General features: G+C 36.2%; 8 protein-coding genes and 1 long non-coding RNA gene across 27 annotated transcripts; 2 read left to right on the top strand and 7 right to left on the bottom strand.

Annotated features, from left to right (window-relative positions):
* Window positions 1–127,855: 127,855 nt before the first annotated feature.
* Window positions 127,856–257,445, bottom strand: LOC126759941 (mucin-5AC). Of its 6 annotated transcripts, none has more exons than XM_050475181.1 (8): window positions 257,355–257,445; window positions 256,318–256,757; window positions 142,455–142,584; window positions 138,287–138,401; window positions 136,545–136,705; window positions 136,181–136,320; window positions 133,252–134,560; window positions 127,856–132,009 (listed from the first exon to the last, which is right to left on the bottom strand). In XM_050475181.1, the coding sequence occupies exons 2-8, from the start codon at window positions 256,405–256,407 to the stop codon at window positions 130,628–130,630; spliced, it is 3,327 nt and encodes a 1,108-aa protein (XP_050331138.1). In that variant the 5' UTR covers window positions 256,408–256,757; window positions 257,355–257,445; the 3' UTR covers window positions 127,856–130,627. The 6 variants fall into 6 exon arrangements, with proteins under 6 accessions (XP_050331138.1, XP_050331134.1, XP_050331132.1 ...); XM_050475177.1 differs by having other exon boundaries at window positions 257,267–257,439; XM_050475175.1 differs by having other exon boundaries at window positions 257,279–257,439.
* On the top strand, window positions 138,313–410,738 carry LOC126759943 (monocarboxylate transporter 5). 12 transcript variants are annotated; one of them, XM_050475192.1, is made up of 15 exons: window positions 138,313–138,403; window positions 181,334–181,384; window positions 232,554–233,003; window positions 276,607–277,175; window positions 290,347–290,999; window positions 368,581–368,681; window positions 391,112–391,731; window positions 398,567–398,686; window positions 398,766–399,325; window positions 399,523–399,597; window positions 400,014–400,190; window positions 400,254–400,367; window positions 409,118–409,448; window positions 409,508–409,708; window positions 409,790–410,738. In XM_050475192.1, the coding sequence occupies exons 7-15, from the start codon at window positions 391,590–391,592 to the stop codon at window positions 409,948–409,950; spliced, it is 1,881 nt and encodes a 626-aa protein (XP_050331149.1). In that variant the 5' UTR covers window positions 138,313–138,403; window positions 181,334–181,384; window positions 232,554–233,003; window positions 276,607–277,175; window positions 290,347–290,999; window positions 368,581–368,681; window positions 391,112–391,589; the 3' UTR covers window positions 409,951–410,738. The 12 variants fall into 12 exon arrangements, with proteins under 12 accessions (XP_050331149.1, XP_050331139.1, XP_050331150.1 ...); XM_050475182.1 differs by having other exon boundaries at window positions 399,523–399,681; XM_050475193.1 differs by lacking the exon at window positions 399,523–399,597.
* On the bottom strand, window positions 296,423–297,183 carry LOC126759945 (uncharacterized). The gene is made up of 2 exons (XM_050475194.1): window positions 297,030–297,183; window positions 296,423–296,872 (listed from the first exon to the last, which is right to left on the bottom strand). The coding sequence occupies exons 1-2, from the start codon at window positions 297,135–297,137 to the stop codon at window positions 296,552–296,554; spliced, it is 429 nt and encodes a 142-aa protein (XP_050331151.1). The 5' UTR covers window positions 297,138–297,183; the 3' UTR covers window positions 296,423–296,551.
* Window positions 298,630–299,407, bottom strand: LOC126759946 (uncharacterized). Its single transcript, XM_050475196.1, has 2 exons — window positions 299,257–299,407; window positions 298,630–299,099 (listed from the first exon to the last, which is right to left on the bottom strand). Exons 1-2 carry the CDS (start codon window positions 299,362–299,364, stop codon window positions 298,824–298,826), a joined length of 384 nt encoding a protein of 127 aa, XP_050331153.1. The 5' UTR covers window positions 299,365–299,407; the 3' UTR covers window positions 298,630–298,823.
* LOC126759947 (fatty acyl-CoA reductase wat) lies at window positions 404,020–406,987 on the bottom strand. Its single transcript, XM_050475197.1, has 10 exons — window positions 406,936–406,987; window positions 406,709–406,836; window positions 406,339–406,644; window positions 406,191–406,279; window positions 406,015–406,124; window positions 405,360–405,564; window positions 405,125–405,299; window positions 404,873–405,063; window positions 404,580–404,729; window positions 404,020–404,515 (listed from the first exon to the last, which is right to left on the bottom strand). Exons 1-10 carry the CDS (start codon window positions 406,985–406,987, stop codon window positions 404,410–404,412), a joined length of 1,512 nt encoding a protein of 503 aa, XP_050331154.1. The 3' UTR covers window positions 404,020–404,409.
* An 11,191-nt stretch (window positions 410,739–421,929) lies between the features above and the next one.
* On the bottom strand, window positions 421,930–447,413 carry LOC126758133 (SET domain-containing protein SmydA-8). 2 transcript variants are annotated; one of them, XM_050472204.1, is made up of 2 exons: window positions 446,295–447,413; window positions 421,930–422,867 (listed from the first exon to the last, which is right to left on the bottom strand). In XM_050472204.1, the coding sequence occupies exons 1-2, from the start codon at window positions 447,156–447,158 to the stop codon at window positions 422,433–422,435; spliced, it is 1,299 nt and encodes a 432-aa protein (XP_050328161.1). In that variant the 5' UTR covers window positions 447,159–447,413; the 3' UTR covers window positions 421,930–422,432. The 2 variants fall into 2 exon arrangements, with proteins under 2 accessions (XP_050328161.1, XP_050328160.1); XM_050472203.1 differs by lacking the exon at window positions 446,295–447,413 and adding an exon at window positions 432,837–434,361.
* LOC126758135 (uncharacterized) lies at window positions 434,887–467,098 on the top strand. The gene is made up of 2 exons (XR_007666824.1): window positions 434,887–435,029; window positions 466,624–467,098. It is a non-coding gene; the product is annotated as an uncharacterized LOC126758135 (long non-coding RNA).
* On the bottom strand, window positions 462,580–471,907 carry LOC126758134 (SET domain-containing protein SmydA-8). Its single transcript, XM_050472205.1, has 2 exons — window positions 470,728–471,907; window positions 462,580–463,455 (listed from the first exon to the last, which is right to left on the bottom strand). The coding sequence occupies exons 1-2, from the start codon at window positions 471,577–471,579 to the stop codon at window positions 463,009–463,011; spliced, it is 1,299 nt and encodes a 432-aa protein (XP_050328162.1). The 5' UTR covers window positions 471,580–471,907; the 3' UTR covers window positions 462,580–463,008.
* A 25,816-nt stretch (window positions 471,908–497,723) lies between these two features.
* On the bottom strand, window positions 497,724–501,584 carry LOC126758519 (ubiquitin carboxyl-terminal hydrolase MINDY-3 homolog). 2 transcript variants are annotated; one of them, XM_050472808.1, is made up of 8 exons: window positions 501,384–501,584; window positions 500,817–500,963; window positions 500,584–500,717; window positions 500,132–500,524; window positions 499,773–500,064; window positions 499,552–499,711; window positions 499,313–499,472; window positions 497,724–499,222 (listed from the first exon to the last, which is right to left on the bottom strand). In XM_050472808.1, the coding sequence occupies exons 1-8, from the start codon at window positions 501,421–501,423 to the stop codon at window positions 499,076–499,078; spliced, it is 1,473 nt and encodes a 490-aa protein (XP_050328765.1). In that variant the 5' UTR covers window positions 501,424–501,584; the 3' UTR covers window positions 497,724–499,075. The 2 variants fall into 2 exon arrangements, with proteins under 2 accessions (XP_050328765.1, XP_050328767.1); XM_050472810.1 differs by lacking the exon at window positions 501,384–501,584 and adding an exon at window positions 501,021–501,294.
* Between the last annotated feature and the right edge of the window lie 75,132 nt (window positions 501,585–576,716).

The following is a 576,716-nucleotide window of genomic DNA, read 5'->3' as shown; positions in this document are numbered from 1 at the left end:
GTACAAGAAAGAAACATCTCAACGACGAATTTTCCACATTTGCGAGTTCATGGCTAAAACACCTCGGACTTCATAACTTAAGCAATCCTGCTGAGTTGACGGGAACGGAAATTAAGTGCAGATTTTTAATTGGTTCAAGGCGCTTTTTCGACACTTAAAATCTTATTATGGCAAGTACTAGAAATAATAATTCAAGTTCCATCCCCTCTACTTATTAGGAATGTCACCGTTGAGCTCGCTAAGTGTGCCCTCAAAGCCAGTCCAGATGTGTGTGTCCTCATTAGAATATCAAGCTATTTCATCATCCGACTCGTTTGGGTTCTAAGTCATAGCGGAATCGCTGGTGAAAGAAAAGCCAATGAGCTAGCCAGGAAGTCACTCTTGGCCTGCTCACATCAGAATGAAACGAATAGGATTTCCATTGGCATCTTGCGTTTTAGCACTGTACTAATAATATATAACTCGCATGCGTTTAGTAAGCAATGATTGACCATCCGCGTAAGTATGTATGCAGGATAATTTTGGCCCAGAGTTGAACGGAGGGGATTTGCTGAAATACTTGCGCCTAGTAAAGTTCATCTTGCCGCAGTCGTAGAGGTTTTTCTTGGACATTGTCCAATAGGCTTTCGTGCTCAAAGTTTTCATAGTTGTATAAAGGAGGAAGAGGTGGAAACATCCAGGTTCCCTTGCCCAGCCTTTACAATATTGCGGCTGAAACTTCTCAGTAGTCTTGCTTTCGGCGGACTAGGAGACAGTTATAATCGAAACTAACATTAGTCGTCTCAACAAATTTGTGATAGGCTCAAAGCGTTTATCGTTTTGTGAGGGTCCTTATTGTTGAAATTTTATTCATTATTTTGTTTTCTGTTTAAGTTGACTATTTCCGACACCACGAAAAAGTTACTCCACTTCTCTTTGTAGCTTTAAGATTTACGAATCATTCCATTGAGGAGAAATGAAATATGCATATCATAAATTTCGTTAAAACAATTGCTCAGCATTCCACACACAGATTCAAAAAGCCAATTCACACGAATTCGCTTATAAATGCTTTAGTAAGAAAGGTCGTCCATTGTTGTTCTTACTATATTGTTGTTTTTACGCGCATTCAATTACTTTGCGTTGCGCGTTGACTTGATACCGTTATAAATACATATATACCAAATTATATTGGAAAAATATCGGGCTCCGTATGCCTATAAGGAACAATCGAAAAATGCCCATGAATAATAAAATATGGTGGAAGAAAACAAAATAAAAACAAGAAAACTGTTCTTTCCTTTGTTCTTCTTCTGGGAATAATATTCCGAAATACCCAATTCTTTCTGTTATTTATGTATACGTCGACAGTTATTGCTCCTCAATGTCCTCTGAAGCGTTCCAGTACCGGCACATGTATGCATATGGGTGTGAACTTCTTCACTGCTACTGAAATATTTAAATGTTTGCTCTTGTTTATCCTTATTGTTTTTATTATTTTACAATTTCGTTGGACAATTTTCATTTTCTTTCGCGCGTGCGGCAAGCGCGTAAATGTGTCGATAGTAACTGTAAAGTGGCAGTAGTATTAACAGCTTTGCGAAGATGCGACTCACAAGAGCTGGGTGAAATGCCGTTTTTTGGGCGGAAATAAACGAGAAAATAGAAGTGAACAGTGCTGATATTGTATTCTGTTTGTTTCACAATTTTATATGCATTTTTGTTCTGAAATCTTCTTGAATTAATAATAAGTGTGTTTGCTTATCAATGGTTTCAAACATAAAAAATTGATTAAAAACGGTAACCTTGCTTTGGAAAATCGCCAAAACGTTTCATTCACTCTATAATCTACAATATGTAATCTGTAATCTAGTATCTATAATATATAACCTATAACCTATAATTTATAATCAATAATCTATTATCTACAATCTATACTCTATAATCTATAATCTATGATCTATAATCTATAATCAATAATATATAACCTATAACCTATAATCTGTAATCTAGTATCTATAACATATAATCCATAATCTATAATCTATAAGCAGTAGTATATAATCTGTAATCTATTATATCTATAATCTATAATCTGTAATCTATAATCTATAATTTATAATCTATAATCTATGATCTATAATCTATAATCTATAATCTATAATCTATAATCTATAATCTATAATCTATAATCTATAATCTATAATCTATAATCTATAATCTACAATCCGTTATCCTTGAATATGTAACTTGCCATTTATATGTATCTTGCTGGCCTAACTTTTTTCGCTTTGGTGCAATCGCCATTTTTCGTTTGCAATTTTTTCCGGTGATTTCTGTTTTTGTTGCCTTTATGTTCGTTGCTATTGTTTTCCGAAAAATTCGCTCTTCTGTCATTATTTTGCCAACCCTTTATTGCCCATGTCTGCCCAATATATTAAATAGTCCCACCAATTGTGTACGCTACACACCCATACATGCATGTACATGTGTATGGCAGCAATTTACTCCTACGCCATAGCAGTGTGTCGAACACGCCTTTCTCGCGAAACTGTAAATTTAATTTTTTGCGCTCACAACATGACCGCTTTACTGCACACAAAGTAAATATACACCCCCAGTTCCTTTGGGTATGCTTATTTTTATATTTTTGTTGATTTTTCTTTGGTATTTCTGTTTATTGCCACTACATGCACATATTTTAAAATAAATTTATAGCCAATCGACAGGCAATTAAAGTGTCGTATATCCATATATATCTACATATATTTATATTCGTAGCCTACCATTATAAAATATATTTTGTGTAATAAAAAGTTAGCTTGAAAAGACTTTGCACCAGTGGTCAAGTGGCTCCTCAGTCGGATTTGTAGTTAATCTAAATTATAAAGTCTATAATCTTTCTGATCAATTGAATATTATTTTACCGAGACGTGACGTGATTCAAAAGGCTACAATTAAGAGTATACTCAGTGGTTTCCTAAGATTTACTTAAACGCATCTTTATTATTAACAGAAGTTTTATAGGGCGTTTGACATTATCACTTGCTACAGAACTTCCGCCTGTGGTTTTATCATCAGTGTACAAGTAATTTGGAAGTAATAAATCAAAAATCACATTTTAAGTGGCTATTTAGCGAAACCAAGAAAATCAGGTGCTTTAAAAAATATATAAAAGGTGCTCTTATAGTGTATTTTACTCTTATTTCAGATTAAATATTATATGATATTAAAACAGGGTCTCGGAAAGTAACGTTTCAAATGTTGACCAACTGATCAATCGTCGTCAATTTGTTAGCATACATCTTTACCTTGACAAATTACCCAAAAAAAATTGTCAAACCAGTTATGACTACTAAATCACTAGACAAGAAACATGTCCTTTTTCATGGGATCCAATGTGAATGAAGGTTCAATTGTTCTTTTTTACTTTAGATTGTAGCGTTGCTTTAGCTAGCAGTTCCCAAGTTTCAAGTTTCGTGAAGATATTTTGTCAAATAAGTGACTTTTCCATACAGGGAGCAGCTATATGCTATAGTGGTCCGATCTGAACAATTTCTTCGAAGGTTGTACTATTTCTTTTGACAGAAATCTATTGCAAATTTTGATTGAAGTTCCTTCATCATTTAAAAGTGCTGCCTATATAGTGATCCGATATGGCGGTTCCGTAAAATGAACAGATCTTTGGTGAGAAACGGACGTGTGACCGATATCTCAAAAACTGTGAGAACAGTTCTCGTATGTATAGACGGTCAGATAGACGGACATGGCTAAACTGACTCAGTTCGTCTCGCTGATCATTTATATGAATATATATTTTAAAGAGTCTCCCGATATTTTCTTTTGAGTATTACAAATATCGTGGCAAATTTAATATACCCAGTTAGGGTATATATATTGTCACCGGTAAGTAAAATCCGGATCAGTCAGGTATTTGCTTTGAATGTCAGGAGACCTCAAGCGTCTCATTATACTTCGTCTTTGGTATTTTATATAACAGTTTAGGTCGTGTACTGTCTCTCATTGGTGATCAAAATTGGTTCTCCAGATCTTGAGATTTAACATCATTAGATTTCTGTAAAATTTCGACAAACGTGTGTATATGCATATAAAGCCTTGAAGGCATTTTGCCCCGATATGTTTTCCCATAAATAACCCTAACCTTGTACTTCATGATTCAATAAAAAAATTATTATCGAAAGAGTAGAAACTATGTTTTCTATTTGATTCCAAACTTGTGTTAATTTTGGGACACTCTTAGTACAGGTATACATTGTAACAAAAATGGACCCGGAAATTGCAATTAAATTCCCCGGGTAAACGATATTTAAAAAAATGTATTTTTCTAAGTTTGTAGGACTGTCCTCAATTACTATGCCGAAAATTAGCGCGATATGTGAACCAGTTTGTTTACAGCAGCGGCTTAAGTCGGTATACCTCAGTAGTGCGTTGTGACTTTTTGCAAGGGTAAAAATATCGAACAAAGAATTTGTCTGAAAATTTGTATTTCCAACCAAATTTTGTGTGCGGAATCGATGCCAATGTTGGAAAAGGCTTACGGTGATTCAGTTTTATCAAACCCACAAGCCTAAATGTGGTACAAAGCCTTCAAAGAAGATGGAGAGATCGTCGAAGACATGACTCGTTCTGAACGACTTTCGACCTCTTCAACTGACGACAATATTTAGAAAGTGAAGGATATGGCGCTTGAAAATCGTCAGACAAGTGTTAGAGAGATGGCAAGAAAGCTCGACATCTCTCCCGAGTCCGTTCGAATGATTTTGGTAGACAGTTTGGGATCTTGCTCGACTCGTCCCGATAAATCTGAATCTGGCGGGGATTACTTTGAAGGCGAGAAAATAAATATTGATGAATAATTAGATATTTTGTGTTTTATTTACAATTTCCGTGTACTTTTTTGTCTCAATGTATATCATTCCTACCTACAAGTATAACAAAAATCTATTCATTCGTTTCTTCCATCAAGATTCTTAAACAATTTTTAAAAAATGTTGAGGCCCTGGAAAGATTCAAAATATAATAAAATTTCATTTTCTGAAATCAATGTGTTTTCTTTCTGTCTTTTCATCGTCCACTATATTTCCACTAGCCATCCAGTTCACATGCACAATTTAACTGGTATCAACATATATCGCAGATTTCCCACCCGAGGCGGCTCTTTTTTATGTTTCTTTTATCTCGGTTAGTTGCGTTTGCTTATTGGCAAATCCAGTTGGTCGCATTAGCGGTAATAAAAATGTAGGCTTTGCCACTAGAGATAAGCGCAGTAATTTATCAGCCAGCCGCATGAGCTTAGCTATGCTTCTCTCTGGTATTTTATATGTTTCTTTTTTTATTTGCTCGTACGCTTCCATTTTGCTGGCTTTATTCCCAAGTCACTCTTAGCCTTTTGGTCTCCATTTTAAAACCATTGCAACCCAAGTACGCGTGGTTTGTTTTTACTTATAGTATTTTTTTATTGTTGTTAGTGGCCCTTTATTTATTTTGTTGTTACATTGGTATAGCTCGATTATTTACATGCACTGAATATTAGGGTGTGACATTTCTTATAATAGAGAGCAGTGCCCCGTTTTTTGTCCTATTTACGAATTAATCCACATATTAGCCTAATATTAATATAATACTCTAAAATAGAATAAGCTAACGAGATTCAAAAGGAGTTCTGGGTTCTAGAAAAAGTGGGTGTGGTTGGTTCGATTTCGGTGAAAAAAGGATACACTGAGAATTTTTTTGAACCAATTCTAGTTTAATGAGAGCAAATAGTAATAGTAATAGTATAATAGTAATAGTGGCTGTGACCCATTTTTGGCTGTGTAAACTGACGTTGAGCAACACCAAAAGCTCCGTCAGGATCGGGAAGCATCTCTCCGAGCCGTTCGATACCAAACGAGGTTTCAGACGAGGCGACTTCTTATCGTGTGACTTCTTCAATCTGCTGCTGGAGAAAATAATTCGAGCCGCAGAACTTAATCGAATAGGTACAATCTTTTATAAGAGTGTACAGCTGCCTGGCATATGCCGATTATATTGATATCACCAACCACCACCAACAATGTCAGCCTGGAAATCCAACGCAGGATAACTCTTGCCAACAGGTGTTACTTCGGACTGAGTAGGCAATTAAGAAGCAAAGTCCTCTCTCGACAAACAAAAACCAAACTCTATAAGTCACTCATAATCCCGTCCTGCTATATGGTGCAGAGGCTTGGGCGATGACAGCAACCGATGAGTCGACGTTACGAGTTTTCGAGAGAAAAATTCTGCGAAAGATTTATGGTCCTTTGCGCATTGGCCACGGCGAATATCGCATTCGATGGAACGATGAGCTGTACGAGATATACGACGACATTGACATAGTTCAGTGAATTAAAAGACAGCGGCTACGCTGGCTAGGTCATTTCGTCCGAATGGATGAAAACCCTCCAGCTCTGAAAGTATTCGACGCAGTACCCGCCGGGAGAAGCAGAGGAAGAAGAATACCTCCACTCCTTTGAAAGGACCAAGTAGAGAAGGACCCGGCTTCGCTTGGAATATCCAATTGGTGGCACGTAGCGAAAAGAAGAAACGACTGGCGCGCTGTTGTTAACTCGGCTATAATCGCGTAAGCGGTGACTACGCCAGTAAAGAAGAATTAGGCTGATATTAATATAATACTCTAAAATAAAATAAGCTAACGAGATTCAAAAGGAGTTCTGGGTTCTAGGAAAAGTTGGTACGGTTGGTTCGATTTCGGTGAAAAAAGAACATACTGAAAATTTTCTGAACCAAATCTTTTGAATTATTTTTGAACAAATCTACATGTTAGGAAAGCAAGAAGTCTGGTTATCCCGCTAGGTATGCTAAGTATAATCCAGTATCAGTCTATATATAATTAGTTTAGGTATTGGAATGAAACCGTTAGGTGTACAAAATTCTACTCTCTGTAACTCTGTCCAACATTATCCGAAAGTAAAATATATGAGAACATTTCTCACCACCCTAATGTATATTCATATGCAAAGTGCACTTACACCTCCTTATATTGTCTTCTGCTTGCAACTGCTTACTCCACATGCAAGCAAGTACGAGGATATACATACATACCTACACACATATATACATACATACATACGTACCTACATATGTATATATACATGTGTATACATATATGTATGTATTTTCATTTGAATTTCAACCATTTATCTGTCGCTTGGCTTGTCGGTTGTGTGACTTTCACTCACTAAGCTTTTAAGTGCGAAATCCCTTTTATGTGATTTGTTGTGGCGGCTTTGAGTGTGGCATTCTTTTATCCCCAGCACTTATTACGTCTTCTAAGCATTTCGTATCCATTGCTTCGCCTCTCTGCTGCTTCTTCCCTCCCACCGCAGCACAAAGAATACTTTTTTATTTGTCTTTGACATTGAGTAGCTGATGGCTCATTTGAGTGGATTTCTTTTATATCGAAGAGTAAAAAAAATGTGATAAAATATATTTTTGTCTCTGTGTCTCGCTTTCGTCTTCGGCGTGATTTTATCGCATACAAATGAACATTTTGGAATTTACCACTTAGACTCTGCGGTTTTTGGGCAACTATTGTGGCTCACTTTGACATCACTTCGCCACTGTCATCTCGCTGGAATACTCTTCTGCTAGTTAAGCGAGGTTAAGCGTAGTATAATGTGGGTTATTGGAGTGAGACGGCTGTCATTGGTGTAAACTGGCATTCGGTCGGTATGTAACGGTCTGCCATGCGCTCAAAGTTTGCATTCACTTGATGCTGCGGCTACTCTGTGTCATTAAATACTAAATAATTGTAGTGAGATTGATGGTAATTTTGTAAGTATTTTCAATAAAAATGTTTATTTTTAAACAGTTTTGAAAATAGGGTTCAAAATTTTTAGATAACAGCGTAAATTTGACTTGAATATCTCATAAAACGTAGGCATGATTATTACTATTAATATTCTTTTCTGCTTTAACCATGAAAATCCGAAGGTATCCTTTTAGATATAAAAATATATACAAAAGTGACCCAGATAGATAAAAAACAAAGATTTTTTCGTGTCTTAATGCAAATCTCTATAATACCGAGACAGTACAAGCAAGACAATGCTTAATCCAATTTTCTATACACTTGTCATACGGCTGGCACGGCTTTCAGTGCCTTCAGCGAACGTTGGATGTGCTTGATGAATGGTTTTTTTGGTACCAATCTAGCATTGACACACTTCATACCGAAGACTTTAACCAAAATGTGTTTTGTGTCGATCCATAAGAGCTGTTGAGATCCTCTGTTATCTTTGCGATGCCAACATGACAAGTTTCCAGCACTACTTTTTCAACTTCGCTGACTTCACGACAATCACTGAATGCTTTGTATATCTTAAATGCTTATGTTCGATATAAAGTAGACTTTTCAAAACTCTACTACAAAGATTTCGTACCCGTCATTCTATTGGAGACCCAAAATTTCGATTTCCGGAACACATACATAGATCCAACTTCAAACGAACATAAAGAAGGTGTACCATTCTAGGAAAACAAGGTATTGATTCGGCTTACGCGCGTAGTTTACGCGATTATAGCCGAGTTAACAACAGCGCGCCAGTCGTTTCTTCTTTTCGCTACGTGGCGCCAATTGGATATTCCAAGCGAAGCCAGGTCGTTTGCCATGGTCGCCATCAAAAGGGGGGTCTCTTATCCGAGGCTGTTGTTGGTTTTTCATTGGAGTGTTTTTTTACGTGGCGGGTCCCAAACCCAGCGCACAACCCTATGCAGGGGATGTTTCGCCTTCTCACTTTAGCTCGCCTTCAAACGGATATTCTTAGGCTACCCAGAGGATACTTGGTCAAAGACCGGAAGTAGTGAACTGCTTGAGCCATGTGTAAAAGAATCGTTTCTGGCCACTCCAAAGTGAATGGCGATCAGAGAACTTTTCTCACTTGCGTGAACTTCTACACATGACTCCATCCTCCAGTGCTTTAAAGATGCATTTCATCGAAGTGAGACTTGAAAGGCATAATTTCTTAAATCTCTTCAATAGTTTCAAATATATATATGTATGTCTATAATGCATATAATCTATAATCAATAATGTAAAACCTAAAATCTATTAACTATAATCTATAATCTATACTTTATAATCTATAATAATATAAGAAAGAGTAATATCCAAAAACTCACAGACTTATAGAACCGCCCTCACAATGTCATTTAATAAATGAGCAGCCTTTGCATGAATCTAAATGAAAATTTGCTATGAAAAAAGAGGTCCCTCTTGCTGGCAACAAAAGCAGCAAGCATTTCAAATGTCTACTAGAATTATGCAAAGTGGTTGGTGAGTGACTGCTAGTGATGCCACTTAGCTAATTGTTGTTGCAAATGTCACAAAACACAACACTGACGATGATGAGTAACCCAACCCCAAACACACATACAATCCATATGTACATATGAAAGGGTATGTGAGCAGTAGTTGCAACCACAACAATTAGGCAGACAACGCGGCGTGTCACATTGCAATATTCGGCGGGCGCGCAGACAGCATTGTTCTTCAAGTAGGAGGCAGTGTGTGGATAAATGAGTGCCGACAAGTGCACGAGTGCATGTGAGTGCATTGAATAGTCGGATGCGCTTCTAAGCCTTTTTGTCTGCTAATTCTTGTTTGGTGTTTAGTGAACACGAGCCCTTATGCAGATAATGCAACGGTTGCATAAACACGCGCAAACACACACACACACATAGTATATACATATATATGTAGATAGAGTCGTGTTTGAGCCACTTCAGGTCACATTGTTCGACGTGGCCTCGAAATTGGCAGCGCGTTGAATTGTCAAATGCGAAATTTGGTGAATTTGCGCAGTCATTGGTGTGCACATCCCGCGTCAGCATGCATGCACATCCGTTTCCTTATTTAACATGTATATGTGTTTGTATGCGTAGCAGCATCCGTATCCGCTTCCGTTGTTTGTATTCCGTTGCCGCTTCCATATCCGTTTGAATGTCCATTGATGTTGCGCTTGTTGGCTTGGAGTGTTTATAGATAGTTGCTGTTGTTGTTGCTCATTGCATTTCACTTCTGTTTTGATACCCCTTTTGTGTTGTTTTGCAATATTTTTATTACTTTTGTTTCGTTTACCTTTGTTGTAGCAAATTTGATGAGTTGTTGGTGTATCTGTGCGCACCAACTAGGCACGTTTTGTTGTTATTATTGCTGTTATGGCTACATTGCATTAAACTCGCTTATTGTTGTTGTTTTTGTTGTTGTGTTTACACACTGTTTGCGGAGCTAAATGCTTTAATAGCTGCTGTGGATTTGCACTCATTAAGTGTTCTGCATGCAAATGCACCACAACAAAACAGCAAAAGCAAACAAGCAACAGAACACACGAGCGATGCATTAACAGTAACTGCAGTAACATGAGCAACAATTGTAGAGAGTAGTCGTTACATTAGCGTCAGTTTGCACAACTGCACTAAGAAAAGTTTTAGTTAGGACGGTCGTATATATTTGAACCCAACGCTCATATGAACGGTTTTTCAGGAGTAAAAAAATCGTTGAATGAATAGTCAGTAAACCAGAAGAACGGTTATAGAGAGTCTGTGGGACGAATGGCCGATTTCACCAATATTTATCACTCGACTAGGAGATAGATTTGTAGGCAGGGCGAAGTCGTTGGTGAAGATATGCAGTGGACCCGTTCTCACGACAGCCCGGTCTGCGTAAACGGGAAACGACTGTCAAGTCATCAGAATTCTGCCACTAAAGCAATAACAACAGGTGCAGTTACCCTTTTTCTCGTAGAGCTCGAAGCTAAACAGGAGGGTAGGGGCTGGATTCTTCGGTTGGGAGGTCTCCATAAACTCCAGCTTCGTGCTATCATGCCACTGTAGCGTCTTTCAAGCGGAAGTGGCTGCCATCAAGGTAGTAGTAGATGTATTGCGCTCATGGCTAGTCAAGGAGTTCATGACACGACAGCATCAAGCTTTTTCTGTATTAGACTTGCAAAGCCGATGAGCTCGCTATGGAACCTTGAGACCTCCCATGAGCTGCGAAAGCGCTGCTGAATAACGAGAACTTTTGCGACTATGAGAAAATTCTCGCCAAATTTAGCAAAGTTTATCGCGTCGCAGTTGTAGATTTTTTGTCTGGAAACTGCCCAATAGGCTTTCACGCGGTCCTGCTAAATATTGTCCGGCACACCTTCGGCCAATCTAACAATTGGCTAGATTTGACATTAAGCGACATAATAAATTTGTGGTAAGCTCAAGACGCTTCGTTGAACTGTGAGTATCTAGTGATCAATTTTTATGAGTTTTAGAGAGAGAATAACGTTCATAGCTGTATTTGTTAGACCTATGATTACATTACTATGCGAGAATCAACCCTACGATCCAACCAACCTCACACAGAAAAACGTTTGGTTAGTACAACTTTCGGGAATAGGGAATCGAGTTCGCCTTCTCCTGACATTACGCTTTCACTGCCAGTCAGCGGGCTAGAGAAGTATTCCCTCCATAAGTTTAGTATGCTCTGGGCATCATTTACTAGATCACTTCTGGGGGTTCTACAAAAGTGTGCTCCGGTCTTGAAACCTTCTGTTAGTCGCCGCATCTTTTCGTAGAATTTTCGAGCAATACCCTTGTCGGCCAGTTTGTCAAGCCCTGCATACTCACGCATTTCGGCCTCTCTCTTTTTTGGTCTGCAAATGCGTCTCGCTTCCCACTTCAACTCTCGGTATCTAACCCATTCCGCACGTGTTGTGGTCGATTGAAACGTTGCGAGGTAGGCAGTCTGTTTTCTCTCCGCTGCGACACGGCACTCCTCATCGTACCAGCTGTTTTTTGCTTTTTCCGTAAACCAATAGTTGCGGTTGCAGCTGTACGTAAGGAGTTTGAAATGCCGCCCCACAGTTCCCCTATACCGAGTTGTTGACGAGTGCTCTCAGAGAGCAGGAGTGCAAGTCGAGTAGAAAATCGTTCGACTGTCTGTTGTGATTGCAGCTTCTCGACTTCGACGTTCGTTTTTTGCTGCACAGAGGCGGGTGCGAATCTTGGCTGCAACAAGGTAGTGGTCCGAGTCGATGCTACATGATCGATCTGGTTGGTGGTACTACAGATAACCATATATCGGGCCCCGGCGAAGTCGATGAGCCTCGATCCATTTGGGGATGTTTCGTCGTGGAGGCTGAATTTACCGACCGTAGTGCCAAAGATACCTTCTTTGCCCACCCTGGCGTTAAAGTCGCCAAGCACGATTTTGATATCGTCGCGGGGGCAGCTCTCATAGGTGCGTTTCAAGCGCTCATAGAAGGCATTTTTGGTCACAACGTCCTACTCTTCCACCTTCTCTCTGGCGTGGGCGCAAATCAGCGATATATTGAAGAACCTCGATTTGATGCGGATTGTGCTAGACGTTCATCCACCGGGGGGAATGCCAGGACTCGACAACGGAGTCCCTCTCCCACCAGGAATCCAAACAGAATTTGCGCTTTTTATATGGTCACTGTTGTAAATGTCATAAGGACCTACTCATTTCAGCCCTTGTCCTGTCCATCGCACTTCTTGGACGAAAGTAATGTCAACCTTTATTTTTACGAGGATATCAACCTGCTGGGCAGTGGCACCTTTCCAATTAAGGGACCGGACATTCCAGGTGTATGCCCTTAAATCATTATCCTTAATGTGTTGGCCATGGTCGTCATCAAAAGGGGTTTCTCCTCCGAGGCTCTTTTTTAGTTTTAATTGGTAGTGTTTTTTACATGGCGGGTCCCAAGCCCAGCGCACAACCCTGGAGAAGATGGTTTGCCTTCTCACTTTAGCTCACCTTCAAATGGATGCACTTTGGCTACACAGAGAATACTTGGTCTAACACCGGAAATCGTACTGCTTGAGACATATGTAAAACAATCGTTTCTGGCCATTGTCAAGTGAATGGCAATCAGAGAATTTTCCTCACTTGTGTGAACTTCTACACATGACTCCATCCTCTACTCTTTAAATATTTAACCATTACTCTATTTTCAAAAGGCGTTTTATTATTTGTTCAAAGCCGCTTAGAACAAGGTGTCCGGTTTTAATAATTACGTATAAAATGTAATGAGACGAGCTAAAATGTTCCATGGGTACAATATCTTATCTCTGCGTACATTTTGAAGAATCCAAAGCAAATGAAATGTGTTACAAACTGCAGTTACAGTATGAGCTTTGGTGAGCCGGATGCAAGTGCCTCAAGACTGAAGCAAATTCACAGCGGCGTTTGAGGTTCGACCGCTGTCTCTGCGTGTTTGCGAGTCGTCACTGGTCATCCACAAGTATTATGTGTGGCATGTAAATGAGTATGCAAAGCAGTTTGTGGCAAGCCGTTTCACTCCCCCTCAACAATGTAATTAAACTATGCTTTGTGTTGAGGGGCCCGAGACGACCAGCTCTAAATGCGCCTTTCGTGCCAAGTATACTCTCGTTGTCTATTTGTTTCTTTGCTTTGCTTCTGTGTGACGCCACAAATGTCTCTCCGAACGTAAATTACAGTAAACAACAACAATGTTGGCATTATTTAGTGTTGTTGCCATTACTTAGTGTTGTTGAGGGCGGTAATTTGGTTGTGGTCATGATTGCACTTGATGACACTGGGCGACCCCAGCTGTTGCCTGTAGTACATGGCCGTACATGGCGTATGAGTAACAATTAAAAGTTGTGCCACACATATGGGGCAACAATTTATGCACTTGCAGCACTCATATTCGGTTTTAATTTAAGACACTTGGCTACTTAATTGTAATAAATAGCTTTTCACTTAGTCTTTTCTACTGCTGTGCAACAGCTGGCAGCCACATTATTCTTGTATTCTACAAATCGGCGTTTATTTCACCGTTTATTAAGGCTATAAAGTTTTGTTCTTGTGAATTTCATAAACTTTTTTGAGCAATTTTTTTATTTCACCATGTACCTGTAGGCTATAAGTTTTTTATGTGCAGGTGACTGCCTGTAGCTTACAAAGCAACCGGAAGCAGTCATTAAAACGGTAACAAAAGTTCATTCAAACTTATTTGGTATGTGTGTGTCTACCTAAACAATTACACATTCCGATGTACTCAAGGTAGGTTAAATAAGTCAGCTGTGTTTGGTATAAAGATATATCCAACTTAGTGTCCTTAAGTATTTGCGACCAAATTTAAAATACGTCGGTATAAAATTGGTTAAATTGTGACCCATTTCGTGCAGTTTTTCTCCATTACCAAAATCTAGGTTTTTTGAGCACTGTGTTTGTAGATTGTAGTGTTGTCTTGGACAATAATCCATATCAAATTTTGTGAAGATACCATGTCGATTGCCAGTAATGAGTGGCTTTAGGGAAAAAATAACGTGTGCAACTTTGTTTACATATAAGGGGGTCAATGACCCCTTTTTTTACTTTCAGCAAAACCAATATCCTTTGTTCACATTTAGCCATGACAACAAGCTTTGTTTATTTATAGCCAAGTCAACAATCTCTAGGTCAAAGATATTTCGCATGGTCAATGACCCCTTTTTTATATTTTATGTGGTTAATGACCAATTTGTTTACCTTTAGCCAAGTCGACAACCTTTGTTTACATTTAGCCAAGACAACAAACGTAGTCTACTTTACGTAAATAATTTTCTGTACATTTTATATGGTTAAATTTGCCATTCAGGCTGATCGATCAGTATATATCTATAACCGCGTTAGCGTTGTCTACGCCAAAGTAAGAAAAAATCCTATATTTATTAAGGTCTCAATCTTCGTTCTGGGTCCTACAAACTACCCGGCAAACTTAATATACCCCGATCAGTAAACAAGCGATATCTAAGGTCACACTGTCTTATCGGTTTGCCCTCGTTCGCTTCATTTATTGCTTGTTCTTGTAGTCCAACACATGTTGCAATAAAATTGTACTTAACAGTTGCAAAAAGCAATCGACGACAAACGGGCAAAAGTTTATTTTGTAGCAGCAGATGCTTTGTTGCTCAAAATAAAAGTTTGCTAAATGTGTGCGGTGCATGTGTGTGACTTGGTAGAATTATTGGTGGTAACAACAGTAAAGTACGTACGTCAGGCAGTGAAGCCAGTTGAGGCGCAACAGTTGTTTCAAAGCGCCTAATTTCTGTAGTATTTCAGCTTTTTTTGTTTTCTCGATAAATTAAATATGAATCCAACTTACTATCGTTTATTAGTAATCTCTTAATTAAATTTCAGGCAAATGTTAGACAGTCAAATCAGAAATCTTTAAATTAGTAAAGAGTTTGAGAGGAATCACTAATATGAAAATGTGCTTTGTACGCATTATAAGCTTATGGTTGGTTAAAGGTCTACACTTCCACCACTCAGTAAAAAGCAAAATGATAAAATAATGATAAAATAATGATAGTATTTTATAATTCTTCACCTATGATTTCATATATAGGTGATTATTATGTGCTCTAGGGCCAACAGAGAAGTCAATAAGTTTAACTACGAGTAAAGAATGTAGTGCCAGCTTTTTTTCGCTGGCGTCTCTACCTGGTCTATATCAGATCTCAATGAAATGATTTGTACTCGAAATTCAACTTCCTCTGTAACTTATTGCCTGTCATTGAGTCTTTCGGGCACCAAAATTAAATAAATTTTACTCAAATTTCTTTGCACATTATCGCAACAATTGAAGGCTCCAACTATTCGAAATGTGATGTGCTTTAAATTTTAGCCTTTAAGCATCCGATAAATGTTGAATAGCTCAGGATAAGACAACAAGATTGTGGGGAAGCATCCTAAAATAGTGTGATTTTATTGTACATTTCAATGGGCTTCGTTGGAGCTGTCATTTTTCAAGAGCAAGAAATGAACACCATTTTCTATGAGATGAAGAAACCATGCTATTATGAAATCAGACGAAGCTGTAGGAGTCGTCCTGCAGTGACCTCAAATTAGACTCTGCCTTTGTTGTTGTCGTTTGGAATTTTATGCCATCAAAACTGAACCAGACTAGTCTATTTGAACTCAAAAGACCTGAATCTTCTATAAAACCATCGGGTGATACGGATCGCAAATGAGATGCTTCACAAGCAGGTTGCGACTCTGCATTCGTTAAACGCATTACTATTGGTAACGAGACGTGGGTTAATGAAATAATAAATCTGACGTCAAAACTGCCCGGCAACTGCTGCTCCAAAAATTAGCCGTAATCCAAAAAACCAAATTCCAGCTTATAGATTTAAAATTTGTATGAAAATATGTGAAAAAACTTTTTTTTTGTTTGTCAGCATGGGTAAAATTTTAATCTTTATGTAAAATGTAAATTCATTATTCTTCCAAATCCAAATCCGCTTTCGTATTTCACACATTTCCAATGTTTTTGCAGTTTTCGAAACAAACGGAATTTTCTTTTTCCGGTAAAGTCTTCAAGATGCTCTTATAGTCGGGAAATGATCGGAATCAAGTTATTGTATTGAAACTTTTTTATTTGTGAAGCAGTTAGCGGGTTTTCTTGTTGTTTGTTTATTTATATATTTTTTAATTTTATTAATTATAAAGTATTAATTATAAATTTAAAAATTTTAATAACAACTTTTTATATTTTTTCTTATTTATTTCAGTTTATGAAGGCTTTACCTGCGATATTCTATGGTAAGTGCTGTACATATGTACATATATTCGTAAAATTTTTGAATGAAATATTTTTTTATGAATGATTTGAAATATATTTTTGTATATACTACTGTGATCATATTGAAAGGGAAATTTTTCATTTATACTTCGCGTGTTTTTCGAATCGGTAAATTTTTTTTCTGTAAATTGGTAGTACTGTAGTACGTAAGATTTTTCAAAGTGCTATGATGACTGAAAAATTCGTTAGCATAAGTGTATTGCAGCGGGAGGGTATTACTTTGAAGAAGATGAAATCGACAAAGTTCATCTTTCAATGATCACAGTAGTATAATGACTTTCCATACCACTTAGCACTGGCAAAAGTGCGCCATTTCCGTTTTGTTCACAGTTGCTTGGCTTAACTACAAATGTATACAATTAATTTGATGTTGTGAAATTTACTATTATAAATAGAAATGAGTTAGATTAGTTCATAAAATATATATATAAATATTCAAAATCTATGTTGTCCTCTTCAAAGTAATCCCCCTTGGTCCTAATAAACTTGTGCAAACGTTTTTTTCCAATCCTCGAAACAGTTGTCTTCCGGAATAGCCTTCAGTGCGCGTAGTGATTCACGTTTAATGTCTTCAATTGACTCAAAACGGTTTCCTCAGAGCGGTCGTTTGAGTTTGCTCGCACGGAGCTAATTTAGACGAATACGGTGTTCGCGGCACGATATTGGTTTAAAATTTGGCGAAAAACTCAAGAATTAATATACTTGCATTGAGACAATGCGTTATCGTGATGTAAAATCAAAGAGTTGTTAGCCCATAATTTCTGTCTCGTTTTACGAATAGCTTCGCGTAAACGACGTATAACACTCAAATTGTATTCCTTGTTGACAGTTTGGCTGGTCTGAAGGAATTCGATAATCGACCAACATAACTTTGATTTTTGACGTGGTTTTTTCGTTTTCGGCTCATTTTTGCCACGATATTCGGCCGATTGATCGTATGTTTCTGGGTCGTAAGCATAGATCCAAGACTCATCGCCAGTAATAATACGTTTCATGATTCGTGTTTTGACTTTTCTTAGGCCCAAATAATCTTTCAATATGGTTTTCACTGATCCTTCCGATATTTCAACGATGCCAGTAAGATCTTTAATTATTATTCTTAGATTCTCAAGCACCAATTCCTTGATTTTATTGACGTGTTGATCATCAGTTTATGTTGATAACCGTCATGGACGTAGTTCGCCGTCAACTCGTTCTCGATCCTCTTTGAATAATTTTTAGTAATCATAAACACTTGCTAGCGACAAACAATTATCACCGAAGCCCTTTTTAAGCATTCTGAATGCTTCAGAATCAGACATTTGCTTTCGCATATAAACTTTAATGGAACTTCTTTGCTGAATATTTTTTCTCATCGTAAAAACCGTCGAATGCACGTTATGTACTTCAGAAAGACAAACGTAAACTAAACACTAATAATTATTTTGATGTGACATTTGGCACAGATGTCACTAACGGCCATACCAATCTAGAAAAAAATATTTCGACGAATGGGTTTTGTTGGAAATTTAAGCTAAAAAGTCTTACTATTTTTGCCCACAGTAGTATAGCTCTATATATAACTATTATTTGCTTGTCAAAATTTCAAAGACTTTTCCCGCACCCGAACTGCTTTATATTGAATTATCATTGGACGAGATGCTACGATAACAGAATGCATGAATCATGTGGAGGTTGAGATCACGTTGACTAAGCGGCGGAAATAAGAATCACACACAACAACAACGAGCGCGTGAACAGGAAGCCAAAAACAGCAACAGTAGCAAAATTTACAGCAAACTGTAAGCAAAATTTTATCCCTAGGGATAATCACATGTGCGGCACAGCGCTCTACGCACACGCACACAAGCATCCGCTTAGAGTGGCACCAGGGCGTATGAGTAATGACTCAGCGCAGAGCGTGTGCTGGAGCACAGCGCAAAGCAGGAAGCTCGTTGTAGGTGTGTTAGTGCAGCCAGGAAGACGTTGAGAAATGACAACGCATGGGGGTTACGTAATAAACTACGTGATCGCACGCAAAGCGAGTGCGTGTAGTTGACGAGTTAAAAGGCAGCGTCGGTTGCGCGCAGTTTCCGGCTTAGGTAGCGACTGACGGCGATGTTATATACATATATCTTTTATATTGCGGTAGCTTTGAAAAGTCGGAAAGACTTTAAATTACGAGGGTGACGCAGTTAGTAGACTGTGTGCGCCTTCTTTGTTGTGGCGCTGAATTTACTTTGCATTGCATGTCGCCATATTGCTATTAATGGCGTGACGTTGGCATGTACTGCAGCATGGCAACAACAAAAAATAAAAAACAACATGCGACTTCAATTTTACAAACCCCTTTCCTCAACTGATGTGCAAATATCATTATTGCAAGGTTAACTGCTTCGCCTATTTGCTTGGCATGTCACAACAGGTGCCCACAATATACATCAAATATATACCTACATGTACCAATATGACTAAGGGCATTTCCAGATAAAAGTTGTTACTTGAAAATTGTTAGATCAAAATACTTATTTTTGATGATATGAGTAATTATATTTTTCAAAACCAATGAGTTGAGTCAGTCTAACAATTGACTGCCTTTTTTTCATATGTCTTTCTTTTTGAAGAAAAAATCCGAATTTCACACTCAGCCATGAGTATTTCTTGGTGATGCTGCCTTTAGAATAGATAAAATTTGCCTGTAAATTCATAGACTATTTGAGAGGTTTTTAAAAAGTGATTTTGAACGTATTTTATTCTACTTCAAAATGTCATTTTTAATGATCAGAGTGTTCCATCGTTGGCAACATACTTCGAAGACTTGTGTACATACAGTCCAAACGAAACAATTACGGAACGTGTACGACGGCCGTGTGATAAGTACGAACTTTCCTTGTGTTTGTTGACATGCGATGTTTGCTGCACAGAGGCGGGTGCGTATTTTCGCTGCAACAAGATAATGGTCCGAGTCAATGCTAGGACCTCAGAGCGTACACATGTCAAAAACACTAGAGACGTGTCTTCCGTCTATCATAACATGATCAATCTGGTTGGTGGCTTTTCGATCCAGAGAGAGCCAATCTAGAATTTTCATATGCTGGAATCTAGTACTACAGATAACCATGTTTCGGGTCCAGGTGAAGTCGATCAGCCTCAACTCATAAATGATAAAAGATACTTTATAAGCCCACTCTGGCGTTGAAGTCGCCAAGCACGATTTTAACATCGTGGCGGGAGCTATGAACGCTGCTCTCCAAGGTCTCATAAAATACACCTTTGGCCACATCGTTCTTCTCTTCCGTCGGGGTGTTGGAGCAAATCAGCGATATGTTGAAGAACTTCGCTTTGATGAGGATTGTGGCTAGACGTTCATCTATCAGGGTGAATGCCAGTGCTCGGCGATGGAGTCTCTCCCACATCACGCATCCCACACCCAATTTACGTTCCTTTATATGGTCACTGGAGTAAATGGATGTTTTTTGGCTACCTAGAGAATTAGTCTACAACTGGAAGTCGTGAGCTGCTTGAGCCATATACAGTTTATAATGGATCCTGGGCACTTCCAAGTGAATAGCACTTAAAGAACTATCCTCACTTGTCCTTAAAACGGCTAGCCGGAGTATAGCGGGATAAAAGTCCATGAACTCGAATTTGTAGAGCACCGATTGTAGATGCACGAGATATGTAGCTGAGGTCATAGGCAGCATAAAATGACAATGACATGAGAAAGTTCACCCATAGTCTAGTGACTGTCACACTAGTGACGAAGGAACCAAGGAGGACGCATGCCTCGGTCATCATACAAGGAGCGTTCCGAAGTAAACAGGACTTTTTGAATCTAGCGCCGCCTGGTGGTGCCATCTATATGTCCACTGGTGCGTTATAATCTGCTGTCTTCGTCGATTATTCAGTGTGACTTTATGATATTTGGATTGGAAGTGCGTTTTAAGTGTCAGTATGTTTGTGTTATCGGTGCGAAAATGAGTTTCGAAAAAAGAGCCAACACTAAATTTTGTTTTAAAATTGGTAAAACTTTTACCGAAACGTTTCAATTGATGAAACAAGTTTACGGCGATGATTGCTTACCGCGTAGCAGAATGCACGAGTGGTTTCAATGTTTTCAAAGTGTTCGTGAGGACATAAATGCCGATCAACATGTGGGCCAATCAAAATTCGTGATCACCGGAAATTCCATCGAAACTGTGCGTGAATTCATCAAAAATCAGCCGAAATCATCATTGAAATTCATGGAAATGGAATTGAACATCTCCAAAATATCGATTTATCGCATTTTGACCGAACATTTGGGCTTACGAAAGGGGTGTGATTGAAATTGACTAACGACCAAAAATTGCTCAGAATCTAACATTCGAAGGTGTCCTTCCGGTGACCGATTATTTGACCAAAAATCTCATTTTAACCATTAACCACTCCTCGTATTCACCTGGTATGGCACCGTGCGACTTCTTCCTTTTCGAAAAAATGCATTTGAACATGAAAGGAAAGCGTTCGACAAGCAGAAGGACATTATTTTGAATAAATTAAATGGATTTTGCGTTCGTTCCGTTTACTTTGGAAAGCACCTTGTATAATCCAGATTTGATTTCGTGTGAATTTCTTTTGTCGTATGTCACTGGGTCATATGTGGTTATGTTTAGCAATATATCGTAATTTTTTCAAAATTTTCGTTTTTATTTTGTATGCTAAGTACTTAGTTTGCTGCCTTCAATATCTTCTTGTGATATATTGTTAATCACATAGTTCAATCAAAAATAAATCAGTGAGAACCACATCATGTTTTCTTAGCTTTCATATGTAGAAGTAAAGTGTGGTCCGATGTGGGATTCATAACTTCAAGGCCTTTGGCAAAAATGTTATTTATTTAAACTATACTTAATTTCCTTTGACTCAAAACTCAGTCTTGGAAAATAGTTAAAATGTTTGCCCTAGCTTTTAACTCGTGAAGACTTTTTATACCTTGAACAGGGTATATTGAGTTTGTCACGAAGTTTGTAACACTCAGAAGGAAGCGTCGGAGACCCTATAAAGTATATATATAAATGATCAGTATGTCGAGCTGAGTCGATTTAGCCATGTCCGCCTGTCTGTCCGTCTGTCCGTCTGTCTGTCTGTATATATACGAACTAGTCCCTCAGTTTTTAAGATATCGTTTTGAAATTTTGCCAACGTCATTTTCTCTTCAAGAAGCTGCTTATTTGTCGGAATGGCCGATAACGAACCACTATAACATATAGCTGCCATACAAACTGAACGATCGGAATCAAATGCTTGTATGGAAAACTTTCACATTTGACAAGATATATTCACGAAATTTAGAACAGATTATTTTCTAAGGCAACAATGTAATCTCCGAAGAATTTGTTCAGATCGGTTAACTATAGCATATAGCTGCCATACAAACTGAACGATCGGAATCAAATGCTTGTATAGAAAACTTTCACATTTGACAATGTATCTTTACAAAAATTTGCACAGATTATTTTCTAAGATAATAATATAATCTACGAAGTTTGGTGAAGATATCGCGTCAAATGAAAAAGTTTTTCAGACAAGGACTTAATTCCAAATGATCAGTTTGTATGGGAACTATATGCTCTATTACTACGACATATGAGCAGTCTCTTAGGAATAAAAGAACATGTGCAAAATTTCAGATAGACATCTGTAAAATTGAAGGACTAGTTCGCGTTGCGACAGAGACGGACGTGGCTAAGTCGACTCAGCTCAACATGCTAAACATTTATACGAGTATATACTTACATTTTATAGGGTCTTCGACGCATTCTTCTGGGCAAACTTAATACACCCTGTTTAAGGTATAATAACAAAAATAGTTGCGCATAGCGCTGGAAATACCCCGCACCTTCAATAATTCGTTGTCGTCAGGTAAATTGAGTTGCAAACTGAAACAAATGTGACGTTTCGTGGCAGCGTATTAGTTAAGTCCCAACACTGCTTTTGTTGTAATGTTAACCCCGCGACGCACTCGCCTGCCAGATTGTGTTGCGGAGTAACATGAAAAGGGTTCCAAGATCTATTCTGAGTTGACAAGCGCGCACACGGCAAATATGTTCCTCCCAGCGTAATTCCGTTTGTACTTACCCAAGTCTTTTCGACTCAACCACATGCACCCACGCGCAAATATGACTTAAGTTTGCATTTACATGAATGTGCGCGTATAGCTGCCATTCCCGCCACGAGTTTCTGCGCCTGCGAGCGTTTTTAATATGAATTAGGTGGAATCGCATTGAGGTTGCATCAGCGCTCACAGGCATACACACACATACACACTTGCTGGTATACAGTCGTTTGTTATTCTCTTTTTCCGCGTGCATCTGCCGTTATTTGCATGCACAAGTGCGTGTTTGCGCAAATTTAAATGAGTGACGAGTGTACGTGTCGGCGCAGCTGTTGCTTCTGCTTCTGCTGTAACTTCGACTGGCGTCGTAACTCGCTGGCAACGCAGCGTTGCAGCTGCGTCTGTGTTGACTTTGCGCCATTGATGATTGTTAATTATTGCCAACGCTGTTGGTGCAGCGTGCGACTGTTGTAAATCGTGTGGTTCCGCTTGCAAATGGGAGGAAGTGTGGAAACTCTCACGCCCCCTAACACAGATGCACATTAATTTCAAAAGTACATGACTATATATATTACTAGTACTGCATACAATATACATATATCACTTCGCTGAAGGAATCTTCTGCTCCCATATCGTATCTGAAACTTGAAAGTTCATTGTGCTTATCTCTTAAACTATCAATGGTCTCTCTTTGTATGTTGTCGAATTCGAATATTCATATATTAAATTTATTTTATTTAATATTAAGAGTTGAATCACATAGTTAGATTTTCTAAAAAAAGGCGACAATAATTATTTCCACAGTATGACTTCTGATCGGCTTCTGGTTTGCAGTTGGCATAAGCTGTAAGATAACTCATCAGCGCAAAGGTGTTTAAAAACTGTAAGGATGTGGTGTGGAAACAAGCTAAGAAGATATAGTTTAGTTGCTGTATGAAGAAGAATTTAAAAGTTTTGAAGTAGAGGAAAGAGCTTTAATGAGATATGAAGAAGAATTTAAAAGTTTTGAAGTAGAGGAGAGAGCTTTAATGAGATAAATTTTGAATTTTGTAGAGCGTGAAGTTGAAATTATGAGAAATGGTTTTTTGGTTGAATATAATGGGTGATCCATTTTAAGGTTCTTTTCAAAGAAAAAACAGAGAAACTTCAAATTTAGTGGGGAATGTTTATTCGAAAAAAATGTCTTCCTTAGCATTTATTTTTTGAGGGTTATCTTTTTCAAATGTTAGCTGAGGCTACGTCTCAAATCCATCCGCTGAATCCAATTTTCGAGCACTCGTTCGAGCATTTCGACTGGTAACTGGCGAAAAACAAGTGTGATGTTTTGCTCCAAGCCCTGAATCGAAGAGATTGTCCGCATAGACTTTAGACTTTACATATCCCCACAGGAAAAAGTCTAACAGTGTGATATCACACGATCTTGGTGGCCAATCGACCGGCCCAAAATACAAAATTTTTGCTCATTGAAGTGTTCTCTCAATAAATTCATTGATTGCTGCGATGTGTGGAAAGTGGCACCGTCTTGTTGAAACCAAATGCCGCCGAGATCACGAGCTTTAATTTCAGGCTTCAGGTTATCATGGCGCGATAATGATTGCCATTGACTGTTACGTTCTCATAGGCATCATTTTCGAAGAAATAAGAACCGATGATTCCACCGGCCCACAAACTACACCAAACCGTTGTTTTTTCTTGATGAAATGTCAGCTCTTGAATCTCTTCAGGTTACTCTTTGTCCCAAATGTGGCAATTTTGCTTGTTATACCCTGAACAGGGTATATAAAGTTTGTGGCGAAGTTTGTAATACCTAGAAGGAAGCGTCGGAGCGCCTATAAAGTGAAAATATAAATGATCAGTATGTTGAGCTGAGTTGATTTAGCCATGTCCGTCTGTCTGTATATATACGGACTAGTCCCTCAGTTTTTAAGATATCGATTTGAAATTTTGCAAACGTCATTTTCTCGTCAAGAAGCTGCTCATTTGTCGGAACTGCCGATATCGGACCACTATAATATATAGCTGCCATACAAACTGAACGATCGGAATCAAATGCTTGCATGAGAAACTTCTTCATTTGACGATATATCTTCAGGAAATTTGGTATGAGTTATTGTTCATAGAAATTTTGTAATATCGGAAGAAATTGTTCAGATCGGCTCACCATAGCATATAGCTTCCATACAAACTGGACACATAGTTACTAAAGAAATGCACCTGTGAAGGGTATATTAGCTCCGGTGCAGCCGAAGTTAACGTTTTTTCTTGTTTACATTCTCATTGAACCAGAAATGAGCCTAATCGTTGAACGAAATTTGGTTAAAGGTATTTTATCACACTTTCAATTTAACATCTCGACGTAAAATGCTCCAAATCGTTCCATACGTTAGTCGGACTTGCTGCGAACGGCGCCCAATCGACTCTCGCTTGCAACGCAGCGTGTACACTCTCACTCTACTTTCTTCACTGCGTGCTGGATAATGAATGCTGGGTCTCAAGATGGGTGATGGTGTTGCGATTAGTAGGCTCAGTAGGCCGATTATGTTGACCATAAATTGAGGCGAAGCGCGCGAAACACATTCTTTACAGAACGTGAATTTTCGTAATGAAGTTGAACGATTTGTAAACGTTGTTCGGTGTAAGTCTTTCCAAGGTGAAATGCCAAACAATACTGAATAAAAATAACTTGACAGCTTGACACGACTCACGTGCGATCTGTCAACAGAAGGCTATTGAAAAAAGTATCTTTACTTGGATCATTAGTTATATCATGCCATCAGTGATATATAACAGAGAGAGAAAGCGAGGGAAGTGAAAAGGTGTGGACCAAGTCAACAGAATAGAACACTGGAGAGTCCAAGCTCAGCATTGGCTGAAATCAGTCCAAGGCAACCATCATTGTCTGGAAGTTTCCTACAGATATTCAAGTATACAGAAGAAGACTGAGTATTTTTTAAAGTAGCTCGACTTACTTAAAGTCTTTATATAAGAGGAGTTCGGTTTACCACGAAGCAGATATAGAAACAGAGAAGCCGAGTCATAAAACCATAATCTAATCGAGCTTTGCAGTATACCCTATAGACGTTAGCCACGTACTTGGTCAGTATCATTGGTCAGAAAACATGCATTTTCGAAAGCTTCACTTGACTACTATTTTAAGTTGTCGCCAGTAAAAAATGGTTGGCAGCGCTGTAGCCGAAAATATTTCCCAATCATTCCAGAGGGAAAAAACATTGGTTTTTTAAGAAGTTGGAGTTAGCCAGAAGTAAGGCCTTTAGCTTTTACCATAAATTTTTGCTCATTGGTCTTAATTGTACGTAAAGAATTACTATCTGCACTCTCAGGAACTCTTTGACTAAAGATATATTGGATAAAGCGGGGGTAATCTAGCCTTAAACCTTTCTTGTGAAGGGAAATCGTATATGTTTCAATAATGCGCCAGCTGAGGTTCGGGTTTTCGGTTTCTCTTCGAAGTGATATTTACAAATTCTTGCAGCTGCCGCAAGCTGGCAAGTGAAACCACTGAGCTATAAGCTCTTTAACGCATACTTTATGACGCATTAATAATTTTGCATCAATTTACATAGCGAAAGTCGTAAATGCAGCTTAAAATTTAAATAAATAATTTATGGGCATATATGAGAAATATGTACATATATACGTCTAGCTATTTCTGTTTGTATTCTTAAGTGCACCTGCTGTCATTTGCTTTTTCCCTTTTCCTTTTCGCTTTACCTTTTCGCTTTCCGCCACTGACACTTGACATTTGCACCGTTACACGCTTAAAGCCTATTAAAATATTAAACTCCAATGAAATTAGCACCAGACTTTGGTACAAACGAGTATAACGGCACATTTTCTACCAGCAAATGTATGCCTGTGTAGGTGTGCATGTGTGTGTTTGTGTTCAACGTGTAGTCTCAGATGAAATGGTACTCAAGCTGCCTTATTTATGTGCATAAGCAAAGGAGTAAACATCGCTGTCTGCAGACGAGTTGGGGAGAGTGCGGAGAAAAGCGAAAAAGGAAGCAGCAGCGAAAAATGATGAAACTGCAAACAGACCTGGTACATTCCGGCTTGACAAACGGTAAATCGGAAGCGGAAAACTGTCATGCTTGTGTATGTGTGGTTGAGTTTGAGTGTGTGTGTGTGTTTGTACAGCAAATATAAATACAAACAGAGGGTAGAAATATAAACAGGGAAAACGAATACAAATACATTAGTAAATACAAATATGCAAGTACGGATATTCGAAATTAAGGGCATACCTAGGCACATTTACAAATTTCTAAGCATACATATATATGTATGTGTGTTCAGTTAAAGTAGTGCCTGTAGAGTTAGACATGCAATGCTAGTGAGTAGCTGCTGAACAGCTGAAACTGTGTATGTAAGATTTCTATACATAAGGCTACATAAGGCTTCCTGCTTGTTTAGTGACGGTAAAGTGCCTGAGTGGCTTAATATTGAGATGTCGTCCGATGTGGAGCAAATGCTTGTGCATGTGCACAAACACTCATAAAGAAGGGTAAAATTAGATTGACAAGTATGTTGTGTCTTGTTCGGAAGTAAATACACTCACATGTGTACGCATATGTCAGTGGAGTTGTAGTTGAGATGAGAAGTAATACAGAACTTCTGGAGAAAAGATGGTTCTAAAAGGTTTATATTAAAACTACTTTAATTAAAGTGATATAATTTTTTTGTTAAATTTGTAATTAAATAATTAGAATTTTGGCCTGAAAGCACTGATACCTTATGCTATGATTTCATATCAGGTTACTTGTATCATAACGTCACCGAAACATGTACCGTCGCGTCGGTCTTTTGCCTGCCGTCATACCTGGAAGGAGACATGGGTAGGAAAGCTGAAGGTGCGCCCTTTTTTCACCAATGGGTCAAGACTTGGGGGAAGATTGGTCATTTTTCAAATCGAGATTTCAGCCATCAAAGTAGCAGTTGATCTACTGATCCGGAGCGTTCAAGATTCGAGGCTAAAGAATGCTTTACCTCACTAAAAACGACATCGGGTTACTTTTCAATAAGACTAGTTTGGTCGTAGCGAAATCGCAGGAATATTCAAAGCCTATGAGTTGGAAAGGAAGCCTTAGACTTGTTGTCGTTAGAGTTGGAAAATTTGGAGACTCGCTGTACGCTTGCGAACTACTATGGGACAGCTGGCCTTGGCAGGAACTTGAAGAGCGCTGGGCCACTATCGGTGCCTTTGGGTCCGAGAGATGCTTCTGAGTCAAAGGCAATCGCAAAAGTATCAGCGTGCTGTTGTTCTCGCGAATATTTTGTTAAATTTTTGACGTAGCTTAACTCAGTAACAGTGCATTGATTTACTTAATCTTATTTTTGGTCATGAATGTCCATCAAAGACCAGTATTTATCAATGACGAATTTCGTGCCAGTCGTTCAAAATCAGTGGTTGTTACGTGAACTATTGATGCTGAGCGCAAACTGATATTTCAAGATCGTCATGTGATCTATCGTCAGATAGAGACAACTGTAGGCATTAGTGGAATCTGCATGCATTATATTCGTTCTTGTTGGATTCCTCACAATTTGTCAATCGCTGAATAAAGGCCCGACCCGATTGGTCGAGAGAAATGTTAAAACATACGATGGTGAGGTGCTTCGTCTATGACATTGCGAAAGATAATGATTCGTGGATTTGGTTTTTTTTTTGGCAAGTGAGGGGGTGAAAAATGCCCACCGCATCGTCAGTACAGGTCACCAAAAATCCCTCTTTAAGCAACCGTCGCCAACCCTGGAACCACATCTGCGGTTTGGTGCACTCTGACCACTACCTTACGCCGGTTTTCCTTTTTAAGCACATCTGCCCAGATCTCAGCTCCGTATAATAGGACGCTGATTGTCGGCTATTAGTCTGTTATGTTGGGAGGTGATCTTCATTGCCTTTTCTGCGGTATGCGGGATTTGTATTCAGAAGGTTAGTCTAAGGTCCAGCCTTACGCCTAGGTAGTTTACTGCTTTTTGTGTCCTAAGAATATCCGTCGTCGTGAGCATACTTATTTCGAGGGGTAGGTGCTTATTTGTTAGCTGGAGGGAGCTGGAGGTTGTGTGATTCGAGCCAATTCAACCGCCGAAGACCAGCTCTCACTCATCGACTGAAAAAACGGCATTTTGGAGTCCGCAGAACATCGATTTGAGGAGAAATCCACCATAAAGTCTTAACTTGGCACCGAATGACTTATTTTTATTCCAGTACGTAGAAAATAAACAGTGAGGTCAACGGTTTCGACACCTGAAAATGCCGTTGATGCGTTCAGAACGTATGTTTTAGAGATACCACAATCAGAGTGTTGAAAGTACTTCGAGAATTGAAAATCATTAAAGCGGGTTTCGGTGATTAATGTTTGTTTTTGTTCTCTAATCTCGAAATATAATAGGCAACCTACATATGAGTGAGTCAAAAACTTTAGCTCTCAATTGTAATTGGGCTATTTCGAAAAAACGAAACTCTACGATCCCAGTTTAGAGCCACACAACTTGATGGAGGCGTTTTATCTAAATCGAACTAAACTTGTCATCGGTATTACATTTCAATTTTGCTCCGCACTTTCATTAGATTTAAAAACTTATTTAAATTCCAACACTTTCGGTTTTGGCTTCTATTCTATTATAAGGAATTCTATATTCCACACCAACACAGTGTATGCCCAAACTGCACAACTAACTAACCTATTACGACCTGAATTCCAAAATAAAACATTTTTTTATTTGTCGAGTTCCGACTTAACCTAAATGTTATATGTCTACTTCCATGTATATATGTACTATACGAGTATATACGAGTATATATAAACAAGTTTCCGGGTGCCCATATGTTTGCCCATTACGATGAAGGGTTCTTTAGAGCTGCCAAAACACAAGTCCACTTGAACGTCGACATTTAGTAGAACGAAATTAAAAACTATGCTATTTGGCACGAGCACACGAGCCTTGCTGGACTACATACACACAACAACAATAATAAATTTAGAACTTTGTCATGGTTTGGTTGTAATTGGAACAAAGTCTGATGACCAAAAGCCGACATGGAAAAGCTGCCAACTTGCATTTGTAGAGCTTTTTTTGTTTTGGAGTTTTTGAGAACAACAACAACAAATAGCAACCAAAGAGTCTTCTCTGCAAACCTGCGCTTTGTTTTTGGTGTTGTTTGGGGTTTCTTTTTTGTTTTTGCTTGTGAAGCATTTCGGGTTTCTTTTTTTGTTTTTTTTTGTTTGTGAGGCATACACCTTCTATGTGGCTATTCGTGTTCGGAAGCTTACATACAAACATTAACGACAATAAAGGGCGACGAAATACACTAGCAATGTGCCACTAATCAAGGGAGAAGTGCTGGCAGAACTGACACTGAGCGTGATGGAGTGCCTCAAGTCGTTGCGCAAATGTATGATTAAGCATGTCTGTATATGTGTATGGGTATTAGGGTGGTCAACAATTTGTTTCAATATATACAATATAACACGAATATATTTCCGTCTTTTCGTCAATTCATGGATTTCATTCCGAAAGAAGTAACCAAGTCAATTTTTGATAACCCCTGCGGTGTGAAACATATTCCATTTAGAGCATTCTGCATCGAACCGGACAAATGATAGTCAGAAGTGGCAAGATCTGAACTTTAAGGAGCGTGAATATAATAGTTTTGTTCTTCCATCGACTGCGGTATTCACCGTTGCCAATGCGCGAAGAACCATAAATCTTCTGCAGAACCTTACTTTCGAAAAATCGTAACGCCGACTCATCAGATGCTGTAATCGACCATTATGTACCATATAGCAGGACGGTGATGTTGAGTGATTCGTAGAATTGCCTACTTAGTCCGAAGTAGCACCTCTTGGTAAGAGTTGTTCTGAGTTTAATTTCTAGGCTGACGTTGTTGGTGGTGTTAATGCTGATTCCAAGATAGACGAAATTATCTACGACTTCGAAGATAGGACTGTCGGTTGTTGAGGATGTCAATATCATCGGTGTATGCCAGCATGTGAAGATTGTACCTTCTCTATTTAGGTCTGCAGCTCGAATTATTTTCTGCAGCAAGAAGAAGAAGTCACACGATAGAGAGTCTCCTTTTCTAAAACTTGGCTTTGTATGGAACGGTTCGGATAGGTCTTTCCCAAACCTGACGGAGATTTTGGTTTTCAGACATAGTGGGATAGGTGCCGTACCTTTTTATGTTGTCGAAGACGGCTTTCAAATCGACGAAGAGGTGAGGTATGTCGATCTACCTTTCACGATTGTAGATTTTCCAGATCTAAAGTCACACTGATAAGGTCCAATTAGTTTGCTGACGGCAGGCTTTAATCCTTCACATAGTACGCTCAGTAAGCGATGTTCAGGAGACTTAACCCGCGGTAGTTGGCACAGATTGTGGGGTTCCCATTTTGTGTATTGGGCAGAGCTCAATTAAATTCCAATCGTCGGGTATGCTTTTGTCCGACCATATTCGACAAAAATGCTGATGCATGCTCCTTATCAGTTCTTCACCGCCGCATTAGAGCTCGGCTGGCAATCCATCGAACGACACCGCTTTGTTGTTCTTCAAGCGGGTAATTGCTATTCGAACTTCTTCAATGTGGGGGAAATGAATTGTCTGCTCCGCCGTCATCAGAAGTTGGAAGTTCTTAATTCAACATGCCCTTCTGATCCCACCTTAATACCTCAGCGTCATTTATATTTGCTATCAACCAAATCAACAGGTTGATTAGCCAGATTTCATCGGTTTTCATCGGCAGTCACAAGCTGATTTCGTTTTGTAGCGTTCAAGCAGCATATTTTGAATCGTCTTTCAAAGTCTATTGGCTTCATTTCATATAAGACCCACTTTTTTCGCTTTTGAATGTTGCGGCTGCTTTTAAACGATTTCAATTGGCTGCTTCTTTGACTCCCAAAAGTTATGCGATTTTTTTTTGTAGTTTGAAACAATTTTCAACGATTAAAACTGCCAGTTCTTCATTTTAAAATTTTTTGGCCGTCTTCCAAGCTAAAAACAGCACCTTTATATGGTGGGAACCGCTTTAGACATGTTCGTTCAGTTAGTGTATGCACCACTTCCACATCTTTGGTTTGCACGGAAGTGAGAAAATTCGATGATTCTTGAGATAAATTGAGAGACGTTTTTTTCGAAATAAATTACACTTCTGATAAGGAACACCCTAGTGTATGCAAATGAAGGCGTGAGCTCGCAAATATGAAGCCTACCTACATGCAAGTGCTTGTCCATGTGCTATACATATGGATGCAACAACACGTAATTCTCGCAACCTTCGGCATGGTGAGTTGTTCAGTGGACGGGGGTGCGCAGTGTTGTTAACGAGAATATAACGCGCTGCCAGCAGTCACTGGCATACCAAATTGGCTAACGGATCTCAACAGGCTGAAAGTAGTAAACTTGCCACGCAAGGAAGCCGTAGATGGACCAAGTGTCCGAAAAACCAACGGGGATTGCAGACATCCAACAGCCGCATTCATTTGTCGCTGTTGCTGTCGTACATGTTGGCGGCTTCTTCGCTATTTGGCAGTGAATTTAAATTGGCAATAAGTCGGCGTGCTGTACACAACCAGAGAGTGTAGCAACATTTTTTGCCTTCCCTCATTGTTGGCGCACTTAATTGAGGGTATACGCTATAGTGGTTGGCAGATCGGGCCGAAAACAAATTTTTGTTGCAAAAAAAGAAGAGCTCCCAAAGCTTAAGAAGCAAATGTGCGGTTGGGGAAGGACTCAACCATCTATATTACCTTCCTGCATTAAGCTTTTACGCCTTTTTTGGGGTTTCTTTGCGCCAGTTCTTCGTGTGCATGAGAAATTGCATTGCAACACGAGTCGACGCTGAGCAACAGCAACAGCTGCGTGGCATTACGCGCCAAATTAATGTGGCAATACGTTGGCATGAAGCCTCTTTGCTGGCAGACGAAATGCCTGGCTAGCTGTCAGCCGCTTATAGCGCCATTTTCGTAACGTTCCGCAGCACAGCCATTTCAGCGCTGCTTTGGACTTGGAAAATGCTCTTGGCAGCCGCCTTATACGTCAGATGCCAGCTAATGTGATGTGTCTTGTGCCCGGGTGCAGTGAAGTATTGCATAATTTCATTGGCGTTGTTGGCGTTGAAGCGCGGCATTCTATGCTTACGCTTATTCGCAATTGATGGCTTAATTGGGTTGCTGGAATGTACGTTCGCAAGCTGAGAAATGGAGCGCTAGATGCTTTAAAGCTTGTTTTCATAATTCTCTAGATAAAGTGAGATGAAGTTTGTGCTTACTTTAATCATTTTTCTAAATTGTGTTTTAAATTTTAAAGTTGCCAGATTCTGTTTAGAGATAACTGTTTTCCAAAAATAGGTACTATATATGGAAGTTAGAGTACTTCAATAGAGTAGAAAGTCAATCAGAAGAATACAACCATTAGATTAGCTATTTTGAGCCAAGGGGAAAGTAACCGAACCAATTTTATTTATCTGATACTCAGTAAGATACCTCAAATATTGACCGATTTTATTGGTAAAAGTCCGATTGAGGGTCGAATATCCGCTCTGTCAATATTTCTTCTTCTTCTTTACTGGCGTAGAAACCGCTTACTGAGTTAACAACAGCGCACCAGTCGTTTGTTCTTTTCGCAAGGTGGAGCCAATTGGAAATTCCAAGCGAAGCCAGCTCCTTCTCTACTTGGTTCTTTCAACGGAGTGGAGGCCTTCCTCTTCCTCTGCTTCCCCCGGCGGGTACTGTGTCGAATACTTTCATAGATTTGGACGACATGACCTAGCCAGCGTAGCCGCTGTCTTTTAATTCACTGAACTATTTCAATGTCGTCGTATATCTCATACAGCTCTTCGTTCCATCGTATGCGATATTCGCCGTGGCCAACTGCGCAAAGGACCATAAATCTTTCGCAGAATCTTTCTCTCGAGTCGTCGACTCATCAGTATTGTCATCGTCCACATGACTTATAGAGTGTTTGTTCGTCGAGAGAGGACTTTACTTCTCAATTGCCTACTCAGTCTGAAGTAGCACCTGTTGGCAAAAGTTACTCTGCGTTGTATTTCGAGTCTGACGTTGCTGTTGCTGTTAGTGCTGGTTCCAAGATATACGAAGTTATCTACGACTTCAAAGTTGTGAACGTCAACAGTGACGTGGGAGTCTAGTCGCAAGTGCGACGACTCTTTGCTTTATGGCAGAAGATATTTCGTTTTGCACGTAGAGTAATTTGCTTCGCTTCCTTATCCATTCTGGAAAAAGCAGAATAGCAGAATTCTGGAAAAAATAATAGTGTAAAGCAGCAGCTGTACACTATGATGGGAGCTGTCAAACATTATAGTCATTTTTTTGCTAGGTAAGCAAAATTTAATTTTTACAGGAGCTTTATTTTCATTTCCGCCAGCTCGATGAAATGTCTGAAGATATGTGATCCCAAGTCTTGATCTCCCAAATGCGGGACAGTTAAGAAGGAAGTGTTGAGTTCTTTCCTCCTCATCTTCTACCATACAGTATCTGCAGATGGCGCCTGGTAAGATTCTCAGCCTTACAGCATGGACGCCAATAGGGCATTGGGCTATTAAAAGCTCTACAACTAGGAAGAGGTTAGCCTTACTGAGGGTAAAGAGATCACTAGATCTCTTCGCATAGATCTAGGGTCAAAAGCCTTTTGCGACCCGCGATACCCAGCTTTATTGAAGTAGAACACAAGAGGATATGGGAGCACCGACCTACCACTTTACTGATAACGGCGGTTCCTTGCTAGGTCATTAGCTTTACAATTTTTTAGGATTCCGTTGTGGCCTGGCACTCATACCAGTCTTATCACAAAATCACTCTATTCTATTGATAGCGATATTAGGCAGCCCGGAATGCACTGTTAATGTGTTCAAGGCTAGTATCGCCGCCCTGTTTTCTGGGTGGCTGCACTCCGGAGCAGTAAATCTACTGCTGCCTTAATGATTGCAACCTCGGCTTAGAAAACACTCTGAAGCTGGAGTTGATAGAGAGCTCATGATTGTAAACCCCTCCATTAACCTTCCCCCCAAGCTTTGATCCAACAGTAAAGAAACTCACTGCCCCTCTTCTCCAACTCCCACGCCGGTATTTAGGCAGAAACGGTTTTGCCAGAGTTCGGTTTGGCGACTCCATGATCCAAGTGATCCGGTATAAAGTCAAAGTGTGTGAGGATTTCCGAGTGTTCAGACACGTGTTCTTTTAAGAACCGTTTTAGGAATTTGGCATAGTTGGAATGTTCTAATTTAGGTCAAATAAGCATCGTTTTGATCGGTGGCACTTTTTGTCATTTTGAAGGTTTATAATCCCACTCTCATGGAAACCCTAGGGACGATAAAAAATTGAGAGAGTCGATTTTCTTAAGCTTCTTTTGGGACGTAGTTTTCACAAGCAACATCCCTCGCCATATAGAGGAACAGAAGGTGCTAGTTCGGGACTAAGCGGTGAATACGTAAGAACCTTTCAACTAGGCTCCCGGAGTTCTGGCGAGCCACTATCGACATATGTGGATATAATATCTCTTTTATTAGCCAAAGTGTGCCGCTTCTGGGGGATTTCTTCCTTTAAAGGAAGAACATGAACTATCAACATCTAGGCCGTTGATAGCTCAAATTAAACGCCTGGCTGTAGGGGAGCAATTTATAACATACTCCCTGTAAATCTCAAAAAAATATATCATAACCTTCCTGACCGTCAATGTCTGCTTGAACCTTCCCGGCAATCGCATGATGTTGTCGTAAATTTTCCACTTTTCATCACCAGTATCCATTCGCTTCAGAAATTGATCGATTTTGATTTTGTTCTCGATCCAAGAGAACTTCTTACAATATTTCATATTCAGCACTATTTAAACAGTACCATATGGTATTTTTTTTCAGAGGTTAATTTTTAGGTGATCGAGACACTGCTAATATGAAGATCACTCAAGACAATTTTCCTTGTTTTATCGATATTTTCAATACTCTATGCAGCCGAAAATATAAAATATTAAAATAATGGGTTTTTTTATAATATACCTAATAATAAACACTATATTTACTTCGATTTTCTGTAGATGATACAAGTAACCCTTAATTGAACAAAACTATTCTTCGCTGTGTAACATGCTGCAATAGTTTTCCAATACTTCACGGCTGCAGTTAGCGATTAATTCTCATAACAATTGTACGTTAGAGAATAAAAGCTATGCTGAGTAAATAATGGCAATACAAGAGAATTTGACCCTGCCAAAAGTGGCCATTTAGTCACAAATTCCCAAGCATATGAATTACAAAAACATACTGGAATGTTTTTCCTTTTACTAACATATATACATATATTTACATATATTTTTGTGCAACTCGAAGGCTTATTGAGCAGTCTGCTTGTTCAACACATTGTAGAACACGGAAACCAGCGGCGTTGAGCACAATTGCTCAACAATGGCAAATATTTGTGGCGCCACAAAGTGACACAAAATGTTGCAACGTACACCCAGCAAGCCAGCTGTCAACAGCATTCTAGAAACGCTATCGACATCAACAAATCCGCAAGCAAATAAAATAAGTCGGCAGATTGCTGGCACCCCGTGGCGGATATTCGCTGGCGAATAGTGTTTGTCTACTCGTTTGCGGCCTTTCCAGTTTCTATGTTTACTGGTTTTATATCCTGTCATTGCTTTGCCGCCACTAAAGCTCATAGATTGCTAAATTGCACTCTTTGGGCAATTTTTAGGCTTACCACAACGTATGTTTTCGGTAACCGTTACTCAATGACAAGGAGGGTATTTGTTTTAACTGTTTGTTTACACAATCATTACTTCCTAAGATATACGTTTCCGATGTATATCAGTATGAAAAACTAATCTTCCCACTGGGTTTTCACTGTGAGGTTTAAGATTTGTAAATGAATCCATCTTATTAAGGTCAAAATCTCTTACAACAGTACCGATGGTTTATAGGAACTGGCTCTAGTATTTAAATATTGGCTTCGGTATTTTCCTTATTTTTTCACGGTCCAAGTACAAGTAACTGGTCCTATTTTGTCAAAATATGCTGCATTTTCCGTTCGCTCTCTTGTTTCTTTAAGTTACCCTCTCTGTGTTTTATGATTGCCCTTCTATATAGTTCTATATTTTGTAAAGAAATCCTGATTCAGGCCACAATAATAAATGGTCGAAAGTTTGCGATATAAAGTCAGAGTAGGTGGCGAACTGGGCGAAGGATCACGGTCTCTTCGAAGAAAACAGAACTCTGTCTTTTTAGAAGAATTATACAATTTTCGCAAACTTATCTAAATTATTAAAATTCAGTTTTTAAAGTCGAAATTGTTGGCATATAAGAAGACTTCATGTGAGCTGCTGCTCCAACCACCGAGTCCGTTTACCATCCAGTGGATAGCCAAGTGGTAATTAAGGCTAACCGTTGCTTCGACACTAAGTCAGTGAGACTAGGTTATACAAGGAAACAATGACTAGACTCTCAGTGGGGAAAACGGTAAAAATAATTTGTGTATCCAGCCATATAGGATTAGAAGGAAACGAAAAGACAGATGAGTTTGCTCGCCCGGGGTCAGCCAGGAACACCTCAGGTTTTGAAACAGTAGCAATACAGGGTATACTATAAAGGTAATTTGGAATGATGTTAATTGTAGATAGGCACACATGTTTCTACTTTTGGACGAACTAAGTAAAATTGTAGCGGTTATCACAGTGCACCTACCTCTAAGACCCCATCTCCAGATACTCGTTAAAGTGGAATCGGTTGAATGCAGAGCATGCGCGGTGGACGAAGAGACACTGGAACATTATCTTTGCGAATGCTCAGCCTTCGGCGGCTGAGACGGCGTATCTTCCACGGCTCACTATAACGAACTGATGAAATTCACTGAAATGCTGGTTACTGGTTTATTGGTCACCACTTGGCAGCTCAATTTCCCGTACCTCCCTTAAGAAGTCTATCATCTACAGTCCCGTTTTGCTCCTTTGGATCGTTCCTATAACGAAACTCTGAACATTTGCCACGGCAGTAACTCAAAAAGGAAATTTTCTTTGAATTCAATGCAAACTTACAATGTTGTTGTAATTTCGGCCCCAATTTCTTTACAACATATTTTTTATAGTTTCTTTTTCCACAATTACTTTTGTTGTTGTTGTCAATTATTTCCAACTGGTGACAGTTGTCCTTTGAGACCCAGTTCGAACAGCCAACTTTGCTGGCAGGAAATGCTGGAGGACACATTTGTCGCTACTATCCCCCACACCGCTCAACATTTGGCCTACTTGCTGTGCCACTTGCACTGTGACATTCCACTAAAATTATACTTTCTTTTACCACTGCGCTCTCACAACTTTTCCTCTATATGCTCCCGTTTACTTTTCTGCTTTAACTTCACTTGTCTAAGTCGGCTTGCTTTGGCGCATCGATATTTTGGCGCTTGGTTGTTATTAAAGTAGTCGCCATCGTTGGTTGTTATTGTTGTTGTCTTTCACTGTTGTCTTTGCTAAAGCTTTCGTGTAAATATTGCATACCACATTGCAATACCCTTGACTAAGCACTATGGAGGGGGCTATTGTAATCGGATAGGGCTGTGGTGAATATAAGTATAACAACAACAATAAAAGCACAACATTTATGACAGCAGCAATAAGAATAAGAGTAGAAGCACAACTGAAAGTGTTAGCTATGCAACTAAACATAATATTGGTTTTAACAACAACAACAATAACGATAACAACAGCAACCACTCGACGACTGACTGAAGTTCTGTCTAAAGCGTGAAAAGTGTTGGCAGCCGCCGCAGAAAACAATGTCGGAATCTTTTATTGCGGTTGCACAGTTCGGTTAGTTGAGCGGTTATGTCAACTATGGGGAATAAATGCAAAAGCAACAGCAACAGCAATGGCAAAACTCTTTGCAACAACAGCAAATAACTGTAGTTGTCTTAACGTTAGCAACTTTGCTTTCGGTGACAACAACCATAATAACAAAACCAATAACAATTCGAATCCCAATTGTCCGCAGTTTGCGCTTCACAACAGATTTCAGTCGGCAAAGTTTCTCTTCTGTTTTCGTTTCTCGATTTGTATTGTTCTCCATTTTGGTCTTTTGGAATTTGGTTTGTTTTATTGTTTCTATTTTAATCCTAGTTTCGTAAAACTTTGTTCTGTGATTTTAATAGAATTATTTTTCTTAGTTTCAAAATCTTCCTTCGACAAAGCTTTTGTAGTGGAAGTTAATCGAATAAAATCAGACAGGGTTGTATTTGTGGCATAAACTAATGTAATTAGTGAGTTAAGTACAGCTTGGCAAATCTCTTTTGTTTGAAGAGTAGAGAGAAATATATAAAAGGTGGTCGAAAAATTAATATTCTGTTCTATGCTTGAACAAAACTAAAGTTTTTCGTCCCACTCTTTAGGGAGCAAACCAATGATAGGTTTTTTTTTCTAAAATAAATAATAATTTATTAGGTTGTAACAGTTTCTTTCCATTTCCAAAATTTGTAAGAAGCATTGAAAAATTATTAGAAAAATTTAACTGAGATTTTAAAATATTCGAATTTTATTCTGATATATTTCTTGATGTCTCTGAACTATTTTCCGTACTTTGAACTTTACGACACTTATTTTTTAACCACGGCTCAGAGAAGTATGTTAGGTATAACACATGGTTCCATAACTTCGGCCTCTATTAGATATATGTGTGTTTGGCTAACTTATTCTGCTCGAAAGTTTATATGTGAGGTGGTCCAACAAATATTTATCCTCATCATCCGATATGGTAAAAAAATTTAGTATTGGGGACATTGTCGAAGATGGCTCCTGTCGAAATTTCAGCCGAATCGGACTCGCTGCTTTGTTTCACTTTTAAAGAGGGCTTGGATAATACTTCTATTGGGATCTTCAAAAACTATTAATTAAGATTCGGCGTGGGTGAGTCCCACTTAAGTGCTTTAAAAAGGGTTACAATGGATAATGAATGAAAAAAAGCCCTTGAGAGATAGCTGACATCGTCACATACTGTATGAAATATACATGCGTTTACTCAATCCGGGCAGCAAGTGCAACCACGAGACCAGTAGTACTAGTATTTCGAAGCATGGATCCAGTGACACACATCAGAAACCAAAGAAGAGTCTAAACTGAACATATCACGAACCAGCTCCGAAGAAGGCAAGGCTTATCCTATTTGTCGGAAATATAATGATTACCGTTTTCTATCTCGACAAGGATAAAACGGTTACGAGTTTTTAATCGGGTTCGGCTTGAAAAATTGAGACCATTAGACGCAGAAAAAACGGTCTCATTTGGCGAAGAAAAAAGGGATAATCCATTTAATCAACTCACCGGCTTAAATTTCGGTGTCTCTACGGTCAACATGGTCGCATTAGAATAAAAACTCTTCTATCCACTGTATTCTTTGGATATGGCGCAGTGCCTTCTGCGCTGATCTCCAGGACACGGATTAAAGAAGTTGGATTGAGTACTTAGTACTTATCAGCTCTTGTAGTTTGAAAGTGAATAAATTTGAGTTATAACTTCGGGTAATTACTCATAAGCTTATTTATGAGAATCTCAATGTTTTTTTTTTGAAATTTGTTTCAAAATCCTTATGTTCATCTACATCTAAGTCGACGAATAAGCTTTTGTAAAAATACAATTAGAATTTCATTATTTGGGCAATTATAATATTTTCTTTACTACAGGATGAAGAATATTCTGTACTTCATTATATGACTTGTGAGGGGTAGGTTAGGTTATGAGGTCGATCCTAATATGGCTCCCATTTGAACAGCTTAGAGCGTCAGTCCGCTGAGTTATCAAAAACTCATATCTAGTAGATCAAAAAACCCCTACAAATCGACAAAGCGCTTTGAGTATCTTATAAATTTGCCAGTTTCGGTTAAGAAGGTAAGACGTCCGAGATGTTTCAATCACAGTCTGGCAATAGCTGGACAATAGAGAAGAAAGTGAAAAGGATTTTGTTATCTCACTCTCTTCCATACAACTTTGACAACTCCAGCCCGTCAAGACTTTTAGCCTTAGCTTTACGGCATGATTGGCTATTGTAAAAACCTCTTTAGAAACTCCTGCGTTCTGCTCTAGGCCAACAGAATATTGCAGTCGCACATGAACGGGTCGTCGACCAGCGTCTGCTAAGCGTACACGATGTCCATTGATCCAGTGCTAAAACGCAAGATGCCAATGGATATCGAATGCAGTCTCATTCCACCCAACCAACCCAAGGCAACCAAAGAGGTCCGATGTTGATGTGATTTGGTACTATTTCTAGTGACGACAGACAGTCTTTGAGTGCAGAAGCCTCCCTGAAAGAGTCTGCACTACGTAGTAGTACGTCTACCGACACTTTAATAGCCATTTTGATAAAGCGATTGTATCGAACTGCGAACATTTATGCTAATCCATGCATAAATAGTACAAACACGTTGGCATCGCAATAAATAATTATTTATGACCAGTCTATAAATAATTACAGCAATCTTTGCCTCCAGCTTGCCAAAATTTACTTCACTCACTTCATTACCAAAGTAAGTTCCACATGCCAATTACTGTCTTATGTAATTGTAGCATAGCTCAGCTTACGTTAGTCTATGAGTGCTCCATATTTTGTCGCATTCAATATACTAATTTCTAGTTGTGTGTGGGTTTTCTTATTTACTTTGCTCTTCTGCAGCCTTTGGCCATTCTCTAGCATCGCCCCTACAGGTTATTATTTTGTTAATACTTGTTTAATATATGGCACAGTCATTTGTTTCTTCGAGAAATGTTCGACCAAAATATCATGCGAATATTTAATCGAATATACTTGTGTATTTATGATTTCATTAATTTGCTGGTGTACATTTCTGTATTTCATAGAAGTGAGTAGTTCAGCCATCAGCAATGACATTTATTGTGGACCCAGTTATACAAAGTACAAATTCCATAACAAATTAAGTACTGGAAATATTTATTCGGTTGATTATTTGGTGCGGAGATTATTTGCTTTTAATTTGCAAATACATTAGGAGTGTACTTCAAGAACCAGAGTAGTAGGGCGGAAGAACTTATTTTCGCAACTTCTACTAAAAAAACAATCACATAGTCACAACCCAAGCCATTGATGAAGTCCGATATGATGCTAGGTACTAGAGAGGCGAGGTGATCCCTATTCGAAAACATGGATCCGAAGGCCTTAATCCTGCATCTGCAGACAACTGTGCATTCTCTTTCTGGGGTTTTCGGCTCTATGTCGCAGAACCGGCAGTTTGCACAAGAGGCCAGGCCGATGTTGTGTAAATGCTTCCTGAGGTTGCAGTGGCCGGGTGAAAAATGCGACAAGTAAACGGATTTTATTTCTCGGGATTACTATTTTAATCCTGCTAAGGTTGTAAGCACCTGGCATGGCTCATGTCTTGAAGTTGTTGTCAATGTCTCTGACTGCCTGCTCTTTCCTAATTACGGAGCAGCGCCTTTATGGTATGCGAACCACTCGCAATGGACGGTTCCGGTCATACCATTCTTGAGGAAGTTGTAGAGCGGGTGAGCTCGAAAGCCAGTATATTTTCGGCTATACCCTTGTGACCAGGCACTCAAATAGGTTGTACTTGGTTACGATCAGGCTGTTGAGCTTTACAACACATTCCTGCACTAATAGTGATTAATTTCATTAGCGGAGATCGCTTTAAGTGCCGCTTGACTATCACTGAGTACGGCAATACTACTAGATGGTGCTTCCTTTGAGCAGTACGTCCAGCGTGTAATCATTCCATTCCTCCTTACTGCTGAGGGTAACTTTAAATTTCCTAGCAGATTTTTTGGTAATAGTGTCCTTTGTGGGGTTGTGTTAATCGGGTAACGGCTTCGAGTCCCGCAATTTCGTTTGCTAACGGACGCGGATTTGCCACCTTTACGACTCTTCGATGAAGAGGAGGCACTACTTCCCCTAACTCTATTTCGTGCTAGTTTTTCGGAAGTTTTTCCTTACTTTACTTAACCCCCCCTCTCCTTTTTTACTAGAACCTTCGGCAAACGATTCCCTTGAGTCTGAGCAGCTGCGCCAGCTGGGGGAAGTTTTGGGGCTCGCCGCAGTCGATCTCGAATGCTAAGCGTCGCTGCAAGAGGGCATGTCAACGTCGTTGTTCCTGGCATGCTCCTCAAATAGCGCTCGCTCTTCTGAACAAAGGGCATCCAGGAAGCTCAACTTTCATTTCGTTACTTCCCAATCCGGCTTGGTGTTGGGAAACCTCCGTTGGAATGTAACCGAAATTACCTCCTAGCTGCGAATCATTCAGGGAGCACGGGAGTCGCATAAAACCTTAGACTAGGAGGGGCAGCACTTGGCCGCTCATCACTTATAGGTATATCACATATAAAAAGGTCGAATAAAACCATCTTTACACCTTATATATCTATACATACATATGTACGTTATCTTAATGAAAATCAGATAGAATTTTTCTATGATAATTGGCTGTTCTTATGCTGAAAATTTTTTCAACTAATACTTCTCATAGCCGCCATATACCTAATATAAGGATTTTCAGAGTTCAGGTACAGTGTATGTATATCTTCTATATTACCCTCCAATGAGTGAGATATCTTAATGAAACTTAGAAAGCAGTGTTTTTGGTAATGACATGTCACAATGCCGAAAATGCTCTCAAAGCAGTGTTACAGCATAATTTTTGGATTGGGTAGAATGCGCCTAAAATGCAATTGACAATTATGTCTACATCCATATTTCCCCACCGTACTTAAGTAAATTGCTCATCTAATGGTTATAACTGCTTAGAGCCTCTGTTGCACATAAGTATGTATAAAATGCATCCCGATGCGTCTCCCTTCTCATATACGAATACATAAAGGATTATAAAATAATCTCAAACGCTTCAACTATGTTGTACCACTTGTGCGAAACACTCTCAGGAACTCGTCCAGTTACCGCTGAGGCATTTGAGTGGCATCTTTGCTGCTTCAGTGCTGTTGCTGGCTGTATTTGTAGTAGCGGTAGACAAGGCATACGAGTTGCATACTCTTGGGTAAACATATTTCACTAATTGTAACTGTCTACACACGCACACACATATTTAGAGTTGTTTGCCTGCATTCGAGCAGAAAATTGTAGCAGTTAATTAACACTACATTGCTGAGCTGTTGGTCGAGCATGGGATGGGTGGGATTAACTCGAGCGTGTGACTTCTGGCCTGCGTTGGTCTACCGAAATCGTAATTGTTGTCATACTCGAGTGGCTGTTTGTGAGTGTGTGTGTGTGTGTGTGTGTGTAAATTAGAAAGCGATAAGCTTGAGCTGGCTTAGAACTTGCTATGTGTGTGTTCGAGCAGAGATATGCTCATTAACTTGTACGCAGATATCTAATCAGCATATTTCTTCGGCAATATCAAAGACTCTTTAACGTAATGGACATAAATTGGTGGTATAACTACTACAATTTCATTTTGGTAAATGATACTGAGTTAATACCGTTAACAGGGTATATTAAGCTTGCCACGAAAGTTATGACAACCTTAAGGAAACTTCGGAGACTCTAACAGTGTATGGTATATACAAATTATCAGTGTATATATCTACATTAAGTTTCTCGAGATATCGTTCTGAAATTTTGCGCAGTTGCTAATTTATCGGAACCGCCGATGTCAGCCCACTTTAGCATATAGCTGCCATACAAACTGTTCCATCAAAATCAAGTCCTTGTGTGGAATACTTTTTCATTTGACAAGATATCTTCACAACATGTGGTATCAATTATTGTCCAAGACAGTGCTACAATCTCTGAACACATTGTTCAGATCGGTTTACTATAGCATATATGTAGCTGCCATACAAATTGATCGTTCAAAATCAAGTCCTTGTATGGAAAACTTTTTTATTTGCCGAAATATCTTTACGAAATTTGGTACGAATTTTTGCCTAAGACAATGCTACAATCTCTGAAGAAACTGTTTAGAACAGTCCATTATATCCTATAGCTGCCATACAAACTGACCCATCAAAATTAAGTCCTTGTATGGGAAACTTTTTCATTTGAGAAGATATCCTCACAATATTTGGTCTGAATTATTATCTAAGCTAGTGCTACATTCTCTGAACAAATTGTTCAGATCGAACTACCAGATCATATAGCTGACATACAAACTGCTTCATAAAAATCAAGTCCTTGTATGGAAAACTTTTTCATTTGACAAGATATCCTCACAACATTTGGTATGAATTATTGTCTAAGACAATGCTACAATTTCTGAACAGTTTGTTCAGATCGGGCCACTATATCATATAGCTGCCATACAAACTGATCGATTAAAGTCAAGTCCCTATATGAAAAACTTTTTTAGTATTCCAGATATCTTCTGAAATTTCACACAGATTATTGCTAAAGAAAAAAACTATAAATTCCGATGAAATTGTTCAGATCGGTTCACTTTAGCATAAAGCTACCATACAAACTGATCAATAAAAGTCATGTTAAAGATCTTTTTATACCTTTCATGCTATAAGAAATACACGTGTGAACGGTATTTATAGCTTCGCTACTGCTGAAGTTAACCGTTTCTCTTGTTAGCTAGCAATTTATTTATATACTAGCATATATACTCACTTATCTAAGGGCAGTTGTTGCTTGGGCGACCCCAAGTCCCAGCGTTGCAAGTAAATTGCGACTAATTATGATGCCTGCAGTGCTGAGACATACATAGTTACGAGTACACACACACACACACATCTACGATGATATACACATGTCCTCCAGGCTACTTACGACCGCATTCGCACTACCACTACCACACACATACATCTGTGTAAATAACTTTGCTTGTGTCTGTGTTGGTGCACTGCAGTGGTGCTCAATTTAAATTTCAATTACCAAGGTAATACCCAGGGAATGCAATCATAGTCAGACTTGCCTTATTTAAACACGTCCACATATACACACTTGCCCAGCTATGTGTAAGGCATTTGCTTGCACTTGTAGCTAACTGCAGGTAGACACTCACTTATATGTGTGCGTGTATTTGCCCGCTGGTGTCCTTTTGATTAAGATTTAGTGTTGGTTGTTGGGTTAATATGTGGTGGCTATCTTTAGCACCTCCATTGCAAACTTCTATTAGCATTTGCTAGCCGGTCTTGTGTGCGTCTGCATAAATTTATCTCGTCCTTGCCAGCGTTGTCTTGTTAAGGGTATTAGACAGTTGTTGCATGGTGGTCAGCGCGCTCATATGAAAATGTAAAATCTGGCTCAAAATAGCACTGCAACTACAGTAAGTAATTAAAGCAAGTTTATTGTAAACCCACAGCTGATAATGTATGCTGCTTACTTAAAGTAATTTGTAGTTTTTTTTGTGTGAGACATAAATGCCATTGATCTGAAGCTAAAAGGATTTGTTAAAATTTAAATTTATTAAATTCTCAACTTTCCTGAAGTCAAAGGCTTACTGGCGGATAGAAATAGAAATCACTGGATCCTGTATTTTTCAAATACCCTTTTGATCCCCTAAATGTTTGATTTGACTTTTGGATAAGTCTGTTGCTTTTTCTTATATTAGAATCTCTTATTACAAACATTTACGTTTCAGATTCTCGTATCTCCGTTTTACAGTTAGTCGAAGATCATATTATTCGTGCAATGAAAGTCGTCCTTCTTGCCTGCCTTGCCATAAAAATGCCAAAACATCCTATCTTGACTAGAGATCCGTAAAGAGGAGTCCATAAATTAATAACTATAAAGTCGTTTATGAGTATTTAAGGGGTTGCATGTGTTTCCTCGGGTAAAAGACAGCCTTTTTTCACAACTTAATTCTCATATAAAAAATGAAATATTAATTAATAATAATCGTTCAGTTTGCTTGGCAGCTATATGCTATAGTAAGCCGATCTGAACAATTTCTACGGAGATTACATTGTTGCCCTAGAAAATAATCTTTGCCAACTTTTGTGAAGATACATTGTCAAATGCAAAAGTTTTCCATACAAGAGCTTCATTCCGATCGTTCAGTTTGTATGGCAGCTATATGTTATAGTGGTCCGATATCGGCAGTTCCGACAAATGAGCAGCTTCTTGAAGGGAAAATGACGTTGGCAAAATTTCAAAACGATATCTTAAAAACTGAGGGACTAGTTCGTATATACAGACAGACGGACATGGCTAAATCGACTCAGCTCAACATACTGATCATTTATATATACATATACTTCATAGGGTCTCCGACGCTTCCTTCTGGGTGTTACAAACTTCGTGACAAACTTAATGTGTCCTGTTCAGGTTATAAAAATATTTTAAACTCGGCCATTGCGACGCCATTTCCGAGTCACCCCTCGGAAAAAAGATGCGCCCGCTTTGGCAGGATAGCTTCTTACAGGATCATCTAAAGTGAAAAAATACGTGCTTTAGTTAAAACCTTAATTTAGATTAGAACTTGGACGATGGAAAAAAATTTGCAAATTGGATTTTTGGCAGACATTTTAACAAAAAAAATAAAAATTTCGCTACATTTTTTTAAATAGCTGTAAACGAAAAAAAAACGCTTCGACCAAGTCCTTAAGACCTGTGTAAAATTTCTTGAAGATCGATTAAGTAGTTCTCAAGAAATCTTACCAACCGACTTCAAAAACACAGTTTCGAGAAAAACTTATGCTTCGAGACGGCGCACTTAGCCTAGCTAACTTCGAGCGCACAAGTTCTCAAGGCTGTATCTCCGAAACTATTATTGGATCAACTTGAAATTCAGGACAGTATTCTAGAGGTGCTGTAGAATTTAATACGACAATAAGAAAATTCGACTTTTTGAAACCCGTAAACCCATGTAACCCCTTATAAATTCTCAGTCATGCGTCTTTTTCCTATATTAAAGATTGAGTCCGAATAAGTGCAATGTTGTAAATAATTCTCTCTCTTCTTTCTTATACTGCTTTGTCATTGCTTTAGTTGTAGAGGCGGAAGACATTTCAAATAATTTTAAGAATAGCTTCTTGCCTAGATAAAATCGGAGTTCATAAGTGTCCGTATCAGAAGAGTGACAAAAATATTAAGCAGCATATCGCACCCTACATTGTGGGGTGGTTTTCTTTTGTGGTGTCCTTGTAGTGTAGTTGTTACAACTTTTGTTGTACTAATACATGACTTTGAATCGCCAGGAATTGGTTTTATATTGGATGCAGTTATAGGAGTCTACCTTTTGCATCAAAATTGGTGTCTGGCAGAGGTTCAGAGGAGGGATGAACATTTAAATAAAGGATCGTAGGTTCCAAGATCCTCATTATTAGCGAGCTATATATGTTATCACAAAATCTGTTAGCTTTATTAATAAGTATGATTTAAAAGATCTCACAAAGGAATAGCATAGGTCGTAGGGTTGATTCTATCAATGGATCTCAGTTGAACAGCTGTGAACGTTGGTCTTTTGTGTTATCCAAAAACATCCTACAATAAAATGGAATTTGTTGTGGCGTTTAATATCAAACTCAGTCGTTTTACTAAATTCGCTGAATGTGAGAGATGCAAGTTTCATATTTCCGTCTCAGTCTGGCAAAAGCCGGTCAATAACCTTCCTCCGCCTGTGGAGAACAGTTCGCTCGGATGCTCCAAGTGCTTTCTCATCTCAGTTTGTCATCGCCGAAAATGCAGGGTGAAAAGCGTTTTGATTGCTGTTGTTGCTGTAGCGATTATCTAAACCCTGTTTGGGGGAGAGTAATATGTTAGCTGTCATCGAAATCACTTAACGTAAGCCCTGGGAACGAACTGTTTCGACGTGCTTGTATCACAGGGAAAGAGGTGGTAAGTGAGTCGGTTTTATTCGACATGCAGGACTTAGATTTTGTATGTTAGGGTCTATTTTGGATAAGTAAGTGTTTAATCTGCTACAGTACCTAGAACGAAGATGCGCTAGTGTCGAGCTCTTGTTCTGTGATGGCTGGTGTTTGGACTACAAGTACGCCATTCACTAGGAGGAATGCATGTGTTGAGATCCACTTAAAATACCGAAGTTAAAAATGCTGACCCATCAAAATACCCACAAAATCCATTGAAGAATTAAAATACCGATAAACCAAAATGCCGACATGTCAAAAATATTTTATGCTGTCCCTCACTATGAACAACAAAAGTGGGCGAGCTCCCTTTTCTACCGAAGAACAGAAAGAGAATTCTACTGGTTAAAGGCTATGAGCCGGAGATCCATTTTGATCGATTTCCGACAGTTTCGACAACAAAATTTCAGATCGATATCTCGAAAACTAAGGGACTATTTTCTTTATTGTGGGGTATACGCGAACTAGTCCCTTATTTTCCGAGGTCTGAAATTTTATTGTCGAAATCGTCGAAAATCGATCCAAACGGATCTCCACGATTAAAGGAAGGAGAAAATGTTTGTTATTTCTTTATTTAAATTTGTATTTACTAAAATGTTTATTTTTATACCCCAAATATCTTTCGTTAAATAAATATTTAAAAAAATAAATAACTAAAAATTTTCTGCTTCTCCTGATTAGAATACATCCATTAAATTAATTTAATTAAATATGATGAGAAGCAATGAAAACAAACGAAAAGTGACAGTCTAAACTACAGACACATAAAGTAATCACATATATACCACACACACACACTTACATATTTATGGTGTTTTTAATGCCCGCCACATAGTTGCAGGCATCACGTGCTAAATAATGCCCAAGGATCCCTATCACGAACTTCAGAGCATCGATGTGGGCACGAAAAACGGGTAAAGCAGAGCCCACATCTTCCCTAAGTATCCACTAGTACCAGCTAGATGCTTCACTGCACACTTCAAAAATTTCTTGCTAAATTGTAGAGCTGCTTGTATGACTACAATGTGGCACAAGGCGTGTGGCAAGCATAAACATTCGTATGCTCATAGCCGTTATGCAGCTAAATGGTTGAGAGGCGAAAATTGCCAAACACAGTAGTGTAGTGTTGCCTTTGTTGCCACCAAAGTGCCAGCACCAAGTATGCTCTGCAATCACTATTGTTGTTGCTGCGCCGCTGCTGCAACTCTTGTTAATGACGTCATTGACGAAATTAAAAAGCTATCGACAGCTCCTATTGTGCTGCACTGCCAAATGCCGGTACGCACACACACACACACACACATACTCTCATACAAACTGAATGCGATGATAGCCCATCATGTGGAGTGCACTGTTGCAACACAATGGATGTGGCACGCTGCAGCATCGTGGCTGCTCAAGACAGGGTACGCGCTTGTGCCAGCATCTGCAATCGCCAAAGTTCGGCAACAGCTGTTTGCCGCTGCACACCGACGTGTCTACTGTCGTACTTGCAGGCGTTCAAAGGCAGGCACTTGCCGATTCAAAGTGTGAAGAGCGCACTTGAGCATTTTGAAAGGCACGCTTGGTGCGAGCCCCGTTATTTGCGCTTCACGAGTGTTGCATAACCGAAGTGATAGAGGAGGTGCTAAATGTTGAGGAGATAATAAAGTTATTAAAGTAATAACGCGGCTCTTGTGCGAAAATTAAATTGTCGGGAAATATTAATTTCTTTTTTTTTATACTTTTGCAACACCGCGGAGTATTATAGTTTTGTTCACATAACGGTTGTACGTATCACAAAAACTAAGCGAGATCCATATACATATACGAGGTGTGTTCAAAAAGTATCGCGAATTTTGCGTTTTTTCAAAAATTATTTATTTATTCATGAATATCTATTTTGCCCCTTCAAAGTAATCCCCATGAGATATTATACACTTTTGCCAACGGTTTTTCCAATCTTCGAAGCACTTCAAAAAATCATTTTTTTTATCTTCTTCAGCTCCTCCTTCGATGCCATCTTTATCTCGTCAAGAGAAGCGTAACGTCGTCCTATCATGGGTCTCTTCAGTTTAGGGAACAAGAAAAGGTCACAGGGGGCCAGATCTGGGGAAAACGGTGGCTGCGGCATCATTAGTGTGTGTTTGGCCAAAAAGTCGCGCACAAGCAACGATGTGTGAGCAGGGGCGTTATCGTGGTGCAAAAGTCAATTTTTGTTCTTCCACAAATCCGGGCGTTTCTGGCGGATTGCTTCGCGCAAATTGCGCATGACTTGCAGGTCGATATGTTTAGGTCCTCAGCAACTTCTCTAACGGTGATTCGACGATTGGTCAATACCATTTTCTCCACTTCATTAATTTTTTCGTCTGTTGTTGAAGTGCTCGGGCGTCCGGCACGCTCTTCGTCGTTCACATCTTCTCGGCCTTCTGAGAACATTTTGTACCACCGATAAACGTTGCTTCGGTCCAAGGTAGCTTCTCCGTATGCCACAGTCAACATTCGGAATGCATCCGCGCACTTAATTTCGTTTTTGACATAATATTTGATACAGGTTCTTTGATCCATTTTTTTAAATAGGTAAAAATCGAAGACGATCCAAAACACGTGCAAGCAAAGCAGCTGTCAACAATTAAATGAACATTCAAAATGGCCGAGCTTGTCGGCATAAGTGAGAGACATGAGTACCAACATAACGCCACGAAAAATTCGAAATTCGAATATACGTAACCCGCGAAAATTCTAAATTCGCGATACTTTTTGAACACACCTCGTATGGGGTATGTATACTATATATAAATGTCCGTCCGTCCGTGCAAGCTGTAACTTGGGTAAAAATTAATATATCTTGATACACGTGTTCCTTGGCAAAAAGGAAGGCGTAGTTTGTAGGTCGGCGTAATCGGGTCACTCCCATAAAAAGCCATTGAAGAATGCCTATAATGTGCCATAACTAAGCACAATATAATATGTAGTACTATTTGGCACAGAGGTTTGCAGTAAAAAGTGGGACCTGTGCGCTGAAAATTTTGAAAAAGTGGGCATGGCCCCGACTTTTAATAGGTTTAATGTACATTTATCCTTGGCTACTACAATTCGCTTAGGACAGTTCTTATAAGAACTATTATCGACAGTGTGAAAATGGATGAAATCGGGTGATAATCCCGCTCATTCCTCATATAACGGTACTGTTGAAAAGTACTTAAAGCGCGATAAATCATTAACTGAATATGTCAGAGACACTTAGTTTTACCCCCGAGATGGTATGATGAGTCCTTTAGTGCACTCGGAGTCAAAATTGGACGAGTGGCGTGGCACTGACTACTTTTAGGTGACAACATATGTATATGTCGAGACCAGCTTAACCGATTTCAATTAAGTTCGGTATATATGACATTTACTGACATTCCGATGTTACGGTGTGAAAATTTGTGAAATTGGACTTCAACTACTCCCACTACCCACACAATTTAAATTCCATCAGACTCTTTCCTTTCCAGTGCAAAAATCAAGAAGCAATTATTAGATATAATGGGATCAAAATTTGCGCGAATAATGCCTTTGAACCATAAATTGTCCAAATCGAACAAAACTGTTCAAGCCCCAAGGTATCGTATATTTGGACCACAGTAACTATAGTTGACTTTTTACGACAAATATTATGCAATGTGTGAGATATATAATTGAAATTCAGAGATCATCTTTTCCTGACAATGATATGTCAATGTGTCGAAAATGGGTTCAATCGGGTCAATACTTAGCTCCCATATACCTAATATAAAGATTTTTGAACTTCCAGGTGATTTATAACGTATATAACAGCCAACATCTAAGTTATCTCAATGAAAATAAAATAGTGTGTTTTAATGATAACGGTGTGTCCTTGTGTCTAAAAAGAATAAATTTGGCCGAAAACTTGACTTAGTCCCATATAACAAACATATACTATACGGGTGACTTTATCCATATGATTGGCGTTGGTATGTGGGGTACCCTAATGAACCTCAGGGAATATTTTATTGATATCTGGCATTCATAATATGTTGTACTGGCAAAAATAGACAAACTCGGGTCGATACTACCCCCCATTCTGTGAAGAGGATTTTTAGATTTTAATAGAGCCCCATCTGTAGGATGGTGGAATATAATTTTTCTTAAAGTTGTCTCTTTTTAGGTATTTATGTATTATATGGTATAATCGATTTCAATCAAAGTTCACGTTCGAAGTCACCAGTGCCATCTAAGGACTGTTTTGTTGTTGCTTCAAATGCATACGTCGAGATTAATACTTTGGATGTGGCAACTTTCTTCAAAACCTGGGGAGAATGTATCTTGTTTGGAAAACGTAACCAATAAATATGGAATCGATTTTGAGATTTCCGGTTTTTAACTTTAAGTATTTGTAATATGCCCTCATTGGGATGTTTGAGAAACTCTGAGTGGAATTTAGTTTTAGACACGATGTTTATGTTATATGTTTTATGTTTTGATGTCTAAATTGTGAACAGTTAAGCAAAATTTTTCACTCAAGCGGTTTAAATTTATTGTAAGCTGGACTTGTATTTTGGACAATAAATACTAAAAATGTATATTAAAAATTAGTTAGAATTAACTTTAATAAAACCTTGACATGGATATACCTAATGAGCGAGTTCACGTAGAGACCCTTTGGGACTAAGGTATGTGAATTCTGGTAGAAGGCAGATATTATTTCCAATGATCAGCTACGATTCTCCGTAGTATATAATTTGCACGCTGGTTTAAATAGCGAGTCTTATTAAACCGAAAGTATTCTAACGGCTTAAAATTTTAACAAGTTTGGGTTACCGTTGGAACGATAGTAATAGCAGAGCGAGTATCTAGATGTTACCGCCGAGAAAATAATAGATTGGGACTTCTATTTGAACAAAAGAACAGTCATCCAAAGCAAAAGATTAAACTCCAATATGTCAAACTGCACAAAAAAAGTTGTTCTTCAAACAATAGCAGCCTCGAGAGAACTTCAAAGCAAATATTTTAGGAATTCTACATAACAATAAGCAAAAAATATGCCATCTTGAAGAACATACGGATATTTATCAATCGGACAAACGTGCATAAAACTTTTATTTACATTTATGGAATGAGTGACCCTTTTGTTTACCTTTAGCTAAGACAACAACCTCTGTTTAGGTCTATGGTTCTTTTCTTAACATTTGAGAAAATAATAATTCCTTTTTTTACATTTGATGGGGTCAATGACCCTTTTGTTTACATTTTAAGACGTCAATACCCCTTTGCTCACATTTTAGCGGGTAATGACACTTTTGTTTACCTTTAGCCAAGTCAACAGCCATTGATTACATTTAACCAAGACAACAACCTTTGTTTAGAATTAGATTCACTTTGTCAAGCTGATCATTTACATATATGTTTTATATTAATTTCTCTTCTAGGCAAACTTAAAACACCCTTTTCAAGGTATACAAATAAACGAGATTCAGAAGAAAAGAGGTTAGTTTCCGAACCACGAGAAACTCAGGTTGACCTTGTATTTTTTCAGATACGAATAAAATTTTGAACTTATTTAAATGAGCACAGAAAGCTGAAGAATTCCAGCCCTTCATTATTCCACTCTATTATATTTGGTATACACAATTTCCTATTCATTTCAACTTTATAAATAATGAAACTCACTTTTCTTGTCAACTCATTTCGCAACAAGATTCTTAATATCATTCAATTATTCACCTTTGTTGCGAACACTTTAATGACCCATCCCGCCAATACGGCAAATCTGGTGCGAGCAGATGCTTTGTACTCTATAAATTATTCATTTCATCCTGAATGACAGTAATGAATTTGCGCTGACATTCATTTGTTGAAAGATGTCTCCAGTGGCACAAATTCGTGCCAACTCCTTCGGCTGCGCTGCTGTTGCTGCTCAAAATGTACACTACAAAATCGACAATGTAATCGCTGTACCTTATATAGATGTGGGTATGTGTGTGTATTTGTGCGGTGCCACACAATGACTGGTGAATGAGAAAATTGCAAAAGAGAACTGCATTGGATAATGAACGAAAGAATGGACAGCAGCCGTTGTTCTTGTATCAGCGGTGGTTGCTGCTGCTGTTGAGGAGGCGTTGGCGGTGGCGACAGTGGCGACGACGACTAAGCGGCGGTTGGCAGTCGATTGTCGATTGCCGGTCACCGGTTGGTGTTTTTTGGTTTTGGCGAGTTGCGAGGCAGCAAAGCTGAAGACGGGTGTTAAATCTATGCCGAGAATCGCGGTCGTTGGAGGAAGTGCCCTCCCAAGAGGGCTCTAGCGTAGTTAGAGCGCTGAGTTGGCAACGCCAAAAAGAAAATGTGTACATTTTTCCTATTCTGATGGCAACGCGGTGTAGTGGTGGATGGCGCAGCGGAAAAGGGGTGCGGTGTGTGGGTGGAAATTAATTGAAAACTTGTGTCTGCATTGGAAAACTTGCGCTTTGCGCCATTCATTGCAACATTTAAATGCAAATGAAGCAAACCGTTAGCAAAACCTGGCGGCGGGGAGGTGGTGGAAGTGTTGCTGAGGCTGCAGTGTCGGTCTGCTTGATTAATATGAAGTTTCTGTTGCTGTTGTCGATGACAATCTATGAGAGTAGAAATGGTGATAATGTCGCACATCATAGTTGTATGACTGTTTGTGTGTGTGTGTGTGTATGTGTGTTGTATTAAATAGATACATTTTAAGTGAGTTGACAAGTTTGCAATGCGACACAAGAGACACAATTACCAATGTAAGCGCAATTGTGGCTTAATTATCACAAGAGAATTAAGTAAATGAATAGCAATTTGCTTAGAACAGTTGCAGGAATGCATGAAATAAATGCCAAGGGAGGATTTGAGATAACAAGTAGTAATGAATGCACTTATGGGAACCACAGGACGAAAAAATAAAATTTTTTCATTCAAAATGGGTCACGGGAGACAAGTTTCTCTTCTGAGAGCTTGGATTATAGTCCAAACAATTAAAGAAGGGTTAAGCTCGGATCCAACCGAGCATTTTATACTCTTGCAACTTACCATACCTTAAAGTGCAAACCGTCAACCAGAGGATCGGAATCCAAGTAATTATATATCTTATTCTTCTTGCGCGCCAGTCGTTCTTCCTATTCGCTGCTTGGCGCAATTGGTGATTCCAAGCGAAGTCAGGTCCTTCTTCACCTGGTCTTCCCAACGGTCTTCCTCTTCCTCTACTTCCCTCGACGAGTTCTGCGTCGAACGCTCTCAGAGCTGGAGTGTTTCCGTCCATTCGGACAACATGACCAAGTCAGCGTAGCCGCTGTCTTTTAATTCGTTCAACTATGTCAATATCGTTGTATAGTATATCTCATACAGCTCATCGTTCCATCGAGTGAGATTTTTGCCGTGGCCAATGTGCAAAGGACTATAAATCGTCCGAGAACTCGTAACGTCGACTCATCAGATGTTGTCATCGTCCATGCCTCTGCACCATAATGCCTGCTTCCTTATACTGTATGTAGCCGCCAGTCTTTGGAGCTCTGCCCTTGGTCCCTCGCAATGGTGTGGCATATAGCAGGATTCAAGGAGTAAAGACTCATCTTTGGTACCCTTCACTACTACACCCGTCAGGTCATTTGTGGAAAGACTGTAGTCAATATGGAAATATAGACATTTCTTCACCAATATCGCTGTTTTTACCATATTAATTACGCTCGGGGTGTATCTTGTGACTTTTGCCCAGCGACCACGTTACCCGTTGTAATCCATGATGTTATGGATGGAGTACTCTCTGCTCTTGGTTTTGGACCATCCGAATGCTTACTAGATTCTTTCTCCATCTCCATTTTCTAAAGGACAGCGAAGTCACGATGATCTCTCCCATGCCGAGATCCTTTTCCATTTCACTCTTCTCCAACATATTTTTTGTTACCGTCCATGGGGTGGCGCTTCTTAAGACGAATGAATACGCTTCCAACGCCCCACGCTATCTTCCCGAAGCTCGCGTACAGAATATCCTGTGCCGCCTTATTGATCTGGAGGATGTAGCGTTGGCCTCCAACCCCCAGTTGCTAGTCGGCACGTCCGGATTATCGTTTTAGTAGCCGCAGAGCTGGTTCCGGATCCATCAATCGAGGTATGGTAAACTTCGCTTGGGTACCAATGGAATATTTCTGCGGTCCACCACCTCCAGTTTCTCTTCTTTTCACTGGTTTGGAAATGTTCTGGCCACTTCCTTTACCAATGTTGGCATTGGATCGTCGTTCCATTCAAGATTTTGACTCCGCTAAGCCATCCTGCTCCATCAAATGACGGCATGGGTGCGCTTGGTTCGGCGTCCATTCTCGAAAAGAGAGCTTTCAAAAGTTTCATTTCCACTATTACCGTTACTGTGACATTTGTTCCAGCGGGTTACTGCGATTTATTTTTTTCATACCCATATTCGAGCTTTGTTCTTTGATTTGTTACTAACCCAGTGTTGGTAAGGTAATGTGATTCACGGCCCTTTTAAAGGATATCGCCATGGCAAGTAATCGAGGTTTTTGGGTGTTGCGCTTTTTTTTATGTACATAAAATCTCAGGATTTTGCGTTTCAGTGGAGTCATTGCTTGATCTTCCGATCGTTTAAGTATGTAGAGTTTTTCATGATCTGCTTAGTTCTATGGCCTTCCTAATAAAATAATCTCAGGTTTAAAGCTATGGACTTGGAATAACCGTCACTCAAACATAGTCGTAGTCCTCATAATTGATAATTCTTAAGAGATAACAAACATATTTGAGTGGTACTAGTGCTGTTTATCAATAGCCTTGATTTCTTCATTAACCCATATTCTACCAATAATCATTAGTCTACCCGTTTAGCCAATATTGTATGTAGTAATTGACACTCAAATATTTAGTGAATACTTTCTCAAAATTTGCTCCAAATTTAATAAATGTATATATTCAATAAAATTTATAAAGCTTGCTCATATTCAAACCAACCCACACAATACACACCTTTGCTTCGCAACAACTTAACTGTAAAGCTTCGTCGGTCACGTGTGCACACGCCTTTCCAAACACGCGCTCGTGAAATTGTCGCAGCGCTGCATAAACACCTTGACTGTAATGGAGCGCAAATAGTGCAACAGTCAGCTGCACAGCCTTTAGTTGCTGCCAAACACGTGACCTGCGTTAAATATACCACGCAGAGCGCGCCTTTTCAGGTAATTTGTGAGGTGAATTTAATAATAATGTGGGCACGTGATCGCAACAAGGCAAAGCGCTAAAGTGCATGCGGCGTTGACAGCGCTATAGTTCACTTTGTGGCAGTACAGTTATGTTAGTAGCAACAGCTGTACTGTCAAATGACCACATAAAAAATATAACCGCACACACATACTAGTTTGCAGTTGCCAACGGGAGTAATTAAGCAACTGTGTGCTATTAATGCAGGTATAAAATATAGCAGGGTTGCCAAAGTTTTGCTGAATGAGTGCTTAGTATATTTTATATTGAGAGTAACTGTTGCTTAATAATCTTTACTTATGAATCTTTGGAAACCTGTTGATTTCAGTTCATGAGTTTCGATGCAAAGCCTGTTAAAAGCTGGTTTAGAGATAGAATTGGATGTGTGGTCTTGACGATTAGTAATTTGATCACAGAATATTCTGTTTAGGATTTTTCTATTTTTGCTTTTATAGGACCCTTATCCATATATAATAGTCACTAAAGTCCCGTTTCCTCTAAACAATGTGACTATTAATCGCGTATAAATGGAGGGACCTAGGTATGGTTCACTAAAATTTAAAATTTCGGGAAGGCGCGAGAGCAGGGAAGCTCATTGGAACCATTGATTGTCCATGTGGTGTTAATGTTTATTACCACGCCTCCACTATATTGACTATAAAAATTATGTATAAGATAATTTCGCTTAGAATCTGATCACCATATTCTCCGCTACTAAGCAACAATCTTTATGCTGGCCTAATCATATTATATAGTTAAAATCAAGATTTTCAGCATTTCTTGCTTCGAATGGCATCTCAAATTTCAGACTTTATTAGAATTATAGAAAAATATTTTCTCGAATATTTCGGCGAGCGCTCCACTTATTGGCATTCCTCAACGCACAACAACAGCTCCCAAAGGCGGCCAGGGGGAAGCCAATAAACTTATATAAACCCTCTGATGTGTATGTCATCTTCAAATGCCGTGCATGCAGCTTTTATGTCTTCATTTAATTTAATTTAATTTTGATGCTCTGTAGTTCCCAAAACGTGTCGTTTTGCGTGCGCCATGGCGTATGCGTATTACATATTAATTAATTACGTCGAATGAACAGACACGCGAATGTTCGCGCCAAAAGCGCACTTTAAGACTCGTCACACCGATAGGCTTCGGCGGCTTTGTTTTTTCCCCACGTGTGTGGGTGTGTGTGTGTGTGTGTGAGTGACGGCTCATGCCGTCGTCAGGCAGTCAGTCACACTTGAGTGAGGTTCATTTGCTTCATGCTTGAATTTAATTAACGTCTCGTTAAAGTGAATATGGTTGCCGTGCATATCTCCTCGATAGACATTAATTGTGAGTGTATGCTGGTGTGTGTGCAGTGTGTATGTATTTATATATGTGTATGAGAACAAACGTGATGTTGCGAGCGGCAATAATTTTATGAGCATTCCATCAGACGCGCTAAAGTCTGCATGGGAAGGTAAATCGCTGGCGTAATAAGCTTTCTGGCTTCGCCAGTGCTTTCGAAAATATAATGGCATTTTATTTGATGAATTTTGATTAAATGTGAATTGGTTAGTGATTTTATGGCGCTATGAAAATATTTTACTAAATCCAGCTATTATTTTATATGGCGTAAGCAGCAACATTCTTGTGATATTATTAGAGACGTAGGAATATCTTTATCTAAATAATGTTTAACTATATTTATGACTTTTAGATATTAAATATAGACTTCATTATAAATGGTAACGAGAATTATTCAATATGGAAAAATTTAAGTTTAAAAATTAGATTTTTAAAGCATATACATCAGGGAAACCAATTTTGTGTACATGACAGTAAATTTCGTACAAAACTGTGAGTTTTCCGTTTTATAATAAGTTCATTTAATGAGTTATATGTAAAATCCATAACAAAAAACTGCATTAAAATATTTTTAATTCAACCGTTAATATCTTTTAAACAGTTAGATTGACGAAAAAATCGTAAGATACTCTTTTGTAGAGCGTTCAATTTCCAACAAAACCTTTCAAACGAGATATTCACCCTAATATGCATCGATCTTTCTTGGGTTTCTGAAGCAGTTCCAAACATTTAAGTGACATTTAAAGACAACTGAAGGAGGGCTGAAGGGAAAATGAGAGACTTTAAGAGTTTTGGGTTTTAGTTATTTGGAAATGAATGACAAAATCACATCATTACTTTTAAGTGGAGAGTTTAAAAAAATAGATTTTTTTGGGTATATCGAATTTGATTTAAACTCAGAATAATACATAATAATTCAATAAATATCCTAATAAAATAGTTACAAATTGAAAAAAAGGTATTTGTGCCCAAAAATATACTTTTTGCTTATAAAATTTTAATTTACATTTCGCGCGAATGCCCATTATTCGAAATATTTCTTTTCTAGGTATCTAACGACTGTCAGTGTTTAGTTTACCCTTGTCTTTCTGAAGTACATAAAGTGTTTTAGGCAACTTTTACGATGAGTGAAATTATTCGACAAAGAATTTCTATTAAATTTCGTATGCGGAATTTCTGAATGTTTCAGAATGTTGGAAAAGACCTTCGGTGTTAATGGTTTGTCGCGAGCAAGTGTTTTTGTCTGGCATAAATTTTTCGAAGAGTGTCTAGAATGTGTTGATTAGTGCAAATCATTTTGAAAGATCATTCAGGTCTAAGAAAAGTAAAAGTACAATTTTTTCCAAAATTACTAAATTTTTTTGCAAAACAGCGTTGCATTAATGTCTGTGAAACAATGCTTTTGAATTAACAGAGTGGCATGAATCGTTTTATTTGCGGCGATGAGTCTTGGATTTATTTTATATAAATTTTTTCCCAAGAAAAAAAATTTTGAGTAGAATGACCCATGTGTATATTGAATTCAATTTTGTAAGCTTTATGTGTATTTAAAATTTTAATTAAATTTTTTTCTATAATTTTAGCATCAACAATTTTGAAATTTCCTTATCATTGGAACTTTTATGGTAAGTGCATTCGTTTCGTAATTTTAGTACATACATATTTTTCTTAAGTCTGATTTTTTGTGGTACCTTGCTACTAGAGTTTGTTTTATTTGATATTCATTTATGATTCCTTTAAAGCGATTTAAAAAATGACCCTGAAAGTTTCATGGATGTTATGAAAAGCATAGTTTTTGCAGAAAGCGATCAATGCTAACCAAAGCGCATTTTTTTCATTATTAATGTTTGCATAAAACTAAAATGAATGCATTGTCTGTTTCATTAAAGATATGAAATAAAAAAATCGATAGTTTTAAGATTTTTGGTAGTCATTAATGGTTTAATTTTTTCTTACGCAATTTCTAAAATGGGACAGCCTCATTGATGTCCGTGAACCGTTCATTTCAAGTTGATCATATCTTTCGAGAGCTTCAAAACTCTCTGATCTCTTTCATTGACTATCTATTTTGGACCTATTTTTATGAATTGGTATCTAAAGTATAACCGCTCAAGCGCTGTCTAGGCCAGTAAAGAAGAAGAAGATCTATGGTATGTTAAGGCAATTATGTTTTGAAAGTCAGAATGTCATACGGTTGATAAACGGGAACGGGTATAGATCTGTCATACTTTGTGAAAACAACATGACGACATTCACAGAACAACGATAGATTGAAATCCGCAAGCAAGTCGAAGACTGGGCTGATTAGTCAACACGTGGAGGCGGGAAGTCGAATCAGAAGCGCAGATAAGTGGTCATTGTTGTATAGAAATCAAATTTCTAGCGTTAAATGAATGAAATTATCATTTGGGCTTGATTGGGCTTTATCAGCAGGGCCATGTGTGCAGCTTTCTCAAGCTTAAAAAAAGAAGCGAAGCAAATAGATCTGATGTTGAACGAGCACAAGACAAAGTAAGTCGATGCCCGGTTGTAGTGCTAACCTGCTGAAGATGAATACATAAGTGTATACTGTAAATTGGAGAAGGGAATATATACTCGTCTGTAGGGACAAAATTTTTAACGAACATAACAAGATAATAAGTAAAGGATGATCCAAGTAGAGGTACTTTTTTCAATAGCCGTATCAAGTTGATATGACAATTGCGCACTTCTCTCAACTTATGGTCAATATTCCCGGTACGCAGTGAAAAAATATAGCAATCGTAGCTGAGAGCGTACACGAAGACCGTGGAGAGTCTACTCGGTGCCATTCGCAACAACTCTGATGGAAAGACTTGGCGCATTCTACGTCGAGATCATAAATTGAAAGCGTACAAAATGCAGCTTGTGCAAGAACTGAAGCCGTTCGACCTTCTCAAGCGAAGTTGTTCACTCAATGGGCTCTTAAAAAGTTTCAAGGGGATCCGACGTTTTTTTTATCCAAATCAAAGGCTCAAAGGATATGTAAGCAAGCAAAATTGGCACATTTGGGACCAAGAGCAACCTGAAGAGATTCAAGAGCTGTCATTTCATCCAGAAAAAAACAACTATTTAGGATGGTTTGTGAGCCAGTGGGATCAACGGTCAAAGGCGACTGCTATCGCGCCATGATAACCGACTGTTTGATGCTTGAAATTGAAGCTTGCGATCTCGGCGACATTCGGTTTTAACAAGACTTCCCAGATATCGAAAATTGGGATGAGATGTAGCCACGAATGTTATTTTTAGAAGCATTTTCCCGACTTTCTTCCCAAAAAGAGTATTAAAAGCCAATTCAAATTTGACCTTCTACTAAACTGACACACTGAAATTATGAATTAACGAAATGCAAATGAAATATAAATGCTTGAAATCCATTATGGCGTGTCACTCAAATGCTGAAAACTTTTAAATCGAAATTCGCGCAGAGAAAATTAAGTTGTTGTCACAGGTGAAGATAAAAAAGTGAATTGAAATCTGAGGGATAAAAAAAACAGGAAACAGCATCACGGCAAACAATTTTCATGCGCCAGCGCGCACATGAGTTTCTCACAAATGCACGCCTCAACAGACCCAGCGCCACCACACCCACTGCACCGTCAACGCTTAAGTAGAGCGCACTCAAAATGCCAACGCCGCGGCTGTTAGTTGGCGTGTCTGCAGTTGAAATGAAATCGGCGCTGATGATTAGTATGCAAAACACATACATATATACATATAAACATATACATATGTATATACAGATATACACACATATTCATACATATATACATACATATATCACAAATATCATTTAAAAACTTGCTACGCTTCTCTTTCCAACAGCTTGAGAGCTGCCAGCAAACATACTTTATTTATTTACTTTTTTCCACTCCTTAGCGCTAGTATTGTAGTGCTTTAGCCGAACTAAGAGCAATGAAAAAATTTGAGGAAATTCACTGCTTTGCATTTCTTTTTAATTTCTGATGCTTTCGAAGCGTAACGGAAAAGCGCTAACGAATGCTTATTAATTAAATTTCAAAACCCAACCGAAATGGACGTGTGAAAAGGGAAACTGCAAAGGAAGCAAGCAAAGACCAAAAGAAAAGAAAAAAGAAATTTAAAAAAAAATCTACAAACTGAACTTCGAGTTCTACGAAAAGTGGCACACCAAAGCTAATGCTGCTTCCTCAAGTGCGCTAACTGCCCGGTTGCGCCAAGAGCCTTTCCCACTCATAAGCACAACCGAATCTCGGCGAGCGGATGCTAAGCACGCGCCAGAGCAGCACAAATAAAACCCAAATGGCAAACGGCAACAAATTAAAAGCAAAAAATAAATTCGAAATTAAAAAAAAAAAGATTTGAAAAGTGCTTCCAGCACTCAACGAGCGTTTCCTTAGATTTGGAAATTCCCAACAAATAACCTGCAAACATTTTTCTCACCTGCGAGAGTTGTATATTCGTTTTTACCTTCTTTTTATGTTTTTTTTTTTCCATTTTGTGAGCCAACCATCATTTAGGTATTCAAATAATTAGTGATTTTTAGTTTTTTTTTGTTACCACTTTTATAACAGAACGAGGGTGGTTTGAGAAGTCAGCAGTCTGAAAAGAGTTTTCTAGTGTTGTCAGCGCTAATTTTGAAGTGCGAGCTAAGTGGGTAAGGAACATATATAGATAGAAAATAATTCAAGTTTTGCACTGCGACGGAATTCGTTTCGGGGAGGTTGATCATATCTCTAAACCTTGCTAAGTTGTAACCTGCTGTTGCCTGCTGCTAGTGTCGTTCTCTCCCCACTCTATCATCCGTGCGGAGCAACTCCTTTGTGGTGGATCAATTGGAAGCCGCCATAGAGAGGGAGTAGTTCGTCGGCCACCTCATTGCCGGCTACCCATTTATTCCCAGGCACACAAATTAGGTGTACACGGTTGCAAACTAATGACGGTTCAGCTAAGCTATACACATCTGCATTAATAAGATTTGACTTTCATAGTTGCAGGCGTAAAGAAGACTACGTTGCCTTCGATGCTCAAGATCCATTAGTGGCAATAGGCCTTATGATCATGGTATGCAGCCACTTAATGATACCTGACTTCACTCCAGGATTTAATAGCTAGGCGTCTGTATATCATGAGTTCTTTGGTGGCTCTGAACAGTGTTAATTCCATTCCACTAGCCTATTCCACAATGAAGTTTAGTCTAATGTGAGACCGAGGAATTTGACCTCTTTAGACACTTCCAACTCCCTACTACTAAATATTAGCGGCCTCAAGCCCGGAAGAGATCTTCGCTTTGTAAAAGGGACGAGAGTTGTTTTTGACTGGTTCATATTTAACCCTACTGTATTGCATAATCCCTTTGCTGGACTTAAGTTCCTTTGGACTATGTCGCAGAGAGTACATAGGACATAGATTTACTATTATGTATATACAATATATATACTTGTACATATATTCAAGACCAGACTCATCAGATGTTATCATCGTCCATGCCCCTGTATCATATAGCAGGGCGGGAATGTTGAGTGACTTATAGAGTTTGATCTTTGTTCGTCGAGAGTGAACTTTATTTCTCAATTGTCTACTCAGTCCGGAGTAGCACCTGTTGGCAAGCGTTACTCTGTGTTGGATTTCGAGACTGACGTTGTTGTTGGTGTTACTGCTGGTTCCAAAATAGACGAAATTATCTCTGACTTCGAAGTTATTACTGTCATCATATTTTGATTAGAATATTTGCATATTTCTAAAAATCATCTACTCATCAGACCATCCTCGTCACATTGTCTCCCTCGTGGTTTGCATGAATTGAGCTCCTTAATTAGTTTCTTAATTGGTTTTCAACATTTGGCTTGGTGAATATGGCGAAAATCAATTGAAATCGTTTAATTGGTGAAGCGAAAAAAATGTGTCTTCAATTTTAATTAATTTTCATGCAAATTTCGAGGGGGTACGTGTAAGCGATTGTGAATTAATCACTGCCAGTGAATATTCGCAATATCGGGAAGCTTTAGTGAAGTGGAGAGAAGGAAATATTTTTAAATTTTGAGTATGTATTTGTGATGGGGATGTGTGTATGATAATTTAGTTAGTGGAAGGCTGAAAGACATATATTACACGTGATCCGAATTATGTGATTTTACCCTATTTATGCGTTTCAATATGCTTTAAGCCTATGTACTGATTGTTTTAGCTATTTATCAGTATTTATAATCTTTAATTTTTGCCCTATTTGGTTATATAATTCCATTATTATCCTGTACATTAGTTGAAGTCGGCCATTTAGCTCCCGAGTTTGTGGGTTCAATGGATGTTTTTGCTTCTTTCAGAATTCCTCTGCTAGTGTATCATAGAACATAACCATGGTTGTCGGAATCTGACAAAAACATCAAGAGGGGCTTGAATTTTTCAAATGGCAGGTTTCTTTCAGAAATGTGATGAAACTGAAAATGTCCTACAATGTACACAAAAATGTGTTGCCAGGTTGTTATTACTTTATTCAATATGATATATGCTGCTCCAGAGTGTTCAATCTCTGAAAAAAGTCTAGCTGGTCGGTCTGACTTCGTTGACAGAGGTTAAGGAGATTTTGATGCTCGCAAAAGGATCTATTTTCACCAATATATTTTTTAAGCATATCAAAGATCCACATTTGAGCAATATATTGCGAATTTTTCCATAGAAAATTGTTGTAAATTCATCGGTTACTAGATGAGTATTGGTCGTGATTTTGAAAGGATTTGAATAAATTTTTTCCATCAATCACGATCGAATCATTCAGTTTAGAAGAACTTTGAAAAATATTGATAATCGTGACCACCGACTTTGAAAGCATTGTTTCGAGAAAGCACTATCAAAATATTTAAGTAGCCGACTGGTCTAGCCCGACGTACCGCTCTCCCAAAGGTTCTATATCCTACACTTTGATTATACCCAGAACAGGGTATATTAAGTTTGTCACGAAGCTTGTAACACCCAGAAGGAAGCGTCGGAGACCCTATAAAGTATATATGTATATAAATGATCAGTATGTTGAGCTGAGCCATGTCCGTCTGTCTGTCTTTCCGTCCGTATATATACGAACTAGTCCCTCAGTTTATAAGATATCGTTTTGAAATTTTCTCTTCAAGAAGCTGCTCATTTGTCGGAACTGAACGATCGATATATGGACAACTTTCACATTTGACGTGGTATCTTCGCGAAAACATATATTTTCTAAAGGAAAAATATATAAATTGAATCGGATCGGAAACAAGTTCTTGTATGGAACAAGGGTTTGTATGGAAAACTTTCACATTTGACGTGGATCTTCACGAAATTTGACATGGATTACTGCTAAAGGTAATAATATAATCTCCGAAAAAATTGTTCAGATCGGATTACTATAGCGTATAGCTTCCATACAAACTGAACACATAGTTACTAAAAGAAATGCACATGTGAAGGGTATATTAGCTTCGGTGCAGCCGAAGTTAACATTTTTTCTTGTTGAAAACTAAGTTTGGTGAATGTGTTATCTCTCGAAATGGCCCAGTCAAGTAGCCGTTTCGGTTCTGCGATTTGACGCCGTTAGGCTATTTCTTGTAAGGCTCCGTCAAGTCTATGGTCTATGCCAACAATCAAGCGACGATTGATGAACTTCGTACGAATATCGAACGTAAAATTGCAGCAGAATCGGCCGATTTATGTTTGAAAATCGTCGAAAATAGGGTTCAGCATTTAGACTTGTGCAAGCGTGCAAGAATTTCATTGATATCCCAAACCATTTTTATTTTATTTAAAAATATACTTATTTTTTATTGAAAAACCCGTTATGTATATATAACCCTATATCTCGCTTAGTTTTAGATGATACGTACAAACGTCAGGTGAATAAAACTATTATACTCTGATTATACAGCTTGCAAGAGTATAAAATAGCAAATTTTTGGTTGTTCAAAATCCACGTAACCCCTTAAAATGGATATATCCGATAGATTCTGCATACTATGAATCAATTTTTTTCAAATTGCTGTATTCCTCCTGAAAGGTTCCTTGGTTTCACCCAAGAAATTCTATTCAAGTAAGACAGAAAAGTCCTTCGCTTTTCAGTTTCCCATTTTCACTTTATTCTTGGAAGAAAATTTCCAATCTCTTTATGTTCGTCTCTTTTATTTGCAGGAAATTGAATTTTCTTCAAAAATGGCCTCCTTAAAGTTTTTCGTAAGCCTCGTCGGTTAAAATTTATTAAAAGTCACAAACATTTGTTTATATGCTTTAAAATAATAAAAATTTAATCTAATTCAAGTTCGACTAATATTTTCAGCATTTCTTTCACTCAGCTTGAAAGGGTTGAGAGTATAAATGCTCTTCTACTTCAGGACTGTGCTCTTTATTCAAAGTTCCTTCATTTCTTTTTAAAATTCGGAAAGCTCTCTTCTATTTACTTTTCATAGCTGTGCCTTACCCAACCAATTTAATATATTTTAATACAATATATGTACAATATTTACCTTCACATTGCAAGCGAGCAAAAATATTTCGAACCCGTTTTTAATTTCCAATCTCCGTTCACTATAATTTGCATATTATTTTTCAAGTGATTTCCTGTTTAAGCAGCCATTCATGTGAAATTTCATATCTAAATACAGACATGCGTATAAATATACATATGCATTTGCATACTAAATATGTATGTGCTTTAGTAAATTCTATGTTATTTACATATCCTTGCACGCCCCCATTTTTAGTGAATTCTGACTTTTTAATAATATTCCGCTCGAATTTGTCAACAAAGCCAATAGAAAATTCCGACATTTCATCACCGCCACCGCTGTTGAAAATCAAATTTCAATAATTCATGTGCCACAGTGAAGCAGCAAGAGATATTGCCGCACGCCGCACCCAACGGGGCGTATGAGTGATGTGCGAGTGTGCAATAAAGATTGCCAACAAAAATCAAAGCAAACAAAATGAATGTATAAATAAGTGAATGGGTGGTGTACCAACAACCAGCAGAGTGGCTTACATACCAACAGTTGACACAAAAACCGAGGCGGCAAACGCAGCAGCCGATGATGCAACGCAATGAATGTTTGATCGCTTGAATGAGGCAACAATTGAATAAATTACAATTGCAAAGCAATAAAAATGGCAACAACTGAAATTGCAATTGCAATGTAAGTAAAAACATACAATACACAGTATTTGCCAAAACCAATAAGCTCGATTATAAATCAATGACATTTTGTGTTGACAGCAGTCAAGATATTTAACTTTTTGACAGATATAAATTGTACATATGTTATGTAGGATCATGATAAAATAATTCAAAAATAAAGTAAAAAAGAAAAGTTGTTAATTTTAGCTGCATCGATGCTGTAATGCCCTTGTGATATTTCGCCAAATAAAAGAAAAAAGAATTTCCATACAAGATCTTAATTTTGATTGTTCATTTTCTATTGCAGCTACATGCTATAGTTGTCCGATATCGGCGTTTCCCACAAATCGATACCTTTAAGGAAGGGCTAAGTTCGGGTGTCACCGAACATTTTATACTCTCGCATGATATTATCACTTTATTCGAGATTTCATAATACGTCATTTACATATTTTTCAAATACCGTATTTTTGTAAAGTTTTATTCCGCTATCATCATTGGTTCCTAATGTATATACTCGTATTATACAGAAAAGGCATCAGATGGAATTCAAAATAGCGTTATATTGGAAGAAGGCGTGGTTATGAACCGATTTCACCCATATTTTGTACATATCATCAGGGTGTTAAGAAAATATTACATACCGAATTTCATTGAAATCGGTATAGTAGTTCCTGAGATATGGTTTTTGGTCCATAAGTGGGCGAGGCCACGCCCGTTTTCAATTTTTAAAAAAAGCCTGGGTGCAGCTTCCTTCTGCAATTTCTTCCGTAAAATTTAGTGTTTCTGACGTTTTTTGTTAATCGGTTAACGCACTTTTAGTGATTTTCAACATAAAGGTGGGCGTGGTTATTATCGGATTTCTTCCATTTTTGAAATATGAAAATGCCTGAAGGAAATGACTCATAGATATAGCTATAGTACGAGATATGTACAAAAAACTTAGTAGGGGGCGGGGCCACGCCCACTTTTCAAAAAAAATTACGTCCAAATATGCCCCTCCCTAATGTGATTCTTTGTGCCAAATTTCACTTTAATATCTTTATTTATGGTATAGTTATGACACTTAATATCCGCCATTTTGTTATAGGCCGATATATATCTTATGGAGCCAAGAAATACGTGTATCAAGTTTCATCATGATATCTCAATTTTTACTCAAGTTACAGCTTGCACGGGCGGACGGACGGACAGACGGACGGACGGACGGACGAACAGACAGACATCCGGATTTCAACTCTACTCGTCACCCTGATCCCTTTGGTATATATAACCCTATATCTGACTCTTTTAGTTTTAGGACTTACAAACAACCGTTATGTGAACAAAACTATAATACTCTCCTTAGCAACATTGTTGCGAGAGTATAAAAACTGAGAGAAAATCTCGCGTGCATATAAATAGGCAGATGTGGCCAGATAAGCTCAGCTCGTCGTGCTGATCATTTATATATATATTTTCTGGGGTCTCTCTTTCTAATTTAAAGTTTCCTTCCGGGTGTTACAAAATTCGCGGTAAACTTTATATATTCTGTTCAGGGTACAATTATCATTCTGACGGGGAGATGAATAATTTCGGAGTATGAATATTGCATTAGTGCGTTGAGAGTCCATAATTGTTTTGCAACTGATAACATTTTTAAAGTCCTTCTCAAATTATAATGAAGAAATATTGTCGGTATATGAAGATTCGGGTCTTACAATTCCTTTTTCTTGAAATAGGCCTAAATTTTCCACGATTTTGTTCTTCTAACGTAAATTTCGCGGATTTTGTGCCTCTGAACTCGAGCCTCTGACATTGTAAGAATATCTTGAGAATATAGATTTCTTACTTTCTTCAATACATTCTATGAAATAAGCGAAATCCGATCTTTGGAAACAATTCGACTATTTTCTACCCATCATTATAATTTTTAGAAACTTAAATATTCTCATACTTATTCTTATCAATACTTCTTTTATTATATTACCGAATGGGTTATAAATTCATACAGTTTTTTCTTAACAACTAACTTCAGCGCCATCTCATGTGTCTAAAACAAACTTGAAATTTACAAAAAAAATTTGTTTAGTCATATATGGGGTACAAACACATAAACATATACATTTTTAGCCAGACTATATTATCAGATAATGTATGCGTTGTCAGTTACCCCGATAGACTTAATTGTTTAGACCTAAATTGATTAGCTTAGATAAAGTCTTTTCCTTGCGTCTTGCTCCTTGACCTGAAAAAGAAAAATTTATTATTGTGAAACTAAGGTACTGCAGTGGATCCAAAGACTTATGGGCAACGATCGATATCCTATAGTCTGGACCATTTAGGATGATTAGTCCTTACTAATACCGAGTTTAAAACATGCACTTTCCATTCTTTTATATGGAAAAGTACTGAGTTTCGAAAGATATGAACTTAAAAGCAACTATATCACTAAAGGGACCATATAAAGACATGTCAGACCAATGTCAAGTTTAAGTAATTAGGAGGTTTGAAGAATGATCAACGAATGAAAAGCGTCTGGAGGTAGGAAAGGGTTTGATTGTATAAATTTGGAAAGGGGAATGGTCCGCCTCTAGGTGAAATCCTATACCTCAGGAGCTAATTGACAAATTCCAAACAAATTTGTTGTGTGAAGTTATCCAAATATTTCTGTTATACATAGTGATAAAAATCGAATTACAACCATGCCTACTTCCTATATAACAAACATTTAAACTTGACCTAACTCTTTTCTTTCTAATATAGAAATCAAAAATCAATGAAGTTATCAAAATAAAACTTTGCAAAAATAGTGCTCTTAAGACATTTCATCCAACGTACAAAAATTGTGAAAATCAGACTTTAGCTTTATAATGACCGAGACCCAAAAAATGTGAGCCCCAGTGCATATAGCTAATTTTTTTTTACCGAACATAAAGGTTTATCGGTGAAGTCTAGTATGGAAATTCGGAGAGAATATTTTTAAGGTGATATCGAACTCTTGTGACAAAAATGGGTAAAATCGTGTCAGTACTTCCCTTAGCCCTTACCTAATATAAATATGTATTTTCGAACTTGGTGCTTACTTCTTGGTCAGTACGTAAAATATCTCTTTTGAATAGCAGTGCTCATGGCTGAAATGAATGAATTTAGGGCAAGGGAAGTCCCTCATTTTAAATAAAGTTTCACCAGCATCTGAATGTATTTCCTCAGCTTTGACCTTTGTAAGTTCTTCTTTACTGTCGTAGACGATGCTTACGCGGTTATAGCCGAGTTCACAACAGCTAGCCAGTCGTTAAGACGTTAATTTAAGATAAAAATTGCAGTCAGGTCCTTCTGCCCTGATATCTCCAACGGAATGGAGATCTTGCTTTTCCTCTTCTTCCACCAGCGCAAAACCTTTTTCCAGAATACTCCTAAGGCCGACTCATCAGATGATGTCACAGGACCTGAATGATGAAGGGTATAAAAGGGTATATACATGCTTCTGAGCAAGCAGTTGCACTCGTGGGGCTATACCCAATTCCTGCGTCCTCACCTCACACTCTGGAAGTGTGACTAACCCTTGTGTTAGATGCGGTAGCCAACCGGCATGGAGCCTGGGGTCAAGGCTAAAAGAGAAGGAGCTTCAGTGGAGTCGCTCCAAAATATTCAGTTTATGTGTTCCTTGAAGCCTAATCGCTACCTCTGTTCACCAAAGATGCGGCTGCAAACGGGCGTCGGTCTTGAAACAAGCGGCGTTTCGTACCCGGCACGTAGAAACCACTCCCAAAGAAAAATAATCTTTGTAAGTGGCGAGAGTATGTATATAATGTTCGTAACCGAATTTGTTCAAAATTATCTCAAATTTAAAAATCAAAATTTAGATTTTTCGTTTCCTTCTGAAAAATTTTAAATTAATGAAATAAAAGTCGAAATTATTACCGAAAATGTTATTTGTTCGATCATTACTTAAAAAGAACATCGAAAAATGTCATGAGAAATTTGTGTCTTGATCGGCCAAGCCATTTCGGAGAAATTTCTGAATCAGCGTTCAAAATTTTTGGGGCCGATATATCTGAAATGATTGGCCGGATCAACTTTAAATTTTCGAACAAATATTCTTAAATATATGTTCCTTCGTTATATATGCAAAACATCGACAGTTCGCAATTCACATGTGTATGTAACCCTTTAAGACTAATATTTTCTCACAATTTCTCTTCAGTGAGATCCATTTAAACATTGCTTTGGTAATATTATGAGCTCTTTGAAAAGGCGGCTGATGTGTTAATATTTATGGCATTAAAATTATCGGTGGTATGCACTAACACTATGAGAAAATATGTGCCAATTTCAGTGACCCCTTAACCTATGATATATATAAGTACGCAAATTGTACAAGCAATCTGTAAAACTGATTTAGTTTAGTATAAATTTTTATAATCCAGTGCCTCACTTAGCTCAAAATATTAAAAAAGTTTTGCGTATTCAGCCTAAAAAAGATAAGAACGAAAAATTGCACTAATTTTTAAGTTGTGCCATCAGTTTTTATTGACCTGCGGTTATTTGGCTGGACTTTAATACAGCATGTATAGATTACAAACATTTACTGCCGTCCCCATTAGCCTTCAACCACTTTGGAAATGATTCTGCGAACAAATTGTTTTAATTTCTTACAACAGCTGCCACTTGGCTTGGTGAAGCCAGCAATTTTGTCTAAAGTGCCTACATCCGCTGGCGCCACACGACAAGCTTTATAAATGTACCAGTCTACAGGGGGCAACGGCAGCATTAATAGGGAGGTATTTTCATTCGTCTCGACAGCGTCAAAGTAGCAGCTATGACTTTGTCACGGAGACGCTTCCTACCACAAAAGCTTTGGTGTAATGTCGCTGGAATAAGGCCAAAGGGCTATCAGAATTTTGTTGTTTTTTTCACTTTCTCCTCGCTGTCGTTAAGTGTTTTCTAACCACATTTCAAAAGCAGGCAGAAATTTACCTCAAACTTCTTGTGCATTTTCCACTCTGCTTCACCCCCTCCCTTTTCCACGCAAATCAGCCATTGACACTCTTTCGTTTCGTTTACATAGCACGAAGTCGTCGTCTCCTACGTACAGTGTTTGTCATGCTGTTTGTAGCTGCCGCTTTGTCGCTATGCTCTGCATTGCCGGCGGCATGTCACTAAGCAAGTGTAAGCCAAAGCAGCGAAATCAACGGTAGCAAGACGCTGGATCTACACAGCGTCTCTAGTATTTATCGCTCGTCATGTGTCAATGGTATGACTTTAGCTTGGAAGCGCATTTATACGTGTTCGGGAGGGAAAGCTTATGTAAGACCAGTCAAGTGTATTACAACGAATACGAATGATGCCACTTAGAATGTCGTTTGTTTTCTGAAAAAAGAATATTACGAGTCCTAAAGCCACTGACCTCGTCAACGTCGAGTGCTTACAAAAAAATGACGATATATAGTCTACTTTTTCGGGTCATTGGTGCCAAAAGTCCGGATACTCTTATGATCGATGTCTATTTTTACTTAATTATCATATGTCATATGTACCAGTGAAAAGAAGTATCTTTTTGATGGAATCTAAGTTCTCAAAGCTCACTGAAGATTTTAGAGAAATCTCAAATTGAATAGAGGAAATGCGATCGAGATGGAAAATTGAGTGTGGTATTTTGTTTTTGTTCACCCCTGGATCTAGCCGGGAAAAAAATGCATTGCTGCGAAGTTTGCTATCAGACCCCGGGAAGTCGGACACATTTAGGATGTGTCTGAGTTTGCTGACAGTGAGCTCAAAGCTAGCAAAGAAGTGTGTGACCTCCTTGTGAGATCCATGTTTAAATTGTCTGGGTACCTGGCCTCTGCGGAATCGTCGCAAATTGAAAGCGCACCCTAACACAAATTCCATTAGGATGGGAACGAGCAGGAGTTCCGAGCTCAGTAAGTGTTGGTCAGCAACCAAGACTTGTGGGATTGCTCAGAGTGGAACGTACAAAGTTCATGGATTTATTAGCTCTTAGCAAGGTTCACATGAGAGAAGGTCTTCCTCTGCTTTCCCCGGCAGGTAATGCGTCGAACACTCTCAGAACTCGAGTGTTGTCATCCATTCGGATGGCATGACCTAGCCAAAGTAGCCACTGTCTCTTAATTCACTGAATTGTTATTTTGCGTTGGATTTCGAGGCTGACGTTAATTTTGGTGTTAATGTTGGTTCCGAGATAGACGAAATTATGTACGACTTCGAAGTTATGACTGTCAACAGTGACGTGGGAGCTATGTCGCGAGGGCGACGACTATTTGTTTGATGACAGGAGATATTTCGTCTTGCTCTCGTTCACTACCAGACCCATTTGCTTCGTTTCAGTTGTGTTCTCTTGGAAAAAACTGTAGCTTCTCTAATTAGATTTTCAGCTGGAGTTATTTTGTTATATGCGATGTTGAGGAGGCTTATCCCACGGTAGTTGGCGCAGATTGTAGGGTCTCCCATTTTGTGGATTGGGCCGAGCACACTTAAATTCCAAACGTCGGCATGTTTTCGTCCGAACATGCTCCTTATCAGTTCTTCGCCGCCGATTTGAATAGCTTGGTTGGCGATCCATCGGCCGCCGCCGCTTTAGTATTCTTCAGAAGGTTAATGGCTATTCGAATTTCTTCATGGTCGGTGAAATGGAACGTCGGGATTAAGAATTTGGGTTACCATCTCCTGGTGTTGAGCTTTCACTGTTATTTAGCAGGCTGGACAAGTGTTTCCTCCATAATTTCAGTATGCTCTGGGCATCAGTCACTAGATCCCCTCTATGGTTTCTATAAGAAAATCCATTATTAACGGGAAATGAATTTCTTTTTTCATAAAAAGTTTCCGATTATTCAAAGATGGATAAATAATCCTGATCGATATGATCTGAAATCTAGTATAGTATAACAAAGAGAAATATTTGGAACAGAGTTGCTAACTCTATATTGGTTCTGGCATTTGTAGCTTTATAGAAGCGCTTACTTCTTGCAATAATGTGTATTGTATCTGGTCCATACGACCATTCATGCTTCCTCTACTACAGCTTACATCCGTTCTTTAGAGGCCTACGTTTACACAATTACAGAAAGCAGGCTTGGACCCACACAAATATAGGTTGGAAGATAATTAACAACCTTAAGGACTGAGTCAAGACTATATTCCTGGATCTATTTTATTTCATCTTCTTCAGTATCAACCACTTTTGTTTTGATGCTCGTGCCACCTTTCTATTCTCTTATAATATCCACAATTTCTTATGCGACGAAGTGTGCTTACCAAAGTTCTCAACCGTTCCATTGTATCATTCATTCCTAGTACCACTGAGAAGTTTTCGTACCACTTGCGTTTATTTTTCGCAGAATCTGCTCTTCGATCTTCAGAAATCATCAGTAAATGCTGAAAGTAGTTTAATCACTTCCTTCACCATCCCACACAAATATAGGTTGCTCTGCTTATGCATCACTCACCTTAGTTGTACTTCACTAATACTGTCCGATCTGGCAACCTCAATCAGTGTCATTTATAGCTGCTGGCGTCGCAGTAACACCCTAACTAGAAGTTATAAGCCTATTGCACAGCTATTTCAAGCGCGAAACCGCCAACAACAACAGTAACAACCACAATTTTACTACCATCAGCATTAATGGCAGACTGTTGCATGGCAGCGGCGGGCGCCGGAGATGAGCAAAGTGTGCGCATAAATAAAAATTTTGCGACATGAAATGTGAATGCTGACTTTTAACCAGGTCGGCCGTCAACAAAACGCCAGCGGGTCAGCTGGAGCCTCTACACGTACACGCACACAGACACTTGCTTGTTGTGGCAACAGGACTGTTAAATTGTAAAACATTTCCGAGATATTTTGTTGAATTGTAGCTGTTGTTGTTGTTGTTTTCTCGATGTTGTTGTATTTAGTATGCCATCATTGCCGTTGTTAACGCGCTGTATTTACATGCCGCCGCGGTAACAAGCACCGTTTGTCGTTGTGCGCGGCATAATTGAGTGCCTCAGGTCATCAACGAGCGGCTGAAATGTTGTTACAACAACACAGAATACAACAAAAACACTAATAACACCAACTACATGCATACCAAGGCCTATAAAAAGAGAGTGGTGTAAGCTTGCCGCCAGAAAACATCAAATTTTATTTACATAACGGCCGTTAGTGCGGAAGTGTGGGCTTACACGGCGCGGCGCTTGTGTGTGTGAGAGGTATGGCAGTTGGTGTTGGTGGCGCAGCGAAAGTAATGCTTGCTATTTGATATTTGAGTGGGTGCGCAGGCGTAACTGCATTGTTGTAATTTGCCGTAATATAAGCTAAACACACTTCAGGCCATTATCCCATCCTGGCACACCTTTGCCTTCCGCTCCGAAATTATAGTCGACAAGCACTCAAAGCCTTTTGCGCCTATTTGGTCCGCAAAACAGGTAATAGTGGCTGCTAGACAAAAGAAAAATCAGAAAGCATTTCGTTGTTACGCCACCCAGTTGGCTCACGGGCATTTGCACAGGATTTTGCGTTTGGTATTATTTGTGTAGAAGCCAGCAGGCATTTCAACCCGTTCCCATCGGTTTACTTCGTATTTTTCACGCGGCTTGGTAACTTAATTAAGCAGCACTGATGCATGAAAAGAATCCGCCACGAAAATTGCCAATCACATATTTTAAAGGCGCAAAAAAGCACAATAATTAATATCGAAAGGGATAAGTTACAGTGGTCAGTTTTTCGGTTCATGGTTTTGAAAGGTATTAAAAACCAGAAGAGCATGATGCTCTTCCCAAAGTGATCAGGGTGACGAGTAGAGTTGAAATCCGGATGTCTGTCTGTCCGTCCGTCCGTCTGTCCGTCCGTCCGTGCAAGCTGTAACTTGAGTAAAAATTGAGATATCATGATGAAACTTGGTACACGTATTTCTTGGCTCCATAGGAAAGTTAATTTCGAAGATGGGCAAAATCGACCTACTGCCACGCCCACAAAATGGCGAAAATCGAAAACATATAAAGTGTCATAACTAAGCCATAAATAAAGATATTAAAGTGAAATTTGGCAGAAAGGATCGCATTAGGGAGGGGCATATTTGGACGCAATGTTTTTGGAAAAGTGGGTGTGGCCCCGCCCCCTACTAAGTTTTTTGTACATATCTCGGAAACTACTATAGCTATGTCAACCAAACTCTATAGAGTCGTTTCCTTCAGGTATTTCCATATACAGTTCAAAACTGGAAGAAATCGGATAATAACCACGCCCACCTCCCAAACAAAGTTTATATTGAAAATCACTAAAAGTGCGTTAACCGACTAACAAAAAACGTCAGAAACACTAAATTTTACGGAAGAAATGGCAGAAGGAAGCTGCACCCAGACTTTTTTTTTAAATTGAAAATGGGCGTGGCGTCGCCCACTTATGGACCAAAAACCATATCTCAGGAACTAGACACATAAAAAAGCTTCCTAACTGTCAATTCTGGCTTACTTACAGCGTTTGTCCAGAAAGTAATAGGACTGATTTTCTTCCGTCGGGACTGTAATTCGGAGCGTGCACGCATCGACTGGATTCGGTAGAAGGCGTTTCTAGCTAACGAACGAGCGGCTGGTCAGTTGTCTCCGAGCACCTGGAGAGTCAGGACAAACACTTTCTCGCGACGTGTTTCCGTGAGTGGTGCAAGCCGAAAATACAGCGTTCGTTAGAGCAGAGGTACGCGAATAAATTCTGTGTGAAACTCTGTAAATCTGCGACAGAGACGTTTGATATGATCAAGCAGGCTTACCCAGATGTTGCTTTAGCAAGAAGTGGTGTGTTTCGATGGCACCAGGCCTTTTTGGCACACGCCGGCGTCTCCTTGCCCCAAAAATGGAGGAGTGAGCAAATCTAAAGTGAAAACGATGCTCATTACCTTTTATGACATCAAAGTCCACCATGAATTTGTTCCTCCTGAACAAACCGTCAACGACAAGTTTTACGTGGAAGTCCTCAAGAGACTCAAACGAAGGGTAAATTGGGTCCGACAAGACATCGAAGCGTTTGGAAGTTGCACCACTACAGCGCCTCGACTCACATCGCTTATCTTGTGAACAGCTGCCTAACCAAGGCCGGCAGTCCAACACTTTCGCAGACGCCCTGCACCTCTGCTCTCAAGGTTACTCCGGAGAATGCCTTTCCTGACGCCTTCAATGCTTAGAATTCGCGATCGATTTTATTGCGATTTTTGGGATGGATGAGCATTTTTTAGGCATAAGCCTTTGCTTTAAATCGGTGCGCAGAACTCAATTCCCACCGCAACCACCGTATCGCCATACTTAGCGACAGTCAAACGGTAATAAAGGCGAGCTCAGCATATGAGGTTAAGTACCGATTCCGCCTCCTTGTCGCACTCTATACAGGGCATTGCACGCTCCGGAAGCATATGGGTATAGCCTCCTGTGCAAACTGCCGGTTTTGCGACATAGAACAGGAAACTCCAGAACACTTGGTTCTGGACTGCTCAGCAATTTGCAGAAGCAGGCTAAAGGCCTTAGGTTCCATCTACGTGGACAGGGATCACATCACCACAGTCCCGCCCAGCAGGGTCATGAAATTGTTCAGGATGCTGGACCTTTGTGCCCATATATGATATAGGGAGGGCAAAGTAGGGTCGCAGTGCAAAACCTCAATCTACTATCTATCTATCTATGCTTAAAAGATATTACAGTGGTTTGGCAGTCTAAAACAATTGTGAATTGAGAGCATCCGACAGAGAACTTTCCTTCCATCTCCCACTTGCGCTTTGATCCAAATTTCACTGAGCCTCTTTTCCAGTGATTCCGCCTCATGCACATATCAACCGGAGGTATACACGCGCAGAAAATGTCAATTGGCAAGTTATCAGGAAATCAGTCGAAGTAAGGGACTATTCCGGAATACTCTCCAGGGAATCTTATGTGACAGTAAGTGCCATCGTTGGTGTTGTTGCTGATTAAAGAGTGTGTCTTCTCCGAGCCCAATATACGAAATAGAGCAGTATTGAACACGGTTTCTTTGAGCAGAAGAACAACTTTTGGTGTCAGATCCCACCGCTTCCAATAGCTACTCTACAACATAAAAGCAACAAGTCATGAAAACAATAAAAAAAGAGAAAAATATTGAGAATCATTATATAACTTCCAAATATAAAAAACTTTCAGAAAAAGGTCTGTGATATGAATGGTGTTGCCAACTTATTCAAAATTTAGTTATGCGGGAGAATCACTAGAAAATGGTGGTCTTTTTGGAATCATCTAATTTAATATTTTAACACAATATTTTAATTTTTTGTTCCACCATAAGGCAAATCCACATACAATACACGAAATGCTCCAGGCACTTCAGCCAACAAGTTGGTGTAGGCATAAGCGAGGTCAGCGAAAATCTGTCGAATGTACTAAAATGTGAAAACTCGGCTAGATTGCAGTAATTTATTTGCAGTCAGTTAATTATGTTGTTTCGTTTATTGCTATTTTGTATTTTGAAATAGGTATTCCCAACTACTGAGCTAACTAAATACTTCTGCTAACTAACTCGTCTGCCCAATATCATTGTGTGTGGCACGAATACAGCATTATTCCCCACTTAATTATCGCATACATATTTTTGTTGTTTTTGCTGGTACCATAACGGCAAATTGCCAACGAAATTTTTGCAGTCAAGCCCATCTTAAAATCATACAATTTTCCGCTTGGATTACCTTGTGAGCATTTCATTTCGTACCCAGTTTTCGAGCACTATGCCACTCTTAATTAATTCCGGCTTAATTTGTTAATGGCGGAATTTATGAATGCCATTTGATATTCGACGAGGTAAATTCCGTTTTTAGGTCAGCAATAAATTGTCATTTACCTTAGTAAAATAACAGTTAGTGTAGCAACTGTGTTAAGAGGGAACTGTATATACTGTATTTACAATTTTAAAGTCGAAAGATTCACGCGAACGGCGCATACCACTCAAAGAGTATTCCTTGTTGACCGTTTGGCTGGTCGGAAGGGATTCGGAGTGCAACACACCTCGAAAAACGAAGAAAACTGTCGACATAACCTTGATTTTTGACCTGTTTTGACGTTTTTTTTTCTTCTTCGGCTCTCTTTTGGCACGATATTCGCTCGATTGATCGGTTGTTTCGGGGTCGTAAGCATAGATCCAAGGCTCATCGCCAGTAATAATACGTTTCATGACATCCTGGTGGTCAGAAAGCATTGTTTACTGACGTTAACGGCGGCGCTGTTTTTAGAAAAAAATTAGTGATTTTGGAACCAATCGTGCTTTTACAATTCTTTCATTCAAAATGGTTTTCACTGATATTCTAATGATGCCAGTAAGATCTCTGACTGTTAATCCTTGATTCTCGTCATCAACACGTTCTCGACACTCTTTGAATAATTATTTAACAATAACAATGATTATTTTGATATGACATTTGCGGCAGAAGTCATTGGCAGTCATATCAAACCAGAAAAAAAAATCAACGAATGGCTTTTCGGCGGGTAATTGAAATTTAGTCTTACTATATTTTGCACACAGTAGTATATAATCGTAAATGATCAGTAAGACGAGCTGTCAATTTAGCCATGTCCGTCTCTCGGTATACATATATACGAACAGGTATCTCAGTTTCTGAGACATCGATCTGCATATTTCTGCGCATTTCCTTCTCTTGTTCCGACCTCAATTGGATATAGCTGCCATAAAAACTGGCCTTTTGAGTGGCTTAGAGCTTCATTGCATTTGGTGATAATCCGCATAATCTGAGTCCTCTCTTCAACGCATTAGGATTTCAGTAATAATATTCTTTTAAATGTTTGCTTTTGTTTGTCTTAGTAAAACATGCAATTGGTACCTTTTTTGTCGGTTGTGTGGTGTATTGATACTCTCTTGAAAACAATGTTTTGTTTTGTCATGCCTACAGTGGACATTCTACATAGTCTGAACGCAAGAATACTTTTCATTTCGAATCTATGGAGGAATGATAACGTTTATGAAATGAATGTATAAATAATTTAAGAACCGTAAGAGGGTCTTGGTGGTTCGGTAGAGTATCAGACAAACCGTTATCGATGATTAGGTAAATATAGTTGAAACTTAGGTACCCCAATTTATTTATTGATTCCGGGGATAAGAATTCTTTCTTCGATGTATTTTTGGGAAATATTTTGTTTTCCTTTACATTTGAAGAGAAATGCAATATGTTTTATGCTTCAAATGACTTTTGCAGTTCTGTTGCTGTTTAAATTTTATTAAAAGTGAACTCCAATTCTTCATATCATTAAACATTTATTTTAACAAATCTGCCTTGATAGCATAAGTTCTTCCTTCGACATGTTATACCAAATTAATCAGTCGTTTTTTCTTTTTGCAATTTGGCGCTAATTTGGGATACAAAGCGCAGTCATGTCCTTCTCCACCTGATCTCTTCAACGGAGTGGAGGTCTCGCTCTTTCTCCGCTTCCCCCGGGTACTGCGTCGAATACTTTCCTCCCGTTGGAGGGTTTTCATCCCTTCGGACGACATGATCTAGCCAGCGTGGCTGCTGTCTTCTAATTTGCTATGCTACTGTCGTCGGATAACTCATTTCATCTCATCAGATGTTGTCAACATCCAAACGTCTGTGCCATATAGCAGGATGGGGATGATGAGTGAATTGTAGAATTGCAACAGTCACGAGGGATCCAAGTCGTCCTTCCCCATGCTGACGAAGGTTTTGGTATTGCTCAACGTTACACAGCTGGGATATCAAATTCATAAAGTCAGTTTTGCTTTTCATTGGTAGGGTTTTTACGTGGCAGGTCCCAAACCAGCGTACAACCGTGGCAGCGATGGTTCGCTCTCTTTTTTGGCTCGCCTTCAACCGTTTATATGTATGCTTTTTGGCTGTCACAGGATACTTGAACTAAATAACTCTGAATAACTTTTTCACAAAAACATTCCTTTAAGGTTATACGCAGTTAAGGTTATGTATTCGTACAGTACACCATGTCGTATGAGCAATATAGTATGAATAAATCACTTGTGTGCTCAGTACATTTGATGTACAAGTTTGACTGTACGTAACTTTTAAAGGAAATTTCCTTCTTAAAACTTCAAGCTTTACTTAATCACTGCAAAATTTTAAAAAATCCCATACTAATTATATGGGAAAAGTACAATGATTTAGACTTGTTTTAAATTGAAAATAAGAATCCTTTTATGAGGCAAAAACTGAAAATTAGCCGGAGGTTGCAAAATAAAAATCAACTAGAAATAACCGACACATACATTTAATAATATATTACCGGTAATGCCAACTCTAGTCTAAATAAAAACTGAATTTCACACCTTTGACATTTAACGCAATTAAAAATGAATTACAGCTTAATGTTAAATAGAGCGAAATAAGTGCGGCATGTGGTCACATGAGTAAATAACGGAACTTTTATTTTTTTTATTTGTTGTGAACATGTAGCTACATGAAATATTTAAATATTTATACAATTCAGTAAACGAGTTCGTTTCGGTTACTGGTGAAAGATTTAGAAGGTTGAAGGTTCAATAGAACCTTATATGCGATGTTGACGAGTATTATTCCACGGTAATTGGCGCTGATTGTAGGTCTCCCTTTTTGTGAATTGGGCAGAGCACACTTAATCTCCAATCGTCAGGCATGCTTTCGTCCGACCATATTCTAAAAAGAAGCTGATGGTGCATACCTTATCATTTCTTTGCGCCATATTTGAATAGCTCGGCTGACAATCCATCGGCCTCCGTCGCTTTATTGTTCTTCAGGAGGGATATTGCTATTCGAGCTTCTTCATGCTCAGGCAATAAAACGTCTGCTCCATCTTCATCAATTGGGGAATCGGGTTTATCATCTTCTGGTGTTATGCTGTCACTGATATTCAGCTAGAAGACTGAAGAAGTGTTCACTTCATTATTTTGGAATGCTCTGAGCATCGGTTACTAGATCACCTTAGGGAGCTCTACAAGCATATGCTACGGTCTTGAAACCTTCCGTTGGTTGCCGCATTTCTTCGAATCCTTTTCCAGACTTTTCCCTGTCGGCCAGCTATTTGTACTCACCCATTTCATCCTCTCTTTTCTCTCTTCTACACTCGGTATCTATCCCACCCCACACTTGTTGTGATCGATTGTGACGTTGCGTGGTAGGCAACTGCGCCCATTGCGACACGGCACTCATCGTACCAGCTGTTCTTTTGCATTTTCCGAAAACCGATGGTTTTATTTACAGCTGCCCACAAGGAGCTTGAAATGACGTTTCAAAGTTCCCTTATACCGAGTTGTTGATGAGTGCTCTCAGAGAACAGGACTGCCAGTCCAAGTTGATGTTAGGATTTCGGGGCGCACACACGTCTAAACACTGGAGACGTGTCTTCCGTCTATCACAACATGATCGGTGTGGTTTGTGGCTTTTCGATCCGGAGGAAGCCAGGTAGCATGATGAATTTTCTAGTGCTGGAATCTAGTATCGCAGATAACCATATTTAAAGCCCTGACGAAGTCATCAACCTCAATCCATTTGGGGCTGTTTCCTCATGGAGGCTGAATTTACCGACCGTTTTGCCAAGCCCCAAGCACAATTTTGAGGTCAGCTTACATAGGTGCGCGCTAAGCGTTTATCAAAGATAGGGTTACAATGTCCTTCACCTCCGTCGGACCGTGGACGCAATTCAGCAATATGTTGAAGAACTTCGCTTTGATGCGAATAGTGGCTAGACCCCAAGGGATGAATGACAGTAGTCAGCGACGGAGTCTCTCGCCCACCACGAATCCCACACCAAATTTGTGAGATTGTGATATAGTCTAATAAAAAATTATAAGTGAAGGTTTTTCTTGGCGTGACGCAAATTTATATCAATATTACTTACACAGACTTACTTAAAAGTATTTAACGAATGCTTGACAGATTTTTTTGTTGTGGTTTCGAATACCATAGCTTCACCAAATAGTGGAAGTCCCACACCTTTAGTTCGGAAATAGCGGTTGAACAGCGAGAGTGGTATTTGTTGCCCAAACTCTGCATTAAGGGTCACCAGGAAGAATAATAGGATTACATTAGTCTTCAGGGACTTAAAAATATCACAAAGTATTAGTTTTTCGAACATATTCGTTATTACTCTCAACAGCAATTCATAGTTCCCTTTACAATTGAAGCAAGCGCGCCTCATTGATTTTTTGTCCTTCGATACCCAAACTTGACTTTTTGACCTCACAAATCTTTCATAAAATGCATTTTATTTCATAATAAATCCTAATTGACTTTTTAGCATTAAAATTCTCAACCACTTAACCGCTTTTCTAGTTGACATGCAAACACACATACTCTGACACATTTGAGTTAAATTATATATTTCTACAATCGCCGCTTGCAAATACGAGAATAAGTGTATAAATGTATATATACATATATGAAATGTTATCAGCGTATTTCATCACGTATGTACATACATATATGTATGCAGTATATATATGTATTGTGCTCGCTCAACCATTTGCTCTATGGCAACTATGTAGCATTAATTATGCGCATTTGTTTGCACAGCTGAGCAATTTTTATGCCATTTAATCACTTTAGTCGTGCGGTCAAAGAGGCGAACAAATGCGAACACTAACACATGTCTACACATATATGTAAATGCGCATGTTCTAGAATGTATTCGCTTGTGTGTGTGTGTTGTGGCGAATAGTAATTTTCCCCATAAGCCTCGTTGCTTACATCTCAGCCCAACTAAGCCGCTGGGCAAACTCGCGCTCATTAGTGTGGTTGCCTGTATTTAAATAAACTAAATGAATGTGCTGGGAAATTTTCGAAATTGCCTTTACACACTTTTACATGCTGTCATGTGTGTGCATGTGTTATTCGAGCGGCCTTTTATTTGTTCTCTTTCGCTGCAATTTTTATTTATTGCACCCGACGGCTTCAGCGCTTGCCCGCGCGTCCTTTGCCACATATAATTGTGGCATTCTAATGGGTCTTATGGCAGCTTTTGGTGTGTTATTTTGTTTAATTTAGTGTCGGCTCCAATGAACATAAAATAATCGGATATTATAGTGCTGTGTATGTAGTAAAGTGTTTGCAATTAATGTGTATGCAAGCTAAATTGCTTTTGATATTCAATGAATTGAATGTTACTCATACGCCGTGTAAACGACAACTTTTGCAGGATAACGGAAATAATTAGGCTTTTAATTATTTCAATAAAGGTAGTCGAGTGACATTGCCATAAGGAAAATGTAGTTTTAAGGAAAAAGGTATTTATGCGTATGTGTGCGTATATTGTAAAGGTACTTAATTCTTTATAAGGTAATTTGTGTAAATGTATTATGGCTCACTGGATATTTTTTTATGTTTACGCGGATGCAGTTAAAGAACTAAAAATTTTGGATATTGTCTAAAAGCTTTATTTTGAATTATAAAATGAAATTTTAAAAATTTCCGGAAAAGGGAAATTTTTTAATATCATGGGTTTTGCTATATTCTTATGAAATATTTATTGTATTTATTGTTGAATGTAGTAACGTGGAATAAAGAATTCCTGTTAGGGGTATTTTTTTATGAAAGCATATAGTTTTTAAATATATTATGTATTCATTGTATATAATATTCATGTATGTATGTATGTCACTATATACACTCGCTAATTTAAAATAATTTTTTTTATTTCCCAAAAATTTCTCTCCAAAGGAAATTTGTTTAATATATTGGTATTTATTATATTTTTCTCCGAAATTTTCTTTGTGTTTAATACTGAATGAAGCTATGTAATATGAGAATTCCTGTTAGGGAAATTTTTAGCAAAGGTATGTAATTTTATACACATCTGTGTACACATCTGTGTATAAAATACCTATTAATTTCAAATATTTTTGAATTCTCAAAAATTTCCCTTAAAATTTCCTTTTAGGGAAATTTTAAAAAAAATTATATTTCTAGCATGTTAATATTAACCTCAGTTTTCTGGCTAACTACAATGAAATATTTTTTTTAAGCTTAGACAAATTACAAGAAAAACTAAAATATGAACTTAAGGGAAATTTTGTGTAAAAGTAACATTTAGTGACTTTATTTTTTCATACAGTTACAGTTAGGAATAGTGATAGAAACTTTTTTGGCGATTCATTAATTTTTGAAATACATACATATGTATGTATGTACATACTACTTGCAAAAAACACATATTCATATTGAAAATCGAGTCAAATGTAATAAAAATCTTTATTTATTTAACTTTTTAAATGTTATGCAAAGCAAATAGTTACCGGGAAATAGTTATGTATATATGTACATATAAATTTACTATTAAAGGGTTTTTGCGTGATAGATTTTCACATAAGAAAATGGTTTCGATTAGAGTTATTATTTTATCAAAAAATATTTTATTTTCAATGCAGTTAAATATTTTCTTAAAAATATATGGTACATACATACATACATATGTACATATTAAAAAAATACTATATATGTATGTTTGTATGTACGTATATATTTTTAATTTTCTAAATTACTATTAGTTATTTTTATTTTTTAGTTAATTTTATTTTTTTTAAACTTCCCTGAAGGGAAATTTTTTAAATACACGTCCCCTGTATATATTATTTAAATAATTATTTTTATAATATATGCTACACATATTTTAAATTTCCCAAAAAATTTCCCTGTCAGCATTTTTCCAAAATACTATTAGCTCTATTTAATTATATATATGTGACGATAAAATATTGATTAAATATAATAATTAATGATTTTGTAAATTTCCCTGAAGGGAAATTTTTAAATGTATGCCCTCTGAATATACGTATTACCTAAATAATTATTTTCATAATAGCTGCCGCCATTGAGCTTGTGCTCTTTAACATTTATAAAGTTGTAAAACCGAACAACAAACAGAACGAGGATTTCCATTTTAAGTTTTAATCTTATTGCTCACAAAATGTATTTAAAATAATAACCTCAAAACACAAATTGAATTACAAAAATATTGATTTTATTATTTGATTGCGTGCATCTTCATTCAACCATTAATTTAATTGTAGACACTAACATCATAAAAATCCATCTGCCTCGCATCACTAATCCTTTAAAGGAATTAAGGAATTACTCGATTTAGAATGTGGCATGTGTACACGTACCAAACATTACATACACCAGCACATCCACTTTTGAATATAAAAACGCGGAATATTTTGATAAAAACTATTTTGGAAAAAAATAAAAATTAAAACCCAAACATTTTTAGATTTTACGTTTTCCGATTTTATTCCGCAAGTATTTTTATGATTGTTATTTTTTATGGTCAGCAGTTAAAATAATACTCAATATGCATGCACTAATTCTATTAGCTCAGTATGATTTTGATCAGGGAATTTGTGTGGGATAATAAATTTTGAAATTTTAAAGTTTAGAAATACTAATGGTAAAGTTTCAACTATTTGAATTTGTAAAAAAATTAAAAGAAAGGTAATTGAATAAGATGAAAAAATGTGGATACATTACATATACTGGGCAGTTGAAAAAGTCTTTTCGTATTTTGTCGATAGATGTCATTGCAGTCGTGCATTTCTTGTGCTACCGTGATTGGTATTGGATGTGGCATTCCATATAGTGTTGTAAAGGTGTGATTTCAAACTTTATTTAATAAAAAAAAATTAATTTCGTGGAAATTGAAAGTGACAGCTGTTTAAAAAAGAGTTAAAATAATGAAAAAATTCGCCATATTTAGAAATTTTATTATAAAAAAGGGAAAAACGCCACGCAAGCCACCTATGAAATTTGTGAAGTTTACGGAGACGATGCTGTACCAGTTCGTATAGCACAGCAATAGTTCGCTCGCTTCCGTTCTGAATATTTAGATGTGAAGGTGCTTTGGTCGACCTATCGATGAAAAATTCGATGAAATTATGGAAGAGATTGACTAGGACCGTCACATAAGTAGCCATGACATCGCTAAGGAACTTAACATTCATCATCAAAAGGTTTTGAACCGTTTATATATGGCTGGTTACAAAAAGAAGCTCGATGTTTGAATTGTCTGTGAAAAATTTAACGAACCGAATTAACATCTGCGATTCTTCGCTGAAACGAAATAAAATCGAACCAATCCTGAAGCGAATGGTAGCAGGAAACGAATAGTGGATAAAATACGACAATATCCGTAATGTGCGAAAAAAAGTCCAAGCGTGGTGAAGCTCAACAAATGTTCGCAAAGCCAGGATTGACGCCTCGAAAGGTTATGCTGAGTGTTGGGTGGGATTGGAAAGGAATCATCCACGATAAGCTGATCCAGCCTAGTCGAACGATTTATTCTACATTTTACTGTCAACAACTGATGAGATTGAAGCAAGTAATCGGAAAAAAGACCAGAACTGATCAACAGAAAGACCCTCCGTCAGGACAACGCTAGACCACACACATTTTTGAGGACTCGGCAAAAACTGGGAGAGTTTGGCTGGGAAATTTTGATGCATCGACCATATAGCCCTGACCTTGCACTATCGGACTAGCATTTGCTTCGGTCAATGCAGAACTCCTAAAGTTGGCTTCAAGAGAAGCCTGTGAAAATTACTTGTCGCAGTTTTTCGCCAAGAAACCAGAAAAGTTTTACACTGTTGGAATAATGTCAATGGCGGAAAAATGGCAAAAAATGGGCGACCAAAATGGTGAATATTTGATTCACTAAAGTTCATTATGACGAAAACACTCCAGCTCTGAAAGTATTCGACGCTGTACCCGCCGGGGGAAAGAGGAAGAGAAAAGTTTTCCACTCCGTTGGAAGGAATGTGGAGAAGGACCTGGCTACGCTTGGAAAAATTGCGCCACGTAGCAAAAGGAGAAACGACTGGCGCGCTGTTGTTAACTCGGCTATAATCGCGTAAGCGGTGTCTACGCCAATTAAAGTTCATTATAAATATAAAAAAATTTTCAACTTTGATTAGAAATACGAAAAGACTTTTTCGACCACCCAATATAAAATCAAATGACTAAAATACATATGATATTAGAACTACTCCCGACAACTGATGCTCCTGAAAAATTTCAATAGACAGCAGAGTTGTAATATTTAATTTATTTCATCAATTTAATTGTATTGATATTTTGAATAAGTGGCAACCCTTCTTAAAAATGAATTTAGATGTAAGCCTACGTTAACCTATAATATTGATATTCTTTTGGTAAAAATTAAAAATTTATCGTATTAATTTATTGGATCGAAAGCGTTGAACAGGTGGCAGCTCTGTTTCAAAATATTATTAGTGGCAATCATTTTTTTAATCTTTACAATTTTTTATCCATTGCTTACTGTGTTTTCATTTTACAACTTTTTAAAATACAAATTTCAAACAGGTGGCATGCACTAGTTCTTAAAATATTACAGAGAGTCTTTTATATTTGATTTGTTAAATTTGAAAAAATACAAAACGTTTGGTTTAAAAGTAAATTTAGTAATTAATATTGCCTTCTTTATTTTGAATTACTGCACGAAGACGTTTTGGCATGCCTCGAAGCAAATTTTCTAATATTTACGTTGGAATAATGTCAAATTGACGCTTCGTCTCTAAGGAAAATTATTCTAAGTTTGTACGGCTGCTTTTTATTATTTTGGAATCAAAAATTAACCACAAATGCTGAATTGGATTTAAATGCGGTGACTGAGTTGGCGAGGCCAGTTTTTCGATTAAACCTTCTTCGAAAAAGCGAGTAGCCAGGCGAAATGTGCATTGGGGGTCGTTATCTTATTGGAAGATAAACGACCCCAAGTTCACTTTTTCGCATTTATTTTCAAATTTTCGCTAAGAATGTCAACATCTGAAGCAGCCGTCATTCGTCCATCGATTTTAACTACACTACCTATACCAAATTTTGAGAAACAACCCCAAACCATGAGAGAACATTCTCCATGCTTCATTGATGATTGTATGCACTGTGGTTTTAAGCGATCAGAAGGTTTACACTACACTCGCTTACGAGTTTTTTAACTCCTTAGCTCGAATTTGAATTCATCGGACCAAATTACTTTATCCCAAAATGTGGTTGGCATATTGTTTTGCAAACTCTGGTCCTTTTTGCCTACTCGAATGGAAAACATAGGTCGTTTTTTTGCGACACAGTTTTTAAAACCAGATGTTCGTAGTTTCCTTTGCATTGTACTAATGGAAACATCCAAACCAAACCTTTCGGTCAACTCCCGCGATAAAATTTCAGAGTTTTCAGGAGCTTTTCTTCGTACAAGTTGCTCAGTGTGTATATAAATTTTGAACTTTGGACCTCCACCGTATTGAGTCTTGCATGTCTTCCTTCTCTTGAAGTATTCGCAAATCTTTCTTGGGTCTCCGATGGAAATGGAATATTTTTCATATATTTATACCCTGAACAGGGTATATTAAGTTTGTCACGATGTTTGTAACACCCAGAAAGAAGCGTCGGAGACCCTATAAAGTATATATATAAATGATCAGTATGTTGAGCTGAGTCGATTTAACCATGTCCGTCTGTGTGTCTGTCCGTCCGTCCGGACCGATATCGGACCACTATAACATATAGCTGCCATATAAACTGAACGATCGGAATCAAGTTCTTGTATGGAAAACTTTCACATTTGACAATGTATTTTCACCAAATTTGGTATAGATTATTTTCTAAGGCATCCATGTAATCTCGGATTACTATACCATATAGCTTCCATACAAACTGAACACATAGTTACTAAAAGAAATGCACCTGTGAAGGGTATATTAGCTTCGGTGCCGCCGAAGTTAACGTTTTTTCTTGTTTTTGATACGTTTCACCGCTCTTCCCATCTTCCACAATTAAGATCCGATTTTCTTGAGTTTTTCGTATTTTTTATTAAGAAACAGAACAAAAAACCTTTTATCATAGCAGAAATTCCCTTAATAAATGCAAATTTATTAAATCTGTAGGAAGTAAATGAATGATCTGAGGTTGCCAGTTATATTACATTTATGCTTTCATTTGATGCCTTGTGTATATTGCGAGTAATCAAATCGTCTTTATTGACTAAGAACATAACATAAATCAATTTGTATGTATGTCAAAAAAGTAAATTGAAAACTACTTATTTCTTTACTCTGATTCCATATACATTTCGCAAATATTGCAACTCAAGCACTTGGTTAAAGAAATTTATCATCTGGCCACTTATGTTAACTACATGAAAGCTTTAAAATGTCAATTTTTATACTGTTCAAACATTCAGCAATTTCGAATGTCTTTCTTACTACATCTTCTTCTACTTCCGTCCCACCTACTTCTTAAGCCACTTCTAATCATTGCTTTTCAGCGGATGTCAGTTTGATTTATTTGCACTGTGATAGTTCCGCAATTTATTTGATTTGCCATCTTCAGCTGATCTACTACACATTCACTTCATTTCCGAGCTAAAGTCTCTATGTAAGTTTCTTTGAAATCAACCACATCCTTTTCTTTATTGGCTAGCCATCGTACGATGCTGATTTTTATCATTGCGTAGCAAAGTGAGCGGGAAGGAAGTGTAGTGGATGTTCAACGAGTATTAAATGTATGCCGTTATAGCGGTGTGTGTATGTGTAAGTGTATAAAGGTAAAGGATTGAGTCAGCTCAGCTAAGAAGCCCTTAGCTGTTGACGAGTTTCTCTATGTGGCTTCTTTCACTTTAAAAAGTAAGTGAAGAAACGCAGTGAAGAAATCAGAGTTGAATGTGCTGGATAACGTTTTCTAGGAAAATGCCATGCGGGAGAAACAAGTTTTTCTAATGAAGTTTAGTTTTTTTATTTTAATTAAATTAAGTAAAGGCTTACTTATTTAATTAATTCATTAATGTTAAAGTCTGGCCTTAAAAGTCCATGCAATTCTTATTCCTAGTTTTAAGGACTAAGACTAGTGAGGAATATTTTGTAGGTTTTCCACAATACCCTACTTTTTACAAGAGTTTTTGGAAATTTTGAAGCATTGACCTTTTTCAGAAATATTTCCACGCAGCGGCAATTTCAGTTTGAGGAACAAGAAAAAATCACACGGAATCAAATCTGGTGACTACGGTGGTTGACCGACGGTATTCATTGCGTTTTTGGCTTTAAATTCGGTCACAATCGTGATTCGATGCGATGGTGCATTTTCATCGGGTAAAATCCATTAATTGTTTTTCCACATTTTTTTTTCGGTTTCGGCTCGTTTTAGTCCCTCCATTCCGAAGATTGTTGACTTGTTTGCATTTCAAAGCAATAAACCCATGTTTTATCGCAGTTTTAATGCCCTCCATGAATGTGAGATCCGAGCTCGCACAATCAAGCATGTGCAAAGAGACCTCTTTACTATATACATTTTCAAGCACTATATTCCTCACTTTTTTAATATTTTCATCAGTTGAAGAGGTGGATGGTCGTCCGGAATGGGGCATGTCCTCAACGATGTCTCGACCGTCTTTGAAGGCTTTGTACCACTCGTAGGCTGGTGTTTTTGATAAAACTGATCCAACATTCGCAAGACGAAATTTAGTTACAAATACCAATGCGATAAATTCTTTGTTCGATATTTTTATCCCTTGTAAAAATCGGAACGCACTACTGAGGTGTACCGACTTAAGCAACTGCCGTAAGCAAACTGGTTGACAGATCGCGTTCATATTTGGTATAATAATTAAGAACAGTCCTACCAACGTAGCAAAATGCAGTTTTTTGAAATATCATATACACGGGAAATGTAATTACAAATTCCGAGTGCTTTTTTGTTCCAATGTTTTTTTGAGCTGTGAATCTTTCCTAAAATAATAGTTATAATACTAGTTTAAGATATTGATTTTCGACTTACATTTTCCATTTGTTGTGGATAACCATTTATTCCATAGTGTCATCTATGTGTATATATTTTGTTTTCTCATTGCGGCCATGTGGAACATAGGGTCTACTTGCTACACTTCAAGCAAGTTGACTCCAATTCATGGATGCTTGGTTGGTCTATTCAGCATTATTAACCCGTTAGACCGAAAGAGTAACTTTTCGCTTATGTACCTTGAGAATATGTCTCAGAGCCATGCTTTCAGGAAATTCTCAACCACTAAAAAAATTATCTGATTATTGATCTGACCTGAAATGGATCTGATTTGCCTATCCTGAATGTAGTGTAATATAATAATAATTACCTTAACAGGTGCATTATTTATAGTATAAAAATTAAAAAAAGATCTTTTTCTTGATCTTGAACGATCAGTTAGAATGTCAGTTATAAGCAATAGTAGTCCGATATTGGCTGATCACTTTCATATATTGTATAATACTACTGTGAGCAAAAAATAGTAAGACTTTTTAACTTAAATTTAGCACGAAAACCCACTCGTCAAAATATTTTTTTTTTTTAGGTTGTTATGACTATTAGTGTTTAGTATACGCTTGTCTTTCTGAAGCACATGAAGTGCATTCGGCGATTTCGATGAGTGAAATTTCTCAACAACGAAGTTCCATTAAATTTTGTGTTCGGAAACAAATTTCTGATGCCGAAATATTTAGAATGTTGGAAAAGGCCTTCGGTGATAATTATTTGTCGCGAGTAAGTGTTTTTGATTGGTATAAATTATTCAAAGATGATCGAGAACGCGTTGACGACGAAGCAAGTCCAGGATGTGATGGCCATCAGCATCAACTGAAGATCGACATGTCGATAAAATAAAGCAATTAGTGCTTGGGGATCGACGATTAACAGTCAGAGATCTTACTGACAACGCTGGAATATCGGAAGGATCAGTGAAAACCATTTTTAAAGATCATTTGGGCCTAGAAAAGTGAAAGCTGTGATTGGTTCTAAAATCACTCAACTTTTTCAAAAAACAGCATCACGTTAACGTCTGTGTTACAATGTTTTCCGACTACCAGGATGTCATGAAACGTATTATTAGTAGCAATGAGTCTTGGATTTATGAATACGATACGTGAACGGACGATCAATCGGTCGAATATCGTGAAGAAGGTGAGCCGAAGATAAAAAAAATGACGTCAAAGCAGGTTAAAAAACAAGCTTATGTTGACAGTGTTTTTCGATTATCGATTTGTGGTGCACTCCGAATTTCTTCTGACCTACCAAACTGTAATAGTATTCATTATTTGAGTGTAATGCGATGTTTTCGCAAGCTATTCGTAAAAATAGGTCGGTGTTATGGACCGACAACTCTCGGTTTTTTCCAACACTATAACAGCTTCGCATACTGAATTGATTCTTCGTGAGTTTTTCGTCAAATTTTCAACCAATCTCGTGCCATAACCACCCTATTTGCCTGATTTAGCTCAGTGTGACTTCTGCGCTATTCAGCAAAACTCAAACGACTGCTCCGGGGAAACCAAATTGAAGACATTAAACGTGAATCGCTACGCGCATTGAAATTTATTTCGGAAATTTACTTTAACAACTGTTTCGAGGATTGGCAAAAACGTGGACACAAATATATTGTGACCAAGGAGGATTACTCTGAGGGGAATGACATAGTTTTGAAAAAATAAATTAAGAATTTTAAACCTATAAACAAAGTCTTACTATTGTTTGCTCATACCATAGTAGTGTAAACTTTATAGGGTCTCCGACTTTTCCGTGTGGGTGTTTCAAATTTCATGACAAATGTGATGTACCCTTTTAAAGGTATATTGCTTAAGTATATTTTTTTCTTCTTGATTCCTACTTTTCCCAAAATACAAGATAAATGGAAATATCTCGAACGCTTACTGTACGTATACTAGGATTGATATTTTAAGAGAGCTATTTCAAAATCCTCCGAGTATGTATCCTTACTACACTACAAAGCGCAAAACCGATTCCGATGGTGCGTTGGAAAAAATTAAGCTATTTATGAACTTCCACTAAGAAACCATGGAAATAAAGGAAGCTGTAATGTACACTTAAAGTTAAGGAATGACAGCGTGAAGGAATGCAAGTAATGGAACAGTTAACACAAAACACACACATACACAATCAGAAAACCCCATTTAAGCAGTGAGCGAGCGAAAGTGCGCGATTAAGCAAAGAGTCGGGAAGTTTTGTGGGAGTAAGACATTCATTTTTATTCGCTCACACATTCAGCGCTTGAAGTGGTAAAAGTAAACGTGCGTCAGGCAGGGCGATTGACGAAAGGTGGTGTGTAATAAAAATGTAAGACCCTGGTGCTTGATTCTTGTTGCCTCAGTGTTGTCTCAGCAGCACAACAACTTCCGTTTATTGTCAGCCGGTAATAGTTTTAGTGAAATTGTGCGTTGTTTTGCAATAAATTCGCTCGCTTGAAGGTATGCCATAGTGGAAAAGGGGTCTTAGTAGGTGTATGCTAGTATATACTCGTACATGTAAATACCGTACAGTATCAACAGCTCTATCAACACTGTTAGAAACACCGTTAGAAGTACTGACACCCGCGGCATTGGCGTTTCACGGCGAAAGTGTGAACTGTGACGCCTTGCGCCAAGCAATGCCACCCTTTTCACTTGCAACCGTGTGATTTTGTATGGCTGTGTGTGTGTGTGTGTGTAAGTGACACTTACAGTTACAATTATATGCTTACGTGTGTGCGTTACAAACATTAAACGGAAATGGAAACTAAAGCAATTGTCAAGTGCGCGTTGAAGCGCGTCAAAAATGCTGGCAGTAAGTGTTGCTGCTGCGGTGTCATTGTCTCCAGCATTCGCGACAACACGTAGAATACATTTCACTCGCGTTGGCGCCCGGTTTGTGTATTTGTGTGGGTTATAGCGGCTGTGCGTGTACTAAAAGAGTGTGCGAAATAGTATTTATCGCAAATAAAATGATGGGCTGTAGGAAAATGGTTCAGTTATGTTTACAGAAGTTAAATAAATTTTGGAGAATCTTCACTAGACGTGGTTGACTGGAGGCAATTCTACACCTAAATATCCAAGAATATCTAGTTGATGCTTTCTTAAAATCCAAAGCTGTTTATCTTTGGTACATACGTTTTGTCTCTTATAACTTAATTATTTTGGTTAACCTTAGGATGGAGGGAAGCTTCGGCTTCGGTTCTTCTAAGTAAATACATATTGTCAGATGCAATAAATACGATGAATAATGATTTTTTGTTATAATTTCTTATGGATCCTTCGGACTATAAAACTATTTTCAAAGAATTCCACTAAAATGTTTTGAAGACCGAAGAGATTATCTTAGTTTACATATCACTCGGCACCATGATTACTTTTCGCTACCTTTCTCACCTTTGAATCTTTTTGCTTATTCAACTTACTTAATATCCATAAAACACAGTATTTAGAGCCCTTTAACGCAGTCTTCTGACAGCAAAGCTTTTTGGATCCATGGTCCTTTTTCACATGTACCTAATGACCCTTCAAGTGTGATTGGCAAATGCTAGTGTTGTCGTATCTTTTGCTCAGAGTTACGTCATAATAAATCTTTTAAGTACTTCACACCCTGTAAAGTTAGTTCTTCCCAAGTCGTGCAACATTACTAAATGGGATGGTAATTGTAGAAGGTTCAACGCCTACTTTTTGTCTGTCACGTTTTTAACGGACGAAGCCTTAAATAGCACACATTTCACACTTTCAGACATACAGGTGATCTGATGGCAATAGAAGTAAAAAACCTTCACGGATTGATGGTACAGTCAAAGCGGTTCTCCGAAACATGAGATGTAACTACAGAAGTTTCTATGGATTTCCCAAACGACTATCTTTATCACTGAAAGTGAAATACTCATATTAGAAATCACCTATAGAACCCAACCTTACCTCAAGTACATTGTTTTGAACCCTTTACGAACGATATCCGATTGAATCGACAGAAGCTAAAGACATCCCATCAATCCCCATAAAGCTCATTTGTCATAAGTTTTTGAACGGAAGTTTTTATCGGGAAATCTGAAAAGAAATATGCGTTTTCGCTTAAAGAGATAAGAACGGTCTTTGATTGCATTAAATATGATAATATTAATGGAAACCCGTAGATTTTCTATCGAAAGGCGTTCCCGAATTGCGGTCCATACTTCTGAACGAGGTGAAAGATATTATGAATTTGTTCGAAGAACATGGTTATATTCATAATCTTAAATATGGAGATTAAGTTTAGAAGGGTTAAGGCGAGACCTTACCGAGCGATTTCTTTAATCTAATCCTTGATAAGATAGTCCGTGCTGCAGACTTTAAGCGTACTGACACTACATTTTTCAAGAGTCAGCAATTATTTGTCTACGCTGACGATATCTATTAGGTCGGCCGCAACAACCGGGCCATGAGTACACTATTACAGGACGAAGTACTTTCTTCCATCAGACAAAGAATCCGAACACTGTTGACAATTTAGGCATATTAAAAGACTTCCTCTATCTGAAGTACAGCATAAATACTAACAGAGAGATCAGTCCCGAAATCAATCGGAGAATTACATGCTAGGAAGATATTGCAACATTTTCTTGACGATGACGTACAGCGATGACCAAAGCGCTCGAGAGAAAAGTTCTACCAAGGATTTCATGGAATGATGAGTTGTAGGAGCTCTTAGGCAAAATGGACATAGTGTAACGTATAAAACTACGCTGGCTTATCGCACGAATGGAAGAAAATGGACCAGCTTGCCAAAATGTACGATTAGGTGCGTCCCCGGTGACCAAAGAAGAGGACAACCCAAACTCCGATGGAAAAAGCAAGGTGGTACAGACTAGGCGCAACCTGAAATATCTAAATATTGTCGTCGTTCGCAATGAAGAAACGACTGGCAAAGGCTTATCAAAGCGGACACACTCGATTGCAGAGCCTGCCTGATGATGGCGAAGGTTAAATAAGATATCAATAGGGAAAGAAGTCACTTGCTAACAGTTGATGATAACGTATATTTTGTTTCGAATCGGCTATGTTCACTTGTGCTAAGCGTTTCCAATAGGATGTGTAGTTGAAAGCAACTTCATAAGCTCAGTCTTGCATATGTGTGGCATTCCAAGTAGTTGAACACAAGAGCGTACTTCATGTTCGCCAACAGTAGTAGGGTTGTCGTAGTGAAGGACAAAATAGTAAGACGAAGAGCGGATATAAGCAAAGAAAACAGAGTATTGTGAAAGTCAGGCTGTAATGCAAGTCGCGTGTTTACATCGCCCTGTCTTCGCATATTTGTGGTTGTGGTTTAAGTAGGCCAAGCGTTGAGCGCGTTCGGCGTTTGATGCCTCTAAGCTAGCCAACATAAAGGCTAAGACCGCGCGTGAGGCTGCAATCAAAAGCAAGGTATGCGAGTATTTAGTAACTGAGAATAGCTTTTCGTCTTTAATTTCCGTTTGCGTTTTAATAGCTGAAAGCTAGAAGAACACAGAAAATACCAAGAATTGTTTGCGACACTTTCGAGGTGACATTTGTCGTTAAAATGTGTGAGGGAGTCAATGTGTCTGCAAGTATACTTTGTGACGGCGGCACGTCCAAAGCGTAGCTACGTGGTTATTAGCAACCAACGCCGTTGCATATAAGAGAGAGAAAATTTAATCAAGACATTATTTACTAGGAAAAAGTTAGGTATGAAGAGGAATCATATGTTTTTACATACTACTAAGCAATGCAGGGTTAAGCTGTCAAAAAGTTTGTTTCTGCTTCATTGGTCACATTTGAGTGATTTGGATTATCCGGGTTTATATAAACTCATAAAGTCCTTGAATGAGTCAACTGCATAATTTCAGAGTTGCCCATATATCATCTGATTTCGAAGCAGAGATCATTGATCTGACTCTAAATAATATACTGAGTTGGATAGGAAACGGGCCCAGTACAGGGTTTGTACACAAAGTAATAGGACTGAGCCGATTAAAAAAAAATGATTCAACCAATCGTTGCAATATTTTAAAAACTTTCAAAATAGGCTCCTTCTGTGTCGATTGAAGCCACGGAAGACATTCTCGGGAAAAGCCTTGAGAACCGAGGTGCATGCTGCTTGGATTCCCTTTGTCGTCTCAAAATGTTTGCCTTTCATCGGCCTTTTCAGGCAAGGAACCAAAAAAAAGTCCGGGGGCCACGTCTGGGCTGTAGAGCGGCTACGGAAGCGTTGGGACGCTTGTCTTGCTTAGATAGCTGTTCACAAAAAGCGGTGTGAGCCAGGCGTTGCCGTGTTATGGTGTAACTTCCAACAGGCTGCGATGTCTTGTTTGACTCGATTGACCCTTCGGTTGAGTCTCTTGAGGACTTCCACGTAAAACTTGGCGTTGACGGTTTGTCCAGGAGGAAAAAATTCATGGTGGACGATGCCGTTGATATCAAAATCCTTGCACCACTCACAGAAACCCTTCAAATGTTGTGAAAATGTTTGTCCTGACTCTTCAGGTGCTCGAAGACAACTGACCCGCCGCTCGTTTGTTAGCTAGGAACGGCTTCTATCGAATCCAGTCGGTGCGCGCACGCTTTGAAGTGCAGTCGCGGCAGAAGAAAATCAGTCCAATTACTTTACGGCCAAATCCTGTAGATGGCGTGTATTCTAAAGATGCAAAATAGCTTAACATATAGTTCCAGCTGAAGTTTTTGAAAAAATTCGTGGTTCGAATGGATCCCAACTTGCAGAAAGTTGAAACATTGTGAAAATATTTGCTACTTCGATTGCATCCCTAACAACTTCGACCGACTACACTGCAGAACCTTCTGCTTATGATTTTTTCGCTGTGAGAAATATGTGGAAGGAGCGAAGCCGCTGAAGAAGAGGTACAGTGAGTTCTGAGGAGAACACTTCGCCGGTATGTTTGAAAGCTCTTAATTAACCCTAGCTTCAGACTATCAGACACACAGTGTCTTTTTAGCGGAGATGGCTGCCATCAAGGTTGTCGAAGATGCACTTCTCCGAGTGAAGCTTTCATCACAGAGATGTACTTTCTTTCCGATAGTAAGGCAGAGCAATGTTAACCTTGAGCTTGCCGATAGTGCGCTCAAGATTAGTCAATGAGTATTTAATCTCTTTATCGGTAGTATAAAGCTGCTTTGATATCCCAGTTTTTTCGAGTATCTGGTCACAGCAAACTCGCCAGAAGCTATGATATGCCAATGAGCTCTCTAGACCCATTCTAGGCTCTCAACCCATTTTCATCTCATAGAAACGGGTCCGTACTTCGTTGTCCTCTTGTGCTCTAGCGCAATAACTAGAACTTTTGCGGCAGCGAGATCCGTTTGAACCGGGTTCCAGTCTGAAGAGCTGCTCTGAACCACTCGCTTTTAAAAAGTTCATCTCGCCGCAATTGTAGGTATTCTGGAGGATCACTCGGGGTCGGAGTAATAATTTGGTGGATGCATGGTGGAAGACAAGGTGGAATCATCTAAGTAATTCTTCTTAATAAGCAGTTTTTGCCCGACTGAGGTTAAAATACCGCGGTAGGCCCGTCTTCGGTGAACCTACTGCAGTGGTTGGGATTAATATTAGCCTGAAAAAATTTGGGGTAAGCTTAGAACGCTTCATCTACCTTTGAGGGTTTGGTGATCCACATTTACAAGTTTTAGGTATCGACCTAACATACATATATTCTCACATATTATATTTTAGCTTTTTTATTTTTACAACCTGGCAATTCGCTTGTGCATTCACTATGTACTTAGCTCAAGCATGCCTTAAAAATTAAAAAAAAGAAAAATTAAGTACAACTTTTCTCTAATTTCAATTTAAATTTTTACTTGAATTTCTTTCTAGATCTCCCCGAGTTAACTTTCCAAATACAAAAGTGATTTAGGCAATAAACTAAGCGGTTACCTTTACGTTAAATAAATAATAAAAACCTCATTTTGAATTTTTAAGTCAATTACGACTTCACCATGAATAAATCGCGCTAATTTATTGTTTTTGTTTTTTCGCAAATCTCCTCAAGCCAGCGGGTATTTATAAAATTCTCATTTATGTTTAATTGCAAAAACAAAAAAAAATCTCATTATCTGGTTTACGTTTTATGCACATAAATTTTCGTAAGTAATTGAAGCGAGCGCACTCCACAGGCGAGTAATTAAAGATTAAAAGGATTTTATGACACTTAAAATTATCGTACATAAAGTATGGCCAAAATAAAAAGCTTTTAATGTCTATGCATTACCCTCTCTTAGCGGAAATTTGAGAGCGCTTAATGCCGTTAATGTGCGCAGCAAGCGATACACATACATGAATACAAGCAATCATATATGGAATATGGGTATAGAGCAGTTCGTAACTGAGGGACTTCAACATATAAGCGAGGCATTTGTTTGGGTATTTGTATGTTGTTGTTTGTGCAAGCTTAAAATGTTTCACCGAAACCCTAAAATTAACAATAAATTACAAGAATTAAGAAAATACAATATTTAAACATTAAACTTCAGTATAAACAACAGTTAAATAGAAGAAGAGAGGAGAGGAGTTAGATAGGAGAGCAAAATACAGTGTCGATGAAAAGTAAGTAGCCAAGTACGGGTATACTGTAGGGTCAACAGGTACACACTATTTTAATTGTATCTGTCTATTAATGTTGGAAAAGCTTTTGAAATTTAATTTAAATATTATATTTACAATATATACTAACATTTTTCTCGAAAACTCAGAAGATCATAGAAACATAAGGTAGTATAACCGCCAATTTGTTCCGTAGTGCTAGTTATTTATATTATATTACCTCAATATGTTTCAAATGGCATATCCTTTAAAGGGTGATCCATTTCGAGATACATTTCAAGAAAACACACAGACTCTTCAAATTTAATTGGGAATGTTTATTATCAATAGATCGCATTTATTTTTTGAAGATTATCTCTTTCCATTGAGTCCAATTTTGACTCGATGACTCGTTCGAACATTTCGACTGGTAACTGGCGAATGACACTTTTGCTCCAAAGCCTGAATCGAAGCAGGATTGACCGCATGGACTTTGGGCTTGACATATTCCCACAGAAAAAAATCCACGGTGTGATATCACACGAGGGCACAAAAGACCCTAGGTCGCGGTGCAATCCTCATTTATTTATCTATATCACACGATCTTGGTGGCCAAAACGACCCCCCCAAAACTTGAAATAATCTGCTCACCTAAGTGTTCTCTCAAAAAATCCGATGAAACCAATTGTCGCTGAGATCACGAGCTTCAATTTCAGGTATCAAATAGTCACTTATCATGGCGCGATAACGGTTTCCATAAATATCAGATTGTTTACATACCCATTGAACCACAAACGGGCCTTATCGCTGAACAAAATTTAGCTCGAAAACGTCGGATCTTCTTGGAACTTTTCAAGAACCAACAGAGCGAAATGATGTCGCTTGGGAAGGACGAGTGACTTTAGTTTTTGCACATGCTATATTTTGTATGTTTTCAATTTAAGATCTTGACGGAAAATGCGCTAAGCCGTTCCATACGTCAGTCTGAGTTGGTGCGAACGCCGCCGAATCGAATCTCCACGGTCTTCGTGTACACTCTCAGCTACGGCTACTATATTTTCTTCACTGCGTGCTAGACGTAGTATATTTTGCCGAATATTATCCAATAATAAATGATCGGTCTTAAGATGGGTGATGGTGTTACCAATATTACACTCAGTAGGACGATTATGTTGGTTTGTAAAAATGAGAACACTCACGCGGGATCTGTGAAAAAAAGCTTATTGACAAAAGTATCTCTACTTGGATCGCCCGTTTTTATTTAAATTATTGTCCCTCTGAAGCTGTAATATTTTCACATCTATATGAGGGCATTTCATCTCAAAAAACTGCGTCGGCTTGGAGGCCAAGAAGGAATCAAGGCAATGTTTGATAGTCTGTTCTGATATTATCCGTATTCTAGTGAGACCGTTCTGCATCTATCGGTACTAATGGTAGTCCAAACGTGTAAGATCTGGACTATAATGCTGGTCCAGCAACATGAGGTCGAGTGTAGTCATGATGGAAATTATTGCCACGCGTCTACTCGCAAATTTTGGGTGCTTTCCGGCAATTGCTTGCATCACTTTGTTCAGCTGTTCTCAGTAATATTCTCCATTCATGGTTTCACTCGGCCTTAGAATCGTTATACCTCACATCCTTCTAGAGCCTTTAGCCTTTAATTGCTCTACTACCACTTTCTTGCATCTCTGCGAGTATAATGCCCCACTTTTGTGCGCCACTGTCTATGTTGAATTCAATTAAGTACAATCAAACGGCAGATCAAATTACATGCCAGCAAAGCTATCAAATGGTTTCCGTTTCCGTGTAAATGATACGAGTATAGTGGTTGCCATTTATACACACATGCATATGTACATCTATGTTTAGTATCTAATAACCCAGTTTGTATATATGTTGATATATCTATTTGAACCGCCATTTAGCGAATATCTAAGCTAAAACGTCATTTGAGGTATTTTTATAGCTCCTAAGTCACTGGCTTGCAAACGCATATGAACGCGAAGGACACGTATACTACTTTACTTACATTGACTTAAATTTAGTGAAGCGACGTTTAATGCCTTTCAAGGCGACCTCATATGATTATCTTCGCTTCAGTTCACACTTACTTATCGCGCAACTATGATTTGAGCAGATATTTTTCTGGTATATTTTATCGCACATGCCATGAATATGTAGATATTCTTTATGTTGTGAAAACACATAAGTCCAAATATAAGGTTGGCTAAAAATTTTGATTCTGGATCAATCGGTTTCGCACATTTACTCTAATGAATAATGCCTGTTCTCAGAGTTCCTGCGCACTGTTGCTGTGAAGCAGAGTATCAAAGAAGACTTTCCACCTTCGCGCTCAACAATTGGATCTTGGTTCATCTACTTTATGGAATATTTTGCGGAATGAACTTGGTTTTCGTCATGAAGTGAAACCGAATAACAATCAAGTGCTTCGCAACTTCGGTAAATGGGCCCAAAACGAGATGGTCACTTATCGCGATTGTCACAAGAAAATCTTGTTTAGCGATGAAGTTCACTTTTCGATCAATGATGGCCTTGAAAGAAAACGTTCGGCGCGTTTTTGCTGGCATGCGGTGTCTATTGTTGAAAATTTCCCTTCAAGGGTGGAATTTATTCGAGCCAGCTGCGCCTGTTAATTGCCCAAAATCATTTTTAAGACATAATGACAGACCCTTAACTTTATAATGAAGCTAAATTCTTCGTCATAACATTAAATTATATGCATTTTATTTCTTCTTCAAAACCATGTGTCTGAAAAAACACCCTTTACATTGTATGTCTAGGATTATATTTATCTAGACTTCGCATATTAGTTAAATATTTTTCTTTTGCTCACACATATCTAGTTATTTACTTTCCTTAAGCGATAGGATTTACTGCTCGGACTATTTTTGTGTCTGCTTTCGTTTTCTTTTTTTGTTTGCTCAACTAGACATTAGTTTTATTGACAGTCTTACTTTGTTATTGGCCATCTTATTTGATTATTTCTGTAGACATTTGAAGCACATGTGGATAAATAAAATGTGTCATTAATTTTTGTTCACGGTCCGCCAGCAGACACATGTTTTGTTTAGGCTATTCTTGGAAATAGGTATTACTACTGCAAGAATGTGTGGGATATGTGCAAAATCTGAGGGCATTTCTCTTGTACTTTTGTATCAGTTTTCCTTCATATCTTCAATTATCTGCAACAATAAAGTGTACTCAACATAAATGTCAAATACATTTGTTTACCTTACAGGCTATTTTTGGAGCAAGCCCTACTAGAGCTTTGAAAAAACTCTATAAGAATTGGGTTTGTAAGTAAACGCATTCTTTTTTATAATTTGAAGTTCATTTAAGAATAATAATATAAATAAAAAATTGTGAATTCTACTTCAAATGGACGGAGTTCATGCAGACGGTCAAGAATGAATCAAGTCAATTTTAGATACCCTGTTCTGTACTATGAAGCCGAGTGTTGTCAGGATGGAAAATTATGATCTTGCGTCTAGTCACGAATTTCGGGCATGTTTTCTCATCCGCTCGCTTTAATTTGATGGGTTCAGGAGCGTTCTCAATTAATAGTTTCACCTGGTTTTTGAAGCACATCACCATGGCAGCATGCCCTTCTGATCCTATCAAATACAGAGCATTACCTTGGCGTCATGGATATGAAGGTTTTCAGTTAATTTGACTGGTTGTTCAGGTTTTTTATTATATTTTTTGGTATTCTAGTCTAGAGATATGATTTATTAACATCCCAAAAATTCTGGAAAAAAATGAGAACTTCAAATATTAGCAGCTAAAAAGGTGGTTTCCCAAAAATTGGCATGTAACCGTACCCATGATTGCAAGCCTCCTAGCAATCAGAAACCAAAAAAGAAAAAAATATTATTCAAATAATATCGTAATGTTTGGAAAAGTTAAATCCCTTGTAATGTTAAATTTGATTAATTTTTAAAATAGGCACTAGGTTGGTAAAGGTGCGATTTACATCAAGGAATTATTTTGTTTTTCTTTCTTGAAAAGAATAAGAAAATAATTTACCTTCTCTCTCTGCTCCAAAAATATAAAAACTAAATACCGTCAAGTCTCTAGTAAAAATCAAAGCGATGTTTACGAGTACATACATACATAATAAAAACGATTTTTATACATTTTTTGCCATTGCTTAATGAATTTCGGATCCCTTTCCACTTGCCTTACTTCCATACTCACCTGTCAACATAATTTCAAATTAATTGTCAACGTTTATCAATAATTTAACGGCATTTTGAATGACACCGTTGGGAAATGTACACAGGTATTACGCAATTGTATTAGATGGCCAGCGTTGATTGGAAAATTGCATATTTACAAACGCAATCAGAGCAAATATTTGCGGTGACCAAAACATTGATTATGTGTTTGCCACTAAAGTTGCTGACATTAAATAGGTTATGTTTGTGCAACTGTATATTCGCGTGAAAACAATGCGATTCGAATGCTGATATTTTTAAAAATAATGCGAATAGCTCGTATGTATAAATTTGAACAATTTAATTTTATTGGTTGTTATTTTGTGATATTTATCGGAATTGTCAATTTGTTGATTGTATTGTGTCATCATTATTTTATGTGCTATAGAAGAGAGAAATTACAGCATGATATCCATTATTAATTTTACTGTGTGATTAACAATGTTAACACGTGTTAAATTTTATGTATTTTGGTTTCTTAAATATTTTTTCTTTTGTGCATTTATTTATAATTAAATTATTTTGTCATATTTAAAGAAAGTCATAACACTGTGGAACATTTTTGGGATTATTGTCTGGGGGTGAGAAATTCCAAGTCAGGGTGATGGTACTACTAGGTCAGTATAGTAAAACCCTCAAAGGGTTTAGCGTTCGTATGTGTCAGTTTTTTTTATGACCTTTTAAATTTTTTTCTTATCTTGATGTTTTTTCGCTTAGTTGTAACATTTTGGCAAAAACGTAGTTTAACATAACTCGATATGTCTCAACACATAAAAAAGGGGAAATTTCAGTACTGATTTTGTTCAAACATACGAGATGTACTTCAACCAAAATGTTATAGTGAACGAAAATTGGGTACCAAATATAGTATGTAAAAGCTAATACAACCGTCTAATGGATTGGAAAAATAGAAGACGTGAAAGTATGCCATTCGTTATCCCAATGACTTGGACTAATCCTGGCGAAGGTCACAATCCATTGAATTGCTATGCATGTCCGAATAAAGGAGCCGCATAAAGGATATAATTTAAAAGATCATAAAAAAAACTGACACATACGAACGCCAAACCCTTTGAGGGTTTTACTATACTGACCTAGTACCATCACCCTGACTTGGAATTTCTCACCCCCCAGATTAGCTGTTGTACTGTGTAATATCGGTTACTACTTCAGCTTTGTACTATTTGTTGTGAACGAGCATTAATTTTTTTCTATCTTTTATCTTTTCTTGGTTGACATAGGATCTGTTAAACACATTCGTTAACCAATTTTTTTATTGGGATGAAAATAACAAATTTTGGTAAATTTTTGTACCGAAAAGTGATGATTTGCGAAAAGCATTAATTTTTTGTTTCCGTTTGAAGAAAAGTTCTGCGGGTTGCATATAATGTTTGACGAGGCCTATGGAGATCATACTCTATCAGAAGCAATATGCAAAATCTGGTTCAACGGTTCTGAGATAATGATGTGAGAGACCACAAAAAAGGTTTGAAGACGCTGAACTGCAAGCAATAATGGATGAAGATGATGCTTGGAAGCAAAAGCAAATGGCAGCCTTGTTAAACAATTTAATATCGCTTGAGAGCTTTGGTAAAGATCCAAAAGTGTGGAAAATGGATGCCACATGAATTGAATGAAAGACAAAAGGGAAACCAAAATAAACACTTATGAAATTTTGCTATAAAGCCACGAAAGAAAATGAGTTCTGCATCGAACTGTCCTTGATGACGAAAAATGGATTTATTTTAAGATTACTAAAGGGAGAAAATAATGGTTTCATCCGGGACAATCATCAGCAATGATTGCAAAAACAGATTGATGGGGTAAGAAGATAATGCTTTGCGTTTAGTATGGTCAGAAGGATGTGGTATCTCATGTGCTTCTAAAACCTGGTGAAGTTGTTAATATTAATCGGTACAGATAGAAAATGATCAATCCAAACAATGCTTTGGTCGAAAATGCGATCAGCATGGACCCGAAGACATGGCAAAGTAATTTTGTTACTCAGCAATGCACCTACAAACAAAGCAAAAACGGTTCAGGATATCACCACTTGACTGGGAGCTGCTACCCCACCCTCCGTATGCACCAGACTTGGCTTCTTCCTACCTACCATTTGTTTTCATCAATGGGATACGCATTGGCTGGGCAGCACTTCGATTCCTACCTGGTCTGATTGGTTTGCTGCAAAAGACGAACATTTCTATTGGCATAGTGTCCACAAATTGGCACAGAGGTGATCAAAGTATGTAAGAAGCAATGGTCAATACCTAAAATACATTTTTTTAAACGCTCATTTAATACCAGTGCACCATTTATAAAATGACTAACATCAAAGAAGTTAAAGAAACCGTGCTTGAATCGCTAAGCACATTTTTTTAATGTTTTGGATATTAGGCGTGTCACATTCTAGCGAGCTTTTTGGGGCAAAAAGGAAACGACAGTTATCGCACAGCTACTGTATACGTCAGATAATCGTCTTTCCAGCTTTTTTGTATTCAAAAATGAAAAATGTACTTCGGGGAATGCGGCGCCATTGACTCAATTGAAATATTACGATTGTCGACAAACATTTGGCGACGTAAACAAATAGTTATCAAACACACATTAATTGTAGTGTATGTGGATAAAATTTCAGAGGAACATGTACCAATTTAAGAAAATTGTTTTTTTTTTCGATTTGGGTAGCATGCGCAGTTGATGTTGATCAGTCCGAGTTAAATTTGATTTTGAGTATATATTGCTCTTATCTAGTGAAACTTTAATTATAATAGTTTACAGGAATTTTGCGATTGTGATGTTAGAGGCTGTTTTTTTTTTACAAATTTTGGGTTGCTAAAACCAAAAATGATCGTAAAAATTTCCTAACACGTATAATTTTTTGTGTTGTTGTCAAGGGGTTTAGGGGTCACACCTAGATTTACTAAAATTACAAAAAAAGCTGTTGGTGATAGAAAATTTTGAACTCAAATTCGTAATCAAGATCAATACCCCACAGACCTCTTGGCATATCAGTCACAAATTTTTCCTTCAGATTTCTTTAGTAGTGTTATGTTAATAACCCCTCATTAGTTTGAAAGCCTAAGGCCACAACTTAAGAAAAGCTCTAAAAATAAATTGGAGCTTATAATAAAAAGGTTTTAGAGGATATTTTGACCCCTGAGTCTTTTAATGGGCATACTTAGTTATTATGATCCAAATATTTAATTCAAACATGAACTAAGTCAGCTTGTGTGTATAGATTTAAGAAATAGTTCAATTTCAGCACCAATACTTGGTCTGAACTTAAGAATTATTTTAATAAAAAAAATTGCAACAATACATTTCGTAAAGTTTATTTGCAATTATTTCAAAATCGGTTGAATATTTTTCTTTACAATAATGCATAATAACAAAGTATAAAAAATCGGCTTAATGGTATTTTGTTATATTCGTCACTAGATTTCCTTTTGCCTGCTCTTTTTATCCATCATATCTTATATTAACAGCAATTGTAACATATCCCAAAAATAACTCTTTTACTACAATTACATTTATTACTCCTAATAACACGATTTGTCGATTGAGAAAAATGCAATTATTTACAACGCAAATAAAATTAACTCACTCTTTTACACCAACACTTCAATTGCAATATAAAAGCCTTTAATCTTCTTTCATTTTCATTTTCTCTTTCAGCTCTCTGGCGCAACAACATAACACAGAGCAATATTTGTTTGTTTGCTTTTGCATTTGCGGGAATGCAGTTAGAGAGTCGCTCTTTAATCGCATGGCATCGTACATTTTCGCACACTCATAGCAGTGCAGTCAGCAGCGATGAGAAAAAAACATGAAAATACATGCGTGGTTTCTGTGCAGGTGATCATGTGTTGTTCGTGAAAATTTAGAAAAGTGTAGAAAATAAGTGCTAAATCAAATAATTATTGGTGAAATTTCATTTTTTGTGTAAATAGTAAAAGTGAAATAAAAGAAAAATATATCCAATAATGTAAGTGCCGTGAGTTAAGCTCAATGCAAGTGAAGAAAAGTGTATTATAATGCAAAGGTGTCTTGCTTTAAGGCGAAGCAATAAAAATGTTCAAAAGTGTTTCAGTTTTATAAAAGTTAGTTGTTTAATAAAAATATATGCCTTTGTGTAGGCATAATCAAAAAAGTGTTCAGTGAAGTGTTAAAAAAGTGATAAAAATGTGTTTAAATAAAATTTATACTCGTGTTTTATAATCATGTCGTTCGTAAATGATATTCGCGGCGCGTCGGTTGAGTGCAGGAATCTCTTTACAACAAAAATTAAAAAGCAGTTCGCTGTTTGGTTAAATGAAACAACACAAAGTAGCGATTAATATTCATAACGAAGATCCACATTCTCGATTTTAAAGGTAAGTCAGTTTTAAATTTTTATTTATTGCATTGCTAATTTAAGACAAAAAGCAAATGTAATTAGGACAGATTTTAAAAATAATTGAAAGTACAATTGAAATACACTGAAGAAATACTATTTTTAATACAAAATATTTTAATATTGAGCAATATTATTTATTTAACAAAACTTAATTTTTTTGCTATTTTTATTTGCTGTTTTTCTGACCTCAATTTTTTTTTAAAGTGATAAAGTATCAAAAGCACATTTTTGTTGCCAAACATTTCTTCACTAATTAGTTACATGACGAAACTATGGAGCCAATTCCAACCCACGTTTATCTAACCTTGTTTTGTCTTTTATCTTTACAAATTGTGGTATTACCTTAATTTTGGCACCTCACGAACTTGGTACTTCTATGTGCTAAGACGTGGTTACAGTGAGATCCAAGTATGTTAACAGTTTTATATTTTGAACAGAGTGTATTAAGTTGGCTACGAAGTTTGTACCACTCAAAACAAAACACCAGAGACCTTATAAAGTCCATATGTAGGTATATAGTACATATGTATATTAATGATCAAAGCGACGTGTTGAGTCAATTTAGCCATGTCCGTCTATATATAATATATATGAACTAATCTTCTGTTTTTGAGATACCGATCTGAAATTATCGGACTCTTATAAGGTAAATTGGAAATGATAGTTCGGAAATATAAAACATATGACAGGGGAAGTATTAGTGATGAAGGTATATATGCTTTATTTGTCGAAAGCGTTTCCGAAATGCTTGCATTAAAGTTTCTGTAAAACTACCGTTAGCTTTGCATGATTTTTTTAAGTGAGATCTCTAACATGATTAAATTTTCTATTATTCGAAAGGTACTCGGAAACTTTTGAAGTAATATTTTACAGCAGTTTGAGATAATCTATTTCTAATTCATGGAAAAACTCTTTGCATATTGCTAAGAACCATGGCATTACACTATATATTAAGAGTGGGAAACACGTTTCATTGAAGCAAAAAGATAACATATTGGTAGATTAGAACCCTCCGAACATAGAAAATATTACAATTAGTATAAATTGTAAAGTGAGAAAACGAGCTCTTATTTTAGCTTCATTTTAGTGTAGACTGCATGTTTATATTAACACAGAAATCTTGTAAACTCAATAGTTCCTTAACTAAGCCAAAAAAAGCTTAAACAAAACGCCGCAAACCTCTTTCAAAAAAATGTCAAATGCAATGTACAATTTTGCAATCTCACTTTCACTGCAGACCACAGCTTGTCGTGTTCTTTTCGGTTAGCCGAGCTAACAACAACAACAATTGCCCAGCAAACTTTCATTAAAACAATGTATTGGAGCTTTTGTTGTGGCCAAGTGCCACAATTACAGCAACTAAGTTTCCAAACTACGCACGAGTATCAACAAAACCTCGACTCTGTGTTGCCCCCAGAAAGTCGGGCAGATACAATCACAAGTGTTGTACGCAACAGCTGCCCTTCGGGGCATGTACGTACTCATTGTAGCTGTGACTTAATGAAGCTGCTTAGTTTGCCCAGCTTTAGCGGAGCTCATGCCAGTGAGAGCCTACAACTATGACATTATTTCAACTCGGCTGATATGTAGTTGTTGTCGCTGCCAGCTGTTGTTGCGGAGTTTCTAACAGCTAACGGAAATGTAGCGGTTGATAGTGACTAGCTAGCCGTCGGTTTCCTTACTGGCTTTGCTGCACTCGTTGTACTTGTTGTTCTTGTCGTGGTTTTGTTGCATTTTTGCCTATCGGCGTTGTGAGCTGCGGTTATTTCATTTGACGTTGATAACGCCGGTAGCTTCGTATGACAGCAGCGTAGCGCTGTTGTGTAAGCGTCCTGAGTCGCGACAGATGACTAAGTTCGTAGGATGTGCGCCTTTCATCGGGGCTTGGTAAATGTTATTTAAGCACACATGTATTTAGCTGTTTCAGTTGTTGTATGGCACTCGTCCTTTACTGTGTCAGTGGTAAGTTTGAATGATTGCGTTGATTTTAATATTGTTGTTTATTTTAAAGTACTAGGAATCTTGGAATTTTATTGGTTTTATGGACGGCAGTCTGTGTTGGTTGTAAGACAGTATAGTTTTACTTAAAACGTGCTAATATTACTAATATTGCTAGACCTATTTTCCAGAAAGTGATAATTTTAATTTCATTCTCTCTCAACTCGGTATTAAAATCTGACTATAAGACCTGAGCTTTAATGATTACTTCTTCGATAAATTTATAGAGTGGTTGATCCGTATAACAAAGTGATTCTAATGGATCTCTTGCAATTTTATGGGACCTTTCAATGACTTGAGATGTAAATTGCTTATTCCTCAAACGGTATCGTTTCTGCTATTTTTTCCTTCAAACGTTCCTAGAATGTCATGAAAAATTAGCTATTTTTTGCTTATATAGGAAATCGACAGAAATCATTCCAAGCTTCTCAGAATATAGTTCTGTTCTGTCTAACGGTCGCGGTTCTCTAGGCCGTGGGTCATCACGTCACGTGTAGCCCACTCAGGTGATTGATTGAGCTTCGGACTGAGTTTATGGATTGTTGCTTTATTCGTTGCTGTTGCTCTTTTTTGTCGAACACTTACGAATGCTTGCTTTTTCATCAACTCATCAAACACTTCTACTCCTTTATAGTGGTATTAATTAATTGAAAAAAAGCTTGCTTGCCCTTGACTAAATATTATAATTCACTTTTGCCAGATATTTTACTTCCCCAGGCTAGCCAATACAGAAGAGTACTATTTCCATGACTGCCCTTCAGTCTGATCTTCCAAGCATGGAGGAAAGATCATTGTTTAAGTGGCTTGTCACGTTTCAAGTATTAAAAGATACTTTTCGGGAAAGATTCACGTTTAGCTGTATTTCCATGGGATTAGCTGTAACGCTTACCCAATTCATCCGACAAAGTGTTGCACCTCATTTCTGTGTGGTCTGACATGGAAGTATTATTGATCTGGACTATCACGGACTAATTAATCAATTGAGAAATATCAGCTGCAATAGTTCTTGAATATTTTTTTTGAATACTAAATGTTGGCCATGGCTACGTCTCAGATGGTCCATCCGTTGAGTCCAATTATCAATGGCTCGTTCTAGCATTTCGACTGGTAACTGGCGAATGACACGCGTAATGTTTTGCTCCGAGACCTGAATAGAAGCGGGATTGTCCGCATAGACTTTAGACTTTACACTTTTACGCAGAAAAAAGTCTAACGGTGTGATATCACACGATCTTGGTGGCTAATCCATAAACACAAAACGTGAAATAATATATCCACTGATTAATCCGATGAGTGAGAAGTGGCGCCGTCTTGTTGAAACCAAATGTCGCCGAGATCACGAGCTTCAATTTCAGGCGTCAAATAATTTGGCATCATTTTTTAAGAAATATGGACCGATGATTCCACGGGCCCACAGACCACATCAAATCGACATTCGATTCGATTTAGTCGTGTCCGTCTGTTTGTATATATACGAACTAGTCCCTCAGTTTTTAAGATATCGTTTTGAAACTTTGCAAACGTCATTTTCTCTTCAAGTAGCTGCTTATTTGTCGGAACTGATATCGAACCACTATAACATTAACTGCCATACAAACTGAATGATCGGAATCAAGTTCTTGTGTGGAAAACTTTCACAATTGAGAATGTATCTTCACAAAAGTTGGCACCGAAAAAATTGTTCAGATCGGATTACTGTGGCATATAGCTTCCATACAAACTGAACACATAATTACTAAAGGAAATGCACCTGTTAAGGGTATATTAGCTTCGGAGCAGCCGAAGTTAACTTTTTTTCTTGTTTTCTGGATAAAATGGCAGATCTTGAATCTCTTCGTCCCAAATGCGGAAGTTTCGCTTGTTTATAAGCCCATTGAGCCAGAAATGGGCCTTATCGCTGAACAAAATTTGGCTCGAAAATGTCGGATCTTCTTGGAACTTTTCAAGATCCCATAGAGCGAAGCAATGATGCTTGGGAAGGTTGAGCGGCTTCAGTTCTTGCACTAAAAGATCTCGACGTAAAATGCGCCTAGTCGTTCCATACGTCGGTCCGAGTTATTTCCTCACTGCGTGCTGGACGTGGTCTATTCGTTCGAATATTATCCATTAATGAATGCTGGGTCTCAAGGTAGGTGATGATGTTGCGAAGAGTATGCTCAGTAGGCCGATTATGTTGATTATACGAGAACGTGAATTTTCGTAATAAAGTTGAACGATTTGTAAGCATTGTTCAGGCATAAGTCTTTTCAGGATATGACGACTCACGCGTGATCGCGAGTCTATTGAAAACTTTACCTGACCCTTTGACCTTTACTTGGATCACCCGTTATTTTGTTTTGAAAGACTCTAATAAATCGATTTTGGGTCATTCATAAACATTTAGTTTTAAGGTTCCAGTGTCAAGATTAGTTCCTCCAGAGGAAACAGTTCATACAATAATTTTATTAGGTAAGAATTATATTCCTCAAATTTGTGTTAAATTATCCACACATGTTTCCAACCCCGCAGCCAATAAAATGTACCAACATTTTACTATCCTCGAAACAAAGAAGGAGAGGAGGAGGCAGCATTCGAGGTTCCACATGCCTGAAATTTAAATGCAGAAAAAGTAGCGTTTCACACGCAATTACACTAAGAAGGCGATATTGCAACAAAAACAACAAGAGTAACAGCGCCACATATGTTAAGTTAGATAGATGAGTTGCTACAAATCTCAATGGGTTGACACGCGCTTTCTTGGCTGTTTACACACATGCAAACACAGCAAGTACTTTTAATGCTGGCAACCAACATTGTGCCTTTTTACAAGCACATCCTTGAAACAATTTGCTCGAAAGCGTGTGAGTAAGCGCCGAATGTGGTTTTGACAATTCCATGATTGCACAGTGGGATTTACCGCGACAAATTTAATTTCCATGTCGCACAGGCGCACACACAAACACATGTGCGCATCAAAACTGCCAGCATACGCATTTCGTAATTTACGGCTTTTCGAGGGAGGCTGAGGGTGGTGGGTGTGGGGAATGCGGAGCACAAAACGCAACACAGCAAAACTTAGTGAATCCTGACGCGCTGATGAGGAGCGAGCGAGTGGCAAAAGCGCCGACAAAGGAAATGGCAAAAACATGAAAGCGAAAGTGCAATAATGAACCTGAATGGCGGTTGGCAGACAAGCAAGCAAACAAACAGGCAAAAAAACACAAACAAACAATGCTGGAGATATTAAAAGGATTGCGGTCTTCGACTTTAATTATGCGGGTGTGAAAAGCGTGCGCCTTTATATGAATCCCCTCGGTTGATTACCAGCATGCCGAGTATGGCATCTAGTGCGTGCGTAAATTTCATTAACGTTTGTGGTTGAACACAGCGTGGCTGCTGAGAATGTGTGTGTGTGTATGACAGTCGGTGAGGCAGCCGTAATAACAGCGAAATTAAAGCAGTTAAGCGCAAACTTCTATTGTGTAACAGCGCTCTGCTTATAAATCGTAACAGTTAAAGGGATTTGGCGGCGATTTAAGTGCCGAAAGAGGATAAGCTCGGCGCATTCAAAGCCAAACAATCAATGGGCCTGCGAGCGCGTTGAAAGTAATTACTTTTTGTAACCTTTGGAAGCCACGCGCTCAACGCTGACTCTTCTCACTCTCCGTCTCATTTTAATATCTGCTGGCTTGCGGTCTTTGCATAGAAGCCAAAGCCAACAAATCACGCAGTTAGTGAAGTCCACCGGGTTGGTAACGACTATTGTTGGGAAAGTAGAGTCCAAAAATAAGCATGTACAAGAAAAAATGTTAACGTCGAAGACAGAATTCCTTCCATATAAGGACTTTATTTTGATCGTTGAGTTTGTTTGACAGCTATATGTTATATTAGCAGCTTCTGAAGAGAAAACGTGTGTAAAATTTCAGATCATAAAATTTCCGTCGATATCTTAAATTGAAAGCATACAAAATACAGCTTGTGCAAGAATGGAAGACCTACCCAGGAGATACCTCTTTGCTCTATGAGATCTTGAAAGGTTCCCAGAATATTCTATGTTTTCGACACACATTTTTTATAGTAATGAGGTCCTTTTCTAACTCAAGGGGTATGTAAATTTTGCCGCTTAAGACGAATAGCTACTTGAAGAGATCATCCAGAAAAAACAACGTTTCGGTGTAGGTTGTGGGCCTGTGGAATTATAGGTGAGAACGTTTGGCTATTTTGTGCCTGAAATTGAAGCTCGTGATCTCAGTGACATTTGGTAGATATATTAAGAGAACACTTCGATGAGCAGATAATTCAGGTTTTGGGCTGGTTGATTGGCCACCAAGATCGTGTGATATCACACCGTTAGACTTTATCTGTGAGAAAATGTAAAGTCTAAAGTCTTTGCGGACAATTCCGAAATGCCATAAAATTTGATCAAATTTGACCTGGACTGGTCAATTTAAGCTACCCGCGAAAACAGATTGATCCTTTTTTCAAAATTGGAAAACCCCTTTTTTATATTCCTGTGAAGTTTTGTCTCCATATTTCAATTAGTGTGGGTTTGTTTTTTGTTTCCGGTAGAATCACAGCTACGTTGGTCCATTTGAACAAATCTAGCTACTAGCGCTCCAAAAATGAGCCGAAACCAAGCATGTCGGTTTCGTGGTTGAAACAAAAGAAAAGTAGATTTATAAAATGTGTTTTATGGGTCCGGGTCAAATTTGATCTGTTGGTATTTTATATTAAAATTTTAAAATTACTATCCCAAAATTTTGAAAAAATGTGTGTGGTTTCGTTCTTCAAGAGATCTAATGTACGTATATCCCAAACACTCAATTTAAAATAGGCAAATTCGCTTAGAACAAATCCTTTAAGCACCCTTACTGACACTGTAAAAATTGATGAAATCGGTCAATAAGCGATACATATAAGTTTTGTTAAAAAATGTTAAAAGCGCGATAAATCAATAAATAAATACGATACAGGCACAAAGTTTAACACCCAAGATGTTTAGGGAAGGTTTTATTTGACCCAAGATCAAAATTGGAGAATGGGGGTGACACCACCCTCATATAGGTGAAATCACGTATCTGCTCGAGTGATTTCAACCAAATTTAGTACTATAATATTCTTCTGGAGCTCATACACTACAATGCGAAAACGTGCGCAATCCAACTACAAGCTAGACCTACTTGCCACATAACACAATTTTAAATTCAATTTGATTCGTTTGATTTCCTTTTATATAAGTAATTAATATAACGCAATAGAACTTTGCATGAATAGCGCCTTCAAAGTATTCCACGCTATGACCAAAAGTTACCGAATATGTGAAGCACAGTTCCTATAGTTGACTGTTTACCGCAAATATTGGTCAATGAGTGAGATATAAAATGCAGGGAGAATATACAAGTAGTACGTCTGTGTATCAAAAATGGGTTGAATCCGGTTAATATTTCCTTTAGCTCCCATATACAAGGTACGTTCCAAAGTAAACAGGATCATCTATATGTCGACTGGTGGGTTGTGAGAATTTCATGACATTTCATCGATCGGAAGTGAAGTTATTGCGTTTTAAGTGTCAGTATGTTTGTGTTATCGGTGTGAAAATGAGCTTCGAACAAAGAGCCAAAATTAAATTTTGTTTTAAAAGTGGTAAAACTTTTACCGAAACGTTTCAATTGATGAAAAAAGTTTATGGCGAAGATTGCCTATCCAGTGGCAGAGTGTACGAGTGGTTTCAACGTTTCCAAAGTAGTGGTGAGGACATAAATGACGATCAACATGCGGGCCAATCAAAATTCGTGATCACCGGAAATTCCATCGAAACTGTGCGTGAATTCATCAAAAATCAGCCGAAATCATCATTGAAATTCATGGAAATGGAATTAAACATCTCCAAAACATCGATTTATCGCATTTTGACCGCATATTTGGGCTTACGAAAGGTGTGTGCACGGTTTTTTCAGCACAAATTGACAGACGACCAAAAATTGCTGAGAATCCAACATTCGAGGTGTCCTTCCGGTGACCGATTATTTGACAAAAATCACATTTTAACCATTAACCACTCCTATTCACCTAATTTGGCACCGTGTGACTACTTCCTTTTCGGAAAAATGCATTTGCCTATGAAGGGAAAGCGTTATGCAGGCGTAGAGGCCATTCAAAAGGCTTGCACCGGCATACTGGCGACCATACCGGCCAACGAGCTAAAACACTCGTTCGACATGCTTTTGGACCATGCAAACAGCTGTGTTGAAGCAGAAGGAGACTATTTTGAATAAAATAAATTGATTTTTTCCGAAAAAACCATTTGTTCTGTGTTTTTTTAAGTCCTCTTTACTTCGGAACGCACCTTGTATTATAAAAATTTTCGAACTACCTGGTGACTTGACGCCACATATTTCCGCCAATATCTGAGCTAGCTCAATGAAAATGAGAGAGCGTGGATTGCTAATAACAGTGAAACTTTGCACCTAAAATGGATGACATTGAGTGTATACTTCAGATAATATCAGGATTTTCTAACAAGTACCTGTCTTTACTCTATACATATGATTACGGGTACGTAAATAAATTAGTAGTATGCGGTATATAAGTTGAATGTAGTATTGGCAAAAAAAAAAAAAAAACGAGTTAATACTACCCCAACTCCCATACTCTACTTATAATAATTTTCGCTATTCTAACAAGTTTTATGTCCAATATGTCAGTCAGAGGGTATTATTTATATATAAAATTGTTTAAAAACATGTTCTCAAGAACACCTGAGCAATGTTAAAATCAATGCAATTCGCACGTCTCTTTCTCAACCCTCAATATATCCCATAAAATGATTTCCGTCTTTCCACCTGTAGTTTAAGCGTTAATGTTGGTCAATATGTAAACGCAATTAAATAGAAAAGCTTTCTTAAAATTTGTGTAGCTTAGCGCTGAATTAGAATGGAATAGGTCAATACCTTCTTACCACTATAATTTTTGCTGATGCGAACTAAAATATAGGGATAAAACTAAGTCTAAGCTTATGGCCTTTAATATAAGTCAAGATGATACCAAATATGATCTTAATTTATTCCCGATTTCTTCGAATAAGGAACGCTAAATTCTTTGGAAACATTTTTTAATATAAAGTTTTGCGAGCATCTGAAGGAATTTCCCGCGCTTTGATTCTTACTAATTGAAAGAGTATAAAATGTTCGTTTAAACTCGAATTTAGGCGATGCGACCACCCTGAAACTGAAATTTCTGATTACATATGATTCTTTCAGTATTTTCAATTCCATTAAGTATAGTCCTTAAGCAACGTTTTCGTTGAAATATGAAAAATATAGCAAACATAGTTCTGTTTTTATACCTTCATATACTTGTATGTACATATGTACATATGTATGTATGTATGTATGTTATCTATCTACCGTACAAATGTCATTACTCATACGCTCCGTAATACCAGAAGAATAATTATAAATTTCCGATAACTGTGTCCATTTGTAAATGCATTTAATATTTGCTTGTTGCCGAAAAAAGGATTAACCTACGGCATAAAAACATATTATGCAATTAAATCGTAATGAATATCGAAATATATGCGCTTCTTTTGAATAATGTCAACTGCATGGCATTGCCTGAATGGATTATGAGTATGTATGTATTAGTAATATTTACAGTAAAAGCTGTTTTAAGTTTCCAGAGTTAATTTAAAGTGAATTAAGAATTTTTTCGCAAACACACACAGGATAAATTAAAAATCATTGATACATGATAGATGATAGATTTTTACCTTCATGTGTTTGAAGCTGTTTACAATTTAATACAAAGTTTTTTTTGTTGTTTTTCCCCATTTTGTTGTGTTTGCAATTTTTCCTGTTCGCAAAATTTCCACGCTTCCTTTTTGCCCTTTGTTATCGCATAAAATACGTGTAAATAACCAATGCGGTGAATTATTACCCAGCTTAATGCCAATTATGAGTATAGCAAATTAATTGGACTTAGAGAATTTATGGTTGCATGTCTTTCAAGTGACAGGACCATTGATATTGTAGCAATTGAATTTCATTGTATGAATTATGACTCTAAGTACAAATTTATGGAGGATTGTATACAGGCTTACGATAAGGGTTTTTGCTGACAAAAAAGAAAGCTTTGTCGTGCAGTTTTTTTGCAAAAAAATAATCTTATTTGATAATTGATTAAAGTGGTTGATTTTGTTTTTGAAGGACAAGTAAAAGATTTTTAACATCTCGTTCTTAGTTTAGATCACTTAACTATTAAGTAGGCAACTAAATTCCCGCTTTTTGTCAATAGATGGCTTCAGCAGTTAGTGGTGATCGATTTTGATATATCCAAAACGTGATAAACCTAACCGAGACATTTGAAAATGTAACTTCGTGTCCACTTTCTTAAATTTATTTATGTGTCATATACTTTTGGTTGTGCAAATATATCCAATTTTTTGCCAAATAATCATCGTTTGCGGGAACTGTCGATTTTTATTCTAAGTATGGATCAAAGAAATGGATGGCTGAAGCTCATCGAGAACTCCAAGTAAAACAATGAATGAATGGTGATTGGTTTCGTTGCTTCAGATGATTTCAATATTAATGACCATTCGCGTGAAGGGAGGTCAAAAACTCTCGAAGACGGTCGCCATGTCAGACGCAAGAAGAGCTTACTTTATCATTATAAGTCATCCGCCATGCCATTTTAAAGCTACTACATGTGCTGGGATTGATTCAGAAACAAAGAACTTGTGTTACTTATGAACTCAATCCCAGGAGAGGCACGAAAAAGTGCTCGGGCTCACATTGCCAAATCCGTAAAAGCCTGGCTGGGAACGCTTAAATAAGAGGTGCTACTCCTCCCGCTATATTTTACAGATATTGCACCGTCCGTTTATTATTTGTTCCGTTCGATGGCACATGGCCTGGCTCAGAAGTACTTCAGTACTTCCACACACAAGACGATATCGAAAAATGGTTTGTGTCTTGGATAGCATCTCAGTTTACTCTAATCATTCCCTTACAATGAAAAAGCATTTTCATTTAAAAAACAGCGAACAATTAGTTGCGTACCTAATAGTGAAAACCTCAAGACATGTACAAAACCAAAAAGCTAGTGGAATCTATCCCAAATCGTTTGAAGTCTATTATTCGTCAAAAAGGATATCCAACAAAATATTAGTAATAAGTTTAAAAGCACTTTATTTAATAGTTGCTGTAATGGACCATTTTCACTGTGACATGAATTTTTCTCCCATTTTGTTAAATTCTTATTTTTATGAAAAATGTAATTGAATTAAAAAATGTTTTGTTATATTTATAATTGGAATAAATTGAACTTATCAAATTCACCAAAATTTTTTGTATTTATAATGATTTTTCAGATTTGCTTGCAGTTAAAAGCACTTGTTTACATGTGGACCATTTTCACTCTGAGCCACTGTATTCCAACAACTTGCTGGGCACTACTGAGGTTATGTCAAATCTATCCACAAAAATGGATCCGAGGTCATTGAACCAGTGTCTTCAAATTGCTGTGTAATCTAGAATCAGGTGTACTGGATTTTCCGGCTGCTTGTCGCATAACCAGCAGTTTGAAAAAGAAGCCATGCCCATGTTGAACAGGTTTTTCTTGAGCCTGCAGTACCCACAGTAGAGACCGACAAAGGGACGGAAGTTGTCTTGGGAAGGTTGATCATGTCTTTGAACCAAAATGTCCATACATTCTTACTGATAGCGTATTTTGTTTTGTGTTGCCTGCACGGACTCAGATTTATAGACGAACAAGATCATCATAGAAAGTATTTTGCCTTAACCGGAAATTTGACCACGATTTTATTTATAAATATTTTTACCCAGATTGGTACAACTTTTTATAATGTTCGTGTATTTAATGATAAAAAGCATTTTTTGAAGATTCTGATGCCTTAGAAAACTTACCTCATGCTGTTGTCGAACATTATAATGACGATAATGTAAACGAGTTTTAGTTAGACTAAAAAAATATTTATTATTAACAATTAATGTGTTATTAATAATTATTTATTTTTATTATTGCGAAAAAATAGAAATACCCATATTAATAAACTCATGTCTATAAGAAAGTTCAAGCAGTAATTATACTGAAAAAGCTCGTACACTCTGTTAAAAATGTTATCAAAGCATAAAAATATAATTATTGCGGCTTTGCTTTCCAACAAGCGTGGAAAAGTTAAAAAAAATGACGTGTTCCACTTCACTACGTTTCCCTTGTTATTTACGCCACAGCAAACCTTAAGTACTCGCTATGTTTTTCTGGTGCTCATTATTATGCTGATTTCTCTGTTATAAATTTTTTGCTGTTGCTTGTCAAATTATTACAACCTTTTTTTGTTTCGAGTTCAATCGTTGTTTATTTATAACTAAAGCGCTTGACAATTACTGTTTGTTTGCTTTGCAGTTATTTTCCCCCCTTTACTTTCCGCTTGTCTGATTTGCTCTCTCTCTGTTTTTATGACGCTTTTTGTGTTGTTTTTGGGTCATCAGTGACCCTTTGTGCGCATATTTAATGCAATTTCAATACAAATTTCAATTCAATTTCAATTATTGACCGAACGACAGTAAACACGAAGCATCTACAGACACATACATACATACACAGAGGGTGCGGTGCAGTCAGACTGTTCTATTAAAGTAATTGAATTGTAAAGTCAATGTTGGGTGAATGACGGCAGGGTTGTAAGGGTATATGTGTGTGGGCGTATTTGCAGCAATGTTTGGAGGTGTTTGTTGGATAACACTGCTGCATCCGTTGGCAGGCGCTTATTTAAGGCGTGGTTGGGTCTGCTGCAACTTGCAGAGTTGTGTTATAATTGATGGGCTGGTTAAATAATTGGGTTTTGTTATTGTTATTAATGTGAATGATTACAAAAGCACAATCAGTATTAGTCACTAATTACCATCGTAATAACGCTGCGTTTATAACAAGCAGTATATTCCTCTTTGGATTAAGTGCTATAATACTGTTGGTATATGTATTTTACCGTTTTGGTAGGTAATGTTGAGCTTTGACTGTAGTGAATGTAAATGAATGATATTCTAACTTATAAACCCTCTCTTATTTATTTTATAGCTGCTCAGTATTTATAATTTATATAGTCCTATTCATAACAAGGTCCCATTGGTCACAGTATGATATATGTATATACTTGTATAGAGAAAGTCATATTCAATAATTTGAAGATGATTTGCAACTAATCTGCAGACATCTTGTGGACCTAAGCAACCCAAAAATTCCTTAAAGTTTTTCTTTCCACAAAACTAAAAGTATATGCCTTTAAGGTTTGTTGAGAGAATCTTGATAAAACATGGAACAAGTGCTCGATAAATAACGCTCGAATTTAACAGATGGGATGAAAAGTTCATAGCTTAATATTTAGATGGCACCATTAATAGTAAATCCATATGAGAAATATCATTTTGAGTCAAGCAAATTATGTTAGTTTACAAAAAAATGCATCAAAAGAAATTTCATGTGTCAATAAAGCATTGTGTATGGGGGAAAAATATTGCTAAAGCTAAGGTTTGGCTTGATGAACATTATTTCAACTTTGTTCCAGGGAAATCAGCTGTTGGAAAGAGGTTTGCTAAGTTTAAACGAGGCGAAATGAGTAACTAGAACGGTGTAGGCAGTGGAAGCTTTAAAGAGGATGTTACCGATAACAACATAAAAAAAGTTCGCAAAATAATATCGGTTGAGCGTAAAGTAAAGCTTTATAAAAGAGCTGAGACTCTAAAAATATAAAAGGAACGTGTTGGATTATTGTGAATAAATGTTTGGGTATAAGAAAGTTATTTTATACCTTGTAGCAGCAGTGGTAGAGGTAGCAATATTAAATTGACTTCGAAATTCGTAAAATCCTGAAGAAAAAGTTGGAGATTCTTTAAAATACACGCTTAAATGACTAGAGTGACGGGTTGACTAGATTTAGCCATTTCCCTCTGTCTCACCGTTCGTCTGCGGAACTTGCTCAATTTTTGAGATATCGATCTGCAATTTTGCACACGTCCTTCACGCGCAAAAAAGTTACTTATTAGTTGAAGTCGTCGACATAGAGCTACTATAGCATATATCTGCAGACCAAACTAATCCATCAAAATCAAGGATTTCTTTGGAAAAATTGTTTATTGGATGAAAAATGTAACTTAAAATTTGGAATATATGTATGTATATGTATATTAAATAGTAAGACTTTGTTCATAATTTTAAAATTCTTTATTTATTTTTCAAAATCTATGTCGTCACCCTCAAAGAAATCCCATTTGGCCTCAATACAGTTGTGCCAACGTTTTTTCCAATCCCCGAAATTGATGTTAAAGGCCATTTCCGGAATAGCCTTCAATGTGCGTAGTTATTCACTTTTAAGGTCTTTAACTGACTCAAAACGGTTTCTCCGGAGAGTTTGAGTTTGCTGAATAGTCAGAAGAGACACGAAGCTAAATAAGGCGAAAACAGTGGATGCGGCTCGATATTGGTTGAAAATTTGGCGAAAAATCCGCCAAGAATCAATGCAGTATGCGATGGTGTGTCATCATGAGCCAAAAACGAAAAGTTGTCGACTCATATTTCCGTCCTCCTTTTACGAATAGCTTCACGCAAACATCGAAGAACAATCAAAAAGTATTGTTTGTTGACAGTTTAGCTGGGCAGAAGGAATTCAGAGTGCACCACACCTCGATTATCGAAGAAAACTGTTTGAGTTTTGACTGCTTTGACGTGGTTATTTCGTCTTCGGCTCACCTTTGCCACGATATTCGGCCAATGATCGTTTTTTCGGGTCGCAAGTATAGCTTCAAGGGTCATCGCTAGTAATAATACATTTCTTGACATCCTGATAGTCGGAAAGCATTGTTGCACAGACGTTAATGCCACGCTTTTTTTTCGAAAAAAAAAAATTGAGTGATTTTGGAACTAATCGAGCTTTTACTTTTTTTAGGCCTAAATGTTCTTTGAAAATGGTTTTCACTGATCCTTCCGATATTCCACTGATGCCAGTAAGATCTGTGACTGTTAGTCGTTCATTATTTAGCCCCAATTCCTTTATTTTATGGAAGTGTTGATCATCAGCTGATGGCCATCCTGGACGTGGTTCGTCATCAACGCGTTCTCGACCCTCTTTGAATAATTTTTACTAATAAAAAACACTTGCTCGCGACAAACAATTATCACTGAAGATTTCGACACCAGAAATTTGGTTCCACACTCACAATTTAAAGAAACTTTTTTGTTGAATAATTTCAGTCATCATAAAAATCGCCTAATGTACCTCAGAAAGGCAAGCGTATACTAAACACAAATGATTATTTTGATGTGACATTTGGCGTAGATGTCACTGAAAGTTATACCAACTTTGAAAAAAAAAGGGTTTTAAATTAAATTTTAAATTAAAATTTAAATTAGAAGTCCTACTATTTTTTGCCCACAGCAGGTAGTATATATGTATGTATAGTTATTAAAAAATGCATTCCACTAGATTTTATGATACTCATTGATATAATACTCATTGAAATACTTACTATTTTAATAGCACTCTCTGCAAATCTGATTTACACCTTCGTCAGCTTATTTATCAATTAACTTAAATAAATAAAACGATTTTCTAGATTTTTTTAAATTTTATTCTTTCTTTAATTTTTATTAAATTCCGTTTAATTATACTGTATAATTCTTTTTGTTCATTATTTGTAATACCAATTCACAAATACTATTGTTTTTCATTATCATGGGTCTGGTTGTTTTTGTTTTTTTTTTTGTTTACACAACAAATATTCATTAGTGTAAACTTTCATTATTATGTTTTTGTTACTTTTTCTGTTTTTTAATTTTAATTATTGTTGACGGCAATCGCTTTAATTCCGCCTCAACAATAATTGCGGCGCAGACAAATAATTAAATATGTTGGAAATAATCTGTTGCAAATGCACCCACCTCCCTGTCTCCACATTATTATGCACACTTGCACATCGTGTGCTTTTTAAGTATGTGTGTATGTGTTTTGCTTGGTGCTTCTACAGCGCCCGCCAGCTTTTAGCAACCTATTAAGCTTTCTATTATGCTCGCTTTTAAATTTTTTGCTTACCTACACACACACACACACTGCATAAGTGCTCTCAAGCACACTCACAAACTCGTACATATGCGACTCGCTTACACAATGTTGGCTTAATAACTGTTCATAATCATTTATTATTAATTAGTTAATTTTTATTTTTTAAAAATATTGTTTTGTTGTTGTAATTATTACCAGACTCGAAATGGTTCAAATGCGTTTTTGTGTGCCTGTGTGTTCGCCCGCTTTTTTATTGTTTTTTTTTTGTTTTTGTTTTTTTTTTTTACCGCTAAACACAAAAACCATTTAAATGCACGCATAAACGCACTGTTTTTCTTGTTGTTTTGTTTGGTTTAATCAATTTAAAAACGACTTAATATTAATTTTTGGTTTTAATTGTACATAATGAGTAATAAAATTTGTTTCTGTTTTGGTTTTTCCTCTTTTCCGTCTCACATGCATGTTTTTATGCGTGTCTGTGTGTGTGTTTTCGTTTTTCTTGTAATTTTTGTTGTTTTTTGTTTATTTGTGCGCTTTTAGTTTTGCGCAAAACTTTGTTTGCTAACTTTTTTATTTGATTATTTAATACTTTTGTTGTTGTTGTTGTTTGTTTGTTTTTTTGTGTATTAATATTCAAACATTCATTACTTGCTTTTGTTGTTATTCGAAAATTAAAATTTCATTATTTCCAACTGTAAAATATTTAATTGCAATTAGAAATGCTCAGTAAACATACTGTTATATAATATTTGTATATAGCTAGATTGTTTGCCAATGCCAATTACGCCAAGTAATCTGCTTGTGTAATTTATTAATACCTTAAATATTTTAAATATTATATGTGCTTTGTGGTCACAGTTGTCATATGCAAAGCTTGACTTTTGTAATTGTCAAACATGTATGTAATTATTGGCGTAATGTTCCCTACAACGGTATTAATAATGTTTTGTAATTGACTCAAAACCACAAAATCCTTCTGATATACATACATACATTACAAAACTATATGTCATCCACGATGTGCATTACACCTTCCCTATCTGCTTTAGGAAGACAATTAAGAGAGGCTCGAAGAATATGCTGAAATTCGTATCCCATTAACATCCATTGAGAAGGTTTGATCAATGGTAACTCGAAAAAAGAGCAATAATGCTATATTTAACACACACGGAGGCTTGTCTGGTAAATGAAAAGCATCGGGCAGCGCTATATTTTCAAGAACAAGCAACGATTATCGTGCAAAAGGTTATTGAACTTGTAGGTTGTACTCCTTATTGAACGTTGGATCTAGAGACAAGAATTTATGATTCATCATGCCATTAAAGTCTAAAAATATCCGTTATTTCTTTGCTTCGAATGAACGGATATATTTGAACCGACTATAATCAAATGCTTTTTAATTCAGCTGACCTAAAACAATTAATTTTATGCACCAAGCTCTAAGTTTCATAACTAATAAATTTGTTGAAAATATCATCTAGATCCTTGTTCCAATAGTGAGAATTAGCTCCTGTTGTTGAAGCGGCAGAACTCTACTGAGTTGACAGTCCTTGGTCGGATAAAAATCCGGGTCCGTTCCGGTTACATGGATTCAACTGTTAAGAGAACGGGATTGATTCCAAAAACGATCTCTAATAGTCTGGTTTTCTGTCTCTGAATTTGTTAAATCTAATGTTCTAAGCCCGATTTTTCTAGATTTTCAATTGCCAAAGGTTTCTCGTCTTAAAACACTCTTCCTTCTAATGGCTGTTAAGTCTTGTCAAGTTCTTGACATCTTTGTCGACAATCCATAGTCTAGTCCTCTGAAAAATCGTTGATTTTAAAACTATGAACATCATCAGTAAATACTTCAACCATGATATCCAATTTAGAATCAGAAAGATTGCAAGAGGTTTTTCTTGAGGTTAAATATTACTTTATAAAGCCACGAAAATGTCTAACGAATGTCGCTTAATGTCGCGATTCTTTATAACTACTGGCTCATGGTGAAAACTTTTTATTAATGTACTAACGGGAGTTTTTTCAGACATGTGATGTTCAGTTAGGCAATACTTTTTACAAAGTTTGTCTTTTTGACTGCTGTTACTTTTGATTTACCATATATTTACTCCGTTTTATAATTTCATAAAAAACAGACTTAAGTGCTTTGAAAGAACGTTTGCAATCGTGCAAATTTATTACGAAAATAATCGTTCGGTTCTCGCGACGCATCGTATATCAATATTCGGTCTAACTTATTGCTCATCAGAGTCGGTAATTCAAACAACCATGGATCGGTTTCACATCACATTTAACCTAGTGCAAATCAGTCCGACCATTGTGGAACCATTTTGGTTTGCGGACTTACAAAACTCAACTCGTTCAAAATTGAAACCAAACGACCATCAAATCACTGTTTGGTGTGTTCTAGTGGCATATCTCCTCAAAAATCAAGCCGGCCATAATGTTACAGTCAATGAGGAACGCCATAGCCTACAGTCAACGAAACAGGCAACTTTTGTTGAGGCGTGAACTCCAATATCGTGCGATTTAACACCATAGGATCGCCGCTTGTGAGTTTTGTGAAGCTGCTTGTCTCTGCAGACAAGCTTGAGAAGATTGATGTTTTACAATATAATATTGGGTAGTCGAAAAAGTCTTTTCGCAATATTACTGACATAAGGTACCAGTTGCTGCAATAATTGATTGACATTTTCGCCTTAAGGGTGTAATTTATTTGAGCCAGCTGTGGTAGTAAATTGTCCGAAATCATTTTTAGAATGTAATGGCACATCCTTATCTTTACAATTAAGCTAAATTCGTGGCCATAATGCTAAATTATTTGTGTTTAATTTCTTCTTGAAAACCACGTATCTAAACAAAACACCTTTTAGCTTTGGAATCTGAATTTTAGCGATCAACGTAAAAGACGTTCTCTATATTGTAGCGATGAAAAGAGGACCGGGGCCTCACAAGATTTAGCGAACTGTCGTCAAATGACGAAATGAATGTTCATTATGGGAGAGTCGGCAAATCGAAAACCAATACTTAAGATTGGAATAGGGTCAAGGCTAATTGAGAGTAAATTAGCACAGGTAAAAATCTATACCGATTTTACCAACACATTTCAAATTATTAGTTTACATTTGGATAAAAAGCATAGAACTGTTAGTAAAAATAGTTTCAAAATATCAAAAAAAGTAAGATAGTGCCAGGCTTAGTTCATAATCCACTGATCTGTATTTATCTAATGCTTGTCATAACTGCCTATTGAGTAAGAGACGCTGAGATTTCTAGTCATTAAAATAGAAAATTACGGTATCCCTATAGTAGACTTAACCCTTCCTAGTTGCTAAGTGAAAACGCGCTCATGTTTTAAGATCATTTGGGCAAAACATCAAAAAACGTAGGTTAAAGGTTTGTGACCCACAAATTCCTGCCAAGTATATTCTCGGTTTTGTAGATTACATGGAAGAAAGAAGCTCATTGAACTGCTTATGATTTGTACCTCACAGAGTTCTAAGCTCCTGTTAAAGAAAACTTCGACTCAAGCTCAGTGCCGATTAATATACGTACTACAAGCTAGGCTTATCTATAGCTTACCCAGTAGATTACCTGGCGTGGCGTTGGCATGAAAAGTTAGTTATCTGTAGAACGAACTATGAAACGCTTTAACTTTCTCGGCTTATATAGTAAATCTATATTAATAATAAAACATTAAAAATGTATAACATCATATCCATGGCTTTGGTGTTGGCTTATTTGTATGTAAATTTATTTTTTTTATTTTGTTTTTTTCTGTATTTCTGTGAATGTGTAGTAGTTTGTGTAAACCTATGCAATGATATTCAACTATTTTGGCCTTCATCGAAATCTACATACATCAATGTAAACCTTCTGCTTATACCCTGCTCACCCTTGATATTTATGCATTTTAATGACCTTAATATTAAACACGAGCACAACTCTCGGGTCACCGAACGTACCTTTGACCTTTAAGAGTTCTGTTGTGACCAATTTATATCTCCTAAACCATTTTCTTATCTCCCAAATTGACATGCTATAATTTTTTCCCTTTTTTGTTATGCTTTAGCTGCTTACTTTTTTACTTAAATCCGAGTTGTTAAGCTGCGTGACGTTTGCAACAATTATTATCTGCCTCTACTTTTCTTTATGTTTTCTCAGCCTAAGCTATGCTATTCCTCGCAATCAACTATTACATCCGCCTTAGACCGCGTTCGACTTTTTTTTAAATCTTAACTACAAACTTAGCGCTGCTTTATAAGTAAATATATTAATATATTTTACTTGCTTTTGTTTTTGTTTTGCCTCACATGTGAGAGAACTCAACCCTTCAACCTTCTTACCTCGTACCTGTGCTACCTCATATGACCATCCCGCTCTCAGCACTCGCTCACTCACCGCACATAGTCCGCTTAACCTAGTATCTTCTTGAAATAGCTGACAGTTTCCGGTTTGGTCAGCACGCGATGGCGATTGGGCTTGTAGGGCGGCGTCTCGGTCTCCTCCTTCATGAAGTTGCGCGTCGGTGCCGGTGGCTCAATGGTGTGTGCAGCATGATGCTTCGTGTGCTTGCCCTTGTGTGTCTGTGTCTTCTCGAAGCGCGGCTGGCAAGTGCGATGTACACGCGTCAGCTTCTTGCCGGCGGTGGCATCTTCGGTTGTGGAGCTCGCATCCAAGGTGTCGGCGGTTGTCGCGTCTAAATCTGTATCACTGCTGCATGCAGTTGTTATTGTAATTGTGTGTGTTGACGGTGTGACGGTTGCTGCGGAAGCGAAAGCGGAAGCTGCGGAGGAAGCAATTGGAGCGTTGGTAGCGGCATCAGCTGTGGCCAAGATTGATTGTGATGAAGGACGTACATTCTCGGCATTGTCATTGTTTTGCAGTATGACTTCGGCTATTGTTGTTGCTGTTGTTGTTTTGGTTGGCTCTTGCTGCGGTGGCTTTTGTGTTGCGGTTGAGTGTTGTATTGTGTGCAACTTATCCGTCTGCGCCGTTGTTGGCTTACTTGTTGTAGTAGTAGTAGTTGTTGTTGTTGTGGTTGCTAGCAGATCTTCTGTTCCGGCATTAGTTGTCTGCACGGACATTTCTTTTGTTTGTGGGCCCCGCTTTACTGGCTTCTCAATTTCATGTCTTGAAGCGTTGTCATCAGCTTTCGTATTTGTTGTTGTTGTTGCTGATGCTTTGACAGTTGTTATTGTTTCGGCTGTTGCTGTTGCATGCTGCTTGTTAACATTGGTAGCCAGTGTTGTTATTGGCGCTGTTGTAGTTGTTGTTGTTTCCTCTGCTTTTGTTACGGTTGTTGTTCGCTCTACAACAACTTCTTTGGCATTTTCAATTTTCTCCGTAATTTCGTCTTCTTCGCTGGCAGCTTGCGCTTGTCGCTTCATATTATTCGGCTTGTCATTGCCTTGCTGCTGTTGTTGTTGTTGTTTTTGTTGCTGTTGGTGCTGATTTGTCTTTGCCGCACTCGTGCTGTCAATTATCTTAGCGGTTAGCTGAGCTGGCGTCTGCTGGTCTTGTTGTTGCTGTTGCTGCACCAGTACTGTGGATTTATCGATCGTCTCGCTTGTCAATCCATCAATGTTGGTGGTTGTCTCGGATGCTGCTGGTGCTGTTACTGGAGTTTTTGTTGTTGCCGCTTTTATTGCTGCCATTGTGGCGGTCACCGTTATTGTGGTCATCGTCTCAACGTCAGTTTCAGCACTTTTCTCGGCCATTGTGTGACTGTGTGTTGTTGCTGTGGGCGTGTAGTTGCTTGTGCTGCTGGAGTGAACTGTACCCTCAATCGGTTTACCTTGAGTATAACAGATGAACACAAAAGGATGATGGTTAAATTAATTCAGTTGGATGTAATGAATTTAATTTGACCCCAAAGGCCCAGCACTCGAACGAAGGGAAAAACTTATACTCAACTCGTTCCCAATCTGATATAGGAGAAACAACACTATGTTTGTCTTGCGAGCTCACCGCCTATGCAGTTTCTAGCGATTATGCTGTAAATAGGCTCCCAGAAGACCAAAGGCCATTCGCAAGTAAAGTTCATATTATCTTTAAAATGTCGACCTAAAAGACAGAGACTAGCAATATGAATTCCTTCTCTGCCCATATACCGGCGAGGGAGTCGTGGATGGGAAGAAGCCGATAGAGGAAAGGGGCTGTTAGCTTCGGATGGGTCAAAACTTTGGGAGGGAAGGTTGGTGGAGGCGTTTACTCTCAGATGCTCTCTATCAACCCCAGCTTCAGACTTCCCGATAATTACAATTTTTTTAAGCCGAGGTTGCAGCCATTGAGATAGCAGTAGATCTACTGCTCCGGAGTGCGGCCTCCTTCAGAGAAGTAACCATTCGCTCATATAACAGCGCGGCGATACTAGCCTTGAACTCATTAACTATGGGTTGGTCAAAGAGTGCATAACATCACTATCAATAGCCTCGTCTTTGTATTAAGACTATTATAGCTACCAGCCCATAGCGGAATCTCTGAAAATTGCAAAGCTGATGAGCTAGCAAGGAAAGTCACCTTAAAACCACTATTGGTAGAAAGGGAGCGGGTCGGTGCTTGCATATCCTGTTGTGTTTTACTACTAGATAGCAGGGCTTCGCCGAAATCATGGCATGCGCTGTCGCAAAAGGTTTTTGAAAGAATGATATCTTTGCTCTCAGTAAGGAGCTTCTCCCTAGTTGAGCGGCTTAAGGTTGGAGACAGTAAGAATTTTACCCGACGCCATCGGTAGAAGCTGTATGGAAGAAGATGAGATAACACTTCCTTCAAGACTGTCCCTCATTTGGGAGATCAAGACCTGAAACACTTGGGAGCGCATACCTGTAGACATCCCACCGAACTGGCGGGAATGGAAATTAAACGCCTGTGCAAATTTGTAGTTGCCAATGTATAAGATGGAACACAGGAGTTCTTCTCTTCCATGGCTTCACAAAGGACTACATATAGCAGTCCTCGTCCGATCTTTGGTGTACCATTTAACCTAACCTAATCTAATATGAATTCAAGCCTTTCTTCCTACTGCTTTCAAACTCACCTGAAGTCACGTGCATATCTCCACGTCCATCATGAACAGCGGATCCCGCAATCGAACTTGCGCCGTGATGTTCGTGTTCATTGTGTTTCAGCGGGGGTACATAATGCGACTTCACCAATAACATTGGCGGTATAAAATGCGAATTGTCGGCCAACTCCTTCACATGGGGGTGTGGTAACTCGTCGAGTTTACCATTGGCGTGCTGCTGTTGTGGATGCATGGGATGACCGATATTCGAAAGTGATTCAGTATCTTCGACATCAATGGATTTAGGTGCCGCATGTGTTGTTACCGAGCTGCTGGACGATGTGGAGGAAGAGTGAGTAAGAGTCTCGGGCTCGATTGTATGCGCAGATGTGGCACTGGAAGCATGTAGAGTGGTAGCTGCGGCAGGTTCTTGGGTCGTTTCTGTTGTCGAAATTTTCACTTCTGTGGCGGTTGTGGATGAAGCAAAGTCTGGAGCTGTAGTACTGCTAGCCGCACTTGTTGACGGTGCTGCTGTTGTAGAGGTTGTTGGGGTGGTAATGGTTGTTGTAGTCGTTGTTATGGGGGCCAATGTAGTACTACTTGAAGTAGTGGTAGTTGGCGCTGATGTCGTTTCGATGGTTGGCATTCTCTCAGCCATGTTTGCTGGTTTTTCTCTGCTTATCATCTCCTCCGAAGACTTCTCGGTTATGGGTGTCATTGTTCGCAAATCCTGTGGTAACACCTTCTTTTTGTGTGGCAGCGGTTCCATTATTTCGTTCGAAACTTCATCATCTTCAGGTCCCATATGCTCCAACATTTCAGGTTCGCCGCTTTGTTGTGGCTGATCGCCCATCATCATATCTTCCAGTGCCAACAACTGTTGTTGCTTCTTTGGTTTTGGTGTTGGTGGTGGCAACTGAATGCTGCTCTCATCATACTTCTGTGCACGAATCTTCTTTTGATAATCCCCACCATTTGTTATGATCACTTTCTTTGCGGCTTTCTTCACTGGTTTGGGTATCTCACCGGGTATGTGATAAATGCTCATTGGCACTGCCGCCTCATCGGCCTGCATCAGATCGTCAACATTGAATTGTTCGATCAGACGCTGTACGGTATTCTTTTCCGTTGGCACTTGTTCAGAGATGTCGCTGCTGCTGGCAGAGCCGTAAGATGTTTCTCCAAGCGGTAGGAGTTCAATATCATTATTCTCGTTGTTGTCTGTGCGTATACTGTTGATTATTTGCAGCGATTTGAAGTGAGAATTGGTTATGTCATTGATGCGTTGCGCTTCGAGACGCTCTCGTGGACAGATTAGTTCGCGTAGTGCACGATCGCGGTCCTGTGGAAGAAGGTAAAAGCAAGAGAAATGTTGCGGTTAGCATTGCTCTCACGAAAATAAATTTGTGGTAAGGGTTATTATTAGTTTGTGTAAGTTTGTAACCTTGTCACGAGTGGGTTCAGGGTAGCAATACCGAGCTCTTTCAAAAACTCTCCCAGAAACTTGTAAATAATTGTTGTTGTTAGAAAGTGTATAAATTCCTTAGATACGCAAGCTGAGTCTAAAAATTGGTATTTAAATTGGTTTAAAACATATTTAGGCGTTTGACAGGCTTTTCAAACGAAATCAAAGGGCAGTATTCGCAGTCATAAATTTCGGGGCTATATCCACTGGTGCTACATAAAACAAGACATTCAGCGCCTTTGTTGGTGTGGTGTGGACAGGCCGTTGAACAATTTTTTCTTCAACCAAACAAAATTTCAAATACAAAAACAACTTTGTTTTGTACTTACTGAAGCCGTACCGAAGCCTTTCTTGTCCGCTCCTTGATATCGGGTTTCCACGTAAGCTTTCTTACCAGGTTGAACCCTAGGCACTTAACTGTGCCAGAAGGCCGAAGATGCGTTCTTCCCGTCGATGGTGGATACTTCCTTGTTAGTAAAACCAGTTCGGTTTGGTTATCTAGGACTTATGGAGAGGCCGTTAACAGTCACCTTGTGTCCTACGATACAAAGGTACCCTTGAGTTAACTCATACACGGTATTCGGAAAATTGTACTTAATCATGAAAGTTACAACATCCTGCTCCATTATCCAGGAGCCGACTTCATCAAGCTTTTGCAAAAAATCATTGATAGTCATGAGCCAGAGAAGTAGCGAGAGAACACTTCCTTGTGGGGTGCTCCTACTCAAATTCCGTTTTGCCTGCGCGCTACCCCACTCCGACACGATGGTTCGATCTCAGAGAAGTTCGAAGATGAGATGCTTAAGGTTCGATTCAATTAGGCAACGATCGAGGATAGTTTTTTTTCTCTTCCAGATTTCTCGGGAATGTTAGCAGAACTGAATTGGGGAAGGTTTTGTGCTGGTTTATAAAGGACTTATCCAGTTTTGGCTTAGTCGTTTTAAGGCCTTGGTGATTGGCTGAAAAATCAGTGTTGTTTTATAGAACTTCAACTTTTCGACACAATTTTTGTAGAGTTATTAGTATATTGCTTTAATATTGGTATAAGTCTTGACAATATCTTTCCAGCGAAGACTCATTTGAGCTCTGGGGACCGGAAAACTTCCAAAACTCGAACAATTCGGATGCAGAAGTTGTAGTATTTGCTTGTTCTTTTCAGCTTGCCGGGTATTCATGCCTTTAGAAATGTGTTTTCAGAGGTCTCAGGAAAACTTAGGACAAATTTATACTTAGAAATGAGATCCGAAAGGTCTCAGGAAAGGTTACGTCCAATTTATATAGACATCAACAAGTATAATTTCATTTCTTCCAAGAAATATTACACTTCTGTCAACGCAGTTCTAGTCGTGGGACTAAAAAGCTGTCCTAACTGTCTTTATTTCAGAAGCAAATAGCAAATTTTAAGAAAATTTTTGAGTATTGTGGTTTTTGAATATGGGATTATATGGGCCTATTTAATTATTTAAATACTTCCAACGCAGCTCTCATCTCACTTACCTGTTTCCCCTTGCATGACTGCTTCAGCAGACCTTCCTCGGCGCAGTTACGTATCAGCTCAATGCTTGCAGTGTCAGCCATATACTGCATGGTGAGATTCGGCATATCCTTGAGTATGCAAGAATCGGCCCAAGAAGGCACTGAAGTCGCATAAAACAAAAACGAAGAAATGGAGAAAATAGGCATATAATAAATTAAGAGAGATTTATATTTTCACTGTAAACATTAATTACTCAGAAATCAAAGACTGCAGCATACCAGTAGTTCACTAACGCAAACTCAACATTATGTCGTCGATTTTAAGTTTACAACGCCACAAAAAACACCAAAAAACATCACTCAACACGGCATAACATTTACTTACCCGGCATTTCGCAGAGAAACGATGCGGTCTCGGGTCCGCCGCAACGCAACGCATGCCAGCGATAATCGCGTATGGGATCGATAACGGCGCATAGTGGTGCATCCATTAGTGGCAGCGATTCAGCCCAGTAGCCAGTGTCGGTGACCAGTGGACGGGAATTGCTAAATGTAAAGAGAACGTATATTTAAACGCGGTGGGTGTAGGTGGGGGAAAAGCGAGAAAGATGTAAAGTTCATCAGCAAAAACTGCAAATAAACCGTTGTAACTAGGTGCTACGCCGCTACATGAAAGTATGTGCGGCAAGTATGCGCGTTGCTATTAGAAAACACATAAATTGCGGTCTACTTTTAGGCGGACAGCGTATTGTATGAAATCTCATTGCAATGGCGGCGCTTAGAAGCTGCAATGCTTTTAGGCGTTTCAGCGTATTTCACTCGTAAGCCTTAATGGCTGGGGCATGACCTGGTAAACACGTAACGCACACAAACACACACGTGCACCGTGCCGAATGCATTTGTGTGATTTCAATGCGCTTTTAAACGATGGTTGGCACGTGTTTGTGTATTTGGGTTAGCGCTTCATTCACCGTTAGAAGATGAATGGCGGCGGCACTTGCCTGAGTGCTTGGCTTGTTTGGCTTGCTTTATTTCTATTTTTGGTGTCTGCTGTCTATTTGCTTTAAATGCAGTTGATAAATGGAACTTGGAAAGTAGGTAACCCAAAGGTTGCAAGCGAAAATAATTAAAAACATCAATTAAACTGAATTGATTGGTTGGAAATGAAAATTGAAAATGCAATTGAAGCTGATAAATGGCAACTTTAAATTGTGATTAATGATTAAATTAAATTTAAGTCAGTTTATGGAGAATTTTTTCAACCTAAAGAGTCGATTTCGCCAAGTCCGTGTTACCGTGGGTCTGTCTGTCAGCATGTAGGCGAAGTGTTTGTAGATATCGCAATGAAATTTTATACTTTTCTGTCCAAGAAGCAGCTCGGAACCGGCGATATCGGATCGGTATGTAGCTGCAATACAAAACTGAGCGATCAGACTCAAGTCCTCGTATGATAAACTCTTTGTTTGAAACGGCATTGTCATGAATTGTCCTAGGCAATTCTTTGGCCGGGTTAGATATAAACGATCCTAAGGTTTTAATAATTTGAACGGAGAGATGTGGAAATGCTTGTGTAAGTTCACACTGGAATACAAAGAGGCTATTTATGATAAGCGAGTATGGGACCAATATTTTCAAAGCGAATAAGACATTTCTATGGTTGTTCTTCTCCAGAAATCCCTGATAGGCTCAAGAGCCATACTCATTCATATCGGGACATCAGTACCTTCCAAGCTTCTTTGGCGAAGCTACTTTTCGAGAAAAAAAGCCTCTATAGATGGCATGAATTTGAGCATGGAAATCTCACAGGCACCCGTCTGTGATCTATCTTATGATGCACTGTCCGTTTGGGCAGCTCGAACCCCTCTGTAAATGTTGTGCGTATGCGGACGTCCTTCTCATTACGGTTGAAGGTCAAAATCGGTCATACTTAAAGCGGGCGGGAAAACAATTTTTGAGAGATTATAAATAATTGGGTTTTAGGTTTGCTGGTTGACATATCGACGGACAAAAAGTTGACAATTATAGTAAATTTGTTTTATAAGACACAATCTTTTTTGTACAAATTCATTTCAATAAATAATTTATTTTATAGCACATTTGTTTTGTATATATATTTTCAGTACTTACGACCACATAAAACGGTCCGAACTTTGCGGTCTCATTAAACCAATCCAAACAATGTCATTCACATCAAGCTCACGGAGTAGATCTCTGGTTGCATCAAATTGGAAGCTGTTGTCGACTGTAAGTAAAATTAAATTTTTTTAGTTATGCTTGAGAAATGGTTTATTATACATACAAAGGAGTAAAATATGTACGAAAGTGCCAACTTAATACTTTAAAGTTTTGTACGGCAATGAATTATTTTGCTAAAAAAGTGTTTGTACGTCATTTCGAATAAGTAAACAGTTTTTGAAGGGAGGAAACATAGTACTTTCTGTGGAATAAATACGCGAAAATGCTATAAAGAGGGAAACAATTGATGAAAATGACAGAGTAATGGGATTCTAAATTTTAGCTTTAGATAATAGTTCTTAGCATATCGTCATTAGCTAACATTCCTTCTTCCTTCCAATTTAATAGCTTACAATTATTTTAACTATTTTATTTTTTTTAGTTTTAATTTAAAACTGTCACGAGTTCTGCCCAAGAAAATAACGTTTTAATCGATATCGTGTTCGATAGATCGACAATCGAGTCGTTTAGAATAATGTTAATTCGCTGAACTATGTCAATGTCGTCGTATATCTTATACAGCTCATCGTTCCATCGACTGCTGCATTTTCCGTTGCCAATGCGTAAACGACCATAAATCTTCCCCAGAATCCAGCTGTTGTCATCGTCCAAGCCACTGCACCATACAGCAGGACGGAAATTACGTATATGTATGAGTGACTTATAGACTTTGGTTTTGGTTCGTCGAGAGAGAACTTTACTTCTCAATTGCCTACTCAGTCCGATGTAACACTTGTTGACAAGAATTATTCTGCGTTGGATTTCCAAGCTGACGCTGCTGTTGGTATTAATGCTGGTTCCGAGATAGATGATATCGTCTACGACTGCGATTTACGACTGTCAACAGTGACGTGGGAGCCTAGTCGCGAATGCGACGACTGTTTGTTTGATGACTGGAGATATTTCGTCTTGCCCTTGGACAAAGCAGAACTAACGACGCGTTTGTTGAGGCCAATGATATCAATATCACCGCACGCCAGCTGCTGTACATTCTTATAAAAGAACTCAACTCTGCGGCTCGAATAATTTTCTCCAGCAGTAGATTGAAGAAGTTACATGATAAGTAGTCACTTTGTCTGAAACCTCATTTGGTATCGAACGTTTTGGAAAGGTCCTTCCAGATCCTGAAGAGCTTTTGGTCAATTGGTAATCAATGTCAGTTTTCACAGCCGTATTAGTTTTGCGGCGATACAAAATTCAGACATCGCGGCATAAAGGCAGTTCTTTTTCGTGCCGTCAAAAAACGATGGTGTGAGTTGATATTCGTTTTCTCGCGTCTTTTTATTTGATGATTTTCTGGTCATTTTCCATTCCTAATCCCACACTTATACGGTTCAATCAGTTTGTTGACGGTGGGCTTTAATCTTTCACACAATATTATCGACAGAACCTTATATGCGGTACTATGGAGGCTTACGGTATTTGGCGCAGATTGTGCGGTCTCCCTTTTTGTGGATTGGGTAGAACACACTTAAATTCCATTCGTCGGGCATGCTTTTATCCGGCCATGTATTTATATATAATACTGTTATGCTTAACATAAATACATAAAATCTAAATACTCAAAGCCTTGTTTGGATGATATGTTCGCGGTATTTGACTATAAACCAAAGTAGTTTCTACTCGCACATGGCTTTAGACCCGTTGGTTACAAGCTTTTCATTCCCACCTTCATCATTTATATTTTTTTCTCAAAGTTAATTTGTCGCCGAGTCCTTCATGCCACTTTCAGCTTATTGTCGTTTACTATTATCTCTTCTTTGCCGTCGACAAAGTGTCAGTGCCACTGCCACAACCTTAACACCGCAGCAAAAAGGGAAAAGAAATGTAAAGGAGGGAACAGTTCCAACGAAATGAATTGTTCCTAATATAATAACATTGAAATTTCTTCATTAAAATATTGCTCCTGTGTCACTTGGTGCCAAGTCTAGTTTATAGGTGAATCCCCAGGATCTCAACCAAGTTAATTAAGCTTCTGGCGCGTTATTTTCGATGTGCACTATTGAACATAATTCCTGCCTAGCATACATTTTTAATGCGTGCTCAGCAAATCTTATTTTTCCTAAATCTTATCTTTATAACGACATTTGCATGAGCCGATCGCATCCTTTGGAAAACAAGGTATTTACTTTTGTATATGATACTGTTCTGTTCTTAATTGGCGTAGACACCGCTTACGCGATTATAGCCGACACTGTTCTGTTAGCTCAGGAAAATTCAACATGGTGATTAATGAAAAAGAGATAAATGTCGTAACTGATCCATTTCAGTACTTCCGTGGACGAAGAAAGGATCATGATGAAATCTTCATTTGATTGAAACGAAGTTATTAGTGAAGAACTGATCGAAGCATATGAAGAAATAAGATATTTCGTTGGTGACCAGGGACATACGAACTATCGCCTTTGGATTATTTTTAGTGATACTAAAAAAAAGGAAAGAACACGGAACACGTTTTATTATTTTTTCTGTTGTTTAATTGAAATGGATTTATTTTAGAGTTATGAAGGTTCTAAAATAAACTCAGACAAACAGATTAAAAGAAACCATTATCTGGAGAAATGAATTTTACCGCAAGTCTCGTGGTGCTATGCACAAACATCCTCTAGCTTAATACAAAAACAAACAGCAACAAAGGTACAAAAATCACTTGACTGCTATCACTTTGCGCGACCTTTGCTGAAATATTCAAATTATCGGAAGTCGCCGACACAACTTTCTCCCAGTTTTCCATGGACATTTTTTTCGCCGCTTTGTGTCCTTTATCAACGCTGCTGACACAGGCAAGCGCTGCCGGTTAGGAAGCTGTCACTATGCATTATTGCAGTTTCGCGAGCACATTGGAAATTTGGGCGTATGCTAGTGATAGGTCGAACGCTTTGTCGCTTTGTCGGCGCTTGATGGCGTTTTGGCTGGTAAAAATTGCAAACAAAAATTGATAAAAATAGAGTGAAAGCGGCAAGTGACTAAAGCAACGCGGGAACGCTGCCTCAGCCTGTTCAGTGGGGTTTTGAACAATTTTTCACCAAAATATGCCGCGTGCATACATTAGTGGTACGTTGTTGTTGTTGGCGCGTTTTTTTTCTCATTATTTTGGCGCTGCGTTCAGCGAAGTGGAAAGCGCTCCTTTGCCTGCGGCCAACTGACGCGCACTCTCGGAGGTCAACAGGGCGTATGAATTCTAAATATAAACGAGCATTTTTTTCCGGCCACTCTTACAAGTGTCGATAGTCATTTCCATGCATGTGTTGGCGCGTGAGTGTGTGTGAGTATGTGTGCTGGTATGCATATATGTATGTGTGATTGTTTGCTTATATGCTTGGAGAGCTGTTGCGAGTAGTGGTTACAAGCGCTTGTCCTGGCAAATACTTTCCTGTGCATTCATGTGTGTGTTTGTGTGTTCGTATGTGTGTGTTTGTGTATAAATTTGCATTCGTGCGCGCCTAGAGTGCCTGTCCGTTTGCGCATTTTGTGTCGAGCATTTGCATATCTTGTTTATTTATTTTGCCAAAGCACACAGCCACCAGCTGCCGGGCATTTATTCACCGCATTTCCTGTCCTTCGTATTTGCATTGCCCTCGTTTTGTTATTGTCATTTTGGTTTTGACAATTTTCCACGTTTTTTATTTGCACTTTTTTTTGCGCTTTCGCCGCGAGCATATTTGCATTTTTCATTTTTGTGTCACCACCTGCCGACTCGCCAATGTTTGCTTTTGACAATTCTATTTTCCTCTCACTTTTTTTCGTTTAAAAATTTGCCGTTTTTTCACTTTTCATGCGGTTTGTGCGTTTCAGCGTCTGCAAGTGATTTTCTTTTCGTTTGTCTCTTCTTATCAGCTGCTGCTTTGCTTTTGAGTTCAGTGCGTTTAAGTTTGACGGTCACATGCACTCCTTGGCTTTTTGAGTGGGGTCAAACTGTATTTAAGTGCTTCGCTAAGAAGTTCTGACTTGTTGTAGATTTTTAGAGAAAGCGCTGATTTTTTATTCGGTTTTCCCTTTTGTATTTTGTGTAAGTTGAAATTGTTCAACTGTATTTCTATTTATTTAAGTGTTTACTTACCGGTGACCAGATTGGCGTGATGAAATTGGCAAACAGCATCAGCCTCAAACCAAGATATTCGATCGCGGAAGAAGCGATAGAAGACGTTGAGTCCCTCCTGCGGCATGGTCCAAGTGTTGCTGACATTGACCTACAACAAAGCAAAGAAATTTTCTCTTTCAAAATCTAAAGTTATTGCTTGAGATTTTCTGAAGATTTTTTTAAGTTAGTCAATAAAGATATCCCTTAGTAGGTTTCTTAGGTTTGCTGTCAAAATTCCAAAAATATAGAATTTAATTATAAATTCCTTCTGGCGCTTTGCTTACATCTATGTAGTAACCCAATTTTCAAAAAAAAAAAAAACTTCCACCAGCATATTTTTTATATGATTAAAGGGCATAAAAACATATTTTCCTTCATTTGGAGCGATCAGTTTGAATTGCCACTATATGAGTTATATTTCGATCTGAAAACATATATTCGGGGGCGATGTCTCACAATTACCATATTATGTCGAATGTTTATGCTAAATTTCGTGAAGTTACCTTGGCAAATAAAAAAATTTCCCATACAAGCACTTGATTTTGAGATCGAGTTCTGATAAATGATCAGCTTCTTGATAAGGAAAAGATGTGTGCGAAATTTCTAGTCTAAAGCTCAAAAACTGAAGAATTACTTCACGTATTTACTAAAGGATAGACGGAGCATGGCTAATGCGGATCAGTTCATCACGCTGATAATTTATATATACATATATATCTTCTATAAATTTGGAAATTTTATATATCACAGTTCGAATGATCCGATTTAAGTCAAATATGCACCATTTTGTTCAATAATTTCTTGTCATATTGAAGTAAAATTTATAACTTTATTCTCTTTGAAACCAAAAGCCCTCGTCTTAATTAGCAAAAAGCAAGCATAGTCGATTTTCATAAGCTTCTCTTGAGACGAAATCAACAGAAAACAGCCCATAGAGCTTCTGGCTAGTCGCTATCAATGCGTATGGCCGGACGTTGTGTAACAATTCCTATCCTACTGGCCAAAACTGACCGCTTCTCTTGAGACGAATCGCTTCTAAGCTATTGCTTCCTACAGACGATCTATTTGTTGAAAGCACAGGGCCGGATTAAGAGTTCGACTGTAAGGTAACAGCTCATAGTACGAGTAGATGATTTTCTACCCAATTCAACCAAACACATGGCAACATCTTCTTTCAATTTCACATTGGTTACCATTTGCGCCAGCTCTCCGTTTTACCTAAGTGACTAAATATTCAACACTAGTAGCAGGACGGGAATAATGAGTGACTTATAGAGTTTAGTCTTTGTACTTCGAGAAGACTTTATTTCTCAATTGCTTACTCAGTCCAAAGTAGCACCTGTTAGCAAGAGATATTCTGCACAGCATTTCGAGGCTGACATTGTTGGTGGTGTTAATGCTGGTAGACGAAATTATCAACGACTTCGAAGTTATGACTGTTCAGAGTGCAGTGGGAGCCAAGTAGCGAGTGCGACGACTGTTTGTTTGATGACAGGAAATATTTCGTCTTGCCCTCGTTCACTACCAAACTCAGTTACTAGAACGGCCGCTCCATTGTCATCGATTGGGGAATCGGGTTCACCATCTCCAGGTGTAGCAGGTTGAAGAAGTATTCTCTCCATAATTTTAGTATGCTCTGGGCATCAGTCACTAGATCACCAATGGGGTTCTACAAGAGTATGCTCCGGTCTTGAAGCCTTCTGTTAGTCGCCGCATCTTAACGTACAATTTTCGAGCATTACCCCTGTCGGTCAGCTTGTCAGTCTCTTCGTACTCACACATTTCGGCCTCTCCTTTTTTTGTCTGCAAATGCGTCTCGCTTCCCTCTTCAACTCTCGGTATCGTACCAGTCATTCGTGCCGTCGCACGGTTCCCTTACACTGAGTTGCTGTCGATTGCTCTCAGAGAGCAGGTATGTAAGTCGAGTAGATGGCAGCTTCTAGACGTCGAACTTTTCTTGTGTTCGTTGACGTACGTATTTTGCTGCACAGAGGCGGGTGCGTATCTTTTTTGCAACAAGTTAGTGGTCCTAGCCAATATTAGGACCTCGGAGAGTACGCACGTCTAAAACAATGGAGGGATTTTTCACATCATGATCGATTTGTTTGGTGGCTTTTCGATGCGGAGACAGCCAGGTAGCTTGATGGATTTTCCTATGCTGGAATCTAGTACTACATATAACCAAATATCCCACTGTAAAATGATCCCGAATATTTTTGGATTATAGTACAGAAGTAGATGGCGCTACCAGGGGGCGTTAGATTCAAAAAGTCCTGTTTACTTTGTTTTAGCTCCTCCACAATTTCTGCTAGTTTTATTACCGATGCTTTTCAAAAGGCTTGAGTTTACTTGAGTAAAATTAACTGAAGCCTTTCAAAAGTATTTTCTGGAAGGGTAGACGGAGATGTTAACTGTTTTTACTTTATCAATACCAGACTAGTATCAAGTCATTATGGAAACTTGTTATATACACATAAATTTCGAATTCGAATAGCAGTTGTTTTGTGCATATGTCAAGTAGATAGGTTTATCTTTAATTTGTTCATTAACAATTTTAATGCACGAAAGTAATAAATTTCGAATACATTTCTAAAAAAATATGAATAAGTAAGAAGCAAGCGGTGGAATGGAACTTCTGAATGCGGGCAAGAAACGGAAAATTCGAACTTTTTACAAAACAGTCATTACATAAATAATAAATTTTTTTATTGCAAAGTTAATTGGGGCAATTAAAATTGTAATAAAAAAACTCGTAATAAACTTCTTTACTTCTGAGGTTTAATAAACTTGCTTAAACGAGCGGCTATGTACGAGAGGGTGGAAAGCACACAACACTCAACACAAACAACTTGCTGAACTCGTTTGCCTTTGGCAATCATTATTTAACCCTTTGCTATTGTACTTATGTTTACATTATTATACTTAATTCCATACAATCGCCGCATTTGCCTACAATTCTTCGTAATTATTTTTGTTTTTATGATTTTTTGTGCTCTTAATTTCAAAGCATGCTTTTAAAAATTTTTTTTTTTTTGGCTTTATAGTAAAAGAAAAATTGAGAAAAAGGGAAAAGGTAAAAATGAAAAGGAAAAACAAAATTAATTGTTGTATAAACAAAGCGAAAAGGAAACCAACAAGCGAAGATGTTGTTGTTGTTGCGCTTAATTGTGAAAGTATGAAGTACATATGAAAGTCCCAAAGAAAAATTACTGTAAAATGCTTATTTCTAGAACTTTGGGTTACAAATAATTTAGAATAAGAAAGTGAATCAAAAAGAAGCAGAAACGAGAATCAGAAAAAATAAATAAATAGAAAATAAGTACGTTCAAATAAAAATATTAATTGTGACTCAAGAAATTATAAGCGGCAACGCGCACAATTTCCTATGCAATGACATAAGCCTAAGAACCGCGCAATTCTCCAACTTGACTAACTTTCAAACTTTTTCTCTGCTTGTTATTCTGTCTCATTATCTTTGCATCGTACTTCGCCCAACTTCTCCATTCTATGCAAGCGGTTTACCCAAGCCTTCTTCACTTAATTCCGCATTGTTTGTGCTGCGCTTCTTTTTTTCTGAAGATGATAATTAGGCAAATACGATTGCTTCAACTCCCTGCAATTGCGGCGGCGGTTGCTGTCGATGCTGCAGCAACTTATTGTTTTTGTTGTTTCTTTTCGCTCAGTCAATTATCTTGTTGGCCGTGTTGTTGTCTTAATTAAAATTATCAAAAGACTTGATTAACAGGAAATGAAAGCTAGCATATGTATGTGAAGACGGAAAATAAAGGAAATCTTAAGAAGGAGGGTTATAATGTCTAGATACACACTTAGAGCTGTCTAGTATAGATACCAATACGATAAGTGGTTGTGAGATTTTTTCGTTGCGCACAACTTTTGAGATAATAATGAAAACTGGTAGGAATGTTAACAGGTTTTTAGGGTTTATGGGAATTTAAGAGAATAAAATTAATGGAAATTAAGTAATGAGGGTTGAAGAAGGGAGAAAAAAGAACAATATTTGAAAACTTTTTCACGTTCGTGAGAAATTTTTTTCTGGAGTTACCATCTGAATATGAATATTATTTTTGAACACTACTGTCATCAACTATTTTATACTTTTGAATTTTATAACATCCAGGAAACGTCAAAGACCCTATAAAGTTTCTATATAAATGTAGGTTGCCTTTTATATTTCGGAATTAGAGAACAAAGACAAAATTTAATCATCAAATATCACCTTCGTGTTTTTAAAAAATGTTTTCCAATAAACTCTATACAGTTTTGCATGCGTTTGAATCAATTGTCGAAAGATTTTTGTCACTTTGATTGAGTTATCCCCAAAACATGCCTTTTGAACGCATCAACTTCCTATTCAGATGTCGTTGACCTCTTAGTTTAATTTATTCGTGTGGGAATAAAAAAAAGTCGTTCGATGCCATGTCAGGACGGTGCTTTACTCATGAAATCGATATTTTAAGTGCTCAAAAATGCAGTTGATTCAGGCGATGTATGTGAGCTCGCTTTGTCATGGTTGTTGCTAAGGAGAGTATTATAGTTTTGTTCACATAACGGTTGTTTGTAAGTCTTAAAACTGAAAGAGTCAGATATAGGGTTATATATACCAAAGTGATCGGGGTGACGAGTAGAGTCGAAATCCGGATGTCTGTCTGTCCGTCCGTCCGTCTGTCCGTCCGTGCAAGCTGTAATTTGAGTAAAAATTGAGATATCATGATGAAACTTGGTACACGTATTCCTTGGTTCCATAAGAAGGTTAAGTTCGAAGATGGGCAAAATCGGCCCACTGCCACGCCCACAAAATGGCGGAAACCGAAAACCTATAAAGTGTCATAACTAAGCCATAAATAAAGATATGAAAGTGAAATTTGGCACAAAAGATCGCATTAAAGAGGGGCATATTTGGACGTAATTTTTTTGGAAAAGTGGGCGTGGTCCCGCCCCCTACTAAGTTTTGTACTTATCTCGGAAACTACTATAGCTATGTCAACCAAAGTCTACAGAGTCGTTTTCTTCAGGTATTTCCATATACAGTTCAAAAATGGATAATAACCACGCCCACCTCCCATACAAAGGTTATGTTCAAAATCACTAAAAGTGCGTTAACCGACTAACAAAAAACGTCAGAAACACTAAATTTTACGGAAGAAATTGCAGAAGGAAGCTGCACCCAGGCTTTTTTTAAAAATTTTTTTATGGGTGAAATCGGTTCACAATCGCGCCTTCTTCCAATATAACGCTATTTTGAATTCCATCTGATGCCTTTTCTGTATAATACGAGTATATACATTAGGAACCAATGATGATAGCGGAATAAAACTTTACACAAATACGGTATTTGAAAAATATGTAAATGACGGATAATGAAATCTCGATTATCACTTTACCATGCGAGAGTATAAAATGTTCGGTGACACCCGAACTTAGCCCTTCCTTACTTGTTCTGATTTCTTTAAAGACAAGTAAATGATTGTATATCACTCAGAATTTATTGTCCTGTACTGCTGTAGTGGTTGGTATAGTTGCGACATCATCAATATTTCTAAAAAAAAAAGCCAACCATTTGCTTCGAATTGCTCGTGCGCGAACCAATTTTATTTGACTCGGCTCATCTTGAAAATATTCTAACGCTGTTATACTTTCGATCCATACGCGTAAATCCACGATTTATCACCTGTCATGTCAATTGACACCAGCTTTTATTTTGAGCGATTGACAAATTGTATGAGATCCCACGAGAAAAAATTTTTCATCAATGAAATATTCATTTTTTTACTGGTAGCAAAAATGAATAGCGCGAAAATGTTCCAATTGTTTTGCCCGAGATGAATATTTTAAGTTACTATAAACAAGCGCTCGTACAACGATCAAAAATTAAAATTTTCAGCGCGACGACAAGCTATACGCGTGTATCTGTTCGTCTGCCTGTACAAGCGCTAGTAAGTCCCTAAGATTTTGAGATATCGATTTAAAATTTTGCGCAAGCTATTTTCTTCTCATGAAGCTGCCCATTTGTTGAATATAGCTCCCATACAAATATCAAAATCAAATTCATCTATGGAAATCCGTTTTTTTATATATATCTAAAATCCAAAGATATGCGGCAATCTTCTTGAAAACCAAGATAAGGCCTATGAAGAGTGTTATAGTGTCGGTGTAGCCGTGGTTAACGCGTTTTCTGGTTTTATAACGAAGTTATTAAATCATGTTTATTTATCAGTTGGTATTCTATGCCTAAGAGTTCCAAAATTATCTTCAATGTTGTTGGATTATCAAGCATCGGTTCTTTATAACAGTTTGGTTGAGTTCACATACTCAAAGCTGATTGTATGTAAGCCACGCAACTACTTGTTACCTTCTTAGGGATAATATGATAATAAGCGGTACGGTAACGTGCTGCAACAACGGTCTTCTAATCCAAGATTTTACCCTCCTAAATGCAAATCAAAACCTTTAGCAGTGCTTCGGAATATTATCGTTTGGAAAGACCAATGAAAATGGCAACATATGATTGAATGAAATATATACTAAATAATTTTAAACTTTTTATCATTATGAACTAAATAGAAAATCCTCGTAATAATATACTTTTCTCTAATTTAATGTAACTTTTAGTCAGAGTAAATTTATATGACTCCCAATTAATCCAATTGTAGAAAAACTTGTTATAAATCTTGGCTAGAATGGCCTTCAGTGAATTTGGCTAATTTTTGAAGCGCAATTCCATAGATTGCTGGCAGATTCAACGTCATAATCGTAAGTGCATGCCCCGTCACCAGTAGTGATGCGTTTGATAAATATAAGGTCCTCAGCTACGATTTTCAGTATCTCTTTTGGGATCTCTACTCAAGTTTTTGGAAAGATTCCAGTATGTTGGTGCGAGTATAGTATTGACACGCTTCGTACTCAATATGACCCAAAATATGTTGAGGCGATCCAAAAAAGATGTTGAGATACTCTGCTATATCATTGGTGCCAACAAGATAACTTTCAATGGATTTTTCTTTGATTCGAATAATTATATAAGCAAATACTTAACCTTACGGCCTATTGGGGATTCTAACTATAAATTTTCTTAGCTTAACTTTTTTGTACAAACTCTTCGAAAATTTTGAACGATAACATTTATCTGTATTAAACAAGAAATAATTATACACCAACAGCTTTAGTACTTGATATTATGATGGCATTTTATGCATACATAAGCTATAAAGCAAAATACTCAAATATGTGCCACATAAGCAAGTATGGTAACTTAAGACCCCAGAACTTTTTGTCTATAAGCGAGCTAGACAGAGAAGAATAGCAATCATTCTAGTTTCACAAAGTTAGGTCAGAGACAGAGCATAGAAAAGCTATAGGTTCAGTGTACATATTTTTTGAAACAAAAGACTAAAAGTCTATCTATCTTTATCGTGGTATGAGTTGGTCTAACTCAAGGCTCTATCTTGTATTGTATACAGTTTATTGCTTCAAAATTTTTTCTTACGATGGTCGGCAATATATCCCAATAAAATTTATTTTTGAGAATATAAATTTAACTTGGCAGTTTGTTGGCTGTTTTGAAATACTATAAACACGGTCTATTTCTAACTCTAATTGTTATTTGCCATCGCGTATAAAATACCAGTTGCTTCCATGAAAAAACGATTATCCACTGACTAGTTCCTTTTGTGCTTCATACTAGTTTTAAAGTAAATTAGTTTGTAACTAGTTGCTTTTACTAAAAGGCCATTCATGCTTCAGCGCCTCACACATACATATAGGTATATGTATACTATATATGTAGCATATGCTCAGGCGCTCACATTATTTGCACACAATACCAGGAATATGAAATCGAAATTGTATTGCTCAGTGGAGTGCACATTTGCTCTTTGTAAAATCTTTTTCATTTCATATTTTTTCTTTGCTTTGCTATTTGCTTTTCGTATGAGAAGAAGATATTTCGGATAAGTGGCGCTTCAAACATGCTTGAAAATGCACGTAATACAAGTACATTGTTAGCATAAAGATCGTATGTATATATAGTGTTACAGTGTTTGTTTGCAAGTATGTGTTGGGTTCACAGGTAAGTGCGCACATAACCTCTCAGCCAGCGTTTGTGTTACTCCGTCCCTCGTTGGCCTTTGATGTTTACAATTCCCTTAATTGAATTTTAAATACACAAATGCTTTCGCTTATTCGCAACTGTCGAAGATTTTTGCATTGAATGGTTGTGCATACATACTTTTATACATTTTACATGTGCGGATATGAGTGCATATAGACATGCGTTTACCGTATTGTGAAAAATAAAATCCGCTCTATTTCGGAAGGAATTTTCATCAAGTGATTTTATTATCGCTTACATCGCGGATTGCAGCTTAAATCTATATTTTTATACCCTGCACAGGGTATATTAAGTTGGCTAAGAAGTTGGTAACATCTTGAAAGAAACGTCGGGAATCCTATAAAATATATAAGTTAGCACCCCACACATTTAAAAAGTATCATATGATGCATTAATATCATATGATACAAAGCAATATAATACGACAAATAAAGAAGCATTGCTCCCAAAAAAAGGAGCATAGCTCCCGAAAAACATTTTTTTTATAAAAACTACGTAAATGTTTTTTAACTTATGTGTAGATGTTCAACATGACGAGCTGAGTCGATTTAGTCATGTCTATTTGTCGATTTCCCTTTTTATATACACTAACAAGTCCCTTAGTTTTTGAGATATCGATCTGAAATTTTGCACACTTCCTTTTCTTCCCAAGAAGCTGCTTATTTGTTGGGATGTCCAATATCGTATTACTATTCCATATAGCCGCCGTACAAACGGGATTATCGGAATCAAGTGCTTGTATAAAAAACTCTTGTTTTTGACGAGGTATATTCAAGAATTTTTGTATGGGTTATTGTCGAAATTAATGCTGCAATTTCGTAGAAATTGTCAAAATCAAATTCGTGAAGGTGTTATAGCTTCTGCGCAAACGAAGTTAACATTTTCTCTTGATTTTTAGAAAATTTACAAACTAGCTAACTGATCCACTTGGTTTCTTATGCTCTGCACAATACTGTATCTGTATATTGTTCTACAAATTCAATTTCTCATTCTCACCGCTTTTCTTGGGTTTCTTTTCTTGTTTTGCGCAGATTGTATTGAATTAATTGAAATTAAATATTTATAAAAAAATCCGACGAATTCATTGGAGAAAGTAAAGAGAGATCTACACTTTGTTTTCTTAACTGTGAGATTGTCGTACATACTCGCATGTATGCTCATTTGTATACTCGTGTAAGTGAGTTTGCTTTGTTAACGAGGAAATATTACAGTTGGTTTCTTGTTCACCATTGCTTGGTAAATTGAAGCGAATTGGGAATAAATATTTTCTATCCCACTTAATGCAAGAAACAAATGTAAAATATATATAATTTTATAGATTTTTAATAAGACAGAAGGTAAATTTATCACCAAAGGTTACTTTGATTCGTTAGTATTAAATCTAAAACCGCTGAGTGCGAAGAACATTCGAGTTTTTTTTAACAAAATCTTGAAAAATCAAAAAAACTAACAATAGAGCTGCAAATAACTAGCTTATTGCAGTCAAAATCTCCGCATAAAATGAAGGCAAGGAAAAGAAGATTTATAAAAAATTTAGTATGGAAAAAATACAAAAGAGCGTAAAAGAAAATTTGAAGCAAAAGATAGAGAAATTAGCTTATGGCAACCAACGCGAAAACAAGTGTAAAGAAATGCTATCAAACAGCTATATCGTCTACTATTGATTAATTGAAAGGGATAAAACAGAAAATGAACTTCAGATAAGAAAATAAAAAAATAATTGCTTGAAAAACGTAAAAAGCTTGAAATCGAACACAAAAAGGCAAACTGAGCACTTAGTGAAAGGAAAACATGTTTTTAAAGTAAAACAAATCCATGATTAATTACTGAAAATATGCTTCTCTTAGTAAAAATGATTGCATTGAAAAACGCAGGAGGAAGTAGATAACGAGGAGCTTGAGAGAATTTTTACTTTCTTTAAGAAGATTGCCAAAATCAAAATTAAACGAAAAAAAAAACATTAATTTCGGTGGCAGGTGTTTGATTTTGTTTGTTCGGTATATACAGCAGTTGACAGCTAATTAGAAACGCTACTTAGTTTGAAGTAAATGATGTTATTTTCTAATAAATCACTTATTTTTACCGTTTTTTCACTCATTTTATAGAAACTTACGTTAAATTTAAACTCTAATAGTAAAAATTTGAATTAAAAATCTTTTGTTTTGAAGATTTTAATAAAAATCTGTAGAATCAACGATTTCAGTGTGACAGTTAATTAGAAACGAAAATATTTTATGAGCAAAAACTACTGTTATTAAAACAAATTGCTTGCTTTCACTTCGTATTTTGTTACTTAACCCTTCTAGTTTAATACTGCTTCACATCGATTGCGAATTGACGTTATAAGACTCTAACAGCGTACCACTAGTGTTGTTTGCCATGCCGTCCTAATTTAATCACAAAGGACATCCATATTTGTGATATTTTTAGTAACTACAGCTTTTTTGACATCAACAGAGATGTTTTCTCTTCAGGCCACTCCAAAACATTCATGGAATTTTTAACAAAAAACTTTTGTGTTGACTTTGCCATGTGATTTGAATTGCTATTTTGTTGGAATTTCCATATAACAGGCAAATTCTTCCTTAGTTCATCAATCGTATGACCTACAACCTTCCAGGGAAAAATTTTACACACCATGATTGATCCTACACCTACGAATTTTAGTCAGAAGTGTGTTCTTGCGTGCTGTTCTGCCGTGAAGTCAAAATACGACCAAACACCGGGAAATTACTTCACTGAATAGTTGGCCATTATATTCATGCTGAATTTCACGTAGAATGTTAGTGGAACTCTATTTTTAGGTCTCTTCGGGAGATAGCGTTGATTTCGGGGTATATTTCTGTTGCAGTTTTTCTGATTTTTTCTTTGCGTGCAATATTAAAAATAGTTTTAAAATTCTGTATATGCTTAAGGACATTCAAAACAATTTTTTTGGAGCATTTGACCTTATTCGAAATTTCTTTACACAACTTTCCAGACCGACGAAGGTCAAAAATGTAGCTTCGAAGGGTAGGTGTACAGCTGCAGCGTTTCCTCATTAAAAAACTTCAATAATACTTTTTAAGCCACAATTTTGAAACACACTCTTACCAGAAATCAATAATATTAATAACAAAAATTAATACCTTAAGAATTTTTAATTCTTTAAATAACTGTTTCTAATTACTTGTCGCACTTAATGCACCTTCTATATCGTAACGCTTTTATTATTTGGGAAAAAATTAAAAGAACTTTAACTTCACAACTACAAAACAGAGTGAATTTAGTAGTAAATAGAGTAACACGAACAATGCAAGAGTTTTAGGAATATAAATAACGGTATATTAAATTTTTTTATCATAATACTCATCAGACACCTACAATAAAGTGAGCGTTTCTTATTAGCTGTCAACGGCTATACTATATGACAGAAATATGGTAAAGGTCCAATGTGGAAAAAATTCTTCAAATATTATAGCGTTGCAGTGGAAAATAATCCTTGCAAAACTTGATGTAAATGTCCCTTTAAAAGAAAAAGTTTTCCAAGCACTTGACTTTGATCGCTCGGTTTGTATGGCAGCTATATTGGATAGTAGTCCGATCTGGAAAGTTTCTTCCGATATTAAAGCGTTGTAATGAAAAATAACCCATGCAAGTTTTCGTGAAAATAGTCCCCTTAAATGAAAAAAATTTCATCGCTCAGTTTGTATGGCAGATCAAAACCTTCAAAAAAAAATTGTCGAGCAGCAAAATTAAAGTATAGTTACTTTAATCATCCCCTCCTTTCCATGTCAAACTAAAATTCTGAGCAATTTCAGCGTTTCCTAATTCATATACATATAACAGCAAGGAGAGTCTATCGCACACCGGGGCGTATGAGTGATCTGCACTTATTGCTTGCCGTCAGGTAAATACACATCATAAAATCTGTGCTATCACGCAAAGCGTCTATTTGTCTACAACTGCTTCACAAGCAAGCACTCGCAAGTCGGTAGCGCCATACGACAATTTTATTTGCTTGCACCATTCATGTCAATAGATTCGCACAAATGTTACTCATACGCACTGCACACTCATATTTCCTCAGTTATGAGCTTGGTGCCGCGCAGTAGAGCTAAAAGTAGTATACGTAAACGCACAATAGGTGGTAACATGGCATTTAACAATGAAAAAGGATGCTGAAAATAGTAATAACAGCAGCAAGTAAAACAAATAGTGCTTCATGTAGCCGTGACAATCAAGTATTAAAATGCGAAATAAACGCATAACAATTCTGCCAACAACTATGGCGCTGCTGTGACTGATGTGCATAAATGTGTGCTGACAAGGAGAACGCGGCATTGAACAAGCACATGTGTGTATAGAAAAAGGAGCGTATAGCACAGAGCTAAGTGGTAAATAGGATAAAAGACAGGATGCATAACGCCAGGGCATGCAATAAAGCAAAGCAATGTGCAGGGTGTAAAGACACGCTGTGTAGGAGGAAAAAGTAGAGGACGGTAAAAAAATACTGCCAAACGCATGCTGTTGACTGCGACACGCTTCGTCGCATGCCAAACGGGAGAAAATAAATTTGCATGTTGACGAGATGAATGGCAAGCAATATTTGAATGTCAAACTAAGGATATGCGCCACTGACAACTAGTCAAACTATGGAGGTGGAGTGGGGCACAAAACAAAAAAGAACAGAAAAACAAAAAAATATGTAAAGAAAAGCTCCGTTAGTTGAAGTGGAAAAGTGATAAGATAGGTGTCTGAAGTAATGCACCAAAGGCAGAATAGGAGAAGATACAGAGTGACTCAAAGCGGTACGGAAGGGAATATGAATGAAGAAAAAGGGGAAAAAATGTTAACTTCGGCTTATGTATAATGCCCTTCACAAATAAAAACAGTTTCCATACAAAAACTTGATTTTGATCGTTCTACGAGTATTTTTATGATAGTTATGTATAATAAAAAACCGATCTGAAAAATTTGTGCGGAGACTGTAGGGCTGACTGTGGTAATACTTTTTACTAAATTTCGTGAAGATATCTCGTCAACTGAAAAAGTTTTCCATACAAAGACTGGACTTGAATCGTTCACTTTGTACGGCAGCTAGGGGCTATAGTTAACCGATCTAAAAAATTCCTTCGGAGATGGTAGCGCTGCTTTAGATAATAACTCATGTGAAATTTCGTGAAGATATCTTGTCAACTGAAAGAGTTTTTCATGCCAGAACTTAATTTTGATCATTCAGTTTGTATGACAGCTATAGACTGCAGTAATCCGATAAAGGTGGTTCTAAGAAATAAGTAGCTCCTTGGTAAGAAAGCCGTGAGTACAAAATTTCAGAGCGATATCTTAAAAATTGAGGGACTGAGGGTGTTACAAACTTCGTGGCAAACATAACATACTTCGTTCAGGGTATGCAAAAAACAAAAACAACTAAAAATTAACATAACTAAAACAAAGTGGTAGAAATTGCAAAAGTTGCCAGCATAAAAACATCAAAGTGCTGGAAAATGCAAAAATAAGCTTGATAAGTCGCATGCTCTTGCGGAAGCGTTGAGCGACAACAAGCAAGACGCCAAAGTGAAATGCGCGCAAACAGACAGCGTGTAGTTAACGCCAACCTAGCGCAACTACTTCCAACAGAACAGACAGAGTGCTCCTCCTCGCCTTCCTTCACGCGAGCTCCCTCACTCGCTGTGACAGCAAAGGAAATGCACAGAAGCATATTTATGCGCTCGAATGCCGTGTGCGTCGGCAGAGTGTGAGTTAGTGAGCGCAGCAGAAGCAGCAGCAGCAGCAGCAGTGCAGAAGTGTCGGCAAAGCGAATTATTTGCTGTGTGGAAAAAGGTGGAAATAAATATAATAAAACGCTGAACATTTTTCATGCTGCTGCGAATGAATTGTCTGCGCTTAAAATATGCAACTGCAATTTTCTGTTTAAACAGCGCATAAAAGCCAAGCGAGGGCGCCCAACATAAATAATTACAGTGAAACGTACAAAAAAAATACAGAAATACTTATAGAGGAAGCACGGAGTCGTCATGATAAACGGTCGTTTGGCGGGGCGGAAAGTTTTCTATGATGGTAATTTTTAATTTTCTGTTTAATTAAGGTGAATGTTGAAATGACTTATTTGCAAGAGTTGGAAATGTTAAATAGTGCGGGTGTATGGAGAGATGATTGTGGCGGTTTATGATGCTGATTTGAAAAGTTTAGAGTGAGACTCTAAAAGAGATATGTTTAATGTCAGCCAATGTTAATTAATATTAGGTTTAGCGTATTCCCATCAACCTGATTGAGTGCTATCGGCAACTTTATATAGTTTTAGGAATGTTTTTCGAAATTATTTTAATATTTACATTTTATCGTTCTAAAAGCCATACTTGTAATCTTCATTCTAATTCTCCTAACTTTTTGTGTGGTGAAAGTTATTATTCCGTAAGATATCACATTACTCTTGCCGTAGTTTTTTTTTTGAAATCTTGATAGAAGGTTGAAGGTATCTTTAGAGACTAATAGAGGTACATATAATGGAGTATAAGGTATTTTCGTACCAAAAAAAAAAGAAAAAAACTCATAGCAGCAACTTTTTACGTTTTACGTCATCTTTATCAAGATTCTTCGTATATTATTGTATAAAACTGGTGCTCAAAAATGAATGTAGAAAACTTAAGATATGTATGTCTAAAAATTAGGATTAAGAAATTAATAAACCTGCAAGGATATTTTTGTTAAGCCCAGTCTTAATGAATTAAGAAGTTTGACTCAACTTTATGAAAAAGTCAACAATTTTAATGCAAATAGCTTTTTGTGGGCTAAAAATACTCAATCACGCCGATATTAGGGAACTTTGTGCAAAACTTTCGAGACTAAAAATCTTTTTGACCACGTGCGGAGGATAAAAATGAGTACTGAAAAAGAGCGCCGCTTTTGGAATGACTGATTGATCGAACCTATGTAAGTCTCCGTATAGTCTTGCAGTATTCTTTTCATAATTTAACGCAACATTAAATAACATATCTTAACTAAAATTTAACTTAATTGCAACTTAACATAAATTACCATAACATAACCTAACATAACATAACTTAACTTAACCTAATATAACATAACTTAACTTAACATAACGTAACTTAACTTAACTTAACATAACTTAACATAACATAACATAACATAACATAGCATAACATAACATAACATAAAACTACATAAAATGGTATAATGTAAGAAAGCATAACGTAACATAAAATAACATAACGTAACGTAAGTAAACTTAAAATGACATAACATAACATAAAATTACAAAGAATGCTATAACGTCAGATAACTTTACGTAATGTAACATAGCACAACTTAACACAACATAAAAAATTCCATCATTATAAAAGATAATATCCTACGAATATTTCTTTTTTGTGATTTTGGCGTAAAAAAATCTTTTTTTTTTTTTTGTTTTACTGCGCCAATAACATACATACATACATGTAGTAGTTATTTCTTTCAGATACATATGAAATTTTAAAATTGATCCCACAGAAAGTTGGTAGATTAAAAGGTTTTAACCACATTTCATATGTGTGCTTCTATAAAAGCCATTATCGTAGACTTTTGCCAATTTTCTACATTTTGTAATGCTCTTTTAAAAAGGCGATTACGCATGTATGTACTGTATATTCCAGTTGCAGTCATTAGGGATAGGCTATTATAATTTATTTTTCAAGTTTAGTTGCTGCAAATAAACATAAAAGTACATATATTTCCATTTAAATTTTTAATGAAGGCAAATATGCTAACAAGAATTAGAAGCTCAGTAATCCATGTACACACACAAACACAGACAAATTGAAATGCACAAATAACGTGTCTGCTGCGAAGGCATATAAAATGGACGCCTATCAACCGCACTCGAAGCATATTTGAATGTGAACATATGCACACTTAAAAACACATATACATAGGTACATATATGGAGGTTTGTTTGTGAACGCATAAACACTTTTGCACGTTTCAGGCCGATAGGGCATCACATGTGTGTATATATGTAAGTGTACGTGTGAGCCGCTTTTGTTAATGGAGTTTGTATTTCCATATGGATGCGTCGCTGCGCCATGAAAAAATGCAAAACAAAATCACAAAAAAAAACTCAGACGAAGTACAAATATAAGGCCTGCCTAGGTTAAATTCACGCATACATGTTTGTTTGTGTGTGTGTATTGTTAACATTGCGTATTTACGGGCTGCAGGCGCAAGTAAAAAATTTCTATAAAATTTATACACTTGTGTGTGTGTTTGTGTATGACTAACATAACAAATAATTTTGTAACAGTACTTCTGGCAGTTGAATTTGTTTGCTTACGCGAGCGTTTGTGTCTGCGTATGCCTATGTGTGTGTGCATTTAAATATGTGAGCGTTTTGGTACATTTTAAAGAGTGCTTAGGCACAATATAATAATCCATAAAAAGCAGACGTGGGATAAAAAGGACATTGTACTCGTGGCAGACAGGCCTAAGTACATACATGAATATGGAACTCACTTAAAAGCGCAGAAACATGTGAGTTTACATATGTATGTTTGTGTATATATACATATGTTTGCACTCGTGATCTGTAGGAAAAGCGCAATAATAACAAATTTGAAATAAAATCGTACAATTTGAATGTATTGGAGTATAATATACATATGTATAATAAAAAACGGTAGCTAAAAGCAACGTCTATATTGCAGCACTGCATAAAATAATATATAACAGCATATTGTGGCACAGGGTAATATAACATTAATTAACTTACCTTATCATAACTTAACTTAACTCAACATAACATAACTTAACCTCACTTAATTTAAAATAAACTCACTTAAGTTAACTTGACTTAATACATCTTAACTTGGCTTAACATAACATAGCTGAACTTAACCTGACTTAACTTAACTTAACTTTAAACTTAATTTAAGTTAACTTTACATAACATAACTTAACTGAACTTAACTTGACTTAACATAACATATCATAACTTAACTCAACTTAACTTAACTTAACTTAACTTAACTTACCTTAACTTAACTTAACTTAACTTAACTTAACTTAACTTAACTTAACTTAACTTAACATAAATTAACTCAACTCATCTAAACTTATTTAACTTTATTTAACTGAACATGACTTGAGATTACTTAATCCTGTACTCGGCAACACCTTATATATTTCAACATTTCGATCAGAAAACCTCAAGTAAATACATTTCCTTCAGGGTATTGCTTTTTGCTTTTTCATATTCTAAAATATACACTAATAACAAACAAGTATGTGTGTAGGCATATGTATAAACACATTAGTCAGTACTTAAGCGTCTGCGTTGAATAGCAAATTTGCTGTTCACATGTACACTAACAAATAAAATTTCTGTAGCTTGAGAACAAATTACTAACAAAGCTTGTATATACATATGTATGCTTGTAGTTATGTGAATAAAAATTTTTTCAGTAGTGTTTGTGGTAGGTGCTATTTATTTATTAAGAAAATGAGGTTTCAGGAGAGCGTTGTTCATTGCTGCGGTTGGGCAACGCACATGACCGTCATCATTTTGCCATTAGTGGACAAGAAAGCAGTTTATATATTGTATTTGTATACTTATTGTAAGCAGTTATAATTGAAGTTTTTTTCAGCATATGAATAATGCAGGGTGTCCTTTTGGGTAAAATATATTTTTCATGATAAAGAAAAATGCTGATTGAAGTTAAATTGATTTAAATTTTTTTGAAAAAATTAAGAAAAATCAAGAAAATTTCATATAAGTTTTTTCATATTTAACTGAAAAATCTATCATTATTTCAACTTTTAGGAAGTGTTTTATTCAGGACCAAGTGACATTACTCATACGCAGAGTTGGTTCTTTGCAAATATATGCATTAGTCTTAATAATCATCTCCTTGCTTTCATGTTTGCTTTTTAAAAAGCACAAATTTGTATTTAAAAATATTTTCGTTTTTTATCTAAACAAGTACCGTTAGACCTGTTGTTGTAGCTTTTAGATATGTTTGCCTAAATGAAAAGTGTTGATGTGCAGAAAAACTAAAAAATTATGATTGCTTTGATATGTTAAAAATGAAATAAATCAACAAATAGTACAAATGCACATTTCAAAATCAAAAAGGTTGTTTGCCTGCAGCATATTATGCGGTCAAGTTGTCAGTGGCAGGTTTGTTGTCTATTAAATGTAAAACATGACAGAGGTTAAATGAAAGTTAAGTGCTTTAGATAAAAAGATTTTTTCGCATGTCACTTTTGAGTAGATATACACATCTATGTATGCAGTTTTCCACAGTAAACTAGCTAGTTAGAAAATGGACGCAAATCGATCAAAGATTACTGAAAATACTTGTTATTAGTAATAGATATTCTAATTTTATTCCATAATTCTTATGAAATAACCAAGGTTAGGTTAAGTTAGGTTAAATGGCGTTGACCAGTTTTTGTTTCTTTTCGATACCAGATGATGTTCAGTAATATTATCAAATAATGCCAAATTTTTATTTTATTTTTTTTTTATAATTTTTAAGCTTAAGTTTAACTACAGTCATTTAAACTATATTAATAGTTTTTGTATTTAATTTTTTTTCTATTTCCAATATTTCTTTTCAATTTCGCAATTTAATACATTTGTGCTTGCTAGTTGATCGCTTACAACACACTTTTGCTATTTTCTGTATATCAACGTGCAAATTTAAAACTTAAAATCGTTAGTAATTCCATTTGCATACATCTAAAAGCATATATTTCATTTAATTTGCACATTTATTAAATTTTTTCTCAACTTGTTAACAGAGAACTGTCACTTAGCCTTGGCAAATACATATCACTAAGTGCTATCACTCATACGCAGCGTTGACCCTTTTCGAAGTGCTCTCAGTTATTCACTTTGTACCATATGCATACATTTACGTTTATATTTGTGTACAACGCTATTTAGCACTTAGTAAGTTATCCTAAGTGCATATACATATGTATATATGTATGTATTTGCGAGTGCCTGCACCTGTGTTAGTATGCGTCGTCATTATACTTAGTGCTTTTGTACTAGCGAGCGTTAGTGCTAGAGTGCTCAAATAGTTCCTCAAACAATCGAAAGTTTAATGAATAGACGTTGTTTATATGTGTTTGTGTGTGTGATGGCATTTATCAATTAAGCACTAAAGCTTCGAAATACTTGTGTATGGAGCTTGGGTTTAGGTAGTGCAAAAATTCAGACTTGATTAAAAATTTATCATTTTTGTGAAAAATAAATTATAAATTTTTAATCAAGTCTGAAATTTAAAAATTTATAATATATTTTTCTTTAAAATTATTAATTTTTAATCAAATCTGAATTTTATTATGTAAATTACATATTACATACAACATAACATAACAGAACGTAACTAATATAGGCAAGCATAACTTAACTTAACTTATCATTTTAAAAAAGATTATAACATAACACAGCTTTACATAATGCAATATATCGTAACGTAAGTAAAAGCATAACTTAACATAACATAGCATATCATTAAATAACTCAACTTAATTTAACTTAACCGTAGCATAACGTAAGTTAACTTAACCTGTTGTCTTATGGATTCAATTAGGTTATTCAGAAAGAGGGAAATTCCGAAAAACAAAATTTTATTTTTATTTTAATTTCTTATATTTATTCTTCTTTAATTGTTTTTAAAAACTTTAGTCTTTGATTTTATGTTATTAATAGTGTGCTCGCAAACTAATAGTGGAGATTAAATCATAGTACAATTCTAAATTGTTTAAAGGCTTCTAATGGCCACCAAGATGTGGTCAAAAACATGCTCTGAAGGTCTGATAATTTTAAAATCAAATCTAAAACCGGTTATGTGTTATCTTTTATGATGGTTTCTAGTGTCATAAGTATTTCTGAAACAGCAACCTTGTAACAGGATTTGCAAAGATCAAGCTAAAACGAGGTGCAAGCTTTGAAGCCTGCAGCTGATGGCTACTCTCCAAAAATGAGCTCGTTTTTGTTGTCCAAGGGTACTAGGTAGGACAGTAGCTTTTCTAATGACCAGAATTTCCTTATTCCATATATAAAGAATTTGCATAGAACAAGATCCATGTTATTCGCCTAGTGTTTTTTTCCTTAAAGAGTTTATCTTAGGTTCAAACACTAGAAACATGATATAGTGAAAGATCTTTTATAATAGTCTTTTTAATATTGTTTGAGGACATATCGCTGCTTCAGCTTGTAAGCCCCATCGATTGTTGCTTTTTGTGCAGCCAATGCGTAGAAACACATATACAAGAAAACAAATGTGTGTTATGAACCTTTACATACAGTGTATAAATATCTGCAGTATTTTACGAATAATTTTTCAAAAACCAAATACTATTTTATTTTCTGCATAATCGACAAGTTTTGTGAATCTTTCAAAAAACTCTTCTGTAGTGACTTCAATGTCATGATGAGTGCGCAGCACGCCAGACCAATCAATCTATCTTGAAGCAAGTTACCCAGCGACGTTTTCATGCGGCGAAGTGTCGAAAAAGAGCGTTCAGAGCTCGCATTCGTCACAGGAAGTGTGCCGAATATGCAAAGAAATGCAGTTCTTTAAGGTATCCAATGCAGTAGTCGGTAACTTGTTGCCTTTTGACTTTTGCTTCAGCACTGCCAGTGATCAAGTTCACCTTTGAGCTTCAATCTTCACATGACGATGTCATTAAGCAGAAAGCCTTTGCATTTATTTACCAAGCAGTCAAAATGATTTTGAAAATATTTGGTTTTCAGAGGGCATACTTTTTCTAGAAACAGAAAACTTAGTTGAAATCCATCCAGTACTTCTTTAGAAAAGCGAGTGTTCAAATTTTCGCCGATTGTATCCATCAGAGGAATGTACACTGAGTCCCTGTGGTATTTTTCGTAAGTTCTTATGCAGAAATTTTCACATTTTGTTTGTCTGCCGTAAACTCTTGGTTTTTATTTGTCAACTTTCAATGCTGCCGCCATTTTTTCATGTCTATGGATAAAATAAAGGCATAGAAAATGTTCCTCAGCTTGCTGTCTTCGATTTCGAAACGTTACAAGCAGCGTATCTATCATATTTGATGCCTTTGCCAGTTCGATCGATTCTTTCTAAAGCATCACGCTGTTTGAATGAGTTAGAGATGGTATATCACTTAGGCAAAAAATTTCAATTACAAATTGAAATTTGCTCACGACTGCGATGAGTATAGTGGGTGTATTTTGTCCATTTTTTCCTCCTTCTGAACCCATCACTGACATAAGTATATGTAGTAATATGATGTAGCAAATCGTAAGCAATAAATAACTTTATTTCGATTTTTTTGATGATACGTAGTTTTGCATTTCAGGTGACGTTATATAAATCAGCGTAAAGCTGAGTTGATTCAGCTATGTCCGTTGGTGTCCAGTTTCTCAATTTTTGAGGTATCGATCTGAAATTTTGCACATGTTCTTCTCTTCCCATGTAGGCCGAAATAGGCTCTAGCTGCCATGTAAATTGATCATCCAAAATCAAGTTCTTGTAAGGGAAAACTATTTATATCTATTTGGTATAGATTATATTCCAGAGTTAATTTGGAGTCATTGAATATGTTGTTCAGATCGGACTACTATAGCATACAGCTGTCATAAAAATTAAACGATCATAATCAATATGAAGTTTTTCATAGCAAATATTGTTTTCGTACTAAATAACTATGTAAGTTATTGGGCTAGAAAATTATTTTTAAACATAACAATGTAAGAAAGAACTAGCAAAATGTTTCCTTTCGTATCTGGACAATTGGGCGGTTACGTTTTCAGTTTAGATTACGCGTACATGGAGTTTCTATAAGAAATGCACCTGTGGGCGTTAATAGAGTTTGGATGCGGCTGAAGTAAATGTCATTTGTACCTTTTTCATATTTTTTACAATTTTGCGCTACCTCTTGGGCTTACTTTTGTAGCAGTCCTCTTTTCTAAACAACTAAAGTACATATAATAAATATTTATTTAAGATTTAATATTATTTGCAACGTTTACTGTAGTAGTCGCAGGATTTGAATAAAATCCTGATATGTCGTTCTTTCACATATTAACGACACTACTGAGCCCCATTCATCAGCTTAGTGAATTCAAACTAAGTGCCTGCTCACGTTAAACTACTGGCTATAATTTGGGTCAGTTTTCATATTTTAATTTATTTACCTTAACTGCTACATACTACTAGCTTGTGGCTACTTTTCTCTTGTTTAGAAAATTCTACTTCATGTATATTGAAAAGACTTTAAATGCATATATGTAGTAGTAAACTTATATATTCTGCACAAATATGTGTCTTTAATGTACTTCCTTCAAGTAATTTTGCAAGTTGTACATGACGTATGAGTAACATTTGTAGCCGTCATACTTTACTCTTAAAATTGCCATAACTTTGCATACGTAGAATATTTCCGACGTTAACGCATATAGTCTTAAGTTGCAGAAAATTTCTACAGAGCATATTTGTTGGCTGTTTTAGAGACTTGAGAAATTAAAGATGAGTATTGTTAGTGCATCATAAGTTTCCACTTGCATAAGACTATATGCAAACAAGCTGAACATGTATGTGTGCATTATAAGTATATAAGAGCTATACAAGTATATGTGTTTACTAAAACATTTCAAAATAAAATATTATGCATAACTTTTCTGACAGCTATCCGGCGCATAAATATGTGTTTGTATGCTTGTAGTGGTGTGTAAGTGTGAAGTAAGTTGCCATAAGCTGATGATGAATAACTAAAAGCTGCATAGCTACTGAGTAGGAAGCATATAAAATAAAGATGACAAGCGAATTATGATGAAGCTTATTATGCTGTTTAATAATGACGGCTTTGCTGCGTTGCTGCTACATTTAGCCATGCTTATACCCAGCTGCAAGGATTATTTCTAACTTGCAATATGTATAATTTATGTGGGTTTGATATACATATGTATGTAGGTATGTGTGTGTGAGTGGGAATGCTGATGATTTTATGCAGATTATGACATACTTAATGATTATGTCTTTAGCTAAATTGATGCGTTCACATAAGATTACCGTTGAAGTTTAACATGCGGCAGCTGCTGCCTCTGCCGCTGCCGCTGCTGCTGCTGTTGACTTATCGGAAAGTGTTTTGCATGCACAACTGCACACAACAACAACATCAACGAAAACAATTTCTGTATATATGCACTTGAGCGAGTGCTGGCTCTTGTTATTTGCATACACTCACACCCACATACACATATACACAAATGCACAACGCCGTCAGGTGTGTTAGTGCGTGGAATGAGAAAAGTTTTTTGATAGTTTGTAAAACTTGAAGTAATCCGAGAAGTGGAAATCAGAGGCAAAAAACTTGTTGTTAGCAATTGAAAGGTATAAGTGAGCGCTCAGGTGTGTTTGGCTGTGTGCGTTCGTTTGTTTGCGTTTGTGTTGGTGTGTTTGTGCGTGTTGGCAAACCAAGGGTATTATCTTTGCTTAAGATGGAAAGTTAAATTGTTTGAATGCACAGAGCTATTAATTGAGTGAGTTGCGAGCAAGTGCACAATGGTGGGAGTGAGCAAAAGAGAGCAGGTGTGTGTGAGTGCAAAGTGTAAAAGGGGCGTTGTAAAATATCGCAAGTTTTTCGTAATAGCATGGAATTGAGATATGAAATGATAGTTATGTTAAAAGTTTGAAGTAGATTTGTCGAAAGTTGAAAAACGTTTTTATATTTGATTTATTGAGTGCTGCTCGTAAGCTTATGAGCTGGTGTTTGTTTGAGTTTTTACTTCTTCATTTCATTTTGGCTGGGAATAATTTTCAACAGTTTTGCTAGAAATATATTTTATTTTTAAATTTGTTCTGCTATTGTATGTAAGAAGGAAATGCACGAATAAAAAATATATTTTTTTTCTCACAGATGTAGCAGAAATTTTGTGGCTAGCAAATATTTGGAGACAAGTAAAATAATAGGATTTTAAATTTTTATGTCTCTTGTGCTGAACAGTTAAATTCAATCGATATACAAACTGCAAATTTGTAAAATGAAATATTAATTTGTTTGTTTAGTTCAGAAAAATTGGTGTTAAGGAAGACATTTTATGTTAATTTGTTTGTATAGTGAAAAACACTTTTTTGTTAGGGAAGAAAGTATGGCTGTATTCCATTTTATGCGACATTTTGTTAATTGTTGATATAAAGATATAAAAGAACAAGAAAACACGTTAACTTCGGCTGCACGAAGCTAATATACCCTTCACATGTACATTTCTTTTAGTAACTATGTGTTCAGTTTGTATAGAAGCTATACGCTATAGTATTCCGATCTGAACAATTTTTTAGGAGATTATATTATTACCTTTAGCAGTAATCCATGTAAAATTTCGTGAAGATACCACGTCAAATGCGAAAATTTTCAATACAAGCCCTTGATTCCGATCGCACGGTTTGTAAGGCAGCTATATGCTATAGTGAGCCGATATGAACAATTTCTACCGCTATTACATCATTTCTATGAATAATAACTCATATAAAATTTCGTAAAGATATATCGTCAAATGAGGAAGTTTTCCATACAAGCCCTTGATTCCGCTCATTCAGTTTGTATGGCACCTATATGATATAGTATGCCGATCTGAACAAATTCTTCGGAGATTACATTGTTGCCTTAGAAAATAGTCTATACCAAATTTCGTGAATATATCTTGCCAAATGCGGAAGTTTTTCTTTCAAGCCCTTGATTCCAATCGTTCAGATTGTATGGCAGCTATATGTTATAGTGAGCCGATCTGAACAATTTCTACCGATATTACATTACTTCTATGAACAATAACTCATACCAAATTTCGTGAAAAACTGAGAGACTTCGTATATATACAGACAGACGGACAGTCGGACATGGCTAAATCGACTCAGCTCAACATATTGATCATTTATATATATACTTTATAGGGTCTCCGATGCTTCCTTCTGGGTGTTACAAACTTCGTCACAAACTTAATATACCCTGTTCAGGGTATAAAAATTCATTATTGCAGTAATAAGAAGACTTGATTTTGTTTTAGAATAGGCAGATAATATTAAGATGTAGTCGGAAATTGTAAATAAAATTGAAAATATGTAATTATTCAATTTCGACGGATGTTCTCACCCGAAAACCCCAACACGGCCAATTATAACTCCTTATTGACCGGAACAAATTCATGATATACCAAACCATGAAAATCGAATTAATAAGAAGAATGTCACATACTGAATTTAGTCGAAATCGGTCGGTTGGGTCTCGAGATTTGGGATTTTACTAAAAAGTGGGCGAAGCCGCGCCCATTATTAAATTTTACTGCGGCTCCAATAAAGCGTCTGTGATGTTATGAGTTATCGTACTTTTAGTAGTTTTCAACGGCACCGTTATATGAGGAGTGGACGGGCTTATCTTTCGATTTCATCCATTTACTTTGTCGGTAGGAATGCTTAAGTGATTTATTCTGAGCGAATTCGGGTGTTGTGGCATAAGTGGTTTAGGTTTAATGCCGTTTAGAGAGCAGGCGCTTTTCTTTTAATTTTTAGCTCACCAAGTTATAGTTATTTTGCCTAATGGGGCTTTGTGGACCAAGAAGTGATCCGATTATGCCCATCTACGAACTCGTCTTTAAATTTTTGCCAGCGACACATGTACAAATCTAAATTTTTACTCAAGTTACTGCTTGCTCGTAATGCTGATAAATTTTATATCTAACCCTATATTTTCGATTTGTTTTATGTGATACAAATAACCGTTAAGTGCACAAAACTGTTATAATCTGCAGCAATGTGTTGCAAGAGTAAAAAAAAGTAAAAAGAAATGTAGCGAATTTGATTTTTGATAAGAATTTCAATATTATACATCGAGTATTAAGAGAGATAAGATATATTTTTATTTGAAGGCTCTGAGTACGGATATACCGTTAATATATAATAAGGACGTGCTTTCTTGGACATATCCCAATATATGACAAACCACCGGAAAACAGGCATTCCGTTGTAGTTCTGAGTTCGTTGGACTCATAATTTTAAAAAAAGGGGCCTTGGAAGGATTTTTCAAAATTCGACTTATTTTCGGAGATACAGCCGATTTTGTGACGTGGCGTCCGTGTCCACTAGAATTGTCTCCTAAACTTTAAACGCGTTTTCCTCGAAACTACTTTTTTGAGGTGGTTGACATGATATCTCAAGTTCTACTGAACCGATTCCTTTGAAATTTGGTATATATTTTCTTTATACAATGCTCTATCGTGTCTGCCTTGGATTTCCAAAAATTTTAATTTGAAGTATTTTTAAAAAATTCGAAAAGGTCGAAAAAATCGGGTCAAAAAAATTGTTTTTTTTCAAGCCGACGCCATTTTGTATTTTTTTTGTTGTTTTTGAAAATGGTTAACCCGATAACGATATCCATACTAATGAAGAATCTTCTTGTTTTTAGTGTTTTAGTTCTTTACAAGGGTTGAAATCACGTCAACCAGGACGCACCGTTTTTTTTTTGAAGCCCCCACTTCACCGGCCCGTATCTCGACGAATTTTGGTTTTTTTTCTTGCAATTTTTTTTTATATTATTAAAATGTCAATAAAAAACATATAAAAAAATGGATGGTAAAAATGTTTTTCATTTTTTTTTATCTTAGTTTAAAAAATGCCTAAAATTCATACGTCTAGACCAGAATACCCCCTTAAAAGGTTAGCCGATAAGCTCTGAAATTATATTTATTGATTTTTTAGAATTTTTAATTTCCATAAGGTAAGTTTATAGGAAAGTTAGTGTGCTTCATAAATCCACGATCTTAACCTAAATGGTTAAGAAATTATTGTACTTTAGATTCTTTGAATCATAAAGATTGTTTACATAGATCTTATTTATTTTAAAAACTTTGAATGCTTATCGACGCTTTTAGAACAAAATATTTTAAAAATGCTGCACGACAGAGATATTTCTTCCCGCAGCCATAGGTTCATTTTAACCTTTAAATAAGTTATTTTTGTTGGAGAACCTTAATAAACATATCTGCTTAGAATAATCTGTTGTCAAACGGACAGCTTACAATATCAAATTGTTATTATTATTAAAGAAGGTATTCGCTCAATTATTCTGACTAAGAAATTGCTCTATAAAAAAATATTTCATATTTCATATCAAAGAGTATAAGGCAACCAGCCAAAATTTTATATGGAAAATAGCTAACAGTACTTTATGAATTGATAGCCGAATTATGTAATTTATCAAATTAAATAAGCACGGCAAGTTTATGTCGAACTTTTTCCATTAATTTCCCTGAACACGGAACTGCAGCTAGCACGACAGACAAACATATACGAGTATACATATGTATTAATTTCCGTATCTTGGTAACCTTCGCTGCTGGACGAAGCTGCCGAAAAGCTTAATAAATAACAATTAAAGAAAGTATGTCAGCCCACATTTAACGCCACCGCTAATTTCTCAAAGCAAGATAACAGTATATAAAGGTGCATACATACATATATACGCACATAATTGAGTAAGAAATAAGTTGCTTGCGAAATGTGTAAGGAAGTGAATTGTTAGCCACTTTCGTTGTTGATTTCGTTAATTCTTTGCATTACCTTACTACTTACTTCCGTTATGCTGGAACAAGAGTCTCTCTCTCGCTCTCTTTGCACTTTTCGCTGCTCTTACATGAATGAATTAGCAATGACAGCAACAAGGGCAACTAGTGCTATGACTAAAAAAAAAAAAAAAACAACAACAACAACACCTTGAAACTGTTGAGTATGCATATGTAACAAACAAGCCGAATAAAACGCTTGTTCTAGCAAAAAAGGAAGTACTAAATTTGCGCCGTCCAGCAGCGCAAAGCGCCGAGGACTTTGTTGATCAGCGCCGGAAAGTGAGCGCATACTTTTCGTGCGCTCATTGTTATTCTTGTTGTCTTGGTCTCTATATAGTCCAATTATTGTTGTTGTTGTTGCTTTTACTTTTTTTCGGCCAGCTTTTGCGGTTTTCCACGCCTATTGGCGGTGTCGCCTCCCAGCTTTGCCTCTGTGCTGCTTGTTTGCCTCTCAGCACTCATAAATCACCAGCTTTAATAGTCTCAACAAACTTATAAATATAATAAAAAAAAAAATACATAATTCGAGCATAAAGCCAACGGCTAACGGTAGGCGCATTGTTTGTTTAGCTGTGCGTCTGTGTTGTTATTGTCTGCGGCGGAATTATTATAAGCTTTTAATATGACGTGTAAATACTTATGCAAGGTTGCGAATATGCGTGTCTGTGTGTACAGTGGAAACTGGATAAAGGTGCTTGGAGAGTTGCTGTTCAATGCTTTGTAATGCTGAAAGCAATTAAAGCGATATTCTGGTCTAGAAATTTGAAAAATTCGGGCTTAGATCAAAGTTTCTTAACTTAACTTTCAAAAATATGTCCTTAAACTGATTTTGAAGATTCGAATTAATTTTGAAAATACAGCGGTTTTTGTGACATGACGCAGCGTGGTATTCTATTGGAATTTTTCCTCAAATTTTTCTACTACTTTTTAACTACTTTTTTGAAGGGGTTGACCTGACCTGATATCTAGAGTTCTAATCAACCTTTAAATTTCGATAAAAATGCTACATATTTCTCTAATGCATCGAATTATCGAAAAATCAAATTTATGAACATTTTTTTAAAATTCGAAAACGTCGAAAAAATGGGACCAAACTTTCTTGCATTTTCATTATGGATTATTTTCTCTATAGCTTCTTTCACCTCTACCCAAAGATTTTCAATTGGATTAAGGTCCGGTGACTGAGCCGGCTAACACATAACCTGAACTTCATTTAGAGCAAACCAATTCTTTGCCAAACCTGCTGGTAAGCTTGGGGTCGTTATCTTGTTGATAGACCCACTCCAACGGCATTTTCCATTCAGCGTGTGGTCGACTCCATTATTTCAACATACAATTTATCATCCATGTTCTTTTTAATCCAAAATAACGGACCTGTACGATAATAAGAAGCACCCCATACATTGAATTTGGCACCTCCATGTTTTACCGTCCGTGAAATATATTTAGGATCAATTGAAGCGTTGACTGGCCTCCGTTCACACTGTCGGCGTCTTCGGGAACCAAATAAAACAGTTTTTGTTTTGTCAAGACACAATATGTTGCGCCATTTGTCGACTGAACTCATGTATGCACATGCCGGAGTTTAAGTCTTTTCTTTTCTTGGGCTCCTGTCATAGAGTTTAGCTGTTATCAACTTTTTTTTTTATTGTTAAAGCAGTGACACTAAGATTTAATTCATCTTTTCTAGGGCCAAAGCCACAACTTTTCTCAATTGTGTCGGCGAAAAAGCTTCTTGTCGTCCCCTTGCCTCGGGGTTTCCATTTTTTGCATTCGCAATCTTTTGACAGAACATCCGGACAAGTCTTTTTTATTTTTAAATGTGTAAGATTTTTCTACCGTCAACATTTCCGTTTTTCTTTAGAATAATGTTTGGCCCGGCCCATTTTTGCAAAAGAATTATGTTTTAAAATTTAAAGAGCTATGTATTCACTAAAGGCCTGTTGTATCAATTAACATTAGTTAAAATTTAAATTTTTCAATCAAATTCTTTGAAATAATATGTCTGTTTCGTTTGCCCTGCTATTATAAAGCAAAGCAAAAAAGCAGCTACATAGCAAAAAAATAACGGGATTCTAAGAATATGATAACTGTATCAAAAATCAATTTATGCCCTGAGTGGCAATATATAGGCCTATATTGCGGCATAACAACATTTTTTATGTGTGAAAATAACAGATATTATTATGAAAACAGTTGTGTATTCCCCATTTAAAAAGTTCTTACAACATTCCTTGCGATGATTTTGTTAAAACAAATTCCAGAAACCTCCGTTTTAGGTATTCTTCTAGAAGTTATTCTTACATGAGTCTTTTGAAGTGACTATCTTCTTTGACTTTGATTGCTACCAGTTTGTGTGATGAGCATGAAAACTTGCAATCCCATAGGAAAACTAAAAGTTCGTATTAAATTTAAGTTTATGTTTAAGTTTCAGTTTTTAGGTGAGACTTCGAAACAACAGTTTTTTAAATTTTTAAAAATGTTGAGTAAAATTTCTATCGCATATTTTCAAAGTATTCTGGCATCTATCATGTCTATGGTACTGTGAGTTTGACTTCATTTGTGCCAAATATTACTTAATCGTACTTACTGCATATTAACCAGAAGGGGTTTGGATATGTGAACATATAACTTACCTGAAAGAGAAATCGAAATACGAATTTAGTACGAAATATTTTTTACAAATTAATATACATGGAAAATACAACAAATTATTCAGTAAAAAGTTATAAAGAAGATATTTTTATATGATGAATTATAACTTATATTTTAGATACTACTTCTTATGTGTCTCTCATTATACATACATTCATATCTATCCCTATTTTTCTTTTTTTAAAGAATAATAAAAATATTTTTTTGAAAAAAAAAATTCAGCTTTATCGGGACGAGTCGAGCCAGAACGCGTTTCCTACCCAGAATATCCATTAAACTCATTTCAACGTACTCGCGAGAGATGTCGAGCTCTTTTGCCAAATAATTTTTTTTTCATCATTACTCATCATTTACTCGGGGAATTCAATTAACATTTTCGTGAGTTTTTGTCACAATATATGTATATATAGCATATTTTGCATTATGTTCTTAATATCTGGATTACTCTGTACTTGTAGAAATTTGTAAAACGTATTACCTTTTGTGCTTCTGACCGTTATGCAGAATTTTCGCGAGTGTTAAAGAACTCAATGAAGGCAGCATGTGGCTTCAATTTTTAATTTAATTATGCGGCCATGTGTCTGCCGCTCATAATAAACAGTTATATTAACCTCTAAATATTTATGCGTTTTTCACTGAAATTTTATCCATTTTGCTACGAAATTTTTAATAAATTATTTTAATATATCTATAGGGCAGCTTATAAGGTTTTTATATGAAATTAAAAATATTAGTTAGACCCTAAGAACTTCAGTAAAAAGGCATGTTTTGTATAAATGCCTGTTGAATCAGTTTAAATTAGTTGAATTACCAAAATAAAATTGAAGCGATTTAGTGAGTGTATATTACTCTGGGTTCTCCTCTAGACGTGAATGGAGAAGAGGTTTAGTAGGGCAGGAGGATACTGTCTCTATCTATATCCACCGGTCCAAAATGAACTGCGGAGTAGGGGGGGCGGACCGTCTAACCAACTCAAAAAGCATCTTTCAAATGGAGATAAGTACAGAGAAGTCTTGTAAAGTTCTATTGAATAACTACCTAGGATGCAGAAAGCAACTATATACACGGATAACCAAGCCGCATTCTGGCTTTGTCGGCACCACAGATTAATTCCAGCTTGGTCAAAAATTGCTGGAAGGATGTAAGAGATCTGGCAGGCAACTGTATTTGTGTTTAATTGGGTTTCCGGTGACAAAACCTTTTTGGCAGACGAAGTGGTAAAACAAGGAGCCTTTGTAGATGTATTGAAAACGTAGTTAATACCATGCCTGCTGGTAATGATCAAGAAATAACCTTATATGCATTTTAAACAAGTTGCGCTGAATAGATGAAACACAGTAGATAAGGCTCAATTAAGACAAGACTAGACTTAAATACATTGAATTAAAATTATTGAATACAAGTTTCCAACTTATGATAATGAACTATTGAATTAATGAAGCCTTGAAACAGTAATCTAACAGTGTTATCTTACAAGAACTGTTATATATAGTGAACTGAAAGCTCTTTTTTAAGGGATTGGTCTAAAAAAATTTGTTCTTAGCTATTATTCTTACGCGCTATATGAATTGTTGCTATTTATATTGCATCGGGGAATAAAGAGTCTGGAATTTTTAGCCCTTGGTGATCACCATTTTCGGAAGTAAAGGCTACATCTCGAGTTTCGAACGGAACAATAGTGCCTTTGCTAGCTACACTTTTTCTGGATATAAGCCAAGCTTAATATATTTGCTTTATCAATATTGTTCGCACTTACAAGACGGCTGTTATTTTTGTTTTCGTATTCACTAAGTTAGAAAAGTTTACCATCACTGATGTGTTCTTTAATTTTTTCGTTTAGAATTTATTATTCCTTGTTTTTAGGTAAATACTTTATTGTAATCACAATATTAGCAGTTTCTGGAACAAACGTTTGCCGTAAGAAATTTTCTCAGAATTTCAATTTGAGCTTCCAACGAAACGCGTGAACCTAGTAAGACCAAGAAGCTCTTGTTTATCATTACTTAATGAAAGCGTCTTTAGTTTTGTTTTTGCAATATCTTAAATGAAACTGAAATATTTATTAAGTGCATCCAAGACTTCGAGTAGCTCACAGTGCTTCTTAGAATGTTACGTATACGCCATGTTGTACATTTAGCGTAACTGGAATATTACTCATACGTTCCGTTGCACCACTTAACTGGTATATTTGAAAGATAGTTTAAGTTTAAATAAACTTTTCTTACTTATAACTCAAACAATCAGAATTTTTTGTATTTTATGGGTCTTTAATGAGATGTTTTTCGAAATTTTTTGAAACCTTTCAAAAGCCTTTAAAATTTAATAAATTTAGTCCATGTATCACGTTCATCGCCTAAAAAATGTTGCTTAGATAAAAATAATGGTTCAATTGCTAGTGGTTTCATTGTCAGTTGAAGCAATTATTTTTAGTTCTGAAGACAAAAATTAAATTTTAAGACATAAAAGTCTATTTGGAGATGACTTCTGATTATTATTATTTTTTTTTGATTTATGGTAAGAAAATAATAATTTTGTCTATCTATACAGCTGTTTGTATGGCAATCGCCTCTTATTACACATTTGTATTATTTTTTACAGAAAATTATGAACGCTATCATGTATAATGACAATATTTGTCGATCTGTTACCCGATCTCAGTCAGCATATGTGAAAAGCTACTCATCGAGGCAATCTTAATTCACTGTTACCAAGGAAATAAATTCGTAATATCATATTCAAAATGTAATTTATTTACAAAGGTGGTGAAACTTCAATATTACTCGTATATCAAAAATTAATACCCTTTAAGTAATTACATAATTATGTGCTTAAAGCTTGGTTTATTTCAACCCAGTCAATGCAATCACTTGGCGATTAATGGTGGTATCAGCTTATATCCGCGTATTGTATTCAACCATTTAAGTAATTGCAAATTCGTTTGCCGCTACAACAACAAATTGAAAACATTTTTAATTGTAAAGTCTTTAGCAAATATACATATATGATTATGTAATATTGGCGGCTTGCTGTATCAACATATTTAGCAATCAATTCATGCATTTCCGTGTTTTTTCGCTTGAACAAAGGACACTTTGGTATTTTGCATGCATTGCCCAACATTTATTTCCGTGTAAAATGATAGAAAATACTCGCTTTATTTTTAATTTTCATTTTTATTCTGCTCTTCGCATTTAAATGGCAATAAATATGGAAATTACATTTATTTTAAACACAAATAACAGTATTTATTAACACGGTTAATCGCGTAAATCAGAAAATGCATTTGACTTCATGTAAATTTTTTGCCAAACTTTCCATTTGTGCTGAGTTTGCGTACACGGCAATATTTGTTTGCATTTCCATTCGTGTTTTATTTACAAAATTATTGTTATCTCATTTATAGTTTTTACCTGGAAGCAGCAGTTTGTTTGTTTTTACAAATATAGTGACTATTTGCAATGACTCTTCTCTTAAATAAATAAATAATCTGTTTTTCTGTTAATAAAATAAATGGAAAATAGTATAAATGATTCTCTGTGATATTTAAAATGAATAATTAGCAAGTAATCAGAGGAAAAAATGTATGGAAAGTTAAACACATAAAAGAGAATTGCTATAAAGCTACAAATGTAGATAAATAGTTTTGAAAGTAAAGAGTATGCATAATTTGTTATTCTTTAGCAAAATTTTGTATTTTATACAAGCCATATTTTCCTTTTATAATAACTCAAGAATATTTTGAGATTTAGTGATACTTAAAACATATATTTCGGCCATAAGAAGGTACGTTAACACCAAATTTCGTGATTACTTTTAGTGCAAAATAATAGAAAATTATAGGAAATGTGAAAAAAGGTGTGAAGCCATCTTTTCAATAGCTACACAGCTACTTTCTGTTTTTAAATAAGACAAAAATGGTTTGGGATATCAATAACATTCTTTATTCCTGGGAAAGTACATTCGATGCCATTATGTATGGAACTCGATTTCTTTTACATGACTACCATGGCACGCTTGCAGAAGTCCAGAGACTTAACCCAATTTTCGACGGTTTTCAAGCATAAATCGGCCGATTCTGCTCCAATTTCAAGATCGATTTTTGTTCGAAGTTCATCAATAGTCGCTGGCTTGATGGCATAGACCATAGACTTAACGTAGCTTCACAAGAAATAGTCTAACGGCGTTAAATCATACGAACGAGCGGCCAATTGACTGTTCCATTTCGTGAGCTAACACGTTCGCCAAACTTGGTTTTCAACAAATCGATTGTGATATTCGCTGTGTGGCTTGTGGCGCCTTCCTGTTGGAACCACATATTGTCCAAGTCCATATCATGCAATTAGGGCCAAAAATATTCGGCTATCATTGAGTGGTAGCGATTCCCATTCATGGAATACGGTCTTGATCATCATGGAAGAAGTACGGCCCAATGACACCACCGGCCTATAAATCGTACCAAACCGGGATGCAATGGTGACTCAAGGAGTACATGTGGATTGCTGCCTAACCAATAACACATATTTTGCTTATTGACGAAGCCATTCAGACAGAAATGAGCCTCATTGCTGAAGATGATTTTTCGATGAAAATCCGGATCATTTTCAAGTTGTTTCTCAGCCCAATTCACGAGTATGACAATTATGGCGATCAAGCGGCTTCAGTTTGATCTTGTAATGATGTAGGCCAAGATCTTTTAACAAAATTCGTCACAACGACGTCACAGAGTGCCCACCGCTTGAGAACGACGTGTGAGAAATTGATTTGGGTCGTCCTCATTTGATGCGCTAGCGGCAGCAATATGCTCGACACTACGAGCATTTCTTTATCTCACGGGCACGGAAAAATTTTTTGCTGTGCCTGTAGATTCAAATTTTTCCACTAGACGCTCAATTGTTGATTTGACAGGACGATTACGACGACTATAAATTGGCCACACGAATTTCGGTAGTAAATTTTAATAACTTCGATTCGTTGTTGGATCTGGTATCTTTCCATGATGAAATGACAAACTTTACTGAAGAGAAATGTCAAAAGAGCGGCAAAAATATGGCGCTGTTTGTAGTCCCTATCGGTCTACTTTTGTAGCGTCCCTACTTAAAACCGGTTACAAAATTCTACTCCATCAGATTTTTCTTTAAATAATATGTGAATTTCAATGAAAATGTCGAACGTGAACTTAACACAAAAAGGATACTTAACCTATGTAAAATGTATTCTAAATATGATCGAAATAGAATTATATGTTTTCAAATACCAGATAACGAAAATGAAAACTTAAGCCGCAAAAACTGAATTTATAACGAAAATATTCGAAAACTAGAAATGTACGTTAATGAAACTAAGTGGACATCTTTTACAGAAGATAGTGTTGCCTGGTATTAAAAATTAATAAAATCGATTCAACAATCTCACTCCAGGTATGTAAGGTTAGTTAACATTAATCTGGTAGGCCAATAGCCAAAAAAAGACCAGTTTTGGTCCTTGCGATACCAGATGGGGTTCAGTTGCTAGGTCCAAGAGGAGTTATCATCCTTTAGGATGCGTGCGCTGGATGCGAATTTTAACATGCTCTGCGGCCTCACTGTCGATATCTCCTCTAGTGTATCATACCATGAGAACCTCAAATGCTTTCAACGTAATCTTGCTAATGCGAGACAGTTGCACATGAGATACTCCATTGTTTCCCTGGTGTCCTGCTCTAGACATTTCTTACAGTCTTCTCGACATGTCAGCCATATCCTGAGGGCGTGTGGCGCTATCAGAGAGTGACTCGTTTGTATTCCGCTCATGTTCCTATAGTCTCTTCTATCGAGTGCCAATAAGAATTTAGTGTACTTCCGGTTTACCGTTTTGCATATGACTTTTGCAGTTTTGCACCCAGGTAGTTCGTTCCATCGGATTTTGATTTCTTTACTAGCTTCTGCCGAGATCGTCGTATAGACAATTAATGGATTTGCCTATGTTGATCACGCTTTCAGATGTTAGCCGTAAACCAGTCTTGGCAATCTCGTCCACTTTAACATTGCCCTCGATGCCTTTCTGGCCTGGCATCTAGTATAATTAAAGTTGCTTTCTTTTGGCAACACTTTCCGTTGTTCCCTTGATTCTCAAGACCGATATGCAATACGCGGCTACTGTCTTGATTGCTGCTTGGCTGACTAAGTAGATGTTGACTCTGGAATTGCCTACAGGTGCATTAGAGGCCAGCTACGCGGATTTCACAAAAGCAGAGACCTCAGCATGAAGTATGCTGCAGTGGTCCGGCAATTTAAAAGGTTGCCTTATGCCTAACTCTGAACAGTATATTGCCGCACCAAATCCATCGTCCATTTTCGAACCATCCACTTGGATGCTTAGAGTGTTGCGCATAGCAAACAGACCTTTACGTCAACCATCTTTTTCTATGTTTTCTTTGAATCTTTATCCCTGAATGATGAAAATTAAGTTAAGTATAAAAAACTTTTTGATTTGACAAAATATCGTTACGAAATTTTCAACAGATTATTGTTTAAGATAGTGCTACAATATCCAAATATATTGCTCAGATCGGACCACTAAAGCGTATAGATGCCATACAAACCGAGCGATCAAAATCAAGATAAACATTTTTATACCCTTCTTTGCTATAAAAAAAATGCTTCTGTGAATAATATTATAGCAAAAATACTTAAAATTTTTTTCTTGGTTTTTGTGTTTTATGATTTGTGCACTGTCTAAGTGCCTCTTAATTTATATTTATTTTGTGAAAATAAGCAAAAACTTAACTGGAGGCACACACAAAGGCATGTCTATGTAAGCAAATTAACCAACGGTAATGAGTAAATGAATATTGCAACAAAATAACTGTATTTATTGGCATTTTTAATTTATGCACAAAATATTTGTCAATCAAATATTGAATATAATTCATGCATTTTTCGCATATTCATTAACAAAGCAAAAAGTTGCGTATACGCCATGACAGCCGAATTGTGAAGTCAGCTATTATTTATTTGCTACACAAATCCGCATTACACTTAAAAGCATTTGCGCACACATTTGCATCGTAAACATAATGTACGTACAAATTTACTGCTGACGGCGCGTTAAAATTTTATTATTAAAATGTTTGCAGAGCGCAACAATTGACGCGCATTATCATTTATATAACTGTATCTGTATGGGTAGTTGTATTATGCGCACAGAAGACAGCAACGCAATATAGTGCCATGCTCTTTTGTGACTTGTGACATCGCATTTATGTTATGATTATCATAAATCACTAGACTGTGTCGCACCTTTGGCTCGTTTTCCTTTCCATTGTTAGTGCACTTCGCACTTCACTGCCTCCACAGTGAGTCAATGAATCGCGCAAAGACAGCGGCAACAACAGGAAAAGCTACAACGGCGCCGGCAAAGTGGAAAAATTGACAGGTGTGCATAAAAATCATATTAAAAAGTGTAAAATATGCAAAATACGCAAGCGCGTGGGAGCACACACACGTCTCTGCTTGAGCGGGTGTGTGGCTGTGTGTGAAATAAATTTAAATGGAAATTGAATAATAGAAAAATGTCGCGGCGTAAATTTCAATACACTTGAGCGGGTGTGTGGTTGTGTGTTGGGGGCGCGCAAAGTAATGAAATTTTTTCCGTTGCGAAATATGCGCAATAAAATGTAAAAAAGCGCACACACACGCGTGTATAAGTAATAAGTGAGCTAATGTGCCCTTGGGAAAAGTCAGGTGTTGCTAAGTGCAGATATAACGTGCATTAATTTTCTTATATTCTCAGCAGGTGTTGTGGGAATAGGCGGAGGACATGTGGAGAATGAAAGAAATTACTAAGTGAAGAATACAATAAGCGTTTTTATATAACAAATAACGATTAAATGTGCTCAGTTGTTGATTGCTTTTGTAATTTTAATATTTTGGAAGAATTATTTGTGGTTGTAAACGATATTTTTTTTTGCTTAATAAACTATTTTTGAATAGTATTATTTAGCTAAGGCAGAAAAAAATAATAAAAGGATACATTTTTGAAACGAAAAATTTATTTAATAATTTATATTTAATATAATTAATATAATTAATTTTGTAATTTTTGTTTGATATTTAATTTTTATTTCATAAAATATGTTTAATTTTTGTAAATATTTTTAATTTTTTATAAATTATAAAATTTTTAAAATTTTTTTGATATAATTTTTTTCGAAATATACATAGGTTTAAATTCTCTAAATTTTTTTGTTTTTAATTTTTTATATTAAAAAATATGTTTATTTTATTTTATAAAATATTTTTAATTTTTTTAATTATAAAACTTTTATATTTTTTAATATGTTTTTTGAAATATAAATTTAAATTTTATAAATGTTTTATGCACAAAAATTTTTTTTTGTAAAATTATTGTAATATTTAATTAAAAAACCCTTTTCAAAGATATAAACGAAACATCTAATATAATTTACTTTTTAATTTTTTTTAATTCCAGTATACTTGCTTCCTCCACACATCATATACAGTGACCATTACCCCGTATACGGTGAGTTCTGTTATTACTTTGAGTTAACTTTATATTTTTATCTTTGTTTTGAATCGTTTATTTGAATAGTTGTTAATACCTTATATTAAAAAATGTAAAAATAAAGAAAATCCATAAATGAGTTACTACGATGAAGACATTAAGGGCTAAGGTTCAAGTCCATATGAAATAATTAATATAAAAACAAAGACGAAAATACAGGGTTTGGTCACCCTAGCTCTACAGGCTGTTTCCAATAAAACCGCATGATCTTGCAGACCACGCCACAGACCCACGATGCGAGATAATGCGCTCACCAAAAGTTTCCTTCAATAAATTGATTGCTTCGCTGACTATGTGGCATAAAGCGCCGACATATTGGTACCTAAAGTCGTCCAAATCAACATGCTCTAATTCAAGTACGAAAAAAAAATTAATTATCTTTCAAGCTCTATAGTGTTCTCCACTGAATTTAACATTATGGCTGGCTTCGTTTTTAAAGAAACTTGATCTAATGATTCCCTCTGCCCGTAGAGCACATCAAACAGTGACTTTTTGAGGACTTAACGGTCTCTCAACAATGACCTTTGAATTATTATCGTATCTATTCGACCAAAAATGTACACAATTTTCTAATGAAAACCAAACCATTAATTTTTTTTGGTAATACATTTTTACTATTCGCACAAGTTGTTACAGTATGTCAGTTTAGGGCATCGCCTCATTGTGAAATTTTCGAGAGATCGATTTTTTTTGTTGCATTATCTTTTTTTTTGAATTTTTCCAGAGGCATTTAACAGAGGTTATACTATATTTACAAGTACGAAAAATATGATGTAGAAATAAAATCAAAAGTAGAAATGTTTCACTATGGCGAAAAAAATTATTTTATATTATCCATTTCATTTACATAAATATGATTACAAATATTTTTTTGCTAGAATATGCAAGCACATATTCCCAGCATATTCCATTTGTAAACCTATTTTCAATCACTCTCACCATATCACTTTTACTCTAGCGTTCAACATTTTCAATTGTCTGGCAGATAACACTCGTGGCATTGTCATAAATTGAAAATTGAAATTGTGTTCCGAGTCGCGAGCATCTCTATTCCTTACATGCATACACAGGTATATCTGCACACATACATAAACGCATAAGCCGAAATTTCACGTCTCACGAACATCAAAACAAGCGAACTTAATAAACACGAACAACAAAATTCGTTGCTACAATGCTATTTACTGTTATTGCACGTGCAGTTTCTTTGTAGCCTGTGTGACCTTGTTAAGTTTGTTTCAAGGTATTTGGCAAGGAACTGTTTTCTTGTCGCAAACGCTTCAATGGCAACAACTGGCTGACGCTGCTAGCTCTAACTTTGACATTTTAGACAGTTTTGTTGTTGTAAGTTTTTATTGTTATCGTAAATGATTTTGTGGAGGAATATTTGATGCTTATTGTAGCACTTATGTATGTGGTGGAAAGTACTAAAGTACTTAAGCATCTTAAGGTGTTATATAAGTACATATACTTGCAAGCCAGAAAAAAGCAATTTTTTTGTGAATTTTGTTTGAAGAGATATTTTATATATTAATATAAAAAAAATGTGAATTTAGTCTACATTATTATAATATTTGATTGATTTTTCCAAATTTTGAATTAGTTGGATTTCAAAGCCGATCTCCACGTGGATCTCTAAAAACAGGTGTCTGCCAGTGAGTAAGACTTTTCTGTTTAAAACAAGTCCAACAATCAAGAGAATTAGTGTTATTTTAGATGAATACAGATAATGATCGAAGTAGTTGTCAAAATCTCGATTTTTGAAAAAATAGCGTCAACCTAAATAAGTCGTATGGCTTAAAAATTAGCTAAAAAATGAAAATGATTATCAAAGTAACTATTAAAAGAGTTATACCGAACGTATGTATATGAAACTTGGATATACGTATTTCCTCAAAATAGACAAATCTCGCAAGTTGTACTTTCTTCGTAATTGTGTATATGCCGAAAGAAAAAATTCTCACCAGATGTTGAGAGTACGCAAGAAAGAATATAATACACCTAGAAGAGTTTAGGGGAATGTTCCTTTCCGATATTGAAACAAAAGATGTCCAATACGCGGAGACACTTTATATTTCATTTGTAAAAGGTGATCCATTTTCAGGTTTCTACTGAACACAGAAAACACAGAAACTTCAAACTTAATGGGGAATGTTTGTTATCATTCGAAAAAAAATTGTTTGTCAATTATTTTTTTGGAGATTATCTCTTGTTGGCTACGTCTCAGACTGTCCATACATTGAGTCCATATTTCGGTGATTCCTTCGAGCAATTCAACTAGAAACTGGCGAGTGACACGCGTGATGTTTTGTTCCAAGGCCTGAATCGTAGCGGGATAGTTGGCATAGACTATACATATTCACACAGGAAAAAGTCTAACAGTCTCATACCACACGATCTTGGTGGACAACCGACCGGCCAAAAATTTGTAAATAAATCCATTGATTAATGTGAGGTGTGGGAAGTGGCGCCGTATTGTTGACACTAAATGTCACTGAGCTTCAATTTCTGGCATCAAATAGTCGGTTGTCATGGCGCGATAATGGTCGCCATTGACGGTTACGTTCTCACCGGCATCATTTTTGAAAGAAATATGGACCGATGATTCCACCGGTGCATGAACTGTCTGCTCTTGAATCTCTTCAGGTTGCTCTTTGTCTCAAATGAGGAAATTTTGCTTGTTTACATCCCAGTTGAGCAAGAAATGGGTATCAACGGCTCGAAAACGTCGGATCTTCTCTAAACTTTATAAGAGCTCATAGAGCGAAACGATGTCAGTTGGGAAGGTCGAGGCTTTAGTTCTTACACAAGCTGCATTTTGTACGGTTTCAATTTAAGATTTCGACGTAAAATGCGCCAAGTCATTCCATACGAAGGTCTGAGTTGCTGCGAACAGCGTCGAATCGACTTTCCACACTCTTCGTGTAGACTCTCAGCTACGGCTACTACATTTTCTCGAACAAGTTTTTTCGTAAAGATTTCTAGAGTGAAGTGAGTAAGTTTTCGATTCATAATTCCAAGCGAGGTCTGAAATCTTTTATATATTCATGTACCTTCGATTGCAGCGATACTTAATAATACTTATCAAACTCGAATAAGTTATGAATATCTAATGGATAATTATGATCGATTTTTGTCGATATGTGGTATATGTTAAGAGTATTTGATCTAACTTATATGGATATATATAGCTATATATCCCTTCTAAACTCTTTTCTTACTTACTTACTTTATGTGTCAACTAAATATTTCAACTTAATACCTGATTATCTAATGACCTACGGGTATCTTTAGTTTATGTAATAATTTTATTGTTTTGTCCTTTTATAAAATAAATAAAATAAAATTTCAACTTAATACCTGATTATCTAATGACCTACGGGTATCTATTTCCTCTACTCTACACTACATTATCCAAAATATTGGGTAGTCGAAAAACTCTTTTCGTATTTCTAATCAAACTTCAAATCATATATTACACAATGTGATTGGACTGGATATATACCACTGCTACGACATCTGTTGACAAAACTCCAAAAAACTTTTTCGACTATTCAATATGTGTAAATTATAGAATTAAAGACTAAGCGTCAATCTTGTATCTTAAACCAAACACACCTTTTCGATATTGTACCAATATCAACCTTGAATGGATTACAAATATTGATAACTGGACGCTATTTAAAGTACTGCCTTCTATAGCAAATATACTATAAATGGAAAATTCTGATACTTTTTGGAGTTTTTAGAAATGTCAGTTTCTTTTAATACTGTTAATCTTCCACATGTATGTGCATATATCGCTTGTTTTGAAACAATCGCTAGTAACTACTTTGTCACTAAGAGAGAGTGTTCAAAATCAATTTAGAGTGCTTTTAAAGCCGGAAATTCATATATGATTTAACAAGGTGCCAGCAAAATGTTTCAATTTTACAAGGAAGGTTTTACGTAAAGCCGAATGCTCGACGACAACAGCAGTAACTGTGATAAAAATAAAAACAAGTGGCAATAAATTGAAAACGGAGTCGTGTTGGCTTACATTTGGGCGAAGGCATATAAGTGGAATTGTCTGTCTGCTACGATGCACATGTGAATACTTACAAATATACATAGCAACATAAATATATAGTATATACATATACTACATATTATATGCAAGTGTGTGTCGCCTGTCATTATTGGTGTTGATGCTCTCATTGTATTGCTGTATTTTATTGCTTTTCTTTTATACAAAAATGTGAAAATGTTGTTGTCGTTGTTGTTGTTGTAGTCGACATGTTTCTGGCATATGCATAAATATTGTGCACACAAACGATAAAGTTTTCACAGCAATGACAGCAACAAAAGCAACAATAGCTGCAAAATATTGGTACAGTAAACGCTAAGGGTGGCCGATTCTGTTGGCCACACGTATGTATGTGTGCGTGTGTTTCGGGTAGTCGCTTCGAGGTGATTGCGCCGCAAATTCAGCAAAGTCAAAGTGAAAAGTTTTGCTTTACTCAAAATTCAAAGTGATAAAGTTGGTGATGTATTATTGCTGTTGTTGTCGCATGTCGCATTGTACTTAGTCAGCGCTTGTTATTTTTGTTGTTGTTGCCATTACAGGGCTATTCTGGTCTCATTTAAAGTCGATTTAAATTCAAATGAATTTTTTATTTTCCCATTTTATCGAAAACAAATCAAGTTTTGAGTTTTTTTTTCTTAACTCGAAATAAAAAATTAATCGCTACTTAGAAAAGTATTATGAGGCAAAATGCCAAAAAAGTATATATTTATATGGAAAAGCGCCCGTTTTCTCAAATTAATGCGCGCGCACAGCTGCAAGAATTCTGTTTTGGCTTCGCAAAATTTTCGCCTTTTAATGAGTTGCTGTGAGTTAAGAATTTTTAGCAAAGTTAGCATAAATTATTTTTTTATTTTCTTCAAAGTTGTTTGCCAAGATTTGTGCACGGCAGCGATTTTGCCAGTGCATTGTGGTGGCGGCGCCAAGTGTGAGTGCAGCAAATTTATTTGAAATTTAAATCGCTTTTAGTACTTGCCATCACTGCGTAAGAGAAGCCGAAGTAGAGTTTACGAAAAATAATTTATGCCAAAATATTGAAAAACTTTGTGGAAAGTGAAAAAAGGTGAGTGAAAATTCAATTAGAATTCTCAAAGTTTATTACAAAGCTCTTAAAATTGCTCCAAGTTTGCTATGCGATCATAAAAATTATTAGAAAGTATTATTGAATTAACTTGTCGTGATTTAGTGCGTTATCATACCGGAGCGGTATGAGAAGTTCGGGTGTAAATATGATGTTTAATGCTTACTACTTTCTAATGTAAGGTTAAAAGCTAGGGCCACTAAACAATAAAGAGAACACACTGGTTTACTTCTGATGTCAAAAATATATATTTTATTAAAAAATACAAACAATAGCAACATTTAAATAAATTATCGCTTAACATATAAGTATTTTCAAGTTACCTGCTCTCCACTTCCCTTGATAATGTTTCTCCATTAAAAATATGCCCTGATGGATCTCCTCCCTGTCTTCGCACTCATAGCACCCAAATTTGTCTGAACGAAATCCAGATGAGTGTCCAGCATATGTATTTTTAAAGCCACATTACACCCCAAGGCCATGAGCAACAGTGCTTAGGATAATATAGTACATATCTCATATTGTTTAAGTCAAACAAATATAATAATCGCTTATATGATCCTTTGGTTCGGTCCAAATTGCAAATTGCATGTGTCTGGATTCTTGTCTAGCTCAACCTAATATCAGTCTTGCACAAGTTACATAATTTTTGTTAAAAAAAATTTTGTGTAGAACCTATTATTAATCTTGCTTCCTCACAGGTTATAAAAAATATATTTTTTTGACAAAAGAGCAGAAGCGCGTAGAGGAATGACAAGACAAAGACAGCTATTGTTAATGAGAATACTCCAACATAAACGAAAATCATGACAAAGTTCACAAAACAGTGTTTACTAGTGTAATTAGCAAATGGTTCTCGGTTCTGGAAGGTTAAAACAAAACTTGAAGCGTGTTTTTCATAAAACTACTGACGACTGTGGCTCGAAAACCGTAGAAATATTTTAGTAAAATTGATTTAGCGATTTGCTTGACACCGCCTACTTTTTGGTAAAATCACATGTCTCAGAACCTGCTTGACCGATTTCAAACATCTTCTCACATTCTTATGTCACAATGCGATATAGAACGAAATCTGACTACAAAAACGCTTATTTCCCATATAACACAATTTTAAATTCCACCTGATTCTTTCCTTTCCAGTTTACTAATCAAGAAGCAATTAATATAACGGTATAAATCTTTGCACGAATAGTGCCTTCATAGGCGTACTCTTTTTTTATAACTAAAAATTGTCTAAATCCAACAAAAACTGTCCAAGCCCCTTGGTACTGAAATATAGGTACACAAACATCGTACAATGTTTAAGATATTTCGTTGAAATTCAGAGATAATCTTTTCTTGATAATGGTATTTTTGCGTGTCGAAAATAGGTTGGATCGGATCAATACTTTCTTAAGTCCCAAAAGGTGAATTTTTAATTTATACTTCGCGTGTTTTTCGAATCAGTGAATTTTTTTTCATTAAGGTGGTAGTACTCTTAGTTTAATCTATGCTAAATTTTACGTCAAAATATTGATTAGTATTTGAGATAAGCATCGTTTTGTGAGGCTCTAAAAGTGAATTCTTCGATTTGAACTATGTCTGAATTTCTTGAACAAAGAAGTGCGATAATGTGCCTTATCATACTGCATTGGTTATTTGTGATCATTTCGCCACATTTTCAACTAATATCGTGCCGCAACCATCGCGTTCGCCTGATTTACCTCTGTGTAACTTCTGGCTATTCAGCAAATTCACTTGACCACTCCGAGGACACCGTTTTGACTCAATTGAGGACATAAAAGCTCAATCGAAGAAGGCTCTGATGGCCATCACGACGGAGGATTATCCCAAGTACTATGATGACTGGAAAATTCGTTGGTATAAGTGCACTGTAGCGGGGGGAGATTACGTGAAGGAAATGAAATAGGCAAACCTAACACACAACGATTTTCGAACTTCCAGGTGACATTATACCGCACATATCGGCCAACATGTGAGTTATCTCAATGAAAATGAGAGAGAATGTAACTATACATCTATATATACATATATATATATATATATATATAAATCTATAACTATCTATAACATCTTGGCTTTGATCCTTGCAAGTTGTCAGAGTATAAATTGTTGGTTGCACCTGAACTGAGCCCTTCTCTACTTGTTAATGTATATAATTACTCACAGAAATATTCGATTAGGTGATGTAGAAAAATTACTCACTGAATAACACAGTCGAGATAAAATTAATCTGTAACTGACCCTGGTGGCAGGCTCATTTTGGTGTTGGATACTATAAAGTCCTTCTCACAGAAAAAAGCTGAGCAAATGGCGTAATAGAAATAAAATTTAGTTCATAGAATTTTGAACATTTTTAAATTGAAGCTTCTTTTCTTTCATTTGACAATTTCTAATTTATTTCCGGCATGTCGCATTACAGCTCTCTATATTTACATACATACATATGAAAAAATTTATTTGTATGTACGCGCCATTGTACGAGAAAAACATTATAAAACATAAACATAACAAAACAGGGTTAGAATGCGACACCTAGGTTCTTTGGCATGATTGTTGATAGTTTTTTGTACTGTAAGTTTAAAAGTCCTCTTCAAATGAAAGGCAGATAAACAAAAGGAATGAAATTTCATTCGTAACTATTGGACAAAATATGTAATGGAGTCACCATAATTTCATATTACTCTTCGACGAAGTAATAAATGGTAAATTTCACTTATCCGTTATCGATTTATAACTTATTTATTTGAAATTCGTCTAAACATAATTTTATTTCCTAACTAAAGAACTTACTCTCATTGCCACAATTATTATCAGCCAGGAAAAGTGACCCAAAAAACACAAATTCAAATTGATTTCGATCGGAGTTAGAATATTCAATATCCGTCACATTTAAATACAATTTCAATTTTATCTAATTAATCTTTCATTGACGCAAGCAGAGTGGGAGAGAAAAATGAAGTGAAAGAAGATATACTTGCTTGTACACATTTAGCTGGCTCACAAGCTTATGCAAACAAGCAAGGTGCTGCGCCAGCCCATCTGTCGCTCAAAAGCCGGAAATTAATTTTACCATTTTTTTGCATGTCGGAGACGAGCGAGCTACTCACGCCACGCCAGAAAACCTGTCATTGCAAATGATGTTTTCATCTCATCACATTCCCGACAGCATACACACGCACCACAAGCATCGACGCGCAACCAACCTACCACCAGACCAAACTCAAACTGACCACTCACCAAACATGCGCGCACGTGATGCCGACACACTTTATCACTTGGGCCTCACGCCGCCGTGACTAAGGCCTCAATAATAACAATGAAGCTGCTGTTAAACATGTTGAAAATACTGATAATGGTTTTGTGGTTCGGCATTACCCGGCGTACATGCTTAAATACTTATACATAAATATATGGCGTACATGTTGTCGGCCCTTCACTTTTATGTCCAACACAGCAGCGGCAGCAGCTTATGTCTTTTTTACTCAACGCTCATGCTGTGGCGTTGTGACGTTGAAACATTATCGCCCATTCGGTTGGGGTCATCATTGATAAATAATGTCATGACATTAATTCGAGGCTTTAAGCATTAATGCGCATTAAGCGTTGTTGTAATTTGTAGTAGCGCCCTTGAAAGTATGCAATAAACTGTACACACAAAATCACATACGTGACTACGATTGTGTGAACTTGTGAAACATGTCCGGTTGGTGCGCCTAAAAGGCGGCTACGATGAGTTGCTGTTTGAATTAATTTGGTTGGCAGAGTCTGAGAAGTGACTGGAACATATCTATTTGCTAGTGTTTGTATGTAAAATTGGCTTTTCAATAAAGTTTTATTCAGCGTTAGTATATTGCTACAATATTTATCTCTGTTACGGCTCATTTCGTGTATGGTAGGTCTTCTTTTTCCAACGTCTTTATTAGACTTTTTGCCTTAAGATATATATTTGTAACTGTGTCAGACATTTTGATGCTCATCTAGTCTTATTTCATTGCCATCGTTACTCTATTTACCTAGTACTCTACTATATTTTCTTCTCGTTCTCCTGTTCTCTCTTACTGCAAATACCTTTCTACATCCTTTCAACATTAAGTTTTTTCTTTTATTTCGCCACATTCAAATTAATTGCCTACCTTGCAAATTGCTACTAATTGTTTTCGCATTTCATTCAAGTACTATAAAAGTCGCCATGGCGCCTAAAAGTGTGCTAACGTACTTTCTAAAGAATTACACAGTTTTTGTGTGTTCACCAGTCCTTCACAGCCACTTAGTTATATTGGCCTACTATATGTAGCGCAAAGCCTTAGGTAATTTAGATTTATGACAAGCAATTATTTTCTTTTCTTTCATTTCTTTTGAAACATTTTTCTTTGTTATAATTGGTTGAGTCATTTGTGGGGAATATATGACTGCTTTTGGAGAGTGAGGCACAGGATATACAACATAATCAAATAAAGAGTAATGAGTGCGAATTTCGGATGAGAATCTTGAAATAACAAACGCTTGGTGGAAGTTTCTTTAGCTTTTTGTAGTTATGTTATATATATTTATTGTATTACATAAATTTTAACACTAACGACTTCTTGTGACCATATTTCGCCAATATTTTGACTCATATTTCATACTAAATTTTTATCTGAATATGGATGTATGTATATGTAGGTTGCTTAGATAACTGTATTACTTATTCTCACGACTATTCGTGTAATTATCAAACTATGGATCTCAAAACATTTTCGTTCTCAATTCAGTACATCTAAAGGTCTGGCCTGGAACATACATAAATAATTTTTTTTTTGCAGCAGTATTCAACTGAAAATTGTATAACTTTCACACAGTCTAATGAAGAGGTTTATATGTTGTTGATTTCCTCAGATCATTCAATCTATTAAGGGAGCCTTGTAGAGCCAGTTTTTTGAATTTGGCAATCTTACAAGACTACTTGTAGAACCCTGTTGCCTAGAGCATCCACTATTTTATTAAATATGACGTTTAGTTTCGGATTTACTTTTACTGTGATTCATGGTTGCTGGACCAATTGACTTTCTCTACAATTTAATTATAAGCCTGAGTATGAAAACTTTCGACTGACTTTCTCATATTAACACTTTCGACTAGAAATATTATATCACCAATTTTGTTTAAAAAAAAGATATGATTTTAACAAAACTACCAATATTTGACGAAATGCTCAACGGTCTGTCAATTTTTTTTGGAAGCATGGACAGATCTTTATCGAAAATTTCTTTCAGAACAACGCAGCCACATATCTAAAATCTGTCATGGACGAGACACCATTTTGAAAAAAAAAAAAAAAAATGGAAAAATTTCGTTAGATATCGTTAAGGGTTCTATTGAAGTGTTGTTTCTATTACACAATATACCATGTGCTCTCTGATTGTAGGCAATGCAGCAACTGAAGACTCAAAACTAGATTACCCAATATTTTCCAAGAACTACTGCATATTTAAACAGGCAGAGTTTCCAAAAATACTTGCTCTCAAGGAACTTTCTTAACGACTAAGTTTAGAGGTGGCTGATAAAACGTATCTCTCGGCTATAGCGGTGTCTATGCCAATAAAGAAGAAGAAGATGACAAAACGTATTTCTGTCTACTACCAACCTTATTAGGAGTAATGGAAGGTCAGTATTCTGCAGTGTAAATAATAACTTCTTTACAAAATCGTCTACTTTCCTCAACATTTTTCTGAGTTTGTGTGACTAGAAACTGCACAGAGCAAAAAGTTATTTTTCTTCATCCTTCTCTTTGCATGCCACAAGTGACAGACAGACTTTTCTTATCTTGTTTTCAACTTCAGCTCTATTATGAGCTTGCCGAAGGAAAGTAAAAAGTGCACGAAATAAGCGCGAATTTTGCGAGCGAAATGCCAAGCATTATACCAGGAGGAATCTCATTAATTTCTAAATAAATACCAGTGGGTCGAAATGGTTAAGAAGAAGTGGGAAATAAGTGAATTATGGGTTTGGTAAACAGGGAGGCATATAATTTTTATACCCTGAATAGGGTTATTTTGCCATGAGGTTTGTGACACACAGCAGGAAATGTCGGCGATTCTTTAAATATACATATATTGATTGGGTAGTCGAAAAAGTCATTTCGTTTTTTTGTCAATAGATGTCATTACAGTCGTATATGTATCTCCAGTGCTACCAATCACATTGTGCATATTGTTGGAAATGAGATTTTAAGCTTCATTTACCCAAAATTTTAAATACAGGAAAGTTGAAAAAAGTTACAGTGGTTCAAAATTAATAAAAATAATGAATAAATTCGCTATATTATAAATTTTGTATAAAAAAGGGTAAAATGCCAGGCAAGCTACCAATGAAATTTGTGATGTTTGCGAAGACAATGCTGTAATAGTTCGAGTAGCACAACCATAGTATGCTCGCTTATGTTCTGGATTTTTCGATGTGAAAGATGCACCTCGCTCTGATCGATCTATCATTGAAAAAGCCGATGAAATTATGGAAAATATTGACAGAATCATCACATAAGCAGTCATGACATCGCTAAGGAACTTAACATTCATCCTCAAACAGTTTTGAAACATTCAAAAACAGCTAGCTACAAAAAGAAGCTCGATGTTTGAGTACCACATGAATTGTCTGTGAAAAATTTAATGCACCAAATTAGCATCTGCGATTCTTTGCTGAAACGAAATAAAATCGAATCACTTCTGCAGCGAATGGAAACAGGAAATGAAAAGTGGATCAAGTTCGACAATAGCTTGCGAAAAAGATCATGGTCCAAGCGTGGTGAAGGTCAACAAATGGTCGCAAAGCCAGAATTGACGCCTCGAAGGGCTTTGCTGAGTGTTTGATGGGATGGGAAAGGAATCATTCACTATAAGTTGCTCCAGCCTGGTGGAGCGATTTATTCTACGTTTTATTATCAACAACTCATGAGATTGAAGCGAATAATTGAAAAAATGGCCAGAACTGGTCAACAGAAAAAGCTTCATCTTCCATCAGGGCAACGCACACATATTTGATGACTCGGATAAAACTGAAAGAGCTTGGCTGGGAAGTTTTGATGCATCCACCATATAGCCCTGACCTTGCACGATCGGACTACCATTTGTTTCGGTCAATGCAGAACTCCCTTAATGGAGTAAAGTTGGCTTCAAGAGAACCCTGTAAAAATTACTTGTCGTGGCTTTTGGACGAAAACCAGAAAAGTTTTACACTGATGAAACAATGAAGATTTATATGCGAACTACTCGTATAGTATTTGAGTTATCGATCTGAAATTTTGCACTCGTTCTTTGTTCTCCAAGAAGCTACTGATTTGACAATCTATGAAATCTGACCACTATAGCTTAAAGCTGTCATACAGACTGATCGATAGGAGTAAAGTGCTTGAAGGAAATCGTTTTCATTTGGGGAGATATTATGATGAAACTGCCAAAGCAATTTCACCTTCATTATGCTTTACGTCAGATTGAAAACCTTCAACTTCCTAGGTCTTACAATAGATAAACCTAAGCATGAATGAGGTTGTAAATAGGCAAAAAGCGACACTAAATATCGAAGCCACCAAATGTCGTACATGAAGGCCTCCTTAAACATGACTGATTTTATATCAAACATAATGACATCAGATATCCCAAAGAAATGCAGAGGCTATCTCTTTCTGATGGTAATAAAACCTGGTGCTGAAAATATATATAATTAAAAAAAAAGATAGAGAGAGTACATACATTCCAGTCTCCGTATATCCAAAATAATGCTTAACGAATTTCCTGGAGACTGTATACCCAACTTTGTGGGTTGGTGTGAGGGATATCGTAATAAGGTTGAGTGAAACTTTTATCTCGAATAATCCATAAAAATAAAAATAAATTAAAATTTTAACCCGAACATCCCACAAAAATAAGAGCTCTATCCCACATATGGTAATCTATGCTAATTTTCGCTTTTCTCAATTTCTGAAAATTTATTTATTTTTGCTGATTTTAATTTTTCCCAATTTCTGAATATTTATTTTTTTCATTTAACCCAATTTCGCACACCGAATCCAAATTTGTTTGCTTTGCCTGCTGTCGCTGCTCCACATAGTTTTTTTCCTCATTTCTTGAGTTAAATTGTTTGCTTGGAAAAACAGCAAAAGAGCAAACTATTCGCCTAAAGTTTAGCTGGCAAGTTTCGGCAGTAAGTACTGCGGCAGCCAGCTGCAGGCAACATGTTGCAATTAAGCACGCTGCAAGTTGGCTACATAATTCTGACAACATTTGCATTAATTATCTCCAATGCAAATTGTGCTCGAATTCAATTCAAATTCAATTGCAGTGTTGTGTTCTCAAGGAAAAAAATCAGAATAAGTTTAATAAGAAGTGGCAAGATGCTTGAGGCAGCAAATCAGCTACTGGTAGTGAGCTTTGTTGCTTCCTATTGTTCTTCGACTGCCGCCTCAAATGAAAATCATTAATTTCTCAGCACTTCACTGACTATGCAGCCGAGATATATCACGACTGTTGCAAGCAAGCTGCGAATTTTCAACGTTGTTGCAACAACTGTCACCACTCATCGCAACTCTGCGCCACTCACCACTCAAATGCAATCGCAAGACAAATGCACCAATGAATTGTGAAAGCTTGAAGGAGTTAAGTTAAGTTGCGCCGCACACACTGTTGAGTGGTCGCAGTTAGTTGGCAACGCTGGACAAAAACAGATTTTAATTTTTTCCATTTGCCACTTTGGCAAGTTTGTTGAAAATTTTCCCATTTGTTTTGTCGCCAGCATCTGGAGTTGCCACCTGCAGCAGCAGCGGCAGTTGCACGCTGAAGTTTGGCGCTTTTCAGTTGCGGCTGTTGCCTTCAATTCTTGCTGCTACTCCATTTTATACGATTTCTTTTGTTGTGTTTTATTTTCCTCATATTTTTGTTTCTTGATTCGCCTGCCTGCTTGGCATTTTTTGCTACGAAAAAAGTTTGCCGCCTCGTTTGAGCAGCTACTGAAATTTTCATTTTCAATTAAGTTCGGCAAAAGTTTACGCTGCTAACACCAGGCAATCCTGCCGTCCGTCGCGATGCTGGTAGCGTTTTTGCGACTGTGCAACTGTTGCATTTGGCAGTGTGTTGTAGCGCGTGTCGGTGTGTCAAGGGTGACGCTGCAAGGAAGCAGCAATAGTTGTCGTACATATATGGGTGTCCTTCAAGCGCAGCTGCTCTTCCTGCTGTGGAGTGGCTTGGCTTATCCTTTGGCTGGCTTTCTATATTGATATTTATAAAAGCATGTACATATGTATGCGTGTGTCGGTGCTATTCAACGATGCCAGTTCCCATTACAGCCACAATGCTAGCAACGTTTCTGGGCATACGCTTTTGCCTTACTGAAACCAATTTGTTCTGTTCTGCTGTTGCATGTGCATTTAACATATACATACATATGTATATAGTAAAACTATGTTTTTGCGCATATATTTTAGTTGATAGTGGAACATTTGAGTTCATTTTAATTTTGCTTTGAATAAATTTAGTTTCTTCATACCTTGGTATTGACAAAAAACACCAAAACTAAAGAATTTTAATTGAAATAAATAAAATTAATTAAAATTCTCATCGGAAATATTTAATAAAAAATTAGAATAAAAGAAATCGCACACGTATGGCGTTCAATTTTATACCCTGAAGAGTGGTCATCGGATACCTTAACTTTAAATGCGACTTTCCCTTAACACTGTTTTCAGAGTCGATGAGGGAAACATATTCGAAACCGTTGGCTAGGGGGCGGGGCCACGCCCACTTTTCCAAAAAATTACGTCCGCTGCGATCCCTTGTGCCCACTTTTCCCGTCCAAATCCCTAATGCGATCCCTTGTGTTGACTTAACATATTCACACGACTTTATGAGATATATAGGGGTTTTCCGACGAGAGTGATATGATTTCAAAAAACAAAAAAAAGCCTAAACACACTAATTTCTATACAAAATAAATGGGAAGTCCAATCGATACACTTAAGGGGCGATACCAGTGTGACATTTTAAAAAAATCTTTTTTTTTTGCTTTTTGGTTTGTCCATATTTTCATAAATATTCTGTGAAATCGGCAAAGTCGTATCCTGAATAGTTTTTAAATGGCAGAATCCAAAGAGTGACGTAAGATCTTTTTGATTGGTTGAAAATTCTTAATTTGGCATTAAGACGACAATTTTTTACCTAAAAAACGACACTTTTTTCTGAACTACGTTATTTTGTTAATTTTTGATACTTTTCCAAAGTCGTAAGTCATTGTATAGGCAATAAATTCAACGTAATAACCTCTTTGAATTTTTTTGTTTCAGCTTTTCATTCGGCCTGAATCATGTCAGCGGTTGGGGAACTTTTTTTTTGGCACCTTCCAAGACAGCACATATGTAACTCCGATATTTTTCAATATTTTTGTAAAAAAAAATCTTAAAATATAACTAGAAATATAGTTTATTATGTCCAAAGAACTTCGAAACATTCGATCGAGTACTTTCTTTCAAAAAAATTAAGGGAAATCTGCTAATTTTTCATGGGTTACACTGGTATATCCCTTAAATTCTGAATATAATATCATTCAAATGGCTTCCACGAGTTCCTTTGCCGAAAAGAATTCGATGAACCCAATTCTCTAGTACTTTTTTCATTAAATCATGCCATATTGACTTCTAAAGCTTGAAGAGAGTCTGGTTTATTATTATAGACTAATGATTTCGAATAATCCCACAAGAAGTAGTCTAACGTGGTTAAATCTCAACTTCTTGGAGGCCATTTATTGTCATGACCAAACCAAAATCGATACCAATGTCAATTTAGGTGAATGTAATGATTGTTCATGAATAATTTGAGGATTTTCTCGCAACATAATCGATAGTTTTTTTTTTTTATTTCCAGCACCACTGAGATGAAAGATTCATCAGAGAAGATGATTTTCTTAAAAAGTAGTTATCGTTTTTGAGTTGTTCCAAGACAAAAGTAGTAATATTCACGTAAGGTGGTCCAATGATATCAGTTCTTGAGTGTCAACAATTTCTCAAAATCCGTCAGGTTGTGGTTTGAAACAGTTCGAATTCTTGAGAATGCCTTAAGAAAGTCTTGGAAACGACAAATTCCGCTTTCAGCAACACTCGCCTGATGTTTCCAAGATTAAATTGTAAACATCATGAATGCAATGAAAAAAAAAAAATTACCGATCACGACACATATTAGAAATGATCGAAATGTCTCTGAGAAATCGTATTATCCTTATTGGAAAACTCGGTATATACACAATGTTCGGTGTGTTTAACGCGGGTACCTGCTGATGACAGCCTTACTCCACGGCGATCAAGAGCACAGCGGATCAAATCAATGCGTTGATCAGCGTCCTGGAAATGCCAGGCTTTTCATTACCAATAGGCGGTGTAGAATAGACACACTAACCAATTTTTTAGGGTTCGAATCCCATTTAAAACCTCCGTCGTACTTTGGGTTCGGCACCCGGTTGCAATGCAACTCCACATTCAACTGACAAAGTGTCCCTTCATCCCGCATTCGTGTTTTAACCACAACCACCATGATGCTCCCCGAGTCTGCATGAGCAGGCTGGAACGAACTCCAAGGGCTCCTGCTCCCCATAGTACCAGAATTAAGTCTCCACTCGAACCTCGTAGCCGAAACTACTATCATACTACTTTCGACTGTCAACCAGGGGTTGGACCTCGTACGCACATTATACGCATACAATATTCACAGAAGAATCTAACCCTAATTCAAAGGTAAACGCCCTCGCCGGCTAAGCTATTCTCGCGCAAACGACACTAGATGTTCGGTAATACAACTTGTGGAAATCACACCGCTCATATCTGAACGTCCGGTAGTCCAGCTAATCCCCATACCATCCAGATCTATAATATCCGAGTACATTGCAATTATATTGCAAAAAATCATTCAGGGAACCATGCCACGCAAGCAGAAAACCTCAGACTCAGACAAAATCTTAAGTCTGGGTTACCCTCAACAAACCTAGCGTTCCGGATGTACTCTCAAGTCACTGGAACTGTGTATATGCAACAAAATTTTGATAATATATTATATTTTTAAGCCACTCTGAGGTATAAATTTTTTCATAAAAAACGACTTATTTTATAATGCCACCATTTTGTAGAAAATGATTAATTTGTCTTTCGATCGTTGCTTGTACATATTTATCTATAGATATAATATATTTATTCCGACTTTGGCTTTGAGATAAGTTTAAGTAGAAAAATCATGTTCACCGCCAGGTATACGGTAACTGTAAGGGTTTTTTAAACTCCATCCTTCGTGCTCTGAGGCCACTTACACTCGTTTATGGAGCAAGTGAATCTATCATTCCTCGCAACCTTGGAGTTTTCCATGTAAGCTAATTTTTAACTCTTCTTGAAAACACCTCACAGTTTCTCACTCAACACTTCCGAGTACTCTGAAAACCTGAAGCAAGAGTTTATGAAGTGACTGGTAATAACACTAGTCATAAATTTGGAGTTTAGCAATATTAAAAATTATTTTTAAACTCGTCTTAAACAACACAACATAATTTATCAAATACTCTCTTCAATGCTCCGAAAACCTTAAGCTTGAGTGTTGAAGCAATGGTTACCAACTTCGACTTCAATAAATAAGTCTCTAAAATATTAGCTGAAAATTTTAAAAAGATTATTTTCAATTGGAATGCAATCCACTTTCAGTACTACCCCCATTTAATCAACGTTTTTTTCGGTAACTTTTTCGACTTATTTAATTTCACCACCGTTGGTTGCTCTCCAGAGCTTATTCTTTTAAATCATTTATTTTTTTCGTCTATTTTTGCATTGTGCTATGTACCCTCATTCGATTTGTGGCGCTGCTTTTTCATTCAATTAGCTCTGGCAGTAACTTTGTCTGCTGCGCGCACGCCGTTATTCTCCTCGCAGCTGCATTGCATGTTGAACATGAATGCTGCAACATTGCCCGGTGCATGCCACTAGATACCACTTTTGCTCTAAATTCTACAGTTGGCAGCTTACATCCACACATTTTTTGCTGGAATTTATATATGTATGTGTGTGTATGTATGTGCGTAGTTGCACCATTCATAGAATTTTCTCAAGCCGATGGCGGATGTGGTATGCTGTACCCTTCTTTTTCACCATTTCGTCCTTCCTTCATTTTATATTCACTGTACTCCGACGTCCTTGCAACAAGTTTGCTGGCACACCTGGCCACTCGGCAGCCTAGCTATTGCTGTTATTGAGAAAAATAACCCATAGTTGTATTGGAATTTGAAACATGGCGGTGTAGTGGTGAGGTAGATGCACAGTGTGGTGGTGGTAATGCAGGCTGCACTTGTGGGTGGTTTTACTATATATTTGGATTTGTAGTTTCTCAATATCCTGCTAGGATCTTATTGACTTGTTGATAGTCTTATTTGTAGATTTTCAAATATTATGGGTTACGTTAGTAAAACCTTAGTAAAAATATTATATACGAGTACCTAGTAACGTCCCAAATTGGAACCAAAACTTGAACTGAACTTTTTTCTTAACTTGAAGGGTTTCATTTTCATTAAATTTTATATAAACCATTTGAGAAGTACACGCTTCATTTGTTGCACGAACAAAAAAGATAGTATACGGTTATTGGATTTCTCCTCAAATTATGCCAATGTTAAAATTCTATACAACCGTTAGCAAAGTGTTAGTATATATAGTATCTCCTCCTCTTTCTTGATCTGCCATTCAGCAATGGATGTCAGTGACGATTTTCCTACTGGGTATTTGCAAAATTGTTGATCGGTTAGTAACAAGTGCGACCAACGGTACTTGAATTTTATTGCTGCCCAGCATAGTGTGCTTCTAGGCGCATTGAGTGTTGCTCCCAATGCGCAATGGAGGGGAAATGATTAAGCAGCGAAATTTGTTAAACAGAAAAGAGATTACGAAAATTTCATATTCAAAGTAAAATGAATGCTTCGACACAATTCTGGTTATATATAAAACTCTTAAATAAATATATATATTTAATAAATAAAAACCAATACTGATTTTGTGATTTGAAAGGATTTATCATATAAAATAGATTAAATATTGGTACAATATATACCATAAAATATTTAGCACCTCAAATTCTATTGTACATTGCAAGTAATTATTGAGTATGAGCTGTGAGTAACAATTTAATACAATTTTTTTAAATTTCCTATAATAAATTCTTTTAAGCCTCACAATATAAAGCTCTGCTTCGCCTCAATGAAGGCTTGATTGTCAGGTTTTGAGTTTTCGAACAAAATGCCGAAGTCCTTATATAGAAATTACGTTAAATTTTGTGTTCAGAATGAAATTTCTGGTACCGAAACATTCAGAATGTTGGAAAGAGTCTTCGGTGATAATTGTTTGTGGCGAGCAAGTGGTTTTGTTTGGCACAAATTATTCAAAGAGGGTCGAGAACGCGTTGACGAAGTCCAGGACGGCCATCAACATCAACTGATGATCAACACGTCAATAAAATAAAGAAATTGGTGCTTGAGCTACTACGGATAACAGTCACAGATCTTACTAGCATCTTTGGAACATAAAAAGGTTCAGTAAAAACCGGCCGAATTCCCTGACAGAGGTGAGCCGAAGCCGATTAAACACATCAAACAAGTCAAAAATCAAGGCTATGTTGACAGTTTTCTTCGATTATCGAGGTGTGGTGCACTTCGAATTCCTTCCGAGCGGCCAAACTGTCAATAAGGAATACGATTTGAGTGTTATGCATCATTTATGCGCAGTCATTCGTAAAAAGTGGTCAGAATTATGGACCGATAACTCTTGGTTTTTGCTCCATGATAATGAAGCGTCGCATACTGCACTGAATCTTCGTGAGTTTTTCGTAAAATTTTTAATGAATATCGTGGCACCACCGTATTCGCCAGGCTTAGCACCCCATGCTTTTTGGCAATTCAGCAAACTCAAACGATTGCCTCGAGGAAACGTTTTTGAGTCAATTGAAGGCATTAAAAGTGAACGCTATGCGTATTGAAGACTATTCGGGAAATTCACTTTAACAACTGTTTCGAGGATTGGAATTGAGGCCAAGGAGGCTTACGTTGAGGAACACCACATAGATTTTGAAGAATAAATTAAGGATTTGAAATTATGAACAAAGTCTTACTATTTTTGCTCATAATATTATAATAATTCGAACGGACAATTACAGCTTATAGCTGCCATATAAACTGTCCGATAAAAATGTAGCCTTTGAATGCAAACTTGTTCATTTGTGGTTATTCTAGTTTAGCGTTTAACATTTTACTTGTTTTAACTTCGTTTTAGTTGTTTCGTTGGCTTAGTGGCATAACTTCAGTTTCAACCGACTCAATGGCTGGTTCATTAGCAGTTTTTGTTTTCTTGCCGGCTTGCTGCTATAGCAATTTGCATGCTATAAACCTGCTTCCGTCTCTAGTGCTTACTCGAACACATAAAAATGTTATTCGCCTATTTCTCTTTGGCACGCCTGCTCCCCTCAAGTACCATTATTACGGCTGAAATATGCCAATTCTCCACAAAGCATATTAGATAATGAATTTTACAATTTCCACAGCTACAAGAGCAAAATGAAGAACACTCATAATTTTCTCCATCTTTCCATACCTTTACGCCACTATACTTCCCTTTCATCAACCGACCTGTTAGTGAGTTAGCGCTTTTTGTAGCTTATGCAAAGTTGTTGTAGAAAGTGCTTCAATCGATGTGCCAGCCATGAATGCTGATAAGTATGCACTGGCAGTCAAACGATGATGGCAAGTGGCAGGTGAGTGTGTATGTACAACACAAACAACAACCACCAATAGAAATTCACTAAGTACTTGCCTATCGCCCACAGCATCCTCAACAGCTGCTTTGCTCCGTTACTACATAAGTTGTTTTCTGTTTTTATTTCCGCTTTTTTCCCTTCGAGTTGTGGAAACTTTTCCATCATAAATGTTGGCGTTGCTGTTGTTGTTTTGGTGTTCATCACTCGAATACGAAAACGAATATTGTTTGGTGATCAATAATGAGTGATAAGAAAAGTTTTATTAGCACGAACAGGCCGCGGTAAGGCGGGCGTGGCATAACAGCCAAACGGGCTCCAGAGCCAACGCGGTTGATCCAATCACCGTGCTTATCCGCATCCCGCAATTATAGAGAAAAGTAGTGGAAACAACAAGACAAAGTTTTGCATAAGCTTCGGTGTTGGCGGTGGAGAGGTGAAATGTTTTCTAGTAGCTGGGATTACGCGGTGTGAGATAATAATGGGGATGATGATGCCGCTGTTACGGCGAAAAAGGTGGAGCGGTTAAGTTGCGCTTATGCTTATTAGAAGTACTTCATTCCTATATAGATACATATATACATTTTCATAATTTAAGTGCTGTTGTATACAGAAAACTGAGTTGTTTGCAGCTATTAGCTTTAAAATGCGTGTTGGAAAAGTTTTGGGTAGCGACATGAATTTGCATGAAATGTAATTAACTAAAAGGTTTTTCGTGTTCAAAATATTATCATCCGCTATTCGAGAATAACTTAACATTTGACTTTTAGTGCATTTAACCCTGTTTATTTAACGTTTAATTTCCCATCTAGTCAATGGCTAAATGATTTCTAGAAAAAGAAAGAAGAAATTGCTTAACTCGCTAAGATTGGAGTAAAATTTAAAGCATTATTAATTAAATAGTTGGTAAAATTAGTTTTTTTATGTTGATTTATGATAAGTCTATAGTTGTCAATCACTTCATTGTTTTTCAAAATATTCTCAATTAAGATCTACATACTTCGGCAGGACCAATTGTCCAAGCACCTTTGCTACTCTCATTGAGGTATTTCCGAAACGCGAGTTCTGAATACATCTACCGTGTCTTTAGGATTCGAAAAACCTTGACCTCTTAGTTTATTTGTTATGTACGGTAAGAAAAGAAAGTCATTCGATGCCAAGTCGAGGCTTTATGGTAGATTTTTCATCAAAGCGATGTTTTAAGTGCTCAAAAATGCAGTTGTTTCAGTCGATATGCTAGAGCTCGTCTTCGGCGGTCCCTTTCTTGAAAGACAAGCGGCAAAAAAATAGTTGTGTATCACTCAGAATCTGTCTGCTTTGTGCTAGTGTTATGGTTTTCACATATCCAGCTTTTCCCAAAAAAAAAAAAAAAAAACACAGCAACCATTTACTTGGGAGTAGTTTCTGCGCGAACAACTTTTGTAAGTTTCATTCACTCAACTGCTGTCTACTTTTGAGTTCACCGGTAAATTCCCGAATCACTACTTGTCACAATGCCATAGACGTGTTTCGAAGCACTTCGCTATCGTAGATTTTAACATTTCTCTCGACCACTCGACACGAGACTTTTTTTGAGCCATCGAGATATTATGTGGAATCCGAACAAATATTTTCACGTTCAAGTATTCATCTAATATTGACTGTTGTCTTTATCGATAGGTCACATACCGACCTTTCAAATCTCAGTGTGTTCACAGCATCAATAGTTTACGGAGCAACAACTGAAATGAAATCTGTCTTGCAGTCATCTAAAACTTCGATTGAATTCATCTTACCATCAGTGTTCCTTGATGAAGGTCTAGCGCCTGGAGTTGAATTCAGTTCATCGATGCACTTTAGATGAGTTAACCCCCGTAAAAAGTTGTAAAAGAATCGTGTGAAAATTTTCGCGCTTTAATTCCATTTTTTGGCCAAGATGAATATTTTAAGTTACTGTAAACAACGAAAACGTTCTGAGGAGGTGTAGCGTCAAAAATATCAAAAGAAAGTGTTTCCAATTGCTGACATATAAAAGGCAGTGTACATATGCTTTGAGGTTTTAGTGAGATGAGCCCTGAGACCAATGCAAATAAGTTTATTTGCGATACGAGCTATTAGCGAAAGCCAAGGCGGAACAGTTGAAAAGGAAATACTGAAATGATTTTATCACGCTAGACCTTGTACTACTCTACCAGTACAGATCCGCAAAAGTACTGGAGTTTAACCAAAATTTGCTGAGGTCTAGCGATCAGGACAGCAAGAGACAATAAAAATTCTTCTTGCAGTCCGAAAAGAATGTCCTTTGTTAAATTAATTTGTTAATCGAATTCGATTTTTGTATATATTTCTGAAACGATTTAGCATTGCCTTTACCACAGCATGCATTTGAACTAATTTCCAAATAATTTGAACTGTTTAAGAAAACAACAAAAACGAAATCCAAGTGAAAGTGCGGAAGTTTACATGATTCTCAATTCTACAACCACCGGCACTAAAATCCCCTCACTCCGTTATGTCCTCACTGAACAACCCTGTACTTCTGATGAAGTTCTTCAATAAAAAAAAGTTTTATCTGTGCAATCTTCGAGACATCGTTAAGAACCTTCAATCAATAGTTGTGATTATTTTTATATACAAAACCATTCATTCACTTAGAAGTATTCTATACTCTCTTCTTCTTTCACCTCCTGAACGCTTCTGTAATAGTCGTTGTGTGGTGTTCCCAGTCTGTTGGTATGTCTGCCAATGAGCAGAGCAGTGCTTAGCACTTCTACTAGAGTTCTTATATAATTTTTTTTTGAGTGGCCCCTGTTCCATTTATGCCACGTCTGTCTGCTTGTTGAAATTTTTTTAATAAAATGTTAAATTTAAAATAAACTAGCTTATCCTAATTTAAAATTCATTTCTTTAAATTGCATCCTTTCTACGCTTCATATCACCCACTTTCCTTATCAATAAGTTTCGAAATTGTTGCCATTTTTTTATTCAGCCTTCAAAATATATTCATGTTATATATTTTTGGCATCGTCGTTGCCAACTTCTATGCAATTATCCTTGCCAGCTTATTTACTTTGAATTACCAAATAAATTCGAATGACTTACTCTCTGCACCAGCCAAATTGACGGACTTGCTGCTTATCTACTTATCGACGTTTTTTGTTAAGCTCCCATATTTCAACAGCACGCCAAAATTTTCCTTACACTTTCTACTTTTTGGCGAAATATCTTGTTCACATTCCACTGCACTTCCGCAGCAAATATGTGCGCCTCTCATCGCCCTCTCATTTCATACATATACACATACATATAGTATATAAAGTATTTCTAGAATGCGTTTGAAGTAACCAAAATATGGCATGACTGCTTCGAATATTCTGGTTTGTGTTTTGTGTTTGATGTGGCTTGTCAGCGGGGTGTTTATAAAGTGAAAAAAAAACAAAATTTTAAATAAAATAAGTAAGGAATTAGTTAAAAAATTATATCAGTTACTATATACAAGTCCAAGCCATCCTAAAGTCAATTTCCAAGCTGACTTTATTGGACAGGACCTTTTATATTTCGGAATTTGGCAATCCTAGTGATGCATTCAGAAAACTCACAACTCTAACGTAAAGTTTGACATTATTCAGCGCTGTTGGTAAAGGTAACTTAAAATATTCATCTCGGCCAAAAAATGGAATTAACTCGTGAACGTTTCCACGCGATAATTTTTTACAACTTTCAACGTGGATTAACTTAGTAAAAGTTTATGCATGAACTTAACTTAATTTTGGATTTTATGAAATTTTTGTTTGGAGATGATTCAGTCGAGATCGTGGATCACTGCAGGGAAAATTTCGTGAAGGTCGTTACGGATTTGTTACGGAAACTATTGATGCTGTACGCAAACTAATATTGCAAGATCGATCAAAAAATACGATAGCGGTGCTTCGAAACACCCTTGGCTAAAAGGATCTTGTGGCCGCATAGTTTCTAGACCTTGTCTCGGGCTTACGATCAGCGAGCTCAAATGTAATATTATTATAGTAATGTATATTATATTATAGGTCTATCTCAAAGAAGCGGAAATATTAATACGGAAATATTAATACAACATTCACCTTATTTCCTTGTATCCAAAACTTATTTGCGATGTCAACGTTCTATAGTAGTTATTATTGCGTTTTATTATTTTTAGATTATCACCTCAGTCAGATTGAAAAAAAAGAGTTCCTAGAGTTGATGTGAATGATACGAGTACTAAAAGTAGATGAAACATTTTTTAAGCTTGAACAACATTTTCTGAAACCAGCTCTTTCTGCATTACGGCAGTTCTGTAAGGTTAAGCCTTAAAATTCAATTATATCAAGAATGCATATTGTTCTCAGTTACTAACGTGTACCGGTTTCTTTACTTGCATGTCAAATACGATGGAGAGAAAGAGAGAGAGAGATATTTTCTTTTGTCAGTTTTAACATTTGAGTTCTAAAATCTTTTTTGAACTTAGTTAGGATTACAAAAACAAATCCTTATTTGTATCTAAGAAATCGAAAATTATTTCTAATTTATTTCTTCACTTTGATAAATTTAGTCAGTTTCCAATTTTATACCAATACATCTCCAATAAAAAACAACAACAACTTAAAAGCAATGAGAAACATGCCGTTAACAACATCAGCTTCAAATCCGCCACTTTGAGCGGCTGAAAGCATTGCTGCTTATTGCGATCTTCCAACGAAATCCAATCCATATCCAAAAACTCTAGAAAACTCTGCTTTTCCCAGTGTCTTAATAGTCCACTGGCTCGCAATTTCACGAGGAAGCTGTTAAAGCTCTCACGATAAATGGAGTTCTCCTGCAGCGGCAAAGTCATTGGGTAATTCTTAATTAAGCAAATGTCGGAGAGGCGAAATAGTGGTCGTGAGAAATATTTCTGTTGTTCCTCATATATTCGCCACATATCGGTCAACGCAAAGGCATAACGCGTGTTTAGGCTGTCTTGTAGTTTCACAAATTTTGCTATATCTTTAAAAACTACGAAGTTCTCACCATACTTTTGATAATCCGATTGTGTTGACAAAGCCAATAAATTTTGTTCATCAACGGCCATCTTTACGCCTCGTGCGATTAGATCGTCTATTGTTTCAGCTCTGGTTGCAAACGGTGGATTAATAATGAAACTTTGTAGATAACTGATGTAGACGGTAGTAAAATTTAAACCGGCAAACACGATTAAAATAATTAATGCCTTGTGGAGACGCCCAATCTGCTGCGGCCACCAAAACGACATGCCAAAAAACCCGCGCAACACTGACTCGTTAACGAAATAATCTGCAATGCATACGGGTCGCTGACCATTGCAACGTGTTGTGACTGCCCAAGTACAAGAGATGCTTACGACGCTGAGCCAAAATAATACTGCCACCGTGTTAGTGAAATTTGCCATGTAGAATGCAGCTTTCGGCAGTGGCTGTTCCAGCGGTACCATAAAACAGTAATCCGTACATTTGAAAGCAACAGAGAAACTTACATCGCGTTCCCCAATTTTGTAGGTGGTTAGTGAGCCAATATCTAGGGTATCATTTCTGAGAAAACTCCTCAAATCGTCATGTAGATAAAGTCTGTCACGCATACCGATCGGATATACAATGGTAGCATTGACTCGCTTTGCATACTCCACTAAAGTTCTGCCCAGGTAACCACTCATTTCGGATGGTGCGCCATTACTCGGTACATAACTGTACGCTTGCGGCCACAAAGCATTTTCAATGAGACGCAATGGATGCCCATACATGTTCTCCAAATGATTGATAAATATTTTTGCTCCTCTCGCCTGCAATGTACGCTTCAACACCAGTGTTGTGGGAAAGATACGCAGAACCCAGTAGCTTCTATCGATTACCGTCATTCGTGGTTGTAGCGCAATTACTCTCGTAGCTTTATGCTCGGCACACATTTGCATTATTTTCTCTACATATCCCTCACTTGCGGTGTCGTCGAACAATAGAATTAATCTTGCTTCTATATTGTTCCATAGGCGGCGCCAAAGTGTGCTCAGCAAGAGTTTATCCTGATCCAAGCGCTGATTCAGTTGCGCAATGGTTAACAGTTCGGCGTTGAATTTGGTCACATATTTCTCGATTGGTGGTGTGGTGTCGATATGCAGCAGTGGTTTATCTTGGCCTTTGCAGAGTGCGCGTATTATATCCGAAGTATCTAAAGCATCCGGTGTGCGCGTCGCAACGCCGTTATCATAACTCGTGTATATTATTGTATCCAGCCGTCTTTCAAGTGCTGCGGCAATCACAATTTGGGTCAGCTTCTTCGTGAAATCATTGTCGATTGCCGACAGTCCGACTAGGCTGAGTAGAAAAGTTTGATTGTTTAGAGTACGCATGTTCGGTTTCAGCTTTGGTTTCCGAAGTCACTTTAACCAGAATGAAAAATTTTTTCTCATTCTGCAGCTCTTTTATATTCTAGTCTTGTAATTTGTTGGTCGCACTTTGACTAGTGTCAAACCAATTAAATCAGTTAATTGGTCAGCCTTGATTTAATATTATTTTATAGCTCATAATTACAGTGTTTACACTTTATTGTTGGTGACAAGGTATGAAAGTGTAATTATCTCTTAAATCTTGTGTGCAGGTGTGTTTTATAGTTTTGAATTACAGCGGTATACTTTACTAAGCTATAAGGTCCTTGAAAAGGTTTGATGTGAGTGTCGTAAAACCTAATCGTGTAGGTTTCATGGTAATATAACATTTTCTGCCTTCCAAAAAGATCAGTAGAGTCATGTTCCATGCACGCAACCTTAAAACTAATCGGTTTAGGTCAAATATTTATGATTTGAGACCCTGTTACCTAAATATATGAAAAAAAATATAGCTGTGTCGTCTTATACTGTATTTGTTTGCTGGAGACTTAATCAAGTGCGCATTGGCCTCCTTCTCGAGCTAAAAGTCATCGGGAGCGGATTTCATATTTCCATCTATTTTGCAACAAGGTATGCAAGATCTCTTGCCACACCTTGTAGGGCTGTTGTTTGGGCATCTAAGAAAACGCAGTCTTCGGTAGGCTTTCAACTATCGAGGCAACAAAGGCTCGCCTGCGTCTCCGTTTCAGGGACAATGCGAATTTGCCCAACTGCAGCACCTGAAGTCATGCTGCAGCTCACACCGCTGCATCTAGTGATCAATCAGGTAGCAAAACATACCATGCTCATGGCAGCAGAAGGTTTTGGCAAAGTGAATATAATGTCGTTTCAACTAATGTAGACCCTAGGGGAAGTTACACCACTGGCCCTTCTTCCATGGGACGACGTTACGAAGACGGTTAACTTTAAAAAGAAGTTCTAAGTTATTCTCGCAGTAAATCGGAGCGGCTACGTCTTTATAGCCGCCAATCAGCTGGCCGACGAACTAGCCTGCTTTGCGGCAGCGTCCAGGATGAAGGAGCCAGAACCATGCATTGCGCTGAGGTCCCACACTAAAAAGGAGATGCTCTGCATGGAGAAGAGAGTGGGAAGAGAACGGCATGGGTAACAGGCAGGAATGCGCCATGCCAGGCTACTTCTAGGGCGGTTTAACTTCGAAAGGTTTAAAGAAATGATCAACCTCCCCAGAGGCAGGTTCCGTCTCCTCGTCGCGCTTTATACAGTGCACTGCAGGCTCAGAAAGCACTTGTCCAACACGGGCATAGCCTCTTGTGCAAATTGCCGGTTTTGCGACATGCAACAGGAAACTCCAGAACACCTGGTTCTCGATTACGCACCAATTTGTAGAAGCAGGCTCAACGCCCTAGGTTCCATCTACGTGGACAGGGATCACATAACCTCAGCCTGATCAGAATGCTGGACCTTTGTGACCATATTTGATATTGTAGAGGGCACAATAGACCATAGGTCTAAGTGCAAATCCTCAATTTTCTATCTATCTGTCATTTTATAGAGCGGTGTTTAAACAAGCTGGAAACAATGTCGAATAAAAGACGCCAACAATATACTTTACTTACGCGCTAAAATCTCGTACTGAATTGAGGCTTACAAAATATACTTGCATAGAACTTTATTAAAACGTAAACTTATAACAAATGTTATTCAGAAATATTATTAAATTCTCTACTTTTTAATTTTTATTTTGTATAACTTTTCCTTTAGCGAAACAAAAATATTTTGAATTTTTACCCAATAAATCTCCAGCACAAAGCAAATAATGCTCAAACTTAAGAGTGCAGCGTAAGCCATTAGTACTATGCGCAAGTCCTGCACTTTCATAGGTTGAACGGCCGGCAGCTGATTCCGATTTTCGAGCGTAATCCATTTCATAGCTAACATTTCCAGAAAGCTACGACGTCGCCAATGCGCTAAGAGCCCAGCTTCGCGTAGCCTTCTCACAAATTCATTTAAACTATCGCGATAAATTGAGTTCTTCTGTAAAGGCAAGACCATCGGGTAACCTCTACCCAAACATATATCTGAGAGTCTGAAAAGTGGTTGTAAGAAATATTTCTGTTGTTCGTTATAGACGGACCACATATCGGTAACCCCAAAGGCGTAGCGTGTGTCAAGATTACCACGATACATCAAAAACTTAGTGACGTTATCAAAAATCATAACATTTTCACCATATTTTTCTAAATCTCGTGTATGAAGAATCGAAAAGAGATTATATTTACTCACAGCCACTTTAATGCCACGATCTAATAAATCTTCGATGGTTTCGGCTTTGCTCACAATCGGTGGATTTATGCTATAGCTTTGCAAGAAGGTGGCGTAAGCTGTGCCGAAAGTGATACCCACCAAGGAGGCGCTAACATAAATGAACTTATGCAGTTTTGATGTGTGACCCGCCGTCCAGAATGGCATCCCCAGTAGACCGCGTACAACTGTTATATTACACACATAATCGGTGATTGAAGTTGCGAGTTTTGAATAAAAACGAGTCGTGATTGCCGCAATGCATGAGATCAAAGCGACGTTGGCGCAAAAGAATGCGACGAATGACTTTCTTATTATTTTAAAATAGAAAGTGTACTTTGGTAAAGGTTGTTCCACCGGTACCATAAAACAGTAATCGGTAGACTTAAACACAACTGAGAAACTTAGATGACGAAATTTTAAGCTGTAGGGTATTAAATGCCCGATATCCAGCGTGTTATTCTTGAACAAACGCACCACATCCTTAAGCAAGATATATGGCGTGTCCACAGATACCGGATACGAAATAGTGCCATTATGTCGGTTCACATACTCCACCAAAGTTTTACCAACGAAGCCACTAAGTTTGGATGGTCCGCCCTCGCGTGGTGTATATCTATAGAATTGTGGCAAAATAGCGCTTTCCAAAATACGCAATGGGCTTCCATACATATTTTTCACATGGTCGTGAAATAATTGTGTTCCGTTTGACGGAAATGTGCGCTTGACAATTTGCGGTGTGGGAAAGATATGCAGAGCCCAGTAGCTTCGCTCGATTACTGTCATTCGTGGTTGCAGCGCAATTACTCTCGTCGCTCTATACTTGGCGCACATTTGCATTATCTGCCTTACATACGCCTCACTGGCGGAGTCATCGAATAGCAGAATTAGTCGTGTTTGTGTGTTGTAGCAGAGACGTCGCCACAGTGTGACCAACAAATGTTTATCCTGATCCAATCGCTGATTGAGTTTCGCGATGGTTAACAGAGCGTTGTTGAATTTGGTTACATATATCTCGATTGGTGGCGAGGTATCGAAATGCAGTAGCGCTTTATCTTGTCGTTCGGCTAGTGATCGCAATATGTCCGAAAACGCTTGTCCATCAGCTGCACTTGGCGAAGTACTGTTGTCGTAACTGGTATAAACTATAGTGTTCACACGGCGTTCATTTGAAGTGGTGACCACGATTTCTACTACTTTCTTCATAAACTCTTTGTTAAGCGTCGACAAGCCTAATAAACTGAGTATCATAGTTTGATTATTGAGTGAGCGCATGTTTTGTATCTTCACTAGCCACTTTGAGTCAACTTTCGCAAAATGATGAAGTTGATCGTTTGTATGCCTTATTTATAAGCGCTTTCTGGCTATACATTAATCTTTTAAGTTAATTTTAATAACACACAAAATGAACTTAAAAGCGCGCTGATTTAATTTATATGACCTATTAACTATAATAGGTTAAGTGTGCTTCATGGTACTTAATTGATAGAGAACCTCGCTATCAAAGCAGATATGTGATTCCTATTCGACTGAAACATGGACAGTGGGTGTCAATGAGAATGTAGTACACATAGAGGTGCCGTCGGTCGGTGAGGCTCGACACTTATCCGAACGCCCTATATTTCAAGCGAACCGCATCTGTGAACGGATTTAAGTACTTTGTAGAACTGAAGTACATTAGCGGAGCTACTTAATTGACTTTTGGCTTTAAAACCAATTATATTAATGGAAATATCTTAATTGAGCTGCGTTGAAATATACTTCATATGGATCAGTACATTTTTAATGCATTTTGATCCGAAATGACACAAAACTACATTTTCACGTATTTTAATGCAAATCTTTATTATGGCCTTCAAAATGAGATTTTGAGCCAATACAGGAATGCCAATGCTTAATACAATTTTCCATGCACTCGTTATAATTTCGCCTACTATTTCCTTCACCAAATTTTCCTTTTTTCTATTTCGGCTCAAATATGAAGTGCCATTAACAGGATTGTTGGTTGTTTTCGATGTCATAATCATAAACACAGATCTCATCACTAGTAGGGGTGCATTTGACGATTGTAGGGTAGGGTCTTCAGCTACCTTGTCAAGCATCTCTTTTTGGCGCGATGTAGAAACTAATTAATAATATTATAATATTTTTTATAAATAATAGTTCTTTACCACATCATAAAAATCCTAAAAAACTCCTGGAAAAAGCATGTCAAAAAAAAAAGGAGTGAGCTGTACCATCTAATTGGCTGGATATCTATTCTATCAATCCAAAACAAGCTGTTAAGATACTTCAATTAAATTGTAAAGCCAGATTGGCTTTACGGAGCTCAACTATGGAGTTACTCAAGTCAAAGCTGCATTCCATGCATTCAACGCTGTCAAAAAAGGTACTTTAATTAATGATCCTTGGTACGTTAGATCTGCTGACCTATACCGTGATCAAGGTGCGAAATCAGTGGTTAATGAAATATTCAAAATTGCAAAGCCTAACGAACTAATGCTTAGACAGCATGCTAATGAAATAGCTTCCAGATTGTGGTTGCGGCAGTCCTTGACCGGATAAAAAAATCCGGGTCCGTTCCGGTTACGTAGACCCGACTGTAGTGGGAATGGAAAGCTGCCAGACTCACCGAAATTGCTGGGCATCTCCGACCTAGCAAGAGAACAGTTGCAGCAAATGTATTTCTTTAACATTTAGATTTAGAAATATTTCTCCCATCTACATGCCTTATTTAGGAGTTTTTTTTTACTCAAACAATAGCCGGGCCTTGTTGATAGTGTGAATGATTAAATTGAACTTAGTAATGTACTGATTTGATTTTTATGGCCTATAAACTCTTAATACCTTCAACCGGGTTTATGGGAGAAAGGAGAGTATTCACCATATTCATGCTGAAGTATTCACAAATTAAGGGAATAGAAATTTTTATTCTACAATAGAACTTTTTTCACATATCATAAGGGTATATCGTGGAGTGTATAAACAAATTTTTTCGGAATTTTTTGATGACATCTGTTGGAGAAATGGCTGGGTGAATGAGATGCGTTTTTTCACTGACGAACACGATTTCTCATGTTTGGATCAGTTGAACCACATTATTCTTAAGATGTACGAGAATGGTTGTAACCCTACTAGAATCATGAAAAAATGTTGGTAAATAAAAAAGTAATTAACGTTTTTTTTTTTAATTTTTCCTCATGTTTTTTTACATAAATTTTGTCATAACATTGTCAATAAATTATAAAAAATTATGAATCTACTAGGAACGATAGCCGATAGGCGTTTTGTGAACATTTAAAAAAAGAAAAATTAAGCAAATCGGTTGAGTAGTTCGACCGGGATCATGTCCGCTAGTTTAAAAAAGTGTGTGTTTGAGAAAAACGCATCACAAACGCTCTATCCAACCATATTACTTTTAACCCTGAAGTCGTGGGATGGTATACTAAAGCCGGCCCGAACAAGCCTTCAGTAAGGTTTGAAGTAATTTTAATAATAATTAGTCAGTGACAACTCAAAGGTTACTTGAGGTTCTTTGGTTTTCGCAATTTATATTTACTGTATTGTTCCCCCTTTAGAAAAAAACAGGAAAACACTGCTGAAATTTTTCGCACGTGAGATACTTGAAATATTGGTTGGCAGGAAATAACGGGTGTTGTTTTTAGACGTGTAACGTGACGAGGCAATACCTTTTTTCGGAATTGGCGTTACTTTGTTGTTTATATTCAACTTGGTTTGCAATTTAAGCCGAACGTCCATCAAGCGTGTCGCACCTTCGGTGAATGGGCCCAAAAATGATATGGCCCCGATTACGGTTTCCTCAAGAAAATTTTGTTCAACGATGATGCTCACTTTTGGCTGAATGGGTTCGTTATTAACCAAATTTATCGCACCTTGATGGACGATAATTCATAAACCATTAATGAGATGTATATTTTATCCTCAAAAGTCATTATTTGGCAGAGGAAAATATTGCTGCATTTTTTCTAGAATGAAGCAACTACCGTTAACAGGAAACGCTATGCCATAGATGCATGATGAGAATGCTTATATGGATTACGTTTGCTTTCAACCAGACACTCTATTGAAGGTCACTTTTGGTGATGGTATTATCTTTTTCTCGAAAACTCGTAACGCCGAGTCATCAGGTGTTGTCATCGTCCCTGCCTCTGCACCATACAGCAGGACCGGGATGATGAGTCACTTGTAGAATTTGGTCTTTGTTCGTCGAGAGACCTCTCTAAGTTACACTATAGCTGTATCTCGAGGCTGATGTTATTGTTGTTAATACTTGTACTGTTTCTAAGATAGACGAAATTATCTCGTGTTATATGTATTACGAAGAGTATAATGCTTTGTTTCATCAATCTCTGAGTTGAACTGAATTAGGTGAATGGTATATGACAAAAAAATGGTATCGGGCTTGAAGCGCTCAAGATATAGTAAATATTCTGCGATATAGTACTTTAAAAATCTTCAAGGTTTTATTCAAAGTTATTATCCTGCGACACCGCACAATGAAATAAAAGGAGTTAGTGTTAACAGTGGATGAATAATACCAAATTTATACGCGTTCTTATCGAAATCCTTTGAACTCGAATAGGATGAGTATAAAGAAACTGTATTTCGTAAGAGCAATCAAATAAATATAATGACTGAAATAACTTTCTAGGACCTAACTAGAATGGATACGTACTAATACCTGATATCTACAAATAATATCAATATATAATGTAGAACATTGATTCTATCTCCGAAACACGATAAAAATTACTTATAGCAATAATGACCTCAACTTCCACCTTCGAAGCATCCATTGATCATTTATGAGTTATGTGTTCCACATGTCCACCTAAAGCTTTTGTGAAAAAATCCTTCAGCAACATCAATCAAAAGAGCCAGCAGAACGCTGCTCAGGCAAATGCCTTCATTATATACACATTTTACCCCTATAATTCCCAAAGCAAGTGAGGCGAGAGCATCAAATGAATTCCATTCATGCCAAACAAGGAATGATGGTAGTCGTTGGGTTTTCAAAATGCTTGACAATTCCCAAAGCATAAATAACACTTGAATGATAATATTCAAAATTCCTATTTATCAAACGCTCTCCATTAAGCACGCCCTCTCTGTGTATTTGACGGTCGCTGAGACAAGAGCAATGGATTTTGAAATGTCGAAATGTTGTGAACAGTTAGACGCTGGGGCTCAACTGCCGGCTTTGATGGACACATATCAAGAGTTATCAAAATTGATATGGGTTTCCGTCAGTTGCATACACACACGCACGCAGAAGCTGCTGTGAGCCTTCCTCTGATGGACGAATTGGCGTTTCACTTGGGAATTTCGGCGATATTCGAGTGCACAAGTGGACCGTTATTAATGGCAGAGTATTGATGTAAAGCAGCACAAAAGGCACTGAAAAAAGTGAGGCTGAAAATGAAGCAAGACAATGAAGTCTGAGGGCGAGCACAAAGAAAAGCGGAAAAGAGTGAAATAATAGGTGTTGTGAGAATGAAGATGGCTGTGCAATATAAACAACCGTTAGCAGGATATGTACTATGCCTTGGCATAAGTGTATGTCTGTGTGGTTTGTCAAGGGAATTCGCCAACTGTGCGCCACATGTGGTCAAAATACGCAGTCAAAGAAACTTAATCGAGTACAAAGTGCTGCCAAAAACACGAAACAAATGGCACATGCCGGCACACACACACACTCACACTCACATACACGTGAACCCACACATGCAAATGCTGAAGTCGAGAATATGCGTGGTACAATTTCAAACATTTATCAATTTGACAAAGAGGAACGGGAAAGGAAGAATGATGATATAATTTTTTCCATAAAAAAGACTTCAGTCAAGTGAAAAAGACGATAGGACATGAACAAATTGGAAATCTATAGGAGTGATATTCGTTTTTTTTTTTATTGAATAATAGGTTAAATTGGCCAACACGGGTCGGCTGCTCCAACTGGTCATTTGAAAATATGTCAAACGTCAATGAAACTGGAAATGCTGTGTGTCTCTGCCAGAAGTGCGCAAAGCGTCGAAAATGGAAGAACACATCTGCGCAATGTACAGTTGAGAAAGAAAATAGATTGCACGAGGCATAAAGAGGCGAAAAATAGAAATCACAACAGACAGCTGCATTTAGGAAAAGGCTCATTGAGTCCGATAAAAACTGTTTAACTGAAACGAGAGCTCAGTTATAGTATGACTCGAGACTCTGAATTGATATATTTTCAATGCCATATCTGACATGTGAACTTTTCATATTATTTTTGTTATCTTTTTACTTTAATATATACACTTTTTAATTTTTGTTTGTGGTCACCTCATGTACTTCTACTGCGTTCAATTTGATTGACAGCTCGGATTGCGTGGCAACACCGTGGTTTATGCCACTGATACACATCATTAATCAAGCAAGGCTTTGTGCCAATGAAGATAGCATTACACATACAAACAGTATTTATAGTCTTCCATATATTTTCCTTTCCATACACACATACATATGTATGCCATTGTAATCATGCGTTAATACTCGTCCCGTCCCGGTCGGTGTTTGTGCCAATACGCCTACGGTCATGGCTATGTAATTAAATTTAATTTAATTCACTTTTATTGACCACAAGCGCCACCATATGCCATACCGCTTTGCAGTAAATTTCACACATTGACGTGTGAATCAAATGCGGGCATACCGTTATTTACAATCGCAAACTTAATTTATTGCATTTGCCGCTATGCACGCAAACGTGTGCCCAGTAGGAAAACCGAGGTGCTTTGAAAGGGCAGATATTAAAACTAAAAACAATCAATCTGCTTTCAAAATTACGAAAATTTAAACATTTTTTTTACAAATTTTATCAGTAAATAGTTTGTGGCGTAAGTTCCAGGAAAGCACTATATATTAAACGTACCATTTATGAAATGATAAAAGTGTGATAAACATTATTATATATTTCGGTATCAAAACTTTTTGAACATTATATTTTTAGGAGTTCTAAACCCTCATTAGTTTAATGACATATTTGCTTAGCCTGAAATATTGTTTGCTTATTTTGGGGGTCCAGAAAGACTTTGAAAGATTTCTGATGGACAAATTTTATAAGTTCTGAAAGTTTGAAATCTCCAAATATGTATTTAAGAACATCGAAGAATCAATTATATTTTCGCCAAAAGTTTTTAACAGCCTCATATTCTCTCGTCCGCTGCAGAGTTATACAGTTGGATTCCATACAAATTTGTATTGTATTGTATATACATATATGTATATTTTCTTGTAAGCCAGTCTCTTTTCTTTGAGTGAGGCCAAATTGTTTGTTCGATTCGTCAATTACAAAACTTTATTTAGTCTTGATAATTTTGAAACTTCAGTAGAAAAATACTCTTTCATTGACCCTTCAGATCTTTCCTCTGTATAGTATGCTGAAGGAGGCTATGGTTTACCACGAAGCAGTTAGAGTTCCAACTTTGGGTTTCTTGTAGTTAGTAGAATTTCATATTAGCGAAAAGAAATGACCGTTTAGTAAGAATTAAAAGTGGTTTCCTCAAAGCATAACCGCTTTTAAAAATCCCATAACTTGTCGTTTAAACTCGTTTTGGTCTCAATTCATTGTCTGCTCTGTAATGAGCAATATTGTGGTAGTTAATCCACAAAAGGATCCTTAGAAGTTTCTAAAAGGTTGAGCGATTTCAGCGGGTTACATGTGTTAACAGGTTTAAAAAAAGTCTTTTTATCTTATTAAATTTTACAACACCTCCAGAATAGTGCCTTCAGTTTTCAAGTTGATCCGTGTAATAGTTTCGGAGATACCAATAAAGGCTAATAGCACCGCCTTTAAACGCCTTTCTCTCGAAACTGTGTTTTCGAAGTCGGTTTGCAAGATTCATCGAGAATTGCTCTACCGATCTTCATGAAATTTTACACAGGTCTCAGAGGCTTGGACTTGAATTTCTGACTTGGACGAAAGTTTTTTTTCGATTTTCACTGAAATTTTCATTTTTTAATTAAAATTTTCTAATAAAGGGCTGTTTTTACCTGAGGAAACCCATGTAACCCCTTAATGAAAAGTTGCTCATATCGGAAATTTTTTATTCGCTAAGCAATGCCCGTCCAACAAAATATCTGAGCTATGTATATACTTAATTTCTGCTTCTACCAGGTTTCCTATAATTGCTCGTTCCAAGTAAAGGTTCATTACTCTACCTTCAATATATAAATATTTTTGATATGTATGTATATACTTGTAAGCAAAACCAGATATACATATATACATGCATGTATACATATAGTATGTATACGGATGTACTCGTATAAATATATACGCTAATAAATAAATCATCATGTTTAATCAATCGCATCCGCTTGTAAGGTCGTTTAAGATTTATTAATGATCAGCATTGTTATTTCATTACTCAACAGCACAAACTGACAGCTGAAAATCAATATTTTTATTTATTTGTATTCCTATACGGGAATTTGTGTTTTATGCCGTTATTAATATATATTTACACGGATACTTAAACACTTCTACAGCACGCTATAAACAAATAAACAGCAGGCATACACTTTACGAATGCGAAAACATGCTGAAAGGCAACAAAAGTATTGCTGCATAAATATTTGTTAATTGTTAGTCGTTTCCAGATACTTACACCTACATTTATGCTATTTCCGGCAAATTGGTGGATTTGGCAAATAAAAAGGAAGAAGCCTGCATAAATATTTAAGAAATATAAATAATAATATAATAGTGAACTACTGCAGCGTATAATTCAGATAGAGCTACAATTCCATATATATGTGCATAATAATTAATTTAATTAAACTTATAAGTGAAAAAATTTCATATGCTCTACATATAGATTAGACGAGCCCAAAAAGACATATACAGTGGTATAAGCCCAAAAAGAAATAATGATTGATATACGGGTTAAAATGAACCTATACGAGGTGTGTTCAGTAAACAACGCAAAATTTAAATATTATTATGTAGATATACATACATATCAAGTATAATAATATATAATTTTCAGTTGCTCTCATTGTTTCCTCTATATGATATTATATGAATTTTTTATTCTCGTATGCAGAAAAACAAAAACTATCCCATGATCTAGATTTTTAGCTTAGATTTAAGAGGTAACGATGAGCATTCAAAGTTTTTCATATAAATAACACGTAAAAAAGATGCTTTCTTTGAAAATGCTATGTTTTTTTTTAAACCTTTCAGGGAAAACATTTATTCTTATATATAAAATCCGTGAAAAAAGGTTAATGGTCAGAGCATATCTGTTATACAATGTGACAAAAAAGTGTCGAAACACTTTTCATAAGCACTTTTTGGGATGGCTTTCAGTGAATTTTGTTTTATCTCTTCGATCGCTTGAAAACGGGTTCTACGGAGCGGCAATTTCAGTTTCGGGAACAAGAAGAAATCACACGGATACGGTTTTTGATCTGTGGTACTCATTGCTCTTTTGGCTTTAAATTTGGTCACAATAGTGACTCGATGCGATGGTGCATTATCATCGTGTAAAATCCATGAATTCTTCTTCCACAATTCCGGCCGCTTTCGACGTATGTTCTCACTCAAACGCCTCAATACGGCCAAATATAACTCTTTTTTGACCGCTGTCCCTCCCGAAATTCATGATACATTAAACCACGAATATCGAAAAAACAATGAGCATCCCCTTAATTTTTGAGCTGCTTTGCTTGCGGTATTTTTTTGGTTTTTTTGGTACCTGTTTGCATGTCAAACTCATAAATCCATGTCTCACCGGCAGTTATAATGCTCTCCATGAATGTGGGATCGGAATTCGCACGATCAAGTGTTCAGAAAGACTTTGTTACGGTACTATTTTTGAAGAAAATTCAACTTTACTGGAACGGTTCGAAGAAGAACCCAAAATATCCACCAAAATCATTCGAACAGACTCGTGAGAGATGTCGGGCTCTCTTGCCATCTCTCTAACGCTTGCCTGATTGTTCTCAAGCACCATATCTTTCACTTTTTTAATATTTTCAGTTGAAAAGGTTGAAGGTCGTCCATAGACAGTTCTAAACCTCTGGAACGTGTTTTTAAATTAGCTTGCGCAGTTTTTCACACTTGGTAGATTAAAAGACTTGAGTGGCGAGCATAGTAGTAAGCCCGAATTCGAAAAAAATTATAATTTTTCTAAAAAATTCAAACAAATACCCTATCAAACGATTCAAATTTGTTTTTTTTTTTTGTTATTTTATCTACCAATTATTTCGAAATACCTCTGACAACAAATATAAAGTTTACTAACTACTAAAAATTCCAAAATTTTGAGGTAGGAGTTTTGGTTTGAAAAGTAGGATTTTGTTCAATTTTAAGTCGAAATCAGGTGAAAAAATTTCTATTTTTAATTAAAGAAATACAGTGTGTTTGAAACATAAGGAGGTACATCAAACTTCGTGAAAGACAAAAAATTGTACAAGATAAAAAGGAAAAAAAAAAATCAGAAATTTAGTTTTTAAATACATGTTGAGGTTGTGTCCATAAGGTGTTGAAACAAAAGTTTTTAGTTAGATAGTTGTTAATCCTTTAAATAATATAGTAAACAGTGACTAGATTGTATTAGGAAATCGGTCTTTCTATAGGCATTTATTTAATGGTTTCTATGTGGCAAGAATAAGTTATGTTTTAAGTGGGTAAACTAGCTACTGTTGATCGTGAGAAAGTTATACAATCTATGTAAGTCGTCCTTATAGGGGTCTTAACTCCGAAATTCAATTGAAAAGCCAAACAAAATAAAACAAATGATCTAATAAAGCAAAAATATTGGTGCTTCTGTTAATACTGCTATTTTTATATCCTAAATAAAGGGTAGTAAGCATCCCATGTAGTTTGTAATCTCCAGACGGAAACGTCAGATATTGTAAATAGTGTAGTATCTGAGCCCATTTAGCCATGTCCCTCTGTTTATAGGCGAACTAGTGGCTCAGTTTGTGGTTTGTGAGATACGGCTCCCAATTTTTTCTTTTCAAGATCGATCAAAATCGAGATAGAGATCTTCATAAAATATATTTTTTCTAATTAAGTGAACTGAAATCGACTTGAGGGTTGTTTGTAACAAACATCGTAGAAAACGTTTTTCTTTGGATACAAAATATTCGGAGCTACGCGTATAGTTGCTATGATATATAGTTGCTATGGAAATATACATTTGATGCCTATCAAATGTTTACCAATCTATGGTTGCGTTGGTGCAGCTGAAGTTAACATTATTTATTATTTTTCTTAATCTAACTCCACCCATTTTAAAACAAAAATGGTCTTGTCAAAAAAAGCTATATATACATATATATAAGCTATGTTAAAGTATCCTAGGTATCAGTTTTTACCAATTTATTTAATTTATCAAAGGTTTATTTAAAATTTACCCACATCTGAGAATAATTTTTACAATAAATATTATTGGCTTAGTAATGATTACTGGGTCCAAATGTTTTCAATACTAATGGAATCAATGTAAGACAAAGAAACTTTCGCTTATTCACTTTTCATTATTGTACAAGCGACCAAGTTGATTATATAGGCAACGGATATTCGATACCGTTAAATTCGAGTTACCAGTTTTTGTTAGAAGGAACAATAATTTACAAAAATAAATAAAAAAATTTCTATTTTTAGTGCCACAAATGTATATATTTTATTGCTTTCGATCGATTTTCCTCATTGCTATTATTAGATTGCTCCGCTGGCTGCATTCGTTTTGCTTGAATAGGTATTTGGTAGGAGTGAATAGATAATTTTAGTGCATACATGTGGCATTTACATAATAAATAAATATTTTCTGCCCCATCCACCATACCCACGCCTGCTCGGTTGTCTTACATGTACGGGAGTGATATGTGTTCACATGTGTGGGTGCTTGAGATGAGCAATAATGCAACAAAAGCGTCTATAGGAGTATTAATAACAATACAAATACATTAACAAATATGAGAAACAATAAGGCTGACAAAAAAGCAGCGAAAAGAGCAAAGCACACACATGAAAAGATACGCTGTTATATACATATGTACGTATATTTACACATATACTAAGGTGTCCGTTTTTGCCAAATTGATTTTTGTTTTGCACATGGCCTGTGAGCTTTGAGTTTTTGTCTTAAAATAAGTATACAGCGTTAGAAAGATATTTATTTTACATTTAAGTTTTGATTGATATGGAGTTTTTTTGATTTTTGAACTTTGAAAATGTGATCCACTAATACAGAATTTTTAACTCTACAAATAAGGTCTGAAAAATATTTTTCGTAAAAATAATCCTTTCAAAGTTATACGCAGTTAAAGTTATACCTCAAATGATCTGGTGGTACAAGTGTTTGTACATTCTGTGTTGCTCATACGACATGGTGTACTTCGAGTATATGAATGCACTATATTTGATGTATATATTTTACTGTCAATAATAAAGGAAATATTTAAAGGAATGTTTTTCTGAAAAACAATAGAGACCTGTTTTGTACAACGGAAATTTTTTATTCGAAAATCTTTTCCTTAAAGTCAAATGTTGATTTGCTCTTGGCAAAAAAAAAAAATTATTACAAAAGATCCTCAAATTCCATATAAAATAAGTGGAAAAAGTTATTTGATTGAGACACCTTTCGAATTAAAAATGAAGAGCTTGTTTAGGTTGGAACCATCTTCTTAAGGCGAAAATTGAAACTTCATGTGGCGTTTGCAAGAATAACCCCATGTGGGAAATAATGAACACCCTAATACATACATATCCATGAGATGAAGTAAAGAGAAATGCCAGCGCGTTAGTAACTGGCGCGATAAGTAAGCTTGGAGTTCGGTTACTAAGTGATGGCGTCGATAGAATGTCACACTAACTGGCTGCCATGGCGCGCCTTCAAGGCGAAAAAGCAAAAACAAAAGCAACGCGATAATAAAATAAAATAGCGCATATTTTTATACGCTGTCAATGGAAGTGAAGAGCTGGGAGACACACACAAAATGGCTCCCACTCGCCCCTATCTACAGTTGAAGGTGATACTTATGCAGCCACCCACACGCTCCCATACATATTAAGTATATACGTATATATATTGAATGCTGCTATTCCACCGACTTAAGCACGTTGTTAAGGCATTGACGTTGCGAATCGGCAAGCCCTGAGCACTTCACTGCTTGAGATATTCTATCTTATCTTACTTCTTCTTGCCTATTTTAACTCATTGCTTGCCTGCCTGCTGACTTCTCCTGCTTATTGTTGGTGACATTAAGAATGCAGGCAACAACAACAACAACGAGTACAAGAAAATCAGGCGCATAGTTACAGCACGCTTTTGTGGAAAGGAAAACAATGCAAACGACATTAAGGAAATGGAAAGTAGCGACCAAAGCATGTTGTTATTGTAATGAGCAAGGAGTTGTGGTATGGTGGGAGGGAAAAATGTAAGAAATTGTTGGCAGCAGCAGCTGCTGAGTGAATACTTGGAATTGTTGTCGAGGAAATTGTCAGTAGCTGTTTGCATAAAGGCTGCACTATAAAGCTTATAAATCTATGCTGCGGAGCCAAGCTGATAAAATGCATAATAGCTGGAAACGATAAAGAAGCCAATTGTGATGAAGAGTGATTGTGCTTGACATGCAAGTGGATGGAGAAGCAGTGTAAGTGCGCACATAAATAGTTTATATGTAAGCGAAGTGTTTAAGGCTTGAAGCTTCGCATGCTTCTTTAAATTTTAGCTATGAACAGTTTGGCGCATAAAATATCAATATTTTTTTTACTTTGGTCTATTCTGTTAGTTGGTAGCTTATCTTTGGCTGCTTATCTCACTAAAACGCCCAAAATAAATTCCATTAGTACTCAGAGGCGAATGAAAATTTATGGGAAGTCTAATTTGCCCAATAAAATTTGGGTAACAATAATTTAAAGCAGAGGTTCTTATAATTTATACACACAAGAATCTGGATATTCTTAATTTAATTAATAAACATTGTTTAATTGGATATTAATTAGTAGTTTTCTTCGATGTCAACCCCATTCTTCGTATATGTAGGGAGTTGGGTAAGTCAATCTCTCCTGCATGCTGCTGGTTCGATTACAGAGAGGGAAGATCAACCAATACTGCTATGTACCAGCTAACCTCGTAGATGCAGAGTTCGCTGCAAAGAGAGGAAGTAATGTTATGCGCCTCAGAGACAAAGAGGATGCCTTTGACAACACGGCTCACAGGAGCGTAGGAAGAGTACTGGAAACAAGAAAAAACGTTAACTTCGGTTGCACTGAAGCTAAATACCCTGCACAGGTGCATTTCTGTTAGTAACTATGTGTTCAGTTTGTATGGAAGCTATATGCTATAGTAATCCGTTCTGAACTCGTACCAAAGAGTTGCATTTGATTCCGATGGTTCGCTGCAGTCAAGAGAGGAACAATAAGTAATACCAAATTTTATGCTCCAAGCATTTCAGAGACTATATGTTATAGATAGCCGTTCCGACAAATGATGCCTTTGCAAAATTTCAAAACGATATCTTAAAAACTGAGGTACTAGTCCGTAAAAATAAAGACAGACGGACATCGCTAAATCGACTAGCAAGATCATTTATATATATACTTTATAGGGTCTCCGACGATTCCTTCTGGGTGTTAGAAACTTCGTGACAAACTTAATATACCCTGTTTAGAGTATAAAAAGGAATGTGGTAGCACCGCTGCGCAGAATAGCTGAAACTACAGTAGCGGATACCAGAAATCGTCTCGGCATTACAAGAGGCTGCCCACAGGTGGAGTGGAGTGTGGAGTGCTATGACCCCTGTAATGGGGCCTTGTCGTGGACGAACTGATTGTATTGAAAACTAACATTGGAACCCGCTGTAAAGAGTATGTTATCTTAGCTAGAAAAAAATGTGAAGACACTCTTTGCGATATCGTACTAGGGAGGCCTAGCTAAACAATGGTGCAGATTGGGCTGTACATCAACCCCGTCGGATGACCATAATCCCGTTTACGAAACGCAGATCCCTGCCTGGTCTCAGGAACCTAACCCTTGGGGGCAGAGAGATAGAGATAACTAATATGGCCAAATACCTTGGACTCACGCTGGATTCCTCTCTACCTACTAAAGCACTTATAGTGTGCAATCGGCTTGCTGATAGATCTAGGAGCTGCAAGGCAAAGATAGTCAGGTGGTTGTGGATCAAAATCTTGCTACCGATTGTCACATATGGAGTGGTGGCTTGGGCCCCGAAAGCATCGCAGACTTCGGTAAGTTTGAAGTCGTGCTGGTACTCGGTCAGGTTGTCGCACACACGCTGCTCCAAATGACAGCAGAAAGGTTTGGCAGAGGTAAGGTAATCTCTTCCCAGTGCATGAAGGACTTAAGTGGCGAAATACGACTGATTCTTCTCCCAAGGCACAGCATTACCAAATGCATAAACTTCACTAAAAAGTTCAAGGTTACCATTAGCAGTGAAGCTGAATGGAAAGATTCCGCTGTCGAGTTACTGTTTAAGGATATTGAAATCAATTGGCGGATCGGAGGAGATTGAAGCAGGAGTCTCGCAGGACCACGCACCAAACTCTAAATATATACACATATAGGAAGCAAATTCTAAGCAGAGGTTTTTGCTATAAGTTGGTGCGTAGAAATAAACCTCCAACGCAACTATCGCAATGAATGTTCTCGTATAGTTATACTCAGCGACAGTCAAGCGGCGATCAAAGCGATCTCTTCTTACGAGATCAAATCGGCAGGAGTGTATAGAATGACTGAACAGTCTATCAGATCGTAACAAAGTGCACTTTATCTGAGTAACGGTCACAAAGGTATAGCCGATAATGCACTGGCTGATGAGCTCAAGTGCTCCGCAGCGTACATATATCAACATGGTAGGACCTTAACTTTCTTTGCTGTTGGTCCACATACCATCAATGAGCGGATCCGCAAGGCTAAAGGAATGGGTAGAAAAAGGTATTGGCAACAACTTCAAGGCATGCACCATGGCAAGTTGCTTATGGGTGGTTACAACCCTAAAGAGTTAAAATATGTAATCAATCTCTCTAGGGATAGACTCAGGATACCTATCGCCTTCTTCACTGGTCATTCTAAGCTTAAGAAACATTTTTATAACATGGGCCTAGCTCCTTGTGCGAATTGCTGGTTCTGCGTCAAAACACCTGTTATTTGACTGCAGAGCATTCTGTACGCGCAGGGTAAAGGCCTTTGGATTCATGTTTCAAAAATAGAGATCACATCGTCTTAATAGCACCTTGCAGTGGAATTTAATAATATGCTGGGGCTAAGTAAGTCGTGGTGACTTAGGAGAGGGCACAATAGACGTTCGGTCGCGGTTCAATCCTCACTTATTTAGCTAAGTCAATATTGTTTGGGAAACAACGAAGAAATGTAGAAAACAAAAGAAAATTGTAACCGGCCCATGGTCGGTATACATTCATGGCCTTTAGTTTAAGTATTAACTCAAAACATATTTATATGGAAGGAAGAGGCCCTTTCATGCCCAGATGATATACTACATAGTTTAACTTAGATACCTGCGACGAGTTCTGAATAATTTTAGTGAATTATGTATGACCTAGAGTCATCTCAGAGATCCAATTGATTTATATAGGAGTTATATCCACTTGTGATTTTCGAAAAATTATTGCTTATCTGACTGTACATACATATATTTTTGAGAAATTTCCGAAAATTTGAAATTGATAGTTTCGGAAATACGAGCATATTTGTAAGCAGTTTTTAAAAAATTGTAATCGGTTCCAAAAACTTGAAACGTTTTTCTCTTAACGCTGCTTTTAGTATCAGTGAAGAAAATCTCTCCGAAACTGCTGGAACTAACGGCATGAAAATTTGACAGGGCATTTTTGGAAATATTTTTACAGTAATAATCAAAATGTAGCATAAAATAAGATTTGACTACAATTTCGATTTTTTTTAAAGCATTCTAAAGTGTAAATGGTTTCTCAAACTTGACTCTACTTTTGTCAAAAATCAGAATTTTAAATAATACTTCGAACATTAACTCTATTCACTTAATGTCATAATAAACTTTTTTAAGCTTTGAATTTGAGATTTTTTAAGCAGAAAAGTCTACCTCAACGTCTAACATTTTCTTCCGAAAGCCCTCAAGAAAATGGGCTACGGAGATCAAGTGATTTCAAAATTTTTCAAAATGATTCGTTATTTTTATTAATTTAACAAAAAAAACCTCTTTAAAAAATTACTGAAAAAACGTGTCTTTCTACATGCAAGTAGGTATAACCACTTAGTTAAATATATTTTTAATTTTTAGTATTATGTTTAAATTTTTTTTCTTGAGATTATAATTGGCTTAAAAAGGATTCAATCACCTAATTTCACATCAAACTTTTTACAAACACTAAATATACATAGTTATTTGTATTTTAGTTTCCGAAATGCGTTATTTTTCTCTATTAACACAAGTGGCATGATAGCAGCTTAAGCTCCGTTCAGACCGATAAAGCTCTGTATATGCGAACTTATGTTTGTGAGTATGATAAACGCAAACTGTATATATCTATATGCCTGTGGACCCTTATTAAGCCACTGCTCATATGTGCGAACAGGCCATGCTGTGCAAATATTTTCGCTCATTAGCTCAGTGTGGACCTTAAGGCGGGTCAAATAACACCTACCAGCACTCATACATACAGACATACAAGCATACTAGTAGAGAAAAATACAAATATCAAATATTTGTTTAGGTTCAACGAAATGAATTTAACAACGAACCCAAATTGGCGTTTGCCAAGCCTTAACGTCTCACATAAAACTACGGGAAGATGATATATTATATGCCAAAAATCTACTGCAGTCATTTTATATATATATATACATATGTACATATGCATGAGTGTCTGCGCCATGAATTTTTTCTGCTAACACATTGGGTCATTTTGTGCTATTGCCTTTATATTTTGCTCAGCCTAATTGAGCGATCCACCCTGCAGATATTGTATTATTCATTGTTGCTTTAACGCCGAAAAAATTTTTCTTTCATTACCTCGTGTTTGTTAAGCACCCTTTTGCCTTAAACGATATTTGCAAAGGATCTAACACACTTGCACATATATATGACCACCTTTAGTAAATTATATACTTACGTTACATACATATTTTTTGGCAGCTTTTATTGTTATTACGTAAACAGTCGAGGAAGCAAGAAGCGATGCTTCATTGGCGCCGGTGTTTAGTTTATAAATTCCTTTGGAGCCAAATTGGACGCTGTCTTTCTTGCTCATAAATATTCTCTTTGCTCAAGGTCTCATGTCCACAACAACGTCACTGCAGTCCTTTTATAATGAACCTAATTGCAGGTCTTGTCATTTACAAATATTTTTCGAGGAAGGGCAAACTGTTATAATCGATTGACAAGTAGTGTTGGCAAGGTATACTATACATACCTATATTCATATATTCTCTCTTTTTGGGTTTTTTTTCTTGCACTTCTCTTACACAATTTCACCACACATCTATTTTAGGCGTACCACCATTAATGTAGGTACTCCTGCCTTTGCTTTTAATGTCCTTGTTTTGCTATCAGGCCGGATATTTATTTTGGCGTTCCCTTGTTTGCTTTAGCTTCCATTTTAATCCACTTCGAGTCCAACATTGTTATTCTTTGCGGCTGTGCAAATTTGCACAAGTAATATTATTGCTTTTTATCCATATTTTTCATATTTTTCATATTTTCTTTATTGATTTTCATATTTTTTGCGTTTTTGTATTCAATTTATGGTTTTTGGCGTTTCGCTCATGCTTTTTATGCCCATATCTGTCTACTTTTTTAGGTTTCATAATTTTTGGAAAAAATCGCTGGGGTTTCGCATATTTTATTCAATTTAATGCATTGTTTACTTATCTCCATGTTGGATTCTTTGTAGCAATATTTGAAATATGTCTATGTAGAAGGCATATTTTGCTTCGTTTAAATTCCAGTTTTCGAAGAAATTTTAAGGGATCTTTAAAGCAGCTCTTTTTGTGTGTATGTAAGTACGTATATGGTTGATTAAAATTTCAGTCATTAATTGTTATCCTTGGTTTTCACAAAAAATATCTTTTTGTGACCACACTTGACTCATGATGCTCACTTCTGAGAAGGTATTTGACTTTTAGTAGCAGCTAAAAATCTTATAGAGCCAAAGCGAGCGAAAAAGCTCTGTCAAACCACGTTCATTTCATTCATTCAAGAGTACTACTTGAGGTCTAGATTAGACGTTCTTTAAAACATGGTAAACTATTTTATAAAAAAACAACTTTTTGAATAGAAGTACTCAACGAGTACAAATTCTCGTTAGTGAAAGTGAACTTTATGAGTTTCTCATAAAATTTAAGATAGCGAGTATGTTTATTTACCGCACTATTGATCGTTTTCCCAAACGGTTACAGTTGATGACAGAATGAGAAGTGGTAGTGCTCTAGTGGTTTGAACTAATTTAGTCATAAAAACTGTTCCAATATTTTTTCAATAATAATATTAAGTAATAGTAATATCTAGTTTCTTAACTAAAAATTTTATACATTTTTAAATCATATATTATCCGTGAGAATTTTCAAAAATATTTCGATATATTACACCAAACCATTATCGATAATTCAATATGGAAAACATTTTTCATTGTAAGCTTTTTTTCAATATGAACTTTCATTACCGGTATAAGTAGGAATAGCTCCTCTTTTGATATTCTATATATACATACTTCTAATACAAATGAACCTTAATAATATTCTTTAAAAGCTTAGTCTCATATATAATTAATTGAAAAATAATAGGTAACAGATCTTCGGAGCCATTACCGATTAATCAAAACAATTTGGTCATAAAAACTGTTCGCAAACGCATTCGCAGTTATCCCCTTAGAATACAGAAAATTAATGAAGAGAAATGATTATATCGCCCAGATCAATGCACAACTTATTCGAGATGATCTCTAAATGAAGACCTATTATGACCTGTAAATTAGGCTCAACACATACATATGACTGCTTCAGTGGCATGCGATTAACGGTCATGAATGTATCCTCATTGCAGTTGAATATTTCACTGTTGAAAAAGTTTGAAATAAGAAAACGAAAAAAACTACACCAAAAGCTTACAAAGAAAGCCCAACTTGATCACCATCCAGCTGCTGTAATGGTTTGGTGGCGAGTCTCCTGTAAAGTAATAACACATTTTCACTTCTGTGAAAGAGGGGTTAAGAATGAAGCAAAAGTGTGTCAGTGAGATACTTTAAAAAGCGTGGTAAAACAGTTAATTGTTACTCCCTTTCGATTGAGAGCATTGGATCTTCCAGCAGGATACTGCTACAGCATACAAGAGAATAACCACCCAACAGTGGTTTCAAAGTAATATTCCTGGTTTCATAGCTGCAGTTGATTGACCGTCTGGATTTTTATATTTGAATGCACTGGACTGAAGTTTGTGGTCATAGTGGGAAACGTGATCTGTCGAATAACCTGCAGAAACTTGAGCGGCTTCAAAAGCTCTTTCGTTCGATCAGCGTCGTCAATACCAATAGAAACTGTGCGTGATGCTGTTGGTCAAAGTTCAAATCATTTGAGGGCTTGTGGGAAGGCAAAATGTGACCACTTCGATTAAAATTTTGCACAGCGCTCATTTAAGGAGATAAATAGGTTTCATAGATTTAAAAACTGAATTTCTTTAACGTGTTATCGATTTCTAAACATCATTTTTGTTTAAATGCTCAAGCTGATACTAGTAATAGTTTTGGAGATATAATATAGTTATAACCTTGTTAAGTTGTGAACTCGAGTTCAGCTCCATAGCCACTTAACGCAATAAATTGCTTCCAAAGTCGGTTGTCAAGATTTCTCGCGAAATACTCAACAAGATCGAGTATTTCTTTATTTAATAATGAAATTTTACACAAGTCTTCGAGATATAATTTACAAGGTCTCGTACGAAGTCTTTGTATTGTTTAATTCCAACTATTAAAAAGAAATCTTGAGAAATTTTCATAAACATTTGCATTTTTCTGTAAAAATGTCTGCCAAAAATACAATTTTCACTTTTTTTTTTGTTTTTGTTCGTCCAACACGGGACGGGACGGGATCTTAATTAAAAGACGTATTTTTTCATTCTACAACGGATTATCCTGTAAGAAGTTCTGCTTCTTTTCTGAAAGCCTGCCGATTTGACGTCGTAATGGCCGAATTCGTTTGAAGATAGCATACAATTTTTGGAATAATAAATATTTTTTGTAAAATATTTGATTTTTTTGTATAAAAAAGTTATTAAAAATAGGTCGGTAGAATAAATATGCAAAATGTATTAGCCAAATGTATGAATTGAACAGATTGTCATTCAATATTCATATGCGAACATAAAAATGGCATGGTGGAGGTTATATAACTATTCAGTATATTTTCATATAATAGTGTTTTCAGATCTTGCTTGTTGATGTTGTCAAAGTACAGTAATCACGAATATTAAAAATTCAATAAATTTAACATATTTTTTCCATTTTTTTTCATTTTTTCTTTCAGCTTAAATTTAACGAAACAAAAAAAGTGTGTTGTGAATGGACTTAACCTCACCTAATAACAAAACTAAGTTGAAATATATATATACTTATATATGTGAATATGAATTTATAATGCACCGCTAAGCAAACTCAATGAAGCTAAGAAAGCAAACAATTTGATTTATGACTGCACATATTACTCATACGCACCGCCTCCTCACACAGCAGCCGCATTTAAAGAAGCGGAAAAATATATGAAATCTGTTTTCGACGACTGTCACACATAAACTACACACAACGCAGATTCAATAAGCAGAGAAGAAGTCAACAGTGAAAAACCACAATGTCTGAAAACCGCAAGAACCACAACAATTGCAACAACAACTGCAACGGCCACCAGCAATTGAATGCCAAATAGTAACCAACGGTTATTTTCAACTGCTTTTGCAAAATTTATTATGTTTACACAAGGGTAAGTCGATAAATATGTACATATTTGTGAAGCTCATAAATTTATTGTCTGTATGTTTGCATGTATGTGTGTGTGTGTGTATGGATTTGTAAGAATATTTGCGCTTAATGCGAAAGAGCAAATTGATTGCCCTGGTAGTTGTTGTGTTGTTGTTATTGTACCGTGTCATATTGACTTAAATTTATTTGTCGGGCGTAATTGTGGCTGACGGCTGGCGTAATGATCCGCAAAAATGTGTCAAAAAGTCAAATTGTCGTGAAAAGCTTTCGTTCGGAGAAATGCTTTTTGGACTGAGTGGGGTTAAGGTGGTGAAAGTAAATGTTTGTGTAGCGAAGAAGAATTTAAAATAATGAATTTTGAAATGATTTAAATTGCAGATGAAGAATTGTAATATTAATATTTATTGATGCTTTTAAATTAAATTAATGCTTTGAGTAAACCTACAGCATAGGAAGATTGGAGCTACGTAAACTTCTCTAATGTTTATGCAAAATTTGACTCAATCATTTTAGTGAACACTTATAATTGAGTAAAAGTTCTGAAATTATATATATGTGTAGATGTCACATTAATATTGAAGAAATTTTATTTTTTTATTCTTTCTACGCAAACCTTCATCTATTTGACTAAAAGTTTATCCTTACAAAAATTGATTAAGTAGTTTTGTGACTACAGGCGGCCGCACTTAGCAAACTATTAGGTTCATTGCACTCTCTCATGGTTACCAAATTATGTCTTATCTGACAACTCAGCTGTTCAATAACTCCTAATTTGAATCATTGGAAACCATGGAATACATCCCGTTTCATCCGGTTGAAGGATAGAGTGCACGCTCTGCACTCCGCTGAATCGACTTTTCCATCGATCGTCTTAAGAGTAGACGCCATGTACTCCTATAATATGACTAAGCTCCCTTTTGTGTAGAAATACAAACTTTTTGGACTATCCACCATCAACACTACCACTAAGTAACTTTGTAGTATGCCCGCCCTGCTAAGTTTCTTTAGAGAACTTCAAACAAGCCTCGCAGGAGCTGAATGAAAATTGAATAACCTCAGTGTGACTTGTGACTTTGTATTGGCGCTAGAGACAGCGTAAATTGCCATTTTGGGTGGTTACTGTGGGTAGTTACTAAAAGGTCTATGGACGTACTGGTTACGGCAGGAGCAAATTTAGCACCTACTGTTATGCTCACAATTTCTGCTTGAAAGACTGAGTTGTGGTCATTTTTTTGAAGTAAACTTCCCGTATATGGATTACTACAAAAGAAGAATGCTCCTGTTTCACAAAATTATTGTTCCAATATTCTACACTGGGGAATGAAAGCGATTCGCTTAATTCTTCTTGAGTATTCTGTTATCGGTCGCATTGCCAGCTTAACCGGAGTTCATTACAAGTTCTAGTAGGATAGAATGCCCGCAGTGACGCCTAACATAGCTTTAATGGCCTAAAATGATAAGCCGGCTGGCTACAAGCATTACCTCATCCCTCACCTGTATGTATATTGGCCAGATGTTCAGACTAACCTCTATAGCTTTTATTGAAGTAGTTTTCATTGCGTCCATAATCCCCTACAAGTATCCTCTTAGAACCCTTTTTACGGCACTTTTTCGATAATGAGATCCACCGTACTACTGTGATCAAATTGAAAGGCGTACTCGATTTCAGCCCATTGAATATTGATATTGTATTGTTTTAAATAAGGTTTTGCCAGTACCAGAAGGTATTTCCCGAATTTTGATATTTGCAACTTGCAAGAGCATAAAATGTTCAGTTACAACCAAAATTAGCCCTCCTTACTACAAATTTAATTTTCACTGCTTTGATTTGGTTTCTAATGTATATTTTGTAAAAAGTGGCAACCCTTTTGAATTTTTACTCAGTATCATACGCAACAATAACTTTCACACAATTTTTAGATACCAATCCTTTTATAATTCTTTTTGGAAATCTAGCAACACCAAAATTTTATATAGATATCTCAATATTACAACACACACACTTATAAACACCTACTTATATAGCACTTATTATTGCGAAAAATGAAAATAGCAATAATAATGTACACGAAAAACTTCACATTTTCATCAAATGAAAAATTATATTGCATTATAAAGACATAAAGGTGAAAAATCGCACCCATTATGCCCCCATTTTCACTGCTCAAATGAGCTATTAAACTCTAGCGTTCATATTTTCCTTCATTCTCTGCGCGTTCGCCATTATAAAAGTTTGAAATTCAATGCTTGTGCTCATGCATATATTTACGCCACTGAAATGCTGAATATAAATTTATGGATATTTCTAAGCAAGACAATAAAAGTCAAAGGCGCGGCAATCTTTCATCATTTTGCAATTTTATTGACGTTAAAAGTGTTGGAGAGCAATATTCCGCAATAATAAAACATAAATAAATACCAATGAAGAAATGAGGTGAAATAACGGTATATTAAAGATGGCTGTCGTTCCGAAGGTTTACTTGCGCGCTTTTGCGGTCCGAAAAATGGTTGCGTATACGCTGTGGAGTACACACAGCAACCGCGGTATGGAGACAATGCGGCGCGCTAGCAATACTAAATAAACATAAGGCAAAAATTTGCAATTTTTATGCTCAACAGATGCCAGTAATATACATTTTTCTATTTTTTAATAATTGTTTTTTATTATTTTAAATTTTTTGTTTGCTGTTTATTATATTTTAGTGAAGTAAAAAATTTATGAATTTTACATTTTCTAAAGGAAACTCTGCTTAAATTCAAAACACTTCTTCACCTTGGCAACGTCTTAGCAGCAGAAGCATAGCACAGCAAGCAGCTTGCCAGGCATCTTCACCTGTGGCGAAATTGCGGTCAGCAGGCGATAGCGAAAAGCTACAAAAGCAACAACAAAACGCTCGCCACTTGCCAGCATAGCTGCACTCGAATATTTTATTTATGAGCTCACCCACATAATTATCGGCATGATTTATAGCAGTTTCACCAAGGTTTGGTGTTTGTTGCCAACAACAACTGCAATGGAAAATGAAATTTTGTTCGCGAAGAAAAGAAAACAATAAAAGCGTATGAAAATTGTGTAATAACCAGCAGCGTTGAAAAGCGAGAGCGCAAATTTGCATGCAATTCATGAAGCTCCAGCTGACACTCACACGCACACACATACATATACATGTGTATGCCTTATATCATATATTCAAAGTCAAGCCACATTTAATGAATTATGTGACCTTTGTGGCCAAAATTTTCCACTCACTGTTTGTTGTTGTAGTTGAAATTTTCTTCGCTCATACTAGTTAAAATTTTTTGTTGCTTTCCATCTTCTACTTTTTAACACTCTACTCATACAACGGTTTTTGGCTCACAATTTTGCTCAACACTGTGTTTTATTTATTATGCAAATCTCAATGGTATCATGTCGACCACTTGCTTACAATGTCCTTTTATCGGCAATCAACTGGGGCCACCTGCACGGTGATTTATATACTCCAGTGACCGTGTTCTGCCACTTTAAATGCTACTGGTCTATAATAAATTTTGTGCTTAGTTAAGCCAAATATGTGAGTGTGTCACAACGGAAGCCGCCATTTAAGCAATGAGGAGGTGAAAAAAAAATTAATTTATGTGGCACCAAATTAGAAGCTAGTGTTAGCTAAGATGTTGACTTTAGTATGAGTGCTGTTATAACCTATTGAATCAAATCAGTTTGAGGTTAGATGGAAAGTGAAAACTTTAATGAAATTATTTACATTCTTTCCTTTTTCAATTGTTTTTATTCTAAGTTCAATAATTCTTCATTTTATCAAGAAATATATTTTTATACCCTGAACCAGGGTGTGTTAAGTTCGTCACGAAGTTTGTAACACCCAGAAGGAAGCGTCGGAGATCCTGTGAAGTATATATATAAATGATCAGTATGTTGAGCTGAGTCGATTTAGTCATGCCCGTCTGTCTGTCTGTCGGTCCGTATATATCCGTCTGTATATATGCGGAGTATGGTTTTGAAATTTTGCAAACGTCATTTTCTTTTCAAGAAGCTGCTCATTTGTCGGAACTGTCTATATCGGACCACTATAACATATAGCTGTCATACAAACTGAACGATTGGAATTAAGTTCTTGTATGGAAAGCCTTCACATTTGACAATGTATCTGCACAAAAGTTGGCACAGGTTATTTTTGAGGTCAATAATGTAATCTCCGAAGAAATTGTTCAGATCGGCTCACTATAGCATATAGTTGCCATACAAACCGAACGATTGGAAAATAGTTCTTGTTTGGAAAACTTTTGCATTTGAAAAGATATATTCACGAAATTTGGTACAGATTATTTTCTAAAGCAACAATGTAATCTCCGAAGAAATTGTTCAGATCTGTTAACTATAGCATATAGCTGCCATACAAACTGAATGATCGGAATCAAGGGCTTGTATGGAAAACTTTCGCATTTGACGTGGTATCTTCACGAAATTTGACATGGATTACTGCTTAAGGTAATAATATAATTTCCGAAAATTTTCTTCAGATCGGATTACTATAGCATATAGCTTCCATATAAACACATTCAAAATCTCTTTAGAATTATGCAGTTGCTTTTAGGTGTCTTCAAGCAAGATCTAAGAAAATTATGCATCACCATAATTTCACAAAATTGGACTCCTTTGAGCTAACACTACCATGCTAACGCTGAATCAAATTTTTCCTATTTTGTTGTAAGTATCGCCTGGGATGGTCTTCACTGACTTCAGCAAATTTTGTGTTTTTTCATTGTCAAGCAGTCCTTTTGGCGACTTCTGCTCGACATTATTTTTGCAAAATAATCAGGGCTTTTGGTACGAGTTTAACATTGGCATGCTTCATACCGAAAACATTAACCAAAACATGCTGAGGCAATCTATAGAAGATGTTGAATCCTCTGTTATCTCTATAATGAAAACATGGTAATTTTTAAGCACTATTTTATAACTTTTTTGATATTATAGAGACACCTCGCATGATGCAATTTTTACAGGACTTCACAAGCTTCACTGAGCGTTTTTTGCTACTTAAATATTCGTGTTCGTTATAAAGTAGACTTCCCAAAACACTTCTACATCGTATTTAATGATTTTATAGCTGTGATTCCAGTGAAATCACAATATTTTAAGCGCGTTTCTTATTAAATGTTGCTTCCATTTATCGCGCCCCTTCTTGTTGCATCTGCTTTTTGAATAATAAGTTAACAAGTAAGGAAGTTCGGGTATAAACGCATATTTCATAATCTTGCAACTTGTAAGGATTAAGACCGGAGTAATACTTCCGGGCACATAAGGCTTATTAGCTATGTGGTGTATAGGGAACGTTTTTAGCCTATTTTATTTATTTTAAGCACAAAGATGCACCATTATTATAAAAGCACGCTCTTTCAACTTTATCAACATATCTTACATATTGGTTGATGTATGCGTTATAACGGGTTTTCAATAAGAGCACTAAAAACTGGTTTCTCATCCAATGCGGGCCAAAATTATTCGGTTTTTATTGGGCGGTAGCGATTCCCATTTACAGTAACGCGCCGGTCTTAATTATTACGGAAGAAGTACGGCTCAATGAACCCGCCAGCCCATAAACTGCACCAAACCGCACTTTTTTCGGTATGCAATGGTGGCTCATGAAGTACGTGTGGAATGCTGCCTGACCAAGAGTGCATATTTTGCTTATTGACGAAGTCATTCAGACAGAAATGAGCCTCATCGCTGAAGATGATTTTTCGATGAAAATTCGGATAATTCTCAAGTGGTTTCTCAGCCCGATTCACGAACATACGACGATTCTGGTGGTCAAGCGGATTCAGTTCTTGCGTCGGTTTGATATTGTAGGGATGTAGGCTAACATCTTTTCAGCACAACGTCATCACAGGCCTCGTACAGTAATGGACCTATCGGTTTACTTTTTTTTTAAGCTTATTGAAAAACCCTGCCAAAATCACCCAGAAGTTCGAAAATCTTTATATTAGCTCTGTGCGGGATCAAGAAAGTAATAACCCAAGGCAAATCATTTTTGATACACCGAGATAAGTATTATCAAGAAAGAATTCTGTCTGAATTTCAATTGTATATCTTATACATTTACCGATATTTTTGGTAAGCAGTCAACTATAGATGCTTTGGTCTACATATTTGGTACCTAGGGGCTTAAAACGTTTGGTTTGGATTCCGACAATTTTTGGTCATTAAGTGGGATACTTAACGGGAATTTCTAGTGCGAAATTTTACACCGTTATATTATATGATTCTCGATTTGTTTACTGGAAAATGAAGCTGTAAAACGGAATTGAAAATTCTGTTATAAGAGGAGTAGGCGTGGTTTTATTTCGATTGCGCTAAATTTCGCACTGTAATATGGGAGTGTGAAGTTAATATTATGTCCCGAATTTGGTCTGATTTGACCTCAAAGTGGGCGATGCCACGCCCGTTATGCAATCTTGATCCTTTAAAGCCCTCTCAGACCATTAATGTTTACACAATTTAATGTCTCTGGCGTAATTAAATATTGTTTTAACGATTTTAGTGGTTTTTAATAGTCCCCTTATATGTGAAGAGTGGGTGGGGTTATCATCCGGTTTCAGTGGTTTTAACACTGTCGGCAGAAGTTGTTATAGTATTTGAGATTGGTTATTGTAGCTTTGTGGCATTTGGAGCTATGTATATAGGTTTTTGTTTAAAAAGTTTGTGTGGGCGTGGCGGTGATCCGGTTAGACTCATCCACTCATTCTTACTTTTTGGAAAGGAACACATTTATTATGTTTTACTCAGATATCTCAAATTTCAATCAAGTTACAGCTAGCATGGACGGACGGCCGGGCACAAAGACGAACAGATATGCAGTCACCCGGATTTCAACTCGTCTCGTCATCCTTATCATTTATATATATGTATCCCCATATCTATCTTGATTAGTTTTAGGTTATACATACATATAACCGTTATGTATTAACCGAGTGTATTATATTATATATATAATATTATATATATAAATACAATTTAATTCCAAAATTCTGTGTTACAATATAATATATTGAGATATTTTCATAATAATTTTAGCTCATTGAAAAAATTATTGTTTATGAAAGGAAACGTAACATCCATTTCCACCACTCATAGAATCCATAAATATTTTAATGAACTAAAATTGCACCCTCACAACTTTTATTGAATGCCTTCCCTACGAAAGCTATCGTCGTTAGCCTTGACTACCACCACCCGCTGTCGGTCATTGCTCCTTCGTCTGTATTCATTTTATCGCCTCTTTTCAGCTAATACTGACAGTAATGCGCTGAGATATTTTATGAAATATTTTATGCAACATGTCATTGCCACAAATTGCTAGTAGTCCGCTGCACGTGCGCTGTGTTAAGCCATTAAGACCACTCTTCAGCTTTCTGCGTTCTCGCGTTCGCCTGCAACGTTCCCTCTGCACACTGCACCCCACTTGCCGCACGGCATTTTGTTTCCCAACTTTCGCTGAATGCAATTTGCCAAAGTGTGTCAGTGGGCAAATACTAAGCCTTGCCAGCTACACGAAGCAACACGAGGAGACGTTGGGTGGGGGGTATTGACAATGAAGGACAACGCGCCGCAATGAGTTGGTTAAGTCGCATTTATGTGCTTGCGCTTGTTGTTGGCGGCTTCGTTACTAGGTTGTTACACATTTAGACATTTTTTATATACTTATGATTATATACATGTATATGTATGTTTATATGTAGGTATTAATGCAAATACATGTGCATGCAAAATAGCATTTCCGCTGCAAACAAAAATAACTAAAGAGCGCAGCGAGAATGAAAGAAAAGCAGAACGCGACATTGCCGTTGCTCTAATTTCGCTGAGCGCGCCGACATTTCGGAATTTCCGCACGAACGCGCTTTTGCTTGTAACAAGCGTTGGCCTTCTTACTGTAGTATGCATATATGTATATATACATATAAGTGTGTGTGTATATGTATTGTGAAAGTGTGTGTGTGGCATTTTCCTCTGCCTCTGCCTGTTGGCGCGTCGAAAAGTGCATTGTAATGCACTACACACACATTTTATGCATTATATAGGTATATATGTGAGTATTTGCCGCCACATTGTTTACCGCATTGTGAACGACATGTGGTGGCGCCGGCTGAAAGTCTCGTTACCACCAACAACTACACTCATAAAAGTACAAAATCGTGTGTATTTAAAGTTTTTTATTACTTCTACTCGCTCCTATGCGGTCGTGCAACATTTTTAACCGTTGACGCTTGTGTGGCATGTGCCACAACTCTGGTCGCCTCAGCTTGCATTTGCTTGGCAAATATTTCTTAATTTAACAAATTAGCGCCAACATGTAATTTACAGCAATTTTAGCGTTAATAATTTGCATTCATGGCGCTATTGCACGCCATCAGCTGCTTTGGACGGCTTAAGTGGCGAGGACACTGCATAAATATTTCATTTCTTTGCCTGAGTGTGTGTATGTATGTGAAAATGTACATATCTTTTGGTTTAAAACTTTTACTATGTGAAAATGGTAAAAAAAATTTAATGTGTAAGATAACTGTTGGCATTCTCTGCATACGAGGTTTTGAGCCTTACTTAGAAAAGGAGCATCTGAGGCGCTAAAGGATTTGTCGCTTCTCAAAAATGAAATGCCATCTCATGAAAAACATTAATTTGGGTTGTTGCGAGATAATAATATCTTTCACAAATACAAAATATTTCTTACAAGAGAGTTTCAGTTTGAATGGAAGCTATATGGTATACTGGTCCGATATCGGGGTTCTGAGTGGCTTCTTGGAGAGCGAAGGACGTGTGAAAAAATCTGAGGGACGAGTTCCGTATATACAGGCAGGCAGATGGACAACACCACTAAATCGAATATATATTTTATAGAGCTACCTTCAAGCTCTCAAGGTACAAATTTCATGGTATGCTTATAATGAAAGTTCTAAGCAAATATCAGTCCTATTTGGAATTAGTTGGAATTTATCTATTACACATTGTATTATACGCGAAAATTGTAAATAAAAATATTTGATTATTCATCAATATTTATTTTGTCGCCTTCAAAGTAATCCCCACCAGTGAAAGTCAACGTCTTATAAACACTTTTTGGGATTTCATTCAGCTCTTTCGGCGAACTTTGTTTTATCTCCTCGATCGACTGAAATTTCAGTTTGGGGAACAAGAAAAAATCACACGGAGCAACGGTAAAATCTGGTAAATACGGTGCTTGATCGATGGTATTCATTGCGTTTTTGGCTTTTAATTCAGTCACAATCGTGGATCGATGCAGGGATGTATTATCATTGTGTAAAATCCATGAATTGTTGTTCCACAATTCCGACCATTTTTGACGGATGTTCTCATATAAACGCCTCAATACGGCCAAATATGTAGAACTCCTTATTGATAGTCTTTTCCTTCGGAAAAAATTCATTATACATCAAACCACGAATATCGAAAATAACAATGAGTATCACCCTGATCTTTGAGCGGCCTTGGCGTGATTTTTTTCGTTCCGACTCGTTTTTACTTTCCAGTCCGATGACTGTTGACTTATTTGCATGTCAAACTCATAAACCCCTGACTCATCCGCAATTATAATGCTCTCCATGAATGTGGGATCGGAATTCGCACAATTAAGCATTTTCAAAGAGATCTGTTTAGGGTACTTTTTTTGAAAAAAAAATCAGCTTTATAGGGACGAGTCGAGCAAGAACGCGTCTCATACATAAAATATCTACTAAAATCATTCGAACTGAGTTGTGACCGATGTCGCGCTCTGTTGCCATCTCGCTAACACTTGCCTGACGACTTTCAAGCGCCATATCCTTCGAAGGTTGTCCAGAACGAGGCATGTCTTCAACGATCTGTTGACAGTCGTTGAAGGCTTTGTACTCGTAGGGTTACGTTTTTGATAAAACTGAATCACTGTAAGCCTTTTCCAATATTTGAAACGAATCCGCTTAGGAAATTTGATTAGAAATACAAAATTTTAGACAAAATTCTTTGATCGGGATTTTTATCCGTTGTAAAAATCGCAACGCACTACTGAAGTGCACTGACTTAAGCAGCTGTTGTAACCAAGCTCATCATATTTGGCATTGTAAGTAAGTTTTTTTCTGAAATATCATATACCCGAGGAATTTATTTACAATTTCAGGTTGCGTTTTTGTCACAATGTAATCTTGGGTTAATTATAATACATCTGAGTCTGCTTTAAAATAATACACAAAGATCTCTGTATTTGAACTGCCACAATTAGAAAAACCATAACTTTGAGTTTCTGTAATAGTAAAAGTGGACTAAAAACTGGTCTAAAAAATGCTTTTTTACTAGCTATCTTCGATTCGTTATTTCTCAGTAATATTTAAGAGACTGCGGATACGCCAGAAAACATGTAAGCACCGGGTTGCAACACAAGTGCTGTCCGTTTGTTTGATCATCTGGTATGGTTTGGGGTTTAACATAGGAATTGTTTAACAAGAGAGCAGTGGCATAAGAGCGAGATCTTAAATGGCGACCCTCGAATATCTGGTATACCTGATATTGTAACAATCTATGTTAGAATAGTCGATAATACATATTAGTTTATAGGGAAATTTTTCATTAAAAAACTATATTTAATAATTGAAAACTGACTTGTGAACAGCAACATCATTTACTGCTTCGGGATGGTTGAAGCCGTCGGCTCACGTTTTCAAAGCCTTTGCAAGATTGATAAAAGGTTAAACGCTTAAAGGCAGAAATTATGGAATCAAAGTTTAAGTTTTTAAAATTTTTAATTTGAGTCTAAGTTAAGCCTCAATTTTCAGTGTATTCAGCATATATAATATAATAGACTTAGACTTTACTTTAGTACAGGTAACTGAATGCTCTAGGCTTTCAAAACCTGCCTCTTTGTCATTCTGTTTAAATAGCCTTTGAAGTTGAAATCTTAGTGTTCTCGTTAACCACCACCATTAAGGGGTCAGTAGGGTAATCTGGCCGGGTTTTTGACATATTTTTTTCATAGAAATTTTTATTCTACAATAGAACTTTTTTCACATCTCATGAGGTAGTATATCGTGGAGTGTATAAACAAATCTTTTCGGAATTTATTGATGACATCTGTTGGAGAAATGGCTGGGTGAATGAGATGCGTTTTTTCACTGACGAACACGATTTATCATGTTTGGATCATTTGAATCACATTATTCTTAAAAAGTACGTGATTGGTTATCGTCCCTACTAGAATCATGAAAAAATATTGAGAAATAACAAAGTAATTAACTTTTTTTTTTAATTTTTCCTCATGTTTTTTTACATAAATTTTGTCATAACATTATCAATAAATTATAAAAAATTGTAAACCTATGGTCCCTACTAGCTAGGCGTTTTGTGAACATTAAAAAAAAAAATTAAGCAAATCGGTTGAATAGTTCGACCGGAATCATGTTAGCCAGTTTAAAAAATTGTGTTTTGAGAAAAACGCGTTTAAAGTTTGAGGTGTGCACTCCGAGCTCTCCGAACGTCGAACGGTATTATTATTTGTGTGCCTTTTTCGAAACCTTCCAATGGTAAAGTGGGTTTCTACATTAATTCTAAATGCAAAAAATTTTTTTTTTGAAAAAAGATTACCCTACTGACCACTTAATAATATCGCAAAATAGTTCAATGTTTAGTTTTGTAATAATACTAGGAACCACTGTTAAACTAACGTGACGCAGATAGCTCTTCTTTTTGTTTCTTTTGATTATTAATCTCTCATTGCTTTATCTTTAGTATCTATGTGTGTATGTGTGTAGTTCTGGTATGGTGTTAGAACTTTTTGAAAGCGTCAAAGATGCAGAGAGGCTCGTTAGTTAAAGTACTAGACTTTTCGCGACATATCCGTAGAATAAATTTCCTTTTTTAATTACTTCGCTTTACACATGGCTGTGGACGACGTATATACTGGTTGTGGCAAAGATAATTTCGTAATTTTTTTTATAAAACAACTACCTACAGTCCTATAATATATTTTATGACGGCCTTTTGACGCTTCCATACAAACTTTTCTCATTTACTATGAACTGCTTGTTCTGTGTTTTAATCTTAAGCTAGAAAAATTTAGAACTTCATAAAAAAATCTGACTATTTTAAGATAGACTTTTAAATCGATGAAAATAACATGGGCGTTAGGTGATATCTCTTTTTCAAGTTTTCTGGACTTGATGTTCTAGTTATTGCTTGTTATGTTGCTGATACCATTAACTAGAAGATTGCAGAACTTTCCAAAAATTAAGAAACTATATCCAAATCTCTAACTCGAAGATTTCTTAGATTAATAGGTCGTTAAGTAAGACCCGCCATTTTTCGTAACATTCTCACAGAAGAAATCTACTTCTGTGACTTCTTAGCTTTTTGGACGTCGAGAGGCTCTAGCTCAACCTTAGCTGCAAGGTAGGACGGACATTTTGCAAGTCGAATTACCTTGGTCAGTTTTTTTTTATGTAGTAGGAGTTTATTGCACCGAGTTCTGTGATGGTACACTATGAAGAAATCGTAAAAGGTGATTATTGGAGATCTGGAATAACTTATAAATGAAAGATTAAGGGTTAATAAATATTGAGTTAAACACTAAAAGAAAATCATTAATGAATATCTAATATAAAAACATATGTAAAATATTGTAAAATTATGAAAGAGATACTGAACTATTTGAACTAGAGTAACATGCGGGTAAATAAGCACAAAATAACTGACGATTCTGCTAATTAAACAAGTAACTAAAGTCCGGTTACTGTTTTCAAAGCAAAATATTTTCTCCGACTATTGATTACTTGCACATTTTCTGGCACAAATTTGATTTAAGTAATGAAACGACTGCAAATAAGTGACACCGTTTCCACCTGCCAATATTTGTTTGTGTTTTAGTCACCATTTTCTGACATTTCGAATAAATTAAAGCAAATTGCCCATACTAAACTCGCTGCCAATCAGTTTGAGCGAAGATTGATGACTCCATTTAACATGTTTATTTCGAGTCTCTGTTGACTACATGACAATAAATAATAATGAAAAAAACTTGAGCGGCGTCATAAAAAAGTAATCTAATGAGATTACAACACGAACATATTAAATAAGTGCAGCGATAAATAAAATTAAGTTCGCTCGGCAAACAAGCGCGGCCAACTATAACCAGGGCAACGACAGGGGAGAATAACAAATTTGTTGCCAGTATATACCTGAATACCTAGCGACCTATATACACACATAAAATCATACATTTACAGCGAAAAATATTTGTTTGCGCTGCAAAAACCACCGACAACTGTTGATGGATGAATGAAGTCGGTGTGGGTAATTCGTGGTGACACAGTTACCGCTGTAACCGATTGCGAGTACATTTGTCAAAAGTCGCCAACAACAACTATAACAAAAACAACAAGCACATTAAATAGCAATAAAAACTAACAACAACAAATATACGAATTATAAATGACAGCTGCGTTTTTGTTGTTGTTAAAGTTGAGAGTACTGTAAATAACCGGAAACAACAACAAATAAGAGAAAACTTTAACCTTGGTTACAAAGAAAATATAATGCCCTGAACAAATTAAAAAGTTTTCATACAAGAATTCCATTTTGATTGGTCGGTTTGTATGGCAGCTATATGCTATAGCGATCCGATCTGAATAATTTCTTTGTAGGTTGTGGCGTTGCTTTGAAAAATATTATGTACAAAATTTCGTGAATCCATCTCGAGAAAAAAAAAGTTTACCATACAAGAGCTTGATTTTTATCATACAGTTTGTATGGCAGCTATAGTCTATATTGATCCGATCTCAATAATTTCTTTGGAGATAATATCATTATTTTCAGCACTTTTCTATACCAAATTTCGTAAAGATATCTCGTTAAATGAAAAAGTTTTCCATACAAGCTCTTGATTCCGCTCGCCAAGTTTGTATTGCGGCTATATGCTATAATCGTCTGATATCGATGATTTCGACAAATAAACAGCTTCTTGAAAAGAAAATAATGTGTACAAAATTTCAGATCGATATCTCAAAACCTGAGAAAATTGTTTGCATATATTCAGGCGGACACACAGCGCACAGAACGGACATGGTGAAATCAACCGACATCCTCAAGCTGATTATTTAAATCCATTATTTATAGTATATCCGACGTTTTCTTCTGGATGTTACACACTTTGTGGCAAACTTAATAGATCTCGTACTGGGTATAATAAGTGAAAATTCAAAGTTTGTTTGAGCTGTATGCAGTAATATGAATTTTGGGTGATAAAACAACAAGTCAACCGAAAAAGCTGTTTCATATACATATATACAATTTACAAATATATATGAATGTATAAGATACTGAGCAACCAAGCAAACTAACTTCCCGCAGCCAACTGTTGGTGGCACTTAAGCAAATGAAATTTGAAAATAAATTGGTGAGGCGAAGGGGAGTTACTACCGCGTTGCAGCCGCAAAGGGCTCGAAAGCAACGAAATTTTGGATTTATTTCCGTAGTAAATTTTGCGAAATTATTTATTTCCCCCCCTCAAACACAGGCACACACATATAACGCTTTGCTTGTGAGTAAACAGTGTAAGCGTGTGGATTATGAGCCCCAGCACACACAGTAAGTGGCACAGCGTACTGTTTGTTTGCTTTCGACGAGTTGAGTCGCATAAACACGCGAGTTGGCTACAAGACAGGCGCTTGTTAGCCGCTTATTGTTTGTTTACTTTTGCTTTAATATTTGTTTCGCTACATTTATGTTTTATTGCTGCTTTATATGCTTGTTGGCGTGTCCTTTTTGGACCCTTTCGTTTCGTTACGCATGCAAAACACGTAATTTTCGACGTTCAAACAAATCGCCTACACGCAAAGCGGTAAAAATCTCTGCCGCCGCGGTGGGATTTCATACACACGCACATACATGTATTTATATACTCACACATACAAGCATGTGTTGCCTGCCTCCGGCATTTGTATGCGTGCTGCGTTTTCGGCGAAGAGAATGCCAACAAATGACGGCTAACCGAAAGCGTCAACTGTGATTCGCCGCTGTCCCGGCGACGGCAAACCAACGCACGTGGTATATGTCGAAGCCCCCTTCAAAATAATGACGGCGAAAGGTGAATGAAATGCGAAGCGGTTTTTTTTTGGTTGTTTTAATAACGCTAACGTTTCCGGTAGGCTTTTGTGTAGTTGTGATGGTGTTGGTGTTTTGCTTGAGTTTTCGATGTACTTTTTCAATAGTGTGTTAGTTTATGAAGTAAGTTAATAAAAATTTTACATAAAAAACTTTGGACTTCAATTGCATTTTTTATAGCATAAAAGGGTATAAAAATACCTTTATCTTAATTCAACTTGAACAACTAGTGGTATAAATTTTTTTATTCGGCTAATGTTTCTTTATCTTTGCTAATAATGTATGTCAAATTTCGTGAAGCTATTTCATAAAAAAAAATTTCCATACAAAAGCTTGAGTTTGACCAATCAGTTTGTATGGCAGCTATATGTTATATTTAACTGATCTGATTATTTTGCTTAGAGATTGTAGCGTTCCTTCGGATAATATTCTCAGCCAAATTTTATGACGATACCTTCTTCAATAAAACAGTTTTTCCATATATGGGTTTGAGTTTCATCGATCAGTTTACATGGCAGTCGTATCCTATAGTAGTCTGATAAGGGAGATTCCCACAATTTAGCAGCTTTTTTGGGAGAAAAGGTCGTGTACAAAACTTCAAAAAAACTCAAAAACTTCGCGTTTATACTGGCACCATTTATACTATATATGTATACATTTTATAGTATCTCCGACATTTCCTTCTAGGTATTCCGTATTTGATGGAAAACTGGTACAGGTTATAAATATACGTATAGAGTAAATATGATAGCCTAGACTATCGCAAGATAAAAAATAGAGAAGAGCTTAGCTTTGGCAATTAGGTTCTCCAGTGTTAATTCACAAAACGATTTTGTTGATCTTGGATTTGCTGAATTCATTTACCCCAATAGCCAACCCCCTCTATTAGCTGAGTATTATTGAAATGGGAATTTTTCTTAAAAAAACAAACAAACAAATAATGATACTCAATAAAAAGAATAATGCAACCAAATACTATGACTTTATGAAAAAGTGGCAAAACAAAATTGTAGAATTTCTCAAATCAATTGGTCTCAATCAAGCCTTTTTTCCAAGGTTTTCCAAATCATCTGTATTATATAAAATGAACTGTCGAGGAATTTTGATAATAAAATAAAATTTATGCTCAGAAATAGTTCTTGATTTGGCCACTTTTGTTACAAACAGCGCTCCTCTTTTATCAATTTAAAACCATTGGACGTTTACTGGGGTTTCTTTTATGTGTTCAAGAGTTCACTTTGATCTCTATATAATTAGTCAGCACTTTAATGCTTAAGGGGGTATTTTAGCGTAGAAATTTGAAAACTCGAATGTCATATATAAATAGCTTTGATATGCTAAAATATTGCCTTCACAATATTTTTCAAAATTCAAACTTTTCTCAAAGTTTTCAATTCCATCGGTTGGGTATTAACATCAAATTTAAACGCGCTTTTTCCCTAAGCCACTGTATTCGATGCGGTCGTTACGATATTATAATACCTAATCAGGCGTTTAACTTGATCTTTGGCATGAAAATTCTTTGTATACATATATATCTGTCTATCATACCTACATTTGTATCACCAAAAACTGAAATTTTAAATTTTTAATGTTTTCAAAAAATTTCGAGAAAGCTAAAAAATTAATATTCAAATCGATCTTTATTTTTGAAATTTCGCTATTTAATAAAGAGAAAAAGAAAACATGTCAGTTGTTTTACTCATACGATAATGATATTGAAGAATGTGTCAATGCTTTTGTTCCAATTAGCCACAAAGGTAGAAATCGTGACAGGGAGTCCGCGGCCTTCTCTTTCTACTTAAAATAAGCATAACTTTATGAATTTTTGTTTCGGTGTCTTAATTTAATTTAGCGTTCTCTTGAAATATACACAGCAAGCGATAAAAGAAAAGAAAATAGAAATATCAATTAATTTTGTATCAATTGCCGACAAACACTCGAAAATTGGGTCTCAGGACTACAAGATCCTCTTATAAAATAAAACAAGAAAAAACGTTAACTTCGACTGCACCGAAGCTAAAATACACTTCACAGGTGCATTTCTTTTAGTAACTATGTGTCCAGTTTGTATGGAAGCTATATGCTATAGTCAACCGATCTGAACAATTTCTTCGGATATTACGTTGTTGCCTTAGAAAATAATCCATACCAAATTTCGTGAATATATCTTGTCAAATGCAAAAGTTTTCCATACAAGAACTTGATTCAGATCGTTCAGTTTGTATGGCAGCTATATGCTATAGTGAGCCGATCTGAACAATTTCTTCCGATATTACATTATTTCTGTGAACAATAACCCATACCAAATTTCATGAAGATATATCGTCAAGTGAGGAAGTTTCCCATGCAATGTTATATGTTATACAGGTCCGATAGCAGTTCCGACAAATGAGCAGCGTTTTGAAGAGAAAATGACGTTTGCAAAATTTCAAAACGATATCTTAAAAACTGAGAGACTAGTTCGTATATATACAGACAGACAGACAGACAGACGGACATGGCTAAGTCGACTCAGCTCAACATACTGTTCATTTCTGGGTGTTACAAACTTCGTGACAAACTTAATATAAACTGTTCAGGGTATAAATATCTCAAATATATGTGAGGTTATCCAATTCTTGAAAAACAGTTCCCAATTATTTACATTATTCAATGTTGTATTTTCTCCAATAAATATTGTTCAGTACGCGTCATTTTTGGTATACTGGGCAAGTTAAGAATTTACTTTAAAACTCTATATAAAATGTATGTTATCATATATCATTTAAGAGCACACAACGACTTATGAATACGTTGATTGTCCATTAAGGTCCATATTTTGTTTACGGATGTTTTCTGACTCAAAAATTTTAACACTCTTAAAATTACTCAAATATTAATTTTGTAGGTGTGTGACTCTGCTAAAATTATTTTCCTTACATATAGCTAAGACACATACCATTCGCTGAGAAATATTTTATTTAGTCTTAATTGTTAAGATTGCATTCGTTTCTTATATCCTTCAAAGAATTTTTCTATTAATCATCTTTCAACCCACTGTGCTTTGACTCACAGAATCTTTCTAGTTGTCACATTCCCCTGCACCTAGCCAAGCAATTTCCTTTCAATAGCTTCAGCCAACCAACGCATAAATGCTGTTGCCTAAAGCACTAATGCTTCTTTTTGTTTGCAAAACATTCTCGCCCAAAAGCAACGCTGCTGTTGCGCTGCTTGACATTTGACAGTTTTGAGTTTAATGGCGCTTGACAGATGGTTATGACTGTGTAACTTGAACAAATCTATGTGTGAATAGGCAGCATTCAGCTACAATGTGTTCATACAATGCTTATTGAAACTTGAAAGGCATTAAAAGTGAAAGTAATGGTCGGTCAAGGTGGAGTACCGAATAGAGCTGAATCTAAACTGTTGATAAGAGGAGGAGGACGAGGCACTGTGTGGAAGCGAGAATGAATAAATGGCAATTTTATTGCAAAATAAATGAAGAATAAATTGGGGCATGTTGTTGTGACTGTATGGGAGCTTGAAAGTTAAAATGAATGAATCATTTAGCGTAACGAATGCCATTTGTAAATTGTAAAAGCGTTTACGAATTACACTTTTATAAATATTTACAGATTGTATTTCTATTTTATTGTGACTGTAAAAGGAGGAAAATATAGCAAAGTATGGGTGTTCAAGTTTTCGTGATATATAAAATAACTGTGAACAGCACTATTAATGCTCTGTGCATTGGCTATGATGGCAAATAGATCAAACCAAACGACTGACTAGCATACTAATGAGCGTTAAACAAGCCAAGGGCTGGCGCGCAGCAAAGTATGCAACGAATTCAAACATGACTGGCATATAATGACGCGACCTTTTTGTGTTTTATTTTATAAAATATATATTTATTACACATAGAATCTTAAAAATGTTTATTCTTGATAGATTTTTTAGTGACGCATATAGACTTGTAATGTGCAAATAAAATGTAGATGGGAAAAATGTAGTAGTTTTAGCAGCAATCTTCACATATCCGCTTTCACTTTGCACGCTGAGTTTGTAATGTTTTTGAACGGTAAAAAGGTATTTGAAAACGTCAACCAGGCCAGTGAACATAGAAAAGTAAATAGAGCAGACAATGAGATGACTTGCGAATAACGAACTTTGAGCACGTGACAAAAATTCCAATTTTTTTTGGGCTGCTTACAGAGGTATGAAAGTAAAGCGCAGCGTTGACGAGAGTGGAAAGGTATAATACATGTGACAGATTGAAAAAAACTGGAATGGAGAATACAGAAATTCACAGTACATTTTTGAAATTTAAAAATAGTTCTTAGAAATAGATACTGAATCATATTTGTATCAAATATTCTTACTAAGCGGATTTTTAAAGTAAAAGCGGTATATGAAATCAATGACCCAAATGATTTCTTGACTAATAAACATATTGAGTTATATTCCAAATAGAAGTCGAACCAATTTGCTATTTTCAATACTCGCTTCTAACTACTCATATTTCAAAATGTTAACTAAATTTGTTGGGTATTACATTGTTTTAATGCTTACTACTAATTCTTAACAATTTTATAGAAGATTATCGATATCTAATTATTCTTTCAACTTGAGTCAAAATTGACAAATTAACGACTCTTCGACTTTATTCAAATATAAAAAGACTATTAGATGTACTTTAAACTGCAAATTTTGAAGAAAATGTTCTCTATTATGGTAAAGACGGCAATATAAATAAATCATACGTCAGTAGCTAAATCCTAGGTTTCCATTAAGGGATTTTAAAAGTAAATTTATAGTTACTTATTTTTTTAGTTATTACCAAAAGTAAAAATCTAAACTATCCTTTTGGGTGGATGTTCAAAACTTTGTCTTAGAAAAATTATTAAATTATTATTAATTCGTCCAAACGTTGGCACATGGTAGAAATGAAAATTTGAAATGGAAGCTGAACTAAAAAGAAAAGCTATTTCTAGTTCTATTTTGGAGCAGCTCCTTTAATTCGCGTGTGATTGTGGTTTAAATAGGAATAATAACACTAACATTTTCTGATGAGTTTTACTCTAAAAATTTTTTGAAAATTTTTGTTTTTTTAAGAAAAAATTAATATAAGGACTGTACCGAAAAGAAACTGCACACTTTCAATTCAATATTTCTCACGAACTAACCGGTTGATCACATTGCGGTAAGTACCGTTAGAAAGCGTGATCAGTTCTGCTTCTATTGTTTTTTCTTTCTCCGTTATTTGTTATTTCATTTTCGCGATGGGTCGAATCAAAGAGCACGTGCGTAAGCAAATTGTGCACAATTACTGCACTGAAAAAAGCATTTCATATAGAAAGCTTGCAAAACGGTTTAAAGTCAGTGTAAATGGTGTAAAAAATATTATAATAAAGTTCAGTGAAACCTGTTCTCTTAAGGATTTATCAAAAAGTGGGCGAAAAAAAGGCCCTAGTGATCCAAATCTTGAAGCAAATGTGTTGGCCTTAATAAACGAAAATAAATCAATGTCTGTGCGCGATTTGGCGAAAAAAGCTAAAACGAGTGCTACTATGATTCAAAGAGTGAAGCAACGGAATAACTTAAAAACTTATAAAAAACAAAAGATTCCCAAAAAAAGTCAACGACAAATAAAAATAGGGAAAACAAGACTACGGAAGTTGTACGAACGTTTGCTAAAAGATTCTGTTGAGTGTGTTATAATGGACGATGAAACATACGTAAAAATGGACTCAAGAACATTACCAGGTCCCCAATTCTATACAAAACAAAAAGATGGTACTGTCGACCAGTCAGTGTCAACAATTGAAATAGAAAAATTTGGCGAGAAAATACTCATCTGGCAGGCTATTTGCTCTTGTGGCCTTAAGACCACTCCTTTTTTCACAAAGGGTACTATATCGGCCGACATTTATAAGAAGGAGTGTCTAAACTGTCGCCTAATACCATTTTATAAGAAACACATCGTGTCAACAATATTTTGGCCTGATTTAGCCACAGTGCACTATGCTCATTCTACTTTGGCTTTGTTGAAGGATAACAATGTCAATTTTGTTAAAAAAGAGGAGAACCCTCCAAACGCTCCAGAATTTCGCCCGATAGAGAAGTATTGGGCAATTGTCAAACGGAATTTGAAAAAGGATCATCGAGTTGCCGAAAACGTCAACGAATTTAATGAAGGGAATTAAACGAAAAATTCGGCAGAAATTAAGAGAATAATTTTTTTTTACTAGTTTTAATTAAAAGTGGATAAAAACTCTTCTATTTGTTATTAAAAAAAAGTTACAAGCTCAAATTAATAAAATCCGTTAAGTTACAAATAAAAAATTGTGTGCAGTTTCTTTTCGGTACAGTCCTTATTTAATACGACTTACAAAAATTCGTATTATCTTACTAAAGCTATAAAAAATAATATTGAGGTTTAGAATTTAGCGGAGATATTGGTAACGACGATAAGGTTAGAGCTTTTTCGTAAGGGTTATAAAAATAATTTTATCATTAGCCTTCCGTTGAAGCAAGATGTTAAATTCATAAAAGAAGTTCGTTTTGAACCAGTGAAATTTGGTGGATTTATTGGACTCAGTGACTTGAAAGTGGTCAATAATATTAAAAGAATTACCTTTTTCAAGCAACTGCTGTGACTTGAGTTATCATCAAAAAGGTACTAAAAAAATTTGTATACATACAATGTGAGAAAAAAGTACCCGGAAATTGAAAATAAGACGCAAATTATTTAATTATTCATCAATGTTTATTTTGCCAACACTTTTCATAAGCTCTTTTTGACATAGACTTCAACTCTTTCAACGAAATTTGTTTTATCTCTTCAGTATACTGAAAACAGGTTCCGCGGAGCGGCATTTTCAGTTTAGAAATCAAGAAAAAACGACACGGAGCCAAATCTGGTGAATACGGTGGTTGATCGATGGTAATCATTGCGTTTTAAAAGCAAAGGGACCTGATTGCAGTACTCTTTTTGAAAAGAATTCAGCTTTATCGCGACGAGTCGAGCAAGTACGCGTTGCATACCCAAAATATCAACCAAAATCATTCAAACAGGACTCGCGAGAGATGTCGGGCTCTCTTGCCATCTCTCTAACGCTTGCCTGACGATTTTAAATGGTGCTTTAATAATGCTTCACTTTTTTAATATTTTCATCAGTTGAAGAGGCCTGTCTTCAACGATCTCTCGACTGCTTTTGAAGGCTTTGTACCACTCGTAGGCTTGAGTTTTTGATAAAACTGAATCACCGTTAGCTTTTTCCAACATTTGCAATGATTTACCACACAAAAGTTTGTTAGAAATACAAAATTCGAGACAAATTCTTTGTTCGATATTTTTGCCCATCGCAAAAATCGCAACGCACTACTAATTACAAGTTCCATGTGCCTTTTTCGTACAATGTCTGAGCAACCTTTATTAATATTAAAATGTGTTTATCGAAAGTTTTAACAGCAATTTGCTTGACGATTCGAAGATGAAACCGGTACAAGTGTTATGTTCGACCTGCCTCCATCTTGTTCATTTAATTTTTAGTTTCATGACATAAACTCAAATTGCTCAACACATTTCTAGAGTGTTGTCAAATAATAAATTATGCTTTTTTGCAAACAGTTTCTTTTATGTATTTATCAGACATTGAAAATAGAGTATTTTTGCTTCTAAGATTTCCACAGAGCAGTACGGAATCAGAGCCGATCACGTGTATAACTCGAAGAGTATATAACTTTTTTCTTCAAAAATGTTTCTGTTTATTTTTCAGATATGTGGATACAATAATTTCGAAAAGTATTTGCAAGTGTTAAACAACATTATTTACACCAAAACAAAATAAACAGATTTTTTCAAAAAATAAATTTTTGAAACCTCTTAAGTCTAGATGGCTTAATAAATTTTTGTTTTAAATATTGTTTATGTTTAAAGTTTTCTTTTACGAAACTACTTCTATTAAATTTATTTATTCACTTTTGTTAAATGTATCACTCACATATCAACAAGCCCTTACAAATGCAAATCACACATCTCTTTTCGAAATAGTTATTAAACTTAATTTATTCACCCAAAATAACACAAGCGTATACGCATTAAACAACGGTAACTATTTCTCATATTCTATTTTCTAATAAAACTTTTGCTCCGAAATTTTAAAAATTGCCAAAAAATATTTGTACTCACCGCACGTGCCTCGGTACGCGTGCCAAAGTGGCTTAACCCCAAAAGGATGACTAACCAAAACTGCAACGATGCGACGCTCTGCAGTGACATTTTGTGCACTATTTTATAACGGTGACTTTGGCAGCAACAAAAACTTGTAGACAAAAAGCAAGCAAACAAGCGGCAGCTGCAATTTCACTATGACAAAGCACACAAGAAATCTGTGTTACTCTCTGTATGTATTTGTTTGTTTGTTTGTGTGTGCGACTGCGAGCTGGTAAAATATTAAAAGCACCAACACACACGCACGTTGAACTGTAAACACACACTGAATAAAATTTGGCACAAATTCAACTGGCTTCTGCTGCTAGTGTTACAATTGTTGTTGTTGTTGTTTAATAAATATAGAACGTAACACTTTGTGTTCGCACTAGTTAATGTTGTTGTTGTTTTGACTGTTGCTGTAAAAAACATGCATAAATAAATAAATAATAAACACACGTGACACACACACACACGCACACAAACAAACGCGCGCGGGCTGAGTGCGAAACGGAACTGTCTAAAGCGCTTTTCCTATTTATTTATGCATTCGTATGCGTGCATGTGTGTGTCGGCATGCAGCGCGAGCAATAAGTCAAAGTGCCTTGCACAGGAAAAACACTGCAGCGAGGACGCTTAGGCTTAACAAGCAGCGACAAACACATACACATGCATTTAAATGCAAAAAAAAAAACACTTGTGCGAAAAAGCGCCGCGGGTCTCAAGCGTTTCAGCGCGTGTTGAAGCGGAAAGTGCGCTTTTGTCGACTGACTGACCGACTGTCTGTCTGCTACACTGGTTGATTGGCTGGCTAAAGAAACGGTAAATAGCACACGGCTGTCTAAGCAATCGCAGAATGGCAGAGAGCGCCGCCGGCACACAACACAGTATTTATTCATTTATTTCTTTATTATGTCACTAGCGTTACTTTAATATTTACATTTTCGACGGCGCAAATCGCCTCCAGTACACTTGTGAAACCGTGCGCTTCAAAGCACACACATACACCCACGTACACAGAAACTCTGTCTCTGTTAGACTCAAAACGATAATCGAGTCGTTGGCTCGAATTGGCTACCGCACGCGTTCGCTGCCCGTTTGATTCTGCCGTGCCAGACATGGCGACGCTACTTTAAAAACCCAATAAGCCGCGTATCCTTTCGTACGTCGACGTTGGCGGCGAATTCGTGCCGAAAACTGTGCTTCACGGCGAATTCAGCGCACGAAGTGTGCGTCGCTCGTGCCAAGCGAGCGCTCTCAACTTCAGGCCTCTCTCAAGGCCATTCGGCTGCTGTCAACTTGACAAATTCTACTCCGCTTTTTTCATCGCACATTCCCTTGCACACTGACTTTCTTCGTTCGTGTTTTTGTGGCGCTTAGTTTTTGTGTTAATTCTTCGCGTGTTGCATATTTGTTTTTGTACGGCTTTTCGTGCTTAACTGCACTTTGTTCCTTCCTTTCTGGTTATGTGTGGGTGGGTGTGTGTGTTTCTTACATTTATTGCTTTTGGCACTCTTTATACCCTGTACAAGGTATATTAAGTTTCCGATGACGTTTGTCATACCGGTGAAAGAAAAATCGGAGATCCTAGCAAAAAACATATACATATTTAATATGTTATATTGAGTAGTCGAAAAAGTCTTTTCGTATTTCTATTCAAACTTCAACTTATTTCTTTTTTATTTATTTCTTATATTTATAATGAACGTTAATGAACCAACTATGTACCAATTTAGTCGACCACTTTCTGCCATTTTTCCACTCGACACATTATTCCATCAGTGTAAAACTTTTCTGGTTTCTCGGCGAACACCTGCGACAAGTAATTTTCACAGGCTTCTCATGAAGCCAACTTTACTCCAATAAGGGAGTGTGGCAGTGACCGAAAAAAATGGTAGTCCGGTGGTGCAAGGTCAGAGCTATATGGTGAATGCATCAAAACTTCCCAGCCAAGCTCTCCCAGTTTTTGCCGCGTCACCAAAGATGCGTGTGGTCTAGTGTTGTCCTGATGGAAGACGAAACTCTTTCTGTTGATCAGTTCTGGCCGTCTTTCCCGATTGCTTGCTTCAATCGTATCAGTTGGGGACAGTAAAATGTAAAATCAATTGTTCGACCAGGCTGCAGCAGCTCATAGTGGATGATTCCTTTCTAATCCCACCAAATACTCAGTATAACCTTTCGAGGCATCAATCCTGGCTTTGTGACCATTTGTTGAGCTTCACCACGGTTGGACCATGATCTTTTTGGCACATTATTGTCGTATTTGATCCATTTTTCGTCTCCTGTTACCACTCGCTTCAGAAATGGTTCGATTTCATTTCGTTTCAGCAAAGAATCGCAGATGTTAATTCGGTCCAAATTTTTCACAGCCAATTCATGTGGTACCCAAACATGGAGCTTCTTTTTGTAACCAGCCTTTTTTAAATGGTTCAAGATCGTTTGATGATGATTATTAAGTTCCTTAGCGATAAAACTTCACAAATTTCATTGACACAATGTGTTCGAAATACGAAAAGACTTTTTCGACTACCCAATATATCATAACTATAATCATCTTGACGAGCTGAGTCGATAAAAAGATGTCCATCTGTCTGTATAAGCTAGGCTACTAGGCTTAGTTTTCGAGGTATCGATCTGAAATTTTGCCCATGTCCCTTTTTCTCCAAGAAATTGTTGGAATCGCCGATATCTGCTCACTATAGCTTACGGCTGTCATACAAACATAACCATCGGTATCAAGTACTTGTATGGAAAGTTATTTCCAATTTACGAAATATCTTCAGAAAATTTGGCATGGATTATGGTTAAAGGCAATAGTGAAATCTCCAAAGAAACTGCTAAGATTGGATCACTATAACATACTATATAGCTGCCATACAGAATGACCGATGAAAATCAATTTCCTGTAAGAAAATTTTGTACTTGTGAAGGGTATTATAGCTTCGTTGCAATCGAAATCAGTTTTTGTTGTTATTGCTTTTGTTGTATGCTTTTCATTTGCCACTATCTTCTCAACGCTCAGCTGTTTTTCTCAATCCAAATAAGTTTTATCTGTTTTTTTAGCTTTTTGCAAATCTTTTTATTATCCTTTTCCTTTAATAACAAAAATGTGTGCGTCCACATGTTGCACTCACACACTTTTCTAATTGTAATTTCGGTTATCATGCTGGCGTTCGCTTCCACCCGCTCGCCGCTAGCAACGCATCTTTCATTTTCGTTTTTAATTTTGCTTGCTTTGACTGCCATATTGCCAGGTTGCTACGTTCTGAGCTCATATGTGCGTGCTTGTGCTCCCTTTGCCATTTATTAGTGCGAAATTTCATTTTTGCTCGGCTCATGTCAGCTGCTCGGTTTTTATACTCTTGCTGTTTCTGTTTTTGTTGCCTTCACTGGAAATGTCCTGTCAACGACAATGACACTAGCTTCGAGCTTATTTCTTTCAACACATTTCCTTTGTCACACAGACGGGACGGACAGCGGGGAAATGCCTTCAAAGCAATCTCATGAAATGCATAAGATCCCATGTATGCATATCTTAGTCAGTAAGCTAGCTGCTAAAGCCAGTGTGTTTTTGAAAAACATGTAAAATATAAATGAAGGAACACAGAGAAATGAAAGCTCATTTTGTGTTAAAGACACCTGTATTGAAACGCTTAGAGCGGAGCCTGTTAAAAAAGAAACAGATTGGTTAGAAAAGAGTTATTGAGGCAAATATTCATACTAGCCTTGGCTAATTGAGTTTAGCATAATGATTGGTTTAGTTGAGTCAAAGAAAAGGTGGACATGCTCAGTTCTTGATTGTGTTAACTTGTGATGCAATTAAAAGAGTTAGACTGGTTCATAAATTTTTCCAAAATTTTCCAAATGCGAAACTCAATGGGGGACCTTAGAATACATAATATTTTATTACATACAGACGGAATATTTCGGTATACTTTTAACTTCAGTCGATGGAGATCCATTGATACATGTATATATGTTCCACAGATTATAATAATTTATGCTGGAAGCTTAAACCAATTGAGATAGACTTAAGATCAAATCTGACCCGGACTGGTTCATTTAAAATATTTTTTTCTAACAGATTAATTAGTAAAATGTTAATGCTTGTGTGATGTTTGATCTTTTGGTGTGTGTTAAGCAGATGTTTGATAATGATGCTAAAATTTTCTCTGCAGAAATTGAATCTCAAGCGAGTCGTCATTAATTTCTGATAAAATTCAAAAAACAACACTCGAAAAGCGTCTTGAGATGGCTGATGTTCCGAACATATCGCATAGTACGACGCCACTCATATTGGCAATGTAACACTCATAGCAAGAAACCTAAGTCTTATTTTCATAAACGACGTCGAGCAGAGCTCGCAAAAGAGATGCTTGACATGATGATGAGCATACTACATGCATCTAATGCATCATTACTGGTGACAAGGGTTTATGATTACGACGACGACCATGCAACCAATCTGGCGAATGACGCTACAAAAATGAACTAATACCAAACTAGCAACCAAACAATATTCGAGATATTGTTAATATATAAATAATAAATATAACTCCGCTCACTCCCAAATATTACGGTACTGTTAAAAACTACAAAAATCAATAACTAAATACTTTAGAGACATTAAATTTTACTTCCGAGATGGTATGGGAGAGCTTTATGGGAGCCGGTGTGAAAATTGAACAATAAGAGAGGTATCGCTCATTTTTTGGTGAAACCATATACCTGACTGACCGATTTCGTCTAAACTTTGTACGTAGTATTCTTATCATATGCCTATGTCACAGTGTGAAAATGGGCAAAATATTATATATAACACATATTTAAATACCACTTGATTTTTTCATTTACCAGTAGACAAATCAAGAAGCAATTAATATCACGGGATACGATCCGAAAATATCGGATAATGTGTAAGATATTTACTTAAATTCAGACAGGATCCTTTCTGTGTTCGGGTTGAATCGGGTCGATACTACTACAACTTCCATAGACTAAGTATAATGATCTTCGTTTTTTTGTCAAATTTTATGCCAAATGTGTCGGTGTATGAGTTATAAATAGCATATGTACATACGTTTGACATCTTAATGTATGTCCCAGGCGTTAATTCTTGTAAGTTGCAGGAGTATAAAATGTTCGGTTGCACCCGAACTTAGCCCTTTCTTACTTTTTTTTTATTTATACATTCGTCTACATTATGTTGTCTTCTTCAGATTAGTCCCCATGTGATGTTATGAACTTATGCCGGAACTTCTTTCAATCTTCGCAACACTTGCCAAACTTGATAGTTTAATTTAATAGCCTTTAGCTTTTTCAGCGATATTAATCTATCTTGCATAACGACGGCCCTTTAATGTTCTGACTAAGCGAGAATATTTCGCTTAACTTTACGTATTTCGGTAATAAATTCTATTTTATTAAACGAAAAAGTTTTATGATTTCTAGTCGGCTTTTCAATAATGTTTTGATGTAATATTTCGGGTTTTTTCTTGGACATTAACAAGCTCATGGCTGAAATGTTAAATAATTTTTTTTTTTAATAAAATGCACCTGAACCAGAATTTTGCCATATATTTATGTGATTGATTACTCTTTACTGTTGCATAGAGCCTCAAAAATGTTCCGTCGTCCCAAAGCATTGAAGGATATGGTCTTTATACGAGTACCTTACCAGATGATGTTTGCAATAATTAATTCGATCGAGCCGATCTTCTTCATTCTATATTGATTTAATATTGACTTCTGTTTTCTTGCGAACTTCAGTCAAGCGGCAACCTCTTATGCCTCTAGTGCCGGTTATTCCTTTATTGCGCCTATGGCGCCTGATCAATGGCATATGATACAAAAGAATTGATTTAATGATTGGTTTTAGAATTTCCTTACTTTTATAAAGGAATGTTGAACCGAATAGTTATATTGACAACCATTTTTAACTTTGTGCAAATATTTTTGAGCAAAGAGAAACACTTTTTATGTGTTATTATTTACTGGATATCAGTTATTATTTCAGAAGATGGTTTGTATACTTATTTGTTTGCAAAGTGCAGTCAACATATGTTCACCAAACCGTTCAATATACTTGGCTTATTATTAATTTTACGATGAAATTTCAATCACATTAGACCCGAGATACTTTGAATATTTATTAAGACATTTAATGACCAATGTCAGATAGAGTTCTCTTATATCAGATTTGCAGCACATATTCACGGAAAAAGAAACCGTACACCCCTTAAGGGGTTATACCAGTGCGACGCATGAAAAATTAGGAGATTTTCGTGAATTTTTATAAGAGAAAATATCTTCAACCATATTTTAAGATTTTTATACAAAAATATAGAAAAATAACGAAGTTATGGGCTGTCTTCGGAGGTGCCAAAAAAAAAGTGCCCCAACTGCTGGCATGATTCCGGCCGAATGAGTTGCTGAAACAAACAAATTTGAAAAGTTTATTAAACTTAAAGATATTTCTTATACAATGACTTACGATCTTTAATCAATATCAATAATTAACAAAATGGCGTAGTTTTGAAAAAAAAAAAAATTGTTTTTTTAGTTAAAAAATTATCGTTGTTTTAATGCCAAATTGACAATTTTCAACCAATCAAAAAGATCGTAGGTCATTATATGGTAAATGTACTCAAAAATACTCAGTTTTAATTTGAAGTCAATCGGTCAATTTCTCATTGAGTTAGGACGCCAGCAATTTTGAAAAATGTCATTTCGAGAAAAACGCGTTTAAAGTTTCACTTATGTATATACTATATGTTTGCACCTCCGAGCGGTCGATCTTTAGAACGCTGCCATCCAACAACTATTCAAGATACGACCTTCCCGATTTCACAGATATTTATAGAAATGTAAGCTATCGAAATAGCAAATAAAAATTTTTTTTTTTTTTTTGAAAGTGTCACACTGGTATAGCCCCTTAAGTGAAGGTAATTTAATGTTACGTATACGTGGTGTATCACCATCACGTCGTACTATTAAGACGATTTTAGTGCAATTAAGTAAATACAGCTCGTAGAACAAGTGAAGGTGATGGCAAAAATAAAAACAGCATAATGTTAAAATGGAATTAAAATTTAATGGCGGTAGTTGAAAATCCATTTGAGTTTTAGCGGAAAATTTTTAATTTAGTTAGCATCAGCTTTCCTCCTTTATATTATTTATTCTTATTATATATATTATCTAGATGCTCTCTTGAATTGACTTGATTCATTATATTGAAGTATTGGTATTCTTTAAGAGAAATGTGCTTTAATTAATGTTTTGATTTATTAAAATCTACGACTTTAGAGAACTTTGAGATGCAACTTTCTCACCAGCTAAATCATTTATAAAACTGAACGCACTTTCCTGACGTCTTCTTCTTACGCGATTATAATCCAGTTTACAACAACGCGCCAAACATTTCTTCTTTTTGCTGTTTGGTGCCAATTAGCGATTTCAGTATTAGCCAGGTCCTTCTCCACCTGATCTTTCCAACGGAGTGAAGGTTTTTTATACTCTTAGAGCTTACTTTCTCCACTTACTTAAAAAAAACCTCAATCTACAACTTAATAAATTTGTATATATTCTAAACAGTTATTTTTTGTGAATGTACAGCAAGAATAGAAGTAAATTTTACTTCTATCTAAAAGGAAAGCTAATAAAGGAATTTTATGCAGTAATAGATAGTACTCAACGAGCTACTTAAACTTTTATTGGATGTATAGAATATGTTCGTGCTATCGATTGCAATCACTTTTTGGCTTCGGTGAAAGCATTACGCAAATAGCTGCATCATCTAGGTCAACCATCTATACTTATTCTAGCGCTTGTTTTTATTCTTTTTTCCATATGTTTTTTTTGTCTTTGTGTTTCGTATTTAGCTGAAAGCGTCTAACAAATGATGTGCTTAGCTCAATTTACTCAGCATTCGACGGCTGCAGCCACTTTTCGTTATTTTTCGATTTTGTTTTCTATTTTTACTGGTCCATCTTTTATTCAATGCCGCAGTTGAAATGTTTTTCTTTTTTCTTGCTGTTGTTTTCATTTTGCGCAATGAAAGTCTCAGCTATTTTGCGCTAAAACAAATGTGCCGCCATTAAACGGTACATTGCGTGTAAGCAATAAGCCACGTGGGTCATTTATCAAATGCATGTGAGTTCGCTATCTATTTCAATTCAGATTGAAATTTGAATGAGGCGATTTTTTTGATGGAAGGTAGAAGTCTGAATTGTTTATTCAAAATAATTACCTTTATTCAATGATATTGATGTCGAACAAATAAAAAGAACAGTAATAGTAAAATGAAACATAAAGTAGAATACACGAGAATTAAGTGATCGAGGAGCAGGGTATAGTTATCAGTGTCCACCAATGAGTTGTGAACTTTCAAGATAAATTATTTCACGTAGAATCTTTTTGTTCTAAACAAAGGTATATGATTTATTTAAATAATTCGCTGCTGATAACAAATAACTTTTTCACAAACTCACATACTTATCATGCTTGAAGATATTCGATGTAAAAAAATAAACAGTTCCGCTTTTAACATAAAAACTATTCTAAGTTTATTTTTTTTCACAATAATACTTTCGATTCTAAACTGGTTGTGTGGATTTGTGAACCTCAGTCAAGTTATTTTTCATTGGCCGTACGACCCTTTTACAAGAACGTATGATGCACGAGGTTTATCCAATCGAGCAAAACTGTTAGCAAAACCTTCATATTTGACCTAGGTTAGGATTAGGCTAGGTTAGGTGGCTCATCTAAAGAGATCGCGCGTGGACAGCTATATGCAGTCCTTCGTGAAGCCATAGAAAAGGAGAACTCTTGCGTTCGGTCTAATAAATTAACAAAACGCTTAGTGGCCAATACAAATTTGCACAGCCATTTAATTTCCAATCCCACCAACTCGAAGGGATGGCTGAAGCTATGGGCATCTAAGCATTTTAGCCTTAACCTCCCAAACGCGAAACAGGCAAGAAGGAATTGTTGAGATATTTTCACCTTTTCTTCATGCATACAGCTTCTGCAGATGACATCTAGTAAGATTCCCGCCTTACAGCATGGCTGCAAATAGGGCAATGGCATATTAAAACCTTGACAAATGTAGAGAGACTAGTCTAGATCTCTTGCGATCAATCTGAGACCAAAGAATTTTGAGACAGCGCATATACCGATGGTGGCTCAGAGCTGGCCAAGTTCCAGCGAAGCCCAGCTATCTAATAGTAGAACACAAGTTGATACGGGAGCATCGACCCGCTTACATTCTATTGATAGCAGTTGAAGCGTGCCTCTACTTGCTAGCTCATCAGATTTATCGTTGCCAGCGATTCCATAGTGACCCATATCAGTCCTTAACCAACTCTGAATGCATTGTTAATGAGTTCAAGACTAGCATCTCTGCTTTGCTATCTGAGTTAATGGTTACTTCTTTGAAGGAGACTACACTGCAGAGAAGTAAATCTACTGTCCCCTTAATGGCTGCAACCGTGGCTTGGAAAACCCTGCAATTGTCAGAAAGTCTGAAATTGGAGTTGATTGTAGCTGCTGGCAGTAAACCCCTCCACCAACCTACCCCACCCATCCATAAAGAAGCTCACCACCCACAACTCCTTCGCTGATGTGGGCAGAGAAGGAGCCGCCCTGAGTTCGGATTGACATGACTCCACGATCCAAGTGAACCGGTGTAAAGTCAAAGTGTATAAAGATTTCCCAGTGTTTAGGCATGTCTTCATTTTGGAACCCAGTTTCCCCTTAGTCTGGTAGCAACTTTTGCAGCCATACACCTTCCTGCGATATCCACGGTGCACCACATATGCCGATGAGTGTCGCACGTTGAATGTTCTCGACTTTCCGTGCAAATGTGGTCTTTTCTTGAAAATTCCACCACATAAATATTGCACAGAACATAATGGCTTTGACTGTGGTGTCGTAGAGCCAGAGGACTACTTTCGTTGAGAGACCCCATCTTTGCCAATGGCTTATTTACAGCAGCATAAGACAATTAATGTCTTTTTTCTCTCTCTCCGATATTTGGCTTTCAAGAAAGCTTCCTATCCATGATGAGCCCTATATATTAGGGATGAACGTAACACTAACTCATCTCCAGGCCCTTGGGATGTATCCCACTTTTATACAGTTTAGGTGTCAATAAGCTGCGTGATACCTTAATAGCTTGCGGCAGCTGCGCTGGTATGATGCTATCCGGTCCGGACGACTTGAAAGGTTTGAATGAATGGATCATCCAAGTTAAGTGCAGTTCCAGAAGGTCAACAAAGGCTGTGCAATTCTCTTGCAGCACCCGGAGAAATACCAGTTCCAATTTGCGTCCTTAACCCACGGGACTGGGTTCTTTGCTAGGCTTAACTATTAACTTAAACTATTAACATTTGCTTAAATTAGAAAATACACTTTAAAGCAGAGTTAGTTTCTTTAAGCGGAAGGTACCCTTATATACCTGTACATGTCAATGCATTGTATATTTGCCTTAATTTTATTTTAATTTGTTGTGAATACAATAGTCCATGCTACTTCTAAAAACTTAATGAGTGATTAAAAACTAGTGAAGAGAAACTGAAAACTAAGGCTCACCGGCTGAAGCTTTTATGATAATGAAACAATATTTGTGAATGTCCTTACATACATATATATACATAGAAATATGCACTCATACATATTATACATATTTATCTCCAACACTCTCCTTGCTATACATCATCTTCTTTAATTGAATGAGTCTTCCTTTTGTGTGAAATACTTTTTGCCTATTTCTTCAATTCCAAGAAAGGTTAACAGCTAAAAATAAATTTACAAGTAAGCAGGCAACTTTATTGTTGTTTGTTTCTTTTGACCAAATTAAATGTCATGATCCTTTTACGCTCCGAAACATAAAAGTTAACCACATAAATGGTCAACCCGCATTGAACTTCAAACTAATTTTGCAGTGTCACGCACCGCACACGAACACATACAAGCGCACACACACGTACACACTTACCGCTGTGATGACACGCTGTCAAACTGTAACTAAAAAGAAAAGAAACTTTCTTTCTGTAATTTCTTTATTTTCTTTAAAACAACAGTTGCGTATTTTTAGTGCCGCAGGGCAGAAATGAGGAAGGAATGTGCGTGCGAGCATGCTTTTAGAGTTGCCACTGAAATTTCTTTCCAACAAAGCAAAAACATAAAATTGCGAACATTTTGCTGGGCAGCGGAATTTAAAAAAAAAAAACAAAGCATCTACTTAGCGAAGCACATAAGCGAAAGGGAGGTTCGGAAAAATTCCTGTCCGCTTGCTGCGCGCCAAAGAGGTGATGTGCCGGCAAGCAGCCCTGTTTGTCCTATTTAGTATTGCGCAATTTGGCTAGCAATTCGAGCAGTGACCAGTTAGTGCGCACTTAGCAATTCTTTTCTCAGCGGTGCTGGAGTTGTTTGATTTTTTGTTGTTTTTTTTCATTCGACTATTCTTTGCTCACTTTGGCTTCCGCTTCACTTTTAATGTATGGCTTTTGCGCGCGCGTTGATGGCCGCTATAAAACTGTCGAAGTGCAGCAGTTTTCCCGCTGCTTTCTCTTATTTAGCGTTTGGCATTTTGTTTTGGTTTTAAAAGTTTTCATTTCCACTGATTTTTACTAGCTCTTATTGTTTCGGCTTTTATCGTTATTTTTCTATTTCACGTTGCTGTTTGCCACTTCTCTTGTTGTATTGTTGTGGGATTTGGTTTTTATTTTCGTGCTTCATATGGGAATTGAGTTCAAATGAATGGGAAGACCATAGTGGTACGCACAGGTTTATAAAGTTGTGAAGAGTATGCATCGGTGGGTATTTATTAGGGTGTCCGTTATTTTCCCAGTTCATTGTTTTTTTGCAAACGCACCTGAAATTTCAATTTTTGCTATAGAAACAAGGAATCAATATAAAAAACTCTCTATTTTTCATTTTAATCGTGATTAAACCATTTTTTGCCTATGCTTATAACATTCGACTTTTTACTGAATTTTTTTTTTTATTGAAATTGAAATGAATTTTTGATTACTCATGCCCAGCTCTTGACCGATGCTACGGCTGCTACTATGTCGGTCTCTTTCGACCAATTCAGCGATTTTATCGCAATTTTCGACGACAGGCCTTCCGGAGCGTGGCGCATCTTCGCCCACCTCTACACCAGAACGAAAACGTTGAAACCATCATTGTGCAGTGGAAATGGAAACTGTATCGGGTCCATAAACTGCACAAATTTTATTGGCGGCTTGAGATGCATTTTTGCCTTTATCGTAGTAGTACTGTAAAATATGCCGTATTTTCTCTTTATTTTGCTCCATGTTTGCGACGCTATAACTCACAAACGACTTAAAAGGAACGACAATCAATCAAACACGTGTTAGCGCGTGAATTGAGCTTTCCAAAAAGGTATAGCATGACCCGATGCGACGAATAAAACTAACACTACGCGCTTTCAGCGCCAACTAACGAAAATACCGCAAGACTTTTTTGACAACCTATTATAAACAAGCAAATCTACAACTTTGTAACAGTGATATTTTAATACAAAATTTTCTGAAATTTTTCCATAGAAGCATTACTCTAGCAATTATATGCAGTGAAAGTTATACTTGTACATCAAGTGGCCTGAGCCACGTACGTTCTGTGTTGCTTATACGACATGGAGTACCATGCATAAGTTTAACTGCGTCCTTTTAAAAAAATTTTTTATGGAAAAAATTATCCGAGCTGCAAGTTTTGCATGAGAATACAATTTTTTTTAAAGCTGTATGTTTATTTTCTTCGGAGACAATTTTTTTTTTTTTTGCAAAAGACCAAAAAATCCCATATAAAATATGTGGAAAAGTTATATGGTGTAGGCACGAGTTAAATATAAAATAAAGCGCTTGTTTACATTGAATCAATATTTAAGGCCAAAACTTTAACGTTTGCAAACAAAAATAACAAAGTTGGGAAATAACGTACACCCTAATGCATATGGCACTTCATTTGGTTGAGTATTAAAAACTTTTACTTCCTACCGAGGTAAAAACAATGGTTTGAATATTAACTTTTATTACTGTAGTTTAATGCGCTAACGTGTTATTTATTAAACGGTGAAATGCTTTATGAGATTGCAGTTATATTGATATGCCATATAAGGTTTTGGTGCGATGGTTTACGAACCGATTTATAATATGCGTTTGCTATATGAATACTAGTTTCTTTCCTTCATTATTTCTCTCAGATTAAATTAAAACTTATTTTGAACCCTTTAGTTTTAAATATTTCAAAAACGCTAGTTTTATTTTCTTTTTTTAACTTAATATTTATATTTAGCTACACGCACTGTTTTCACTTTATCTAAGGATGTGTTGAGCATATTATTTATCCAAAAGGCAGCAACGATAGTTTAACCTTCTTGTTAGATATTACATACTTTTGGGGCCAGTTTTGTTTAGTGTTGCTCAATCTATTGATAGCTTGGTCATAGGGCCACTCAAGTGTATACTACTAGCGTTTCGGTGCTACAAAAATTTTACAAACATAGTCTGTTTCATATACATACAGGTAAAGCTAAAAAAAGTGCGTTAAAAATATACACTCGTGGCCACGCAAACCTTACCACATATATTTCGTTCGTTCGTTCTCACATATTTATCGCACTATTTCGTTCGTTCGGATTTTTCTCTGTCTGTCGGTCGATAGTTAGTCTGTATATATATGAACTAGTCATTTGTCAGTTTTTGAGACAACAATGGAAAATTGTTATCGTTTTGAAATTTTGCAAACGTCATTTTCTCTTCAAGAAGCTGCTCATTTGTCGGAACTGCCGATATCGGACCTGTATAACATATAGCTGCCATACAAACTGAACGATCGGAATCAAGGGCTTGTATGGAAAACTTTTGCATTTGACAAGATATATTCACGAAATTTGAAATGGATTACTGCTTAAGATAATAACATAATCTCCGAAAAAATTGTTCAGATCGGATTACTATAGCATATAGCTTCCATACAAACTGGACACATAGTTACTAAAAGAAATGCACCTGTGAATGTTATATTAGCTTCGGTGCAGCCGAAGGTCACGTTTTTTGTTTTTAGTAAGCATAAGTAAAATAAATTATATTATATTATCTAATTATAATTATAGTTTTTAATTTATTACGTTTAATGAGTAAAACACAAATTAGCTTTTCTGTGCTTAAATAAAAGCGGCCGATTTTATTGTTTTTAAAGTGAAACCTCTACTAAACTTCATGTTTCAATTAAAAAAACAAAAATAAAATAAAATATTAATTTCAAAAATATTGTAAATGAAATTAATTAAAAAAATAAAAAATATCACTTTTTCGTCGCATGTCAGTCTCCTACGTTTCGAGCTCATATTGTAACTATTATACTATTTTTCGATTGATTTATCTATAGCTGAATGAGTTTTGTTTTTAATTTTTAATATTTTTGGTTAACAACATGCCCAAAAAAACAAAAAATTTGTTCCATCATACATTTGAAATAAAGGAAACTTGAGTGTCAAGCCGTGAGTTATTTGGATACGATAAAATACCCAAAATAAAGACTTCGAAATTTCCGTCCCAACCATGAGTATAAATACATATTAGGCAGATTGAAATGTTTTTTTGGTGTCTATTTACTACTAGGAGCAAAAAATAATAGGACTTTGTTCATAATTTAAAATTGTAAATTTTTTCTTCAACATCTATGACGTCCCTCTCAAAATAACATCCGTTGGCCCCAATATACTTGTCCCAAAGTGTTTTTCAATCCCCGAAACAACTGCTGAAGCCAATTTCCTTCAATGCGCGTAGCAATTTATGTTTAATGTCTTTAATTGACTCAAAACGGTTTCGCCAGAGCGCTCGCTTGAGTTTGCTGAATAGCCAGAAGTCACACGGAGCTTAATAAAGCGAATATAGTGGTTGCGTCACGATCAATGTAGTGTGCGACGGTGCATTATCGTGGTGCACAATCCTAGAGTTGTCGGCTCATAATTCCGAATAGCTTCTCATAATGACGCATAACGCTCAAATAGTATTCTTTGTTGACTGTTAGGTCGGTCGGAAGACATTCGGAGTGCTATTGATCGTCTGTTTCCGGATCCTAAGCTTAGATCCAAGACTCACTGCCAGTAATAATACATCTCATGCCGTCCTGGTAGTCGGAAAGCATTGTTCTGCAGACGGTAACGCTTCGCTGTTTTTCGAAAAAATTGAGTGATTTTGGAACCAATCGTGTTTTGCATTTTCTTGATTGATTTTACAAAATGGTTATCACTGATCCTTCCGATAATCCAATGATTGCAGTAAGATCTCTGACAGTTAATCGATTCTAAATCAAAAATTCCTTTACTTTATTGACGTGTTGATCATCAGTGGAGGTTGATGGCGACCTGGACGTGGTTCGTCGTCATCGCGTTCTCGATCCTCTTTGAATAATTTGTACCTATCAAAAGCATTTGCTCGCGAAAAATGATTATCACCGATGGCCTTTTCCAATATTCTGAACGTTTCGGCAGCAGAAATTTGATTCCGCACACAAAATTTAAGGGAACTTTTCTGTTGAATATTTTCAGTCATCGTAAAAATTGCCTAATGGACTTTATGTAGTTCAGAACACTAAACACTAATAATTATTTCGATTTGACATTTGGCATAGATGTCGCTGAAAGTCATACCAATCTGGAAAAAAATATTTCGGCGAATGGGTTTACACGCAAAATTAATTTCAAAAGTCTTATTATTTTGTTTCAAGAGGTTACTTCTATTTATACCATATGTTTTGTAGGCAGACCTAACATGGCTTCATACTTCCTCTCCGGAGACAAACCGCCAGTTATTCGAGTAACCTACCGCCTCGGTTCGCGGAGAGACAAAGCTATGTGTGGAGGGTCACAAAACGACGAAAAGAGTGCGAAATCTCATGTGAGTTTCGAATGGCTTTATATCCTTGGCATTCTCCGGATCTGGGCGCGAGGGACCCTTTGTTGATCCCTTTTCTAGAAATAATACTCGCTTGAAAAAACTGTAGCTAAAATGAACACGAATCCTATTATATACTTGATATTGAATTGTTGGAGAATCATTATCTTTTCACTGCTTCTGGTTGTCTAGTATTCATTTCACCTCGAATTTGATTGATAGTATCGATTTAAAAAAAAAAAAACATTTTTAATACACACAGTTTTCGTTATGAAAATTATATTAATTAACACGAACAGTAAAAATCCCCTGCGTTGCCACTTATTGTAGGAGAGTGATAGCTTATAGAGGAAAACTATAAGCAGAAAATTGAATTGAAGACTAATCGGGATAAGCATTTGCGCGTTGATATCACATGACACGTGGAACTGAGCGGTAGAAGTTAAGCTACTGATAACCACTCAGTATTATGCTAACCCGAACCAAAACAACAGCAAACCCAAGATAGGCAGATGAGAATAAAACCACCCTGCAACCTGGGCACACTACTCGGCTTACGTGCTAATGTGTCTCTCTAGTAAATAGAGGTAAAAACTTTTGCTTTGAATGTGAACTGACAGCACTTTGGTTGCCGAAATTGGCTTAAAGACGCAGCCAAAATCGCACTGTTGGATGGTCACTTTGCACAAACTGAGCGGCTTGGAAGCGCCACTCGCTGAATATCCGCTTACCCGAAGAAAGGGGCAAATGCGGATCCAAAGTGCTGCGAAACATTTGTGTCACTTTGCAATTTTACTTAGCTCACTTGTCATGGATGAGGACAAGGTGCGGACTGCACATCAACTCTAATGCATTAAGAAGTAGCCAGAGCGAAGTACAAAAACAAAGCAGAGAAACAGAAAACAAAACACAGAGTGCCCAGTAAATGAACACTATCACCGACAATGCGTAGGCAACCAAAAGTTCGTCAACACTCGTTTGTGTTCATCATCATCAGCAACAACAACAACAACAATAATGATAACAACGAAGACGAGACGTGACATGACGTGATGCTGGAAACGTCCTTCAGCTAGCAATTGGCGAAAGACGAAAATCGGAGTGCTGAGACTATGCAACGAAGTGGGGCTCCCTCCCAAACGGCAGGCAGGCGGGAAGAAAGTAACAAAAAGTATGCTCTGTGTAACAACAAGAGCCGCGCCAGTGAATGGCTACAACAACGGTGTCGGTAACATAAGTGGTATCAGCGGTATCAGTGTGCCAGTCACGTGACTCGTTACGCGCATCAAAATTCCGGCAACGCACCGCTGGCGCGCACTCCAATTACTCATACACGTACGCATTTCATACACAGACATGCATAGATCATTGTACAGTATATAGGAAATCAGGCAAATCTTTTTTCTTCCTCAAAAAGTATAGCTCAACTTTTCCCAAACCAACTAAATACTTTGGAGAATGATAATGAGGAAATGAGCAAAAGAATATTTGTACTTATTTGTGTGAGTGTGAAGTAAAACTAAGAAAGCCTTTTGTAAATAAGTATTAATTTTTTTTGAAGTAGAAGCGCTTTACCGCCAAATCTTTCTTAGATTTGTTTTCTAAGGATGCTTGAAAGTCCTCGAAGTGCTGCAATTGATTTGAGTTTTAGGTTGTTAGAAGTTTGAGTGAATATTATTTCGAATTCGCACTCAAATCGATCGGATTTCAACTGAGATCATTAATATCTTCGAATCTCTTACACTTGCCTTTGTTATATCAGCTGATAGTGTGTTAAATATGTTCAGGTCTGAGAGCAGAGAGAGTTTGTTTTTAACCGTGATTTTATTCTTGTTTTTGGGAGAGAAAGCCCTTACCGAAATTAAAAAGCCCTGAGATACTCGATGCAGTGCTAAGACTCTTCCTTCAATAGCGAATGTAAATAATTAGTTTAACAAGTTTTCACGCAGTCGTTCGTAAATTTATAATTTCTTCACGACGATGTTACCCGAAAACCAGCGATGGATAATATCCAGAAGTCTGTGTTTACATATCGCACACCTCCACGCAAAGCTGGGAAAGATAATAGGAACTGTAGGCATCTCAAAAGTCCGCGTGGGTCATGTGTATTTGGCATAAGAAAGCTGCCGATGGGTGAGTGTCGAATTTTCTTCATCCAGAATACCGGGACAACCTTAATACTACTTTAGAGCAGTGTTTGAGCCGGTCTAAGATCATACCGAATCAGTTTCAGAGTAATTTTGTGGCCGTCGATGAAAAATGGGTTCACTGGTAGATACCGAAGGACACATAACAGTTTAAACATAGACTTCATCGGGAAACCTGTTACGAAGAAGGCGCGGACTGTCATATCACCTCTAAAAGCGATAAACATTATTTTCTTAGATTCATAAGGTATGATACGAGTACCGACTAACTGGAGAGAGACAAAACGGTCACTGTGTTCCACCATGCCGGATATTGTACCGATTATACTTTGAATTGATCAAGCAATTCTTTTGTGATTAATATCTGAAGAAACCCATTGATTTTAAATCTGTGAGCTAACCCAGGGTATCCCACTGGGAATAATTTTTACTTGGAGCTATAAGTTCACAAACATTCCGGAGGCTCACATCTTCAACCTGAATGATAGGCGAGTTTTCTGTAAAGAGCTCTCCGTCAGTTTTACCTTTAGGCTACCCGACTACTGTAATGTTTTTTAAGCAGAAGGGGCTCCTATTGAATGGTACTCTTCCATGGGGGTGACCCAAGAGCAGAGCTGCAACACTAGCACTGAGCTCGCTAATTGTGCACTTAAAGCAGGTCAAGGAGTGTCTTTCCTCACTAGAAATAGGATCAAGCTACTTTACCTCGACTAGACAGATGTCCGCTCATAGTGGAATCTCTGGTAATTCTTGTCCTGCTCGGTCACATCGGAATCGAAACGAAATGGATCTCCGTTGCCATCTTGAGTTCGAGCACTGGACCAATTAACTTCAAGTGCGCTTAACCGCCACTAGTTGACTACCAGCTCTTTTTCGACTGCAAGATCCTTTTGGCCTAGAATAGAACGTAGGAGATCTACTCTACTACTTGTGCTTATCAAAGTTCATTTTGTTGCAATCTCAGGGGTTATTACTGGACATTGTCCAACAAGCATTCATATGGTAAGAATAAAAATCTTGTGAGCCGCAAGTTTTCAAAGTTGTATGGAGGAGGGTAAGATGGAAACATCCAGGCACTTTCTTGTATATTGTCCAGTCTTTGCTGGAATCATTCATCTCGTCAGTCTTACCTTCGGCGAACCAGGATCCGTTGCCAAAACTGGCGTTTGCCGTCTCAAAACATTTGTGAAAGGCTCAAAGCGATGTAGAAGCATCTTATGATCCATAATATAAGTATTTTAGTCCAAGTGAAATTCCTGTTGGGATAACCTTACGTACTCAAACCTATTCCTGTGATGATGCTAATAGTTAGCTGGTTACCACACCTTATGCTACTAAGTACTAACTATATTCTTATTGTTTCTAATTCCTAATGTTGTCAATTCGATTTTGTTGTACTTTGTCGAATATGATTCTTCGAAACACTTTTCAGCTATCCATTGTTTGCTAATATTTCTAACTGTTGCCTATATCTTTAGCAAATAGCATTAATTAGATAAGCCTATGTTTGGTCTTGAGCCAACCGGACTTGCGACATTTTCATTTCTAAAAGTAATTTTCAAATGATCTCTAACCTCGAAGATTTCTTCTTCCCCCTACTTTTCCTAATTTGAGCATATTTGATCTCTAACGTGGCCAAATCCATTACCTCCGCGCAACTACGTCACACTGACTGCAACTTACAGTACCTCTTCTTCAATCTGGTTCTCCTGTTTCTTCTCTTTCAACTGCACATTCCCTGAGCACTGTTGTCTGTCATCATTTATTTCATCCAGCTTGTGTAGGATATAAATAAGCATCTATGTTGAATTGCTCCAGCACTGAACGACTTGACAGTTACACCGAGTTTCTTAATGTCCTGCAATCAAGTTATTCCTCAGGCTGTCGCCGTGCTGTCTCTCTATCTGCCTGCCTGCCAACATGCCGTATTGTCAATGGATTTAAGGCAAGTTGCCAGTCGTCTTTGTCTCTTTGTTCGCTGAGTGATGCTCATTATTTTGTCATTGCGGCAGCATCAAAGCCAGCACTGCCAGCAAACACGTCACACGGATCCTTAGCAAAGTTGCCATTTCTCTTAATGCATTATTTCTTACACTTACCTATGCATGTATGTGTATCTGTTTATATTTGCAGCAAATTACTTTTGTATTTCTCACAATTCTTTTTTTTTTAATTTTTGCTGTTTCTTTTTGCAGGCGCCCAACTTGTCCTTGCAACATTCTGTTGTCTGTTGGTCACAAAAATGCACAACACGTTGCCAACGTGATCAGCAACTGAAATGTGTTATAGCGTGCAGTCAAGCAGTGAAGGCAATAACAACAACAACAAAAGCAGTAAGTTCAGTATGCGCTCGTACGTTCCGTCTTGGTCGGTTGGTTGGTTGGCTGATCGTTGAGATTATGTTGACACTGTACTGGCAGCAACTGTCAACTTTAATTATCGTCGCTTTTCAATTTCATCAGCAACATAAACAGCTACGGTAACAAGTCGCAAGCAACAATGGTAGCAAAATGTCTAGCCTGAAGTTAAAGACAAACAAAAAGCGCTCGCAACTCATTATGTGACCTATAGCCCGCTGTTCGGTGTAGCTTTCTGCGGTCTCTTCCTGTATTACTTGAAAGTTGCCATTAATTAGCGTTCAATTAAGTTCGTCACTGCCCACGTGAGTTCAAGGAATGTGCAGCGAATAGTTTGTGTGTGAAAGGCTTTAAAACATTTCCGCAATGATAGATAATATCTATAAGACGACCACAGTGAAATATAGGTAAGTCAAAATAACTTGTTTAACAAATTTTTTAGATATAACAACTCTTAGATAATATTACGTTCAATATAATAGATCTGGGTTGACCCACGATGGTCAAATTCGAGAATAGAGTGTTGGTAATCGCGATATTTCTGGAGAAAATTCGAAGTTCCAAACCTAAATATTTGAAGTATCGCCAAAGTAAAGCAAAAATAATATATCTCTATACAATATTGATTATCCTTCAACAACCTCGGCAACAACAATCTTTGTTTTATAGTTATAAACGGTGATCCAATTCGAGGTTCACTACTTTTTTAAAGAAAAACACAGAGACTTCAAGCCTAATGGGGAATATTTATTATAATTTCAAATAACATTCTTCGGCATTTATTTTTTTAAGATTATTTCTTTAAAATGTTGACCGCGGCTACGTCTCAGATGTTCCGTTGAGTCCAATTTTCGATGACTCATTCGAGTATTTCGACTAATAACTGGCGGATGACACGCATGATGTTTTGATTCATGCCTTGGAGTCGAGCGGAATTGTCCGCATAGACTTTAAACTTTATATATCCGCACAGAAAAAGTCTAATGTTATGATATCACACGATCTTGGTGACTAGTCGACCGGCCCAGAACGTAAAATTATCTGCTCACCGAAGTGTTCTCTCAAAAAATCCGTTTAATCAATGCGTACGATGTGTGGGAAGTGCACCGTTTTGCTGAAACCAAATGCCGTCAAGATCACGAGTTTCTATTTCAGGTATTAAATAGTCGGTTATAAACCCCTTTTAACGGTTACGTTCTCACTGGCAACATTTTTGAAGAAATATGGTCCGATGATTACAAGGCGCACAAACCACATCAAGCAGTTGTTTCTTTTTTGAATGAAATGACAGCTCTTGAATCTCTTCTCGTTGATATTCGTCCCAAATACAGAAATGTTGCTTGTTTACATACATAGCATTTGAGCCAGAAATGACCCCATCGCTGAACAAAGTTTGGGTCGAAAGCATTGGATGTTCTTGGAAATTTTTAAAATCGCTTGGGAAGGTCGAGAGAATTCAGTTTTTTCGCATGCTGTACGTGGTTTGTACAAAAAGTATAGCGAATTTTGATTTTTCGCGGGCTACTGTTATTCGATTTCCGATTGTTTTATTGCGTTTTGTTGGAAGTCATATCTCTTACTTATTCTGACCAGGTCGTCCATATTGAGTATTTAGTTAATTTTCGGAACCTGTTTGCTTTTACGCCTTTTACGCCTTGTCCGCTTTCGACCAAAAACAGTGTCACGTTGGCATTGCTCTGTAGATATTGGACTCAGTCCGCGACGACTCAGATTTGCTCCAGAGTTTCATAACTGCAGACAAATCATGGGTGTATGGCGATGACGTGGAAATCAAAGTTCAATTATCACAACGGAAGCTGCCGCATAAGCGAAAGTGAAGGTTTTGTTTGGTTGCAGGAACACCGTGAATCATGAGTTCTTGCCAAAGAGTGCTATGGTCAATAAAGAATATTACCTGCAAGTTATGCGCAATGCACACCAAGCTATCTGAAGCGCCCAAATTTGTGGGAGAACAAAAACCAACTTCTACTGCATGACAAGCGCCCTGCTCACGCCACCATATTCCCAAACCTGGCTTTTGTCACTTTTTTGTTTCAAAAACTTAAGAGGCCTATGAAAGCATGACTTAGGCCACGATTGAGGAGGTAAAAAGTGCATCGAAGGTGGAGCTAAAAAAGATCACAAAAAATTACTTTTTTTCCTCGGGGGTGATTTCTTAAGAACTCCAAATTCTACGTTACTTTTGAACAAATCTCATAATTACTGCTAAGCTATTTTAATTCGAAGTATATATTTGATGCTCCCAACACTGCTTAGGCCAAGAAATTATAGAATTTAGAATCAGCAGATTTGAAATTTTCGTTAAAAAGTTCTTTGCGGCAAATATTTTGGTTTTTGAGAAATTTCGTTAGACTAGAACTGGAAATAATGGTTGAACGTACAACTCGCCTAGGTAAAGACAATTTCTACTTACGTCTTCGTCATATCATTATATATAAAAGGTACGTGTCACGTTGTTTGTCCGCGGTGGTCTCATAAACTACTGAACTGATTTTAGTAAAATTTAGCACACTGTGTCCAGTTCGAACCAACTTAGAAGATAGGATAGTGAAAACAATTCATAAATAGAAAATAAGTGAAATATCCTATTAAACGGACATCTCCATTAACCATGCACATTGTTGATGTTTATTAAGTACAATCTATTAAGCGGACAACTCTATTTACTGAACAGAAAGGCTGGTAACCAGACAGTGACAAAATAGTCTTAAATTCGTTATTTTTTCCAATGAAAGTTATTTGTATGAACTTATTCAAAATTAAGTCTCAAGTATAATCCCTTGGATTCTTATACCGACAAAAACTTTTTCGTCTTTATTCGTAAATAAAATTTCGACATTGCTGGCCTTCTCCACGCCAATTATTAGTTCCAGAACAATTTCAACAAGGCTCTAAAACGACTGGCAGATTAATTCCATTTATCCATAATTTGGGTTCCCGGCTACAGGTATATTATCGAGAACAAAAAACCAGAGGTGTTGGCTAAGTTTGAAGCCCAACCCTAAAAAAATCATACACTGAATGCTCGGAGCCCATCTTGTATGGCTATCCGAAAAGAGCATAACGGATATAAGTAGTTGCACTGGTAACAACTGCTTCTTGGGAGAAAAAATGTGTGCAAAATTTCAGGTTGAAATCTCAAAAACTGAGGTACTAGTTCGCATACACACAGACAGGCAGACGGACCGAAATGACAAAATCGATTCAGATAGTCACGCTGATCAATAATTATCTATACATACTTTATAAGACCACCCACGTCTTCTTTCGGAATGTTACAAACTCCGGAGCAAATATTGTTCCCACTCAGAGTATAAAAATCTCAAAACGACAAAAATAAAAACTATCGAGCTAGCTATATAATACATATGTACCTATATATAATAGCTTAGAAAGGTCACAATAAAAGGTGGTGTTCTAGCATATATGTTTGTATATCACTCGAAAGAGTAAATCAAAAAAATCAATTATTGAAAGCCTGCTGAAGACTTTACTAAGCCTTTTTCCCGTCATGTTATTGATATATTCAAGGAGTACTGGATTATAAAAAACGTTAAATCTGATCTTCGTAAGCAACATTAATCCGTCTGCCATTATTGGCAGAAGATGAATATTTTATACCAGTGGTATTACAAAAAAGTACACGGAAATTTTAAATAAAACGCAAAATATTAATTTATTCATCAATATTTATTTCATCACCATCAAAGTAATCTCCACCAAATGTAATGCACCTATTTTTCCAATCACGAAATACCTTTCCTAGGCACTTTTTGGGATGTCCTTCAGCGATGATATTCACGGTGGTCATAGTTATATATGATCGCATGAATTGTTCTCCCACAATACCGGCCGCTTTCGACGGATATTTTCCCACAAACGCCTCAACGCCAAATAGAACTCTTTATTGACCGTCTGTCCTTCCGGAACAAATTCATGATGCACCACACCACGAATATCGAAAAATCGTTCGTAATACATCATTATATTCTTAAAAAGAACAATATTCGGATCAAAAAAAGGCCGCACGTTCGATGTCACTTTCAAAGCAGGGGTGTTTATTCTATGAGTTAGAATTACGAATTTAGTATACCTGAATGCGAGAACACTCTACTTTATTTCATTTCCACACAATAATTCAGAATAAGCAAGCGCCAACAGTAACCACAATCAATAGTACCACAGAACTAGAAATTAGTTTACTAGAAAAAATATAAATAAAATGTGCAAGCTAAAATTTTCACTACCCACGCCTACAATAACAACAACGGACACTATAAATTTGAAGCGACGGAAATCCGTTGAATTGCATAAATTCTGTTAGCGCAACTGTTCGGCCAATGTTATAATTCCATTGCGTACATGCCCTGTAGGAAAAAGGGTGCAAGCTATACTTACAAATTAGTCGCTCAGAATTCGAAAATATTCGACAATATCGTAGCATTTCTTTGATGGTAATAAAAAAAAATAATAATAAGCAATTTTAGATACTATATTTACTGTCTTGATTTGAGGGCTACTTTTCTAGGACAATATATATACTTCGTAGTATTTCGGTTGCCTTTTGGGCTCCAAACTACGTCTTACTAGCTTGAGCCTATGGAAAAGGTGTGTCAAAGTGTGCAATTCAACCAAAGCAGTTCCCTTCTAGTAGACTTCCCTGCAGTGCCTCGAGAAACACACATACTTGCGCACATGGCCATTAATTACGTTCATCGCTCATACAAAAAGGCGAATTATAATTTGAATGCAACATCAGGCAAAAACTAAATTCCAAATAAATTCGACTAAATTTTTCAGGAAAAATTTCCCTTATCTTCCCGGTTTCACTTTTTTGCTGTTTTTGTAGCATACTTTTAGCTGTTTCACTTATTTCCACAAGCATTTTTTGCTTGCGCTGTTTTTACCACCGCGTTGAGATAGTTTGAATGCGGCGAATGCTTGAGTGTGAGTGTGTGTGTGTGTGTTTTGGCATGTGGCTGCGGCTTGTTGCAGCTGAGTTGCGCTGCACAAAGTTTCTCAGCCAGCTAGGCCATACGCGAGGGTGGCCAATAACGAGGCAAGCGGGCGCCTGGGTGCGGTGGCTCCAGCGGAATGTAGTCACTAATTATTGTTATTATGCTTTTTCTACAAATGTAATAATAAAAATACTTCATCTTGGCCAACAAGAGGTCGGGAGGGGTAGCGAAAGTGCGGATGCTTGGTGGAGCTTTCACTAATGCGCGGCGACGTTGCAATGTTTTCTCAACAAATGTTGCCGCCGTACATCACATAGTTGCTGTTGTTGTTGCTAGTGTTGTTGCTACGTTGTGGCAAGTTGTAGCAATTTTGTTTGTCTGCGGTTATATCTTGCAGTGTCTTGTTTTCATTTTGTTGCTAAATCGCGTTCTTTTATTTCATTGTGGTTCTTAATTTTATTTTTGTTGTTGTTTTTCTGCGATTCACGCTATCGTTTTTCTTTGTGTTGGGTTGTGTTGCAGCTGCTTGCATTGCACGCTGCCACATTTCAGTGCCATCCGGCCAAGCAGTAGTTGCATATTAGGACAGTGTGTCGTGTGTTGCAAAATCGGCCATTAATGAAGCTTTGGTAAAAATAAATCTATTGTTTTTCAATTAAATGGTTTTATATATAATAGTTAGAATGCTCATATTTAGGTCAAATATACATCGTTCGGCTCAATAACTTTCAGCCTTTTAGAAAATAGTTTCATAATGATTCCTTATAGAATCCCTATTCTATACCGGCATTTTCATAAGCTTCTGTTGAGGTGAACACCAGCAACATCATTCGTAATCATTCCATCAGTAAGTTTCTATTGTTGACAGTATAGGTCTGAATTAATACTTCCTTCAAAATCCCCTCCCAAACTTACTAAACACAGAGAAGAATCTTCTGCCCGTCCTGTCCTTTAATCTCGGATTACCGTCGCTCATGCCGGACTTAGTTTTCATCTAGCAACCGCTTCGGAAAGCAATCGATTTTGTTGCGAATCAGCAGCGATTCGGAGTTAGAAAATCGGTTCATGAAGATTTTTGCGTTTATTCGTGTGGCACTCATGCATTGACTTCAATTTTATATCCAGCCTTATTTAAATGACACTAAACGATTTTTTTTCCTCGTGCTTAGTGCTTACTTCACGGTCAAACTGGATGATTTCCATTATTTGGAGCGACAATTTCTACAATTGTCTTCCAGATCGTGCTACATTTTTGACATGAAAATTACCGGAATGGATTTGGCAAAAGTAGAAATGGGCATAATCGGCTGTAACAGTATTGGAATCAAAGAAAAACTGTAAAATACGGTGAATTTTTCTTTAGCTGGTGTTCATCTTTGACGTTTTCTTAAACAATGTTGAGTCAAACTCTCTAAGAAAATCTTTAGTATGATACGCGGAACCGCAAGATATAATGTATGGTATACATATTGTATCTATGTCTATATATATTATAAGAAAGCCAAAGTATATCAGGTTTTCCTCATCTTGATCTTTCCAGAGTTAGAGATTATATCTCACTCATAAAGTTTCAGGTAGCAATAGCTTGTGCTATTATTTGAAATTATTTGATCTTGCTGTTCTCAAACAAGTTTAACACCAAACTATTCCCTTCTAATTACTCTCTGAAGTGATATGTTCTATACTAAACCCTTGTTCTAGCTTGTGATCGAAAAGTACTCAAATGAGCTATTTATAGTGTGCCACTAGTTTCTGAATTCTACCAGAGAGAATCGTATACACGCTGTAACAGAATAATATATAAATTGAGTGAAGGATGCCTTTTGAAAGGAATTTCTGTGCCATGGAGCTGCCAATATGCATTGATACCATTTATAATGGGTTAGGTACCAATATAGTGATGATACCTGATACCTAAAAATAGTTCTTAGAGCAGCCATATATCAACGAGCTACCTCGAACCCACGAAAAACCGGCTTAGGAGTTTAATTTATATATTATATATACATACATACATATGGAATCAAAGTAGCTTTAATCCCGACCTCTTAAATGTATAGCAATTTTGAGAAAAGTGTTGAAATGATGCTACTTCATCTTTCTTCTGCTGAAATCAAAATTCGAATCGAACTTCTTGCCATGACCTTTGAAAGCTTTGAAATTCTGTGGTTGCGGTTTCGTATATTACTATGTATTTGTAATCAATTTTAATTATTTTATTGAAAAAAATTCAAAAATATTGAAAAATTGTTCAAAGAAAAACCATTTTATTTACTGGGCTCATTATATGGATATTAATTTAGTTATGTAGGTGTTTATTTTCAATTCATGTAATTTTTTTTAACTAACTTTTTATAATTTTTAACCTCAATATCATTCCATTACACCTTTTGGTCCCCACTGTACGTAATGTTCTTATCCAACTTTATCAATTTGTTTGCTCGAATCACAACCGCAATGGCAAGAGGAAGCAATGCAGAAATACAAAATGCATAGCAGGTAGTCCAGTAGCGGAGTTGGGATATGCTAAATTATGACAACACAAAAAACTACTGCAAAACGTTTTTAAAAATAAAGGCGGGATTGCTATAATATACTTTAGGTATTTGGGGTGGCCTGTAGGAATATTACTATGAAGACGCAATAAGACAATAAATACTCGCTCAAAAAAAAAAAACTAAAATTTATGGAAGGATAAAACCATTCACACATATATTATATAATATAAATATTACACCATGTATGTATATATATATATATATTACAATCATGAGAAAAGTGTATATTAAATATATGTATGTGTGCTCCTAAACTAACTTCGAAACTGTTGCCATACTCCACAGATCTAGACCAAATATTTTTTTTTTCTAAACTGTTATAAGAAAGGCTTTTATATAAAATTTCCGACAGATAAAAAAAAGAGCTTGCGAAGTGTGGCAAGTTGATATAAAACTTCGCTTTGAAACACCCATACTTTATTCCTTCGCTTGTTTATATTTCGTTCGAATTTCCTGCAGGTTCTACATTTGTTCAGTCAACTTCTCCACTTTAGCATACAAAGTCATATCTACGAACATATTCACCCATAAAAAATGTTGCTCTAATTAATATTCCAATTTAAAAGTAGATTTGCACAATGCTTGCAAGACACACTGCCACAGTAAAGTTTTTGCTCGTAATGTGGTAATATCTGTTTACCTCTATGCGAGTTAAGTAAAGGGGCATGTATGTATTTGTGTGATTCTTCCCACATGCTTCTGAAGTTGGCAACACGCTGTGCGCCACTTTCGCATAATTGTTATTTTTCGTTTTTGTTAGTAAGTTGCAACAATAAAAGTAAATGAATGAGGATAGCGGAATGCTTGTCTCGGTGGGGAGGCTTAAAGTCAGAGTTACCATACTGCGAGCAGTTATGTATATACAGCGGTTTAAAAATGGGAATTTGTTTTCCCTAGTTCATTATTGCTACAATCTATCATCTCTATCATGATGAGCGTATATCAAGTTTGCCACGAAGTTTGTAACACCCTGCGGAAAACGCCGGAGACCCAGTCCGTACGCCTGTCTTTCAGTCCGTCAGTATATACCCGAACTGGTTCCTCCATTTTTGAGATATACAGATCTCTGAAATTTTGGATATGTTCTTTTCTCTCCAAGAAGTTGCTCACTTGTCGGAACCGCCGATATCGGATCTTTAAAGCATATCTTCATCTTTATTGGCATAGACACCGCACTATTAGTTTCTACATTGAATTTCGAGGCTGACGTTGTTGTTGGTGTTAATGCTGGTTCCAATATATACGAAATTGTATACGATTTAGAAGTTATGACTGTCAACAGTTACGTGAGCCAAGTCGCGAGTGCGACGAATGTTTGTTTGATGACAGGAGATATTTCGTCTTGCCCTCGTTTAGTACCAGACCCATTTGCTTCGCTTCCTTATCCAGTCTGGAGAAAGTAGAACTAACGGAGCGAATGTTAAGGTCAATGGTGTCAATATTATCAGCATACGCCAGCAGCTGTACACTCTTATAGAAGATGGTATCTTCTCTGTTTAGTTCTGCAGATCGAATTATTTTCTCCAGAAGTCATACGAAAGAGAGTCGCATTGTCTGAAACCTCGTTTGGTATTGAACGGCTCGGAGAGCACCTTCAGGATGCTGATGGAGCTTTTGTTATTGCTCAACGTCTGTTTACATAGCCGTATTAGTTTTGCGAGATACCAAATTCAGACATCGCGGCATAAAGGCAGCTCCTTTTCGTGCTGTCGAAAGCAGCTTCGAAATCGACGAAGAAGTGCTTTCGATTTTCATTTCACGAGGGTTTTCCAAGATTTGACGCATGGTGAATATCTGGTCAGTTGTTGATTTCCAGGTCTAAAGCCACACTGATAAGGTTCAATCAGCTTGTGGACGGTGGGCTTTAATCTTTCACACAATACGCTCGATAGGACCTTAAATGTAATGTTGAGGAGGCTTATCCCACGATAGTTGCCGCAGATTGAAGGGTCTCCTTTTTTATGCATTGGGCAGAGCATACTTAAATTCCAATCTTTGGGCATGCTTTCGTCCGACCACATTCTACAATGAAACTGATGTATGCTCCTTATCAGTTCTCTGTTGCCGTGTTTGAAAGCTCGGCCGGCAATCCATGGGCCTCCACAGCTTTGTGGTTCTTCAGACGGGCAATAGCATATCGCTGTCGTAATCAAATCCTTTTATGGAAAACAATTGTGTTTGATAAGACATCACATATGTTGGACGTTTTTTGTTGCTTAAGCATTGTAAATAAAATTATCTAGAAATTTTTTTAATATTTTCAGCCGCAATATTTATTTTATAGTTTTTCATTTATTTAAAATTATTGCTGTATTGCTGCCGCTGCAATCAGCTGTGGTCTATTGATTTTAATGAAATCAAATCATATGCTCACACTTTCCAATTACATCGGCTGTCGCTTGCTGTCGTTGGCTGCGCTCCGCCGTATGGCTGCGTCCATTTTGTGGTTGCCCGAACTCAACAGGGAGCTACCAGCCGCGGTGTGGCACCCAACACCGGCACCTACCCATTCATTGCCAGCCTGTCTTTATTACTTTACTATTTTCAATCGAAAGCGCGTGGCAGCTACTTGTTCGCATTTATTTTAAATTTTTTACAGCATACTTTGCGGCTGTGGTTGTCATTTGTGGTTGTATGTGGCACATACATACAAATATTTTCGACTTTTTTATTTGCTGTCGTTGCTTATTTTTCCAACACGCACTGCGAATTTTGCATTATTTTTATTCATTTCGACTTTGGTCGGCTTTACGGCTTTCGCAAATTGAGCCAGACAAGTATTTTTAATGAATTCGAAACCACAATTTTAACACAATGACAGAGATTTATGGAGTAGATTGAATTAGAGCAGCGTTTTTGGTATTCTGCATTCTAGTTTGGTTAATCTGTTAGTTTATTTTGTAAATATTTGTGTGAGAGTAAGCACAGAAAATATTTCAGCATTGAAAATATTTAAGCATAGACCATAGAGTACAGCAGTTTTGATTCCTAAAAATTTTGCTTTTGCCTTGGTATCCTGGTGGGGCACTTCATTCTAAGAACAAGGTAGGTAGGTAGGTAGTGGATATCTGACAGCACACCTAGTACTATTGGGAAAGCACCGGAACTAAATTCCCTCATTCCATTATGTTCTCTCTGAACGAACTTGTGCTCTTGACGCAGTTGACCAAAACAAAAACTTCTAAGTATTTGTGCAACCTCCTAGACTTTTTCCTGAAATTCTTGACCGTTAGCTGAGATTATCTTGCTATAAAAAATCTTGCACTCACATAGATGTATGGTGTTCCCAGTTGGCTGGCGTAGCTGCCAATTAGAAAGAGAGCTATTATAACTCCTACTAGAATTCTTTTGCCATCCTTTTTAAATATATTGACCGATCCATGAGCATCTGTATATTCAATTTCCTGATTCAAGATTGCTCTAGATCAATAAGCTTGTTCAATATAGCCTTAGGCTGGATTTTTTGAAAGCGCTCTCTATGCCAAGGAGGGCTTCTAAGATGATTTTTTTTACCTCTTCTAATTTTTCAATCTCTGGTATATAGTATATGTATATTCCTTGGACTTTCCTCTATAGCGACAGAATATAGTTCAATTGTAGCGCTCCTTTAGAATGGTGATTAACTCGACTTTTATATAGCTATGGGACTGCTGTAATTGAGGCGGGAATATGCCGTCAGATATCGGTGATTTGAAGGGTTTGAAACTACTTTTCGTCCAATATACATTGTTTTCTTTTACCATATCTAAACATGGAATCTTCCTCTACGTCCTTGTCTTGGGTGAATACATTAGTAGGCGTAAGAACTCTTCACTGAATGCGGTCCAGCTTTGGTCTGGCTGATCGGACTCTGCCATAGTCTCGGTATCAATAAAAGTGTTTTTGAAGAAATAATTTTTGATTTCCTTCACCCTTTTTTATATGATATTAGAAGAATGTAAAAACTACCACAATCCTCCTCTTGGGTAAATTTAGCTACAACTTTTGAACTGGTGCTAAAGCTGCCATCTATAGATCTCTTCGCTGAAAACTTCGCGTCAAGTCAGCGGATAACTGCTAGCCATAGCTCTGTGGCGGTTTGGAAAGCATCGAGTATATGATCTCATTTTTCAATTAAAAATAATGTTCTTAGTAAACATAAAAGATTGTTGGTGTAACGCGCAACACACTAAATATTTGTACGGGTAGCTAGAGGACGGAGTTGAAGTCGAGAATATACTGTCTTAAATTAAACTAATGACAATCTTTTAGGCTACCGGATATAGAGTATATTTTAATCATAGGTCTGCTATTAAAAAAAGCCGCGGAGCTAGCTTCTAATATGTCAGCAGGGAGTTAACAATAAGCTCTTTTCGCATATCGACCAGAAATGTTATGTCAAAACACGATGTGTACAAAATTGCGAAAGTTATGTGAAAAACAGTAGATTAGAAATGGGTAAATGATTGGAATACTCACTGGTCACAGTCTGGGATTGGCTGATAAATCGAGATGACTGCAGTATAAGTCAAGATCAAGGCACCAGCGTTGCAATGGGATATTCCTTGTGCACTGGTCCACACTAGCAAGGTGAAACTTCAAATATTTGGGTCGCCACGATATGTGATACTAGGGCAACGAAAGGTCGGTCGCAGAATCTATTGAAATTCATGTCGAGGGCCTGATCACCTGAAGGGTGAATATTTCTCGGCACTCCATCTGGCAGCGCTAAGGGCCAAAACAGGTCTGTGCGTGGCTCATTGGCCGGACCATATCAACATAGCCTAAGAGTTCTCAGAATGAAAAAACTTTATTGGACTCAAAACTAGTGATTTAATGACGACTATCTCGTTACTTTCAAGTGAGCCACCGCGAACCAGACGGCACCAGCGCAAGTCAACTTTCTTGTTGTGATCATTTTTCGAATCTTAAAAAATTCTTGTAAGTGATAATGTTCGCCAACCAACTGAAGCCTATTGATGCTGTTGGGAAACAAACGGAGCCAAATTAGCTATGGCATAAGCACCAAGCAAAACCATTTTGAAAGATCATTTAAGCCTAAGAAAAGTAAATCACTACTGGTTCCAAATTCACTCAATTTTTTCGAAATACACGACCGCGTTAACGTCTGTAAAACAATGTTGACAACTATCAGGCTGTCATGAAACATATTATTTCTGGTCATGAGTGTTGGATCTATACTTACGATCCGGAAACATGTGATCAATCGGCCGAATATCGTGGTAAAAAGTGAACCGAAGCCGAAAAACCATGTCAAAGCAGGTCAAAAACCAAGATTAAGTTGATAGTTTTCTTCGATTATCGAGTTGTGGTGCACTCCGAACTCCTTCCGACCAGCCAAACTGTCAGGAATATTATTTGAGTGTTATGCGTCGTTTGGCGAAGCCATTCGTAAATGGAGGCCGAAATCATGGGTCGGCAAATCTTGATTTTTGCACCACAATAATGCACCGTCGCATAGTGCATTAATTTTCGTGAATATTTTGCCAAAACTTTAATCAATATTGTGCTGCAAGTACATACGTATTCGCCTGGTTTAGCTCCGTGTGACTTATCGCTATTCAGCAAACTTGAACGACCACTGCGGGAAACCATTTTGAGTCAATGGAAGATATTAAATGCATTGAAGGCTATTCCGAGAATTAACTTTAACAACTGTTTCGAGGATTGAAAAACGCTGGCACAAGTGTATTCGGGCCAAAGCGGGACGACATGGATTTTGAAGAATAATTTAGTAATTTCAAAATTATGAATAAAGTCTTACCATTTTTTGCCCGTAGTAGTAAATATTTGTTTGGTATATTTTTTTTATTATCAACCGTTTCACAAAATAAGGATACCTTTAAACCGATAATTCTTAATTAGCTTTACATTTATTACTCGAAATAACACGATTTGACGCAACAATAATATTGTGACATATGTATATTTTAATACATAAATATAATTTACTCTTTATTTTTTACTTTTATATTTCAATTACAATATGAAAAACACTAACACTACATATTCTCTCATTGTTTTTCTCTTTTCTGTTTCAGCTACCTCAAATGCTACTACACACAACAGAATTGCTTTTTGTTTGCTTTTGCATTTGCGGTATTGCAGTTACAAAGTCGCTCTTTCTCTCAGAGCTCTGCGCTCAGTTCCACAACAAATAAAAATATTAAATTTCACGTGTGAATTCTGTGCAAGTGATCGCGTGTGGTTAGTGAAAATTTGGAAAAATATAAGAAATAAGTAAAAAATAAGTGCTTTGATCAAATAATTATTGCTGAAAATTTGTTTAAGTGCTAATGTAAAAGGAAAATTAAGTGTATATAATAATGTGAGTGGTGTGAGTTAAGTGGAATATAAGTGTAGCCAAATTTAATATTAGTGAAATAGTTAAAATATATAAAAATATGTATATAAGTGAAAAGCGTGTCGGTTTTATAAAGCTAATGGTGTATATGATAGAAATAAGCATTTTGTGGCAATATAAGCGATTCAATCTAGTGCGATGTCAAGGTTATAGAAAATGAGATTTAATAAAATGAATACCGGTGTTTCAAATATTCCTCTCTTATGTGCCTTCGTTTAGTGCACGATCCTTTTCTACCAAAAAATATAAAAGGAGTTGTTGACTAAAGTAGTTAACAACACAGCGCAGCGTCAAATTACGAAAATGAATGAAATCTTGCTTATTTTGAAGGTAAGTTTTTTTACAAATCATTATAAAATGCAACAATTTATTTGTTAGTTTTATACTATATATAATTTTTTTATTTGCTTAAGTTTTAAATAATTTATCACATTTAATTTACGGTTTTTTTGTGAACGAATGAGGTAAATAATCATTATTATTTTGGGGATTAATTCATCAGTACTGATCTTATGCTATACTGACTTATGCCATGAAAAGTAATTTTTTTCTACTCATGAGAATTATCTAAAATTTTATATTGATAACAAAAGAATTGTATCTGTGTCAGATTAAGTGGCTTTAGTGTACATGAAAATTCAAAATTGTATACTCTTACCACTTGCTGGTACGGAGTCTATGGCTCTATCTCCTAAACTACTAAAGCTACAATAACCACATTTGCTCAGCACAAATATTATAAGAACTCTCTGACAGTGTGAAAATGGATTAAATTGGAAGATAACTTCGCTCACTCCTCATACTTGTATAATGGCACTGCTAAAATCTACTAAAAGCTATCTTGGGATCCGACTAACCGATATCGACAAACTTTTGGACGTAGCATTCTCTTTATATTCATATATCACATTATAAAAATGGACGAAATCGGATAACAAGCACGCCTACTTCCATTATAACACAATTGATTCTTTCATTTCCTGTATACAAAACGGGAAGTAATTTAATTTAAAACGGGATAAAATTTTTCTGTAGCTGACTTTTGACCGAAAATATCGGTCAATGTGTGAGATAAACAATTGTAATTCAGACAGAATCCTTTCCTGACAATAGTTATTCTATGCATCAAAAATGCTTTGAATCGAGTCAATACGAGGGCTGCTATATCGATTTCTGGCCTAATAATGAAAATAGGAATATTTATCAACGAAATGGCTTGTTCACATACACTCGATCCTTCAAATAACCCCAAAGAAAATAGTCGGGTGCTGTCAAATCTGGCGATTGTGCTGGCCAAATAATTTCCGAATTTCTGGAAATTATTCGCCCTCCAAAAATTTGTCTTAAAAGTGCCATTGTGTCTCGGGCGGGCAGTAGACAAGAGCAGGACGTAAAAAGTTTTCTATCATAAACCGATACCGCTCTCCATTTAATTTCAATAAAAAAATTAATAAACGAAAAAGTTATTAAACTTTTACACCCCTTGGTTTCTTTTGGCCCACCCTGTATGTATTTTGTTTGAAGAAAAGTTAGTTTAAAAGTGTTGAAGAAGAAATTCAATTTAATTTTGTACAGTTTTATTGCTGAAACCTTGCACAAGGCAGCTCTTGTATAAGAGGAAGTTGTCAGATTATGTTTTCGAACTTTATTCTTTTCAATTGTGTCATTAATATAGAAGTATGACTCTCTTGACGAATTCAATTATTCGTTTATTCCAAGGAATTATTTACGTAAAAACTTTTTATAATAGAATACGAGGTTTGACAATTAAGTAATGAGACTGATTTTATTGCCGCGCTTGCGGTAAACCTGTGATATTGAAATTCCCTTTCTCGGTGGTCAAAGGAACCCATTTTGAGTCGATCACGGACATCCAGGCGGCCGTGACGAGGGTACTCGCGGACATCCCAGTTCAAATATACGGTTTTTATGTAATCAATCTCATTACTTAATTGTCATACCTCGTATATCTCTCTTTAAAAATATCCATGTAAGCCATCACAACACAATGGTTTTTGAAAGCAAAAGAATTTTGAAGAATATAAACATAAGTAAGCAACACTTGTTCGCAAGCTTTCACTAGATTCATAATATGGTAGGCAGACAAAATTTTGTGAGAAAATAATCCTTGATGAAGCTATTTTTCTGTTCACTTTCTTTATGCGTTGCTCATATAGAAGCAACAAGAAAGATAGAGATTAGTTTAGGTTAAGTCATACCGGCCAGCTATCAGCCCATATTTACCGGCCCTTAAAAATGCCACATGGAGGTTCGTGTTATTAAAGTATACCATCATCTCTTAATTTATTATCGTTTAAAAGTCTTTCTGTTCTGGGTTGGTAGCCACTCTTCACAATCTCATCAGCTATTTCAATTCCCGGAACTTCTCTATTGCCTGGAACGTAATGTGTGTACATTTGACTCCTTTCCGTTTCTTAGGACATCCTCTGATTTGACATTGGCAGATTATTGCAGTTTGTCTATCGAATATGCTCGTATTGATCTTCTTATATTGTTTTCTACATTTTTAGCTATCAAGCCACTTTCTCAACGGCGAACACTACCGCCTTCAAGAGACTGCAGTATTCCGCAAGTTTAAAGGATCACCTGGGAATCAACTTCAAGCAATAGACTTCCACTCCACTAGCCCTTTTCGATCCGTCTGAGTAGATGTTCCCAGTTGCGTTGTCGAAGCGCATGCTAATAAGTCATACACCCTCTTTAAATGTGACTTAAACCTTCTCTCCGAAATAAATCGTGAAGGTACATATACTTATGATCTATTTTATCCACTAACCTAACACAGCCAATTTTGCAGCTGCTCTTGCTGCTGAACTCACCACTGCAATGCCAATTGATTGCAGGTTGATTTAGCCTTCTAAAATTAGTGCAGTGATTCTTAACGTTTCTGTTATGCAGAGACTAAAGAGCCGCTTTATTCGCTCCAACGATTTTCTGTATAAGATTTCGCCGTATTCCTTAAGCTCTTCATATAGGCATGCTTTCGATATATGTATGAGCCAATTGAAACTTATCTCTTATGACGTATTAGCCTTAGACTTATTAGATAAGATACCAACGTTCTTGATGCCATGCCTGTAAAAATAACTGAAGACTCGTATGGCTTCGTACCATTGATTGCTCAAAATATTTTTTTCTCTGCTATGACAACGGAGGGGATGGGGATGTTCGAGTCTCAATCACTGCGGCAGTATGACAAGCCATCATATTCGACGCAAAACTGTTGCAATATACATAAGTATCAGCTGAGTATCTGCAGAAAAACAACACTGTCGCAATATTGCTGCAGTTATTTGCTTGCTCGAACATCCCTGATATGTTAAAGATCAGCATTTCGATAAATAACTTAAGATATTGAAATGTGGGTTAAAATCTACAAAGGGCCCACCTGATGTAAAATTAAAAAAAAAAAAAAAAACGATATTTTTCAAAACTCAGAACTATATTTTTCAAATTGAGAGATCAAAGAGATTGCTCGAACTCCGAGCGTAAGAGAGAGCATTATCCGCTCTGTACTGCATATAGTTCTGCATACTACTATCTACGAGTTTCTTGATTTGATCAAAAGATCGCATGTAACGTGAAAACGTTGTTGTTTATATACAATTTCATTACATACGCTTGTGGGTATTTTGTATATTTTTCATGATTTGGGCTTTGTTGATTTCATCACTCGCTTGTATTTTACTTTCGTCTATAAACATACACACATTCTCCGCCATATGACTGCCACAGGGTGGAACCGATAATTGATAAATTTTATAAAAATTTTGCTTTAAATATGAGAAAAATACATTTTGAAGATTTTAATTAAAATCAGCATTTATTTACTTATCTTGCCACCTATAACACACTTCTCCTGTGTACACTTTAAAGCCATAACTTTGCCTTTACTTGCAATTAATTCTTTACTCCCCCTTAACTCGTAATTATAACGCTTCGATGACTTGTAGCGCGCTCTTTGAGTCACACCTTCACTAAAGCGGCAAAGTCAAAGCTTGTTATCAAAGAGCAATTGCTACATGCATTTTTTTTATTGTTGTAGTCACCATTAACCTCTTTTATACAAAAAAAAATGTCAAAGCGAAATTGTGGAAAGAAAAATGCATAAATAATAGAAGTTGAAAGTGAAGTAAATACGCAAAAGTTAACTTTGACAAGAAAGAGCAAAAGAAAAACTAAACAAATTTTAATAAAATCGCAAATCAACGCGCACAGCAACAGCTTTCTTTCGCAAAGCGCAATTCACCTTCGGCACTACCTCTGCCCTCGGAGAAGCTTTTAACTTGACCAGTCAATCACTTAAGGTTCACAGCGCTCATTTATTTGCCTTCGCACTGAGTCGTTATGCAAAATACGTTTTATATTTTAACTTTTCTCCTTTCGTCCTTACCCTTTCCATTTATCGCTCGGTGCTGATCTATGAGTTGCTTTGGCTACAATGTCAAGTCAAATTAACATTGATAAGGGTCGGAAAAGTTCAGGAAGAGCAACAATCAATTTCCTCAAATTTTAAGATCTTACTTTTCATTCTTAATCTTTTTTATTATTTTCTTTTAATTTTTGTGACAATATATCTTCATTATCGTTTGCTTCTTAGTGTTTTTGACTTTTTAGGAGCACTGCATCTATTCAATGTAGCTCAAATTAATATTAAATGAAATGTAGAAGCCATATTAGACTCCTTCCACATGCGATCTTTCTGCTCTGTCTTAGACCCTCCAGCATAATTCAATATCTTGATTTCGTTTTTTAATAAAAAAACTTTCTAATGTCAGTTTTTATTATGTTTCAACAGTTGTTTTTTCGATTCGTTCTTCGTTTCTTGGATCGAAGATAAATACCACAAATATAAAACAAATATTACCAAATACAAAGAGGGTTGAATCCAGTTTTTATTAATTTCTATGAGAAAAAGATCTCTTCATAACGAATGACTGTAATTACTTCGTTTTAATTTCCGTTGTTTGAATATAAAATTTTATATACTCATATGATTATTTTGCGGTTAGCAAAGTCTCTATTAAGCTATTTTTGGTCAGACTGCAATGTTGCCATCCCTGTGTTTCCAGTTGCGATACGTCAAAAGTACAGGGTGCAGTCAACTGTCGCAGTGATTTACGCTGTCAATTCCAATGACATGAGAGTTTCATATAAGTATATCTCTTTGTTTTTGGTCTCATAATTTTTAATTCGGTTCTTCCCCGCATTTTGTATAGATAAATATATATATATATATATGTGTACATATATATGTACATATGTATGTAGTGGATCCGGCCATGCTTTGCAGTGGTATACATTTTACTATTCAATACAGTGAAAATTTTATTTACGAATAAAGGCGGAAACGTGTTTTTCGGTACAAGAATCGAAGGGATTGTACTTGAGGTTTAATTTTGAATATTCATACAAATAAATTTCCTTTGAAAAAATAACGAATTTAAGGCTAGCCTTTCTGTCCAGTTAATGGAGATGTCCGCTTAATAGCGCGTCCATTTAATAGACCTTTCACTCTATTTTTTTACTTATGAATTTTTCTTACTATCCAATATACTAAGTTGGTTCGAACTGGACACAGCGTGATAAATTTTACTAAAATCGGTTCAGTAGTTTAGGAGACCATCGCGGACAAACAATGTGACACGTAATTTTTATATATAAATGAGATAACGTATATATATATGTATTTACCCATGTATGTGCTTAAGTATGGAAATAAAACACAAAACTTGATTTATTTCTGCTTTTTATTATCGCTTCATCATAATAAATTTACTTATAATTTGGAAGAAACGATTTTCGGTTAACATCGTCAGCTGAGTGCTTTTATCTCTTATATCCATATCATATTTATTAATTTACATGTATCTTTGTTTAATGTAACGAGTTCTTTTATAAACTCGCCTATACCCTTTGTGTCCACTTTCATTTTCGGAAACAGCACCGAGAATAAATGCAAATAATATCAAAAGCAGAAAAGCACCGCCATCACCTTCCTTTTTCTCTTCACTTATTTCCTCGCTTTCAATTTCGTTGTATGTTTCCTCGACACTGTTCATATTGCAAATGGATTCCTGAGAATGTTTAGAATCATCCTGCGAAGATGGTACCTGATAGCAGTAGCTACTCGTTGTCAATATATCTTGAACCACATTTGCTTCACAGCTGTCTAGTATTATCTATTATAAAAAATGTGAATTCCTCATTAAATGCTTGCACTTTGTTTTACACAGTATATATTTTAATAAGTATAATAAAAAGATATATATATATAAATATATATACATACTTATACATATATAAATGCTCTTACTCCAATTACTTCTCCAAACTTACCTCATTGAAGCCGTTGCTTACGTAGGACTTATTTTGTGCCTCAAAACAAATTTGAGGTTCGCAGATATTAAAAATTATTGTTGAGAATATTACAATTGCGTTAGACATTCTTCGCTTTCGGCTCTTTAAGTTGAACTGATCGTTTGCACTTATAAGCTATTTGCTTGCAGTGATGAAAAGACTCAGCGTTTGCATCGTCTGCATATATGTATGTGTGTATGTATGTATTCACAAATATACTGATCTCTTTTTCTACAAACATTCATGCATAGTATTATTAATATTTAGTTAATAAAATTAGAGCGATACATCCCATTTATAATTGGGTTATGAACCTACGGGCACAATTCAAAATGTTCCCGTACCAGTAGACAAACTGGCAAGATTAGAAGACTCAAAAGTCGTCGCCAGTGTTCGTCTAAAGCATATAAATTTTGATTGCTGAAAACAAGAAATTCTTTGTCGTAGCCATTGCATCCTGAAAAAAATACTTTTAATGGGCCTGATTTATGGGCCGGCGGTGTCATTGGGGCGTACTTCTTCCGTGATGATCAAGACCGGCACGTTACTGTGAATGGGAATCGCTACCGCTCAATGATAGCATAATATTTTTTGGCCCGAATTCGGTGATATGGACTTGGACAATATATGGTTCCAACACAATGGCGCCAAAAGCCACAATGTCACAATCGGTTTATTGAAAACTCAGTTTGATGAACGTGTTATCCCACGAAATGGCCCAGTCAATTTGCCGCCTCGGTCGAGGGTTTTGACACCGTGGAATTGCAGCAGTATCGACCAATTTATTCTTGATGGCCATATAAAATAAATCGAGTTCCATACATAATGACAAAAAATATATTTTTACAGGAATAAAGAATTTCATTGTTACCCCAAACCATTTTTGTTTTATTTAAAAAAACTTTTGCAGCGATCTTATTGAAAACGCCGTTATATTCGTGAAATTTTGTTCTTAATAGTTTCATGAAAACGTTTTTGAAATGAATTGCAAGAAAACTTAACTAACCTAAACTAAATTTGTGTGGTTGTTAGAAGTTCCACACGACATTTTTCATTTTAAACATAAAAGTACAAAATATTTTAACTGAGTCTTTATTATTTGCATATCTTTTGGAAAACATAAATATTTTATAATTAGTACTAAAAAATAAATTACCTAATATTTGCCAGTCGTAAATCAATAAATTTTTTTTATTAATTTCTTTGAGAAATAAATCCCAGGAATAACGGTAACTAGTTCAGTTGAAATATTTATATATGATTATTTTGCGAATAGAAAATTCTTCATGAGCTATTTTTTGGTAATACTGCACTGTTGCCATCCAGTTGCGAAACGTCAAAACTACAGGGTTGTACCCTGCCTAACTAGCGCTCTCAATTCTAATGAAGTGAGGGTTGTGTTTGGTCTCATGCATTTTAAATTCGGTTCTTCCCCGCATTTTGTATAGATAAAGGTACCATTATACTTATATACATATGTATAAAAATATATGTATATAAGCATGTATATGTATACACATATTTATATAGGTATAATTATTTACCTACGTGTTCATACATGGAAATAAAACTCAAAACATAACTCATTTGTGCAGATTATTATCGTTTCATCACAATAAAAATGAATAAAAAATTATATGAAAAAATTTGCGGTTAAAATCGTCGACGGAGTCCTTTAATATCTTATATCCTTGCCTACACAGTTCTGCATATTTATTAATATATGTACATCTTTACTCATTGTACACCGACATAAATAGTTATTTTATAACCTCATCTATACCTACGGCGTCCGCCACTATCGGCAGCACCGATAATAACTACAACTAATATCACAGCCAGAATAAAACCGGCACCATCTCGTTTCTGTTTCTCATCAGTTTTTTCCTCGCTTTCACTATCAATGTATGTTTCTTCGACACTGTTCATATTGCAGACGGATTCCTGAGAATGTTCAGAATCACCCTGTGAAGATGATACCTCATAGAAGTATCTATTGGCTTTAAATGTGTCCTGATGCACATTTGCTTCACAGCTGTCAAGTATTATCTATTATAAAAAATGTGAAGTCCTTATTAAAATGAAATGTTTGCACTTTGTTTTACGCCTTATATACATATTTCATAATAAGTATAATAAAAAGACATATATACATACATATGTACCTATATAAATGCTCTTACTCCAAATACTTTTCCAAACCTACCTCATTGAAGCCATTGCTTATGTAGGACTTATTTTGTGCCTCAAAACAAATTTGAGGTTCACAGATATTAAAAATAATTGCTGAGAATATTGCAATTGCGTTAGACATTGTTCGCTTTCGGTTTGTTAAGTTGCACTGATCGATTGCAGTTGTAAGCCGTTTTCTTGCAGTGATGAAAACACTCAACTTTTGCATCGTTTGCATATATGTATATGTGTATGTATGTATTCACACATACTTATGCTGATCTCTTTTTCTACAAGCATGTATATACTTCATTTAATGCCCTGTGGGAAACTGGCAAGCTTAGAGAGCGATTCTAAAGCATATAATTTCTTTGGTAAAGTCCTTTGATTGGAGGTTTACAGAATAGTGGAAATTCTGTGACTCAAATATTAATAAACACTTCTAGTGATTTACTACTATGAGCGAAAAAGAGTTAGACTTTGTTCATGTTTTTCAAAATCTTAATTTATTTATCTATATACATGAAATCTATCGAAATTTGTTGAAAATTTAGCGAAAAACTCACGAAGAATCAATGCAGTATGCCACGGTGCATTATCGTGGTGCAAAAATCAAGAATTGGTGACGCATAATTCCGGCTTCTATTTACGAATAGCTTTGCGCAGACGACGCATAATACTCAAATAGTATTTCTTGACTGTTTCGGCGGTAAGAAGGAATTTGAAGTGCACCACGTCTCGATAATCGAAGAAAATTGTCAACATAACCTTGATTTTTGAACTGCTTTGACGTGGTTTTTTCGGCTTCGGCTCACCTTTGCCACGATATTCGGTCGATTGATCGTCTGTTTCCGGGTCGTAAGCATAGATTTAAGTTCCATCGCCAGCGATAATATGTTTCATGACATCCAGTACATTATTGCACAGATGTTAACGCTACGCTCTGTTTCGAAAAAAATGAGTGATTTTGGATACAATCGTGCTTTACCTTTACTTAGACCAAAACTATCTTTCAAATGTATATACATAATTTTTTATATTTTATGAATTTCCTTTATAATTGCATATTTATAGCTAACTGTGTATAATTATACATATATGAATCTTTTTAGCTAGACATACATATATTTATGAATAGTCTGGAGCAATTAGGCCACGTCAACGATTCAAACAGTAAACATTTTTTTATTTACTACATATTATATTACAAATACCCACACATGCTCACCAACATACATATACATGTATGTATATAAATATTGAAAAGTCTTCAATATTTCAATATTGAAACAACTGTCGGCACATATAACAATGCAATTTCAATAAATATGTACATAATAATGGATTACAATGTATGCATCTGTTTACAAAACAAATTTAGTTATTTTTATTTATTTGCTCAAACGTGATTTTGCTTGCCTTATTTTTCCGTTATCACCACCAGCTGCAAAGTACCCGGTTGGAAAAAGTAAGCTATCACTGCTTAGCTCACAAAAAAACAGCTCTTCTAAACGAATATCGATTTTCAGCACATTTCCCATTTTTTTTAAATTGTATACCCTTAGCATGGTATATTATGTTAATAATACCCAGAAGAAAGCGTATAAATGTATATAACTAGTCCCAGAGCTTTTGAGATATCGATCTGAATTTATACGTCTTATATTCCGCAAAAAACTACTCATTTATTGGAGTCGGTATCGGACGACTACTGCATATAGTTGCCATACAAACTGAGCGATCGGAATCAAGTGCTTGTATTGAAAACTAATTAATTTGAAAAGATACCTTCTCGGAATTAGGCATGGCTTGTTGTCTAAGATAAAGGTGCAATCTACGAAGAAATTGTTCAGATCGGATTAATATACCCAAAAAGTGGTTATTTGAAATTTTTTCACATAAATGTTGAGGCACTGATAGAAGTGTTGTAGACATTTTAATTTTTTACAACGCGTTAATGAAAGGGTTACCTACAAACTTTGCCATATAACTTTTTTCTATAATAGCCCTGACAGACGAGCAAAATTAATGCGCCTTAAGCAACGCTAATGCGCATTGAAATTTTATGGTGACAGACGGCAGATAGTGAAATTTGTTTATTTATTAAAACAAAAAGTGAAATGAAAGTGTGTGAAAAAGTGAAGAATATTGGAAAAATGAATAGCAAACTGTGCGTTGTTTATTTTCTGCCATCTAAAAATATTAAAATTTGTTTTTGTTAATATACAATATAAAAACTGTTTACCTCTGAAGCTGTAAAAACAACAAGGCGGCAGATTTAATTTGCAAAAATCTGTCATTTTTAACCAATGTTGCCTACTTAATTCAGCCAAATGCACGAAATTCTTGTGCATTACAAACTTGCATTCACATGGGTCAAATGCGCAAATAAATGTAACTTAAGCCCGCTAATGCATATTAGCGCTGTCGTCTGTCAGGGCTATAAGGCTTTTAGTTCTGCCGGAAATTGAGCTAAACAATTTTAACCCTAAAAATTCAATTATATCATTCCCTTTCCTTTTCCAACCTAAAATTATTCGTAATTTATTTTGCCCAACATTTTTTTCACTTTATCTTTCGTTTCCAATGAGTTTCAATCCATTATGAGTTTCTTTAAATTTTTACCATTGTCAGAGGCTTCTACACTGGTCTATTATAATCATTTTTTTTTGTTTTTGAGAAAGAATAATTCATACCCATTTTCCAACTGGGTGTCTATAGAATCTACATATGCATGCCGCCGCAACTGAACGTTCACTCTCTAATTTAATTTCTGAGAGTACCTCTGCAGTCAGAGAGCATAATTCAAGCAAAGCGGCGAGAAAAATTAGCGAACGATAAGCTTTTACACGTTAGGGTTACGAAAATAGAATTGCATAGAGCCAGTAAATACATACATACATATATATTTAATATTAAGTATTTTGCGAGACAAAAGAAAGAAAACTGTGGAAATGAAAAACTAATCGGTTTGAGAATTTAACCGCGAAACCAAAGAATACTGAAGGGAATGTAGAATTAATTGATGGTTAAACAAACGTTTAGTTGTTGTTATAAAGTGCACTCTGTTTGTAGTAAACTTAGAATCAAAATTTTTACTTTATAAATAAAAAATATTTTCCATTTCCAAAACTTAAATCAGCTTTCCAGATAAGATTTTTTAAAGCTGCCGCACTTAAAGATTTTTTTTTAATATCTAACACAAATGTTGCCAATGTTTGAGGCGAGCGAGAATTCACTTATTTATAATTTTGTCAGTTTTATGCTTTTCTGGTGGAATTTCAATGTATCCCAATGTCATTAAAGTCTGTGCTGAGCGCACGTTTTTAGCTCAGTTTATGAGTATTTTGCTTTTGTTTATTTTATAGCAGTTAATAACTGTAACAAATGCGCAACAGTGCTTCAAACAATTTTATGAGCGATTATGAAATTTATGTATTTTCCGCATTATTAGAACATGATTTTCATTTAATAGGTTTCTGTTGGCTTTTGCATTGGTGTGCGTTGACTTTTACTGTTGCTTTGTGCATTTTGTGGCACTTTTCGAATTCTAGAATAATTGAAAAAACTCCCTCTGAATTTCATTTTGTCTGCGTTGTTAAGAGTTTACGATTTGTCGTTAGCCAGAATGCGTTATTATCATAATTTGAAAATAATTTAGAAAATTTAGAATTTTGCTTTTCGGGAGACAAATTTGAAAATGTTTATAAAAAACTAAATTCAGTATAAAATCTCAATATATATACCGTTCATTAAAAATCTTAAACTTCTAAAGTTAATATTTTTCTGAGACATAATAATACATACCGACATTAATAACCTAACTAAACAAGTTCCCCCTAAACTAGACAACATTTTCTAAATCCAAATGCCACGAGTTAAGTGATAATAAGGGCACCAAAGAATCTAAAGATAGAGCATAAAGATGTACTTACCACTAATCCGTATACTTGGTTTTGGCCAACTTTCGGAAAAGCATCGAAACGTTTTTTTTTCCTTTTGTTTTTCTTAAATCGATACGAAAAAATCGATTTATTTTTGTTTTAAATGTTAAGTCAGTCAAACATTTTAAGGGTTTAGATGGATTTCTTCTGGCCTTTTTTTAAACAATATTTTTATCATATAAAAAATTAAATATTTTATTAGAATTTTTTTAATGTTACAAATATTCACTATTAATAAAGAAAATCAGAAATTTTTGAAAAAATATATTTTAATCTCGGAAATTGTGACGCCATTTCCGCTGATCCCACGGAAAAAAGAAACGCACGCGTTGGCAGGATAACTTCTCACAGGATCGTCTAAGGTGAAAAATATGTGTCTTAGTGAAAACCTTAACTTTGAACTTGAATGAAGGAAAAAAACAAAAAATTGTATTTTTGGCAGAAATTTTTACAAAAAACTGAAAATTTCAGTGAAAATTTCGTGACATTTTTTTCTCAAATGGTTATAACTGAGAAAAAAATCCTTCTTTCAAGTCTGTACGAATTATATCTGAAAGACCTGTGTAAAATTTCATAAAGATCGGTTGAGTAGTTCTCGGAAATCTTGCCGATCGGCTTCGAAAACACAGTTTCGAGAAACTCGCGTTTAAAGACGGCGCACTTAGCCTAGCTAGCCTCGAACGTACAAGTTCTCAAGGCTGTATCTCCGAAACTATTACTCGGATCAACTTGAAAATTTAGAAAAATATTCTACAGGTGTTATAGAATTTAATAAGATAATAAAAAAAATAAATTTTTTGAAACCCGTTTCTCTTGTTACCCCTTAAGCCAGCTTAAACCATATACATATATTACAACCTTTGAACCGTCAGAGGACTAAATGTCTTTACATAACAGAATACTCTGCTTCAAGACATGAATCTTCTCGGGCTTATCTGTGTAAATAAGCGATTTCAAATAATCTTTCAGAAAATAGTCAAGCGGCATTAAGTCATACTATCTTTGAGCCCACACCACAGGCTCATCACGCGAGATAAAGCGCTCACCAAAAATTTTGTTCAATAAATTGATAGTTTCGTTGCCTGTTAGGCATGTAACGCCATACTGTTGAAACGCAAGGTCGTCCATATCAACATCCGCCAATTTAGGCAAGGAAAAGTCATAAATTATTTGCAAGCTCTATAACGTTTCGCAACCAACATTCCAACATTATAGCCGGCTGCATTTTTGAAGAAATATGAAGTAATGATTTCCTAAGCCAAGAGAGCACACCAAATAGTGACTTTGCGAGGATGTAACGGTCACAACTTAGGGATTATCATCACTTCAAATGCGACAATTTTGTTTATTAACGTATCCACATTACCAAAATGTGAGCTTTAGCGCTGAACAAAATTTTCTTCTAAAACCGGCGTCGATGGTCGTCTCATATTGAGCGCATTCACCAAATTTGCGCCACCATTGATGGTCGCGCGGCTGCAATTTTTCTTGACTTGGATTTTGTTAGCCCTCCAACCATGATTTTTCCGCGATATTAGCTAAAGTGTCTTTGGTGCGCATTTTACAGCATCCCTAAGTACGCATTTTATTCACTAGACTAAGTTTGTTTTACTTATTTCGAAGTATTTTGACTTGCTACCAATGGACCTGGATCTGTTCAAATAATCGCTGTATTTTCTACGCATGAGCGCAGACTTTCTGTATCCTATTTCATTTCAATTACTGTCGGCATTGGACTATTTGTTTACACCCTGAAGACCACACAAAGTTTATATGAATAAATGATCAGCATGAGGATTTGAGTCGATTTAGCCATGTACGCTGTGGGGTACACTGTACGCGGACTAGCCACACAGGTTTTGAGATATCGTGTAGCTCCAAAAGTAGGTACTACTTTGTCGGAGTCGCTAATATCGCATCCATATATATAGCTTGTGGCTGCTAACACAACTGACTGAATAAAGGTTTTGTATGGAAAATTATTTTATTTGGTAATATGTCTTCAAGAAAGTTGGCATATAGTATATTACTCTCTAGATCCTCAGTATTATATTTGCTCTTGACCTATGAATGTCGCATGTTGAATTACTTTAAATTACTGTCGGTATTGTACTGGATACCAGCCTCAAGTTTCCAGCTTTGCAAGTGAGGTGGGTCTTCTTCAATGTATTAATCTAACCAGCAGCTATATAATTTATTAGGAGTATGAGAAATATCCAAAATTATAGTCTTATCTTTAAATACACAAGAGAGAGTTTTTGAAAACCATCGAATATATATAAAAAACAAACAAAAAAAATTCCAGCAGCAACCCAACTGGATATTTTTTGAAACTTAGAAGGCAATTCTCAAAGCAAAAAAAAAAACATATGAAAAAGGAGGCTGTTCTGCAAACGTCCAGAAAAATCTTCATCGCAGCGCAGACTAACGGGTATTAAAAAAACATAAATGTTTCTTTGGCGCAGCGCTTTGATTGAAAACACGTCCACTGCAGCTCTGTTCGATTGAGCACATGGACAAATGCAAACTTAGTTTCCAAGCAAAACAAAAACGCACTGTGTGCCAAAGCCTTTGAAGAAGGCATTAACAAGTTTCTCTTTCTGCCCATGCACACATACACTTGAAATAGTTTGTGCCGCGGCCCGACAGCCAGGTACGTCACGCACATTCGCGCCTCCACAGCGATAGCAACTTCATCAAAAAGTAGTTTTGCTTACTTTTCACACCAACTACAGCTTTCTGTTACCACCTGCCAACAATGATCTATTTTTAGTCCTCTCCATTTTGCCTCACTACTTGGAAACGTTTTGCTGCATCGGCTAGGGAAGGATGCCAAAGGCTGCCAGCTTTGTGAGCGACTGCTTGGATAGAATTTTAATTTTGCACGAAACGAAATCACGTGAGTTGTGGACTTTATATTCGTATATGTGTGTGTTTAGATGTAGTTGAGTGGGCGGACGTTGTTTTGAAACTCGGTGCGAAACAGCGGCTTAAGAAACGTGTCAGTGAGTTGGAAATTTCTTTTTCACGTATTTGCAAGTTTGGCTGGCAGCTTTAGTGTTAATTTCGCTTTAGTTTCTTCGTTTCTGGTTCACCCCATTTTCCTATGTCTGTTATGTGAATAGCTGAAGCTTTATTGTTCTATAGGGTTTTATATTTAAAATTAAATGAAGGCTTCAATTAATGTCTTTGATACTGACCACTTTGTCAAGGACATTTGTTAGAATCAGTCAGTATAAGGAAATAAATACAGATTATTTAGCACCGGCAGCGCATTAACTCAGTTTTTTAAAGCAAGGCTTATTCCAAATATATAATGTGAGTATATTTTTTGATTTCTTTGCATTTTTTTTTTTTGAAGACATTCGAAAGAACTGTCTAAAAATCTTTTGTTTGGGCCTTCTTGGTAATAAATTCCAACTCAGGTTTCCTAGACCCACTTGCTTTTGGAGATTTGCTTAAAATGTGCTTTGCTTGCATGGAGCCGCATTCAGTTTTCAATTTAAAGAAAAATTGATTCGAATTTGTATTCAAAATCGTTGTTTTGAAATAAATTAAATCGATTATAGCGATTTTTTAACTGTCGATGTCATTTTGGTAGTATGATTTGCCGACAAGTTTGGCGAATACCTCTTCGTGGTTGCTAAATTTATGTACTGCCAATATCTTTACGGCTTTTCGAGCCGTACATTTTTAAACCGTATAGAACCAGAATCGAAATTGACCGACCTTGTGTAAACTTTCCGTTTATGACATCTTTTCTTACTTCTGACAAAAAGATCAATCTTGGATACAGCTGTGAGGTGGTTAGAGCTGTTTAAACGGAATCCGAAGGATTATTCGAGTCGAAACCGCTTCCAAGAAGGAGAGTACTATCATATTCATAGGAATGGCTTGATATACCTACATATATTGGATATCTAGAGAGGATCAGTGGTCGAAAAGCTCCCAGTCCATCAAACCAGTTAGAATTACCTCTAAGGGCGATTTGCATTTGCATTTCAGTTGGTCGAAGCGCCATAACTTGTATTGGCTTTCATTCTGATCCAGTTCGATTGGAAGAACTGCACTTAAAGCATGAATGTTTGGCATACTCAAATGGTCATTTATTCCTTTAACTTAAGCGAAAGTTCAATTTTCCACTTCACCACAAAGTAACCAATGTCAAACGCATGTCCTTCGGTTACTCATACGCCTAGCGCAACCCTAAACAGAGTATGCAACTTTTAAGTTCACCAACAAAATATATGAAAATAAATGTAAAGCGCATTACAACGAAATGAAAACTATTACCATTTGCCACGGCCACCAAGCGTGTGTCAATGTTGCCCGCACAAACATCATCACCTACACAACAACACTACAAGTTTATCATTCGCATCTGCAGCTGAGAGACTTTAACAGCTGCTCAGCACCAGGCGCGGGGCTGTTCTCTAATGTTGCTGGTTGCTTGCTTGGCTTGTTCGCCGCTGCTGGGAATTTCCATATTTTCCACTCAAACAGCCGTTACTGTGGCAACAGTTGCATTTGCAGCTGCTGCAAGAAATTGCTTTTGAGATTTTTTGAATCATCGAAGCGTAAAGTGGCAGCTTTTTTCTACAACTTTTTCTATTTTATTCGCTTTCTCTTTTTGTTAAATTCCCTGTTTTCTTGCATATTTTCACTCTGCGCTTTTGCATACATTTTTTTCTGTTTTCAGCGATTTTCACTGTTTATCTCATCTCGCGTTCGCTTTGTTTGTTGCCGTTTCCATAGCATTCTCTTTGTTGTTCCAAGGGTGAGGGGAAATATATTGGATTCAAAAAAGTATTTTTTTTTCTTCCACTTTCTAAGCTGCATTTGAATTTGCTTTAACTCGCCCACCCAAAGTGTTGGCATTTGCATTTATTTCTTAAGGAAAATTGCTACTGATTGTTGGGGCGAGCGTTTTATAATAAGTTTTATACGGGGTGACAACAGAAAAGAAAAATATCAATAAATCGTTCACAAGTAGTTGTTTTGTCAGCTGCGGGAAAGTATTTGGAAATCTGTATTCAAAAAAAGTCCGTTTGATGTCGTTGTGATATCACGTGATCTATCAATCGACTAAAGTGATCAATTTACTCCGGCTCTGCCAATTAGATATGAATTAATATTGCTCTATGCTGATAAAGGAGCTTCTTAATATCATTAAGCAATAAAACGATCAATTATTACGGCTTGCACTCTTGCCTCACCGCAAACTTGGTCGTGGTCTTAAATACCCAACCAGAGTGCTTAGCTGGATTTAAAATTTTTATGCCTAAATAGGGTACCTATATTAAGTTTACCACGAAGTTTGTAACACCCAGAAGGAAACCTTGAGGACCCTATGAAATATATACATAAATGATCAGCGTGGGCACCTGAATCGATTTAGCCATGTCGGCCTGTCTGTCCGCGAACTACACACAGCCCTACTCCTTCAGTTTCTGAGATATCGATCTGAAAATTTTTACACATTCTTTTCACTCCAAGAAGCTGCTCATTTGTAGAAACCACCGATTTCAGATAACCATAGCATAAAGCTGCCATACAAACTGAACGATCGGAATCAAGCGATTGTATGGAAAACATTTTCCTTTGATGAGGTATCTTTACGAAGTTTGGCTGGGATTATTGTCTAAAGCAACGGTGCAATACCGAAAGAAATTGTTTAAATCGGATCACTATAGTCTATAGCTGCAATGCCATACAAATTTATCGACAAAATCAAGTTATTGTAAGGAATCTTCTGTATTTCTGAATGGCACTATAGCTTCGGTGGACCCGAAGTTAACGTGTTTTTGTTCTAATAGCACACGCCTCTTTCCGACCGTATTTCTGCAAGTTATCCCATTTAGTCACCCTTTCATTTTCAGTTATCTTAAATTGAACAATTGATAACTTTATGAAGTTGTTGACAGGCGGAATACCGGAACTTCTTGCTGGTAGAACGTGCAATTGTGGTATGAATGAGAAGTTTAAAAAGTTTAACAGTCAATGTCAGCTAGTAATAATTGTATATTTCCCAAAAAAAATATACTACAGTCTTAAAACTATTCCAGGCTTTATTCTCCACATTGCTAAGTAACTTCGGGAAAATACTATATCACAATCTATAATTTTTTTTTATTTTCGCCTTTGAAAGTTTTAGAAAAAATTCTTCGATAGTCAAAACCCACACCATCTTGAAGTCTCCAATAACATCCAAGTTTTACTACTTAAAATGAAAACAGTTAATAGCATTTTAACAGTGTTGTCTTTTTCTTTGAGATAGACGAAATGTGCCAAAAGATTAAATGGTAATTGTGTACTAAACAAACTTTTTGACTTTTTGCAGAGCAACAATATAACGGCGTCATTCCGTCATATGTCAATCATATACCAACTTTTTACAATTATTTTTTATTTTTTTTTAAACAAAATCAGAGTTCATCTTCCTTACTGAAGAAGCAAAAACAATGTTCATGCCGTTTTCATTGTTGGGATACTCGAACATCAGAGCTTAGTAAATTCCAGTAAAATTCCGCGATCCCGACAACTCTGCTTTATTTTTGATACATTCAATAGTCTCTTCTTGTAAAATCATTAAAATTTTCGGACTTAACGGGGTACTCTCGTGTGAACGCATACATTTTACCACTTTTTAGGAAATTAGTTGTTATGCGACAACAAAATTCAATCATTTTAATTTTTTAATATATTTTTATTTGTATTTTGAAATGTATTGTTTTTTACATTTTTAATATATATTTTTTTAAATCACAGTAGTCCCCAACAAAAAAAGTAGTTCACTGGTCATGGTGATAGCGGCTGTTCATGTTGTCTGAAATAATAAAATCGAATGGATTATTATTCAGTAGTTCTGCGGCTATCGTCCCTACCAAATATAATCAATTTCATTAAAAAAAGAAAATGTCGAACTTCAAAAAGAAGTCACGAAAATCTTGTTTTTTTCGTTAAAAATCGTTTAAAAAAATATGAAACTATTTTCAAAAATAAACGTTTCTGGTAGGGACGATAACTATAAATGAGTAGAAGAACATATGTAAATTTTAAAGCAATCGGATGAATATTGTTTTTTTTAGGACCATGAGAGTTTCAGAAAATGTTGATTCGAGAAAAATGCGGACTTCTCATGGCGCCTGGTAGACAGTCGCTTACGACACGTCGGCGACTATGAGCTGTAACTTATCAAATACTATGAATTTCGGTCTGAATTTTTCACAGCATGTTTTCAATAGGTTTTACTGTCAAAATATATAAAAAAAAAATCGATTTTTCGAAGTGATTACATGAGAATACCCCCTTAATAAGAGGGGATATTTTTGGTTCAGATTCTAGATTTTTCCAGATCAGCGCGTGAAGACCGACATTATAAGTGCGCGAAACTCGAAAATTGTCAATTGCTTAAGAAACAAATATTTTTGATTTGTGATCGTCTTTTCCTTTTACCTTTATGTACTATAACAAGAATATATTAAGCAAAGCCCATGCTTAAAAAAATGTTTCTTGTTGATCTGTGTTATTAAACATTATTTGGATGTAAAATAGAAACATAGAAAACTGACATTTTGAGACAAAATGGCGGCCACTTTACAAATTTTCGGAATCGCCTTTATAACATATGTATAAGTGATAAAAAAATAAAAAAAAACGATTTCAATAAAGAATTCTTTGCTTTTAGCTTTACATCAACTTCTTGAATTCTCTTGCAACATGATGCTACGTAGTAGAGTTCGTAGATAGCTTATTCGGATCAAGCACTGAATTAAGATATAGAACTATAATTTGGTACAGAGCAGCGCAGTAACAAAATACACCTGTGAGCTAAAAATGTTCAAACATTGGGCGTAACTTCACTCTCAATTAGGTTTAATGCATATATCTCTCAAACTTTTCAAGAGAAAATAACAAAAATTGCTAAAAATGTCCCTAAGAGGATTTTTCGAAATTCAAATTATTTTCCGAGTTACAGCTCATTTTGTGACTTCGACTCCGACTGCGCGCGACTAGTTCTCAAACTTTAAACTCGTTTTTCTCATAACTACTTTTCTAGAAACGATGTGCATGATATCTCAAGTTCTACTCAGCCGATTCACATGAAATTTTACACAGAGCTTTCTTATGCATTATAGTATAGCACTACGAAGAGCTTTCGAAAGAATTTTTTTTTTATTTTTAAAAAATTCCGAACCACTAAAAACAGGGAAAATACGAAACTTTTTTTCAAATCTCCACCATTTTGTAAAAATTTTTTTTTTTTCAAAAACGTTCCGTAGTGCAATAACTACACTTCTACTCTTCATGGATTTCGCATAAATTTTCATTTTAGGTCACGGAAAGAATTTATATCCTGCACACCAAGACAAGCCATTATTTCATCAGTCTTTACTTCGCCGACCTGCATTTTTTTTTTATTTAATTTTTTTTCTTATATTATTTATGTTTTGTTTTCTCAAAATATCAATAAAAAACATCTAAAAAATGAATAGTCAAAATAATTTTTAATTTTTTTTATGGCGACAAAAAAATAGCTAAAATTCGGACTTCTAAACCAGAATACCCCCCTTAATGAAACCCAGAGAACAGTTTTTTGTATGTAGCATGTTGTTACTGGCAAAAATATATAAAATCGGATCGATACTGCCCCTAACTCCTATATGTAAATAACAATGATTTTCGTTTTTCAACAAACATGTCGGTCAATATAAGAGTTATTAGAGTATAAGTGTATATAAAATTGCTTTGATTCCGATCCTCTGGTTGACGTTTTAAGCCTTAAGGTGTTTCCATGACATAATTTGGATCGGTCAATTTATATAACAGCTATAGTGGTCCGATTTCTAGGTGCTGCTTTTGACAGTAATCAATGACAAATTTCAAAATTTCTTGAAGATTGTGAAATAAAATAAGAGATAGATTTTGTTAGTTCAGTTTATATGCTAGCTATTTGTTATAGTGGTCCGATATCATTATCGGCACGATAAATGCACATACTCTTGGGGAGATAAGGACGAGTGCAAAGTCTCAGACCGACATAAATATGTGTAATGACAGAGGGACATGGCTAATTCCACTCAGTTCATCATACAGATCATTTATATATATATTTTATAGGGTCTTCGCCGTTTCCTCTTGGGTATTACAAACTTCATGACAAACTCAATATATCCTGTTCTGGCTACAATAATCGCCTTAAATATTAATAACGCCAGCTAGTTTTGAAACACTCATCTTCGGGCGGTGCTATTAGCTTAAAATGTATGTATTCTTTCAAATTTATCTTCATTTATTCATATCAAACTTCGACGTTGTTGAGCATATGAACACTTTGCATATTTACATTGGAAATAAGTGTCAGCTACGTGAAAGATTTCAAACTAAATATTCCAGCGAATTTCTACTAAATGTAGTATATTTGCTTGTGGGTGTGTGTGAGTATGAAAGACAGCTTTGTCATATTGATAAATGTCTATTTGCGTAAAGCCACAAGTATTTGAACACCGATGTGCTTGTCTACTCAATTCCATTACAGCCGAAATTGCAACCGAAGTCACAGCGGCAAACATGTCGAAAGCAAAATCGAAACCGTTTCGACGCACCAACACACAGTTACACACGCACAGTGTTAGTAATAAAACCAATTTTGCACACACACCACTACTCGGCAGGCGTGCGCTGTCAGCTGGTGGTTGGTGTGTGGGTAAGAAGATTAACTCATCGCCGCTGGCATTAGCAGCCAGGTGGCAAAGGCGGTGAGTGATGCGCATACCACTACTATGACACACACACATGCAAGCAGTTCACACCTACATAGAGGAGGGACAAACCACGAGGCATCACCGAACGCTTCAACGATTGCACAGCGGCAGTGCCAACCGCTCAGGCGTTGAAGGTGTGTGTGTGTGTTTGTGCCTGTGCTGCTTCTGTATGCATTGCTAGCAACGGAAGTTGTCAAATCTGCATTTCCGAATTGCATTTACAACTATCAAAGCGAAATGTAGGTACTATTTCACCGATAACAACAACAACAACAACCAATACCACACTCAACTGCATGCGTGTTGATCGATGATGCTGCAGCACCAGCAGAAATTCGCTTAACCCACATGCACCCACTCAAATGTGCTGACAGTTATGAGCGTGTGTGTGTGTGGAATGTATATGTATGTGTATGCATAGTGCCACATAATACATTCCGGTAATACATGGCAGAGATAATGTTGCTAAGCGTGCGTTGTGCCCTTTCGCATGAGAGGATAATAATGTGGCTTTGACTGCGACTGCAACTGTAACTGCACCGAATCTTCAAAGCAACAACAACACGAACACTTAACAGCACTTCAAATTCAGAACATACTATGTACTTAGGGTAGTGGAATCTTTAATGGCATATCTTCGCAGTTTATCTTCAAATATGATTAGCGGAATCGAAGACTTTGATTGAAGTTAGTTACAGGAATGTTTTTCATCACTCAAAAGAACATTCTTTGACATTTATTTTTTGAAGATTATCGCTTTTAAATGTTGCGACTACGTCTCAGATAGTTCATCCGTTCAGTGCAATTTTCGATGACTCGTTCGACTGGTAACTGTGAATGACACGCGTGACGTTTTGCTCCAAGACCACCGGCCCACAAACCACACGAAACCGTTGTTTTTTCTGGGTGAAATGGCAGCTCTTGAATCTCTTCAGATCATTCTTCGTCTCATATGAGGTAATTTTGATTATTTACATACCCATTGTGCCAGAAATGGTTCGAAAACGTCGGATCTTCTTGGAACTTTTCAAGAGCCCATATAGCGAAGCGAGTCGCTTAGGAAGGTCAAACGCCTTCAGTTCTTGCACAATCTGTATTTTTCTGTCTTGAACAATATAAAATGAAGTAGCCATGAATCATATAATATTTATTTTGTGGCCCTCAAAGTGCCAATTAAGTTGAAGTTAAACACTTTGAATCACCAAAAAAGTTTACCTTATAGCCATTTCCTTCCATAAATATAAGGGACAGAGAAAATATGTAAAAGTTCGATCAATTACTTCTAGATTTAAACTCCTGTATTCGATTTTATAAGTTAGCAAAGCGTCTTGTGGCCAGTACTAATTTACTCAGACGTTTAATTTCTATTCCCATCAATTTGCTGGGATAACTGAAAGTGCGAACTCGCAAGGGCGAAACAGTCAAGAAGGAAGATTTGAGATGTTTCCACTTCGCCTTCTGTCATACAGTCTCCGCAGATGGCGTCCGGAAACTTTATAGCATGAACGCCGATAAGGCAATGGCTTTTGAGAACCCCCAAAAGTAGGGAGTGGCCTAAGGAGTGCAAAAAGTTCACTGAATCTCTTACAATAGATCTTGTGGCAAAAAAATTTTGCGACAGCACATGAACCGATGGTAGCCCAGTGTTTGTCAAGCTCCTTCGAAGCCCAGTCATTCAGTAGTAGAAAACACGCGGCGAGGTTGTTGGCACCCATATTAGTCTTTTCACAGAGTGACTTGCTGCCATAGACAACGATGTCAAGCATCTCTTGACCAGCCCTGAACTCACGGTTAGTGACCTCAAGCCACTCTGTTATCAGAGAGGATATTCACTTTACTGAAGTAGGCTGCATTTCAAAGCAGTGAATCTACCGCTATCTTAATGGTAGCAACTTCGGCTGAAAAACACTACAATAGTCAGGATGTTTTAAACTGATATTTATAGTGAATTCTGTACAATGCATTGCCCCACAAACTTTGACCGATGCGAAAAAGCTTACTTCCTTTCTCTTCCAATGACTTCTATCCAGTCGCAATTTCTTTGCATTTATAATGTCATGAAAAGCCGCCATAGTTTGGTTCGACGATTCTATGATCCAAAAGAGCTGATAGAAAGTCAAAGCGTGTGGAGGTTTCCGAATGTTCAGACATGTGTTCATCAAGAAACCCAGCTTCTCTGAGTCTATGTATATGCATTCGTTGAAGCTGTCTAGCTTCCTTGCAAATGTAGTATTTTCTTGTGCCCTCCACCACACAAAGATCTCTTAAGATATAAAGAGCTTGACTATAGTGTCATAGAGGTAAATTACTATTTTCGGCGAGAGACCTCACATTTTTCCAACGCCCCTCTGCAGCAATATAAGGCCACCTTTGTCCTCTTTTGGATATTATTCTTCCATGAAAGTTTCCTCTGTAGGTCGAGCCGTGAGTTTTTCATTTTATCTACAGGTTGCAGGCGGAAGCTTCCTCTCCGCGCCAGTAGTACCTGCTATATATTGTATCTCCTTGTAAACAAACCATCTCAGTTTTATTTGGTTTAATGGTGAGGCCACCTTCGGCCACCCAATTAGTTATGACGCTGATATACCCTTCAATCCGTAAACGGTACTCAACATTTTTTATTTTACCACGTGTGTTACATTGTAGGCAATCACGTAGTCATGATCCGTAAGTTTTTTCAGCAGGTCGTTGTCGACATACATATGTACATATGTCTATAGTCGATAAGAAAGAATTTCAAATTGTGGCGTGCCTCTACTCACATTTCGTTGAGCTCATGCACTATCCATTTCGGCACGATCACTCTGTCACACAACTCCAAAACCGCCCAGAGCTTTTACAACTGCTTCCGGCAAAATTTTATTGAGAGCTTCTTCCAAATCTACGAAGGTCTTAACAGCGAACTCACATATATTATTTCCTTCAAAATGAATCTGGGAGACCAGGTTAAATATACAAAAAGACTATGCAAAGGTCCAATAAAATCCTCTCCCACAAGTTCATGTACTTTTGCTATACTAAAAAGCTCAAAAGTACTTTAGCTTTCAGTCCGAAGGTAGACTTGTAATGACGCAATGGCATATAACGGCTCCACATAGTATTACAACTACACACTCGTACATTTGAAATGTCCATTGCAACCAGTACTACACTTCGTAGTGTGTCTATAAAGACGAAGGTTAATATTTTGATTTCGAAATTTGCTTTCTCTTACATTTTTACTGTTACTGGATACGTATGTGCTCCACGAACAATCAGCCATCGGGTGCATATCAATTTCCACAACCAGCTTTACACTCAATTTAAATTTTATGAGCAATATATTTATGTGGCACCCACACCCACACACATATGTATATAGCTGTGTATATAACTTCCTTGTAGTTGCACAATTTCCACGTCGATTTTATGCATTTTTCTTATTGTAACGAAGCATTTATTGCTTTTATGCGAAAATGATTTTTATTATCAATTGATATGCTCCGAAAGCACTCAGGCAAGTCGATGTGTCGGCTGGATTATGGCGAGGTGCGACCACAAGCCGGTTTTGGCGCAAGAACGCCGTGTCACTACTTCGAAGGTGTATGTGTGAGTGTGTGTAAATGAATTTAAATGCAAATAAAAGTGTGGGCATACACTCACACATACATTTGTACATACGAATTCATATTTATTTGATTCGTTTGGTTTTCGTCCTTTTTATTGGGTTTCGTACGATTTCATCCTTTGCTTCTGGTGGCCCCAAAATTGGAAAACCCATTAATATCGAAATGTGTTCTGGTGTGAATAAAATCGGGACTTTTTTATTGCTGTCATATCTCCATGTGGGTGATTGAATTCACAGAAAGTTCAGCTGTCCAAAGGCGGCTAGTTATTGAGGCTGGGAGGTTGCGCTGGCTGTGTAAAGCTGAGGTCCTTTGACACGCGCTTATTAAATGTCGAACAACAATTTTTTTCATATTTTTAACAATTTTCGAAGTTTATTATTTCTTCAATGATACACACTCTTATAATATTTATACGCATGTGCGGAGTTCTTTACAGAAAAAGCTCAAACAAATATACTCACTCCAACCTATACATATATGTGTATGTGTGTACAACCGAAATGTTGTTGGTAAAACATACTTTTATTTGAGCGTTAAATTTTTGATGTTCCTTCAAAAAAAATGTGAGAAATAGCCTCAGATATATAAAGCACAACGTCGTAAACTTTTTTGTTGGCATTGTATGAGCTTTATTTACCGCAGCATTTTCCGAAAATAATTTCCACTAGAGATTTTATGTGGCGAATTTTCGAGTTCACTCTAACTAACATATGTATTTAACGTTGCACCAACATTTAACTTTATTTCTTAGCAATAAAGCATTTTTAGGACGATTGTTGAATGAAAAAGTTGAAATCGAGTGATGTAAGCTACTCTAAATGGTTGATGCCAATAATGGGTATCGCTACTGATAAGAAGAAATTAAACCTTATTTGTAATTAATAAGCCTTTTGCTGTCAAAAACACATTTTGTGGATATGTTGACTTATTTTGAATTGATTTTTCTTTATGTTTTTTTCTTATGTATGCAGGTTGCGTATACGCAGTGTTTTTCTTAAAATCATTTTCGAATACTTTATCGATCTAAAATAAATCGAAACACGGCATTTAACAAAGAAAAAATAATAAAACAAACCCTCGAAAATTAAGCATCATTGGTCTTGCTAGGCTCTGCGGATATAAGTTATTCATAATTTTGCATTTCGATTGTTTTAATATTGTGAGTATTTATTACACTCCAACAGTGCTAAATATTCGAAAAAGTAATGCTTTGTCTGCAGAATTTTAGGGATAAATTTGGAGATATTACTTGGCAGTTGAAAAAGTATTAAATTCGGAAGATACAAGGTGCGTTCCAAAGTAAACAGGACTTAAACAAAACCAGAATAAATGGTTTTTTCGGCAAAATCAATTTATTTTATTCAAAATAGTCTCCTTCTGCTTCAATACAGCTTTTTGCACGGTCAAAATCATGTCGAACGAGTGTTTTAGCTCGTTGGCCTGTATGGTCGCCAGTATGCCGGTGCAAGTCTTTTGAATGGCATCTACGTCTGCATAACGCTTTCCTTTCATGGGCAAATGCATTTTTCCGACAAGGAAGAAGTCGCACGGTGCAATATCAGGTGAATACGGGGAGTGGTTAATGGTTAAAATGTGATTTTTGCTCAAATAATCGGTCACAAGCGTCGATCGATGAGACGGCGCATTATCGTGCAACAAACGACAACTTTCATCTTCGTGATATTCGGGCCGAACACGTCGAATATGGCGCACCAAACGCTTCAAAACTCCAAGGTAGAGTACCGCATTAACGTTTTGGCCGGGTGGAACAAATTCTTTCTGAACAATACCCTTCGAATCATAAAAACAAATCAGCATTGTCTTCACTTTTGACTTCTCCATGCGCGATGTTTTGGGTTTCGGCCCGTCCGGTGCCTTCCATTCAGCACTCTGCCGTTTCGTTTCGGGATCATATTAGAAACACCACGTTTCGTCACCAGTCACAATATTGTAAAGGAAGTTTTTGTTTTTTTTTGACCTCTTTAATGCTGTTCTTCGAGTGTTGGATTCTGAGCAATTATTTTGTCGTCAGTCAATTTGTGCGGAACAAACCGTGCACACACCTTTCGTAAGCCCAAATGTTCGGTCAAAATGCGATAAACCGATGTTTTGGAGATGTTAAATTTCATTTCCATGAATTTCAATGATGTTTTCGGCTGACTTTTGATGAATTCACGCACAGTTTCGACGGAATTTCCGGTGATCACGAATTTTGATTGGCCCGCATATTGATCGTCATTTACGTTCTCGCGACCACTTTGAAAACGTTGAAACTACTCGTGCGCTCTGCTACGGGATAAGCAATCATCGCCATAAACTTGTTTCATCAATTGAAACGTTTCGGTAAAAGTTTTACCAATTCTAAAAGAAGATTTAATGTTGGCTCTTTGTTCGAAGCTCATTTTCGCACCGATAATACAAACATACCGACACTTAAAACGCAATAACTTCACTTCCAATCCATGAAATGTCATGAAATTCTCACTGAACAATCGATAAAGATAGCAAATTCTAACGCACCAGTCGACATATAGAAGGCGCCACAAGGGGGCGCTAGATTCAAAAAGTCCTGTTACTTTGGAACGCTCCTTGTATACTTTTACCCCACTAAGTAGTTGCCGTATGAGGCGAGCGTTAAATACAAATGTGTTGGTGTGATCATTTGTTGTGAACGAGCATATATATTTTTTCTGATTGGTTCGCATGACAACTGTTAAACATATTCAATAGACTTACAGTCATAAAATAAACAACTTCATACAAAACAAACAACTTCATATTTTGAGTTGAAAATATCAAATATTGTACCGAAAAGTGATGATCTGCTGCCATGTTAAATATTTGTTGACACTTGAAGATTATTATATTAAATATAAATTTTAAACACTATAAACCTATACATAATTTATTACAATGTATAATACTATATTGAATTCAAAAATTTCACATTACAAAACGATGTGGGCCAAGTTTTGAGAATCTTTCGAGAAGTTCTTCTGTAGTGACTTCAATGTCACGATGCGTGTGCAAGAATGCCAAGCCGATCATTCTATCTTGAAGAATGTTCGTCCTTAGCCACGTTTTTATGCGGCGAAGTATCGAAAAAGAACGTTCAGTGCTCGCATTCGTTACTGGAAGTATTCAGAATATGCAAAGAATTTATTCAAGATTTCCAATGCAGTAGTCGACAACTTGTTGTCTTTTCACTTATTCTTCTGGTCCCGATGGCACTGCCAGTGATCAAGTTCATCTTTGAGCTTCAAACGTCGCATGCCGTTGTCATTACCCAAAATGCCTTTGCATCTATCTACCATATTAAGCAGTCAAGAATTTTCATTCGTTTGGTTTTCGAAGCACATACTCTTTCTGGAAGCAGCAAACTGAGTTGAAAAGCATCCAATACTTCTCCAGAAAAACGGCCCTTAAAATCTTCGTCGATTGTATCCAACAGAAAAATGTACAGTGAGACCCTGTAGTACTTTTCGCAAGTTCTCACGCAGAAATTTTCATGTTTTGTTTGTCGGCCAAAGATTCTTGGCATTTCTTAGTCAGCTTTCAGTTTTGCGACCATTTTTTTCGTTTCTGAATAAATTGATAGAAAATGTTCCTCAGCTTTTTTTCTTCGGTTCCGGAACGTTACAAGCAGCGTATTTATTATGTTTGATGCCCCTGCCAGAACGATCGATTCTTTCTGAAGAATCGCGCTGAGTGAATGAGTTTGAAATATAAAATATTACATAGGCAAAAAATCCTAATTATGAATTCAATTTTCACACGGCTGCGATGAATATTGTCGCTATTCCCACCGTTTCCCTCTTTTTCCTGTTACTAATTTTTCTATGTTGGAAAATTTGGAGAATAAGCCGAGAATGTATCAATCGAACATATCACAGATGGAGCTGAATGCAGCATCTAATTCATCGTCGCTTCAAATTTAGCATTTTCAGTATTGAATCTGATTGAATTTATTAATATTTTAATCTGTATACCTTGCTACGCTTTCTAACTTCAGTGGTATCTTAGTATTTTCAAAAAATGGATTGATTGTGGATTATATTTCTGTTACTTTATATTTGTATATTTTTTCAGAGTAGAAAAATTACTAATCAGCCATTTAGCCCTTGGCAGGGAAATTTCCCCCATATTCCCCCTCTGAATCCCCCACTGGTTTTCATTAATAGGATACGCATTGGCTGAGCGGTACTGCGATTCCAACGCAGAAGTTGAAAATTGGGTGTCTGATTGGTTTGCTTCTAAATACGAACATTTCTGTTGGCGTTGTATCCACAAATTGGCAGAAAGGGGAGGAGGAAACTTTGAATAAATTTTATTCCAGTATTATTTACTCTCGCATTTCGAGGCCAAAATACCAATTCATTTGGTAGTGCTCTTTGTACAAAAACTGTTTACGTTCTGATACCTTTTCGATTCTATTGCGATGTTACCGGGATCACTTTCATCATAGATTCAGTAATATAAAACCACCAACACCAGTTTTCTGTTTTGTTTCCCAATTAATTAAAATTATTAGTCGAATATTATAACCCCTTAGAGGGGAATGTCTGGTCTGGAAAGTCCACTACAACTGTTTGTTTCTGTTTCCCTATTTTTGGTTTTGGTTTTGTCTGCTGAAAAATTTGCTGGGTAATACCTTGGCAATATCTAACAACTAGTACCTGTATATTATTCTTCTATTTATCTCCTTCTTTCACTCTGTGTTGTAATTGAACCATCTACAACTCACAGAAGTCAGGTAAGAACCCATCGGAAGTAAGAGATATAAGTCTCTTCATAAAAAAATACATCCTGCCTACATTCGTATCTTCTGTTAACAAGAAAGAGATAAACAAGAGACTGGAAGGAATGGTGGTTGTCAAAATGTGTTTGGGGAAGCCATAAAGATCAGTTCTCAATTGAATTTCTACATATGTATGATGTATAATATATGCCGAAAATATCTCTTAAATACTTCCGGTGCTATTTGAATTGCTGTCGTTTCACTTTCCAGCTAACGGTTGTTAATAATACACAGTACAGACATCGAACAGTGCTTCCAATATAATTGATTTTATGCTTGTGTAAATGTGTGTGGAATATGTTTGAATATTTGGGTATATGGGTGTCATGTCACCATCACCGAGGTATGTAGGCCCTTTAAAAGAAGCAATGCTAGCAACAATTGGTAGTAACAAAAACAATACAATGGAATGTTGCACCAAATATCCAAACTCTGTTGCATAAACTACTAGCTGACTGCTATAGCATTTAATAGCAATATGTGGCCACAACAACAACAATTTGCACTTAACGGCAGACAGCAGCTGTTTGGGTTTGCTCACCAGGACACGCACACACACACACATCCACCACCCAAGCCAATGTGCACTTGCAGCCACAGACAGCGCAATATCTGCTCCACAACAACAAAAACAAATCAACAACCGCAACAACACAACTGTTTAGTAAGTGTGCTACTGTTGGCTTGTATGCTTTGCCGGTAAAGCGGCCAACAACGCTGTCACCACCACCACCACCGCCGCCAGCGGCAGCATCGGCATCGACATCAGCGTCACCGTCATGTCACGTCACCGCCACGACCGCGTTGCCGCACAATTCAATTAACATTAATTATTGTGTTGATAAATAAATTAACGTTCAGCGGTCAACAGCTGATGGATAAAACAACAACAATAATAAAAGCGTATGTGTGTGTGCGTCAACAATGTGGCCTCAACCAATATGGGCGCCCAGCCCAAGTGGCAGCTGTCTGGCGCTGAGTGTTCGCATGCATGTGCGTGTGTGCGTGCGTTAATATGGGCCTTGGTTCACTGTCCTTGCGGTCAATCAGCCAGCATTGACGCCCCTTAAAATCCCGACAAAGTGAAATGTTATTCGCTTAACCGCTTTGTGTGCCGCGATGGAAGTTGCAGTGGTCGCCTGAAGTTGGCATTAATAACCTTAGTCGTCAAATAATTAAATATAGTACTTGAGTGCTATGAAAGGAATAAACGAATCTGTTATTTAAGCTTTATTTAATTAGTTTAGTTTAATTGAAAGTAGTTGAAGCCTCTGAGCCTTTAAGCAGACTCAACTTAAAGCTTTAAAAAGTATTAAAAAACTTTCACTTCACTTGCACTTAGGCTATAAAATCCTTAAAAGATTCACTAATTACAACAACTATATGTAGAACTAAACTTAAGAGCATATCGAGCCAATGGAAATCGTTTTGCTAGTTTTTTCTACCACATAAAAAATCTTCAAGTCGGATTAAGGTTACTTATAAGGGAAAAATATATTTTAAGAAGATTTTGATTGGTTAGTTTATTAGGAAATTGTAGCATTGTCCTTCAAATATTCACGCAAAATTTCAGATTTATACCTCAAAAGCTAAGGAACAAGTTAACATATATATGGATAGATGGGCGGAGATACAATGGACATGCCAAAATCAATTTAACATACTTTGTTTAAAGTTTAAAAAGCTGCACTTTATGGAGATTCAATTCGTCAATATATAAAAACAAGATATAAGATCTACGTGTATTTGATGATAGAGAGATAAAGTCAAAGGTAGTATTTAACTGGACGTTTGCATAATGCGTGACTGTTGAAGAGTTCAGAAAAATTCGAATGAATTTAGTAGCTTTTAAGGCTCCAACCGAATTTCTTTGCTGTCGAAGGAGGCTCGTATTTAAAAGTAAATTTGAGTACAAATCCAATGCAGAATCACACTTTCCAACCGGTGCTACTTTGGGCTGAATAGGCAATTTAAAAGAAAAGACCACTCTCGTCATACAAGGACCAAACTCTACATCTAATCATTTCCATCATTATCTAATGGGTCGGCATTAGGAGTGTTCGAGAGAAAGGTTTTGCGGAAGATTTATGTTCTTTTCCGCATTGGCAACGGCGATTACTGCAGTCGGTGGAACGGTAAGCTATACGAGATATGCAATGACATTGACATAGTTCAGCGAATCTAAGTCATGGTGCCCGGTTCAAAGATAACACTCCAACTTTGAAGATTTTCGATTTAGCGTAAGTGGTGTTTACGCCAGTAAAGACGAAAAAATACAAATTGTTGATCACAGGTGAGGACGAGTATGTGTATTCGGCTCCGTATTACAGTTTGAGATCGCCGAATTTATTGCTCGATATAGTGTTCATACCCTTAGTTCTTCGTTGCTAAAATATAATGAAAGCCTGTAAGAGTTCCGTGTCACTAATCTATTTTCTAACCATGGCTTTTCTGTTTATATTTAGCCAAGTCATCAACCTTTGTTTACACTTGAAATTCCGTTCAAATATGTACTCTCTAGAGATCTAATAACATAATATATCGTAAATAATGGCCGTTTACCATCGATGTCGCAACGTGTTTCAATCCAATTATATAGTTGTCATAGTTGTAGTAAATATTTGAATGAATAAATAATAAAATCTTAAATACACTTTATATTCTTTTTTGGACAAACCTCGAGTTCAATAACTTCAAACATTTTCTTCAAAAATATACAAAATATGGCTTTCGTTGTCACGGACTAATTTTAACTCTTTAACGATCACACTTTATGTAGAATCCATGCGAACTTTCGAAGTTAAAACTCAATTAATTATACAAGGTGTGTTCCAAAGTAAACAGGCCTTTTTAAATCTAGCACCCCCTGGTGGGTTAGAATCTGCTATCTTTATCGCTTGTTCAGTGAGAAGTGAAGTTATTGCGTTCTAAGTGTCAGTATGTTTATGTTTTCGGTGCGAAAATGAACTTCGAACAAGGATCCAAAAATTTTGTTTTAAAATTGGTAAAACGTTTACCGAAACGTTTCAATTGATGAAACAAGTTTATGGCGATGATTTCCTATCTCGTGCACGGCAGAGTGCACGAGTGCTTTCAACGTTTTCAAAGTGGTCATGAGGACATAAATCGATCAACATGTGGACCAATCAAAATTCATGATCACCGGAAATTCCATCGAAACTGTGTGTGAATTCATCAAAAATGAGCCGAAATCATAATTTAAATTCATGGAAATGGAATTGAAGATCTCCAAAACATCGATTTATCGCATTTTGACGGAACACTTGGGCTTACGAAAGGTGCGTGCATGGTTTGTTCCGCACAAATTGACTGACGACCAAAAATTGCACAGAATCCAATATTCGAAGGACATCATTGTGACCGATTATTTGACAAAAAATCACATTTTAACCATTAACCACTCACCGTATTCACCTGATATGGCACCATGCGACTTCTTCCTTTTCGGAAAAATGCATTTGCCGATGAAAGGAAAGCGTTATGCAGACGTAGAGGCCATTCAAACGGCTTGCACCGGCATACTGGCGACCATACCGGCCAACGAGCTAAAACACTCGTTCGACATGCTTTTGGATCATGCAAAAAGCTATATTGGAGCAGAAGAAGACTATTTTGAATGAAATAAATTGATTTTGCCTAAATAATCATTTGTTCTGTTGTTTTTTTTTAAGGTCATGTTTACTTTGGAACGCACCTTGTAATTAGAAATACCGTAATTTATACTCAGTTAATGTCATGATTTTCAAAAATTGCCTATGATGTTTCATTTAAGTTAATCATTTCACATTTCTTGTTGGGTTTGTATAGATAAACTCCTTATAGCGCCAAAGCTAAGATCTATTCGCTATTTTTTAGAAATGTCACTTCACCTTTTACATAAGAAAAGAGAGTACATATGTATATGGGAGTAAGAGAAAAGGAAGTTTTAAAAAAAGAAAGTTGAAGACAAAGCCCTCACTAAAGTTGAACGCAAAGAAGAATGCGAACAGTAAACAATAAAAGCATTGAAACTATTGAATGTTAACAATTTATTTGCGGGTCACACAATGAATTGAATTGTGTTGCAAGTGTTTGGTGCAACTTAACAAAGAGGGAGTGACACACGCACACACTGCATATTCTCATATATGTGTGACGGCAAAGTGCGCTTACTCCTGTGTGAGTAGCTGTACAAATGTATTTGTGTTGGTGATGTACAATGGCGAGCAAATATGTGCGTGCCTCATGTGGCAACCACACTGACACTTGCAGCGACAAATTGAACTTTGCGAACATCGTTGGCCACGATTGACAATTTAAAAAATCTATACACAGTTGGATAGGCGAACAGACAGACGAACATGGAAACAGACAGTTTGATTGCCGCAAAGATAGTTTTATTCGCCTGCAACACATATACATACATACATATATACAATCGTATGGCAGCCTTTTTTCATTTCAGCTTTTATATTGTTGATTGTGGCCATTGCACCATTGTCCGTGAGCAGCTAAAGCGGTCAGTCAATTTGCGGTACGCTGCTTTCTACTCCACTACTTTCATTACTAGTAGAGTAGTTTGAGTTTTTATACCCTTTCCGTAATAATAATACCTTTATATATAGTATTCATTGTTGTGTTCAAACCATTTGGTGTTTCAATGAAACTACCTTCTCCATTATGCTTCTTGAAGCTAGACATTCAAGGTTTGATACCTGATAGATTCCAAGAAATCTATATCTTTGTTGTGATAGAGCTGGGCACTCGAAGTTACCTTACTCCCTTCGATTTTGTTGCTTCGGCAAATACTGTTATGGGGCATTCCCATACGAGTTTTCCAAATGTTCCATTATGGTGGCTGTGAGTCTATCCACACTTTTCCTAGATCTATTTAATAAGTTCTTTGTTCTTTGTTGCCATATTTTGGCCATATCTATTTCGCTATCTTGCGTTTATTGTAGATTTCCACATGTTCTGAGGTATTTGTTCAAATGGCGTATTTAGCTCCATCTTGATCTTTCCTAACGTTCACGGTACTGTTGCCGCCTCAGACTTATTTGGAGAAGTTCCTTATTTCACCAAATCGTCCGCTTTTTCGTCGTCAAAATTGTTTCTAAGCTCAGGAACCCGAAATTATGAACAATTGAAGTTGTCTTAAACTCTTCCTACATTTGGTAACCCCTTTAAGTTTTTCTTTGACGATGACAAGGCTAGCAATGCCACCTAACTATCTGTGTATATAGAAGCTCTCTGTATCCTCCCTTAGTACTTCAGTAGAACTCCTCAGACCTTCCCTATCCCTAATTCTTCTGCTTGGCAGATGCAAGCTGAGTTTGGTAGACAGATAGAAAAGAGAGATATTAAGGGGAATATCAAGGGGAACCCGTCCCTACGCCGCAGTCCATTATGGACCCGTAGGTATAAATAGAGATAGAGAATACTAAACCTTACTAAAACTATTTTCCATTCATGGCTTGAGAATAGAGAATACAAAACCTTACTAAAACTATTTTCCATTCATAGCTTGAAGGTATTTTCACCTGGAAGTTACTATTGATATCCAAGCTTTGGTGGTTACAGTCTCATATATTTAAATTTTGAGGGTTTTCAGGTTATAGCTATGTTCATAACTTTTCAAGCTACAATTTCCTCCTTCTCCTTGATTCTTATAGCAGATACAAACCGAACGATCGAAATCCAGTTTTTGTGTGGAAAAATATATTATCTGTAAAGGGTATTCTAGCTTCGACGCAACTGAAGTGAATTTTTTTTCTTATTTATAGTAACGGTTAACTGAGTCGACCGATATTCCATTTGTTTAATGCATTCGACGTACGAGGGTGTATTACATATGTATGTATATATGTATGTATCTACGTTTAATATATAATAATGTGGTTGCGCTTGTGTTGGTAAGTAAGCGTGTAGGCGTGCCTTGTATCAATTGTGCGACAACTGTTGTTTTAGTTTTATTAAGCTTCTTCTCATTTTTCGTATGTTGTTGTTGTTACAGTTTTTATGTTGAATTTATTGTTGCAAGCAATGACATCCAGTGTAATTTCACTGCACGCGCTCTTAAAAACAACAAAGAGAAAAGAGATCGGTTAGTTCTGCCAACTGCTGTTAATAAGTACTTTCATAAAGGTCTTGCTATGTTAGCATGTAGGGCTGTTAACCGATAACTTTTCAGTTACATATACTTATATGCATTAGAATGTCTTAAAGGAGGCGTTGGAAAAAAGTCATCTTGTGAAATAAAAGACAGCCTAAAACACATATGTCTATACATAAAAATATAGTTGCATGTATGCACTGTGACATAAATAAAACGGTAGTTTTATAATAATAAACCCTTTCACAAGTGTCGTGCGCGCCTTTAATACATAGGCATTGGCGTGCTGCATAAACGTTTGACAGCACATTTCTCACTGCGATTGTGAGTGTGTGAATTTGTGCAACAGAATTGTTCTACGTCCAGGCCTGTGATTACTTTGAACAACTCAATTGCGGTTTTCAATTTAGGGAGTGGAGTGAGTCGCAGCAACAAAAACAAAAGCAACAATTGGACAAGCGAATATCGACAAAAACTAAATTTTAATGGTCATACTTATTATTCTTTAATGTCCATACATAATGTTGAAATTGTACTTTTTTTAAGCTTTCGTACAAAGTACATCCTTGAAGTTTCGATGTTAGCCTTCAAAACTGATATACTTCCAATTCCGATGTCAGAAGTAAGCTTATTGAACACAACATTGTTAACTACATCCACGTTTTCTCTCATTTCAACGCTAAAAAAAAGCGTTTCAGTCAAGTTTATATGACAGACGCTATAAGAGGTCAAATTCGGGCCAGGTATTTTAAATATAAAATTTTTCCTTTTTTTGAAAATCCGAATTTTCTGAGCTAAGAAAATAAAAAAATGAAAACTTTTGCAAATTTTATAAAAATACGAATATTTTGTGTTATTTGTACTCATATTTATTAAATTTTCTTAACTTACTGTTGGGATAACAACATTTTTCTTCTTAATACATCTCTATCATCCATTGGCTACATTGATAAGTTCACTGAATGTATCACAAGATCTTTTGTTCTCTTTATTGCTATTCGGATTTTGGTTTGTCGTACCTCCCAAGTTGTTAATATCTCACTCGCCGCAATCCTCAACACAATGTGTGACTCTCCGAAACCCTAGATTTTGATCTGGTGAAAGGTATTTGTTTATATATCTGCAAAATAGCATGAATGAACAAATATTTTTTCGCAGATTAGTAAAGGTGAATATTTTCATTTTTTTAGCGTGAAGAACACATGAAAAATTTAAATTGTTTAACAAAAAATTACGTAAAATATTATTATTTAAACAATTGGATCGTGAGAAAATATCTATAATGTGACACGAACTTTTTTCTTTTTTCACAAAATTTCATCGATTTGTCTCCAGTAGTTTATGAGAAAATAATTTTACAATTTTATCGTACTCTAAATTTCAATATTCAATAACTTTAACAAAAAAAAAACAAAATTTGGATGAAGTATTTATATCACAGGGTATGCGTGTGGTGCCCTTCCTTATGAACTGCTAATTTTCAAAATCGGTGATTTTGCGAACTTTCATGTACCACTTGAAGTGGTTTGACCCAACCGTCAACAAGAAGTACTCTTTGAGTGTTATGCGTCGTTCGCACGAAGGTATTTGTTAAAAGATGCCGGATTTTCGGGCCGACAACTCTTGGTTTTTGCACCACAATAATGCACCGTCGCATTTTGCATTGATTCTTCATGAGTTTTTGCTAAATTTTTAACCAATATGGTGCCGCAAACGCCATTATTTATTTTGTTTATTTAAACCATTTTGAGTCAGTTGAAGACATTAAAGGAGAATCGCTACGCGCCTTGAAGGCTATTCCTGAAATTGACTTTAAAAACTGTTTCGAGCAATGGAAAAAACTTTTGCACAAGTATATTGCGGCCAAGGGGGATTACTTTGTGGGTGACGTCATAGATTATGAAGAATAAATTAAGGAATTTTAAATTATAAATAAAGTCTTACTATTTTTTGCTCATGGTAGTAAAAATACTCATAACTTCATCAATTTTGCTAAAATCGACTTGAATTTTGAGATAAACAATTACTGCGGTAAACAGTAAATACATCTCAGCATTTCTAGTATAGGAAATACTTCAAAGTCACCTCCTACCGGCTAAAGGACAAATTATCCCGTTGTAGATTAATTCAATTAATTACAACTATTCATACAATCAGTTATGTGGACATTATCTCAGTCGAGAAATGAATAAAATGAAATAAGTTAATATTATCGCCCGTTTCTTTAGCGAGTTAATAATAAGAATAATAAATTAATAGGAAAAGAACTTTCTTGTCAGGTTCTTAACTTCCATTTTTCATGATGCCACCAGTTACCGGGCTGTCCAACTTCAATAGGCCAAGTCAAATTTATTGGAAGCAACTACTTGCCATTCGCATAGTTAATATAGTTTCCTGTTCATTTCGCTTACATATAAGTAGATGTTATTGTGATTGCTTTTCGCAAACACAGCAACAAACATACACAAAATGTTGTACGACTAAAGTTGTTCAATTTTTCCCTGGTGGCTGAGTGCCATAGCAATACGCTCACCTTTCGTCCCATTGCCGGTGATTATAGATAAACAGCGTTCATCGAGACATGTGCTCTTATGTGTGTGCGTGTGTTTATGTCTGTAGAAACTACTTTGATTTGGTGTGTTTAAGACATATATACATACATACATAGCATGTGTTGTAGAGATTACATTCGTGGGATTGCTTTCACATTCTTGATGTTTCCTGTATGTCTAAGCGCGCGTGTGTGTGTGTGTCATTTTCCAACATTGGTCGCTGATCATTTCCGACTTGTGACTTTCTTTTATCGCTTATTGACTTCTATTCCGTGTATACATATGTGTATGTGTGTGTGTAGATAGTTCCACATGTAATAGCCACTTATGTACATTTGCTTCTATGTATGTATGTATGCGTATGTGTTCTGCGTCTATCTGAACTTAACGTTGCGTTACCAATCGCTTTTCAGCCCTTTGCGTCTCCCATTTGGCTGCAGCGGCAGTGTTCGATTCACCCCGCCTGCGGCGTGATGGCAAAAGCAAAGTGCTTCGTTATGAGATTAAATCGCATTGAATCGTATCGCATCGCATCCAATCGCCTGCTATCAGGTCGAGCTAAAGTAATGTGCGACTGTCGCTCTGTAGAAGGGTGTGCGTCTTCATTTTGACTTGCTCGCTGTCGCACTATATGTATATATGTATGTATAGATATATATGTATGTATGTATTTAGGTTAGTTTGTTGTTGTTGTAAGTGTTTCACTTATTGCCTTTGCTTGCCCTCGACTACAACGTTGTTGCTGCAACATTTGAACATTTTCATTGGTTTTTTTTCATGTTTTCTGCTTTACCGTTATACTGCGACAAGCGCCACATCGTCAATGTATTCCCCCGCGGCATGCCAATACCACATATTCCATTGACAGAGCCACTCTACTTGATAGGCAACATTTTTAGTTGGTGAGTAGTTTTTATTTTGGGTTTCTCTGATGGCGAACTGATTTCAAATCGGATATTGTGTGTATATTTAATGTTGACAGTAAGTGTACTGTTTAAATCATGGAAACATGTTTTTTCTTTATCGAAAAATGTATGAAAGAAACTGCTTTTCGCGGCCGTACTCGGAGGTGTTACAGTTCTCCTGCTTTCTTGCAACCAAAAGGAAAAATCAGAGACCCAAAAAATATATACTTCAGTGTGGAGGTAAATGATAAGCTTGTTCCTCCACCCGTCCGACCGTCAGTCTCTGTACACGTAAGATATTCAATCTTACCGCATGAATTTCGATCAGATTGAGTCCAGTTAGAACGCCTACATTCATTGAGAACTAACATTTGTTGAGGGAGATGTATTCTCTTACGATTTAGCCTGCTGGTAATTGTCCAACGCGACGTCACGTCAACGCAACGAACGTCCAGTAGTGAACTACAAAAAGCCAACGGAGCTCACCCATATCGCTGTTATTGAAACTGAAGTACCTACATATATTAATAAGCACATCTGCCTTACAGTTCCCTGAAATACGGCTAAGACCAGGCACCCAAACCAGTACAATCTTAAAAAAACTCGATGCTATAGACAAGGAGTCTAGATATCCTACCACTAGTTTTGAGCACACAGTCAGCGAACACAAGGCTATAGCGCTGCCCTACTGTTAGAGTGGATAATGACCCTCCGAATAAGCCTGCGCTCCGCAGTAGTAGATCTACTGCTTTCTTTATGACAGCAACCTTCACTTGGAAGAGGTTGAAGTGGTCAGGAAGAATAAAATTGTAGCTTCTGGAAAATTTCCGACAGTCTATTCCTCCATCAATCCTCCCGTAAGCTTTAATCAACCCTCAAAAAAGTTCACCATGTGCGATGATTCCGGTGTGCCCAAGCTCACATTGATCTAAGTACCCAGATTCTCTGAGTCTGAGAGCAGCTTCCACGGTCATACTCTTTGCGACTATATTTACAGGTGCTATAAACAGCAAGACATTCAGTGCCATAGTTGGTGTGGTTGGTAGTGCACCCCAAATACTGATGAAAGCACCTCATAGAACACTCGCCAATACTTTTGCATTCTTTGCCAGCTCCGTCTACCAAACAAAACAATCCAAAGAGTACTATACAGAGTTTTTCCGGAAAGTAATAGGACTGAGTCGATTTAAGAAAAATGTATGGAACCAATTGTTAAAATTCTTTAAAAACTTTCAAAATAGGCTCCTTCTGCGTCGATGCAGCGTTGCCAGCGCGATTTCCAAGCATTGAAGGCGTTACGGAAGGCATTCTCCGGAATACCCTTGAGACCTGCTTGGATTCTCTCTGTCGTCTCAAAATGGCGTGTGCCACTCGGAAGATTACCTCTTTGTCTCGGGATCATACATCCACGACTCGTCACCTGTGATTACGTTGTTCAAAAATTAGGGGCCACTCTCACACATGTTCAAGTTTTCTTAGCACACTTCCACTTGCCGCAATTTCTGGTCTTCAGTGAGCACTTTTGGGACATCTTCACGCACACCTTGCGCATGTTCTAGTGCTCCGTCACAGTGTTATGAACCACAGATTTTGATAAATTTAACATCTGGGCAATTAAACGAATACTTACTCGACGGTATGACTATCCAGGTGCTCGGAGACAACTCGATCGTTAGCTAGGAACGTGATCCAGTCGGTGATCCGAAGTACAGTCATGGCGGAAGAAAATGAGTCCTATTACTTTCCGGACAAACCCTGTAGGCGTAACTGTGGTATCATAGAGCTAAAAAACTGTTTGCCAGTGGATCCTGCTGCTTAAGATGCGCCCAAGTGACTTAACTCATGTTAGCAGGCCGAAGACGTGTTCTTTCCATTGATGGCAGATGCCTTTTTGATATTTCGTACTTCCTCGTACATAAAATTTGTTAGGTTTTGCTAAGATTTATGGAGAGGCCGTGCTCAGTAGCCGAATCGCAGACTGAATCATTGAAAACCATGATCCAGAGAAGTGGCGAGGAAACTCTCCCTTATGATATGATCATATTCACGTTTCGTTCTTCCCGTGCTTTCCTCCATTCCGCCACGATCGTACTAACGCAAAGCAATTTGAAGATAAGATGCTTAAGGTTCGATTCAACTCCAAACTACAGGGAAGTTACATGCAGGTAATGCATATTTCTGAGCAATCTGTGTATATGCCATATAAATACATCTTTGGTATTGCTACCACTACATGCATACATCAATGCTTTAAATACAGTTGCAAGAAAATTATTTGAATTGTTGTAGCACTTAAGATCCTTGACTTTGCAGCAAGGCGACGCCAAATGGCTTGCCACTGCTTTCTGTAGCCGGCACACTGACGCCTCCAGCTGATGTCTTGACTTTCTGGCTGATGCTTGCGCTCACTAACTGTCTGGCCAAAGGTGCATGCATGTGTGTGTGTGTGCTTGTATAAAGGGCTTAAACTGTATCTATGTACAGACTTGGTTAGTTGGCTTTGGGTTTTCTTGTTCTTGTTGTTGTTGGTGGTGCTGCTGCTGCGTGTATCTTGTATCTGCAATCTGATGCTCGGTTTCGTTTTCAGTGCATTAAGCAATGCTATCCGCATGCGATACGCTTTTAACTTAATATCCTTAGTTTACACACATGTGCGCTTACAGCAAGCAATCACCCACACACACCCATGCATGCAGGCGATATTAGCCCGCAGCACACGTGGAAAAGCTGCAAGATAAAAAGCAAAGAGCTTAAAATAGACACGAACGAAGCGGGCACGAAATAACTTCATTGCGTTGGCGATGCGCGGCGGGGAAACGATGCGGGTGGGCCGGGCGAAGTAACTGTAACAAAATTAAATTTGTGCAGCTGCATATGTACGTGTGTGTTAATGTGTGTGCATGCTGGCTCTGCTTGCTGCGTTGCACTCTGTCGTCGAATGTTGATAAAGCAGTTGCAGTTGCTGTGTGCTGTGCTGTCTGTGTACATACCTACTTATATAGTATGTTCAATATATGTACATATGTATATATATTATATGCACATCTGAAAATAAATTTATATTAAAATGTTTAAAATGAGATTGCCTTTCTTGACTTTTCACTCTGCGTGCTGATGCTGATAATAACATATATAGTATGTAGTCATATGACAACTCCAATGAATTCTTCAGCAAAGGTAAATTTATTATTTCTTCATTTATTTTGAAGCCGTATATACCATTCATATGCCATTCTCAAGAGATATCGTAATTTTAATAATTTCCTAAATGTATGCTATATTATTTGACAGACTATATTTATTATATAAATTTGAGTTTATACATATAGATGTTCTTGGTTTCCGATTTCACAGTAAATAAATACAACGTATTTATGTATACCTCTTACACTTATACACTTTGAAGCTAAAAGGAAGAACTTGCTATTTTCAAGAGTTATATTTGCTAGTCGAAAAAGTATTTTCGTATTTCTAATCAAACTTAAATTATTTTTTTTTATATGTATACTAATAAATAAATAAACAAATATGTACCATTTTGGTCGATCACTTTTTGCAATTTTTCCACTGGAGACATTCTTCCATCAATGTAAATCTAAATTTCGAAATTTCCAGAACGGAAGTCTGAACCATTATTGTGCTACACGAGCTGATACAGCTTCGTGTCCGTAAACTTCACAAATTTCATTGGTGGCTTGCGTGGCATTCTTCCCTTTTTTATACAAAAATTTCCAAACATAGCGAATTTATTCATTATTTTCACTAATTTTAGAACAGCTGTAACTGTTTTCCAACTTGCTCTAATTTAATTTAATTTTTTAATTAAATGAAGCATAAAATCTCACCTTGCCAACACTATATGGTATGACACAATGTGATTTGTAGCGCTGGAGATATACGACTGCAACGACATCTATTGACAAAATGCGAAAAGACTTTTTCGACTACCCAATATTAAGAATATTTTCTTATTTTGTTTCGATACATAATGCATTTGAACAAATTATTGTTGGGCAAAAATGAAAGTTTTTTTCTTATAAAAAATCTAACGGTTTACAAAAAATTCTAACATAGTTGTTGACTTAGACTTTTTCAAATCTTTTTCAAGATCAAAGCTCAAATTTTAAACGTAAAGGGTAAGTTCTTCTTGATATCACAAAATAATGCTTCAAAATCATAACACATCTTTTTTTATGACTTTTGTTGTTTGTTTTTCCACAAAATCATAGATATTTGATTTCTCAATTCGTGTCTTTATTTATTATTTTTATACGCATTTTTGAGAACAATTTGATGATTATAAAATGCAATATAACCTGGCATACTTAAACTTTGCCTACATCTAGGATTAATGACAATTAGAAAACTACAGTTAGTCTGTTAGGATATAAGTTAATAAAATCGTATGTTATTATTTACCTCAAGAGACCTAATTCAACCGGAATTTGACAGAAAGTGTTTTATTACATATTCTGAAGAGGATATATGGTATTATGCTTGCCACGATGTTTGTGACATCCAAGGGTATCTTCCCATAAATTATATGTGTAAACGATCTGAACGAGCTGGGTTGATTAAGGCATGTATATCTGTCTATAAACGAATTAGTCCCTCAGTTTTTTAGATATGCATATGACCTGTCCTTTTGTCACCAATATAATATTATATATTGGTTTTATTTTAATTTATTTTTATTTTATTTTACTTTATTTTATTTTATTTTATTTTATTTTATATTATTTTATTTTATTTTATTTTATTTATTTTTTTTTTTTTGTTTTTAAGCAGAAAACATATTTTTAATCGAAAAATACAACAATACCTTACTATCAAAACCAAAATATCACCTTTGTATTTTTACCTCCATTTCTTTATATTTCTCTCTAATAATTCTCATCTCGATTTACTAACTATTTACATTATTGCTGGCAACAGCGACACCTTCGGTAAGCCTACTTACTGGCATCTACCTGTAAATTTAGTACAAACAACAAAATACTATCATAAGTATACAAGGTCTGTCGCAAAAGAAACAGAACTTTTTAAATAAAGACTGTTTCTGGTGGCGCCACCTATTATTGGGTATATGAAATAAAAAATTTGATCTTTGTTGACATTTCGTAAAAATTTTAAGCCAATTGGATAACTACAATCGATGTTATCGATCAAAAAGTGACAGCAGCTTTTGGTCATCGGTCGTAAAATGAAAAGAACAAATATTAAATTTTGTTTTAAACTTGGGAAAACGTTTACTGAAACATTTCTAACGATGAAAAAAGTTTATGGTGATCAGTGCCTATCCCGCAGTAATGTGCATGAGTGGTTTAAGCGATTCCAAGAAGGTCGTGAGGACCTCTGTGACAATAAGAAGTCTGAGGGTATTGTGCACCGAGAGTTCGTCCCACCTGGCCAAACGATTAATGCTGTGTTTTACCTTGGTGTTATGAAGCGTCTTTTGTCACGATTCGTCGTGCTCGACCACAATACCGTGAGGCAGGGTCCTGGCGCCTGTTGCACGATAATGCGCCGTGTCATCGGCCGACGCTTGTTACTGATTTTTTGACAAAAAACTCCATATTAACCATTAATCACTCACCCTACTGACCTGATCTGGCACCCTGTGATTTTTACCTATTTAGAAAACTTCATATGCCCATTAAAGGAAACTGGTTTCAGGGCATTTCAGCTATCCAAAAGGCGACGACCGATATTCTCAAGAGCATTCCGAAAAATGACCTTAAGCACTCATTTGAAATGCTAATTGACCGGGCTAGATGCTGTATCGAATCACAAGGAAACTAGTTTGAATAAAAAAATATAACTTTTGAAAAATATTAATTTTTTGTTGTTTTTTTTTAACAGTCCTGTTTCTTTTGCGACAGACTTTGTATGACATTTTACACTTAAATACGAAAACACATACGCAAACGAAAATGTTGAAGCTTAATACAAAACACACAAATTTGTTGTTTTTTTTATTTACATACTAAAATGTAGCGATTTGTCGTACCGTCTGTGTTAATAGTTAGTAAATGCGATAGCATTTCTTATTAATTTTTAAGCTTGCTGACGATATAAAAGACTACTAACACATACGTACTTGTTTTGCTGTAAATGTTGGCTTGAAAATATATTTTGGGTTATTTTCCTTATCTGCTTTTATTACTTTTTGCATATCTAAATATAAAAATTTTCAATTTTAATTTCTTAACTTACAAACTGCAGTGATTTTGACAGGAAATATGAAAAATTCATCCGATTAAAAATTAAATTAAATTTCACATGAAAATAAGTTTTGCTGATGCATGAGAATTCGTGTTTATAACAACAATATAAAACTTTTTTCGGGCTTTGCAAAAATAATATCAAAAGTCATTTACTATCTTTAGGTTTAATATGTAAACCTTACATATGTTACGTATACGCACCAGCGCTCAAAGTAAAAGGGAATTCATATCACCAACTTTATGTTCATTTGCTATGACAGGTTTAATCTATGAATATGCATGTGTGCATGTTTAGAAAATACAAATAAATATAAATATTAATATATATAATTCAAAGATTTATAATAATTTTGGTAAAATGATTTAGTAGTGTAACCTACTTCTCTCTTATTCATGGCAATGATTTTCTATACAAAAATATTTAACAACAAACAACAGTATCACTTAGTTCAAAAGTTATTTGGGAAAATCATCAAACACGAAACTTATACACAGTTTATCAAAAGCATTTGCGAAATGTGGCACATATGCTCCAGTGGCTTAACTGAAAGTGATTATTTCTCTATAAGTTTGCACACGCATCTACATATCTTTCTCTGCACTTAAATTCGCTTTGTTCGGTGGATTTTTAAATTTGTGGTGCTAGTGATGCTTTTATTATTCAAAGTTGTTTACCGAAGCGTATTTATGTATGTCATGGCCATTTATCATCCATCAGAACTGAATAAGCTTTTCACGAGCATTTTCATTCATCTTCTTTTACAAATTTTATTTCTGCCTTTAAAGCTAACGCATTTTGTTAAGAGAATAAATTCGTTGACTGGGTGTGAATATCTGGCAATTATATAAATAAGCTTATAGCTTATATAATCCCTTTCAAACCAAATACATCGTTCTACCTTAGAGAATCTTTTTAACAGTGGATTGGATTTATTTAAAAGAAGTAAATAAAACTGTATTACATAAAATTAAATGCAATTTTTTGACTTTGGATTTCAGCTTGAACATAAAACTTGAAGTTCAAGATATCGGAATCCTGATGTGTAATATATTAAAGTTTTATGGGGTTAATTGAAGAAATAAAGGCGCACATCCTCGCAATATGTCTATAAATATATTGACGTATTTACGAGAGAAAGATACATTGAACAAAACATTCAAGAATATAAAAGGTACTAATCTGAATAGGAAAATCAAAAATTAAAAAAATGAAATTAAAGACATGGACAAAAGTCTGGGAAATGGCTATACAGGAGACTGATAACTAACCGACCATCCGACTGATGGTTTCAAAATGGAATGCAAAGTAAGGCCGAAGTATCCTCCAATGATCCTAACATCTCTCCTTCTATCATAATGAATCAACATCATCCGAGAGGATCTACTTATTGTAGAGAAGTTCTATTGAATAACTACAGGAAGATACGAAAAGCAACCAGGCCAGATCAGCAGCAGGAAGGATTTAAGCTCCCTGATAGGAGACTTGAAAAGAATTAAGGTTCTCGGTCACAAGAACATTTTCGGCAACGTAAAGACAGACATGTTGGTAAAGTTAGCAGTTTCTTTAGACAAATCCAAGGTAGAATAAATACCATGCCCGCAGAGAACGATGAAAAGAGAGCTTTATATGCATTTTGAACAAATAGCCCAGAGCAGATGGAAATGAATATTAAACTACAAGCTAAAAATATATATGGCTCTAGTATGATAGGAATAGCACCAAGGAGTTATTAAATAGATTCAGAAATAGCATGCAAACATTTATATCTTTTGGAGAGCATGCGCTAAAAATCTGCCTGCTTTATAACAATATTTCCCGCTGCTGCAAGGAAGCGTATAAGGAAACGGTTTTCTACTTAATCTGTAAATGTTCAGCTCTATCATAAACGCGGCACAAAATACGTGGAACTCATCAGGCACCAAACCTTGAAAGGCTGTCTACAAAAACCATAACGAATAAAAATAATTTCATTAAGAGTCTCAATTGCTTTAAGCAAAGCGTGATAACAAAATTATTAAGTCATAAAACTCAACCCGATGGAACGAGTCCATGATGGCAGCCAACCTTATCTTATTTTACGTACCTGACAAAAACGATTACGAATTAAATTTGAATGAATGCTTTATCTTTAAAAGTTGTTAGACGGAAGAAGAATAAGTTTTCGTTCGATTTGGCATACGTTAAGTAGTGTAAAGGGAATTTTTATTCTCTCACAACATCTAAGTTACGATTTGTGACAACCAAAACTAAATGATACAGCTATCGGGTAGTGTTTATCAAAACGGCCAGCATAAGCAAACGATGGGCTTTTAAATTATTGATGTCTGACTCGCCATCCGAGTAAGCTTCATCTTCCGTTTTTGAAAGGTGTACATCACCTCGCCCCATAATGAGCTGTAATAGAAAATAGTCAGTTTGAAGTATAATAATTTGTTTATTATGTCCTATTCGTACAGCTTTAAAATGGGCTAAAACAAGCGCCATCCATTCCATCGAATGTTAATTTGAATCCTTTACGCTCTTTTTTATTATTAAGGCTTCATTGACCACAACTTTATTTCGTAAAACATTTTATGCAATCAGTTCACACCGTCATCTAGACTACACTTAAAATACTCACATTCACAGTTTCTGAGTTGCAGTGTTTTAAAATGTAACCATGCAGTTTAATCAGCTCTATCAATTTATTATTACTATATGTTTATCAAAACTACAGTTCTTAGGTTTGGATGAATGATTGCTGGGTGGCAAATGATCCGATCACCATGAAATATTTCTGTGCCTTCTATATACCATATAGTTCCCTATACAATATCCTACTTTCTTGATCGGATCACAAATCGAAGCGAGCAAAATTTTGTGCAAAACAATTTAAAAAAAAAAAAAACGACACCATTTTGACAAGCTTCTACTGTAGACCATCGTACTGTCAATATTTTCTATTAAAAAATATGTTTTATGGTTTCATCACCGTAGATGCTCAGTGGAGGAGCTTTTATTAGCGCAGTTGGAAATCGCGTATAACTCGAAAAACATTTAATTTGTTTTTCAGAAACTATATGCATATTATTGAATTATACAAGGTGCGTTCCAAAGAAAACTGGACTTAAAAAAAAAACAGAACAAATGGTTTTTTTGGCAAAATCAATTTATTTTATTGAAAATAGTCTCCTTCTGCTTCAACCCTGCTTTTTGCCGGTTAATGTTTAAAATGTGATTTTTTGTCAAATAATCGGTCATAATGAATCTTGGAATGTTGGACTCTGAGAAAATTTGAGTCGTCTGTCAATTTGTGCGGAACAAACCGTGCACACACCTTTCGTAAGCCCAAATGTTCGGTTAAAATGCGATAAATCGATGTTTTGGAGATGTTCAATTCCATTTCAATGAATTTCAATGATGATTTCGTCTGATTTTTGATAAATTCACTCACAGTTTCGACGGAATTTCCGGTGATCACGGATTTTGATTGGCCCACTTGTTGATCATCATTTATGTTTTCACGACCACTTTGCAAACTTTCAAACCCCTCTTGCACTCTGCTACTGGATAGCCAATCATCGCCATAAACTTGTTTCATCAATTGAAACGTTTCGGTAAAAGTTTTACCAATTTTAACACCAAATTTAATGTTGACTCCTTGTTCGAAGCTCATTTTCGCACCGATAACACAAACATACTGACACTTAAAACACAATAATTTCATTTCCAATCCATGAAATGTCATGAAATTTTCACTGGAAAATCGATAAAGAGAGCAGATTCTAACGCACCTGTCGACATACAAGTATAGATGGCACCACCACAGGGCGCTAGATTCAAAAAGTTCCGGTTTACTTTGCAAAGCACCTTGTATATAAGTAATTGAAACTGCAAATACCCCGTGTGTGTCTTAAGTAAATGTGTCTTAAGAGTAGATTCGATAGCAATTTTACACCATACTGTTAATCAATTTAACTACCTTAGCTCAACTAGTTTTTAGTTATGCTCATTCCAGCACTAGGGAAAAGGAGCTCTCCCATTTATCTAAATTTTATAGGAGACTTATTTATTTCCTTCTTCTATTGTTTTGGAAAGTACTAAGGGATGTAAAATATAGTGCCTATCTTGTCTATCTGCGTATATTAAATAAACTAAATAAACGTAAAGTAAACAGAATGTCCACAAAATTGTATCCGAAATTTAGTTTTAAATTTCCAAAATGAAACTTTTTTAAATAGTTGAAGGAAACATAAACTTGTGGTGTAACTGTATACTCTTACATAAATACGATTTCTAAAGCCTATTTCGTTGCCTTAGAAAGCAGTTTTGCGATTACTTCTTATTGTTTGTTGTTGTAGGGCTATTGCTGATAAGAAGAACCTCCTACACTTATCTAACAATTACATGCCAAGAATCACACGCCTACAAACAAAGTGGTGAGTGTAAAAGAACGTAAAGCGAAAGACGGCGAATAAATAGGCTTTTAAAAGCTGTTGACATTTAGTAAATGTTTCATACAATTGCTACTCACTTACTCGCAACAGAATGACTGTTGTATGAACACACATATAATAAGCGGAAGTAAAATATTTAAAATCAGATAAGCGGCTAAATTACCGTGAATTGCCTATCGACAATCGCGTAAGAGAGTCAGCTACTGTTGGCAATATTGCTGGCATGAATGACTCCGCCTTGAATTCAAGCGTTGAGTTGTGGGAGGCGGGTGTAGTCGTTATTGAAGCGAGTTTTTAATAGATACGATTTTCTTCTGTGTGCACTTGTAGTCTCTTTGGACAATTCTGCTATCTCCTAAAGATGTCTTTTATGTGCCTTGATTTTTATTGTTAATGACAGAGGTTTGTTGTTTGTTTTTAAATTGGTGCATGAATCTCTTGTTATCTTTGTTTGATCTCAGTGAAATTAACGGTTAGTTGAAATAATATACAATTCCAGCTTATTTAGTACTGGGCTCTGTCCTCTGTTTGTCGTTGTGAGTCCTTAACATAGCGCGGTTGCCAAGATTAATTTTGAACTAGACTGAAATTTACTAAGGCTTCTGAATTCGTGAGAATTTTTCTAAATTTAACATTTTTCAAAATATTGGCCATCTGATGCTATAATATTTTAAAATCTCTCTGACAATTTGTCGATTCCATCCCTAAAGAACTACGACGAGCCAATTTTTGATATTCTGTTGTGATGTGAATAATTTTTCAGTGTGAGCGTACTGTATACGTAGGTTGGCTTCGATATTTCGGGATTTGGCAACCAAAGTGTTGCAATCTAGCATGATGTTTGATGTTACACATACTTAGAACGTTTGACATACCGCCGCTATTTGTATTGATTACAGTAACTTGAAATATTCATCTCGAACAAAAAATGGAATCAAATCGCCAACACTTTCGCGCGTTTATTTTTCACAACTCTCGTCGCGGATTAACACATCAGTGTATTTATGAACTTAATTCAGCTATGAAATTCCAGCAAGGACAAATATTTATCGATGGTATGATGATTTCAATAGAGATAATATCGCCAGATCTTCTAGTGATCTGTCGTGAGATAGGGACAACTATAGATATTAGTGGAAGAAGTATTGAAAAATACGATAGCGGTGCTTCAAACGATCATGGACGCGTCGTGAAGATAAGATTGGTCACCTGTATAGGTGTTTCAAGATGAGCTGGATCCAACAAAAATTAGTAGCTTACGAAGCACTTCCGTGCAAATGGTTGCCTGTTTTTTTGGAACAACTTAACATATATCAACCATGCCAGTAGAGCAATGCAGAACAGTAAATTCGGAGTGATACAAAATCATTTGTTTGCCAGCTGTCTTTCAAGAAATCAGGAAACCCAACCGCCGTATAGTTCTGACGTGGTCCTACGTGAATGACTTCTTTTTATTTCCGTACGATCGATGTTAAGAATGCATGTTTTGAAGATACCTCAACCAGAGTGACAAAAGTGCAAACGTATGCAAAAGTATACGAATCGAAATATTTTTAAAAATATTAAAGAGATTTTCGTTGATTTTTTTTTTTTTTGTAACATGAGGCCGAGCCTTGCCTTGATGGAAAATTGTTCTCTTCGAAATTTCGAGCTTTTTTCGGCATTCGTTCACTTCAATTTGATGAGTTTTGGATGGTAGCGTTACCCATTATCATCAGTTACAACCTCAGGCAAAGCCGACTTCTATTTTAGTGCTTAAGTAGCATTTCTGATATTCAAAATCATCTTTCAACATTTCTTGGCTTCAATCTATATGGCTGTCCAGGTCTTCTAAGTATAGAACAAAAAGACCATCGTAAATGTACAAGGCACCTTGAGCCAGGCACTCATTTACTGAGAGGGCTAATATCTACTCCAGCCAATTTGCCGGGTTTGTAGACAGTATGATACTCTAGTGAATGCTATCGGAAGTCGCACTTCGTTGAAGTACATCTGTTGTTATCATAATTGCTGTCATTTCTGCTTTAAAAACATTACAATGGTCTGACCGTCTGAAACAATACTTCAACCTTCCCCTTTAGCTTCGACTCTCCAGCGACTCAAACAACCAATGAAGACCAAAACTTCACCTTTTCGACAGAGTGAAGCCGAGAACCCTCCAATGAGGGAAGGGATATATCCGGGGTTTTTGTAACTTCTTTCCGTCCAGCTAGCTAGCACATTGAGGTATCCTTGTGTTAGTTCGTATACGGTATCAAGCAATTTTTCTTTAGCCACGAGAGAAAATTTATCTGCAAAGGCTATCATTAGACAGTCTCGTCCTTCCAATTCTTTCAATTAATCATTTTAATTGAGGCTCAGAGTAAAACAGATAGAACTCCTCCTTGCGGTGTGCCTCTATTGATCTTTCCTAGTACCATTACAGTAACTTTCCAACGTATCTACCGAATATTGGAACAATCGAATAGTAATCAAAGGAAACAACACAAATATTTACAAACCCAGTATTAAGTATAGTATATACAAAGCTGTAAGCGACAGTCCTCTAATGAGTAATTACTGTAGTATTTTTATGCCCTCATGCGACACCTTTCACTTGTTTATGACTATTATCAATTTCCTTATTGAATTTCATTAATTTTGCCAAATTTCCTTAATGTAACGTCATTGGAAATTCACTCTTCACCAGTGGCATAAAAAACACAATCACAGCCAACAAGATAGCCGTCGTCAAGAGGCATGGAAGCACCACATAATGACTTAAGATGCTTGCAGGTATGCCTTTTTAGTTGTCTCCTTTTCAAGTGGTTTTCCTGCTTGCCGCTTGCAGCTCAACGTCTGCTCGCTTTCCTCTCACCTGCGAATTGTGCAAAAAGCTCATTGTGTGCAAGCCTAAACGGATTACATGTTCATTTCCACTGAAGGCGAAAGGCAAAGCAGACAGCTCAATATATTTCGCATTTATATGAGTGGATACTTCAAAATATTGGAACACGAATACATGCATGTATGTATAGATACGTGTGTATACGAGAGCATATCTCAGAAGAAGTACCATTTGTGGAGATCCTTATTTTTTAAGTGCTTGGCTGTTGAATATCTTACATTTTAGTGGGTGCAAAAAAGGCATTTTCAGTCAACGATTATTCAGAAAAATTATAACTATTTTCTTTGATTTCTTGGTGTTATAGTTATTACCACATTGCTATTAAAAAAATCATCTGATATAACAAAACATATATAAAAGATTTCTCTGATTTAAACTTTTAACTTGGATACATCAGCCCTTTTGGTGGCTTATTTCAGAGCCATTTAAGTCGAAAGCATCAGGTTATATGGATATATAGTATATCCATAGCACTTTGTGAAAGTACTTACTTTCTGAAGTCTCTACTGTGTGACTAAATGGTTTGATTGCATACTAGAGACTCCACTCTCTGACCCATCATGGATCTACCAAGCGCCTTTAGGCCTCTTCTTCCATTATTTCAAAACTATTTTTATTAATCCTTAACAAGATACTCAGCAGTCGGTTCGGCTTCGTTCGCAGCAACTCGGGCTGACGTATGGAACGACTTGGCACATTTTACGTCGAGATCTTAAGATCCGAAGTTTTCGAGACAAATTTTGTTTAGCAGTGAGGCTTATTGGGTATGTAAACAAGCAAAATTACTGCATTTGAGACAAAGAGCAACCTGAAGAAATTCAAGAGCTGCAATTTCCATCTATAAACAGCAACGGTTTGATATGGTTTGTGGGCCGGCGGAATCATAGGTTCAAAAATGGTGCCGACGTTATCGCGATATAACAACCGACAATCTGATGCCTGAAATTGAAGGTCGCGATCTTGGTGACATTTGATTTCAACAAGACGGCGCCACTTCCAGCATCAATCAATTGAGTTATTGAGAGAATTTTTCGGTGAGCAGGTAATTTAAAGTTTTGGGCCGTTTGATTGGCCACCAAGATTATGTGATATCACACCGTTTGACTTTTTTCTGGGAGGATATGTAAAGGCTATGCGGACAATCCCGCTTCGGTTGATGCCTTGGAGCAAAACATCAGTCGTATCATTCGCCAGTTAGCAGTTGAAATGCTCGAACGAGTCATTGAAAATCATCGGATGGACCATCTGAGACGTACCCGCGACCAACATTTGAGAGAGATAATATTCAAAAAACAAATGCCATGGAATGTTCTTTCGAATGGTATTAAACATTCCCCATTTAATTTGAAGTTTCTGTGGTTTCTTTAAAAAGTTAGGGAACCTCGAAATAGATAAACTTTTAAAAAATTTTATGTTTTGTATATGCGATTTAATGATAAAAATTGATGGTGAAGAATTAAATGCAAAAAAGTGTCCGAGATTTTGATGGAAAAACGGACTTCAACCACTCTTAGTATTCACCTAAAATAGCTCCAAGTGACTATTTGCTATTGCCAAAACTGAAAACCAATAGGAAAGCAGCAATTTAAGATGATATTCCAGCCTTTGAAGCAGCTAAACCCGAGGTACTAAACGAGGTACTAAAGGACACTTCTATAATTAATCTCCCGATGAAATAAATGCTGGTTATTAATGGTGTTTTCTGTACGACCATTACTCTTGTACAAGGTGCTTTCCAAAGTAGACAGGACTTTTGAATCTAGCGCCACTGGTGACGCCTTCTATATGTCGACTGGTGCGTTAGAATCTGCTATCTTTAACGATTATCCAGTGAGAACTTCATGACATTCCATGAAGTGAAGTTATTGCGTTTTAAGTGTCGGTAGGTTTGTGTTATCGGTGCGAAAATGAGCTTCGAACAAAGAGCCAATATTAAATTTTGTTTTAAAATTGGTAAAACTTTTACCGAAACGTTTCAATTGATGAAACAAGTTTATGGCGATGATTGGCTATCCAGTAGCAGAGTGCACGAGTAGTTTCAACGTTATCAAAGTGGTCGTGAGGACATAAATGTTCGATCAACATGTGGGCCAATCAAAATCCTTGATCACCGGAAATTCCATCGAAACTGTGTGTGAATTCATCAAAAATCAGTCGAAATCATCATTGAAATTCATGAAAATGGAATTGAACATCTCCAAAACATCGTTTTATCCCACTTTGACCGAACATTTGTGCTTACGAAAGGTGTGTGCACGGTTTGTTCCGCACACATTGACTGACGACCAAAAATTGCTCAGAATCCGCCCGTCAAAAAGCTGTGTTGAAGCAGAAGGAGATTATTTTGAATCAACTTATTTTAGAGTTTGTAGAAAAACCCATTTGTTCTGTTTTTGTTTAAAGTCCTGTTTACTGTGGAACACGCCTTGTAGTATCACTACTTTAGAATTGTGGTTCCGTAAATATCCAACTTTACCAAAAATCTACAGCCTCTATCGTTCACTTCCACAAATGTAATCTTTGTATCTAACTTTTCCATACCTGACGGATTCACTAAAAGCAGACATAAGAAAGCCTGGACTCACAGACATTACTGTCCTTACTTTATCTCTGGATTTATTTTTTCGGCAGGTTTTTGGCACATCTTATTAGTCTATAAATTATTTATATTCCTCTTGATTATAGTGATCATTTAAATGGACTATATGAAATTAAAGATGGTTCGTTAATATTCAATCTTGTATTCCAAGTCACTTCGGTACTGCGACATAAAAATTTAGTATCCATACGTTATGAGTTATCGCTGACTCTTAAAAACATCAACACCAGATGTCGCTGTAAATTAGCTTAAATGTTTATTCGTAAAAGCTTCAGGTACTCAACAATGCTTATACCCCTTAAGCTTTGCGAGCTTTTTCCGTCACTTAATGTATTTATTAACCAAAGCATCAAACTAAAAACTTTGGGAAGCTTTCATATATCAGCAGAAAAGCTCACCTTGTTACCTTCCGTATAAGTTAGTAATAATGAAGAACTTGCCACGTGCAGGTGAGTGTTTTGAATCCCAAAGGCCAATAACTTACACTTTTGAAATCAGATGCATTTCACACGCGTTGCTGGTGGCTGCCGGTGCAGTTGGCGCACGGACGCAGTGACAACTTTTCAAAGACTCACAAGTGGCAAATACATACATATAATACAGTTAACGAGCAAACAAACAAAGCCGGGATTGAAACTGATTAGCTGCAGGACACGCTATGTGAATTGAGCTCTTGATAGCTGTGATTAGTTGCTAAGCTATGGCAGCTTTGACAAATGCAAGCGTTGTTTGAAGCGGTTTGTACGTGTGTGTGTGAAGTGATGTGACAAGTGAAAGTGGAGTGGCATGAAAACAAAATCCTCAGGTGTTCACGCGTCAAAAAAACTAATATACATTTGTGTGCATTTGTAAGTGCTTGAGCTCTGATGACAGTGCTCAGCCTCAACACTCATATGTCAATCAAGGCTTGATTGATTTTGAAATCAAAGGAAAAATAATTATGGATTTCAGTTGAAGCTTAAATGTTCATATGCAATTGTGTATGCATGCATATATAACTGCACATAAAATAAGAGTTTAACAGTCAACGCTGCAAAATATTCTTGCCACAGTGCCATTAGTATCCATTTATTTCCAACGAGAAGCCATAATAAAATTCATAACCACTCGCCATGCATTAACCATAAAATATTATTAAAGAGCCAAGCTTCAAAAATATATACACAACTACATGTGTGTGTGTGTGTGGGTGATTGTGTATATGCAACAGCAACTGTATAATTGACAGCGGAATACGAAACGTGTCATTGTGCTAATTGTATTTCTTCGATTTTTGCCGGCTGCATAACGGGAAATCAATGCATCAGTCCACGTGCTGTATTCAAATATCCTAACATACATATATGTACGTGTTTGGACACGTGTTTGTGCATGTGCATGTGTGTGAACAGTGCATGCAATGCAGCAAGGATGCGGCAACTACTCGGTCATGCTCGGCGTTGTCCATGACCCTCAACGTAAGCTACACGGGCGTTTGCCGCTGTATTTGAGCTTGTAAGTGAAACGGTAACTATAACGGTAATAAGAAAGCTTATTGCGGCTGTATAAATTTCTGACAAAAACTAGTGTAACCAATGCAACCGATAGACAACTGCAATGGTGTTGGTGAAAGTATAAAAAAATTGTATGTGTTTCATTTGTTGTTGCTGGCCTGCTTTGCTACTTTTCTGCTGCTTCTTTTGTGCTTTGATTTAACTCATGTGGCAGCAACCATTGTTTTAGCTGAGGTGCGATTGTGGTTTGTTAGGTGTTAACACATATACATATGTATTTATATTGGAATAGTTGCACATCCATATGTACGTATGAGCACTCTATGACCCACTAGGATATTGGTTCAATTAACAATTGTTTAAACTTAATTTAATACCCTTAATGGGGTGAAACAAGTTTGCTAAGAAGTTTGTAACAATAAGAAGGAAATGCTGGAGAAAAATATACAACAACATATGTATATATTAACGATCAGCGTAACGAGCTCACTTTATTTAGGCCATCTGACTGTATAAAATTTTTTGAAATATCAATTATCTGAGATATATAAATATTCACCAACCATTTATTTTGCCGCCTTCCAAGTAATCCCCACCAGAAGTAATACACTTATGCCAACGATTTTTCCAGTCCTCGAAACACTTTTCATAATCACTTTTTGGGATGACCTTCAGCTCCTTTATTGAATTTTGTTTCATCTCTTCGATCGACTGAAAACTGTTTTCACGCAGCGGCAATTTTTGTTTGGGGAACAAGAAAAAATCAAACGGTGAATACAATGGTTGATCGATGGTATCAATTGCGTTTTTGGCTTTAAATTCGGTCACAATCGTGGCTTGATGCGATGGTGCATTAGCATCGTGTAAAATCCATGAATTGTTCTTCCACAATTCCGGCCGTTTTCAACGGATGTTCCCTCGCAAACGCCTTAATAGTCCAAATAGATCTCCTTATCGCCCGTCTTTCCTTCCGGAATAAATTCATAATGCACCAAACCACGAGTATCGGAAAAAACAATGAGCATCATCTTGATTTTTGAGCGGCTTTGGTGTGGTTTTTTTGGTTTTCATGTCTGATTGCAGTTATAATTCTCTCCACCAATGTCGGATCGGAATTCGGACGATCAAGTACGTCCAAAGAGACCTGTTTACGGTACTATTTTTGAAGAAATTTCAGTTTTATTGGGACAAGTCGAGCGAGAACACGTTTCACACCCAAAATATCCATCAAAATCATTCGAAGGGACTCGCGAGAGATGTCGAGCTCTGTTGCCATCTCTCTATCACTCGCCTGAGAATTTTCAAGCACCATATTCTAGACATTTTTAATGTTTTCATCAATTCATCATAACGAGGCATGTCTTCAACGACCTATCGACCTTTTTTGAAGACTTTGTACCACTCGTATGCTTGTGTTTTTGATAAAACTATATCACCCGCGAACCTTTTCCAACATTCGCAAAGATTCCGTACAGGAAATTGGGTTGGAAATACAAAATTTTTTAAAATTTTTTGTTTGGTATTTGAATTCAATGTGAAAATCGTAAGGCACTACTGAGGTGTACCGACTTAAGTAGCTGCTGTAAACAAAATGATTGACAGATAGCCCTCATATTTGGCATAGCCATTAAGGGCAGTCTTACGAACTTAGCAATCTCCCCTAAAAGAATTGTCCAACTGGTTTAAATCGCCACATTATGGAGGCCACACCACAGACCCACGATGCGAAAATTTCTTTCATTAAATTAATTATTTTGTTTTTCTATATATTTGTATCTCTTTTTAGCCAGTAAACGTCCTTGTCTGAAAATTTATTTTGCTGGGATGGCGTTGATTGCAACAAAAGTACTTTATACCATAATCATAGTTTTCAGACGAGATGTACTGGAAATCATTTCAGTTGGATAGCTTTGCCAGACGCAAATTATCAAATTTGTACAGATAAAGATATTTTGAAGACATACAGACGCTTTGACCAACATTATGCAACTTTTGCAAGTTAAAACATCCCGACAGTCATACTTTTTGCGAATCAGGAGACATAGCCGCATAGCAGCTTCAGCAAATCGCATTTTTGATTTCTGAGGGTCATTAAGAGCAATACAAAAGAGTTAAAGGAATCTCAACGGACCGGTGTTCTAAGCTGTTCTAATCTCTTCGTACGTTAGATTATTTTTAAACTTTCAATACCTAGCCTTGCCATAATGTACCATTTACAGAATTTACAATGCATACACCGTGGAAGAGACTCAAATGAAATTAATGAGCTTCTCAAAAAACTTACTGTTACTAGAATTTTTGTTTATCGCAACTTGATAGGGGCGAATAGTGGTCGTCCTCAAACCAATTCAGCTATAAAAACATTTTGTGAACGCATTGGCAGAACTCCCCTTAAAAAAAGAAAAAATATGTCAAGAAATGCAGATATAACGACCAAACCAATCTCAAAACTTATTCACGATGATCTCGACTTGAAAGTCTACATTCGATCAATTTTATTGTTATTTTCTGACAACACGCTTGAAACAAATTAGGCTTAATGCTCTGAAAAATAGGTTCTTAGACACCTCTCAGAAAGTCTCTCCAAGAATGCGGTCTTATTACACGATGGTTCCTCGTTTACAGTTTTCTATTCAATTATCAGTGAGAAAATTTCAAATGTATTAATATTTTTCCAATATGCTTTCAGTTGAATGCACAGATTTCTTACAGGGTACTGTATTGTGCACTCAAGCTCATATATTGTGCACAGTTACCTTTGCCAGAACAAGCAACACAACACTGAACTATTGCACACACCAAGCTTTTGCAGCACGTTTTCATAAAGTAGAGATGGGTGTGTGTGTGTGTGTGTGCCCGTAGAAACAATGCTGAGTATTGGCGCAATAATATATACCTGTATAAGAAAGAAAGTTCACGCGGCCATTGTCTGCATTTCAAGTAGTTCTACAAAGTTAAGTAAAATTAAGTTTAAAGGCTTTCTGTGGTGCTATGAACTATTTACTGGTTTTTTATTCTTAATAAATATTTTCTTGATTTTTTTAAGTTTACAAAAACCATATACGAAAATTAAAGAAAAAAATTTCCTCTTTTACAAGTATTTCTTCACGTAGTATAGTAGTCCATTTGGAATAGTGGCAATGAGAGCAAATACTTTTCTGATGCCCTTATGATATCAATTTGGCTTATTTTAACTAAAAATTTATATAAAATATGTTTAACTGATATTTTATTATTTGCTTCAATTTTTAAAACTTTATAAGAAGAAGCTCAATTGGAACGAGGTTGAGCTATTCAAATGCATAATATTGGCTAAAGAAGGAAAATTTTCAAATTTTGCTCCGACGGTGATAAACCGAAGAATTTTCTATAAATTTCGCATATTTGTCCATTTATTGCTATTCTAATTACAGTTAATTTAGATAAATATAACATTACCTAGTGCATGTCTCCCTTCACTCTAATAACTTATTAACAACACAAAAAAGCAGTAATTCTAAATGTAAACTGAGTAGGTAAAACCCTAATTAAGTACATAAATACCTCTCACATTTTCAAATTTTCTTCATTTTTCAACAAATATTTCCATAATCACCTCATTAACCGAGCAGATAAGTTTGTAGTTAAGACTACGAATACCCAACAGACACAAATTTCACTGCAAATTTATAGCCAACAAAATGGCTTATAATTTTACACACATACAAACAACCACTTACTACACGTGTATACTTATGTATATTGCATACTCTAGTTTCACTCATTTGAAAGTGTGTCAATGTGCCAATTTATTACTTCTCAGTTTTCAGCGTTTGCTTGTCATGCGATATTTAAATTTCGCACACATAACACAACAACACTGTGCAACAGGTGCTGCGTTCAAGGTTACAGTTATGAACAAAATTGTGTGTATGTATTTCGTATGCGTGTGCGTGTGTGTAGGTTCATTAGTGTTTGACTAGTTTGTAAGCGTTTGTTTGCGCAGTTCCGCTGCGTTGCGTTGAAATGTAATTATAACTGTTGCATACTTTTAGGCGCAAATTCAAATATGATTTTACAGCGCTTAGTTGGTGTTAGTTAGATTTGGCCTTCAAAGTAATGCCATTTATAGCAGCTTTTAACTTTTTGGTAGAAATTTTAAAGTTAATGTGTTATAATGTGAAATAAAAGAAAGAATATTGAATGAAGAAATTAATAAAAATAACTAAAGAATTAATAAGCATAAATATGAAGTGGTAGGCGGCTAATAAAAACCGATGATATAAAAGTATAAATATACTAAGTATTAGTTTTGGAAACTATTGTTTGGAATTAAAAAAATATGTAGGTTTTCATAATGTGAACTTTGGATCAAATTTAACCCGGACTAAGCCCAACTAAACAGGTGCGCAATCCGAACCGATAAACAAAAATCATAATTTAGTACTACCTTTTTCATGTTCGTGTAAAGTTTGATCTCTATATTTTAATTAAAGTGTGTCCGGCAGCTGTTTGATGCAAAAACGGGTCAAATATGATCTAGAGCGTCATAAAATTATTTCAACAGGTTTTTATATTCAGTAGACCACAAGCAGCATAGACTGCTAATTTCATATATAAATTTATAAATATAGTATAGGTTTCCGAAGCCCAAGCACTGCCACAAAGGCTATCTATATTATGGTTGTCTTCATTTGAGGAGTAACAAAAACTGCTGCGGAAAGTAATAAAGTCATCAGAGAGCTCTTTAGAGTCAATGTCAGTATCAGCATTGTATAAAGATGCCTGAAAAAACGGGCTCAAGACTAGAGCGGTGGTAAAAACCCCGTTCCTAAGTTATTAGAGCTTAGAGTTCGCCAAAAATATGAATAATTCACTACGGATTATTGGATAAGAGTTATTTTTTCCGATGAAACCAAAACTAATTGAATAGCATCATGTGGGCACGCAAGTACATGAGTTGGCTAACAGGTTGGTGGTGTACAGGATCCCAGCATATACTAAAAGATGAAATTTGGGGGTGGATTACTGATGACTTGGAGTTGTTTTCACAGAAATTAGCTGAATGTACTACGACGGATCGATGGTATAATGCGTATAACAGATTATATTGGTATTTTGGAGGACTCATATCTTCCATGTCAGGATATATTCGGACTCGAACATGGACATGGAGATATTTTCATGCAGGATAGCGATCCGAAACATACCGCAAAAATTACCAAATCATCGTTTGTGGATAATGGAGTCAAACTCTTCGACGGGCCACACTTTTTGGCAAAATTCGTTTTTTTTTTCAACATAGTTTCTTTCAAGGGTGATAAATTGATTACAGGTTCCTTCCAACTCCAACCGTTACTTCAAAATAGACCTCAGTTTGGGCGATCACTCTTCATTCGATGAAAACTTCTTCCCAGCGAGTATTCTTTTAGGTGTGAGAACAGAAAATAGTCCCTGAGTACCAGATCTGGTGAATGCGAGGCATGCGAAAGCAATTCGAAGCCCATTTCATTGCTTTTTGCTACCGTTTGCACTGAGTTGTGACACAGTGCACTGTCTTGAGTAAAACAGCACCCAATTTTTCTTTAAATGCGGCCATTTATCAACGATTTCGTCCTTCAAGCGGTCCATTAATGCTATGTAATAGTTTCTGTTGATGGTCCTTCATTTTTCAAGATAGTCAATAAAAAGTATTCCATGCGCATTCCAAAACACAGACGCCTTAACCTTGCCAGTCGACTGTTGGGTTTTCCAAGGTTTGGAGCGGGTAAATCGGGTGCAGTCCACTCGGCCTTTTGACTTCGGAGTGATATCATGGAACCACGTTTCATCCATTATCACATATCGATTATTCTTGAAAATAATGTTATTTTTGATCGGGAGTGAGCTCACGTGGCACCCACTTTGCACAGAGCTCTTTCATGTCCAAATCTTCGTGAATGACATGATGTCTCCGTTCAGTTGATATCTTTAGAGTGCCACTTTACGGTCATCCAAAATTATTTTGTTGGTTAAAATCTCTTTTGGGGTCTGCGTTCTCCGTCTTCTGCTCATCGATAAATCATATCAATCTTTATAGTTATTTTTGATCTTATCGTCAAGCCAAGTTTTTCAACTGTAGTCTTTCTCTTCAAAACTCATTTCTATTTATTTATTTGTTTTACAATCATGTTCGTAAAACTCAGATTCTTTAAAGGTTTGTCAAATTCATATGAATTCGCATATAAGATAGGAAGGCATGGAAGACGCAAAAAGGATCCAAATTAAAATTTTCTTCTGATATTATGTATTAGAGTCCTCAATTTAACTGAATTAATATGAAACTGGTATATTTCTGACTGAAATCTGACAACTAACTTATCATAAGACATAAACATGTAAAAACGATAAAAGTAGGAAGAAAGATAGTCGACTGACTAGATGGGTTTTTCTTGCGCTAGATGATTACAGTTTTTTTGCACTAGTGTGATCAAATTGAAAGGTGAATTTTGTCCATTTCATCTCCTTCAAAGTAATTCCCTGCCGCTGCAATACACCTATGCCAATGAATTTTCCAGTCATCATAGTACTTGGAAAAATCCTCCGTCGTGATGGCCATCAGAGCCTTCTTCGATTCAGCTTTTATATCCTCAATTGAGTTAAAACGGTGTCCTCGAAGTGGTCATGTGGATTTGCTGAATAGCCAGAAGAAGGTAAATCAGGCGAACGCGGTGGTTGTGGCATGATATTAATTGAAAATGTGGCGAAATGATGAGTATGAGTATGAGATGGTGCATTATCGCACTTTTTCGTTCAATAAATTCAGACATAGTAAAAATCGAAGAATTCACTTTCAGAGCCTCACAAAACGACGCGTATCTCAAATACTAATGAATGAAATGTAGCGTAGATGTCACTAACAGTACTACTAACTTACAGAAAAAAAAATTACCGATTCGAAAAGTAGCAGGTGAAGTATAAATTAAAAATTCAAATTTTAATTTGATCACAGTAGTATAAAGATGCCCGCTACACAGCGCGGCTTAGCGTCTTATCACTTTTGCCACAGTTCAATGTACAACTGCGCTGCCTTCTTACTATCTTCATTCAGTGGCTAATCCAATATTTACAAGCTCGTTGTTTATTTGCATTAACGCTCGTGCGCTGAGCGCGACTTCAACTTTGGCAGCGATAAGCGATTGAGACTAGACGCCGACAAGCTATTCAATCGCAATCCATCGGGTATGTAAGCAATGCAAATCGATGGAATGCAGCTTCAGTTTGAGACAATTTTCTATATTTATTGAGTATTTATTTCTGAAATAATCGCGTTTAAAAATAGGCAACTGATAGTGCCAGAGCAAATAATTTGCTCAAAGGCGAAATTTCGCTTTACTGCATTCAAACATCAGCGAGTAAATAATGAAGTAATTGTAATTACAGAAATAAGTACGTACTTGTTTACATACTTTACTCTAAAACGCATTTTGTCTCATTATTATCATTATTAGTGTCTCGATAAGTACTGAGGTAATATTAGTACGAGCATATACTTGTATTATCAGCTAAATAAAGTTTGTGGCAGAATTTTATGGAAAGTTTGTGAGCACACGCCAAAACTTCAACTGCGTCGCTGTGAGAAATTGACACTTCAAAAATGCATTTCTAGACAATATAAAGGGGTTTCCAATAAGGTGGCGACTAAGTAAAGAAGCAGCAGAACTGTTTTAGAATAACTGAAACTTTTTTGCTAAATATTATAATTTTTTCACTAAAATGTTGTCACCGCCTTATATTATTTCTCGCTTTGATTTATATGGGTTGTTTGTTCGATTCATCACTCTCCAATGTTTGGCAAACGTACACCTTTTGTGATAGTAAAAAATAAAAATCAACCTCCGTGGTTACCAGTTGTCTTGTACATAATTAGCAATGACGTCACTTCATATATTTCAACTTGCATTTTCCTTTTTCTTTTTTATATACCCTTAATATTTACCTGAATATTATATAATAATGCATGGCAAATTTTTATGACATAGATAAAAGAGAAAATCCAATCTGGGCGACTTTTTAGTTGACTGTGATAACTTATCAAACTAATTGAGTTTACAACACAACAATAAATATATAGTACATAACTGTACACGTGTACATACTTGTACATGCGTATGATTTCATATCGCCATATTATGAATGAACGCCTCTTGTTTTGAGTAATTACACATACTACACATACATACATACATATTTACTTTGCATTGTAAGCAATTTTTTAACTGTCAACAAACTGTTATTGAGACTGAATAAGCAAAATAATAGTAACTTAATACAAAAAATTGAGTTTTACAAGTAAGGTAACTTTCAGTGCAGGCGCGACTCAATATTAACTTATCGGAGCGGATTGAAAGAGTTTGGCAAACATAAAAATTGAGAGTGTCATTATTGAGTTCAAGTTTGCTTCAAACAATATTTAGTAATAGACTAGAGGTGTCTCCAATTTATCCATGTTTAGTATTAAAGCAGTAATTCTAAAGAGATTACCTTCACTTAACTGTGTTTTATCTCAACCGTAGGGTTGATAATATATTCATTCGGTACACAGTTTATCAAGCTGTGGTCAAGTTATGCTACTTTTTAAGAAATTTAGCACACATGCTCTAAGATACTTGAGTTAGCTGTTATAAAACTATATTTTTAAACTGAGGAGTAAGAACCTATAATAGCCGCAAACCGTAATGAGGGAGCCAAGACTATGAGTCAATTTCAAAGCCCTGAGGGGAGTCCCAGAGTTCCAGTCACAGAAGAGGATCTGATAAAAGCGAATCCATTTGTATCGTCATATTATCATATACGCTGCCTAACTAATACCAGTTATGTCATTGGAAATTTATACTTTATAAATAAAAATTGAATATCCGTCCTATCTAAGCTCTTGTAATGTATTAAGTTAGTTTTTTTTTTATTTACACAAGTCTTTGAGAATTGTATCTGAGAAACAACTTGGACATAGAATTTTTTTTTTCGATGGCCAAAAATCCAATTTTCAGTTTTTTTTCGTTCGCACAAGTTCTATGTTAAGGTTTTAACTAAAACACGTATTTTTTCACTTTAGATGACCCTGTAAGGAGTTATACTGCCAAGGGGTCACCGGAAGTGGCGTCACAATGGCCGAGTTTAAAAATTTTTTACCAAAATTTCATGAAGTTCTTTGCTAATCGTGTATGTTTGCAATAATAAAAAGTTCTAATAAAATATTTAGCTTTTATATGAGAAAATAATTGTTTTGTAGCCGTGGAAACCCATGTAACTCCTTAAGTTAAAGTCAATAACACCAAAATATTAAAAATTCAACCAAAACATGCTTAGCTGTCTCGGAGTTTACAACCGATATTTATCAAATCTCTCCTTACAGGTCCTTTAACGCGAATTTATCGCTTAATTTTGAAGCAAAAGAGTTTTTTTTTATAAAAATCGGAATCTGATTTCACTCACTATTCCCAAAAGGTTCAATAATATATTGTCTTAAATTTAGTAAGATAACTTAAATTATTCCATATGTACTGTATGCAACTGAGTAAAGTTCCGAACCGACTAACCGATAATTTTATATAAAGTCAGTTATAGGTAAAGAGTTCCTGATATTCCGCACATGATGAATTTGAAATATACACCCTGTCAAGAAAGTATCGGGAATTCTTCATTTGCCCCTCAGATGCTGATAATTTTTTTGATGCGAGTAGCCATACATTAAAATTTTTTCGATAAAAGGAGTGAATCTGATTTTAAAATTATATTGAAAATAAGTTGTAACGGCCTCAATTTTGAACTGTATCATAAAAATGTCGTGAAAATGTTATATATCATAATTAATTCAATTTGGTCGAGAGGTTGCTGAGTTGCTATAGCATTTATGGTGAAAGTTTTTCACCGAAACATTAGTTTGCTTTATGTACTAGTAACCAAATTTTTGTTGCAAAGGCGAAAAATATTAAAAATACTTTATATTGGTAGTATTAAAAATTTCCACATATTAGCGATTTTAATGGTATGGTCTCAAAAAATTTTTTGTTCTGTTCCAGAAAACAAATTTTAGGAACTTTACGCACCCGACTTTGAAATTAGTTCCATATGCCCCAATGTACTACTATAATCTCTTATACGAACCAAGTTCTGTCACATATACAATATATATATCTATACAATTAACTAATAATGGGTAAAAATTAATAAGTTTACCCTATGAAATATATTGCTCATGTAACTTTTTTAATTCGTGCCAGGAATCGTATTTCTTTAGTAACAATTTTCACACCATTAAAAAATTGTAAAACTCCTCTTGTGACATATTGCACGTGAGTGTAAAAATCAGCTGTGGTGTCATATACATATATGTATGCTTATGTTTCATATTCAAATATGTGTGTGCAACATCACATGTTCAGAAGGTGCATGTGTGCCGGCGCGCACGTTTACTGCACGATTGCAACATGCTCATACATACACACAAACAAACGTGAGTTTATACATACATTTTATGTATTTCTAATTTCTTTCATACTCGACTCGATTTTTATGAATTTATGTGCGCAACGCGGTGCTATTTTTAGCCGCTCACGCTGCTGAGCACACGCTGTCACTGTTTCAAATGTAATTTAATATGAAATGCGGTCTTACCTTCCCTAAGTGGGCAACACGTGTGTGTTTGCTGTAGTTTACGCTCGTGTTTGCATAACTTCCTCGGAGTTTTACGCAACAGGCTGCAAAATACATACAAACATACATATTATATGGGTCCAAGCTCAAGTGATTACTTTTTAGGAAGTCTTTTTTTGTTTCCCGAGTTACTTTTTCCCATTTTTGCTTTAAGTGTAATTATCGCGTTAGTCTTAGTCCCCAAAGGAAGCTAAAATCCGGTGTTATAAGCAGTTTAGGAGTTACATGGGTTTACTCGGGTAAAAAACAGCCCTTTTTCAACATTTTTTTCTCATATAAAAAATGAAATATTTTATTCTAATTTTTATTGTTACATACATACATAACAATTATCAAAGAAATTCTAAACATTTTGGAAAAAATATTTTAAATTCGGCAGCTGCGACGCCATTACCGGTGACCCCTCGGAAAAGAGATGTGCCTGCAATGGCAGGATAACTCCTTACAGGATCATCTAAAATGAAAAAATACGTGTTTAGTTAAAACCTTAACTTAGAACTTGGACGAAGAAAAAAACTGAAAATTGGATTTTTGGCAGATATTTTTACAAAAAAAAATTAAAATTTCAGTGAAAATTTCGCCACATTTTTTTTTTAAATAGTTCTAATCGAAAAAAACCTTCGTCTAAGTCTTTAAGAATTGTATGTCAAATACCTGTGTAAAATTTCATCAAGATCGGTTAAATAGCTCTCGAGAAATCACGCAAACCGACTTCAAAAACACAGTTTCGAGAAAAACGCGTTTAAAGACAGCGCACTTAGCCTAGCTAGCCACGAGCGCACAAGTTCTCAAGGCCTTATCTCCGAAAATATTACCCGGATCTACTTGAAAATTTAGGATAATTTTTTTAAGGTGTTTTAGAATTCAATGAAATAATAAAAAAATCGAGTTGAAACCCGTAAAAATATGTAACCCCTCAAGTATTTCGTGGAATACAATTTCCGCTTACGCCTTCAATTAGTCGGTTTCAGTGAACTCTCAATCGCTTTTGGATAACCTTTGTAAAGTGGCCTGAGAAACAGCTAATAAATCAGTTCTTAATTTTTCGCCTATCGAGCCAGCTTCGATACGGATAGACAATTATATACCAGCTCCCTTGAGAGGCAACATAACAAATTGGAAAATGTTTCGCTTCAAAAAGCAGTCCTAGCACTCATCTAGATGGGATACACTTCTTTGATCTAATTCGTCTTTTCTATTATTCGTAGGCCCATTTTCACTCATGGATATCTCTCACTGCAAATCCGAGTTTTTGTAGTAATACTCTCTAGAATGAAATGAGAACTTAATAAATAAGTTCACTTGGTTAGAAGAAATGTGAAGGAACGGAAAAGGCTTCTGCTAGGTTCTAAGTATACTTGTACTACTATCGTATTTTCAGACCCAGAATATAATTCATCTTCATTGTAGAGGCAAACATAAATCAAAATTGGTTCAACTTGGTCGAGAGGTAACTGAGTTGCAATGGCATTTCACATGCATTGAGAACAAAACACTAGTTTTCTTTAAAAGTAGTGATAGTTTTTGGTGTAATTTTAACAATTATATTCAAAAATAAATTTAAAACATTTCTTAGCAAAACATTTTCAAACTGCAACCACTATATACCAATTTGGAAAAAATATATCCCTCGTGGGACACTAACTCTGCTCTATTCTGATAATCGGAGTCATTTAGAAGTTCCTAGTTTTGTCCACAGTTACGCTAGAAACAATTTTTTTCAAAATTTCATATTTTATTTCGTTTTACAACAACTCATTGTGAGAAAAATTTTCCATAAATCTTCCAAATGCATGTATTTTATATGTGTATTGATTTGATTTGTTAGAATACCCAATAATTATGTTTTATGCTTTATAAATAAGTCAGTGTAATATAAACGCCCTTTGAATTAGAGTAGTTGGTGAAAATATTCTAAGTTGTTTTGGGAATGCATCAGCAGTGCATACGAGTATATCTGTCCAACATAGACCATTACACAGTATCAGCTGAGCACAAAAACATATGACGCCTATTCGATTGCGCTGAGAGTTGATAGCGTTATGGCGCTCTCGCTTATCGCTAACAATAGATTAGTGTTACCAGGTGTGCAATAGCATTGAAAATTATAGTGCAAATATTTACTATATTTTGCATATTACTTTTTATTATCAAAGAAATTTGATAGTTTTGTATAATATAGACTTAGCTTTGGATCTATAAACAATAGGGTGAGTCAAAAAGTAAAAAAACGAGTTCATGAGTTAAAATTAACATATATACAGAGAAAAATATCCTTAATAGGAAAAATTTTAAGAATTAATTTCAAAAGACGTTGATGAAGTTTGAAGTTAAAAAATGTATTAAAATATCATAATTTCATTAAAAATGTCTTAACTTTAAAATATTTACGAAGTAAAAAATAATTTTAACTAAATAAATGTTAAACTAAAAATTTTTTAACTAAAAAAGTTTTGGGAACAAAAAAATTTTGAACTAAAATTTTTTTTTTCAACTCACAATGTAAAAATTCTTTCTTAAAGCGTTAAACATTTAAGGTATTTTTTATTGAAATTAATTTTTTTTACATATTTATATTGGCACCTTTCAACACCTAAAATTGTTTTCTGCAAGTATAGTCTTTCCCCTCTAAACAGTTTTTTTAAATTCGAATTCGAATTCGTCAGGCAAATTTTGGGCTCACCCTAATGCCAGTAAATAAATTTTTAATATATTTTTGGTTTTCGTTTTTATATTTATACATTTTTTATCAAATTAAAAAAAAAAATAATTGCAATAAATTTAAATTTTTCTGCACCTTTAAGTTAGCAAAATCTTTAAAGAAGATGGCAACTCTATCACACAAACTCAATCAAAGTGTCCACTACAGCAGTTTAGTGCTCTGTTTTTCTTTTTATGTCTTATTACAATTTTTTGTTTTTGTTTTTGAATTTTTTTTTTTGTTTTTGCTCAGTCATCCACTGTCCGCTGACTGCTGTTATCAGCAGTAAAGAGGATCTCGCTCGCAAACAATATTCAATCACTGCGCAGCGAATTTGTGGACGCGCCGCTGAGCACTTCGTCTGTCCAATTCAGTTTATGCACGAATTTTCAACGCGCACGTGGTGTTCATACGGTCGAAATTTTAAAATTTTAATTTTTCGTCTGCGAGTTCGTTTTTATGGCACTAATAAATTAAAAATTAAAAATTACAAATATATATAGTATATAAAATAAATTAATATAAACAAGAATATCAGCGCAAAAAATAATATAATAAATATATATGTAAGTGACCAGCGCAGTGTGAATGTGTTAAAACTTTGATAGGTAATAAACAAGATTTAATATAAAGTTCATAAAAACTTGGTTGCACACAAAAATTAAAAATAAACAAACAGAAATAGAAACAAAAAAAAAATTAATAAAATTTATAAGAAATAGAAATAAAAAAAAAAACAAATAAATAAAATGTAATAGCAATAAAAATAAACACCGATTCCGCGTAGTCGCTGTGCATAGTTGCGATCGTTGCAGTGCTATTTTTAAAAAAATATCTACAACTCGTGCAATTTCTGTTGGCGCCTTTTGTATACTTTTGTTGTTGTTGTTTTACATTTATATTTATTTCGATTTTTTTAGTCACACTGCTGCTGTGAAAAGCGCTATTTTTGATTTGTGTTTTTCTCTGTTGAAAATTGTCTCGCTTTTTTACATTGTTGTACCACATTCGACCGCCAACGCGTGCTGGTTGACACCAACGCCAAAAGTAAACACCAAAAAAATAATAATATTTTCTGCGCGCCATTATCTAAAGCGAGTAAACTAGCAATGCATGCTTAATGTTTTCCAATACATATGTATATACTTAATAAAATCGCTTTTATTGATACTAGTTTGATAGTAACTAGATTTGCACTAGTTGTGTGGTAGCTAGTTGATTAATGAATTTATGAATAAGATGGGAATACATAATCATATTAATAATAGCATTTCCTGTTAGCTCAGAAATATCGGTTAGCTTTTTTTATTTATTTTTTTTTTAATTTATTTTTTATTTTATTTTTTTTTTATTTTTGTTTAATTTTTTTCGCTTATTATTCTAAAATCATTAATTTGCTTCTTCAATTGGGTCAAATATATATTTTATTAAATCAAATCAGTGACTAGCTGTCAATTAGAAAATCAGCACAATTCTTATCAGTTAGTTGGTGCTGAAATCGAGACTCGAAAATTTGCAGTTTGCCATTTCATACAAATTCGAATCGGATTTCATTAAATAAATAATAACAAAATAATCTAGTATTTGTCATAATTTACCTTTTGTTCTATCGATGGTTGTTTGTACCATATTAAGCTAACCAAGATAGATGGATTGTCAATAGCGAAATGATCAGCACGATCGAGCTGATTATCAAATCCTTAGCAGTCGAAGAAGGTTGGCAAAGTGGAACCAGACTAAATACTGACAAAATAATTACATAATTGTCGAAATCACCTATATCGGATTATTATAGCATACTGCTATCATACGAAAAAAGAATTAAAGCAATGCTTTAATTTTCGTAGAAATTGTTCAAATCGTGTGCGACTTGCAAGTCATTAAAAACTACCCCTGTAAGGAACCGCATTTGCGTTATTTGAGGTTGACGTTCAATTTTCCGAATTCACAGCCTGTCCATAAGTTTAGGCCTTTTATTAGTCTGGCCGTTCATCTGCCGAACTCTCATTCTCCCATCTTAAGTGCTATGTTGTTATTGTATCTTACTATATTTGTTCTATTGCGCTCTTGTTATTTCGAATGTTTTCTTTAGCTCCCACAGTTTTTTCCTTTCGTATGCCAGAAGGTCAATTGATGCATTACCGTTTATAACCGATATTGCATCACCTGACTCTGTTCGTTAGGCTGATGCTACTCTGAGGGCTGCAGTGAGGTGCGGCTTGTACACTTTTAATGATGCATTTTATTCGTTTTTATGCTCCTGGAGTGGATCCGCCAGATCTAAAGCCATGTTGTCTAGGGTAGATTCCTTCAGCTCTGTTGGTAGTTACTTTGAGGCTGGGTTTAAGTAGCCTTTCTTTATAGCATATAGCTGCCATAGCAACTAACCGATTTTTATTTGTGAAGGGTATTATTATTGCTTCGATGCAATCGAAGTTAGCGTTTTTTCTTGTTTGTCTTGTAAACAATTTCACCAATTTGATTTGATTTGATTTGATTTGATTTGATTTGATTTGATTTGATTTGATTTGATTTGATTTGATTTGATTTGATTTGATTTGATTTGATTTGATTTGATTTGATTTGATTTGATTTGATTTGATTTGATTTGATTTGATTTGATTTGATTTGATTTGATTTGATTTGATTTGATTTGATTTGATTTGATTTGATTTGATTTGATTTGATTTGATTTGATTTGATTTGATTTGATTTGATTTGATTTGATTTGATTTGATTTGATTTGATTTGATTTGATTTGATTTGATTTGATTTGATTTGATTTGATTTGATTTGATTTGTTTATAACAACAGACTGAAAAGAAGAAGATCATTTGCACTCTCTCTGAAAACAACAAAATTAAGTACAGCATATAAAATATAATCCAACAATTTTAATGTAAACCATTTTCTCAAATTGAATACAATGTAACCTAAAAATATAAAAATATTTTATAATAAAAAATAAAAATATCAATGAAAAAGTTCAGCAAAATTGCTATCACGAGAGTCAAAAGATATCAATAATATACAAGTATAATAAACAAAAACAAAACAGAAAGTTAATCGAATAACAAACATTTCAATCTGTGCAAATAAGCCAAACAACAACCAGTAGAAAATACAAAAACAAAAGCAATTAACCAATACACAAGCGAAGGCAATTTAATATTTTGTTGTCGCTTTTTGTTTAAATTGCAAATTTATTATTTCATTTATTTGTTTTTGGTAATTTGTTGTAGCATCGGATTTGCTGCGTTTTTGTTGTTATGCCCGCTCGCCGGCTGTCATGTGAAAAATCTATTTCACCCCATTAAATCGCATGCAGGAAGCAACTTACAAATACATGTGGATATACCTATGAATGGGCGCCGATACTTATATATAGAATAAACATTCATATATGGTTTTGTAGTGCAACTATGTAGTGACCATGCGTAGTCAATCAAAATCGCTCATACGCCAATCAGCACCATCGTCCGCAGCACTGTGGGTCACACGCCACGCTTTGTTTGCGCTGCGACACGTTTAAGTGGCGCTAAAATACAACCTTTCTTTTGTAGATATACAACATATGTTTTGTGATTTTTTTTGCTTGTCGCGTTTGGTGCTCTCAACTGCGGCGTTCTCTTATTTGTTTTTTTTTTTATTTTTATCTTTTATTTGTGTTTATCAACAGAAAAATATCACACCTTTTTTTATTGCCTGACGCTTCAGTGTTAATTTGTTTTATTATTTAGCGTATTTGGTTAATATATTGTACACACTCTTTTGTATTGCTAAAATTAGTACTTAACTACTTTGATACATATTAAACTGCCAAAAATGTATTATAGCAAGTGTCATATGCAACATTTTAAAATATTTATATTTAATACATGGAATTCTCATATTCTTATCATATTTTGTTTTTTGCGGGTGGGGGGATAGAAAATACTTAGCGCATCATCAGTTCTGTCGTCACAGCAACGAATGGTATGTGCCATTTGCAGGTCACTAAAAATCCCCTCTAAGGAAAGGTCGCCCACTTTGGAGCCACATTTGCATTACTTCAGGTCTCTTCGCCTTTTCCCATTCTGTGGAGGTTTTTTTTGAAGTACCCGTGACCATATAACAGCTGAGTTGCGTAAAAGTCGATTTCTCCGAATTTACAGTTTACCTTACGCCGGTTTCCTTTTTAAGCTCATCTGCCCAGATCTGAGCTCCGTATAATAGGACACTGATTGTCATCGACATTGGGAGCTTTCTCTTTACTTCGCTGGGCCCACAATGTTGGCCATTTGTTGGGAAGTGACTTAAGCTGCCTTTCCTGCGGCATGCTGAATTTCCACCTAGAAGTTTAATCAGGGCTCCAGTCTTATGGTTAGGTAGTGTACTGATTTTTGGTCTCATATTATTATTAAAGCTACAAAAAGTAAAAATTTATTACTAAAAGTATGACGCCTACGATTTGTTATTACAGAGATAATATTCCCATTGTTGACATTAGGTATGTTCTAGCCAGATAAAAGGATTTGATCCATATTTATATAACTCTATGTTCTCATGAGCTAAACGAGGTAATACTTTTATGAAACTAACTAGACTAGATACTGCCTTTTAAAAGTCATAATGTTCTTTTTCTCTCTATGGATTTGGAATTGAATATGAGTTACCAACTCTTTTGACCAAACGGTCAAATTTCTGCTATAATAAAGTTCGATAAACTTCTCCTATAAGAAGGAGCTCTACTCAAGACCTATGTTTATCAAATTTATGGTGAATACATTCGAGGTCGTAGATCACTGCAAATATGTATTTCGTCCAAAATCAGTTATTCCTCCGAAAACAATTGATGCTGTCTTCAAACTGATAGTGCAAGATTGGCATGAGACTCATTTTAAGATTAGGACAACTAATTAGTGGTGAGCATACATTCAATATCGCATAAACATTTGATTGTAAAAAATGTTTTTCACGTTGGATCCTACACAATTTGTCAATCGCATAAAAACGGCTCCTGTCAATTGGTGACAGGTGATAAATTGTAGATTTATGCAGCCTGAAAATAAATAACAGTTGACTGCTTGGGTCAACAAAAGTTGTTCCCGCTCGAAACACTTACAAGAAAATGGTTGCCTGCTTTTTTGAAGAAACTGATTATGATGCAACTAGTGGTATGAAAAAGCACTGAGCAGTAAACTCGGAGTGGTATACAACTATTTTTTCCCGGTTCTGTTTCAAAATATCAAAAACAAACTACCGAATACGTCCACTTTTCACCACGATAATGCGAGCTCTCGCACATCGACTGAAACAACTGCATTTTTGAGCCCTTTAAACTCCGATTTGATGAGTTATCCACCGTAAAGTCCAGAGTTGGTATTGAATGACTTATTTCGTACGTAAAAAAAAAACTAAGAGGTCAACGTTTTTCGCCACCGTAAGAGGAGGTTGATGCATTTAGAATACATGTTTTGGAGATACATAAATTAGAACGGCAAAAGTGCTTTGAGAATTTGTTTAAGCGCACGCAAAATTGTAGAGACCTTAATGGAGATTATTTTTTTAAATTTATAAAGCGATTTTCGATTATTAATATTTGTTACTGTTTTCCAATCCCGAAGTATAAAATATATAAATTTTATGCCAGAGAGAGAAATTCGCTAAAGATCGATACATTTTTTATTGTTCTACGAAGAGAATAACAACGAAAATTCGAAAAACTGTTCAAGAAATTACAAAATATTTCATTTGTTTCAAACAATAATAAAATTGAATCAGCAACGATTATCCAGATACCTTAGCTGTATTCGATTCGCCATTTCTCTGCTCGCTTCAGTTCGCTTGTCAAAACAACATTACATGTTAAAGCAACAGCAAAATTATCGAGTTGAATTAGTGCAACAATATATGTATGTACTATATGTGGATGCCTCATTAAATTGGTATATCTGCTATTTAGTTTCGTTACACGTTTTCTTAGCCAAAAGGCTGTTTGCGATAACTCGTGTGGCACATACATATACATCGACATTATTTTTGTATCCGGTTTTATTTAAATGTCATATATATTTAAATAGCTTACTATATACTATACATATAATTTTTGTGACATTGAAATGTACTAAATTTGATTTTTGCTGGCAATGAACTGTGAAAATCTCACTGAATGCACTTCGTGAATTTCTACTCTCAAATTTTAAAATAAATATACACCTGCATAAATATAAACCTATTTTTATACTTATAAATACACTTGTTTGTTTAACTGCATATATGTATATATACCCGATAATTACGCTTAGAAAATGGGCCAAAGTGAATTGCAAGTAAACAAAGAAAAAATTTACGAAATGTACGCAGGGAAGCAACCTCAGCAACAAACAAAGAAAGTAAATTAAAAAAACAAAAAAAAAAAAAATACGTCGAACCTCATCGTAAATTCAACTAAACAAACAGTTTAAATTAATTAGCAGATTAGATGAAAATCGCTCAAAATTTGTTTACTTGGGCGCATACCCGAGTATTCAAAATATTGTTCAGTATTATGTATCATGAGATTTATTAGAAGCAAAATTATGCTGATAAATATCGTTTTTGGTTTGACGCTCGTACTTACGATATTAGTTTCCACATTTCAAAAAGGTTAAACGCATGATTTTTCTTCTCTTTCAGTTGCTGCTGCCTCTCTTCGAATACTTCCTGCTTTCCGCAAAGCCCATGCAACCACCTTGACAACAAGTGTCCTCCAAAAACTTCCGGCTGATATACAATATGTAAGTAAAATTGTGGCTACTTAATTAATACGGAATGAGAAAAATTTGATCCTAGCAGATAAGGTTTAAGATAAATAACTATACACATTTCCTGAAAACAATGTTTTGTATAATTTTGAACAAAGAAAGATTAGGCCTATCCAGAGTACTCAAACATATGTTTATACCCTGAACAGGGTATACATATTAAGTTTTCCACGAAATTTGTAACACCTAGAAGGAAGCGTCGGAGACCCCATAAAGTATATAAATAAATGATCAGTATGTTGAGCTGAGTCGATTTAACTATGTCCGTCTGTCTGTCTGTCTGTCTATCCGTCCGTCCGTCCGTCTGTCTGTATATATACGAACAAGTCCCTCAGTTTTTAAGATATCGTTTTGAAATTTTGCAAAAGGCATTTTCTCTTCAAGAAGCTACTCATTTGTCGGAACGCCCGATATCGGACCACTATAACATATAGCTGCCATACAAACTGAACGATCGGAATCAAGTACTTATATGGAAAACTTTTGCATTTCACAAGATCTGTTCACGAAATTTGGTATGAGTTATTGTTTATAGAAATAATGTAATATCGAAAGAAATTGTTTAGATCGGCTCACTATAGCATATAGCTGCCATACAAACCGAACGATCGGAAACAAGGGCTTGTATGGAAAACTTTCGCATTTGACGTGGTATCTTCACGAAATTTTACATGGATTATTGCTTTAGGTAATAACATAATTTCAGAAAAAATTGTTCAGATCGGATTACTATAGCATATAGCTTCCATACAAATTGCACACATAGTTACCAAAAAAAATACACCTGTGAAGGGTATATTAGCTTCGGTACAGCCGAAGTTAACGTTTTGATAATAAACTGGTCGAAGAGCTTACTATTGTTAAAGGTACTTAGTATGAAGAAGGCATTCTATATGTGGGGGCTTGAAAAGTTATTGTCCCTACTTTTCAGATTTCCACCCGTCTCGTCATTATAGTAATGTTTATATATACATATAACCATATATTAAACCTGATTAGTTTTAGGCGATACAAACAACTGTTAGGTGAACAAAACTATTATACTCTGTAGCAACATGGTGCAAGAGTATAACTGGTGTTAGGCATAAGTCATACACACTACATATAAAATTTGCATACGTTACTGATACGTCAGCTGTTCTTGATGTTTATTTATTATTATTCCTAATTTAGTTAAAATGATAGGAAATATGACGCATATTAATGAGGTCAAATTTCGAGAGCAGATTATATTCCATTCTGGATTTATGGGTAGTCTACGTAATCGCTGGTCGAACTGACAATAGATATATAAATATTTTGATGTTTATATTAAAAGATCTATATACAATTAACTTGCATAAATCAATCATTACGTGAAAACTTATGTAATTTAATAGCAGCTACGAATATAACGAATTCGATTTGGATTGTAAAATAATCAGTCTTTGATCCCTTTTACTGCTAAGATTAGTTCTTGTTCTTGGAATTATTATAATGAAAACGAACTCAACATAGTGTACAGGTTATCGGAATTATGAAATAAGATTTTTATCCGATTTTAGATTAATTAGATTAACAGGTTCGATTGTCGAAGAAATTGATATCATTACTTGGTTTATTTAATACTTTATCCATCATCTAAAGTTGTCTCTTATTTCAAAGGTACTATAAGAGGTCAATGCCAATGTCGAAAAAAATTAAAGTTTTCGTTTAGAAAAATGCTGGCCCGACTTTTATCATCTGTTATATAGGTTGGACCAAAAATTCTTCATACACAATTGAAATAAGAGGCCAACGTGAATGATCTTCATATTTTTAAATTTTTGACTATAATTATTGATGACTTTCAATAAGATGAAACAAATATTGATCGATGGATTGGTTTAGTTCAGCACTCTGTAGATTGCTGTAGACTGTTGTAATAATAAGATAAATATTCATTGTAAGACGCCAAATCGATTATAAAAATATTTTCTAACTTTCAGTCTTTCACTATTTCTTCATTAATTGTTGTGAAATCACTTTATTCAGGAAATATTTTCAGATATAGCATTACTCAAAATTAAAAAAAAACACACTAAATCTCGAACAGCCGTAGACAAAATTGGACTATGGTCATGGTACTGCCCTAATCAAAGTTAGATCACACACCTCAGAACCTGCTGGACCGATTTCAGAAAAATTCTGTACATAATATTATTTTAATACTTTTGTGTCACAGTGTGCAAATGGGTGAACTCGGACTATAGCCAGACCTACGTCCCATATAACACAATTTTAAATTCCTTTTGATTCTTTCACATTCCGGTATACAATTCAAGAAGCAATTAATATAACGCGACAAAACTTTGCACTACTAGGTCCTTTGAAAAACTGTCCAGATCTAACCAAAACAGCTCAAGCCCCTATGTACCGAATATGCGAACCCCATTACCTATAGTAGACTTTTGACAGAAAATATCGGTCCATGTGTGAGATATATTATTGAAATTTAGAAAAAAATCGTTCCTGTTATTAGTATGTCTATGTGTAAAAAATGGGTTGATTCGGACCAATACTTCTTTCAGCCCCCATATACATAACATAAAGATTTTCGAACCTCTGGATGACTTTATACCGCATATATCGGCCAACATGTGAGTTATCTCAATGAAAGTTACAGAAGATATTTTACTCATATCAGTTTATCTACTTGTATTATACATGTGGGTATAATTGGGCGAAAGCTTAATCGAACCCCCATGTAGCCAATTTGAGTATATTCAAACATCCGGTTGACTTTACTCTATATACACACTGTCAAGAAAGTATCGGGAATTCTTCTTATCTCCCGCTTATATGGAAGACAGGTACATTTTTGTCCTAAGTTGGTACAACTGTCCTTAATTATGATGCCAAAAATTAGTGCGATCTGTCTACCAGTGTGTTTATAGCAGCTGTTTTTGTCAGTCGACCACAGTAGTGTTTGTCGAATTTTACAAAATTTTTTAACGTATTCGTCTTAAATTTTGAACAAACACTCAACAAGTATCATTGAGCAAGCACCGTATTCACCTAATTTACCTTCGTGTAACTGCTGGCTATTTAGCAAATTCATAGACTTCAAAACAAATTCGACGCGAGAGCTGAAGGCAATCCCGGAAAATGCCTATAAAAAATGTTTTGACGATTGGAAGAAGCGTTGGCACATGTGCATCACTTCAAATGGATGTTACTTTGAAGGCGATTAATTGATGATTTTATGTGAGGAAGCTTGATGAAACCTTGGGAGTTTTTCTGTATCTTAATTGCATTTACTCTTGGTTAAAATAGATAGAAATCTAGTCAATACTAGCCCAATTACCATATCCTACTTAGAATTATTTTCGTTATTCTAACAAGTTTCATGCTGAATATGTCAATCAGTGAGTTTTATTTATTTATATATGAAATTGCTTCAAATTAATGCGATCAGCCGTCCTTTTTTCTGCCCCCCAATACTCCTCATATAATGGATTCCGTCTTTCCACTTGCATTTATACCGTTCAGGTTGATCAAAATGTGTGATATTTTAATGAAACTAAATGGATAAGATATCTACACCTTGGTCTGAACCTTATATCCCTAATATAATGAATTACGATGCTCTGATTGACGTTTTCCACACTGACTCAATATAATAAATTTAGCCCTCTGGGTCGACTTAATAATACATATTTCAGTTGAAAGTTTTCGAAATAATTTTAGCTGACGCAAACTAAAAAATAGCAATAAAACTAAGTCTAAGTTTATGGCCTTCAATATAAGTACAGAAAATAACGTATTTAATTGAATTTTATTCACCATTTCTTCGAATAATGGATGCTTAAAAGCAACAAGTTTTTATTTTAATACAAAGTTTTGCCATAACCTGAAGGATTGATTCCTGCAAGTTGCAAGAGTATAAAATGTTCGGTTACACCCGAAATTCCCCTTCTTTACTTGTTTCTCATAATTTTTTTTTAATATTATTATTAACTTTTTAATTTTTTTTATTATACTTTATTATTGATATTCATTGCAGTTGCATGCATACATAATGTTTATCATCAAACTATGTCCATTTACCACACTAGTGCAAAGTTCAGTAAAGTGTGATAAAATTTGTTGATATTCAACATGGAACTAGTGCATCATTCAGTCAACATTTCGAAACATGATACTTGTATTACAAATTGTTTTCTTCAGCTAAGAACATACACACTTACTTACACATGTATGTATGAGTAATCTATTAACAACAACATGAATGATACATATGTATATATGTATGTTCGAGTATTTAATAGATTGCATTGTTTTGTTGTCAGTGGATTGACAAAGGTTTCATGCTTGCTTAGCATTATAACTGTTATTTGTAAGCGAGTACGTACAGCTGTGTTCAAAATAAAAGTATTGTCTTAAATTCAAAGTAAAAAACTTGTTGAAAAATAATATATTTAGCTTCTGTAAAAGTGTACACAAGACTAGGTAAAAGTTTCATTGCAAATCGATTTTGGATATTAAATCAAACCAGTTTTTTCGAGAGATTTAGTTATAATCAGAAAAAGTAATTTTTCCGTTCGATGTTAGCCTGCTTCTGCACACAACTGTATATGTGTTCGAAACTATAGATAAATACATATGTTTAATGTATATATGATATGTATACCTATGTATCTTCGAGAAATTGACTTGCATGCGTGAGCTTGGGCGGAAGCTCAAAATGCTCTTGCTTTAATCACTGCCATAATCAACCATTTACTGCTGTGCGGCATCACTTTGTCATATTAAAAACGAAATTAAAACGAAAAATTAAAATAAATTGATAAATAAACATAAGTGCTGAAACGAATTGACATGGGAAAACAAATAACTATAATGGCGAATACGCAACAATGGCAAGCGAAGCACGATTGCTCAAAATCACACTGGTTTTGCTTAAATTAATCAAAGAACAAGGAAGAGAGTTGTAAATTCGGACACAACCGAACATTTTATACTCTAGCAACTTGCTGGCTTGTTAGTTATTTGGGTACTAGGGCAAGTTTTCACCCAATTTTATTCATTCTAAGCAATTCTCTCAATTGTATTAAAATAATTTACATATTGGCCGATTTATGTGTATAAAGTTACCCGGAAGTTAGAAAATCTTAATATTAGGTAATATGGGGGCTAAGGAAAGTACTGAAGGGATTTAACCTGTTTTTACACGCAGGCATAGTATTATGAGGAACGGATCCCTTCCGAATTTCAATTACATATCTCACAGATTGACCAATATTTTCTGCCAAAGTCAACTATTGGTACTTTAAAGGCACTATTCGCCCAAAGTTTTATCTTGATATAATTTATTTTTCATTTGTAAATCAAAAAAATTTTGAAAAATAATCAAACTTCAACCGTTAATATCTTTTAAACGGTTGGGTTGAAAAAAAATCATATATAGCTTTTTTAAATGTGAGCGGTGTCACGCTATCGTCAAATTTTGACAAAATCTTGCCAAGGAAAAAAATGTTTCTTCAAGTAGTTGGAAGCGAGATATAAATTTTTATAATCTGATAATAAGAACAAATAGGAAACTGTATGAGCGATTTTGGACCTTAATGGTTTAATATTAACAAACCTAATGTTTCAAAATTTTTTTCCAGAGGTGTCTAGTCAAGATATCCTAATTTTTCCAGGTACGCTCAAAAAAAAAAAAAAAAAATTTTTTTTTTGAATCATTTTATACATATACATAACTCCATAATCAAACTCCACTTCTCATCAAACAAGTAGCCGGAAGGCTTACACGTCAAAGTAATCTTTTTTTCTACGAATTTCATTATTTTTTCGAGAATCTCGGGCAATATACATAGCTATAATTTCGGCATAAATGCTGGCTGAGGGGTGATCAAGCAATTGCGTAGTCTTACTTTTTTTAATCGATTACAAAGGGAATCTGCGAGGCTGGTTGACCAGCGAATGTCACCTGTTTTTGATATCAGATTTCCTGAATGGTTTTCTTCCAGAAAAAAAAAACAAATAATTTGACAAATTGATACAGACATGAATACAAATATAATTATATGGATTTCTATTGGCTGTTTAGTTTCGTTTAAAAAAATAACATCCAATGATGGCCTTTGTTCAAATGTCAGTGAGAGATAATTTATTAATCTTACAATATCAATCCATGGATTTATGTATACTATACACGTAAAACTGACCGATTATTAAATGCAAAGCAATTTCCGGTTATGAAGTGTTTTTGGTATTGTTCTTAATTGCGATTCAAGCGGCTAATAAATTGAAAAATTTATAAAATTTGACGCACACTCTATATAAATATATCTACATATGTCAAGAGTTCATATATTTCTTTGAACCACTTATTCCTTAGTGGTATTTCTTAGTAGAATTTTATGACTGAAAGCCTCCAAATAAAAGCATTAGTGGGCACACAGAACAAATTTTCTTTATGATCATCAATTTGTGGTACAAAATTTTATAAATTAATTATTATACCATGTTTAAATTAATGTTTAATTTTATTAGATTTGTTTTACTATAAGATGTAAACTCTGTAAGAAATCATTACATTCGATAAAAGGGTATTTTGGCAAGCTTTGGGAGGCATTCATCTATTTATGTTCATATTTGGGTAGTGTAGTTATTTATTCAGTCATCTTTACTAATGGCTTCCTTCCAGCGCTTACCCGTTTATAGCCGAGCCCTTTACTAATGGCTTAGTTATCGAACAATAATATATTAGGGAAAGCGTGGCTTAGAGAGAAACTTGAATATACTTTCAAAATACTACACTGATCGATTTCATTACTATAACATATAGTTCTTATTCATTTATTATTTAATCGGCTACGCGTGCTAAACGCCAACAAATTTGTAATTTTTTTCTTTTCCTATACATACATATATTTTAATATGAATACAAATACAACTCTCTGCTAATGTAATGACGTTTTGTTATTCAAAATTTATTGACGCTGGCGTCGAAGTTGACAGCGAAGCGCTCAAGTTATTGACTTTGACCGCTTAATTGATTTGGAGCAGAGCTGTGAGGGCCAAAAAATACATACATACATACGTATACTGTATACTTTTATATGCGTACAGTAGATTATATATATGTATGTACATATATTAAGTTACACTTTTAAGTAATAATTTTGGCACTTCATACTTTATTAATACATTGCAGAAATATAACATTATTTTTTGAGAAAACCGCTTACACTTTCGCTTTCAAAATTTTCAAGTTCAATACCGTGAATGATGTTTATTGCTTCGCAATATCAGCTTTTTTCATTAATAAAAGAATGAGTTTCATTTACTAACTCATGCATATCGCCAACTTATTTGTTTTCATGTGCAGCTGTATGTATGGAATTTTTATAAAATTATTTGGTCATAAATAACTTAATTAATGATTTCTGCAAACACAACATTTTTAATTTACAATGATAATAAATATTAAATAAAGTGTTCAAGTGCCGTTTTAATACACTGGACGACAAATCAAAGTTGTTAATATTCATGTAGACATACAGAGCACAAACTGTTTGGTTTTGTTAAGTCTATTAAGGAATTGAATCCACATAATTATAAGTCAAAAACAATTTTTTTTTAATATAATTTTTTGTTTGAAGAGGCATTTTATTTCTATTTTATTCTATTTTTATTAAAAATCGGAGCCTTATTTTGAAAGTATAGTATTTTCTTTATCCCCGTCTCCAGTGGTAGATCCCAAACAGAGTATCTGCCGGAGAGAAAAATTTTGCTGCTTCAAATCATTTCGAATCCAAAGACCAACATTTTTTTTAACATAGAAATAAATAATTACAGGAAATGGTTAAAGTTCACCTCAAAATAGTTATTTTTGTCAATGTGGCGGCTTCCCAATAAAAAAAGTAGTTTTTATGAAACAACAGAATAGCTTAAAAATCGAAATTGTTATCCAAAATATCATTCATTCGTTCATTATCTGGAAAACTTATTTAAGGGAGATGTGTAAAAATTTCGAGTCGATTGGTCCATCACCTACAGCATTTCAAGTAAAAACGCGTTTTTTAATTCTTACAAATACACACAAATCTAAAAAACTTTTCTCCAAAACAACTTCATATTTTCAGAGAATGCTCTCAAATATATAAGCATAAAAGAAGAAATCAACTTTTTTTATTTACAAGTGGATATAACCCCTTCACTCCGAAATATTTTCTTATAATATATGATGTTGCCTACCTTCAGGCTCAATATTCATATCTTAGCCAAGTCACGCACCTAATTTAATATCCCTATTGAAAGGTTATCATTTTATTATTAATTAAAAAAACAAAATATTTTTAAAATAACATAACGTAATTGTATTAGTAGGAACTCAATAGTGAAGTCAGAAGGCAAACCTATGTAAAAGGTGATCCATTTCGAGGTATCCTACATTTTTACAGAAAAAACTCAGAAACTTTAAATATAATGGGGAATATTTCTTATAATTTGAAAGTACATTTTTTGGTGTATATTTTTACTGGCAGCTAGCGAGGGCAAGACGAAATATCTCCTGTCATCAAACAAACAGTCGTCGCACTCGCGACTTGGCACTCACGTCACTGTTGACAGTCATAACTTTGAAGTTGTAGATAATTTCGTCTATTTAGGAACCAGTATTAATACCACCAACAATGTCAGCCTAGAAATCCAACGCAGGATAACTCTTGCCAACAGGTGCTACTTCGGACTGAGTAGGCAATTGAGAAGCAAAGTCCTCTCTCGACAAACAAAAACCAAACTCTATAAGTCACTCATAATGCCCGTCCTGCTATATGGTGCAGAGGCTTGGACGATGACAACAACCGATGAGTCGACGTTACGAGTTTTCGAGAGAAAAGTTCTGCGAAAGATTTATGGTCCTTTGCGCATTGGCCACGGCGAATATCGCATTCGATGGAACAATGAGCTGTACGAGATATACGATGACATTGACATAGTTCAGCGAATTAAAAGACAGCGGCTAAGCTGGCTAGGTCATGTTGTCCGGATGGACGAAAACACTCCAGCTCTGAAAGTATTCGACGCAATACCCGCCGGGGGAAGCAGAGGAAGAGGAAGACCTCCACTCCGTTGGAATGACCAAGTGGAGAAGGACCTGGCTTCGCTTGGAATATCCAATTGGCGCCACGTAGCGAAAAGAAGAAACGACTAGCGAGCTGTTGTTAACTCGGCTATAATCGTGTAAGCGGTGTCTACGCCCATTAAGAAGAAGAAGCTATCGAATGACACGCGTAATACTTTGCTCCAAGGCCTGAATCGAAGCGGGATTGTCTGTATATATTTTCGACGATACATTAGGGTGTCCGTTATTTACCGAATTGATTATTTTTGACGAGACGCCCCCTAAACTTTTAGTTTTCTATCTAAAAAAGATATCAGACCATAAAAAGCCCTTAATTTTCATAATAAACCTTGCCCCAAACACGAAACATTTCCCATTTAAATAACATGGGATTTTGCCACTTTTTACGAATATTTCTTTTTCTCTGGAACTTTCTCGTTTATAGGAATAAAACAGTCATGTTCTTGTACATAATTGAATGCTCTACAAAAAAAGTTTTGACAATTTTTCGATATACTTACTCCTTTAAAAGTTACTCAAGGTTAAAGTTAACATCTGGGTAATTTCTGGAATTTTCGAACTTTTACGGAAGATTGATTTTTTTTGTGAAACTCAATTGTTTATTCTAAAAAATATATTATGCCTATAGTTTTAAGATAAAAAATAAGAAACATTTGCAAATCAAATCAAATTCAAACCATTTAAGTACATCAGATTTCCTTTATTAATCATTCCTTAGTTACATTTGAATATTTTTTTTATACTCGTTTACAACTTGAATAACTTTAAAAGAAGTAAGTATATCGAAAAATTGTCAAGACATTTTTTTGTAGAGCATTAAATTTTGTACAAGAATGTGACTTTTTTATTCCTATAAACCAGAAAGTTCCAGAGAAAAAGAAATATTCGTAAAAAGTGGCAAAATCCCATGTTATTTAAATGGGAAATGTATCGTGTTTGGGGCAAGGTTTATTATGAAAATTAAGGACTTTTTGTGGTCTGATATTCTTTTTTAGATGGAAAACTAAAAGTTTAGGGGGCGTCTCGTCAAAAATAATCAATTTGGTAAATAACGGACACCCTACTATACATATTCTGGAAAAAGTCTAATGGTGCGATCTTCGTGTACAATCGACGGGCCCAAAATGTTAAATTATCTGCTCACCGAAATTTTCTTTCAAAAAACCCTATTTAAGGTTTCGACGTAAAATGCACCAAGTCGTGCCATACGTCAAGTTGTTGCGACAAATCGACTCTCCACGGTCTTCGTGGGTTTTTTAAATCTTAACAGATATCTTCGAAAGCGTGCCGATATTTTTATTTTTGGTTATCGAACCACCATAGCGACAAGTAATTTAGATAAGAATAACGTAGTAACTAAAATATACTTCTACCAGAGAAAATGACAAAAGTTGGAGCATACAGTACCTTGTTGGTGGTAAAAGTAGATTACAAAATGAAAAACAAATTATTCAAGTGTCAATTCATGGGAAATAATAATATTTCCTTGCTTAAAAAGTTATAGGCGCAGATTTTCCGAAATAACCTTTTAATATATTAATAAACTTACCTTTAACATATTCCAACCTTTCTCTCGCGCCTCCTTTAGCGCAAAATTTAACAGTAGTTTGGGAACTACTGCTTTTGTTTAGATTACCAGTGTCCAATAGGCAAGTTATCGTCGATTCAATTTTATGACTACAAATTTTTATGACACTTCGATTACTTCATTGGAAGTTTTATAATTTTTGTCGAAAGATAATATGTGTTTACGAGATGTGTACCAGCCTTTAAGCACACTAGTGTGGACTAGGTGGTTGTAGACTACAGAAGTTTGTAGAAGCATTGGCATAAAAGCATAAAACAAATAAAATTTAAACTATTATTTATGTATATATAATAAAAAGCAGTAAGTGCAATTACTTTCTAATATACCTACTATTTGTACTTGCCCATATGTGTTTTTAGTGTAACGGTATTTGTTACTGATTTATAGACAAAAAAAATCACGTGTCATGTGTCGGTTTAGTGACGTTACTATACGATTACAAAAATGTGCCACGTGATCGCGGGTGTTGTAAAGAAAATAAATATAATATTTTATTTACTGAATAATTATTTTTAACACATTTGTTTTTGTAATACTTATTTTTGACATTTCTAAAAAATATCTGTGTATTAATAATAATTGATTAATCTAATTATTCATGTGATCAGCATTGCAGTTTATGTAATGTAATTACAAAATTTTTGCTCTGAAAATTTTAAAAAATTTCTCAATGTGGTGAAAGATCAGTCTGGCAGAAAGTTCGTATTCCTCAGTTCGTATTATTATTTTATACAAAATTTTTCTCCAGCTATCATTATCGTAAAGACTGAAAAGAAAAAAAGTTTAGAAACAACTAATTTTTTTCAACGATAATTTTTATTGATTTCAAAATCGGTGAATTGATTGATTGTGAACTCGCGCGACACTCGAACAGAACTTTCTCTTATTAAAATTTTCATGAACTAATGCTATTATGAGCATTAAATAGTAGGACTTTGTTCATAGTTTTAGAATTCTTAATTTATTCTTTAAAAAGTAATCACCCGTGGCCGTTAATTGACTTAATTGACGGTTTCCGCGGACCTTGATTTCCGATCTGCTTTGACGTGGTTTTTTCGGCTCAACTTTGTCATGATCGCCAGTAATATGACATTCTGGTAGTCGGAAAGTATTGTTTCACAGACCTTAACGCGACGATGCTAGTAGTTGACGATGGGCTTTAATATTTCACACAATACGCTCGATAGAACCTCATATGCGATGTTGAAGAGACTTATCCAATGATAGTTGGCGCAGATTGTTGGGTCTCCCTTTTTGTGGATTGGACAGAGCACATTAAATTCCAATCGTGGGGCATGCTTTCGTCCGATCATATTAAACAAAGAAGCTGATGCATGTTTTTTATCAGTTCCTCGCCACCGTATGGTAATATCTCGGCCGGCAATCCATCGACCCCCGCCGCTTTGTTGTTCTTCAGATGGGTATGGGTCCTGGTGTTATGTTTTCACTGCCGCTCATCAGGCTGGAGAAGTGTCAGTCACTACATCACCCCGGAAGGTATGCTTCGGCATTACCCGTGTCGGCTAGCTTGTCAAGTTACTCTTACTCACCCATTGCGCGTGATGGGCTCTTATAATATCAACTGTACAATTTCAGTTGCCGAGCTTGAGCTTTTGTCTTTGTCGCAGAAAAACTGTAAAATATGAAGAATTTTCTTTCTGCTGGTGACCATCTTTAACGCTTGCTCAAACAGTAGAGAGTTAAGAAATCAGGAAACTGTTAGGGACATTTTTTTAGTACGAAATCTTATCTTGCTCACGCCGTGTAGCAATACACACACATCACCAAACCCATCAATTGGAAAAATTAAGGATTTCTTTTTACAAAATCGCTTAAATTTGGTCCACTCTGCCTATCATGGGATAATTGATATTCGCATGTGGATTCAAAAGTTCAACTGTGGATTTCTGGAATGGCTTTTTATAACTAAATTTTCAAACAAAATTACTTTCTATAGTGATTTGCGAAAATATCCAGTGGTCCCAAGGTCGCGCTAATTATGATAACTACATTACTTCCATTAAGTAATCGTGCTACTAGACTTGTTTTCAATTGAAACTATCATTGTAGCTGAGTCAGATCACAAAAAAACCCCGAATCATAAACTGCGTTCAAATATAATAAAAACAACCAAAAATCGCAGTTAGCAAACATCCTACGGGTCAAACAAAGCGATGAAAGTCTGAGATAAAATAATAAAAACGCCAATAAATGAAAAATGTTATACACCTAAGTAGCAGTAGCGCTTAAATTTAGTATTAATTATTAATTCGGCTTATCTGCATGTACACATATGGTTTCGTTTATTTGCCAAAATTCAATTATTTTATTGCACCAATCAATCAAATTTTCGTACGCGCAGCAAGCTGCAGCTCTTTTTGTCTTTATCACTAGACGAGTATAAAGCCAAGAAAGTAGGCGTATCATTTTAATAACATTTATTGGCCATTAATGAATTCGCGATTTTAATCTGAAAGTTCTTTCATAAACCTAACATTCTTTCTCATATTTAGTATAATTTAACAAAACTTTTCCTCATTTGCAATTAATTTGTTAAACAGCAAGGTTGTGTCTCAAAGATACCGCGTTCAAGTGTTTTCAAACGTATCAACTTCAAGTGGAGAGCTTAAAAAGTGAAAGCTACAAATGTGAGCAGGTGAAATTAGAAGTGTTACCTTTCTTAGACTACATAATCGAATTAGTGGTTTCAATCACAATTTTTGATAACAAATTCAGATTATGAATCAACAGCGATCACTTACACTTATTGTCAGATAATGTAAAAGCCCCTGCGAAGCTTTCATCTGCTTTTGTTTCTGCGAAATACCACCACTCGTCGAAAGAGAAATGCGCCACGGTTACATTCTAGCGAAATAAATAAATATACGCAATTTAATCAACGCTTTATTGATTACAAGTTCAATTAAATACATACTTGCTGTTGCTCCAGAATGTTCGATTCGGCGGCAGCGTAGAGGATCATTTAGAGCGCAGTGACTTTTACCGCAATGTTGATTGTGAATTTGAATGAATCACGAGCAAGTTGCGTTTATGACAACTTTCGCATAAATAAAGCCAGTATATATAAATACAATATACGCATTGTTAAATATAAAATTAAATTTCTTTTTTTATTGCTTCAACGACGACAATGTCCGTAAATAACAATAAATATTTTGTATGCATAATAATAGCAAATATGAGTAGTTATCTGTGGCATCAGTACATCTGCTGACGCATAAAAATAACTTTATGCATTGGCCACTACTTGAGTCAAGTGAGTGACAATTATAATGGAGTTGAACTTTTGCACTTCACAGTATTCATAAATATTTTCTGTGTATTTAAAAGCAATAAATGACAATTTGTGGCTATAAAATCACGTGAAAACCAGGAAGAAATGTTTGTAGTTTTGTTTTGCATCATTCGTAAAGATCCTTAATTTGTTTATATATGTATATCTTATATATCATAAAATTTTATTAAAATCTCCTCTTTAGAATCTTTTAAATTGTATTCGCTCCGAAATGTAGGCAACGTTTTGTAATGTGCTTTCTTTTGTCGGTGATCTAAGATCTTAAATTATAGTTCACAAGCTCGGTTACTTGAAAAAACTCTTAAAACATGAAACGAAGTCAGCTATTAGTAGTATTACCCTGGTTTTTATCGCTAATAATTATGCTGACAATCTCTCAAATATATGCTTGTCCCAAAAATTAGAGAAATTTAAAGTACTCTTAAATATAATATATCCTCTGTAATAGTAAAGTTTGTGTAAATACCACCTAAGAGATTATAGAAACAAAATCATTATTATTATTTTTTGAAAAACTGCTTATCTAAAAACAGCTTGGTATATTTCCAAAAGAAAATTTTATGGACGAAAAATCTTTGTATCTAGCCCCCAGAGAAACTTTTCTGTTTTCAGAAGTCAAAAGACAATCAGTATTTTAATGGCAAAGAGAAAATCGCCGAGAACGAGGCCTAAAATAGCAAAGGGAAAGTTGGAATTGCCATTTTTGGTGTACCAGTCATAAACCGGCATCAATTTTTAACTTGTTTGGTATATAGCTTGTATCTGTCGATGATAATGCCTCTAGTTAAATTTTACTAAAAATTCGAAACACGGAGTATTATTTGTCAAATAAATTTTCATTTTTATTATACCCTAAACAGTGTTTACTAAGTTTGCTACGAAATTTATAACATCTAGAAGGAAATTCTCAAGACCCTATAATATATGTGTAATAGCCGATTTAACCATGTCCATTACAGCGGGACGATTTACAGGTGGCCATTTGCGTATGCGGGAAATGTTATAGGAATCATTCTGAACAACTTTTCCCAAGATACTATGGATCTAAAACGGGTTTCGAACAAGCAATCGGATCTTCAAGGCGAAGCTTCTTAGGGATCATAAAATTATGTTCATCAGTTTTAGAGATATCCGCATGAAATTTAATACGTTGGTGTATTTTGATATTCTATTGATTATTTGTCGGAATCGGCCAAACATATATCTCCCAATACAATCGATTATTCAGATTTTTTAAACTTAGGCTTAAAAATCTTTGGCTGGAAACTGGTTTTAGGCCCAAAGTCTCTTAAGCAGAATTTTTCAGAATGATCTGTGGAATATTTTCCATATAATCTACCTTTTAGAAAAAAATCGACCTCAGTTTTTGAGATATAGATATAAAATTTCGCACACTTCCTCTCCAAAAAGCTCTTTAGTTGTCGGTGTCGCCAGTATCGCAGATAACTGTCATACAAACTGAACAATCAAAATCATATTCTTGTATGGAAAAATATTTTATTCGACATGATATCTTCACGAAATGTGACACGGCTTATTTCCAAAGTAAATTATACCTTTACTTTATACTTAACTCCGAACAAATTGTTCTAATCGGACTGTTTTAGTATATATGTAAATGCCATACAAACTAACCGACCAAAATCAAGATTTATATGAAAACTTTTTCATTTGTGAAGGCTGTTATAGCTTCGATACAAACGAAGTTAATAATTTTCATATTATAATTCTTTCATCGGCTATGTTATAGTGTAGACCGCACAAACCGATAACTTCAAACAATTTTTTGCCACCTAGTAGATAATAGATAATTGCGAACAGGGCTTTCCTGCATTAGCCGTCCAGAGTCGGTTTTAAACTCTTGAACATGACGTCAACTCTAATGTCAGTGTGATAACAAGTATTTTATCTTGTTTAAAATAAATTATAAATGTACTACAAGGTGAGGTTAAGTTTATGGTAGGATGACAAAAATAACCAAATTTCTACGTTTCTGCGTAAATATCATAATACATTCTGGTAAAGAAGTCCCTTCTGACGACAAAAAAAATAAAAATAAATGAAAAAAATTATTTAAAAAAAAACTATGAAATTTGTAAGAAAAGAAAACATATTTTTAAAAATAATAAATACAAAATTATTCAGAAAATACCCAAATAAAGATTTTGCTCAAGCTGGCAGCTCATTTTGGCAGACATCCCACATCTAAACATCACCACTCAATCAGTAATGTTATATGAACTACGTACAATATATTTACGTATGTAATTAATTACTAAATATTTGCGATTTAAGTGATCAGCTTATCACAGTTCAGCAAATATTCCTACATAAGTATTTATAGAAATATACAAAAATATTTGTGAAGTGAAGTGTTGTTGCTGGCGTCTTATCACGCTTTCTCCCTATCTCTTTCTATTGTTTTGGCGATTTGGTTCAGTGAAGGTTTTGTGTTGACTTAATCTATGCACTGTGACTATCAGCTCGGTGGCTGGGTTTCGAATCGTTTTCACAATAAGTTTTGACAGATTCTCGGCACGGTTGATCGGTAACGGACGCCAATACTTCAATAAGCGTGCTCATAATCCTAACGATACTTAAGCGGGTTATAGTTTAACAAGGTCTAAACTGGTAGAAAGCGGTTGCTGAAAGTTATTCGGAGGTAGTGCTACTACATTGAACTTTCTATAAAGAATAGGTTCGTTGCTTTGTTTGAAAGTGTGACATGTGATTTGAAAAATAATAAAAAAGTAATAAAAAAATAGACGACATAAAAAATTAGCGGAAGTGAGAGTTTGAACTGCAGTGAAATATGAACTTATCATCTAATTAAAATGATTTGATGTGTGGTCGTTTTTAATTTAAGAACATTACGGAAAATATTTTGGTATAAATTTCTGAAATAAAATTTATTTTATAAAACTTTTTGTGTTAACAAAGGAAAAATATTTTTCTAAAGTTTATTATATAAATATTATAGTTATGTAGTATAAAATTATGAACTTTGAAATACATACCAAATGTATTGAGAACATATTCTTTAATGAGAGTTCAACTTTTTAAAATAATATTGTTCATTGTTTATTTTTCTCTATAATTGCCGAAGTAATCACTGCCCTGTGGCCTCTGTACACTACGCCCTCAAAATGGTTCTGTCAACAACATACAGTTGGTTCACATATTAATATTTGCTGATGTTTTGATTATATGTATGCCTTATTAGTTAGATATTTATTTGTTACGAATACATATTTACCTCTAACAGTCGAACTACATTTAACCATTAGCTCTTCTAAGACTATTATCGAATTAAAATCTATCGACAATTTAGGTTTCTTTTGACATATTGCGTCATAACCATGATTCATGAAAGTTATTTATTAGAAGTTTAACTGCTTATAAATAACAGAATAAAAAAATCTGATGGCCTGCCTTTATCTACAAGCAGCTTTTTCAAATATCTTCTTAAAGGAAAAGCTGTATACTATGGCAATAAACTTCTATTGTTATTTTAGATCTATTCTATGTATGTAGCTAATATATTCAAACTGATGAGTTTTTAATTTTTTTTAATGTAATATTTTTTAACCAATTTCAGTAATCTCCAGATTACCAAAGAAGGATAAGATAACTAGTTCCGACATGGTTGTCCGAGAACAAATCAAAAAACAATAGTAGGGACATGATTCTTCACTTCAAAAATGATACTTGTAGTTTTGCTATCCAATTGGACCAATTTCTAACGTAACATAGTTCTCCAATGAAACTATAATTTTAATTAGCATATCTACCGGCGTTTAAGTTAAGGCTAAACTTGTAAATATTTACATTCATGACTACTTAATATAACAAATACAGATTTAAAAGTAAATGCTCTCTAACTTTTAAAACTGTATTTGAGTTTTTAATTTTTCATAGAAAATATTTTAGTAAAGCACTGCCATTTCATTTGATATTTCTGCCTAGTAATATTTTAGCGGATCGTATGATCTTTTTTTGTTGCTGACCTTAACTGATAGACGTCAATCTGTTAGACCTAATCCATAACAATTATTTTCAAAAGTATATTTCACTGGACGGCAACTCCCTTGACTCAAAACGTATGTACCTCCTAATAATATGAGCAAAAAATAGTAAGACTTTGTTCTCAATTTTAATATTCTTAATTTATTCATAAACCATGAATTCTCGCTCAAAGTAATTGAAAATTTGACGAAAAACTCACGAAGAATCAATGCAGCATCTGACGGTACATTATCGTTGGGCAAAAATCAAGAGTTGTTGTCCCATAAATTCCACCTCTTTTTACCATTAGCTCCGATATAAATTCCTTGCTGACAGTTTGGTCGGAAGAAATTCGCAGTGTCCCACATCTTGGTAATGACAGAATACTGTCAACATAACCTTGATTTTTGAATAATGATTTTGACGTTTGAATAATTTCTACCAATAAAAAACACTCGCTCGCGAGAAATAATTATCACCAAAGGCTGTTTCCAACATTCTGAACATTTCGGCACCAGAATTTTGATTCCGCACACAAAATTTAATGAAACTTTTTTGTTGAATAATTTCACTCATCATAATTATCGCCGAATGAACATTATGTACTTCAAAAAGTCTAATGTATACTAAACTAATGATTATTTAGATGTGACATTTGGCAAAGCTGTCGCTATAAGTCATATCAACATAGAAAGTAAAGATTTCGACGAATGGGTCTTCTATCGAAATTTAAATTAAAAAGTCTTTTTTTTTTGTGACTACAGTAAGTTTGAAAATGAATATTTTAAGTTACTATAAACAGCACAAATAACGCTTATAAGTCGAAATGTTCTAAAAATGTCAAACTTTACGATGATGTTTTGAGTTACCAGATCACAGCAGCTTGACAAATCCCTAAATACCAAAGGCAACCTACACAGCTGTCATGCAAACTGATCGATCCAAATCCAGGACTTGTTGGGAAAACTTCTTTAAGGTATCGTTTCAATGTGAAATTTTCGAAGAATCGATTTTTTTGTTGCATTATCGGATAGTACACACTGTTATAAATATTCTCTCAAAACTTGCAAACGAAATTCAAAATTATTACGGTCGCTACAGCGTTTCTTGTAGAAAGGGAACAGAGTGGAGAACAGAGAAACTCCAGACTTTAAACGCGTTTTTCTCAGAATGGTGTTTTTCGAAACGGTTTCCTCCTTTCTTAAAAGAAAAGTTTTAAAGATATCTATTCAAATTCGTAGAGAACGTCATTAAAGACATTTTTCTTTAGTAAGCAATCTTAACACGACATGGAGCTTTTGCATATTAAACAATGTAGTTGTAAAGAATTGCAGAACTTTTTTGCGTTCGCCGGTAAAGTTGTCAGATTTAGTTACATATGTACATAGATAGTATAAGCAATGAAGGGTGTATCTCTTCCATGCAGCTTTAACTTTTATTCTGTCTATAAATATTATTTTGCACGTGTTGTTTTCATGTCGAAACCCTACAGCTCCACTTGCGTAATTAATATTTTTAATACAAAAATAACATCTCTGCGACTTTTGAAATATTTTTGTACATACAAACACCGTACACAAATACTAACACACAGCATTGCAAGTTGAACATCACGTGCTTAAATAAATTCATTTAATGATTTTAATTATCTCTTTTTTCCGAAAGTCAGCTTCCCGCTCATGCTTTCTCTTTTCAACTGCCTGCATTTGCAACGCTTTGATGTGTTAATAATTCCTGTGAGACTATTAGTTACTTGTTAATATTTATTATGTTTGTATTACAGTTATAAAAACTATGTACTATATACTTTTGTTATATATAAAAAGTATATATATTATTTTTAAATATTTGTAATAAAATCTATAATTAACCACAATCTACAATAATCGTGATCAAGTTTTGAGCTGATGCCCATCTTTAATTACAAGCCGATCACGTAAATGGCGTGAATATTAAAAACATCCTCATTATACTGAAAATATATATGTGCTTCCAAACAAGTAAGAGGCGAAAGCAATTTCGCACTCCCGTTGATAAGTAAAACGGCTGATAATTCTATACGACCACCGTTAACCTAAGTGTGTTGAATGGAAATTTTTAGGGGCTCGCTTGGCAAAAAACTGTCATATTTCATCACACAATTTTTTTTGTTTCAAGTATTAATTTAAATTATTTATGTTATATGAAAGTATGTATAAACTATGAAATTTTTTCTATAGACTTTGGCTTGTATGTGGTCTAAAGTAAAGATTTCTAATAGGATCACACGTTTAGTTTGCTCGGAGATAAGTTTTAAAAAATATCACTGGCACATGTAAAAGGTTTTTGAAATTTTCTGAATATTAATATTACTTGTTGAGTTGTGACAACTTTTCCTTGAAGCCAAATCTGGAGTTATACTTGTAGGAAATTTTTTAATAGGCAATGAACAATCGTATAAATTTCTCACTTAATTGGGTTATTAGAGCTTACGGTAAACATCTAACAGTCATTCTGGGATAATGGATACGATGGCCATTGAATAGTTCTTCACAATGATTCTGAATCTGAAGTTAGTCTAGTGCGGCCACCGCCAGAGAGATTCGAATTACTATAAGTTTAGGCTTCCAAATCACTGTAGTATTTTCAGAGAGATACCGTTATTTCTTCCTCACTTCCGGTCTATAATTAATTGCTTTCAATGAAATAGTATATTTTACAAAACACTTGGGATAGTAATAATTCCAAATTTAATATGGGATGTACAACAAAACGTTGAACAAAAATTGTTTAGTGTTAATTTCTAACTTTCCCAATTATGTGTTTTGAAATGGGCAAGAAGACTTTAAATGCCGACTAATCATACCACTATAGGAATCACTCGATTTTAACTTAAAGCTGAATAGTATGTTGGCTGCTCCCTTGCGGCCGATACTATCGACTTTTCTATCCTGCTTGGAATGAACCTTTGTCCGGGTTTGTCCGGAAAGTAATAGGACTGAGTCGATTTAAAAAAATGTATTTAACCAATCGTTACAATTATTTCAAAACATTGAAAGCGGCACAGAAGGCATTCTCCGGAATAGTCTTGAGAGCCGAGTTGCACGACGTCGGCGTGTGCAACTCGGAATATTGCCTCTTTGTCTCGCGATCATACTCAAAGATCCATGACTTGTCACCTGTGATTACAAGTCATTCAAAAATTAAGGGTCACTTTCACACATATTCAAGTTGCTTAGCATTCTTCCACTCGCCGCAATTTCTGGTCGTCGGTGAGCACTTTTGGGTTCATGTTCGTGCACACCTTGCGCATGTTCAATTCTCCGTCGCAATGTCATGAACCATAGATTTTGATAAATTCAACATCTGGACAATTAAACGAATACTTAGTCGACGGTCTGAGTTCAAAACCTTGCGCATACGAGTCACATTGTCGGTGTTTGTCGAAGTCGCAGGTCTCCCAGCACGGTCTTCATCAACGACCTCTGCCCGGCTCTCCAAAAATGCCTGGTGCCACCGAAGCACACCACTTCTTGCTAAAGTAACATCTGGGTATGCTTGCTTGATCATGTCAAACATCTCTGTCGCAGATTTACCGAACTTCACACAGAATTTAATCCCGTACCTCTGTTCTAACAAACGCTGCATTTTCAGTTTGCAGCACTCACAAAAACACGTCTCACGAAAATATTTGTTCTTACTCTCCAAGTGCTCGGAGATAACTGACCAGCCGCTCGTTCGTTAGCTAGGAACGCCCTCTACGAAGTATAGTCGTGGCGGAAGAAACTCAGACCTATTACTTTCCGGACAAACCCTGTATATGTAGTAGGCAAGTTTTAAGCGATATTTTACAGTTTGGCATTCCATCATCAATGGATCTGTAAACAAAATAGATATTTTCAGACAGAAAATTAGCCTCGGCAACCACAAACCGCCCATTATCTTTATCATTTCAAAATTTCAATATTTGCTCTTCACTGACAAGCTTTCCGAGAGTGCTTTAAGGCATCTGAAACTTGTAACTTTCTCATTTTCTCTTATGTCTGGTGAGCAGGGATTATTTCGCTTATATTTAGTACCATTCGGCACACTACTTAAACAAAAAAAGTTGGAAATTTGAATATATATTACTCATACATATGTGTATAACAATAGAAGCTACTTAATAATTCAATCAAATATACATAAATGTCGTTTGCCATAAAAACATATTACTTTCGCACTTTCACTTTGAAGCAAATTGCTCTTGGATAAGCGTTGCCACCTACAGAAACGCAGCTCAATTTCCACGTGCTGCATACAAACAACAATCAAAGTCTACACAGCCATTCACACTTCTATACTTACACACACATATATGCCAAAGCACGGCTAACCAGTCACATTCTTTTTCATTGCAGAAATAAAACGCGCAGAGAAAGTATATACCGTGATAAGTGCAACAGCAACAATAAAAAGTCATAGAAAAATTCAACAAAAATTATTTTTCACAAAAAGAAACGCAGAAAAACTTAGTAAAGCAATGTCAAATTGGCAAGCGATTGCATCGAGCAGAGAGTAGTAATTGCATTTTGTGTGGCGCGCAGCAGGAATTGAACAATTGCCAGCCACAACAGCAGCAGCATCAACAACAGCACCGCCAATTGAGTGCAAATTGCGTGCCAACAACACGCTGCACACGACAACCAGCCATCATTTGCAGTTTTAACGGTATAATTTGAAAAACATACTGCTGGTGAGGAGCATAAGCAACAGACTGATTTAAAAGGCGCTTCCTTGCGCTTTCACCAACCCAAAGAGAAGAGCTTTACTGCACACAAACACACACACATTCCAGTCGCTGATTACTTTCTTAAGTAGCTCATACTAAACATAAATATGGTGCATGCACCGGCACGTAAAAATAATAAAAACTCAAATGGCAATTGTGATTTGGTGGAGGATGTACTGACACCGGTGCCACCAGATGGCGGCTGGGGTTGGATGGTCGTCTTCGGATCGTTTATGATACACATCATCAGTAAGTACAAATTTATTTTTACAGCTAAATTTAGAATTAATGGAGCATTCGTTTAATAGAACTTTCACTTTATTTATAATACTTGAAATGTATTAGTGGTTTACGGTTAGCCACTTTTCTTTTCTATTGTCATTTGATGATAGTAAATAACAACTTTTTCAATTTGATTGTAGCTTTATTCAATACTCTAAGCGATAGAGAGTAGCGAATCAAACAAACTATTTCATTTGCTCCAAAAAATGGGTAGTTAATATGTTTTCTGACGCATGCGAATTTGAAGATAATGGAGTAATTCTTCTTTTGGCGGCAAAAGCTCCTAGGTTTTTGCTTGCCCCCATGTCTTACTTTTCTAAAACATATTATAAAATTACATATGTCTTGCAAAATCTTGCTTTAATTTCGACTGCAGCGAAGTTATAATACCCACAGGTATATTTCTTACGGCATAAGGTGGTATAAAAAGACTTTGTATGATTTTGATCAGCTTATACGAGTATGGCAGCTATATTCCATAGTAATCTGATGTCGGCGATTCCTACAGCCAAGCAGCTCCGTGGGGTGAAAGTGACATAGCAGATGGATATCTAAAAATAACGATCTACAAGTAGTTTGCGCATATATAGATGGACAATTAGACAGACAACGCCGCAGCTCGTACGCTGATCATTTATATAAAAGGTGTTTTAGACATGTGGTTCTCAAGAAAAAATAAAAAGCATATAAGTTAATGTTGTGGCCAAGACTATAGCTTTTTTATAAAGATATAATTTTGCCATAATATAAATTATTTCCGGGTAAATGAATTCGCGGCTGGCTCGAACATATTTCAGCCGAGAATTATAATTATCGACCATTTTTTGCAGCTATTAGGCCCGTTAGTAATCGCTATCAAAACGACTTCCTGCGAAAAAAGTATTACCTGATTAAAAACGACATGTCAAAAAAATTACTTTAATGGGTAATCCGCAATTTTGAATTTAGCTCACTCAATCCGAAACGGCGAGTCGAAAACGGAAGGAAGGCATTCTTTTTGATACGAGTTGGTTGTTCGATATACAACTCTCTATGAACTGCGAAACGACTGTAAATAGTTGAAGTACAAAAGTGTGCAATTTAGTTCTACAGCAGAAACTCATGTAGTATATTTGGCTGGTCGAAATAGTCATTTCGCATTTTGTCAATAGATGCTGACGGAGACTGCTTGTATCACAGTTTTGCGTCTGACTGGATTTTTAGCTTTACAACGTGAACTCCTATTGAAAAATAGACCGGCAAGATCTCGCAGCCGCTCAGTGGCTATTCGTCAACTCCTATTAAGCGCACACTAGGGTCATAGATCCAGTGCTAGAACGTAAGACGCCCACTCTAAGTGAGCGGGGTTAGGTTGCTCCCTCATCGCAAATGATCTGTTAATCAAGTAGTTTTATACTATATCAACTCCTTGACTAGTTTCGAGCGCACTGATACCGAGCTCAACGCAAGTATTGCCGCTCTGCTGTCGAGGTAATCGCTCATCTCCCTGAAAGAAGTTGATCGGAGCATTAAGTCTACTGCAACTTAAGCCACTTATTCTGAAATACACTACAATAACTCAGAGGCCTGAAGCTAAACTTGACGGTGAAGAAAGTTTAGTACAACAATTGTTTTTCCATTTCTGCTCTTTTCTGCTGAAATCTTTGCTGGCTAAGGTATCATCAATAAGGATTTGAAGTTAAAATTCCCAGCTATTGTCTGTATCATAGCAAGCCGCAAGCACATTGAGTACTTCAGAACTGTAGAAGTAGAGAAGAAAGACTTACATCTAGCATTTAATTTAACTCTTTGATTCGTTTGCCTTAACCTTACGGCATCTTCCATAAAGCCAGTGCGTATGAGTAACTTCTGGTGTTATATGCCAGTACGTTGCCTTAAGTATATAGAAGTGATCCAAAAGATATCTATAAAATTTACAACATGTAAACAATAGAACGGCGAGTTACAAGTATGTTTACTCATATATATACAAATATTTGTATTTATTCAATTGACTTCATCGTCTCCATGCTTATTTACTTTTCGCACTAACTTTGTCTCAGCAAAGCTATTGAGCTGTAATCGCTTAGTTAATCCCCTTATTCATGTGTAATCATTTATTTACATGCACTAGTTAGGCGCTTTGACATGCGTTGCTTATTAGCCTTCGTTCATATTATTTTTTCTATCGCGCGACTGATTGCAATTTCCAGTTAAGTGTGTCAATGAGAACAGGAAAATAAATTTAATTTTTTTTATTGTCCGACGATTTATGATTATAGCGATATCCAATGTAATTAGACAGCACAGAAGAAGACTAAAAAAATATTGTTTCTAATATTTTTTTTTTTTTTTAATTTTTTTTATAGCTTATTGAAAATTTCAACTGTCAAAACTTATCTTCCCGAATCGCTTCCCGATGATCGTAATACCAAATTAATATCTCTGAAACTTAAACGGACAATTACTTGTATAATATTCATGCTAAAATTAAGTCATTAAATCGCAAATTTTGATTAGAAAATAACATTTTTAGCTCATAATTATTGTCGCTACCATTATTTTAATTCAAAAGTATATATGTTAGTACAAAACTCTACACTTATCAACTGATAGGTAATCGAACCTTCAAGGCTTATTAGTCACAAGCATTTCAACATATCAGTAAAACTATGGACACCAGGTGTAGTAAATAATTAAGTTTAAATACACAAGCCTAATGGTCAAAGCAAAAGTGATTTATGCCCACTAATTGAAGTCAGACGGTTACGTCAACAAATTGACAAGCTTTAAAAAATACAAATTTTCTGAGTTGGTCTAAATAACCATTTTCTTTTAATAATTAGTATGATAATCAAAACAAAAACAACTGTTTATATAACCAATACATTTTTTTAGAAAGCTTTTTGTCAGAAATGTCCCAACAAACTCTCAACACTCGCGATTTCTCTCAATATTTTACGCTCTTTCACAATATCTTCTTGCTTGATCAGTTAAGTAATATATTTTCTAATATTTGTAAACAAAACTTTCATAACTTTCGATATCGATAAGCATATCAAAAGTTTCCAGTTTGAAGCAATAGTTAGGATCATTTCAGCAACTATCAAGTGTCAACAATTATTGACTTGGAAACAATGTGCACTAGAGCGGGTCGAATTTTTCCATAAAATCATAAAATCGCGTATGCGGAAAGTGTGCTACGGATCATTCTGAAAAACTTTGACTAGCAGACTATGGGTCAGAAACTAGTTTCGAGCGCGCGATTTTAAAGTGAAATTTAAAAAATCTGAATAATCGGTTGTATGAGAAATATGTCATATAGTTGTCCGATCTGGCAGATTCCGACAAATGATCAATAGAATATCAAAATACACCTACGTATTAAATTTCATTCGGATATCTCAAAAACTGACGAACAAGATTGTATGATCCCTAAAAAACTTCGCATTAAAAACCGTTGGCTCGAAACCGGTTAAGGACCAATAGTATCTTAGGCTAAATTGTTCACGATAATGCGTAGAGCATTCTTTGCATACGCGATTTTTCCGTTTTTTTGGCTCCCTGTAAATCGACCCGCTCTAATATTTGCTCAATACTTATTTGTTAAAACTTTGTGTGATGTGATAAAATAAATTATCATTTCCGCCACTAAAACCTTCTTGAACAATTAACAGTTAGAAACAAATATGATACTCGTAATGAACACAGTAAATATAATGTCAATACATACAGACGAGTGATAAGTCGCGTGCAAGATATGTGTCACGCGATAACAAATCGTTCAGTACAATAAATACTGGCACACGGATTTAACAAATCATACATTTAAATATACATATTAGGGATGTGACTATATTCTTTTTAAAATAAAAAATAAATTAAAAATAAAAAATAAAAATATTTTCCTATAAAATCAGAATTTAATAGTTTATTTTAACGTTATAAGTAAAAAAATTCGACGAAAATGGAAAAATTATAATTTTTAAAAAATAATAATAATAAATAATAATAATAAATAACTTGCATTAAAAATATAAATTTAATTATTATATTATATACAACTAAAAAACTTGCGAGTTCATTATCGTTATTATTATGAGAACATGGTTGAACAATTTACAGTTTTATTGTTCAAATCTAACCTCCAACACTTTTTAAATTTTAGAAACAATTTTTCATTAATTTCAATTTTTCTTTTTTTTTTAATTTTTTTTTAATATAATTTTTTCATCGTTCAAAAAAAATTGTCAATGCTCCATCTTCAATCCTTCATTATACCATATATGTACGTAAGAATTTTCTCTCACAGACTATCTCCTCTTCAAATATGTGATAATATTGCATATTAGAAATACTAATAATAAGTGATTGATTTAGTCGGGGAAGGTTTCTCATCTCATAAACTGGACTTTGATGAAGAAAAAGTGGTTCGTTTTTATGTGTTTTGCTCGTTTTCCTTCAATGTCTACACAGTAGCGATTATTATTATTATAAACTAGGATTACGAGTTAGCATAGTAGTTTAATAATTTTTTATTATTCCTTCAAACTAAACTACTCTGTTTTGAAACGCATAGCGTTTAGAGAGTACGAATCGAACAAACTACTTTCCTATAAGTAATGTAAACTACTAATTTTCAATTATTAAATAATCCATTGTATTCCAGTTAAATATACCCGAAAGTTCTTGGCACTACGTTTGTTGATGGCATAATAAGTTGTAAATGTCATTCATATCCTTAATTAAAATCGTACTTTTTTAGAAATATACATTAGTGTACTAACGTCCAGATAAATTTGGGATATAAAAAATAAGTGTTTATTAACTTTATTGGATATTACAGTTTACAATTAGTAGACATTCCAGAGGGTCAAATAATTTATAAATGTTTCTAAATCGTAAACTATATGCATATTGAATTTGCTAATCGTCTAAATTAGGAAGCTACTTAACAAGCCAAAATATTATACGTTCGCTCTTCAAATATATCCCTCAACGCAATTATTTGTGCTAATTTTAAACTAAAATAAAAAATTAATATTTAAATACATACAATTCAAGTAGCACTTGCCCACTCATTTCACTGTTCAAGTGGTTTGTTTGCGGTGGGATTTTTAACATAAGTGTTTCGTCACAAAATTTAATTTTTGGCCTAATCTACTGACAACTAAATATTATAATTGATTTGTTTTGAGCTCAAAAGTTGATATTTTATTTGCTTATGTTTTTTTTTTTAATATCGTTAACACTGCCAATTCAAAAGTTCCTGCTTGGAAATGAAACAATTAAAGAAAACCGGCGAAAACTGGTTACAATTCTTCAAGATTGTTTGTTTATTTCATCATCCGTTGTCAAGTACATTCTCAGGTACTGCCGACATTCAATAGGTCAATACGAGTAGGCTATATAAAGAGCATTAATAAATAATTACATTTGAAATAAAATTTTAATTTCTTAATTTTTTATTAAAATTTTTCAATTCCAGATTTTTGGCTAATTAAAAGTTCATTACTTTTTTTAAGTCCTACCAACATTTATTGCATTTTAATGGTTTGACTTTGAACATTAAGCAATTACTTACAACCTTGAGGTTTTTACGGATATTTCTGGCAAACATTTACAAGTTAGAAAATTATTATGCCCATCGATGAAGTACATTCGTTCTAAGGAAATTTCGGGGCTTAAGCCAACTACATATCCTGTGGTGACATTGACCAAGTTATGTTTTTCCGTATAGTAAAATACATTTTTTTGACAAAACTCGTTTTTTTTACTCAACATAGTTCCCTTCAAGTGAGATACAATGATAATAGCGATTCTCCAACTTTTCAATTTATTTTTTTCCGTGCGACTTGTCCTTTGCTTCAAAATAGTTCATTCGACGAAAATTTCCGCTCAGCGAGCATATTTTTGAGGTATGAGAACAGAAAGTAGTCGCTGGGGATCAGATATGAAGAATTACGGGGGATGCAAAGCAACTCGAAGCCCAATTCATGGATTTTTACCATCGTTTTACTCACTTGTGACACTGTGCATTGACTTGGCGACACAGCACTTGCTTTTCCTTCAATTGCAGCCCTTTTTCGGGGATTTCGTGCTGCACACGGTCCAATAACGCTATCTAATATTCATAATTTTTCAGGTCGTCGTGGTTTTTGGTTAAAGTGAGTTCGCGCGGCACCTTCTTTGAACGATATGATGACCCCGTTCGCTTGATATATTTAGAATGATCTCGAAAAAGTCCACCTTACGACCATGCAAAATTATTTTGTAAACTTTTTTGATATTTTCTTCGGTAACAACTTTTTTTGGGCGTCCACTGCGTTCACAGTCAAGTTTACACCAGCGCATTTTGAAAGCTAGGACTAAAGTCAAATCAATTTTCATTTGACCTGTTAGTTTTATCGCGATCCGGAGCTTGTAGAAAAGCTACATTCTTACCCAACTGGTCTCTATTGATTAGCCGTTTAGAAAAAAGTGCTTCAAAGCTTCGGAAGTTACATCCGAAGAAACATGTATCTGCCGACTGCCTTAGTTAATAAAGGCTGATCGCCCCGAGAACAAATTGAACTATTGAACTCCTATGGTATATGCGATAGAATAGTGATAAGCGTGGGTTATAAACATCGATCGATTTTTTCGCTCTATACTATAAAAATTTTGTTGGGAGACATCTTCTTTTGGAGTATTATTCTTATGATGGTATCATCAGCTGATTCTTATAATATTTTTGCACTGGAGTCCTATAGGAAGTCTTTAGCAGCTTTATTATAGAATATAAACTAATATTTCCTCTTTCAAATTCTCTTTTTTCTTACAGCCGATGGCATGACATATTCTTTTGGTCTCTTTTATGATGAGTTCCTCACCTACTTCAATGAAGGTTCAGGCTATACGGCCTGGATCGTGTCCATTATGGTGGGCGTTACTTATGCCTCAGGTGCGTAATGTTATAAAGAACTGTTAAAATTTAGGAAAAAAAATCTTATATTCCCTATATGTGCTTCCTTGATTCACAGGTCCCATCTCGTCATCGTTTGTCAATCGCTACGGCTGTCGAGCGGTCACCATAGCCGGCGCAATATTTGCTGCGGCCTGCATTGTCGCCAGTATCTTCGCGCAGAATGTGCTCACACTCATATTTACAATTGGTATTGGCACAGGCTTCGGACTGGGTCTCATCTATCTGCCAGCCATTGTAAGTGTGACCACATGGTTTGAGGCGCGACGTTCGCTTGCCACCGGCATTGCCGTGTGTGGTTCCGGTTTCGGTACATTCGTATTTGCGCCGCTCACCGAACATCTGATCGGTTCGTTCGGTTGGCGTGGCGCTATGCTCATCATCGGCGGCATTGTGCTGAATTGTATACTATTCGGTGCGCTCTTCCGACCCTTGGAACCGCCAAAACCATCTAAAGCGCAGAAAAGTGATATTATCGACAATAATACAACAAGTGCTGAGCTGAAGCCGTTGAAGTCGGGCACACCGGAGGGTGATCAATATTTACAGTTGCCGCAACGGGCCGACGCGGCTTTGTGTCGCTCGAACAGCGTGGGACACGGCTTCAACAGCAACAATGTAAGTGTGTGAGGAAGTGTGATATTTTACGAAATTCTTAGTTCTCGGTAAATTTAGTGGTTTTAGTTTACTTTTTAAGAAAATTTCTCTGCATATTATTCTAATTGGTTTCTATTCTATTCTCGTCGTTTACGGTGCGCGTGCGCGCGTGTCTCCAACTCACAACAACAACAACATAACCACATATACATACTCAGTTGCGACAGCAGTTGCGTCCCTCGTTGGCGCATTGCCGGATGCTCTCGCTCGACTTGACCATGCTGTTAGCGCAAGTAAAATGTAGTTCGTTCCCAACACTTAACGCTGATTCCCAAACAATCGAAACAGACCTTACTGCACTCCTGTTATATACAAATGTATGTGCCCCACCCAGCACGCTCGCAACTTACAAAATAATACAAATATACATAATCGTACAACCTCTCTTTCTCTCTGCACGCCATCCAAGCACGCTGTGATATCTTTATGAAAACCTCTCCCACAAGTAAAGCTTGCACCCTTAAGGGGGTCTAGTACGCAAATATCTATATATCCAAATGCTAACACTCCCCACCCCCCAAACCCGTGTGATTGTTGTGTTTTCTCTATATCCCCACTTGACGTTTGTTTTTTCCTTTTTGTTTTTGTCATGCGCTTATTGTGGCTTTAAACTAACTATCTTCCTCTCTTCATATATAAATGACACTAGAACAATCAGGCTGTGAGCAATGGCGCCAATGGCAAGATCGCAGCTTCAACAATCGCACAAAGCACGAGCAGCACGGATATGGTGCGTCATCGCAGTCAGCCGCATTTGGATCAGTTAACGCCACCGCATGAGAATTGGGGCAGTGGCACCATGTATCGGCCGGATATCCTGTATCAGGTGGGCACATACACTAAATACTCTTGTATGATATTTTTTACATAATTAATTGGTTGCTTCTAGGGCTCCATCCTCAACATACCGGAGTACACAGCCTCTCGTCAGGATCTTTCCAGCACCGGCATGATGAAGCGTTATGGTTCGGTGCGCCACAGTGTGCGCGGCAGTCAAAATGATGTGAGTAGCAATTCTTTATACGACTTTTATTTAGTTTTTAGTAGCATTTACATAAATAAGTATTTAGACACATAAGTGGAGACTTTTACATTTTTACTCGTTATTCTAAATTTATTAGTTCAATCTGGTAGCCAAAACTTATAAGAATACTCTTGCACGTAATTCCTTAGTAGAAAAGAGAACAGTCCCAGTAATTGTAGTAAGATAAACATGATCACGATTCGCACGTAGATGGGCGTTTCCCACGATAGACCGATGCTGAGCGGAAACATTTCACTAATATAATTTCTTTTCAACTCTTTCTATGTAAATATTTCTAATTTTGAAAAAGTTAATATTATTTTATTATTTTTATTATTTTTATTTTTGATCTTTGACGTTTCCTTACAAATTCCTTGCCAACTTTTAAAAATTTCTTATATCACCCAGTAGAATTTTCAGCAATGAGGTTGTATATTCTCCTAAGAAAAAATGTAATAGTATCTGGTTAATAGTCAACCTTCTTCTTCTGTATTGGCGTAGACAGCGCTTAAGCGGTTATTGCTGAGTTTACAACAACGTGCCAGTTTGGCGCCAATCGGATATTCCAATTATAGCCATGTCCTTCTCTACATGGTCTTTCCAACGGAGTGGAGATCTTCCCCTTCCTTTGCTTCCCCCGGTGGGTACTGCGTCGAATAGTTTCAGAGCTGGAGTGTTTTCATCCTTTCGGACAATATGACCTAGTCAGCGTAGCCGCAGTAATCCGCAAATAGTCTCAGAGCTGGAATGTTTTCATCCATTCGGACGACATGACTTAGCCAACCGTATATCTCGTACAGCTAATCGCTCCATCGGCTGCGGTATTCACCGTTGCCAACGCGCAAAGGACCATAAGTCTTTCGCAGAACTTTTCTATCGAAAACTCGTCACGGCGACTCATCGGTTGCTGTCACCGTCCATGCCTCTGCACCATATAGCAGGACGGGGATGATGAGTGACTTGTAGAGTTTGGTTTTTGTTCGTCGGGAGAGGACTTTACTTCTCAATTGCCCACTTAGTCCGAAGTAGCACCTGTTGGCAAGACATATTCTACGTTGGATTTCGAGGCTGACGTTGTTGTTGGTGTTGATGCTGGTTCCAATATCGACGACATTATCTACGACTTCGAAGTTATGACTGTCAACAGTGACGTGAGTTCTAAGTCGCGAGTGCGACGACTGTTTGTTTGATAGCTGTTTGTTTGATATCAGATATTTCGTCTTGCTATCGTTCACTACCAGACCCATTTGCTTCGATTCCTTATCCATTGTCGAGGCCAATGGTATCAATATCATCGCCGTAAACTCTTATAGAAGATTGTAACTTCTTTACTAAGATCTGCAGCTCGAATTATTTTCTCCTGGAGTAGATTAAAGAAGTCGGCCGATAAGAAGTCGCCTTAACTGAAACCTCGTTTAGTATCGAACGGCTCGGAGAGGTCTTGCCCCATCCTCACAAAGCTTTTGGTATTGCTCAACGTCAGTTTACACAGCCGCATTAGTTTTTCGGAGATACCAAATTCAGATATAGCGGCCTAAAAGCAGCTTCTTTTCGAGCTATCAAAAGCTGATTTGAAATCAACGAAGAGGGAGTGTTTCTCTTTTTTCACTGGTTTCTTCCAAAATTTGGCGCATGGTGAATATCTGGTCAGTTGTTGATTTTCCAGGCCTAAAGCCATACTGATAAGGTCCAATCAGCTTGATGACGGTGGGCTTTGATCTTTTACACAATACGCTCGATACAACTACGCGATGTTGAGAAGGCTTATCCCACGGTAGTTGACGTAGATTGTGGGGTCTATGTTTTTGTGGATTAGGCAGAGCACACTTTCGTCGGACCATATTCTCCAAAGAAGCTGATGCATGTTCCTTATCAGTTCATCGCCGCATTATTTGAATAGCATCTATCGGCCCCTCCGCTTTGTTGTTCTTCTGACGGGTAATATTTATTCGCACTTTTTCATGATCCGGCAATGGAACATCTGCTCCATCGTCATCGATTGGGGAATCGGATTCGCCTTCTCCTGGCGTTATGCTTTCATTGCCATTCAACAGGCTGGAGAAGTGTTCCCTCCATAATTTCAGTATGCTTTGGGCATGAGTCACAAGATCGCCTCCATCGAGTCAAGTATATCCCTAAATCACAGATGAATCATATTCCAAGATAGGTAATTGTGGAGATTAAACCTTCCATTGATCCCAAAAATTTTTTTTACCTCCATTTCATATTAAGTTTGGATTAAGGAAACTTTTTTTAAAGCATCAGATTTCCTCTAATTTAAGTTAATTTATTATTTATTTCTAAGAAAATTTGCGTTAAAATTGCAAGAACTTTCCGCTTATCTCTCGCATTGTGGAACAAAAATCTGTCAACAAACCATGAGTTTTCATTCACAACGATACGGACCTGATTGCGTCGGTTAAGAAATATTGTTAGAAATGTATGTCTTCCAAAATATCTAATAATGAAGCAGTTCTTCACACTTCCACTTACATTTTCTCTTCCCTTTTCTTCTACCAACTCTCCATTATATATGAATATTTGAGAGGAAAAATTATATTTGCCTTTAACGAGTAATAATGGGTGTTCTTCTATACTTCATTATAAATATATTTATCAAAAAAGGATACTAGGAACTTCTTAAAACTCGTAAAAACCCCATTTTCACCTAGAAGAAAATGTTCTGTGTCCCTATGGATACAAATATCAACACTAACAGCAAGCTGGATTCATATTCCAAAAGTAGGTAGTAGACTTAAATTTGCCGTTAGTTAAATTAATCTCTTCACAGTTGGCGAAATTAAAACACTATTCCCACCATAGTTTGTATGAAAAGCCAAACTTTCATTATTTTTGAAATATTGTCCAATAATGAAGACACGTTGTTCTATCCTGAACCGCTCATTTTTACTAAGCCTAAACTATCAGCTGTCGATTTTATTTAAATCGTTACGTAAATTTTGAATTAGCCTTTATTTATGTTTCGGGTGGCAACTTGTTACTTTTGTTTGTCTATATGTTTATTAAAGGTTTTCGTATTCGTATTTCGTATCAAAAATTATTAAATATTTTGTGAGAAAAAAATACCTGGAAATTATAAATTAAACTCAAAAAATTTAGTTGTTCGTCAATATTTATTTTGTCGCCTTCAAAGTAAGCCCTCACCAGATGTAATACACTTATGCCAACGATTTTTCCAGTCCAGTTCCAGCTCCAGTTTTTTTGTTTGAAATATCATTTACATGGAGAATTTAATTACATTTTTCTGGTACTTTTTTGTTCCAACATATGTTAGATACCATTATTGATCCTCAAAGATAGCGATCACACTTCGATTTCTAAGGACAATCCTTTGTGAATTCCGAAAACTCTTTTAGATGGATATGATGTACAGAAAAACGTCTTGAACCCATCAAAAATTCGCTTATTTCCATTCTCACCAGTGCATTTACAAGCTCCTTTATCCCAAATATTTAGTTTTTTTTATATCTTTAAAAGTATCCCAAAAATTAATGTGCATAATTTTTTATATAAATATTTAATATTTTTCGACCAGTTTGTTTTTTAATTTTTACTAACTACAAGCAGTGCTATAAAATTAATTTCTCATAAGTCACTTAGAAAACAACAATTTACTCATTATTACAAAAGTTTTATAATTATAAATTTAAGACTTTATTTTACAAAATTTAATCTTTCAATAATAAAGTGATTTTCTATAAAACAAATCAATAAAGAGATGCAAACCCCCAAAAAAATATAAAATTTAGTCTTCATAGAGTAAAAATGGTCCCAAACGTCGTATATAAGTTTATGTATTATAAGTGACCTGGTCTACGAAAAGGGAGCTAACGTGCGAAAACTAGTTTTCAGGGTAAAGCTGTTAAAAATAATCGTCAGTTTCTCGTTATCTCATTAATTGTTCTCCTTTTTTTTGACACCTAAGCCCCCTTTCCGTAGACAAGGTCACATATATAATTCCCAAAAGTATATAGATACTAAGTAAGCTGATGTCAAATAATTATTGTGCTGTAGGTCCTTCAATATAATTGAGCAAAAAGCCATAGAGCCAACGCAAAATATAGTAGACTATAATTGCACGTAGAATATTGTAGACCCAACGCTTGCTGGAAGGTTGGAAAACATCATTAAGTCCTATAAAAAAAATACAAGCTATAATTAACGACTTACATTCTCAATCTCTTCTGCGCAATCGGAATGGTATTTGGATTCTCATTGAGCAAATTTTCACGAATTGAAAAAATCATAGTAGTACAAATGTCAAGGAGTCCTTCGTCGGTTTTGGCACGCGTGATATCGGGCAAAAGATCGAATTCGGTGCTGCAAGTGAAGTTTGACAATAGGAACAATATAAATTTAGAAAGAACAACACCAAAAATATAGAATATTAAGGCATTATATAGTCCAATTTTTTTGAGAGATCCGATCTGCCCTTTCAACCTTACACATTCGAGCAGACTTACCCTTTTGTTGCCTCCGTCATCTCTTCTATATGTGTCATGCCCGGACTATCGTAGGTGTTAAAGAGAAATGGTTTCATAACCTCCAAAGAGATATAGGCCTTACGTACAATACCCATAAGTACCGGTTTGCGTCCAGTAAGCATGATTAGACCGTCCGCCAGCAAAGCAGGCAGTATTTGCTTGGTGAATACCTAGATGTAGAGCATCCAAAAAATATATGATCATACATGAATACGCATACCCTTTTCATACCAAAAATTTGTAGACAAAACGACTATCCGTGTAATGACAAGTGGGCAACATGAAATTCTTTTCAAACGCCGCCTGATACCACAGTCCACCCTCCATAACCTGACACATCTGAAAGAAGGTGTGACTTGACAGTTTCGATGATGAGGACATATAAACGGGCGCTTCAGCAATTGCTCTGTAAAATATGGTTTAGATTTTATTTCATATTTTCTTAAATTTTTTTAATATTTCTTACTTTTTCTGCGCATATTCATTGCCGGCGCGTGCGGCATAGTACAGCATTGTTTTGATACCGATATCTTGTGGTGTGATGTCAAAGCGTGTTGAAAACGACAAGAAGACTGTTTTAAGTATGCCAGCGCCGACGAGTACGAAGAGACCCATAGCACCCATCAAGGTCGGTGGATAACCGGGTATGGGATCGGAGAGAGCATGAAGCACTATTATTTTTGTAAAAAAAAATAATTATTGTAATTTTTTTTGTTTTCTATTGAGAGGATTTTATGGAAGTAAAATCGATTATTTAGATTAGTGAACATATATACCATTGATAAAAATTAGGATTTTTCTGACACCATTTTTATAAAAAAATTAATTTATGTTTATCGGGTTGCTTTATTGAAAATAATCGATTACATGAATGAAATTTTAGCAATCCGTTCCTTTTAAACAGATAATTACTATCGATCTAACTATAAATTTCAATTTAGTAAGAAATATGAAATAAAAACCTCTTATTTAATTAGTCGATTTTTTGAACCAACATATATAAATACCGATGTTATTACCAATCGATAAATACTAAATACCGATGTTATTATTAATCGATTAATCGATAAACACTAAGCTTACGCACATACTCTTCACTTATTTTAAAGTCAATACCTCACCTATAGACGGTCTATATATAGCAACCGGCAAACGTTCACGAAAATCGTTGACCACACTCTCGGCGAGATTCTTCGTGAAAGTGTAAGTGTTCGGGAAGCCAACTGTTAGCCTAGAATGAAATGCATTAATAAAACAAAAAGTTTTCATAAAATTTAACAAACTCGTGAAAACCTACTTCTTTGTTAAATAGTCCAAAGTATCTCGCTTGCTATCATCCTGCAATAGTTTCAGGCACATGCGCCAATCTAATGGTGAATCGTAAAGCTGAAAATGTAAAAATTACACACACTCTTCTTGCGTACAACCTTTAACCCACCACATACCTTCGGTTCGACGAGCTTCAAGTACGGATTACTGTAAAACGTTGAGACGTGCATGAACATTTTCAAGTTCTGCAGCTTCTCAGCGAACAGCAGCGCCTCATAGGTGGCGCCCACATTTAGCTTCAAAGCAACGGGTAACGGTTCATCAAAGCGCACAGTCGCTGCGCAATGAAACACGACCGAAACATTTGCCATTAGAGCAATATGCTCTGACGAGATACCCAAATTCGGTAATGCTGCATCGCCTGGTATCGGTATGAGCCGTTCGAACATATGTGGCTTCGTGGCGTGTAATACTTTGAAGATCTATGAAAGTGGAGTGGAGAATATTCAAACTTTATTTGGGTATTCGTATTGTTGATGCGCAAACCTTCGCCTGCTTTAGCTTCTCCAAACGTTGCTCCACACTCAGATTTTTCTTGGTACGCAGTAGTATATAGACTTTTCGCACATCACAGGAGCGCAATAGTTTCTCAATCAAAGATTTGCCAACGGCGCCTAGTTTATTTTATTTTAATTATTTTTCGAAATGAGAAAAATATATTTATTTATAGAATTTTGGGCTGAGTTTATATTGTACCGTGCTTTTTCACTTACCCGAACCGCCAGTCACAAATATCTCCGTATTCGCGTAGAATTCGTGTATCATTTTGAAATATTGTATTATCTCTCCACTTTTTCGAAATCTTGTCTGAAATTCCAAAAACGCTTACTTACTATGCTTCTGTGGCAACTTGAAGCACTTTTCGGTGTCCTTATTCAATTTATTTTGTATTTTTCTTTTCCCTGCTGCTTACTACCACGCACTTGGAGATCTCTTCCAGTACTATCCCTCAAGTTTCGAATAAAATAATTGCCCAACCCCGAATCAAACGTACAATGAACGTTTCGAAATGTTTGCATTTTGTATTTTACATTAATTCTGATAAAATTGTATTTGCTTTTGTTTTTTTGAAAGTACGAAGGTTCACGTTCAATTGTAATATTCAACTTCGTTGTTCTTTATTTAGGTATAATTCCAATAGCATGCATATAAATTATTTATTTCCGTTTTTATTTTAGTCTAGGCGAATTAAAAATTGACTTTTCGTTTTTATATACATATGTATAGTACATTCTTCTTTAGCTAAATAATTTGGGCATAAATTAGTAACGAAAATCCTGCACATACAATGTTTGTCTTTAAATTGCATAATAAATATGTCACATGCGCCTATTTGGTTTAATTGAGTAAGGGGTGCATATGTAAAACATATTTTGTCGTATGTGAATGAACTAATTTATGTATTTAATTATGTTACTTACATATGTATATCATGCAAATTATGTATAGAAAAAACTTAAAAATTTGTTCATAAGCTTAATTTTTGAAACATAGCTTTAAAATTTTTACTTGTTTTCATATAATGCAATAAAAGTTTAGTAAAACTAATTTTTGAAAGTCTCCAAAAAAGTGTATAGATTTTCAAAGTCTACAAATCACTTAATTCCAAAAATTTGAATGTAGATTTGCAATATAAAATATTTTCAAAGCATTCCGCAGTTTCAAAAAAAGATCTTTTCGAATACGTTCTTCATTAGTGTTTTTAAGTTTAAACCGAATAGCGCTCCATTTTATTTTATACGTACTTTTATATGTATAAGTAACGAATACACCACACATTTGGTTCCCTTTAAATTGCATAATAAATATGCCAGGTGCGTCAATTTGGTTTAATTGGGAAAGGGGTGCATATGTAAACTTATTTTATTATACGTGAATGAACTATGTAATTTATGTATGTATTTAGGTTACTTACATATGTACATATGTACATACATTATGTAAATTTTAAAAATATCAAAACAAATACATTTATACGAATTAAGTATTTTGAAGCTTTTTGAATTTTTGAAAGAACGAAAATTTTAACAAGTCATCTTATAATGCCATAAAAGTTGTTTTTGAAAGTCTCCAAAACAGTGTAGAGATTTTGAAAGTCTACAAATCACTTAATTATTGAAATTTTAGTGTAAATTTTCAATATAAAATGCTCCCTAGAAAGATTTGAAAGTCTCTAATTTGTAGAGTGTTGTTTTTAGTTCGGAATTGAAATTTAGCAGCGATAACTAAAAGTATGAAAAATATGAAAAATTCCAAACCAGCTAGCTATGTACATATAATAATAAGTGGTATCTTTAACATTTTTTATAAACGTTGCCATTATTCGAATGAAGGGAAATTATTTGTGAAAATTGATTTTACAATTCAAATTATGGTAATTAAGTTGACCATATTCTAAAAGTGTTGTATACGGACACAAAAAATTAAACCCGTTTCAGACAAGAAATCTTAGCTGAAATCTTAAATAGTTATAAGTCCATAAATGTGTATGGTATTGAAAATGCTTTTGAAAACATATTTTACAGTAATATTTTTCAAGTAATGAAGTTTTACAAAAGTCTCCAAAAGCATAAAACTTCGTAAACACCAAGTTTTAGTAGCTGAACATAAGCATGGTACTATTTAATAGCTACTTACCAAAATCCCTAAGTCTCCAAAAGTGGAGAGTTTTTAAAAACGTCATAAGAACATTAAATTAATTTATATACATATATGTATTATTTTACAATAACCTTATTGTCAATAATATATTTGTACTTCCTTAAAGTACCTTTAGATGCATCAATTACATTAATATCTACAATATCTATTTATGTATATAAACACTACTTGATTTTGACACTTATCTTTATATTAATACGAAATTTCCGATATTTTCCACAATCTTGTTTACAGGTAAGAATAAAATGTTGCGGCTGCATCAGCTGCTCCCAAGAGACCCACGACACTTTCGTCGAAATGATGAATTTCTCGTTGCTAAAAGATGCCGTCTTCATGGTATTTGCACTGTCGAACTTCTTCACCAGCATCGGCTTCAATGTGCCCTACATTTACATAGTCGCTCAGGCCAAAACGCTCGACATCAGCAGTGCACAGTCCAGTTACCTGATTGCCACAATCGGTGTGGCCAACACCGTGGGCCGCATAGTGCTCGGCTACTTGGCGGACAAGCCATGGGTCAATCGTTTGTGGGTGTACAATGCCTGTCTGACGGTGTGCGGCATCTGTAAGTGCACAAAAAGAAATTATTAATTGAATTGTACATTAACATATATTAATTTGCAGGCACTGCGCTATCACCGCTCTGCAGCGGCTTTTATACGCTCGCTGCTTATTGTGCCGCTTTCGGTTTCACCATCGGCGCCTACGTGGGCCTAACCTCCGTCATATTGGTCGATTTGCTCGGTTTGGAGAAGCTGACCAACGCTTTCGGTTTGCTGCTGCTCTTCCAGGGCATTGCTTCATTCATTGGGCCACCAATTGGCGGTATGTAATATTTGTAATATTTTGTTGGATTTTTACTTGAGTTTATGTTTCTTTATTAATTTATTTGGTTCTGTGTTTCAGGCTGGATGTATGACATCACCAATTCATACGGACCCGCCTTCCTCATGGCCGGCATCACAATCGCCATCAGCGGCCTCATGCTCTTCGTCATTCCACCGCTGCAAAGGCACCTCGAGTCCAAGGCTAAGCAGAAACAGCAGATTACCGTTACGCGCAGTTAATGTGGTCCTTAGCCCCTGAGACCTGAGACCTAGCCAGGCGCAAGTTCTCTCTGCCTGCTTCAACAAGTTGGCTGCGATTTTTTGTATGTTTTTCATTTGCTTAGCCGACTTTTTAGACTTGTTTATAAGTTAGTATATATCTATATATATGTAAATATGCAAACAGTTGTAATTTACTATATAGCAATGTATATATGTGCACTCATACAAACACATACATATGTAGTTATGTTTGTGCAGGAAGTGACCTTTGCGGCGCAACACAAAAATAGGGAAACAATTCTGCCTTTAATATTTATGTAATATGTAGTACATATAGTATGTAATCTGTAATATATATGTATGCCTGCATAACTGTAAATTTTATAAATTACATATAAGCAACAAGATACACACACATACATACATATGTACCTATTATGATCTTCAAATTTACTCTGTCGTTGAAAGTGCAATGAATTTAGTCATATTTTACTATTGTTGTTGTTGTAAGCTTATAAGCAAAACTGTCATACAAACATATGAATCTTACAAAAACATATGTAAGCGCAGCACCTGAAGAATTTAATATTTCTAAGTGTTAAAATACTATTTTAATTGAAATCTTGTCGAAAATAATAATTTTCTTTAAAAAAATTAAAAAAAAAATATAACAAAAATATTCAACAGAACTATAGTATAAACGCTCAGGTTTACATATCAAATGCTCAAACTGAATGTATAAGAATTATAAACGGTATTCATAAATTGTTATCAAATATAATAAGCTTACATATCTAATATTAAAATCAAGTGCTCAACATTAAAAAAAACAGTTTCAATTAAAAAAATTATAAATATAAAACACATAATGAAAAATAATTAATAAATTTAAAAATTAAAAAAAAAATTAATAGAACTTAAAAAAAATTAAATTTATACTATTAATTTTTTTTTAATTTTTTAAATTTAATAATTTTTTTTTTTATTTTTTTAGTTTATTAATTATTATTTTTATTATTTTTTTTTTATTATACGTAATTCTATTATTTTTTTATAAAAGTTTGTTTAAAATTATGTATATAATTTTTTTTTAATTAATTTAAAAATATAAGTTATACCAAAATTAAGTGGCAATACTATAAACACAACTTAATTATGTTCATATTCTATAAAATAGAAACAATTTTTATTAAATAAATAGATAATTAGAAAAATATATAACAAAAATATTACACTGTTTAACTTAACGGTTATGAAAAGGTAAGTAAAAAAATATAATATATATTTTTCTTACGTCACAAAGCCATTTTCGCAAATCACTAGCCTATTCGGTTAGTTATGGCGCTGATATAAAATGTATTTTATTTAAAAAAAATTAATAAAAAAAAATAAAAAAGTAATAATAATAATTTTATAAAAAAATTAATTATGTTTTATAAAATATGCATACACAAGCAAATTTGTGCAAAAATCCATTCACCAGTCACCAAAAATGCATTTAAATAACTCACATCCAATTGCATGCACAAATCGCATCTGGTCACCCCAGCGGCCAAAAAATTATTTTCGCTGAATTTCATTTTGGTCGATTTCCACCAGGCGCGCAAAGTGGCGCAGTAAGTGGCTGCTGCAAAAATTTTAACTGCTACTGTAGCATACCCAAAAGGCGCAAGCCGAACTGCGCTGCCGACTTCCGCAAGTGCGACTGCAAGAACCGGAAGTTAGCAATAATTGCTTATAACTTCGTTAATTTTGCACCGATTGCGTGCGTTGAAGCAGCAAATGAAAGAGCAAGCATGCAGCTAGCGGATCAGTGCGACAGCAATATTAAGAAAGCCAAACTGAAAGTAATATTTAAAAGCAAACTCGGCAGTGACACTTTCAAAGTAAAATTCACAATTTGACAACTTAAACGTTATATGAAGACACCTTTCAATGATATTTCTCAAAAAGAACACAAGCAAGTGCTCTGCGCTGAAAATCAGACATACAAAGTTATTATTTAAAGAAATACTTTAAAATAAAGCAAATTATTATGATATTTTTAAAATATAATTTGCCAGAACCACATATGAGATGAAAGCAAGCAACCACCGGTAAACGCTGCTCGCTTGTTCAAGCTTTTATTTGCGGGTCAAATTATGAAAATCGATCGAGTTTTGCATGAACTATGCAAGTATGTTTGAAATGTGTAAAATGCAAGGTGACACTGCTATACCGACCTGCTGACAGGATGTTGATTTGCGCCTTGGAGGTATGCTACAGCAAATAATAATATTTTTGCGCCAGCAACCTACTGAGCCGTCCTGGTTGCCTGGTGGAATGTGATGTTTGTGATTTCAACGAAAAATTTTGTGAAATGCACCTGAGTGACCAGATTGCAACTTTTTGAGTGATTCGAAGAAAAATTAACTAATTTTGTTTATTTTGGCGTCGACTGAAGGAGGTTTTATTAAAATTAAATTAAATGACTAAAGCGAGGTAGTTTTAAATATTTTTTGCATATTTAGGCTAAACTTTAAAAATTATTTATTTTAATATAAAACCTTCTAAAATAGCATATACTTACAGTATAATCATTGAGACATCATAATTAATGAGAGAAATTTTTGAGTTTCACTGGTAACTATATTTTATTTTATATTTGAATATAATTATTTCCTTTAACATTTCAAAGTGGATTGAAAAATAAAACAAAATAATATTTGGCTATTATTATTATTACTTTTCTTTTAGCTTTATGAAGTTTGAACAATTTATAAACTAACATTCTTGTTTGCGCTTGAATATTTAAACCTTTTAATACTATGTCGTAACCTATAATTTTTTTATCCTTAAACAATTTGGCTCAAAAACTCACGCTTTAACTACATAAAATAATAAGTTTATGATTATTAATAATGAAATATGCATTTTTTTGAAAAAATATATGTAAATAATTTTTTTATAAGATATTTAATTTATTTAAAATAGGTCAATTGTGAAGTCCCTGGGCTGACACACCTAGAAGATGACGCTCCTAAAATTACATTCATATGATTTTTAGTTAGCCTTTAAAAGGCGCGGGTACAAATTTGATAGCTGTCAAATGATTAGCTTGTGTTTATTGGATCATTTGATGGACGAAATCGCCAAAAGACGGCCGCATTTGAAGAAAAAAGTGCTGTTTCACTGAAACGATGCATTGTGTCACAAGTTAGTAAAAACGATTCATGAATTGTAAATCGAATTGCTTCCTCATCCATCGTATTCTCCAGATCTGGCCCCCAGCGCCTATTTTTTGTTCTCAGCTCTCAAAAGATTGTTGCTTCCCAGCGAATTTTCGTCGAATGAAGAGGTAATCACCGAAACTGTGGACCACTTTGAAGCAAAGGTCAAATCGTACTACAAAAATGGTATCAAAATAATGGAGGGTCTTTCATCTATGTAGAACTCTTAGAAGAAACTATCTGGAATAAAAAAAAACAAATTTCGCTTAAAATATTCATTTCTCTGTGATAGGTCGGGTATTTTTCAAATCACCTGTTAAATATTGGGTTTTTCAATAGGGACGCTACAGAAGTCGACCGATTGGCACAGCAAACGATGCCATATTTTTTCCCGCTCTTTGGACATTTTTCTTCAATAATGTTTGCCATTTCATCATACAAAGATACACAATACAATAATGAGTCGAAATTATTAAAACTTACTACCGAAATTCAGAGTTAGTGGCCTCAACTTTAAGAGCAATGCGTCCAATTTAAGGGCGTCATAATCGTTCTGACAGCTTAACAATTGAGCGTCTAGTGGAAAAATTGAATCCATAGGCACAGTACAAAATGTTTCCGTGCCAGTGAATCAAAGAAGTGCCCCTAGTGTCGTGAATATTGCTGTCGCTAGCGCATCAATTGAGGAAAACCCAAATAAGTCTCTCACGAGACGTTCTCAAGCGTTGGCCATCTCTGTGACGCCGTTGTGGCAAATTTTACGAAAAGATCTTGACCTACATCCTTCCAAAACCAAATTGAGGCAAGAAGCTAAGCCGCTTGACCACCAGAATCGTAGTATGTTGGTGAATTGGACTGAGCAAAAACTTGCAAATGATTTGGATTTTCATTAAAAAATCATTTTCAGCGATGAGGTTCATTCCTAGCTGCTCAGGCAGCTTTACGCGTACTCCATGAGTCAGCATTGTCTGTCGGCGGCGTCATTTGGCCGTACTTTTTCCGTGACGATCAAGACCGGCACGTTAGTGAGAATGGGAATCGAAACCGCTGAACAATAACCGAATGTTTTTGATCCGAATTGAATGATATGGACTTGGACAATATGTGGTTCCAACAGGACGGCGCCACAAGCCACACAGCGAATGTCGCAATCGATTAATTGAAAACCAAGTTTGGTGAACGTGTTATCTCACGAAATGACCCAATCAATTGGCCGCCTCGGACGTGCGATTTGACGCTGTTAAACTATTTCTTGTGGGGTTACGTCAAGTCTATGGTCTATGCCAGCAAGTCAGAGATGATTGATGAACTTCGTACGAATATCGAACGTGAAATTGCAACAGTATCGGCCGATTTATGCTTGAAAATCGTCGAAAATTGGGCTCAGCGTCTGGACTTCTGCAAGCGTGCCCGTGGTGGCCATGGTGGCTATGCAAAAGAAATCGAGTTCCGTACATATTAGCATCGAATATACTTTTCATTCACATCCCAAACTTTTGTAGAAATATTCTCTATCAAAATCTATAAACTTTCGTATGCGCTTGAACCATTGGTCGAAGAACTTTTGTCATTCTGTATCTAGTCGTTCGGTGCCAATTCAGGACTATACGTAGACTCATCAAGTCGATGTTCTGAGTGTTCAAAAATGTAGTTGAAGCATGGTCCGTTTTCAGCCGTAGATTTTCCTGATTTCTTAAAAAAAAAACTGACAAACAAATGGTTGTGTACCATCCACAATTTTCTGTTCTGTGTTGTTCAAGTTCTAGTTTTAACATTTCTCTCGATCAATCGACACAAAACCTTTTTTTGAGCGATATACAAATTGTGTAGGATCCAAAATGAACAGATTTTTTGCTCATGCAATATTCAATGTATGCTGGTCCCATTAATGCCTATGGTTGTCTCAATCTCACGAAAAGTCGCATGATGGTCTTTCGGTTTACACACAGCATCAATAGTTTTGGAGAAGTCCTTCACGAAATTCGTCTTGGAAAGATTTACGGTCTCGACCGAATGCACCATACCATCGATGATCACTGTTTCATGATGGAGCTGCTTTATTAAATCGAAAATTGAACTAAGGTCATCAATGCACTCCAATTCCATTTTTTGACCGAGATGAATATTTTAAGTTACTTTAAATAACACAAACAGAGCTCGTATGGCAAAAGGTTCTAAGTGGTTGCCAAATCACGAGATGTACCGTATTTGTTGATCGATGTGCTATCGGCTGGGTGTACAAGGTCTGTCGCAAAAGAAACAGAACTTTTTAAATAAAACTGTTTCTGGTGGCGCCACCTATTAGTGGGTATATGAAATAAAAAATTTGATCTCTGTTGACATTTCGTAAAAATTTTAAGACAATTGGATAACTACAATCGATGTTATTGATCAAAAAGTGACAGCTGCTTTTGGTCATCGGTCTTAAAATGCATTTTGAACAGATAGCACATATTAACTTTTGTTTTAAACTTGGGAAAACGTTTACTGAAACATTTCAAATGATGAAAAAAGTTTATGGTGATCAGTGCCTATCCCGTAGTAACGTGCATGAGTGGTTTAAGCGATTCCATGAAGGTCGTGAGGACCTCTGTGGCGATCAGAAGTCGGTCGTCTTCAGAAGTCAAAAATAAAGACAATGTTGATCTGAGGGTATTGTACACCGAGAGTTCGTCCTACCTGGCCAAACGATTAATGCTGTGTTTAACCTTAGTGTTATGAAGCGTCTTTTGTTACGCATTCGTCGTGCTCAACCACAATACCGTGAGGCAGGGTCCTGGCGCCTGTTGCACGATAATGCGCCGTGTCATCGATCGACGCTTGTTACTGATTTTTTGACAAAAAACTCCATATTAACCAATTATCACTCACCCTACTGACACCCTGTGATTTTTACCTATTTGGAAAACTTCATTTGCCCATGAAGGGACACTGGTTTCAGGACATTTCAGCTATCTAAAAAGCGACGACCGATATTCTCAAGAGCATTCCGAAAAATTACCTTAAACACTCATTTGAAATGCTGATTGACCGGGCTAAACGCTGTATCGAATCACAAGGAAACTACTTTGAATAAAAAAATATAACTTTTGAAAAATATTAATTTTTTGCTGTTTTTTTTAACAGTCCTGTTTCTTTTGCGACAGACCTTGTATATTGGATATATCGGTCAATATATGAAATTTTTAAATATTTAAAATGATTTCGTCCTCATGATTCTCTTTATACTATGCTCATCAGTTAGCCGGTGGGATATATCTTAAATTATTCAGTCAACTTAAATGATAATTGGTTCACCATTTCTTCTAATAATGAACATGGATTCTATACCTAACATCTTTTAACTTTGCAGACTCCTTAAAATTCGCTGAACGAATTTCTTTGTTCCCCTTCCCATCTCCTTGTAATATACGAAATATTTCGTATATGTATTATACTCATACGTCTAATTGTTATAAAATTATTATTTGAATACTCTTTGTGTCTGCATTTCGTGTGTTATTGTCATAATTTTGCTCAAATAATATTTTCAATTATTAAAAAGGTATTTGTCATTTTCAAGGGAAAGCGCCATGAAAATTTGGCAAGCAGACATAATTATTGAAAAATGCATGTGCAAATAATATGTTTGTATATTAGGGTGGACCAACAATATAGAAGATAATGTTTAAAGCATGTTAAAAACTACAAGCACGTAATTTGGTTAACGATTGAAAATAGTAAGGCATATCGTACAGGCCAAATTTTGGTATCAATTTAGTACTGAAAATCATAAGTAATATATTTAAATTTTTATATATATATATCTTTAGTATTAAAAAACTAAAAATTATTTTTAAAAATATTTTATTGCCATACCTTAATCAACTACACACTAATTAATATTTATTAGCAATATCTACGAGGCTGAAATTTTAATTAATTCCCTACGGCACCCGCTACTTTATTTTAGAATGCACCAGACAATAGCCCAGACTCTCGTTATTTGAATTTCCTGCTCAGAACATGCTTTACATACGCAAGCGCTTGCGTTCATAGACACACTGGGTTAATCAAAATTGCAGCCAGCGCCCAGACATGCCACCATTTAATATGCAATTGTGTCTTCCTCGTTGAAATTATGAAATATATTTTTATTCATTAGTTGTAAATTTTAATTACGTTGCAAAGTGCCAATGTTGGGGTGGTAATTTTCAGCTTTTCTTGCATTTATTTTCGGCCTTTTTCACCGTCTGCACGAACTCATTGCTATTTTCGACCGTGTGCCACAATTTCTTTGATTTCAATCAGGGCTACATTAATCATTTGCAACTGTAAGTACTTATTTCTGGTGCCAAGTAAAATGGAGGGAAGCAATATGCAGAGGTGTCATAAGGGTTTTCTGGGAAAATAAGAAATTTAGAAAGAAAGAATTAATAAACAATTTTAGGGCTTCAAGGGAATTCAAATCAAAACTGTAACAACGGGGCCTATTTGAAGACGTAATTTCTTCTGGATGACATAATTCTTTTTATGGAAAATATAGAAATAATTTCGATAAAGCAGATACCTAACAATTTTCTTATTAAAACTAGAATAACAACCCGAATATTTGCTTATTCCCTACACGGCACAGCAACTGTCCCACAACCCACAAAGCAATCTGCATTTTCATTGAGAATTAAGTTATGCACATGTATGTGCGTGTGTGTGTTGGTGTTGACGCTTTTGCATTGCTGCATTTGTTGCGATTATCTGCGAAAATCTTTGCGCCCAGTTTACGAGGTACTCAACGCGAACAATGGCGAACGTGAACATTGTTGCATAGTGTCCGATTCTAAATGCCTGCTGACAGATTTATTAAGCGTTGCAGTAGCAAGTAATACTAACCATTTGGCATAATACCAAATTCTTTGACTTTTCTGCGTTTATTTAGTTGGTTTTAAGGTATTTTATGATTGAGGAAATTGTGTGTTATTAACAAAAAAATATATATTTTTAATAAAATGCAGAATAGTAGGTACATAAAGGCAAATAAACTCAATAAATTTAATTGCAAAACAGTTTCGAAGACGAGACATTTTCGAATTAAAAGTAATAAATTTTATTTAATTATTTTGAAAAACAAAAATTTAATTTTCTGTGCGAAATTTTAAATTGCAAAAATATATTTTTTCAAAACGTATACTTAATACTTATATACGATTTTATATTTTTGTTTAATAAAATAATTATTTATTATTTATCAATGTTGTAAATTGATGCATGTTATAGGAAAATATGTTAATAATACATAGCTTTTTTTACATATAAAATTATATGTTCGCATTGCGTAGTCGAAAAAGTCTTTTCGTACTTCTAAACAAATTCAACTTATTTTTTTATATTTATACTAATTAATAAATAAAAAAATCTGTACCATTTTGGTCGACCACTTTTTGCCATTTTTTCGCAAGAGACATTATTCCATCAGTATACAACTTTAATCAGTGTAAATCGAAATTTCGAAATTTCCAGAAGGAAGCGAGCGAACCATTATTGTGTTACAAGAACCGCATCGTCTCCATAAACTTCGCAAATTTCATTGGTGGCTTGCGTCGCATTCTTCCCTTTTCTATACAAAAATTTCAAAATATAGCGAATTTTTTCATTATTTTCACTCATTTTTGAACAGCTGTAACTTTTCTTCAACTTCCCCGAATTTAATTTTTGGTTAAATTAAGCTTAATCTCACTGTTCCAGCACTATATGGTACCCAATGTGATTGGTAGCACTGGATATATAGCTTTGAAACGACATCTATTGACAAACTACGAAAAGACTTTTGGACTACCCCATATTTTTTAAATATTTCCACTAATTTTTTTGGATCTTCCTAATCATTTGTAATTCTATTTATAATATTTCTGCAAGTTTGTTCAGTGTAATATTTATTATTTTATTATTATTTCTTATAATTATTGGAAAAAATTGAATTTTTAGTTTCTTTCCATTTTCCTTAAATTTCTTCCATTATTTTTCTAATTAAATTTTTTAAATTATTTTTTAATAATTTTAATAACTTAATTTTTTCAATTATTTTAAGGTTTTTTGGCACTTTCTTATTGTTTATTACTTTATTTATAATATTTACGCAGTTTTTTTCTTATTTATTTTAGACCTTTTTATAATTATTGAAAAAATTTAGGTTTTTTCTTCCATTTGCATTTAAATTACTTTCATTTTTATTATATGAGTAGAGTTTTACTTTTTTGGTTATGTTTAAATTTTGCTTATTTTTCAAATTTAATGTTTTCATTATTTTTAAATTATTTTAGTTCTTTGACTTACAACTTCAATTTTACTTTCTTTTTAAGTATTTCGCATTTCTTTTTGGCCCTTTCTAACCATTTTTTAGATTATGTATAATTTTTTTCTCTTTGCTTCATTTAAGTATTATTTTAATTGTTTTTATAATTACTTAAAAATACTGAAATTGTATTTTTTTTTAATTTTAATTAAATATTTTAATTATTATTATACTATATATAGTATAGCTCGATATTATATTATTATATGAATTTTTCTTTGAGTATTCCAAAATTATTATATTTTTTTCTTCTAGGTATTTTAATAACTTGTTTTATATTCACGAAATTTGTTTCCCATAACTCGTTTTTCAAATAAGTGAGATTAAATTGTTAAAAACAATATTTTCAATTAGTTTAATCAAATAAGTACAATTTAATTTTTCAAGTTAATTATTTGATTTTTTTATTTTTTTTTATATATCGCTTTTTTATCTTTAGAAAATTTTTTCCAATTTTTTTAGCAAACAAGTTTTTTTTTCAAGTAGAATTTTAAAGCTTCTTTATGACATGCTTTCTTTTGTTTTAATTTTTTAATATTTTTATTACTTTTTATTTCTATTTTTCTAATTTTTTATCAAATAAATTTAATTTTTCAAGTTTTTTATTTGTGTTGTTTGTTTTTAGTTGTTTTATTACTTTATTATAAACGAAAATTGTTTCAATATTTTTTATTTTTTTTTAATTAAGTAAAATATCTTTTTGCATTAGTATTTTTTTTTTATTCATAAATTTTTTGTTTTATTCCTTGGCTCCTTTTTTACTTTTCAAAAAAGGTAAAATATAAACTTGAAGTTATATTAAAGTGAAATTTACCTGATTTTTTTATTTTTTATAATGTTTTTTTTCTAAAAGTGGTTATTTTCTTAAAAACGTAATTTATTTTTAAAAATTGAGTTTTTACAGAATTTATTGTTATGTTTATTCTATAATATTTTTTTTTTAATTTTCATTTTTTTTACTCTTAGAATTTTTTTCTAATAAATAAAATTATATTTTGAAGTTATTTATTTGTATATATTTTATTTATTTATTTTTTTTTATTTCACGAAAAGATTTTCAATAATTTTTGTTTTTTTTTCAAATGTTGAATTTTTTAAGTTATCTATTTCTATTATTTTTTAATTTCTTTTGTTATTACATTTTGTTTTTATTTCATTTTAATTTTATGTTTATTTTAATTATATTTTTTAAATTACTTTTTTAATATTTTTACAACACTTAAAATCAATAATTATTTGACTTTCTTGAAATAAAAAGGTTAATTTTATTTACTCTGAAATTAATAAGAAACATTAATTTTTCGTTTCCAAAAATTTATATTAATAATACATTATATATTTGATTTGTATTTTATTTCTTCCTTTACCTTTGATTTATTTTTAACTTTAAAATATATAAAAATTATTATTAATTTCACCGACTAATTCTTGCATTTAATAAAAATAAATATTTTTTTTTTATTTTTTTTTGCAATATATTTTTATTTATTTTTTATTTTTGTTATTTGTAAACATTTTTGTTTAATTCTTTTTTTAATTTGATAAAAATTAAAACCAGTAAATGACTGTTTTTAAGAAACTTAAATCGTTTATTTTATTTGCACTGAATCAAATAATAAAACACTGAGAAGTCATAATTATATAAAATTGATGTATTTTTTAGTTTTTATTTAAACTCAAAAAAATGACTTTATATTTTATTCCTTTTTTTCTTTTAAATATTTTTTTTTTTTAGACTTTTATAATTATTATTTTTTATTTAAGTTTTTGTTTTTGCTTTTTAAAAATAATAAATTAATTTTCTTTATCAATATATTTTTATTTTTTTTAGCAATTTTAAAAATTTTTGTTCATTTAATTAAATAAAAATTAAAAGCAATAAATCATTAACATATTAAAAAAAATTTATAATTTTTTATTTTCCAAATTCGTCTATGCAATGTATTAATTTTTTCTTAGTTTCTTTTTTGTAGTTTCATTTATTAAAAAACAAATTTTTTATAGCTTGCTTAAATTCATTTTTTTTTTGTACTTGTTTAGATTTTTGTTAATTTGACCCCTTTCATTTACTTTATTTCTTGTAATTCCTGTAAGTTTTTTATTATTTTTGATTATGTCGCCTACCTTACTTATTGTTAAATTTTCCAATTTGCTGCTTGGTTGGTTCGTCTACGAGATTGGCTTGAGTTGACTTGATGTGTTCTGCGGCCCAGTTGACAGCTGTCAAAGAATGTCATCTATGTTGTGCGAGTCTAATTAAAATTCAAATAAACCTACCTAAACACATACGAGCACCTATACACATATGTACATATGTATGTACAAATGTTAAGGATATGAAAATTCTATATAGTAAATTCTTTTGACGCAACTAGACTAAAAATGCGCTGAAGTACACTAAGTGAAAGCAAAAGAATTTAATTTATGCACTCAACGACGGAAATGAAGCATTTGCACACATTTATGTATTTTATTTATTTATTTTTTTTTTCGGCTTTTCAGCGACTCTTTATTTGTGTTTATTTAAATAATTCTCTTAGTCATTCACTATTTATTTCAGACTCAGTAGTAAACATTAATTCTAGAGATTTATAAATTTGAGGATACAACTATTTAGTAATAAATAAATTGACGCGTAAATAATTGCACGATTTTCCGCTGACAAGTCGGAACGAGCACGCATTCGGCCAAGCGAAAAGGTTTGCAGTGCGTTAATTACGTAGAATAATGCGACAATAAAAGGAATTGGAAAAGTTATTCGAGATAAACGCTAACAAATTACAATAATTCTCAAACAGTACAACAACGATGATACATATGAGCGCTACGGTAGCACTGGAGTATTAAATAGCATAAAAATGCACACACTAACAACACAATAAATACAAAAACTCATTTGATTGCTTCCGCTGCCTCTTCACACGCGCGCATCAAGCGATTTGCGCTCCACTCGCTCGCACCGCTTACGGAATCTCATTGGTAATTAGCTTCTTCAGCGTACAATCGCCGGCGCCCAGTTTCTCCAATATCTCCAAAATCTCCTCGCGATAGCGATCGCGATGTCGCACCTCCTCCTCGGTGAAGTCGCCCTTGAAGCGTTGCATGCGCCAAATCACATTCAACTTCGCCTCGACGAGCACATAATTGGAGGGCGGGCAAAAGCGCGGACACATATCGTTTATGAAAGTGATCAAATCGTGCACGGTACTCGTGTTGATGCGATTGTTGATCGTGTTCAAGGCAAAGTCCTGGTAGCGTGACATCTTTGCGTGTGGCGCAACGGTATCGCACGTGAGGCAACGCCAGTCCGGTTGCAAGGTTTTCGTGTGTTCGGGTATGACGATGCCTTTGCAGCCTTGTTCGCGGCAGAAGAGTGCAGACAAATAAGTGCCGTTCTCCTGTAAAGATTTGCATTTTAAATAAGTGAAAGTGAAATTAAATAACAATTAATTATGGTGTTCCCTTAATTGCTAGCATGAAGCATTCAAAGTGATATCATATTATTTCTCACAGCAAGCGAACACACACGCAAGTCGCATTAAGTTTCTTCATTTGCATTCCATTATCATATTTTGTATTGCGGAGGGTGAGAAAAATAATCAATTAAAATTCGCTTTCACTTTTCAAGCCAAGCATTCACAGTTCATCACACGATAAAAGGGGGTTTTAATGAAGTGGGTTTATGCAGTACTTTAATTGAGTCAATTAGCATATTGCCTATACTGATACTATACGCGTACATACAGGATTTGTCCGAAAAGTAATACAAGGTGCGTTTCAAATTAAACAGACGCCCCCTGGTGGCGTCATCTATACAAGTATGTCGACTGGTGCATTAGAATCTGCTATCGATTGTCCAGTGAGAATTTCATGACAATTCATAGATTGGAAGTGTCAGTATGTGTTTGAGTTATTGGTGCGAAAATGAGCTTCGAACAAAGAGCCAACATTAAATTTTGTTCTAAAATAAAACTTTTACCGAAACGTTTCAGTTAATGAAACAAGTTTATGGCGATGATTGCCTATCCCGTAGCAGAGTGCACGAGTGGTTTCAACGTTTTCAAAGTGGTCGTGAGGACATAAATGACGATCAACATGTGGGCCAATCAAAATCCGTGATCACCGAAAATTCCATCGAAACTGTGTGGGAATTCATCAAAAGCCAGTCGAAATCTTCATTGAAATTCATGGAAATGGAATTTAACATCTCAAAAGCATCGATTTACGCATTTTCACCGAACATTTGGGCTTACGAAAGGTGTGTGCACGGTTCGTTCCGCACAAATTGACTGATGACCAAAAATTACTCAAAATCCAACATTCGAAGGACATCATTAAAGAGGTCAAAAAGGACAAAAACTTCCTTTACAATATTGTGATTGGTGACGAAACGTGTTGTTTCCAATATGATCCCGAAACGAAACGCCAGAGTGCTAAATGGAAGGCACCGGACGGGCCGAAACCCAAAATATCGCGCATGGAGAAATCAAAAGTGAAGACAATGCTGATTTGTTTTTATGATTCCATGGGTATTGTCCACAAAGCATTTGTTCCACCCGGCCAAAACGTTAATGCCGTATTGTACCTTGGAGTTTTGAAGCGTTTGGTGTGCCGTATTCGACGTGTTCGGCACGAATATCGCGAAGATGAAAGTTGGCGTTTGTTGCACGATAATGCGATGTTTCATCGATCGACGCTTTTGAACGATTATTTGACCAAAAATCACATTTTTCCTATTAACGGCTCCCCGTATTCGCCTGATATGGCACCGTGCGACTTCTTTCTTTTCGAAAAAATGCATTTGTCCATGAAAGAAAAGCGTTATGCAGACGTAGAGGCCATTCAAATGGCTTGCACCGGCATACTGGCGGTCATACCGACCAACGAGCTAAAACACTCGTTCGACATGCTTTTGGACCGTGCAAAAAGCTGTATTGAAGCCGAAAGAGACTATTTTGAATTTTTGAAGTACATACAGCTTCCCCTGCTTCTAAGGATATTCTCTTACGCAATACTTTTGTGAGATTATTGCTCTAATTACCGTTTGGTTATCGACGTATGTATATACTGACATTCCTTATGTCTCCTTACAACTAAACTTTGCAATTGTCGTAAAGCTTCCCAGAGACAACATTAGAGACATAGGTAAGATCTCCCAAAATCGTCCATAAGAACTTGAGCTTTTTTTTTCAACACACGAAATTCGCTTACGCCGTTCCCTTAACAGTCGGGTCTAAGTAACCGTAACGGACCCGGATTTTTTCCGGCCAAGGACTGTCAACCCTATCGTGCGCTTTTTTGAACCGCTGCTGGAGAAAATAATTCGATCTACAGAACTTAATCGAGCAGGTACAATCTTTTATAAGAGTGTACAGCTACTGACGTATGCCGATGATATTGGTATAATTGGCCTCAACATCCGTGCCGTTAGTTCTGCTTTCTCCAGAATGGATAATGAAGCAAAGCAAATGGGTCTGGCGGTGAACGACAGCGAGACGAAATATCTCCTATCAAATAACAAACCACTAGGTTCCCAAGGCACTGTTAATAACTTCTAAGTTGTAGATAATTTCGTCTATCTTGGAACCAGCATTAACAGCAACAACAATGTCTGCCTCGTAATCCAACGCAGAATAACTCTTGTCAACAGGTGCTACTTCGGACTGAGTAGGCAATTGAGAAGTTATGGTCCTTTGCGCGTTGGCCACGGCGAATATCGCATTCAATGTAACGATAAGCTGTATGAGATATACGACAACATTGACATAGTTCAGCGAATTAAGAGACAGCGGCTGCGCTGGCTTGGTCATGTCGTGTGTATGAACGAAAACACTCCAGCTCTGAAAGTATTCGACGCAGTACCCGCCGGGGAGAGCAAAGGAAGAGGAAGACCTCCACTCCATTGGAAAGACCAGATGGAGAATCGCTTGGAATCTCCAACTGAAACCACGTTAACTGGCGCGCTGTTGTTCGGCTATAATCGCGTAAGCGGTGTCCGCGCCGGTAAAGAAGAAGAAGAAGGACTGTCAACTCGATACCATGCCACGAAATTACCGCAGGAATGTTTTCTCCGCTACAACAACAACAACAGATTCGCTTACGTAGCTTTTTTTTATACCAGTGGTACTAACATCGCATCACAAATTAATTGAAAGAAAGAAAAAAGAATTTCAGAAGGAAATAATAATATAGGAAAATATTTAATTAATCACTCTTATCAACGTATTGATTTAAAGGAAACCAGCTTAATATGTATGTCCAGTTATTGGTTTTATAGCAGCTGTTCGTTCATTTCACTGCTCTCCAAAGTTTGTCCAATAGAAGTCAGTTAATATATTATACTTGTATAACTTGAAATGTTTAAATGGAAAGAATTTACATTCTTCTTGGACCGGTCGGTCGTGGATTAGTCAGGGCTTTGTGTTTGCTGACATTTTTATCTAACAGAAAAGCGTTGAGCTGTAGGGTAAGTCAGAACTTAGAATTTTCATATTTACAATTGAGTAAGAAGTTGGTGTAGAAACCTTTTAATGATAACGATTGAATTATGTCATGTCATTTAATATAAATACGTTATGATAGAAAAGAAAGAAGTATTTTAGGGGCAATTTAAATAATGCTATACTTTACTTTTTCTTTATATTTCATGTCTCTTACATTAATCAATGGTTTGACAATCACCATGTGGATCGTTGTTTAAAGTTTTAACTAACATCTCAGCAGACTTCAAATTTATGGGATTCGTCAATTATTGTGAAGAAGTACAATACCAATACGAATATAAGCTCAATCACAACTAAACTGTTGGACTACCCGATTTTCATAATTGTTTCGATATTTTCCAGATCGGCCTTTATCTTTTGCATCAAATTTATCAGGATAGGATCGACGAAGTGGTATTTACTGCGATATTTACACTATACAAAACAGCTTCTTAGCGTGCGTTTCGCCGTTATCGAAGAAAAGCTATATAAAACATGACGCATTTTCTCTTTACTGGTGTCCATATTTGAAGTTTGATCAAACAATACTGAGTCAAGCAATCACGATAGTTCAGAAAATTTTCTTTAAAACGAAATATTACCTTTCTAATGTCATTTAGCGTCTGATCGCTTTTACACAACGCAAGCTAGAGTTTACTAAAGCCATCTTCTGAAAAAATAATGTGTTTCGTTGTACTACATCTTCTATATTATTATATATGTATATGCACACAAATTATTTAGTAAAAATATCGCTTCAAAATATATCTACGTATAGGTGTCATTATTAAAATTTTTTTCCTTTAAGTATCAAAACCTAAATTTCTCAAAAAAGTATTCACATACAAGTTCCTCTAATTCATACTTGTAAGAATATGAGTGTTCACCCCCATAATTCAATTATACTGTACAAATTAGTGTCGCGACCGTAGTGCGTGCCTGTCTGCTCGGCAAGTGCGCTACATTCATCAATTAAGTTGCCGCCAACCCAAGAAATTCATAATTTTTTTCAAAATGCGCGTGTCGGTATATGTATATAAAGGTATATACTATAAGTATGCTTCTGAAAGCGCCACGCAGCTATTTTTAGACTAAAAGACTCATTCAAAATAATTTTTGGAAAGTAATTAATTCTCATTTCAGAAAAGTTCAACCACAAAAGTTCTTGGCATTTCATTCTTTGTTTTTCTTGCTTGTCAAATAATTTCGGTTTTAGTTTTCAGCACAGCGAACTTTCTTGCCTTTATTGAAAAAGAAAATACATGACAACTAAGTGGGAACTTTCAAATTGTCGCTTCTGCGTATTTATTATATTATTATAGGTTTTACTCAAGCGGGGTAGAACAAATGTATGAATGTATTGCATGGTATATTCTTGGAAAAAATTTTTTTTTTTAAGTCGTGCGACAAATTAATTAATTCTATTATTCATCAACGAAAAGTACTTTTCTCACAAATTATAGTAATTTTTTCATGTTTACTTCTTTCTACTCATTTGCTTATTGATTTCGGTAATGGATTATTTATTTAGAGGGAAGCAGACCCTTACATTACATCCACGTGAAATTACGTTGTCAACAGCAGTACTTAAGAATAATAAATTAGCATATTGGACGTACATTGCAACCAGAAGGTAGACGAAGAAGAACAAGAAGAGAAACAAAAAAAAAAATAAAACAAAGTACAAATATGTGAGGGAACAAATGTTTGTTCGCATGTAAATATGTACATACATATATCCCATGTACTCTATACATACATATATGTACTATATATACTCAATATATTTATATAGGTATATATATGTATGTACATATGTATATGACGGGGCAAACGTTGCTTTAATGAGTATTCTTACGTTTGCTCTGACCTTTGAGTTTTTATTCGAAATTTATGCAGATGGCCGCTAAAGCCTGAGAATTCTGAAATTTGTAAATCCTATAAAAGATTGTGTAAATTGTAGAAATATTTACAATATATTATATATATTTTCATATATATGTAGGTTGGCAACCAGAGTTTTGATATTTCTTACTGTGGGATTTCCAGATTCCAGATTTCCGAATTTCTCTCCTCATTCAAATGCCCATTCTTTTAAGCAACTGTGAAGCCTTTAAAAGTACTTTTTTCAATACGAAGATCGTGGAGAGTCGATTCGGCGTTGACCGCAGCATCTCGGACTGACGTATGGAACGACTTGGCGAATTTTACATTGATAAATTAAATTGAAAGCGAACAGAATACAGATTGTGCAAGAATTGAATCGACTTCGCTTCGCTTCATGGACTCGTAAAATGTTCCAAGAAGATCCAACGTTTTCGAGCCAAATTTTGTTCAGCGATGAGGCCTATTTTTGGCTCAATGGGTAAGTAAAGAAGCAAAATTGCCGCATGTGGGACGAAAAGCAACCTTAAGAGATTCACGAGCTGTAATTTTATCCACAAAAACCAACGTCGATCATATTTCTTTAAAAATGATGCCGGTGAGAACGTAATCGTCAATGGCGACCGTGCCTGAAATTGAAACTCGTGATCTCGGGACATTTGGTTTCAAAAAGACGCCACCACTTCCCACATATATCGCATCAATCAATTTATTCAGAGAACATTTCGGTGAGTGGATAATTCCAAGGTTTGGGGCCGGTGATTGTCCACCAATACCGTGTGATATCACCGAAAACTTTTTCCTGTGGGGATATATAAGGTCTGCGGACAATCCCGCTTCGATTCAGGCCTTGGTGAAGACATCACTGGCGATGCCATTCGAAATGCTCGAACGAGTCATCGATAATTAGACTTAAAGGATAGACCTTTTGAAACGAAGCGGCAGTAAACATTTAGCAGAGATAATCTTAAAAAATAGATGCCAAAGAATGTTCTTTCGAATGCTACTAAACCTTCCTTATTAGATTTGAAGTTTCTATATTTTTTCTTTAAAAGAGTAGGGAACCTCGAAATGAATTACTTTTTAGTTTACGCGAACAACAAAATAATAAAAGAATACCCTCATGTTATATTAGAGAAACTGTTCTTCTACTCAAGCTTCCCCCACACAGTGTATTCTCTTTGTTTCGACCAAAGTCGCACAGTACTATCGATTTATCATTTAAAATACATCAAAGATTTTATATAACATGTCATAACGTCCCTACTAAAGAGATGATGTAAGACAGTTCTTCCTCTATTTAATACTTCATTAGAACTTCAGTCAATAAAAATGATTCTAGAATCTAGCGGGATATTTTTCATAAAAATTCTTTCCGGTGTTCACCAAAAATATTGTCGAACAAGGAACGAAATTTTTACGAATTTTGAAGAAGGAATTAGATGGATGTGAAATTTTTCGAGGTTTCTGCAAAACATTCATCATTTGATGAAAGTGAGAATCTATTACATTAAAAAAAGAATGTCGAAAATAACAATCTCACTATTTTCACATTGTTATGAGAGAAAAATGGTCGCTTAAAGTTATTAATATAGCTGTATATGTAGTCGGGTTTATGCAAGGGAGCCCTCATATACGGTAGCTGGAGGCTTGAAAAGATATAGTTCAGTTTCGATTATTTCTGAAGTGTATAAACACAAATAAACATTTTTATAGTATTAAATTTTATGATATCTCTGTTGATGCATGTGCTACTGTAAAACAAAAAAATTCAAAATGGTGTAAGATTAGGACTGGACGTGGTAGTAAGCAAATTTCGTCGTGTTGCACTCTTCAATGTGATAAAAAAACGATTTAACTATTTCTTGACTAATGCTTGTCAGAAAGTTTATTATTGATTAAAGAATAAAAATTGGATTATATTTGGGTTTAAACAAGCGATATCTAAAGTATACTTTTATATATAGTACGTTTACATATCTTGAGGATGGAGCCATGCGTAGAAGTTCACGCAAGTGAGAACAGATCTCTGAGCGCCATTCACTTGGGAATGGCCAGAAACAATTCTTTTAACTATCCTATGGGTAGCCAAAAAACAGCCGTTTAAAGGCAAGCTAAAGTAAGAAGTGGTAGTGCGCTGTATTTGAGACCCACCTAGAAAAAAACACTACCAATGAAAAGAAGAAAACAGTCTCGGATGAGAATAGTAAAGGCGGCTATAACCGTATACGATGTCTACGCCAATAAAGAAGACTATTTTTACATATCTAGTTAAGGGAATTTTAATATAAAATATTTTGTCCTTCATCTCATTCCAAAAATAACTGTAATTTTACTTTTTTCCCTGAGGAGCTAAAATAATTGATAAATTTGTTCCAGAGCTGTTTTGTGAACAAAGTCAAAGCCTGATTTGAGTTTAGTAAGGTGTTGGATCGTAGAAAGGAAATGGATAGTTAAGGGTAAAAAACTTCTGGTATTACTACACAAAATGTTAGGATTTAACATACCTCTTCTATAATAGTATATATTCATAAATGCAATATTAGTTAATACTTATAGCAATACCTTGAGTGTCTTCAAGTCAAAAATCATATTTTAAGCGTTTTTCTGACAACGATCTCTTCTCGATAAGTAATGTCAAACCTCTTAAAGTATTGCAGATACGAAAAATATTATCAAAATTTAAATCAAAAACTCTTTCGTTTTTCTCCGATATTAGAAATTTTATGAAATATTTATATAAATGATCAGCGTGACGAGCTGAGTCGATTTCGCCATATCCGTCTGTCTGTATATGTGCGAACTAGTGTCTCAGTTTCTGAGATACCGGACTAAATTTTACACGCTTTCTTTTCTCTCTTAATAGCTATTAATTTGTTGGAGCCGCTAATACCAGACCACTTTAGCATATGGCTGCCATACAAACTGATCGACGAAGCTAAAGTCCTTTTATAAAGAACTATTTTATTTGACAAGATATATTCACGAAATTTGGCATAGATTCTTATGCAAAGTATAGCTACAATCTTCGAAAAAATTGTTAAAATCGAACGACCGTAGCATATAACTGCTATACAAACTGGCCGCAAGCAATACTGTGCAGAGGTCTTTATAGACGGTAAACCAACATTCTATACGTATAATGTATGACATCCAGGGCTCCTTTATAAAATAAAAAATGACGCCTTACTATCTTCTTGTAAAGTAATTTTTAAGTGGCCGTAAACTCTGTGTGCAAGAAAAAGATGCATTTTCTGAGTTGTATTCGATCGAAGCTGAAGTTCCGCAAGGTAGCATCTTGGATCCCGTTATATATATACCATTTACAGTTGACCTGCCAGTCATCATTGATTTAGAAGCAGCAACTTATGCTGACGATACGCGATTGCCACAAGTTTAACCATAATGAGATCTCACATCATTTACAAGAACAACTTAATATTGTCGAGAATTTACTAAAAAAATTTAAAGATAGATGCAAACATACAAAAGTCCGTTCAAATAACATTTATATTAAGAACCGAAATATGTCTCTCCGTATCATTAAATGGCTCTAGTTGATATATAGTTGAAAGTGAAACTGTCAAATACTTAGGTCTTTATTTGGAGAGAAGGTTCACTTGGAAGACACACACAAAAGAAAAATTGAAGCAGCTCAAATTTGAAGCAAAAAAAAACCATAACAATTTAGTCTTTAAAAAAAGTTAGACAAGTCAGTCTTTAAACTAATATGAACGTATGCAATGCAGTTGCAATGTTGGACATCGAGTACATCCAGCATGGAAATCATCCAAAGCTGTCAATCGGAGACTTTAAGAAGCATTGTAAGTGCTCCTTGGTATATAAGCAATTTCGAAATCCACAAAGACTTAAGGGGTTAGAATTCTCAAAAAATAGATTTTGTATTTTATTTTCTTAATGCGAATTTATTAAAAAATACACACAGAAAAATTCATATGGGTCCCGGTGAATATTTACGAAACTGAAAGTAAATTTGAGAAGTCGTTTCCAAGGGCTTAAAAGTAACTTCTGTTAAAGACGAAATCAAAATAGTCTGTCTTACTGGCAATAAATCTACTGTTCAACAGTATGGATGTTAGAGGTTTAAAACGAACTCACGGTTTAGACCTTCCATATAGGTTTTAAGCAGTTTAAGAATATTTTTCGCACATTATGTTATTGAAGAATATATTGATTAGTCTCACTAAAGCACAAACAATCGGGTTAAGATTCTTACATTTATAAAATCTGCTGATTGTCTTCAGATAGATTGCAAATAAAATATATAGTAAACAAAAAAGTCCTTGTAAGGAATAGTTTTTGATTTATCAATAGTATTATAGATTTGGTGCTGCCGAAGTTGATGTTTTTTTCTTGTTTCAATAATGTTAGATTCTATGGTATAATGAAATTAAGCTCAGGTAAAACAGTTGAAATGAAATCGCTGCGTTCACATTGATTTCAATTTTAGGATTATATTTTTACACTAAAATTTTATATTAAAAGCGGAATATTATTTTCCTGCTTCACAAAATGCTGTAAGTATTCTTAAACTCAAAACAGCTCCAAGCAAAAAAATTTTAAGTAGTAATGTATTTAAAAAAAGCTTTGACCTCCATAAATCTGATAAGGAAAATTCTTAGTCGCATTAAGTTATAAATTTAATGGAATAATAGCATTTTTCCACACACAGCACAGTTCTCCCCTATTTCCTTTAACATATGTATACATTTTTTATTGAATTACAAATAAATTCTACGCACACACAGAGGGGCAAACACACGCCTTTGCTGCAGTTGCCGCAGTCACGCAAATAAATCTCATTAGTCTCATTGCCAATGTCAGCGTTAAAAACTGCAACAGCAACAACAATGGCTGGGCAAGAGCAATACGAGTATTGCAGGTAAGGTCGCGCACCTTGACCAGCAAATAACCAACACCAACAGCAATACAGAGAACACTACCAGCTAGTCACCCTTCTCCACACTTTTCCACACTCACCGTATTGTCGTTGCAGCGCGCACACTCGCATACAAAATGTTTAGTCATTTTGAGAAAAATGCCACGCGTCGGATTACTCCAGAGAATCTTCGTATACGTGGTGGTTATCTCCGCGCCCTTGGGTATATGACGCGCCGCGCGCACCACCGCTAATTGACCATTATCGAAGTAATGACTCGCATTGGGCGTACACTCGTGATTCATGATCGCCGTTAGCGGGAAGAGGCCACGCACGAGCGTCTCGTGTTCGCCAATGCGACATGGCGCCTCAAATGCGTTCGTATTCAATACGCCAACAATGCGAAAAAGATTGTCCATAAATGATTTATCTGTTGTGGGAAATTTGCGAAAACTCTGCGCCGCTTTGATGATCTCCTGCCGATAGCCGCGATCCGCATTCGCTTGCATGGCGTCGACGAGCGCGCGCTGCTCTGGATTGAGAAAGAATACGCGCACCGCCGTAAGTATGCGTAACGAATAGGGATTCACCAGCGGCGGTCCAGCGCTCTTATCTTTACACATATCCGCTAATTTACTCAATTCCACGGGCTGCCAGCGCTGGAAGAGCGCGCACTCTTCACGATGCAGCGCTGAATCGGCGCACGCATCACACACGGGCAGCATACATTTATGTTTGCAGAGAAAGTCCTTGACGGCGAGCAGCTTGTGGCAGCAAACGCAGGTGTTGAGTATGGAGCCCTTGCGCGCCGTAGGACCGACCACAAGTGGACATTCGCGGAATAATAATTCACCAGCGGCGATGTCGCGCTTTGCGAAGACACCGCGTCCCGCGACATCGGAATGCGCGACAGTCCAATTCGGTTCACTTTCCTGCAAATCACGCAGGTGTATGGCGACAAGGCGCGCCAGCTCTTCGGGCGTGGACATAATGCGGCAAACGCGCACTCACTTCACTATGGAATGTTATTAATTATTAGGCTTATTTACACATACACACGCGCACACAAGAAAAGTTTCTGTTAACGACCTTGCGTATGTTCAAGTTATTAGTGTTGTGGGTATATTGTGGTTAAAACAATTTTGCGGAGCGTCCGCCTTAGGTCCGTACAATGCAAAATGCGAACGCGTACTATGTTGTGTGCGGCAAAACGCGCCGACCGCAACTAAATAAGTTTACGATCTGCTTTTGTTTTCAGCGCTTGTTGTGTTCTTTGCTTTTGTTTTTACTTGTGTTTACCACACTATTGTCACCGCAATAATAGTGGAACGCGTGAAAGCGAACGAGTCGCCACGCGTTGGGCAGGCGCGCGCTGTACGCGAAATGTTATGAATTTTGTCGCACCGCTACGAACGCCGCCATGCGATTATGCGTAAAAATACCAAAGCACTGTGTCGTCAAAAGCCAACTGTTTGTGCACACACACACACGCTTGTGTAGTAGAGTGGCGAAGAGACTTCACCAATGCACGACTTGCCGCCAGACGCCAGTACATGGAGCAGCTGTCACTGTTGTTTGTTGCCTGCTATTGCTGCGCCATGTGCAACGTTTCGTTGACATCGTCATACTGTTGCCACTTTGCGTCTATGTGACACCGTTGGCCAGCGCCACATGCAGGCGCTTCGCTAGTGGACAACGCCAACAGCGGGCGCAGCAATATGGACGTCGGCGCCAACGACAGCCTTGTGCGCAGCAATTGCAGCGCAACGCTTAGCTCATACGTCATCAATGCGGCATTTTGCCTATAAATTGTAAATGTAGCCCTCAACGTAGTTCGTAATTCGGTATATGCAGGTTCGTGTCTCCACTAAGTTGTGCGCGCAACAGCTGCGAACGTACACATATGCACTTTTTATTATTTGTGTAGTTTGTTTTGCTATTTGCTTCTGCTCAAGCAATATGCACTTTGTTCGCTTTTATATGCTTTTGCGACTTGACTCGTAATTTTCCATTTTGTCTCATTCGCTTTGCTGTATACACACATACATATATATAAATGAGCATGCTTGTTGCTGTTTTTGAACTTTTAGCGCACTTTTGCCGGCTATGAAATTCAATACAAGTTTATGCCAGTTGTTGTGGGTGGTCTTTGAAAGGGCGCGCGTCGCCGGTTGCAACACTTTACACCAATTACTGTTTGCTATGTGTGTGGCGCTCGATATTTTGTGGTTAGAGTTTCAAAATTTTTAAGTGACGTATGGAACTCATTAATTGTCTCATTGACATGCTCTGACGTGAGTATTTATGGGGAAAATATTGAATAAATTACTATACTTGAAAAGACTGATTTTAACAAAAAGACAATTCAGGTTTATCCAAAACTATGGACAAAATATAGCAAGTGAGAAAGGCGATTGCAAAATTCCCAGTTATTGAAGGCTATATCTCATAGAGTACCAACTCGCTTAGTCACCACATCCTTCGGTCACATCCAATTTTACGCCAAATTTCATTTCTAATAATTGACATGATCAATCTTAACTTATGCGTCGTATATTTGAATGAATACATATAGGCAAACTTACGCGTAACCTTGTTTCGTTCGACTATATGAGTAATACTATCCCGCCAAAATTAAACCTACAGCTAAATTAACTGATTTCTTGTGAGGCTACGAATAATTTCACTTGGACAGCTAGAGACGTCTGTCCGTTGCGATGACTAGAACTCCTAGGTATGGGTCGAAAGCACCGTCGCATATCGTCTAAACACTTAGAGCCTGCCAAAAATTTATTGAGGCGGCTAGTATTAATTCCTGCCAACTCACTGGGTTCATTAAAAGTAAGGCAACCTAGATGTTTCAACCATAGTCTAGATAAAACTGAACGAGTGGAGTGGAGTGGAGAAGAAAGTGCCTAAATGTCTTTAACATCACGCGGTGCTATTGGGACTGTGTCCAGTTGGAACATCTATCATTGCGGCGACGTGAGTCTTGCTAAGAGCTTGCACTTCAATAGACCTTTTACATTTTACTCTTGGCCAAAAGACTTTCGCAACTGCACGAATGCTGGTTGTTAACCAACGCTTGATGAGCTTGCGTGAAAATTAAGGGATAGTTTTATCAAATTTTATCTCCTGATTGAATGAAACTTCCTTCCCTTGCCCTGTAGCCTTGAGAGCCGAGGTGCATGATGCCTGGATCTCCTTTCATCGGCCTTTTCAGGCAAGGAAACAAAAAAAGTCCGGAGGGGCCACATCTCGGCTGTATGGCGCCTGCGAAAGCGTTGGGAGGTCGGCCTTGGCAAGGAAGCCGTTCACAAGAAAGGCGATATGAGACGGGGCGTTGTTGATCCTTCTTTTAAGGGTCTTGAGGACTTCCACGCAAAACTTGTCGCTGACGGTTTGACCAATTAATTAAACGAATACTTAATCGACGGTCTGAGTTCAAAACTTTGCGCACACAAGTCACATTGTTCGTATTTGTCGAAGTCGCAGGTCTCTCAGCACGGTCTTCATCAGCGACCTCTTCCCACACATCGAGCGAAAAGGTCTGTCCTGACTACCCAGGTGCTCAGAGACAACTGCTCAGCCGCTCGTTCGTTAGCTAGGAACGCCCTCTACCGAATCCAGTCGGTGCGTGCACGCTCCGAAGTACAGTCGCGGCGAAAGAAAATCAGTCCTATTACTTTCCGGACAAACTCTGTAGTCTCATGGACAGTTTTGTTTTCAAATCACTCGCAATTAAATACTTGCGAATTAATCCTTCAGTTTTTGAAAAATTAATCTGAATTTTTGCACATGACCATTTCTGCCTAAGAAGCACTTTATATGTCGGAACCGCCGGTGTCCCACCACGGTAGGATATAGCTGCCATATAAACTGACCTATCAAAATCAATACCTTATGTGGAAAATCTTTTATTTCACAAGTTATCTTCGCGAAGTTCGTCACAAATTATTAATCAAGGAAACCCTGTAATCTCCAAACAAATCATCTAGATCGGCTCACTATAGCATATAGCTACCATAGAAACTGATCGATTAAGATCAAGTTAAAATATTTTTTACCCCTTTAAGGCATAAACAATCCACTTGTGAGGGTATTACAGCTTCACTGCTGCCAAAGTTAACTATTTTTCTTGTTTATAACAAATTTAGGCAACGAAATCATCAGCCATTCGAAATAGATATAAAACTTTTTAGACAATTTTTTGAAAAGCCAATTGGAATGTACAAAAATTCTTTATAATTGACATTCCCTTGCGCATACATTGATTGATTAAATAGTCAGCTGCATAGAACACACACTTCTACCCTACCATATGGCTTCCACAAGCCACTTGTGGGTCATCTCTATAACTGCCCAAACAACATTAGCACATTCTCAAACATTTGCACCACGAACATCCCATCTTAGCGTAGCTATCTTTCAGCAGTGTGCGAAACGTCACGCCAGCAAAATTTTCATTCTGGCTCAAATTGTTGTCAACCGTGACACTACCATTGCCCAGTCAGCGTTGCTCTGGTCCGCAGTGGTCTGGCCCGCTCATTCATTCATTTCGTAAATTCGTTAGTCGCCTAAGCAAGGAAGCCGTCATCATATGGTGTCGCGTTGTGTTGTGTGTAAAGAAAAGAATTCCCAATGCGTTCGCTTTTTTTTGCCGCCGCCAATGCGCAAAATTTTGCTCATAACAAGCGCTTGATGATTAATGTAGCGATTCCCTTGACCTCCATTCTTTCATTCGCCAGCGTACGCCACACTACATCGCTCGCCTGTGATGTTGTGCACCATAAATTTTGCGGTTGCTCGTTTGCCTGCAACAGCGACGCTCACAAATCAACCAGTCAACCAGTCGGCAAGTCGGCAAGTCAGGCAGTCAAGCAGTCAAGCATTCAAACAGTCAACCGGCTAGCGGTTAACGGCCGAGCCGGTCAGAGCCATGCTTGACTGACTGTTTGCTGATGGCGAATCAAGCATAGCATTGGAAGTGAATGTGAAAAGGTAAATAATATAAATACACACACACACACCTACATACGTGCACACAGATGCAAATTCAGTCGTATGAATGTGGGGACCACACGCGCTTCTAAGCGCAATTGAATATGCATGAAAATATGCACCAGCCCGCCGCGCGCCGCGTTGACGCTTCCGGTTGACACTCTTGTACGCTGCAGATTGCCACAAATACCCTACACTCATATTTATATGTCAGCCCATTTGTGTTGTGATCGCTCTTCGATTTTTCAGCAAGCTAAAACTATTGAGATTAAAACTCATACTATACTATACTATACGAATATATGAAAGTGAATATTGTGATATCGAATAAAAGTTTTGCCTTACATTACATTTTTTATTGATTGCAATAGATGATTGGTTTTTAGTTCGAGTGTTGAAATATGCCGCATCGAACATTTAGCTAGCATTATTTCACTGCGTTCCCCTGAAAAAATCAGTTTCAATCAGCTTATGCTTGAAAGTTAAGCCTTAGGGGTCTATATTATACGAGTATCTACTTTAAGGTAAATATATACCCTCTGATTAAATTTTACACGGACTGATAAAAAAACAACATTTTCACGTATTTTAGTACAAATCTTTGCTGTCTCCAACAAAATAGAATACTTTGAAGTCAATATAAGCATGCTTACTCTTAATTAAATTTTCTATACACTTGTTATAAGCTTTCGTTGAAGTTTGGCCTTCAATACCTCCAGAAAATATTGGTTTGTTCGTTAGTTGAATAGTTTCGACGGCATATTCTTAGACCTGCGTCTCGTCATCAATCGAATTTAGGGTCCTCAGCTACGTTTTCAAGCATCTCTTTTGCGACCGCTACTCGACGCCGTATTCGCAAAAGATTCAGGTCTTTTGGTACGAGTCTAGCATTGACACCTTCATGCCTAAAACATTTTCCAAAATGTCTTGCGCCAATACATAAAAGACGTTGTGATCCTCTGTTATTTTTCTCTTTCATCATTGACAGAAGTGGTAAGCGACTCGCCGAGGCAAGTTTTCGATGACTTCACGGCTTTCATTTAATGCTTGGTTCCCTCAAATACTTACTTTCTTGACAATGTAGACTCCCAAAAGCATTTCTGCAACAAAACAGTTCTGCAGCCCGTAGTCATGATTCTGGCTGTTAAATTTTTTTCCATGGTAACAAACAGTTGACAAGTCTATACTACCATAGAGAATAGGCATATGAAGATCAAACTTCTCAAGAAGATAAAAAAGGGTTTTTCCAATCTAGGAAAGAGTTTTTTATTAATGTCCCAGTGAATCAGTCCAAGTAAAATTTGGTCAGATAGTGTGCTGATATATGTGTGATATTTGGTCCAAAAGCGTTATCCAACTTTGGTGGTTCTCGACGTTCGTGTTGCGACTAAAAAAATAGCTTAATTGAAGCAAGTTCATAATAAGTAATGTATTCGTGGAGAGCAATTAAGCTCCGAATTCAATAGAGTAGACATCAAAAATACTACTTGTTAATAAAAGTTTTAGATTATTGAATTCCAAGGCCGATTTTACGGTTTTCAATGCTATTACTGTTTCCCAGCAAGACATTTTTAATAATTAAGAAGTTAGAACTATCAACCCACTTTAATCAAATCTTCGAAAAGATGTGGCGACTAAAAGATTTCAAGACCGTAGCATACCCTTGTAGAACCCCGAGAGGTGATCTAGGAATCGGATGCCAAGAGCATACCAAATTTTTGGAGGGAACAGTTCTCCAGCCTGCTGAATGGCAGTGAAAGCATAACACCTGGAGACAATGAACCCGATTTCCCAATTGATGACGATGGGGCGGACGTTCCATTGCCCGACCATGAAGAAGATGACATAGAAATTATCTGAAAATCAACAAACCGGCGGGTGTCAATGGATTGCCGGCCAAGCTATTCAAATACGGCGGCAAAGAACTGATAATGGGTATACATAAGCTTCTTTGTAGAATACGGTCGGACGAATGCATGCTCGACGATTGGATTTTAAGTGTGCTTTGTCCAATCCACAACACCTCACAATCTGCGTCAACTACCGTAGGATAAGCCTCCTCAACATCGCATTTAAGGTTCTATCGAGCGTGTTGTGTGAAAGATTAAGGTCCACTGTCAACAAACTGAGTGGAACTTATCGGTGTCGCTTTAGGCCTGCAAAACCAGCAACTGACGAGATATTCACCATGCGTTAAGTCTTCAAAAATACTAGCGAAAAAAGGATCGACACCCAACATCTCTTCGTCGATTTCAAAGATGCTTTTGACACCACGAAAAGGAGGTGCCTTTAAGCTGCTATGTTCCAGTCATAGCGTATTCTCGGAAAACTAATACTGCTGTGTAAACTAATGTTGAACAATACCAAATGCTCCGTCACGATCGAGGAGAACCTCTTTGAGCCGTTTGATACCAAACGAGGTGCAACTTCTTCCACCTACTGCTGGAAAAAATAATTCGAGCTGCAGAGCTGAATTGTACATCTGCTTGCGTACGCCGATGATATCGATATCATTAACCTTAACAACCGCGCCGTTATTTCTGCTTTTTCCAAACTGGATAAGGAAACCAACCAAATGGGACGGGAGTGAACGAGGGCAAGACCAAATATCACCTGTCATCAAACAATCAATCGTCGCACTCACGACTTGGCTCCCAGGTCACTCCTAACAGTCATAACTGCGAAGTCGTAGATAATTTTGTTTACACTGGAACTAGTATTAACACCGACAACAATGTCAGCCACGAAGTCTAACGCAGAATGACTCTTGCCAACAGGTGCTTTTCGGACTGAGTAAGAAGTAAACTTCTCACTCGACGAGCAAAGTCACTCATCAATATTCAGAGTCATGGACGTTGACAAAATCTGATGAGTCGACGTTATGAGTTTTCGAGAGAAAGGTTCTGCGGAAATTTATGGTCATTTGCGCATTGGCAACGGCGAATACCGCAGTCGATGGAACGATGAGCTGTACGAGATATAGACAATTAAGAGACGGTGGCTACGCTGGCCAGGTCAGAAGGACCTGGCTACACTTGGAATTTTCAATTGGCGCCAAACAGCGAAAAGGTAGACGAACTGTCCAAGCCAATTTTGGAATAACTTGGAGTTACGGCAAATTTAACTTAGTATTACTGAACAGGTCGTATATCTAAGATATAAAATCGCATGGATCTCTGACGAATCTCTTTTTATAATGTGCATTAAAAATCTGATAAACTCAGTTAAAAATTGCTATACGGAACTTCCAATACTTTTTGTTATCACCGCAATCTCAAATATACAAAACTAGCATCACTATTTATTATAAGAGTAGGGTACCTCAGCTATAAGTATAGTGTTACCGAAATTATTTCCAACCTTGCCTTTCTAGTATACCAACAGCGCTAATATTCTCGCGTCGCTTGTTGCTGCACCGCTTGTTCGCGGCCAGATGCAAGCAACAGTCCAATTGGCCGACGCCGCTTTATGCACTCACACGACGACAGTGGCAATGTTTCTCACGTGTCTCGTTTTCCTTCAGTTATTGAGTGCAACATTTGTGCATACATACATATGACAAACAAATGAGCTATTTCAATGGCTGTGGACAGTCGTGACGAACGTGTATGCATTTGTGCCTTTTTACCGCAAATTAGCGCGTACAAAGTTTTCATTAGATTGCGGTCGCGTTGTCTTTTCTATGTCACAATGAGACTTAGGTATATTGTAATAATATTATGACATCTGCAAGTTATTATTATTGTAGGCATAATGCATATGTACATATGTCTAATTCTTTCAATGCTGTCATATGCGGCGTATACGCAACGTAATAGTTCGTTTTTCTTTATTATTTATGCTTTCCCGACATATGGTGACATTAACGTGGTGGTACGCGGACACACATACCGACACACACACACTCACACAGCTATGTATAACTATATTTACATATGATATTTCACTTTTATTTCAGTGCAAGCCGTTGCCATAGTTGGGTATAAAGCACTCCGCACTTTTATTGTGTTTCCTCTTTATTAATTCGTTCTTTACACACATATGTCATGCGTTCAAGGCCATTTAACTACTTTATGTACATATGCCAACATGTCGCTCTTTATTACCACGCGCCCTTTTTATTATGGTGTAATTGCACGCAAATTAATAAACACGAATATTTTCTATTTACTCGATGCTTTTTACTTTGTTATTTTTATCTTGCATATCGAATGAGGTGCGATAAAGTGAGAGTGAGAATTTTATAGCATGCGATATTTTATGTGTCAGAGGGTTTGGCGTAAGAATCTCGCAATTGTTTCATGCCTGCGCTCTTTTCTCACATTCTCTCTCTTTCTAAAAATGTATTGCATGCGATTTTATTCACAGTGAAACTCTTTACTATTGAATAAGATTTTTCTCACTTTGTCTCTTGATATTTCAAATATAGTTTTTATTTATTTATCTAATTCAATTAAATTTTTTGAGGAAAGCTTCTTTTCTGACCTATAAAACGGTTATCATATATAGCTTTTTGCGGGATTGATCGACTTACTGAACTCAGCGCTATTTTCACGCGAAAAAATGTCAGCATTTTTCAAGGAAATATTATGAAGTGAAGTACATCAGCCTATTGACATCTTATAAATTATCCTACTTCTGTGGAAGGAACCTAGTGTAGGCATAACAATTCTTTACTTGGGAGTGATACCTTGTGAATTAAACCACCGCATTTAGCCAACGAAGAACTTTATTTGCCCTTCCTAATGAAACTATCACGACTTTAGTGATTTTCATTTCTACTTATTTATTTATTAATGGGGCACGGCAAGCAATTCAAATATTGAAATAATACAGCGCGTTCAATCAAAAACTCTCAGGTCAATTACAAAAGCTCCATGGTATGTTTCAAATCATACTATTCACAGAGATTTAAAAATATGCAAAGTGAAAGATGAAATAAAAAAGTTTAGTGAAAGATACAAAATCAGGTTAGAGATCCATCCCAATCCTTTAGCAGTGGCATTACTACAGGCACCCACTACAACAAGGTTAAAAAGAAAAGACATATTAAACTTGTAAACCAGCACGCATGCACTTAATTCAAATACATAACTTTAGCACAAACTAGTGTATGATTATGTTATTTTAACATAAAGAAAATAGCAAATAATTTTGTAAATTAGTATGTATGTAGTTTGGATTTTTATTTTTATTATACTGTCACTAAACAGAGGGTCACTTAATGAAGTAACACTCACAATTTGTTTGTACCTTAACAGCACATTTACTTATTGTCTATTAACATTAAGACAGATTGTAAATTTAACTTGAATAAAAAAAAAAACTTATTTATCGAGACTTAATCTTGAAATATTAGGTAACACAACTCAACAAAAACAAAATTTTGTTTATCCTAAATCTAATGCAATCAAGTCCATAATACGACCTTATTCATGAAAATATTCAATGTCCTCTTGTTTTTAAGATAATTACATCCTTAACATTTTGATAATAATCAACTTGTTAGTAATAAAAATTTAGTGTTCCAGTTATCATTAGGGCTCTGCGCACGTTTTTAAAGCAAACAAATATCACCTGATCTCCACTCTCAGGCTTCAAAAGGACAAAAATTGTGAGGAAAATTTTAAAGTTTTATTCGAAATTATAAAAAAATCCATTTACTTGACTTCCGTGTCAAAGATAATTCGCATGGATTACTCGAAAGCAATGATGTCGCCAAATACCCATTTACTTCTACACATCCATTAATAAGTAGATTTACCGATATATGGGTATTTGGAAAAGATGGTAAAACAACTACATCAAAGTTGTTTTCTAAAATCATTGAGCTGATACATGATCAAGTTGAAATGATAAAACAATATGTCAAGGCGCTGGACGTGGAAAAATATTGTTTTTGTGACATTTGGAACATAAAATATTTGATTCAGCAATTGCCAAAAGATACAAATCTTATCAAAGTTAAGAAACTTCTGGTAATTGACAGTTGGAAAGTTTTGCGTTGACAGTCAAAAATCTCCTAAGTAATCAGTAAGTATCAAATTTAGAAGGAATTGTGCAAAATATGCTGACAAACTGTAAGGCTCTAGAAGAAGATTAGATTATCGCCGTAATCATTTGGATACGTTTTCGGATAATATAGGGATAACTATAGTGACTAACAGAAAGGGCAGTTGAACCAGTTTTATACATCTAGTTTAAAGCTAATTTCCCTGTGGTACAATCTGGCTGAAGATTTTACTTTTTGTATTCACAAAAGTTTTTGAAAATTACTAGATTCATCCCAAAAATGCGTAAAATGACGAAGTTGATATGTGGTTTACCTTTAAAACCGTCTGTATGGTATTAGGGTTCAGTGTCCTGTGACTTATCTCAAATATTTTTGTGTTACAGTCTTATAAAGAAAAGCTGCTCATCTCAATCAGCTCCATTGGTTTATCTTTCAACAAGTTTTTCTCAAACCTACACTTTTCTAATTTACTTGATTGGTTACTCGGGGATTTTGAGAAAGGATTTGGGCTTAACTCACTCAAGAACTGAAGCCATTGGAGCACCGTAAAAGACGTGTATTTGCTGTCACGACAACGATTTTTTTTATGAAAGGCATCTTTTTCGATGAGGCTCACTTTCATCTGAGTAGTGTGGTATATAAACAAAACTGTCGATTTTGTTGCGAAGAAAATCCACAAACTATTCATGAATAACTATTACATTCACCTAAATTGACAGTCCGTTGTGGTTTTTGGTCTGCTGGAATCATCGACCCGTACTTATTTCGAAATGAAGCTGGTGACACCGTTACTGTCAATGGGGAGCGGAATAGATCGATGATAACCAACTTTTTATGGCCACGACAAAATCTAGCTCCAACAAGAAGGAGCTACGTGCCACGCAGCACGTGCAACGACCGAATTATCGCGAGAAAAGTTTGGAGATTCGATTATTTCAAGAAATTGTGACATCGTATAGCCTCTAAAAAGTTGAGATTTAATACCATTACACTACTCTCTTTAAACTTTATAAGTCAATATTCAATTATTCATGACATACGACTTTATTTAGTGGAAAAAGTACTCGAAAATTGGGTTAATCGAATTCGTTCTTGCAAAAGAAGTCCCGGAGGCCATTTGAATGATGTTATATTCAGAGCTTAATGATATCGATTTTAAAATAAAAATAAATGACTAAATAAAAAACATTTGGCTTTCCTTGAAATTAATGTAGTTTTTTTGTTTTGTTTTTAAAGAAGTCATATCCCTCTTATTGGAAAACCCTGTAGTTCTCAGTACAATGACCAACCAATTTTTTATCTGATCCGAAATCAAATTCTAGCAAGACAAAAGATATCATTTTTGGACCGTATGTCATTGTACAGACAATATTTTATTTAGGTTTCATTCACTGAGTGGCCGAAATCACTACAGCAGTGGAGTACATTTTTTTAGTGTTGCCAGAGATCGCGTACAACTCGAAAAATTGTATAATAATAATATTACAAATGTATCTTTCCAAAAAATGATCAGTAGTTCTTTTTCCAATTCCCAAAAACGCTGCTTTTGACTTTTTGGAGAAGATACTTATGTATTAAAGCATTACTTCAGCACTTCAAATAGTCTAACTGAAATATTGCAAATGATTCAGGAGGATGAATAACTTTATTCGGACAAAAACATTTTATTAAAACAATTACATTAAAAAATTTCCATTTTTTTATTTTGTTATTTTATATATTTAGTTTACCGAAAATCTTTTCAAATTTAAAAAAAATTGTCAAAAAATAATATTTCTATATCTTAACCCACTGTGCGGTAATTAATTTTGATCGTGCGCGCTAGCTTACTGACTGTAAACATATTTGTTGCTATGGCATGCGCCACACGACAAATCAGTATTGCTTTACCGCTTGAAGACAATAAAAGCCTGAAAACGACGAATGGAGACGACAATAACAAATTGTTGACATGCATGGCAAAGAGTCGGCAACAGGTGCTCGTTTACTTTGCATTGCGCGCTCTATTTGTTTTGTGGTGTTAATTTTTCTATCTGCTATGGCTGAGATGCTGAGATAGAATGGCGTATAAGCAAGATAAATGAACTGTGTGATGTCGAAAGAAGAAGTTTTTGATTGATATGAAGACTTATTGTGAGAATATTAGATAATATTTTATAAAAATGTTTCAACTTAGTTTAGTATTAAACATTTTTCGTTTTTAATATTAGCAATTTTTGAAAATTTTCCAAATTCCGCCGGTATCATAAATTATCAGCTTTCTTAGTCATTCTTTTTGAAATATTAGCAAAAATTTTGTATATGCTTGCCATTATTTGGAACTCACGGAAGCTTCTATGAATATTTAGTAGTTTTACTAAGATACATACACACACGTACACTTTTTTGATTTATAAAATTCTAATCTGATATTTGTGTTCGCAAACATTCAGCTAATTCCAGCCCACACAAATGTTTTTTTAAGAAAACACACACACACACACTTGCACAACTTATAATATTTCACAGTTGAATCAAAAATTTAATTGCTTTCCTCATAACTCACCGCCGGATCCAAGCAGCGTTTACACCTACAAGTAAAGTGTTTGGTGCCGCGCAGAAAGAGTTGACGCGCCAAAGTGTTCCACAAGATTTTGGTATATGTGGCGGTAATCTCCTCGCCCTGCGCTATATCGCGCGCGGCCGTCACCACAATCGTTTGCGCGTTCTCAAAGTGATGCGACACATTCGGCGTACAGTTATGATTCATGAGTCCTGCCAATGCGAAAAGCGCGCGCACGCTCGTCTCATGCCCGTCCACAATGCTGCGGCCCTCAAACGCGTTTGTATTGTATACACTAACCGTGCGGTAGAAGAATCCCAGTGTTTCCTTATCTTTCGGGAAATTCTCAAAACACTCCGCGGCGCGTTCCACTTCACGCTTATAGTATTTATCAGGGTTCGCCTGCATGGCCAGCAGTAGCCTACGTTTCTCGGGGCACAAAAAGTAACAACGCATCACACTTAGTATGCGCAGCGCATAGGGAACTATGCGCGTCGTGTCCTTGGGCACCCAGTAGCGAAACAATTTGCACTCCATATCATGCGCGCCCGATTGCTGGCAAGCGACGCAAATTGGCAGCGCGCAACCGGCGGCGCAGAGCGCTTTGTCCTCGTCAAGCAGGCAAAAACAGACGGCGCAGGTATTAAGTACCGTGTCCTTGGAGGCCGTCGGTCCGTTGAGCAGTGTGCGCTCGCGAAATATCAATTCGCCGCGTTTGATGTCACGACGCGCAAATATGCCACGACCCGAAATCGGCGAGTCTACCACTTGCCAACTGGGTTCCTGCTCACACAAGTCACCCAGATGGAGGTCAATCAGATGCGCAACCTCCGAGGTTGGAATGGTATTGGCATTTTCCAAAGCCATTTTATTTTCAAAGTTTCTATTGTTTTTTATAAATATAATTTATAGCTTAAACGTCTGCACGCGTTTGATTATGTGGCCGTAAATTCACTTGCAACGCGTTCACTTGTAATATTCATACTAGTTGCCACTAATTAATTTAATTGCTGATTGCGTAAAAATCTTAGCACAAGCATGATATATTTATACACATGTACATATGCTTGCACTTTATCTTAATATTCGCCTTTCTTTTGCTTTTTTGGCAACCAAACCACGACGTAACTCAAACGCGACTAGTATCGTCGCCGTTTGTTGCAGGCATTCATGACGCGTTTAGCCGCAACGGCGCTCTATAGCCGGTTCTTAGTTTTGAAATGATATTTTGAAGATAGCGCTCTGCTCTCTCCCAGTTTCAGTTGTTGCCTATACCTTAACTCAGTTCAGTTCATTTGGTTCCAATCGTACAGTTAAACTGCCAAATGATCATCAAAGCTATCTCACTTCCTGACATATAATGTGCATGCTGCGTTGGTGGCAAACACAGAGGTCGCTGTGTGACAGAGGCTGTGTAACTAAAATGTTTAGGGGGTGCGAAGTAAATATCAAGAAAAGCATACCGCAAAAACAGAAAGATAAAGCAAGCGGAATTAAATATTAAAAATTGTCAAATGTTGTGGGAATAAATCAGCGAAATAGATTTGTTTGGAATAATTGATATCAACCTTCGCGTGCCGAAGTGTAAGGAGTCTAGGTCGAGATAGGCCAAAAATATATGTATTCTACTATTTTCTGCCGCAGAAACTATATTTATCAATACTTATACAATCCTAATACTTGTGTATCCGTCCACAATTTCTAAAATCGAATCCCAACTGTAACCCCTTGAAGGTGGCGCTGGCTTCTTAAGAATCAAGTACCTGATTTTTTTATTAGAAAAGTGGACTATTCAACGGTTAGGGCTAGTTATTATACCCTGAACATGGTATATTACGTTTGTCACGAAGTTTGTAACACCCAGAAGGAAGCGTCGGAGACCCTATAAAGTATATAAATAATTGATCAGTATGTCGAGCTTAGTCGATTTAGCCATGTCCGTCTGTCTGTATTTATACGAACTAGTCCCTCAGTTTTTAAGATATCGTTTTGAAACTTTGTAGACGTCATTTTCTCTTCAAGGAGCTGCTCATTTGTCGGAACTGCCGATATCGGACCACTATAACATATATCTGTCATACAAACTGAGCGATCGGAATCAAGTTCTTGTTCTTGTATGGAAAGCTTTCACATTTTACAAAGTATCTTCACAAAAATTGGCACAGGTTATTTTCTGAGATAATAATGTAATCTCCGGAGAAATTGTTCAGATCGGTTAACTATAGCATACAGCTGCCATACAAACTGAATGATCTTAATCAAATGCTTGCATGGGACACTTCCTCATTTGACGATATATCTTCACGAAATTTGGTATGAGTTATTGTTCATAGAAATAATGCAATATCGGAAGAAATTGTTCAGATCGGCTCACTATAGCATATCGTTGCCATACAAACCGAACGGTTGGAATCAAGGGCTTATATGGAAAACTTTCGCATTTCACGTGATATCGTCACGAAATTTGACATGGATTACGGTAATAATATAATCTCCGAAAAAATTGTTCAGATCGGATTACTATAGCATATAGCTTCCATACAAACTGAACACATAGTTACTAAAAGAAATGCACCTGTGAAGGGTATATTAGCTTCGGTGCAGCCGAAGTTGACGTTTTTTCTTGTTTTTCGATATTTTCAATAAACATACAACTGGCGTTCTGTCAAGATTTCCATAGGAAAAGTCTTTGCTACTGTGAAAATAGCAAGAAAAAGCACCTGGTCAGCGCTGGGCCACCATCGGTACATGCGCTACGCAAACGTCTTAGTAAGGCTAGCCTCTCCCTAGGAACCATTGTCCTATTGGCGTTCAAGGCTGAGAATCCTACCAGATGCCTACTGCAGAAGCTTTATGGAAGAAGATGAGGTGGAAACAACTCAACACTTCCCTTCTTGATTGTCCCTCGCTTGAGAGGTCAAGCCATAAGCACTTGGGAGCGTATACCTTCAGACATCACACCGAGCTGCCGGTGTATTGGCCACTAAGCGTTTTGCTAATTTATAAGATCGAACACAGGAGTTCTTCTTTTCTATGGCCTCACAAAGGACTACACTTGCGATTTTTGATCAACTATTTAACCTAACCCTAATCTAACAATCACCTTCCGGGAAATGCAGTTTGAAATCCTTCTTCTAAAATGGATAACTCATATCATGATGACGACATTAAATTATCAAAACAAATAGGATATCTGAAATGTGACAAGACTCCATAAAAATTGGACCATACATTTCTAGTTGCCATAAACCAAAAATGACAATCATTAGCTCTAATATATTTTATACCACATATATAGAGCAATGAGAGGATTTTGTTAGGTAAAATTGATATAACTTGGTGGTAAGGTGAAACCAAGTCGAATTTGTCCATCGACTATGGAAATTTTCGAAGTTGCGATTTCTATTATAATGCTCACATATTATAAGTCTTTATACTACGTATCTCCATAAATTTAAACGAGAATAATTTGCTTTGTGTAATGTGACTTTGGCTAAAAACTGTAAACTTATCAAAAAGGCGCATAATTGGTCAACATTTTCACGAGTAGGTAGTGTTGAGCAGAGTTTGAGAGTTATCTTGTACCTATTTATTTTATAATAAAATGCCACTGGAAAAGATACCTATGTATGTATACACATAAAAAGTATGAGGCCCAAGAACACACACTACCCCCCACCAAATACCGCCACTGCCACACAATTCGTTTATTTACTTTGTTGCCTGACATGGATTCGCACGAATGTTTTTATGAATGCTTATTTCACAATTTAATGGATGGGTGGATTCGGCCACAAATTTTATGTGTGTATGCTTATGTGTTTGTAAGCACATGTACATATGTATGCTTACATACAAAATATACAAGCTAATAGATGGGCGCATGAGATATATGAACCATGGAATAGCATGAATGGGCGCGTAGGTGTGAGCGAATGAGGCAAAATTAGGCAGCAGTTTGTGGCAAATGGCTAATTTACATACAAACAATATAAAGGTTGGCATATGCAATAGTGGCGAGAGTGTTTACATTACGAAGTTCACATGGAAACATGCCACAGCTTTGAAATTGAGCAAAGAAAAAGAGAGAAACCTAGCATGTATATATGTATGTATGTATTCAATTATTTTATTATATATAGTACATAAGTATTGGCGATTTATTTAATTAATTTATCAATGAATATGTTTTGTAGGTGTGTATATATTTTTGATTAATGGTCTAAAATAATTTATGCTGCCGAAATTGATAATTTATTAACAACATTAATTTAATTAACTAAAAAATTTAGACAATTTCAAATAAAAATCAAAAAACAAATATATTTCACTAAATTTAAATAGTTCATTTCGCCTTTTTCATTGCCTGGCTACTTAATTTGCTTCCGTAATATCATAAATATACCCATGTACATACCCACATACATATAAATATATGTATATATATATGTATATATGTATGCATATGTATCATTAAGAAAATTTCCGATTTATTCGACAAAGTGTTTATAAGTCAGCTAATTATTTTAATAGCGACAAAAATTTGAAAAATCATCTAAGTGATTGACAGCCGTGTGATGCTGCAATATTTTCACTTCGATACAGTATCGCTAATTTGTCGAACTAATGACCATAACCATTGACATACTACATATATCGATCCATAATGTCACAAGCATTTAAAAAATTTTATATTATTTTTGTCCCGCTCGTCGCCTAAAACTATGTTACATATTTTGGAAAAGCTTTTGTTTTGAAATCGGCAGTTTTTGAAAAGCTGCACGGAAATGAGTACAGGGTGCTTATAAAAAAAATTTCGAAATAAATAAAGCTAATATCCGTGACAGACATTTAGTAACAACACCATGGGTAATGAGCACCCTGAAAAGATTCATATATCCCATTTGTCAAAAGCAAAAATAATATTATTTTTGTGTGGATCGTCGCCTAAATCATCGTTACATAAAAATGATGCTGAAATCGGAGTTTTTGAAAACCGTCAATGTCGACGATTATCGCGCCATGAAAAGACTATTTGATGTCTGAAGTCGAAGCTCGTGATCTGGGCGACATTTGAGTAACAACACCGGTAATGAGCACCCACAAGAGCTTCCATTTTATCCAGTCAACGGTTTAGTGAGAGTTGGTGAGAAGATAATCGTTCAAAAATGATTTTAGACCGGTCGATTGGTCACCAAGATCATGTGATATCACACCGCTAGACTTTTTCCTGTGGAGATATGCAAAGTCTAAAGTCTATGCGAACTACAAGGTGGGTTCCAAAGTAAACAGGACTTTAAACAAAAAATAGAACAAATGGTTTTTTCGCAAAATCAATTTATTTTATTCAAAATAGTCTCCTTCTGCTTCAATACAGAATTTTGCACGATCCAAAAGCATGTCGAACGAGTGTTTTAGCTCGTCGGCCGGTATGGCTACCTGTATGCCAATGCAAGCCTTTTGAATGGTCTCTACGTCTGCATAACGCTTTCCTTCTATGAGCAAATGCATTTTTCTGAAAAAGAAGAAGTATTACGGGGAGTGGTTAATGGTTAAAATGTGATTTTTGATGTTGATATGTTCGGTCAAATTGCGATAAATTTCGATAAATTTCGGCTGGTTTTTGATGAAGTCCCGCACGTAACGTTTCGAAGCTCATTTTCGCGCCGAAAACACAAACATACTGACACTTAAAACGCTATAGCTTTACTTCCATTCAATGAAATGTCATGAAATTCACACTGGACAATCGATATGGATAGCAGTTTTAACACACCAGTCGACATATAGATGGCGTCAACAGGGGGCGCTAGATTTAAAAAGTCCTATTTACTTTAGAAAGCACTTTGTATTATGCTGCTTGTTTTTAGGGTGGGGGAGGATGAGAAAAATGCCTTCCGCATTATCAATAGTATGTGCCGTTTGCAGGCTTTCACATTTCTTAGGGGTGGTGTTCCATATTTTCCCCCCTTTCCCCCTTTTTGATGTCGACCATGGCAAACGAAATAAGGACTACGAATTAAGGGCATGCACCTGGAATGTCCGGTCCCTTAATTGGGAAGGTGCCGCTGCCCAGCTGGTTGATGTCCTCGTAAAAACAAAGGCTGACATCACCGCCGTCCAAGAAATGCGATGGACGGGACAAGGACAGAGACGAGTAGGTCCTTGTGACATTTACTACAGTGGCCATATAAAGGAGCGCAAGTTTGGTGTTGGATTCGTGGTAGGAGAGAGACTCCGTCGGCGAGTACTATCATTCACTGCGGTGAATGAACATCTAGCCACAATCCGCATCAAAGCGAGGTTCTTCAACATATCGCTGATCTGCGCCCACGCCCCGACGGAAGAGAAGGACGATGTGACCAAAGATGTCTTCTATGAGCGCTTAGAGCGCGCTTATGAGGGCTGCCCCCGCCACGATGTCAAAATCGTGCTTGGCGACTTTAACTCCTGGGTGGGCAAAGAAGGTATCTTTGGCACTACGGTCGGTAAATTCAGCCTCCACGACGAAACATCCCCAAATGGGTTGAGGCTGATTGACTTCGCCGGGGCCCGAAATATGGTTATCTGTAGTACTAGATTCCAGCATAAGAAGATTCATCAAGCTACCTGGCTGTCTCCGGATCGAAAAACTACCAACCATCGATCATGTTGTGATAGACGGAAGACACGTCTCCAGTGTTTCAGATGTGCGTGCGCTCCGAGGTCCTAACATCGACTGGGATCACTATCTTGTTGCAGCTAAGATTCGCACCCGCCTCTGTGCAGCAAAAAACGCACGCCACCAAACACAAGGAGGGTTCGACGTCGAGAAGCTGCAAGCATAACAGACAGCCGAACAATTTTCTACTCGGCTTGCACTCCTGCTCTCTGAGAGCACTCGTCAACAACTCGGTATAAGTGAACTGTGGGACGGCATTTCAAACTGCAACCGAAACCATTGGTTTTCGGAAAGTGCAAAAGAACAGCTGGTACGACGAGGAGTGCCGTGTCGCAGCGGAGAGAAAACAGGCTGCCTACCTCGCAACGTTACGATCGACCACTACACGTGCGGGATGGATAGATATCGAGAGTTGAAGAGGGAAGCGAGACGCATTTGTAGACAGAAGAAGAAAGAGGCCGAAATGCGTGAGTACGAAGAGCTTGATAAGCTGGCCGACAGGGGTAATGCTCGAAAATTCTACGAAAAAATGCGGTGGCTTACAGAAGGTTTCAAGACCGGAGCATACTCTTGTAGAACCCCCAAAGGTGATCTAGTCACTGATGCCCAGAGCATACTTAAATTATGGAGGGAACACTTCTCCAGCCTGCTGAATGGCAGTGAACGCACAACACCAGGAGAAGGAGAACCCGATTCCCCAATTGATGACGATGAAGCAGACGTTCCATTGCCCGACCATGAAGAAGTTCGAATAGCAATTGCCCGCCTCAAGAACAACAAAGCGGCAGGGGCCGACGGATTGCCGGCCGAGCTATTCAAACACGGCGGCGAAGAACTGATAAGGAGCATGCATCAGCTTCTTTATAAAATATGGTCGGACGAAAGCATGCCCAACGATTGGAATTTAAGTGTGCTATGCCCAATCCATAAGAAAGGTGACCCCACAATCTGCGCCAACTACCGTGGGATTAGTCTCCTCAAAATCGCATATAAGGTTCTATCGAGCGTATTGTGTGAAAGATTAAAGCCCACCGTCAACAAACTGATTGGACCTTATCAGTGTGGCTTCAGACCTGGAAAAAGATCAACCGACCAGATATTCACCATGCGCCAAATCTTGGAAAAGACCCGTGAAAGAAGAATCGACACACACCACCTCTTCGTCGATTTCAAAGCTGCTTTCGACAGCACGAAAAGGAGCTGCTTTTATGCCGCGATGTCTGAATTTGGTATCCCCGCAAAACTGATACGGCTGTGTAAGCTGACGTTGAGCAACACCAAAAGCTCCGTCAGGGTCAGGAAGGACCTCTTCGAGTCGCTCGATACCAAATTAGGTTTCAAACAAGGCGATTCCCTATCGTATGACTTTTTCAACCTGCTTCTGGAGAAGATAGTTCGAGCTGCAGAACTTAATAGAGAAGGTACCATCTTTTATAAGAGTGTACAGCTGCTGGCGTATGCCGATGATATTGATATCATCGGCCTTAACACCCGCGCCGTTAGTTCTGCTTTCTCCAGACTGGACAAGGAAGCAAAACAAATGGGTCTGGCAGTGAACGAGGGCAAAACGAAATATCTCCTGTCATCAAACAAACAGTCGTCGCACTCGCGACTTGGAACTCACGTCACTGTTGACAGTCATAACTTTGAAGTCGTAGATAATTTCGTCTACCTTGGAACCAGCGTAAACACCACCAACAACGTCAGCCTAGAAATCCAACGCAGGATAACTCTTGCCAACAGGTGCTACTTCGGACTGAGTAGGCAATTGAGAAGTAAAGTCCTCTCTCGACAAACAAAAACCAAACTCTATAAGTCACTCATAATTCCCGTCCTGCTATATGGTGCAGAGGCTTGGATGATGTCAACAACTGATGAGTCGACGTTGCGAGTTTTCGAGAGAAAAGTTCTGCGAAAGATTTATGGTCCTTTGCGCGTTGGCCACGGCGAATATCGCATTCGATGGAACGATAAGCTGTACGAGATATGCGACGACATTGACATAGTTCAGCGAATTAAAAGACAGCGACTACGCTGGCTAGGTCATGTTGTCCGAATGGACGAAAACACTCCAGCTCTGAAAGTATTCGACGCTGTACCCGCCGGGGGAAGCAGAGGAAGAGGAAGACCTCCACTCCGTTGGAAGGACCAGGTGGAGAAGGACCTGGCTACGCTTGGAATCTCCAATTGGCGCCACGTAGCGAAAAAAAGAAACGACTGGCGCGCTGTTGTTAACTCGGCTATAATCGCGTAAGCGGTGTCTACGCCAATTAAGAAGAAGAAGGTGTTCCATATTTCTCGTTTAAAGCCATGTCCATGGTCTCGTTTTTTTACCGCAGAACGTTCCGTACTTCTTCCGTAGAGCAATACATTGCGTGGTCAACCTTAGAAGCTTTTGTTTCTCTAGCGTCGGTTCTCCGATGTTGGCCATCAGCTTGCTAACTTAGAAAATTATTGCAAATGCCTTTTCTGCAGCGTGTTGGATTTGTGCCCAGTGGATAATGTTAAATTCTAGTCTTTCAACCAAGGGTAATTGACAAATTTTTGTATTCTTAGAGTCTCTGTTGTTATCCTCATAATTACTATAATCGGAATATGCTTCTTTGTTAGCAATACAAACTCAATTTTTTCAGTGGCAGATTTAAGGGCGCGCTTCAAGCCACATTTCCTAAAATTATTAAATAAATTAATCGAAAAGCATAATGTTAAGTGAGAATTAAAAACCGGGGATCGTAGCAGTTATAAGGAAATGGGCAAAAAATCAAGTTTAACAATTATTTTTCAATTTATATTTTTTCTTCACAAAAAAAAAGACTTCATTGATGACAGTAATTTTTTGCTCACTAAATAATAGTTATGCGTTGAGATTTACTTAACACTAACGCAATAAGGGTTGAAGAGTAAGATTTCTGTTTTTCCTTTGCGAACTGAAAATAATATTCATCACACAAATATAACTTACGATTCATAGTAATATTTGTCAGGCCTCTCCATACCCCCCATCTTTGCCATATATGTAGCTCCTCTACAGCAATATAAGCCAACTGATGCCGCCCTTACTCTCTCTTTAATATTTGGCGTCACTTTATCAACAGCTTGTAAACGTGACCCCCGAAAGATGGGAGAGGCACGTCAGGGATATTATACCTCCTAGTGAAACCATTTCAGTTTTACTTGGGTTGACGGGTAAGCCGCTTTTATTTGACCAGTTGGATACAACGATTTAGGTATTTTCCTTTAAACCTAAGCACAAGAAGGAGATTATCACCCTGCTGCCTCGCTGCTCAAGTTCTTTAAGTTGGTCGTTGACTAACATGACAAAAAGCAGTGAAAAAAGTACGACACACTGTGTCATGTCCCTATTAACATTTCAGAATGTTTTTGCAGTCGCCACTCCATTACGGCTATTCTGTCTCAAATAAGACTATATATGAGACGCAAGAGATTCGATTCCACCTCAGAGTTTTACAGGGCTTTAGCCTCTGCCTCCGACCGCATATTGTTGAAAGCCCCCTTTATGTCGACCGTCCAATCATCACTGAAGTCCCTTCTACGGGATTTGTTGAAGAGTCTTCTGTTCGAAGATCTGATCACCGTTAGCCCCGATGCCCACAAAGTTGGTTTTATAGTGTTGCTCATTGACTGTAATCGTGACCGACCATAATGCCTTCATTTTTGAAGAATTCCAATGATTCTACACAGCACACCAAACAGTTACTTTTTGATGATGTAATGGCGTCTTAATAATGGCTTTAGGATTATCGTCACTCCAAATGCGACATTTTTCTTTATTGACATACCGATTGAACCAAGTGTGAGGCCCACGAAATACTCTTGTCAAAATCAGAATTGATGGCCATCTCTATTTGAGCCCATTCACCGAAGGTGCGACATGCTTCGGTGTCTGTTCAGTTACAATTATTATACAAGTTGAATTTTTTAACCCTGCAAACCAAGATTCTTCCGCAAAGTCTCACCAGATTTAATTATATAAATAGTTACTAGAAGAAATGTGTGCTGCTAATGTCAATGTTACTAATAGTCTGAATGAGAATATCACACTCAAATCCATATAATGTAGTAACAATTTCCAGTGTAATAATCTTTTACCCTAACTTGAAAGAAAATTCATATTTTCTAATTATTTTCATTTTTATTAAGACATAAATATATTTTACACATTAAAATTTGCTTCTTTCATCCAACAAATGCTGTACTGAAAAATAAACGCTTTCTATACTTGCCCGAGCACCCATGTGTTTATCTATCTGTGGGTGTGTTGAGTCATTAAACGCAGGCGAAGAAAACAAAAGACAATCGAAATTAAACAATTTATTGTAATTTTGCATAAAATGTAAAGCTAAATATTCTCTTAAATATATGGACTCGAAATTAACCCAGTTTATTATCGTTGCAAGCAAGTCAAATGTCTAGAAAAGCGAAAATTTATATTGCAACAAGCCATTAGCAGCCAAACCAAACGAAAGCAAATTTTCATACTATGAAAAGAGGCTCTTTGTACATGGTACAAGTATCTCATATTTAAATTTGTTTAATTATTTGGCGCGCAAATGGACTAAACCGCTGGCAGGCTGGGAGCAGATGTCGCGGTGGCGGTCGGCTACTGAAAAAGTAATATTATTTTGAAAATAAACAGAAAAAATTTAACAAAATCTTTGTAAAAGCTGTGAGAGAGCGTTTGGCAAATGGATATGAATGGACACATGTGTTATATGTCGCTATTTCTTTGTTTTTGCTGTCATGTTTGTTTAGCAAATAACACGGCATATTGTCAGCACACTTTCGGTACGACAAATTGGCGTTAAGACAAGAACATGGAAAAATAATAATTGTGCACAAAAACTGAGAACATAAAGGGAAAAATGAGCTATGAGTTCAATAGAACACAAAAAAATCACGCAAAACTGGTAAACAGTGTATAAGGTTTAGGAATCATTATACATAATCTATAGCATTAATTTATAATTTTTAAAAACAATGAATTAAACAGTTAATGCCAAAATTATATAGTTTCCTTATCACTAAATTATAAACACTTTAGCCTATTGAGATAGTGAGTAAATTCCTACCTATAGTTAATACAAGAAGAAGAGCATTAATATGTTATATACATAGATGACAGTCGAGCGAAAATTGTAATTGTAAGCCAGTTGCGCCCTTTCTTAAAAAAATTTCTTCCTCAAGTTTCCGGTTTATTATTTAACAAAGCTGATGCTGAGACAATACACTGATTACAGCGATATTTTAATTTCTCGATACCCATTTTTTTAAAGTCTTTTGTCCTCTACTTCAAAATAATCTCCAGTTTCTGCGAATATTTTTACACTGTTGCCCGCATGTTGCTGTTGGGAGCAAACAAGTCGCTGTGTACTAGATCCAGGGATTATGGTGAGCTTGGAAGCAATCCGGAGCTCAATTCAAACAAATTTTCGATCACTTACATTTATTTTGACAAGGTTTTGATGAAACAGCGCTTTCTTTTTCTTTAAATATGGCCGTTATCTCTCCATTCCGAAATATATTTCAGTCTCGGCGACTAACTCTAATTAATTAGATTAATTTTGAGCTCTGAGGACAGAAAAAGTTAATGTAAATCAGGTAATCAGATCATGGTGAACTTCGAAGCAATCCGGATAATTTTCCGATCGTTTCCCTTCATTTGTGTCAAGGTGAGATCTCTTTATGAAAAAGTGCATTATTCTTCTCCAAAAGGAGCGGGTTTTCATCAGTTTCAATAAAGACTTGAAGCTATACCCCCGCGTCGGCGGTCAACTTTACATTGTTGCCAATTTTCTTTCCAGCGAGCTTAATGTTGAGATCTAAGAATTCATTCTTAAAATGGTCAATAATACTAAATGTAATAAATGATGGTGGTTTTCCCTTATCGAGATAGTTAGCCTTCATCAATCAATGCACATTCAAAAAATATAACCGCTATAACTCTATCAGATCAAATGACTATCGGTTGAATTTCGAAGTAAAATGGTGGATTCATATTTCATTCATATCGGCAAACTTTGAATTTAATACAGTTGAACAGTTCTACTACTGTGGGAAAAGAATAGTTCTTGGATGATATGACTGTCAGTGATATCTGTACCAAATGTCAGTATAGTTCAGTATACGCTCCTTTTTCTGGAGTACATATAAAAAGTGCATTAGGCGATTTTTACGATGAGTGAAATTATTAAACAAAGTAGTTCCATTAAATGTTGTGTGCGGAATCAAATTTCTGGTGCCGAAACGTTCAGCATGTTGGAAAAAGCCTTTGGTGATAATTGTTTGTCGCGAGCAAGTGTTTTTGATTGGTACAAATTATTCACGTCCAGGACGAGCCAACGAAAAGTGAAACCTCGATTGGTTCCAAAATCACTAAACGAAACGACGAAAAACTGCGTCTCGATGAGTCTTGAGCCACGGTCTCGAGAATTGCAAAAAATCGTGGGCATAAGCGTATTGGTGGCAAGGGGGATTAGTTTGAGGGAAACGACATAGATTTCAAAGCTGCTTTTGACAGCACGAAAAGCCGCCTTTATGTCGAGACGTCTGAATTTGGTATTCCCACAAAAATAAGCTGTATAAACCAAAAGATCCGTCAGGATCTGGAAGGACCTTGCCGAGACGTTTGATAAAAACGAGTTTTCAGACAAGGCAACTCACTATCGTGCGACTTCTTCAATCTACTGGTGGAAAAAATAGTTCGAGCTGCAGAACTCTGCTAGTACAATCTTCTATACGAGTGAACAGATGCTGGCCTACGCCGATGATATTGACTTTGAAGTTGTAGATAGTTTCGTATATTTGGGAACCAGCGTAAACACCACCAACAATGTCAGCCTCGAAATCCAACGCAGGATAACTCTTGCCAACAGACGCTACTTCGGACTAAGTAGGTAATTGAGAAGTAAAGTTCTCTCTCGACGGACAAAAACAAAACTCTATAAGCCACTTATTATTCCCGTCCTGCTATATGGTGCAGAGGCATGGACGATGGCAACATCTGATGAGTCGACGTTGCGAGTTTTCAAGAGAAAAGTTCTAGGAAAGATTTATTGTCCTTTGCGTATTGGCCACGGCGAATATTGCGTGCGATGGAACGATGAGCAGAGGAAGAGGAAGACTGGCTTCGCTTGGAATCTTCAATTGGCACAACCTTGCGAAAAGAAGAAACGACTGGTGCGCTGTTGTTAACTCGGCTATAACCGCGTAAGCGGTTTCTACGCAAGTAAAGAAGAAGAAGAAATAATTATGATCTTTCCGATCTTTTGTTTTGAACTATGATAGGTGAGCATAGTTATTAAACGTCTTTGGCTGATTTATGAGTTAGAGGCATTCAACTTTTAGAATAGGCTAGATTTTTCAAAGATCTGAACGACACGTGCACATTTTTTGCAAGTCATATCCTTGATTAATGTATCTAAAATTTGAATTACTTAATTAATATTGGGCACAATATTTTGGCAAGTAAAGTATTAATGTAAAACACAAACAAAATCGAGCAGACAAAACAAAAATGTAATTTGAAAACGACATATAAATGCAGATAATGCAACGCTGAGTGCTGAATAGCTCATTTGTAATAGCCACACATTTCGAAACTGAGAAAATATTCAAATAAATAATTAATGTAAATAAGTTGTAACTTAACATATATTAGCCACATAATTAGCTTAGCATTGTAATTTAGCGCAAAAAGTATTCATATTCAAAATTATTTGGCAACAAAATAAATTTACTATAATTTCAAAATTTAATTGAAAGATGCAGAAGCTTATATACATACATATTATACAACCTAAGTGAAATTGAAAATAAAGCGTGCAAAGAAACATAGTGATATAACTAATTTAAAGTTGTATTAATATATAAATAGTTTGTGTTCTACATACCTAAATTATAACATAAATAGATGAAGTGAGGCATCTGCATTAAGGTGCTTAATTTTTGGGCGATCTTTTTTTACCAGAGCTACTTTGAAAGCTGATACTTTAAAGAGTGTATGCCTTATAAAAAAATTGAATTAATGAGCTAATTATAACAGCATAATTTTTTGTTTCCTATAAAGTAAAATCGTGACACAGAGAAGCATCTTAATCTATCTACAAATTATTATGCTTAGTAAAATGTCGCGTATACGCCCACGCGCCTTCAGAAACAAAACAAACAGATTGGCCGGCATGCATACTTGCATACATATAAATATATACATTTGTTGGTATACACATATTTGCTTTTGCCCATTAATTATGGTGACAACTGTAACGCTTGAATTCTTCTGCGAGAAGGATTAAAAGCACTCACATACATGCATATACATTGCATTTGCTGCTATGCCATCTAGAATGACTAGGCCATTGGACTAAATGGGTGAATAACTTGGAAATTATGTGAGATTAAAAATTGATCGGGGAGGATTAGTTGCTAAGCGGGAATTTATGTGGGAAAAGTGAACGAAAAGGAACTTCAAAAAGAATGCGAAATATTTGGAGACAAATTGTTTGAAATGTTTTGCAACAGTTGTTAAAAATGGCTTTTTCGCATAAATAAAATATTTATGGAATTTTTAAAAATTACTAAAAAAGTGTTTACGAAAATTTTAAAATACGTAATTAAAGAAATTTTAAAAAATATTAAAAAATTAATAATGAAATTAAAAAAAATTTAAAAATTAAAAAAATAAATAATCAAATTAAAAAAATTTAAAATTAATTTTTAAGAATTAAAAATGTTAAAAAAATAATTTAAATGGTAACAAAAAATTAATAAAATAGTTACCATTTATATACATATAAAATATTAAAAAATAAAATAATTATTATTAAAAAAAAATAATAATAAAATTAAAAAAAATAAATTTAAAATTTAAGAAATTTAAATGATAATAAAAAATTAAAAGAACTTTAAACGTTGATATATATAACTTTTGAAATTAAAAATAATTATTAATTAAAAAAAATTAAGAATAAAATTGAAAATAGTTTTTAAGAAGAAATCTTAAAAAAAACGGTAAAAAAATTGACGAAATTGTAAACGTTTATATATATATATACAATTTTAAGATTAGGAACAAAGTGTTACTAATGAAAGAAATTAATAATTAAATTAAAAAAATACAAATTAATTTTTAAAAATTAAAATAATTAAAAAATAAACTTAAATGGTTATAAAAATTAATAGAATTTTAAACGTATATATGTATTTAATTTATACAATTTAAAATATTCCAAAGATTTGATAATTAAAATGTTAATAATAAAATTTAAAAAAATTAAAAATTAAGTTTAAATAGTAATAAAAAATTTAAACGTTACGTATACAATATGAAGAATTAAAAAAATATTAATTAAAAGGATTAATAATTAAATTTAAAAATTAAAAATAATTCAAACTAAAAGTATTTAAAAAAATCTGTACAACTTTTAAAAGTAAAAAAATATTAATTTAAAAAGTTAATAATCAAATTTAAAAAATTAAAAATAGTTATTAAAAATTACAAAATTTAAAAAAATTTAAATGGCAATAAAAAATTTATAGAATTTGAAACGTTTGTATAGAGGCAAGTGTACTATATCTTAAAAATATTTTACTAAGAAAATTATTCAAACATTTTTTTATAGTTTTAAGTACTTTTATTTTCATACACATAAATAATACACAATACAAAGTACTCGTACCACTATTTACAATGAATATTCGAGGCACAATTAATTGTACGTTTTTTTGTTGTTTTTGTAATGTTATTTGGTTGCACAAAAAGTGTTTTCTTAAGAGTTCAGTGTCAGTGTGTCTTTGCAGCATAAAGTAAATTTTCTACTAAATTTTTTAACAAAAAATACATAAACATTTTCTTACATCTTATAAATACGCTAACAGCACTTTTGTGTTTTTGTTTAATTTTTTTCAAAATTAACTTATATATAAACATGTTTTGCAGCTAATTTTAAACATATGTAGCTGTGATTTCCGTTAGTTTTTACATATACATACTTCCTCCATCAATATAAAATTTTCTTCCTTTGCTTTTTCAACGCTCGCTTACTTTACCTCCTTCGCCTTCTCGGCCTCCAAATAGCTACGCATCACGCAATCACCCAGCCCCAGCTTGTCCATAATCTCCAGTATATCCTCACAGAATTTCGCCTTTGCCGCTGCCTCTTCATCCTCGCAATCCTCTCGACTCTTCGACAGACGCGCTATTACTTGCAATTTAGCATCGATTACAACATAATTGCTGTCCGGTATGAAGCCGGAGCTTTTGTCTCTCAAATACAGCACCACCGATTTGAGTGACTTCGAGTTGAATTTCGAACTAATCGCGCCTGAAGCGAAGTCTTGTGCCTTTATCATTTGCGCATGCGTCGATTTTTGTTTGCAAACCAAGCAGTTCCAGTTGGGATGCGGCAGACCGGTGGTCTCGGGTACGGCAAGACCTGTACAGTTCGTATCGCGACAGTAGAGTGCGGAAATGAAGGCGCCTTTTTCCTTTGTTGAGGAGAAGGTGAAAAGAGAGTTTGAGGATATGATTACTATTTGAAGAAAATGTGAAAATTTCTGTAAAAATCTACGCACAGAACTCACACGCACTCAAATAGGTTACTCATATCAAGCGTAAATTGCAAAATGCGTTCAGCCTGCTTTGTTTAACTTCGGGAAATATTTATTTCCAAGAAACAAGAATGAAAATCTGACATAGAAATATAAATTCTATTTTAGTAAAATTTTCAAAGTATACATATATATATCTGCATTTCCTCAGCACAAGAGAAAATTATAAAAATACATCCGCTTTACTATAACCCATAAATATTAAAGTTAATGCTTAGTCTGCTTAGGCTTTTGCTGCCTGAAGATATACTCATATTTATACTATAATACATATATCCCCTCTTCAATTTTTCATGTTGTTCTTTCTTGAACGGATATTCTGCCATCTGTATTTGAACTCATAACTATACATAAATAGAAGAAAAATTTAAAAAATAATTGCTTCCATAATAAACAAAAACAATTTATAAGAATTTTTAATATAACCTATGCCAACCAAAGCACATAACTTAACCTTCGCCTCTGATCCGATATTATTTAAAGCTTCCTGTCTATTCTTCAAAGTGAAAAAAAGAAATGCTGCGAAGCGATACAAAAAAATTAAAAATAATTTAAGAGAGCAGAATAATTAAAAGAACACTATTGCATCATTATTCTTATATTTTATTTAAAAAGTTACTTGAAATTTATCTGTCTTTAACAGCGTTTTAGTTGTGTATATAACATAGGAATGGAAAGGTCGGCTTTAATCGAAATTCCAAAAAATATACCATACTTAAGGCATCTCAAGTTCACTTCAATCGATTCAAGACTCAAAATCAGTAAGAGTTAGAAGGATAAAATCATAGCCTGACTTCTACAGTTTTCTTATTGTAAAAATACCTTGAGTTAAAAATTCATTAAAAAAATTATATTTGGAGATGGTGTTGACACCGCGAAATTCTATCTAGTTTTCTTTTTACCGTATGTATACAAAATCAAAGAAAAGCAATAATGATCAGACAAGCACCTCCTGAAACCTTCATATAATGCATAATATCATATTGATAAAACATTTTTTTCTCCTAAAAGGTCAATTGAAAAGCTCTGGGCGCTAGAAGAGTTAGATGATAGAAAATTAAAGTGATATGATTTTTAGTTAGCCCTAACCTTCAAAAGACGTGTGTATAAATTCGACAACATTTTGAGTGAAGCCACTTTTGTTATTGTAAAAACATGGACGCCCAAAGAAGCTGTTACCGACGAAAACGTCAGAAAACTCACAAGATAAGTTTGAATGACTGTAAAGTGAAGTTGTTCATGATAGCAGGCACTCTAAAGATATCAACTGAATGTGTTCAACGTGCACAGTGGGTGCCGCGCCAGCTCACTTTAGACCAAAATCAAGACGAGTTGATGATTCCTAGCAGTGTTTGAAGATGTTCAAGCTTAATAAAACAGACTTTTGCATCGATATGTGACAAGGCTTGAAACAAGGCTCCAAAATTTCACTATGAAGTCTGACTGCTAGTCATCCGAGTGGACTGAACACAATGAACCGGTCCTAAGGATGGGTGTTATGGGATGCGCATGGTAATTTTTATTGACTAAAAGGACCATCAACAGCGTCTATTACATAGCATTGTTGGACCGTCTGAAGGACGATATCGCCGAAAAGCGGCCACAATTAAAGAAAAGGTAGTGCTTTCTCACCCAGACAATGGTCCGTGTCACAAATGAGTAAAAGCGATGGCAAAAATCTATGAATTTCGAAATTCTTCCACATCTACCGTATTCTTCAGATCTGACCCACAGCGATAATTTTCTGATCCCATACCTCAAAAATATGGGAAGCAATTTTCGTAAAATGAAAAGATGATTGCCGAAACTGAGTCCTATTTTAAAGCAAAGGACAAATCATAATGCAGAAATAGCATCGAATATTTGAAGGATCACAGTAATCATTGAAAGTAACTATAGTAGAGATGCTTGAGAATGTGGCTCAGAAGGGTATATTTTGAAGACTATAGTAAATATTTGTAATATGTAAAATTGTTGTTTTTTTCAGTACGGATTAATCAGATCATATGATATTGGGTTTGTGGTTGCCGTGTGCTGTAGATCCCTCTAAATTAGGTGCACTCAATAGTCGGTCAGAGAATTAAAATTGGATACAATGCTTTTTAAAAATAAAAAGATCGCGAAATATAATCTAACTCGAACGTCGAACAGAGCATTCTCAAAAGGTCCAACAAATTTAAATTTAAATACTCTCTGGAGAATAATAATATATTTTAATATTAAGTCTGTAAGGCTAAAGCTTCTTAACGGTCTGTTACGCGCTTCAAGTTGACCACCAATTAGCGGTTGCAGAAGGGTATCTTTTTACAAAGATTAAAAGTATTTTATCGAATATTACAAATGTTATGAAATGACGGAACTGTACAAGTATATCGTTTGTGCAAACTTAAATTGCCGATATCTCAAATTAATGGCATTTGACTTGATTTTATTTAACGAATAGAGCGAGGGGCAGTCTTGAGAATATTCCAAATAAATAAATATAATACAATAAACATTATAAAGTTAAAATTAACCTATCTGCTGAGAAGAGATCAATTTTAAACTTTCGATATTGGCCAGAAAACTGGTTCGCACTTAACTGCGTTAGTACGTACAAATACACCGAAACGATATCTAGTTAGTATTAAGGTAAATCCAGGATACATATGACAAACACCGTTTAAAACCTTAAACTTAAGGAGGAAAAAATTAAATTTAAGGAGGAAAATGTTTAGTTTTTTACATAGCAAGTGAGATAAAAATCAGTTACTTATGCATTATTAGCTACCGATAGTCCAAACCAATGTAGAAACAAGAAACCACAATACTGGATATTTTTAAGTTGCTTATACATTTCAGCAAAATGATTTCGGATAGAAACAAAAGAAAAACATGAAAAATTTATGCTATATCAGTACTACACTCAATTAGTTCCGCAATAAATTATCTTTCACTTAACGTACTTCTAACGAACTAGAAAATATGCCTTCTTGTAATTAGCCGAAAACTGTTCATGATTCTAGAAACAACGAAATAAACAAATGTTTTATGTTTCCTATTTAGATTTCAAAGCAATTCTCTCGTCACTGGAATTCCACAGAATTTGCCAACGAAATAATGAAAGAGATCTTCCGGGCAGCCGCCACTTAGTACTACTTAGCGAACGCCGATTGCCTGCGTGTGTTCCAAGTTCAAGAACAACAACATTAGGTCGAAAGTGATCGCACAACACGTCAGTCAATTTGACATGTATACGTCCAACAAGACGCCCCACAGCAGCCACTTGCTCGATTGTGTTTTTGTTTTGGCCGCCTTTTCCACACAATTAAATATTTTGTTTTCAGAAGTACATTCGGTATTTTTTTATTTCTATTTGAATTTTGCTTTTCACTTCGACCATACACACATTTAACGTACCGCTCGCTCAAGTTCTGAGCGTTTATTTTTATAAGAAAATATGATTGCTAATTAAATTAGCACCTTATTGCCGCAAGGCAGGCGAAAGCAAAAACGAAAATAAATAAGAAAATTTGTAGAATATACTAGTCTAACAATTTTCCTCCACTAAGCAGTCGTAGAAAAATAGTATGGCAAGTATTTATGTGTGTGGCTATTATTTATTGGAATTTCCTCAGAAAATCATATTTTGATCGAACTTCTTTGGCGTTGATTTCTTCAAATTTTGCACCCGACCAAGTGATTTTCCTGATAAAATAGAGTTTTTTAAAAAATAAATACTTACGAGATCAGTCCGATAAGTTCTTAACTCTAAGGTTTTGTATTTCAAATGGGATTGAGACGGTTGGATTCCAGCTTTTTAAAAGTAAATGGCACAGTAAAATCACAAAGTGCTTAAAAACCTTTATGGTGCCGTTTCTTCTTTGTTAACTATCATCAAAAATTGGTTTAACGAGATATAAAATGGTCTGACGATATTTTTTGATAAAAAATGCCATGAAAACGGCTACCCCGAGGGCAAAGCAATAATAGCGAACTCGTTTAGATTGTAAGACCGTGACATAGCATGAGTTCCATGTTTATTTATTCCAAACAATTGTTCGGAGTGATCCCCTGGTTCACAACAAAGGCCAAGAGACAGTAAAAATAGGGGACTTCAATCGGTTTACGATAAGGACTAACCTATCGGTCAAAAACATGTTGAGGATCGTATTGGGGGATCCACAAGGTATGATCTACGTAAACTACTTGGAGAAGGACAAAACCGTCACAGACCTACTGCCGTGCCGAATTATGGGAGTTATTTTACCCTGAATTTCGTATTATCGTAGCCAAAAAGGCTTACTTTGCAGGTAAATAAGTTGGAGCACGGCATGGAGTCAAGTGTGTCGGGATAAAAGAAGTCTTTGAGGAGAATTTATCATCATTTACAATTTTTGTCGATATATTTTCTGGCCCACGTACTAATCGGATCGCCATTGTGTATATAAGTATGTATATTTTCTAATAAATATTTTTTTTCTTTTTACTTTCGCACGCATCCAGACTCTCCAAGGCGCACTAATAATTTATTTAAATGCTACAACAATACTTTAGGCATTTTTGAACAGAACGAATCGTTTTGTATTCAAAATATATACCTATTTAAATGCCTTCGCCTAAATCGTTAAAAGTCTAAGTGACTGCTAAAAATCTAAATAAATTTATTTTATAGTCAACGGCTTAATCGCAGGGCGTTTTCGAAGCATCCCCTTGGAAAATAATATTTCAAAACAAATATTGAAAAAGTTACGCGTTTATAATTTCAGAAATAGGCAATACATGTATATAGGTAGCAGATATTTTGAAAATATTTAAGCGAATTTATTTATTTCTGAGCGCCTTAGCGCGCTATTTTTGTCACATATTTCATGATTAGCGATTTATTTATGAATATATTTACGTTTTTGTTGTTAATTAGTAGACTATTTCAATAAATTGTTGTCATTAATTTTTGAAAAAAAGATTTGAACTGCGAATAGTAATTCTCATTATTTTTTTGGAATTTGAGGTGAATTCTTAAGTAAATGGCGGCGTAGGATCTTTGAATATTCAAATCCACTAAATAGTATAAAATATTTGCCCATTGGCAAGAAAGAGTCATTAAGAACTCAGACATGGTCAAGGCTGAAAGTGGCAGCCTGCTCAGTTAAGGAATGCCTAGTATCTTAATTAACTGTATCTGCTTTTTATTAAATCTTATGTATAGTATATAGGAGCCAGCTGCAACCGCTGAGGTTCGCCGATGAGCCCGAAAGCAAACTCACTTCTGTCACATTATCACCGAGCTAGATCCCAGTCTATTATACTTTATCCTCTTGCCTTTTGCTGTTTGATTTGGCGAACGCTGAGCGACCTCCAGTACATCTGCTATCGCAATGTCAGTTAAGCCTGAAGTGATTCGCATGAGATCTGAGGTAAAATGAAAGCGTGCCACCAATTAAAAGGATTCTCAGCAAACACTGTCCCATAGAAAGATATTCATACAGTGAGTTACTGACGAAGTTGTTTTGTAGGAGAAGAGATAGAAGAATAATTTGAGTAATTCATTCTTGATTATTAAACCATATTGGACCTAATACCTAGAACTATTCGGGCGTAACTATCACCTCAGCAGATTTGCGATGGGTTTAAGATGCTTTGTGGGGGCTTTAACTTTATCTTTAACAGTTTCTTATACCACAGAAAACTTCTCTGCTTTCCATGAAAATGTTGCACAAGTGTTTTGTGGACTCTACTTCAGCACAAAATCAAATATTTGAGTGCCACAAAGCTTTCAGTGAAGTCATCCAAAACTTGTGCCAGCGAGTCGTCTATCTACCGCTGTTAATAACAACAAAAAGTTAAAGAAACAGTTCTTGAAAATTGTCGTGTTGGATACAGAGAGATAGAAGCGGATCTCAGCATCTCAAATTGATCAACTAGACTCATATCAAAAAACTTGAATATTTTGCAAAAAGGACGTCAACGTAGCCGCATCATTATTGATGACAAGACGGGTCTTGGGAATCTGACGCCGAAACTGTCTAATAAACTAACGAGTGGCACTCTACAAATGAGTCGAAATCGAAGAAAAAGAAAAATTGCTGAAGGCTTTTAAGGCGCTGAAGGACATCCCAGTCGAGGCTTATAAGAAGTGTGTGGAAAATTAGAATAATCAGCAAGCTTGTATTGACTCAGGGGCTTATTTCAAAGGTAAAAGTAAAGACTTGTATTGAAATATATTTTTTTTTTTGGTCAGTTCGGGTTAAATTAGATTTGAAATAGCAACGAGTAGAAAATTCTTTATCTTGTTGTATTAAGCAGCAGGTTAAATTTGCCGAGCTTTGGCCAATCTCCAAAACATCTGTGACAGCAATTTCATTTAGGCATGAGGTTAATGGAAATAAGGGCCATAGTTGTAAAGGTCCTATATCTGGATCTGATATGGAGATATATTTCTACTACTCCAAACATTCTTTCCTTTGAATTTGTTTAGAAGAAGGGTATATAGACTTTTGGCTATTTTACTTTTGCAAAAGTAAAGGGAAAGCGACTTCGATCTAATACCTTCAATTGCGGCGCGTAAGTTGAGGCGAAATCTATCACGTCAACAGATTTGTGATGGACTCAAGACTTCAATTTATTTGAAAACTATTTCTACTGTTTGGAATCCGACATCAGTAAACTCAGAGTTTCTATAACATCGAAACGAGGAAAGTTAAGAATAACACACAACTTTAAACTCGAGTTTTTGGCGGTATGGGTAATCAAATTCGAAATATAATCAAAATATAATTACAATATATTTGATTGGAGCTGATTGGCTAAAATTAATTATGTTAAAGAAATTTAAAGAAGAAATTTTCTAAAAGACCACATTATTAAAATTAAAAGCCATTCTACAGAAAACTATTTTGAGAAACATCATCTAAAAAATGTACTAAAGCTTCCACGAATATTGTCACACTTATTAATTTTTATCAATTAAAAATCCTATTCACTATTGATTTCGCCACATTTGGTACAATTTTGAACAAAAAAAATCTTTTAGAGAAACACTTTCAGAAATTTTTAAATTACCCAGCGTAGGCAATAACGAAACACATTTTCAAGCATTTAAGTTTCTTTCAAATAACACAACAACACAGAGCACTTTCTCTACAATTTTTATCACACAAGCACACTTACTGTTGGATCGGAGCAACGCGGACACTTGCAGGTGAAACCTTTCTTCATTTTCAAAAACAAATGACGTGCAAGATTGCCCGTAAACAATTTCGTATATGTGGTGGTGATCTCAGTGCCTTCCGGTATATCCACCGAAGCGTGCACCACCATATTTCTGGTCTTCTCCTCGAACGTGTAATATGAATTGGGAATGCAATCGTGATTCATGACAGCGAATAATGGGAATAAAGCGCGATAAAGAAACTCTGCATTATCATTAGAACGATCGGCGGTCTCATCGAAACCATTCGTACGCAATACCGCAACGGTACGATTCATAATCTCGATCACTTTTTTGTCGGTGGGAAATTCGTTGAAACCCTTAGCGGCATTACGCACTTCAGTACGATGATTATTGTCCAAATTTGCTTGCAAACAATAGATGAGATCACGTTGATCCTTGGTCAGATTGATGGCACGTCCGACGCACAGCAAACGTATAAGCAGCGAGTTGGCCACATCCGGTTCGCAAGGTTTCCACGATTTGAAGAGGGTGCAATCGGCTTTGTGTTGTTGCTTTTTGCCACACAGCGAGCAGATGGGCAAACCACAACCCTGGCGACACATGAATTTCGTATCCGGCAACATTTTAAAGCAATTCGAACACGAGTTGAGTGTATCCTCGGCGCGCGCAGAAGGACCGATCAGCAGCGGACTGTCGCGAAAGATCACTTCGCCACGTTTGATGTCGCGTGTGGCGAAAATACCGCGTCCAGCTATTTTCGAAACACCTATCTCCCAAGCAGGATCGGTGTCCTTGAAGGGCGCCAAATGGAGTGTGATTAACTCTGCGGTGCGCTTCGGACAAATCATAATTGTCGTGTGTTATTAAAAAAAAATTATTAAACTGAGAATCCGCAAAATCGTTAGTGGGTGTACACAAGCAAAGAGTTGCAATTAAACTTAATTTTTTATTTCAGTAAAAATTATTTTAAATTTCAAAATTAAATAATCCTTTGTCAATGCACTTGTTTCACTTGTCTTGTTTTTTGTTGTTTTCTTATTTAATTTTTATTTTTGCACACGTCTACCGTTAAATCAAGCATGAGAGCTATCACTTAGCAGATTTTTTAATATTTCGCGCTGCGTAGCCGTTGGCAAACTGTCGCCGTTTTCCAGTTTACAACGCTTTTATTCGAAAATCACAGAATTTTTCAAATAACTGTGTGAAATATGCTTGATCTCAAAATAAATGACGACGCGATCGCCGAGATTCAACCACTACCGCGCCCGATCATGAGCGCTATGCATATACTCACAGAGAGTGAGCGTGAATATGTGAGTGAAATTAACGAAATCTTTTAAAATTTCTTAATTTGAATTTAATTCGATTCAAATTGAGTGCTCGATGCCGTGTAGACCATTGAAAGTGTCTACAAATAGTGTTGGTATTCTTGCGGTTTTAGTTAATTAAGTACTCGGGGAGCGAATAAATTTGGACGTTCATTGAATTCTATGATTTCGGTTGTGGTTTAAAACTATTGAAGTTTACTTACATAGACGAAGTTTATGAAGCATGATTTTATAACTTGCCTAACCTTCAGAATACAAACAACGTGGTGATGGTACCATAAATGAAGACGATAGAGTAACTCCAAGAAAATTTTGTATATAACTTCCATCAGTACCGGGATGTAGAGCAGGTCGCCTCAGAATTGATGCGTCTTGAGTAAGGCGCCCTTCACGGCCATACTGACATCGGCTTTAACGATTTCGATTTCGGTTTGAACCCTGGGCTGGTTGTTGCGACTTTCTGCCCTCTGAGTATGTTCGGGTGACACTCTGCTGAAGTGGCTGGTGGGCTAAAGTCGTCTAAGGTCTCCGTCTGTTTAAAACAATGAACTGAACTCAGACTATATTCAACCATCATCATTTACTTTGTGTGAATCGTGTTGGTCGAGAAGATTCCTTCTATGCGCTGGTCGGCTCTGCAAAGAGTTAAAGTTGGGGCAATTAAAAACGACTACCTTTCGGGGACCGTAGTATAACGCCATTGTGTTGGGAACTATTTAGCTATGAGTTTTTCACATAAATCTAAAAAGAAGAAGACGGTATCGAGAAGTAAATGGAAGTCAGAACCGACACCTAGATCTATATCTGTGAGCGAAGAATCCAGAGTGACGGAACTGGCTAATAGATGCAGTCTTTATCAGACGGTAGAAAACTACTGACCTCTTACAAGGAAGCGAAACACACCGGATAGAAAACAGAAGTCGAACCGATTTTTGGCAGCCAAAATGATGAAGTGCTACGGTAACAGTCAGGCAGAGCTGGAACAGTTCAGCATGCCAGTACGCTAGAGTTGACTAGAGGTTTCTGAGTGTAAGAAATGAGTATACCACCCTTCTTCTCTTTTGACGAATAGAAAATAGTAGGTGCGGTCATTTTCGTGAAGGGAAACCTAGGCCGCCTTCAAGGTGTGAAAGTGCCGATGCAGAGTTGGCTAACCAAACTTATAACTCTCTACAAAGAGAAAGTGTTTCTAATAGAAGATGTGTGGAAATGGTCCAAGTTGGATCTACTGTGCCCTCGAGATGGGTCTGACCCTGAACTGAGGAACCTTAGCAAACCGACCAAGCGCTGATACTCCTCCATATGGAGTCCAGGGATCATCTCAAGGATTCCAAGGGGTAAGGTAAGTAATGGCTAAAAATCCTCCTAATTGATGCCAGGGAAGATGGCCTTCAACCCATTAGTACGGTAGAGGAGAAGAAAGGAAATGTAGACCATGGAGGTAGACATGGTTAGATTTTCTAATTAACGCTAATTGCAAAGAAATGTAACTGCCTGCGAGTACTCGGTTCGGCAATCTCGTTTTGCCAACATTAGACCAGATTAGACATCAATTTTTCACTCTCATTGCACTGACAGCTCCCACAATGCAACAGCGGGACACTCGACCACTCAATGAGCTGGCAGCAACCCAAAAGAACACAGCCACGACAGCGTAGGCGCACACTGACCGCAGGTAAGAAGGTGCACCAAATTATAATGCTGAAGATGATGATGATGCTGCAAGACGTCGTTGGTTTAGCGCACTGCCAGCATCTTCTATAAAACTGCAGACGCTCAGAGGGGATGTGGATTTCTCTACAACGACGATACTTGGCGATATTGCACTTCGGGTGTTGAGCCAAAACAGAAACAAAAACAAAATGATCCCACTCATTTGCTTGCTTGGCTGCCCTGTGGAATTATGAATTTATCGCTGGCGGATCAGCCAAACGCGCATGAAATTATGATGCTCACACAATGTTGGCGAAATATTCGTGAGGCGCTCGACTGTAGGATTACTTTGACGCTGTAATAAATACTTTCTTTTCTTTTTTTCTTTCGGTGGTAATGTAATATATATAAGTACTTAATAATATTGTAGAAGAAGTATTCTTAACAAGTTGCCTACATCTATATATTATACGCGTATATTTATATACAAGTATATTTGTTGTCTGTTTTTGTCACGAGCATTTTGACGTAAATAATTCTAGCTGCAGAAATTCGTAGTTCTTGCATATTTTTCCGCTGATTCAGCGCTGTTAATACTGTTTCTTGTATTCCCAATATTTTTCTTGTTTTTATCGTAGCCGCCTACCTTTTACTGTGGTTGTTGTTAATATCACGTTTTCGTTTGCAACAACACTGTTAGCGTTTAGAAAAATTTTGAGTATTATATTATTTTTTTTTCTCTAAAATTTCCTGGTTATTTTTATTTCAAGAATCAAAATATTTTCTGCTGAAACTTGTTCGTCATATTCATCTAAATATTCGTTCAATAATATTTATGCGCATTTCGAAATCGAAAATTGTCAATTAAATTCTTATATCAATTAAAATTTGCACTTGCATTCCACCGCAACAAAACAAATTAAATATTGCGAAAAAATCATTAATAAAATCATTTAAAAATTCGTGCAAAAATTATTGCAAATTTGAAAATTTGTTTTCGTTTTTTTTTCGACGAGGCATTTGCTATGCAAATATTGATTATTGTTGTTGTTTTATTTTTGTTTTTGGTTTGGTTTTGTTTCGGCGACTTGCTGCTGGCGCTACCTGCCGTGCTGCACGTCTTCGCTTGAGGCGCGCCCAGCAGTCGGTGGTCGTCGTGCGCTTGCATATAGCTTAGTGGGTGGAATGTTTGTTTGCTGTTGTTATTCTAATATATAGTATGTATGTAAAATTAATTTAAATATTTGTTGGCGTAGTCTCGCCATGCTTGGAATTATTGGTGTTGCGCAAAATTAATTGCTGCTGTCATGCGTGTGCGCAAGAGTTTATACGCGAGAATTGTCGAAGAAAACTAAGAAAGAGCTTAGTGTAAAATTTTGCGAAGAGCCCGTTACAGAATATTCTTTATGCCAAAGATAGCTAGCCAATAGTTAGAATTTGGAGAAGGTTTGCCGCAACAACAAATTTGTTATATCCTTATGCGATGAACAAGTTATACTTGTATGCTTCAGGTAAGCCAATAAACTTCCGATCTTAAATACATCATATATACATAAATATAAGTATATGTATGTATATAAAAAATGGAACATATTTTTTGGATAGAATTTGATTTTATTATTCAATATATGTAGTTACCTAGCTTTTTTTAACCATTTTTGAAATAGACTTTGTCTTAGCCTAAAAATAAGCCTCTGTGATTACCTCTTCTTCGGTTTCTTTCCAGCGAGCATTCTCTTGTCACTGGTGGTCAGGTTTGTAGAATATGGTGGATGCAGAAGCAATTCGAAGCTCAATTCATGGATTTTTGTCATCGTTTTCACTGACTTATGATACGGTGCATTGTTTTTGAGGAAGCAATGCATTGTCTTTTTCTTCAAATGCGGCCATTTTTCAGCGACTTCCCCCTTCATACGGAAGGTAGTATAAAAATTATGCGCATCCTGTAATACAAACATCATAACCTTGCTAGTCAACTTTTGCGTTTTCTACGTCTTGTATCGGATTCGTCGTGTGCAGTCCACTTGGATGACTGTCGATTGGATTTGGAGTGAAATGATGGAGTTATGTTACATCCGTTGTCACATTTTGAACATCTTCTAACAATGCTGTGATGAGCTCGCACGTCATCCACCTTGCACAAAGCTTTCTCTTACTCAAATATTGGCCCCTTTATGGTCACAAAAAATTATTTTGTAGAGTTTTTTGATGTATTTGTCGGTAACAGTCTCTTTGGGCTTTGGGACATCGTTTTCGTGAATCATTTATTATCAAGCCAAACTTCGGCCTCAACAGTATCTTTTTTTATCCAAAAACTCTGATTTATTAACAGAAAAAACTCCTTTTTATGCTTTTTTCTTTAGACTAACTCTAGTTGATTCAGTCAAAATGCTAAAGAGTATCCTGAAATGAACGCAAGATTTGAATTAAATAAAGAGTTATACCAAAACGTCTTCCGCTGAATGTAAATAGTTAGCCGCTTACGTTTTTGGATTTAGTTGTACATACAGGGAAGAAAATCCGCCACGAGTGTACATTGGGGCGTGCCCGCACCGACTGGACTAGGTAAAGGGCATTCCTAGCTAACGAACGAGCGGCTGGTCAGTTGTCTCCGAGCTCATGGAGACTCAGGACAAACATTTTCGTGCGACGTGCAGGCAAGAAGTGGTGTGTTTTGGTGGCACCAGACTTTTTTGGAGGGCCGGGAAGAGGTCGCTGTTGAAGACTTTGCTGGGAGACTTGCAATTTCGACAAACACCGACATTGTGACTCGTGTACGCAAAGTTTTGAACTCAGACCATCGACTAGGTATTCGTTTAATTGCCCAGATGTTAAATTTATGAAACTCTGTGGTTCATGCCATTGTGACGGAGCACTTGAACAAAAAGTGCTCACTGATGACCAGAAATTGTAGCGAGTGGAAGTGTGCCAAGAAAATTTTAACATGTGCGAACGTGACCCCCAATTTTTGAATAATGTAATCACAGATCCACCCTGACTTTTTTGTTTCCTTGCCTGAAAAGGCCGATGAAAGGCAAGAATTGTGCATTGGGTATCCAAACAGCATGCACCTCGGCCCTCAAGGTTATGCCTTCCGTGAGGTTTCAATGCTTAGAAAGCACGCTGGCAGCGCTGCATCGACGCAAAAAGAGCCTACTTTGAAAGTTTTTAAAAAACTGTAACGATTGGTTCAATAATTTTTTTTTTTAAACCGAGTAATTTCTATTACTTTCCAGACTAATCCTGTATGTCTCCGAAGTTTGTTCTAAGGGTCATGAAAGCTAGATATGTATATGAAGAGGTCCGAACAAGGGCACGTCGAAATCCTCTTCTCCTTCAATTATATCCCTGAAAACTTGGATCACTGTGTCGCAGAGACCACTCTGGGGGACATATTCTCTGCTGACATACCGACGAGAGTGAGAAGAGACGCTGTTAGATTTTTAATGGATGGGTCGTAGCTACATATGTACGAAGGTTAGAGGGTGAGTTTTCTGTAAGAAACAGCGATACTAGCTCTGAGCTGGCTTACTGAGCGTAAAAAAGGCGGTCAAGTATTGCCAGTCCTCACTCACTGTACCGGTTGAGTGCACAGCGGAATTGCTTACAAGTGCAAAGACGATGAGCAGATGTGGAATCCTTGTCCCGCTCATATCAGAATGAAGAATGTAGATTAGAAAACAGGAGATCTCCTGATCTACTTGTCTTGAACAAAGTTCATCTTGCAGCAATCGTACGAGTTCTTACTGGACACTGTCTAAGCCTAAGAATCTTGGCAGACGTAAGTTATCAAACTTATATGGCGGATCTTGGCACTTTCTCCTCCATTGTCTAGCCTTTGTAGAACTGAGGCCGAAACTTCTCAGTAGTCTAACCTTCAGCAAAAAGAAGACCTATCCGAAACTGGCTTTAGTCGCCTCAATAAATTTGCGATAAGCTGTAAGGGCTTTGTCGATTTGAAAGGGTCTTATTATTCAGTAAATAGGAGTTTTTGATACCACAAGGGACCGTCGTTGTAAGCTGTGCAGAAGAGATTCTTATTAGGATTAACCTCTTAACGTATCCTAACCGTTTCCGTATATTATAAAGTTTCGAGTGTCTGCAATTTTTTCATAAATAGTCTTCTTATTATCATAACACGAGTATCTTTGATTATTAAAAAAACTGTAAAGAGAACATGTATTAAACATAATAATGTAAACAAGCAGTTACGCGTTGGAATATATGTCATATGACGCTTACTAATCCGGCAAGTAAATGAAGTGTGATATAGTTGTATACACACAGTTGCCGCTGGCACCATTTTCCATCGCGCCGGCACACTTCACTATAAGTATAACTTCCGCACAAGCGATGCACTTATGTAGAACCAGCCGCCAGCGTCACGCCGCAGTGAATGCCTGCCACGCTTGCCACATTGCTGGTGCTGCTGGCACAGGCTGCATGCTGTTGCCACAAATGCCTGTCACGCGGCATGCAATCAAGTCAGCGTGAACATTTTTATTAATCGAGCGTGATTTATTAGCAATTATATGTGTATACAAACATGGGGGCTCGCGATTATTGCGGCGCAGACAAATTTGCAGTGCGAAATTCCAAAAAGTGAACACGCCGCAACAAAACAAAAAAAAAAAAAACAAACAAGCGAAACAACAAAGAACAAGTCATTAAAATTAATGCACAAGAATTGCAGGCCATGCATAAATTACCAGCAAAGCACATACAACAACAAAACAAAAGCAAAACAAAAACAAATATGAAAGCAAAAAATAATGTGGCCAAGAGGCCACACGAAATAATGCTGGCAAGTGGTGCCTCCATGCGCCACTCACGGCCTATGGCGCTCATTTCTAACGGCTCGCTTGCTGGCGCTTGCTTTCGACTCGACAATATTGCCTGCGCGTATATGTGTGCGCTGTATTTGTTTATTTTGTATTTTGCGCGCGTTTACTTTTCTTGGCTGAGCGAAATGTTTGCCCGCAATGAATGACACGCGGCGGAAGCTGCAGCAATTAATGGCCGTTGTTGTTGCCAATGTGCGGAAGTTGATACTGTAAGCGCCGAAAACGCTTGAAGGCGAACGCGTGAGAAGAAATTTAGTATTTTCGCGCGATTTTTCCAAATTCAAGTGACACTTAACACACTTACGCTCACCTGCAGCTGCTAATTTGTGTCACTGTTAGGCGACAGCCACTTAACATACGTTGCGTATACGCACTGTGTGCTCCGCCCGCAGTATTTAAACACCCACGCAACGTCAATCTTTGTTTTCGGCTGCTGTCTGGCATAGAGCTCAGCGCGTTTATTTGTTTAGCCGTTGCTTAGTCGGTGTAAACAAATGTTGCCGACGTGTCATTCGCTTGTGATTTGTGTGCACATTAACACCGGCACACACACACAGACACAACTACATCTGGCTGTGTGTACTTTCAGTAGATTTTCACTTATCACTTCACTTAGCGATCACTAATGAACGCGATTGTTGTTGTTAACGTTGATTTGTTTACATGCCAATCAAAATGTTTTGTTGATCACACTTCTTCTTCTGCTTTTGCGCTTTTCCAGCTAAGTAAGAGGAAATTTTGAATTTCTAGCGCCACCATGAAACGCTTTCGAGGCGGGTAATGATTTTTGAATGAAATTTTTCGATTTGATACAAAGTAATGCATTAAGTGGTTAAAAGTTTGTTGAACCCGTGAGCAAATGAACGCGTTGCACATGTGTCGTTTGCAAGCAAGAATAAATTTGTACAGAAAAAACTAAAATAGGTGAATTTGTTCAGTATTTTTATGATATTCAATCGAGATTACATATTCATGATATACTTGTGGTACATTTAGATATATTCCGGTTTTCGGAATTTAATTTTGAAAATTTTATTAAATTGGGGATTTTGTGATTAGTAATTGAATTTTTGGGGGGTTTCAGCCTCTTCCATGCCATTGCTGTTTTCTTAAGATTTTGAATACCATTATGAGCAAATAATAGTAAGATTTTGTTCATAATTTTAAAGTTCTTACTTTATTCCTCAACATCTATATCATACCCCTCAAAATAATCGCCTTTGGCCCTAATACACTGGCGCCATCTTTTTTTTTCTCGAAACATTCGTTAAATTCAATTACCGGAATGGTCTTCAATGCTCGTAGCGATTCACATTTAATGTCTTCAATTGATTCAAAAGGGTTGCCTCGAAACGGTCGTTTGAGTTTGTTGAATATCCAGAAGTCACACGGAGCTTAATTAGACGAATACGGTGATTGCGGAATGATATTGGCTGAAAATTTCCCGAAAACCTAAAGAAGAGTTAATGCAATTTGCGACGATGCAATATCGTAGCCCAAAAACTAGGAGTTGTCAGCCCATAATTCCGGCCGCTTTTTACGAATAGCTTCGAGTAAACGACGGATAACACTCAAATAGTATTTCTTGCTGACAGTTTGGACGGTTGGAAGAAATTCGAAGAAAATTTTCAATATAACTCGGATTTTCACCTGCTTTGTTGTGGTTTTTTTGGCTTCGGCTCACCTTTGCGACGATTTTAAACCAATTGATCGTCTATTTTCGCGTCGTAAGTATTGAATCAAGACTGATCGCCAGTAATAACACGTTTCATGACGTCCTGGCAGTGCCGGATTAGCCACAAAGCAAAAGTAGCAAATGCTACGGGTCCCGCGAATCGGGGAGCTCCGCGTTCCTACTGACCGTAATTAAAAAAATATCAATTTAAATGGATCGTGCTTTAATCGCAAAGCTACTCTTATCCACCCTTGCATTTGCTAAATTAATCGCAATGTTCTATTGTTTAATTATAAATATTATAATCGATATATATAGTATCTATACTAGGTACATTTCTACCCTTCAAGCGTCCAGATTTTTATTTTTTAATTAAATAAATATTTTCATAAAGTAAAAAGTAAATAATTATCGTCACTAGATTTTTTAAATCGTAAAAATAAGTAGGCATTTTACGAACTTTTTAACTTTAGTTCTACCATATTATAAAAAAAATCATTATTTTATATCATAAAACACAGTAATTAAAGTGTTCTATCTTGTTATTTCTTTTTCCAAGCGGACGCTGACCTCTTAACAGCGGAAAAATTTTTAGTTCAGCCCAGCCTATACATTTTTTTCCGCTTCTACCTATTGATGGGGTCGTCTTACGAACGCACTTAAAGATTCTTCTTCAAAAATTCCGATCTTGAAACGGTTATCGGACAATAGGTGCCCAGTCCAATGCGATCCACTTTTTCAGATATTGAGGCAAGAGCCAAAGATCTGACCTACGTGAAGAATACCAGCAACAGACATCACGACGAATCAAACGAAATACTAAGTACAACCATTTCAGCGGCTCTACTACACTCGACGACTTTGTTGAAAATCAAACACCTGGACAACGTTTCGAATTTGAGGTGTTTATTGTCATTATTGATAACGTACTGTCTTCTTTAGATAAACGTATGAAAGCATATTATAAAATTACTAGTGTTTTTCGACATTTCGACAGCTAGAATCTCTTACAACAGAAGAGATTTTGGAAAAATCCTATAGTATGGTCAGAGCTTACGAAGATGATTTGGAGAACAGGAACTAAGACATGAAGAAAAAGACATTGTTATAGTACAGACGGCATGAGTCAATCGAAGCAACTAATAGACGGCTACAACTCCAGAAGATTTAAAGATATTATTTTTATTTATTAAATGCAAACATAGGCACATATCAAAAGTCAGTTCTGACGAAACTTGTGGCCACTGTGATCTAAGACCTACGGCACCAATGCCCACATTGTTGAATGCGATACTGTGGCTAGAAGAACACTGATACGTCTAGGAGTCATGCAGCCGACCAAAGTTCTTAAAGCATGCTTAATTTACTAAGAGTTTTAGGATTAAAACCAAAAATGTGAAAGAATCAGAATTCATAATAGACTTATGATCACGTTGCATATCTTCCCATGCATCTGTCTATCTATCGACATTTTGAAAAATTAAAAACTCTTACTTATAAAACTACTGAACAGTGCAGCAATCTTAAATGGTATTTCACAGGAGGACTTGCAAATTATACACAAGGACTCCTAAGTCTACAAAGACGAATTTGTGCAGAAATCGAGCCATAAGCCCATCGTTTGCGTTAAAAGTACTGTGAATTGTTCAAAAATCAATTGGAATTTGAGCCACAGTTGCACAGGCAAATTATTTTTATTGATTTGGCACGTACTAGACTTATTTGGGTAAAATCTACAAAATAATACTAAGAAAGGGGACTGTCAAATGACTACCTATGTAAGTTGTCTGATGTGACCCTGTTCGACTTAGTATTGTGGTGGTATGTTATAGCCTTTTCGCACAGGAGTTAGTTGCTCCATTAATCAGCCTTTGCTCAATTAACTGCTTACTAAGATCAAATTAACCGATTTCAAGTCGGTAATGGTTATTATGATGTGCATTGATAAAATAGCAATCACCTGATGAGACTTAGTTATTAGAAAAAATATAAAATGAAGAACACAAGCAAGTAAAGGGTGAGCCATTTCGAGGTTCCCAACTTTTTTAAATAAAAAACACAGAAACTTTAAATGTAATACGGGATGTTTTTATTATTTAAAAATCATTATTTTGCATTTATTTTTTGTCGACTATCTTTTTTAAATGTTGGCCCTGGCTACGTCTCCGATGTTCCATTCATTGAGTCCAATTTTCAATAACTCGTTCGAGCATTTCGACTGGTAACTAGCGAGTGGCACGCGAGATGTTTTGATCCAAAACCTGAGTCGAAGCGGGATTCCACATAAGTTTTAGATTTGACATATCCCGACAGGAAAAAGTCGAACGGTTTGGTACTACACGATCTTGATGGCCAATCGACCGGCAAGAAATGTGGAATTATCTGCCCACTAAAGGGTTCTCTCAATAAATCCATTTATTGAGGTGATGTGTGGGAAGTGGCACCATATTGTGAAATCCAAACGTCGCTAAGATCCCGAACTTCAATCTCAGGCATCAAAGAGTCCGCTATAACGGTCACTATTAACGGTTGCGTTCTCACCGCCATCATTTTTGAAGAAATATGGACCGATGATTCTACCGGCCGGCAAATTTCTTGTTTATATAGTATACCCACAAAGCGAGAAATAGGCCTAATCGCTGAACAAAATTTTAATCTTCTTTGAAGTTTTCAAGAGCCCATAGAGGGAGGCAATGTTACTTCTGAAGGTCGAACGGCTTCATTTTTGCACAAGCTGTATTTTGTCCACTTTCAATTTAAGATTTCGACGTAAAATGCGGCAAGTGGTTTCATGCATCAGTCCGTGTTGCTGCGAACTGCGCCGGATCGAGTTTCCACGGTCTTCATGTACACTCTGAGCTACGGCTGCTATGTTTTCGTGCTGGACGTGGTCTATTTGGTCGAGTATTATCTAATAATGAATGCTGCGTCTCAAAAGGGGTGATGGTGATAGTACGCTCAGTAGGCCGATTATGTTGACCATAAGTTGAGCGGAGCGCGCGAAACACATTCCTTACAGTACGTGAATTTTCGTAATAAAGTTGAACGACTTGTAATGTTTTTCAGGCGTTAGTGTTTCAATGATAAAATGCCAAACAACACAAAACAAAAATAACATGTCAGCTTGACACGACTCACGCGGGGTGCTTAAAAAAATTGTACTGAAAGAATTACCTCTACTTGGATTACCCGTTAAAAGTGCCGCATTGAGAAAATCAAAAAAGTTTAAATATACCACTGTTCCAATACATAATTCTTCCCACGAAAAAAAGTTTTATGGCAGCAATAATCACCTTTAATTATTACTTAAAAAATATATAGCCCTTTAAATCATTTGCCGTGGCATGTGAAGCCATTAAAGTGCCAACCAATGAACGCAAGTAATAAATAAAATACAAAGTGGCAGCACTGCATGCACGAAAATGCATACATGTCGTACTTAACTGTAAAATCTTGCATGCGCGATCACACGGCGATCGCCAGTGACGTCGGCCGCAGACTTATTTATGCGTTAAAACTTAAGAAAATACTTGAGTCATACATTTCGCCTAAATCAATTTAATTTAGGTGCAATTAAGATCATTAAAATGTATCATTATATTGGAATTGGCAATAATTCGCAACTTATTTTGAATGAAAGTTTAATTTATGCCGCAGAGGATAAACTTGTTATAACTATATGCTGGGGATATAAATATTTGTGGGTATAGGGATGTATGTACATATATTATAGAGATGGGTAAGATTGCAAGAATTTCAACTAGATTAATGAAATTACGATGCACATATTAAACGGTGTTGTAATTAATTAAATTGGTTGTTGAGTATATGAATTAAATCGTACGGATATATCTGTATGTACTTATATAATAAAATGTAGTTGAGTATTTCTGTGCAATTACATTATTTTATGTTAATTTAAGTCAATTGCACATTTGCTCTCTGCGAGAAAATTCTAATTTTTCCCAAAATGAAATAGCGTCAAATTTTAATGACAGTCCAAGTCACCAGCAAACGCCGAACAACGGACAGCGGCAGCTGCAGTGCGCTTATTTCATTAATTATTCGAGTAAAATTGCAAAAGTAAGACACAACAACCACCAAAAACAACACCAACAGCAATGCACAGTGATTAAATGCAAACATACTTACTTATACATATATATGTATATAATAGCATACTTAGATATTTGTATATACTTCTATATTCATACATAAGTGTTGCTGCGCCTGGCTGATGCTGCGTGCAATGCAAAATTGAATTTACATGCAAAAATTAAAAAAAAAAATAAGCAAAATAAATACTGTTTCCACACAATTTTTGTAAAATGTCAGACATTTAAGAAAACTTATAAATGCCCATTTATCAGTGTTCTTAAAGAGGTGTGAATTCGACTGACAACAGACATGTATGTCCATATATTTGTTTGTTTGTGTAATTGAGCAAGTGGCTAATGTCGCTGTCCAAATTGATTGATGTTTATGAGCATCGTAACATATAAGCATTATTATACACTCAAGATCAAATTTGACTCGGACTGGTCTAGTTAAGTCGTTCTTTAGTCTGTCACGCTGGGTGTACCCCTTAAACTTGCGTAAAAATTGCTATATTGCTATTATTTTATATCTTGTATTTATAAAAGGTAAAGCTTCATTCCCATATGATGATTTGATATTATGAAAAAAACATCAACAACAAGTTTGCTTCAAATTTTGTGTTTCCAATGAAATCACTACCACGGTTATAAAGTTGTAGAAGTCTTTTTGGGAAGTCTACTTTATCACGAACACAAGTATTTGAGTAACACAAAGTGGCCATTTAGTGTGTGGCATTCGGCGAAGATCGTGAAGTCATCAAAGATTTGTCGAGTAGAGTTCCCTAAAGAGATGTTTGAAAACGTAGCTGAAGACGTAGATAGATAGATAGATAAATAAATGAGGATTGCACCTCTACCTATGGTCCATTGTGCCCTCTCCTAAGTCACAATGACTCAGTTATTATTATAAAGGCGATGTGATCACTATTTGGAAACATCGATCCAATGGCCTTTATCCTGCGTCTATAGACTGCTGTACAGTCAATTATAAGGTATTCTGGAGTTTCAGGTGCCATGTCGCAGAATCGACTATTTGTACAAGAAGCTAGGCCCATGTTATACAAGCGCTTCTTGAGCTTGCAATGGCAAGTGTAAAATGCGATAAATTGCCGAAGTTTGCACGTTGGGAGGTTGATTACATATTTAAACCTACTAAAGTTGTAACCGGCGACTTTAACGCCAGGGTGGCTGTCTCCGGGTCGAAAAACTACCAACCAGATCGATCATGTTGTGATAGATGGAAGACTCGTCTCCAGTGTTTTAGATGTGCGTGCGCTCCGAGGTCCTAACATCGACTCGGACCACTATCTTGTTGCAGCTAAGATTCGCACTCGCCTCTGTGCAGCAAAAAACGCACGCCAACAAACACAAGGAAGGTTCGACGTCGAGAAGCTGCAATCACAACAGACAGTCGAACGAATTTCTACTTCACTTGCACTCCTGCTCTTGAGAGCACTCGTCAACAACTCGGTATAAGGGAACTGTGGGACGGCATTTCAAACTCCTTACGTACAGCTGCAACCGAAACCATTGGTTTTCGGAAAGTGCAAAAGAACAGCTGGTACGACGAAGAGTGCCGTGTCGCAGCGGAGAGAAAACAGGCTGCCTACCTCGCAACGTTACGATCGACCACTACACGTGCGGGATGGGATAGATACCGAGAGTTGAAGAGGGAAGCGAGACGCATTTGCAGACAGAAGAAGAAAGAGGCCGAAATGCGTGAGTACGAAGAGCTTGATAAGCTGGCCGATAGGGGTAATGCTCGAAAATTCTACGAAAAAATGCGGCGGCTTACAGAAAGTTTCAAGACCGGAGCATACTCTTGTAGGACCCCCAAAGGTGATCTAGTCACTGATGCCCAGAGCATAGTTAAATTATGGAGGGAACACTTCTCCAGCCTGCTGAATGGCAGTGAACGCACAACACCAGGAGAAGGAGAACCCGATTCCCCAATCGATGACGATGGAGCAGACGTTCCAATACCCGACCATGAAGAAGTTCGAATAGCAATTGCCCGCCTCAAGAACAACAAAGCGGCAGGGGCCGACGGACTACCGGCCGAGCTATTCAAACACGGCGGCGAAGAACTAATAGGGAGCATGCATCAGCTTCTCTGTAAAATATGGTCGGACGAGAGCATGCCCAACGATTGGAATTTAAGTGTGCTATGCCCAATCCATAAAAAAGGAGACCCCACAATCTGCGCCAACTACCGTGGGATTAGCCTCCTCAACATCGCATATAAGGTTCTATCGAGCGTATTGTGTGAAAGATTAAAGCCCACCGTCAACAAACTGATTGGACCTTATCAGTGTGGCTTCAGACCTGGCCACTCAACAACCGACCAGATATTCACCATGCGCCAAATCTTGGAAAAGACCCGTGAAAGGAGAATCGACACACACCACCTCTTCGTCGATTTCAAAGCTACTTTCGACAGCACGAAAAGGAGCTGCCTTTATGCCGCGATGTCTGAATTTGGTATCCCCGCAAAACTAATACGGCTGTGTAAACTGACGTTGAACAACACGAAAAGCTCCGTCAGGGAAGGACCTCTCCGAGCCGTTCGATACCAAACGAGGTTTCAGACAAGGCGACTCCCTATCGTGCGACTTCTTCAACCTGCTCCTGGAGAAAATAGTTCGAGCTGCAGAACTAAACAGAGAAGGTACCATCTTCTATAAGAGTGTACAGCTGTTGGCGTATGCCGACGATATTGATATCATTGGCCTCAACACCCGCGCCGTTAGTTCTGCTTTCTCTAGGCTGGACAAGGAAGCACAGAAAATGGGTCTGGTAGTGAACGAGGGCAAAACGAAATATCTCCTGTCATCAAACAAACAGTCGTCGCACTCGCGACTTGGCTCTCACGTCACTGTTGACAGTCATAACTTTGAAGTTGTAGATAATTTCGTCTATTTAGGAACCAGCATTAACACCACTAATAATGTCAGCCTGGAAATCCAACGCAGGATTGCTCTTGCCAACAGGTGCTACTTCGGACTGAGTAGGCAATTGAAAAGTAAAGTCCTCTCTCGACGAACAAAAGCAAAACTCTATAAGTCGCTCATAATTCCCGTCCTGCTATATGGTGCAGAGGCTTGGGCGATGACAGCAACCGATGAGTCGACGTTACGAGTTTTGCGCATTGGCCACGGCGAATATCGCATCCGATGGAACGATGAGCTGTACGAGATATACGACGACATCGACATAGTTCAGCGAATTAAAAGACAGCGGCTACGCTGGCTAGGTCATGTTGTCCGGATGGATGAAAACACTCCAGCTCTGAAAGTATTCGACGCAGTACCCGCCGGGGGAAGCAGAGGAAGAGGAAGACCTCCACTCCGTTGGAAGGACCAAGTGGAGAAGGACCTGGATTCTCTTGGAATATCCAATTGGCGCCACGCAGCAAAAAGAAGAAACGCCTGGCGCGCTGTTGTTAACTCGGCTATAATCGCGTAAGCGGTGTCTACGCCAATTAAGAAGAAGAAGAAAGTTGTAACCAGCCATTAGCAACTTGGCATGCATTGGAGTGGTTGCCAATCCTTCATCCTTGTGGAGCAGCTCTTTTATGGTAGGGTGCTCCGGATGGTATGGTTGCTGCGGAGCGAGCGACTCAATTCATTCCAGGTTATACGTTTGTGACCTGTCACCCAAACTAAGTACACTTGGTTGCGATCTAATAGACTGCTCAGCCGTTCTATACACTCCTGCACCAGTAGCGATGTGGTATCGTACGCAGAGATCGCTTTAAGTGCCGCTTAACTGTCACTGAGTATGATTATAGGTTCGCTGCGATAGTTGGAGGTTTATCTCTACGCATCGACTTATAGTAAAGACCCCTGCTTCGAATGTGCTCGGAAAACTTCCCTTGGTATGAAAAATTTATAGTTTCCCTCCGACATTTTCCAGCCGTCGGTATACCCCAAGCAGTAGCAGAGTAACCTTGAACTTCTTAATGAAGCTTACTCTTTTGGTAATGGTGTCCCTTGGGAGAAGAGCCAATGGGATTTCGCCACTTAAGTTCCCTCATACGCTGGGATGAGATTACATTCCCTCTGCCAAACCTTTCTGCTGTCATTTTAAGCGGTGTGTGTTTTGCTACCTGATTGATTACTAGGTGAAGCGGTGTGAGTTCTACCATGACGTCGAGTGCTACCGTCAGGCATATGCGCATGGCACGACACGCAGATGCAAACGAGTCATTGCAGCTTCGATAGTTAAAGTCCTAGCAAAGTTTGTAATTCTTTCGAGACCCAAGTCAACGCTCCATACGTGGTAATCGGTCGCACGACCGATGGTGTACAATCACCTGACAATGCTTGGACTGCAGCCTCAAAATTTACCAGCCAGTCAATTGCACACCATTAGTACTTCTGTAGATTTGACCATGCATGGTCAAGTCAACATGTTGCTTCCACCGCAGAATGAAATCCAGCGCGAGACCAAAATATTTGACCATATCAGTCATCTCTAAATCTCTGCCATGAATGGTTAGGTTCCTGAGGCCAGGCAGGGACGGACAGTAAAGGCGATGATGGTCATCTTCGAGGGATTAATGGGACGTAAGTTTATGAATATGTCTTTGACACTGTCCAACAATCTGGCGTGTGGTGCTCTAAGATTAATACGAAACAGAAAAAACTAAAATTCGCTGAAAGTACTGAAGGTCATCCCAGACGTGGCTTATAATAACTGTATGAATTGCGTTGGCATGCTTGTATTGATTTGGAGCCTGTTTTATAGAGGATAATTAAGATTTGTATTAAAATACCTAAAAATATTGTTTCTTTTGGTCAGTCCGGGTTAAACCTAATCAGAATTATATAACATATAATTATTATATGCAGAGTCTTACTCAGACGTTCCAAATCTTTCTGACAATTTGTTGATTTCATCCCAAGGAACTACGCTAGCTTGGCCGCCAAGAATAAATCTAGCTAACTTTTGAAAACCTGCTCTGATGGAAATCGTATTACAGTCAAGGCATTTATGAAGGAAAATCATTACCCTGTGTCTAGTCTAGTCTGGTTTATGAAGGAAAATCATTGCCTTGTGTCTAGTCACAAATTTTTCCGTAGCGTGTCTGTTCTGTTCTTCACTTTAAAGGTTAATCGCTCTATTAGCCATTCTTCGACAGTTTATGAGTATACCGCATATTAAACAATGCGCTAATTGGGAATTTTACTTTTTTAAAAAACAAATATCTTCTTCTTCTTTCTGCACTCGGTTTCGCACTGACCCTGCGCCTAGATGTTTGTACATTCTTCAAAACATCAACGGGGGCTAAGAATTTATAGTCGTTTGTAATTGTAGTATATATAATAATAATAAAATTGTCTATATTAAAACATCTGTTTAATGTTTAGATAAAAGAGATCACATTTGGTATTTAAAGCGCGGTCACTGCAAAGAAAAAAAGAATTTCAAAACAGTCTATTCAAAGAATAAACACATTAAGTGAGCGAAATTAAAAAAAAGCGGCGGAACCGCAGCTATAATACCCTTCACATGTGTATTTTTTAAAGCATAAAAGGGTATGACAGCATTATGCTATAATGATGCAATATCGGCGATTCCGACAAATGAGCTCTTCTTGGGAAGTAAAGGGGGTATGCAAAATTTCAAAGCGATATCTCAAAATCTGAGGTTTAACTTCTTATTGTCACATAGTACCATAAATCCTCAGCAGAACCTTTCTCTCGAAAACTCGTAACGTAGACTCATCAGATGTTCTCATCGTCCATGCCTCTATACCATATAGCAGGACGGGAATAACGAGTGACTTATAGAGTTTGGATTTTGTTCGTCGAGAGAGGATGTTACTTCTCAATTGCCTGCGTTGGTCTGACATTATTGTTGGTGTTAATACTGGTTCCAAGATAGACGAAATTATCTACGACTTCGAAGTGAGGACTGTCAACGCCAGTAGATGTACACTCTTATAGAAGATTGTACTTTTTCTCTATTCAGATCAGATCTATTGTCTGAAACCTCGTTTGGTATTGAACGGCTCGAAGAGGTTCTTCCCGATCCTGACGGAGCTTTTGGTATTGCTCAACGTCAGTTTACAGCCGTATTAGTTTTGCAGGAATACCAAGTTCAGACATAGTGGCATAAGGGAAGCTCCTTTTCGTGCAGTCGAAGGCAGTTCTTTTCAAGATTTGGCGCCACACTCATAAGGTCTAATCAGTTTGTTGACGGTGTGCTTGAGCTTTCAAACAGTACGCTCAATAGAACCTCTTTGCGATATTGAGGTGGCATATCCCACGGTAGTTGTCGCAGATTATGGGGTCTCGCTTTTTGTCGACGGGGCATAGCATAGCGGTTTCAGATGTGTAATTGCAAATCGAACGTCTTCATGGTCGGGCATCATCATCGATTGGGGAATCGGGCTCACTATCTCCTGGTGTTATGCTTTTATTGCAATTCAGCCGGCTGAAGAAGGGTTCGCTTAATAATTTCAGTAAGCCTTGGGCATTAAAATGTCACAATGACCTACTCTTCTCAGTCCTTGTCGCATCTATCGGACTGCTTGAACAGCGGTGATGTCAGCCTTTACTCTTACGAGGACATCAACCCGCTGGGCAGCGGCACCTTCCCAATTAAGAGACCAGACATTCCAGATGCAAGCCCTTAATTCGTCACGTTTGCAGTGGTCGTCATTAAAAGGGGGGTCTTTTATTTGAAGCAGTTGTTGCTTTTTCATTGGGAGTGTTTTTTCTACTTAGTGGGTCCCAAACATATCGTACAACCTTGGGGAGGGTTGTTTCGCTTTCTCGCTTTAGCTCGCCTTCTAACGGTTGTTTTTTTACTACCCAGAAGCTCAAGCACTACATATAAATAAGATTCGTTTCCTCACTTGCGTGAACTTCTACACATTTCTCCATTCTTGCTTCCGCTGTTCAGGATATATAAAAAGTTTCTACATAGGCATTTGCTAAAAATACAAATAAATTATATTTACAGGCACTTGCTATTGTTATTACTCTGGTTTGTGGTTGTTTTTCTTTTAGCTTGCTAGACACATGTATTTTATTGGGTGGTTTTCCCGAACTTAACCAAAAAAATTTCAACACAAAGGCGCACATGATAAACAAATAAAACGGGCATGGAGCACAGCTGATCATTTTTAATATTAGCTGAGAGTTAGCTTTGTTATTGGATGACTTGAAGTGCTTTTCAAAGTCATTGCAACAATACATCATTATATGTATAGCATTGTATGTGCCATATATTCTTATTAAATGTACATATATGTATACATATACATGTAAAGCTCCACACATTTGGCTAGATGTCACTGTGAATGCCCGAAAATTGATGGAAATCCATGTTTTGGCACGATGACAGGGCGCATGTGTTGACCGACTTTATGCGATTGACAAATTAGCTTTAGCCTTCATCATTAATATTTCATGCCTTGTCGCAGATACCGCTAAGCAGAACCAACGATCGATATTAATATGTTGCAATGGAATGTGAGCTATCACATCGTCGCACATACATATACTCACATACATACATACAGATACAAATGCAAAGCACTTAACTTGCAACAAATAGCGAAATTTGTCATTTACGTTCTTTTCTAGCTTTTAGCTTAAAAATTCAACAGCAAACAGTTGATCGCGTCAATAAAAATTATAGCCGAAAATCAAAAGCCAAAGCCGCAAGCAACGCATGTCGATCGCTTGAACGGTTACGAATATGACAGCATGTTTCCTTTTTCATTTATTTATTAATGGAAACAAACACACATATATTGTGTGTATGTACATTATATGTGTATGTCTGTATATATGTATGTATGTGTGGTATTAGCGGTGGAAAAAATTAAGCACGCTGTTGTCGGTGATTATTTTGAAATCAACGTAAAATTTTTGCTGACAACGCAGATCCATTGAAGCGTTGCATGCAAAGTGAAGTGCGAACAGCTGAAGACGGCGCGCAGCAGCATCCGTTGCTTCCAACATTTGACCGCTTGAAGGTTGGCAACATGCATGGACAGCGGCGCAACGAATTCACAGCGATTTTGACTAAATCTTTTATAAATGGGTCCCATGCATTGGATTAGTTACAGGTGTTTGTCGACGACATACATGTATGCGCCTGTGTAAGCAGTGGGTGGTGCCGACGACAGCAAATATTGGATATCAACGTTTTGCGTCATGGTCATTTGTAGCGTTCAATACTCCGCATTTATGTGCAGAATATCAACTGATATATGACAAATGACAGAAATTATTGCGCATTTAATATTTAAGAATTTCAAAGAAATTATTAAACTGCTAATATGCGTGAATATTGAATATTTGCAACAAAAATGCAACAAAAGTGCGCGCATGCAGTTTTATTTCCATATAATGTGTATTCAAAGTGGAACTATAATGATTTTTGTTGCTAATTTTTCAATTTAATTTTTTTAAATTGACTCATTAAAATTTTTTTAAATATTTCATTTATATATTTATTTTTGTAATAAACTTAGAGCAAAATAAGCAGAAGTAAGCACATAGTTTATTCTGCTATAGTCTGGAGCAATGTTGTCATCTTTGGAAAAAATGATTTTGCTCATTTTTTCACATATTTAGAAAATGAATTTATAACTTTATTTCAAGCAGAAGTTATGGGGTATGGTTATGCTTCTGGGTAAGCAGTTAAAGTTGTAGGACCATACCAAATTTTCACTCTTTCGTCCTCGCAGGGCACCCTCGAAACGTGGGTAAACCGTTTGTAAGATGCGGTAGCTAACCCGTGTAGAGCCTGGGGTCACGGCTAAAAGAGAGAAAAATTTCTTCTATAAACGCTTGAATTGCACCTATGAGAGCTGCCGCCGACACGATGTCAAAATCGTGCCTGGCGACTTTAACGCCAGGGTGGACAAAGAAGGTATATTTGACACTACGGTCGGTAAATTCAGTCTCCATGAGGAAACATCCTCAATGGGTTGACGCTGATCGACTTCGTCGGGGCCCGAAATATGGTTATCTGTAGTACTAGATTCCAGAATAAAAAAATTCGCCAAAAGACCCATGAAAAGAGAATCGGCACGCACCACGGCAACCTCTATAAGTCTCTCATTATTCTCGTCCTGCTATATGTTGCAGAGGCATGGACGATCACCACAACCGATGAGTAAATGTTACGAATTTTCGAGAAAAATACTATTGTGCGAAAGATTTACGGTTCTTTCCGCTTTGGCCACGGCGAATAACGCATTTGATGGAACGATGAGCTGGATGAGATATATGACGACATTGTCATAGTTCAGCGAATTAAAAGACAGCGTCTTCGCTGGCTAGGTCATGTTGCCAGAATAGAAGAAAACACTCCAGCTCTGAAAGTATTCGACCGCCGGGGAAAGCAGAGGCAGAGGAAGACCTCAACTCCTTTGGAAGAACCAGGTGGAGCAGGACCTGGCTTCGCTTGGAATCTGCAATTGGCGTCACGTAGCGAAAAGAAGAAACGACTGGTGCGCTGTTGTTAACTCGGCTAGCGCAAGTTTCCGCCCGATTTTATGCATTTTAGGCACAAAGCTACACGCAAAATTTGTCTTTTTATATTTTTATTTTGTATAAAATTATTTTTTTTTTTTAACGAAATTGGGAGTAAACTTACTTTCTTATATCCGAAGCATATTGCATTTTTTTGTTAAGGAGAAAACCTTATTTAACCTCAAAATCGAAAAAACCCAATTTGCAATAAAAATTTCTAACGTGATTTAGTTTAGGTGTTTTTTAGTTTAATAAATATTTTCGGCGGTGTACACAATATATGTACAAGTATATTCGAAAAATAAAAAAATTATACTAATGTTTATACACATACGTACATATGTATAAAAATAATATGTTTAATATATACGAAATGTCACTTGAACTTGTACGGAGATTTCTCGGTATTATTGTAACAATGAGACACAAATAGCCAGCGGGAGATCGTGCCACAAACAAAACAATTTCTAATATCATCAAAGTGTACTAACCGTAAACTCAACTAGAATACTCTCACAATTTCATGACATTTCATCCAATCATTAAGAAATCTGAAGTTTATCGTAACTGTTCTAGGACAAATGTTGCACCCTTTCAAGGAAGAAAGAAGAAAGAAAATTTCAATAAAAATGCTATGAGTGCGATTACTAACGCGCTTTTTGACCATCGATCTAAGTTCCTTTTTTTGATACAACTGACAATTTGAAGGAACTACGCTACACACTGATCCATCACCTACCTTTTTCGTCAGATCCAGCGCATCTAGTCAACTTCATTCCTTCCCAGTAAAAAGCGAGGTTCGCTGGTAAAGTGTATCACTTAAATGAAGACGTCAAGATGTAAATAAGCGGCTACTGAAGCTTTGCACTATTGAACCAGAATCAAGATGTTGGAAGACTGTTTCATTATAAGAATTACTCTAAACAACCTCCTTTTCGTCGAAGAGTAAACCCATGTGTTCATTCAAAAGTCTCGTCGAAGAGTTAAGTCATATTTTCATTCAAAAATATTCTTCGTTCGTTAGGGTGCATACCCACTTCAATTGTATAGGCCACAATGATTAGAATGATGTATAACAGTGGCGTAGCTACAACTTCGGGCGCCCGGGGCCAAGGATGTTCTGCCGCCCCCCTTTATCTACCTACCTACAAATTTCATGAGGTGATTCGAACAAAAGTGGATTTTTACAAAATACCTTCGATATTAAGTTTAAAAATTTAGGAACTAGAAGCCACGCTAATTCTGAAGTTCCATAATTCTCACAATACGGGTTTTGAGGAAATTGAAAGTAAATTTACAAGACATTTTAATAAAAACCATAGACAAAACCCATTTTCTCCCTATATCTTGTACACTTTTGACACAATTTGCAGGAATTTTTGCCCGAATTGGAGTTTTTAAATACCATTTTGCCGCCCTCAAGACGTTGCGCCCGGGGCGACGGCCCCCTTCGCCCACCCCCCTAGCTACGCCACTGATGTATAATAATCAATTTAATAGAATATTGCTTTCATATAACCTTCATCTGAGTGTAAGTGTATGCCATTGTATAAGTATTTCGACAAAAATCATAATCTTCATAAAATCATAATCTCACACCCCTTTCCTACATAATCAAGTAGTTATTCCCTCTATCATAGATAAATAATAACTATTAATTACTTTATTATGGTTTCAAATGTGAAATGAAACACATTTACCATTATAAATTATCCAAATATAGTATATTATTCAAAATCCACTTACCCCGTGTCAGCCAAAATAATTTTAATCGCTGAAAAAATGGGTTCATGCCTAAACTAACTTGTTGTTGATGACTTGTAGCAACGCCGCCTTTTTCTCGCTCGTTCCTTTTGTGCTTGGCAACTACGAACATTTGTAAATGACAGACAAACTTTTTTGCTTTTTTCACTTTTATGCTCCATATGTATAAACTTTGATTTGATTATTTTCAGCACAATATTCACTTTTTATTCACTTCAACACTGATGGCATAATTTCATTTTATTATATAATAATAACCATTTATTAGCACATTCTCAACAACATTTTATTAGAAATTCAAACATTTCGCACTTTTCGTTTCCTTTTCAATTCTGATACGGAAAACTGAATGACAGCAGCTTTGATGGCAGCGGAAGTTTTTGAAGGACACTGTTGCATTTTAGTATTAAAAACAATAATAGCGGTATTCACAAATTATAAACGCACTGAAATCCTTATTTTAGATTTTGTTTAAAAATTTCAGGCGGCTCAAATTCGTTTTGAATTTCCTTTCTAATTTATGTGTAAATGATTTATAATTATTTCAAAAATATATTTTATAATCATTATTATTTGGTAAAAATAAAAAAAAATGGTTTTGAATTGAATTTACGAACCTGTAAATGGAAAATTTAAATTATTCGCACACTTTAAACATTTACCAATATTTTATATTTACTTTTCGATATTCTTTATACAAAATTATTTTCACTTCACTGACTAACTGACTATTCGACCGATTTAACGATTTTTACCCGATAAGTGTTCCCGTACTTTTTGCAGGCAGCTAATAATTGCACTGGATATCACTACCATTTTTCACTTTTTTGTTTAAAATTTAAAATTGCTTTATTATACTCCTAGATTATATGTACTTTTTAATTTTTAATATGAAAAAAGCCACCTTAACATTTTTTTTTTGCATTATAACGTTTTTTTAATTAAATATTTTTTAATATTTTTCATTGCTGCACCATTTATTAAATTTTATTTTATTTTAAATAAGTTTATTTTATTTCTTTTCAATTAGTTGCAGTTTATTGTATTGTATTTGATTTAATTTTATTTTATAAAATAATTTACTTCTTTCCGTTTTTTCCGTATAATTTTTTAATTAAATATTTTTTACATATTATTATTCGTGCATCACTATTTACATATGAAAAAACCTTTACACATTTTCAGCGTCCGTTATTCGTGCAAAGCGAAGTTCATTTTAACACATATCGGCTCCGTTACTCTATTCGTTCACATAGTATTCATTCGTTGTTACTTTGTAAAAACAACAAACCTTAAACAACGGCGTTTTCTTATTTCTTTGTTAAATTGCGTGCTGCGCAATTACAAAATTGCCAAGTTTTATATTTCCAAGCATAACATATAGTGAATACCGTTATCCGAATTCTTTGCTTCCATGTACTTATATTATTCTGACATTTCGCAAATATCCGCCGCCTTTTTAAAATCGCGTTCTAGCATCCGTGTCCGCGCGTGAAAAAGTGAAAAAATTAAAATTGTTAAGTAAATTTAGTGTAAAATTGCATTTTTCTATTTTAATATAATCCTGTGATCGTTTAACCGCTATAATCAAGTGAAAAGTTATCAAGAAAAGTGAGTTTTAAGTGTGTGGTGCAATTCCGCGTCGGTTGTGAAAAAGTGAATGAAAAGTAAAAAAAATCGGTGAATCGGTGTTTAATGTTAAGGCTTTTGTTTAAAATATATGTGTGTAATGTTAAAAAGTGTTTAAGTGTTAATATAAAGTTCAAAATGAAAAATGAAGTGTGAAAAGTTGTGCGTGTTCTTGAAAGCCAAAACAATTTATTGCAAATTGCTGTCCGTCACAGCAGAGCGCCAGATGTGCAACAATTGAGCATGTTTGCATTCATTTGTAGAAGTTTGGCTTATTTAATACTAAAGGTAAGTCCATACTATTAAAAGAGTTAACAAATATATGCAGTAACAATAGCTCCAACACATAACCTTAAAATACCTGCCAGTGGTTTTTGCTTCTGTATAACTTTTCCAAGCATTTTATTTTTAGTACATATTTATATTCGTGCTTATATGCACTCTAATAACAAATATCTACTTACTCCGTTTTGCTTTATATAAAAATTAAAAAAATCTTGGAAAATGTGTACGTGTGTTTTTATTGTTTTTCTATATTAATTTTCATGTATTTAATTAAGACTTAGATAATATGCACAACATGCTTGTTTTAATTTTTTTTCATTACTTTGATAATTGTTTTCTGTGCAAACCCTTTATGCCGTACAATGTTCGTCTATTTCATACGTCTTGAATACCATAGAATTCGAAATATATTATAATAATCATTATTAAATTCTTTACTTTAGGTTTAAATATTATTGAATGTTATACTCAAGTTCTTTTTTCGTTTGCTTTATAATTACAAATGCATTTAATTGCATTTAAAGGCCATGAAAGGAATTTATTTACGTGAAAAGCTAATATTTTATTGTATAAAATTTTAACGAAATAAATAATAAAAACAAGTAAGGAAGTCACATTCAAGGAACATAAATAGCTGTTATGAATTTATACAAATAATACTATAAATAAAGATTTGATCATTTTACGATATATTCAAAATATGGCATTCCGAATCCACCTAATTTTGCACTTTCAAATACTTCGTTACTCACAAAAATGTATATGCATCTTTGAACCGTGTTATTGTTATTGGTTTGTCTTAATTTCGCTGTTAGTTTTTTTTGTTTTTTGAATTTTAATTTTCTACATTGCCAGCTAAGTTTGCCTTCGCTTTACTTGTGATTGTGTAATTTGTATGTTTATTTCAATGTGAAACGCTGAAATGCGTGATTACAAGCTGTTGCTTTTGTTGTGTGTTTGCCATTTAAGTTACTTTAATAAACTACAGTTAGTTGTTTAGAAGTTAATTTAATAAAACTTGTGTTAATTACATTAACTATTAATTTTACTTTCATTAACATTTTTATTACTTTTTGTATTGTTTGTTTATGAAGAGATATATTTGCTTTTACGCTGCTTTTTTCTTTATCATTTTTAATTAATTTCCTGTGGGAACTCTAAATAGGTTCGTAAATTGTCGCTAATCTATTGCAATTACATATTTTTTGAACAATAATATATTTCTCACGTTTTTTCTTGCAACTATTTCTTATTTCTGTTTGTTTTTTAAGTAGTTATTAGAAATTAGGAATAAAGAAGTTTTGAATATGACAAGAAAAATGCAAAAAATGTTAAGAAATTAGTTCTAGTAAGTTTTAACTGAAATTATAATCCTTTTTTGTATTCTGTGCTTTGCAAAAACATATCCATATTTCATATTTAGTATTATAACAGCTCGCCGCTTTCATTTGACTTTGTATGAAGTCATCTTGTATGCGGCAAAAATAAACAAAATTGCTTTAAATTAGCGATTCGATTTGTGTGCATTATGCATTATTGCATAGGGTATTGGCTTATAGCAATGTGTCGTCAATTCAACGATGGTATCCGCATGTCATGCCAATTAATTTCAATATTTGGCCACTTTGTCTGCAAACATGTTAGCATTGGATTGGAGATGCATACCGATTTTAAGTCGCTTTCAAGCAATATGGCAGAACCTTTACAATAACGTACCTGCAAGTGAACGTACAATAAATATTTATTAATAAAATTTATACAAAACAAGAAAAATCATTAACTTCGGTTGCACCGATAATTTCATACTTTGTTGCCTTCATTTGAACCGGGTATGCCATTGTAGTGCATTAAATCAAATGTATCAGGTGTTGATCGCTGCTCCTGTGGGAAGAACTCGTCCATAAATGCATTTAAGAGAATAATGTGTAAGCCCTCCGGATCGAGACGTTTTTGCATGATTTCCACACTAAATAAAGATTTGTTAAATAATTTGTTTTTTCAAAATAACATAATTATACATCAAAAGCAACTACACAATCACTTACTACTCAGGCTCGTTGACCAAATCCAATGCGGCCAAAACATCTTGTAGCACATCGGCCGGTATAAAATTATTACCTTCAGGATCATACGATTTGAAAACGCGTCTTGCCAGCTCTGAAGGTGTTTCGGGTGACACCAGCCTCTTTTCAGTACTAAACAGCACTGCAGTATACAAAAAGATTAGCCTTTAAGGAAAAACCAATAATAAATGGCGTCTACGTACCAGTTAAATGCGTCTCTGAACCCATCACCCAAACAGGGTTTTTGGGATTCTTATAGAATGAACCGACGGTGCAATAACGCATTTGCTCCATTAATGTGATAAAACCAATATCGCTTTGCTCATTAATGCCGCGCAACTTTAAGCCACCAACATCCTGATCATTATCCCATACATGCGCTACAGCGCGTCCTGTTAACATTAGATTGATGAGCGCTTGCGACCCATAGCCATATGTATTGTGTATCAGCGGCTCAGAGGTATCGGACAATTCCGAAATAACATTATCAATGTTCTGTTATTTTAAAAGAAAATAAAAATTTGTATTAAGAAAATATTTTTGAAGACTTAAAATAACTAACCTTCGTGAGCAGCACTGAATAAAGGAAGAGCATAACGCCATATTGGCCAGAGAGCACTTGCCAGTGTTCCGTATAATATTTCTCCACTTCTTCAATCGTGTCAAAGTTTAGTACTTGTAGACCCTCATGATATGCATCTGAAGAGACCTCACGTGCATCGGCTACACGCACGGTAGTTGCCGCACCAGCATCGACCGGTTCTGTCGTAGCCTCTTCCAAAGTTTCTGTACTCAGCTTTACATCTGGAATGTCACTTGCGGCGTTCACGACTTCTTTGGCTTCCGCGCATTGCTCCATCGGCAGCGAAACAATTCGAAAGCGTTTGGCACAGCACTTACTCAGAATGGCGCATAACGCTTGTATTAACAGGTGTCGACACTTATCTTGCGTGAGCTAAGCCATAAACCAAAATTAAAAAATATTACACAGTCTATGTTAAGAATTGCACTTACGTCTTTGAGAAAGTGACCTGGCGTATCCATAATAAGTATTTTTAACAGGTTTGCCTGTACGGGCGCTATCACAGCACATGGTCCACCCTCTTTCTGCACCAAAGCTGATGGTTCTGTATCACTAAATTCGAAGCCTACAAATATTTATCAAAAACATTTATTTTTAGATAACCACACCTTTGTTTTGTATGTGCACTGAGTCACTTTGTGTTATTTTAAAAACATTTCCTAACCTTGGGACCAACGTCGAAACACATCCACACGTATGTTGGGACCCCACAGTAATTTGCGAATCTCTTGTAATTCTCTTGCGGCATTTTCCGATAATTCGGCTTGTGTTAGTCCGGATCGCTCCTTACTAACTAAGCTGCATGCAATTTCTGTTAATATAATAAGATTTTGGTTTTATTTTCACTGTAATATGGTAAGAAAGTTACGTTTTGTTTGGCTGCCCATATTAGAAATTAATGTCACTAATAGTGCATTGTCTTATGTATGAGCTGTGTTGTTGGAGCTGCGCTTCCACACAAATTGAGGTTAAGTAGCCTCAAGGTAATTGGAATGTGGAGGTAATTCTATTTCTTTCTACTTCAAAAACCAAAAATATAAACATTACTGCTATTTATTTCATTATATTTCGTTTTCAATGTCAACACTTTTCACATATGCTATAAATATTAGACATTTTAGCATTAGAAACAACGACATTGGAGTAGCTAATACGCATAGCCGACACAAATAGTTCAGAAATTCCTTTCAACAATAAGATAGGAAAGCCACAAATATACGCATATACCCACCGCTCTCCATTCTTATCGATTGCGTTTCACTGGAAGGCATCTGACGCTTATTTTGGTACAAATGCAACTTCTTCTCGTCCTGTTTACACCATTTCAATTGGAATTTACAATGTTTATTTATAAAAATTACAAGTTTTGTGAAATGCACTGCAAAATTGAACACAAATTCAGGTTGACTCGATGCAACGCAAAGTTGCCAATTAGAAAGCTGCCAAATGCATTTTGCTTTGAGATATTTTAGATCAAAGAGCAGCATATTTTTGAAAGGAAATTGGTTTCTTTAAAAATATGTTAAGGGTTTGAATATAAAAGTATACGTTCTTTATTTATTTATTTTATTTAATTTTTTTTTATTAAAAGTGCCATAAACATTGTAATAATAAACGATATATTGTTGAAAATTTTATTTATTAATATTACTCAATATAACTGGCAGCACCATAATCCGCCTGTAGATGTCGCACAGCACAGTAAGTTCGTCCGAGCCAAAGGCGTTGTCAGTCGTAACAAAAATATAAAAAAAGTTGCAATATACATAAAAATTTGGTATTTTTTGTATATAATTATTATTTGTAGTTATAGTGAAGTTATTTTCATAACAGTTATTACAATTTGATTTCGAAATAGGTTACTTTCCTGCATGGCATTTATAGTAAACATCAATATATCTAATAGCTGTTCCTAATATAAATAACAGAAACTGATTGAAAATTAGTTAATAAATGCAAATCAAATTCAAAATTTAGCTACAAATCGCTATATAATTTCCTTACTAATGTTCCATAAATTATAAAAATATATTTTGCATAACCGACAAATGAAATTGAAAAGTCTTTTTCCAGTAGACATTGCAATGCAGAAGGTTGTTGTCTTTGCTTTTTACGGTTAGTGGAGCTTTAGTCGTGACCCAAAACCTGATTTTAAGCTTGATTTATAATAAATTATATAATTTAGTCAAAAGCGGTCCATAAATTATGAAGAAATGAAATATACGTGTAGATATATTTTTTATAGGGCGTCGCATGTTTCTTGGCCACTATTTATATATGCATAAATACATACATAATTTAAGAAAATACATCTCTAGTTTTAATGCTATTATAATAAAAGAATGTTGCTGTTTTTCAACAGATAGCAATAACATACCGGAAGAAGAGAAAAAAAAAAAAACAAAATAAAAGACAAACAGTATTGTATATACTTACACCGTTATAGTTGACCAAAGCAATGCATAGATACAACAGTTATTCCTTATCAAATATTTACCATCAATCTGTGTATTTTAAATTTGCATATTACCCAAAGCCAACCCACCACAACCCATTCATCATTTCCCTTTTTTTACTATTTGTGTATATATGTACATTCGCAACAAAAAACTGTTGACTGATAGCGATGACATAATTGAAATCGCATGAGAGTATCTATGCATACATTTTTGTATTATTTATCGTCTTGTTATAGTTATTTAGGACAACAAACCGGAAATGCTAATAACGGCAAATAAAGATAAAAAGTGAGGCAAATGTGCCTAACGGAATAATGTTTTTGCAATATTATGTTGGTGTTGTTTGTGTTTATATAACATTTTAATACTTTTTTGGCAACGGTTGCTTTAAACATGGAGTTTTTGTGGTGGCCCAACGAAAAATGGGTGATATTAATCACGCTGGGAGTGGTAGCGATATCACGTGTTTTAGAGTGAGAATAACAGGAGAAATTCCAAAGTTAATAAATATAATAAATATGTGTACATATATATATATATATGTATATACAACTGGATATAAATAAAAACATGTCTCCTTAAGGACATTATATATCTTTCGTATTTTTTACTATCCTTGGCTGAATATAAATTCGGGTCTGCTCTGGTTACATAGATCCAACAGTCCTAGGAGCGGTGTATGGAGTAATTATAGGAGACTATACTAGCTTTCTCACTGTTTCCTCAATGTTTGATTTCCATGAAAGTCTGCTAACCAGGACAAGCTCAAAGTAGTTCTCTGTCCTCAGGTAGAAGGCTAGGGCCTTGAAGGAAAGAAACATCTTAGACTTTGTACGCCCTAGTAAATAATGCTAACTCAGTTTTATTAGGATTGATGGTTAAACCATTTCTCCATTCACTTGGTTACTACAGTCATGTACCATTGGGTAAAATTGTAGACGGCGTTTAAGAATTTTTCTTTAAAAAACAAGACATTCTCCGCATAGGCAATCATCCGGCAGTCTCAGTATCCAGAGCAAGGGGTTTTTCACCTCATGCCCGCCTTTACCATCCGAAATGCATGTGAATTACCACACTCTGCAGTTCTGTTGCAAACTCATCAACTTTTTCTGCAGTACATTGTTGAAATCTCCCTCGATCTCGACCTCGATATCGATATCGAGAAAGCATAGTTATAAGCCATACCTCCACCCATGACACCACCTAATGCAAAGCAGTCTCGACCGCCTTGAAATTGCTTTAGGCATTATAAGCCCTTAGATTCTATTTCTTGGTCTGGTAGTCTGAAGCTAAAACTGCCGAGCTATCAGCTCTATTTCTTCTTGTGGTTTCGGTCAGGTTAGGTTAAGTTAAACGACTGATCTCTCAGCATGACGAAGGGATCATACTTAGACTGTTATGTTGAGTTTTATGTGAAGACAGACGAAAGACTTCTGCAGTTGGATATTAGCTATCGGCAAATCGTGCTGAACCTATCACAAATATGCTAAGGTATTTTATTTATCTTTTTCGTTTTTTCATCTGGATGTCGATAAGTTTGAGATCCAAGATGTTTTTGTCTTGATCTATAAAAGCGCGAAATTCGAGTAGTTAACCACAAGAACCCAACGAAGCTCCTGCCTGTTCCCTTTCCGCAGTTATTTATGGACCAGTGGCGTCATTGGGCCGTACTTCTTCCGTTATGATCACGACCGGGACTTTACTGTGAATGGGAATCGTTACCGCTCAATGATAACCGAATATTTTTGGCCCGAATTGACTGATATGGACTTACACAATATGTGGTGAAGTATCTGTCCTAGCAAGCTCATCAGCAGTTTCCTACAATATGGCAGGAAAAATGAGATAGAGATAAGAAGTCTGGACAACACTTTACTAGTCTTGAGAGCACAGTCAGCGAACTCAAGGCTAAAATCGCTATCTTACTATCGGAGTGGTTATTAAGAGGCTGCGTTCCGGAGCAGTAAATCTGTTGCTACCTGCTTGGAAGACGCTGCAGCGGTTAGGAAGCCTAAAATTGGAGCTTATAGAAAGCTCTCGACAGGGCACTACTCCTCTAACTTCCTCTTCTTGAAGTTTAATAATACTTAATAACAGATATGTGTACCTATATGAAACGGAGAGAAATTCGAAAAAAGTTGTGTGAGGTTATAAGGAAGCCTACCACGTTGACCATTACAGTTAACACTCGATGATTTCTCTTGCTAATTTTCCAGATTTCCTCAGAGTGTGCTCTGTAGACTTCTTATCCCAATCCCTTAAATAAGTACAAAAGCTATGGGTTCTTATGAGATATCGACTGATATTTTAAATTACATCCTAGCGTCTGAACGTTAAACCTATTAGTTCATTCATTGAAAATAAGTCTTTGGTTTCAAAACAAGATTTATTTCTTGCTTTCAGCAATTTTTCGGTTATTCATTGCCAATTCCAGAATCCTTCGATTCTATGCTGAAATCAATATTTGTCTCCCGTTTCGTTTGCTTCCTGTCACTTTCAATTGATACGTTGCGCAGAGAAGTGATTGCGAGTGCCATGCACCTTCCAGCTTGTACCTGCGGCATCAGCAGAAGTTGTGTTGCTATCGGAGAAGATGTAGCGTGACAGTGATTAATAACATGACAGTCCTTTGGCATTTCGATACACAGGAGTTGCCTTGGTTTTGTGTTATTTTTATTTTTGGCAATTTGTTCCAGTTTTTAATTTGCGCAATGTCATTTGCAGCGACTTACGGGGAATTTATTTTTGTCTTTACATAATTTTGTTGGAGCAGGAATGAGTTAATTTATAAGTAGTGAGGAGAAATGGAACTAAAGTATGGACTTAAAAGTGGGAATATTTTGATAGCGAGTGATTCGCTTTGATTCGTTTCAGTACATATATGGTATATAACTGATAACGCACAAAAAAATTCAGCTTTTTGTGAATGCAAATCCGATGTCTTGAATATTTTCTTATTATTAACATACCTCCTATGCCCAGCTTAGAATCAAAATTACTATGAAACAAATTTTTAGAATGAGTTTGCTTGAAATTTTTTGTTTCTAATTTGATTACGAGTACGAAAAGGTTAGAGGAGTGTTTTAGGGAATCACTTTAACACAAAGATAAGTATTTGCGTTGCACGAAAGATTCACTGATGGTTGTGAAGTCATTCAACACTTTTTTCATGCGAGTAGTGCACTCACCTCTGTTAAAGACGATAGCAACGAAAAAGTTTAAGAAACATGCTTGAAAATCGTTGCCATGGCATCAGAGAGATACCAGAGGGTCTTAATATGGTCTTATGGATGAATTCAACATATTTCGGTTAATGTTTTTGTTAATGTTTTAGTTAATGTTTTGGGTATGAAGTGTGTCAATGCTAAATTCGTATCAAAAGACCTGAATCGTTTGTAAAAAACGGCGCTAAATGAGATGCTTGAGAACGTAGCTAATATCGTGGCGCTCCAAAAGCTAGTCGAAATGGCAAAAACTAAAATTCGCTGAAGGCAATGAATCTCATCCCAGTCGAGGCTTATAACAAGTGTAAGGAAAAGTGGATGAAGCGTTCTATTGGGTCAGGAGCTTATTTTGCAGGCGATAATAAAAATTTGTATTACGAAAAAATTTATTTTTTTTTGACAGTCCGGGTAAATTTTGATCAGATGGCATATATTTTTCCATAGTGCTTAGGTGGAGCGCAGAGGTGCGTCTTTGAAAATCTTAATTCATAATGACATTCATCCTGTCAAATTCCGTAAATTATACATAAAAGCCATGACAGAGTCTTGGGAGCCTGTGTTCTGTATATAATGCTCTTGATCTCGTAATTAAGCAGTCCTACCTTTATTGGAGCAGAATGAAATACGCTTTAGATATCAAGGAAGAATTGTTATGTGTAGAGACCTATGGTCCTCTTTAAGAATTACTTGTTAGGAGATTCATGGTAACTTAAAAATTTCAGAACCTTCATTTTGGAAGCTTGGTTAGATAATTTGGATTTCGTTTCATTTTTAAAGTGGCTTCACTCCACAATTCGACCATGTTCGTCTGGAGAATGCACTCACTTGTGTCTTCCTTTAGCTCATTTATCTCTTCAGGCATCATTTACTTGACTCTATCCGAGTATATTTCCCTACAATTAAATGTTAGCTCATTTAAGTCCGTCAAATGCGCGTAAAGCTTTCGCCGAAAGTACAATGACTCCACACACAAGGTCATAAGCCATTAATTTTATGCAATTACACATGCTGGGAAATCACACTTGCTACAAATATGTCGTTCAAATATGCAAAGTTTCCATTCACGCTTCATTATCCGAACGTGTAAATGTACTCACATTACCATATCAAACTCAAACCTAAAACAACAACCAAGAAAAATAACGGAATCTCCATAAAATCAACTGGAGCGCCAAGTTGCACACACAAACACATTAAGATATTCAAATCTGGAATTACAAGTTTGTAGAAATAGCAATTGTTCTACTTATTGAGTTTTGAACTTTTCCTATAATCGGAAAACTTTTCGAACATTAGAATACAATGGCAACTAAATTGATTATCCATATTATCGCCCAATTGAATCTGCTCGCTTCATATCACGTTGATGGCTCTTCCGCATACGTATGTCTTATATTTACAGTTAGTCATCGTAAGTATAAGTGTGTATATGTGAGAACCGGTATTTGTTAAGTTTCAAAAATTTCACTCGCCAATGAAAGAAGAAGCATTATGATGCTTGTGTAATCTTGTACTTTATGTATGAAAGCATGCTGGCTTTGGGTCAAAATATTTACATTTTAAGTTTGGCAGCAGCCCCAATTTGATAAGAAATAATGGAAATCTAAATAACTGCGAGAAAAATGTGGTTAAGAGAGGGTAAAATAACGATATTCATAGATTAGGTCATGTGACTAATAATATTTAATATTTTGGGCAGTATATTAGAATATTTAAAATGCTTCGGTATAAAAATGGTGATCCATTTCTAGGTTCCCAATTTTTTTTAAAGAAAACCACAGAAATTTCAAAATAAATGGAAAATGTTTATTATCATTCAAAAGCACATTTCTTGGCATTTTTTTTTTTGAAGATTATTTCTTTCAAATGTCGACCGTGACTACGCCTCAGAATGTCCATTTTTTGAGTCTAATTTTCGAGCGGGATTGTCCTCATAGACTTTAGGCTTTACATGCCTTCACAGGAAAAAAGTCTAATGTTGTGATGTCACACGATCTGGGTGGCCAATCGATCGGCCCATCTCAGTTAATAACGATAGCAGAAGATCTCAATATTTTTTATGGATCAACTTAAACCAGTTTGGTTAATGTTATGGGTATGAATTGGGTCATTGCTAGACTCCTATAAGAAGACCTGAACTGTTCTCACTGAATCTTTTAAAAATGTGGCTAATAATACCGCATTCCTCGAACGCATCATGAATGGCGACGAAACTCTCGGAATTGTCGAAGAATCTAGCAAATGGCTATCCAAAAAGTCGATTAGAAATCAAGGCGATGTTCAACTTTTTCTTTCATTATGGTATGGTATCTTTCAAACGGTTTACCTTATTATACTAGTTGTGAAGTCCTGAAGCATTCTAGCATGATTGTGCCTGACTTTTTAATCAAACATGAAACGAGAGTCAACGTTCAGTAAACCAACTAGGCACTCGATTTCAGACTTCTGCGTAGGAATCGAAGTGCTGCTCAGCCAATGTGTCTCCCATCGATGAAAACAAATAGTGTAAAAAAATTACTTTGTCGTGTCTTTTGGGCCATTCTTGTGGTTTTTTCGATCAAGGCATTATTTTCATTGATCATTTCTTGTCTGTGGCAATTGGTATTATCAGTTTCACCAGGGTTTAGAAGCTCATGATAAACCACACTCTTCTGATCACGCCAAACACAGAGCATTGCCTTCTAACCTAATCGATTAGTTTTTCCAGTCGATGTTGGTGATTATCCCGGATTAACCCATGATTTTCTCCGTTTAAGATTTCTAAAATAAATCCATTTTTCATCGCCAGTGAAACTTGAATGCAAAACTGATTTTCTTTCGCATCTTTGAAACAAAAGTTCTCAAGTGGTTTTTCGGTTTCCCATTTGTCTTTCATTCAATCATGTTGACATTTCCTTCGTAATATCCTCCTGAACTCACACATTTCTATTTTTTTATAATATTTTGTGGATCTAAAAGATATGATAAGAGTCTCTGTTATCTCGTTAATACATATTCGATGACATTAGAGTTAAATTCTATTAAAATTTTCTCAGGGAATCCAATGTGAAGAATGCGCTGGCTGAGCGACGATTTTCGCTTGAGTTTTTCCTTGCCATATAATATTTGATGAGACGCTTCTTTTCATGAAACTATTTGGGGGAGTTTGAAATTGTGAATCTGCTGTGAATGCCACTTACATGAGCTGACCATTCCTTTTTTTTCATTTTGGTTCATACCATGGTTCCGAATAATGCGATGAGCATTTTTGGCACCATTTAGTTCTGTGAAGAATATTTGCTGGTAGTGAACATTAAATTTATTTCATCCTTTTCAGTTAATTGTTTGGTTCATTTTTTGGGTATGAAAGGCGTCAATGCTAAACGCGTATCAAAATAACTGTATTTTTTGCAAAAATGGCGCAAAATGATTGAGAACGTAGTCGATGTCGTTGTGCTCCAAAAGTTAGCCGAAATGGGAAAAACCAAAGCAATAATGTTGCTACTATTTTTTTCTAAGCGTGAAATTTATTTTAGCTTTTTTTGAATTAGTTAAATTTACGTTTACCATATAGTTAGCTCCAGAAGAGGTAGACCATAAAAATTTACAAATTTTTTGTTTTGAAGCAGTCTCATGAGACTATAATTTCTGCAGCTACACGGAACCATCTATTTTTAAAACTTCTATAAATAGGACACAGGAAAAATGTAGATAACCGTATTCAGGGAAGAGACACTCAATTAAGTTGAAAATAAATTTAATTGCTTTCGTCTCTTTGTAACTTTTTAAGCGCTGAAACAGTCAAGGAACTTCCGGCGATAAGCTTTTACAAACAAATTAAAATGTCACAGTGAGCGTGTCGAAAATGAGACGAGTTGAATGCCTTGTTTGTGAGAGATTATCTGGCAATGACAAAATGTCACTCATGTGCCTCCTGCTAACATATATACTTTAAAATGGTAAATATATAGAGTAAATATATAACATGTATGTATGTATGTAAATGAAGTGTATGTAACTAAATAAACACATAACTTGTTTTATAAATACATTCACATACCCGGGAAGTATTTCCTTCCCACAATGTTATATAAAAGTTGTCGTTGAATATGTGTAACACTACGGATGAAATTTCAAGCAACAACAGAAATACAAAAACAAAAGTTGCTCAAAAATTCACAAATGAAATTCAAACGGAATATGTGGGGGAAGACACGCGCGCACAAAACGAAAATGTTTACGAAATCCTTTAATATTTCTCGCAAGCCCGGCAAAAATGTGCCGTGTGCCAAATTAAATGCGCAATGAACAAATTTGAAAGCGAAAACGAAGCCAGCAACAAGAAACAGCGGGGGCGTGGCGTGTAGTCCCGCGGAGTTTGGCGGAAAACAAATTTCAAACTCAACGACTTGTTAAATGTCTAAAGAGTAACGATGACTACACACTTACCAGAGCTTGATGGTAATATCAGCCAACACTTACACACACACATTCTCAAGCAACCACGCCCACGGACTTGTGTTTACTTTTGCACATATCCTCCAAGGCTTTCTGCTGTGATTTTAGATATGTGGCAAAGTTTCTGTTCGTTTTTGACGTTTGTCTCCCAATTTCCTGTGTACGAGAAATGTAAACACTTTGGCTTTCCACAGCATCCCAGGGATTATTTTTACTTTTATCCCGTTACTAACCTCTGCACACCGTTCAAATGCCTGCCGTTGTTGTGAGTATGAAACGAATTTGCGAAGAGAAGAAGCAGCAAGGTCAAAAAACGTGGATTGGGAATAAAAAGGGAAGATAAATGATAAAAAAGGTGTTTAAAATAAGAAGCGTGCTAAGAGGAGCATATGGCGTGGCTTGAGTTTCGACGTGGGCCTGAAAAGTTTGTATGAGCAATGTATTAACCGCTTGAATTTGGCGTTTCTTAAATTCTTTGCCACTAATTAAAATTTACTCCCACAGGAATTGTTGGAAATTTATGAATGCTTGTGTCTATGCTGGAAAAGGGAAATCGTATTTAATAAAACATTTTAAATGTAAGAATTTTCGTGTAGAAAGATTAAATTAAAGTTTTAAACTACTAATAGTGCAATAATTGTCCAAAGTATAACAACTACTATGAGCAAAAACTAGTAAGACTTTATTCATAATTTCAAAATTCTCAATACATTCTTAAAAATCTATGTCATCCCACTAAAAGAAATCCTCTTTGGCATTAATACACCTGTGTCAAGGTTTTTTCCAATTCTTGAAACAGTTGTTAAAGCCAATTTCTGGAAGAGCCTTCAATGCGATTCAATTTTAATATTTTCAATTGATTCAAAACGATTTCCCCGGAGTTTGCCATAGAACATAATGTGATTAACTCTGGTGTCGTGGAGCCAGAGAACCACTTTCAGTGAGAGGCTCCACCTTTTGTCAATGGCTTCTCTGCAGCAGTATAAGGCAATCGATGCCTTTGTTGCTCTCTCTTCGATATTCGGCTTCCATATAAGTTATAAGGATGAGCCAGACGGATGTCTCCCATTTGCGGCAGCGGTGCCACCGGGATCTTATATTTTGTAGTAAATAAAACCATCTCGGTTTTACTTGGATTGATGGTGAGACCACTTCCGAATGCCAAATTTGTTACGACGCTGAGATACCCTTGCGTCAACTCGTCACGGTACTCAGGACACTTTCCTTTAACCATAAGTGCTACATCGTCTGCATAGGCAATCACCCGGCAGCCATGATTCATAAGTTTTTTAAGCAGGTCGTTAACGACCAGGACCCATAGAAGAGGAGAGAGAACTTTACCATGTGTGGTTATACCCTACTCACATTTCGTCGAGCGCATGCATTGCAACATTCCGTTTCAATCACTCTGTCGCACAGAAGATTGATAATGAGTCGTTTGAGATTTGATTCAACCGCAAGACTGTCCAGAGCAGTAACGACTGCTTCAGGCAAGATGTTATTGATAGCTCCCTCAATATCAAGGTAGGTCCCAACAGTGAAATACTTAACGTTTATGACATCTACAAGCCACGACAATATGCATGGCAGTGTCTACTCACTTGCCTTTAAAATAAGCATGTTGCGCTCCTCATAGATAGTCCTTCGAAATGCGTTTCCTTATGTACTAGTTCATCAGTAGTAAGAAGGATGAGAGATGAAGGACCTAAAGCCTTTGTGCGTAACGTGGGAGCCCCTACCAGTCTTAAGGATGAACTTAACTCTGACTAGTCTCCAGGCCCCCGGGATGTAACCCAGTCTTATTTAGTTCGCTTAGATAAGTGCCAACCAGTTTCATGCTACATTGATAGCTTGCTGCAGCTGGGCTAGTATGATGCCATCCGGTCTCAGGGTCTTAAATTGTTTGAACAAATTGATCGCCCAGGAGAAGTGCCGTTCATCCAAAAGGTCGACAAAGGCCGCGCAATCATCTTGCAGCATTCAGAGAGATATTCCTTCAGAGGACGTATTGCTCCAGAAATGAGCGTCACGCATTTGCGTTCTTAATATAATCCGGGGAGGCAGAGTTCTTTGCAATAATACGCCTGAACTTAGAGAACTAGTGACAACCCTTCACACTCTCGTAGAAGCTTTTCCATGAGGTCCTCAGTTGAATTTATATTTGCATGACGTTCTGATTTTCGATAGTTCTATAGTCCACCCGAGACGTTTCCCCTCAAAATGGCTAAGTAGAGTTCTTTATCGGCTGTTTGACCCTCAGCAATGAACTGATGGTGAACCGTTTCAATTTCACAGGTGTTTTTCGCTTTCGGTTAATTTTTGGAGCTCCATTCGCTAATGGTGAATAATGTAATGATATGTTAGAGCATGAAGAGTTCTCAGCTCCGTTGCCAAAGACCTCTACTTGATGTCGTTTTTGCAAATGATTGAGGTCTCTTGACATGAGTCTAGCATTACCAAACTTCATAGCCAAAATATAAGAGATATTGAGATTCTCTGCTATTTCTCTGATGACAACATGGAAATTTTCAAGCTCTTTATCCTTAAATTATTTTCATTATTATTAGAGGTAAACGAACGATTCGCATGATATAAATCTTTGATGACTTCACGAACTTCAATGCACAAACATTTGTGAACGATTTTCAATGAATCCGCAGCTATGATTCGTTGGGGGCAAAAATTGGCGAACAAAACTTTTTGCGTCGTACAAAACAGCTGGCAGCTGTTCACACTAATTGTTAAGCGGAGATCAAACTTCACAGCCAGCAAACACACTGTGGAGGCTTTCTTCAGGAAGGTAATTTCGAAAATTTGTCCAATAGCAGCAATTTTATATAAAAATATCATTAAAAATTTGTATACTCTCGAATTCATATTTAATAGAGCCTGAGAATGAGAAATTAAATTATTTTTCTGTCAAATTGTCAAAGTTAAGCTTTTAAGTTAGCTCGTTTTTCCTTTCAAATATTCCTTTTGTTTGAAGAACACTGAATTACCCCGGCCGTATCGCTTTCACACACTCAAGCACACACACTGTGCGTCGTCCAAATACATTATTCACCTTAAGTGAAATTTGCTTGGCAACTGCATTTTGCTGATAAATAACTGTAACCACTCGCGGCAAAGAAGACGCGGGGTTGTGCCATCTTTGTTTGCTCTTCATTAAGCATAATTGTATGCATTCGCGGCGATATCATTTGCATTCGTTTGCGCCACCAGAAATGATACGAAACGCGGAATGGCGAAATGCGAAACGCAAAATGTGCATTGAACGCAAATAATTTATTTCCTACGAATTTTTCCACGGCAATGAGCATTGGCGCATTGGCGTGTTGGCGGTGAAGTGATGGCGGCAACTGAAGTGCATAAAACCGCAGAAGATGCCGCCTTTGCGAGTGTGCATTACTTTATACGTTTGTATGTATGCGTATACGTGCTTGTGTGTGTAGATGAGTTTGTGTGTGCAGAGAAATTTCATCGTTGCATTTTTATTGTTGCAATTCGACGCGTATTCTACGCTGCTGAGCAAATATTGCCTTGCGCACCGATGTTTGGCTTTTATGCGTGTGTGTATGTGTGTGTATCTGCATTTGCATGTGTTTGTGTGCTTTGTGGGTATTGCGACGAATTGGTGCCAGGATTCAAACAGCGCGTTGGCGCCAAAGCTACATATGTATATTTGTACACTTGATTTATATACATACATACATGTTTGTGTGCATGTAAATATGTATAAATGTGTGCGCTTTGCCGTACATTGGCCACAGACATTCACTTTTGCGGTAAGCCATATTCAAATGTTGCCGTTTCCGTCATTCTTATTTGCGAGCCGCACACTTGCTTTGCTTGTATGTGTGCGCAATTGTGTATGTGTGTGTGTCTGTGTATATTGCGCTTTCTTCTTTATTATTGTGCCATTTTATTTGCTATTCCTTTATTTATTGGTATCGGAAATGATTCATGCTGGCAAATAAATATTTGACTTACACACACACTCACACAAACACCTACAAGCAAATACCACGCTGTCTTCGTTAACTCCTTGCTGTTTTGCCGCGTATGGCGGAAGCATTGGAAGTGTTCAACGTAGAAAAGGTATAAAACAACGCTTTCGTTGTCTGCGTCGGCGAAGAAGTCGCACGCGTGAGCTGCTGAGGACTGAAGAAATACGTTTCTGCGCGCATTCAGGTCGTTGCCTTTGACTTTTCTTTCCATTTCCTTTGCGGTATTGCTGCTGTCAAATTTTTATTGCTTCTGTGTGAGCACCTTTGGCATATTTTTCTTTTTCTTTTAACGCGTTGTTGATAAGCTATATGAATACATAATGAAAGTGCTTAAGTCAAGGTGTGATTGTTATGTTGATTTTTGGCGCAATCAAGTTGTTGTTTTAAAGTACGACTTAAAAATTCAGCAAGTGTATACGATTTGATTTAGCACTTCAGAATATTTCATATTTAAATATTTTTGCATGCCAAGATGTTTTGTGATTTGATATGTTGGGTGGAGTAGCGTATTAATGCTTAAGACGAATGTATGGGGTATCCGTTGTTTAAAAGTGCTATACTACTGTGATCAAATAGTTATTCGTGATCATTTCGTCACATTTTCAACTAATATCGTGCCGCAGCCACCGCGTTCGCCTGATTTGCCTTCGCGTAACTTCTGGCTATTCAGCAAATTCACATGACCACTCCGAGGACACCGTTTTGACTCAATTGAGGATAAAAAAGCTGAATCGAAGAAAGCTCTGATGACCATCACGACGGAGGATTTTTCCAAGTGCTATGATGACTGGAAAATTCGTTGGCATAAGTGTATTGCAGAGGGAGGGGATTACTTTGAAGGAAATGAAATGGACAAAATTCACCTTTCAATTTGATCACAGTAGTATGCTTTCCAATGGTTTAAACTCACCTTCTCAATCCAACTTCCGAGCATTATCCAAACTGAAGTAGAAGCAAAAAAATAAGACTAAAGATCATCACCTTCTCAGTTAGCAGAACTTCTGGGTTTAGAATCAACATTTCAAAAGTTTTCTGAGTAATTCGGAGGTTGAAAAGCGTTTCTGCTTGTTCGAAATCTACCAGAAATCGATGACAGCCCAAAACCGTCGATTTCTGGGGAAAAAACTATTGTATTGATTGTTTCTAAATTTTCAGTATATATTTATACCTACATGTTTCAAGAATATACAGTGAAATTAAAGATATTAAAGGTGATTCATTACGAGGTTCCCTACTTTTTACAAAAAGAACACAGAAATAAAATTTTTGAAGAAATATGATGATTCCACCGGCCTACAACTAAGCCGAACCGTTGTTTTTTCTGGATGAAATGACAGCTCTTCAATCTCTTCAGGTAAATGCGCCAATTTTGCTTGTTTACATACCTGAGACAGAAATGGGCCTCATCTTCTTCTTGGCGTAGACACCGCTTGCATTTCGAGTTAACAACAAATGGCGCCAATTGGATATTCCAAGCGTAGCCAGGTCCTTCTCCAACTGGTCCTTCCAACGGAGTGGAGGTCTTCCTCTTCCTCTGCTTCCCCCGGCGGGTACAGCGTCGAATACTTTCAGAGCTGGAGTGTTTTTGTCCATTCGGACAACATGACCTAGCCAGCGTAGCCGCTGTCATTTAATTCGCTGAACTATGACAATGTCGTCATATATCTCATCCAGCTCATCGTTCCACCAAATGCAGTTTGCACTATATATAGGTATAGGTATCTTCCGCAGAACGTTCTCTCGAAAACTCGTAACGTCGATCTTCAGTTGTTGACATCGAACTTCTGCACCATATAGCAGGACGGGAATTATGAGTGACTAATAGAGTTTGGGCCTCATCGCTGAACAAAATTTAGCTCGAAAACGTCGGATCTTCTTGGAACTTTTGCAGAGCTCATAGAGCGAAGCGATATCATTTGCAAAAATTGAGCGGCTTCCGTTCTTAAACAAGCTGTATTTTGTATGCTTTGAATTTAAGATCTCGACGTAAAATGCGCCACGTCGTTCCACACGTCAGTCCGATTTGCTGCGAATGGCGTCGAATCGACTCTTCACGGTCTTCGTGTACACTGTCAGCCACGGTTGCTATATTTTCTTCACTGTGCTGGACGTGGTCTATTAGGTCGAATACAAGTACTCGTATTATCCAATAATGAATGCTGGGTCTCAAGATGGATGATGGTGTTGGGAATAGCACGCTCAGTAAGCTGATTATGTTGACCATAAGTTAAGCGAAGCGCGCGAAAAACATTCTTTTCAGAACTTTAATTTTCGTAATATAATTGAACGATTTGTAAACCTTGTCTTTCCATGATGAAATACCAAAAAATAGTGAACAAAAATAACATGACAGCTCGAAACGACTTGCGTGATCTATCAAAAAAGAGTTATTGAAAAAACTACCTCTTTGATCATCTGGTATATATAATCTTATCTAGTGAATACTTCGCAATTCTTTTTAGTTTATATCGGACTAGAAAATCTATATTCATTTTAGTTTTCCTTCCATTTTTTTACACTGATCTGACTGACTTAGAGATTTTTTAAGCCATACCTTTGTCAAAATCTCAATACCTTTAAAAGGATACATTGGTTTACGGGTTTCAAAAAATCTAATTTTTTTATTGTCCTATTAAATTCTACAACACCTAATATATATCTGGAATATTGTCCTAAATTCTCAAGCTGATCTGAGTTATAGTTCCAGAGATGCAGCCTTGAGATCTTGTGCGCTCGAGGCTAGCTAGGCTAAATGCGCCGTCTGTAAACTAGTTTTTCTTGAACCTGGATTTTGAAGTCGGTTGGCAAGATTTCTCGAGAACTACTCAACCGATCTGCATGCAATTTTTCAGGTATTTGAGATACAATTACTGAAAACTTGAACGAAGGATTTTTTCGATTACAACTATCTGAAAAAAAAAATGTCACGAAATAGGTTTTTACTAAAACATGTATTTTTTCACTTTAGATGATCTTGTAAGGAATTATCCTACCCACCCGGATGCATGTTTTTTCCGAGAGGTCACCGGGAATGGCATCACAATGATGGAGTTTAAAATATTTTTTTTCTAAAATTTCAGAATTTCTTTGTTAACAATGTATGTTTGTAACAATAAAAAATTCGAATAAAATATTTCATTCTTTATATGAGAAAAATTATAAAAAAGGCTGTTTTTTACCGGTGGAAACTCATGTAACCCCTTAATAGAACTGCTCAGCTGGTGCTCAGTAATCAAGCGGCCTCAAGTGTGTATATTGGGGATTCGAGTGATACCTAAATATTTATTATCTGCAGCTCAGAAATACATTCATAAAATGTTTTTCAAGCCTTGCATTCAATTTTCAATATACCGTTATTTGGCTAAATGTTTTTTCGAATCCTACTTTTACTAAAAATATTAAGCTATTTTGAGTTATGCATGTTCTATGAAATATTTGTACATCTGTTTACATGCACACTTTCACAAATGCGTGTATGTATGCATGTAAATTTATTTCTGTGAACCCTACAAAAATTCGACAGGTCTCCAAATAAAGTAAACGTTCTAACACTAGCGTGAGGTGACTCAGCGTTACCACCTTCGAACATAAAAATAAGAGCATAAATAATTTATTTCAATAATAAATGTAAAATATGATTCCCTTTGCGATGCATAAACAAATAAAAAGCCATTTTCACCGTCCATTCCATATTTTATTTCTTTTCACTTTGGTTTTATGATTTTCACTCTTTTTCGTGCGTGTGCTGCTTCTGCACTGAACTTCCTCTTTTTTATGGATATATAGTATATTTATGTATGTATATGTAACGTAAAATATGCAGAATATGATTGATTCATATGCATTAATAAAATCGTAAACGAAATGAAAATGCCAATATTTGTTTATGTGGGTGTTTGTGTGAGTCCCCGTGTGTGTGTGTGTGTGTGTGTGACAAAGCTAAGTGATAAAAATATGCAGACTACAATGTGTGAAAGAATAATTTACAATTTACCAGACATGCAAATGATTGCCTACATTTATACCTAACAGCTGATCGATTGCCAGAGCTTGTGCATGAAATATTTCGTACAAAAATTTAATTTTGCCTGTGTGGACAGACAGTCTAAAACGCTTTTAAAGCAACTTACACATACACACTAAACGTTTTTTTTTGTAAAATTACGTAACTGTTGAGTTAATTTATGCACAGAAAAATGTTGCTGGCGCATATATTAGCATATATAGTACATGAGAGAAAATTACTTCAATATGGCAACTCTGCCACAAGCAATTTTTATTTGAAATAATTTTTTAACGATTTAAAAGCCTTTTATCAGCAAACTCAGTGTGTGCGAATTTTGCTGGCAACATTTTTGCCATTTATTATGTTTATTTTGGAATTTATGTTGACTTTTTAGTGTTCGTAATGTTTTTGAAAATTTTTTGCCAGCAGCAAGGCGCTGTAACCGCCGGTGTTGTATAAATTAACAGCTTTTGGAACATGTCCGAGCAACTAGTTTGTTTTTCTGATTTGTAACATAAACAATTGAGACTTTGGTTTAATTCACCCAAAGCTATATATTCACATAAATTATTTGATTTATTTATTTATATTTTTTTATTATGCAGCTGCAGGATGTGTGACTATAAATTATATGTATGAGTTGACAAGTTCATTATAAATTTTGTGGCTGAATATATCATAGCGGAGTAGTTGAGTTTTTTGGGGTTTGATGGAGACAGAAAGTCACAAACGTTTTGTTAAGTGTTCAATAGAGTACGCTCTGGTATTCAATAGAGTCTGGTATGGTATCTGGTAGGCAGCCGATTAGCCGATTTCTCTACTAGTTTCTTATGTTCTTAGTAATCTGAGATTTTATTCAAAAACAACCAATAAAAATTAAATTTTGAAAAAATGTTTAAGTACACTCTTGATATTTTTCAAATAAAATTTCCGTTAATAATTTGAAAATTTTAGCCTAAAATCTCAGAAAACTGTACTGGTTGTCGTATTATATATTTTTAAAAGATAAAAATTCTAACTATGTACTAATAAACTATATAAACAAATGTATAGCCACTGTTTGCACTTTTAATTTTGTTCCCCTAAATACTTTTTATTAACAAAAAAATGCACATGGATCAAGTTTATAAAGCGGCGAAATTATTCGAAAAGGTAATACAAATGCACACGCTTCCATGTATATAGAATCGGTGGAACGAACGATCAACGACGATCAAACGAAGTGACGTGCAAGATCGTAATCTAATTCAAGTATATGTAGGTGTTGTATGGGAGACCGGGTGATGACGGCGTCGAACGTTTTGAATTTAATATATAAGCAAAGCAGCTTACTGATTTTGACGATTCAGAGCGGGTGAAAACGACACCATAGATAAGCCAACCGGCGCAAGACCTGTGACGACGAATACCGAGGAAATCATAGAAAACATCGAGTTAGACCGGCATGTGACATCTCGTGACATCGCCCAGAAGATGGGAGTTAGTCACCAAACCAATTTAAACCATCTGCAGAAGGCTGGATACACAAAAAAGCTTGATGTTTGGGTGCCGCATTATTTGACGCAAAAAAATCTTCTGGACCGAATCAACGCCTATGATATGCTGCTGAAACGGAACGCACTTGACCTATTTTTGAGGCGGATGGTGACTGGCGACGAAAAATGAATCACATACGACAATATCAAGTGAAAACGGTCGTGGTCGAAGGCCGGTGAATCGTCCCAAACAGTGGCCAAGCCGGGATTGACGGCCAGGAAGGTTTTGCTGTGTGTTTGGTGGGATTGGAAGGGAATCATCCACTATGAGCTGCTTCCATATGACCAGACGCTTGATTCTACCATCTACTGAGAAAAAGTGGACTGCTTGAAGCAGGCGATCGACCAGAAGCATCCAGAATTGGCCAATTCTTTATATAATGTTCAAGTACCAATGAAGACTAGGTGGAAAAAATCGAACGAAACGGTGTATATTTGAACTAAATCCGATCATTGTAACACTTTTTATAAATCATTGAATAAAGAGCAAAAAGATGGAGATATTTGAAGATCGCAATTTGTCGTTTCCAAGGTACATTTTCTTTATATAATGTTCTCAATAAGACAAAAAACCGCTTAGTAAAAATAATGTCAGTTCAAGCAAGTGTCGTCTGAACAAACTGGTGGGTTTTGTCTCAAACCACAAAATTTGAGAGAGGCTTTGAAGGAAAATTGATCTCACTCAAGAAGAACTGTATTTTAAGAAATTGTGAAATTAAATGTCCTCCAAGAACTTGTAATTTATCACCATTAGACTACTTCTTGTGAAATTATTTGAAGTCATTGGTCTTTAATAACAAACTAGAAATACTTCGAGCCTTACTTAGAAGTTAATATAACTTGATTTAGTGGAAAAAGTACTTGAAAATTGGGTTCATCGAATTCGTTCCTGCAAAAGAAGTCTTGGAGGACATTTAAATGACGTTTTATTTAAACATTAAAAACATTTGAATTTCCTTAAAAATAAGTGTTTTTTTTTTGAAGAAATCATAACGCTCTTATTGGAAAATTCTTTATATTACATGCACCAAAACCTGTTGGATCCCTTAACATAACAGCAACAGGTTTATTAAAGATGAATTTCATGTGATAATTGAGTTTCTTACAGTAAAATATAATATTATTGTATATTTGTTATGGAAATAGCAAAGCAATTATTCATATACACCGTCAAACACAAAAATTTACGTAGTTCAGGTTACTCATACGACGTGGCGTCCTACATTTTCAGTTGATATTAGCATACATATGAGTTATTGTAACCAAGTTCTATATTACAAATACGGACGCACGTGACTAGTAAGTGATATTCATTACCGTTACAAATTATGTGGCGCATATTAAACCATCATTTGTCAGGAATATTGTAGCCAGCGTGGAATACTAAATGACTCCTGATGATTTTCAAATTGTGTTATAACGAGGAAGTATGGTTTACTTTAAATTCTGTCGATTCTGTAGAAAAGGTAGTATGGCAATGTTTGGTCCACGCTCATTATACAAGTATACCACACTTATGTTAGTAAATACATGAACGGGTATTAAAACCGGGAGCAAAGGATTTTTACTTCAACTTTAGGTACAGAAATATGGACAGCAGGTCACATATGAGCATTACATACTATATGGATGGCGTGCTGCTTTGAGCTCTCAATTTGTTGCTGTTTATCACACTACATGACGTAGCTAATAACGGCATTGTAAGCGACAAACGTGTCGATGATGACGCTAAAATTCTGCGTTTTATGTATTTATGCACCCCTACTAAAGCCACCATGACCACTTTGCGGCTTGTAATGCCGCTGTCAAATAAATGTCAATAAAGTGCTCTTTGTTGTTGCTGTTGGTTGGGGGTGCCAAAAGAGTGGCGATGGCCTTTATGCTCATAAAATAATGTGGAGGATATTGTGAGTACATAGAGTGTCATGCAGAACCGACATACTATATTTTAAGACCATAGCATATGTAAGCAGACGGAATGTAAGAAAATGATGAGGCGTGATAAAAATGCACAATATATTGTTGGCAGCCCGGTAGGTCATGCAGATTTGGAGTACAAATATGAGTTTGAGAAATTGTGTCGAAGATTTCTTTTGAAGACTAGTGAAAGTTTCGATGATTTCTTTACATTTATAAAATTCTTTCAAATTTTTTTATGAAATTATTACTATTTGTCTAATGCGATTTGCAAGACAAAATACGTCGGAGATCTTCTGAAATATATATGTCTGTGTATTAATTATCAATGTGACGAGCTGAATCAATTTAGCAATGTCCGTCTGTCTGTCTGTATATAAGGAAACTAGTCTCTCATTTTTGAGATATCGATTTGCACACGTTCTTTTTCTCCAGAAGCTGCTCATTTGTAGGAACCGCCGATATGAGACGACTATAGCATAAAGCTGCCATGGAAACGAACCTTTCAAAATTAAGTTCTTGCATAGAAAACTTTTTTTTTGAAAAGATGTCATCACACAATTTTGCAAGGAGTTATTTCCCAAAACAAAGTTATAACCTGAGAATGAATTGTACGGTTCCGATCATTTTGGCCTAGAGTGGCCACACAAACTGATCGATTGAAATCAGGTCCGTTATGGAAAACTTCTTTTATTGTAAGGGGTATTTTATTTATGAAGGATATCCTAGCTTTGTAGCTTTGATATAATTTTATACCACAATCTACAACTGCTTGAGTATATTCTGGTTCCATTATTCCAAGGAGTTCAAATACTCAGATCTTATGCAATCGCCGCCCAAAATGCTCTGAAATCCCATTTTTCCAACAGTAAATTACTTACGGTTCTCAGAACTACCCAAATTCTTAAATTAACTATTCGAAGAGAGATCACTTTCATGATTGTTATGTTTAAGTTCAATTAGGACCAGTCTGAACTTATCAAAAATAGATTCATCCCCCACTAGTCCTACAGTAAAACTTAAATCTATGAACTAAATTCCTATAGGGATCTTTAAATTCTGCTTCTCCACACTAACTTGGTACACAAATGCACATATATCGATTATCGCTAGTAAAATATATATTACAAAACACCTCGGCAACAGCAAAACACCATTAATTTTCCAATGCAACTGACACTAATGCTTTACAGCGAAACCTTCCTGCTGGAACTAACTCTTTTTTGCAATATACATACATATACCTTTTCTGAACAAATTTTCTCTATTTAATCAATTTAATAGTATTTACTCGACGCCGGAAAAAATGCAAATCATTTGCATAAAAACTTTCGCCAGACAACCAGACAGACGTGCTGACCAAGTACATAAATGCCGACATCATAAAAACGCCCTCAAATATTTGCTATCACCGATAAGTGCTCGATTTATTACACCTGCTGTATTGAGTTGTTCGTTTTTGTTGGTTTTCCCTAAATGTAGGCATTAAAAAAATTGTGAAAAAAAGAAAACACAAACGCAAATTTGTTCATTGACAAAAAAGAAAACCGAACTGAGTTAATAAAATAAATTTGTAGCATAAAATTAAGAGCGCAAATAAAAAAACCCTCGAGTATACTATACTTTGATGGTGGAAAAACGCACAGGCCTTACTCACGTACCCTTAAACCTCGCTGACAACTGATTTAGGCGCTCGAAGAGCAGTGCGGGGTGAGCAGCGACCGTTTTGTGGTTTCCTGCAGACGTGCGGCGAATTTATTGTTGAAATTAAAATTTTATGAGCCTTTCAGCACGCAGCTCGTAACGAGCGATGATGAGCGCATTTTATTTTCTAAAATGGAATAATAAATTTGTAAAAGCATATCTTGGGAAGTGATGAAAAAAATTATTAACGATGCCTAACCCCATTATTGACAGGTGTTTAAAATATGGCCTTCTTAAAGTAGAAGTAAAATTTGTTTTAGTTATAACAGACTGTAAAGTACAGTGTTGGATTAGATGGAATCTACCCGTATATTTTATTATGCGATGGTGATCAAAAGATCGTTGCAATTTATAACTTTAAAGATACCTGGTTCTATTTTGTAGGATCAGGTCATGGTTGGTTGGTCAAGGCAAGCGCATGAGCGCCAGACCATTGGTGTCTGCACTTAGGCCCTCATTAGGTTCATTGAGATTTGGAATGGTGACATCATCCAGCAACTAAGTGGATTTCGTACAAAACATGAATTTTTTCAGCTCAGCTGTACAATGTATTTTGAAATGGAACATTGAGAGCCGTGGTATATAATAAGTATACCCCGTCTCATGCGGCTACAGGCTGAGCATTCGCATCGTTAATGTTTCAGCATATCATCTTCTTTCGCAGATGCTTTGTTTTTCACCCCTACAATATTATTAATTTTCCTTTTGCCTAGAAGTAGACAGGTTTTTTGGTCTTTAGACAGACTAATAAGTCATCGAGTGCCTAAATCACTAGTCGTTAGACAAACTAGCCTTTAAACAATCTAAAAAGTTAAGTAACTTTGTGTTTTGCTCTGTATTGCTAGTGTTCCAAGACCTAAGGTGCTCTTCTAGGGTCTAGTTACCTAGTAAGAGGCGCTACGGATGGCCCTTAATTACTGCTTGGTTATCCACCAGAAGGTTTGTGGACTTAGACTGTTTAAAGCAAAAGTCCACTTGGCACCCTCTGTTATGCTTTCAATTTCGGCCTCAAAGACTGAATTGTAGTAATTTAGTTAGTAATAGCTACTAACTCCTGTGTACGATTGCTGATGAAGAAGTCCGTTCCTTTTCTTATTTCACCCTTTAATCCGGGCGTCGTTGGAGATGTCGATTCCAGAACCATTGGTCCATTCTTCTCTATTGGGAAATTTAGTCCAACTTCATTAATAAGGTCGAGTATGATACCAAGCCTGTAGTGGCGCCGAATCTAATTCTAGTTGCTTAAAACATGGAACGGCTGGGCGGTAGCATTATCTGAGATTTCACATGTATATACGTTAGTCGTATGTTGAGTATAGCCTCCGGAGCCTTTGTTGACGTAATTATACCCTGAACAGGGTATATTAAGTTTGTCACGAATTTTGTAACACCCAGAAGGAATCGTCAGAGACCCTATAAAGTATATATATAAATGATCAGTATGTTGAGCTGAGTCGATTTAGCCATGTCTGTCTGTCCGTCTGTCCGTCCGTCTGTCTGTATATATACGAACTAGTCCCTCAGTTTTTAAGATATCGTTTTGAAATTTTGCAAACGTCATTTTCTCTTCAAGAAGCTGCTCATTTGTCGGAATGGCCGATATCGGACCACTATAACATATAGCTGTCATACAAACTGAACGATCGGAATCAAGTTCTTGTATGGACAACTTTCACATCATTTGACAAAATATATTCACGAAATTTGGTATAGATTATTTTTTAAGGCAACAATGTAATCTCTAAAACACTTGTTCAGAACGGATTACTATAGCATATAGCTTCCATACAAACTGAACACATAGTTACTAACAGAAATGCACCTGTGAAGGGTATTTAGCTTCGGTGCAACCGAAGTTAACGTTTTTCTTTTTTTTATTGCGTCCGTAATCCGCATTAAGCAGTCCCGTTGCATCTGTTCCAGAGGTTTAATAAAAGACTGTTTCCATATGTTAGTATAGGACAATGACACTTGTGTAGAGCCAATAGACTATGTGGGGTCGTAAACCACACTTTGAGGCAATGGCTCGTCTGCAGGATTTCTAGCTTCTACCATAACTCGGAAATATTTGGCTGGGCTCGAGAGTAAAATGGTTATGGTCTTTAAAAAGGGCAGATTTAATTGCGAAATTTTTGTTGGCCCTAAAAATAGCTGAATATTCGGATTAAAAGACCTTTTAATGATAATTTCGTTCTATTTAAAGTTATTATCCTGTTGAAAATATCTTTCCGAATATCTAAAACAGAGCCGCACGAATTGGCATTGCGAATTTGAACTACAACTTTGCTTCCGCCGTTTTCCAATAGATGCCTCTAGGGTCAAGCACTGGTCGATTAAATCGTTTTATATCGATCTTGGACATTTGTGTCAACACTAACCCAACAAAATATTTGTAGAGATCTGTTTGCATCCCAAACTTATTCTCACCTGAAAATGTCACTTTTTGAGCCGAATTCTCGACATTTGCGGGAAATTTTGTTTTTCTTTTTTAATTCCAAGAAAAGTGCGGCTGAGGCTCATCGAATGCTTTCGGATACGTACGGTGAGGCTGTCCTAAGTGAAAGAACATGTCGCGAATGGTTTCAACGTTTTAAGAATGATGATTACGAAGTCGAAGACCGGTATGGTGGTGGAAGGGAGAAGATTTTCAAAGATGCTGAATTGGAAGCATTACTCGACCAATATGCGTTTCAAACCGAATCGTTGCAAGTGACACAACAAGGAAACTGGGTTCCTTACGACTTGAAACCAAGAGATGTCGAACGGCGCTTCTTTGCATGTGAACAGCTACTTCAAAGGCACAACCGAAAGGGATTTTTACATCGCATTGTAACTGGCGGCGAAAAATGGGTCCACTACGATAATCCTAAGCGAAGAAAGTCATGGGGAAAGCCTGGACATGCCTCCACGTCGACGGCAAAACCGAATATTCACGGCGCTCTGCATTTGGTGGGACCAGCTGGGGGTGATATATTATGAGCTGCTAAAGCCAAGTGAAACCATCACAGGAGATCGATACCGAACGCAATTGATGCGTTTGAGCCGAGCACTAAAAGAAAAACGACCACAGTACGAGGAAAGACACGATAAAGTCATTCTCCAGCATGACAATGCTCGGCCTCACGTCGCAAAGGTGGTCAAAAAATATTTGGAGACGCTGAAATGGGAGATCTTACCCCACCCGCCGTATTCTCCAGACATTGCTCCATCTGACTACTACTTGTTCCGATCGATGGCACACGGTCTAGCTAACGAGCACCTCAGTTCTTATGAAGAAGTCAAAAATTGGATTGATACTTGGATCGACTCGAAAGATGAGGAGTTCTTTCGTCACGGAATATGCATGCTGCCAGAAAGATGGTCAAAAGTAGTAGCGACGGCCAATATTTTGAATAACATTTTTGCAACGGTTTCCAAGCTTACCGTTAATTGAAATTTAAGAAATAATCATAAGATTTAAAATATTAAAAGAATATACGTAGATTTTCTAATACCTTACTTTTGCCGCTAAGAAAGCTTTCTATTCATGAGCTTTTTAAGCTTTCAATTTTTACTTTTCCTATTTCAACTTTCATTTACGCAACAGATTTCGGAAGTCATTGCGTTGTCTAGTGGCATTAAAATAATAATACAAAAGAAGTACTTGAATATACCGAATTCTCTGCCTCTCTTTATATTCCATTTCCATAGCTTTTACATTTGCTCTCGAGTTAAAAATAATTTATATTCAATTTAATGCACAACTTTTATACGTGAAAGTGGTTTTTGACTTTTGCCCAAAGTTTCACAGTTTTTCGATTTTGCATATGCGATAAATTCTGCTTTTTGATGAATTCAGCATGAAATAATGCTTCCATATAAATGCATAGCTCTCAGTCAGGGAGAAGTTGAAAATGGTTGCATTCAGTTGCAGACAAACTCGGAGCAACAGATTACTGATGAATGATATTAAAAGAAACAAGTAAGGAAGAGCTAAGTTCGCACAGAACAGAACATTCACTTCACTGGCATTTTTGTCGGATAGGTTTTTACACGATTTCCTCAACTATTATTATTTTAAAAAAATGGCGATAAAATTTAACGGTCTTTGATCATAGCTTTTCGGTTATGGCATAGGTATACCTTAAACATAACAAAGTTATCGCTTCTATGGACGAAATTCCGAGCAGGCAGTAATACAGAATTTATTTAGTTCCGTCATCCTGAACACTTTGATCAATCCATTTATATCTCGATTATTTTTCCGTATTACAATCAACTATTAAATGAAAAAAAAACAAGATACAAAGGTTGCCTTCTATATGTATTTCGGGATTAGAGAACAAAAACAATTTTTAATCTTTAAATCTCCAACGCTTCCTTTGGGTATTACAAACTTCATGGCAAACTTGAATACCCTGTTCAGGGTATAAAAACAGATGTGGCCCAAGTATGAATAGAACCAAGGACTTAATAACGGGGTTTTCAATAGGGATGCTACAAAAGTTGACCGATTCGGGCAGCAAACAGCCATATTTTTTCCCGCTCTTTTGACATTTCACTTCAGTAAGGTTTGCCATTTCATCATAGAAAGATATACGATCCAACAACGAGTCGAAATTATTAAAATTTACTACCGAAATTCGGAGTCAGTGGCCTCAACTTTAAGAGCGCTACGTCCAATTTATGGTCGTCATAATCATCCTGTCAGATCAATAATTGAGCGTTTAAAGGAAAAATTTGAATCCACAATCACAGTAAAAAATTATCCCGTGCCAGTAAGACAAAAACTTGTCTTTTGTTGCCGCTATCGTAACTTGATCATAATTGTCGTATGTTTGTGAATTGGGCTGAGCAACAACTTGAAAATGATCCATATTTTCATTATCTTCAGCGATATGTAAAATTGTTCGTCAATAAGAAAACTATGCGCTTTCTAGGCAGCAACACCTACTCTTTATTTAGGAACATTTTACGGACCGGCACGTTACTGTGAATTGAAAAATGATAGAATCGACCCGAATTGGACTTGGAAATGTAGTTACAACACGAATACAAGCCACACAGCGAATGTCACAATCGATTTATCGAAAAGCAATGGAGAACTTGTTATCTCGGAAATGGCTTAGGCAATTGGCCGCCTCGAATTTGAAAACTATTTCCTGTAATTAGGTCAAGTCCTTCAACAAACCAGCGACGATTGATGAACTTCGTGTGAATATTAACTTGAAATTGCAGCAGTATCTGCAGTTTATGCGTCAAAAATTGGATTTAGCCTCTGGACTTCTGCAATATGCCGGTGGTCGCTATGTAAATTAAATAGAGTTCCATACGAATTGGCATCACATTTTTTCACAGGAATAAAGGATTCATTGATATCCCAAACCATTTTTTGTAGCGTTCTTGTTGAAAAACACGTTATCATAACGTGAAGGTGGTATTGCCACGTACTGAAAAACTCACAAGGATGTACATATTAAATATAACAACTTCTAATATATCGGGTGAATTTTTTTGAGGTTAGGATTTTCATGCATTAGTATTTGAAAGATCACGTGGGATTTCAGACATGGTGTCAAAGAGAAAGATGCTCAGTATGCTTTGACATTTCATCATGAATAGACTTACTAACGTGCAACGCTTGCAAATCATTGAATTTTATTACCAAAATCAGTGAACAAATTGTTTCGGAAATTACCGATTGGTGGTCTACATAATCGACCAAGTGAATTAATTAATGCGATTGTGACCAAGTTTCGTCAATTATATTGGACATTAAACCAACGTTCAAGAACTGCCCATGCATCCCGAAAAATGCACTGTTTGGTGTGGTTTGTACGCTGGTGGAATCATTGGACCGTATTTTTTCAAAGATGCTGTTGGACGCAACGTTACGGTGAATGGCGATCGCTATCGTTCGATGCTAACAAACTTTTTTTGGTTGACATGTGGTTTCAACAAGATGGCGCTACATGCCACACAGCTCGCGATTCTATGGCCATTTTGAGGGAAAACTTCGGAGAACAATTCATCTCAAGAAATGGACCCGTAAGTTGGCCACCAAGATCATGCGATTTAACGCCAAGACTATTTTTTGTGGGGCTACGTCAAGTCTAAAGTCTACAGAAATAAGCCAGCAACTATTCCAGCTTTGGAAGACAACATTTCCGAAGAAATTCGGTATTCCGCCGAAATGCTCGAAAAAGTTTTGGACTTTCCGAATGGACCACCTAAGACGCAGCCGCGGTCAACATTTAAATGAAATTATCTTCAAAAAGTAAATGTCATGAACCAATCTAACGTTTCAAATAAAGAACCGATGAGATTTTGCAAATTTTATGCGTTTTTTTTTTAAAAAGTTATCAAGCTCTTAAAAAATCACCCGATAGATAAGAGATAGGATTGAAATGCTTATGGCTAAGTTGCCAATTGACTGAGAACAGAATAGAAGTAATATTACAATGTTGATGTCCTGAAGTATTTTCAAGGCAAAAATCCAGGTTCGTTTTGGTTACTTAGACCCGACTATCGTGGAATGGAGTAATGTTGTAACAATAACTTATTGGTGGAATATATGAGTACATACAAATTTGGAGGAACTAACTTTAAGGCCAATAGCGCTACGAGCACCTTAAGTTCTTTAAAATCAACTTTTTCGAAATGTATATCGTACATTTGTTCGCATCATGTGGATGGACAGTCAGAATAAAAAATTAAAAATAGTACCAATATTTAAAAGCAAATTTTTCATTGCTTTCGACCATACCGGCGCCAGTCTGCCTCTTCAGCATACCTTTCCCGCCAAACTCTCAGCAATATCTCAGCATTTCCACATTTTTACTTACTTTCTTTGCTTATTTTCTCGTCTTGTACACGCATGCAATTTATTTTATTTCTTCAACCGCTCTGCATCACTCCACACTTCTCCTTTCGCCACTTGCCATCCGATGAATAAAGATGCACTGTAAATATTGCCTTTGTCCGGCCGTGAAAGGCGAAGAGGAAATTGTAAAAATGTTAAAATGTTCTTGTAAGAATATCAGTTAGCCAGGTTGTGCATGTAAATGACTTATAGCTAAGCTGCGGTTGAACGAATGAAAGCGAAGCGGAAGTGAACGAAAGTTGAAAGATTGAATTTTAACAAAGAAAACACAAAAACCACAGGCTAGGGTGGTCACAGTTGTCGGTCGGACATTTTTTTATGATTATAAATGTATGAAATTTTATTCAGTGAAGGTTATTTACATACAATTTTTAATTTTGATATGTATACATATGTTGAAAAATCGTTGTCCTGTTCTTCGTTATTTTCTAAAATAATCATAATTTCCATTTTTGCTTGTTCCACCCTAGTAATTGCACGTGGAACTTACTTCCATTTACTGCAATATAAATTGCGCTTGAGAAAGTGAAAATTCCTATACCCACTTATATTGTCTGCTCGAAGAGATATTGAAGGCAAAGATAAAATAACTTGAACTAATTGCATCGTTCTGAGTTGTTGGCGCAAGCAAAAGAAATTCTTCACCTTTTATAGATGAAGTTAATTGACTTTGAATATGTATTATGCCTTTTAATAAATTGCAAATCTTTATTTATGGTTTATTTGAAATGGCGTAAACAAATCGAACCACAGATATGCTTTTAGATAAAGCTGTACTGACAGGTTGCTCATACGCCATGGTGCCAATTTGCCGCGGTTAATTGCTTCAGTATATTTACATGCGAATTACATCCAAATAATATTTCAATTAGATTAAAAAAACTTTTTCTACAAAGGTGCAATATTTTTATGTTGTTTAAGCGGTGAATTTCAAAAATTGATATTTCTTTTTAAACAAATCGAATGTACTTAGTATATTTCATAATATTTTTGCAGTTTTGAAGTAGCTACACCAAATAGAGGATATATGAGAATATGAGGTTTAATGAGTTTTCAAAACTTTAGACGCGTTTTTCATAAAGGCTGGTTTCAGAGAGCTATTTTAAACAGAAAAATCATCATCGCCGTTGAACACCTTTTATCGGAACTTATGGTTATTTTGATTTCCAAATAAGCCGCAAAATTAGTTGCTCAATCGTAATGTATTTCATGTAAAAATATATGAAAATATTCGAAAAAACATGAAATGTCATAACTAAATAATCAACTAAGTGGACCAGCCGCTTTAATTTCTTTATAATCAATGAAAATATGTATATATTTTTAATGTCGGAAATGCAAAATATTTCTGAGGGAGTTAGAAGGTTCTCCAGGGTATTTATGAAAGCTTAACTGCCAAGATCGTCAACAAGGTTCCGAAAAAAAAACTGTAGAATAGTTGTTGGCCTAAAAACAGGTCAAAACTTAACTATTGGAAACTCAACGTAACCTTGTTGGCATTATTAAAGAAGTTAAATGAGGAAGTTATGAAGGAGATAGTTGAACGCACCATCTGTTTCTGTTCAGCCTTAGGTATCTAGGACCTTCTTAACGAATAGATAAAGAATTAAAAGTAGATATCCGTCTGGCATTACTAATAAACAGTATGTTCATATACAGCGTGAAGTCCAGTATAATCTAACCAAACCATACCTTAACTGTCTATTGCAATCATATAAAAATGAAGAATCCTGCATAATTTCAATGTAACTTACCGACATGTGCTCATAAAAAAGAAGAAAGAGGCGGAGATATAATTAATATGCATTTGGGGGACTTTGAAAAATCTATGCCCTCTGTGTTGAAGAGGTGGGCTATGTACTACCTGAGTTGTCGGCAATCATCCGTACTGGTTCGTGGTAAAACCTCCAAATTGAGAAGAATTATACAGGGGGTTACGCAGGGTGGGGTCCTTTTCACGTTGATGTTTAATTTATACATTTCGAAACTGCCGCAAAAACCAGAGGGAATTTCTACCAACTCGTACACCGATCGCACGATAATGACGTCGAGCAATTGACTTGACCTAAATATTACGTTGAAATTCCCTAATATTTAGGGCGTGACAGTAAACAGCTTTTGTTCCTTCACTCCTAAGAGCCGAAATAAAATCTTTAAGCCGCTAGTTGGCAGCACATAGGGAAAAAACAAAGAAACGTTTCTGGCAACATACAAGACAATCAGATCGCCGGTTCTTAACTACGCTGTACCAGCATGGTCGCACTCTGGTCTATAACGGAATGCCTCTTGATGTCTCCGCGAGAATCGTGAGTGATCCTTGCGGAGCTCCTTTTTGAATATTGTAGCAGGTTAAACTCCTACTTATCCAGAATCGATCCCGACATACCAAATATACATATATCCAGGAAGCAAAGAGTCCCAGTATTTGCATGCCCAGCTAATCCCACACATTTGACACCCTTCTCACTATGGTCCTTCACATTTCCTGGAATGTTTTTTGACCTCGATGACAGTGGTCGAAGGCCGGTGAATCGTCCTAAACAGTGGCCAAGCCAGGATTGATGGCCAGGAAGGTTTTGCTGTGTGTTTGGTGGGATTAGAAGGGAATCATCCACTATGAGCTGCTCCCATATGACCAGACACTTAATTCTACCATCTACTGCGAACAACTGGACTGCTTGAAGCTCAGAGATCAGGAGTGCAAGTCGAGTAGAAAATCGTTCGACTATCTGTTGTGATTGTAGCTTCTCGACGCTGAGTCTACCTTGTGTTTATTGGCATACATTTTTTTGCTGCACAGACAAACAACGGTATAGTCAACGAAAAAAAAATGTCGGATCAAGTTCTTATAAGGAATCCTTTATACTTGTGAAGGGTTTTACAGTTACTGTACAGCAAAATTTAAAGTCTTTTCTTTTTTAATCACAACTCGTCGAAGGCTTTACATAATTAATTTTCTTTTTAGAGAATTAACGGACTTATTATTTATCGTTGTCAAATATACTCTGGAAATAAGGAGAATACATTTTCCTTATTAGTTTAAAGAAAGTTGAAACTTTCAGTAAAAATATGAAGGCACTATCTAATCTATTCAATAAAAATTACAACCTCTGACGTTATCACACAATCCTAGGCAACTTTTCAGATGCCAGTTAAGTTCTCCTAAGCACTTTAAAAATCCGTATCACTTAAATAGTTAAGATTTATGACAAACGCTCAAACTCAGCAACAATCACACCCACCTACATAAGTACATCGCAGCCATTTGCGAACTTTTGATTTGTCCTTGAGTTGCACATTCGGCACTCAAACTGGCGCCAACCACAACCACCGACAATCACATAAAGTAATTCAACGAAACAATGCCAACTACAGCATAAAACTCACGACTCTCATATATCGCATATCGCATCGCACAGCGGCTGCAGTGGTAAAAAATACAAATCGACAACAATTGATTACCATAGTTCCGATGATGCTGTTGTGGTCGGTGTGCTTAGTAATTGAACGCCATCAATTCGCTGTGAAAAATGTGCGCTGAGTTGAGGAGAAAGTTTCGCAAAGCCTCAACACACCAAACGCCAAACGCGCCGGGTATGTGGGTATGTTTGCAATTTAAAGAACAACAGTTGTAACACATGCTGTGTGTGTGTAGAGAAGTGACGATTGCGGCGAGAGTGGCGTTGTGTAGGCACAGCGTTGCCACAAGCACAATTTATGCCAAAATGCCGAACCAGCCACGAGTTATGGATGAGTAGCACTGCTCGTAGGTTCACGTGTGTGGGTGTGCGGTGTGTTTGAATGTGCACATGTGTATGTTTGTGTGTCGTCACTTGCATGGAAAACCATTTTAACTTTCAGTAACTAGCGAATGTTTTGCGATTGTTTCGAGCTGCCAACTCACAGTCGCATTCAATTAAATTGTGTTGTTGTTGTTGGGTAGCGATTTTACCGAAAGTTTTGACTTAAATGAATGGCATTTCATCAATTTGCGCCGTTGAGTAGACCAGAACAACGATTTTTTCACAACTTTTAGTTTGGTTTAAGTTTTAGCGTGTGTTTGGTGGTGTTACACCGACAGCGCTGTTGGGAAAATCTCAGTTGGAAAGCGATGTTATTTCGGTGAATTCATTGGTGTTGATTAAAAGCATTTCGGTATGGCAGTAAAAGGAGTTTGAGTTTCTATTTCTAGTTTAGTAATGCTTCGGTGGTAATTGATGAGGTTTGAAGAGGCCCGCTTATTATTTAAACACCAGATGTACTGAGGACTACTTTGGGTTGTTATTGAGTAATAAATATTCGCGTTAAACCTGTATATATGAGCTTGAGACTTTTTGGACCAAAAATGTGACTATGACGAAAATTATCAAAGGTTTTTCACATATGAGATTCCTAAATGGCCCAGTTCGAGTTTAAAAGAGGTTCTGCTCTTATCCGTATTGTCGAAAACAGCTTTAAGTCGGCGCATTGTTGGTATAATTAAGTATAATTTGTTTAAAAAAACTGATACCTAGTTATTGCTGTTCAATGGTGGATTTCGACCGATATGGATCTGATCCAAGTCTTTGGTGGACTAGCTTTAACCTCTATGAAAATGGTATTGAAAACGTTTTTTAAACGTACTCTAGTCAATCTGTTATTCTTCAAGGTTGATATTCTTCACTATCTGACTCGATTGGGTGCCGGATTATAGCAGAATCGCTGGCTACTGCACAGCTGATGAGCAAGCCAGAGAGGACATTCATGCTCTGCTCACTTCCAAAGGGGTCCGAGTTGGATGTAGATTGGCACTTTGTGTTCTAAAAATGGACCAATCGACCTCGCGTGCACTGAGGTGGCGATGGTTGATGACCAGGTCTTATGCGACTACGAAATCTTTTTAGCTTAGAGTAGAATACATAATATAGAATTCTTTTTGCAAAGTTTATCTTGGCGCAATCTTATTCGACTCTATCCTAGAGACATTCATGCGCTAAAGCTAAGTATCTAAAGAATCTGAGGTGAAAGCATTCAGATAGTTTCTTCTCCATTCTACAGGCTTTTCGAAACTGAGAATGAAAAATCTTGGTAGTCTTCTCTTCGACGAACTAGACGACAAAGCCAAAATTTACATTTGCGAATCAACAGATATGTGATAGATACAAAGCGCATCGTCGATTTATGAGGCTCTTTATGATCTTTTTTTATAAGAACCGTAGTTATACGTGGTTTGTCCGGAAAGTAATAAAACTGATTTTTTTCGCCGCGACTCTTCTTCAGAGCGTTTTTAGCTAACAAACGAGCGGCTTGTCTCCGAGCACCTGGAGAGCCAGGACAAACATTTTCGTGCGACGTGTTTCTGTGAGTGGTGCAAGCCGAAAATGCAGCGTTCGTTAGAGCAGAGGTTTCTGTGTGAAACTGGGTAAATCTGTGACAGAAACGTTTGATATGATCAAGCCGGCTTGTTGTTGTTGGTTTAGCAAGAAGTGGTGTGTTTCGTTGGCACCAGGCCTTTTTGGAGGACCGGGAAGAAGTCGCTGATGAATGAGCAAATTCAAAGTGAAAATGATGCTCATTGTCTTTTTTGACTTCAAAACATCGTCCACCATTAATTGATTCCTCCTGGACAAACCGTCAACGTCAAGTTTTACGTGGAAGTCCTCAAGAGACTCAAACGAAGGTCAATCGGATGCTTCCGCAGCCGCACTACAGCCCAGATGTGGCTCTCCCAAACTGTTTTTGTTTTCTTGCCTGAAAAGGTCGATGAAAGGCAAGCATTTTGAGACGTTCTCTTGTGTCGCTTATTGAAATTTCCTACAGGGCCATTGACATTGGATATCTGTAGGCTTTTAAGCGCCAAACGCAGGCAATCACCTTGAAACCATTGCTCAAACTTTGTCGAGGAAGACAAAAAGGCAGCTGAAGAAAGTTGATTTCGAACTGAATTGGGTAATTTTTCATGTAGTTCCATTTAATAAAATATTAGCTTTAAGCGCGCAAACTTTTGCAATTGAGCGGCTACTTTTCAAGAACAAACGGAAATGTTATTTTATTGAATGCCAGCAATCTATTTTGAAATTTCTGTTTTTACTTTAAAATTACTTTAAAATCATTCAATATTTCGTTTTAATATTTTCTAGAATTTATTATCCACACACATTTCAATGTTAAGTGACCATATCAAATGGTGAGAAACTCAACAATTGGTGGCGCCACAATAACCTTAAAACAACACTAATCTACTTAGACTGCGCTTATTTACATTTTAGCAATCAAACAACTTAGCACTTCAACCCCCACCATCTGATTTTCGCATTCATTTAGCCTTCATTTCAGTCACTCTCAGCTCTATTTGGCTTCACTCTCATTTGTGACTTTTTGTGTGCGAATGCGGGTGTGTTAGGGTTTTTGCAAATAAATTTTGCTCGCGTTTTGTCTGTGTGTACCTTTTGAACGCCATTTGCATAATATGTTTTACCAGACAGCAGCAATCTAGCGCGCTGCCGCCGGGTTCATTCAAATTAAAGTGCAGGTTCAAGTGAAGTTCACTGCGGCAATCATGTTGTTTGTTGTTTTGATCGCGGTTGGCATTACTTTGATGACGGTCGAACCCTATTGACGTGGTTGGCGTTCGCAACTGTTATTCAAATGAGTTTTTCGGTAGTAGCGTAGCACTTTTTATATGGTATGTAGCCTTATAGAGATATTTGCGTGTTTAAGCTTAAAAATGTTCGAAAGCTGAAGTTTTGGAATTTTCTGAGGACATTAAGAGAACCATGAATATGGCATATTAAGTTGGGCATACTAAGAAAGAAACATCGGAGATTGATATATAGTATATTGTTAGTATATTTGTAAATGATCTCAGCGTGACAGGATGTGTCGATGTACGTGAACTAGTCCCTCACTTTTTGAGATATCGTGCTAAAATTTTGCACACGTCCTTTTCCCCCTAAGAAACTATTCATTTGTCGGAATCGCCAGTATCGCATATCGATATAGCCGCCATATGAACTTATCGCTCTAAATGAGGTTTTTGTATGGAACACTTTTTTTTATTTTACAAGATATCTTCACGAAATATTATAAAGATATTCGCCAAGGCAACTCTACAATCCGTTCTCACGACAGTCGGGTCTACGCAACCGGAACGGACCATTATTGGTTCCATGTTGCGTCGTCACGAAACGCCGTAGAAACTACTCGTATTTCGTTTAAACGACGTCAAAGACTGTTGTGAAAGCCAGTGCTCCTTTACTCCTCAAACGAGCGCGATTATTGCCAATGGACAGAGCCGTAACAAAAGTCGCTAGCCGGCAGCAGATGGGAAAAAGAAACAATGTTGGCAACATACATGTCAATCGCCGGCCGGTCCTTAACTACGCCGCACCAATATGGTCGCCTAAATGCAGTGAAACGTAGATGCGAAAGTTGCAAACAAGTCAAAAAACTGCACTCCGGACTACGACAGGATGTCTCTTGATGTCTCCCATCGAACACACGCTACCAGTTAAGGATCATAATGAACTGCTCTCCAAGCAGTTTCTGCTGGGGTACTTTTGCAGAAATCATCTCTATAGTCACCTGCTAAGAGCGGAACCGTCTCCTAGGAGCATCAAGAAGACCTTTCTCAACTGCGTCGACGACATAAAACAATCCGCTCAACAGACTATTGACGCAACAAACTTCGGACATGCACTGACTGCCATTCATAGTGGAGCCATTAACGCCCTCTCCGACTACCTGTCAGTGAATGGCGCACTTGGAGTCAACCACTTGAAGAGCTCGAGTTGCCTCGAGAAACGGAGTGATCCTTGCGCAGCTTCGTTCTGAATACTGCAACAGGTTAAACTCCAACTTGTTCAGAATAGACTCTATCAAACATTAGTCCAGCGTGCAATGAGTCCCCTCATGACACTAGACACCTCTTTGAATGCCCTACTAACCTAACATATTTGACACCCTTCTCCCTTTGGTCCGAACCTGTCGAAACAGCATGTTTCCTGTGCCTACCGTTGGTTGACGTCGATGGCAACTTATCTAATCCTTACCATCCTAATGGGGATTAGGTATCCGTTACAACAACAGCTGTTGGGAAATGATCCCACGGTTGAAGCATGCATCGCACCGAGAATTTTTTCTTAAGCAGATGAGAACCCGTGAGAGCTCCTGAAACTCGGGGAGAGCCAGAGAAAGTAAGTCGTAGATTTAGTGTCAAATATCTATGATTTGCTCTCCCCGGGTATCAGGAGTAATACTCAAGCGATATTCCTTCTCAAACTCAGAGGAGTGTAATTTACCGAGAGAACAGGAGAGATCCGTGTAGTCGTCTAAAAAAATAAAATCACAACAGTTTATCAGTACGATTTTTTTTCAATTGAAAACTCTTATACAATGTTTAGGGGCATATATATTATGCATAGTACATTAGCTGAAACCGTTATCTTTAAGAGACTATCTAAACATCCATTTACACAAACAAAGATATCTCCTGAATTCCATGACTCAATTTCAATTGTTTAGCTTCAAATGCAAATATTGAGTAATGTTTTATGCTAATACTAACTGAAATGTGTGCCGTTGCCTAATAGAAGCAGCAACTTGCAGCTCGACTTTGCCGCGGTGGCTGTTACAGTTGAGTTGAGTTAGTTTTGTTGTGTGTAAATATTATATATGTACATATATATGTATGTGTGCGTTTTCAAAGCTGCTTCGGAAGCCTTAAACATGGCGAAGGCATATCAAATTTCATATTCAGCGCGGCGGAGCCATCGAAGGTATGCGCACGAATTGTGGCAGCAACAACGAAGCACCGGCAATGACTGAGCGTGTGTTTATTTATGTGCGTATGTGTGTGTATGTAAGTCGAAAGGCTCACTTAAAGTACATTTCACTTGAAATTGATTTGTAACATTTTGCATATTTATCAACGTTCCATCTAGAATGGCGTTGCCGTTGAATTGAAAAGAAATTGATAACAATTTATTGCACGTGCAACAAAGTAGCGAAGCATGAGGCAACTTCAAAAATACCAATCAATTTTATCAAGCGCAAAGCGGAATTTATTTCACATTTGTATGTAAATAACAAAACGCTTTAAATTCACCCCAATTTCACCGAAAATTTCACCACTTCCTGTACATCTTTGCCACAATGTGTTGAAAGGGAAAACAATTTGCCGTTTATCGAGCAATGCGGCGCCACTTTCACTAGGCGTTCAAAAGTGTGGAATTATGATTTATGTACAACTCTCTATGAAACGTCAAAGCCGTCTTAGGAAGCAAAGTGTGAAAAAGAATAATTGGTTCGCATTTATTTCAGACACAAAGCAACTCATAAGCTTTTGTTGAGTACACAGCGGACACATGCGAAGTGAAAGTGTTAAGCCGAAACTACCACAATGTAATGAATAATCACTTTCCCCGACCCCGACTAAAGCCTTCGTGATAGAGCAGATTAATGAGCGGAAATCATATGCACCAACTCTCAAATTGTTTGTCATTAATTCGGTGCTTAAACACAAGACACAAGTTGTAGGCGCAGCCGTTGACATGAGATCAATGATAGGCAAATTGGGGTTAAATGAGCTATGTGTTAATGGGAAAAGCTTGTGGGGCTTGTGGTATATCTCTTTCATGTTCACATTTATTTAAGTGTAATCTGTCAACTGAAATGTCCAAGAATATATGAATTATAAGTTATAAGAACATATGTATATAAATAGTAGCAAGAAAGATAGAGCCAACTAAATATTACTTGGTTTCAGGTGGGTTGTAGTTATTGAAAACACTTCGCCTAGTTCAGCTGTGCGAGGACTCACGGCAAGTCTACAGTTAGCAGAATAAGGTTACTTATCCTCCTTTACAACTTGTCTCATGCCGATAGTCGGCCATAACTCGACGGTTATTTCTATCATTTGTCTTTATGAGTCAAACTATCCTTATAAATTATGTATTTTTTTAATGGTGCAGTCTAATATCTACAAATTTCTGTAGGTGTTGAAAATGTGACGTGTGAAGGTATGCCCGGCATATAATTTTCAATGTACAAGACTCCTAGTTTAACCACTTTTTCGTTCATACTAGTGAACCTGGATCATTGTCCGAATATCTTATGAGGTATAGCTCTATATAGAACTTGGCTTTAAAATAACTTCGATAGGTTTTGTCATCATTTGTAACCTTTAATATTCAGTTTCTAATCTTAATTCACTTATAGCCGTTCAAACTTAATTTAAAATCTTTAATTTTAGACTTACTAAACACTGCTTTATACTTAAATAATTTACCTTTATCTTAAATACTTGTATTTGGTATTTAGTTTTTGATCTCCAGTATTTCGACTTTAGTCTTTAGTCGTTAGACTTTAGTCTTTATCTCCTTATTCTTTAGTCCTTAGTCTTTAGTCTTAAGTATTTAGTCTATAGTCTTTAATTTTTAGTATTTACTCATTAGTCTTAAGTCTTTAGTCTTAAGTATTAAAACATTAGTCCTTAGTCTTTAGTCTTAAGTATTTAGCCTTTAGTCTTTTGTCTTTAACCTTTAACCTTTAGTCTTAAGTATTTAGTCATTAGCCTTAAGTCTTGAGTCTTAATTATTTAGTCTTTAGTCTTTAGCTCTTATTCTTTAGTTCTTAGTCTTAAGTATTTAGTCTTTAGCCTTTCATCTTTAGTCTTCAGGTATTAGTCTTTAATCTTTAGTCTTTAGTCTTAGCTATTTAGTGATTAGTCTTTAGTCTTAATTATTTAGGCTTTAGTCTTTAGCTCCTTATTCTTTAGTCCTTAGTCTTCAGTCTTAAGTCTTTAGCCTTTAGTCTCTAGTCTTTAGTTTAATTTATTCAAATTTAATTTTTAATTTTTAGACGGGTTGGTTAATATTGTTTGGTAAATATTAATCCTTAATTTTTACCCTTCAGTTTTTAGACATTAGTAATCATACTTTTTTATCTGTAATATGTAATCATTTTTTTTTTGCGTCTTTACAATATGCTTAGTCGTTTTACACGCTTATTACGAGAGCAATGTGCTTGTTCGCCAGCAGTAGAAACTTTGTTTTTTCTATAGCGAGCTGGAGGTTATATGAGTCAAGACATGTTTGCGTCCGAATTATGACCTGATTCAGCTTTTTCGGACTCCCTCTGTATCTCGGATTGCTGCTTTGTCTTCCGCGTAGCCCATGATTTGTATGATTTGTCTGACATTTCGAGTTTTAGTGTTCCGTCATAACTAATATTCACACTTCTGGGCCTAAAATGGTTCCTTGTGCTGCTCTTGATATAAGTTCTATTTGTCGGGGTCCCTCCCTAGTCTAGTTCATCAGATTTCTGTTACTAAGATAACTCCGGACCACAGCATTTAAATTTATTTTATTTTTAAAAGCATCTACGCTGTGCGACTTCTACACTTTCAATGACGCTTCGGATAGCTGCTAGAGTTGACAATCTGTCCGCTTCATTGAAAGCCGCTTCCAGTCTAGGCTTAAGTAGTCTTTTATAGAGCTTTTCCACTGTGTCAAGCTAACATAGTGGGCAGTATGCTGATGGCAAGCTGGGATCCCCCTTTTTATTTCTGATAATTAATATCAAATATTTAGCCTGTAATCTTCAATATTTATCTATAAAGAAATCGGCTAAGATCTATTAAGTATATCTATGTTGTCCAATAACTTGCAATTGAGTAAAGTTGGGTAGCTAACTTACGGTAGAAAATCGAATTCATTCCACATTTCAGAGGACTTCCCACCAAGAGCAATGAACTCGTTTTAAATCCGACCAAGAATTAGTAACTCGCCGGCATTTTCCTGAACAATTTCAGGAATGCTTTACGCCGCTCCAACAGCCACCAAAGTATGCCTTGCTGCAACATAACTTAGTTCCTTTTGTAATTCATTATCGCTGATAGTGTCGGTGCCATAATTATGAGCACTAAAATCTTCGCCATGCACTCGAAACAATTCTCCCACACAATGACAATTCGAAATACCCATTTATGTATGCCTTTCTCTGCCATTTTTGCACAAATCTACACCGATGACTTTAAACTGCACGGCGCAGCTGCATCAACGCCAGCAATGTCGTAAATTTCTAGAAAAATGAGCAATTAAACTTTGAACAATGCTATGCGACAAGAATTTCGCAAAGTGCCGGCATGCAATGCAGTCGCTTGACCCCCAAAAGTCGCACAGAGCAATGCATCTATTTAGGCGGCGAGTACGAAAGCACAATGCATCTTTGCTAAGCCGTCAGCCGGTGTCTGTGGACTGCAATGCTGCTTGTCGGCTGTCGGTGCTTGGTTGTCGGTTGTCGACTGGCTGCCTATTTAGATTATCGCAGCTACCAGAGACGAAGCTGCCCTCTATTTCCTGTTGGTTAGGCCAAAATAGCCGGATTACCAGGGCAATTGCTAGACTGTGCCAGTATGGGTGATGGGTCATCTAGCACATTCCTGCTTAAGGTTTCACTTAGTCGCCGAGTCGATGATGGTGTTCTGGTTTCGCAAGTGGTGGCCATTGTTTTAATTGTAGGAGAGTGAGGCAAGCGCACGACGTTGGAGTTCTTGGCTACAGTTGTGGTTTGTGCGAAATTTCACTATCCTTTTGGCAGAGAACACAGCTGCAGCGGCTCTAAGGCGCTTCGATTGCGAACTATGCTGAATATACACATATACATACATTTGTACTTATAGCCAACGATTGGCTGTCTGTCTGCGCACTGTGGCGCTCTCTGTAACCTCATTGTGATTTCACGTCTAATTCCATTCAATTAGTTTTGCTAATCTTGTCGGCGGACCGCATGAAATTCCTACATTCGTTAACAGCAATCTTAATGGCATTGAGTGGGGTCAGCGCTGACTAACTATAGACACTCGAAGGCATCTCACGGTATGTCACCAGTTCATCTGTATGTACATATATACGCGGATTTGCTCCTTTGTTGACAGGCTTTTTCCCCGCTGAGCTCTGGTTTTGCCTACATCACTGCTCGTTGGCTAACTGTTATCTACGATTTCATGTTTGGCAGGTCGCTTTAATGAAGCCATTTCCATGCTAATGTCCTTTGCTGTCGATTCAGCGAAATACGAGTGCCAGTAATGGAACCGCAAGAAAAAAAAACGAAGAACAGTCGGAATTTGGCATAATTTCTGCGGTATTTTTTCGCATAACTTTTGAATTATTCAAGCCCTTTAATGGGTATTCGAATGGCGACTGAAAATATTGCGACATAAAAGTGAATATTTATTAAATTTTCCGCTACTCAACGTAATTAGAGCGTATCGAGAGTATTTGTGTTTCAATTGTCACCATTGTAAGAGTCTTAGAAATATTCAGGTTTGTTCGAAGATGTGTAAATATTTGGCACATTTTGTAGATTTCGCCAATTTACATTTTTACATACTTTACTCTGGCGCATATTCCTTCGTTGCGTTTGCTTAGGTCCTTTTCTCCAATGTATACTTCCACTGCTCAACGGAAAATATACTATTCGCCAAATTATGCAAATATTATGAATTTTTAAAGACATTACTATGGCAAAATTCAACTTGAGTATTCAAGTTTTGAGAATATTAGTCAAATAAAAGAGTGACCGAAAACTCATACTAATGAGGAAAATTATGAAACCTTGAGAGAAACTTCGAAATACAAAGTAATAAACCATTTATCTATGACGTCAAGTCGATTGACACTAATAAACTGATATTTGGAGCCTTTTTGGAATAACCCCTCGGATTTTTTAAAAGATAAGAGATTCTCTAGAATTTGTGGTTATAGGTTACCCTCAATTTTGTTATCTCGGTTTGTATTAATTAGAATATAGTTCTACTCAATTTGAAGATGACTTCATATTGCCAACCTTGTAGAAACACTCGACGAATTTTTCACCAGCAAAATCATTCGCCTTAGACTGGAGCAGGAAATATCTACTTGATGCCAGGAACGGACTATAAGTGGATACATAAGAAACTGTGATTTAAGCTATTAGCAGATTCTGGGGCCTAATGAAACATAATTCTTCTCGTATTGGCTAAAACTGGCTACTTCTGGGCGATTTCTGTTTTTATATGGTTCAGTTGTTGACTGTGAAGGTCCGAATCAAGAATTTGGTGGAAGAACCCTTAGCCAAACCTTCCTGAGGATTTATTCCGCGATTCGAACACCGTTTTGATTGACGTTGTCGTATGTGAACCACTTTACATCTCCAGAAACCATATGTGGGACGAGGTAGGAGGGAATAATTGTAGGAAAGTCTTTTGTAAGCACCTATCTGTTAAGCTTAGATTTAAGCTACCGGACTACAGTCGTATATTTCACGCAGAAGTGGCTAAAGAAGCAGCAGACTTATTGCTTTTTTTAGGGAGGTGAGCATTACCGCACTGCTTTCGGTGTAATTGCTCTCCTCCCTAAAAAAGAGTTGAGCTCACAAACTGTGCGCTCAAAGCTAGTCAAGAAGTGTGTAACCTCACTAGATATAGAATCAAGCTAGGTATTTTATTCTTAGACTGAATTTGGTGCCTGCTCATAGCAGCATCGCTGGAAACTGCAAAGAAAGATTAGGTCCCTTATCTCGCTCACATCGGGATGGAAACAAATTGGATCTCCGCTGCCATCTTCTAGCATTGCACCTATGGACTTCGCGTGCGCTTAGCAGATGTTGGGTGAAGAGCAGCCTCTGTAAGATATTGACTGAACTACTTCCTTTGGCAAAGTTCATCTTGCCGCAATCGGAGAAGTCCAATTGGCATTCATGCTGTCCAAACAAACTGTCAAAGTTGTTATGGAAGAAGGTGAAGTGGAAACATCCGCATACTTTTCTCTCCAGCGTTTGCAAGACTGAACTTGAAAAATCTTGGTACCATCTTCGGCGAAGCAGGAGACATAGTCGAAGCTGATATTAGCCGCCTCAACTAATTTGTGATCGGCTCAAAGCGCGATTCGTCGATATGCAAGTATGAGGGTTTTTTTTTATAGGAGATCTAGGTACCACAGCGGACCGACTATGAGCAGTGCAAGTGATATCCCTTTCAGAACCGACCTAACTTAACCGTCCATTTTAGAAATGGTCTTCCAGTGCGTGGTGCATCTTTGACATTAAAACTACCGGAACGAAATCGACAAAACCAAAATTAAACGCGATTGAACAAAATCGCCGAAAAATTGCTTCATTCGAAGAAAAATAAATTGGTGTTCCACCAAGGCAATGCACCGTGTTACAAGTCAGTGAAGAACGATGATAAAATTCGAGGAATTGGGCTTCAAGTTACTTCCACATCCACCGTATTCTCCAGATCGAAAGTTCAGCAACTATTTCCTGTTCTTAGATCGCAAAAGAATGCTGGAAAAAATTTTCGTCGAATGAAGATGCTATCGCTGAAACTGAAGCCTATTTTACCAGAAGACAAAGCATTTTACAGACATGGTATTGTAAAGTGGACTTTTTCTAAAAAAATTTGGTTTACTATAGTAGGCCCGGGACTTTTCAATTGACTTGTTATATTACGTCGTTATTATTTCTTCAGCCAGTCTAAGCATGCAAGAAATGGCAAAATTTTTGTGGTTTCTTTTTAGTCTGTTATTTAGCGAGTGTTCTTTTGCCACTCGCTTAGATAGTAAAAGTGATACTAAGAGAAAAACGGTGCAGTAGATGAATAAAATGTTTGGACTTTAATAGTTTCTGTTATTATTAGTATCCACTTCGTAAAATTACCAACTAAATTGGCTGGTTAGGCTTTTATGGCTATTGTTTGTCCACAAACAATTATCCTTTAATTGGCTTAAAAGCTTTCCAGCTTTCACGTTACGCAAATACATACATATCCTTGTTGATATGGCATAATTTAAAGGGTTTGAATTTAAGGTTATGTAAATGCGGTGAAATCGCGGAGAGGTCAGGTGAGTGCACTATATTGACATTGCATGCAATCAGCAAGCAAGAAGTGAACAATATTAAGTCACGCATACCAACACATGTTCACATATACGCACTTAGATGCATACAAGATGCGTGAAAACCTTCATAAAAGTACACATACACATGCATATACAATTTTATAGAAAGGAAAATGACACACTCATTATGTTAGGTAATGACATTTAACGTTGATAAGAGCAGATGTGTGCGTCAGTGGTAATTTTTTTTCTTTATGTCTTTTTGAAGTTGCTGCCACTTGACATTTCATAAATATGCACTTACACCAACACACTGGCGCACAATTTTTATATTCTTATTGATGCTTTGCACGTTTGCAGCGAGAGCATGTGTAAAATTATAACTTTTATAAGTCTATACATATGCATGTGTGTATGTGTGTCGGTGTGTGTGAACACGAGCACTTCGACACTTCAGCTGCAATATCGTAATATGTAGTTATCTCTCACGTGTACAGCTGTGTGTCTGTGAAAACCGCGAAAACATTTTCCATTAAAATATCAAAGACACATAAAAAAGGCAAACACTCCACCGCACAAACACTTACGCTCACACACAGCGCAGCTCGAGCGCCGAGTGATAAAGTGGCAAGCAAGCAGGCAGTCATCATAATTTCACCTGCTCACTTTCATAGGCTTGCCAGCCTTTATTGCGCCTAGAAGTTTATAAGCGCGCACATGTGAAAACGCGTGTGTATGTTTGTGTGCGTAGATATTGTATGTATGCATGTGTAATGGCATATAAAATATTTTATGTGCAAGCAAGCAAATTTAATCGGCACACACACTCGTGAGCATATGCGCTTTATTGCCACGACAGCGATATACATATATTTATGTACACACATTTGTTTGTGTGTAGATATGTATTACATATTTATTAACATACACATTTTAACTTACACTCTGCCTATGTTTATGTGGCATTTTCATAAATCGGCAATTTCTTCGCTAACGAAATGTGACACTTTCAATGGCGGAGATAATAAACTTCCAGCTTAACTTTGCTGGCAATTGTTCAGATACTTACGTAACATATATACAGCAGTTAAGAAACCTAGTGGTAAATGCGCGGGTTACGAATTTCTAAGCTAAAATTTATTTTAATGCTATATTAGCTAGTGAGTAAACTTAGGAATCAATTTTGAGAAGACCACGATTTCTTACCAATTTTTTAAAAAAATTTTCCCAAGTTCGCCAAATGTAAGATTGCTGCCAACTTCAGACTGGAAGTGCCTTGATATTTCTACCTTGACCTCCTCCATAGAACTCTGTCATCTTTTGTCTCACAAGATTTTTAGCCGCACTCGCAAGAATGCCTCTTGACAATGCCAATTAAGAACCCTTATGATTTCGGCAAGATGAACTTTGCTAAGGAAGGTAGTTCAACAGACCTCCTGGGTTCTGCTTTAGGCTAGAAGATTCTCGCAATCCAACAGGAACGGGTCGTTGACCTGCTATGTAGCTGAGAGGCGAGTAATACAAGTCATTCGAAAACTTTCATGGACTCCAACGGAAATTAATGACAAAATTAGAGCTTCCTTTTTATTGGTACATAGGAAGAATTCTTATAAAGTAATAAATTAAATTATTGTCATTTAAAAATGGTGTCTATTGTCATGAACATTTTCTGACTTTAGAAATTGCGAATGAAACCTTACTCCAGAAAAAATAATTCTTTATGTTTCATTAAGTTACGACACAGATTGACTGATATGATATAAAGACAACTTGGTGTTTGAAAATGCTTATATAAATATAGGACAAAGAAAGTATTCACTCGATTTTTTATTGTTTCGTACTTGGCTATACTGTTGTTTGAAAGAGATGCTGTCTGAATTTCATTAAGATAACTCGCATATTAACCGATATATGTGTTATACTAACCGTAAGTTTAAAAATCTTTATATGAGGTTCATGAAATGAGCATTTTATTGGCTCAATTTTATTAATCCTGTACACACTATTATCGGGAAACTATTCTCTCTGAATATCAACATATAATATATTTCACAAATTGACGGAAATTTTCAGCAAAAGGTCAGCTTTAGGCGCTGGGTTTCATATATTCGATATCTAAAGTTTTGAAAAGCTCCAAAAATGTTTTAATGTGATATAACTTGAAAAGCTTGAATGGCACTACTTGCACAAAGTTTTATTTGTAAAACGCCATTGTCTATCGATTTATACACTGTAAAGTGAAAATGTGATACACCGAAAGATTAATACATGATATGAATTCACTGGTCTACAGCTTTTTTGTTGCCCAAAATATAAGAGCGATTTTGAATATATATCTGCCCAAGTATATGAATATATTATACACTGATTTTGTAAGATTTGCTCTTGTTTAATTTTAAATCTTAAGTTTCATTTTATACTATAAAAATCAGAAAGCATGTGACCAAATAACATATTTACTTATTTTATCAGTTTTGTTTTAAAAAGATTAGGGCATATTTATGTGAACATTTAAGTAAGAATGTCGAAGCATGCGTTATATCTGAATAAGGCGCCGTTTATGAGCTTTTCTCTTAGAAATTTCCAGCGAGCACTAACTTTTTAAAAACCTGCACCATTCTGTCGTCGCCTGCAAACTCAACAACAGTGACTTCCATCACTTTTAGATCTTAGTTAAACTACTTTCTTTGTTTCTCACCATTATTTCCAAAAATTATCCGGATATTTACGGAGATAGTCTAAAGTCTCTGATACTCAAATTTTCTCTTCGAATCTGACAGTTTGTCAGCATATTTCTTTAGAATTTGGTACTTACTGTTTGCCTAAGAGATTTTCGACTATCAAAACAAAACTTTTCCATGATTTTTTTCCAGAACAGTTAGAACTTAAAATAAATTCTGTACCTTTCTGAAATTGTTGTATCGGACGTTTAAATTTTTCGATACCAAGTTCGGAAAAATGTTCTACGTTGTTGAATATCACTGATACAATATAACGCTTTGACAAGTTATTCTGCGTTGGATTTTTGATTGGTGTTTATACTGGTTCCTAGACGCTACAACTTCAAAGTTATAAATCACTGAGTTCACTGTTTGTTTGATGAAAATATCTTTACTGTTAGCAGATGTTTCACCCTCTCATTCCAGAACATCCGTTGACTGTACCAATAAATCACTGGGTATTTGCAGGCATCATTGTTTTCGAAAAGTCCATGCGAAATACTTTTGAAACGGTGAACTACTTTTGAAACGGAAGTGAGATTTTCATTGAGCAAAACGGGATATTTTGTAGACTGCAAATTTTGGTTTTTGTAGAGCTGTGATATCAAATTCAGAATTAAAAATTGAGATACTTATATGGAAACTAGTCGTAGTTCTATTTCGAATTTTTTCATTTTTACAATATCAGATAAGAATATTGAGCTAATGTTACACACTGATTTTTGTTGAAATTGTTTGAGTAAATGCCGATATATAGAATGTGACTTAAAAGTGGAATTACGCCCATTGTCCAATTTGACACGGGCTGCTAGTAGGTTTTCCAAAAATATCTGCTTGCTCTGGCTGGCGACTGTTCTGTTGAAAGAAAACAGCTTCTTGAAATATGAAATTTTACTTGCTGGGAAAATATTACACATACAAGCTCAAAAAAATCGCTTACAACAATGTATATAACTGTCATTGTCAACAACTTCAACATTTACATAAACAGCTTAACGAGCTACTTGCAACTTGTTTCGCTCAATAAAAAATATATATTTATGGTTAAAGGTAAAATAGTAAATATAAATATAGCTCACATATAATATACATATGTATATACATCAACCTATATTAAAAATCTATCAGCAGAGAGCTAAGCTGCAGATATGTGCCTTCAGCGCACGACGTTCTTCAGCTGAACTGAATTACCTCAAACTTTTTTGCAAAAGTTTTTGGTAATTTCACAACATATGACTCTTGTGTGAGTTTTCATTTCTCATATTTCTTTTGGAGCGTCTTTAATCGCATGCCAATTATACTAATTTACAACAGCCTTTAACTTGAGAAGTGTGTAAAATTCGCTGCAGCATTTTATACGCATTTAAAAGTTCTTAATTTTTGATATTATCTATTATGTTTTACAGCAATACTTTATTGGTATTAAATAAGCGCATCATTATTTTTCATATTAAGAATAAATATATTTTTATGACATGTTGGGAATCTAAGGATTCATTTATTTAATGGTCTTCAAGACACGTCGCTAGTAATAACACATTTCATGATATCACAGACACACGCAGACTTTAACGCAACGCTGTTTTTCGAAAAAATTCAGTGATTTTGAAACCAATCGCGCTTTCTCTTTTCTACGGTCCAAATGATCCTTCAAAATGGTTTTCATTGATCCTTCCGATATGCCAAGGATGTCTGTAAGATCTGTGATTATCATCGAAGAACTTTTCCAACACTCTGAACGTTTCGGCATCAGAATTTTGATTTCGCATACAAAATTTAAGGGATCGTCTCAGTGTGAAATTTTCGAGAAATCGATTTTTTTGTTGCATTATCGGATAGTATATACTGTAATTAACATTTTTTCAAATTTTTAAATCGAAATTCAAATTATTATGCTCACTACAGCGTTTCTTATAGAAAGGGAACAAAGTGGGTAACATAGCGACTTCAATCTTTAAACGCGTTTTTCTCAGAATAGTGTTTTTCAAATCGGTTTCCACTCTCAAATTAAGTGTTTTGAATATTTCTAGTTCCAATTTGGAGAGAACATTTTCAACGTCATTCTCTATCGCGCTATGGAAGCTTTTTTTTGGAATCTCCTACTTTTTTATACGAAAAACTGTCGAAAAAAGGGCCATATTCGATACTTTTTGCGCGAGAAAATGAGTTTTTGCAATTTTTGACGTGGTTTAAGGGGTAAATTTGACAAAGTGGCGGTAGATTGAACAAAAAGTATCGAATTTGGCCCTTTTTCTCGACAGTTTTTCGTATGAAAAGATAGGAAGATTTAAAAAAAAAGCTTCGCGATTTAAATCCTTTTTTTTTGCCAAAATGAATAGCTTAAGTCACTGTATGCAACACAAAAAGCGCTCGTATGTAAAATAGTTCTGCGTAGGTATGAGATCAAAACACTCAAATTTTACGAAAAAGTTGGGAGTGGTAGATACCAATTTTCGTGGCACTAAATTGCTTTAGATCTAATATAAGATCAATATATTATATGTATTAAGTGGTTACATGGGCTTACGTGTTTCAAAAACACGATTTTTTTTGCATTATTAATTTGTATTATTAAATTCTACATTCTAAAATATTGTCCTAAGTTTTCAAGTTGATCCGAGTAATAGTTTCGCGGATACAGTCTTGAGGACTTGTGCGCTCGGGGCTAGCTTGACTAAGTGAGCCGTTTTTAAACACGCGTTTTTCTAGAAACTGTATTTTTGAAGTCGGTTGGGAAGACTTTTTGAAAAGTACTCAACCGATTTTCATGAAATTTTACACATGTCTTTGAGATACAATTGTTAAAGAGTTGGATGAAGGACTTTTTTTGAAAAAATCCAATTTTCCGTTTTTTTTGTCTAAGTTCTAAGTAAAGGTTTCAACTAAAATACATATTTTTTCACTTTAGATGATCCTGCAAGGAGTTACCCTGCCAACGCAATGGCCGAGTTTAAAATTTTTTTTTTCCAAAAATTTCAGAATTTCTTTCGCAATAGTTTATGTTTGTAGCAGTAAAAATTCTAACAAAATATTTAATTTTTTTTATATGAAAAAAAAAAAATTTTGAAAAAGGTATTATTATTATGCTTTGAATTGGCTTCCTTGCGTTTAGAGAACAAGTTTATTGATTTCTATTAGTCATACTATCTAGATGTAGCATAAGGATTGGATTACGAGTTATGTAATGAAAAATACTATACATTTTTTTAATTTTGTTATATTTCATACTCTTAGTTGTATGTTTATAGATTAATAAGGTACAAATACATTTGTTTCTTTCCAGATGTTCATATGAAGCCAACGCGAGTGAAGTTGACCGGTGCGTATGAGCAACTTTTTACTTATTTTGCAATTAGTAGTAAGGCTAAAGTAATTTTACTAGAGCTATACAAATATACATATGATTTAAAGTAATATTTATAATTTACGAGTATTTGTAGATTAAGCATTCTTTTTTTAAATTTATATGATTTATAGATAGATTTATACCCCCATAAATCTCAAAAAATTTAATAAGATGTACGGTCCTTTCGCACATTGTTTTTTTTTTAATTTTTTTACTTGGTATAAATTGCAAATTTCATTTGGTATATATAAGTATTTTGTTAAATTCTTTTTATGTTATGTTATGTAATTGCAATTTCGTGTTTTTATCTCTTATAAATATATATTTGTTAGCAGTCCCATATTTGTGGTCTAAAATCTATTAACTTCATATATACATACCTGAATAACATTCATGCTATTGATGATTAAAATGTACTCCAAAAGCTATTTAGTTAACAAAAACTAATCGAACTCCACTTCACAATACTAAATACCAGCAGCGACTAATAAAATTTAACAACCTTAGCTATTTCATTATGCCCATAAATTGCTTTGGGGCTAAGCTAACTGCTTGTACCCTTGAGATATTACACTCATGCGGACGGCTAATTCAACCTTATTTAATTACTTAGCATGTGAAAGTGTTAATCGAAAAATAATTGAATTCGAGCAGAGAAAATTGCTCAATACCCTGCAATCTGTATGGCAGAGGCGGAGGCAACATCGATAATACGCTGTTCGCCGTTTGGCGTTCGCTGGCAGTACATACACATACAAATATATTTATACATATGTGAATATTAATGTTTTAATAATAGCTCGCCAGAACACGTGTGAGACACATATGTACTGTTGATATCTGGAGGTGTACTTGAGGATAAACTCAGCCTGCATATTCACTTGTAAACTTCTGCAAGCACCCGCATATCAACAACTACAAGCTATGGAGGCATTTGTTTATTTACAAAACCAATAAATGATATTAATAATATACCAATATAGTTCCACTATAGTAAATAAATATATCATAAATATATGCCTGCTCCATCATGGTTATTGCTGCAGTGATATCTTGCGAGCTACCGAGCGCAAGTGCACTTTCAACACACTTCGTTGGCATTGTAAATAAAAAGGTGGCACCTCCTGTACCCATAGATAGTACACACATGAGAAGCTAATTATTATATTTATATGCTTCTATGTAAATTGTATACTCTTGTACTTTAGCTACATACACTATCATTTTGAGCGCCAAGCTTTAGTTCTACTGTAGTATAGATAGTCGTTTAACTGGTTAGGTGCCACGTTATCGATACCTTGTTGGAAATATGTTATTAGAAAGGTATAATGTTTGTGAAAATTGTTATTCTTTATAGCGACTTTCAATGGTCTACACCTACACTACACGTTACACTTATGTAGCCAGTTAAATCACCACCTATGCTAGTAACAATGTTTGGCGCTCAAAACCATAAAGCTATTTATCAGATATTTTCCCCCATTTTCACCCATATTAGGTACAATGATATTCTGTTATGAGTAAAACACGCTCTCTCAAATTCATTGAGATAACTGACATATTGGCCGATATATCATCTACAGAGTCACCCGGAAGTTCGAAAATCTTTATATTACGTACATAGATGTGGGGACTAAAGGAAGTATTGACTCAAATCAACCCATTTTTGACACACTGACGTGTTATTATCAAGAAAGTATTCCCCCCGAATTTCAGTTTTATGCCTCACACATTTACCGATATTTTCTGTAAAAAGTCAACTGTAGGTACTGGGGTCCTCATATTTGATACCTAGGAGCTTGAACAGTTTTGGCTCGATTTGAACCATTTTTGGTCACAAGATGGCACACTTCAAAGGCAGTATTCATGAATAGTTTTTTCACGTTATTTTATTTGGTGCTTTACTTGAAGAGAGAAAGAATCAGATGGAATTTCGCATTTTGTTAAATGGGAAGTAGGCATGCTTGTAGTCCGATTGCCTCATTTTTGCCGTGTAACTTAGGAATATTTAAACAATATTACGCACCAAATTTGGTTATTGTCGGTCGAGTAAGTCCCGATATATGGATTTTTACCTGGCTGTGGGCGTAGTCGCGCCCTTCTTTCATATTATATACCCGCTCCTTCTCGTCTCATCTCGAGTATATAACTTAATGTCTCTGGCTTATATATGTAGTTATTGATTTGTTGCACTTTTAGTAGTTTTTATGAAAACCGTTATATGCGGTGGGCAAGTTTATCATCCGACTTTGCCTATTTAAGAACAATCGTAATAAGGCTCTGTGTAAATTTGGATGATATAGCTTTATTGGTTTGGAAAATATATACATTAAACTTAGTAGGGACGAGCCACGCCTACCTTTCAAAAGCTTTCAAACTACAGGTGCTTCTCTTTAATATAATTCGTTGTGCCAAACTTGCTTTACTTATTTTAATTTATGGCTTAATTAAAGTTTTTTATACGTTTTCGATTATTAGTGTTTAGTGGGCGTGTCCCGAGTTTCATCAAGATATCTTAATGAAACGGATGGATACACAGACAGACTGTCACTCGGATTTGAACTCGTCTCGTCATCCTGATCATTTATATATACATAACCGCCACTTCTCTGATCGGTTTAAATGAGTGCTAAGGTAAACACTTTTACATATCCCATTAAATTTTCATAGAGACTGAGTATTTCTTCTATTGTTGATAAAGATATTTATACCAGTTTCTGCGTTATATTATACCGAACTTTGGAGAGTAGCGGATTGAATGATGAACTGGTATAAATTATCTACTTTCACTATCAATGCTAAAGGCACCTGCTCATTCCTTTTTCCTTACTAACTTCCTATTTACTGGCGTAGGCACCGTTTACACGATTATAGCCGAGTTAACAACAATGCGCCAGTCGTTTCTTTTTTCGCACGTGGCGCCTATTGGAAATTCCAAGCGAAGCCAGGCCCTTTTCGCAGCCGCTTTCTCTTAATTCGCTGAACTTTATCAATGTCGTCGTATATCTCATACAGCTCATCGTTCCATCGAATTCGATATTCGCCATGGCCAACGCGCAAAGGACCTTTCTCTCGAAAACTCGTAACGTCGAGTCATCAGATGTTGTCATCGTCCATGCTGAGACATCACGAAAGGCAGCTTCTATTTATGCTGCCAAAAGCAGCTTTGAAATCGATGAAGAGGTGGTATGTGTCGATTATCTTTAATTCGTTTGCCATGGTCGTCATAAAAAGAGAGATTTATCTTCCGAGGTTTTTTTTTCTTTTTCATTTGAGGCGTTTTTTACGTGGCTGGTCCCAAACCCAGCGCTTTGGCTGTCCTTTAAACATATGTTCATTGGCTAACCAGAGGATACTTGGTCTAGGAAGTCGTGAGTTGCTTGAGCCATATGTAAAATAATCGTTTCTGGCCACACCCTAGTGAATGACAATCTGAGAATTTTCTTCATTTGCTTGAACTTCTACACATGACTCCACCCTCCTTACTAACATTACATGAATATTTTACAGGGTGTCAAAGAAAGTGTACATAATAAAATTTTCTAGAGTAGTTCCATGTATACCTTATGCTTTTTGCTACAAAGAGTGAAGCAAATTATTCACCTATACTGCTTAAGATTGGTTTTGAGTTATGAATGATCATCGGAACATCTGAGGAAAAGAACGAACTGAAAAAGTAGTACTAAGTCGTTAATTAATATGACTTGTCGGAGGTTAATATTTAAAAGAACTTGGGAAATGTTCAGAAATTCATGATGTTGCTAATTCTATTAGATCTGGTAAGCTGCTGAATATCATTCAAAATACTATACAAAAGTACAACTGTACGCTGAAAGTTAAAGTTAGTAAAAGATAAAATCGCACATTGATTTAGACACCTGCCGAATTTTTCTACAGCATGTTCCTACTTGCCTCTTTAAGACTCATTACAGTCCTTAGTATTTGCGAGGAGCCAATAATTTCTCCCATTACTGCAGCAAATTTTATGCATTTTATCGGCAAATCACCGTTCGGAAGCAATGCAAATGCATGTTTGCTAAACATCATGAGAGCACATATGCACCCACGCAGAGATTCTCCCCACACCCCACATAGGTGCATACATATTGGCATGCGGCACATGCAGGCGTTGCAAGTAGAGAAAATTAGCTAATGTCGGCATGTTAATTGAGGTCAATTACAAGGTTTTGCACTTCAAAATTAATTATCGCCAACGATAATGAGCAAATAAGTACGCAATTTTCGTGCTGGCAAAATACGAATGGGCCTAGTCGAAATGTGCCGTGGTATAAGCGGACGCGGAATGGCGCATGGAAATTTGTGAAGTCAAGAGCGAAATGGAAAATATCTGGTTCAGAATTTAAAATATTCAATTAAGTGGCATGCTTCATGCATATTTTTAGAACATTTACCAAAAATAACATAATTTTATAATAACACTTTTGGAATTTTATGAAAATGCGTTATTTTAATATTTTTTGTTGTAATTTTTGACATGTGCTGTCATATGCTAAATATGCATAATTTTGAAAATTTGTAAACAATATGCGACCGCAATGTAATTTAGATGATAGCGGTCAGTAGGAATTTAAGGGTTGCCAGCACTACGATGAATTTTTTTTTAATTTTATAGGGTTTTTAATAAAATTTGAGATATTGTCGGGTGTACTGCCGAGGTTTCGGTATTTATAATTTGTGAAAAAAAAAATATTTCTGAAAAATTAACAGCTGTCACTGTTAACTAAACGGCTACTTTAAAATTCATATAAAATGGAACTAACCTCAAAATATTTGCGTAGGATTTAGGTAATGCGATCTTTTAGGTAATTGAAAAAAGCAAAAAGGAAAGTTAATTTGCTTCACCGAAGCTTTAATACCCTTAACGGGTGCACTTCTCATAGCTTCTATGTGTATAATGATCTTTATCTCGATTTTACCCTATTTGTTTGTATGGCGGCTATATGCTATAGTAGACCGATCTGAACAATTTGTTCAGATATTGTAGAGCTGTCTTGGATAAAAATCTGCGCCGAGTTTTGTAAGGTTATATTGTCAAATAAAAAAGTTTTTCATACGAGGACTTCATTTTGACCTGTCAATTTGTATGACAGTTATCTGTTATAATTCTCCGATCTGAAGAATCTTTCTGGAGATTGTACATATATTTTATGAAATGATCTATGAAACATTTCGTGAAGATACCTTGCCTAATGAAAAAGTTTTCCATACAAGGATAGTATTTTGATAGTTCGGTTTGTATGGCAACTATATGTTATAGTAGTCCGATCTATACAATTTGTTCAGAGATAGCATTATTGCCTTAGACAATAACTCATGCCAAGTTTCGTGATGATATCTCGTAAAATAAACAAGTGTTCCATACAAGCACATTATTTTGATAAGTTTGTTGGTATGTTATAGTGGATAATCTCGATTATATTGTTATTAAACAAATTTCATGAAGAAATATTGTCAAATAAAAAGTTTTCCATACAAGCAGCATTTTGATAATTGATAGTTCTTGGTGGTTTAAATAAGCACCTTCTTACAGAGAAAAGAGTGTGTGCAAATTTTCAGATTGAAAGCTCAAAAACTTGAGGTAATAGTTCGCTTTGTATACTAAGGCGGACAGGAGTAAGGCGATTTAGCTCGTCAAGCTTATCCGACGTTGCCTTCTGGGTGTCTCAAACCTCGTTGTAAACTTTATACAACATATACCTTGTTCAGGTTACTAAGCAAATTTTTACTAATAAAATAAAATCTTGAATCTTAGTAAAGTTAATCAAACAAAATAAAAAATGGCAACCCTGTTCATTGTTAAATGCATTCCTGTATCAAGCGCATAACCTACACAATAAATAGATATCATTAAAAATATGAACAATTTCCTCTTCAACTACTCCTTCTCACCTTTCTCTCCCGCTTTCCAGCAATTGACGCGCCAAACCGTGAAAGCAAAACCACAAAATAATTCGCATTACCATGTCCAATCAATTTACACACAATTATTAACACGAAAAGCGCAGCAAACGCATTTATTAATTTAACATATTTTTAACATAATAACGGAATTGCGACAGCAAACATTAAACATGTATGTATATATGCTCTGGCATGCATTTGAAGGGTTGCATTTAAGCGCCCGAGGCACGCCCGCCACCTTGGTCCTTTGGGTGAAATTCAATAATTTGACATTTATTGCAACTGAAAACAAGATTTCAAATTAATTGTCACATGCAATATTTGTTATTGTTGTTGCATTTTAAATTTATGGAAATAAAATGCCGCAATTTATCCGAAAATAAACATGAAAATGTGCATTTTGTTAGAAATTCTAATTGCGGCAATAATTCAAAATGACTTTTACAAAAGTATCGAAATGTGTGTGTGCTTAACGAATTGATAGCAAATTTATTTATATCTGCACCCTGTTCATATAAAGTGTTTTCAATTAATTATGAGATGCAAGATACTGAAATGCAAATGAAGAATGGCAAATTGAATTTATGTGAGTGATGCAAAAATATATATTTTTGTATTTCTTTTTTGGAAAAAAGAGGCTTTCACATTAAATCTTTGGCGTTTTAGTAAATTAGTAAAATTTTTGGACCTAGTTACTTAAACAGCCAACTATTCTCAGGTTCTATATTTTACGATTTACACATGTTACAGCCGAAAGCCGAGTTAGAAGCCGAAAAAAGCGAAGTTTCCAGAATTTTTTCCACGAAATTCTTTAAATTTATTGTTACAAAAATTTGTACACATAGTTGATATCTTTTAACTGTACTTCAAATACTAAATATTAGTAAAAATATTTATTTGGAAAGGAACTACAGCTGATCTCCAAGAGCTCCTGTCAAAAAAGGCGTCTTGCGGTGCCCACTATATCTTTGATAATTAAAAAACCAAACAGATATCGTTAAAGTGATATTAAATCTAGTAATTAATCGAAGAAATAAGCAAAAGAAAATTTTATGACAAAATGGCGGTTTCGAAAATATCGATTTTCGACCAAAATTTCGGCCTCAAATTGTTTACAAAAAAATATTTATCTGTGAAAAAAAATTTTCCAAAAATTACTAAAAAAATATGTTTAAGAAGCTCGTGTTAAAATTTGAAACTAATGGGTTTAGTCGTTTTCGAGTAATGTTGATCACCTACTTTGATCATTTTGAGAAAAATGCGTTTCAAGTTTGGCCTTGTACTTCCAAGCACTCTGAAACGCCCTTTCAAATTTGCGTCTAACTTCGAAAATATTCACCCCAACGATATGAAATTTTCTGTGCGTATTGTTAAATGTATGTACATTAATTAAATAAAATAAAAAATAGAATTTTGGAAACTCTAACTGTAAATAATCTCTTAAAATATTTTAAATACGCCTAATTTATTAGAGATAGAAATTTTTTATACCATAAAAGGGTATGAAAAGATCTCTTTTTTAATTTTGATCCGTCTATGTGTATAGCAGCTATTTGCTCTGATCCGGATTGCAGCGATGCGTTTGGCAAAAATTAATGCCAAATTTCGCGAAGTTACCTTCTCAATTTAAAGTTATCCCTTTAAGGTCTTGAATTCTATAGTGCAGTTTGTATGGCAGCTTTATGCTATAATTGCCCGATCTAGAAATTTATTCTGAGTAACAATAGCTGGGACAATAATTTATACGGAATTGCTTGAAGATATCTTATCAATTTAAAAAGCTTTTCATACAAGCGATCGTTCAGTTTGTAAGGCAGCTACATGTTCTAGTTGTTCGATATCGACGGTTCTGAAAATTGGCAGCTTCTTGGTGAAATAAGGACGTGTGGAAAATTTCTGATCAATGTCTCAAGAGCTGAGGCCCTAGTAAATTCGACTTAGTTTGTCACGTTAATCATTTGTATAAGTATCTACTTTATAGGGTGTGAAAGGTTTCATTTTGAGTGGTACAAGCATCGTGAGAAACGTATTATTATACCTTGATCTGTGTATATTAAATGAGAAGGGTATAAAAATTACCATTGAATTGCTCATTTCAAATTATCAGATCAGAAAACCAATAAAATTCTGTAAATATAGGCGGCATCGATTCTCCTCTTCTCGGTTGGTTTGATTAAGTTCTAAGGTAAAATACTTCTAGACTTGCCATTAAATTGTTACAATTACTGGGTAATTCATCGATTGTGTATAAATCTAGTCTCGTTGATTTTTGTCAGTTTTTGTATTATCTTATATCAAACTTTGGAGAGTGACGAATCGAACAAACACTGGTATAAATCATGAAGGCTGCCGTTATCAATACTATAATAAGTAAACCTGTCTCGAAAATACGAAAAAGTCGTGTCTCACTTTTTCATTTATGAATCCGAAATTGTCTCTTTATTGTCCAAATGACCCATTTTTTATGGTAATTAATGACATAAGCCTAGAGCTTGTCGAAATTTGCTTAAAAGTTTAAATTTTTGCCATTTCAATATGCAATTTGTGCAATTTACTTTGAAACGATGGCATTGCATATGAGAATTATGCTTCAGAGTTTTCTGAAAAAATACTCAGTTTACATATACTTAAGTAATATAATGGTAGCCGCTTGAATTATAAACATGTTTGAAGTTTTATTTTTAGATTTATACAATGCAGTCGGCTTGACCCACTTGACGGACATGGTTTACAAAGACAATCTGGTTGGTTGACACTGCTATCGACATGTTTTGCTGAGCCAATACTTTTAAACAGACTCAAGAGGCTCGTACGATACATTTATAATTAGTCTGGTATGATGTTTGTAAAATAGTCACAAGTTCCAAAATTATACTACGCAAATATATATACTCTAGTGTATATTCAATTCTCTAACAGCCACCAAGCTTCCTGCAGTTTGCAAAATATCAACTTTTGAGTTTTTTTCAAATACAGAAAGTGTCAACTAAAAATGTTAATATTTTTAAATTGAAAAAGTTCAGTAATTTAAAATAAATAGCATATTTAGTAAAATCTCCCTTACTAAAAACAAAAAAATGTTATTTCCACGCAAACAAAACTCTCTTAACACGCAATACTCTCTTGCTGCCAACTCTTGCCTACACTTAGGCGCTGTTGAATTTAACATGGCTGTTTCATGTTGGCAATGCTATGCGCTCTTTCAATGGCTCTCTCTCTTTCAGTTAATGCTTTTGAACGAAATCAACGGTTAGTACTTGTCGCTACTGATATGACGCACTGAAGAGGTGGATGAGTGAACGGATATTTGCTTCAAAATTATATCTATTTAATATAGTTTCACTAGACGGCTTAAGTTGGTTCTTTTAGGTATACTTGGTAAAAAAGAAATAAAAACATTTAAAGTTGTTCAATAAAAAAAGAATAAAACCCAATTTAAAGCTAGATTGTCTGATAATTCTTAATAGTGTCTGTTATGATATCTATACATTTATGTACATATATATGTATGTACATATGTACATGTACATCCATATACAAATATATCAGTTATGTGTGCCTGTGTATCTCTACATTCCCATTACTAAATTTTCATCCCGTTTTCGTTTGTGTTTACCTTGTCCTTTCTTCATTATTTGTTTTCTCTCATATTTACCTTTACTACAATTTTCTGAGAACGCGTGTGTGTGCGCGGATTTTGGGTTCTTGGTTAAATCTGCTTACTAATGCAGGCAAACCTAAACTGATATGGATATTTTGCTTTCAATTTCAATTTAATGTCTACTTTGCCAATCGATAGAATGGCTGAAGGTACTTTAAACCTAGAAAATCGTGTGTGTAATTTTAGCTTAAATCTTGGTAAAGATACGTTATTGCTGAAATGTTTAGAAATTTTTTTTGATGTGATATTATTTGGTAAGAAGGAGGCGCTATGATTTGAAATGTCTGCGCATTTATTGAGAGTAGATTTGAGAATAGAAAATTTAATATTTAATACGGTTGATAACAAAGATATTTTTGTTTTATACGAAAAGCCTGAAGGTTGGCTTACATTTTTGAAATAATTTATTAAAAAAGCTAACGCTTCACATCATTCTATGCAACAAGACTTAGTGGCTGAAAAATATTACATGCCTTCAAAAAGGCTTGAATCCGATGATGATTTTTACTTAAGTCGACATAGAGTAACCATAAATTATGATACTGCACACCACTTTTATTGTCACCACGATTAATAAGAAAATAATCGAAATTGGATCCGCTTATTTTATTGTCACAGAAGAAAACGTTTAGTTTTAGATTATTACTAATCGAGGTCATTTGAATCGGCGAAATTTTTAATGAAGGTGCAGCTAGATCGATTTCACATGGACTTGGATGATTTTAATATCAGAACAAAATCAGTACCAGTATTAGGCACTAGGATATTATTAATTAGTTTTATCAATTTTAAAATTCTTAATTTATTCTTTAAAATCTATATCGTCCCCCTGGAATTAATCCTCATAGGCCCAAATACACTTGTGCCAATAGTATTTCCAGTCTTGGAAACGGTTGTTGAACTCAATTTCCGTAATAGCCTTCAGTACGCGTTCCGATTCATGTTTAATGTCTTAAATTGACTCAAAAAGTTATCGCGAAGTGGTCGTTTGAGTTTGCTGAATAGCCAGAAGTCACTTGGAGCTAATTCAGGCGAAAACGCTGGCTGCAGCACAATTCTGGTTGAAAATTTCGAGATAAACTGACGAAGAATCAATGCAGTGCGCGACGGTGCATTATCATGCAGAAATCAAGAGTTATAGGCCCTTAATTCTGTCCACTTTTTTTGAACAAATAATAATAATATAAAATAATATATAATTAAGTAGTATTCCTTGTTGACAGCTTGGTCGGTCAGAAGAAATTCAGATTGCACCACAACTCGATAGTCCAAGAAATTTGTCTATATATATTATTTGTCTGCTTGACGTAGTTTTTTCGACTTCAGCTCACCTTCTCCACGACATTCGTTCGAATAATCACCTGTTTCCGGGTCGTAAGTTTATCTCCAAGGCTCATAGCAAGTAATAATACATTTCATGATGTCGTGTTAGTCAGAAAGCATTATTTAACAGACGTTAACGCAGTATTGTTTTTCGAAAAAAGCGAGTGATTTTGGAACCAATCGTGCTTTCAATTTTCTTAGGCCCTAATAATATTTTATAATGATTTTCAATGATCCTTCCGATATTCCATTGATACCAGTAAGATCTCCAACTATTAATCGTTGATTCTCAAGCACAAATTCTTTTATTCCATTGACGTTTTGATCATGACTTTATGTTGATGTCTGTCCTGGACGTGGTTCTTCGTCAATGCGTTCTCGACCCGCTTTGTATAGCTTGTAGCAAACAAACACACTTTCTCCCGACAAACAATTATCACCGTATTAGGCCTTTTCAAAGATTCTGCATGTTTCAGCACCAGATAATTGATTCCGCACACTAAATTTAATGGAACTTCTTTGTTGAATAATTTCACTCATCGTAAAAATCCCCGAAATCATTATATGTACCTCTGAAAGACAAGCGTGTACGAAACACTAATGACTATTTTGATGTGAAATTTTGGCGCAGACATTACTGGCAGTCGTATCAACCTGAAAAAGAAATATTTAGCCGAATAGATTTCCCTGCGAAATTTAAATTAAAAAGTCTTACTACTTTTTGCTTACTTGATATAAACTTTTAAAAATACATTACTTTGCAATCTAATGCCTTCCGGTACTCTTTATTAATATATGCGTTCACACAAAGTTGAGTTGAGTTGAGAAAAAATCATATTCAAGTGCAAAAATTATCGCTTAACAAAGAATGAAGTTTTTTTTTCATAAAAACGTAAACGTTGCTCATACGACATGGTGTACTATATGAATACGGAGCACTTGGTGCAAAACTTTAACATTGTTTGTATGAAAAGAATTATCCAGACCGTATTTGTGGAGTGGCGAATTGTTTATTCGAATATTACTTTCTTATGTTTCTTAATTTGCTTGGTCTGAAAAAACTATATGGATAAATAGCTTGAAATTTGTGTTCCATCATAATCTTAAGAGTAATAATTTATGATAAACATCAAAATCTCCAATAGCTTGAGTTTTTGGGGCATACTGAATTAAAGGTTATTAATCGGAATTATACGCTCTGTGTCATTTTCTAGTCAGCTGCATAGTTGCTACAGCGGTTTGTGGTATGCGGTACGATATGAATTTTTTATATGTAAACGACTTTGAGGCTGCTTGATTAAATGTTTTGAAGGTTATAAGCTATGTTGAGTAGCTTTAAAGCTTTGAAGACTACTTTAAGTGACAGCCAATTGTATAGTAAATATTAAAAAAAAATATGGCAATAATTTAACTTTTTTACTAAAGCGCTAATTTTCAGCAGTACAAACAACACCACAAAACACCAACTCCATCCAGTAGCTGTGTAAAACCTTCCTGCTTTTATTTTTTAGTGGCCAACAGCAAGTAATTAGCTGATATCATGCTTTCCCTGCGTTGTTTTTGTTGTTCGGGCATATTTCCGCAAATTGCCATTAATGTCAAGCAGACGTTCAGTGGCTACTTATGTCTGTAAATGTGGGTGTGTAGCGCACCGTGCCACCCTTTTGCAGACTTAGATATTTACAGTAGCCTTTTCGCCAGTGGCGAGTGCTCGGCGCACGAGCATCGCAAAGCGTTTAAGGGCTTCTTTTAATTATTGTCTTCATTAAAACGCTATAGGCGCTAAACTGATTTCCTGCGTTTTGGTTGTGGGTTTGTGGCATTTGTCGAGTATTCCATAGCAGCAAAGCTGACATTCAGTTGCGGTTTTCGCTATTTTCGCTGTTTTTGCTTTATTGTGGCATTCGCCGAGCGCTACACAACAGATAATGATACTTAAAAGTAGCGGTATAGTATTTTGTTCAAATTCTTGAATAAAATAAAATAAATTAAAATAAAATAAAATAAAATAATATAAAATAAAATAAAATCAGATAAATTGTGTTAAATTAAATTCAACAATTATTTAATTAAAATAAATATAATGAAGAATAAGTGAACTAAATACAATAAATTAAATTAAATGAAAAATAATTTAAATTAAATAAAATAAAATAAAATAAAATAATTATTTAATTAAAATAAAAAATAAGTAAAATAGACAGAATAAAAAAAATAAATTGGAAATAAAATAAAATGAAAATCTATTAAGTTAAGTGAAATAAAGTTTTGCCTGCACCACCCTGTACCTAGTGCTCCCATATTTCGCGAACGCGTTAAGCGCTAACTGCCATTTCTTTCATCAATTTAATTTCATGTCTTGTTTGTGTACGCCTGCTGTTGAACACGCACATAACAAATTACTACAGCAAATAAGTCCGTTTACCAACGAAATTTGTATAACCGCATCTGTCCGCCAACAGCAACACAACAACTTATTTCAAAGGATTTAGAAGCACTCATGCACAAACCTACAAACGCAAACATTTCCATTAACACATCTTGTGACTTCTTATGATTTCCTTGTAGTGCCAATTAACATTTATCACAGCTTGGCCGAAACATGAAAAGAACAACTGAGGAGGGGTGGATATCATTTCTATTTATTTTAAATGGCGAATCAATTCGAGAAAATAAGAGGAAGGGAGTGGTTTTTACTGCAGCAGATGGGAGTGATCATTAGATGGTGATACGTATATGTAATTGAATGATTTAAAACAATGGTATAAAACTCGTACATATTTAAATATTTTTTTCGAAGAACTTAAGAAGAAATCATAAAATATCATACTATATGCAAATTTTTTATAAATATTGGTAGTCGAAAAACTCTTTTCGTATTTTGTCAATAGATGTTTTTGCAGTCGTATAAGTATCTCCAGTGTTGCCAATCACATTGTGTCATACCATATAGTGTAGGAAAGTTGAGATTTTAACCTTAATTTAACCAAAAAAAAATTAAATTGGGAAAGTTGAAAAAAGTTACAGTTACAAAAGGGAAGAATGCCACGCAAGCCACCAATGAAATTTGTAAAGTTTACGTAGACGATGCTGGATCAGTTCGTGTAGTACAACAATGGTTTGCTCGCTTCCGTTCTGGAAATTTCGATGTGAAAGATGTACCTCGCTCTGGTCGAACTATCGTTGAAAAAGTCGATGAAATTATGAAAAAGATTGACCAGGACCGTCACATAAGCAGCCATGACATCGCTAAGGAACTTAGCATTCATCATCAAACGGTTTTGAACCATTTAAAAAAGGCTGGCTACCAAAAGGTGCTTGAGGTTTGAGTTAACATCCGCGATTCTTTGCTGAAACGAAATGAAATCGAACCATTTCTGAAGCGAATGGTAAGACGAGACGAAATATGGATCAATAATGTGCAAAAAAGATCTTGGGTCAAGCGTGGTGAAGCTTAAAGATTATGCTGAGTGTTTGGTGGGATTGGAAAGGAATCATTCAATATGAGCTGCTCCAACCTGGTTGAACGATTGATTCTACATTTTACTGTCAACAACTGATGAAATTGAAGTAAACGAAATAAAAACGGACATAACTTCCATCAGGACAACGCTAGACTACGTACATCTTTGATGACTAGGCAAAAAAATGGAGAGCCTATTTTGAAAGTTTTCAGTGATTTGTAACGATTGGTTCAATACATTTTTTAAACCGACTCAGTCCTATTACTTTTCGGACAACCAAATTAGCAGTTAAGCCAGCGTATATAATTTGACAAAGAGCTATGAAGAGGAAGCAAAAGAGGAAAAGTATGCGAATGAGTGTTTTTAAATTCATTGAAAGCAAAACAAATCGTGACGATTATGCAAAAAAACTGTTAATTAATTTCCGACCTTGTTTTTTAATTGTTGACTTTAAGTAGTTCCTAGGTAACTATTTTCAAAAGAAACTGGTTTAAAAGTAACTAGTCCCGGAAGTAACTGGCCCAAAAGTAACTAAAACCGAATGGAACTAGTCCAAAAGCAACTAGTTCCAAATGCAACAAGTCCAAAAGTAACTCGGCCAAAATTTACTGGTTCCAAATGTAACCTTTTGGAAGTAACTAGTAGGAAGTATAAAGCTTTGTAAAGCAACTCCGAATGCCTGAAACTGAATCCTGTGGCTTGACTCGGCAAAAACAGAAATAATAGACTAAATTTTTGTATTTCTATCAAATGCTGATGCATCTAAACTCCATAAAATAAGACAATATAACATTATTATAACTAACATTAAGGATAAAATAATTTACGGGCGATCTGAGGTTGAGAAAAAGAAGATGAGGGCCGTGGTTGAATTTTTAAGGGTTAAGAGCGGATTATCTCATTTTGAGGTAAAACTACGAGTCTTATGGGAAAACTTTAATGCAGGGATCTATAACTTTTGTATCCTGTAACCTCAAATTTAAGTAAGAAATTCGATTAGAAAATGCTTTTTCCGGAAATATGTTTTCGTAGTTTGACATGCTGAGTTAACTGAGGAGAACGCTCTGACACTTTAGTAGCTTAAACGGCATGTGGTTTTGGATCTTCACTATTTGTAGAACCATAAAATTTTCTTTAAGCCAAAAAGGTGGTGGTTTTGCAAATTCCAGCCTTATTTAATCCCTTAAAATTTGAACTAGCTTGTGGTATTGACAAGTATGTACATTTTTACTAAAAATTGCCTGATCAAATTTTTACTCGGCAATTTATTTCAGATGAAATTTTGATATAGGGAATTTAATGTATTTGCAAAGTATCAGAAAACAAAACGTAGGTGATAAATTCTGCATACATTACTCCCACGGCTGAGGAAATAAACGAAATATAGGTAAAATATATAAAAATGGACATCATCCTCTTAGTTTGATCACAGCTATTTTTGTGTTGAAAAATGTATCTTAACACTTTTAATTTGTCCATTTTATATTAAATTTTATTACTTTCAAATAAGTTTAATTGACTATTTATTAAGTTTTCACAGAATCCATTTAATCTGTGCAAAGAGCTTCGAATCACACATATCTTCTTCTTCTTCTACACATTACAACATATAGTATTTCATTTATTCCATTTCATTTTATATTTTCCTGACCCCATTCTTAACACAAATACATGTAACAAAACATAAAAGCTCAGCAGCAACTAAATTTAGTTGAGTAATTCCGTAAACTTGCCACAACTGCACTTCCAGTGTCATTCACTTGCGACACACTTTAACAATTATAAATTACACTTCAAAATCAGTGCGAAGAAATTCATCACAAAAATGCACACACACAATTGCAATTTCGTTTTTACTTTACATCATCTTTGATGTTATTGTGGTTGTAGTTGTTGCAAATGTATGCATGCCATTGTGTTTGTAGTGCAATTTATGCTTTTTTCGCCAGCCACTTAATTCTTTTGTAGCATACTTTTGAGCGCACATTGCTCGCACACACAAAACAAGCGAAAGCGTAAACGGCTTTATTTGTGTGTTTGTATGTGTATGTGTGCGCTCAAGCAGCGCAGAGTGTGATTGGCAAGCGACAGGCTGCGAAGTAGCTAAACCATCAGCACAACCAGATCTTATGCATTTATGCAAGTGTGTGTGTATTTGTGTTCTTGCCTGCATGTGTGTGTGCGCGCTGCATTTTAATGGACTCAACCAGCATATTAAGGCATCATTCATGCTGCTTTCATGCAATTCACTTACTCCTTTCACATTCAGTGGCTGAAGTGGCCGAAATGGCTCTTTTATGTTTGTCAGCCAGAGCTGGCCGGGCGATGGGGCGACTACCATTTGTAGTGTCTAAAACTTGTACAACGCGCGCATGTGTGTGTTTGTGCCTCGTTGTTGTGCAGCACGGAAATCGCATAATGTTTGTTTTAGTTAGTTTGCTGAGCGGTTGTTGCGTACAGCAGCAGATTTCCACTTCCTTGCTGTTCACTTCCTCTTCTCTTGAGACTTGGCTTTCACCAGCAGTAGCGCTTTCTATGCATTTGCCTTCCTTATTGCTTTCATTATTTCGCTCTTTGTTTTTGTTTTTGTGTTTCGTATTTTTTTTTTGCTGCTTGCTCGCATATCCCTTTTGTTGTTGTTGTGTACGCTTCCTCGGTCGTTTGCACTTAAAACGTATTTGTAATGAATGTAGGGTTGTTTGGCTGGCCTTCTCGTTGTTCGCGCTCGCCACTTGTCCACTTGAGTTTGGCGTTAGCGTCTGTTTTATGTCAGAAATCCCTTTTTCAGTGCGCAGTTTATTTAACTGAATTTTATTTATTGTTTTTGTTTGCTCATATTAGTTGTATTCATAACGGTTTTTGGTAAGGAATTTCCGCATTGAAAACTTTTATTTATTTTTATACTTTTCTCTTTACTCACATTTAGTTTTGTGTAAGTAATCGTTTTTGGTATTATTGAAGAAACAAAAAACTGCAGAGAAAACATTGTTTTTTGTGCAAGAACGTAAATATAATATATCTGGGTGGGGATATTCTCTTAAATAACGCTTGTTGCAAGATCTCATAGATCATACAAGTAGTAGTAATCAGTTTCGGGCCTCTCTTGAATTCCATCAATTCATAGTACCCGAATTAACACCCATGCTTTGGCACCATTTTACTCCAATTTATTGGTTTACATGGGTTTCTTTTTATATCTCGAGATTGCAGAACAATAACAAATATTAATCATACAAAATGGCTTTTTTATTTTTTAAAATATTCTCCGTTAAGTTCTATACTCACTTCCATAACATCGATAAAAACCGGTCCTTGATGGAGCTTCATCGCTGAAAAGTGAAATAATGCACTGCTTCCTAGTTAAACCAATTTGAAAGTTGTAAATAATCGCGCAAAAATGTTCACGCTTTAAATCCACTTTTTAGGCGAGATGAATATTTTAAGTTACTGTGAACAACAAAACTAACCCTCGTATGTCAAAACGTTCTGAGTATGTATAACATCAAAAAGCGCGCAAGTTGTGCTTACTTTTCGCTGCTTGGCGCCAATTGTAGACTTTAAGTGTAGTGAGGTCTTTCTACACCTGGTCTTTCCAACGGAGTAGAGGTCTTCCTCTTCCACATCTTCTGCTTACCCGTTGTTTTCATCCATTCGGACGACATGCTCTTCACTTCGACGACTGTTTGTTTGATGACACGAGATATTTTGTCTTACCCTCGTTCACTACCAGATCCATTTGCTTGTCCTTATCCAGTCTGGAGAAAGCAGAACTAACGGCGCGGATGGTCAGGCCAAATATATCAATATCATCGGCTTACGAAACCTCATTTATTATCGAACGGCTCGGAGAGGTGCTTCCCGATACTGACGAAGCTTTTGGTATTGCTCAACGTCAGTTTACACAGCCATATTAGTTTTGCGGGAATACCAAATTCTGACACAGCGGCATAAAGGCAGTTCCTTTTCGTGTTTGAATAGCTCGGCCGTCAATCCATCGGCTCCGCCGCTTTGTTGTTCTTCTGGCGAGTAATTGCTATTCAAACTTCTTCATGGTCGGACAATGGAATGCCTGCTCCATCGTCATCGATTGAGTAATCGGGTTCGCTTTCTCCTGGTGTTATGCTTTCACTGCCATTAAGTAGGCTGGAGAAGTGATCCCTCCATAATTTTAGTATGCTCTGGGCATCAATCGCTAGATCACCTCTAGGGGTTCTACAAGAGTATGCTCCGGTCTTGAAACCTTCTGCTAGTCGCCGCATCTTTTCGTAGAATTTTCGATCATAACCCCTGTCGGCCAGCTTGTCAAGCACTTCATACAAGCATTTCGGCCTCTCTCAGTCTGTCTCCCTCGGTATCTATCCCATCCCACATGTGTTGTGGTCGATTGTAAAGTTACGAGGTGGGCAATTTGTTTTCTCTCGCCTTCATCACGGCACGTACCAGATCTTCGTTGGCATTTTCCGTTTCGATCCGGAGACAGTCAGGTAGCTTGATGAGTTGCAATGCTAAGGTTGCCAAATCACGAAATATGAAAGACAACCTACAATTAAAAATATGAGTTCCTCTGCACTATACTGGGACCACCTTCTTGTTTTGTTAATTTCATGAACAAGTGCAAACCAAAAATCTTATCAGCTAAAGTCAGCATACTTTCTTTACACCTCAGATCACTGAAACATGTTACATAATCTGAATGGTTATTTTCATTTCTTGTTAAAAAAATTGACGAAGTTATGGAATTCGACTCCGTTTCAAAATATATGGACGTTCGTTTAGCACTGAAGCACTGATGTCAGATTCGACTGAAGCAATGATGTTGCCGGTTTCAGTAAGTGAATGAAACTATCTAAGCTCAGTTTTTACATCGTTAGCTGGATATTTTGAAATCAGAGCCTTTACAGCTTCGAATCTATTTCAGTTAAAATAGACAGTTTTGCAATCCGATCACGCAAAAGACTGCTTAGCAGCCATCTCCTTTGTAAACTTAGATACAAGTTAGTAAATTACAAATATTTTTAAACAACATTTTACTATTGAGAGACCTTACCATTAGCATAACCTAGTAATGCCCTTAAAACAAAATATAAACTTCAATACCATATTTGTTACATTTTTGTTAATATAAAATTCTGAATGCATGCACATATTTTTTTTTTAATTTCATAAATTGCTATTAAAACAATGTACATTGAGAAGTGGGCCACAGCCTCGATAACGCACACATACATGCACACAATGTTTTTTCTAACCGAGTTGGCAGGACATCTTTGTTTTATTGCCAAAATCGTCCAAGCTGTCGGTCCGCAAAAAGCTTAAGTGCACTCTTCGAAAGCGTTGTGTTGTGGTGGGCAGCAGCAGCTGACAGTTGTCAAACCGAAGATTTTTCATTTATTTTTCAGTTTTATTTGTTTCTGTTTTCATACGAAATTAATATGAATTGCTTTGTGGTTTTGCAAATTGAGAGAGCATACTTAATGCGTTTTCAAGGTACTTCTTAAAAGTACAATGAAAAATAATACATTTTAGTTATTATGACCAAAATGATGTCCTTGAAAAATATATGCATTAAATGATTGATGTAAATTTATATATATATTTATATGTATGCAGTCGGTTAGTCTGTTGACAAATTATTTTACATTTTTATTGATTTTATTGAAACTAGAATTTTACTGAAAATTTGTCTTTATATTATTCGATAAATTCTTGTCAATATAAACTGCTGAGAAAGCAGAAGAAATAAGGTTACATTGACATTAAATACTCTCTCAGACAGAGAAAATTTAGTAAATGTCAGATTTCTGAGTCAAACTCTTAGTAAAATAAGTAGTAAGGGTTAAAGCAACTAATTTAGTTTTAGCCGGGCTGATAAAACAACAATATTTTCATGAATTGGCTCATTATTAAAGCGCCATTCGCTAAATTGTTGAATACTTTTGGCATAATATTCATAAACCCACGTCTCCGTCACCAGTAACGAAGCGTGCGATGATTGTTGGATCCTTAGCTTTGCTCTTAAGCATCTCTTTTCCGACCTGTAGTCAACGGTTTTGCAAAAAAATTCAGTACTTTTGGTATGAGTATAGCATTGCAACATCATACCCAAAATATTAACCTAAATGGTTGAGTTGATTCATAAAGTGTAAGAGATCCGCCGTTATTTCTCTGTTGTCAACACGACGATTTTCAAACACTGTTTCCATAACTTTTTCGATGTTGTGGTCATTGACAGGGTGAATAGACTACTCATATTGGCCAGGCTTTCCAATTCATGATAAAAGTCACCAGAAAGAGCTCACTATACTGCAAGTATATATGTCTCCACATGCTAGACATGAAAGCATATGCCAGACAAATAAACACAGTGAGCAGGCTGTTGGCAATAAAAGTAATCAGTGCTTTCCGAAAAATATCCAGTGAAGCTGCAAAAGTTATTGACAGTAGGAAACCCATATCAAGATATCAGAGCCGTCTTTAGCAGTCTAAATAGCCGAGGGAAGCAAAAGTCAGTTCACTGAGATTTGGCAAGCTTTCGGCGAAGTGTTAATACTGAATCAGATGGTTCCGTGAGAGAGTCTTTAGTTGGGAGTAGGTTGGGTTTAGCGGAATAAAGTTCCACATTGCGGCTTTCAATAACCTTAGTAGCTGTTGCGTTTTTTCATTTCTTTGAAGTGGGCAATCCATTTAAATTACTGTCGATTGGACTTCGGAGTTAAAGGATGGAGTTCATGTTACATCAATTGTCACAAACCGACGTAGAAACTCGGTTGACTATGATTGAGCATCGCTAAAGATTGCTCCGAATCATCAGCTCGTCGCTGTTTTTGGTCAAAAGTGAGCTCGCGTGGCATCCATTTTGCATAGAGCTTTCTTATACACAAACATTAGTGAATAATATGACGTATACGTTCAGTTGATATCTATGAAGTGGCTACTATCTCGAACACCTTCACCTTGCGGTCAGCCAAAATTATTTTTTTGACATTTTTGTCACTGTCTACGGTGCTCATTTCACCTCGTCTAAACTTAACATACCAATCCTTGAGGCTTGATTTTCCTGGTGTAGTCTCTCAACTCGTCATCACGCCAAGCTTTCCTTTTTATGTAGTTTTTTACAATAACAAAAGTCACTTCTCTCAAAATGACGATGAATACAATTCACAAAGTAATGATCCAATCACATTATTTTGTTAAGGCATGATTTATTTTAACCTCTACGATTTCAATAATTGAAGATTCAAATCGAGACATATATAATCAGTTGAATGCATGGGATGCAATGAGACCTCATATTTTTGCCGGTCATTAAGAATGTAATTAAGATAATCAGAAATTGCTGAAAAGAGATCAGTGAAACTATTCAAACTCCGATTTAAATTCTTCTTTTTTACTGGCGTGGACCCCGCTTATGCGGTTGTAGCCGAGTTAACAAAATCGCGACAATCGTTTCTTCTTTTCGCCATTTGATGCAAAGTTGGGGTTTCAAGTGCAGCCAGATCGTTTTCCATCTGATCTCTTCAAAGGAGTGTAAGTCTTCCTCTTCTCCTGCATCCGCCGGCGGATACTGAATCGAAAACTTTCAAATTTGGATCCCTCAGGGGATACCAAGTTCAGACATAGCGGCACAGAGGCAGATATTGATTTTGAATAACATCATTTTGTGGCCGTGAAGATAATCCAATTTTATATTTCGGGGAGGTTGGTGGGATATAAAAAAAATTATTTACACCACTTCTACTACTCCATTCATTTTAGAATCAATTCCTTGTCATCTGGGTAGTATCAAATAAACAAAATCACCTCAGAAACAAAAAAGAAAGCTTTGCTTTTGAATCATGCAGTGGCAAAACTAAGCTTATTCCTAGAAAGATATTTTCCTACTAAACAAAAATTAGTCCCACCTGTTCCATACAAGAGAGAGTAAAAACGAAATTCTTTTAAGCACCAAATATTTGAAAAAATTTACTGAGTTGTTTGGTTGGAATGATTCTCGAGAAAGAACTGCTGACGCTTCCAGAGAAACTCAGTTGCAAATGAGCTAATTGAAAATTTTCGCTTCGAGCGTACTAAACGTTGAAAACTGAATGAGCCACACGCACATTTTTTCGATTATGACAGAAAGCTAATCTCTGCTTAAGAGCTACAAATGCTCCGAATTCTACATTGCAACCAAATGTTGCATGCCTGCAAGTCCTCAATATTTTGTTTGAGGGAAGAGCGAAAATATATTTGTGCTAATGTGTGCGTGTATGCGTGCAATTACGACAGACACAGTAAAAGTTGAAGTTGAAATGACAGCGGAGGCGGTCATGCAACAAGAATACTTGACCCATATTGCAATGCTGCAGCATCAAATTTTCTATGTATGTGCAACAAACAAAATAATAGCAAAACAACTTAAAAAACACAACAAATGCAAAGAAATAAAAAACGAGCGCAACAACAACAGAGCACACAATTTATGGCATAAAAGTGAAAACTAAAAAAAAAAACAACAAAGCGTTCACTTTCAACGTCGTTGCTTAAGAACTAGTTGCAGTGGCAACAACAACAAAACGCAGTGCTGCAAAGCGGACTTTGCTGTAAGCTCAGCAACAGCTGCTACCACTCAATTTGGCGTTTTGACTCAGACAGTTTGTCATCTGGCAGCACACTCGGATTGCTTTGTGTTCACTACTTGAGTGCACTTGCAACCTAATTTAGAGAACTTTATGTGCGCATTTTACTTTCTGCTTGCTGGTGTATTGGCACACTTTCGGACGCTTTCACTTTTCTCGAGCTCTACTTTTCACCAAAGCTGGAGCACACAGCTGTCAAGGCTATTGGATTTTTCAGTTGTTGTTATTCGAAACTTTTTGTTGCATATTTTTAGGGCAGTTTTGGGCGAATCGGAAGTGACTTATAGCTTCTACATATAAATATATTTATAGTTTTATATAAAGCATTACATTTATGTGTTATTCTATGCTTTAAAGTATTCGTAAGTTTTAATCTTACTGTTGTGTGGAGTGTGGTTACTCATACGCCATGGTGTGTCCTATTTTAAAGTAACCGAATATTCTTTATAGATAATTTAAGTTTATTTTTTATGATTTTTAAATAATATTTATTATTTTATATATTTAATAAAGTTATTTATGTATCAAATATGTTCAAAGGAGCTTTCGAGAGGTGTAGTTCCAACGAAAGTCTTGACCAAGTAGCTAGAAGGAACTTAAATTTTTAACAGACGTCCAAGTCACGCTCAAATTTATTGGGGGAATATTTTTTGCCGCTACAAAAACAATAACTGGTTTATCTAAGCGGTCAAGCTTTGCTAGTCTCAGAAGTTTGGCTGTCCTAAAAATCTTAAGCTCGGGTTTATGGTCCAGTAATAATGTATTTTAGACTTTTTTTGCTTGAAATAAGAAACAAACCTTAATATTTATTCACAATTTCTCAAAACTTTCCCTAACTCCCACATTTTTTTTTTTGGAGTTTATGGAAATTAATTCAATTTCATTAAAATCTCTATTTTTTTCTTTTAAACATATAAATCTTAAACTCGAGTTTGTGATCCACATACAATTCACTTTAAGATCTTAGTTGGCATTAAATAGAAAGTTAAGGCTTATTATACCTTTAGAATTCCTCAAATTTTCCTTTAGCTACTCCAAATTTTTTGATATTTTTGGAAAGGCATTCATGGTAATTAAACTTAAAATATTTTGGTGTTTATGGAAATGCGTTCAGATCAGTTTTGGCCCATTGCGATACCAGATGGAGTTCAGCTGCTAGGCCCAACAGGAGTAGTCATCCTTTAGGATGAGTGACGCGAATTTTAACACACTCAGCGGCCTCTTATCGATACCTCTTCCAATATATCATATAATACCATGTAAACCCCAGATGCTTACAGCGCAGTCTTGCCAACGCGGGACAAGTACACAAAAGATACTTCATTGTTTCGCTGGTGATCTGCTCTAGATATTTTCTGCTGTCTCCTCTTTCTGTCGGCCCCATTCTGCGACCACGCGTGCCGCCACCAGACCGAGATGAGTTAATATTCCCATCATGTTCTTACAGTTTGTTCTATCGAGTGCCAAGAGGAATTTTATGTGTTTCCAATCTTCCGTTC

Source organism: Bactrocera neohumeralis, chromosome 5 (assembly GCF_024586455.1).
Source record: "Bactrocera neohumeralis isolate Rockhampton chromosome 5, APGP_CSIRO_Bneo_wtdbg2-racon-allhic-juicebox.fasta_v2, whole genome shotgun sequence".
Lineage (NCBI taxonomy): Eukaryota > Metazoa > Arthropoda > Insecta > Diptera > Tephritidae > Bactrocera > Bactrocera neohumeralis.
This window is presented reverse-complemented; position numbering and strand designations above follow the sequence as displayed.

Coding starts and splice junctions, on each gene's coding strand:
- LOC126759943 (XM_050475182.1), top strand. CDS start 391,590: ATGGTGCATGCACCGGCACGTAAAAATAATAAAAACTCAAATGGCAAT. Junction 399,682..400,013: donor CACTCCTGTTATATACAAAT/GTATGTGCCCCA, acceptor AAATGACACTAG/AACAATCAGGCTGTGAGCAA. Junction 409,449..409,507: donor TCTGACGGTGTGCGGCATCT/GTAAGTGCACAA, acceptor ATTAATTTGCAG/GCACTGCGCTATCACCGCTC.
- LOC126759941 (XM_050475181.1), bottom strand. CDS start 256,407: ATGTCACTGCAGAGCGTCGCATCGTTGCAGTTTTGGTTAGTCATCCTT. Junction 142,585..256,317: donor CGCGTACCGAGGCACGTGCG/GTGAGTACAAAT, acceptor GCTTTGTTGTAG/GTCAATGTCAGCAACACTTG. Junction 136,321..136,544: donor GTTTCTCTGCGAAATGCCGG/GTAAGTAAATGT, acceptor ATGCGACTTCAG/TGCCTTCTTGGGCCGATTCT.
- LOC126759946 (XM_050475196.1), bottom strand. CDS start 299,364: ATGTCTAACGCAATTGCAATATTCTCAGCAATTATTTTTAATATCTGT. Junction 299,100..299,256: donor TAAGCAATGGCTTCAATGAG/GTAGGTTTGGAA, acceptor TTTTTATAATAG/ATAATACTTGACAGCTGTGA.
- LOC126759947 (XM_050475197.1), bottom strand. CDS start 406,987: ATGATACACGAATTCTACGCGAATACGGAGATATTTGTGACTGGCGGT. Junction 406,125..406,190: donor TTGGACTATTTAACAAAGAA/GTAGGTTTTCAC, acceptor ATTTCATTCTAG/GCTAACAGTTGGCTTCCCGA. Junction 405,565..406,014: donor TATATATAGACCGTCTATAG/GTGAGGTATTGA, acceptor CAAAAATAATAG/TGCTTCATGCTCTCTCCGAT.
- LOC126758519 (XM_050472808.1), bottom strand. CDS start 501,423: ATGCCTTCCAGTGAAACGCAATCGATAAGAATGGAGAGCG. Junction 500,525..500,583: donor CAGGTCACTTTCTCAAAGAC/GTAAGTGCAATT, acceptor TTTATGGCTTAG/CTCACGCAAGATAAGTGTCG. Junction 499,223..499,312: donor GTTCAAATGAAGGCAACAAA/GTATGAAATTAT, acceptor GTTCACTTGCAG/GTACGTTATTGTAAAGGTTC.
- LOC126759945 (XM_050475194.1), bottom strand. CDS start 297,137: ATGTCTAACGCAATTGTAATATTCTCAACAATAATTTTTAATATCTGC. Junction 296,873..297,029: donor TAAGCAACGGCTTCAATGAG/GTAAGTTTGGAG, acceptor TTTTTATAATAG/ATAATACTAGACAGCTGTGA.
- LOC126758133 (XM_050472203.1), bottom strand. CDS start 433,724: ATGTCCACGCCCGAAGAGCTGGCGCGCCTTGTCGCCATACACCTGCGT. Junction 422,868..432,836: donor CGCGCTGCAACGACAATACG/GTGAGTGTGGAA, acceptor AAATCTTTACAG/GAGAACGGCACTTATTTGTC.
- LOC126758134 (XM_050472205.1), bottom strand. CDS start 471,579: ATGATTTGTCCGAAGCGCACCGCAGAGTTAATCACACTCCATTTGGCG. Junction 463,456..470,727: donor CGCGTTGCTCCGATCCAACA/GTAAGTGTGCTT, acceptor TCCTCAACAAAG/GAAAAAGGCGCCTTCATTTC.